The sequence below is a fragment of the Tiliqua scincoides genome, chromosome 4, assembly GCF_035046505.1.
Source record: "Tiliqua scincoides isolate rTilSci1 chromosome 4, rTilSci1.hap2, whole genome shotgun sequence".
In the NCBI taxonomy this organism is placed as follows: Eukaryota; Metazoa; Chordata; class Lepidosauria; order Squamata; family Scincidae; genus Tiliqua; species Tiliqua scincoides.
This window is the reverse complement of record NC_089824.1, coordinates 15,366,159-15,920,981: the sequence shown is the minus strand read 5'-3', so window position 1 is coordinate 15,920,981 and position 554,823 is coordinate 15,366,159. Positions and strand designations below refer to the sequence as shown.

The 554,823-nt window shown below is 44.5% G+C and overlaps 6 protein-coding genes, 1 long non-coding RNA gene and 5 pseudogenes across 18 annotated transcripts; 4 read left to right on the top strand and 8 right to left on the bottom strand.

Moving 5' to 3' along the window:
• Window positions 1–3,610: 3,610 nt before the first annotated feature.
• On the bottom strand, window positions 3,611–12,996 carry DSCC1 (DNA replication and sister chromatid cohesion 1). Of its 2 annotated transcripts, none has more exons than XM_066625614.1 (9): window positions 12,755–12,996; window positions 9,939–10,107; window positions 8,535–8,669; window positions 8,178–8,268; window positions 6,476–6,614; window positions 5,939–5,991; window positions 4,962–5,116; window positions 4,622–4,770; window positions 3,611–3,927 (listed from the first exon to the last, which is right to left on the bottom strand). In XM_066625614.1, exons 1-9 carry the CDS (start codon window positions 12,922–12,924, stop codon window positions 3,822–3,824), a joined length of 1,167 nt encoding a protein of 388 aa, XP_066481711.1. In that variant the 5' UTR covers window positions 12,925–12,996; the 3' UTR covers window positions 3,611–3,821. The 2 variants fall into 2 exon arrangements, with proteins under 2 accessions (XP_066481711.1, XP_066481712.1); XM_066625615.1 differs by having other exon boundaries at window positions 3,611–3,759.
• A 10,744-nt stretch (window positions 12,997–23,740) lies between these two features.
• DEPTOR (DEP domain containing MTOR interacting protein) lies at window positions 23,741–87,477 on the top strand. Its single transcript, XM_066624783.1, has 10 exons — window positions 23,741–24,030; window positions 24,700–24,798; window positions 40,318–40,496; window positions 42,965–43,088; window positions 51,993–52,171; window positions 67,040–67,225; window positions 68,664–68,798; window positions 72,921–72,991; window positions 74,777–74,881; window positions 82,864–87,477. Exons 2-10 carry the CDS (start codon window positions 24,710–24,712, stop codon window positions 82,990–82,992), a joined length of 1,197 nt encoding a protein of 398 aa, XP_066480880.1. The 5' UTR covers window positions 23,741–24,030; window positions 24,700–24,709; the 3' UTR covers window positions 82,993–87,477.
• LOC136648655 (uncharacterized) lies at window positions 70,518–79,733 on the bottom strand. Of its 2 annotated transcripts, XR_010794342.1 has the most exons (6): window positions 79,517–79,733; window positions 77,305–77,459; window positions 75,500–75,604; window positions 74,679–74,712; window positions 74,249–74,577; window positions 70,518–71,724 (listed from the first exon to the last, which is right to left on the bottom strand). It is a non-coding gene; the product is annotated as an uncharacterized lncRNA (long non-coding RNA). The 2 variants fall into 2 exon arrangements; XR_010794341.1 differs by having other exon boundaries at window positions 74,249–74,712.
• Window positions 84,780–84,896, bottom strand: LOC136650261 (5S ribosomal RNA; annotated as a pseudogene).
• Window positions 87,478–108,379: 20,902 nt separating the features above from the next.
• On the top strand, window positions 108,380–108,499 carry LOC136650026 (5S ribosomal RNA; annotated as a pseudogene).
• A 3,963-nt stretch (window positions 108,500–112,462) lies between these two features.
• COL14A1 (collagen type XIV alpha 1 chain) lies at window positions 112,463–273,667 on the top strand. 6 transcript variants are annotated; one of them, XM_066623747.1, is made up of 49 exons: window positions 127,170–127,236; window positions 127,460–127,587; window positions 138,425–138,541; window positions 142,131–142,274; window positions 146,949–147,068; window positions 154,505–154,660; window positions 155,430–155,549; window positions 159,245–159,409; window positions 160,288–160,449; window positions 160,584–160,735; window positions 166,705–166,834; window positions 175,828–175,973; window positions 177,775–177,904; window positions 178,957–179,096; window positions 181,772–181,898; window positions 182,970–183,109; window positions 185,326–185,467; window positions 186,682–186,753; window positions 188,415–188,557; window positions 196,509–196,638; window positions 196,762–196,884; window positions 198,418–198,567; window positions 201,161–201,277; window positions 205,058–205,204; window positions 206,177–206,251; window positions 206,483–206,622; window positions 208,438–208,561; window positions 209,573–209,716; window positions 211,374–211,538; window positions 212,503–212,541; window positions 214,414–214,552; window positions 221,482–221,624; window positions 223,783–223,892; window positions 225,057–225,215; window positions 230,976–231,053; window positions 231,398–231,484; window positions 233,184–233,237; window positions 234,455–234,550; window positions 235,486–235,539; window positions 236,705–236,758; window positions 243,534–243,587; window positions 244,620–244,691; window positions 245,889–245,924; window positions 246,130–246,196; window positions 246,387–246,575; window positions 259,345–259,422; window positions 259,703–259,858; window positions 263,217–263,300; window positions 264,862–264,944. In XM_066623747.1, the coding sequence occupies exons 1-48, from the start codon at window positions 127,220–127,222 to the stop codon at window positions 263,252–263,254; spliced, it is 5,469 nt and encodes a 1,822-aa protein (XP_066479844.1). In that variant the 5' UTR covers window positions 127,170–127,219; the 3' UTR covers window positions 263,255–263,300; window positions 264,862–264,944. The 6 variants fall into 6 exon arrangements, with proteins under 6 accessions (XP_066479843.1, XP_066479844.1, XP_066479845.1 ...); XM_066623746.1 differs by lacking the exons at window positions 127,170–127,236; window positions 263,217–263,300 and adding an exon at window positions 112,463–112,577 and having other exon boundaries at window positions 264,862–265,766; XM_066623748.1 differs by lacking the exons at window positions 263,217–263,300; window positions 264,862–264,944 and adding an exon at window positions 273,593–273,667.
• On the bottom strand, window positions 183,871–183,985 carry LOC136650201 (5S ribosomal RNA; annotated as a pseudogene).
• Window positions 270,685–316,945, bottom strand: MRPL13 (mitochondrial ribosomal protein L13). The gene is made up of 7 exons (XM_066623756.1): window positions 316,891–316,945; window positions 311,300–311,423; window positions 310,028–310,121; window positions 304,260–304,320; window positions 294,400–294,486; window positions 293,242–293,363; window positions 270,685–270,959 (listed from the first exon to the last, which is right to left on the bottom strand). The coding sequence occupies exons 1-7, from the start codon at window positions 316,915–316,917 to the stop codon at window positions 270,935–270,937; spliced, it is 540 nt and encodes a 179-aa protein (XP_066479853.1). The 5' UTR covers window positions 316,918–316,945; the 3' UTR covers window positions 270,685–270,934.
• LOC136650686 (5S ribosomal RNA) lies at window positions 305,772–305,891 on the bottom strand (annotated as a pseudogene).
• MTBP (MDM2 binding protein) lies at window positions 316,775–359,480 on the top strand. Of its 5 annotated transcripts, none has more exons than XM_066623751.1 (22): window positions 317,016–317,086; window positions 322,771–322,851; window positions 323,601–323,674; window positions 323,967–324,115; window positions 325,117–325,175; window positions 327,086–327,230; window positions 330,160–330,274; window positions 330,983–331,120; window positions 333,217–333,311; window positions 338,128–338,200; window positions 339,464–339,581; window positions 341,433–341,606; window positions 343,103–343,213; window positions 343,473–343,637; window positions 344,366–344,459; window positions 344,616–344,753; window positions 347,439–347,534; window positions 351,771–352,034; window positions 352,442–352,691; window positions 353,818–353,931; window positions 356,419–356,484; window positions 359,145–359,480. In XM_066623751.1, the coding sequence occupies exons 1-22, from the start codon at window positions 317,029–317,031 to the stop codon at window positions 359,181–359,183; spliced, it is 2,616 nt and encodes an 871-aa protein (XP_066479848.1). In that variant the 5' UTR covers window positions 317,016–317,028; the 3' UTR covers window positions 359,184–359,480. The 5 variants fall into 5 exon arrangements, with proteins under 5 accessions (XP_066479850.1, XP_066479849.1, XP_066479848.1 ...); XM_066623750.1 differs by having other exon boundaries at window positions 330,157–330,274; XM_066623753.1 differs by lacking the exons at window positions 317,016–317,086; window positions 323,601–323,674 and adding an exon at window positions 316,775–316,849 and having other exon boundaries at window positions 330,157–330,274.
• A 2,056-nt stretch (window positions 359,481–361,536) lies between these two features.
• Window positions 361,537–476,792, bottom strand: SNTB1 (syntrophin beta 1). The gene is made up of 7 exons (XM_066625047.1): window positions 476,072–476,792; window positions 405,814–406,030; window positions 394,909–395,116; window positions 375,008–375,147; window positions 366,599–366,795; window positions 365,054–365,244; window positions 361,537–364,676 (listed from the first exon to the last, which is right to left on the bottom strand). The coding sequence occupies exons 1-7, from the start codon at window positions 476,640–476,642 to the stop codon at window positions 364,584–364,586; spliced, it is 1,617 nt and encodes a 538-aa protein (XP_066481144.1). The 5' UTR covers window positions 476,643–476,792; the 3' UTR covers window positions 361,537–364,583.
• LOC136650533 (5S ribosomal RNA) lies at window positions 373,805–373,924 on the bottom strand (annotated as a pseudogene).
• Window positions 476,793–554,823: the final 78,031 nt, after the last annotated feature.

Sequence of the window (554,823 nt, the reverse complement as noted above, 5' to 3'; positions counted from 1 at the left end):
ATACAGCACAGGCAATCCTTTCAGGAATAGCTTAAAATGAGTCTATTACCTTATGCCTAATAATATTACCATCAGTATTTATATACTGCCTTTCTTGTCTTTGGATTACTCCTTCAACCTTATTCAAGGCGGTTTAAATAGGCAGGCTTTACTGAGTTCCCATAGGGATTTTTACAATTACAAGTTCTAAGAATGCCCCCTTCCAGGTGGAGTCCTTCACTCTGGTCTCTTTGGCTGCACTCAACCCCCCCCCCCCCATAGCTGACAGTACTCCTTCGCTCTCACCGAAGGTGGGTCATTTTCCTCTTCTCTCACCAGGTGGGATGAATTATTATTATCAGTATTTATATACTGCTTTTCAACAAAAGTTCACAAAGCTGTTTACAGAGAAAAATCAAATAACTAATGGCTCATGAATAAGCTCATCAGTGTTTTCTGCAGTGCTTGGATACTCCCAGCTGTTTCAAACTACATTCCCAGCTGTTCTTTGGGCTTCATAGGCAGCAGCTCTATCACTCCACAACCTCCTGCCCATTATTATTGTTGTCTGAGTTCTTCCACCTCACACTGCTTCATCTTTATCACTGCCATTTTCTTCATCATCCTCATGTTTTCCTCAGGATTTAAGAGCAACTTGTGATTCAAAGCCAATATGACTGGAAGGCATTTCTACTAGGCATTTCTCGTACTTATGCAAAGGGAGGCCCCTGATTTTCCCCTCTACTTGCAGTCCTTGTGGTTGAGGTACATGAGGAGGCAGGATAACTTCATTGGAGCCTTTTGTTGGGCCCACTGGTGAATAGCAGCAGCGGTTCCCCTCATGCCTTGCAGCAGAAAATAATAATAATACAGGTATTTATATACCGCCTTTCTTGGTCGTCAGATTTCTCCTCAGACTTTAATTCAAGACAGTTTACATAGGCAGGCTATACTAAATCCCAATAGGGATTTTTACAATTGAAGAAGGTTCTGTCTTTCAAGAACCACAACATTTCAGATGGATCTTTTATGATCTGGTATCACATTCTGGCCTCCATTTTCCTCCCACACAGGCTGACAGCTGCCAAAGAGCAGGTGGCATAACTCGGCTAGGCTTGTCAGCTGCTTCAAGGTCTCACCGTTCACGGTGCCGGTGGCCTTGAACTGGCAACCTTCAGATGTTATCTTCAGGCAAATGGAGGCTCTACTCTCTAGACCAGACCTCCTGCCCAAAATCCAAAAATGACAATTGCTATTTAAGTTTAAAAACAAAGGGGAACAACTCACCCTCCTTGCTGGAAAATACAGAATGCCATGTAGTCAAAGTGCATGCCAGTTTGTAGAATAACAAACATTTTTTAAAAAGTATAGGACCTGATCCTGAGAAGCTCCCTAATATAAATTTAAGAGAAATGAGACAAGAGGAAGGGAGGAGAAGATGGAGCCAGGTGTAACTGGCATCCAGATTCAGTTATACATAGATTTCATTTCAGTAGGGGATGAGTCCAAAAATATTAAAATCAAAAACCTCATAACAGAAGTAATGTTAAAGAAGGATAAAGGAAGAATTGCATTAGTAGAACACTAATTCTACTAATTAGTAGAGGCCATTTCAAGTATAAGGGGGCAGTGAACGCATCTCATTCCCAAACGTGCAAATGTATGTTGGGGTAGGTTTCATTTCTCAAGATACATTTTATTATTGTATTACAGCAAGAGGAAAGAAAGCTATAAGCCAAACCCATTCTACAAGTAAATGCCATAGGGCCCAATCCTATCTGATCTTGCAGTGCTGGTGTAACTATGCTAATGGGGCATGTACTGCATCCTGTGGTGAGGAGGCAGTCACAGAGACCTCCTCAAGGTATACTAACATTTGTTCCCTTACCTCAGGGCTGCATTGGAGCTGCACGGGAGCTAGAAAGTTGGATAGGACTGGGCCCTTAATTTTTTGTTTTTAACATTGGAGCATGCATGTATACACTACAGCAGCATTTCTCAAACACACTTGAGAAACACAGTTGGGTCAGAACACACTTGGTGGGTCATGATCTGATTTCTGGTGGGTCCTACAGAGCCTCCACTGAAAACACTGGTGATGGAAAGATCAGATAGCTACTTGCCTCAAGCCCTAAGGCTATTCAAAAAACTACCCTGCTAAGTGCTGAGCTCTTGCAGTTTGCAAGACAGCTGCTATTTGCTCTGCAAGCCATTGAACTCCTGCAGTTTGCAAACTTGTGTAAATCGAGATAAATGTTTGAGCATCTTTTTTCTGGTGTTTTTTTTTTCTCACAAGTGCATCAATGACAGGTAGTGGGGGAGGTGAAGACTGGGTCACATAATGAAGCCCCTCAAGCCTTGAGGCTATTCATAAGGCTGCCTCATGAGAAATGGATCAAGTTTTGCAAATAAATAAATATTACTTCTCAATAAAAATAGTTCTTCCTACATCACCCTTTTAAGTTTCACAGCTAGGTGGGTCCTGTTGCTAAAAGGTTTGAGAACCACTACAATACAAGCTTGTTATTGATCTTTTAAAAAAAAATACACAAACAAACCCTTTAGTCCTTGAGACCAGGAGTGTCAAACATAAGGCCTTGGAGCCAAATGCAGCACCTGGAAGCTCTTTATCCGGCCTCAGGCTCTCCCAGCACCACCAGCAACTGCTCTCAGGAGCTCTGCTGCTGAGCTGTGCTGAGGTGTCACTGCTAAAAGGGCAGCCTGCATGGTTAGTGGGCTCTCCCATATCTTGAAAAGATGATATTTGTATGTTTTCTGTCATTTTCTGCCAAGATTTGTGCGTTTTCTGTCATTTGCAGTTGATGAGTTCCTAAGTGAGAAAAAAGTGCTTATTTCTTATCATGACCTGCTTAATGATATCATTTCTGGCCCTCAGCAGGCACCATGAATGCTATTCAGCCCTCTGTAGTAAAGGAGTTGCACCCCTGCTCTAGACCAGTGGTACCAACCTCCATCCCACAGGCTAGATCCAATGCCCAAGAAAAGCCTTCCCCTGGAGCATACTGTTCCACTTGGCAGCCTCATATCTGTCCCTCTGCCCCACCCCACCCATGAACCTCACACTGGGCAGCTGCTTCCGCTGCCCATTGCCCCAGCAGGTTCTGCACCTGGATTTCTGGGCAGGCACAGCTGCTCACTGCAAGGTTCTGGGGAGAACAGAGAGACAGATATGAGGTTGCCAGCAGAACAGTAGTCTCATGAACCTCAGTTCATGATAGGGACTGGTTTTTCAATGTGCAGCAATCTGCGGTTTGGAGACCACTGCTCTATACTAGCCACTGACATGAACTGCACTTTTCAGCCTCCTGCACAAATTTGTTACAAAGATTAATTACAAATTTATTACAAGGATGACCCATAAACTGAGTGGAATGAGGACAGGGTAAATACAATAATCATTTCAGAAAGGAGGGGAAATTACCCAAGACCATCCAGGTAGTTTCTAGAAAGATATAAGATAACTGGGTCCCCCAGCTCTGCCTTAGATTGCCAAATATGCAGCTCATATTACAATTTATGCTTTAACACCCAGAGCCCCAAGCAGAGCTTATTTTTACCTCCAAAACTGAAAAATACACAGCTTTATGAATAAATTAGCTTTTATTCTCTACAAAAATGTTTCCAAGGGATCCGAAGGTAATATACTTCTGCTGTATTTTGAACTTTTCCAGATGGATCAATTTTCTTATGTTTTATCTGCAGAATTCTATTCAAGAATCCCAATGCACTTTAGGATTGTTATTCACTTTACAGGAGTTTCTGAAACAGAAAAGTACAAGACTTCCTACCCCAAATCTGAGACACTAGCTGATATCTTCTTATTAGACAGGTCTTCTAGAATTATAAACTTTAATTCCATTTTGCATTGAAGAACGTGCATATTTTGTCAGCAGTGCACCAATTGTCTGCTTCTCTGAACACAAGTCCCTGCAAGGAGAAGGGGGCAAAAAACCACTACAATCATATAGTAAAGACCAAAAAAAAAAATCCACAAACCTTGTAAGGCTAGAAGGAAGGCAGGATGTGAACAGTTTCTAACACAGTGATTTTCAACCACTGCACCATGGCACACTGGTGTGCCATGGATGGTCTGTAAGTGCGCCACAGGACTTTGGGGGAGGGTCATTTATTAGTAGGCAATTGGGGGATTTGAGCCCCGTACCAGCAGCACGGTGTGCCTTGTCAATGCTGAAAAACTAATGGTGTGCCTTGACAATTTTAGCACCTTGTCAATTGTTGACACCTTTAGCACAGTGTCAACAACTGGCACTCACATCTCTAATTCACTCTTCCAACTGGGCATGAACTGGAAAAAACACATGGAATTAAGTAAGGCAAGCATTTAAGTGGGAACTGAAGCTAGTGGGATTCAATGAGTTTTTCTACATTGAAACTACATGCAGGTGGGGGGGAAGGCAGAGAGGAGTACAGACACATAGGAGAATTTCAGAAGGCTAAACGAAGTCCATAGCAGTCATACAGATTCAAATGTAATACAGGTACAGTATATCACTTTTGAAGCAAACACCAGGTATTTCCGAGATGCCATGAACTCCAGTGTAGTTAAGTCCTAAGAAGCAGGTTCTACATCTGGCTACAGCAATGCCTTTGAACTACTTACTGTATGTATGGAGCTATGTCGGCTTCTGCCCACTTCTCCCGAATGCTGAATAAGCTGTTAAACCTCTCCTGGTTATCTTCTGGTAAGTCTTCAACATTTAGCAAGCAAATGGTCTCTGGTCTGGAGGACCGATCTACAAGAGCCAAACCCTAGAATATGTAGGGAAGGAGCATACCCACTTATCAGTATACACCAGACTACACAGTTATGAACTCAGCAGGCAGGCAGACACACAAGCATATAAACACTCCATCAGCACACAGTCATTTAAGTGGAACAAGGCACGCAACACCCCACCTAAGTTATTCTAATGGGCGCATGATTACTGGTCTCCTATTACCTTCAATTGTTCCTGTCCAGTCGTCATTCCTTCAGGGACACTTTGCTGCCACACTTCTTGGAATTCTGAGAGATTAAATTTAACTGCATTCTGCAACAGCATTTGTGCTGTGGCTCTACATACCTTCTCTTCATCCATTTCAAAGTAAGTCTCACCTAGCATGCAGTATTAAGAACACAAAGAAATTCAGCTCTTTTGAATCTTCTTTAAAAAAAAAATTAAATCTGTGAACTATATCTAGATTTATATCAGTACCAGATGTTCTTCCACAAGCAGAGTTCCATGGGGTTGACCACGACAAGTGGCAGAGGTGACAATTTTTTGTATCTTATAACCTTTGTTTTGCTGCTACTCTATCATCAACAGTGCTTGAAGTACTGATATGTTTTGCCAGCAACCAGCTCCTGTCATTCGCCATTTTATTGCAACTTAACTGACCATGCCCATTTCTGCTCATAAAGACCCACCAACTGCCTCTGTAGGGTAGAGGCAAAAACTGTGTTGCAAACAAAAGTGAGCCACTTTGAGGGACTCTTAGGAGGTGGAATATAATACATTTCTTCAGAATTTATGAGTTAGGGTCATTTCCTGGTACATCCTGGAAAGTAAAAAAACAGCCACTGGGCATATCTTCAACACTTCATGTGTTGCTTAAACCATTTCTTCCCAGCCCACAGCTGTGCACATTAGATCCCAGTTGCTTATATGCAATGTTGGACAGAAATGGCTTAACAGACCCAACAACAGTTGTACACAGTTGAGAAATAGGAAGTAGGTCTATACCTGTATAATAGCTTTTATGCTTCAGAGCATGGACTTCAACAAATGGAGCTACCACTAATTTGGTTACCCTATATACTGCTATTCACATTATCATATATGCTACCTTTATTATTATGTATTTGTATCACACCTACTTAGATGCTTTATTAATTATTATATACTTCTAAAACATGCATTTGTGATGGGTAACTTACCTTCATCAGTATATTTCATTCCATAACAGACAAGAATGTGTTCTATCATTTCCCTAGAACAAACATTAGTCTATTTTTAGTACATTCATTTTTATATTTAATCTCCATATGCTGCATCAATTGGCCTGAAACCAGCTGCCTTAGTTGATGCTCATAACTCTCCTGGTTTAGAAAAACAGATGCCCTTAAATTTGTAATGACAAATATATAGCATCACTTGTGAGTTTACAGTATGACATTCCCTTGAAGTGGGAGAAATACATTCTAAGGGCTCGATTTCATTTGGAGCACAAGCATTGGGCTGTAAGAGGGACATATTTTGTCCTTTCCATAAATGCTTTCCATCCACTGCAACTGAATTCTGCAGCTGCAACAATGGGTAAGGGGCACCCTCTAGACCTGCGTTGTGCAGTTCTGAAGTCATTCTAGACTGCATGTTATAACAAAGAGAACTGGTGCACTTTCACAAATTGGAATGGGAATGATCTCTGAAATTCCAGATCAAAACAATACCTCAAGTATCAACAGAGAACTTACTTAGGTTCTAGTGGCCCCAGCTCCTGAAGACAGATATTTAAAGGAACCTTGTTGAATGGCCAAGACTCGGAATATATCAACTGGGTTACATGAGTCAACAGTTTCATCTCATAATCAAAGTCTAGAATCCTCCAGTATCCTGCCAAGCAGAGAACAAAGTTTTTATCTAATACAAACATTTGTATACTATTAGCGGAGATGGGAGGCTTCATGTATTACTGAGACCCTTGGCAGCACTATCTGGAGAAGGTTCTTCTTTATACCCCTCCACTACCAAAAACACACTACATGTTCAACTTTGTCCCCATCTGTGCCTTGCCTCACTGCCCTTCCTGCTAAGCAGGTGGCTCCACATCAGAGGAGCTAGGATATGGTAAACTGGAATTTTATTGCACCCTGAAATGGAGTCCACAAAGATGCTTAAAGCAGCATCAAGGGTTTCTTATAATCTTCCAATGCACAAATGTCCCATTCCTTACAACCACCCCAGTTGCCCTTACTGGGGCTGCTGCTAGAGCCTTTTTATACAGAGCCCCTTCCAAGGGGCTTATACAGGGGTTGGACTGTCCAGGAGAAAGAGGTGTGCCCACAGGGAACCCCCTTTAGGGTTGAGGCAACTGGGCTGGCAAACTGTGGGGGTGGAAGAGCTGGTCTTGGCCCTCCGCTCACCAGAGAGGCTTCTTGCCCCAAATTCAGGGAAAGCTTGATTGTCCCTTTCCTCCTTTCCTCTCCAGTTCACTTTATTGTCTTCTCACTTACGGGAATATCCCTTTCTCCCTCCCCATTGTCTGGCTCTTAATTCACCCAATCCCTTTGTGATATTCCTTCCCTCCCCTTTTCTTATTCATTCTGGGTACCTGACTCCAAGTTCACAGCTTTCTCCTCATTCCCCCATCCTCCCTTTGCTCACTCCTCTCTCATCTCCACCTGCCTCAAGCTTTCCTCTCTAGCTGCCTTTACTGCTTTCAGTTTCCCCCTAAAAATTGCCCCCCAAACCACCTTCCAAGTGGCTTCCCCAGCCAACTGGTTCCAACTGCGACCAGTTCTGAAGCACATAGGACTGGTCACCCCATGGAGCCACCAAGCAGTCCAGACCATGTCCACATGGACTGCAGTGCTCTGCATGTGGCACTAGCACCCCATAGAGCTCAATGGGATGCATTGAGAATAAAATCCAACTCTATCCACATGGTCCTGCATGGGATTCTGTTGCTTGGTCACACAAAAGAGTGACAAAGCCCAAGAATTAATGTTATATATTACATTAATTTTTATTTTTATTCTACCCTGACTTGGAATTCAGAGCTAGTTTTCTTATATATAATATAGAGTATAATACCAAACCGAGGACAGAAACCTAAAGAAGGAATAATGACATTCTAAGTTATTTTTGCTGTACAAGACTATATGCCAATAAAGGTCTGTTTGAGTTTGTTGTACAAGACAACTTTTTACAATCACCATAAGTACTGCAATCAATCAGAGTGACAGGTGGTACAAAAGGCCATACTGGTCTTGATGAAATACAAGGACTATCAGAACATTTGAAAAAAAATAAAACATTTAAGAACCCTTGCAAGCAATTTTAACCTGCTGCTTATTGCATATACCTTTCATGTCAAAATACAGCAGAATTAAATAAGGCAACCTTTACGTTTATTAAATGAGGAATTCCAAGCTTTCCTTCTAAAAAGACATATACCTTCAACTTGACATGCTTTTAGAACCTGTAACTGATGCATTATTTCTTCTTCGCTTGCTTGAACCTGATCTAGTAAGTCTTCGGTTGTGTACTGCAGAAAGCAAATGGGGAAAAGTAGTATTAAACTGACATTAATTTTCTTATTAGATTTTATTCTGTTACTCTGTACTGCACCAAGTAGACAAGCATTTCTCTCTCTCTCTCTCTCTCTCTCTCTCTCTAACCCATTTTCCAACGTTCTACCCCAAGTTCCCACTTTGATCACTGGGAGCAGAGAGCATCTCCCTTGTATATGAATGGTTGATAATCACTACTCTAAGGGTGGGGGAAAGTAGTGAGTGCTGCACTTATTTTTACCTTTGAATGAGTCGAAGTTCTCTCTCTCTCACTGTCTGGTCCTTCATAAGGATTTTCCAACAGAAGCTTTTTGAGTTTCTTTAGTTTAGGTCGACATCTTCTTAGCTCCCAGTAATTAGTGGAGAAGCCTGCAATCTACAAGAAGAACCTTAGTTTGTCATAGGAAATTTCGGTTTTTAATTTGGCCCTTGCAGATAGAACTTATTAGCAAGTATCAAATAACAAGAGTAACCAGATTCTGCTCCAATTGGTGTAACAGTCCCATTTCCTCTCCAGTCTTCCCTTGACTTTGTTTACTACCTACTCCCAACAAGTGATCCTGTCTGAAATGTACACTGCCTACAAATGCCTATATCTAAGTAAGTTAAAGCAAAAATAAAAATGTCACAGGAGAATAAAGTCACACCAAGAGTTCTCAATGCTGCCTTCCCAGCACTTCTTGGTTCCAAGGGAGCCATTTGCGTAGCAAACAATGGCCCACTGAGACAAAGGGATAGAGAGACTCCATCTGAATCATGGCCCTATCAGTGGAATGGTATCTTTCAAATGGCAATAGACTTTGTCACTTGTCTTTTTTCCCTCCCTATATTCAGAAGCAACACTCCTTTGAATCCAGAATAATGATGCTGGAATGGAAGAAGAGGACATCTTCTCCAAGAACTGGCTAGGAAAAATGAATAATCCCCCTAACTCAAACTACACTGTGTCCAAGGAAGTGGAGGGAGGAAAATATGCACCTGGGGAGGTGTCAGCTTGCTCTTAAATAACTAGAGTAAGTTTAATATATGTATAACAAGTCTCAAAGTAGCCAGCTTATGTTAAACATAAAACTGACATTTTCTCAAGGACTATTTAACACCAGAAGCAGGGGACATCCACTAAAAATGAATGCCAGAGAGTTCAAAGAGACAAAATATTTCTTTATCCAGCATGTGATCTTTGGACCTCCTTGCCACAGGATGTAGAGATGGCACCTGGCCTAGATGCCTTTAAAAGGGAATTGGCAGATTTATGAAGGGAAAGTTCATAACAGGTTACAAGTCATGATGGGTATATGCAACCTTCTGGTTTTAAAAGTAGGCTACCTCAGAATACCAGATGCAAGGGAGATGCAACAGGATGAAGGTTTCTTGTTGTCTTGTGTGCTCCCTGAGGCATCTGGTGGGCCACTGTGAAATACAGGAAGCTGGACTAAATGGGCCTTTAACCTGATCCAGCAGGGTTTATATTTCTTATGTTAAAATCCTGATCGCACATGAACCTTACAGGATTATTTTCAAGCTGCCTTTGATAGATTTCTACTATTTCCCAACATGCCACTTGTATCTGTCTCCAGAAAGTACAATAATGCGCTCTCTCTCTCTCTCTCTCTCTCTCTCTCTCTCATGCACACACACAAAATACCTGGATATGAGTGATATTAGAGGTAGGCTCATCTGCACAGAGCTGCTCTGGAGTCTCACAGTCAGGTATGAAAAGCAACGTGTTAGAGGTATCTGCTATTTTCATGTCATACGTTTTATCTTTACTGCAGAGCACAGCACGTTCATCTCTGTCCCCACGGATCACAAGGCTGCAAAAGAAAGTCATTTTTACAGTTATACATTGACTCAAAGCTGTTACAATATTAATAGATAAGTGTTCATTCTTTATGCCAATAAAGGTGGAATAAATGAATGATAAGTGTTCATGCCATTCTGAAATACTTAAGAAAACCACACTACACATATGCTGCTTTTCAACAGTTCAAAATGTCACAACACAATCTATTACACATACAAGTTATGCATTTGATTGGCTTGTGACTTTATTCTCATTTATTTATAACTATAATTCTTATGCTCCAGTTCAACAGACGAAATACTCTTCACAGAACTATATAACCACCCATACACTCAAGTCCTGACAATAAAAACAGGTCATAAAACAACCACTGCAATTTCAACAAGTCATGTCAGTATATAGAACACATTAATTTGTCATGCAATATAGGTCTGGCCCAGCTATGGTCTGGCCCAGTCAGTCAGCCTTAAAGATATGGGTTGGGAGGGAAACAGCAGAGGGGTTGCTCAACAGAGATATGAGAGGGGTGCTCTACCCACTGTCCCTCCTCCAGCATGCTATCCACCCACCCGATTCAGTCAGCACTGCTGAGGATGAGAGCAGCAGCAGCCCACTTTTTCCTCCAGCACGACCAGTGCTAGCAACCACAGTGGCAGAACTACAGGAAGCAGCAAGAGAATAATCCTGATTGCTCATGTCCACAAGCAACCAGATCATTTGGCTCCATCTTCTCCTTCTTGCCTGCCCATCAAGAAGGCCAGGCAGGCAACACTCCCCTTCCTTACTCTTACCTTCAGGTCCTGCCTGCCTCCGCCTCTTCCAGCTTGCTCTCTGCCTGGCCATGATGAAACAAATATACATGCTCTTGTCCATTGTGCCTATTTTGAACACGGCCAGGTGGAGAATAAGCTGGAAGAAGAGATAATGAATGGAGAACTCAAAGATACAAGGGAGGAGGAGGAGAGTTGGGGGGAGCCCTGGAACACTGTGCTCCTCTCCCCCCCCCATCCATACCCACCCAAACTACTTAACCTAAGCAGACAAGGAAAGAGGTGGTAGCAACAGCAGTGGTAGCGCGCGCGCACGCACACACTAGTGTTGTGTAGCATTTTGGTGCTACCTGAGGAGCAGCCTGAGATGCTGTGCTGGTGTGGCAGAAAAGCCATGGCAAGAATTAGACAACAGACACAGGTTTCAGAGAGGTTGAAAGTGCTGGAAGCAGGAGCAAGAATGAAATCAAGGGAGAAGTCAAGTGCTGTCTCCTAGCTCCTGACCCAGCTTTTTATTACATCTCAAAACACATGATATATGGTTACGTAGTTGGGAAATTTCCACAAGGATGCTTCATACTAGCTGCCTACTAGCTAGTTCTAGCTTAACCGCAAACACATTCCTAGATAAGATTCTCCTTCATAGCATTCTGCTGCTCACAGGCACAGAGTTCAATGATCCAACATATTTTCAAGGTTGGTTGAGTGTGCCCGACTGCACAGGTGTGCCTGACTGTCCTTGATGCCAAATATGCTAAGACATATTAAACTTTAGTGCCTGTGCATGTATATTTACTACAGTGTTGGAAATTGTATTTTGCGTGTGTGTTTTAAGCAGGGGACAATCTTCCTTTTTTCAACTTTGAATCAAATTATCCATTCAGTGGATATGAGGAAAGGCTACGGCATTTGGGCCTCTTCAGCCTAGAAAAGAGACGCCTGAGAGGGGACTTGATTGAGACATACAAAATTATGCAGGGGATGGACAGAGTGGATAGAGAGATGCTTTTTACACTCTCACATAACACCAGAACCAGGGGATATCCACTAAAATTGAGTGTTGGGAGAGTTAGAACAGACAAAAGAAAATATTTCTTTACTCAGCATGTGGTCGGTCAGTGGAACTCCTTGCCACAGGATGTGGTCCTGGCGTCTAGCCTAGACGCCTTTAAAAGGGGATTGGACAAGTTTCTGGAGGAAAAATTCATTACGGGGTACAAGCCATGATGTGTATGATGCGCAACCTCCTGATTTTATTATGTCAGAATGCCAGATGCAAGGGAGGGCGCCAGGATGAGGTCTCTTGTTATCTGGTGTGCTCCCTGGGGCATTTGGTGGGCCGCTGTGAGATACAGGAAGCTGGACTAGATGGGCCTATGGCCTGATCCAGTGGGGCTGTTCTTATGTTCTTATTATATGTATATAGTATACATATATAGTATATAGTATACGTATAGTATAAATTATTATACTATATTTTTAAACATATACTATTGCAAACTTAATTTATTCACTTAATTGATTTGATTTTGCCTTTTGTGCTTCATTAAAATTTTCCTTCCTGATGATGTCACTTTTGGTCATGATGTCACTCTCGGGTTGCTAACATCACTTGGTTGACATCACTACCGGCGGGTCCCAAAGACTGTCATTCTAAAAAGTGGGTCCTGGTTTGGCCAGACAGATCCCACTCTGTTTCAAGCAGCCTGCGGTGGCTGCAAGCAAAGGACTCTGAAGCTGCCCGGGCATGGCTAGCAGGCGGGCAGCCCCTGCACAAGAGCCCACTAGGGTGCTATTGGTCCTCCCAGCCATCGGGGGCGCCCGCGAAAGCAGCGCGGTCGAGAAGACTCCTCCAGCCGCCAGAGGGCGCTGCCGCGAAGCGCTCACCTGCGCCCTGCCTCCAGCTCGGCGCAGAGCTCCGGCTCTAGCTGCAGGAGGCAGCACTCCTGGGCGGCGGCCTGGGGGCTGAAACGGAGACACTGCACGGGGGGCAGCAGCTCCGCCGGATTCAGTTTCGCCACTTGCAGCGTCGCCTCCACCTCCTCGCGGCTCCGCATCGTTGGTGGCGGGGAGGGGTGGGAGCCCCTGTCGGCGTCTCCAGTGGCAACAAAAGCGCGAGCGGTTACAAAAGCGCGCCAAAACCGCCGCGTCGTCTGACGTACGGGGAGGCGGGGCTAAAGCGCACTGCTCGTGGACAGGGCGAACACAGAGATAGGAAAGGCTAGACACCCGTACGTCAGTGAATGGTCGCGCGGTTCCGGGTTCTCACGGGAGAAGTCATTTCTATAAGCCTCCCCCTGAGGTGGAATGGGAGCGCAATCCTTCGGAATCGGTGGCGAGGCGGCTCCCCTTCCTCGAAGGGGGCGGCTTATCTGAGAGGACTCTCAGCCTCTGCTTCCCTGCCTACAGTATTTTCCAGCCATTCCACCAACCCTGGTCATATCTTGGCTGGTTTTCTGGGGTGGTTTTAAACACCACAGAGTGGGGTGGTACAGCCCCTGAAATGGCCTTTCAGGAGAGTTGGCACAGCCAAAAGAAACATTTCTTGACCCAGTGTGCAACTGGCCTGCGGAACTCCCCGCCACACGATGTGGTGACGGCATCCGTCCTGGTTCCTTTCAAAGGGGATTGGAAAGATTTATGGAAGAAAAGTCCATCACAGCTCACAAGTCTTGATGGGACTAGATGGACTTTACATTTCTTTACCAAGTGCATAATCATTCTGTGGAACTCCCTGCCACAGGATGCAGTGACAGCGTCCGGCCTGGATGCCTTTCAAAGGGTTTGGACAGATTTATGAAGGAAAAGTCCATCACAGGTCACAAGCCACAATGAGACTAGATGGGCCTTTATGTTTCTTTACCAAGCACAAAAATAATCTGTGGAACTCCCCGCCACAGGATGTGGTAATGGCACCTGGCCTGAATGTCTTTAAAAGGGGATTGGACAGATCTACGGAAGAAAAGTCCATTACAAGCCATGATGGGTTTGTGCAAAGAGATTAAAGTTGGGTAAACACTAAAACGCACAGGACCTAAAATAAGTCAACCCAAGCCCTTTGAGTTTCAGCATTTAGCAGCTTTTAACTTCTTTTCTTTTTACCTTTCATAATGTCCTTAACAGGTGAGGGTGAAACTGCTGGGCGATCAAACTTGCAAGGAACATGGTCTAGAACCCTGGAAGCTTGTAATCACAAACAACAAAACATATTTTTGGATGAAGTGAGACCTGCGTTAGAAAGAGCAAGAATTTCGGTAGTAATCCATGCTTCAGGGGGATCAGCACTGCTGTGCAGTCACTGCTGTGATAAAATCCTGGATTTTTCCACTGATTTCTATGGCAGCTCCCACCTCTGTTGGGTGGTGATGGACCCTCTGGAAAACAGCCCTGTGTATTTGTCTAGCCATAAAGTACAAGTGCCCAGGCATATTGGAAGTGTGTTGTTACAGTTATTTTTGTTGATTATGTATGTGGCCAGAAATCACCAAGAATCACTTTTTGGAAACGTTATCATAGATGCTTTGCAAAAATACCAAGTAAACAAATGATGCAAATGTCAGAGAATTCTCTACTTTCTAGGTCTCCAGAACTGGGCAGAATGCAAAGATTTGCATGGTGAGCTCCACATGCACAGATGCTTCCAAGAGCCTTCCCTCTGCAGCCCCTCTGAGACCCCCTATGCAAGAGATTTGCCCTCTCTGAATTGGTTCCTGTTGGACTCCCAACTGTTTACCTTGTTGCACAGGAATTTGGGGCAGCGACTCAGTTACTAATGGTGAAACTGGAAATCATTCAGGGCACAATCCTATCCAATTTTCCAGTGCCCATGCAATCGTGCCAGTGGGGCATGCACTGCATCCTGTGGTGGGCAGATAGTCACAGAGACCTCCTCAAGGTATGGGAACATTTGTTAACTTACTTGGGGGCTGCATTGTAGCTACACCAGTGCTGGAAAGTTGGATAGGATTGGATTCTCATTCCCAGATGTCACATGTTGCTGGGTGGGGGGCCCTGCTCTTCAATCTGAGAAACTGTTGATCCAGATTTAGAAGAAGGCTATGCTTAAGAATCTCCAGCTTTATTTTATAGTCAGAAGATTCTGTTCTAAACTATTCTGTTATAATCTCATATTCTTCAGTTTCCTTCTGTGCCAAAATTAAGCCACAAGGAGGCAGGCTGGCACAACAGGCACAAGATGAAACCATTTGCTATTAATTCTTAGAAGGGAAGGATGATCCCTATGCAGTTCTGCTGCAGCTAGCAATTTTTGCTAATGCAGCATGTCATTGGATTTGGGTATCTTCAGGAAACTTCTGGATCTGGTTTGCTATTCACAAAAAAAGTAGGTTCTCCTAAAAGAAACTTTGAAGCAAAATCAAGAACCAGAGTTTTTCAGTACTTTTTTTTTTTTTTTTGCCTTGGAAAGAGATTAAATGACATATATAGATTAGAGTATGATGCCAGGGGCTCCTTCTGACGGTGGGAGAGATAATTGCATCTCACTGGGCAGCTACCGCCCGCCTTAAGCTGGGCAGTCCCTAGCCAGTAAGGTGCTGCCTCGCCATGGGCCATTACGCTTGGCCAACAGACTGAGGCAAGGAGGCAAAGAAGGAAGGCCCATAGCCAGGGAGACAGACCAGGGACAGACTGCACTTGCTCCCAGTGTGGAAGGGATTGTCATTCCCAAATCAGCCTTTTCAACCACATTAGACGCTGTCCCAGAGCCACCATTCAGAGCACAATACCATAGTCTTCCAAGACTGAAGGTTGCCAACAACAATAGATTTTGGATACTAATAGTGCCATCCTGTGCAAGTTAACTTGGAGGGGCAACCCAATCCTATCCCCAGCAGCACCGCCAGGTGCAGTGACACCAAAATGGCAACTGCTGTATCCAGTGGCTCCACCAGGGCCACGGGAGGTCTCCTCAGGAGAAGGGGACTTTCATCCCCTTCCTGTGAGGAAAGCCCCAAGCCCGCAAGGGGCTTCTCAAGTCTGTGCTGGCTATTTTGCCAGTGCAGACAAGAGAACCTCTTTGTAGGGTTTTTCAGTCCAGCACAGAGGATTGGATCCAGTGGAGCAGGGTTCTACCAGCCCCACCACCTTCTACCCCAGTTCCTCTCTGCCCTCCCTCACCATGGAATGCCTCTCCCACACCTAAAGGTCCTTACTGTTGCCTGGAGCTCTTCCCTTGCTCCAGGCAGCATCCGTCCAGGCTTGGCTCTCCCTACACCAAGGGTGCTGTAAAAATGCTTTGCAGCACATTTATGACACCCAGCACTGGAGCTCCGAGCTCTTAGGATTGGGCTTTAAGTCTCAAAGGCAATTTTGAACACTTCCTAACTTAACGTAGTCACGTTTCAATTGTAGTGGAACCTGGTTTGAAATGCTGATGTGCTTCTTTTGTCCACAAGGTAACTTATTTGGGCATGACTGCTGGAGAACAGTGGTTATAAGCATGTTTTGGATGTAGAAAGAACACTGATTGACATTCTCAGTGTGGTGGCCATAGGCACAACCAGCTAGTCCTGTCAGCTTCAGCAGCAACACCCAGAATATTAACCAATCAGGTGACTGAGAGCACAGGTTGAAGACTTGCTGTGTCAGCAAAACCAGTGCTTAGCATAACCACCAGCGGTGTGACACATGTGTACATTGACATCATGTTCTTGGAGCAGCCCAACAGGCAGACAGGCCTGGCATAGAGATTTAGAAGCAGAATGTAACATTGAAATCTTTGGGGAGGCCCCATAGTTCCATATTAGGGCATGTGCTTTTGTTGTGTAACAGGTACTTGATGCCTCCAATGAAAGTATCTTGGGGTCAAACCACATATTATGTTAAGCATGTACTTAATACAGATGTGTAATAATGAATAGCTGAATAAGACTGACACCTCCCCCCCACCCCCCATTGATATCTGTCCTGGAAAAAACATTTCCACTGGCACTAACTGGAGCTTTTAACCCATAGCACATAGCAGCTGTGGGGCAAGCCAGTTTGGATCAGGACTATGGTGAGTAAGTGTGCAAGGTTAAAGTGCCCATCCCACCCCCACTACAGGCCAGTTGGGGGGGGGATATCCAGCTGTTTAGCTTACAAGAAACAAGCTGATCTGCATTAAGTGCATGCTTAATACAACATCTGATTTGACCTTTGAGTAGCAAGGCTGGGGGGCAAAAATCCTTCCTGACATCTGCTATCCTGACCAGCAGCTACTGCAACCACGTGGTGAGACAACCACTGGGAAAAAAAATTAGGTAAGCAAAGCAAATCCATATATTTGTGATATGCTCAACATGGTTGAGTAGCATCTTTAACTATAAAGCAACTTACAGTTTTAAAAGCTGATAATACAGCTCTTGGGCAGGCTAAAATCCTCTTTCTCCTACCTTCCCCCCCCCCCACTCCCCACTTTGCAGAAAATTAGTGGCTCAAGCAAAATGGCAGATTTTGCAAACAGAAATGGAAAACGTTGAGCTGCTGGGTCTTGGGGGAAAAGGATAAGCAGGATCCTCTTTTTGAAGATCAGTGTCACAAGATAAAAGATCCACAATTAGCTGTTGAAGGCAGATGAGCTTTTTTATCAAACTTTAGGAACAAAAATATCAAGAAAAAGCAGACAAGACATTGGCTCAATCTGCCTACACATCTCATCTCCTTCCATAACTGAAAATTAATACTGGAAGGAGCATTAGAAACCAATTTACCAATCACATAAATTGCGATCCTATTACTGTTATGTTCTCCTCTAGATCAGGGGTGTCCAAAGTTTTTGGCAGGAGAGCCACACCATCTCTCTGACATTGCGCCGGGGGCTGAATTAATTTACATTTCAAATTTGAATAAATTTACATAAATGAATATTTTTAAGATGAACTTGTATGAATGAATGAAGGTCTTGCAATAGCTCGAGGCCTATAAAAGGCCTTGCACAAAGCAAGGCTGGCCTTTCCTTTGCTGTCGCTACTGCATCACAGACATGAAACAGCAAGCAGTGGAGGGAGCCCTTGGCCCATAGCTCATGCAAGAGGTCAAACAGTCACCCTCATGCTGAGAGCAGTTGCATTGGGCCAGTGTGGACTCCAACAACTCTCTGGAGGGCCAGAGGCTCATTGGAGACTGGGGGCTCCCTGCGGGCCGGATTGGGAGTCCCTGAGAGCCACAAGTGGCCCCAGGGCCGGGGTTTGGGCACCCCTGCTCTAGATTGAGTGCAAGCAATTTTCAAAGGATTGATTCAGCAGAACCATTGGTGCTGCTGCCAGATGGATTTATATATTTGGACTGAATAGTACTGTGTCTTCTCCACAAACACAGGGAACAAAATCAATTGATATGGCAAGGGCTTGGCAAAGGGTACTGGGTGTGAGAGAACAGAGCTAAGATGATTTAAAAAAAAGCCTTGAACATCTGGAGCTGCTTTCTATTAAGTCACATTGGTTTCTATAGTCCATTATTTTATTTATCTAGCATTTATTGTAAAACACTAATGTCCTGTCTTTCCCCTTACATTTTAAGGCGCCCAAGGCAACTAACAACAGAAGTTTAAAAACAACTGATTGTTTTTAAACAATTGATTCAGCAGAACCATTGGTGCTGCTGCCAGATGGATTTATATATTTGGACTGAATAGTACTGTGTCTTCTCCACAAACACAGGGAACAAAATCAATTGATATGGCAAGGGCTTGGCAAAGGGTACTGGGTGTGAGAGAACAGAGCTAAGATGATTTAAAAAAAAGCCTTGAACATCTGGAGCTGCTTTCTATTAAGTCACATTGGTTTCTATAGTCCATTATTTTATTTATCTAGCATTTATTGTAAAACACTAATGTCCTGTCTTTCCCCTTACATTTTAAGGCGCCCAAGGCAACTAACAACAGAAGTTTAAAAACAACGATTATTTCTTCCATTCTCTCCTGGAAGATACCTCTGTGGCTATCACTGATTTAGTCGCTGACTATTTGCTAGTTCTTATAAGGAAACTATCTTCATGTGTCCCATTAACTTAATCTTTTATGCTGCGGATAGAACCCTGATGTATAGTCTGTGTTTCTTGTGCCCATTATAAACTGTTTTAATGCCACTAAAGGTTCTTGAAATTGAACTGCAGCACAAAAAAAGTGCAATAGAAAAGCAAAGCAACAAAATTAAAGGGGAAAAGCCAAATGGAATAAAAAGGATCTCAGCCCCTGACAGAAGATCAGCAGGGAGGGTGCAATTCTTAACAGGAGGGTGTTCCACAGCTGTGGCATTGTTCCAGGGAACCCCTCACTCCTTGACACTGCCAGCCTTGCCTTGGCTAATGGTGGCTCACATAGGAAGGCCCTTCCACATGACCTCTGGGTACAGGGTGTTTCATGCAGGCCATCCCTCAAGTACCCCGGTCTGGCTTTAAAAATCAAAACCAGCACCTTGAATGGCACCCAGAAGTGCAGTGACAGCTGCTGTAGCCAGCCGCAGGAGCAGCAGCCTGACAGACCACTGAGCCCCCACAACACAAGTCGCATTCTGCATTAATTGCAGTTTTGGGGCAGTCTTCAAGAGCAATCTCACATAGAGTGAGTTGTAGTAATCCAGTCTTGAGGTCACCACAGCATGCTATGCTCTGGTTCGGCAGTAGCCCTCCAGAGGTTTGAGTGGGAGTCTTTCAACCCTCTTTTCTTTATTTAGCTGATGTTGCCAAGGGTTGCACCTGAGATCTTTTGTATGCAAAGCATATTTTCTGCTACTGGTTCCCCCTAAGTGTAGCTATTCTGTTCTTGCCTGACACATTTCTGTGCCTATGGACATGATGCTGGGTGTGTACCAGGTGTGCACACCCCTGGCCAGTATCATTTTGTTTGTCCTAATGACAAGCAAGTATCAGATCTCTCAGATCTTTAGGAAGAAGACCAAACTTGGGTTCACTTGAGCAACTCCCTCCCCAACTGGCTTGGGAGAAACCTTGCCTTTGGAACATTCCACAATCAGTTGGCCCTAACTTGGTCTGCCAATTCGTAAACAGAGCCACATCCTGGGAGCTTCCTGACTTCAAAGTAAACAAGACCATTAGTGGTCACAGAAGAAACACCTTCAACCTCAGCTTCGCAGCCAATGCAATTGTGATTCACGCCTTAATTGAGGCACAGGTCTCCTGAACAAGCAAGGCTTCCCCTCTTCAGAGGGCAGTAGAAGACACCCATCTCCAACTGGGGATGGGACATCAAGGCACATGGGAATGTCTCTGATGAGCTCACCCCACAATAGCTTCTATCTTGCCCTATGGGAATTTCATCTATTAAAAGCTGGGTCACACCCCTTTTGTTGCTAGTACTATGTCAAGCACCATTCTCTCCACCACCCAAGAACCACTGTGCCAGCTGGCACTGAGAGCTCTCTTCTCTTTCTGGTCTTTTTCTCTTCTTCTCCACCCCCTTTCCTCTGAACTCTACCACAAGCCATAGCTCAAGTACCTGTTAAGCTGCCTTCCAAGAAGCCTCCCCTGGGAAAGCAATCTCAGCTTCCCTCTCTGAAACTAGCTAAGGCTATTGCCTACTAGCCATGGTGGCTTTGCCTGTCAAACCCATTTCTGACACACACACCCTGCATCTTTTAGCCAGGAGATTGCGATATCTTGGCATAGTCCAATGAACCTTGAAAGCCCCATTTCAGCAGATATGGATAGGTAACTCCAAACTCCAATAGTCTATATTCTCTGCAGTGGCCTAGCTAGAGAGGGTGCAAAGCACTAAGTTTTGCAGGGAGCCTCCCATAGTGTGTAAGCTTATGCCTCTGTTTTGTTCTAGCATCTGGAATGGCTCCAAAGGGGAGGGTGAAGGGCCAGTTACACACTGCGGTGAGGATCCCTGCAAAACTTAGTGCTTTGCACCCCGTCTAGCTACACCACTGATTCTGTGTCTTGAGCGCAGTCAAATTGATAAGCTTAATGTTTCTCTTCCTCCCTCCTTTGGTTTGGTGTGAGCGTGTTGTGAAGTCCAGGCCTCCTAGGTTTATTTCCCCCCCCCCCGTTTTAAACGGAAGGCGTTTCTTAACATTTGCCCCTCACCATCCCACTTTGTGGTCCACCTATTGAAAGTACCATCAGAAGTAACTGCAATGATGTCATTGTCAGTTACTTCTGGATTGGGAGACCAGACACAACATGACAAAGACCAGTCTGAGGCTTGGAGTGGATAGCCTTTTTTGAGCACATGAAAACTGCACACTGGAGCTCTGTCTGCCAAGCCTCCTTCTCCTGCTTCTCGTGTTGCAGTGCTGGTCATGCTGGCAGGCAGAGGGGTTCTGGGGGTCCCATATGTACCACTGGACACTACCTTATGTACGACTGATTGAGAAATGCTAGCCTAGAGATTAGCCCCAGTTCCCTTTAACAGCATCTTTCTGAGAACAAGGAGAATAACCAATTTCACTTGGTTCTTATCTTGGCAGCTTGGGGCATTAAGAGTAATTGGATGGTGAGAGAGATAAGCTTCTTCAGTGCAAGACAGTGAAGTGTTTTATAACCCACTGAGGGGCTTCCTCCTTGCCTGAAGCCCTGGTTCAGGTTATAGAAAATGCACATCCAAGTCATGGAAATTTTCCCTGGTTAAACCAGAATCTGGAAAGGGTGAAATGCAGGGCATAGAAAATTAGGAGAAATAATAAAAGAATGGAATCTGGGCAATATTCTTGTCCGTAATCATTAAATGTTGCATTATGCTGGGGTAGTCATTGGAGTTCTCTATCAATAGAGGGTTTTTTTTAATGCTTTTATTTTTTCACAGATTTCATTTTTCTCTAAAAAAAAAAAAAGTGCAGAAAGCAGTGTTGTGTGTTTTTATTCCAAGGTTGTATTGTTATAAATTACAAATTATAATTACTTTAAAAGTGTACTGGGTAGGTAATACAGGTAGTACAATGTTAGTAGATGCACTCCCCAGTCCAGCCCATTATTTATTTATTTTTTTCACAGATTTTGGGATTTTTTTTCTTTTTTACAAAAATGAAAAGTGCAGAAAGCAGGGTTATATGTTTTTATTTTGTTACCACCAAAAAAATCACACCTCTATCTATATCCTTCAGATTGGATCAGGGAGATCTTGTGAAGTTGATCCATTCTTTTGTAACCTTCAGGTTTGATTACTGTAGTGTACCTTACAAGGAGTTGCCCTTGAAGATGACTCAGAAACTTCAGCTAGTGCAGAACACATTTGCTCTCCTCCTGGTGGGTGTAAGTAACTGTGCACATAGCTAATTGTGCATCAACTGTTCTGGCTGCTAATTGGCTTCCTGACAATTCAAGGTGCTAGTTCTCACCTTTAAAGCCCTTCCCATACTGAGCCCCATCTCTCAGAAGCCCCTTCTCCTTTCATTGTCTTCCATGCCTCCTTTATTCATCCAGTCAAAGTCTGCATTGTATTCCATTGCCCCATGGGATGAGGATGGTTGTGGTAAAAAGCAGGGCCTTTACATTTGTAGCCCAGCTATGAAAAACCATCTTCCTTCTGACATCCACAGTGCCACTTTTATGCAATGCCAATTTGCCAACAGTGCCAATTTTTAGAAGGGTGTAAATTGCACCTTTTCCAGCTGACATTTGCTGGAGCAATGTTGGCTTGCTAAAATGTCTGTTATTGTTGTGCTTGGTCCTGAATGCAGGAAAGGCAAGTTATGAACAATATAAGTCAGTGGTTCCCAAACTGTGGGTCAGGACCCACCAGTGGATTGTAACCTGATTTTTGGTGTGTTGTGAACTGACAAGGTGGTAGCTGACAAGGAAAATGCATTGTGCCCTACAGAAACCTGAAGGAGCAGTGTGTGTGTGTTTACTACTCATGAGTAGGCAAGCATGCCTCCATTCTTATCAAAGGCCAGGTGAAGGGGAATACAGGACCACTAGAATGGTCCCAATCTGATAGACACAGAGCTCAACAAATCCTCCAGAAGAGTAGTTCTCAAACTTTTAGCACTGGGACCCACTTTTTAGAATGAGAATCTAAACCCACTGGAAGTGATGTCATGACTGGAAGTGACATCACCAAGAAAATTTTTAATAATTCTAGGCTGCAATCCTACCCACACTTACCCAGGAGGAAATCCCATTGAATATCACTGTTAAATGCGTATACATAGTAGCCTATTCAAAGTACAGATGTACTTTGTAACAATTCCCCAAATGCAGTTACATACCATAGTAGCATCAAGTCTAATAGACTCAAAATAAAATATTGAAATGAATGGGGGACCTGCCTGAAATTGACTTGTGACCCACCTAGTGGGTCCTGGCCCACAGTAAGAGAAACACTGTCCCAGAAGATTGTCCCTTCCCAGTAAAATGATAAAAATAGCTGGTAAAGTGAAACTTTTTTTAAAAACCTCATAATGCTAGGAGGGTCCCAACAGAGTGTCATTTTAAAAAGTGGGTCCCGATGCTAAAAAGTTTGGGAACCACCGATATAAATAAACAATTATTGTGCTTGGAGCTCTCTGAGTGGCTATTCTCTCACAAGAGCATGCAGAATACAACTGCACACAGATACACATAAAAGCACATTCCAAGAGATCTATGCTAAGGCATGCATGGGAGGCTTGAGCCCCAATGCCCCTTTCAAGGCAAGTTAATAACCGTTGCTTTTAATTGGCATTGGTTCCCTTTTCGACAGTTCTTCTGTTGTGGAGGAAAACAACAGGAAGGATTCGGGCAAGAGGAGAGAAAGAGGAGGGGAAGAGTGAAACAGCTGGAGCTTCCCCTGCTCAAGACAGAGGAGGCTGCGGCAGGCCGTTCAGTTGTATATCCTGGATTGCAGAAGCGCCTCCCCCCTCGCCTCTCTCTCTCCCAACTCAGTTGCTTGCTCTGCAGTCTTATAAAAGGTTGCTTGTGGTAAACATTGAACCCTGCTCGCTCCCTTTCACTCTTTCCCTCTCCCTTCCCTCTTCCCCCCCATCCTGAGCTGAACTGGATTCCACTTTGCAGTTGACATTGGACGCCTGCTTCTCCTACAGAGCCCCTTGCCAACAGTGTCAGGCTGTTGGGGGGGACATTCCAGCTGCCCGGGCTGGATCTGCCAGTTTGCTGCAAGCACATGTCTCTTGCAGGCTGCCTGTCACCCAACAAGGAAGCTAGTGGTGGAATCTTTTTATCACCAGGAGGAGGGGGAGAAGGAGCAATTTTTTACAATCCAGGTGAGCGAAAGCAAGGGGGGGGGGAGGAAAAGGGGGCAGTTGGGAACTGTATTTTCTCTTTGGGATTGCCACTAGTGTCCTTGCTCATGAATCAACAGACTGACACAATGTTATTCTCAAAGAGCACAGTATATTTTTGTTGTTGTTTTGTCCTGAAGCTGCCCATAAAAGTGAATTTCCTTTGACCTGTCAAGGCTCAAATTTTCAAACTGCCAAGTGGCAAATTTCATAAAAGAAAAGCTCAGTGCCATAAAAGAATGTTGCATGCTGCAAAGAATCCTTAATGCAAAATAATAGGAAAGGAACTTGGGGGTCTGCAGCAAATAATAATCGCTGGAATATCATGTAAGACTGGAACATAACTGGGTCTAAACTTGTCCCACTACATTTATGGGCTGCAGGTTGCAAGGCGTTTACATGCAGCATGTAAAACGGGGCATAGGAAGTGAATAATCCCTAGGAGTTTTCATTAAAACCAAGCATAATAATCCCTGGGGTGGAAAGAATTGAAGGGCCAGATGCATACCCAGTGAATGGGAGAGAAAGGAGGATGTTACGTGTTGGGGGGGGGGAATTATTACTGTCAAGTTGCAGTCTGAAGTCCTGGAATGCTAAGAAATGCATCTGCTCCCTTTAACTCTCTGGACTGTGGTGTGTCTTTCCTGTTAGGTTGGTAGCAATGGAAGACGGGAGCCTGGGCACCATGCAGCAGAGGGCTGTTGAACTAGAACATATGGCTGAGGTCCTGCTCACTGGGGAACAGTTACGGTAGGAGATCTTGGCTTTTTCCCCCTGTTGCATATATGCCAGTAAAGTTGGGATGGGAGGGTGATGGTTCTTCACACTAAGCACTAGCAGGTAGCTAGCAACATAAACTCTGCCTTTATTCTAGTGGGCATAAATATCTCCTCTTTCTGAAGTCATCAGCCTGACGTTGGGGGTTAGATCTCCTTTAGTGTGTGCACACAAGGTAAAAACTGGGAGCCTCTCTTTGCTGCATTGCTATTAGGATGAGCCAGATTCCCAAAAAGTCCTGTTTTTTTAATTTATTTATTTAAAAGGCTGGATAGAAAGTTTGGTTGCCAGATGTGCCTTTCCTCATCTATGAATGCAAAGCTGCACCTGAGCAGCAAAAGTCTCTTTTCTGTCTCTTTTCTGCTCTTCAAGGTACAGGATCCTGGTGCTGCTTTGCTTGCTTACTTTGCAACAAGAAAGCTCTTAGCTTGGTTGCAGGCTTAATTATGCAAAGCTAGTTTGCCTTTACAGGACGGCATATTTTGCACAATGGGAATGTTCTGCTCTGTGTCTCACCACCATCTGAAATGTGGTTGGCGAGTACATGGGGTAGGGCCTTCTGAGTTGTGGCACCCGGATTCTAGAAGTCCTTCCCCTGAGAAGTGTGCCTTGAAGTTATTCAGTGCTTGATGAAGACCATCTTATTTAGATGTGCTGACAATTTGGACTGATTTTTGTACCCCCTGATTCTCTCATGGTTTAGCTGAGCTCTTCTGGAGTTGTACATGTGGCTGCTGCTATTTAATGTTCTTTGTTAGTGGTTTTGTTTTGTTGATTGCAGAAAGGCAGTATATTGCTTTTATGATGCCTTTGTGCCAGTGAGAAAAGGGCACCCCTTCATGCTGCTTGTACCATCCCTTCCCATCCCCTCCACCACTCATCTCATGTTGGCAGGCAGAATTCTCCCTACTGGTCAGTGCCCATGGCTGCCCGTGATTGTGCTGACAGCCTTGCTTGCAGGCGAAAGTGATGTTCCATCAGTATCCTTCTCATTCCCTCCATTCACATACCTGAATGGTGCCCCCTTGGATGTGGTGCCCTTGTGCAGTGCACAACTGTATGTAGTGGTTCTTGGTAATAGGTTGCCAATGGCCAGCATGAATTTGTCTAATTGCCTTTCAGAGCCATCAAACCTAGCATTCTGATCACAGCTGGTGGAAGTGAATGCAATAAACTAATTTTACATTGTTCAAAATTCTATAAAAACCAAACTACATTATCTATTTACAAACATAACGGCTGCTTTTTAGCAGAGTCCCCTGAGCACCATAAAATAACAGATTAAAACACAACCAAACAACAAAACGGCTACAAGAATGTTAAAGAACAGCATTTCTTAGTTCAGATCCAGTTCAGACACAAATTTTAAAAAGCGGCTAAGTAACTGACTTTACTGACTAAGTAACTGACTGACACTCTGAACTGGTTTAATATTATTGTATTCTACGTGAAACGCGTCTAGCTATTTTACTTGTAAAGTATCTTTATAAAAAGAATACCTGTACCATACCTGAGCACTGTTCAACTTGAAGAAAAACAAACTTTAAAATTGTTTATTTTTGTAAACAAAATACATACAAGAAGATAGGAAACAAGAAAATGTAGTATTCTACATTTGCAAGTTGAGTACAGTACCTGGTTATAGAACCATTTTATTTTGAACTAGCTATTATTTTCTGTGACTAGAGGTTCCGTTCAGTTAGAGGTTAAGGCAACCAAACTTAACCTCTAGCTCCAAAAACCTCGGAATTATAGTCAGTAACTCTTTTAGGTTTACAGTCAGTGCCAGGTCACTGAAAAAAAAAATCCCCTCTGAATGAATTATGTTGGGGGGGGGGGGAATTTGGTTTGGATTCAAACTGAATTCAGCTCCTGGTAGGAAGCCGGATGCAGAGCTAGTTGGATCATTGGTCTGATTCAGCAGGGCTCTTACTATGAACTTGGATGTTCCCCCCAAAACTTAAGGAATGAGCGTAGCTACCAGGAAAGAATAATGAACAGGTGGGAATGGATTTGACCCCCTTACCTGACCACAGGACATTAAGATCTGGTCTAAAGAATACACTTGTCTTGTGGTTTGCTGATAATTCACATGATTTGGGATCATTTAGCTGCATCATCATATCAGGTTTCCTCCTGGTTCCACCTCTGAAATGCACCTCAACACTCCCCCCCCCCCACAACTCATTCCTGTTGTAAAATCATTGTGTAGCATTGGTATCTTTAAGACTGGATCTAAGTTGAGCCTTCTTCTGTCCTCTGCAAAATCATCACTACTGTCCATATTCCTTGCAAGCTATTCATCACAGCCAGGGCTGGCTCCAGTGGTTGGCCTGCCAAGGCATGTGCTGGGGGGGAGAGGGGCTGTGACCCCAGAAAGGCCTGATGCTGGGCAACCAACACAAGAGGCTAGTGGTGAAAAGAGGGAAGGGAAGTGCATGGAATTCAGGCTGACTTTCTCTTTCCCCATTGGCCTATGCCCAATGGAGACCTATGCCCAATTGGCCTATGCCCAATACCACTACCCCATACCACTGAGATGGTGGGTGGAAAGTGGTCCTGAGTGCATGCATGTTTCCTGTATCACAGGGGTGTGGTGGAGTTGTGGACCGGTCCAGTAGGATTCTGACTGAAGATTTCTTGGTTAACTGTCTTGGCCACTTCATTACATGATCATCTCTGAGTGTAATGGAAAATTGAGAATGTCAGCTTGTGTAGTGAAATTGCAGGCGCCATGGTGTATGCATAGCCTTAATTAGGACCATTATCTGCCTTGCAGTCCTACTTGAAACTTTTACCATAAACCTGACGGAGTAATCATGGCTATCTCTGCCACGTTCTTAACATTGGGAGAAGATCAAATTCTCTGTTTGCCACCCCTGCTATGCATACTTTCAAGCTACCCAGCGAAAAACTATGCAACACTTGTGATGCTCAGCTATTTATTTAGCAACTGTTTCATTACATGAGGGCTCCTCTTGTTGCCTGAGCAAATGTAATGGATAAGAAGTGCCAGCTGGCTGGACTTCAGCTGCAGTGTGCACATCGAGGTAGAGTTGTGGCATGTTCCACCATTCCATTTTTTAGTGTTGGGAATGAGTTTGCCCTCAGGCATGACTGGCTAGTGACTTGGGAGCACAGTGGGAAGGTGGCCTGTCTTTGTAGCAGTGGCGTAGCTAGAGGGGGTGCAAAGCAGTAAGTTTTGCAGGGAGCCTCGCTGCAGCGTGCAAGAGACTCCTCCCCCTCGGATTCAGGCGAATGCCTTCATATTGCTACCACTGCCTGGAATGACTTTGAAGGGTAGGGGGAGGGTCTGCTTGCACTTCGCATTCAGGTGCCTGCAAAAACTTAGTGCTTTGCACCCCCTCTAGCTACACCACTAAGAACATAAGAACAGCCCCACTGGATCAGGCCACAGGCCCATCTAGTCCTGTATCTCACAGTGGCCCACCAAGTACCCCAGGGAGCACACAAGACAACACGAGTCTTGCATCCTGGTACCCTCCCTATATCGCTGGAGTATAGTGTGTTCGCTTCAGTCATTCATTGATTTAATTTATATCCCACCTTTCCTCCAAGAAGCCCAAGGTAGCATACATGGCTTTCCCAATGCTTTTATCCTCACAACAACCCTATGAGGTAGGTTGGGCTGAGAGAGAATGACTGACCCAGCGTTACCCAGTGAGTTTTGTGGCTGAGTAAGGAGTTGAAGCCAGCTCTTCCTAGTCCTAGTGTGACACACTCTAACCACTACACAACACTGGCTTTCAGAAGCTATTTGGGCTGATTGCAGCACTGTGCTGTGTGCCTGTTGTGGAACCCAGCTGTGAATTTATGTGAGAGGTGCAACAGAAGCTGTGGCTCCTGGGTGGGTGATCTTGCCTCTCACTGGAGTTGGAAAAGTGCCCTTTTGATCTTTCCAGCCTGCAGTTTATGAACTTGGTTCATCCTTATCTGTAAACAAAAAAGTGTGTAGTTTCCGCTCCCCACCCCCAGAATTGCCCATGGCCGCTTCACATGGTTTTTGGTGGCAAATGCATGTTTTCTAGTCTTTCTTGTCCAACTAGTCTCCCTGGATCATACATGCAGTGGAAAACACACATTTTTTGGCCATATGCATTACATTTCCAGCAGTGGCGTCACTGAGTTTCCATCACCCAATGCGGGAGGCCAGCACATCACCTCCATGATGGACCTCCTCCCATGCAGTGGGCCTGACAATGCTCCAGGGGGTGGGCATGGTGATGCACCATTGCTCTGCCCTGCTGGTTTTTTTGGCTGTAACTTTTAATAGAATAGAGATATTTCAACACGGTTTTTTTCATTGCATTCTGCATGAAATGACACATCAAATGATATGTAACATGATGGTATTATTCAAGAATACCAAGATTTTAAAAATTCTGGCCAGTAGTTCTGTCACCCCCTATGTGTCACCCCCGCAGTCCGCACCCACAGCACCCTGAAGCGATACCACTGATTTCCAGCTTACTACATAAGGCACCAGTGATCTCAAAGTGGTCTGGAAAATAAGTCCCAGAGTCCTAACACACCAAACCAGAAAAAGTACAGATATCAGTGATGAAAAAGTAGTTATGTTTATAAGTCACTCCAAGTCCGGCTTTGGGCCTACATACTTTATGAGGAAAAAAAAAACCTTATTTCTTCCTCGGAGGTGATAGCATGTTCTGATTTTCTGTGTGTACAATTTTCTGTCCTCGAGAAAGACCTGGTGGTTTTTTTTTTGGGTGGGCCTGACATACATAAAATGAAACTAATTTTTCAGCACCTTTGAGGTTCACCTCTTTTTTTGCTGGTAGCAAAATTGGGCCATCATTTCCTGCAGTCTTTGTAATCTGCTATAATTTTGTGCTATTTTCAGTTCAGTCCAACGTATTATTGCCTAGACTATTCAATCAGCAGGTCAGCAAATGAGCTTAAAAAGACAAAGGGAGGAGCAGTCATAAAAAAAGACACACTGCATTCCTGGTATGTCATGCATGCTTTGTGTAGACTGCTACTTATATTAGACAAAACCTTATGATCCTGCAGCTCTGCGTCTCTTGACTGCACAAGTTCCAGGTCATAAGATAAGACAGAAATAATGAAATCGCTAGACTCCAAGCTCTTGGGGTTCAAGCCACCATGTGATCTTTATTCATTCTTCAGTTCATTCTTGTGTTGGATAAAACGGGGGGTGTGCTGCTTATGCAGCTGCCTTTGGGGGTAGCTTGTTCTCCCTTTCTCATAGGAACAGAAGAGCCCCACTGGATCATGCCAAAGGCCCATCTAATCCAGCTTCCTATATCTCACAGAGGCCCACCAGATGCTTCAGGGAGCACACAAGGCAATAAGAGTCTTGCATCCTGTTGCCACTCTTTGCACCTGGCATTCTGAGGGAGGTGACTTCTAGTTCCAGGTAGCTGACTTCTAGTTGCACATATCAATCATGGCTTGATGGAGTTTTTTTCCAGAAATTTGACAATCCCCTTTTAAAGGCATCTAGGCGAGAGGTCATCACCACATCCTGTGGCAAGGAGTTCTACAGCCTAATTATATGCTGGCTAAAGAAATATTTTCATGTGTCTGTCCTGCCTCTCCCAACACTCAATTTTAGTGGATGCCCTCTGGTTCTGGTGGTGTTTGAGAGGGAAAAAACCATCCCCCTATCCACTCTTTCCATCCCCTGCCTAATTTTGTATGACTCAATCATGTCATACAGGCACCTTTTTTCTAGGCTGAAGAGCCCCAAATACTGTAGCCTTTCCTGATAAAGGTAGTGTCCCAGCCCAGTAATCATTTTGCTCGCTCTCTTCTGCACCTTTTCCATTTCTTCTCAATCCAAAACACGTTTCCTGCAAGTAAATTCTTGCTATCTTAATGGGGTTTACTTCCAAAGAAGTAGGACTGTAGCTTGAGTATATTTATAATGTATAGTGTAAAAATATGGTTGGCCCCAGTTTCCTTCCCTATTTTTACCTGCTGCAATATAACTGAGGCATTATAATGATACAGAAATAGTTAACAAAAATGTCTCAACTGTCTAATGTCTGGTGCTAGGAGAACTAGTCACATGTGTCTAAGTCTCACAGATGACAAGCTGCACCTACTGAAATTCTTGCCTAGTCTACACAATTTTTAAAGGTCCAGGAGCCCTAAAGTTGAAAGGTTGCCCACCCCTGGTCTAAGAAAAACTCAGTGTTTTCGAACGCTCACTGTCCAGCTTACATCTGATAACTCTGAGTCTCTCCACATTTCTTTTTTAAGTCTGCACTTCTCCTTTTATGGGTGTTGCTACATATGCATGTGCCACCTCTCCAAGTGGTGAGGAGTTCCAGAAGCTGCAGCGGAACACAGGTGTGGGCTTCCTTTGGACGAGAAATCACTGGAAGCTTATGCTGTCTTTGTAATATTATTTGCTTTATTTTCAGATGTTCAGATTTTAGCATTAGATGGGGCAGGCAACATGCTCCTGCAAGCAACATCAGCTACGTGCAGGGCCTCTGAGCGGAATTTTATCAGGGGGTACTAAGTTTCTTCTCAAAGAGCAGGGTGATCAGATACAATGGAGGACAGAGTGCCTATACCTTTAACCAATGTATAGAAGAGGGAATTTGGGCAGTGCAGCTTTTAAAATCCTTCCATGTTGAGCTGCATTGGCAGCTAGATACAGTAATACGGAAAACCAAACACGCTCCTAAGTTTCTCTAAAATCTTTCAAATATAGAAAATCATTGCAGGAGATTAGCATCATTGTATTTAGGCTCATGCTAGAATGGAAAGTGTCCTGTGTACACCAAAACTGACTTCTGCAGTAACTGTAGTCCTGCTGCTGTATTGCTGAGCTCCTATATACTCCTTCATGGTTTGCAGATCCACAAGCCAAAGAGCTACCATAGCAGGTCAGTTTCCTCCCAGATGTGACACTATTAACAAGTGTATGCTTGTGGCAGTAGTCGCTGCTATGTGCCCACAGTAATGCCCCCAGCAGTGAGTCTGAGTAAGACTGAAAAATGTATGATCCCAGGAAATTTCTAGGCACCCTCCTTTGGTTCCTGGGGCTCCTTTCTGATCCTGGGCCCGGGTACAAATTAACCCCTTTACCCATCCTCTCTTGGGCCCTGGCTACATGTGTCTCCCACGCATGCCTGCAACTGCTAGCTGCCTGCTCTTTCTATTCGCTTCCATTCCAGTCTGTTCCAGTTCAAATTACAACTCCGTCTGCCTCTTCCAGAAACTGCCAGCTTGCATGCAATTTTTGTCTCCACTCATGGAGAGAGAGAAGGGGTAGAATCACTCTGTGCTTTAGCTCCTCCTCTTAGGTAGATATTGTTGAAGGTCTCTAACGGAGACTCCCATTCATGAGTTTCTTGGGTCCATCACTGGGGCTGTGTCACCCAAAGGCCAGTGTGTCACCCCCATGATGGACCTCCTCCCATTCAGTGGGCAGGGCAATGCCCTGGGCATTGGGCAGGGAGATGTAACATTGCCCCACCCTACGGAGTTTTTTGGCTATAGCTTTTGATAGAATAGAGATATTTCAATGTGGTTTGTTTCATTGCATTCTGCTTGAAATTATCCATCTATTGATATATAACATGAAGGTATTATTCAAAAATACCACAATTAAAATTTTTTTGGTGAATAGTTGTGTCACCCAGTGCAGCCCGCACCCCTAGCAACGCCACTGCTTGGGCCATGAAGATTTGCTTAACCCTCTTTTGTACGTTCCAGGCAAGTAGCTAAACTTTGTCCCAGCATCTGGCTGAATGTGTAAGGAAAAGAGTCTGCATCTATTGTATGTGGATGTGTTACATAAATGCACTTTTAAATTCAGAAAGTCAATTTTAAAAATTGTATTTAAAATACGCATCCAACAATTTCTGTATTAAAAATATAGCCCAGAAACTTGAAGGTTTCCATCCCATCAATAGAAAGTAGTCATTAATATTGCCATTGGATCCTCTATTTTTAAAGCATTTTTTAAAAACTTCAACCCTAGAATTGCTGTCATGCTTGTTTATATGTCTAAGCTACTGTATAAATATTTAAATTTTTCAATATGAAACTTAGAAGCTGGTCAGCCTTGTTGTAGACAATGTCAGAATTGAGGGTAGACAGCTGTTGAGTGGGTGCCACTGGAGGGGGGGTATTAAGCCAGGTGTTGCATGTGAGCAAGCTGAGAGCCAGCTATAGTTGCCCAGGCCCAGTCCCAACCTTGATGGGAAGCTTTTGTAGCCCTTTTTTGTGTGAAATGCTAAGGGCCAACCTGGGTGCGCTGAGTCAATATCGTGCCCAAGAATCCTTTACTGCCTAAGGCAGTGTTTCTCAAACTGTGGGTTGGGACCCACTAGGTGGGCCTCCATTCATTTCAATATTTAATTTTTAATATATTAGACTTTATGCTACCATGGCATACGACTGCACTGGGGAAATGTAACAGATCTGTGCTTCTAACAGGCTATTCTGCATATGCTTTTAACAATGATAGTAAATGGGACTTACTTCTGGGAAGGTGTGAGTAGGATTGCAGCCTCCGATTGTTAAAGATTTTCCTACTTGATGATGTCACTTCCTGTCATGACATCACTTCCGGTGGGTACTGGCAGATTCTAATTCTAAAAAGAGGGTCCCGGTGCTAAAATGTAAGAACCACTGGCCTAAGGAAATCTTTAAATCTGTAGCTACATTTATTTTATTTCTGATCTCTGCACTCTTAGTCAAGAAAGTTGTTAATCATTTGCAGATACCATAGCTGTTGCTGAGAGACCCAAGAATACCTGTACAACTAAACACTTTAAAATTCAATGATAAATGGACAAGCATTTCTATACCACTTTTCTATGCATCTATGCAGTGGCTTTCCAACTGTGTTCTGGCAGACCCTTCTGGCTACTTGGAGTAAATTCTTCTGGAAGGGTTGTTTTGGCTAAGTCCACCCACTTGTCCACCCCTACTTTGGCACTCCATTCTTGTTCCTTTCCTTGATTCCTATTTCTCTCTGTCTCTTTCAAAATTGAGCGCATCCTATTGCCTTGCCATGCTCTGCCCCGCCGCTCCTTCCAACCAGCTTGGAAGGAAAGAAGGGGCAAAAAGATAACAGAAGCCATGTACATTGATTGATTGCCACCAGGCAGGAAAAGAACAAGTCACCTCCCCCCCCCCCACTGACCTTGAAGGTGGATCCCATGTTGGAGAATTTGAGGTGGGTCCCAGTTCTTGCAAGTTGAAGACCACTGTTCAAGAGTACACAGCCAACGTGCAGGAAGTTTTGGCCAGACTAAAGATCTCGCTTTGCCCCATGTGAACATATCAAATTACCTTATACTGTCGGAACATTGCTTCAACTAGACAAGTATCAACTACTTTGACTGGCAGGGTCTCAGTTAGAGAGACATCATTCTCATCACTAGTTACCTGATACTTTTAACTGGAAATGCCAGGGATTGAACCTGGCAGGGATCTCCTACAAGCAAACATGTGCTCTACCTCTGCATTGTGTGAACTGAGAATGCATCCTAGGACACATCAAACCCTCTGCTGTGGCTTGCACATTGTAGAGGAGAGGTTGGCCGTGGTGGACACTGTGTCTTTCAGAGCTATTGCCAATAATTGGAGAAGTTCTAATAAGCTTCCAAGTAACCAGAAGCGTCTCCCAAAACACAGTTTGAAAGCCACTGCATAGATGCATAGAAAAGTGGAATGGAAATGCTTGTTCGTTTATCGTTGAATTTTAAAGTGTTTAGTTGCACAGGTATTCTTGGGTCTCTCAGTAATAGCTATGATATTTGCAAATGATTAACAGCTTTCTTGACTAAGAGTGCAGAGATCAAAAACGAAATAAATTGCCCTATGATTACTCAGTTCTCACCAGCTACAATTCACTGCTGAGCATAAACATATGTGTTAGAGTTTTTTTTATGAAGCATAAATTAATTAAATGCACCCATTATTTTACAACATCACAAACAATGAAAGTAACTCCCAACTTGCTTTTTGTTCAGGGAGAGCAGAATGGCTGGTGATCCCTGTGTGTGTGAGCATGCAGGGACGGCTTATCTGGTCTACTTTCTGACACCACATCTGACTTGCTGCTGCTGCCTTTACTGTAGTTTCCCCCAAAAGAAAAAAAAAACTTCTAATAATGCATGCTCTATCCTTATTAAAGGGAGCACAACACCACAAATGTCCTTTAAAGCGCCACAAATACGGAGCAAGGAGGGGGATTAAAAATGATTCTTCCTTGCACAGGGTTTGAAGAAATGCAGTCCCTTTAAACTTTAAACCTCATGCAAGTACAGAGTGCAGGGAGCAGTGGCTGACCGATTCCAGCTCACTTTAAGCTAGTGTGGAACAGTGTGGCTGTTTTAGCTTTTCGTTTGTGTGGCTGATCGCCTCCAGCTCACTTTTAGTTCATGTGGAACAGCTAGCTGTTCAGTGCTGCTTGTGTCTGTGGTGGGCTGGAGGAAGACGGCAGCGGGAGCAGACCTGGGAGAAAAGGGTTCGCCAAAATCCACTGCCACCCCTGCCAACTGCCTTTGAAAGGGGAAGCATGGAAAGAAGACAGGGGGAAATATTAAACTTTCAAGGAAAACTATTCAACTTAATAATCATTGATGCAGACTTGATGCCTACAATCCATCTTCTTCAGAACTCTGGATAATCACATAAACTGGATGATCTCAATAGGATATGACTAACTTCCTGGTCCCAAAGGCATTTGCCTTTAGGAACTAATTGCCCAATCTCAATGTTAAAAAAAAAAAATCTTGATGAATTTAGATCTTATATGCACTCTGTGCAAAAGTGGTAGCTTTTGATAGCCTGATAGGGAGAGAAATTTTAAAGATTTCTTTAAACGCTGCTGTTTTATCTTAGACCTCCATTTGCGGGCAAAAGAGGGAAGTTCTTGAGCTAATAGATTTATTGCTGCATTTTAAAGAGTTTGGCTGTACAAGTGGAGTCACATGCCCTTGTCTTCCCAATAATAGCAAAGGTGTTTGCAAATAATTGTCAGACTTTTAGACTGGGGTTAGCAAATCATTACCTAGGTAAAAAGTGTCTGTTAGGAGCCTGTGCCTGTCTTGCATGCACTTCACAATCCAGTTGGAAGACTTGTCAAAGCAACAAGAAATCAAGACGTCAGACTCTTAATAAGCTGAAAAACTACATTCCACGCAACATTCACTGTCAACCTGCTGTCAGCCCTTGCTTGCAGAATTACTGCTAGATTTATATTTCATCTTAGATGTTGGCTATTGGAATCAGAGATGCTTATCCCATTGTATACCTGGTAAAATGGCCAGCACTGTGTCAAATTAAGCATGTAATTTGAAACTCAGAAACATGGGGTGGATGTGTGTGTTTCACTACTCCAGTAGTACTGGGAATTCTGTTTGCCTTCTTGCATTTTCCCAGCTTCAGAGTTTTCCCTCTGCCACAACTCACACACTTGGAAAGTTCATCTAGACAGCAGTGAAATTCCTTGTGCCCTGTGCCTAGTCCCTGTGCTTGCCCTACTGTGCAATTGTGGAAGAGCATAACACAAAGAGCCTCAATCATATTATATGTGGGTTGCAGCTTATCAGGCTGCGATAACAAAATGCGATCTTGGCTCTGGTGCCTCAGCAGACGACACATTCAAAGTTTAGCCAAGGCTGTGCCTGTATTTTGGCGCCTATTATCAGCATGGCCAAAGTGGTTGGCGTTTAAGATTTAAGAACTAGATTTAAGAGCAACACAGTATTAGTCATGCTGTATTATCAATTAAAATGATTTCAGTTTGGAGAATTTTCTCCTTTTCCCTGCCACATGGGCTCACAAATGCCCTCAACTTTTGTTTTTGTTTTCATCCGTTATTATCTGCTGTTCTGTGAAGTATCCCTGTGGCTGCAACACAAATAGAAAGAGGAACATAGTGTTGGAAGTGTCAACCACTATTGCTGCAAGCTGGCAGGTCTGTGTGAAACAGACTGTCCTAGGCAAGGAGCTTTGCACTGCCAAGGGCCTCCTCCTGGGCCATGCATTTTCATTGACCTACTTTCCATGTGTCAGGTGGCGTAGAAGGTGGAGTTTAAAGAGAACTGCTTCCTTGAGATTTTATTTCTTATCTAGGGTGATTTCATGATAGAAAGCCTATATTCCATGAATGAGAGAGCAGTACCATAAGGGGTGTGAACAGTAGTGGGGTGGTGGCGGCGGCGATGCTGCTTTCAAGGCAGGCTCACAAGAGGGGAGATCACGCGGGTCTGCCCCAGTCCAGCTGGGGGGGGGGGAAGCTGCTCTATCTTGCAACCCTGAGGCAGCCCATCCCGTCCAGGCAGCTGAACTGACAGAGGTTGGTGGGGAGAAGCCTGGCTGGTTCTTCCAAGTCTCTCCCTGTCCTTCTTTGCCCGCACTCCACAGTTTGCCCCCCAGGAAGCCTCCGAGTACAGAGGAAGGTCCAGCTGGAAGGCAGCAGCACGCTGCTTTCTTTGTGCATGTGCAAGCCGCTCTTAGTTACTTCGCAATGCCGGGAAGTTTAAAATGGCGACACCCAGGCTTTGCCCACTTCCAAAATGGCGCCACCCAGGTCTTTTGCCATCTTCCAAGATGGCGGCCGCCAGCTTCTCGCAACCCACCAGAAATTGCATCATGACCCACCAAGTGGGTCCCAACCCACAGTTTGAGAATCACTGATTTAGTGGTTTTCTTCCACTTAATGTTTTGGCTCAAAGGAACAAGTAAATGACAGGATTCTGTCACTTACCAGGGATTTTCTGCTCAGAGGTATTATCATGGCAAGTTTTTAGAGCTCCTGGTTATTAACCTCTGTGTTGAAACTCGAGCTGCAATACCTCCCTGTCTCTGTAGAGTATTAAATTATGCATCCTTCCACACCCTTGCTTGTAACTCTGGGTTAGTTATTGTAGCCTTTGGCAGCAGGATATCGCAAATAATGTGGTAATGTGAAGCTTGTTAACACTTATGTGGGAAAATAATTCCCGCCTGCTGCCAGGGTGTGCATTCATTTAATAGACACACTGGAGCATGCTTAGATGTTTGAGCATATGGTATGGAAAACCTACTTCTGTGTCTCCTGTTTTTATTTTCAGTTAGGCCAAGAACCAATTCCACCATCTGCCAGGCATAAAGATGCCTTTATGTTTTTAGGCCTATATATACACACTAAGGACTTAAATTGGTATAATTGCTTCCTTCATTCCCCGAGCAGCCCTGGGAGCTATAGTTCTAGAAACAATGGGCAAGGCACACTCTTCGCACAATCCAAGGGACAGTGTTTGGACAGGTTTTTCCACCACATTATGCACTTTTTTTATGGAAGACATCTCAGATGTTCAGCCTTGAAGCATTCAGCTGGAAGTGGTAGAAGAATTGCACAAATATGCCCTTGGGCTGCAGGTGGTGGTGATGGTGAAGCTGCATATTTGAATATTTTCCTTACCAAAAAGAAACAAAACCTCTCCTTACAAATACAAAGCTAGAACCTTGGGGAAAACACCACCGGTTGGGACTAACTAAATGGCATAAAAGGTGCTGGAACTGGAGAAAAACCATATGTAAAAGGCAATTTTCGTGTACTCTGTTCAAGAGCACTAACTGGTGAATTAACATGACCTACAGCTTCTCAGTGGAAAGGGAAAAGTTATTTATTCATGCTTAGACCAGTGTTTAAGCTTACCTGGGTCATGACGCCCCTTCTTCCCAAGCTCTAAGATGGTGGCACCCAAATCTTACCAGACTTTGTGAGATCCAAGGTAGCAGCACTCAAATCTTGTGAGATTTGGGCTCCGTCATCTTGGATCTCTCAAAATCTCTTGAGATTCAAGATGGTGGCACTGGGGGGGGGCAGATAGGCTGGGCCACTGGGGACATCTCATGGTGCCCCTGCGAGTGTGCTCTAATGCCCTAAGGCAACACCGTGCACACTTTGGAAATGCTAGGCTTAGAGGAAGTTTCTTCTTCAAGCATATATATGTGGGGGGAACCTGGACTGCACCTTCTGGCCTCATCTTGACATAGGTGTGCTGTTCAAAATAGCCCCCCCTTGCTGCACACTCCACTGAATATTATTAACAGTATTTATTAACAGTATTTATATACCGCTTTTCAACTAAAAGTTCACAAAGCGGTTTACAGGGAAAAATCAAATAACTAAATGGCTCCCTGTCCCAAATATATATTGGTTATTGGGTTAGAACCTGAAGCACTCCAATGTCGGGGCAGTGGGTACAGTCCTTGTTCCCTCTCCATATGTTGGTTGCATGAGTGAAGAGGGCAGGGCCGGCCCAAGACCTCCTGGAACCCAAGGTGGCAAGCCAAGTTCTGCCCCTGTTTACCTAGTGATGTGCTAGCCTCTGCTATTCGTAATCCCAGGATTGAAAAAGGAAGATGGGGATGGAGCAGAGAAGGATGGAGGAGAGGAGCATCTACCTCCCTACAGCCCTCCACATTTCTTCTTCTACTTACTTTTCCATTCCAGGGAGCCAATCACGTCAGCCAGCTTCTTGGATGGGCTGGCCCTTGGAAGGGGGAATTTATTGACCATACATGACATCAACAGCTCCTACTATTGTTTCCCTCCAAATGAGGCATGGCTACAGACAGTGGTGGTGTGACCCAAACACTGGATCTTGGGTCCACCAACTCTGTCCAATTACAAAAAAAGGTAGCTGCTTACCATGCTCCAGGCACAGTGTCTTCAAATGTGGAAGTTCAGGACTTCTGATTTAAAGAGACTAGGCAACTGAAGGGGCTCACACAGTTCTTGTAAATCAGGGGTCTCCAAACCTTGGCCCGGGGGCCAGATGCTGCCCATAGCAAGCCTCTATCTGGCCCACGGCCAGCCTCTTGTCCCCTGAAACCCTCTGGCCCACTTGACTGTACATGACCAGAGCTGTACTCTGATTGCATCTGGAGGGTGTTCTGAGGGCTGGAGAGGCTACGTGAATGAGCCCACTCATTCATTTATTCATTCATCTAAGTTCCATCTCTAATTTATTTATTTAAATTTTATATTTAATTTTTTTCCCAGCCCTCAGCACTGCGCCAGATATTTCATGCGGCCCTCTGGCCAAAAAGTTTGGAGACCCCTGCTGTAAATTAAAGTGGGAAGTCTTCCACTTCCATGTTTGAAGAAATTGTGCTCGGAGCACGGTAGGGAGGTGGGTGTTCCACTTCCTGCTTGCTCCTAGAGGGTGGGAAGCAGATCAGTGTGGATTGCATCTGTGGGGGGGGGGGGGGTCAGTGGCAGACTTGTCAAGTTGCATCACCTAGATGGGCTGTCCCAGCTACAGATGGTCAGAAGTGGGGCTAACTGGGCATGGTTAAAAGGTGCAAAGGTAAGGCTAATAGTATGTGTAAGATTTTTTTTCTCTGCTTGCAGCTGTATTAGATATTAAGGATTCTTTTCAGCTTCTCCTTTTCAGCTTGTAATGTTGCAGCAGATGTTCCACAAAGATTACTCACAGTGTGGTGTCATTTGGCCCACAGGCTCAGACTGCATGAAGAAAAGGTAATTAAAGATCGAAGGCATCACCTCAAGACATATCCAAACTGCTTTGTTGCCAAAGAATTGATTGACTGGCTCATTGATCACAAGGAGGCCTCGGACAGGGAGACAGCAATTAAACTTGTACAGAGATTACTGGATCGTAGCATTATCCACCATGGTGAGTGAAAAGAATCAGCATGTTTAAGTCTATTCCCTGAAACCTATAGTTGTTCTGGAGAGACTGTGGATGTGCTGGGTAGGTGACTTGGGCTGCAATCCTAACCACACTTTCCTGAGCGTAAGCCCCATTAAACAAAATAGGACTTACTTCTGAGTAGACCTGGTTAGGATTGTGCCCTTGGTTGCATTGGAAGTCAGTGCAAACCAACAAAAACTTTTAGAAGATGTTTCAAGAAGGTTACTGTAGGGATGCATTTCCACCTACGGTGTAGATGTCAGATATAATGTATATAACAGCGCAATTCAAACTGTTCCTTGTGTTGGCCCGGGAGGCCATAAGGCACATTTGCACCTTCTCATGAGTTGACTAGGCCGGTGTGCAGAGGCTGACATAAGCCTCCACGCCAACGGAGGCACCAAGCCTAGCATCAACTAAGGTGGTCCGACGCAAGGTTCTGGGGTGGATGGGGAGGAGGTGGGAGGGAGGCGTTCCAGGGATGGCGGGTGGTGGGTAGCCCTGGGAGCAGGTAAGTGGGGAGCGGGAGGCAGTGCTAGGACTCGGCAGTTATGCCAAATCCCAACCCCCATTCCTGAGGAGTGTGGAGCAACTTCAAGCCGCTCCACTCTCCTCAGACTTGTGCCACCTCGGGAGGTGGTGCAAGTTCGAGGAGACCCATTGGGGCCAGTGTGGCTTACCATTGGGGCCAGGGTGAAGTAAGGAGAAAAGTTTACCTCTGGCTGAGCCACTTTGGGCACCTATCCTGCACTGGATACAGTGCAAGTCTTTTGGCTTGCCTGTTCCAGCGCAAGATAGGATTGCACCCTTAGTTACTTTACATAAGTGTAACATGCCCAAATGCTCATTCACCATCCCACTGCCTTTCCATTCATTGTTCAGAATGATGGTTATCTTCTTAGGGTGCAATCTTAACTTGCCCTGGAAGCAGGCTTGCCAGCAGGCCTGCACTGTACCCAGCGCAAGTTTGGGGCCAAAAGCAGCACATCCTGAGGCAAGAGAAAGCCTTGCCCTGTGTCACACTGCAGTGACCCCAATGAATCTACTCAGATCTGTGCCACCTGTTGAGGTGGCGCAAATTAAAGCAACCCGGGGCTGCCCTGGTCCACCTGGGAATTGGTTCAGGATCTGGCATAATCACTGGATACTCGCCCTGCCTCCCCCTTCCCGCCTGCCCATGGAAATGCCTGCCACTCATCCTCCCCCACCCTGAAATGACTCCCTGCCCTCCCCACATACCCCCAGTCCCCTGCATCAGCTGAACTTGACCAACGCAACTCACCCATCCTCCTGTTCCCGTGTCAGCGTGGGGAGGCCAGTGCACATTCACGCGCCAGCCTATCTCCCAAGAAAATGGCTTAAAAGTGCTTTCCGGCACTTTTGCGACACTTTTGGGCTGGCATAAGGGACTTGTTTCGGCCCAAGTAGGGGGTAGGATTGTGCCCATAGTGGACTTTTGGGCAAAGATCATATACGCTTGTCTAGAGCAGGGGTCCATCAATAGAAAGAACACATGAATATTTGATAAGTATCCTCAAATCTCCCAATTAGCCCTACAAAGCTAACAAAAAGGAGATGGACATGGTGCAGAGAGGATCATGCCCAGACACAGAATGATGATTAGAGGAAGTTTCTGCCCTTTGTGCCTTACGGAGATAGAATTGTAAATTTGAATTCTTTTTTAGCACCACCACAGGCAGGGTGGATATATCTTTTGGGGACTTTATTCCTCATGATTTCAGGTGGCAGTCCAGATCCAGCTCATGGGCTGTAGGTTATCTACGCCTGCACACCTAGAGGGTGTGTTTACATTTGTGTTGCTAATGAAAGCTCTTCATTTGGAAAAGAAGCTGGAATCTTCCTGCAAAGGACAGATACAGCTGGATATCATTTTGGCAACCAAACCATATTAAAAGTAAAATTTATTCAGGCTTGAAAACAGCCACTCACTCAATCACTTATAGCAAGGAAGAAATGCTTTCAGACAAAGATGGTATTTGTCAGCTGGAAGTTATTTGGTGGTTCCTTCGTTCTTTCTCTCAGACCTATGCCACAAAGATAACCATGCCGAGGGCAAGATTAGACCCGACTCTAAACACATTGTTTGTGCTGTGTGTTTGACTGTGTGAGGTATTGGTAAAAAAGAACCTTGGGGAGCCTAATGCAATCCAGGATCATGGTTTATTTGTTGTTACTATTGTCCTGAATAACCACTGTTTGCCCAAAGACGGAAACTACCATTGATGTATCAAATCTGTGTTAAAGTTATATCTGGTTTCAACCCTGTTGGTTGAAAAAAAGTTATGGCTGAGTATTTTCAAGGCTAATTCTGTGAAGGGAAATTTTGGACTTGTTGCCGGCTTTGTTTCTATTTCGTGATGATTACTGGAAGCTTGTCCTCCTGATTTGAAATGTTTAACATTCCTGATTTCATGTGTTCTCCATTTCAGTTTGCGATGAGCATAAGGAATTTAAGGACCTCAAACTTTTCTACCGCTTCAGGAAAGATGATGGAACATTTCCACTTGACAATGAAGTGAAGGTGTTCATGAGAGGACAGAGAATATATGAGAAGTATGTGGCTTTTGATGTCCAGAGTAATTTGAGAGTGAGAGAACTGATCTTTATTGACTTATTTCACTTTTTTTTTATACCGCCCTTCCTCCGAAGAGCTCAGGGTGTTTTACACAGCTGCTCCTCCCTCCTTCTTGTCCTCACAACAACCCTGTGAGATAGGTGAGGCTAAGAGAAAGTGACTGGCCCAAGGTCACCCAGGAAGCTTTGTGGCCGAGGGGGGATTAGAACCTGGATCATCCAGGTCTAAGTCCACCTTCCAAACCACTACACCACCCTGGCTCTTGAGTTGAGTTTACACATGGTCAGAAAAATTGTTTTACTACATTCACAGGTACTTATTTCATAACATTTCATTTTTCATTCATGTCGATTTTATGTTTGTATAGGCCTTGGTGTTTGGCTGCTGGGGAAATAATAAATATTACATGTAAATATATTCTCCCCATCTCCTCTGTTTTCCCAGGGGAAAAGTTGTACTGTGACTAATGGCGGGAAATAGGTTCAGAACGTATAATTAAGATTTGAAACAGATGGTAGTGTGGAGATACTGAATATCCTGCCAGATTATTTGGGTCAAATGATACAGAAGTTAAACCATATTGTCCATCTGCAACAAGTTCCATGTTATTTTTGTTCAGGCTACAAGGCTCGCTTGCAACACGGGTGCTTCGGGCAAACAGAAAATAATAAAGTATGTGCATTGACATTTACTGGAAATGGATGGTACAGTAGGTAAGCAGATGTGTTATTCAGCAAGTCATGTGGGAAAATCTGAGATGGTGTAACCATTTCAGGAGAAGTACACATGGCTTTGTAGAGTGCAAGTAACTGGGTGAGATTTAGTGTTTTCAGTGTCTGTGGCTGATATTGTTTGCACTTACATTGAAACTGTACAGAGGAAAAGTGTTTTTAAAAAAACAGCTACCTTGGGCATAAAAGCAGAACCAAGATCCTCTGTGTTCAGTAAGGCTTAGAAGAATTTAAGTCTGAGACTTCAGAGAGATGAAAGTGATAAACGGTCATCACAGCTTGTGGCCCACATGCTTATTTTTATTTTGTGCTTAACGCCAAGTCCAGCTGAAGAACGGGCAGCTGTGATATGAAATAATGATAATAATAATTAATAGCAGCATGGTGGGGACAAAAGAAATGAGGGCAAAGATTGCTCTGCTATCCACAAAACTGCTATCCACAAAACTGCTATCCACAGTTTCTGCTATCCACAAAACTGTCTCCAGAGTTAGGAACCTTACTGCAAGACTGCCCAGTTCTGAGTTTGCCTGTACTTTCCAGAAGTGGAGAAACAACATGGGAGAACTGAAAAAGAAGCACTAAATGATGAAGAAAGTGTTCCCAAATCCACTGTAGAACTCATAAGTAGGATGCTTTATAACACTGAAACTACCAGGCAATTCCCCTGGAATATTCCAGAGCTAGGGACTTTGTCACTGTAGGGACACTCTTTCTGTACCCTCCACGTTTTCCTTGTTGATGCATTGGGGTGCTTTTTCTTATCCAACTCTCTCCCTCACAGAGGCCTGCGAGATGCACCCAAGAAAATTAAACAAAAAAGCTATTTTCCCCAAATTTTTTGTTTTGTTGCCTCTTCTGTTGACTGTAGCTAGTAAAACAAATTATCCTCAGCTTTCCAGTGACAAACGCAGCAAAATGGGAGGGCGCTTACGCAATACCACAGCAGATTATTTTCATAAATAGTGGGGAATTGCAGGGTTTAATGGCTGTGGTCAGAGTTAGATGTTCCAACTTGGATTCAGCCTCTCCATGCTGGGAAAAATGCTCCTGGCTGGACCCAGTGCTGGAATAGAGAGAAGCACTTCAAGGGCTTTTCTCCTCACCCCTTTCATTTCCTGTGCATGGCAACCACAGTCATATAATTTGAAGGGAGGCTTTGGTGGTCTCTGTCCGTTATTAAATCTTCCAAATTCTGCAGCAGAGAAGCGTGATTTCTGGGCTCAGAGTAAATTAATGTAAATAGGCACATGTGTATTTGATTTGTGTGAGCATATACTGTGGGCCAGACTAAAATCTCTACTCTGCAGGGGCAAAAGGGCAGGGTTTAATTTTTTTAAAAAAAATAAAAAAGTAGATTTGACTCTACTGGCCCTAAGACATGCATGCTTTTCCTTATACAAATACATACATAAGGGCCCTAATCCAAATCAGCACCATAAGGAGGTAGTAAAAATTGAAATCTACCACTGTAACTACACAGGTTGGTCCCCAGCCCCCACGTAAACTATTGGCATGGGGGGGGGGGAGATATGCCCCTTGTAGCCAATGGAAGCTTTTTGCAGAATAAATAGTGTGCACGGGGAATGCAGTGGGGTGTGGCTTAAAGCTCCCAATGGTCCCACCGCAGTCCCAGTCTGGATCAACCCTTGTTCTCTTTCGGTTCACATAAGAGACAAACACGTTAGGACAAATGGTATGATTTAAGAAGTTGTGTTGAATTTCTCTGCAAGTCAAACCCATAATGTTTTTTTAACCCAGTTCAGCCTGCATGACCAGCAGTGGCTCTCTAAGGTCTCAGGAGTAGATTTCTCCTAACCTTGCTACTAGCAAGGATCACTTTTAAACTAGTGATAACAGGGATTGAACCTAGGATCTCTGCATAGCATGCATGTGCTCTACCACTGCACTCCACATGTGCTCCGAAGTCAGCGCTGGCCTGGTGCAGAAGGTATTGAAAATGTGCTGAAAAGCACATCACAATACCACGCGAGTAAACCGCACTGGCGGTGCAGTCTGAGCCTCTCTGCCAGAACTGCATTTGGAGCGCCTGTCCACTGATGAAGGTGCCGAGTGGTGTGGGGAGGGTGGCAAGAAGGAGGCATTTCTGGATGGGGAAGGGTGGAACACGGGCAGATCTGGCAAGGGAGCAGGATGGGATCGGTGGAGGTCTCTTCTCCGGTGTATCCTAACCCCCTTCCCAGACCAGGCAGACCTATATGGGGCCACTCAGACTTTTGCCTGCTAAATAGCTGGCAGTGATCTGAGCAGCCCCACTGGGCTCACTGGGGCATTACTTGGAGTAAGGGGAAATAGAACCTCTTACCCCAAGGAGACTTCTAGTCAGCTTGGTACTAGCGCTGGGTACAATGCAGGCCAGGTAACCTGGCTGTGCCAGTGCTAGTTAGGATTGGGCTATGAGATGCCCTAAGACAGTGGTGGCGAACCTATGGCACGTGTACCAGAGGGGGCACTTAGAGCCCTCTCTGTGGGCACGCGCGCTGAAGCTGCAGTCCCGTCCCGCACATGTCACTTTAAATAAAATGAAGTCTTTTCCAGTCTGTGCGTTGGGGAGGGTGGGCTGCTTCCCTCTGCCCCCTGAGCTCGCTGCCCTCCTCTCCCATCGCTCCATTGCCACCCCACCTGCTCCACGTTTTCTTTTTCTTTTGAATTTTGCCCGCTCTGCTCAGCTAAGGTCCGTGTTTTTCTCCAGAATGGCTAAGGGCAGTTCATGGCTGACTACCAGCCAATTGTGAGTGTCCTCCTGCAGCCTTCCCTCCTCAACCATTTCAAGAAAAACCTCAGAGCCTTTGCAGCCCGCCTTTCCTGAGAGCAGCTCCCTATTGAGCACTGGGAGAGGCTATCCTCCACAGCAGAGGCTGGGACAAGTCCTGTGTGTCTACTCAGAAGTAAGCCCATTAGAGTCGATGAGGCTTACTCCTAGGAAAGAGTGGCTGGGATTGCAGCCTTAGAGCCCACTTCTGTGGGTGGGGCTTTTTAAAAAAATTTTTTCTTGTTTGAGAAAATGAGCAGAAGCAAGGTCTTGCAGCCACCCCCTCCCTGCCAATATTTCTTTACCCAGCATGTAATTAGTATGTGGAACTCTTTGCCACAGGAAGTAGTGATGACAACTTGCCCAGATGCCAGATGCAAGTTGCCCAACTTGCCCAGAGGGGATTGGACAAATTTCTAGAGCAGGGCTGTCCAAAGTTTTTGGCAGGAGGGCCACATCATCTCTCTAACACTGTGTTGGGGGCTGGGGAAAAAAATTAATTTACATTTCAAATTTGAATAAATTTACATAAATGAATATATTAGAGATGGAACTTATATGAATGAATGAAGGTCTTGCAATAACTCAAGGCCTATAAAAGATCTTGCACAAAGCAAGACTGGTCTTTCCTTCTCTGCTGCGGCTGCATCACAGACGTGAAACAGCAAGTAGTGGAGGGAGTCTTGGTCCCACACAGCTCACACAAGAGGTTGCACAATTGGCCGTCATGCTGAGAGCAGTTGTGTTGGGCCAGCGTGGGCTCCAGCAAGTCTCCGGAGGGCCAGAGGCTTATTGGAAACTGGGGGCCCCCTGCGGGCCTGGATTGGGAGTTCTTGAGGGCTGCAAGTGGCCCCAGGGTCGGGGTTTGGGTACCCCTGTTCTAGAGGAAAGTTCATTACGGGTTACAAGTAATAGTAGGTAAAACATGTTAATATATGAGTTGTTTTTTCTAAACTAAAACATCAGTATTCAGGTTAAATTGCCGTGTTGGCACTTTGCGATAAATAAGTGGGTTTTGGGTTGCGGTTTGGGCACTCGGTCTCTAAAAGGTTCGCCATTACTGTCCTAAGAGGATAACTTTTCAGCATGTATTCTTAGTGCTGGTGTTTTCCTCCACTCTGTCTCTCTCTTTTTCTCTCTTTCCCCCTCCCTTTTGCAGTTCCTGGAATTATACTTTGTTTTCAGAGAGACAAAGTGGGTTATTTTCAGACACTCCATGGGATGTCCATTTTGCAGGGTCTTAAGTCCTGGACTTTACTGGCTCCTGCATTCTAAGAGTAAACTCAGCATTTCATCTTTGAAATGAATTCTTAAAGAATTCTTAAAATGAGATATTTTACATGAAGTGTCATGTTTTATAGAGTCAAGCAAAGAAGTATAAAAATGATTACAGCAGTATTGGTTCAAACTAGAGTGAATTAAAGTGACTGGAGAAATATCAGAAGACTGTGTCCCAGTGGTGTAGCTAGAGAGGGTGCAAAGCACTAGGTTTTGCAGGGAGCCTCACAACATTCGACTCTGTTTTGTTGCCCTGCCCAGAACGATTCCGAGGGAGAGGGGCCGCTTGGATGCCACGGTGAGGCTCGCTGCAAAACTTAATGCTTTGCACCCACTCTAGCTATGCCACTGCTGTGCCTCTTACCTTTCTCTCTCTGCTCATATCTACACTACAGTTTATCCACAGAGATGCAAAATGAATTGAGTAGTACACTGCTTAAATTTCCTGCACAAATTGAAAGCTGCTTTAATCATGATTCTCTGTGGACAGAGAATCACACTGTGTTCTTTGGTGGAACCTTGCTTACTTCATATTAGAAATTTTGAATGAGAACTGGTTCTATTTTAGTCCAGTGATAGTAATACCAATAAGGAACGTAATTGTGTGTGACTTGTCTTTCTCTGTGCGATGAGCTTTCATTCTTGCTCCGCACTGAAGCCTGGAAAATGTAATATCTGCAGGCACTGTAATCATGACAGCTTACTGTAGGAGTTCTGTGCCATTTCCAGGATTTCTGATTATCTGGGGCATTGAAGTCCCAGGTAATTTGATGAAATACCCAGCAGTATTCTTTAGGGAACAAATAATCTTGCGTTAAATGGGGAAGTAGCTGGAATGACTTAACAGACTTTTCCACTTCAAATACTCCCATGATGCTGTTTATCATCTGAGCCTATGCAAAAATTTGCTTAGTAATAGCAGATTCAGCTTTAACTATTTACATGTTAAAAAAAGATAAAATGATTACAGTGGACCCTCCTTATCCATGGGGTTGGCAACTGGCCCCCAGGCCAGAGTTTGGAGTCACCTGGCATAGAAGATTGAAGTAGGTCTCTTACAGTGTAATCCTGATACGAAAACTTTGATCAGATCCTTTGAATTGTGTCATTTGTGTATGACATCCATGGCTGATACAAAATAGTGGCACTCGTTGTTCCTTTGAATGCTATCATCTAGTCCTCTTGGAGGACTAGATCTTGGAGCAGCATGCTCCTATACAATACAGTCCAAAAATAGAATTATAGTGTAGGAGCATTTTGGTTGCTCTAGTACCGCATAGGTATTTTGTACTGGTAGTAATATACTTACATGTGATCATAACCAGCTCCTATCATCTTGCAGGTAGGCTTGTACCCTTAAATAATGAGCCACTTAACTCGAGACGCTTCTTCAGCCATTTTGTCAGGTTATCTGCAGTGTTTCTGTCAGGATAGGTGAAGCAGAAATATTGACTAGGAAACAAAATACAACTCTTTTAGATGTGCCCCATCACTAGAGCAGCATTTCTCAACATTTGTCCCCTGCCATACTGCTTCGCATGGTCAACCTACTGGAAGTACCACCGGGAATAACTGGCAATGATGTCATCACCAGACACTTCCAGATTGAGAGGCCAGACATGACACAACAAACACCAGGAAGGGTGGACTGCAGGACTTTTTTGAGCATGTAAAAAGCGCATGCTAGATCTCTGCCGGCCAGGCCAAGCATCCTACCACCATCTTGCTGGTCTCACTGCCAAGGGGTGGGGATCCAGAGATACAGGAAGCTGGACTAGATGGGCCTATGGCCTGATCCAGTGGGGCTGTTCTTATGTTCTTATGTTCTTATAAGAGTGGGCAGGAGGTCTGGTCTAGAGGGTAGAGCCTCCATTTGCCTGAAGATTAACATCCACAAGGTCGGCAGTTCGAGGCCACCGGCACCGTGCGACCTTGAAGCAGCTGGCAAGCTGCAGCTGAGCTGTTCCATCTGCTCGGAGCGTGGGAGGATGGAGGCCAGAATGTTAAACCAGATCGGAGCGTAACATCTTGAATGTGGTGGTTCTTGAAAGAGAGAACCTTCTTTCAATTTGTAAAAATCCCTGCGTGGATTTAATAAGCCTGCCTGTGTAAACCGCCTTGAATAAAGTCTTGAATAAAGACCAAGAAAGGCGGTATATAAATACTGTATATTATTATATATATATTATATTATTCTTATCTGGGGATCCCACAAGTACCACCATGCACCACCTCAAGTACCACCAGTGGTACAAATACCACTGTTTGAGAAACGCTGCTTGAGAGCAACCAAGAAACAGACCCCAGCATGGAGACAGGAGCAGGCTTGATTCTTTATAGTTGGGGCCACCAAGATACAAAATGAGTTTAGCCTTCACCCCAGAGGTACCCCTGAAGAGCCTCTTTGCTGTTGAACTTTATGCTGAGGCTTTCTTTGAGTTAAACATATGGTTTTAAGAAGGGAATAAGGGGAGCTCAATTATCACACCAGGGCTAGATCATGCAAAGTAAGTTAACTGGTAAACATTAAACTCTTATTTCCCTGTCTGGCTGTATTCACTGTTTGGATGTATCCCTATCTAGATTTTAAAAAACAAACAAACAAACAAACCAACAAACCAGGCATAGACAAGATAGTTTTTAATTACCTTTATTGAATTTTCACAGTTCTTTCAAATAGTATATGCCCCCTGGTAATAGCATTCTATCTCTCCCTTCCCTGTTAAGGTCAGAGCTCTGTTTAACATTTAAAACCTAGAACATTTTGTCCCTGCCAAAAACAGAGAAGTTATTAGCTGTCATCACAGTGCAAATGTGTAACTCCAGAGGCTTTTCTGTGAGGAACATGAATTAAAAGGGTAAGCAACCTGATATGCGATGCAAGCAACTAATTAGGTTTGGTCAATAAAGAAGTTTTGAATGGTTGCCGATTCTGTCTGCTTTTTGGCCTAAACTTAAATCCTCTCCTAGCTCAGAAAAAGGGACAGTTGGAAGTCCAATGATAAGAGTCTCCACTTCTTGTTGAAACAAGAGAATCTGGGAATGTTTAGGTTATGAAATAATGTAGAAAACAATCTAAAGATCAGAAACCTAACATGTAACTTCCCTTGCTGGTCTTGCTTTCCCCAAATCCTGCTTGTGAGATTAGTTTTCAACAAGATCCTAGGCATGTCTACTCAGAAGTAAGCCACTATGTTCAATGGTAAGTGTGTGTAGAATTGCAGCTGTCATCCAGGAGTTACACAGGGTTTACTTGCAGGAGGGTTGATGTGGGGTTGTTTGGGAGTACAGGTTGAGCCTCATTATTCAGTGGGTTCCCTTCCAAGCACTCATGTGGATGGCACAAATCACACTATAGCAAATCAATTTAAAAAACAAAGTTTCTTTGCTCCTGTGATTTAAAAACAGCCTTGCTGATCTTTGTGATGTAAGATAAGAGTCATTAAGAAGACAATTCATCAATCAGTTGTCCTCCAAGCGCTACAAAGGCGCTTCACTCAGTCTCTCTCTTCACCAATGCAAAGTGATCACCTTTCTTTCATGTGCTCAGGGGGAAGGGAGGGGTTGCCTGGAGAGAGAGTATTGATGGATTGTCAGCCAGCTGCCCCCTCTCTCCGTCTCTCTCATTAAGGAGGCTATTGTTAAAGGACTGCTCAGTTTTTTAAACTGATTTTAAAGGGGTGCATTTTTCCCCTTCTCCAGGGATCACCACATTCCTTCTCATTTGCAGTGGCCATTCGTGTTGTGTCAAATCCATGTATAAAAAATCTGTGTATAACAAGGCTGGACCTGTATGTGTTTGTCAGGAAGGTGCACAGTGCACTAGGGACTGAATCTGGAACTTCCTGTTTCCAAAGCCTGCAATTTACAATAAACCTGTGAATCCGTGCCCCCCTATCTTAGGGCATAAATCTTGAATTGTGTGCTGCTTCATTAAAGTTCTTAACAGCATTGCTACTGAAAGCAATCCTTTGGGTTGCTTATGGGCTCAGCCTGGATGAACTTGAAAGAATATAGTCTTGAAAATGTGAGTATATTTTCGCCATCTATTAACCCATATGTGTGTGTGGGCTTCTTACCCCTCTCTTCTTTCATCTCAGGCTGATGGGTACTGAAAATGCTCTTCTGCAAGCCAGAGAAGAAGAAGGAATCAAATATGAACGAACTTTCATGGCATCTCAGCTTATCGATTGGTTAATCCAGGAAGGAGAGGCCTCCACAAGGCCTGAAGCAGAACAACTGGGACGTAGACTCCTGGAGCATGGAATTCTACAGCATGGTGAGGAATTTATGCTGCTACAGAGAGATCTTTCTGCCTAGATGTGAAGAATCTCATACAGAAGCTATGGTTTTACACTGATTACATAATGTTTTTCAATTCTAAATGATGGGTATTAATAAAAATAGGTAAGGAGAGGGGAGGAAGAATGAGAAAGGGTATAATTTTATCCCAGGAGGTTCTTTCAGTCCTTGGTGGGCTACCATACATGATTGGCATTTGGCTTGGTAGGTTACAACTTATGTAGGCCTGAGACTGTTGAATCTGACATGTTGACACTAGTATCCTTTTGTGCAGCCTGTATTTTTCTGAGAGGCTTAAATCTCCCCCTTTCCCCCCTCCAAACCATGCTCAAGGAAGGTTGTGTGGTGGTTGATTTTTCTGTATTTGGAAAAGCTGTGATTCATCTTTCGGTACCAACTACTAACTGAGACCACAGTCCAACCAAGGTTAATTATAAGGAAGTCCAAAGTGAAACAATGGAATGGGATTTAGTCTTGACTGTTTATCTGAATCAGAACTGTGCTGGATTGTTGCCTGCGAATGTTTCTACTTTTTTATGGTAAAGTTTGATATTGACACACTTTCTCTATAGCTTGTAGACCGTACTGCTCAGTGCTTAATTATCCTATAACTGCTTATAGTATTTTATTTATTTATTTATTTACTTACTTACTTACTTACTTAGGGCACAGTTCTAACTTGCACTGGAAACAGACAGGCCAGCAGGTCTGTGCTGCATCCAGCGCAAGTTTGGGGCCAAAAGTGGCACAACCCGAGGCAAGGAGAAGCCTTTCCCTTTAACCCATGTCGCGCTGCAGTGGCCCCAATGGGTCTACTCGAATCTGCGCCACTGATGACTTGCATTGGCCCAAGTGAAGGGCCACATTGAGCCCTTAAAGGGGCAAATTTTAGATTTTTTTGTTGTTAGTTTCATTAAAGTGGATGTTGTTGTAGGCTGCCTCCCAGCTCACTCAATGTCACCCTTGGACAATATCAGTCCCTAGAAGGCATTGAACCACAACTGGCACTAACAGGTTTTGCTTTGGGTTTTTTTTCTAATACTTCTTCACCTTGGGACTGAAATAACTGCAGAGAGTCCTGCCAGCATGCATCCGAACTGTGCATGCTGCGGACTTATGATGTATAAGGTGCTCAAGCTGGATTAGATGGGCCTTTGTCCTGATCCAGTGGGGCTCTTCTTATGTGCTTATGGTGTTGCAATGGCAACCAATCAATACCCTCCATAGGTGAATCTTTCCCATTCCAGTTCAAAGCCACAGAACCCATTTTTTAAATTCCAGTGCTGGAACTGAAAAAAAAAACAACACAAACATATTTATAGAGCAAGAAAGCACTCTCTTCCACTCAAAATGGGACAGTCTCAGGGGTCCCCAAATTTGCTCATCATGGTAAGAATCTCTCTGCCCTCTGATAGAGCACCTTTGGCAGGGCATCCTGGGCCCCCCTCCCAGCTTGAAAGAGAGAGCTGGGATTCATGTACTGCGTTAAGACCCAGTGTGCTGTACTAGTTAATGTGATGGACTAGGAGTGGAGAGACACAAATTTAATTCCCTCTTAGTCATGAAGCTCACTGGACAGCAAGTGACTCATCATAACCCACCTCATGGTATTGTCCGAAGGTGGGGGAGAAGAACCATTTATGCAGTCCTGCAGTATTTGAAGGAGGGGGAGAAAGGGTATCATTTTATCCCAGTGCTGTCTTTTGAAAGAGCTCCAAGTCCTACAGAAGTGCAATGTGATATGGGAAAGCTTCACACCAGAGACAAAATCCCTCCTCTTCTCCTGGCAACCACAAAATTTGACTGGCTTCTCAGGCCATCATTTGGTTAATCCCACAGTGTTCTGATCCATTTTCTCCTGTAGATGCAATAATGGAAACAGAGTAGAACTGCATCCAAAGTAATTGTATGCAGGTCCCTTGTTCCAGTTTAATGTTAGCAATAGAGTGTTCGTATTGACTTCCCAAAGATTTAGGATGAATGCGTTTGGCATAAAGCCTGGTTAAAGCCTGAGGGCTAAGCCCTTTATTTGTAATACTTGGCCCGTAAAAGATTTTGTTTAAAGGAAGACTTTGTTTTCTTAAAGATTTCGTTGCCATTTTGCTAGAGCTTGAAAATTGTACTAACTGCACTCAGTTGAGACGGAATGGCTATGGCTTCAACTGTACTAAACAAATAAAACATCTGTTTTAATTACATCTGTGCATTTAGCAGGCCTAGCACAGCTAGAAAATTGGGACTCCCCCCCAAACTCCAAATTGCAGGCTTAATTTGAAACAACAGCTGTCTGCTGTTATCCCTGTATTTATCTGTTTATTGCAATCTGTATGAAGTCCACTCTGTTTTGCAAGTAAATACCATGTATCCGTTGGCAAGTTTATTTTAGTCTCTGAGGGCCAAACTGTTCTTAGTGGCTTGTATGTTCAGCACTGTCAATACCATTTCAATTAGTGCTAATTGGTGTTTCTGCCAAGGCCTGGCAGTCACTGAATGAAATCCTTGGCTGCAGACTGAGTAGAGAATAAAATACCTTTCGGCCCCAGAGGTCATCTTTACAAACCACCGTTATGGTTTGTAAAACAACTTGGCCACTCTTATTTGCTGAATAAGCATGAAGAATACTAAAATAAAGCTTCCTTCTCTGTTTAAGTCATGATCAGAGAACTGGAAGGGTTCTCAGTGTCATTTGTACTCCAAGTCCTAGTACTGAGGCATGAACCAAATTATCCAAAAGCTCCGGGTGTATACTAAAAACACCGCATAGCATTTATATAGCACTTTTGAACATTCGGTTCAAAGCGGTTTACATGTATTATTTTGATGTAGTTCTTGCAACAACGCTGTAAGGGGAGTATTATTATTTCAGTTCAAAAATTACAGAGATAGTGTCAAACCTGACCTCTCAGAGTATCATAATCCTAGGCTGGATATCCTCCAATGCTAAGGATATCCTCCTTCCTTATACATTATCCTTATCTGCCTTAGCATTGCCCCATTTCCCCAGACCAGATTGTTTTTCTTCAGATGATCAAAAGATCATATTAAGCTTTTGGTATTGCCTTATCTGGTGAACATGTATGTTGACCATGTCCCTACTGGGTGGATCCTGCTCTACATAGCTGATTTTAAGCTAGTAGAAGAGCCCTGTTGATACAAAATTCAAGGAAAAAGCTACATTAGAACTCTGCTCTTGTGCATGCTGGCTTTCTGTAAAGTTTTTGACTGATGCTAAGCATCCACCATCCTTTTGAACTCAATAGGAGCCATTGAGAAGTGACTCTGCTCCATCTGCATAGCTTCATCTACATCAGTGGCTCCCAACCTGTGGTTCATGGACCTTGAGAAGTTCTCCGTGAGGTCTCAGAAAAAAGTTCTTCTGTCACTTCCAGCATCTCACCGAGTGAGTTCTTCCCCATGGAGCACCAGAGAGGGTGGAGAATGAATTGCCCTCAGCCACAGCTGGCACTTCCAGCATCTTGCCAAGTGAGCACTCCCCCAAGGACAAAGAGGACAGACTGCCCGCAGCTGGCACTGGAGTTCCCATTCTGTGCCCTCTCTGGTAGTCTTCGGGGAAGTACTTACTTGCCAAGATGTTTCTCCATGGACCACCTCAGAGGGCAGAGAATGGGCTGCCCACAGCTGCAGTTGGTACTCCTCCATGGACTACCAAATTTAATTGCATGCATGGGTGCATAGGGGGTTGCATGTGGTCCATGATGATTCAAATTTTTGCCTCAGTGGTCAGCAGGCTCCTAAAAGTTGGAAACCACTGATCTACATAGATCCTCGCCCTGAATTCTGTTGTGTGATGTTAGACTATTACAGAACACTGCTATGATCTATGACAGGGGTCTTCAAACCCGGGCCCGGGGGCCAGATGCGGCCCGCAGCAAGCCTCTTTCTGGCCCACGGCCAGCTTCTTGTTCCCTGAAAGCCTCTGGCCCGCTCAACTGAACATAACCAGAACTGTACTCTGATTGTGTCTGGAGGGTGTTTTGAGGGCCAGAGAGGTTGAATGAAGGAGCCCATTCATTCATTTATTCACTCATCTAAGTTCCATCTCTAATTTATTTATTTAAATTTTATATTTAAATTTTTTTCCGGCCCTCCACATCACACCAGATATTTGATGCGGCCATCTGGTCAAAAAGTTTGTGGAGGCCCCTGATCTATGATACACATAGTCTAGCAAAGACCTGTCAACTGTTGAAAGGGAGATGAAGGATAGCAGTGCTCTCCTCCACCAAACCTGCAGCTGCCTTCAGAATGGGGAGCAGCAACATTGACACATGTCATCATGTAGTCAAATGATAGGGCTGGGGGTAAAATTTTACACTTACTGCTGCTAAATGAAGTGTTTTTGCTTTTAGCCAAAGGAATGATTGGCAACCATTCACTTTTATGGAGAAATGTAAAAAGGGGACATGGTGTCTCCCCCTTCTGGGGGCATGCTTGGGGTGGGGATGGACCTGTTTTCTGTCCTTGGTAACTGCTAAGAAATAATTTAGTTTGCTCTGGCCCATATAGCCTAATTCTAGCATTTGTTCCTTAGGAATAGAAACGTACAATGGAATATTAGGAGAGTGGGATGTAATATTGGCAGCTGGCTTTGATATAGAGATACACAGCAGTAATTGAATGTCTGGATTTTCAGTTTCGCAACTACAGTATTCTGAACTGATGCCACTAGAAGAGCACATTTGCAGATGCTAGATTAGCTCCAAAGACTGAAAGCCTTTGAAAAGATTGGGAAAAGATCCTCTGCCATAGAGGAAGTCCATGTCAGATGTTTTCATCTTGCAGTGTTTAGATTAGTCTGGAGAAAAATTGGAAGCAAAACCCCTCTGCTGTTTGATTCTGCAGGGTAGTGTGTGATGCTTGGAGGCTATGCATGGTTAAAGATGCGCATTGAATGTAAAAATCAGACCCTCTCCCTGTAAAAAAGGTCAACGCTGCTCAGAAGGTCAACACTGTAGGAATTTTAAGGATGCAGAAGAAACGATTGCATGCTTTTAACATTTGGTCCGTTGATGGATACATGGATAGGAGATTTGCAAACAGAATGGCCACATGGTGCAAAAGCAGTAGAGTTTTCCATAACAATTACTGTTTAATATAGTGATTTATTTGAGATCTGTTGTTTAAACAGTCCTTGGGAGATTCTCCAGAAGTTAGGTAAAGGGGAGAAATACACTGGACTTGATTCAGCCATTTGCCCTGGGAGTTGGGCCAAGTCTGAAAATAATGTAGACATAGAAACGGAATATTCAGTAGATGCGGGGAGAGGAGAAGAGAGTTAAGATTCAGATGGCAAATAGGTTTTCTTGTAGAGATATAGTCTTTAGTAGACAGGGAATAATAGCCAATCTGGTAAACATGGGAAATATGTTTTGACCAGGGCTGACCTGCCCATGATGCCAACTGAAAAGTTGGCATCGAGTGTCAAGTTGGAGGGATGCAGCAAACTGATGAGGGATGCCCAGCCCCCATATCTGAAGGAACTTCCAGCATGCTATGCTCATCCTCTTTATTTCAAAGGAGCAAACCTGGGCAAAGTTTGGTGTCTACCTGAGGCCGCACCAGAGCTCCAGATGAAGGGATGGGAGGGTGACTCTAGATTGCCTTGCCCTACATGCCCACCCAGTTGCTTTCCTAAGCATAGAATACATTGAAGGGTGACAAAGTTTGGTGCTGCCTCTGGTAGCAGCCAGACTTTGCCCAGGTTCACTCCTGACTTTTTTTAAAAAACTGAAGGAACTGGGGGTAGCTTGTTATTATGAACTTAGGAACTGGTGGAAGGGGAGAAGAGGTTGCTTAATCCTTTTCCTTCCAGCCATTTCCCACTCAAATTACCCCTGCAATATCTCACTGCAGAAGAAAATATACAGTGTCACCTACAGGTGGAATAGCAAGTGGGGGGACAATTTTGAGTGGAAACATGGCAGGAAATAAAAGGGTTAAACAGGCTCTCCTGCCCACCACTCTTTTGGCTTCTATTGCAGTTCCGTTCTTCTATGAGGTGGCTTTTCAGTTAAAAAAAAAATACCAAGAGAATCTTCATGAGTCTCCCATATAATGTCTAGTAAGATCCAGGTCTACAGAGCTTGCGTCCTGAGTACACTTCTGTACTGCAGCGAGTCATGGACTCTTCGCTCACAACAGGAGAGGAAACTGAGCGCTTTCCACATGCGCTGCCTCCGACCCATCCTCGGTATCACCTGGCAGGACAAAGTTCCAAACAACACAGTCCTGGAACGTGCTGGAATCCCTAGCATGTATTCACTGCTGAAACAGAGACGCCTGCGTTGGCTTGGTCATGTCGTGAGAATGGATGATGGCCGGATCCCAAAGGATCTCCTCTATGGAGAACTCGTGCAAGGAAAGCGCCCTACAGGTAGACCACAGCTGCGATACAAGGACATCTGCAAGAGGGATCTGAAGGCCTTAGGGATGGACCTCAACAAGTGGGAAACCCTGGCCTCTGAGCGGCCCGCTTGGAGGCAGGCTGTGCAGCATGGCCTTTTCCAGTTTGAAGAGACACTTTGCCAACAGTCTGAGGCTAAGAGGCAAAGAAGGAAGGCCCATAGCCAGGGAGACAGACCAGGGACAGACTGCACTTGCTCCCGGTGTGGAAGGGATTGTCACTCCCGGATTGGCCTTTTCAGCCACACTAGACGCTGTGCCAGAACCACCTTTCAGAGCGCGATACCATAGTCTTTCGAGACTGAAGGTTGCCAATACACATAGCCTTTGGTGTACAATGTGATGTGAGAATGAGACAAACAAATGTCTAGAAATGTATATCCAGCAGGCATGCTAATCAGAGAGCCCCAATTGGCTACAAGCTCCTTGTCAAGTACATACTTGGACACAAACCTGGATGCACTGCCATGTAGTGTGTGAAATGGGCCAAGGTCCAAGAATCTGAAACATTGAAATATTGTACCTGTTCCACTGAATGGGGCTATTTGGAATGTGCTCAAGAAGTGAAGTAGGAGGGAGAAGCAACACAAGAATCTACAGAGTTTCAGAATTGGAGATTGCTAAGGTGAGCTGGTGGGGACGGAAGACAAGTGGTCTGCATAGAGGCAAGGGGAATGGAGAGAGAGAGAGAGAAACTTGGTAACTAAGCTTTGACTGGTGGTTGTAGAGGCATAGGCTGAAGTTTTGTGGGGGTTGTTCCCTGTTGTTAAATATTTTCAAAATTATGAGATCACATAATTTACTTACTTACTGCATACATGATGCCAGACACCATCCATTAATTGGTGTAATTAAAATCTTAGAACTGGGAAATGAATTGCTACGAAATGTAACATCCTCTGCAATTTCAATTTTAAAACAATTCTGTTTCACAAAGGCCTGGGGAGGAATTGGAAAGCATTGCTTGGTGTGAAGAGCCAATAAAGTTGGCACTGAGCTTGCAATATCATAAAAACGGAATCCCCTTAAGATGGAGTGATCCTGGCTGTTGTGAAGCACTTTAATAATGATAATGGCATATGGCAGAGAGTATGTAGGCCTGATGGTTGTTACTTGGAATCATGCAAATATGGTTGTTTGGCAACCTTCAGTCTCAAAAGACTATGGTATAAGCCCACAGCACCCAGTATTCCCAGGCAGTCTCCCATCCAAGTTCTAACCAGGCCTGAGGCTGCTTAGCTTCTAAGATCAGACAAGATCATGCATGTGCAAGGTAACAGTTGCTACTTCAAATATGGCTTCTGCTATCTTTGTCCATCTTAATTTGAGTCTAACAACATGTCCCAGGGAAGTAAAGATTCAGGAGTTAAAATGTTCTGATCCTGTTGTGAAATGGGTAGTATAGTCTACATTGAGGAATCTTTTGCATAAATCTCAATGAGCATGTTGCTTATTTTTTGGACAGGTATCGATCATTCCCTCTGCTATGCTCTATGTACAAGAAAGTCCCTCATGGACATTCCCTTAAAGGCCTCATCAGACACTATGGATTTTCTGCCTAGAAGACAAGCTTTTGTGCATGTGGGTAATCATGGGAATGCCATGTGGAAACTAGATCCTACTAGATGTGCAATGATCCCACAAGAGCTTGACCTGATAATGTATCAGTAGTCAGCTTGAGCAAATAATAATAATAATAATAACAATAATAATAATAATAGAATTTGTCTTTGGCTTCTGCTGGAGACGACAGAGTCGGTGCATAAGCACTGATGAGAGTGACAGGTCCTGCTGATGACTGGAGCTGCAGGAACAAAATTCTTTCACTTCCCACAGTAGGTGGGATGATGGATTTCAGCAGGGTATTTCTGACCGCAAAGCCAACGCCATGTTCCCTGGTTTCGTTTGGTGGTTTTCCCTGCCAGAAAAATGAGAAATTTCTCTCCTTGACAGATCCGGAATCTGGCAGCCTAGTCTCTTGAAGGGCGACGATGTCCATCTGCAATCTGCTCAGCTCCATGTCGATGACAGCTGTTTTGCGTGCGTCGTCTATTTCTTGCAGGTCATCAGAGAAGCCAGGTGTCATTGTCCTAACATTCCAGGTGCCCAGCTTTAGGGCAGTAGTTTTCAATTTTCTGTTGCATGGTGCAGAGTTGTTGATCCCCTTGTTGGTTTTCACCCTAAACCCCACGCACCCCATGAGGTTAATGGACCGTGGCGAGGCAACACCTTACTGGCTGGGGACTGCCCAGCTTAAGGCGGGCGGTAGCTGCCCAATGAGATGCAATGATCTCTCCCACCACTGTCAAGAAAATCCCTGTAAAAGAGCCATTGTTCATCCTCGGCGATTTAAGTGCTAGAGTTGGTGCTGATAACAGCTCATGGCCCACTTGCTTAGGTCAGTTTGGCACTGGGAGGATGAACGAAAATGGCCAACGCCTGCTAGAGTTTTGCTGTCATCACGGTCTCTGTGTCAGCAACACATTCTTCAACACAAAGCCCCAACATAGAGTCTCTTGGAGACATCGAAGATCAAAGCACTGGCACCAGCTCGACCTGATCCTCACCAGACGCTCCAGCCTTCCCAGCATCAAGATCACACGCAGTTATCATGGTGCTGCCTGCGACACTGACCACTCCCTGGTGTGCAGCAGAGTGAAACTGCAAACAAAGCGACTGTATCACACGAAAAAGGAAGGAAGACCTCGCATTGATACCAGCAAGACCCGGGATCAGAGAAAAGTGGAGGAATTTGCACAAGCGCTTGAGGAATCTCTTCCAGGCCCGGCCGACGCAAACGCATCCAACAGATGGGAACATTTCAAGAATACCGTTTACAACACCGCCTTGTCCATATTCGGCAAGAAGACCAACAAGGCGGCAGACTGGTTTGAAGCCCACTCTGAGGAGTTGACACTAGTCATTGAGGAAAAGAGGAGAGCTCAAGCAGCATACAAGGCCTGTCCCAGTGAGCGCAACCTGCAGGTCCTCCGAACTGCTTGCAGCAAAGTCCAACAGACTGCCAGGAGATGTGCTAACGACTACTGGCTCCAGCTCTGTTCCGAGATACAGATAGCAGCTGACACGGGCAACTTCAAGGGGATGTATGATGGTATCAAGCAGGCCCTAGGTCCAACACAGAGGAAAATTGCCCCTCTGAAGTCTGCCACAGGCAAGGTCATCCAGGATCGGGCGCAGCAGATGGAACACTGGGTGCAGCACTACTCTGAGCTATATTCCAGAGAAAATGTAGTCACCGAAGAAGCACTGAACAGCATTGAGTGCCTGCCTGTGCTGGAAGAGCTTGACAGTGAACCAACCCTAGAAGAACTTCCCGTGGCCCTGGACTCCCTTGCCTTTGGCAAGGCACCTGGAAAAGACAGCATCCCTGCTGAAGTCCTAAAATGCTGCAAAGAGATCATCGTCACTGAGCTGCATGAAATCCTCTGTCTCTGCTGGAGAGAAGGTGGAGTACCTCAAGACATGAGGGATGCAAACATCATCACGCTGTACAAGAACAAAGGTGACAGGGGTGACTGCAACAACTACCGCGGCATCTCTCTCCTTAGCGTTGTAGGAAAGCTGTTTGCCCGAGTTGTACTAAAGAGGCTCCAGGTACTTGCAGAGAGCGTCTATCCAGAATCGCAGTGTGGATTCCGAGCCAACAGGTCCACCACTGATATGGTATTCTCCCTTAGACAACTGCAGGAGAAATGCAGGGAACAACGACAGCCACTCTTTATAGCCTTCATAGATCTCACAAAGGCTTTCGACCTGGTCAGCAGAGACGGCCTCTTCAAGATTCTCCCCAAGATTGGATGTCCACCCAGGCTCCTCAGCATCATCAGATCTTTCCACAAGGACATGAAGGGCACTGTTGTCTTCGATGGCTCCACATCAGACTCTTTTGACATCCGAAGCGGAGTGAAGCAGGGCTGTGTTCTTGCACCAACCTTGTTTGGGATTTTCTTCGCTGTCCTGCTGAAGCAGGCCTTTGGAACTGCAACAGAAGGCATCTATCTCCGGACCAGATCAGACGGAAAGCTCTTCAACCTCTCCAGACTGAGAGCAAAATCCAAAGTCCAGCTGAAATGTCTGCGTGACTTCCTCTTTGCCGACGATGCAGCTGTCACTACCCACTCTGCCAAAGATCTCCAGCAGCTCATGGATCGTTTTAGCAAGGCCTGCCAAGATTTTGGACTGACAATCAGCCTGAAGAAAACACAGGTCATGGTTCAGGATGTGGACTCACCTCCCTGCATTACAATCTCTGAGCATGAACTGGAGGTTGTCCATGACTTTGTGTACCTTGGCTCAACGATCTCCGACACTCATTCTCTCAATACCGAGCTAAACAAGCGCATCGGTAAAGCAGCTACCACGTTTTCCAGACTCACAAAGAGAGTCTGGTCCAACAAGAAGCTGACGGAACATACCAAGATCCAGGTCTACAGAGCTTGCGTCCTGAGTACACTTCTGTACTGCAGCGAGTCATGGACACTTCGCTCACAACAGGAGAGGAAACTGAGTGCTTTCCACATGCGCTGCCTTCGACGCATCCTCGGCATCACCTGGCAGGACAAAGTTCCAAACAACACAGTCCTGGAACGTGCTGGAATCCCTAGCATGTATTCACTGCTGAAACAGAGACGCCTGCGTTGGCTTGGTCATGTCGTGAGAATGGATGATGGCCGGATCCCAAAGGATCTCCTCTATGGAGAACTCGTGCAAGGAAAGCGCCCTACAGGTAGACCACAGCTGCGATACAAGGACATCTGCAAGAGGGATCTGAAGGCCTTAGGGATGGACCTCAACAAGTGGGAAACCCTTGCCTCTGAGCGGCCCGCTTGGAGGCAGGCTGTGCAGCATGGCCTTTCCCAGTTTGAAGAGACACTTTGCCAACAGTCTGAGGCTAAGAGGCAAAGAAGGAAGGCCCATAGCCAGGGAGACAGACCAGGGACAGACTGCACTTGCTCCCGGTGTGGAAGGGATTGTCACTCCCGGATTGGCCTTTTCAGCCACACTAGACGCTGTGCCAGAACCACCTTTCAGAGCGCGATACCATAGTCTTTCGAGACTGAAGGTTGCCAATACAAATAATAATAATAATAATAATAATAATAATAATAATAATAATACAGGTATTTATATACCGCCTTTCTTGTTTGTCAGATTTCGCCTCAGACTTTAATTCAAGGCGGTTTACATAAGCAGGCTGTTCTAAATCCCTGTAGGGATTTTTACAATTGAAGAAGGTTCTGTCTTTCAAGAACCACAACATTTCAGATGGATCTTTTATGATCTGGTATCACATTCTGGCCTCCAGTTTCCTCCCACGCAGGCTGACAAGCAGCTCCTTCATATCTCACTTGAAGGGCAGCCAAAGAGCAGGTGGAATAACTCGGCTAGGCCTGTCAGCTGCTTCAAGGTATCGCCATTCACAGTGCCGGTGGCCTCGAACTGGCAACCTTCGGATGTTATCATCAGGCAAACGGAGGCTCTACCCTCTAGACCAGACCTCCTGCCCAAATGTAGTCAGCATGTTCATGGGAACATTGAGTTGTAAATGCATGAAGCTCCTTTTCCATGAATTGCAAGTTGCTATTTTCCTATTCACAGTAGTGGAGCCACAATCTCATGTGAGTTTACAGCTCTGACATGCACACATGTGTCAGCAACTTGTGTGAATTCTTAAGAACAAAGAAACAGCCATGATGAATCAGACCAGGGTTCATCTAGTCCAGCGTTCTGCTCCATACAACGGCCAGCCAGATGCTTCTGAAATACCCACAAGTAGAGCAAACTTCTATAGGCTTCTCTCACCATTATTTCCTATAAAAGGTATTCATTAGTGTACTACTTTCTACATGCAAGTTCTGCATAGCCATCATTACTAGTTACTATTGATAGAATTTGTCTAAGCCAGTAGTTCTCAAACTTTTTAGCCCAGGAGCCACTTTTTAGAATGACAGTCTGTCAGGACCCACTGGAAGTGTTGTCATTAACCTGGAAGTGATGCCGTGGCCAGAAGTAACATCATCACTTTTTTTAACAATCCTAGGCTGCCATCCTATCTACACTTACCCAGGAGTAAGCCCCATTGACTATCATTGTTAAAAGCACATACATTGTAGCCTGTTAAAAGTACAGATCTCCTTAAATGCAGTTACATACTAAGAATATAAGAGCCCTTCTGCATCAGGCCAAAGGCCCATCTAGTCCAACTTCCTGTATCTCACAGTGGCCCACCAAATGCTTCAGGGAGCACACAAGACAGCAAGACACAACCTGCATCCTGGTGCCCTCCCCTGTATCTGGCAATCTGAGGTAGTCTACCTCTGAAACCAGGAGCTTGCACATACCTACCATGACTTGTAACCTGTGATGTACTTTTCCTCCAGAAATTTGTCCAATTCCCTCTTAAAGGCATCTAGGCAAGATGCTGTCACTTCTTCCTGTGGCAAGGAGTTCCACAGAATAATTACAGTAATTACTATGTTGGCATCAATTCTAGCAAACTAAAAACAAAATATTGAAATGAATGGGGACCTATCTGAAATTGGCTCGCGACCCACCTAGTGAGTCCCAGCCCACAATTTGAGAAACAGTGGTGTAAGCCTTCTAGCTGCCATCACCACATCCTGTGGCAGTAAATTCCATTATTTTATAAATCAATTATGCTATTTGTAGAGTAGTACTTTTACTTTTTTGCATCAGTGGGAACCAACTCTCAGTCTGCATTGGTTTGTAACAAACATTTAAGTTGCTCCATCCTATCTGTTTCATGTATTGTAGATATTAGCCCAGATGCCTGAAATTTAGCAGAAGTGAACATTCACAAATTACTGTTAGGATCATAGGAAGTTGCCGTACACAGTCATAGTAGTTAGCTCACTATTGTCAACATGAACCGAAAGTGACTTTTAAGGATCTCAACAGGAATTCTTCTCTGTCTTGATCCTGAAATCTCCTGCATGCAAAACATGTGATCCGTCACTGGGCTACTGCCGTTCCATAAATGTGATGAAGCCAGACAAACCTAACAAACACCTGAACACCAAAATGTTGGCATACTTCAGTCTTGGAAGACTATGGTATCGCGCTCTGAAAAGTGGTGCTGGAACAGAGTGTCCTCTCCAGTGCGCGAAGCCTGGGTAAAGTAGATATGGAGGATAGACTGTTACCCATGCAGCAAATCCCCCCTCTCCACGTTGCTGAAATGGTCCAATGGAAAGGCAGAAGCCAATACGGTTGGTTTCAGTGGCGTAGCAAGAGTTGCCAGAACGTGACTGTGTTCAGCCATGAACTGCCTCAGGGACTCAGGCTCTGGATTTAGCCTCGAGGTTGACTCCTGAAGCCTTTTCCATAACTGGATGTAGCCACAAGACAGTGGAGGTTTTGGGATCAGAGTTTTCCTTCTCTCAGATGAGCTGCCTTCCCAGGCTAATGAGTCCCGTCTATCCGGTGGCTGTTTAGTTGCCTCTTACGACAAGTACAGCCAAACTGAGGGCCTATTCAACCAAAATGTTGACAGTCACTTAAATGTAATTGTCCTCATTTGCTGACACATAGATATTTTGCCTATCTTTCGACGCTCACAGCATCATCACCAAGAATGACAATGTTCATCACATTTTGACCATGTACTAGAAAATAAATAAACTTAACCCTGGTTTTTACTTCAGGTTCCTCCCTCTTTTTTAATAATGCCAACACACACCTTTCTCTTATTAGTTACAGGGCACAATCCTAACCAACTTTCCAGCACTGACCTAGCCACATTGCAGCCCCAAGGAAAGGTAACAAACATGCCCTTACCTTGAGGATGTCCCCTTGACTGCCTCCCCACTGTAGGATGCAGTGTATGCCACATTGGCACAGCTATGTCAGTGTTGGAAAGTTGGGTAGGATTGCGCCCACAATGCATCAAGCAAATGGAAGCCCGTCTTTCCTATGGCCCAAGGTGCTCAGAACTGTGACTTTACAAACTGGTGGTGCTCAGCAGTGCTTGGTGGTTTGACCATGCCTATATTTTGATTTGCACTGCAGTTATTCCTGAGTGCACAGTTGGGCCTGGAACTTGTTCTCAGCAAAAGAACATGTTGTACAAAGGTGTTTATGTAATGTAGAGAGATTGTTATTCTTGGCTGCATCCATGTTCTCAATCCTGGCACAGCACCTTTCCAGAAGTTATCATAGTTGGATCGTAGTTGGATTGAGAGCACACCTGTTCCAAAGAAGCTACCGCTGCCTTAAGGGCAAGGAGTGGAATAGAGTTGGTATGTCTAATGAGATAGGTACCAGAATAAGCACATCAGTGAGGACGCTTGCATCATCCCAAGGCACGCTGGCCCCAACCTGATTTTTTTTATATTTGACGAATTGAACCTTTCCAATCTTGCTCTCATTCCTTCTTTCCCAGTGTCGAACAAGCACCATTTTCTAGACAGCAACCTGCTCTACCAGTTCCGAATGAATTTTCGGCGGAGGAGGCGGTTGATGGAGCTGCTCACTGAGAGGTCCCGCATGATCCCAGAGAGCCATGACAGTCCCTTCTGCCTGCGAAAGCAGAATCATGACAACAAAAAACACACAAGTTTTCTCTCAGGTATTTGTTTGGTTCGAACTAAAGACCTTCACGGTAACCCTGAGTCTCAGGGCAGATAAAAGCCTTCGTAAAATTAATAGTAGTGTACAGGTCCGACCTCCTAATCTGCATATTTGAGATCTGCAGATTTAACTTACAGCGGGTTCTGAACTCGCGTTGGACGGCCAACTTGAGTTCCCAAACACAACTGGAGGCGTTCTCTAGTTGCGTCTGAGAGCTTTTCTGTGTGCGGCCTCTGCAGACCTCAAAACACCTCCAGACACGACTGGAGAACATATCCAGTTGTGTCTGGAGGTAATAATGGACCAACCCATGGATTTTCTTATCCACAGGTTTTGGCATCCACGGGGCGGGGGTCTGGCAATGGATTCCCTGTCGATACCGAGGTTGAACTTTATTAATTTTTGTAGCAGTCAGTCATGAGTTTAGCTGCAATCCTATACACACGTAGCTGGGAGTAGTGTCCATTGAACTCAGTGGAACTTAATTCTAAGTAGATGTGTAGGATTGCATTGTTAGTATCAGAGCCAGTTAAGGCTCAGCCCAAGTGTATGTGATATAGAGAGAGAGAGAGAGAGAGCTCCCAAAGTTATTTGCATCTATAGGTGCTTCTCTCCCAGGGCAATTAGCAACTTCAGGTGCCTGATCTGAATTGGGGTCATGGTTCCAGGATGGATCATGCCCCCCCAGCTACTTTTTAAAAAAAAAACTAGAAAATTGGGTAACTCAAATGACACATGTATCTTCAGAGCCTTAAAACAAGTTTTGTTGGAGCAGAAACTCATGTTAAATTCTTCTCCTTGGGTTTTATGCAATGTTTGCCCTAAAAAAGGACATTCCACATGCAAAACCTTGGGAACTGGAATGGTTTTAGTAAATTATTTTTGCTCATACATGTTTGTTACTGCTGATTATAGCAGGGTGTTACCTTTCCATGCTTAACTGAATCCTTGTTTTCCATTTATCTGGGTGGGTACAGATCTCTTCTTAATGTGGAAGATAAGCACTTGTAATGTGAATGAACACTCAGGCCAATGCAGGTTTTCCATTAGCTTTGCTGACCGATTTAAGCAGAACCTGTTCATGTGTGAAAGTACCCTATAGAAAGGTGATTCCAGACTTAAATCCAAAATTGGAGTAATTCTGATAATATAAAAGCAGAGCTAGAATGGACTTAGGATGCTCAGTGGGAGAAAGAGAGCAAAATGTTTTGCTTATTAAACAAAATGTATGCTGTTATGCAAAGTGGGATCACTAGAGACGCCAAGTTGCACCAGAAGCTCTCTGTTTCTCCGGAGGTGCTGTTTGAAATCTGCCTAATAGGGAAAAATGATCATCTGGTTGTGATATTATGAAAGAATGCATGTTCTTTGAGAGAGCCTAGGTAAGAATAATTGTATATATTCTGTATGTATATATTTCTGTTTGCTTTGGGCAGTGAGTCCTACCAAGGAGATAAAGATTGTCTCCGCGGTGAGACGGAGTAGCATGAGCAGTTGTGGTAGCAGCGGGTACTTCAGCAGCAGTCCAACCCTCAGCAGCAGTCCTCCTGTACTATGCAATCCCAAATCTGGTAAGAGTGCCAAGAATATCTTTGTTGGTGGATGGTAGAAGGCATGCAAACACACACGCCTGCCTTATCAGAACAATGAAAATGAGTTACCAGTTTTAAATTGATGCTTAGAGCACTTTAGAGTAGTGTTTCTCGAGTGTTTAGCACCGGGACCCACTTTTTAGAATGAGAATCTGTCAGAACCCACCGGAAGTGACGTCATGACCAGAAGCGGCATCATCAAGCAGGACAATTTTTAACAATCCTAGGCTGCAATCCTAATCCTACTGGGACTTACCCAGGAGTAAGTTCCATTGACTGTCATTGTTAAAAGCATATACTTAGTGGTCTGTTAAAAGTACAGAACTGTAACATTTCCCCGGATGCAGTCACATACCATGGTAGCATCAAGTTTAATATATTAAAAGTAAAATATTAACATGAATGGGAACCAGCCTGAAAATAGTTTGAGACCCACCTAGTGGATCCCGACCCACAGTTTGAGAAACACTCCCTAGAAAGCAGTGTCCCGAAGTGGCTGACTATTGTGGAACATAAGATCAGAACCATAGGTATAGATTTAGATGAGTTCTATGCCATTCTGTTCTGAGGAACATTGTGTTTTTTCACTTGCTAGATTTAATGTTTTACTATCAGAATTCCTGTTTGGTAGATTTAGCGGGAGGCCTTATTCCGCTAGATGCTGCTCCCATAATCAGGGCTGCACTAAAACTCTCCAGCATATGCTACTGCAGTGCCCTGTATAGGATGATATCAGAGCCTAATACTTAAACCCGATTTTAGTAGACAAGAAGGAATATCCTGATGATGTTAAAATACAGCATTTGTTGAATGATGTTTCCAGCAATGTAACTGAGAGGGTGATGGTTTATTTACAGCAGATGGTGGCAAAAAGAAATAAGAGATAACACCTAACTGACAGTATATCTTTATGAGGTAAATACTCTAACCTCCTTGATCATCATATAGCCTTTGTATTAATATTAATTACCTTAGGTCCACACTTGCTGCTGCTGCTGCTGCTGTTGTATCTGTATTATATGCCAATAAAGTTCTGTTTGAGTTTTTTTTGTTTTTTTTTTGAGAAACACTGCTTTAGAGAATGCTGATGGGATTTGGGTGCTGCAGCTCATTCAGAGTTGAGCATTGTGACATGATGGTTCTGTGAACTAAACTATCCCACTTCAGACTGAAGGCGGACAACTGAATGTTGCATGGTCCTTCATTCAGAAAAACCCACCAACCCACCCCTTCCATAAAAATTAGCATGCTGGATAGCAAGTGAAACTGGAGCCTTCCTTCTTGATTTGCTAAGGTTTAAATGTGCAGAAGTGTTTAAATTAGGGAGCATTCAGACATTTGAGTTCCCTGTCAACCAGCTGCCAAGGCCTAATTGAGCCACAGATACACTGAACAAGGTTGTTACCGGGTGAGCTCTAAGACAATGGTACTTGAGATGGTGTCCAGTGGTACGCGCAGGACCACCAAACCCCCACTGCCTGGCAGCAAAACCAGCAATGCAATGTGACAAGCAGCAGTAGAAGTCTTGGCTTAGCAGGCAGAGCTCCAGCGTGCACTTTTTGCGCACTTGAAATAGTCCTCTTGTCCATCCTAAGCCTCTTACCGGTGTTTGTCACATTGTGCCTGGTCTCCCATTCCAGAAGTAACTGGCAATGTCATCATTGCCAATTACTTTGGTGGTACTCCCAATTGGTGGACCATTGCGAGGTAGTACAACAGGAGACAAATGTACAGAAACACTTCTCTAAGACATGTGTAATGTGTGCACATATGGGAAATCTATTATGTGCAGGGACTGAGTGCAATGACTCATGGCACAACTGAACCAAATGAGGAAAATGGCAAAGATGTGGATGCAACAAAATGTAGCTTTTACTCTGGGGATAAAGATATAGTAACTGAGAAGGGGAATAAAAAATAATGCAATGCAATATTCAGAATAATCTGTCACTCTACTAGGCCCTAAATATCAGCAGAATTAAGCATGCACTGATTTTGATTGTACCTCTTGGAGCACCACCATGGTCTGAATTCAGCAGCGTGCAAACAGAATTCTGAGCACTGGCAGCCAGGGCTGGCCCAAGACATTTTGCTGCCTGAGGTGAAAGGCAGGATGGCACCCAGGCTATGTTGCCAAGCATTGCGGGCTCCTAAAAAGACTTTGGTCTTCAGCCTTTCTCCAAGGAGTTCAGGATTCCTCCATGCTTTATCTTCAGAGGTAATCTTTACAGTAGTTGTGCTGAGGGTTGGTGACTGGGCAGAGGTCATCCAGAAGATGATCGCCAACACATGACAATCACCAACAGCTCCACCCCTTCCTTGCAGGCTGCCTCACACTCAGTCAATTAGATGGCTGGGGCTGTAGTTGGGAGGTGGGGCAAAGATGGCTAGAGCACAGGTGCAGGGTGTGGGGCATTCATAGCAATCTGCCACTTCCACCAATCCACCCCTGAAGCAACTGCTTCGCCCTTCCTCATGAGCACGCTGGCCCTGCTGGCCACTGTACGAAGCAACCCATGTTTGTGTCTCACAGCCACAGTCATATCTTACCACTGATCTTTAAATTAACCCTAAATCAGTTAAAAATCCCAAGGTTTTTGTCAATTTCAACTGGCTTGTGGATCAAGTCTGTAAGTCATCTCTATCATTCAGATGCAATGGCAGCAGGGGAACCACTTGACTTTTACTGAAACAGGGCAGCATGTGAAATGGGAAAGCAGCAAAATGATAAAGCTATGTGTTGTTAAGAGGAATTAAAAATACTTTCAGCTGTTGCTTTACTCCATGTGCGACAAACCCCTGTTGAACAAGATCAAAGCGTTCAGTGTTCAAGCTTGTTTTTTTCTTCTTAAGCAATTTCCTGCGTCTCCAGAAAGATGAAAGATCATCCATTTGTGCAGTTTTCCTGAAATTAAAAAAAAAAGATTATTAAGAAAAATGCCGTTTTATTTGCTTCAAAGGGAGATTTGAATATCAAAGAGTAATCTTTTGCTCTCTTTTCTCACATCAGTCTTCTGTGATGTGTGTTGAAAATGGCTCCAGTAACCCCAAACCATTCATCTTTACACATGAGACAAAACCCATCTCTGAAGAGCACCCAAATGGCCCTCCTGGGGCTTTGATAAAGAGAGTCTTCACAGAGCAAGAATGGCCTGATTGTTAGTCATGTATTGCATGGGTTCTGGACATTTTTTCCCTTATGCTTTCTTTTTCTTCATACTTCAGTTGCGGGGACATTGTGTTTAATCACAACACCTCGTCTCCAGGAACACGTGATGATTCCTTCCCACCCACCCAGCTTGTGCAATTGTTAATGCTTTGTACAATGTTGGGCAAAAGTGTGTGTGACATCAACAATGGTGTAAAACACAATTATATCTCCCCCTCACCCCCCTCATTGCTATTTTGTGAACTTATAATTACAGCCCAGTCCCACTTAACTCCCCACGCAATGTTGCGGTGCCAACACCAGGTTTGCGATTCTGGGTTTGCAGAATAATGTAAATGGGAAGTGGAGTGAAACATGCCAGGAAGAAATTGTGGATAAAAAGAGATGCTTTCTTTTTTCCCCTCTGCCAGCTTGCTTCTCTCCATTCCCCCATCTGAGTGCCAAGACTGAACCTGTCTGAACCTACTCTGTAAGGTGGTATAAGCATCTTGCTACCTTCCAGAATAATAATAATAATGAAATAAATGTTCGATTGTAGGCAACAAGCATATTTTATGGTGATAAATGCATTCTGCTCTAATATGCTCCCGATTTCACTGATGGATGGTCTGGGTCATCTCTAGCCTGTAGGCATGTGAATAATAAGTACTTCTTTGTAATAATGCAGTTGAGTACCAAAAAGCCGAAGAAGTAAAATTGATTTATACCTGCTATGGTCTGCTCATAATGGCATCTGCTTTTTAGTAAATTATTTTAAAATTTATTACTCATTTTTTTTATTTGCAATATTTGTAGGCCTCCTTTCAGCAGAAATCTGGTCACTGAGGTTCAAAATGATACAAAGGTTCTGGAAAAGCATTTGATTCATTTCCCACTGCTGACCCTGTCAAAACCCGACATTTATTTAACATCCTCCTTGTGTGTCTTCGCAGTGTTAAAGAGACCAGTGACTCCTGATGAACTTCTGTTGCCCGGAGCTCCGTATGCCCGAAAAACTTTCACAGTAGGTCTCCAGTTCACATGTTTGCCCTCAGTTATGTTGTGCAATAATTCTTGGGGTATTTTGATCAGTTGTTCACTCAAACATTCTTGCCATGGTAAGATCTCTGTCCTACTTACGGTCCTGAGATCTGTGCTTTTAACATTTTCAGTTATAGGTCATAATATGACTGCGACAGAATTTAGGGCTTAGGCTGTTTACTTTCAGAGAATGGCACAGAACTCATCTAATTCGATTGGAGTCAATAGTCTGGCCTATAAATTGGACTACATTATATTTGTTTATAACATTCTTCTGCTGGGAGGAGGGCTCTTCTGATAAACTGCCAATGGTTGACTAATGTTTCATTAGCAGGAGCTAAGCTAATGGTAAGGAAATCAGCTGATAGCAGATCTTTCTTGAGTTTTGAAGGAGGTAACCATCAGTGGAGAAAGTGACACCCTTCCAGCTGAGGGGAGGGAACAGAAAGAGTGACAGAACAGGTTGTTTGCAGATCGGAAGACAGAGATTCAAAGATAATAAACAGAGCTTTTTGCTGGAATCAGCTGAAAATGAACTGTCAGTCTGGGATAGCTGCCCAAGTTGCTGTCTGAAGTCCCCTCTACCTTAAATGAGTGCCTCCACCTATTCTATTTGTATGTTTGCAAATAAAGCAAATATTGCAAAGATGCTCTAACAGCCCAATCCTATTAGGCTGTTCTACAAAACGCTTTGCAACAGTGGAAGAGACTTCCATTGTTGCAAAATAGCTGCTGATGGAGTGCTCGGTTGGCTGCTATTTTGGGAGGTGGCTGCTGTAGGTGACAGTACTCCTGGTTGGTCATTGAAACTGCCTACACCTGCCAGAGCAGAATAGGAAGGGGCAAAACAGAGCTGGGAGGAGAGAGAAATGGGTGACAGGGAGGCTGCAGGAGGGGGTGGATCCGGCAGCAGTGGCATTCACCAGATCCTTTCCCCTTTGGCAGCAGCTCCCTTTGTCTCCTGAGACTTGCAGCAGCAAAATCACTCACGCAGGTCTGAGGAAATCTATTGTGGAGTGGATGTTTATGGAGGGGTAAGGGGATTTACCCAGTGACAGGTTTATGATAGGGGAAGACCACTAACTTGGAAAATAAAATTGTGCTTAACTTGACCTTTCATTCCAGGGAGCAGCAGGAGGGTATTTTGTGTACCCTTTTCCCATATCCACACAGGGCAAGAGACCATAGTAAGAGACAGTTCTTAGACACTAGTGATTATTGCTAGTCTTTGTTTACTTACTTTTTACAGGGGATCTACATGATGTTGTCATCAGATCATTATTCTCCCGTGTTTCTTGTGTTCTTTTTTTTTCCTTTTGGCAGGATATAATCCCAGCGTAAAAGAAGCAAAAACAGAACAGCAGCACCATCTCCATGGGTGTAGGTCACCTTAGCTCTATTCTGCCATCAGAGGGGTGGTTTTGACATGTGGAGTGCATTTCCTGTAGTTCAGCCTTGTTGCCACAGTTCACTTTTGCACCTGTGCACCCCTTCACTACCACCTTCCAGGTTATCATCAGTGCCACAGCATAAATCTTGGACAGTTGTCCTGTTTGGTTGATGGGAAGCCTGCCAATACAGAGAAAAAGCTGGAGCAGAATCACCTAATTTATTAATGTATTTGAGAATCTTTCAGTGGGAGTCAGGCGATGCTGCGGATTTTGTCATACCTGGCTTAATGCAATTGCGTGGTTTTGTTTTGCTCTTGAAACGATAAGAAAAACAGAATTGTTAGAGTTTCATTGTGGCATCCTTGTTCCCTCTCAAGGTTGTAGGTGATGCTGTTGGATGGGGATTTGTAGTGCGTGGGAATAAGCCTTGCCATGTTCAAGCTGTGGATCCTAGTGGCCCAGCAGCAGCAGCAGGAATGAAGGTAACTTTAATTATACAAGTAGAAAAATAATGCAAGTATAATATGTCAGAGAAGGGAAAAAAACCTGTGCTGACATGCTCTCAGGTCTGCTTCATATGTGACAAAGTCCCTGCATAGAAAACACTTCCAAACAGGTGACGATGCGCAACCCCAGCCAAGGCCATCCCATGTGACTTGGGAGCTGTATGCTACTTCCAACCAGAAGTGTTTTTGCATAGGAGTTCAGTCACAATTTGAAGTGGCAAGTGACTCTTCCTTTCCCATTGTGAGTTTCCTTAAAAATTAGGCTTTTTCAAACTCAGTACAGCTGTAACTGCTAGTAGTGATGAGGAATCTGTTCTGCTCTAAGGAACTTTGTCTGCCAGGATTGTTTGGAACACCCCATTAAAGAGAATTTAATGCAAGCAAATTTGGCTAGGATGAAAAGGGCAAGGATTTGAAGATCTGCCAGAAGTTGAGCTTTTTGCTTTCTGGAAGAATCCTTGGCCCTGAAGCAGGCTTCTTTTTTCTTCCTTGAAATGCACCCAGAAGCCTACTTATATCTGGATGCTTGCCACACACTGGCTTTGTTTAGAAAACTCACAGTCCTCATTCTCGCCATGCACCACACATCCTTACTTTCTTCATGCTTCTGTTCTTTGCACCCTGCAGACCAGGCTCTTAGGGCAGGACTTTTGCCTTCCAGCTCAATATGTGCATTTGAAGGGTCCCTGTTATGTAAAACTGTAAAAAAAAAAATAAGACAGCACTGCACATTCCATTTCACAAGGCGGTGGCAAGACTTCTCCCAAAGTCTTTAATCTTAGTGAATTCTGGAGAGAGACCTAAACCAGCCATTATGATAAAGGGGGAAATTGACAAACCTTTGCCCATTGACAGTGTTAATTTATAGAAAAAAAAGATATGGCAGGGCTCAGATCTGTCTTGAAATACCCCCCTCAACAGGAAGACCTTCCCCTAATTTATGGTGTTTACAGATTCTATGTAGGAATTCACTTTTGAGAGAACTGCACTCTGCACTTGCTCGGGGGGCATTCATAGCTTCTTACTTCATACAGTCCATTGTGGACCTTGGCACTGGAAACGGTGTTGAGGCCCTAGTGTTCACTGGCACAAATTAACCCTGTGTTTATCATTGATGGTGCTCCGTGTCCTCCTTTTTCCTTTCTTGGTGCTGCAAATGGGCTTTGCTTTCAGAGGAATTAAACAATAGAAGCAGACATTGACAGCTGCATGCTAGAATTTGAGATTAGAAGGAACTATGTGCACTCTCTGGTATCTTTAGTGAAAACCTCAGCATGAGCACCTCTGTATGTGATCTATTGAGACCAAAACAGTGCCTCAACGAGAATACATTTAATTTTTTTTTTTTTTTACTAAGTAACAGCCATGGAAGTGGAATCTTGACCTGCAGGATTGGGGGCTTTAACCCTTGTCTCTCCACCATGATCTGTGTTGTTCTTAGGGGTAGACACAGCGCTAAGTTTTGCAGGGTACCATGTAAACCATGTAAACTGCCTCTCCCCTTCGCCATTGGAGCCATTCTGGGCAGCAAGAGGAAAGCTGAGGAGATGTCTCTGCGTTAATCTTGCCACTCAGAGTGGTTCCAATGGCAAGGGGGAAGAGCAGCTTACATGATGCATTGAGGTGCCCAGCAAAACTTAGCACTGTGGCCCCCTCTGGGAACACGACTCACCATGATAGAATTCCCTCATAGCTGCTGTTTGTTCTGAAAGTTCCCATGGGTGCCAGTGAGAGGTTTCTTCCTGGAGCAAATAGGAGCGTCAGGGGATCTTCATCCAGATTGGGACCACAACAGAGAGAAGTGGTTAAAGATCTTTCTGCCCCATCATAACCCCAGACATCCCCCCAGCTTTCCTGTACAGCTGTTAAGTAACTGATAGTTAAGTGTGTCAGAGTTCACCTGACTGAGACCAAAGTGAGCTGCTGTTCGCCATAATAAACAGTACTTGCCCAGGCAGACCAGCAGTTCCCATTTTTACCTTCCACAGTTGGCTGCGTATTGGGTTAAGTGGTTGGTGTAAGGTTTGGATGGGCAGGTCTGGAAAGGCCATTTTCCTTCCAGGTTCTCAACAGCTCTTTGGAAATAAGTGAAGTGTGAACTGACAACCCTTGTTACCTGAAACACCTTTTAGGCCTGGGCTTTGTATTCCTTGACTGAAACTGAAGTGGGGTAAATATTGACACAGTGATAACATTGTGATTGGCACAAACACTGGCAGCGTACTCCTACACTCCTCTGTGCTGAGCTCACATCATGTACTGATTACACAGAAATAGACAGGATAAGGCCTGTTCTCGATTACCAGCTAGAGAACTCTGAAACTGCCTGCTTAGGATTTAGTTTTGTGCTTTTAAATCTCAACCTGTTGCTGAAGATGAAAGTTACTGTAGTCACTCACAATGAAAAGCAGAACTGCCCTTTCTTTGGAAGACAGAATAATCAGAGCTGACGACAGACACCTCTCCTTCCTTCTCTGTTGTCTTAGATTTTTAACACACCTCAATTCTTTCTTAAAACTGTGTCGATTTTCCTTGATCTGCTCCTTGAAATAATCTAAAAGGTGAAAATGAGAAATAGTGCTGATGTAAGAAGACCTTTGCAGTTGAGTCTGAGGACTCAAAAAGGTAGATCAGACACATTAAACTACCCTTTAGTTCCACTGGTTCCCAACCTGTGGTCTGTGGGGTCCTCAAGACCCTGAGAAGTGGTCTGCGACTCTCAGAAAAAAAGAGCCTTTGGTCAATTCCCACATCTCGCAGAGTAAGCACTCCCCATGAGACCACCAGAGAAGGTAGAGAATGGGCTACCCACAGCTGCAGTTGGCAATGAAGTGTCCATTCTCCTCCCTACTCCATGGGAGAGTGCTCATTCAGGAGATACTTCTCCATGGACCACCAGAGAGGGCAGAGAACAGACTTCCCATAGCTGGCAACTAAAGCGGCAGTTCAGACGTCTTCTCTGTAATGAAGAGATCTAAAAAATCTCTAATAAATCTTCTCTAGTTATTACACATTTTTGTGTGCTGGGAGTAGGGAGGTTGTGTGTGGTCCATGACCTTTCCAATTTTTACCTCAGTGGTCCACGGGGTCCTAAAGGTTAGGAACCACTGCTTTAAAGTCCAATCCTATCGACATGTTCCTGGGAGTAAGCAACATTAACTCTAATGGGACTTACTTCTGAGTAGACACGCATAGAATTGGGCTTATTAGTCAGTTCATAGCTCTACACCTGTTGGGTTGAAAGCAATGTTTTCCCAATAGGATTTTTTTTTTGCCAGCTCTGAGTATGTGTGTGTGTGTGTCTTTGTTGTTATCTCATTTTCACCACACAAGGATTAAAAGTCTAAAAACCATTTAGGTAAGACAGTGCTTGGAGGCAACCTAGCTTAGGAATGCCCAAGATCCAAGGGTGAACTTGGTCTGCTTGGTCTTGATAAGTCCTGGGCCACGACAGCTGTACCCATTCTGGCAGTGGTAAAGCTGCCTTGGTTTCGGCTGCCAGCATTAAACAGAGCGGCACTTGTGTGTTAATTCAGCCTGTAAATTCCAGCCTGGGCTACAGCCCAATTACAACTGGGCTGCACTGCCAGACAACACAGCTGTAACCTTTTCCCCTTTTGGAGCATTTGCTGGCTACTGAAAATAGACAACAGGTCTTGCTTGAAGAATGGGAATGAGAACCTGAGTGCGGGAACATTAAATAATGCGTTTCTGAAACCTGTACGTGAATAATGCTGTATGAAAGCCCATTTCCTTCAACCTTTGCTGTCACACTTGTGTAAACAGCAGCAGCAGCACCCCCCACAATGCTGCTATGCCATTAACTGCATGCCAGGCAGCAATTCTACAGGTGCAGCTTTTTCTGTCATGGAGCTGCTGTGATAAGAAGAGCTTAAACTGTTGCATTGTCATTTCGATGCTCAAAGCCCTATCAGCATTCAGAAGTGGTGACTATGGAGCCAATCCTATCCAACTTTCCAGCACCTGTGCAGCCACAGTGCAGACCTGAGGTAGGGGAACAAATGTTCCCATAACTTGAGGAGGTCTCTATGACTGCCTCCTTACCACAGGATGCAGGCCACACCCCATTGGCACAACTGCACTGGCACTGGAAAATTGGATAGGATTTGGCTCTGTGCCACTAATCTAGACAGAGACCAACTGAACACAAAATCCTTAAGGCTCAGTTTAAGATGCTGATATGCCCTACAAATTCCAAACAAGTAGGACCTAAGAGTCCGCTGCCTTGTCAGTGCCCCCATGATGCTTTTGGAAAACTTTCTCACGCTAAAAATATTTCTATTCAAACACATCACAGTGTTTACTGGGTTGTTACACATTGATTGTGTTTACAGTGAGTACTTCTCTTTCTTTGTCACACATTGCTGAAGAGACAAGCCAGTGTTCCTTCAAATGGTGGCTTGGCAGATGGAACTACTGCAGCCAGAAAAGTCAGAAAGCAAAGTTTTGCATGCATTATCTTCCGTCTATACATTTCCTCCCTTTTGGGATCCCAATAAATCTATGAAACAGGATTGCACAAGCTAGCTAACTTCAGTAGATGGAGTTTACTGTAAACATTTTACCGCTAAATGAGCCTTTTATACCTACAAACAGGTTGTTTTCTCTCTTTTTCCTGAAGCATATGGCTCTTAATACCTGTTTATTTTTCTTAGTAAAGTCAGCAATTTCCAGGTAGCAGAAGTAGTAATACAGGAGTGTTCATCATTTCATAAATAATGGTGTGTTTTTTCCCCCATCACTGCTAACTGAATCCTCATTTCTAGAAAACATTTTCTAGGAAGTCTCTAATATGACACTAGGCCGGCTTTCAGCTCCTCAAGACTGAAAGAGAACATTAGTTCACTGGGGATATAATCTTGTTTATGCAAGAGCTGGATCTTTGCCTGCACCCGCACCACCCACTCTTTAACCAATGACACTCCAGTTAAATGTGGTTGTGTTGTAAAGAACTCGTCCTTAGTAGGAACGTTAAACAAAAATGGAGTAAAAGATTTCTGGTTCAGGGCATGACAATGAGCCCCTGTCCACAAATAGTTTCACTCTTAAAATAATGAAGTAGAAAGAAGCTGTCTGCATCAGCGCCAACTCCAGGGTGGGTGGGGAGAGGGCTTTGGTGAGCACCCTTCCTTCTTGTTGCTATTACTTCTGCCAATTCATTTGCTCTCTTGCTGGCCTTAGTCCACATAGCTGTCCCATGGGAGGGGGTAGATTTATGTTTCAGATATATGGTGCATCCCTTAAAAATCTTCTGGCTCAGTAACTTGGCAAATGTCTGCACTGAACTCCAGAGACAGAACATTTGATTAAGTGTACGATAACATCTTCTGGGAACTTCTCAGGGAGGGGCAATTGTACTCTCGGTTCAACCTTGATTCCCCATTCAGACTCCACACATGTGCTGATAGCAGAACAAGTGTCTTTGTCAGGTCTTTGGCATCCCAGGCCCTGAATTGTTGTAAGCCAGGATGTGGCAGGAGGGGCCTTGATGTCCAGGCCTGGTATGAAATGTAAATTAAAGGAACAGCAGCTGCACTGTCTATGTTGCTGATGCAATCAGCTGCACCTGTTGCAGGTGGGAGTTATGTGACTCTGGGAAGATGTGTGCAGAGTCACGTAGGCTATGGTGGAGTGGTGCAATGCACCACTGGACAGCCAATCAGAGTGGGTCACAAGACTGTCTTGTGACTATGAGGTCGCCCTACTCTGATTGGCTGACCCCAGTATATATGGGGCAAGCACAGACACCAAGGTGTGGGTTGTTGTGGTGGACTTTCTGCTTGCCGTGCTGCTGGTTTTGGACTGCCTTCTTGTAACTGGGACCTGCTGTATCCCTGACTTCTGGACCATTTGACTGACTACTCTTCTGCCTGCTCCTTTTACCAATGCCTGCTTCTGCAACAAACAAGCCTATGTCTGCTTCTTTGGCTCTGTTTGGGATCGCCTGCTTCTTGTGCTGTCTTCCTACGCTCCCCTCCCGTGCCACTCTGCTATCTGGAAAGCAAGGGCTATCCTCCCCTGCTGACCTGACAGTCTTGAACAAGGTTATATGCAGCTCCCTAACGGGGCTCTTAGCACATGCTTGCTGAAGGATTTCTCTGGTTCAAGGGAAGAGTAAGGTGGAGTCTGGGCTGCGCTTAAGGGTGCAGCCTGGAGGCTGGGCTGCGCTGTGTTACATTCAAGCCCAGTTCTGTGCACTGTCCCCTTAAGGACGGTGCACAGGACTGGGCTTGAATGTAACACAGCGCAATCCAAGGTGCATGATTGTCTCAAAGCCAAGGATGGAGCCAGACAATTTGGTAAAGCTGATAGAGTGGTCCAATGCAAAAGAGGTCAAGGCTTCTATGACTTTAACAGTTGGGAGAAGCTGGAATCTTGGCCATGTAGAGTAAGAAAACCATCTTAGAGGGTGATGGAGAAGGGGAAAGCAGCAGTGCAGTGGTCCTTCCTTCATCGGAGTTCCATGTTCAGATTCCAGCTGCACAGAGTCACAAAGGAGGAAGGAGTCTCCTCCCCATAGTAAGCTAGGCACTTCTTGGGTGAAGTGAGAAGACACTGAAGTTGCAGCGCAGTGGTCCTTCTTCCTTCTTTGGGGGGAGGGGGTGAGCTCTATCAACATTCTGGATTCCTAGCTTTCTCCCCCTCCATTGCTCAGCCTAGACATTTACAGGTACATTTACTAGGCAGTGGGAGGGGGCAAAGTAACATTCACAGTGAACCTTAGCACTAAGGATCCTCTTTGTTTAGTTCTTGCTGACATTAGAGATTATTGTTTGGTTCACTAGGATTGGTTAAGACTTGCCCCAAAGGTCTATAAAATGAAAAAGTGGTTTGGGGTGGTTCCAGGGAGATGTTGCATCCTTCCTGACCTTTGCCAAGTGCTGCAAAATTCCTAGCCCTAAAAAAGAAAATCCTCACTTGAGCTTAGCTCATTGTGCTTGTTAAAGTCAAAGAATCCTTGTAAGAAGGGGTTATTTTTATGTGATGGCACTCATTTGTTAATGGGTAACTGTAAAATTGCAAGTGTGCTTGGCATTTTATATTAAAGCAACACTTCAGTGATATGGAATATCCCACAGGTGGCGTGACTTTGGCTTCGCATGCCCACTTTCTTTTATATGCCTCCCATCCTGAGATCTAGCTATTGCTTTAGAATTGCAATGCAAAGTGAATATTCTGGGTCTATTGACAGTGTTTCCTTTGAACCCTCAAAGGCAATGTGAGGTTTGTGCTTGGCGTGCAGCAATCCACTCAAACACTCTGAGGGAAAGTTTAGCAGAACACAGCTTTTTATTGCTGGTACCAAAGTAAGGCGCACTGAGAAAGTGCTCAGATCATGTGCAGAGTGTAGGCTGGATGCACCCAGCTTTTATACCAGTTTTAAAGCAAAGAAACAAGGAGGTCTAGTAACTTTCCACTTTCACTGCCCAGTCTCCCTCTCTCTGGCCTGCCCTCCACACTTTGCCACAGTGAACTTGTGCTGCATTTGTTAGATAACGGGTTTTACTCTGACTGGCTCCATCTGGTCTCCGAGGACTAGGTCATTAGGGAGTCAGGCACTGGATCAGGGGTGGCTCACAGCTTCTTCCTAACAAGCATTTTAGGACAGAGTCAGTGATGGCGTTACTTTGGCTATAGATTAATGAGGACCCTTTAACCCAGGCATCACAGTTAAATCTCTTGTAGAATCAGGCCGTAGTGCAGTGGGTTTAGGATTCTTTGCAAGAAGCCAAGCAACCAAAGCTGTTAAGTGGTCCACAAGAAATTGTCCAGTGATCCATTGATAAACCTTAGTCTACCTTCTGCCAAGCCCTGGTTTATCCTGTGGTAGCAGTGAGTTTTCAAGCACTTTGCCACATTCAGTACCTGGCCATTGACACTGTGCCTTCTAGCCTTATTAATGGTGTATTCTTGCCTCTGTTTTTCTTTCCTCTTAGGTTTGTCAGTTTGTAGTCTCCGTAAATGGGCTCAATGTTCTCCATGCGGACTACAGGACAGTGAGCAATCTCATCTTGACTGGCCCTCGAACCATTGTCATGGAAGTGATGGAGGAAATAGAACCTTGAAAAGGACACTTGGTACACCGTGGACTGTGAAAACAACTCAGTTACGCAGGGGGATAAGATCATGCCTTGCCTGAGAAATCATTTTACCTACTAGGTATTTTCCTCGCCTCTTTCACAATGATAGATCTTCTGCCGTCTACACTAAGACAGCATCTGCACTTGTGATCCAAGGTCCAGGTGCGCAGACCACCATGCACTCTCTGTTTTAATGCTGTAGGTCAGCTGCATAAAAGGGATGGAGGCAGCTCAGGAGATTTGCACTACCAATGGGTCTGACTGCACTGCCACTGTCTGCTTCACCTCAGGAATCATGACTGTGTGAGGTTTCCCAGAGCCATATCATTGTTGCTTTTCTAATGAATAATTTTAATCCCATGAAAATAGAGACAGAGTAATTTCGGACAGCTTTTGTTCTGGGAACTGGAAATCCTTCAAGCAAAATATATAGATGGGTGTAATTTTATTTTAGAAGCAGAGTGGCATGTAGCCTGGACAAAATTCAAACCTTGTACCGAGAAAAATCAATTTCTGCAGCCTGAATAAATTATGCAAATGAAGCAAATGTACACCTAACTGTGCTTCTTTTGCACAATTCTGTTAATTCTGCTAATAATGGAGCTCGGCCATCAGTGTTTAGGGGCCACACTAGAAAAGACATCCAATATCTAAATTTCTGCATGCATATACCAAAGCTGAAATTTGCCCAGAAGGAAGAACCTACAGGTACATGTAAACTTTCTCCAGGCAGGCAAGTAGCATCTCCAAGCTGTGTGTGATCAAGGACAGCATGGGGGAAAAGGCTAACAACACCCTCTGTTCTGGCACTACAATCAATTCTATCCAGGGGGCCATGGCAGCTGCATTCTTCAGAAAAAAAGAATATTAGTCAATCCAGAGATCTCCTGCAGCTCATCTAGTTTGGCCTTTGGTCACCCTGCAGCTTCTAAGGTATGGATGACAATATCATCCAGGTTTTGATGACATGTTTTAAACTTTCCTTAAGAACCATAAAGCCTAGAAACCTGTCTTTTTACAAATGGATTCTTTCTGTGCTTATTAGCATACTTTGCACTTGTTTAGCATAAGTGTGGAAATGTGGATGACCAAGTGGTCCTGGCCTTTGGAAACAGGCTAAGGGCCCAATCCTATCCAGCTTTCCAGTGCCAATGCAGCCGCAATGCAGCCCCAAGGGAACAAATTTACATGACTGCCCACCACCACCACAGAAGGCAGCACATGCCTATTGGCATGGCTGCATCTGCGTTGAAAAGTTGGTCAGGATTGGGACCTAAGGTAGGATACTTGCCAGCAGCCAAATCAGAAAGTGTTCTATGTCTTGATTTACTTATCTGTTATGAGGACCGGCGCCAGGCTATTTTTCATCCTAGGCAAAGCCAACTACTTGCACCCAGCCCTCCTAAAATTGCCAACTTCAGTTTTCAAAAACAGAACAAAAACATCTTGTTGAACAAATGAAAAGCACAAAACTCAAAACGGCTAAATTTATTTTGAATTGCAAGAATACATCAACTTTGTCTTTCTCAAATACAAAAGAAAATGTAATAGCAGAGAAATGATTTTGAATAATCTTGTGAACTGTGATGTTAGAATTCAGCAAGTGATGGGAAAGATCTGAAACCTTGGAGAACCACTAGAGCATTGAGCATGATGGGACAATGGTTTGACTTTATGTCAGGCAACTTCATATAGAATTCACTGCCACTGGCTTTAAATTCATGGAGGATTTGTCTGGTTGGCAACCTTCAGTCTCAAAAGACTATGGTATAAGCCTACAGCACCCGGTATTCCCAGGCGGTCTCCCATCCAGGTACTAACCAGGCCTGACCCTGCTTAGCTTCCAAGATCAGACAAGATCAGGCATGTGCAGGGTAACAGTTGCTGTCTATGATCAATATATGCTCCGTCCTGGTTCAGAGGTACTATATCTCAATGCCAGATGCTGGGGAGCAATGGCAGCAGGAGAAGGGTCTTGCTTTCATTTTCTTCTTATAAGCCTCTTGGAGATTTGGTTGGCCATTATGGCAAACAGGATACTGGATTAGGTAAGCCTTTGGCCTGTCCATCAGGGATCTTTTTGTGTTCATGAGTGACGACTTGAAGGGAGATCACTGGAAACCTGCTGTAAACTGCTCTGACATTTCCAAAAGAATAGCAAAATTTAAAATAATAAATGTTTTACCTGTGGGCAAAAGATGAGCAGCCCAGGATACTTTTTAATGTATGCATTAGTCTTAATGTCCTATCCAAAACATGGGAATGATACTGACCTACCTCCCAGCATTGTTGCGGTGAGTATGAAAAAATCCTTAGGACTAGCACAATAATTCAGTGTGCCTTTGCTGACTGAGGCTAGAGTCCTATCCACACTTACCTGGGAGTAAGCCCCATTGACTATAATGGGATTTACTTCTGAGTAGACACGCATAGATTGGGCTTTTAAGCAGCTTTTGCATTGTCAGTTTTCTAGGCATGCTCCTTGGCATAATGTTTTGACAACTCTGAAATGGAAAGGAATAAATGCATTTTCAAAAGGAGTGGCTTGACTGTCACAGGGTTAGATAAGAGTTCTGCTATACATGTGTCCAAAGAGGACTCGGTGTTCAGTTTGGATGAGATGAATGGACCTGCTGAAGTGTCATTTAGCAGCAGTTGCAAAATGTTAAAAGTGGTGGATGCTGAAGACAAGCTGCATTAAAAGTGCTTTGGACACTGTGGGATATGTCTTTGCTTTTAAAAAAAGGGCTGAGCTTTTTTGTAAAATTTATCAAAATCTTTATTTTGAGAAAGAATGTACCTTGGAGTCTACTTTATAGCCACTCTTGTAAAATAAAGTTGGAGCCTGGCATATTTTGGGGGAAGCATTTTGAAATCATGATTGATCATCATGGCATGTACACTCTTCCCATTTCAGCTCCGATAAACAGGGTTTGCAAGATTCTGTATGGTTCAACATATATATTTGGCTAGACCTGTTTGATTAAATACCTCCCCCAAAAAGTCTATTTACATCAAGGAAAGTGAATCCTCAAACCACTTTCAGCTCCTAAACAGAACTGGCTGTAAATCTGGGAGCTTTATTATGGGAGCTTTATTATATGTGCACAGTATCCACCCCAAATAGCACAAGAAATTGCACATTGGTATATAACTCTGGATGTTAACAAGGCTCATATGTTGTTAACAGACTTGAGGGCTAGTGACATCAGCTTCACACACTGACTTAGGGCCTAATCCTATCCAATTTTCCAGTGTCAGTGCTGCTATGCCAGTGGGGTATGCACTGCTTCCTGTATTGGGGAGGCAGTCAAGGTATGAGAATATATCTTGAGCAGTATTACAGAATTTCTCAAGGTATGGGAACATTGATCCCTTACCTCAGGGCTGCATTGTGGCTGGACTGGTGCTGGAAAGTTGGGTAGGATTGGGCCCTCGCTTTCACTTATGCAATTGACTGACCTCTCTCTTCTCTCCCATACCTGCTACCTGAAATGGAACAGTCCAGAATTCCATCACCTCAGTTCATCACCTCATTGTTTACAACAGTGATTTTTCAACCTTTTTTGGTTCACAGCACACTGACGAGGTGCTAAAATTGTCAAGGCACACCATCAGTTTTTTGACAATTGACAAGGCACACCATACTGTTGGTGGCGGGCTCTCATCCCCCAATGGCCCTACTGACCCTCTCCCAAACTCCCGCGGCACACCAGTGTGCCATGGCACGGTCGTTGAAAATTGCTGGTTTACAATGTTCATAGTGGGTCTGAGGTAGTAGAGTTCAGAGGTGGTAGAACGGACTGTACCAGTTCAGGCTGCAGGTGCGAGCTTATGGATGCCAGCTCTCTGTTTTTCCCTCTCTTTCTCATTTAATTCAGTACAGAATCTGCACTAATTTCAGTGGCAATTAATTGTATTCTTTGCAATGTGAAAAAGCAAGCTCTGTTTTGCGAAGACATCCATACTGCAACAGTAGAATATTTTCGTGTGTGCTGCCTGTTTATCTAACCTCAGTCCTGGTAGCTTGTAAGCAAAGAGAACTTCAGTCAGCTGCCTGATATTTTGCTATCTGTGCAATTCAATGAAGTATTTGCACTTGGTATAGTCCCCACAGAATTCTAGTAAAGGAAATGGCACAGCGGAAGGCAATTTAATTATGGATAATGCATCTCAGGTTTTTTTTTTTTAATTTCCTTAAAATGCATAAAATCTAACTGATTTCTTCATTCTCTAGATAATCTTTTCCCTAAACTCAGCTTGATTCTTGTCTTTTAGTGTAGTATCATCTCTTGGCTTGCTTAATATTCTCCTGCCGCTTCTCCCTGTTGTTGAGACCGAACATTAAAAAGAAATGAAAACTGGGTCACAATTTAGCTTTGCAGAGCAGTACAGAGAGCTCTTGAGACCTTTGAAGGCTTGGGTAGGAGGAATGTGTGCATAATTATGGAGCTGAGTACACTCGATTCACCAGTCTCTCTGGAGGCCTCTGGGGAGGAGTTTCCTTTGTGTGATAGCAGCCCTCAGGTTCTCTCAGGTTCCTCTTCAATCCAGGTGGTATATCTTCCCTGCTGCAGGCTGTAGCAGTATTACAGAATTAATCATTATTCATGTTTTTAATGTATGTGGCACCTTTCCCACTATGTAAGTGTTTCAAGCTTCTTACATAAAATAAGTATATATTAATAGAAACATAAGAACACATTAAACTCCATTTAAATCTGGTTTTATAAAAGGGAAGAGGTGATGGGGGGGGGGAAAGACACACATGCAAGCATTGTTTGTCTATTATGGAACCCACCTCCTTTCCAGACCTACAGCCCAATCTTATTGGGCATTTATGCCAATGGAACATGCATTCTGTCAGCTTTATGGCGGTCACAAATGCCAGAACATGTGGCCTAGCCACTTCTGCAAGCGGTGAGCATCCAGCTCCACATGAAGATGAACGGCCATGCAGAGCCCATATCAAGATCAGGGCCACAATATGGGAGAAGGGAGACTTAAGCTTTCTCTCCCCCCCCTTTGTAAGTCCTCCCACCTTTGGCTATAAGGAAAAAGGATTCCATTGCTACTAAAGGATTATTTTTCCCCATGGCAAACAGCAGCCAATGGGGGGGGGGCAAAGAGTTAAAATCCTCTGAGCCCTCAGTGTGGTCCTGACCCAAATCATGGCCCTGCACAGCTATTCGCATTCAATAAATCAAGCATGATTGCCTCAGTCACATGTTAAACGTATCATCTACTTTAGCCCCTGATTAGAAGAACCAGTGTTCTACTTCTCTTCCCTGTCCTGCTAAAATTAGACTTCTGCATTGTGGACCATTTGCAACTTTCAAACCAGCTTCAGCTGAAGATGGACACTATAAAAAGTGGCTTAACCAGACTTTCCTGAGTGCAAGGAGACCCCATCTTCCTGCTCTACCTTTGAAATGACAAGAATACAGAACAGTGAATGAACACTCACCCAGCCATCAGTTTTGTGCCTCAACCTCATGCTTCAAGAGAATAACCACCTTTTGTACTTATGGGAGCACTACATGAATTTGCATGCATTTATCTGTTTGTTGGTCTCATTAAAAAAAAATAAAATTGGTTTTTACATATGCAAAATAAAATGTGAGTGGCAGGAGCATGTCTTGATGGCATTGCTTGGGGCCAGTCAGCACTGTGGACAGCCAGCTTCTGCTACAAATGTGCATAAATTTTGTTTTTGGAGAGGCAAAGTATATGTGAACACAGTGTGGGCATTTCCAGAGCAGTTCCACCTCTCAAAATATTACTCCCGGCTATATCCTGCAAAAAGAGTTCCGCATACAGCCCATTGCTGTGTTCTGTTCAAGAGGTTACCAAAGCAAGCATGATGACCACAAGTCTGTGTACTCCAGGAAGTGGCACAGACAACCAATCAGAATGTACCTCTGACCATAGCTGCCACCTGAGCATTCAGGACAAATGGTGGGTTTGAAAGCACACCCAGGCAATGTGCCTGATCCTTCAACAAGAATATGATTCCAGCCAGAGAGGTAAATCCATCTTCTCAAGATCATTTAGATCAATTGTCATAAAAACATCTGCCTCATCCAGCTTCAGCTTCACAATTCCACACCGAAAAACTGTGCCCTGTTAATGAACTTGTGCCCTGTTAATGAACTTTGGGCACAATCCTATCCTGCACTGGAACAGGCAAGCCAAGAGGCTTGTGCTGTATCCAGCTCAGGATAGTGGCTTAGCCAGAGGCAAGGGGAAACTCTTCCCCTTACCCCTGGGTAAGGGCCACTGGGCCCTATGGGTCTCCTCAGACTTGCACCACCTCTTGAGGTGGCACAAGTCTGAGGATAGCGGAGCAGCTTCAAGTCGCTCCGTTCTCCCCAGGAACAGGGGTTGGGATCCAGCATAACTGCCGGATCCCAGCCCTGCCTCCCGCTCCCTGCTCGCCTGCCCCTGGGGCTACCCACCACCTGCCCTCCCCCTGCCCAGGAATGCCTCCCTCCCCCCTACCTTTCCCTCTTTCATTGGCCCAGCCAGGCCAATGCAAGACTCCGTGGGGAAGCCGCCATGGAGGCTGGATTCAGCCTCCATGTGTCGGTGCACCTCCATGGGCTGACACGGCTTCCTCCTGAGGAGGCGCAAACATGCCTTATGGCACGTTTGCGACCCTCCTGGCCCGGCACAAGGGACTTGTGCCAGCCAAAGTCATTTCTAGGATTGCGCCATGTAGCCTGTAGCTCACTCAAGAATCCCTTTGTCACAATCTTTGAATCCAAATGAGTCAACAAGCTCCAGTTCTTTGTAGTTTTTTAATCTCCATTTCCTTGATGGGAATTTTTGAAATGAAACTCTCCTGCTCTCAGTGGACAGGACATGAAGCTAACTGTTTCTTACTGCCACCAGTGCTAAATGTAGGCCACCCTGCTCTGCTGGCAACATGTGCATATCTGAAAGAGCCTCCACTACAGTTTAGTCACTGTACATGTTTGCAAGGCAGTGTCCTATTATTTGCTCTTCTTGCAGAGCCTCTTATCAGCGGGACATTTGTTTGGCTTCCCTTAAAAAACAGCACCCCAGATGAGCCGAAGACTCCATAGGAACGGAGCAGAGACACAATTCCTCTCTTAGCTTGCAGTTTCATTTGGAGATAAAGGGGAAGCAAGTATTCTCATTAACTCTCTCCAGAATGTGGGCTTTGAGCCAAAAGCAGGGGGATGGGGAGCAATGTCCTAAATTTCTTAACTTGCCTTTTAACAACGTAGACTTTTAACAAGTTACATAAGCAGGCCAGCAATCCCAGGGCACTTTGGAATATGAGTCCAAATTCATAGTCTTCAGTGTTTCCCTGTTTAAAATAAGAGCACTTCTATTTCCACACCAAGGCCCTGATCCACCATTTCACATTGCCAAAGACACAGCTCTGCCTGTTGCAGTGATCTATTCTGATGCACACCAGTAAACATAAGCAGCTGTGTTATAGGTCAAGTCATTTGTCCATCTAGCCTAGGATTCTCTACTCCAAGTGACAACGGCTTTTCAGAGGTCTGTCGTCTCGCCCAGAACCTGTTCCTTTTAACTAATAATACCAAGGATTTTACCTGGGACTTTCTGCATTGCAAGCAGGTCTTTTCCCACTGAGCTATGTGACCCTACCCTAAAGTCATAGGAATTTGAACACTGAGCCATATGCATGCCTGGCGAGGGCCTTATGCTAGCAGTTGAGTCAAGCTACATGTTTTACAAAACCTGAGTTTATTTCAAGTTGTAATACATGTTGGCCTTCCTTATTCAATGCAGGCCAGGAGGGCCTCCCGGTACCTCCCAAATGCAACCAGAAGAGTCTCCTGGTTTTGTTGGGAGAGAGGGCTTCTGAGTTGTGGGAAGGCCATGTGTGGCCTCCCCAAGCCTCAGAACACCTCTGAATGTGACTGGAAGACACTTCCGGTCATGTCAAAAGGTACTCTGATAGTGCTAGCCTACGAACTTGATTATCTGTGGGTTTCAGTATCCACAGGGGTCTGGGAATGGATGTCCCATGGACAGTGAGAAAACAATGTAATACAGTGTTTGCTCTCAGGATGGATTTGGTTGTGCCTATCAGAACAGTTGCAATTTGCAGTAGAAGGCTATTCGTGTCTACTCTGAAGTAAATCCCATTGTGTTAACTGGGGCTTACGCCCAAAGAGTACATATAGGATTGTAGCCTTAATCACATTTACAGCACAATCCTAACTTGTGCTGGAATGGGGAGACCGGCAGGCCTGTCCTATATCCAATGCAAGTTTGGGGCTGAAAGTGGCTCAGCTCGGGGCAAGGGGAATTACCTCCCCTTACCCTGGGGAGAGCCACAGTGGCCCCAATGGGTCTACTTGGATCTGTGCCACCTAAAGCGGCGACGCAGATCTGAGTATCCTGGAGCTGCCCCCGGCTGCCCGGGAACGGGGATAGGATCTGGTATAAGTGCCAGATTCCAGCCCCGCCACCTCACCGCCTGCCCACGGGACTGCCCGCCAACCACCCTGAAATGCCTCCCTGAAACTCCTGCCCTCACTACGCCTGCTGCTCCAGACACTTGCACCTATGAACATACCGGGCCCATGGCCTGCATTGGCGCGGGGAGGCCGGCACGCGTCCTTGTGCTGGTCTCCCCAACTCCTAAGTCGATGCAAACAGCATGTTACAGCACCTGCAACTCTTTCATTAGGGGTGAAATTATTAGTAAATAATAATAATTATTATTATTATTATTAATTATTTAATGTAATAATTATTATTTAATAATAATTTAATAATTATAATAATTTAATATTAATAATTATTATTAAAGGGGTGAAATAATTAGGGTGGGTGGGGTTCACATTATCTGGTCCAATGGAATTTTGAACCCATTCACATGGGCTTACACTCATGTTCCCCCACCCCTTCCACTTAAGAGGCATCTGCTTCTCTACCCCTTTTATGTTTTAATTTCTAGAGTTCCAAGGGAGGGAGTTGAAACTTGAAAGAGCTGCAGATGTGTACAGACATTTTTAGAAGAGATACTGCACATGCCTGATGTCATCTGATCTCGGAAGCTAAGCAGGGTCAGGCCTCGTTAGTACTTGGATGGGAGACCACCTGGGAATACCGGGTGCTGTAGGCTTATACCATAGTCTTTTGAGACTGAAGGTTGCCAACCACCCAAAGGTACCCATAAAGGCAAAATGGGTGTTTTTTTTACCAGAGGCTGGCTCATTTCTCAAGCTAGACACTCCCCCAATTTTCTGACACACAATACTTGTTATCCATTCCGATTATATGCCAGGGAGCCTGTCCTAAAATTCCCTCTCAGCTTGGGTGTTACCGAAGGTAGCAGAAAACTCCCTTTCTGTTTACAGAGATGTGATCTAAAATAAACATCACAGGGAAGCACCTGATGGCCTCAGTCTATTCTCAGCAGGTTCAGTTCTGAAACCTGATCACCTCCGTCAAGCTGCTTCCTCAGTACTTCTGTTGAGGTTGTCTGCTGTCCAAGAGAAGAAAGCTGAACTGCTCCTGTGCCATTTTAATGCCATTTGATCTGCAGAACGAGCAAGTGATTTTTCTCTGCCTAGAGATAAGCATTATCCTCTGCTTATGATCAAGATGCTGGTAAAAACATCTTAATTACACATAGCAGTTCAGGATGCAAAGAGATTCCCATGCATAAATCTTGCAAACTACCTGTTAAGTTAAGGAGATATTGTTATGAACATGTGTTCTGAAGTTGAGTGGCTAGCCTAAAGCCACCAGGTGTGTTCATGAGATTCAAACTAGGAGCTTCCTGGTTCATAGCCTCTTATAGCCCAATCCTAACCTGTGCTGGACCAGGCAGGTCGAGTGGATATTTCCCCCCTTACCCCAAGTAATGCCCCAGCTACCCCTATGAGACTACAGGTTGAGCCTCATTATTCGCGTGGGTTCCGTTTCAAGCACTCACGTGGATGGCAAAAAATGCACTATAGCAAATCAATTTTAAAAACAAAGTTTCTTTGCTCAGGTGATTGAAAAACAGCCTTGCTGACCTTTGTGATGCAAGATAAAATTCATTAAGAAGGAAATCATCAATCAGTCCTCCTCCATGAGCTTAGAAAGGCACTTTAGTCAGCCCCTCCTTTCACCAATGCAAAGTGATCACCTTTCTTTCACATGCTCAGGAGGAGTCGCCTGGAGAGAGAAGGATTGATGGATTGTCAGCCAGCTACCCTCTCTCTCTCTCTCTCATTAAGGAGGCTGTTGTTAAAGGACTGTTCAGTTTTTTAAACTGATTTTAAAGGGGTGCATTTTTCCCCTTCTCCAGGGATCAGCACATTCCTTCTCATTTGCAGTGGCCATTCGTGTTGAGTCAAATCCGTGTATAAAAAAATCCGTGTATAACTAGGCTGTAATTGGACCTGTGCCAGCAAATTTGCTGAGCAGCCCTTGTAAGGCTGCTTGGGCCAGGGGCGGGCATTAGGATTAGGCCTATGTGCCATGGCTGATCCCACACCCCTCCTGGGCCCAATCTGCCTCCTGGTCTGCCCTCCCCCACCCTAAAACACCCCTCCCTGCCTCCATTCTGCCCTCTCGCCACCTTCTCTCATCCCCTGCACTGGTCTACCTGGGCCAGCACAAAATCACCTCTTCTGGGCCTGGATGTGGCCTCTAGGACCCAGTGTGGGATTTACAGCATGTTCGCGCCACTCCTGGACCAACCCCCTGGTTCACAGGTCCCCTGCGCCGACCTATTTCAAAGTCTGGATTGTGCTCTTAGCCATTCCAATTCCCCAGATCTGAATGCTTTTAAGATGACTGTACCGCTTTTTAATTTTAAAGTTTGGCAATTTAGAGTGTTTAAATTTAAATTTAATTTAAAGTGTCCTAAAGTCCCAGGTTCATTTGCTGTAATCCCCAGGTGAAATGATCCCAGATAGCCAGACTGGGAGAAGGTCTTGCCTAGAACCCTGGAGAATGACCACCAGTGCTGATGGAAAAGGATATGTGACAGCTTCGTGTAATGTATCTGTAAAATTTGGGAAATACTGACTCTCAGGGCTACTGAGAGGAATTTTGTCAGGGAGTACAAAGTTTTTTGGGTGGACCCTTTTGAGGGGTACAGACTTCTTTTGGTATCTTCCATTCGCCTTTGGAGCATAGGTTCCTACAATCATTGGATCATAATTTCTATGAATTACCATATACGGGGGGACCCCTGTATGCATGGTTTCAAGTATCCATGGATTGAGTCCATAGGGGCCCCTGCACATATGCCCCCTCCACTTCTGGAGGGTGTTCTGAACTCCACAAAGGCTGCATGCATCCACCTGCGATCTCTATGGGCTTCACAATGGCCATTTTGGCCACAGAGATGCGACTTCTGGTTTCCTTGGGAAACTGGAAGTGACGTTTTTTGCCCTTATGCACCATTTTGAAGGCCAGGGAAGCCCTCAGAAAAGCCTCCGGACTTGACCAGTGTACAGCTTCTTTTGGGTTTGGAGGGCTGGGAGGGGCGTCACTGGTTATAAGTGGTTTCGCATAACTATGGGTGTTGCTGGAACGGAACCCCCGTGAATACTGGGGCACGCCTATATAAAACTATGTAGGCTTATACAAAAGGTGAAGCTAGTCTCCACACAATATATGCAAACATTTTCTGAGATCCCAGAAATTTCTAGCTCCCTTCCTTTGGCTCCCAGGCCCCCCTTTTGACCCCAGGTTCAGGTATGATGTACAGCCTCTTCTCATGGGTCCTGGTGCAATGGAAAATGTAAGATCCCAGGAAATTTGCAGGCCCCTGCTTTTGCTCCTGGGCCTTCTTTTGGACCCTGGGCCTGAGAATAATTTACCCCCCCCCCCATGGGTCCTGCTGCCTCTCTCAAACTGTTTTTATTTTAAACTTGCCTTTTCCCCATTTTTTTTTCCTGAGAATGCAGATAAATAAACCCCTGCTAATTGGGTAAGAGGCACTTTTTTCAAGTGGGTGCTCTTTTTTAGCAGGGGGAGAGTAACTGGCCCACCTCACCCCAGCACTGTCTGTTCTAGTGGCTCTCTGCTGGTATTCTTTCTGCATCTTTTTAGATTGTGAGCCCTTTTGGGACAGGGAGCCATTTAGTTATTTGATTTTTCTCTGTAAACCGCTTTGTGAACTTTTAGTTGAAAAGTGGTATATAATACTGTTATAATAATAATAATAATAATAATAATAATAATAATAATAATAATAATAATAATAATAATAATAATAATAATAATTAATAACCCACCAACATGAATTCTATTTGACTTGAAGAAGTTACCATTTCCCCATTTGGGGGAACGGAAACATACCATCAAGTTTTGGACTTTCCATAATCCTATGAACCAGAATTTTTCTCAGCCTGTTAAACAACTATTTTCCCCAGATCTGTGGAGGACATGATCTCCAGGTTTTGGAACAAGAATGAAATGTGGATTGTACTTTTTCCCCCCCACAGTGACCCTGGGGCACCAAGTGCCTCATGACGGGAAGGAGAAGAACAGAGGCCAGCAACCTAAAAACCACCATTGCTGCTGCCTCTTTGAAAATGCTTAGACTGTGTCCATTCCCCTGAGGGGAAACAGGGTACATAAGAACAACCCCATAGGCCCATCTAGTCCAGCTTCCTGTATCTCACAGCGGCCCACCAAATGCCCCAGGGAGCACACCAGATAACAAGAGACCTCATCCTGGTGCCCTCCCTTGCATCTGGCATTCTGACATAGCCCATTTCTAGAATCAGTAGGTTGCACATACACATCATGGCTTGTAACCCCTAATGGATTTTTCCTCCAGAAACTTGTCCAATCCCCTTTTAAAGGCGTCCAGGCCAGTCGCCATCACCACATCCTGTGGCAAGGAGTTCCACAGACCAACCACACGCTGAGTAAAGAAATATTTTCTCTTGTCTGCTCTAACTCTCCCAACACTCAATTTTAGTGGATGTCCCCTGGTTCTGGTGTTATGTGAGAGTGTAAAGAGCATCTCCCTATCCACTCTGTCCATCCCCTGCAGAGTGGATAGGGAGATGCTCTTTATACTCTCACATAACAACAGAACCCGGGGACATCCACTAACCAAGTGCCTTGTGAGAAACAGGAGGAGAAGGGGGGAAGGATACTGACCATATATATTTTTTGTAATCATTGCATTGTACAGTTTAACTGATGTGAGCTGCCCTGGGTGTCTTTTTGGAGACTGAAAGCAGAGATTAAAACAAAAAATTCCTAAATAAATAAACAAATGTGAACTGTGAATATCCTGATTTACTATTTTATTTAGCATTTTGGTTCTTTTCAGTTTCCCAAGTAGCTGCTTGCAGATGTACACTTTCTTGAAGAAAGGTTGATAGATGCACGTACATTAAACAGATAAATAAAAATAAATGTCAGTGATAAATATGTGTGGTTTTATTTTCTATAAAATTGTTACATTTAGAGATCATAAATTATATTCTACATTTTAAATATTTCAGTCCCAACCTTCCTGTGCTAGAGGTGGCGATATCAGGAAGTTATATTAAGGTATACAGTTAGACACCATACAGCTTTTAAAATCCCTTGCCAAGATGTGCTTGCTCCCCCAAACAGATCTTATATCACCTCCTAAAGATGCTTAGCCTCCCTGTGGGCATTTTTCACAAGTGATGCCAAGACTCACTTTCCTTTTTGAAACATACCACTTGTGAATGCTTTTAATGCAAGACGCCCATTGCAAGAGCGCATTTGTGACATCAAATATCTATTGCAGCACATGAAGATTTTCCATTCAATTTTTAGTATGGGAATAGGGAGCAAAACAGATTTAAATGTTGATTGTGAATGGCCTTTATTGTGAGCAACACCCTAGATCTGGGGCCAGGCAGGGGCTGCGGAGGGGAGGAGGGGACACTTTACCCATGTTTAGAAATCCAGGGTCACCCTGGCAGGGCTGCAAGCCCATTAGCAACTCACCAAGCTTAATTGGTTGGTTAATTGGAATTTAATTGGTGGGACTGTCCGTTCAGGCTGTTTTGGTTCTCATTTGTTACTGTAGTCATGAACATGGCATTTTAAATTTAAAAAAAAAACATCCAGGAAATGTGTCTGAAAGAACCACATCTTGCACTCATCCCATGTTTTCAGGAGGAAAAGACCAAGATAATGTGCTTATTTAAAATAGAACATCTGCCAAGGCCACCTTAGATTTCTGACACTGTGGTCCTGTGTGTGTCTACTCAGAAGTAAGTCATCAAATTCAATAGGATTTACTCCCAGGTTAAAGTTGCAGCCTGAACAGGGTAAAAGCGTCCCCTCTGTTAGCAAAGCGGTAGACAAAACAACTTGCTCACAGAAGAAGCAATTGACACAAAGCGCTTTATATACACACTAAATAACAGCAAGAGAAGCAACTGGTCCTGCCTGCTTGAGCAGGAGGAGTGGAATGAAGGAATGACAAAGGAATGGGAAGTCTAATCAAAGCAAGAGAGAGCACCCCCCCAAGCCTTTAAACCAGGGTTCCTTAATCTTTTTATGATTATAGACCCCAATGGATTGCACAAAATGTCCCCATATCCCCCTCACCAGACTGTCAAAACCATAATCATCATCAGTCCAATTAGGAACCAGCATGACTTCAAAAGAAATCAATAGCTTGGTTTTACTTTACATACAGATATCTAGGAACAGAATGCCTCAATCCATTTTTATAATGGTGATAGTTAATAATGTAATATTTAACAACATTTTTTTTAGAGACGGAGTCTCATACCCTCATCAACTGGTCCCTGTGCTTGCAAGGGGTATGGATACCCCTGGTTTACAATCCTGCTTTAAACTATGAATTGAAATAGCTTCCCCTACTAGTGGTGATTAACACACATATCCACATCTGTTATTGTACAGATTTGGTTCGCATGCCCTCACTCTTCCAACCCTCACTCTTCCAGCCCTCACTCTTCCAACCCTGCCTGGCCTTACTCCAGGCTTGCACACGGACAATAAAGGCTATTCACAACCAGTACTTAAATCTGTTTTGTCCCCTATTCTCATACGATGTAAAATGAAAACCATCATGGACTGAGATATACTTTTGATTTAACAATGACTTTCTTGCAATTTGTCCAGAAGTACAGGACAAGGGTAAGGGCCTCTTGTCGCTTATTTGTCCACACCATCTGACATTCAGATGCATACAGCTTCTGGACAAGTACAGTCTGTCCAGCTATCATGCCAGGTAGCCAAAGACAGACTTCTTTATGATTAATTCCGCGTTCAAATCATTTCAGCCAGTGGCCATGACTGCATCTTGTGGCAGTGAATTCCTGTCTTTTGTGGCTGAGGAGTTTCTTCAACTACCACAAATCTCCCAGAAGGCTAAGCAGTAGGATGAAGAAGCCAATAAAAGCTGGGTGGGCTGTTTAGGCGGCCCTTGGAATTCACAGGTTTGGTACCCACAGATTTGAAATCTGCTGGTTCCAAACCAGCAAGGTGGGCCACCTATAGCCCTCTGAACTCAACTGGAGCTGTACTCTGGTCAGATCTGGAGGGCTAAAAAGGCTACTTGCGGCCAATTGGGTTTGGAGGCTTTGGGGTGCCCATCTCCGTGGATTTGAACATCCACGTATTGCAGTATATGCTGGGGTTCCAGGAATGGAACCCCCACGTATAACAAGGGCCACTCTGTACTCACCCTGTGTATTCGGAAGGACTTTCCTCAGGAAAAGGATCTGATGCTCATGTGGTGGGGGGGGGGGGGGTTGACTGCACCTTCATCTTCAACTATCATTTTAACAATTATCCTATTTTGCTGGTTCTACAAACATTCTGTGATTTCTGAAGCAAGCAGGGACAACATTCCAATAGTCCACCCTTCGCCTTTTGCCTGCTCAGTGAAGAGCAAAGAGCATCATCTTGTGTTAAAACAGGATCTTTTCAAGGTAAAACCTGATTCTGTATTTCTTAGTTCAGATCTTTCACAATGCACCTACAGCACTCAGAACGTTGATTTTAGTGGCATTGAAATAACTGTGACACAATACTGCCCCCTGCTGTTTCGGAATGGCTTTCTGAATACAGTACTTTTTGAAATTGTCAGAAAGCAAACTTAAAGCCAAGACTACTGACTGGCTTTTTAAAAACATGCATCGCAAGCTTTTAACTGCATGCTATATTTGTAAGCTCCATGTCTGGATTTTACTAGAGCCATTGCAAAAGACTATGCATGTGTTGAAGTTTCATGGTTGAACCTGATCTTCTGTTTGCCACTATATTGGAAGCCGCTATATTGGAGAAAAGGAGTCCAAGAAGACCAGCTTCTTGGTGTGATAGTTACTTCAGCATTCAGCTGCTGACTAAGTAAAAATGGAAAAGCGGACACCAGGAACTGAAGTAAGCAAGTTGGCTGATCAGAGGGATGGAACCCACCTGGTTTCTCCATCCCACCTATTTACCTACAGGCAGGTTGGGCTGCCAATCAGTAGGCACATGCCAGTCTCAATAGGTGGTTTGGCTATTCCAGGCATGAAGAAGGACTTAAATCCACATCACCATAAGGCTGTATCAGCCTGTCTGGGAATGGTATTTCCAGCAAAGGACAAAGATTGCAGGATAATACCCCAGCAGCTTTTAGGCTGCTAAGCCAGTACATAACTTTTCCAAAACATAACTTTTCTAAAATTTTCTAGAAATTAGGTTAAAAACCAGGGGTCAAAACAGGGCATTCATCACAACTTTGTTCAGCAGTACTAACTCCCAGGTGAATCTGCATAGGACTGTAGTCTTAATGTCACATGAACTTCATACCGTCACTCCAGCAGAACTTGGGAAAGGCCAAGACATAAAGTGTGCCCCAACACAAATTTTCAGTTTGACTCCTGGTGAGCCTTTGGTCACAAGTACTTTGAAAAAAAAAGTTTCAGGGGCAGCACTAGAGCATTCCTGTTGCCAATGTCATCATTCCTACTATAAGGGAAACTCCAGAGCTCTGCAGAGATGGGCAAACCCAGCATGGCTTGACTCAAGTCGAGTCATGAGTCTCCATCCCCTTTAACTTGACTTGAAAATGAGTCCTAATGGGCAGACTTTCTGAGTACCCCAGAGTGTTTTGGGGACTCTAAAAGACTTGAGTCCTGAGTATTTTTGATACACATATCAGGCATGACTCTGTGGGAGAAAACTGAGCTGCTGCCTGACTGTGTGTGAGTTCTCTTTAAACACTCACCTGCTGCAGTGGCGTAGCTAAAGGGGTGCAGGGGGTAGCAGTGGCACCCAGCAACAAGCTTTAGGGGGGCAACAAGCTGAGCGTGACACTAGTGGCCAAAATTGTGAAAAAATTGGTACGTATGAATAATACCATAATGTTGTATATCATTGGAAAGGTAATTTAATGCAGAATGCAGTGAAACAAACCTCATTGGAATATCTGTATTCTATCGAAAGTTATGGCCAATTAACCAGAAAATGAAAACATAACTGCCTTACGGAACAAAAAATGGATTTGCTAAATGCAAAACTGACCTATGAGACTGATTGTTCTGACAGCCAATGAGATGTTATTATGATACAGCATGGAACAGGTAAGGTTTTAATATGAGTCAACTCTCATTTCCATGTATCATAATATAGTTACCCCTGCTAACTGGGTAAAGAGGCACTTTTTCAAGTGCTGTTCCTCTTATATTTGGCAGGGGGAGAATAACCGTCCCTCATCACCACAGCACAGTGTCTGTAACCGATAAGGGGCACATTTATTTGCTTAATTAATTAAATTTGATTTTGTCATGGGTGGGCTACAAAATCTTCTTTGACTCCAGGTAGCAGATTGATGCCTTAGCTATGCCAATGGCTGTGGGAGACAGCAGAGCAAGTGGGTGGCAAGCTTCTGGGGGGAGGAGGCAGGTTGGCCCCCAATTTTCACTTTTTTAAAAGCCTGGGTATGATATCACTTCCAGCTGTGACATCACTTCCAGGGCATCATTCTGAGATTGCACCGAGCTACACGATCATTAGCTATGCCACTGGCCTGCCGTCTCCATCCCATCTGTAAACAAGGTGGGAGGGGGTGGGACAAACTGCGTGAGACGGAACGGAAGTGGCAAGATGGAGGAAGGTCATGCGCAGCAGCTGAGAGGCTTACCAGTATGATACAACCTTTTCAGGTCTACTCAGAAGTAGTCCCATTGCAGTCAGTCATTCAATAAGCCTGCTGGAGCCATGCCATTTCTTCTGGATGGCCAGGAACTGCCTCTCCCCTCACTTGTCCAGGGAAAAATACCGTCATCCAATGATCATTGGTTCCTTCAGAGTTGGATAAAAGAGCCCACTCTCGCCTCTCCCCTACCTCCTGCTCGATGCAAAACCAAATCATTAACCCAGGCTAACCAGATGTCCTCTTTTCCCAGGACATGCTCTTTTTTTTAGCCTTGTGTCCTGGAAAAGAACTTCAATGTCCTCCTTTTCCCTGTGAGTGGGCCCCTGCAGATAGTGCATAGCTTTCTTGCAATTAATAAATTATATGTAATATAGTTTTAAATTTAATAATATAGTGTTTAAATTAACCACATGAAATCAATATGGCATGTATTTTTAGCTTTTATTTTGTCACGTTCTAAATTTCTGTTGGATGTCCTGCATTTTGGGGTGTCTTGTCCTCTTTTGCTGTTATGACATCGGGTCACCCTGCATTAACCCTTCCCTGCCTCCTGGCTGGGACTTCCCTGCTGCTCACCTGGTCTGAATGATGGCCCCACGAGGTCTTTCATGCTGCAAAAAAAGAAAGTAAGCATACCCAGACAGACTTGAGTTTGCCTGTGTGAGGATTAAGTGCTGAGTCAGTGGCCTCAGAAGCCAGTACCAGAGTCATTGAGATGCCTGGCTCGAGAGTTCGCGAGTCAGCAAAAACAGGTGCTTTTGCAACTCTGATTCAATTTATCTGACTCGAGTTCGCATCCTTGGAGCTCCACTCCCCTCGTTCCTAACATAATTGTGCCTTGATGGGGTGCAGGCTTGGCATCAGCACAAAACTTCTGGGGTTCAGCACCCCAGAAGACCTCACTGCCAAATCCTACACTGTGACAGGGCCCTTTATTTTTTTTTCTCTCCGTCTTGCCAGCACACTGGAGCTACTGTTTTAATCCCCTCCCAGCAATGTACAGTGCAATGCCACAATGGGGGCACTGTGGGGAAATTTAAATGGTGGCTCCAGCCATGCTGCTGCTGAGAAGAGCAGCGCGAATACTGTCTATCACTGCTTGCTATTCAGTAAGCCCATCAAGGCTGCCAGAACCTTGACACAGAGGTTATCAGAGTGTGCTTTGCCCAGGGACCCCCTCAAACTTGGAACTTAGGGCCCAATCCTACTCCGTGCAGACTGGCTCACTGCTGGCGCGTACTGATGCAAATGTGCCATAAGGCGTGTTTGTGGGTCCTAGTGCTAGTGGGGCACTGGTGCTAGCCCAGCGCTGGCCAGCACCAGCGGAGCACTGAAGCTCCACCACTAGGGAGTCACACAGACCACCAGGCAGCAGAGAGGTAGGTGGGGCATGGGGGGAAGCGGGGAGGAGGCATTCTCAATGTGGGGCTACTTGCCTTCCCCGGGGGAAGGGGACAAAAGTCCCTTTCTCCTGAGGAGGCAGCAGTGGCTGCCTTGGACGCGCTGGATGCAACGGCAGCCATTTTTGTCGCCACTGCAGCCCCATGCACAGGGCAGCTCATTGATGTCATTTAGTCTGGAATAGTTTTAACTTGCTTTATTTTGAGATGTAGAGACATTCTTTTATTGTTGCAAGCTGGTTTGGCAATCCTTTTGGGGCAGAAAGATAGCACATATATTTCAAGAGAAATAACATTAAATTAAAAATGGGCTTTTAAATCAGTAGAGCCAGGCTATTGTAGAGGAAGTCCGTGTAGCATACCGTAGACGGATTCTTCCACAGTGTGTAATGGTCAGAGCAGGAGGCCTTGCAGATGACTCCGTGGTCTGAGAATAGGGATGAGTTGCAAGTGTGCAGCATGCCCCTGTTTTCAACAGTAAAATACTAGAGCAGTGTTTCTCAAACTGTGGGTCGGACCCAATTTCAGGTGGGTCCCCATTCATTTCAACATTTTATTTTTAATATATTAGACTTGATGCTGCCATGGTATGTGACTGCATTCAGGGAAATGTTACAGATCTGTACTTTGAACGGGCTAATGATAGTGGGACTTACTCCTGGGTAAGTGTGGGTTACAGCCTAGGATTGCTAAAAATTTTCCTGTTTAATAATGGCACTTCCAGTCATGACATCACTTCTGGTGGGTCCTGACAGATTCTCCTTCTAAAAAGTGGGTCCCAGTGCTAAAATTGCGAGAACCACTGTACTAGAGGATATGTAATGTAATGATGGGAATATAAAGACAGACAATGCACATGTGCCCAAAAGTATTGAGGCCATAAAGTATGTGCGAGGAAATATAGCATACAATTGTGAAGCAGTAAATAGGCTTGTGAGGTACATTTTGTCAAGTCACACTCCTATATAATCCATGACCGCACTCAATTTGCCCTGTCACCATGCAAGATTTGATCACGCTGGGTTTCCCTCCCTTTCCACACACACATACCTCACCACTTGCTACCTAATAAATGACATTTTTATTCCAGCATGAGTACAGAATAGTTCAGTAGTCAATCCTGTTGCTTGGAAGAGACTGAGGATGATGTGATCTGATAAAATCTGATGAGGAAATGAAATTACACGAGTCAGCCAACCGGAGCTTCAAACAAGAAAAACAAAGATGGACTATCCAGGCAGATTTCCAGAGAACAACCAAAGAGAAAAAAACTGACACAATGACACGGCATGGAAAAAGCAGCAATTGTGAAAGAAAACACTGAGAAATGTATATTTTCCAGTAAGTATACAATACTATGCATTTTAATTTTATACGTAAAAAACATTTGTAAAGGACGATCATCAAGTATTTCCTTGAAAACTGCTGGGGGGGGGGGGGAAGCCATGGAAGGGAAATGAATTGGATTGGGATCATGGTGCTGGGGGGGAAGTTATCCAACCCATTTTCTTGTTTTAAATCCCCCCCCCTTAACACTGCTAGTTGTGTAGGGGAAACATGCATGTAGAATCCATATTGCTTGACTTTGAGGTTAGCCATACCTCTGTGGCTAACTGGAGCTAGGGAAAGGGGTGATTAAATGAAGGGAAAAGTGTGTGGAAACTGGCGCCAGCCCTCCTTCAGTACAATGTCTCTAAAGCCCAAATCCTAACCAAATTTCTATCACTGGCATAGCAGCACCGCTATGGTCATGGAACTGTGGAACACCATGGAACACCATGGGACGTGTGCTGCATCCTGCAGTTGGGTGGACTCATGGAGCCCTCCTCAAAGTAAGGGAATAATTGTTCCCTTACCTTGGAACTGCATTGCCCTCATGTCGGTGCTGGAAAGTGGGTTAGGATTGCGCCCTAATTCAATTGCTGCCCCCACAATTTTTTTGGAGTGCTGATCATGGATCTCCCAGGTCATGTCTAGTTTGGTACTCCTAATCTGTGCAACAACCCAGTCTTGAAGGGTTAATAGTATTGCAGCCAAAGCAAATAAGTAATGGCTCTCTCCTTTTAATTGCTGTTTTTCCACCTAGCCCAAGGGAGAATTGTGTGTAACTTGGAAGTTCATTTATCACCTTTATTACAACCAACTAACAAAGGTGCTCTCATGTGTTCATGTTTAAGGTGAAATTCCTGGCTCGAACCTTGTAGATTTTGTCACTATGCTACACCTACAGCAGCTTTCCACAGCTGAAATATTTTTATTTTAAATTTTTATGTTTTATCTTTAAATTATGTAAGTTTCCTTACGTTTTAATTAAAATCTAAATTTCTGTCATTCAATCATTCCACTTTTGGGACAGATGAAAGGAAAAATTCCTTTACCCAGAATGTAATTAGTCTGTGGAACTCCTTGCCACAGGGTGTGGTGATGGCACCTGGCCTAGATGCCTTTAAAATGGACAGATTTATGGAGGAAAAGTTCATCACAAGTTACAAGCCATGATGGGTATACACAAGCTCCTGGTTTTAGATGTAGGCTAACTGAGAATACCAGTGCAAGGGAGTGGCAACGAAATGCAGATGTCTTATCTTGTGTACTCCCTGAAGTATCTGCTGGGGCAATATGAGATACAGAAGGCTGGATCAGATGGGTCTTTGGCCTGATCCAGTGGGACTCTTATGTTCTTAGAGTGGCATGATGAACCTAAAGAATGGAGGCTCTGTGAAGTTGCCTTGCAGAGAGGACAAAACCAAGGGTGATTTGACACCTCTGGGGGAATCTGAGGCATCAGGGAGACAGAAGGAAAGACCTCTCTAGAAGCTACAGCCAAGGTGGGATTGCTGTCCCGCATTTTAGCTCCTTGCCCTTTGGCTGACACCCCTCCTTTTTGCAGAGAAGGTCGAAAAGATGTATGAACCGAGGCATATGAGGCAAGACCCTCTGTGCCACAAGTCCTATGTGACTATGGAAAAAGCAGCTGTCTTAAGAGGAAAGGGGGGTAGCAGTTGCTTGCTGGTCCCAAACTCTGCTTTAGGGCCCAATCCTATCTGATTTTCCAGTGCCGGTGCAGCTGTGCCAATGGGGTATGCACTTGCATCCTGTGTTGGGGAGGCAGTTTCAGAGGCCTCCTCAAGGTATGGGAACACTTGTTCCCTTACCTCGAGGCTGCATTGCAGCTGCACATGCCTGATCTTGGAAGCTAAGCAGGGTCAGGCCTGGTTAGTACTTGGATGGGAGACTGCCTGGGAATACCAGGTGCTGTAGGCTTATACCATAGTCTTTCGAGACTGAAGGCTGCCAACCAGTGCTGGAAAGTTAGATAGGATTGGGCCCATACTCATCTGTATGTCAGGTGGGGAAAATTTTGCACTATTGAGAAAGATATATGAAGGTTGAAGAAAAAGCAACAGGGGATTAACAATCTTTTCTCCATTTTTCCCAGTTGAGAAAATCCCTTGAATTGAACAGGAGTGTTTCATTTCTTATCCTTGGCCACCACTTTTCTAGCCCTGTTCAGCTCCATCGCTGATTGTCACTGTTTTCTTCCTCCTATTGGAGAGTAAAGGGTAACCCAGATCAAAATCCCCCTTCAGCCATAGAGCTTGCTTGGTGGCTTTGGGCAAGTTCCTGTATCCTTCCTCAGAACAACCCTGAGCAGATAAACAAGAAAATGATTGCAGACAAACCCCCTTGTGCATGAAAAGTGCTTCAGGAGCAGTGACTAAAACTGCAGGGGTCGGCCCTATCCACATGGTGGCAGTCGTGTTCTTTCTGCATTTGCCTCTTTTTGGAAAAAAGGCCCTCACTGGCCCATGGAAGCTGCTCCTTGAAGTACCTTCAAGAGGCCAGCAACTTCATTATGTTCTGAGCATCAAGCAGCAATCAAGCATGAACCTGGATGATTGCTTTCTCAGGGCATTTATGAACGCTTCAGGGATCTGTTGCTAAACCTGTTCGTGTCCTTCCCCACCTCTCTTAAATCCTTCTTTTCTTTAACTGCACACAACAATTTCAGACAAATTAATGTTAATTGACAGTTGAAAGAAGATAACTCAATCGTCTGAAGCACTGAGATGCTTCTGTGTCTGTGGGAAGGGAAGGCTGGGCCAAAAAACAGGTATATCTTCTTTATTTTACACACAAAGCATTCCAGAATATGTTATGGAATATAGTTAATAATAATGATAATTACGATTATCACTTACGATTATTGTTATTTCAGCTTGATTAATAACAGGCATGTACTTCCATTTTCTTCATTTTATTTTTGCCGTTTATTGTTTTTTGTGAAAGTACCTGAAGCATTGTACATAAAAAGCAACAAAGTCAATTGGGTTACAATCCTATACTTACTTATCTGAACACAGTGGAACTTGTTTCTGAGGAGACAGGCATAGGATCGTGCTGTTACAGTGCTAAAACTCTAGAAATAAAAATGGAGACAAATTGCTCCAAATTCTTCAAGATTTAAAATTAAATCTTCAATAAAGATTAAATGATTTGATTCAAAATTTCTGTATTTAAAACAGGAACACAACAAACTGTAAAGCAGCAATGCTCAATAAAAAAAATTGTTTCAAAAGAAACAATCTGACACCTAAAAAGCATCAGAGAAGGTGCGTCATTGATCTGTTTGACGAAAACATTGTTCCAAAGGAGAAGCTCTACCACCAAAAAGGCTTAACATCACATTGCCTCACCAAACATGGGCACTCCAGAGAAAGACCTCAGCCCACCTGAAATGGATGGGAAGGTTCATATCACAGCTGCAGTGACAGTGATAAACTTTTTGCATAAATAAACAATTCCTTTTGGGAGCACCTCATCCAAAGTATTGAAAAGTCCACACGATCCAGAAGCATATTCTGGTGCCTCAAGCAGTCAGCACTGCCCACTGTTATCCATAACTACTGGACATCGTACTTACTCTATCCAGGGTCTAAGTGATGTCTTGATTATTTGCACTGAATGAGTTCATCTGATCCTAGAAAAGCCTTGCACAGACACAGCTTCAAATTGCCATGCCAGTCCACACAGTTGCACTCGTGCACAAGCTTTCCCGTTAACTTTTTTTCTGTATTTGTTTCTCTCTTCCACCATTGATTTTTGTGTGGGGACAGCCCTTTGTGGACATGGGTAGGGCAGCCCTTGGAAACAGCGGAGCACCATGTCCTCACTAGAACTTCAGCCTGTGCAAAACACTGCAGGTTTTCTGGGTGAGTGCGATCACGGTGTGTGACCAAAAGGGGGGCTGAAGTCTGTTGATGATTAAGTCTGTTCATCAAGTAAGTTTGTTAAAGACTCATCCGTTAGGACAAAGGGTATAAATACTGCAGGGTAAGGAAAACTAAAGTATTATACCACTTGTATCTTCAATGGTGAATGTAAAACGAACTTGAGATCTCTTGCACTGCTTTGAGTGTTGAAAAAATCAAATCTCTTCAGCTACAGTCCTGTGTGCGAGTAACTGGCAGTAAGTCCCATTCAGACTCAATTATGAAGAAAACTTTGCAGTTATAAGGACAGGTTGTCATATTGGTAAACAAGAGCAAAACTTACAGAATTGTACCTGTATTGGGACCAACACGTGTTCACAATGCAATGTGAAGCATTTTGAGTTACACAGGATTCTTCCTCAGGCTGGATGTTTTAAAAAATTAAATGGGGGTGAGGGAACAGGATATTTCTGGAAGAAGAATTTGAACTCAGGGAAAACTAATTTGAAAGTCCTTTATTATACTGTTTATATGTGATATGACTGTACATGGTGCCCCCTGCTCTTCTCCTCCAGATCCATCCCCAAATGTCATCTTCTCCAGTTTTGCCTTAATTAATTAATTGAGAGCGCAGCAACTGTTACCCTGCAGGTGCCTGATCTCATCTGATCTCGGAAGCTAAGCAGGGTCAGGCCTGGTTAGTACTTGGATGGGAGACTGCCTGGGAATATCGGGTGCTGTAGGCTTATACCATAGTCTTTCGAGACGGAAGGTTGCCAACCAAACCAACCAATCAAGACTGTGCTGGGCCAGCATAAGTCCCTTATGCAGGCCCGGGAGCATCGCAAACGTGCTGTAAGTCATGTTTGCACCTCCTCCTAAGTCAGCCAGGCCAGCACAGGGAGATGCGCTGGCCCAGGGTGGTCAGATTCGTCCTCCATGGCAATGGGGATGGGTAAGTTCACGCAGGTCATGTCAGGCTGGGGTCTTAGGGGAGTGGGGGAGGGTGGGAAGGAAGTGTTCCAGGGCAAGGGGTGGGTGGGTGGCAGGTGGGCCATCGGCAAGCCATGGCTGAGTGGGGGGTGGTGTCAGGATCTGACACTTGTGCCAGATCCTAACCCCAATCCCAGGTGACCTGGAGCAGCTCCAGGTTGCTCAGATCTGCACCACCTCTTTAGGTGGCACAGGTCCAAGTAGCCCTATTGGTGCTGCTGAATGAATTCCCCTTGCCCTGGGCTGAACCACAGGTAGCCCCAACTCCTCTCTGGATATGGGGCAGACCAGCCGGCCTTCCTGTTCCAGCACGGGATAGGATTGGGCTGTAGTTCATGTATAATATCTCCATCCTGCCTAATGCAGGCACCCAAAGCAGCCACTATAAAATGCCGTATACAATAGCTGATAAAATACAACAATAAAACTGCACATAAAATAACCAATCAACAAGCAGCAACTGATATTAAAACAATGTATAGATACAAAAAAAAGAATCAATAAAAACAGCAAAATAAAAGCAGCCATAAAATAATAAGAATCATAAAACAGTGCGCAACGTAACATCAACAAAGGAGTAATAACTGATGAAATACTACAATGGCAGTAGAATTATTAAACACATTAAAAACAGTAAAACAGCAAACAGTAAAACAAGTAATCCTCAATGTCACCCCATTGTAACAAAGCTTAATATGGGTATCTGCAACGACACTCATTTGTCTTTTGTGCTCTCTCCCTCCCCCATTATTTTACCCACAATGTCAACATTAGATAGCAAGATCCTTGGCACTGAAGGGCTTGTCTTATTTGCTTATGAAATTCTACCAAAGCCGCATGTGTATTGCTAGGACTTTACATATGGATATAATTTAAACATAAATTCATAACAAATATGAAAGGCACATATGAATGGCATCCCTGCTAACTGGGCAAAGAGGAACTTTTGGAAGTGATGCTCTTATATTTAGCAGGGAGACGACTGTCCCTCTTCACCCCAGCAAAGAGTCTTTTCCAGTGACTGTTTGCTGGTGTTCCTTTGGCATTATTTTAGATTGCAAGCTCTTTGTGGACAGGGAATCATTTATGTATTTTACTTTGCTATGTAGACTGTGTTGTATACTTTGCTACACATGTAAGTATATGGAAGACAGCAACAAATCCTGTGAATGGTCTTCAGGTGTGCCATGGGAGTTTGGGTGAGGGTCCATGTGAGCCCCCCATCAGCAGTGCGGTGCCTTGTCAATGGTCCAAAAACGGATGGAGTGCCTTGACAAGCTGAGTGCCTTGTTAGTGTGCCATGATGAGACTGAGGTTGAAAATTGCTGTGCTAGAGTAACTAATGCACACGTCCATTGGGAAGAAGACACACACTGAGCAGCACAACTTTGATACCAGATTCTTTGTACTTCTATAGTGAAAGCTTGATCATGGTTAAACCCACAACAGCCACATCAGAAATTGCCAAAAATGTCCCTGAAGTGCCACTTCTCTTACAGCTAGTTCCTGGCCCCTTCAGCTTTGTGTCTGCTGCCTGGCAGGAGTGCAGCAATAGCCTTGCCAACTATTTTTTTTACGATTGCAAAGCACCAGGGTGCCAGGTTGAATTAGAGCAGTGATGCTGGGGAGCAGTGTGCACATGCACACACAAGCTCATAGGGAAGAAAGGTTCAATACAGGTACAATATCTTTTCTACCTCTAGCAAGATGGCTGGAGGGGGGAAAGGGGTTAAACACTCCCTTCTCACCCAGTGCCATTGCCCCAATTCAATCTCCACCCACATAGATAAGAACATAAGAAGAGCCCCGCTGGATCAGGCCACAGGCCCATCTAGTCCAGCTTCCTGTATCTCACAGAGTCCCACCAGATGCCTCAGGGAGCACACAAGACAACAAGACACCTGCATCCTGGTGCCCTCCCTTGCACCTGGCATTCTGATGTAGCCCACTTCTAAAATCAGGAGGTTGCACATAAACGTCATGGCTTGTACCCTGTGATGGACTTTTCCTTCAGAAATTTGTCCAATTCCCCTTTCAAGGCATTTAGGCCAGATGTCATCACAACTTCCTGTGGCAAGGAGTTCCACAGACTAATTACACTCTGGGTAAAGAAATATTTTCTTTTGTCTGTCCTAACTCTTCCAACACTCAATTTTAGCAGATGCCTTCTGGTTCTGGTGTTGCATGAGAGGAAAAAGAACATCCCTCAATCCATCCCCTGCATCATTTTATATGTCTCAATCATGTCCCCCCTCAAGCACCTTTGTTCTACCCTGCAGAACCCCAAACTCTGTAGCTTTTCCTTGTAAGGAAGGTGTCCCAGCCTACTATTATCATTGTGGTTGCTGTCTTTTGCACCTTTTCCATTTCCACTATGATTTAAAGTTTTCTCTTTTATAGGGTTACGAATTCTGATAATTGAATCCCCTTCAGATTTGGCCCCACAAGCGCAAATTGCCCGATTACATGGAAGAGCGTATCTCTGAATACTGTATATACAACAGAATTCCTTTCCCATAATGCTGCGTAACCACCACAAGATCCCACAGACAGAGAATTAAAGAGTAAGGGCAGAAAGGAAGCTTAATCCCCTGAAGCTGTCATTTTCATATCTTATAACATTGCTGAGAGGGCCCCCTCAAAGTGTTGGTGAATCTCTACAACTTGAACAACAGCCCCATTATGAATTAATTTTCAGTGCATGAATTTTCTGTGCTGCAAAGAGCCCTGTGTAACTGGAAAGCTTGCACTCTTCCAGCCCAAATTCTTTTATGCTTGTGTCACTGGAAAGCTTGCATCCTTCCATACCCCAGCAGCAGCTTGTTCAGTTTTTAAAAAAAAAACAAAAAACACCATGGATTTCTGCATCAATTTGGGCCAAATCTAAGCTACAAATTTGTCATGTACAACTTTGATAGCAGTTCAGCTGTCGTGATTTCTGCCAAAGAATTCTGGAAACTGTAAACCAGTGAGAATATTCTGGGAAGGATCCTTGCACTATCAGTGCAGAAATACAGTTCCTAGCAGAGAATGGAGACTTACAGCCCAGTTCTATGCATGACTACTCAGAAGTAAGTCCCATTAGATTCAATAGGGCTTACTCCCAGGAAAGTGTGGATAGGATTGGGCTGTCAGGGACCTGGGAGAAAATCCCATTCAACTCAGTGTGAGTTACTTCTGAACAGACATGCATAGGACTGGACTGTTAGAGCCCAATCTTAAGCTTGTCTACTCTAAAGTAAGTCCTATTATAAGCAATAGGGCTTACTCCCAGATAAGTGTGGAGAGGATGGCAGCCTAACCCAGATTCAGTGTTTGCTGCAGCTCTGCCTTCATATTCTCAGATCTTCCAGCAAATGAAGTGAATGGTGGGAACCAACCCTGGCTTGGAAGGACCCTCCTCCTCCTCCCTTACCCAAATGGGTGTGGAAGCCCCTTCCCCACCCTGGTTTCTGTCTAAGGCTCCCATTTCTCCTGGTTGCCACTGCACACCTGGCTCTGTATAAGCTCCCCCCAGGCTGCCCTTTCTGGAGTGAATGGAGAAGGTAAAGGATGGGAGAGAGGAGTGGGGGTGGGCGAGGACGGGGGAGGGCGCTGGGTGGGATGTTCGTGCTGGTTCATGCTCTGGGGCTGGGCTTCTTCTTCCACCTTCTATTCTTTACTTGGCTGCCTCCTTCTCATCGCTGCTGCTGCTTCTCTGATCCAGGGCTCTGAAGCCACTGAGGGGTGGCAAACAAACTTTGCACCAGAGGCTTGGTGGGATTGTGCCAGGGCTGTCTTCTTCTCTCCCCTCCACTTCCAAGGATCTGGTCATCACTCATGATTGCAAAGGTGGGTCTGATTTTTTTTTTTTTTTTGCTTCTCTCTCCATCCTTGTCATCTGTTTTTACAAAACTTTTCTTAAGCGTCAGAATTTTCGTAAGGGGGTAAAAAAAACCTTGGAGCTGTGTGTGTGAAAAGAAAGGGATCCTAAATATTGACCCCCCTCCTTAAAATGATCTGTAGGATTTTCTGATCATCAGTGAAACAAAGGAAGACCTGGAGACTCTGATGATGGGGTAGGAATGATCTTCCAAGTGGAAAGATGTGGGGTTGGGGGGGGGGGTTTGCAAGGAAAAAGAGAGGTTGATCTTCAACTGTCTGCGTGCCAAGTCTGCAGAGCTAGGAGGGTGGGTGTGTGTCTTTGTTGGGCTACGACTAGTACACTGTTGACTGTCTCAGAGGGGATCCGATCAGTAACCAGAACCCCCCCATTCAGTGGAGTAGCTAGAGGGGGGGCGAGGCACTAAGTTTTGCAGGGAGCCTCACTGCAGCGTGCAAGTGGCCCCTCCTCTTCAGAGTCATTCCGGGTGGGGGGAGCTTGCTTGCCTGCTCTCTTTCCCCCCTTCTGCCTGGAGTAGTTCCGAAGGGGAAAGGCTGCTTGCACGCTGCGGTGAGGCTCCCTGCAAAACTTAGTGCTTTGCCCCCCCCCCAGCTACGCCGCAGCCTCCATTGCTTCTTGTATCTCGCGGGGCAAAAGTTTCCCAGCCGAGGTGTCAGAGTTGCATGCCTTGTCTGAAGAATCCGTTGACTTTAACTTGAGCTGGGGAAAGTCCCAGAATTGGACACTGCCCCCTTGGCTGTAACGTGGAAAGGAAAGAATGTCAGTGACGGTTTGTAACTAGTGCAGTGGTTCCCAAACTTTTCACATCGGGACCCACTTCTTAAAACGACACTCTATCAGAACCCACCTAGTCTACCAGACTTTATAAAAAGGAAATATAGAAATATTTTATTTATAAGTAATTATAACCAGGAAAAAGACCCTCAAACTTTATCTCCCTATCTTTATCCATGCTTGCAAACTGCAGGAGCTGAACTCTTTGCAGGGTCATTAGCTGCTACAGTATTTGATTTTTCAATAGCCTAGAGGCAATTAGTGTTGTGATCTTTCCATCACCCTTTGGGGACCCACCCAAAAATCAGGTCACAACCCACCATTGGGTCCTGACCCACAGTTTGGGAACCACTGAACTAGAGGCTGTAGTCCTGTATGCACTTTTCTGGGAATAAGCCCCATTGGACACAGTGGGACTTACTTCTGAGTAGACATACATGGACTTGTGCTATGAGTAAGCTTTCCCAGGCTTAGGTTGCCATCCTATCCAGGCTTACCTGAGTGTAAGCCCCATTAACTATGATGGAATTACTTCTGAGTAGGCATGCATAGGACTGGGCTTCCTAGGATTCCTTCCTAGTATAAGTTTAGTCAGTGCTTTTCTTGTAAAAAAAAAAAAAAAAAAGGTGCAGGAACTCACTACTTGTTAATCTTTTATTTAGTTAGTTTTAAACCATTTTTAATTGGAGAAATAAAATATTTTTATGTGCTTTCCCCTCTAAAGATGAACTTACTTCTGAGTAGACATGCATAGGATTGGGCTGTCAATCTCCACATCCCCTTCCCCCTAGCTACTTTTTCTACACTTGGGGAAAAATACTGTACAGGTGCACTTGTAGCGTGTAGTATGTAGTGCTGCACTACTTTGAGGAGAGGAAGCAGTGAATGGATTTTGAAAAAAAGCTTACATGAGTTCCATGTAGTAAAATTACTCTAAGCAACTGCGGGAGTAAGAACAAAAAAGGAATTATTATACGAAAGGGGTCCTTAGGTGCACATAGAAACAGCTACTTTTGCAAACAAGCGATTAAATATGGTTTAATTCAGTATCAGAATACTCTGTGTCTTTGGGAAGGTGCTTGGCATGCAATTGTATGTTCTCTGCTGCCCTGAGCAGCTGCTGTGCATTGCTGGAGAGGAGCTGCAAATGCTGGCTGGTGGAGGATATGCTTGTGGGGGAAGGATGAGGAGGATCTCTGGCAAGGCTGGACAGCATGTTGTACACACTTGGAATCCCTTTTCACCGGCCCTTAGCATGTGAAAATGGGTGCAGATATATATCTCTGCCAGGATTAAGAGCCCAATCCTAGGTATGTCTACTCTGAAGTAAGTCTTGTTCTTACTGGAACAGTAAGTCTTGTTCTTACTCAATGGAGCTTACTTCCAGAAAAGTGCCTCAGAGCCAAAGCCTATGGGTGTCTACTCAGAAGTCAGTCCCATTAGAGGCAGTGGGGCTTCCTCCCAGGAAGGTGTGGAGAGGACTGCAGCCTCAGAGCCCCTCCTCTGCCTGTCTCCTCAGAAGTCAGTCCCACTAGAGTCAGTGGGGCTTCCTCCCAGGAAAGTGTGGAGAGGACTGCAGCCTTAGAGCCCTTCCTCTGCCTGTCTACTCAGGCTGCAAGGCTATGACACTTTCCCGGGAGTAAGCCCCATTGAACACAATGGAACTTACTTCTGAGTAGACATGCATAGGCTTGGGCTCTCAGGCTGCAAGGCTATGCACCCTTTCCCAGGAGCAAGCCCCATTGAGCACAGTGAGACTTACTTCTGAGTAGACACGCCTAGGCTCCTGCTGCAGATTGGCATGGGGGCTGCACCAGACAGCTTCCTTCCCCTCCTCCTCCGCCAAGCCAGTACCTGGGCATTCTGTGGGTGCCGCAGCCCGTCTCCCTGGCTGGCTGGCTGTCCGTCCTCCTCCTTGGCGTCTGTGCATGTCCCCCGTGCCCTCCACTGGCTTGGAAGTTGCTTGGGGAAGCAGAGCGTGGGGGGAGGGGAGGCGGGCTGGGCTCAGGCGAGAGCTTGGAGTTGGAGGCAGGAGGGGGTCGTTGTGCGGTCAGGCAGGGGCCAGGCACCCACCCACCCTGCACCCCCCAGCACCCACCCAGCGAATGCCTCTGTTTTGCTCCCCCTCCTCCTGGAATGCCTCCGAAGGGGAGGGGCCCCTGCAAAAAGGTGCCGGAACTCCGTCCCCCCGAGTTCCATTAGAAAAAAAGCCCTGAGTTTAGTAATAACAAAGTAGAGAGTGCTGTTGAGCATGTGTAAAGAGCTTTCCCTAAGCTCTGTGCAACATTTATCCAGAAGTGATTCGGGACAGAAGCAATGACCACGGCAACCCCCTCTGGTTAAGAATTAAACTTTAGAATTCAGCTTTTTTCTCTGGAGAAAGGCACTGTAATAATTAATTGGGGGAGGGGAATTGGAGGACAGGCTGGTGCTATCTCTTTGGGCATTTTATGAGTCTCACTACAGGTGTGTCGGGGGTGCCAGAAAGAATACTTCTGAGCTCTGTCTGTCTGTCTGTCTGTCTGTCTGTCTGTCTGTCTTGCTTTCAGAAATCAAATGGGTGCGTCAGCCAGGGTAGATTTCTTTAAATATACTCACATTCTAGACATGGGAAATACAAAGACATCTTTTGGTGTCATGCTCATGTGTGAAAAAAGCCCTGCCTGGTCTGTTGCCTGGAATCTGCCCCTTATGAATGTGGTGAACTCGGGACAGAAAGTGGAAGAGAGTCAGTGTCAAGCTAACTGTACATTCTTGGCGACAAAGGCTCTTCCTTTCATATTACAATCCAGGGAAATGCAAACACGAATTCAGTCATTGCCAGTAAAAAAGGGCTGTTGCCATCTTCAATTTGACCCATCCTTCCCTGCTGCTCCTGCTCCCACACTGGTTTGAAAAGTGCTCAAAAATCTGGATATCGTCTCTTCCTCCCTCCCATTGGAGTAAGGCAGGGGTGTCCAAACTTTTTGACAGGAGGGCCACATCATCTCTCTGACACTGTGTCTGGGGCTAGGGAGAAAAAAGAATTAATTTACATTAAAAATTTGAATAAATTTACATAAATGAATTTATTAGAGATGGAATTTATATGAATGAATGAAGGTCTCGCAGTAGCTCAAGGCCTATAAAAGGCCTTGCACAAAGCAAGGCCAGCCTTTCCTTTGCTGCCACTGCTGCATCACAGATGTGAAACAGCAAGTAGTGGAGGGGGCTCTTGTCCCACAGCTCAGGTGAGAGATTAAACAGTCGTCCTCATGCTAAGAGCAGTTGCGTTGGGCCAGCACAGGCTCCAGCAAGTTTCTGGAAGGCCAGAGGCTCATTGGAGACTGCGGACTCCCTGCGGGCCAGATTGGAAGCCCCTGAGGGCTGCAAGTGGCCCCCAGGCCGGGGTTTGGGCACCCCTGGTGTAAGGGGAAAAGTGCTTTTTCTCCTCTATTATTCATGAACTTTGTAGGATGCTTCAACAATCCTACCCCCCCCCCCCCAGCATTCTAGAGATGTCCATGTGCAGGCAGGAGGGAGTTTGACAAGTTCCAATGTCCTGTCCATCCTCCCATACTTTAAAGGATTGTTGACATGTGAAATTCAAGTCAATTTATGAATATGGTCAAAGACCAGCATAAACAGAACACAGCAACATTGCCTGTGACATGTGAAGTTGTACCTGTGTACAGCTGTGAATATGGGCATAAGCCCACTTGTGTGGAGGTGTGTAACTGTGGCTATTCTCCATGGTTTCAAACATGGCAAAACCCTTCCCTGTCTGGCACAGTTCAAAAACCTGCCCTCCCCCACACCCTCATGAGACCTGTCTGTAGAGTCAAACTCTGAACCCATGGGGAGATTCTCTCCATGATTAGACACTGGGCACCCAGTATCCTTAATCATGGGTAGAATTGTTCCCCGGGTATAGCATTTGGCCCGCTTGGAGGCAGGCTGTGCAGCATGGCCTTTCCCAGTTTGAAGAGACACTTGACGAACAGTCTGAGGCAAAGAAGGAAGGTCCATAGCCAGGGAGACAGACCAGGGACAGACTGCACTTGCTCCCAGTGCGGAAGGGACTGTCACTCCTGAATCGGCCTTTTCAGCCACACTAGATGCTGTTCCAGAACCACCATTCAGAGCGTGATACCAGAGTCTTTCGAGACTGAAGGTTGCCAACAGAAAGACCAGTGATTTTCAACCTTTTTCTTCTCATGGAACACTGACAAGGCACTAAACTTGTCAAAGCACACCATTGGTTTTGGACAATTGACAAGGTACACCAGGCAGCTTGCTGGTGGGGGGGGGGCTCATATCTCCCCAATGGCCCTATTAATAAATGACCCTCCCCCCAAATTCCAATGGCGCACCTGCAGACCATTCACGTACTGCGGCACAGTGGTTGAAAATAACTGATCTAGACTCTACGCCAGCAGTTTTCAACCAGTGTGCTGTGGCACATCAGTGTGCCACAAATGGTCCACAGGTGTTTTGGGGAAAGTAATTTTTCATTAGGGTCTTTGGAGATGTGAGCCCCCCACTGGGCAGCACAGTGTTGTCAAAAAACTGATGATGTGCCCTGAAAATTTTAGTGCTTTATAAGCGTGCCATGAGATGAAAAAGCTTGAAAATTGCTGCTCTGTGCGGACAAACTCTGTACGCAGTATGGGCTCATCCATGCAGCCCCTTGATGTGAGTTGCATCAGTGGCAGATTGCAAGGGGTCTGAAGATTCAAGGTTCCTTTCACCTGCCTCCCTCTAACCTGCCTCTCTCTAACCTGCTGCCAATGCACACCACCAGGATCTGCTTCCCACTTGCCCAGGTGAGAAGCAGATCATTTTCCTCCTTACTGTGGTTCTCACATACTGCTGTGAAACCAGGAAGTCCTGCACTTCTGGTTTTCATGGCAGTGTGCAAGGAGCATGGTAAGGGTTTGGGGGTCATTTTTTTTTTTTTTTTACTGAGGTGGCAAACCCAGGATGGCTTCAGGCAGCAATTCAGGATGCCCCACCCCGCCTGTACTCATGGGGGTGGGGCTTTGGAGTGTGATGTCAGCAGGGGAGGGGCTTGCCAGAATGCTCACAGTCCTTGTTCAAATGTGGGGACTTTCCATGTTAGCCTGTACCTGGGGACAGTTAGTCATGTATTCCATTCAGTGCAGGTACAATCTGTGTTCAGTGCACACGGATTGCTGACCTATAAAAATAAACCGAAGTAGGGACAGACATTCACATGGAAATGTGTGCACAGGTACCAACCTTCTGTACGAAAGTGCACATGACTCAAATATTATACAATTTTCTTTGGATTCTGGCCCAATTATGAGCAAAATTTGGAGTAGTAATTATTGCCCTTAAGGCCTGAAATGGTTTGCGGCCAGGTTGTATAATGGACTGTCTCCTTCGACATAAACCTGTCCACCCACTCTGGTTTTTGATGGAAAACGTGGGTCTTCCATGTGGGTCTCACCCCTGTGGATGGTGGAGACCTGGGATGGGGCCTTCTTGGTGGTGGTGGCCATGTATGCGTTTTAGAAGTCTTGCCTGGTTCCTTTTCTCCTACTGTTCAGATATCATGTGTATCTTGTATCATGTGTATCGATCTTATCTGGTGATGCTTGACTTCAATGGAAGGTCACCTTACCTGCTCTGTCTATTATTTTGTTCTATTTTAGATTGTTTCTGTTTGCTGCAGTTTTGTTAATTCTTAGTGGTATGATGGTTTATTATATTTTATGAGTCATAAAATTAAATTTATGGCTTTTAGCCACCCTGGGGGTTTTCTGTCACTTTTACAACAGAAAGGGGGATAAAAATATTTTAATCAATAAATCCACCTAGAAGTCCTGGCCACTTTCCAGATGTTTGTGGCCTGCCTATGGTTACTTTGACATGTGCTTTAGGCTATACAGCAAAGTGTTGTGCATCAAAGAGCATACAGACGTGCCTGCAGAACAACTCTTCAGTGGAATGTTACTTAGAGGCTGTGATCCTGTGCATAAGTTACTTGGCATTAGAAGTCCAGGATCTTTTCTTTTGTCTTATTGGTATCCCATCCTTGCTCTAAGAAGCTCAGGTTGGTGTACAAGGTTCTCCATCTTGGAATATATCTTCACAACAACTCTGTGAGGTAGGCTGGGCAGAACGCTAGTGACTGGCCCAAGATCACTCAGTTCTTTGGGAATTTGAACCCAAATCTCACCAGTCCTAGTTCATGCTGACTCTCAGAAATATTTCCTGCAATTTATCTAACATGGAGCACTATGCAGCTTGCATGGGGGGATTTATTTTCATGGGGCTGGATTTACTTGACCCAGGGAATGGCCTTCCGGGCCTCATCAGGACAGGGTGTAGCCATTGGTCAACTGAGCAGCAACCCAAACGCAGCAAGTGTTTACCGGAGCTTTTCCATCCTCGTCCTCCCCTCAAAAAGGAGACTTAGGACCCAGAAGATAACCAGGCTGGGTGGGTGGAATGTGTGTGTGTGTGTGTGGGGGGGGTGAAGCACAGGGGAATATAAGGAGAGGGCCAGGAATGAGAAAGGTCTGGTTTAAGGCTAGACTAGAGTAGCTGGAAGGGATGCTGTAGAACAGTGTTTCTCAAACTCTGGGTTGGGACCCACTGGTGGGTTGTGAGCCAATTTCAGATGGGCCCCCATTCATTTCAATATATTGATCTATTAGAATTGATGCTGCCATGGTATGTGATTGTGTTTGGGGAAATGTTACACATCTGTACTTTTAACAGGCTACTAAGTATATGCTTTTAACAATGGTAGTCAATACTTCTGGGTAAGTGTGGATAGGATTGCAGCCTAGGATTGTTAAAAAAATTTTTCCTGCTTGATGATGTCGCTTCTGGTCATGACATAATTCCAGGGGGTTGTGACAGATTCTCAGACCCAGAATTAATTAGCTGCAGGATCATTGCTGTGTCACCTCACTTCAGTAGGCAGTGTCTAGTGGAACAGGGGTATCATGGAGCCAAGTGGACTTGCAACAAACCTGATTTTGTTCTCTTGTGCAAATTATGAAAATGAATTTCTCTTGGGATTCAACACATGAGAAGTTGTCCCTTTGTGAGTGATTAATGCTTGATGTTGTTAAATAATTGCTAAAGGTGGTTTTCAGGAGGCTTTATTAGTCTGGCTGTGACCCTACCTCTTCCTGGCGGGGAAGGACTGTATCAAAGTGGTTGCGGTGCGACATTGTGAATGACAATGAGTATGGGGACAAGGCGTGTGGGACAGAGTGTGGAGTAATAAGCAGTCCTGACAGGCAGTAGATGCTCCGCAGCTATTTATTGACGCCCTCCAGTGGGGCCAGTTCAGATAAGAGAAAACAGGGTGGAGTCTTCCCGCCCAGGTAGATTTCTTCACCTTTCATCGGATTCCCAGTGGGTCTGGTCTAGGTGGAGGCTCTGCATCCAGTGGCCCAAGGGCCTGTGGGGACAACGAAGGGCTCAGGCCACCTGCTGCTGCAGGAGCAAGGATGGGTGTTTGAGGACTGGGTCCTCCCAGTTGTATGGCAACAGGCGAATACCTGTCCGCTCCTGGACCTTGGAGGGATCTTGGCAACTCTGCCATGCCCTTGCCTTGCTTGCTTGAGGAGTTAAATCAGATAGAGGTTAAAAGAGAAGATGTTTCAGACCTCATTGATAAATTAAAGATCAATAAGTCACCGGGCCCTGATGGCATACACCCAAGGGTTATTAAGGAATTGAAGAATGAAGTTGCAGATCTCTTGACTAAGGTATGCAACTTGTCCCTCAAAACGGCCACGGTACCAGAAGATTGGAGGATAGCAAATGTCACGCCTATTTTTAAAAAGGGAAAGAGGGGGGACCCGGGAAACTATAGGCCGGTCAGCCTAACATCTATACCGGGTAAGATGGTGGAATACCTCATCAAAGATAGGATCTCAAAACACATAGACGAACAGGCCTTGCTGAGGGAGAGTCAGCATGGCTTCTGTAAGGGTAAGTCTTGCCTCACAAACCTTATAGAATTCTTTGAAAAGGTCAACAGGCATGTGGATGCGGGAGAACCCGTGGACATTATATATCTGGACTTTCAGAAGGCGTTTGACACGGTCCCTCACCAAAGGCTACTGAAAAAACTCCACAGTCAGGGAATTAGAGGACAGGTCCTCTCATGGATTGAGAACTGGTTGGAGGCCAGGAAGCAGAGAGTGGGTGTCAATGGGCAATTTTCACAATGGAGAGAGGTGAAAAGTGGTGTGCCCCAAGGATCTGTCCTGGGACCGGTGCTTTTCAACCTCTTCATAAATGACCTGGAGACAGCGTTGAGCAGTGAAGTGGCTAAGTTTGCAGACGACACCAAACTTTTCCGAGTGGTAAAGACCAGAAGTGATTGTGAGGAGCTCCAGAAGGATCTCTCCAAACTGGCAGAATGGGCAGCAAAATGGCAGATGCGCTTCAATGTCAGTAAGTGTAAAGTCATGCACATTGGGGCAAAAAATCAAAACTTTAGATATAGGCTGATGGGTTCTGAGCTGTCCGTGACAGATCAGGAGAGAGATCTTGGGGTGGTGGTGGACAGGTCGATGAAAGTGTCGACCCAATGTGCGGCGGCAGTGAAGAAGGCCAATTCTATGCTTGGGATCATTAGGAAGGGTATTGAGAACAAAATGGCTAGTATTATAATGCCGTTGTACAAATCGATGGTAAGGCCACACCTGGAGTATTGTGTCCAGTTCTGGTCGCCGCATCTCAAAAAAGACATAGTGGAAATGGAAAAGGTGCAAAAGAGAGCGACTAAGATGATTACGGGGCTGGGGCACCTTCCTTATGAGGAAAGGCTACGGCGTTTGGGCCTCTTCAGCCTAGAAAAGAGACACTTGAGGGGGGACATGATTGAGACATACAAAATTATGCAGGGGATGGACAGAGTGGATAGGGAGATGCTCTTTACACTCTCACATAATACCAGAACCAGGGGACATCCACTAAAATTGAGTGTTGGGCGGGTTAGGACAGACAAAAGAAAATATTTCTTTACTCAGCGCGTGGTCGGTCTGTGGAACTCCTTGCCACAGGATGTGGTGCTGGCGTCTAGCCTAGACGCCTTTAAAAGGGGATTGGATGAGTTTCTGGAGGAAAAATCCATTATGGGGTACAAGCCATGATGTGTATGCGCAACCTCCTGATTTTAGGAATGGGTTAAGTCAGAATGCCAGATGTAGGGGAGAGCACCAGGATGAGGTCTCTTGTTATCTGGTGTGCTCCCTGGGGCAATTGGTGGGCCGCTGTGAGATACAGGAAGCTGGACTAGATGGGCCTATGGCCTGATCCAGTGGGGCTGTTCTTATGTTCTTATGTTCTTATGCTTCACTCTGCAGCCCAGTTCCTTCCTTGACTTTCCCTTTTGCCTCCTTGGCTTTTCCTTGTCTCCACTCATTCCTGCCTACTTGGCCCTTGCTCCTACTCTTCTTGATCTCTGTTTTCTTCACCCTTCTGTCCCCTTTACGTACATCCTCTTTGCCCACCTGGTCTCTCTGTTCATTCTTGCACCTTCTCATTCTTTCCTCCTTCCTTTCTCTTTCCAACTACATTCCCTGTGTCCTCTTTATGGGCCAGTACCACTGGTCCAACTCCTGCTCTGGCCAAAGACCAGCAGCTGCTTCCTTCAGCACTCCAGCGTTGGTGCTAGCTCAGCTCTGGGTTAGTGCCAGTGGACTGCTGCTGTTCTGCAGTTGCCTGAACCGTCAGGCGGCAGAGAGGTAGGTGGGGGGAAGTGGGGAGGAGGACGGGGGGAGGGTGGGGAGAGGGCAGGGAAGAGGCATGCCAGGGGAGGGAGCGGGGTGGGAGGTGGTACTGGTGGAGCTCTGCACATCTGCATCCAGAGCCTCTGTGTCAGGCTGTGGGCCTGACATGGAGGCTCTTGATTCTCCGGCAGCCCAAGCGTTGCCACAGAATCGAGTAGCCCCATTGCGGGGCTACTTGCCTTACCTGGGAGAAGGGGACAAATGCCCCCTTCCCCTGAGGAGCCGATGGCAGCTGCCCTGTTATGGACAGGTTGCCACAGCAGTCGTTTGGTGCCAGGGCAGTGGGCAGCTCAGGATTGGGCTGCCTATCTGTAAACCACTTTGTGAACTTTTTGTTGAAAAGTAATATATAAATACTGTTGTTAATAATCATAAAAAAAATGTGTTGTATGCCATGCAAGTTCTGCACGTGCCCAGTCTACTTGCAGCCATCTGCTCTGCATTCCCTTCCTCTCGCCCACGACTGGCCTGTTGCCAGAGCGAATGCACATAGCCAAATATTTGTGGCCACCACGTGAAGAAAATGACTGCTGAGCAGATGTATGGAGAAGAGCGTTGCCCTTCCTCTCCTCTTGATATCCACAGCCAAGCTTCACACTATGGCATGTGGCTGGCGCCAGTCCGACTTGGCTTCCCGGAGCCTTGCCAGCAGCAGCTGGACCAGTGTGCTACGCCTAACCTGCCCTGAATGCGTTTGCCACATGTGTGAGAGAGCCAGAATTCATATATGGGGGAAAAAATGACACCGGTCAAATTGTTGCAACATAATATTCCAGCTCTATAATGCCTGAGTAAGATATGCAAACTATTATTTAATTGCCATTATTATTTTGATATCTGGCCATTCCTTGCTGCAGAATTTGAAATTGTTTTGGTGCGGTATCATCCATTTCAAGAGCAGCTGTCCTGCCAAGGAAAGACCCTATTTTCTCTGAGCTCTCCCTGGTTAGTGACTGTTCTTGCTTTGTCCTTATTTTGTCTTTTGGTGAGATCTTCGGGCTTATTGACCCAAAGATATAAACATACAGTACTGAACGTATCCAATATAAAAAACAAATATAATTAAAATCAAACAAATCACTGGAGTGCACAACAAGAAAAAAGCCATGATAAAATACTCATGCAGCACTATTTTCTTTTCAGGTGGCAACATTTAAATGACAGCTAAACCTGTGTCAGCATCTCCAGTTCTATGGCCAGTAGATGTGGTGATGGCCACAAGTTTTAAACACATTCATGGAGGGCAGAATCATGGGTTATGTCAGAATGCCAAATGCAAGGGAGGGCACCAGGATGAGGTCTCTTGTTATCTGGTGTGCTCCCTGGGGCGTTTGGTGGGCCGCTGTGAGATACAGGAAGCTGGACTAGATGGGCCTATGGCCTGATCCAGTGGGGCTGTTCTTATGTTCTTATGGCAGGGCTGTAGATAGCTACTAGCCATGGTAGCCATGTGCAGTCTTTGAGTTCAGTGCAGTGTGTCTTGAAACACTATTTGCAGGGGAGCGATGGTGAAGAAAAAATAGGCCTTCCTCTGATCAAGCAATGTCATGTTTTCCCAATCCTATGTTCTATAAAGAAATGTAATTCCTGGAGCCATGGATATTCTGGCTGCAAAGAACTCAGCAGGGAAGCATTGAATCCAGGGAAAAATTCCTGTGTATTCACTTTTCAGATCTCAGCTTTTTTTCTCCTAAGCACGAATATCGTAGCTGTGGCTATTTCAGTTTGAAGAAAGTAACTGTAGGACTGGGATCCAAAAAAATGAATTAATTTATATTTAAGCTTTCTTGTAACTCGGTGGCACTTTAACTTTAAATAATACAGATTAAGTTGTGCTGTTTGGTCCTGACGATATTTGTGAGTTCTGCTTTTGCTAACATAATGTTAAAGCTCTTTGGATAGTTCATTCAAGTAGCAACAGGAAACTGCTTGACTGAAAAACTTGTTCTGAAACATATTTTACCTGACCCCATTTTTTCAACATATTCCGACCCCATCTGCTATTTTGCCCCAAGCATACAGATCTCCACGACACTTGGATAAACTATCAGCCAGATGATATTGTCTAGGGCAGGAAACTGTAGGTCCACTGAGTCATCCGACTTAAGCTGAGTTTCTCCTGCCTGATTCTATATGATGAATCCTGGGTGTCCTTCCATGATGTCTAGGGTTGCTAGCCTTCCAGTAGACCACTGCCCAGATAGAGAATGAACTGCGAATTAGTTACTGATTCCTCACCAGAAAGCATTCAGAAAACGAATGTAGGGAGAGTTATGCATATGCACTGTGCTGAACCAGCTCCTTCCAACAGAGGCCTCGAACTGTGGCCTCCATAGTCCCCCTACCTGGGTGGGCCTCCCTCCATAAGCCTCTCAAGGATCAACAACGTCTCTGATGTCTCTGAACCCCTGGCAATTTCAACAATAGTGCTAACTCCTGGTGCCAGCCCTGCCCTTGTGCACTTCTGGAAGTTTTCTTATAGTGTTTCTTTGATGCTCTCTGTGGCTTTTCAGCAAGGGAGTGACTGCCTGGAAACTCAAAGAAATCTATGGTTACATGGTGGTGTCCTCTCCTGTGCATTCGTGTAGCTTGGTTGGGTTTGGCTGTTGGGTTGGGTTTGGTCAACTCCAAGGGTATCTTCCAGAAGAGACAAATAGAAAGCTTCTTTGTCCCATGGTTTTGTGACTGGCGGTGTGGGTGAGATTCCGCAACTTACTTCTAAGTCTTTTTGTTGTTCATGTTTATGGTGTTATTTGTCCCACTCTATGGTGGTCTGAGTATGGTGTTATTTGTGCCACTCTAAGTTTGTTCTCACTGAGATGGCAGGGCCAGCCCATCCCTGAGGCCAACTGAAGCGATTGTTTCAGGCAGCAGATTGGTGGGCAATGAACCAGCAATGAAGCTCATTGGTGAGGTTCTCATCTCTGTCTGTGCCTACTTGCCTCTACTGCTCCTTCTCCTCCCATTCACTGAACTGAAAAAGGAAGACAGAGATGGAGAGGAAGAGGAAATGTGAACGTGAGGAGGGTGCTGAACATGGGAGAGTGGGTGGAGCAGAGGTTGGTGCATCCTCAGGTAAGTGGGGGCAGCTTTTTGGCATCAGTCTGAGGTGTGGGAAATCTTGGGCCAGCCCTGTGAAGTGCTAAATCTGTATCAGTTCAGCCTGAATGTGGGGACTCGCTTGATGCAATCAATGTGCCTCTGCTTAAAAACAAAACACTATCATCCTTGCAGATAGAGAACTAGCTTTTTCCTTGACATGCTAATTCTCTACTTGGAAGCTTTATTTTCTGTAAGGAAGAGCATTCTTCCATGTCAGTGGTTCTCACACATTTAGCACCGGTACCCACTTTTTAGAAGGAGAATCTGTCAGGACCCACTGGAAGTGATGTCATGACCAGAAGTGACATCATCAAGCAGGAAAATTTTTAACAATCTTAGGCTGCAATCCTACCCACACTTACCCAGCAGTAAGTCCCATTGACCATCATTGTTAAAAGAATATACATAGTAGCTTGTTAAAAGTACAGGTTTGTAACATTTCCCCAAATGCAGTCACATACCATGGTAGCATCAAGTCTACTATATTAAAAATAAAATATTGAAATGAATGGGGACCCACCTGAAATTGGCTTGTGACCCACCAGTTTGAGAAACTCTGTTCCATGTGATCCTGCATCTGCAGTCTGAAATAAAGTAGTCCAGATGCTGCTTTATCACCTCAGTGAGAACACGGCCAATAAGACTTTCTGCATGATCAAGCATTTTCCAACATTTTAGCTTTCGGCAAGCTAAAATGATGAATGTCCCATCTCATAGACTGGGGAGGGAAAATTTGGCTGCAGGGGATAACTCTCTCTCTCTCTCTCTCTCTCTCTCTCTCTCTCTGAATGCACAGCCTCCAAAGAATTTTAAACAAAACAACCACCTATAAGGTTGATGTTTCAGCTTCAAACCAATGCAACTTACAGTGTGGAGGAAGTTATGATTCAAGGAGCCTCAGATACACCTCTGTTTCTGCCCAACTCGCAATTGTTATAAAAAATTAAATGATCCAGTTAGCAAGGTATGCTTGCCAAAGGCACAAATTCCTTTGCTAAAAAAAGGTGACCAGTTGACCTGTAAAAGAAAAAGAAGATGGACCATTGCAGATACTCTTAAAACACATTTTTGCTATGCAATCATGAAAATTTCCATGAGCAACCCACAAACCTTGCTGAGAATCTTGCTTCTCAGCAAGTGGAATTTGAAATGGTGCCTCCTTGCTGATAATTGCTTCTTTGTTCCAGGTTTGCTGATAATTGCAGGTATTTGATGGTGACAATGGAGGTCCATCATTGGTTCAAGACACTGAGCTGGTTCCTCTTTGTCTTCATAGCAGCCACAGCTCAGTTAATCAGTGGTGCCGGAGGTCAAGGTAAACTTACTATTAAGAAACAATTATGTTTTACTAGGGCTCTCTGATGTGCAGAAGTGGGCTATGGTTTTCTAATATGCAGTTAGTTCTCTCTCATTAAAAAGTTTATCCAGAATTTTCAGATACACTGGAACTTTTCTATTAACTACAAAGGAATAATTATTTCAAATCTAGGACAGATCTCAGGGTACATGATTTTTAGGTAGACTGCCATCATTGGCTATGTTTCTGAGTGCATGTGGAGATCTTCGTGCCATGAAAATTGTGAGGAAGGTATGCTACCTTTAGTTAGGTTATTGTATGTCCTCCATATTGCTCATATCTGTTTTTTCACCCCTGCTTTTGCCTTTGGCTTTGTAACAACTAGTTTAACTCTTAACAAATGTAACGAAAGTGTATTCCATATGGTTTATGATTAAATGATGTGAAAGGATCAGGCTTAATTCACACTTCTGTTTCATTTATTTTAATATTTGTCCCTCAGATCTCTACTTGTGTTTGTTTGGACATACCTGTGCAAATAAAAGCGACAGAGCTCTGTGCCCTGCTGTTCATAGTACCTTTTTCTAGCACTTTTTGCCACTTTGGGGACTCTAATAAACACTTCTAACTGTTAAAAAATGAACCTTGGACATACACAGCAATGAGATCATATTTGCTTATGAATGATGTCTGTTGGTGGCCTGATTGTGCAAGGGGTTGAGTTAGAATGTCCCAAGATACTAGGGGCAGTGCATAGTAGGAAGACCAGCAAGGAAGAGAGGGAGGCAATCAAGGACGTAGCTCCAAATCTACAAGTTCACTTTGGAAGCAGATTTGGATACAGGTGGTGCTTAGATAGCCACTGATTTGACTCACCACTGATACTGAGGCCCACATTTAAATGCCTTGTAACAAGTTTAAAAAAGCACCAAAATCCAATTTCCAACCTTCATGCTGTTCAGCTGCACCAGTGGCAAACTTCTCAGGGTTAAAGATAGCTTTAAAGACCCATTTCCAGGTTTCTTGCCCCTCCATTCTTGCCCCAGAATGCATCAGTATAGACACTATACTGCATTCAGCCACTAGGATGGGGTGAATACCGGAATCTAATAGAATGAAGTTATTCTATTAGGACTAATGGAGGAGCAAGAAACCTGGATGTGGGTCTTTAAAGCTATTTTTCCACTGATTTGGTATCCACTGATTTTTTTTTAATCCACTGAGGGTTCCAGAACGGACCTCAGTGGATAACGAGGCACAACCTGTATTTGCAAACTGAGACCTGTAGCAAATTGGTTTTCAGGTCTTATGTTTCTATAAGATACTATGTGCCTAACTCTCTTCTATACTGTTAAGATTATTCCTTCCTGCTTATGCATATAATTGTTTATTTAAATGTTCCCTGTTGTGTGAAATAATTACTTCCTGTGTCCACTATTGCACTCAACAAGGAAATCACTGTACTATATGACTGCAACCTGCGATGTTGTTTATAGCCTGATCCTATATATATTTACTCACAAGTATGTTCCATGGACTTCAGCAGAACTTCTTCCCAGATATGTCCACATAAGATTTCAGCTTAACTAGTATAAAAATAGATATGGCCTTATCTATAGGAATGCAGTCCAAAACAATAGAAGACACAAGAGGGAAAGTTGTTGCCGAAAAGAGTCTGCGTGTGCTAGACTATTTACTTTGCACTTTAAGCAAAGTTTGAAGAAAATGGTTATTTAAAACACAACAAGTTCCTTCTTTGTGCAGGAAGCTGCTAGTTTTGTGGTTCTCACAGAGGGTGCTTCAGACCACCTTCCATGTCTGTCATCAAGAAACATGTTTCTGGACCACTAACAGCCGCAATGAAAGAACAAACTCTGTCTCTTATCTGCATGAGCCAAAGCCTTGAACTTGTCTCTAGCCTCCTTTTGGATGAATGCTTTAATGCCACTGCTGGCCATTCATGTGTACATTCCTACAAAATCACTTAACAAGCTTGAGCTACTGATTTTTTACTGGCTAACTTGACTGAATTTGGATTGATTCTCTTTCTTTTTGCAAGAAGTGAGATTTTGTTCCACAGGCCTCTGTATTCCACAGAAATAAAGATTTCCAGTTCAGGTTGGTGACCCTGAAGTCATTCCAATCAATATCTTGTTATGTTTGTCCATGAGTTAGATTTTTAACTTTCTCTAGTTGTGTGTACTTTTCTTGTGCTAGAACACTAGTCTTTGCATAACTAAGTTAAATTCTGGTTTTTGGAACCATCTTGGCCCTAGTGTGGACAACTATTGGGATGGAAATTGCTTGGATGTTCTGTTTTGTCCCGTCTCTTTTTGAACAAGCATGAATATTCAGTGAGGATCTAGTTATGTAAAGACTCTTCAGCACAATTCTTCTAGCCTATTGTGTTATAGCTTTCCAGTATATACACAGACACATCTGAGTGATCTGAGCAATCCTATGCATATTTACTTGAGAGTAAGGCCCATGGCACTCAGTGGGATTTACTACTAAGTAAACATGCATAGGATAATCATGTGTGTCTTTCTTTTCTTGTCTGTGTTGGATAAGTGAATGGTTCAGGGGTTCTGGAAATGTGCCTTGATTGGTGATGGCTAATTTATTACCAGTGACATCAGGAGTTCTGCCTCTTTGACAGAGAATGGCCATAGCTCAGTGGTGGTAGATCATAGGTTGAATCCCCAGCATCTCCAGCGACCCTAATGAGCAGTTGCCGGTCAGAGTATCCTCTACTGGGGCAGATGAACTGATTCATCTGAATGCAGCTTCTTCTGCTCTGCTCCTGTGCAAGAAGCGTTCTTACTTAGACCTACAGATACAACCAAATCCAAATGAATCTGTTCTGCAAGTGAACTTTTACCGGTTTTTAACTCATTTTTACCTGTCCCAACAGGGAACACATTTGGCCCCTGTTGTGTATATGCAACATTGGGCATAAATGGCTTAAATTCACACAAAAGTGGTCTGTCCTCGCTTAATTCTAGAACACATGTACCTTTCTCTGATAAATACAGCATTGTGAAAGTTGTACAGTATTCTTGGCAACTGCATTTTGTTTCTATGGCAGGAAGAATCTTGAAACATTGTTCACAATCTAATATAAATTTTTACTTACCCCAGAGATTTGTCCAGAGCATGCATTGCTCAGGAACAGAACGTTTGAACACTTCAAACATAAACAATAAACACAATTTCATATTTTCCTTAACTCCTGGTTGTGAATCATATCCCTATGTGTATTTTACTCTGCCCCTGAGCTAAATGTAAACCTTGAAAATGAATTTCAGGTAATATTTTGCAGCTCCAGTCTGCCTAATTCTGTTACACTAATTTTCAATACCTTGTTTAGCATTCTGTCTCATCACACACTCGCACCCTCCCCCCCCCATAGAGGTCCAAATTTTCAAAGAACTGTGGTGGTTGTTGGTGTGCTTTTCTCTGTGACTTAAGATTGTCTTTATTTTTGATAGAGGTTTGTAGGTGTGGTGAGCATCTTTAAATGCAGGTTGGATCAAAATGCAAAACTTGGGCACATCCCAGAAGAAGTTCAGCAAATATCATTTATTCATCTAATAAATGCCTAGAAGGCTTGTCTGTAACTTTATTTCTCATAAAGGCAGGGGCTTCTGATTTCCTCAACAGTAATACCAGGATGATTCCTCACATTGGGCTGAGATTTACATGCATTTAGACTTGGGTCCCCTCCCCTCCCCCAAGATATCACATTATGTTTATGCAAATATTTCAAAACTATTGTAAAGGCAGTGGCTTTTGACTTCCTCCACAGTCCAATACCAGGAGACCCTGCAAAGGCTGCTGGAGGGACCCTTCCCCTTACTACCAGGCAGGCACCAGTTGCCAGCATGGTCTGATGACACATGGGTTGATAATTTACCCATTAAATCTGCTTCTTTCCCCTGATTCAACATCCTACCATACTTATGCCCCAAGCTCTAGCTTGGTCATGTATGTGTTGTATGTTATTCACAATTATTTCCACTCTTGTAGTGTCCTGCTGGGGAATCCAGTCAGCCCTAAGCCCACATGTGGCCAATTCTGTTCCATTGTAGGTTAAACTATCATTGTCCCTTTATTGGGACAGAAAGATAGGATATAAATTTCTAACGTAAATAAATAAAGAAAAAGATTCCGCAAGTCCTCATTTAAGGTTGTCGATAGGTTCTTGGAAACAGCAACTGTAAATGAACGTAGGTGTCCTGTCTATTAGTGCAGTGGTTCTCACACATTTAGCACCAGGACCCACTTTTTAGAATGAGAATCTGTCCAGACCCACCAGAAGTGATGTCATGACTGGAAGTGACATCATCAAGCAGGAAAATTTTTAGCCATCCTAGGCTGCAATCCTGCCCACACTAACCCAGGAGTAAGTCCCATTTACTATCATTGTTAAAAGAATATACATAGTAGCTTGTTAAAAGTACAGGTCTGTAACATTTCCCCAAATGCAGTCACATACCATGGTGGCATCAAGTCTAATACATTAAAAATAAAATATTGAAATGAATGGGGGACCAACCTGAAATTGGCTCGTGACCCACCTAGTGGGTCCCGACCCACAGTTTGAGAAACATTGTACTAGAGGTTCCCAAACTAAACACTGTAATTTTTTTTCGCTGTGCCCCAGGCATTCCTGCAGTGCCTTTAAATTATCCCGCCGTGCCCCTGTGACTTTAATGAAGCGCCTCAGGGTGCCACAATGCACAGTTTGGGAACTGTGGGCTAAACAGGGTCTAAACCCTGTTTGAAAAAGTTGTGTGGTTTCCACAGGTGCTTGTTTAGTGCATGTTTGTTTTGAGAATGATTATTGGTTGGTTTGGACAATTTTTCCAGGCAAATCAGTCTTTCAGTTATCCATTGCCTTTCTTCACTTGTGATGTTACTGATGCAACCCACTAACCCCTTCATACTTAGTTGATCCACACACAGGAAAACAGCACATGATGCATTTAGAAAAAACGTCTATACAGATGAAAAGTAAACATGGCAAGCTTCTCCTACCTCTCCAGTTTTCTTGATTTCCATGTGTGGTCATCTTTATTTTGAATCAGAACATTTTAAGAACATAAGAACAGCCCCACTGGATCAGGCCATAGGCCCATCTAGTCCAGCTTCTTGTATCTCACAGCGGCCCACCAAATGCCCCAGGGAGCACACAAGACAACAAGAGACCTGCATCTTGGTGCCCTCCCTTGCATCTGACATAGCCCATTTCTAAAATCAGGAGGTTGCACATACACATCATGGCTTGTAACCTGTAATGGATTTTTCTTCCAGAAACTTGTCCAATCCCCTTTTAAAGGCGTCCAGGCCAGACGCCATCACCACATCCTGTGGCAAGGAGTTCCACAGACCGATCACACGCTGAGTAAAGAAATATTTTCTTTTGTCTGCCCTAACTCTCCCAACACTCAATTTTAGTGGATGTCCCCTGGTTCTGGTGTTATGTGAGAGTGTAAAGAGCATCTCCCTATCCACTCTGTCCACCCCCTGCATAATTTTGTATGTCTCAATCATGTCCCCCCTCAGGCGCCTCTTTTCTAGGCTGAAGAGGCCCAAATGCCGTAGCCTTTCCTCATAAGGAAGGTGCCCCAGCCCCGTAATCATCTTAGTTGCTCTCTTTTGTACCTTTTCCATTTCCACTATGTCTTTTTTGAGATGTGGCGACCAGAACTGGATACAATACTCCAGGTGTGTTCTTACCATCAGTTTGTACAAGGGCATTATAATATTAGCCATTTTGTTCTCAGTACCTTTTCTAATGATCCCAAGCATAGAATTGGCCTTCTTCACTGCTGCCGCTTATTGAGTCGACACTTTCATCGACCTGTCCACCACCACCCCAAGATCTCTCTCCTGATCCGTCTCAGACAGCTCAGAACCCATCAGCCTATATGTGAAGTTTTGATTATTTGCCACAATGTGCATGACTTTGCACTTACTTACATTGAAACGCATCTGCCATTTTGCTGCCCATTCTGCCAGTTTGGAGAAATCCTTCTGCAGCTCTCACAATCACTTCTGGTCTTCACCACTCGGAAAAGTGGTGTGTTGTCTTTTGTGTCGTCTGCAAACTTAGCCACCTCACTGCTCACCCCTGTCTCCAGGTCATTTATGAAGAGGTTGAAAAGCACCGGTCCCTAGACAGATCCTTGGGGCACACCGCTTTTCATCTCTCTCCATTGTGAAAATTGCCCATTGACACCCACTCTCTGTTTCCTGGTCTTCAACCAGTTCTCAATCCATGAGAGGACCTGTTCTCTAATTCCCTGACTGTGGAGTTTTTTCAGTAGCCTTTGGTGGAGGACCATGTCGAACGCCTTCTGAACTACAGATATATAATGTCCACGGGTTCTCCCACATTCACATGCCTGTTGACCTTTTCAAAGAATTCTAAAAGGTTTGTGAGGCAAGATTTACCCTTACAGAAGTAATGCTGATTCTCCCTCAGCAAGGCCTGTTCGTCTATGTGTTTTGAGATTCTATCTTTGATGAGGCATTCCACCATCTTACCCAGTATAGATGTTAGGCTGACCGGCCTATAGTTTCCCGGGTCCCCCCTCTTTCCCTTTTTAAAGATCGGCGTGACATTTGCTATCCTCCAATCTTCTGGCACCGAGGCCTTTTTAAGGGACAAGTTGCATATTTTAGTCAAGAGATCAGCAACTTCATTCTTCAATTCCTTAATAACCCTTGGGTGTATGCCATCAGGGTCCGGTGACTTATTGATGTTTAATTTATCAATGAGGTCTGAAGCATCTTCTCTTTTAATTCCTTGGTCAGGAGGGGCCGTTCAGGCAGCAGTATGTGCTCGAGGTCTTCTCATCTAAATTCTCTGCCCTCTCTAAGTCTCCTTTTATCTCCCCTTTCCCTCCCTCACCATCCAGAGGGCCAACCGCTTCTCTGGCGGGTTTCCTGATTCTAACATATTTGAAGAAGCTTTTATTATTCCCCTTAATGTTGCTGACCATGAGTTCCTCATAGTCTCACTTGGCCTCCTGTATCACCTTCTTACATTTCTTCTGCCACAGTTTATGTTCCTCTTTATTCTCCTCATTAGGGCAAGACTTTCATTTACAGAAGGAAGCTTCCTTGCCCTTTATGGCCTCTCTAACTTGGCTGGTTAGCCATGCGGGCACCCTCCTGGATTTAGTGGACCCCTTCTTTCTTTGTAGTATACACCTCTGCCGGGCCTCTATTACTGTTGTTTTAAGCAGCCTCCATGCACTCTGGAGAGACTGGACTCTTTTTACCTTCCCTTTCAACCTCCTCCTAACCAGCCTCCTCATTTGAGGGAAGTCTGCCCGTCGGAAGTCAAGGGTTTTTGTGAGATATTCAACCCACCTAGAGATGTAATGTGTTCCAGGAAAGACTGCGCCATGAGAGCTTTGTACTATGAGCTATTTGAATTGTCCCTGAAAAGAAAAAGAGATACAGCCATGAGATACAGCCATGTACAAAACTGTCCTTTTAACATGGTAGTGCTGCCTCCCACGTAGACTATGTGCCAAAAACCCTTTGTGTTAAATGCGTAAGTTTATCTGTTGAGTGCTTATGAGTGTTTTTAAATTAAGAAAGAGCTGCAAGAAGGGCAATCTGAATTGGAACCACAGTCAAGGTAGAGCCTGTAACCTTTTCCCTTTGCTATGGTGCCAAAGCTGTTATCTCCTCAACTTTTCTCAATCTGGATTGAGACAGTGGCAAAGGGAAAGAGTTGTGATCTCCCTCTATTCCACAAGGGTCCTGAACTGAATTGGGGGGGGGGGGGAGGCATAGCAGATTTTTTTTAACAAAACCAAGCAAGTGAGGGCTAATGTGTAGTTTGACCCTGAGAACAGAGTTGTATTTTTGGAAGAATCAATTGGTGTGTCTCTTACCTGTACCACTTCAAACTGTCCCCTGTAGAAACAAGGCTAGCAAGTAAAAGGCAGTTAAAATATAGGAAGCCCTCACCAGCCATCAAGGGACTCAGTTCAGAATAAGCCTCAGCATGTAAATGCTGGTCATGTAGCTTCATTCTTAAGAATATCCAGGCTCAAATCCAGGTGGCATATAGCAATCCTAAACTGACTGGCTTATTTTTCCTTGGGCTTTTATTTTTTCTCCCACTCCCTTTTTACAGTTTTTATTACTTGTCTTTGCTTGCCTGAATTGCTTGATTGCTGTCACATATATTAAATTCCTTTTTGAGGCTGGTCTCTGTATGATCTACAGAGCAATCACTTTATCATGTGCTCGAACAAGCTGTGAATAGATTGGAAAAAGTACAGTTTAGAGTAAGTTTGGATGTTGAGGTAGCTGAGTGACCTGTGGCTTACACCAGCTTGATTCAGAAATTGATTGGTTTGTTTCTTAGGCAATCCAAATCTAAATCTCTCCTTATGCTTGCCTGCCCATATTCAGTCCTTCAATTCCCCTCCTCTCCTTTAAACCTCACAAATGCAAGTTTTGTGTGGTCTACAGAGGTCCTAGGAACTCTTCTCTGGCACATATACTAAATATGTGCCTCTTATCACATGTCCTGATTTGATCATCATATCTGATCTTGGATATGGTGAGCTTTGTCAGTTGAAACCAGTTAGGTATTAAACTGACCTGATACAGGTTGAGTATCCTTTATCCAAAAGGTTTGGAACCGGACGTGTTTTAGATTTTTCCGGATTGTGAAATATTTGCATAAACATAATCGGGTATCTTTGGGATGAGATGGGACCAAAGTCTAAATGCATACAGGTCTTGACCCCATGAGGGGCATCATCCTGCATACCCAAGGATCTTTCAACTACAGATACATGGGAACGAACACAAGGCCTTATGCAGTTAAAGAAGCAACCTGCCATTGACATGTGCAGTATGCACACATGCTGTCCACCCCCAGTGTGGGTGAGAGCCCGGCTCTTTCCTGTCTGTCGCCCAACACGATGTCACATGTTGGTGCTCAAAAAATTATGAATTTTACAGTATTTTGGTCTTCAGAATTCTGGATAAGGGGAGATCAAACTGTATTTAAATTCTAGTACTTTTTTGTACATGTAGCAATTCACTGTCTGTATAGAAGGGAATGTTCTAAGGAAGGCTGAATAAGACCTACTGACCAGCCTCACATTCCTCACTGCTGAATCTACAGCTACTGCTTGATCACTTGATGTGCCAGGTGTCTGGCTTTCTTGGCCAGCTTCATTATTTGCTAAAAGTTGAACATTTGAATAAACTTAAACTCTGTGAAGCTGCTGGAATGTTCTCACACAGTCAAGTCAAACTAAAATCAACCATCACATGAGGCTTGTCTGGTTCCTGTCCATGGATCAGTCAATGCCTCCCTAATCCCATCCTGAATCTTTCTCTTCCATGTAATGTGGAGAATGCTTTCTGTGTCATTTGGACCTGCGAATTCAGCAACCTTTCCCCGGTTGCATGGCTGAGATGGCAGGGAGTAGTAAGAGGCCGTAGCAGGAAAGCAAGGCTGCAACACTAAGAAAGATGGATTTGGGTGTCCCCAGGGAAGTGGGCATTTTAGGATTTGGTTTGGGAATGAGACTTTGGTTGGGTTTGGCTGGTTTAGGAGAGAGATGCCCAGTGGGAGTGAATGGAGTATGAAGGAGGGAAGTGGAGGACTGTTTATATGCCATGCTACAATAAGGCAAATAGTGAGGCTTTTGATTGATAGTCCAAGGCAAACCTGTAGAACTCCAAGCAGCTCTTATTAGCCTGCCTGATGTGGATGTTCTCTCTGTTTCCACGATCCACTATCCCAGGCTGGCAGCAAAACTTAGGAGGTGCATCAAGCCCTCTCTTTAAGTCACTAGTGGATGGGCTTGGTGAATCACACAGGGCTGATGGGGGTGGGTATTGAAATCTGGAATGGGTATATTGTGTGTGGGTCTCTGGCATATCTCAGAAAATTTGGTATGTTTCTAAGCTTAGGAATATTGGCCACTCACAGTCTGGAAGGCAGTCTTATTTTACAACAGTACTTATTCTGGCTTAAGCATCATGGTTTTTATGCGTTGTCTGAGAATTTTCAATTGCAGAGATCGTCTCACAAAAATATAAATCCTACAGACCGTGGTGGGAAGCAAATTGGTGGTAGGGCAAATATATGTTTGTTTTTGATTTGGTATATTAGTATTCTGCTTTTCAATCATACTGCTTCTCACTTATAGTAAAGACATCTCTAAGTAACATGGTGCCTTATTATAGGGAACACCTTGCTGTCTTTTATTAGGGGACATCCTTAATGGACTCTAGTCAATCTGCATTTCAGATGATCAACTTGGTGTGCACTCAACATCACCACCACTGCCCTTTGAAAAATAATTATACTTCCTGTTTCCTGCATTTAGTCTGGACCACAGTCAAACATTGTGTTCCCACAAGCCTTTGAAATGATAACCTTGAGTCATCTCCCCCACCACTAAAGGAGATCCAAGAAGCTAGAAAGGGCATATTGCATTTTCTCCTTCACATAGTGTAACAATAAACAGATAATATGTTGGCTTTGCTTGCTAACTAGGGCTTTTTAACCTCTAACCCCCCATGTTTCTTTGTCTTTCCCTGTGGGGTCAATAGTCTATTCTTAACTGTGTAGGATTTGTCTTTGGGAAACAGTAATGCACCTTGGAGTATCTTAATATCATTTTACAAACTAATACACTTGCATTACAAGATTCTTCTGATAACCCGCATCCTTTGTCTTGTCAAAAAAGTGTGTGTATATTAATTTTGAGTGTCTGTACGTATCATTACATTAAATTTTAAATGAAATGTGATGCATCCTATTGAAACTTCAGTGTCTGTATTTTTGTTTCCCTTTCAGTGGCCCCACCATCGAGATTAAGATATACTGTTATTGATCATGACAGTGTTCAGATTTCATGGAAAGCCCCTAAAGGAAGGATTGATGGATATAAACTCCTTGTCACGCCAAATTCAGGTAAAAAACAAGCAACAGCCAGAAATTCTACATTTTCCTGTACTGATAGTTTTCATGCTGCCTTGCAGAAAACAACCAGATTTCTAAATAGCTGATCTGACTTTAATAGTCGTTCATGGCTTTGATTTTTTCAGGCAAATTACTGTAATTCCCTGGACATAGGACTGCTCTTGAAGACAGTCTGGAAGCATCAGTTGATCCAGATCAGAGCTGCCAGGTTTCACTGGCAGCTAATAAATCAATTTATATTACACCAATCCTTTAACCTCTTCACTGCCTACTGGTTGTTTAGAGGAATAATTCAAGGTGCTGAGTTTGACACCCTGGCTGTTTTTTTACCTAAACAGCTTTGGAGCAGAAGCTCTCGTGAAGAAACCAAAAAGTACTTTTTTTTGGGGGGGGGGGGGGGGATCTTGCACTGATCAAAGGTATATTTGGGGAGAAACAACCTAAAACTGGAACAGGCTCATAAAGCTACTTTTTCAGCCTAGTTAAAGGGTCAAAGATTTAGGTAGGTTTGTGAAAGGATCTGTGAACTCGGTTAAAGTCTACTTCAACTTCTAGGACAGAACATGCTTTTGAAATTCATGGTAACACATTCCCTGAGCAGTGAGGCATTCCAGTGACAATGTTGTTCAGGTTTTGGTTTCCTTAGAGCATTTGTGTCATATTTGGTTTATATACAAATATGAGTAGAGCACAGGTAGAGTAAGTAGCCTGTGCGCTCCTGTAAGGCAACACATCTGCCATCTCACATCAGATTCCCAGGTGCCTTCAGCCAGTCTCAGTTTGCCTGCTCTTTCTGTTTCATTCTGTTCCAAAATTGGCAGCTCCTGTTTGCTCCGCAGACTTACATCAGCCCCTTCCCTGAGAGAGAGAGTGTGTAAGTGTAAGGAAATGTTTGTTCCTTTACCTTGGGGCTGCATCAGGGCTGGAAAATTGATTAGGATTAGGCCCTTAGTGTCAGCTGTTTTGAACCAGATACTGAGGCTCTTTGACAATTACAGGGGCATGATGGAAGGTGCTTTTCCCTAGGTTTATCCTGCAGCAGTTCTTTAAACCTGTGGGCAGTGTCAATTGTATGAGACGTTCTCCTAGAATAGGTACAGGATCAAGCAGAGCATTGATTCTGTGGGAAAGGCTAATGCAATCAGCTCCACCCTACATGGTCGTGAGCCTTTTATACTTGCATTGTGGGATGAAGAATAGAAAAAGCACCTTTTCTCATCAAAAAGGTTTCATGATCATTATTTTAGGACAACATATCAAAATGCATCCATGAACAGTATTAATTACTTCCAGTTGATTTATAAGTCTGCAGTCTGTAAACAATCAATTAAAAGAGCTTCTGTTCATATATTTAAGCATGTTCCAATAAAGACTCAATAGGCCTGTTAATCTCCCTGATAAGAGCTTTTGGTTCTCTTCCAATAGCAAATACTTTTTCTGTCTGTTCTATATTCATAATTTCTCTTTTCTGTACTACAACCTATGAGACAATTTAAAACTTTAAATACTGTCACATTGCCAAATTCTGGGAACTTCCCTTTGTTTCCTTGTCTGGGCTGTCAATATCCTGCAGTGATAATTATGTAAAAAGTGAACTTGGTTTGTTTTGATCCTTATTCTTGGAGGTATCCCTCAAAATCGCTACTACAGGATCTAATGATATTTACTGTTAAGTGTACTCAGTGCTTTCACAGTACTCATGTAGTATATAAAAAGCAACAAATTGGTAATTATCATCATGCTATACCTAACCTTCTCTTTCTGGAATTATGGTCAGATACTTGAATAAATTCTGGTTCTTTGCAGTCTGAGGTATTCTAGAGTCTGCATCTCTCTTTCATAAGGCTTAAGTCTTTTAGAGGCTGGTTGGAGGGCATCCCCCCTCTTGACACAGAAAAGCCATTTCTGTCACATCTTAGAATGAGCCCCTGGCATCCCAGTCCTACCTAAATCCCTGTGTGGAAATGCAGTAGTGCTGGTGCAGATTCAGCTGCATCCAATGGGGGATTTTTGGCTTCTAGAAGTCTCCTTAAGGTAAGCCCCGGCAGCCACAGTGGATCAAATTAGACCAGCACCCACAATATTATTGCAGCAAGTCCATGTTGATTCATGCAGATGGATAAGGCCTGGCAAGGGGTTGGGATTTGTTATGCACAGCCACCCCCAAACCCACACCCTTCCAGGCCTGATCCACTTATCACACTGCCCTGTTCACCCACCCCTCCACCCTCTCTGCCCTCCCCATGTCCCTTCTGTGGACTTACCTCTGTTGGCGGGTCTCTGTCTATTTCCTGGTGCATGGGGGAAGGCTCTAGCCTTCCTGCCAGTGCTTCCTAAGGATTCAGCCATAAATCTCCTGGAATGGGCAAGGATTCTGCTCCAGTTAACATAAGAACATAAGAACAGCCCCACTGGATCAGGCCATAGGTTAAGCCTATGTACATAAGAACATAAGAACAGCCCCACTGGATCAGGCCATAGGCCCATCTAGTCCAGCTTCCTGTATCTCACAGCGGCCCACCAAATGCCCCAGGGAGCACACCAGATAACAAGAGACCTCATCCTGGTGCCCTCCCTTGCATCTGGCATTCTGACATAGCCCATTTCTAAAATCAGGAGGCTGCACAAACCACTCTTGCGTAAACACATCTTGCTCATTTGTATTTGGTGATATTATAGAAATACTGTATGATGGTCGTTTTGCTATACATCTAGGGGCTTCTACACCTTCAGGCGGGGGATTCATGCCCCTCTGGGGGACTTCCCCTCCCAGAATGGGCTAGAATCCTTTTCTGTGACACGCTGCACATTGATATCATTTTTTTTTCATTGGGAAATATCATTGTGATATTTCTTCTGTGCTGGAACTCAAGTCAGTGTATGCAGGGTTCCCTGAAAGTCTCCATTTAAAGGATCAACCAGACCCAGACCTGCTTCACAATAGAAAGGCTGCTGGCTTCAGACCAGACCTTGGAACACACTTGTTTCCCGCAGGAAGACATTTTTAATATGGGGCACATTGAATCATGCAACTCCTTCCTCTTGCCTTCTGAAATGGTTGCATACTCATGCCACTGTGGTGCGTCTCCAGTTGCTGTGTAGACAGGAATCCTAGTTTGCTCAGGGCTCTACAGCTTTACTGCCTGTGAGTATAAAGAATGCATGAGAGGTGAGTCTCCAATTAGGGGACAGGCAGAGACATGATTTGAAGCTATGTCATTCCAACATATCCCAAAGCATTAGTATGCTGAGGAAGAGACAATGGCACGCAGACACCCATTTATATATCCTCTGATTCACATGAGGAGGGGAAACTTGGCAAGCTGGCATTTAAAGGTCAGAGGAAGAAAGGAGGGGAAAAGGGTTCCTGACTGCTTGGAGAACCATTGCCAGTTGTGAATGACAGTTCAGAGCCAATGGTCTCTGTCTCAGTAGAAGGCAGCTCCCTACGCTTATGTTGGTTTAACTGATTTTATTTAATTTATATACAGTATTGCATGTACTGTATACCTGAAAATTTTAACTCTCTATTTATTTGTGATTTCAAACTGCAATCTTTGGTCTCATTTCTCTCTTGCAGGAGGAAAAACCGATGAGCTCACTCTTCAAAACACTGCGAACAAAGCAATTATTCAAGGTCTTATCCCTGATCAGAGCTATACAGTTCAGATAGTGGCCTTTGCTAAGGACCAAGAAAGCAAGGCAGCTCAAGGCCAGTTCCGAAGTACGTCCTCTCCTGTTATCTGTATATTTTGCACAATTCTGTTTGACAGGAGGCTGATTAAAGATAAGCACTTGTCATGTTATTGGAAAGATTGTCATCTTACAAAAGGTCGGGTCTTGGAATCGGTGATTCCAAATGCAGGTGTCAAATGCAGTCTTAATTTAAGTAGAAAACTCTACTAGGTTATATAATTCTGCATCCTGTGTCCAGTGCAACAGAAAGGGAAAGATACGTTGCATGGGTAAGGAACAACCCAAATGGGAATTTCTGCTATGATCCTGAGATAGCACCAATGAGTGGCAGTTGTGCAGAAACACTGGCGTCGCTAGGTGGGTGCAGGGGATGTGGGCCGCACCAGGTGACGCGCTGGGGGGGGTGACGTGCCCTGGGGGAAGGATGCGTTAACATCGCAGGATTAGGAGCTACCATGTCATGCCAGACACCGTTGGATGCGGAATGGCCAGTGGAGCGCAGTGCAAAAAACAGAATTGAAATAGCTCCTTTCGTTCAATGGTTATGGCCCAAAATCCAGAAGGAAAAAATGCATGGAGCCCTATGGAAAGTGAAAGTGAGCTATATTGTGCGTTTACTCATGAGTAGGCATACTTGCCATAGTCCGTTGGAAAGGGCGGGCTGAGAGGAATCCAACGACACCAGAATGGTCCCGATCCAATGAATGCAGCCTCCCAAAAACACCCGAGAATCTCCCCCCTCCCAGCTGCGAGTCTGAGCCCGAAATGAAGCCACTTGGCTGTATTTACTTGCAAGTAGGTGGACTTGCCTTAGTCAAGGCAGGCTGAGAGGCTCCAAGGACATCAGAATGGTCCTCATCCAATGAGTGCAGCCCCCAGAAACATGGAGAAGGAGGTTCCTCCCTCCCAGCTGCCTCCCTCCCAGTCTATGGAGCCCTATGGAAAGCAAAGCAGCCTCATGGTTGCGTTTACTCAGGAGTAGGCAGATGTGCCTTGGCTGGTGGTCAGGCCAGGCAAAGGGGAATGTGAGGGCACCAGAAGAGTCCTGATCCGGTGGAGCTGCTCCAGAAGGCAGCCTCCCCCCCTAAAAGGAACAAAAAAGAGGCTTAAATGGTAAGGGGAAAGTTTTCTATTTTGCACTTGTGAAGCCAGGTGGGTCTTTATTCTGATATGCCTGAAATAGAAGAACTTTAAACTGGGCACTGGGAGGGCTGAAGAGCTCACTGATTCTTTTTGGGGGGTTGTTATTGCTGGCAGACTACAGAGTAAGCTCCATTGACCACTATGGGACTTACTTCAGAGTAGACATGCATAGACATGCATTGGGCTCACAGGCTGCAATCCTACCCACACTTTCCTTCGTCTATTGCATTTGGTAAATGGCATAGGACAGCAACTTCACTGGAGACATACATGTGCAGCTTGGCTTTACCTGAACAATGTGAAGTAGCTATCCTGCAGATCAGTGCTCTGATATGTGAATGGGTCAACCCTCCCTTGTCTCCAGCTTTGCAGTGCACTCTGACATGGGAGTACATTTGTGTGACCATTGGAACCATAGGCCAGTGGTAGACCACATGCTTTGCATTAAAAACCTGTGAGCCTGTTGCTTGAAGGAAACACTATTCCCATAGGGAGAGACTTGGTGATTGCTTACGAAGAATCTGTGTCAGGCTCTTACAGCCGTTTCATAGTGTAACTGTCTGTATTTACTAAAACCTCCTGATTAGGAAACCCTCAAAACCACATGCTACTTTAAAATTAAAGAAGTGCCTGTTGAATGGTGCTCCAGGCTCTGAATTATTAGCTGTGGTTGTTTTTAGAGTTGCTTAATTCCACTGGAAAAGGAAGGCTGACACTGTGTGATTTAGAATGTCAAGCTTATGGCAGCATAACGGCTTGTCTGAATAAAATCAGACATCATATGCTTGCAAAGTCCTTGTTTTCTGTCTTTTGTATTTGGATATAATCTAATTAACAGTTCTTACAACTAAGAACATAAGAACAGCCCCACTGGATCAGGCCATAGGCCCATCTAGTCCGGCTTCTTGTATCTCACAGCGGCCCACCAAATGCCCCAGGGAGCACACCAGATAACAAGAGACCTCATCCTGGTGCCCTCCCTTGCATCTGGCATTCTGACATAACCCATTTCTAAAATCAGGAGGTTGCACATACACATCATGGCTTGCACCCCATAATGGATTTTTCCTCCAGAAACTTGTCCAATCCCCTTTTAAAGGCGTCTAGGCTAGACGCCAGCACCACATCCTGTGGCAAGGAGTTCCACAGACCGACCACACGCTGAGTAAAGAAATATTTTCTTTTGTCTGTCCTAACCCGCCCAACACTCAATTTTAGTGGATGTCCCCTGGTTCTGAGATTTGAACTGAGATTGAACTGTAAAGTTCATTCTAAAGGGTGATTCACACAGTGTGGCTTTCTAGATGCACACCTAAGATAAGTGTACACTTGAAATGTAAAATGTGAATTGGGGAAAAACTTATGTTTTGGGCAGCCCAATCCTAACCTTTGCTGGAACTGGCAGGCCAAGTGGTCTGCACAATATCCAATGTCAGGTAGGAGATGACTTGAAGTAAGGGAATATTTATCCCCTTATCCCAAGCGATGCACTGGCCATCCCTATGGGGCTACTTGGATCTTTGCCAGTGAAATTGTTGGTGCAAATTCGGGAAGTCTGCTGTAACACTGGGCTGGCTGGGAGGGAGGTTAGGATCCAGCCTAAATTGCCCAGGCTGGTCCCACCCCCTTCCCAGGCCCTGTCCGTCTTCCCTCTGCCTAAAACTGCCCCCATTCTGCCCTTCGACCACCCCCTCCAACCCCAGGTGTAAAAGATGGATCCCAGGCATAAAAGTTGGAATTTGATAGCTGACTCTTAAATACTGACATCACTGATAATAGGTTACAAGTTGAACATGAGTTTTTAATATGATACAACTGCCCCCGCAAAAAATGTTTTTATAGGTTCCTTTAATGAATCCATTATATGATGATGAAAACATATTGCTGCAGTGTTCTCCACATTTTTCCAATCAGTTGTCCACATTTGAGGAAGATTTACAAATGGAAGAGGATTCAGAAGGACAACTAAGATAAATCGTTTAGAATTCAAGAGATATAAGACGAGACTGAAAGCACTCAGTATGTTTAGTCTAATGAGGAACAGATAAAGGGAACATCATAATTTTTCCCAGAAATGTCAAGAACAGTTATTCTCCATTATAACATGGGGAAAGGGTTCAAATGTTGCAGAGCCTTCTTGGCGAAGGCTTGGCATCTAGCTCCAACGCAAAGGCAAGGCCTGAATCCTGGTATCTGAAAGACTGCTTCCTATCATTTTTACCCAGCGCAATAACCTTACCCATTATTGCATGAGATTTTCTCCCTGTTCCACCTCAAGAATCCACCTCAATTCTTTGGTGACCCGGTGTAGAGTGGGAGGCTTATGGAGGGGTAAGGGGATTTAAATCCCCTTTCCCTTCTGATGCCTCCTGATCTGCCCCCCCCCCCATTCAGCATGCTTCTTATAAGCACAGTTGTATATGTCGGGGGTGGGTGGTGGAGAGAAGGATAGGATTGGGTTCTGAGACTAGGAGCACAATCCTAACATTTTGCTGAGCTGGTGCAAGTCCCTTGCACTGGCCTGGGGGTGCCTTCTCTAGTGTCTCTGGGAGGATAGTGGGACAGCAGGGGATGGGGTCAGGACCTGGAACTAGTGCTGGATCCTGACCCCATTCCTGGGCAGCCCACCACTCTTTAGGTGGTGCAGATCTGAGTTGACCCTTTGGGACTGCTGCAGCTCTACTTGGGGTAAAGGGAAGCAATTTCCCTTGCCCCGGCTGAAAGCGGCCTCCCCATTCCAGCGCAAGTTAGGATTGCACTGTAGGTCTCCTTTTGCTGCAAGTGTAGACCAGACTTAACACAATACATGGTGGTGAAGCAACTTAAACATTACATCAACAACCAGTGATGTTAGTTGGGACAGGGTAATGGCAAGCGTGGTGACATTTGTGTTAAACTAGACTCGGGATTTCAAACTTGTTTCATGTAATGGGCCAAGTAGCATTTATGGCGCCTGCTGAGGGTTGAAACTTAACATCATTAAGCAGGAAGTGACATCATTAAGCAGATGGTGGCCAGAAGTAAGCACTTTGTTCTAATCTAGAAACTCATTAGCTGCCAATGACAGAAGAGAAAATGTGCAAATCTTGTTCATATTTTCAAGATATAAGAGAGCCCAATTATCAAGCTGGGAGATCGCAATTATAATGGGAGGAGGATAAATAGCTTCTATTTATCCACATCTGGCCCATGGGCCTTAATGGTTAACACCCCTGAACTAGACATTGTGAGATGAAGAGAAAAGAAAGAAATACACAGTAATGGCAGCTCCGTGAGTCCGTCGGCTTGACCTTGTCAGCAGAAACTATGTAGGCCTTAGTTGCTTTCTGAGTGCTTAGGCCTCTTCTAGCTATTATGTGCCACTCTTGTCCACTCTTGTGGGCAGCAGTGGAATGTGAAATGAAGGTATGGCTGAGCTGTAAAGCCAACACATTGTTTCATCAAGCACTGCATTCAGTTGCCACTTAAATATGCTGAATTTATTCAAAGGAGATAGAGAAGCTGTTGTGTCTAACCGTTCCTGTTTTTAAATGCCAATTTGCTGTATCTGTCTTTGCAGTTAAAGATATTGAGAAAAAGAAGGAAACTTCAGGTAAACCCAAGGCCAAGGATGTAGGTAAATGGAAACCAGGCATCGCAACAAAGGATAATGAAAGTACACCATTTCCAGAAGCAGAAGGTCAGAATTTATGGGGTGGGGATAGGGATATACCACAGTGATTTTGGTATTCTTTGGGGGAAGTGGTACAGTCCTGGCAAACGGATCTTTCCCTCCTCATTTTCTAAGATAAGTATCAGCATGTAAACTCACCAGTGACTTTTTAATGCGGTGTTATTATTGGGTTAAATGTTCACGCCAATATGTGGCTATAGTAGTTTGGTCCAGTTACAAATCAATGCATATTTGTTAAAACAGCAAACATGGCAGCAGGGTGATGTCACATGGGTGGATGCTGGGACCGAACCATTTCTCATAGCTTCCACACAAGTCATGGCAACATAGAACAAGGCCTATTACACACAGTTGCAATTGCACAGAGTCGCCCAGTGACTCTTTCCTGCCACTCTGTTAGTTACAGAATGGAGAAAAACAATTTTTTTGGAGTTGGAGATTCAGTTTTGCTCCCTGAAACGACCATTTCATCCGGAAAATTTTTCCTGCGTGAAACTGCTGTGTAGCTCTAGATAACATCCCTCTTTGCGCAAGCCAGTTCCCAAGATCCTGTCACACTTTGGAGCCATTCCGGGGCACTAGAGCAAAACAGAAGAGACAACTCAATTTTGCTCTAGCAGCCCAGAATGGCGCTGAGGGGGAGGTGCCACTTGCATGCCACAGTGAGGTGCCAGGTAAAATGTAGTTCTTTGCACCCTCTCTAGCTATGCTACAGATACAGTGTGACCAAATAAGGTCATAGTCAAAAAATGTCTGACTGATCCTGCCTATGCACAGCCTCATACTGAGAGAGGAAGGCTTATCTAAACCGTCCCACGATTATGGAATGTTGGGAAGGGGAGGGAACTGTCTGCACTCAGACATTGCATCATGTAGTGGGCAGGGTCAGCTGGAAGTATAATCATAATCATTTTTGGTGGGCCACTGTGGGATACAGGAAGCTGGACTAGATGGGCCTATGGCCTGATCCAGTGGGGCTTATCACTGACCCAGAAAGGGCTGGAAAGATGGGAGCTGGCTTGGTTCTCAATAGTGGATTTTTTTGCAGGACAAAGGGCCCAATCCTATCCAGTTTTTTGGTGCAGTTGTGCCAGTGGGGTGTGCACTGCATCCTGTGGTGGAGGGGCAGTAACTGGGGCCTCCTCAAGGTATGGGAACATGTGTTCCCTTATCATGGGGTTGCATTGTGGCTACACCAGAGCTGGAAAGTTGGATAGGATTGGGCCCAAAGTAAGCCCAATAGATAGAAATAAAAGGTGAAGCATTCTTGGAAGCGCTGTTGAAGTGAAGCAACACCATGCTGCCTGTCTCTGACATTGGATGTCTCAGTCTTCACTCCCATTCATGGGATAGGGTTCCTTCTGTGAAGTGCAGTGTGTGTCTAACAGCAGAAACTCTGAGATTGACGCATCATTCCCTCAGGGTCATTATGAGATATGTCTCCTTTGCTCACACTCCGAAATAATGCACATTTTGCTAGCAAAGTCATATGAACATTGGCAGTCTAATTGCTCGTGGGACAGAGAGCTGAGAAGATCCGAGCTTGTTATACTTGTTTTTAAACCAAATTGAGCTTGTTTTACTACCTCTGATCTTGTTCATTTGACCGTTCTGATGATCCATACTTAATAATCTTTTTCTGTGCACAAAAAGGGTTAAAAGGCTCTCTGTACACACACAATTTTCTTTATGCATCTGGCATATACCTCTTAAAGGGGTTTTACTTGTATCTCATGCTTCATTTTATCTTGTGTCTTGTATCTTGTCACTGTTGTTCAACAGTGTTGCTTCAGTGCTTTCAGCAGAACAAGATTTAACTTGAGCAATAGCTGCAAGGGCCTGCAGGGTGTCACTTCCACTTAAAAGTATAGCATCCAATTTCTTGAAAACCTGGGAAAAACATTGGGGGAGAAAAAGTATGAGAAAAATGGAAATATATATCGTGTCTACTTTTTGGGTCAAATCTGGTTATGCTTTCTGACTAAGAAGTAAAAAAGAATAGACTTGCCCAGACAACTATCATGAGAAACTTCTCTGTATAGAAAAGCAGTTTGGAAATCTAGCATATTCAAGTGTGTTTGGTTGTGTCTCTTCCATATCTCTTGCAAGCTGAAGACAAAACTGATGCAGTATAGTGACTGATGCATTAGAGCAGGCGTGCCCAAACCCCGGCCCTGGGACCACTTGCGGCCCTCGAGGCCTCTCAATGCGGCCCTCAGGGACCTCCCAGTCTCCAATGAGCCTCTGGCCCTCCAGTGATTTGTTGGAGCCCACACTGGCCCGATGCAACTGCTCTCAGCATGAGGGCTTGTTGTTTCATGTCTGTGATGCAGTAGGGGCAGCAAAGGAAACGCCAACCTTGCTTTGTGCAAGGCCTTTTATAGGCCTTGAACTATTGCACGACCATTCATTCATTGATATATTCATTTATGTAAACATGTGTAAATTTATTCAAATTTGAAATGTAAATTAATTCTTTTTTTCCCCGGCCCCCGACACAGTGTCAGAGAGACGATGTGGCCCTCCTGCCAAAAACTTTGGACACCCCTGCATTAGAGCAGCATTTCTCAAAGTCCTACTTGGACTTTGAGACCACAGTAAGTCTTTGCATGGGTGGGCACTGCTGTGATCCTGGTACCACCTCAATCAGGGGGTTGGTAAACATACCTGTGGGATAGTGTTGGTTTCCTGTGGATTGTGGGGGGCTTGCAGCCCCCTCTGAGGGCTTCTCCACTGCTTCAAACTGCTGTATTAGGCGATTGCGACCCACTTCCTTGCATATATGGCAAAAACATGACATTTTTGTCTTTTATTTGCAAGTCGAAAGCTAACACATTAGGTAATCAGCTGGGACATCTCTCTGATGTTCTTATTTTTGTTTGCTAGTTTTATGTGCAAAGAGTTTTGCTGACATGGGAAAGGTTTTTTTTTTTTTAAATGACAATCTACACCTGCAGCCTGAAGCAATAAAATCCATCAAACTGTCTCAGGATTTTATCACTTCATTCCTCTGCATTTACAGACTAGGATAAATCTGTGGAAGAAAAGTAATAGTTGAATTCTGAAGATATGAGATTGGAGTGAAACCTTCCCTAAGAAGGTAATTGAAAATGGAAACACCACAATTCCTTATAAATTTTCGCCAATGTAATGAACTGCCTGTAAGATTAACTGCTAAGTGTGCATTAATTCAGTTAATAGAGGTTTTTCTTTTTCTTTATAAAAATGTTTTGGATTCTTTTCATCTGCCTTTAAAAGAATTGTTGTCCATAAATTTATTTAAGGAATGAATTAAAGTAAAAGGGCAGGGAGACCCATTCTGGGCTAAGTTAACTCCTTTTGAAGAGTGTCTGAGCTCATGGCTACACAGTGCTTGGTACAAAATAGAACAGCTAGTTGCCAAGATCAAATTGATAACCAAAACCTAATGAAGCCGTTAGAGTGATTAATAGGACCACTCTGTAAATCTTACTGTGGCATCCCTCTCTTATCTACTCAATTATGCCGTTATACAAAATACTTTTTTCCCCACTGTCCATCTTTCTATGGAAACTGCAAGATTAATAGGCAGGTGTATTTCTGTTTAGTTACAAACTGCCAACATTATTTCAGTTTTTGATCCTCAGAGGTGACTTTAAGACCCCCTCTCCTCATTGCAATGGAAAAATCTTCTAGCAGAATATTTCAGGGCTGTTAGGACATGAGTAGGATCTTAGCTCAGAAACAGAGCATGTGGTTTACCTGTGGAAGGCCCAAGGGGCAATGTCTGCTGTAGATGGTTTAATAGGCTTAGGCAGCCTTGCTGGAAGGTCTCTTGTAGAACTTGCAGTCAGACTTGACAATCAAAGGCTAGATCGTCCTGTGATCTTACTCTGTTGCCCATCAGTTTGAAAGCAATGTGGAATGAATAAGAACAATCAGGGAGTCTCTTGCATCAGGACAGATACAGAAGAGAGACTGGAAGCTTCAGTTGAGGCATTCAGATAACAGATCATTAGTTCACATATGCATTGGCATGGAGTTGAACTGTCATTGGTCCTGCGCTCCCTCCGGGGTAGTTCATATGATTGAATTGGGATGTTGTGGATGTGGGTTGAGTGGATTTATGCAACATAATTTGGTACATGAAGATGTGATTGTCATTATGCAGGATCAGTCAATATGCTTTTGGGTTCTTTGCACACACCTTTGAACCATTTGAGATAGAAATGATTATGCGCATTTGGAACATTTTGAAGGAATTCCTTTGACTGAGATTCAACTTCATGCTGCAGGTTCCTTAATAAATATAAATAGATACTTCGAATTAAAATGTCTTCTCTTTCACAAGACCATTTCAGTGCTTATTGTTTTGTTTGTGTGCTTTGATATATGCTTACCGCAATGACAGTATAAAATATTTTTAACATTTCTATATTGTCATTTCATTTTAGGGACTGTCAACACCTGGTTGTAAGTTCAAGTGAAATGTTAGGAGCCAAACATATCAGCTTAGTGCGTGTGCAGATGTAGCAAATGTTTTATGAATAGAAGCTTTGAACAAGTTCATTGAAACAGTGAAGAACGATTTCATGTCCCAGACTTCAATGGAAGTGCCATATGATATGGGAACAAATCACTAACGCTTTGGTGTTTTTCTTTTTAATATAAATTTTGTGAAACTGAATAGTAACTTGTTTGATTGAAATAAAATATTACCCGGAATGCAGTTGTAATTATCTCTGCTGTTTTCATGTTGTCGTTTGATTTATGTGACCAAGCTGAATTCTTTCTTCCCTGTAACTAGAACTGTACATTGTAGGGGAAAAAACTGCTCTAAGAAGCAGACTGTTTCTATATAGGATTATGAGTGAGCTTCAAAGTCAGCCTGTAGTAAAGATGTTTGATGTGAAAATTAGTTATTTATAGCTTCAATCCACAGCACACAGAGTAGTTAGATCATTTTACTATTTATGTGTTGAACATGAAGGAGGAACCTAGTACTGTATTTTAGTGTAACTTGGTCCTAGTTGTCACTGAGGTGGGGAGCCTGTGTCTGGGCGCAATGAACCGTAGTTGGAGCCCAAGTGGCAATCTGTTAAAAAAAAAAAATTCCCTGCACATAGGAAAACTATAGCCCAGTCCTATCCTGTGCTGGAACAAGCAGGCCGGCTGGCCTGTGCTGTATTCAGCGCAGGATTGGGGCTAGCTGCAGCGCAACCTTGGGCAAGAGGAATCATTTTCCCCTTACCCCATGTTGCGCGGCAGAGGACAAAATGGGGCTACTTGGATCTGTGCCACCTAAAAAGGTGGCACAGATCCGAGTGGCCTGGTGCTAGACCAGACCGCCTGGGAGGCATGTTAGGATACGGCCTAAGTGTCGGATCCTGCCACCACCTCTCTCTCGGGTCCAGCCCGCCCATGGCCCACTCACCATCCACCCTCCCTTTCCCCACAATGCTCCCATTCTGCCTTCCTTGAACCCCCATGCTGGCTGTGGCAGGGCAGTTTATACTTACCTGTCCACTGGCGCAGCGGGGCCCAATTCAACCTCTGGAGTCTGATGCATGTCTGTGTGCTGGCCTACCACCTCGTGCGGTGGTCCAGAAGTACCTTTTGGCACTTTTGTGACACCTAGAGGCTGGCACAAGGGACTTGCGCAGCCTAGGACATAGTTTTGATTGCACCCCAGCCTTCTAGCTTACAAGCTATTTTTTGGTGTAAGTGGAATTTTTTTGTATGGAGAAGAATTTAGTCATCCGTGCTCCCTTTCTGTGGCCTCACAGAATGCAGCCCACACACAGGAGAATTGGCCTCTGCTAGGTTAATAAAATCCCTTGGATATAAATTGAAGAACTTTTCATTCTCTTCCTGCCTCCGTCTTCACTTACTATATGTAGGGAGATCTGGGACAGGTGTCTGACCAGTGCATGCCTTTCCCCAATCCTTCCTCTCACATGTTGCCAATGATAATGATAGGTTGCTATGACCAGTGGGCTGCTTAGGGACTCTTATGTGCATGTGTATCACCATTCATCCCCTGGCTCCATTCCTTCCCTCATTGGTTACCTGGATTGGGGTGAGAGCAGAATGGCAGCACTGGGAATAGTGGGAAGTGGCTGCTAATGGATCCTTTAGTGGTTGTTTTGAAGTTATTCTATTTCTTCAGTGCAGTAGAGCAACTGTTTCAAGTACAAACGGATCAAAAGAGGACGCACACGTTTTGAAAAGCTGCTTTCGTTTAGTCTTTGCTTATTAGTTCTGCCAACTGAATTCCTACTGTGAAATTAATGGAAAACTTTCTGTTGACTTCTCCATAAGAATGGCTATATATATCATTGTATGGAGTTCCCCTGAGTATCATATTCACGCTTTTGGTATTATTTAGTTCCACCTTTTTTCTCCATCGCAATGCGCACTCACTAAATTGTGAAAATGTAGTAATGTTGCCTTTTTGTGCAATGGAAGATCTGTGTTGCATATCTTAACCACACTTCTGCATTATGTAAGTTACTGTACTTTATCACCCACTTGTGTACTGTAAACGCCTGAAACAAAATGGTTTCCACCACAATGCGTTTTGGCTGTTGGCATTGCTTTGTTTGCGCTTGCCTTGTTGATATCCATAATTTGCTGCTTTAAACAAAATTTGACTGTCCCCTCCATTCCCAAAGCCCTTCTGCACATCAGATTGCTTTTACTGTGGTTAAAATAGTACCAGTCATATTAACGCTATACTCTCAGTGTTGCAGTTTGTTGATCAGTTATTAATTGTATTTATTATGTGTCCTAAAAACACTTTCAGTCTGGCTGCATATGCATTTCAGTTGCTGTTCCTTCTTCTATTTATTTCATCTGAGGAACTGTGCATGTACTGATCATTTTCTTCTTTGTTCTGCTTCTCTCTTTTTCTTATCAGACACCTAGGGGTGTCCCTCACATCTCCTGTCTCTTTCAAATCTATTTACTCACCTTGACATGTCAGTAAACTATTTGTTTAGCTCTATAAACTGCTTTGTAACATTTTTTTTGTTTGAAAAGTGGTATATAAATGTTCTTATAATTTATCACAATCATCATCATCAAACTGGGTGTCAATGCCATTAGATTAATAGGAAATGGAAATCATTATTCCCCCCCCCCCCACACACACACACAGGATGCTGCAGCAAAAGAGTTGCCCATTATTGTAACAGGCTGTAGGGGGCAGCTGCCATTGTTGACCCACTGAGAAGGCTGCCTCTGAGAGGAGCAGCTGCTGATCCTACTGAAATGCTGAACACATTATGAATTATTCTTGCTTCCGAAAAGGTTCTAGGAATCCAGGGTGTTTGCAGGTTTTCTTTTGAGTCTAAACTTTGATCACATGTTCTTTTAAATATTGTCCTTAGCCAAAAACTGGAGTGTGTGTTGCAAATGTTCCACTGGGTGAAGTGTTCTGCTTGCTGTTTTGTAATTTACAGAAAACCAGTTTAAATGCAAAACTCCAGCTATTGCAGATATAGTGATCCTGGTTGATGGATCCTGGAGCATTGGCAGATTCAACTTCAGGCTCGTGCGCCTTTTCTTGGAGAATCTGGTGTCTGCCTTCAATGTGGGTTCTGAAAAAACAAGAATAGGTAATAATCCAAAAGATGAATGAAAATTCCATTTTCTGTTTACAGGTATTGTGACTTGATTTTCCAGCGATTTATATATAAATCATGTATGTAATTAGCAGAAAAATTAAGTCCCCGAAGCGTCACATTCTTATTGAAATGAGCACTGAATGTATTTATAGTGAGGAATTCCAGATAGAAAGGTGTTAGCAAAAACAACAGAGAGCTTCCTTAAGGACCAACAAATTTATTGTGGCAAAAGGTTCTGGAGATGAAACTGCTCCTATGAGTTTCACCACCACATTTGTAAGTGGCAAAACTGGGAGTGCATTTTGGTGATGGGGGTTGAAATGAGGAGGGTTTACTGGTGGCGGCAGCAGCAGTTATAAAAGTTTACTTTGCTAGTTATAAAAGTTATTGTTGTTTAGTGAGATGAGTGAATCCCAGTTCATCCCCATTTCTGCACTGCATGCCATCTACTGTACCTGATCAGAAGTTCACTGGAAGATGCTGGTGTGCTTCTGGACTTCCCCACTCACATCAGCGTTGGAAGAGGTCCACATGAGCAATTGCGTTGTATGTATGGAATTAAGTTTGACACTGAAGCAAGGACCCAGAGGTGCACGCTTGCACAGGGAAGTCCATGTGTGCAGAATTTTGTAAACTGGTAGCAATTAATAGGCCCAAGTACCTTTAGAAACATCAGTTAGAGCTTTTATTGTAAAGCACATATTCTGCTATGGTAGCTTGGGGTCATCTCTATTTATGTATGATTTTATTTCTTCCATAGGCCTTGCGCAGTACAGTGGAGACCCCCGGATTGAATGGCATTTAAATGCCTACGGCACAAAGGATGCTGTTTTAGATGCAGTGCGTAACCTACCCTATAAGGGTGGCAACACCTTGACAGGTAGGATATGATTTGTGTATGACTGATGCACTTCAAAATGTGCTTAACCCCTATCACATGAGATGTGATTGTGTTTCAAATATCGCAAAAAAGCATGAAACTTAAAACAGGTAGGGAAGGATAATGTGAACCTCTCTATTCTGTTAATACAAGTAAGGAAACTCAGCAAATTTCTTGCATTATTTTTTACATTACAAATTTGCATACATTACATTTCAAATTTGCATACATTACTGCGTTATATTATGTGGGATGCATTTTAAGAGATATTGGGCCCTGCTCCTAGCAGTGATGTATTATTTATTTTTGCAAACTGTATTGTGCTACACAAAACCCGTGAGTTAAAAGACCTTTTCCCTGTCACTCTGAACACAGGTTGGGATCAAAGTGAGAGAGATAAGAACATAAGTATTGCCTTGCTGGATTAAACCAAAGACTCATTTCATCCAGCATCCTGATTCCCACAGTGGCCAGGCAGGTGTCTCTGGAAGCCCACATAAGGGCAAGAAGGGATCACCCCTCCCCTATTGTTTGTCCCCAGGATCTACGATTAAGAAGTGCCTTCTTCCTCTGAACATGGTGGCCCTCTTTTGCTATGCTCCTTGACTGGCCGCCCAATCCTAACCTGCCCTGGAGCAGGCCCGCCGCTGCATCCAAGTGTCAGATTGGGGCTGAAAGCCACTCAGTTCAGAGCAAGGAGAATTGCTTCCCCTTATCTTGGGTAAACCACAGCAGTCCCAGTGGGGCTACTCAGAACTTTGCCACCTCAAGAGGTAGTGCAAATCTGAGCAGCCCAGGACTACCCTGGGTTTCCTGGGAACGGGGTTAGGATCCAGCATAACTGCCGCATCCTGGCACTGCTTCCCGCTGCCCGCCCTCCCCTGTTCCAAAATGCCTCCCTCCTGCCTCCTCCCCACCCTCCCCATGTCCCCCCAGACCCCTGCATCAGCCAAGCTCGGCCAACGCAACTCATCCTCTCCCTGGAGTCTGGGTCTGTGCAGGGAGGATGGCGCACGTCTGTGCACTGGCCTATCTCACCAGCGAGTGGCGCAAAACAAATGGACAGCAAAATGGCAGATGCATTTCAATGTAAGTAAGTGTAAAGTCATGCGCGTTGGGGCAAAAAATCAAAACTTCACATATAGGCTAATGGGTTCTGAGCTGTCTGAGATAGATCAGGAGAGAGATCTTAGTGTGGTGGACAGGTCGATGACAGTGTCGACCCAATGTGTGGCAGCAGTGAAGAAGGCCAATTCTATGCTTGGGATCATTAGAAAAGGTATTGAGAATGAAACAGCTAATATTATAATGCCATTGAACAAATCGATGGTAAGGCCACACCTGGAGTACTGTGTCCAGTTCTGGTCGCTGCATCTCAAAAAAGACATAGTGGAAATGAAAAAGGTGCAAAAGAGAGTGACTAAAATTATTACTGGGATGAGGCACCTTCCTTATGAGGAAAGACTACAGCGTTTGGGCCTCTTCAGCCTAGAAAAGAGACGCCTGAGGGGGGACATGATTGAGACATACAAAATTATGCATGGGAAGGATAAAGTGGATAGAGAGATGCTCTTTACACTCTCACATAACACCAGAACCAGGGGACATCCACTAAAATTGAGTGTTGGAGGGTTAGGACAGACAAAAGAAAATATTTCTTTACTCAGCATGTGGTCGGTCTGTAGAACTCCTTGCCGCAGGATGTGGTGACGGCATCTGGCCTGGATTCCTTTAAAAGGGGATTGGACAAGTTTCTGGAGGAAAAATCCATTATGGATTACAAGCCATGATGTGTATGTGCAACCTCCTGATTTTAGAAATGGGCTATGTCAGAATGCCAGTGCAAGGGAGGGCACCAGGATGCAGTTCTCTGGTTATCTAATATACTCCCTGGGGCATTTGGTGGGCCGCTGTGAGATCCAGGAAGCTGGACTAGATGGGCCTATGGCCTGATCCAGTGGGACTATTCTTATGACGTGCTTGACGACACTTTTGCGACACTCCTTGGCCAGTGCAAGACTTGGATTAGCTCAACGGCGCATTAGGATTAAGCCCTTTATCTAATAATTTTAAAAGCTATTTCAGCTAAATGACAGATTATTTGTGGGTGCATACGTCTCCCTACCCTCTACTCCCAAATTCTCTACTTCAGAGTTCCCTTCATCTGTGGGCAAGTCTGATTCCACCTGATTGGTTGCCATGGTTCCACCAGCGTTTTATCAATGAGATTTGGCGTGTCAGGTTGTTTGCCCTTTTGGTTTGACTCAGGCTGACTGCATCTTGTCTGAAAGGACTATGAGAAATATGTTAGCTTTAGGATCTCAGGAGGCTGAAAGAACAGGCTTAAAAGATCAAGTCTTTCCCATGAGTAATAGGAGTCCATGACTGAATCCTAAATAGGATTCAGTCTTTCCCATGAGTAATTATTTACTCATAATGCAAAGCTTAATAGTCTCAGACTTTCAATTAGTAATCTAATTCTAACTAGTTCTAACTTTACACTCCCACTGAGCGGAAAATACAAAAGGTTTTTCTGAATGCAGCATTTGGACGTGTATTTTTAAAAATTATATTTTTTTCTTCTGAAATCCTGTTTCATTCTTCAGCACCAGAGTTGTTCTGTCTTGGAAACCCAAGTGCAATTTCAAAGGTAATTTGGTAAGGTTGCCAAATACTAGTGCTGCTCTATTGTGCCTAAATAGCAGCCTATGTATATTTTAATTAGTGTTAAATTTTTATTTAACACTTGTCGGCTTCTTGTCAGGAGCTCAGGGTAGCATATATTTTTCCCATCTTCTCCTCACAACACTGTGAGGTGATATAGGCTGAAGGATATGGCTCAAGTTCACTCATTGAACTTTGTGGCTGAACATAGATTTTAATTCATGTTTCCTTTGGTTTGCATGCAGTGCTCTATAGTATGCAACACAGAAAATTCTGCAGCTGAAGCTTTTTGCTGACATGGCAATAAGTGGAAGGAAAAGCATCATCAGCTAAAATTTTCTATGACAAGATACAGTGGACAAGTTCTGCATGACAGGGCAGAAGAGAACAGGGCCAGTAAAACAAGTCACAGCTGGAGATTCGTGCTTTGCCAGCTATTAAGATGGATTTCTACTTTGCATATATGATATATTAAACAAAAAAGAACAAAACTTTGAAGTGTATTTTACCAAAAAAGGTCACAAAACAGAATGTCATTCTTGTGCTCCCAGCTTCCCCAAGTGACAAAAAACTCTAGAAGCAGCACTACTGGCTTGTTTCTTTTGTATGAAAAAGGAGTAGAAACATTATTTCATTGACATCTACTCAGGCGAAGTGTATGCAGAGGAAAAGAGACACTCCTATAAGGAAGATATGTTACCCTGCAATATATCCCCAGAAAGAGGCCCTGAATTTCAAGGTGCTTTCAGCCAAATTCCCTGTGTTCTCTCTGCCTCTTCCAAACATGCTGTCTCTTGCTTGGTCTTGCATGTGCTCATGCCGACACATGCTACCCCGTGCAACCCCAGTCCCCCCACATACATCGGAGTGTATGTACCATGTTTCCCAAGCTCTGATGAATATTTTATTCAAAGAGAGATTCCTGTTTTCTACCAGTTAGTTCTTGCTGAGGAAACATAAGTCAGCCATACTGACAAGCCAAAAGCCTAACAATATATTTAGTCATTTTGTCATCTTTCTTTGGCACACAGGCCTTGCCTTAACTTTTATTTTGGAAAACAACTTCAAGCCTGAGTCAGGGTCAAGACCTGGAATCCCCAAAATTGGTATATTGATCACAGATGGGAAATCCCAAGATGACGTAATTCCACCCGCCAAAAACCTGCGAGATGCTGGCATTGAATTGTTTGCTATTGGTATGTACTCTTCGTCAGGGCCTTCTCATATTCGTGAGAGGATCTATAAGCAGCTAAGGAAGAGATTTCTCTCATTCATGTCCCACCCTGCACACAGTGTGCATATGTTGCCAACTCTAGAACACCCTCAATGGAGCCAATGGATTTACAATTTCAGTGTGGAAATATCACAAGGTTTCCAGCCCCTTCCAACCTAAATATTGCCCCATTGATGCAGCTGTGTCAATGATTCATGCACTCATCTTGTGGGGAGGGGGCAGACTCGGAAGCCTCTTTGAGATAAGGGAAAATTTGTTCCCTCGCCCTGGGTTAAATCTTCTCTACTTCAATGGGGCTGCAATCCTAACTAAGCTTTCCTGAGAGTAAGCCCCATTGAACAAAATAGGACGTACTTCTGAGTAGACCTGGTTAGGATTGTGCCCTGGATCTTCTCCAATCTGTGCCAGCCATTTTGCTAGCACAAGCCTCAATGGCCCTGGGGAGGTTGAATCAAGGATGGGAAGGGGAATAGGATATTGGAAGAGCCACCTCCCTGAATAACTGCCTCTCCCATCCTTGAAACAATCCCCTCCTTCTCAGAAACTCCCCCATATCTCCCCACCCTGTTCTGCTCACCACCCACACCCACTACCAACATGGCTCTCTGCTGGCCTACGTGTGCATCCACCAGCCATTGCAATGGTGGCCTCATTGCACCTGCTAGCTGAAGGCCACTTCTGCCAGCATCCTCTCACTTCTGCTGGTGGAATTCATGTTCCGTTGGCTGAAAGGAGAGATAGAATTGGATTGCTCATATACCTGGGAATCTCAAGGATTAACTTGAACGCATTCACTGAACTGAATCTACTCTTTTTGTGTGTGTTTTTTTCCAATGCCAGGTGTAAAGAATGCTGATGAAAATGAGCTGAAAGAGATTGCCTCCGAACCAGACAGCACCCATGTCTACAATGTTGCTGATTTCAGCTTTATGAACTCCATTGTGGAAGGACTTACCAAAACAGTGTGCTCAAGGGTAGAAGAACAAGAAAAGGAAATTAAAGGTTAGCAAGGACCATAGAAATGTCATCGCTGAATTCTTTCATAAGTCAATTATGTAAGGGGGGATTATAGCCAAACAAGACTGCTTACTATTAGATAGCCTGAAAGGATTGATTTTTATTGTTTAAAAACCTAGGAGCTTTGGTAGCCACACTTGGAGCTCCTACAGACTTGGTCACATCTGAGGTGACTGCCAGAGGATTCCGTGTCAGCTGGACTCATGCACCAGGCAAAGTGGAAAAATACAGAGTTGTCTACTATCCCACCAGAGGAGGGCAACCAGAAGAGGTAATGCCTCTGTACTTTATGATCTGAAGATGATTGATAGACGGAGAGAGCTGTAATTCACCACTTAGAACATAAGAAGTGCACTGTGGATCAGATCAAGGGTCTATCCTTCTCGTCTAGTCAGATATCTCTGGGAAGCATACAAGTGGGCCTAATTTATCTGTAGTGATTTCATTGTTTTCTTAGTCTTCATTCTCTTCAGTCCAACTACAGGTAACTAGTTCCGGGTAGCTGCATTTGTGTACATTCTTCCCTGATACCCTTTTGTCTTCTTTAATCTTTTGTTTTACCCTCTGATGAAACTTATGATCCAGTCCTATGAGGACCTTATGCTGCTGGGACTAATGTTCTGGCAGGGTAAGGTCCTTTTCAGCTTTTGCAAAACACAGCACACCATTTTGTACAGCTGGGCTGCCATCATGAGCAACTGTGTCAGTGCGCCAGCAGTCCGTTCACATCTCCTGGTGCGAGTCAATCCACTGGGATTGCAAGGACTTACCCTGGGGCAGGGAAAAATGGAATTCTTACCTGTGAATATCCTGTTCTTGGAAGAGGAAGGGGTTCATTCTGTACTGTGTGGGATGCCCTTCCCTCTGCACGAGACAGGGCCGGACTGCTGACGTTGTCTCCTCCACCAGGGGGCGTCCCGGTCCCAGTCTGGACTAAAGAGCAAGAACCAGGATTCCCCCAAACTGCCGCTATGGTTTCCCACATGGCCCGCAGAACACCCTGGGGGCCTACAGCGCCACCTGGCAAGTGCCTCATCTGAGATCAGCAAGGCTTGAAAATAACATGGAAGAGAGGTAGGGAACCTGGCCTCAGGATGCCCTACCACCCTCCAGCCGATGAGGGACTGCAGCCGGGGAATCTCACCAAGGATAGCGGTGGGCAGAATGAACCCTTCCTCTTCCAAGAACAGGATATTCACAGGTAAGAATTCCATTTTTCTCTGGAAGAGGAAGGGGTTAATTCTGTACTGTGTGGGATATGCCGAAGCTACATATCACCTGGGTGGGCCTGGTGAGATTGCCCCCTACCGCAAAACCGTTTGCAGGACCCTCCTACCAAAGGCGGCTTCAGCAGAGGCAGCCAGGTCAATTTTATAGTGCCTGGTGAAGATATTTGGAGAGGCCCAAGTGACTGCTTTGGAGATATCCTCGAGAGAGCCACCCTTTCGAAGGCTGTGGAAGTTGCTGTCCCCCTAGTGGAGTGCGCAGTGATACCCTCAGGAGGTTCTATCCCCAGTGCTCCATATGCCTCCACAATGGCCCCCTTTAGCCATCTTGCCAAGGAGGCCACCGAAGCCTTCTTGCCTGGGGACGAGCCAGCAAAGGTGATAAAAAGGGCATCAGTTTTCCTGATGCTCTTGGAACCCTCTGTATAATAATGCAGAGCCCTGCAGGCGTCAGGGATATGCCACTCTTTTTCCCTCCTATGGACCGGCTGCAGGCAGAATGAGGGCAACACGATGTCCTGCGACCGATGGAAGAGGGAATTCACTTTAGGGAGGAATGAAGGGTCCGGGTGCAGAACCATCTTGTCCTGGTGGAAAACACAAAGATTGTTGTTAATCGATAAGGCCCCTATCTCTGACACCCTCCTGGTCAAGGTAATCGCAACCAGGAAGAGCGTCTTAAGGGTGACTTCCTTCAAGGGGGCCATGGCCATGGGCTTGAAGGGAGCCTTTATCATGGCAGAAAAGACCATCCCCAGGTCCCAGGTAGGAAACCTATGTACAGTTGGGGGGTTGAGAAGAGCTATCCCCTTAAGGAAATGTCTGACATGTGGGTGCACAGAGATGCTATGCTTAATTCCTGTCCCCCAAATGCTGTTCAAAGCTGTTACCTGCTATTTGAGGGTACAGGTGCTGAGGCCCTTTTCAAGACCCTCCTGCAGGAACTCTTAAGATAAGCTTAGTCTTGGGCCTGGTGGCACTGACACCCTTAGCGTTGGTCCAGTGCACAAACCGCCTCCAGGTAGACCCATGCGCCTTGTTGGTCGATTTTCTTCTGGAGGCCAGGAGTGTGTTCAGAACCCTGTCTGAGTAACCGCACTGGGACAGCGATGCCCGTTCAACAGCCAGGCTGTCAGCCGGAACATCTGTGGCTTGGGATGAAGGAGTGGCCCTTGCTGCAGCAGATCTGTGTGTGTGTGCTGGTAGTGGCCATCCTGGCTTGTCCGCCAGCTGGACTATCCCCGAGAACCAAGGCCTGCATGGCCAGTGTGGTGCCACTAGGAGAACTTCCACTCCCAGTTCCCTGACCCTGTGGAGGACCAGCGGGATGACAGACCAAGGTGGAAAGGCCTCCTGCATCAGCTGTGCATACCTGGTGCCTCCCTGTTTGCATACGTAGGCCTAGGCGGCCGTGTTGTCTGTTCTTACCAGCACATGGGCCCCTTGAATCTTACTGTGGAATCCCAGTCGGATGGTCTGCAGTTCCAACCAGTTGAGGCTGTGCTGGGACTCCCTTGGTTCCCAGACTCCCTGTGCAAGTTCATCCTCTAGGTGGGCTCCCCACTGCGGGAAACGTCACCACAGTCCTGGATGGGATCTCCAGGCTGACCCCTAGTGATAGCCTCCCTGGGGCCAACCACCACTTCAGGCAATCCCTTAACTGCCGTGTTATAGGGATGGGGCGATGCTGTCTCCTCTCCACCCGATGTAGGAAGGGGCAGAGAGTCGACTGGAGGGGACGGGTGTGAAACCGGGACCAAGCCACCACATCCTGACAAGACACCCTGAGTCCCTGTATGGTGACCTGTAGGTCCCTTATTTTTCCGTTCCTCTTTGGCACCAGGAAGAATACCGAATACACCCCCCGACCCCTCTGGGCTGCAGGTACTCTCACTTATTGCCCTGATGTCCTGTAGGTGTTGGATGGCGTTCAGCTTCTGCTAGCGTTTCAGGGGCTCCCTGGACACTGGGACCCACCAGAAACACTCTTGGGGAGGACTGAGGCATGCCAGCGCGCATTCTAGGGAAACCACCTGGGGAACCCAGGTGTCGGAGGCAGTAACCCACCAGGAGTCTGTGAAGCCAAGGAGGCGCTCCCCTATAGGGCAGGGGCGTCTCCAAGCTTGGCATCATGCCCCCCAGTGGTCTGTGGTGGCCTTGGGGGTTTGTCCTGAGCCAGCGCCACTCTGGGGCCTACTTCTGGAGAAGAGGTGGGATTTGGCCCACTTGGCCCTGGACTTGGGCATGTCCTGTGATCTGAAATTGGACCTGAAGGAGCGAAAAGTACTAGACTTTCCCTTGCTAGGCTCCTTCTTGCCCGAAGGAAGCAACTTGCGTTTGTCCTTGGACTCCACCAGAAGAGGATCCAGGGCCTGTCCAAAGAGCTTTCCCCCTTGGAAAGGCATACCTACCAATCTAGACTGAGAGGCTGCATCGCCATCCCAGGCACGTAGCCAAATGTGGCGCCTAGCAACCACGTTAGAAACCAGGGCCCTTGCATTCAACCGCAGTGCTTCTAGTGAGGAGTCTGCCGTAAAGGCGGCTGCCAGGGCTATTTTCTTTAAGGAACTCCTTGCCCTCTTGGACATTCCATGCTCTGAGGCTGCCAATTGCTCTGCCCACAGGAAGGTAGCCCTGGCCATAATGGAATTGGCGGCTACTGCACGCAGAGCGTGGGAGGTGACCTCATAGTTGCGCTTGAGGGAGCCCTCAGTTCTTTTGTCACAACCATCTTTGGGACCCCCTTGCCCCTCAGAGGGAAGAATTGCACTGGAGGATAGCGCTGTGACAGGAGCACCCACCACTGGAACTTTCAAGGTCTGGAGTACCTTGTCTGGCAGGGTGTACAGCTTGTCTATAACCTGAGAGCTGTGTCTGTGTTGGTTAGGATTGGCCCATTCAACATCCAGCACACGCTGGAAGGCTTCTGGGAAAGGCACGACCGTGGGCTTGACTGGGCCCTTGGGAAACAAGCCATGTAGGTTTGCTGAGGTGCCCCCTTCCTGATTCTGTGTGGTGTCGCCCTCAGGAGCAAGGTTTAGTGACTCTGAGGAATAGGTCTATAGGGAAGAGCCTATCCACCTTCTGGGGCAGTTCACTATCAGCATCATCGCCAGAGAGTTCCCCTCCCTCCCTCTCAGAACCAGATGTGTGGGAGGAGGAGAGGGAGGGAGAGGAGGAGGGGCATCTGGACCTTCCCTTGGCTTTTCTCCAGTGCCTCTTAGAGCGCTCCTGTGCTGCTTTCTTGGTTTGCTTGGGCTTCTTGCCCCTCTTTCTGCACTTGGATGCAGAGGGAGGGAGACTCCCGAGCTCTCACTGGAGGAGGAGAGGGAAGAGGATAGGGAACTAGGTGATCTATCCCTCTTCCTGGTCTTCTTAGACTTCTTAATTGTCCTCTTAATGAGAGAAGGCAGCTCCTTTTTTTAAACATCCCCCCCATGGCTTCCCTGACCATGGCAGAAAAATCCAGGGGGGAGGGGGAAGTTGTCTGGCCCCCTTTGGTAGAAGGACCTGGATTGGGGCTGTCCCCTTGGGGTCTACCATCTGCCCCCTCACCATGTCCCAGGAGTCCCATGGATGGGATGCCTGCCTGAGGCTGTCCCTCCATCCTCTTATGCAGTTTGCTAGGCTCTCTCCTCCCGCAGGACCGGGACGCCCCCTGGTGGAGGAGACAACATCAGCAGTCCGGCCCTGTCTCCTGCAGAGGGAGGGACATCCCACGCAGTACAGAATTAACCCTTTCCTCTTCCAGAGAACAAATGTTTCCTTGTCTTGAGGAGCTCTCCACGACTTGAAACAACCCTGTGGGAAGCAGTGCATGCCCTGTTGGCACAGCTGCAGCAACGCTTAGGAAATTAGATAGAATTGGGCAGCCCAATTGTAAGTTCCTTGGGCAGGTATTTTGCATGATGTTAATTTGCTTACATTAGTCTGTTAAGGACCTTTATATTAATAATGCTGTGTCAATCGCTCTCATTCATTCAATCTTTCCCCACCAACATTTTCCACCGGGGAAACAGATCCCATACTTTATAGCAGGGGGTCTCTAAACTTTTCGGCCAAAGGGCCAGAATCTGGCCAAAGGGCCAGATTTTCAAATATCTGGCACAGTGTTGAGGGCTGGAAAAAAAAATTTAAATATAAAATTTAAATAAATACATTAGAGATGAAACTTAGATGAATGAGTGAATGGACTCAAATGTCCAGGACTTCTCCAAGCACGAACACAGCCCAAGAAATAAAACACACACTTAAATGGACCCCCATTCCCCCACCCCACAAGCACAACTCTGGTCGTATTTGGTCAACTGGGCCAGAGGCTCTCAGGGGATCAGAGGCTGGCCGCGGGACGGATAGAGGCTGGCTGCATGCCGCATTTGGCCTCTGGGCCGGGGTTTGGAGACCCCTGCTTTATAGTAAGAACAATAAGTTAATCATATGTAAATATTGTTCCCAGTACCAGATTTTGAGAGAGGCTGTCAGCAACCTTGCTCTCCCCTGGTCATACTAAATACCCAGAGCAGATCAGTGGAAAGTCTGCTTCTGTGGCCTGGCATCTTTAGGGTCAGCCTGCCCCTGAAACCATCTGCATTTCCTTCAGTTCCTCACTGCTGGAAGAAGAACTGGGGAGGAAGACCTGGGCTGCACTACCAACTGCCAGGAACCAGAAGAGACTGCCTCCTTTCCAGTCAGAACAGACCAATATATAGTACCTTTGCATGGATTTCAATTGAAAGACACTTTGGAAGCCAATCTTACCTGGAAAGCAGGGGAATGAATAAGGCCCAGTTGCACTCATGAATACCCCAATGTGGTGCTTGAAGGTCTTAAACCAATCTGGAGCCTCTTTTGGTGAAAGGTGGAGAAGTGAAGTGATTATGAACTGCCGATATACTTTCCTAAAGGAGCACACATGGTCTCTCCCTCCCTTGGAACCAAGGCAAGGTCTCAAGGCCTGCTTCCATGTATATTAAAAATCTATTTAATTCAACCTGTCACCATTCCCATAATGCAGGTGGTGGTGGATGGCAGAGTTTCAACCGCAGTATTGAAAAACCTGATGTCTATGACGGAATACCAAATAGCTGTATTTGCCATATATGTGAGTTCTGCCAGTGAAGGCCTCCGGGGTACTGAAACTACACGTAAGTACTGGAACCAAATGAAAGGTATTCTGAGCAGTGCTCTGGATGGATATCTTTACACTGCATCTAGTCTTTCCTAGTTTGAACCTATGTCAGATGATAAGGATAGATAGCTTGCTGTTTTGTACACAGTCCTATTGGAGAGGAAGTGTGACTTTTCCTTGTCATTCTTTTTTTGTCTGTGTTTTGTCTGTGTTTTAAGACTGAACAGAAATTCCCCTCAGCCCATTTGTAGGCAACAACAAGGGATGGGGGACATTTTAGCCATTTTCAGGAGAAGACCTTACTTGTGGTTGTACATTTAGCAGTGGCCACCATTTTTATTTTCCAGAAGTCCTCTTGGAGCAACACTACATCAGACATAAGCTGCAATCCTAACCACACTTTCCTGAGAGTAAGCCCCATTGAACAAAATAGGACTTATTTCTGAGTAGACGTGGTTAGGATTGTGCCCATAGTGTTGTTCCCACTCACTCACTCACTCACTCACTCACTCACTCACTCACTCACTCACTCACTCACTCACTCACTCACTCACGAGTAGTTCAGAGGTTATAAGTGGCAGGATCAAAGTCTTGGCCCAATCCTAACCAACAATGTAGTCCAAGGTAAGGGAACAAACATGCCTTTACCTTGACTAGGCCTCTGTGACTGCCCCTCCCCAAGGTGCACCACATGGGCACAACTGCATCAGTGCTGGAAAGTTGGATAGGCTCTTGGAGTAGTAGGGGAACTGTCCAGCAGACTTCAAGTGTGAGTTTGAAGTCATTCTGAAACCTTCAAAATGTTTGACACTGACAAAAATGTTGATTTGTTTTGCAAATGTCTGTGCTTTTTCTTCTGCACAAGCAACAGCCAGACAGCCTTAATAATAATAATAATAATAATAAACTTTATTTATACCCTGCCCTTTTCCCCAAAGGGACCCAGGGCAGCTTACAACAGGTTAAAAACAGATTAAAACATAATATTAAAAAACAGATAAAAACATTAACATATTAACAAATATCATAAAAACAGTAATTAGATAAAAAATCAAGTAAAAGGAGCATAGAGCAGCAGATCATAGGAATCAGGCCTGTAAAAAATACTAAGAGATGTAGAAAAGATGTTAAAAAGGCCATGAACTCAGAAGGCTTGTTTAAACAGAAGGGTCTTCAGGCCCCGCCGAAAAGTCTCAAGAGAAGGACTTTGCTCAGCTTCGGCTGGTGCGCCAGCTGCGACCGTACTTGGATCGTGCAGGCCTGGCCACGGTGATCCATGCCACGGTGACATCGAGGTTAGATTACTGTAACGCGCTCTATGTGGGGCTGCCCCTGAAGACGGTTCGGAAACTACAATTAGTACAGAATGCGGCGGCCCGTGTGGTCACCGGAGCCAGGCGGTTTGACTCTGTCAGCCCGCTTCTCCGGGGGCTGCATTGGCTGCCCATTCGTTTCCGGGCCCAATTCAAGGTGCTGGTTTTGACCTTTAAAGTCCTATACTGCTCTGGGCCAGGATATCTTAGAGTCCGCCTACTCCCGTACAATCCGGCTCGCCATCTCAGGTCATCAGAGAAGGCCTTTTTGCAAGTGCCGCCACCCAAGGAGGTCCGGGGGGGTGGCTGCAAGAAATAGGGCCTTCTCGGTAGTGGCACCAACATTATGGAACTCCCTTCCCTTTGACTTGAGAATGGCTCCCTCTCTTGAGAGCTTTCGGCGAGGCTGAAAACACTGTTGTTTAAACAAGCCTTCTGATTTCTGGCCTTCTTAACTTTTTTATACATCTTTTAGTTTTACAGGCTTGATTCCTCAGTGATCTGCTCTTTTACTCTTTTAATCTGACTACTGTTTTTATGGCCCTGTAGTGTGTTTTTAAATGTTTTTATCTGTTTGTATTAATGTTTTTAAATTCTATTGTTTTTTAATATGTTGTTAGCCGCCCTGGGTCCCGTTAGGGAGAAGGGCGGGATAAAAATAAAGTTTTATTATTATTATTATTATTATTAAGGAGCCATTCTTATGTCAAGGGGAAGGGAGTTCCTTAACTCCCTATTGTGCGTAAAAATGGCATGCGTTTTTCCCTATCACTTGTAGTTTTGGAGATATAGTATAGCCTTATTCGTGAATGGTTCAAGCAGCTTCCTCATGAGGAAGCCATGGTGTAGGCTTCCTCATGAGGAAGCTGCTTGAACCTTTCACTAATAGGGCTATACCAGGGCTTTTCAAACTGGGGCGTCATGATGCCCCAGCCTGTGGGCCCTGGCCTCTGCCCCCTTAAGAGGCAGGGGCAGCCTGGAGGCAGGGAGGAGGCAGTGGCGCGATCCCCAGGATCGCGCCTCTCAGGGGGCTGCAGGGGCTTGAGCCATTAGATATTTGATTTTCTCTGTAAACCGCTTTGTGAACTTTTTGTTGAAAAGCGGTATATAAATACTGTTGTTGTTGTTGTTGTTGTTGGGTGCACTTATTCAAGCCTCCTGCAGTCTCCCAAGGGTGTGGGGAGCCCGGTGCGAACCTTTGTTAGAGCTCCCTGCAGCAATGAAAGTGAAAGTGGAGTGATTGCGCTCCACTTCCGCTTTAGCAGAGGCGGGGCGCAATCGCTCCGCTTTTACATTCACTGCTGCGGGGAGCCCTAACAAAGGTTTGCACTGGGCTCCCCGCACCCTGGGGAGACTGCAGGAGGCTTGGGTAAGTGCTCCCAAGCCCCTGCAGCCCCCTGAGCAGCGCGATCCTGGAGATTGTGCCACTGCCTGCCACCCACCCTTGCTGCCTCCCCCCCACCTCCGCCAGCACTTACAGTGGCTCAAACTCTCCTGGAGAGTTTGAAAACCACTGGGCTGTACTATATCTCCAAAACTAGAAGTGATCGGGCAAAACGGATGCCATTTTTGGAACTGGCACCCCAAATATACCCAGGAAATGGTGTAACGTTTAAGGAAGCAAAATGTGAGTTGGCCTGTGTTATTTATAGTTCTTCCACCAATCTCCACTCCAATATCAGGCAGCTCCAGATCTAATTTTTGCATGTTCACTTCAGCATAAAGACTGAACATGTGGGCATAAAATACATCCCTGTGTAACTCCCTTGCCAGTCCTGAACCAATCTGTATCACCGTAGAGTGTTCTCGCTTCCTGGTCAGTGTACAATGGTCTGATAGGTCTGATCAGGTAGGATAGGACACCAAGGTCCTGCAGAGCCACCTGTAGCTTATTGTGTTCTAAGCAGTCTAAAGCATTACTGTAATCAATAAAACACATATATAAATCCTTTTGAAATTCACGGGCCTTTTCTACAATCCATCTAATATTGATGATATGATCTTGAGTGCCATGCCCCTTTCTCAAACCATCTTGTACATCAGGTAACTCCTGACTTGATGTCATTGTGTAGCCGTTGTTGGATAGTCGTTAATAGAATCTTGCTTGCATGAGAAATCATTGTAATTGTACTATTAGTTGGAGCAATCTCTGGTGTCGCCTTTCTTTACCTGTGCATCTTTACTTGGAAGTAAATCTACCCCTATATTTAATGGGATTTACTCCCGGTAAGTATAGATAGACTGCAACCTTAGTATGCTTTCATACATGAAATGACTTCTTTCGAGTCAGATTTTCTTCTATCACCTCTTGCCTCCACCCCGATAGAGTCTGCCAAAAATTCTTGCTACTGGCTCTTACTGTAAATCCTGTAGAGGGAGTCCAGTGGGCCTCCTGGTATGGGCATTCACTCCCTCACTCCTCACCCTGTGCTGTTGATTCTGAGCCAGGAGCCAAGTCAATGGAAGCACCTCACAGTTCTGGCACCCACTCTCAGCTATCACCTGGGAAGGAGTAATCCAACAGTGCCTGATATAGCACAGGGGTGCTTGAAGTGTCTGTGTGCGTGTATGAATATCTTTTAAGTTCTGGACAGTGTGTATCAAAGACTGTTTGTAGTTTTTGAGTATCTTATCTTTAGAATGCCATAGATGCTTTAAAGAGGTGTGTCACATTAAACATTTCTTACAACTCTCATACATGTTTTGATTAATGTTGCTGAGTTATGGGATAGTGTCACATCTCTGAGGTGCTCTTTGGACTTGGGGGGGGACCTGGTAGGGGATCACACAGGCTGCTGCCACCCTGAGCTTGGGTGCCGAGTGAGAAGTGGAGACTTACGAGTTACTTACGAGTCTTGTGAAGACTGTTTAATTGGATAAGTATCTTTACATTCATGGGACCCTGTTACTCCACTGATAGCGCTTAGCATGAGTTCTGCCTCTGTGTCCTCACAGAGTCAGGTGTTGCTGCTCCAGACTGACTTGAGGGCTGTCACACTGGCATGATCGAAGTCCCGCTGTGCCCTAGTTCTGGAGGGTGGCTTGGTTCACGCTCTCCCAATGTTGCTGTACATTTTGTTGCTGTACCTAGTTCTGAGTGTGGCTTGGTTCAGGCTCCCCCAATGTTGCTGTGTTGGCAGGGCCACTCTTAAAACTTCGTATTATACTGCATACGACAGTAGTGAAGGCTTTGTTGTGTGGGAAGACTGGACAAACAAATCCCTCCTGAGTGAACTGAGACCAGGCAGGTTAAAATAATAACAATAAAAAAGTGTTTTATTAAAACAATGAAGAATGCCAATGCAAAACCGATAAAAGAAAAGGCAAAAATAAGACACTTGGGGAATCACAGAGGCAAAGGAAAGTTTAGGTGGATGGGCTGGGCACAGGATGGTATAGAGGTGATGATGCCATTACCGGTCTTGCCAGAGACAGGTGGATGGCTGGAGCAGCCCTGCATGAGGCCTCCAACTTCCCATGTGTGGTGCCACACTCTGATTTGACCATCTAGCCATTTGACCATCTAGCCAAGACTGTCTACTTTGACTGCAAGTAACTCTCCAACTCTCCTCAACCATGCTTCCTGAGATTCTTTGAAGTGTAGATGCTAGAGATTGAACATTGGACCTTCGACACTCAGAGCATATCCTCTCTTGATAATGCACATTTGAACAACTAGCTTTTTACCATCACAAGCATCACAGAACCGGAATGAATGCGAGTCATGTAAGAGGATCCTTTCACTCTTGCATTATTCCTAGTGACGTTAGTGAGGCTTGTTCTAATGCGGTTTAGAGGAAAAAGTGTTTAGTTTAGAGACCTTGGTCCAAGACCCTTCCTCTGCCAAAATCTGTAACGTGATTTTGACCAATCATTAACCTGCAGCAGCTGTTTCCCAGCTGTAGTTTTCTCACTGGATTTATTGTGAGGACAAGTTCAGTTAAGTCGTAACAAATTTAAAAAGTGCTGTATTAGTGGTTTGGGCAGGTGTGGACTGAAGATAAGTTGGGAGCTGTTGGTAGATGTCTGGGATATTTGCTGTGGATTTGCAAAAGTCTCCTACTCCCAGTAGTTTAACAACAGAACATAAAAGTGCAAGCAAAGCAGTTGTATTCCACAGCTGACTTTGTGCTTATTGAGGGTCCAATCCTATCCAATTTTCCAGTGCCGGTGCAGCCGTGCCAGTGGGGCATGCACTGCATCCTGTGGTGGGAGGTAGTCACAGAGGCCCTCTTAAGGTATGGGAATATTTGTTCCCTTACCTTGGGTTGCATTGCAGTTGCACCAGTGCTGAAAAATTGAATAGGATTGGGCCCTCAATCTCTCTCCACCTCAGTGCTCTTTACCTGTAAAATATATAATTGATGAGTTTGAATTGGCCACCTTTGACCTGGTCTTTATTTAGCGCTGCTGGACAGTTTTAGAATTTTGTGTTAGAGTCCATCACTGGTAACAATTCAGATGTAGACTTTATTTATTTATCCACCCATCCCGCCTTTCCCATGCCAAAGCAAATGCCCAAGGCGGCTTACAAAGCTCTATAATAAATGTACAAAGTATCACAACAGGTAGAAAGAAAGACATCTAACAAAGCATTAAAAATCAAACAGTGAAACATCATAACAAAACCAAGCAAGAGCTAACACACACCGTTGAGCCATTGGGGGAACAAAATAGTCCAGGGAAGCAGTCAAACCACAGCAGTATTTCAGAGCGCAGAGGGCAGATATCCACTCAGCAACCAAATGCCAGATGAAACAGGTGTGTTTTGAGCCCTCGCTGTAAAGTCATGAGAGAGGGAGTAATTCTCAGTTCCCCTGGAAAGAAATTCCATAGTTGTTGTGCCACTACAGAGAAAGTTTGCCGCCAAGCTGCCATCCTTCTCATGCAGGTTATACCACAGACAGGGCTGTTGCCTTAAAAAAGGCAACACCTTTTATTTATATTTTAGTGTGCGATGTTTGTTTGCGTGTTTATGTGATGCTGGGTGCATGACCCAGTCCAGTCTCGTGACGTTTGAATTCTCCTGATGGCAAGAGGCTTCAGATTCCATGGACCGCAAAGGAGGCCATAACTTTGGTCATTCAGTGCAATCAACCTTCCCCACTCTAGGTAGCTGGCTTAAGACAATCCTTGTCTTTCTTTTATTTATTTGTACAATCCCATGAATGGCTGCATCTTAAGCGCATAGAAAATTTGAGTCTGTAAACAAATGCCGTGTCCTGGAAGCTTCATGACTTGGAATACACAAAGTTATTGACAGAAAAGAATGGCCCCCAACCCTAAGTTTCCTCCCCAGCTCCATGGCCAAATCAAACATCTAGAGGTGTTTGAAAATGGTGTTGTTTATTTTGCTCAGAAATAAGCCCATTGGGTTCTTTAAATTTAGATGGTAATCCTAATTTAGTCACTGGAAACAAATACCTCTACTAATCAAGTACTGTATGTTAATTGAGGTTCTGGCCTCCAGAGCAAGTCAAAGTTCACTGCCACAACTTTGGCTGGATGCAGAACAGTAGACACACCCACCTTGAGCTGGAGGCCATCAAGGTACAAAAGAAAGGTCCTTGATGAACTTATCCCATGAAAGCTCCTGTATTTTTCCATGAGAGTTTAGGATATAAAAAGCTGGGTCACAAACCCCTCAGTTTCTTTGTCTGCCTGTCTTGCTGTTTTTTGTGGACCAGTTGCATTATTTACCTCCATCCACTACTCATGAATCATTGTGCTAGCTGGTACCAAGGACAGGTACCAGACCATTCTCTTACTTTCCAACTTTTCTTCCCCTGCTTCCCTTGAGTGCAACTGAGAAGTTGCTGCTCCAGTGCCCACTGAGCAGTTTGCAAAGCACCTCTTTCCTTCAGTTCCCTTGCCCAGCTTTCCTCCTTGGGACTAGCTGAAGCTACTACTTAGCCCACTTTGGTTTACTTTTTAAGAACTTTTCTGCTTTTCTCCCCACCTTTGCAACTGGAGATAGTTGTGCCTTCACATCCTTGCCTCATGATCTCTACAGTGCTTCAAACTGCCTCAGCTGATATCGATAGGTAACCTGGATCTCTGGCAATCCTGACCATTGACCCACAAATTTGTGCTATCAAATTGATGATACATTTAGTGCTTCTGTTGTCTCCTCCTTTGTGTGAGTGCCATGGATGTTTGTGAGCCTAGAGCTCTTGGTCTATTTTTAAGTAGTTTTGGGGAAAGGCCTGAGAGCAGTCTTGTCTTCCTCTTTCTTAAATGCCGTTGGCCACTGCTCTTGATCCCTGTACACATAATAGATTTATTATCTATCTAGACACGTACATGTTGCATGTGTTGTAAAAAGTATACCTGGTACCATATGAGATGCTGCAAGTAATTGGCTCCATCTCCTCAGTGACCATTTTACATCTAGCCTGGCCCTTTGTACCTGGTTCCAATTAGTGGACCTTGCTATTGAGTGAAAAAAGAACACTGATCCCAGAAGCCTGAATATGGCCCATTCTTGGTCCACTGAACAGTCCCATGAGTTCACAGTATGTTGAAATAATGTGCCCTAGCACACAATTGTGGGAATATCTATACTAGAAGAATTAGGGCACAATCCAAAGGCGCCGTTAGGTTGTCTCAAGTCCCTTGCCCCAGCCCAGGAGGGTTGTAAATGTGCCGTAAGGCACGTTTGCACCTCCTCAAGAGGAAGCTGGGCCATCGCTCCAAGAAGTGCTAACCTGCAGAGGCTAACATAAGCCTCCACACTGGCTTGCTCTTGGACACTTGTGTTGGCCCCGCTGGTCCGACGCAAGGACAAAAGGTATGAGGGGAGGAGGCAGGGAGGAGCCATTTGTGGGCGGGGGAGGGCGGGTGGTGGGCAAGTGGGAGGTGGAGCTAGGATCCGGCAGTTATGCCGGATCCCAACCTCCATTCCTTGGGAAAATGGAGCGACTTCAAGCTACTCCGCTCTCCTCGAACTTGTGCTACCTCAAGAGGTGGCGCAAGTCCGAGGAGACCCATAGGGGCCAGCAGCCCTTACCCGGAGGTAAAGGGAAATGTTTCCCCTTGCACCTGGCTTAGCTGCTTATGGCCACCATCCTGCGCTGGATACTTGGCTTGCCTGTTCCAGCGCAGGATAGGATTGCGCCCAGAGAAGTTTATGATCAACATTGACAGGAATTGGTTAATTACAGATTTCATGGTAACAGTCCTGCATACTGACCCAGTAACATCATTTCCTATAGCACCTGGTACTCTTTTGAAGTTATTCATTCAAGTTCTGACTAAGCCTGCCCTATCAATTTTCTGAGAACCGATCGTGCTGCTGCCCAAGGCAGAATGTCTTCAAGCGTTGTTTTAACAAATCTGCGCAAGGGCGTCCTAAAGCAGTGCTCTGAAATGTGTAAATATTAATCACTCCAGACGATTTAAACATTGTAGGCGTTTTCTTTTTTGACACTGTCAACGGGAGCTATGAAAAACACTATTCTCTACATAGTTGACCTTGCTGGCAGAAAATGAATTGTAAATATGGAAACCCACAACCCTGTGATTCTCTGAACAACCCTTAGCAACATCTCTTGTTAGTAATGGCATTCAAACAATAGTTGCTGCTCCATCCTTATTTTAAAAAATTATTGAGTTTACTATAATACAATCATTTTTACAGGAAATTATTCTGCCTGCTCCCCAGGCAAAAAAACTGTTGTATGTGTTTTTTCCCCAGTTGCTTTGCCCATGGCTTCCGACCTGGAGCTGTATGATGTGGCGCACAGTAGCATGAGAGCAAAATGGAATGGCGTTGCGGGTGCCACTGGCTATATGATTCTGTATGCACCTCTTACTGATGGACTAGCAGCGGATGAAAAGGAGGTGAGGTACTTGGCATCAACCAGCTGTATGTTCGCAGGTGTGATGAAACCATTCTAGAAAGTGTGTGCTTATTCTTCTGAAAAAAAAATTGATGGCCTCTCAAAACACATTCGTCTACTCCAGATGTGAGTAGGAGGTAGACCATGGACCATTGGTGAACCATTGACCAATTTCGGGGGGGGGGTCACCACCAGAACCTGGGTGCTGGTATTTGTGTAAGGAATCCTGGTTTCATGATTTGTACAGGCCTGGTATAGACACACCCTGGCTTACGAACAAGCTGCTGAGCTGTAATCAGAAAGCATCTGGCTTTCTGAGTTGGGTAACAAACGCCAGTGCAGACTTTGAACTAAGACGCAACCTCTTCTTCCGCTCCTCAGTTTCTGCATGTAGAATTATATTTACACCCATTCACGTTAAGAAGATTAATAGCATGCAAAGACATGCAAGGCTGTGGGAAGTGTGTAGGAAGCCCCCGAGAGCTCACATAGACTTGTGTTTTGATCTTTGCACGATTCCTAGCTTTGGGCATGTACCCCTCCACTGGAAACTTGCTGAAATCAGCAAACTTGAGGACCGCACCCTACAGACAGGTTTTCAACAGACAAGTCATTGTTTTTATTACTGTGCCTAGTGAAGGCGCTCAAGGCGACAATATTCACTTCAAACTGCACAGCAATAACTGAACCTCATCCTATAGAAAGAACGTTCTTAATGGAAATCACAGTGGCCGCCCACTGTGCCTGTAATAATCTTGTATTTTGGCTGCCACTTTGCGGCAGGTATTTTTATTGCTGTAAAAATGAAACAGTGATCTGGCATTAATTTTGTACCTCTTCCTCCTCTCAACTTAATACTGTGCAGGCATTTTTACCCTCAGTAGATAGTTGGAACAATTATAGTGTGTCTTGGGGCAGAACTACATGATCCACTTCATGTCTTGACATTCTCACCACTGCTTTTCTGGAAAACAGCACCAGGAGGAAGTGCTTTAAAGGGAAGATGCTGTGCTTGACCCTTCCCTTGCCTACCACTTCCCGGTCCAATTCTTCCCCTCAACCACTTGTCTCTCAACATTTCCTTTCCAACACACAGAATCACCCCTTCTTGACATCACTTTGTAGTTTCAAGTGCAGCCATTTGCTGTGTTGGAAAAAAAGTGTAGTCTCTGCCTGGCAGTGCTTGTTTTGTAGGGAATTACATGGTAGGAATTTCTTCTTCAGATGGCTATAACCATTCCATTGAAATCATATGTGAGGATGTGTGAGCCTCCTTTTGCTAGTCCTGAAAATTAATTGGGCTTTTCCCAAGTAAGTTTTTTGAGCATTTGAGCACTTGAAAAGCCCAATTAATTTTGATGTAAGTCTCCCCTTCTGTGCTACAAGTCCCACACTCTATGTGCTATACGCAGCTAAGGAGAGACCTTGTGGGGCCTCTCCCATCTGGATGGAAGCCCTTCACCATCTCCTATTTATTTCCCAAGGTAAGCATGGTTTTTAAATCTTCAGAAATGGAGTACAAACCCCATTATATGAGTTGAGCATGACTAAAGGATCCTGGATCCACTTCAAAATGAGATAAGGCATTTTAACTTGGGGAGGAGGAGACTATGAATTCCTCCCCTTCAAAGCCTTTCTCCATCCCTGGGTTGCAAGTGATCTCCAAGCTGGAAAATGTCATTTGTGAATTAGGTTTACATTTGTGAGTGTCTGTGTCCTATGCCCTATGGCTTTTAACATAGGTGATGTGCTGTTTAATTGGTCTGTTTTTGAGTGGTTTGATACTTTCATCTTGTCCCTAGATAAAAATTGGAGAAAGCTCAACAGATATTGAACTGGAAGGACTGCTGCCCAATACAGAATACACGGTCACTGTTTATGCAATGTTTGGAGAAGAAGCCAGTGATCCCCTTACAGGGCAAGAAACGACATGTAAGTGGTTCATGTGCTCTAGGAGTAAATCTGTGGAAGTGCCCTTTGGTGTCTGAAAAATGATTTTCTGACTTTCAATTCTGTATAGCGTAAAAATTCCCAGAGATTCTGTTTTGGGAGGGTGAAGTGGGGGGAGGCGACACTCCTTCCTCTGACTTTGTATCAGACGAGTTGCAAGTATTCCTGAGAAGCACCCATATATCTAATTATTAAGCAGTACAAAGAGTAACTGCAATAAATACTCTAAAACAGTGGTTCCCAAAGTCCTCCATAGGAGTTGGAAACCACTTAAGTCTTTGTGTGGGCGGGGCTATGGCAGTGATGTGACCCCCCCCAGGATTGTGCCTCTGGCGGGACAGAAGGGGTATTTGTTTACTTACCTGCAGTTAGCGCCAGCCTCTAGGGGGTGCAGGGAGCTCTGTGGACCCCTCCGCAGGGCTTCCCAAGTCTCCAAAAAGTAGAGATTGGAAACCACTTCCGCTTTCATGATTGAAAATGGGAAGTGGTTTCTGATCTCTATTTTTAGTTAACTGGAGGCTTGGGGAGCTCTGCAGAGGCATCTGCGGGGCTCCCTGACCCCCAGAAGCTGGTGCTAGCTTCAGGTAAATAACCCCCCCTTCTGTCCCAGCTGCAGCGCAATCCTGGTGATCACATTGCTTAAGGGGCCAGGGCTGAATGCTTCCCTGGCTGGTGGGTTGCGACCGACTAGTTTTGGAACCACTGCTCTAAAAGTATAGTACCTTTGAATATATCCAATTCAATTACCTCAGAATGCCCGATGCAAAGGATGGCACCAGGAAGCAGATCTCTTCTCTTGTGTGCTCCCTGAGAAATTTGGTGGGCCACTGTGAGATACACGAAGCTAGACTAGATGGGCCTAAGGCCTGATCCAGCGGGGCTCTTCTTATGTTCTTAAGAGCAGGTCTCTGATTTTTGCTATGCATTTTTACTCTGTCACTGTCACAAAATGTCTTTGCTTTTCCTTGTTAGTTCCCCCCTCGAAAACAAACAAGAAAGCATTCATAATTTGAACTTCCCTCCTCTTTTTGTAGTGCCCTTAAGCCCACCACAAAACCTGAAGTTTTCAAATATTGGACACAGTTCAGCTAAGATAACATGGGATCCTGCTTCAAAAAATGTAAATGGCTACCGCATTATGTATGTTAAAACAGATGGAACAGAAACTAATGAGGTAAGCAATGGGTTTTCAGAATAATTAGGAATTAAGAATAGATGTATTATGAAATATCTCTGTGCTCTTTGTGACCTGTCTGTAACTCTTAAAATAATTAGAAGAAAAACTTACTCTGGGTAAGGGTAACTGATTCCAAATTCTCTCAATCTCTGAATTTTCCAAATGCTTCTTTCCTTTGCCAAGAAGTGTAGGGGAGATACCTGTCAACCAGAAATGAAGAAGGAACAGCCAAGAGAATTAGTAAGCAGAAGGTATATTGGAACCTACTGGTAGCTCTATAAGTGATTTACTGAGCAAAATGTTGCTGTATCCCAGTAGTTAAGTAACTAGTAAAATATTTCAGCATGACCAGCCTTGTGATAATCATTATCTCTCTCTGCCTCACTGTTCTCTCCTGTAAAATATGAAAGTGCTATGAACTGGCTACCATTGACTGGCTGTGCTGTTGAGTTTTTCAGTTCTGTATTAGAATCTCTTATCTGTTGTAACTCAGTGTCAAATTGGATGTGACTCTAACAGCGCAATCCTAACTTGTGCTGGAACAGGCAGGCCAGCAGTTCTGCACTCGATCCAGCACAGGTTTGGGGTTGGCTGAGGCTCGGCCCGAGGCAAGGGGAAATTTTCCCCCTTACCCCAGGGAGAGCCGCAGCAGCCCCAATGGGTCTACTTGGAACTGTGCCACCTCGCCAGGAGCTGCTCTGCGCTGCCGGAGACTGGGGGCTAGGATCTAGCATAACTTCCAGGTCCTGGCCCTGCATCCTGCTCCCTGCCTGCCACCCGCCTTCCTTCTGCCCCAAAACGCCTCCTCACTGCCTTTCGCCCACCCTCCCCAGACTCCTCTGTCAGCTGAGCTCGGCTGGTATGAACTCACCTGAGGCTGCATCTGGCCTCCGCAGGCTGGTGCACCTTACTTGGAGGGAGGCACAAACGTGCTTTACTGCACATTTGCAACCCTTCTGGTTCGGCGCAAGGGATATGTGCTGGCCCAGGGCACACTTAGGATTGCACCCAAAATGTGTTCCTCTTCCATGTTTATTTTTATTAAGGAAATAGCGTGTGCTGGTTCCAGTCCCAACTGTAGCCTTCCCAGAACAGTTTTTAAGACAGAAAAAAAAGCTTTCTGGCCATTTTGTTATCCCTTCTCCTCATTCTAGGTGGACTTGTATTTGTAAATGCAGGTTATCCCAATGCATGATTCATAATTTTTATAATTCATGATTCATGGGGTGCAGGAGGTCGTTGAATGTGGCTCCATTCCCCCAAATCAAAACTACTGTTTTGCACCTGGCTGTAGTTCATTTTTTCCAAAACCTTGTTTCACCATGGTTTAGTTTTTCTCTCAGTCTAGTGACCTGACTAGTCACTAGTGAGCTGGTACATGTTGTCAATAAACACACTGGAGTACTTGCCAATGATGTCATCTCCAGAGCACTGGAAGGGAGAGAAGTTGCATAGCACTTGAATTCCCGCTGCATGGTCATGCAGCTCACTGGGAATCCTGCATTCTTGTGACCCTCATGAAGGTCCATGCATCCTTCACTTGTGACCCCGGTCTGGGAACCACTGCTCTATTTGGTGGACCTGAGAGTTCTAGTTCAAAGAGCCTTCCAAACAGAACTTTCAGGCTTCAAGTCTGTTCACTTCTCACCTCGAGAACCCTGAATCCCCTCTCTCCTATCGAGATTAACTACTGTTCCATATATATATATATATATTTTTTAAACAGGCCTGAAACTGGTTTTTTCCCCATCAAATAGGTAGGTTTGAGGTTTCCCATCAAATAGGTATTTTCCCATCAAAAATACCATTTTGCACATGGTATATTATTATGATGCAATCGGTTTCAGAGTTTTTCTAGTGTATAAGCCTTAACTTGCTGCAGCATGGCCTTTCCCAGTTTGAAGAGACACTTTGCCAACAGTCTGAGGCTAAGAGGCAAAGAAGGAAGGCCCATAGCCAGGGAGACAGACCAGGGACAGACTGCACTTGCTCCCGGTGTGGAAGGGATTGTCACTCCCGGATTGGCCTTTTCAGCCACACTAGACGCTGTGCCAGAACCACCTTTCAGAGCGCGATACCATAGTCTTTCGAGACTGAAGGTTGCCAATACTAAGCCTTAACTTATATTTAACTTGTATCTTTCCAGAGACCACCTTTGTTTTTTGTTATGGCAGTTGCTGATTTTTCCTCCTCATTACTGCTTTAACCTGTGACAGAAAGACAGGAGGGCTCTTCCCATAGGATGCTTAGGAGCAATTGCTTGGCTTTTAAGACAGAAACCCCATTATGTGGGTCTTTAAAAAAAAAAAAACACATCCTTTTAAGAGCTTCCCTTGCTTCCAAGTCCTGGTGGTTCAGTGTAGCAGACAGGATCTGGGGATGTGATGGTGTGTGACAGTGGGGAGGGGGGAACCCCTTCCTCTCTCTTGTGCAGGGAGAGCAAATGATTCGTGCAACCAAAAGGGAGGTAACCATCTGTTCCTTGCTGTCAGATGGGGCTCTTGCCAAGTCTCTGAAGGGTACATTCAGAATTCTTTTTTCAGCTGTTGAAAAACGCTGGAGAAAGCAAGCCTGCCCCTTTTCTGTCCTGATGGAATTTCTTCAAGCCAACTGAACTTGCCTCAGGACCTGTCACATCATTTCTAATAGTCAGAATCCCTTTTATTCTGCAGGAGGAGGTGGGTCGTGTGTCAACTCACACTCTGAAGAGCCTAACATCCCTCACAGAATATACTGTTGCTATTTTCTCCCTTTATGATGAGGGTCAGTCTGAACCACTCACTGGCAGCTTCACCACAAGTAAGTCTGGCTGCATGTTAGAAGGCTTTCCAAGTGTAGCTATGGTATTTCTTTACTTCTCTGTATAATAGGGCCATTGCAGCAATCTCCCTCTGTGATATTTTTTTTTTTAAAGAAACGTGCTTGTACAGTAATTCTCCTTTTATTCACGTGGCAGTTTGGAAACATTATGTTATTTAAAATTAAAACAGATGCAAATATATATTTTGTCAGATGTGCTTTAACTGTGGCTAGGAAAGAAAGAATAATGGTGCAATCCCATGTGTGTCTTTTCAAAGGTAAGCCCCAATGAGTCCAGTGGGATTTTCTCCAACCTAAGAAATTGCAGCCTAAGAAATTTAAATATGGGATGGCTGTAGGCAAGCCAAATTTGGCAAGCTACTCACCATTTAGTTAAGAAGTACTTCTTAGCCAGCATTCCAGCATTTAGTTGCATTGATTTTTAAACTACAAAGTACAATTATGATACTAATTAGAACTTTCACAAGCAACCCTTGTACCAAACAAGAAAAAGATAAGGGAAACTGTTCTACTCTCCCTCCCAAACGCTAGTTTTGAAAAAAGGAAAACATTCTCTCTCACTCACACTCACACACACCCCTGCAGTTAGGGCCCAATGCGTGACATCCTGCCATGAGGAGGGCAGTCACAGAGGCCTCCTTAAGATAAGGGAACAAATGTTCCCTTATCTCAGTGCTACATTACAACTGCATCCGTGCTGGAAAGTTTGATAGGATTGGGCCCTTAGGGTGCAATCCAAACAACTTTCCAGGTTCGGGGTAAGGGCAATGCAACTCCGAGGTAAGGGAACAAACATTCCCTTCAGGAGGCCTCCGTGATGCCCCCCAACTGCAGGATGCAGCACGTGCCCCAACGTCATAGCTATGTCAAAGCTGGAAAGTTGGTTAGGATTGCACCCTTAATCAGTTAATAGTACATAGAATTGGATCCCAAATGGCTCTTTTGTGAACAGAAGCCACTTCCATTCACGCAGCAGTTGGTGAGTAGATTCTTACATTTTCCTCCCTGTAAGAAAAATTCTTATATTTTTCTCCCTTTTTCGACATGCAGAAAAAGTTCCATCTCCTCAGTATTTGGAAATACATGAAGTCTCTGCCGATAGCTTTAGAGTCAGCTGGAAGGCACCATCCTCTGACGTAGCCCTGTATCGACTAGCCTGGATTCCACTGGGTGGAGAAGAAGGTGAAGAGGTGAATATTCTTGACTCTCTTATAGCATATCGGTGATTTTTAACTGGTTGGCAACCTTCAGTCTTGAAAGACTATGGTATAAGCCTACAGCACCTGGTATTCTTAACTGGATTCTTGGAAAGCCATCAAGAATTTCTCACTGAGAAAATCAGGAATGGCAGGCAAGCTTTCCTGAGGCCCCACACTATTGATGTTCCTTTACAGTGTGTAGCTGGCCATGAGCTACCTTACAAGATAGTAGAGCCTAATAACTACTGTATGTCCACCTAATGGTTTGAGCATGACCCAGTGGGTGAGGGATGGAGAGCCGGCCTTAGGAGCTGCAGGGGCCAATGCTAAACCTATTTTTGTGGACTTTCAAATTCTCTCTCTCCCCCCCCCCCCCACTCATCAGGATGAACAGCACCAGCAGGCACAGGGCCAATGGCATCTGTTGTGAAGTGCAGCACCTGGAAGTAGGTGGTGGTGACGTGACGATGTCACCACCATCTGTTTCTGGGGGATTCTATTTTGGGCCAGTTGGACATGGGTGGGTGGGAGGGTCCACAAATGGAGATGCTCTGGTTGTCGCCCCAGCCTCATGAGCATCAGCCAAAGAGCAAGGTGCTAGCTGCCACAATGGGAGATTCGCTTGCTGCCCTAGCATGCCCCCCCAGGTATGGGGCCCAATTGCCCTGAAGCCATCCCTGTTCTATGCGTGTGTGTGTGTAATCTGTATCATATATGGTTGGCAACCTTCAGTCTCGAAAGACTATGGTATAAGCCTACAGCACCTGGTATTCCCAGGCGGTCTCCCATCCAAGTACTAACCAGGCCTGACCCTGCTTAGCTTCCGAGATCAGATGAGATCGGGCATGGAACGACTATGGTATAAGCCTACAGCACCCGGTATTCCCAGGCGGTCTCCCATCCAAGTACTAACCAGGCCTGACCCTGCTTAGCTTCCGAGATCAGACAAGATCGGGCATGGAAAGACTATGGTCTAAGCCTACAGCACCTGATATTCCCAGGCGGTCTCCCATCCAAGTACTAACCAGGCCTGACCCTGCTTAGCTTCCGAGATCACGCATGTGCAGGGTAACAGTTGCTGCCTATGCCTATGTAATTTTTATTCTCCAAAGAAAGCTTCACATGTTATAGAAGGCCTTTAGGGCTTCTGAAGTGTTCTTCCGGTTAGAAATGCATCTTTTTTTTCTTAAAAACAGCTGGAGGGTGGGGAGCAGGAGGAAAATCCTGACCAGAACTGGGGTATTCAGGGAGGGGGAGTTTCATTCTTTCTCTATGTAATTCTTATCCCCAGAATCACCCCACTGAAGTGGGGATTTCACTCAGAAACAAACGTTGCTTCAGAGGGGTGATTTTCAAGATAAAAACAGCACATGGAGAAAGAATGTACCTCTCCGATTCTGACTGGGATTGCACACACACTGTTACAGTTTTGTTTTTAAGAAAAAGAGGCACTTCTGGTTGAATGCACATCTTGGCAGCTCATACGTCCATGTTTGTGTGGTTTAGTTCTTAGCTGAGCTTGAATGCTAAGACAGACCCTTAGAGACAGTAAAAGACTAGGGTCACACATAGTGCTTGAACTCCTGCCATTAAGAGTCACTATTGGCCATTATGCTCTATGGAACAGATGATGAAAGACCTTGTACACCTTACTTTGCCAATCAGAGTGGCACCAAGTTCAATTAAGGCTGCAATCCTAACCACACTTTCCTGAGAGTAAGCCCCACTGAACAAAATAGGACTTACTTCTGAGTAGACCTGGTTAGGATTGTGCCCTAAGAATCAGACGTGCCAGTAAAGACTGCACTCGAGAGTGTGTCCCGTTAGGCATGGATGAACTGAGTTGTTTGAAGGAGAGAGAGAGCAATTATTTGAAAAATCTTGTCACCTGGCAGTTCCCTCCCTCCTGGTAACTTATTTCTGCACAATACATTAGGAACATGAACCAGTCTCTTCCCTACTTATTCAAAAATGCTGTCCATAATTCAGTTGTATTACTTGATAGACATCTGCAGTTCTTTGAGCACTTAAAAACAATGCCTTTGGATTGGGCAAATGGCTGGTGTGTCATTTGGCAGGTCTTACGAGATGCACCTAGTATTTATTTTCAGCATTGCAATTATGTCTGCAGTAATTTTTTAATTTGAGGTTTGTCTAGTTGCACAGCCAGTATGAATAACCTTTATGTCTACGGTTCTGTCTGTGAGATTGTCTTAAGCGGAGAGATCGACACACATGAAATTGAAGGCTTACTACCCAACACAGAGTATGAGGTGTCATTGGTAGCCCTCTTTGATGATGAAAGTGAGAGTGATGTTGCTGCTGTCCTTGGGACCACACGTAAGACAAGTGAAGTTACAAACACTTCTTTGTAACAAGATTTCACGTCTGTCTGGAAATAACACCCTCTGATCTGAAAACCTTTCTGTCTAATCTCGAATGTACGATCATCTATTGATACTTCATGTGTTCTGGGGTAAGCCCTGACATTCAAAACTACAGTTAGACTGAACTCTGGCAAACTCTGGCACATATAAAGTTGACTTATTTGAGTTACGCAATTAGTCTGTCTAAATTCAGCATTGTCTATGCTGACTGGCAGCTCTCCAGGGTTTCTAATGGGATCTTTGCCAGCCCTACCTGGAGAAGTCATAGATGAAACAGCCTAGGGGCTAATTATATCTTACATAGGAATGTGTGTAAGAGTCCTAGCACTTTTAAAAAGAAAAAAAGAAAAAAAGATTGGTCGAATGGCATATGGAGTAGTGTCTGTAGTGTTTTTCCCTGTAGGATTGAAAATTCATGTAAATTTGTGGGTTTTTTTTTCTTCCCAACTCCATGAGGAAAATGTAAGGAAGAGAAAGACTGGAAATAGAGAAACTGCTGATAGGGAAAGGAGTATGCTTTTTCTCCAGTGTTTCTCTGCTTCAAATTGCTTCCAAAATTACTTTATTTTTCTTTTTTTAATTATTTTTTAAAAATGTGTTGGGGCTCTCTTCCGTGCGTTTACGTGTAAAATGTAGGGAGCTGTTTTGGGACTCTGGGCACACACTTTGGAAGCAGAAAGTCCCAGATTAAACCCTAGAAATTCCTTTGTCTGCAAGTCAGCCAATGCTGGGCCAGATAAACTATTGGTCTGAATTTCTATAAGGCAACTTCATGTGTACTTTGAATGCAGTATAATATAATAATACATTAGTGAAGGATATGTACCTACAAGCAGGGCCATCCCTAAACCCAGGCAAGGAGCCCCCACCATTAATTCAGCTTTTGAAAACCTTAAATTTTAGTGCATTACTATGATGAACACCTTTTTCAGACTCTGATGCATAACCTATGGGCGTGATTTATTCCTGTTGTATAATAAAATGAATCTGCATCCATGGATAGATCTGTATTTATTCATGCAATATATAAGCAAAAAAAATTGTTTCTTCTAATCTTAGAGAAGTGTTAATGTTAATAATAATTGCACAGTTTCCATAGATAAATGCTTATAGATGGTGTTGCACAAATGAAATGTGTATGATTCTACAAGGATTTGTATTGTGTTTGCTTTTCAGTTGAAGTGACTACTCCTGAAATAACCACCATAACTACTACCAGTACCACAACTTCCCGACCTACAACAGCAGGTATAAAAATATGAAAAATTTTAAAATGCAGGAGAGATCTGGCTGGGCTGAGCCCTGAACTACCAATGCTGGTGGCAATACCAATTGTACCAATCAGGAAGTAGGTAGGATATGCCATAGCACCAGTGCAGGCTTTGCCATAGGGCCTTCCACAACCTGGCAGCTATAAGAGTGTGTGCATGTGTGCGTGTATATGTGGAGATAGACTCACACATTATATTGTTTTTAATAATATAGTATGTGAGTCATACTATAGGACATCTGCAAGAGGGATCTGAAGGCCTTAGGGATGGACCTCAACAAGTGGGAAACCCTGGCCTCTGAGCGGCCCGCTTGGAGGCAGGCTGTGCAGCATGGCCTTTCCCAGTTTGAAGAGACACTTTGCCAACAGTCTGAGGCTAAGAGGCAAAGAAGGAAGGCCCATAGCCAGGGAGACAGACCAGGGACAGACTGCACTTGCTCCCGGTGTGGAAGGGATTGTCACTCCCGGATTGGCCTTTTCAGCCACACTAGACGCTGTGCCAGAACCACCTTTCAGAATGCGATACCATAGTCTTTCGAGACTGAAGGTTGCCAATACAAATACAAAGTATGTGAGTACAGGTATAACCTAATTATCCGCAGATTTTTCACCCATGGTTTTATCTCAGTGCAATTAGAAGTTCCCTTTCATTTAAAGGAAAAATGTCCTTTAACAATAGCCTCGTGTGGTAGCAGGCAGACAATCAGTCAGTCTCTCTCCAGGCGATTAGCTTCACACAGAGGCAAGTGACCCTCCTTTTCCTATGGAGCACGTGAAATAATGCAAAGTGATTATCACCTCCGCTTTGCATTCTCTTTGCATTATTTCCCTGCACTCCCAGTGAAGGGCAGGGGAGTGAAGGGAGGGGTTGCTACCTGGGAGTAAGGAGTGAAGCCTTTCTAAGTGTCTGGAGTTTGATTGATTGCCTGCTGCTCTCCTGATTACAATGGTAAGCAAGGCTATTTTTAAACCACTCAGCAAAGGGACATTGTTTTTTAAATGGAACCTCTTGAGAATGCCAAGACTCAACCTGTATATATAGAGATAGACTCACACATTAATAATATTTAAATCCTGCTTTTCAACGAAAAAGGTCACAAAACAGTTTGCAGGCAAAACCAAATAATTAAATGGCTCCCTGTCCCAAAAGGACTCACAAACTAAAACAGTGCAGAAGAAACGGCACTAGAAAAGACACTGAGCCACGGTGAACAGGGATAGTTACTCTCCCCCTGTCAAATATAAGAGGAGCACCACTTCAAAAAATGCCTCTTTACAGGATTATTTTCTGGACTTTATATCCTCGTAACCTTAGAATTTGTTTGTTAGCAGCTTTTAGGGTGCAATTCTAACCCCTTCTGTCAGTGCTTTCCAGCACTGACATAGCGGTGCCAATGGGACGTGTGCTGCATCCTGCAGTTGGGTGTCACTCACGGAGGCCTCCTCAAAGTAAGGGAATGTTTGTTCCCTTATCTCAGAGCTGCACTGCCCTTATGTCAGTGCTGGAAAGCACTGACATAAGGGGTTAGGATTTCACCCTTAGTTAAATGTGAATACTAGTATGCTGCCAAGAAATATTGAGAGTTGGATGGGAGCTCAAACAGTTTTAAACAATTTACATCATTTAATACAATTGCAGTGTTTCGGACAGGAATAAGAAACCTTGTTGTGGATGATGAGACCACATCAAGCTTGAGAGTGAAATGGGACATTGTGGACCACGGCGTTCGTCAGTTCAGAGTGACGTACCTCACTGCCAATGGTGATCGTGGTGAGGAAGCGGTAAGAATGGTTGGTATGAGTTTTTTGTATGACTTGGTTTGGACTCTTAGTTTTATAACAAAGCAAGGGATGATGTTACAGTATTTTATTTCTACATATATTGCCATCAGCGGTCTGGGCACTTTGCACTCATAAGCAAATACAAAGAAAAGTCCTTGCTTACTAGGAGCTTGCAGTCTAACAGCCCAAATCCTAATCTGCTGTGGAGCAGGCAGATCTGCAGGCTTGCCCTACATCCAGAGCAGGGTCTGGGCCAGTTGCGGCTCAGCCTGGGGCAAGGGGAATTCCTTCCCCTTACCCCGCGTAAAGCTGCAGCAGCCCCAACTGGTCTACTCAGTTCTGTGCCACCTCCAAGAAGTGGCACAAATCTGAACAGCCCAGAGCTGCTCTGGGCCGCCTGAGACTGGGGTTAGGATCCAGCACAAGTGCCAGATCCTGGCCCCAACCCCCTGTACATCCGCCACCCGCTCATGGGTCTGCCAACTGCCCACCCTTCCCTGCCCCGGAATGCCTCCTTCGCCGCCACAGCCTTATCAGTCCGCTGGCCCAATGGGGCTTGGGCCAGCCTCCTTCCTCCAGTGGTGGCGTAAAAGTGCTTTCCAGCATTTTTGCAACACTGTTGGGTTGGCGCAGGTGACTTGAGCTGGTCTAACACGAGGTTGGGATTGCGCCCTAAGTCTTTCCTTCCCAGCCTTGATCTGCCTTCATGGGTCCACTCGGACATGCACTAGCAAAATTGCTGGTGTGGGTCCAAGTAGACCCATTCAGAGAAGCAAATCCCCATAGGAAACAAATGCTCTCTCTCTCTCTCTCTCTCTCTCTCTCTCTCTCTCTCTCTCTCTCTCTCTCTCTCAAAGAGTCATAGACTTGAGTCACATACCATTGAAGCAGCAGTTTACTTAGGCAGGCTAACCATGAACCCCATTTTTTCAAATGAAATTTTTACAAGTCATCCTGACTGCACATTTCTTGTGCTTTCTGGGCTTCTGCAAAACATGCCTCAGGCTGGTATCAATTTCTTACCAGTCCACATTCCTTCACATCTAGCCAGCAGCTTCCAGTCTCCCATCCAATGCGAAACCTGAGCTGATCCTGCTTAGCTTTTTCAGGCAGGCAACAGCTCAACCTTCAGGCCACACCTCCTGCTTTGGGACTGTCCCTATTGTAGGACGCAGTGTGCATTCCAGTAACACAGCTGCATTAGTGCATGCCGGGATTTAGTTAGGATTACTGTAGGCTGCCCAAAAGAGAATTTGATGAATTCATGGAAGACAAGTCTATCACTGGTTACTAGTCATGATAGCTGACTAGTTGATGATGCTATCTCTAGGATCAGAGGCAGTGTACCCCTGAAAACCAGTTGCAATGTGGAGCAGTGGAGGAACAAAAAGGTGTCTTTATCTCTAGCTTCCCAAGGGCAACTAGTGAATATTGAGGGAAACAAGATGCTAGACTAGATGGGCCTCTGGCATTAGGGCTCTTATGTAGTTCAGCTGTAATCCTCCAAATTCGTTTAACAGAGAAACAGACTGAATCTGCAAACAAAAAACTTCCAGTTAATACAAGACAGGAGATTTCCTGAACAGATCTTAGTTGTGAGTAGACATTATAGAGGGATCTTGTTCATGGGGAAGGATACTATATTGCTGTATTAAGTGGGACTTTTGTTTTAATTCTACCCCTAGCTAATTGAAGAAGAAAAATGCCTTAACTGCGCTAAAGGGCTCTAGTATGGAATCTGTGATCTGCAGGACATCATAATGGATTTAACAAGCCTTTCAAAAGTCATTCTGTTCCAGATGCTTCAAGCTGGCCCAGCCCATATGAACTGTACTACATACAGCTCAATCCTAACCCCCGCCATTTTACGCTATGCAATTACGCTGACGGAGTGTGTGCTGCACTGCATGCTATGGGGGGAGGGCAACCAGACAGCCTGGGAGATGTGAGTTTTACTTACCTCTCCGTAGGGCATAGGGTCTCCTCAGATCTTTGGCACTGTTTTGCTGACATAAGTTCGAGGAGAGGCAGGGGGCATTTGGGGCTGGGAAAAGAGTTACTGGATCCCTGCTTGTGCTACTGCCACCACCAAGATCCACCCTTTCCCACCCTCTGCCCTCCCTACTCCCTACACCAATCCTCCCTCAAACCTCTTCCAGACTGTCCACAACTGGTACCTGCTGGCGCCTTACCACTCCGACATGGGCTGCGCCCATCTCTGGTAGGTGCGTGAAGCCTCCTGCCATTTGCACCAGCAGTTCCAACATGCATCACAGTGGCATGACATTGATGTCTCCATAAGAGAACGTATGGCAGCAGTTCAGGCCCTCTATAGCAGGGGTCTCCAAACCCTGGCCTGGGGACCAGATGTGGCCCATGGAGAGCCTGCATCCGGCCTGTGGCCAGCCTCTGATCCTGAGAGCCTCTGGCCCAGTTGACCAAACACAACCAGAGTTGTGCTTGTGGGGTGGGGGAATGGGGGCCCATTTAAGCATGTGCTTTATTTCTTGGGCTGTGCTGGTGCTTGGAAAAATCCTGGACATTTGAACCCATTCATTCATTCATCTAAGTTCCATCTCTAGTGTATTTATTTAAAATTTACATTTAATTTTTTTTCCTGGCCCTCGACACTGTGCCAGATATTTGATGCAGCCCTTTGGCCAAAAGGTTTAGAGACCACTGCTCTATAGGATTGGGTTGTCTGAATCTAGCCTGTATGATCCCATTTATAAAAGCACTACAATCTGAGCTTTTCCTTGAAGATAAAAGTAATTTGATCTCTTAGTTCATTAGCATTTTGTTCTTTGACAGAGCTTCACTCTGAAAAATATAGGATTTTTCAGTGCTTCTGATGCAGAATATTCTTTCAAGTTTCTTCTTACGTTCTGCCTTCTTCACTTGGACTATATTTCTTTGTAGTCTCCATCAATAAAAATGGTTAAAGGGGGAATTAATTGATTATCTTGCCCAGCAAGCTAGCTGTTCACCCTTTTATTTCAGTGTTTTATAGCTTTTATGAGATTTTGGTAGTTTTTTTTTTAATGTTGTCTTTCACATCAAAGCAGTAATTTGAAAATGAACAGATTCTTTCATAGCCGGACAGGTTTTTTTTAAATTTTACAAGCTTGCGAAGAATATGCAATGACATATAATTACCTAGACTGTCATCCTTTCCATGTCAAAAACACCAAAGGCTGTTTAAGTTTATCTCAGCTTTAGTTCTCATGGAGCAATGAATCTTAAACCAAATTAATTTAGATCACAGCAGACCAACAAAACTTGTGACCCACTAAGCTGAATAGAGCGTTCCAAACATCTATGGAGGGCCAGTAGAGGCTTGGTGGTCTCCGGTTTCATCTGCCTGTCTGGTGGTGGATAGGGGCTGGTGTGGCTTGTTAGTACCTTGCAGCAAAAATAATGGTCATGCAAGGACATCTGCAAGAGGGATCTGAAGGCCTTAGGAGTGGACCTCAACAAGTGGGAAACCCTGGCCTCTGAGCAGCCCGCTTGGAGGCAGGCTATGCAGCATGGCCTTTCCCAGTTTGAAGAGACACTTGGCCAACAGTCTGAGGCAAAGAGGCAAAGAAGGAAGGCCCATAGCCAGGGAGACAGACCAGGGACATACTGCACTTGCTCCTGGTGTGGAAGGGATAGTCACTCCCGAATCGGCCTTTTCAGCCACACTAGACGCTGTGCCAGAACCACCATCCAGAGTGCGATACCATAGTCTTTCGAGACTGAAGGTTGCCAACAACATGCTGCAATCTTACAATCAACATATTGAACTTTGGCACAAGCTTTTGCAGACAGCAACTACTTCACCAATTGCATAAAATGACCTGAAAAGACAGTTAGGTAACTCCAACACATGGGCTAAGCAGGAATGGGAACTCAAGTCAGGTGACTAGAGTCCAAGTAGCAAAACCATGTATTTTGTGTTGACTTGTGTACACTCGAGTCACCCATGCCGATGACTCTGGCGCTGCCTTGAGTCTCAGGCCACTGACTCACAAATGAGTTTAGTTTAGTTTTTAGTCATGAATGTGAACAACTCAAGTCAGTGAGTCTGGCTATGCTTGCTTACTTTTTCCCACAGCGTGAAAGACCTTGTGGGACCGCCTGGAAGCAGCAGTTCCAGCCAGGAGGCAGGGAAGGGTTAATGTTTTCCGTTCGCATCCAGCAGGAGGTGGGGGAGGCCGTGGGAGTGGGCTCTCTTTTCCTTCTCTGAAGGAACAGATGATCATTGGATGAGGGGTAGACAGTCTGATTTTTTTTCTTTGGATGAGGGAGGGCAGAAGGAGGAGCCCAAGCGGGTTCCTGCCTTGGAGTTGGCTGGAGAAATCCAGGGAATGGAAGAAAGGAGGTGGAGAAGCCAGAGGAGGTGACTCGTAGCGATCACGCTTTCAAAACTCATGACTCCTGTGGGCAGCATTATTACTTGGGAGGAGGAAGCCTCACTGAATGATCAACACATTTGGACTGCTTCTGAGTTGAGCTGCAAAGGATTGGGTTGTACTGGTAAGCCTCCCAGTTGCTGTGTGCAATCCTCCTTCTGCTTGCCATCTGTCCCTGCGCGATCCTCTGTCCCTGCTCTCATGCAGTCTGTCCCACCTCCTCCCATCTTGCCCGGTCCCTTTGGTCTCTGCGTTGGCTTGCCTGACCCGTGCTGCTTGCTTCACAAAAGACTCTGACTTGAGTCAAGATGACTCAGGAATTTCAGGGGTCTATGAGTGCTCTCTTTGACTCCTGCATGAGTCAAGTCGCGGGGGGTGGAGACTCAGCAATAACTCGCGGGGTGGAGACTCGGCAATGACACCGAGGCTTGCCACGGTGCCAAGTTCCCATCCCTGGGGTTAAGGTACAGGGCAAGACATACATGGCAAAAAGGGGGGATCAAAGGGAACCAACTTATTCAAGTAGAGGGACAAAATACATTATCGACAGAATACATTATTGGCACATATTTTATTGTATTTTGTGGAATGTCATATAGGAATCGTTGTGAAGACCTCTTGGGGATGATTACTTCTTGTAGTGAGATGAACAATTGACCACCTTTAATTCTTATTCAACCAAGAGGTACTCTGACAAATTTGATAGTGTACACTGTTTCCTTTTTTACAGTCTGTAATGTCCATGGGGTTTGAAAAATTCCCCCTCCTTCCTGCCTGATTTCTGTTTTGAATTATTCTCAGACTGAGGCCCTAGTTCTTGGGATCCAACTAAATAACATGCTGATTGTGTGATTGGGGTCTGCATTATTGTTTTTTTAAATGCAAACAGCAGCTGCATGGTGTAGAGGAAAAGGATCGAAGGGAGGGCGCTTCAGTGCTTTGTGCCTGCTGCAGTCCCAACCCAGATCGGCCCTCTGTCCTGCTATTTGCATCAAAAACAAACTCACAGGGACCCCCACCAATCATTGTATTCTCTTGCAAAACCTGTGCCTGAGTCATACAGCTTCTGATTGCAGTCAGCGGTCACATGACTAAATGTCCCCTATGCAAAAACATCTGCACATAGAGAATTAGCATACCAGGGAAGAAGATTTATTTTATGTACTCAATTTATATCCCGCCATTTTCCCTGATGGACACCTCAGGCAGCTCACAACCCATAAAATACATATAAAATATGCATAAAACTATAAAACACATGAATCACACCATATTAAAAGGCCGACCAGCAACAAGTAGCAGCTATAAAACCATTGATTGTAAAACATTAAATAGTTAATCATAAGAACCATCAAGTACCAGTCTGCAACCAGCAAGCATACCCATTGAAAACCCTGCTGGGTTCTGAAACCTTTTTGGAAATAAGAAAGTCTTCAGGCCTTGCCAGGAGGTTTCTAAGGAAGGATCAGTTCTCATCTCAAAGGGGAGGGAATTCCGTAGAACTTGTAACCCAGCCTTCTCCCTTTACTTGCCAGCTTTCCATCAGCAAGGATTTTTTTCGTTGGAGGCAGAAATATTCAGTCATATGAACTCTCCACTTGCATTTAGAACTGGTACAGCCACGTTTCCCACCTAGGCGAGGCTGTAGAATCAGACCTGCATTTATAAATAGCAGAACCACATTGTGAGTGATGATGGGTGTGGGAGATATCTGCAACTTTTGTAAAGAGGAGGGTTTAATTTGTTTCCATCTTTATCCTCTGTGGCTTCTGGCCAATGTGTACTTCGTGTTTGGCTTTGGAATGGGTGGCTGTGCTCCAGATGTGCGATATTGCCAATCTCTGTTAAGCAGTGAGATATGCTGAGCAGCTGTGGCTTTTGCTGTGGTTGCAGTACATGCTGCCAAGCCGTTGAATTAACAACATTAATTGAAAATCAGCCCATAAAAACTTGGAAGCTGGAGCTTTATTTCTTCCTTTGGCCGTTTACATACGATATTGCTTGGCCCTCTTGTCATCTTTTAAAAGTAGTGAATTTTTAACCCTACGCATTTATTGCATTTTTTAAAGCCGTACCCTTCCTCTGAAAAGATCAGGGTTGCCCAGTATAAATTTGTAGTGCAGATCAATGGTGTCACTAGGGTTTCACGACGGTGTCACGATGGGCATGGTGATGCACTGTTGCCCTACCCCACTGTTTTTTTTGACTATAACTTTTGATAGAATCAAGATATTTCAACGCAGCTTGTTTCATTGCATTCTGCATGAAGTTACGCATTGGGTGATGTATAACATGATGGTATTATTCTAAAATAATACCTTTTCTAAAATAACATCTTTTATACATCTTTTAGTTGCTTTTTTACAGGCCTGATTCTTCTAAGAACTGCTGTTTTATGCTCTTTTTTATTCTGACTTTTATCTGACTACTGTTTTTATGGGTTCTGCTAATGTGTTTTTAATATGTTTTAATCTGTTTTATATGTTGATAGCCGCCCTGGGGAGAAGGGCGGGATAGAAATAAAGTTGTTGTTGTTGTTATTATTATTATTATTATTATTATTATTATTATTATTATTATTATTATTATTAAAATACCAAGATTTTAAAAATTTTGGTCAGTAGTGGTGTCATCCCCCTCCCCCGTTCATATCACCTGCAGCCTGCACCTCCCACAATCCCCTAGTGATGCCACTGGTGCAGATATTCCTTAACGCAGAGAGAAGGAACAAGGGTGGAGAAGCTTTGGGAAGGGTGTATCCAGTGATTATGGCATGTGCCAGATCCTATCCCCTTTACCTGCAGCCTCTGGGACATTTGGTGGGCCGCTGTGAGATACAGGAAGCTGGACTAGATGGGCCTGTGGCCTGATCCAGTGGGGCTGTTCTTATGTTCTTATGTTCTCCCTGCCTTCTTTCTCTCCTTGGACTTGTGCTAGTGAAATTGCTAGTGCAGGTCCAAGAGACTTATTGCTGGGATGCAGGCTTAAGCAGGGGTAAGGGGGCTTTCCTTCTGAAGTCCCCCCCACTGATACAGTGTGCCTGTTTTTGGCACAGCTGCACCAGCGGGGGGGGGGGGGGGTAGGGCCGGGTGCTTTAAAATCTTAACTACCTCTAAAAGAAAAATGTCATATGAACAGTGGCATTCCTAGCGACAGTTCGTGGGTACAAGTAACCCTGAGCAGCATCTGTGCCGTCCCAAGGGGCCTGCACCCACTGCCTCCCCCACAGAGGTGTTCCGAGGGCCCGAGAGGCCACATGTGGCCTTCTCAGCCCTAAGAAGTCCTCCAGAGAGCCTTTAAATGTCACTTCCAGTTTTCATCCTAAAACCAGATGTGACGTTTAACGTCCCTCCGGAGGCCCTAGAAGGCCTTCTGAGGGTCCTCAGAACGTCTCTGGGGGAGGTAGTGGGTGCAGGGGGGCTGCACCCCCAGGTGCACCATGACCAGGAATGCCACTACACATGAAGCAGGCATTGGGGGTTCAAGAGATGCACTAGTGCAGGTATAGCATAAGGAAACTATCTATCTTGTCTGTTCCTTGTCTTTCCTCTATCCAGGTGATGGTGCCTGCAAGGCAAAATAATTTGCTCCTCCAGTCTTTGCTCTCGGACACTGAATATAAAGTTATGGTCACTCCCATCTATTCTGATGGGGAAGGTGTCAGTTTGTCAGTTCCAGGAAAAACCTGTGAGTACAAAGATTACCTTTCCTATAGAGACCCTAACACAAGCAGTTCAACTGTTTGTTTTTAATCAAGGTCTCTAGCACGCAAGGATCAAAATGTGATTTATGAAACATTTTCTTTTTTAGTGCCACTGTCTGCTCCGCAAAATCTGAGGGTGTCCGATGAATGGTACAACAGGTTGCGTATTAGCTGGGATAGTCCTCCATCCCCCACAATGGGATACAGGATTGTATATAAACCTGTGAACAGTGAGTATTTAAAATGGCTATATCTGTGGTTTATTTCTACTTCGCATGAATGTCTACTAGGCTTCAAATCAGCCACGTGCCTAGGCCGAGATCTCACACATGTTGGTAAAGCTGTTTCGGGTCTACAATGTCAGGCCGCAGAGCTGATAGGATGAAGTTTTTTTACCTACAAAAAAAAATTCATACACACAGAAAATTAGTATGTCAGTGAGAAACCTGAGCTAGAACCTCTCTCCCTTATATGCTAGTTTTCTTTGACAGGAAGTGAGTCATCCCCCCCCCCCCGCAATCTGAACTAGTATAGACCCACAACAGGCAACTCATCGTCTGTTTGTGAAAAGTAGACCTAAGCAAGTGGATATATGCTATTTATTTTACCTAGTTATATCCTAGCTTTAAGAATACTATTCTCACAAAGTGGCTAACTATTGAAATAAACTAAAATACATAACGACAACACTAAGAGCTCAGTCCCAGCTAACTTTCCAGCATTGATTCAGCAGTACTAATGGGGTGTGCACTGGATCCTTTTTTGGGGGGGGGGCATTATGGAGGCCTCCTTATGATAAGGGAGTCTTTGTCCCCTTACCTTGGGGCTGCATTGAGGCTGCATTTGCACTGGGAAGATGGTTAGGATTGGGCTTTAAAACTTTAGTAAAAGCTGGAGAATGTGCTGCTGCTCCATTATAGAACCATTAGTGTTTGATGGCTAACTGGGTGTGTGTGTGTGTGTGTGTGTGTGTGTGTGTGTGTGTGTGTGTGAGAGAGAGAGAGAGAGAGAGAGAAGTCTAGCTGAAGCAGGAAAAGGCAGCTGACATCTTTGCCTTCCTCCCTCTCGCTCTTCCTACCTTCTCCCTGTTTCTGTGTTAGTCACATTTTGGAACGTATTTGCAAGGCTGTATTAAACACCCATAGAATGCTAACATCTTTGTTCCTGAAGTGTTTTTCAAAGAAATGTTTTCTATCCCAAGCCATTAATCCAGAGCCATTAATCCATTAATCTACACATTAATCTAGCCATTAATCTACACATTCAGAAAACTAAGGAAGATTGTGGCCCAAATCCTAACCTGCTTTCCAGCACTGGTGCAGCTGTGCCAATAGGATATGTACTCCATCCTGCAGTTGGGTGGCTGTCAGGGAGGCCTCCTGAAAATAAGGGAATGTTTGTTTCCTTACCTCGGAGCTGCATTTCCCTTACCACGCTGCTGGAAAGTTGGTTAGGATTGCGCCCTGTGTCAATCTGCAAAAATCCTAGCTCAGCGGTTCCTAACTTTTTAGAGGCCCTAGAGATTGCTGCCTGATTTATAAATACCCAGAATTGTGGCTGTAATGGTGATTGGGCAGCAGTACTCCCCCCCAAATTGGGTCACAACCCACTGGTGGGTTCTGGACCCACAGTTTGAGAACTGCTGACCTGGCTTGTAAAATGAGCAACATTTTGGGTGATCAGAAACCAGTAATATGCAGTTTCTTAATTTTACCTAGAGAGATTCTATTGCCTCAATGTGCTTTATTCCTCCTTTCTTTCAGTCCCTGGGCCGGCACTAGAGACCTTCGTGGGAGATGATATCAACACTATCCTTATTTTGAACTTGTTAAGTGGAACTGAATACAGCGTTAAAGTATTTGCTTCATACTCAATGGGATTCAGCGATGCCTTAGCGGGTGTAGCCAAAACATGTAAGAATGCTTGATTACTTGTGGTCCAAATTCTTGTCTCGGGGGGCCATATTTCACTGGTAATTTTAGTGCTGTTCAGCAAACAGCATTTCAAATGGAGGTGGTTTCTTCTTTTTTGCTCTATCTAAAATAAGCATTTTTGCTTGCTGTTAGCATGAAGTACAAACCTGGATATTTTCACAAGTGAGATAAAGAAGGCTTGTTAGTCTCTAATGTCATTTCTGAATATTGGCTCTGTTTTAGAAAGTGTAAACTAATCCCTTTTAAATTATATGACTGTTCTGATAAACATGGCTCTTTTTCTCAGACCATTCAAATCTTAACATCACTTGTGAGAACAGATGTATCATTCAAAGTATGATATCATTCAAAGTATCAGGAACCTAGAAAAGTTAACATTTATTGATAATTCTTAGAATTGAAAGATTTTCATGAGAAATACGGTATAAGAAAATTTTGACATTGTGTGCTAAATTTCAAGGAGAAAAGAGTACCTTCAGAAAGTGCCCAACTTTCATTCACTTTTAATGGCAAATGAGAGAAATGAGAACATTTGCTATAACCCAGTTGCAAATGTCCCCCCCCCCCGCCAAAAAAAGATTTATGATGAGAAACACATTTTTGATGTTTATGAATCCAGTACATCTTAAGGTTTACCAAGTAGCTTTGGTATACAAAAATAATAAAGTGCACACTTTTTTTTCTTGATTCCATAATTTACTCATAAAGGATTATGAGTACCATGGTACCAAATGTATGTAAATTTCAGAACAAATCTCTTGAGACAGTAGTTTCACAAACCACCAGTAAATATGGGTAAATATGGGTCCCTTTGGGGAGAAGGGCGGGATAGAAATAAAGTATTATTATTATTATTATTATTATTATTATTATTATTATTATTATTATTATTATTATATCAAACCTAGCAAGTGTCTTCCACAAATCTCAATTAACCCCCCCACCCCCACCGTTAGCTTTTATCAGTAGGTGTTAGCAGGATAGGCTTGGAAATGTCAAAAGTTGTGAAGAAAGGAATGGCTTTAGAAATGTTTTTATGCAAATGTTATGATTTTATCTTATAACATCAAAAGACTTCTCAGTTGTCTTAAAGGTCACTGTTTCCCAAATATCAAATGTCCTGATAACAGATTACTTTTTTTGGCCTCTTCTTATCCCATTTAAACTGCCACCTTTTTTCTTTTTTTAACTGAAGGGCTCTTTATCACTGTATTGTTGTAAATCAGGGCCATGATTAAATTATTTTAGGTTCATTGTGGACAAAAAGTAGTAAATTGTTACTTATCTTCTGATAGTTGGTGATGTGGTAAGTAGGTTGATTGGGATCCAAAGATCTGTACAACTAATTTCATGTGTTCAAACACAGTTTGAGCTTGTACTTCTCAAAGAGCAATTCTCTTATGCTGCATTGCAAACCACTTTTGCAAACTGGGGATATTTTAAAAACCAGTTTGTGAGGTTCCAGGGTATATATAGAAAAGAAGCAATAGCTCAGGATGAATGTTTAGTATGCCAGATGTCCCAGCTTCAAACTATGTCATATCCTGTGTCATAACCATGTATGAAATTTTGAGGAGCTGCTGCCAGTCTTGTAGATAATAACTGCTGACTTGGATGGATCAATGCTCTGATTCAGTATTAGGCAGCTTTACACACACATGTTTGCATGCATTTGTCTGTTGCTCAAAGGGAAAAATATCAAATGTCACACCAAATGTAGCCTAGGTTTTGGGCTCAGCTTTAACTCTCTGACAGCCCAATCCTGATCTGCTCAGTGCCCAGCGGAGCAGCGGCACCAAAATGGATGCTGCTGCATCCTATGTGTGATGGGCAGCCACCGATGTCACCTTGGGGCAAGGGGACATTCATCTCCTTCCCCTGGGTAAGGGCACATGTCCCGCAATGGTGCTACTCAAGTCTGTGCTGGCTGTTTGGCTTACCCCTGCTAATTGGGTAAGAGGCACTTTTTCAAGTGGGTGCTCCTTTTTTTAGCAGGGGGAAAGTAACTGGCTCACCTCACCCCAGCAATGTCTGTTCTAGTGGCTGTCTGCTGGTATTCATTTGCATCTTTTTAGATTGTGAGCCCTTTTGGGACAGGGAGACATTAGTTGTTTGATTTTTAATAATAATAATAATAATAATAATAATTTTGCCAGTGCAGAGTTGAGAGTCCCAGGAGGGACTGACATGGGGTTCAGGATACAGCGGAACAGAGCTCCTCCAGTCCTGCTGCCTCCCTCGCTCCGCCTTTCCCCCTCCCCCCACTCCGGAATGCCTCTTCACTCCCCACCCTGACAAACCTCTCCACTGCCCCAAGCTGTTCACTTTCTCCACGCGATGTGCAGTGGGATCAGTGCAGACTAATCCCGACTGGCATTGGGATCAGTGCAGACTGGCATGTGTGCCTTACAACACGTTTGTGACACGTGTAGTACCTGCATTGGGCGGGTGCTAAGGGCTCAGGATTGGGCTTTGAGTTCTGCGGCTGTGTTTTTAGTATGCATATGTTTAATTGCTTAATCACATTTGTTAAATAATGAATGAAAGCACTCATTTCTGTACTCCTCTGCAGTGTACCTGGGAGTGACAAATCTGGGAGCTTATCAAGTCCGCATGACAAGTCTGTGTGCCCAGTGGCAGCTTCACAGGCATGCAACTGCATACAGAGTAGTGATAGACTCTCTCGGCGGTAAGTCAGTCTAATGCATGGTATCCACTAAATCTTAAGGTGTTCTTACTGAATCTCAGTTCACAAAATTCCTTCTCTTTTCAAAATCAAATCTGAATTTAAAGATTGCCGCACATGAAGTGACCCATCTTGAATGGAATAATCACTATTCAATCATGTGCAGTGGTGTAGCTGGATGGGGGGGTGGAGCACTCAATCTGGCAGGGAGACTCAGCGAGGCGGGCAAGCGCCCCCTCCCTTCGGAGCCTTTCCTGGTGGGGAATGGCTCCGTTGGCTCCACATGGCTCCGTTTGGCTCTGAGTTTGTTCGTTTTGCTCTGAGTTTGTGATTATGGAGTTTGTTCATCCTTGGTTTCCACTATTTTTACACCTATTTTCAATAATTAGTAATACGTTTTCAACTTCAGATTGGTAGTTGATATGGGGAGCCAAAAATTACTTTTCTGTAGAGCTAAAAAAGGACTTTTCTGATTTTTTACTATTTTTTGTTTAGGTTGTAGGTTAGTCCAAAAAATGTTAGGTCATTGGAACATCCTGAAAGTGAGTCATCTTTCTCTAATTTTATTGTCCAGATGGTTCCAGCACTTATTGTTCTTTCAAATGAGAAATAGAAGGTTCTATTTCTCTGGTCCAACCAAATCACGCATAGCTTTTATACAGATAGAAAACATGTAAGAGGCTTTAAAACACTAAAATAAAGTACAGTACTGTGTAAATACAGTGCAGTCATGCTCAGAATGAAGTCACTTTGGAAAAAGTATCCTGAAAGTGATTGCAGTGACATCATCATATCACCACAATTACTTCTGGGGCAGCCAGGTAGGGGGCAGCATCTGGGGATGTGGCCTGGGGCGGGTTTTTTTGAGCCTCCCTGCCCTCTTTCTTTCCTCAGTCTTGCACCAGCTAAAGAGCTGGCACATGTCCAAGGAGACCCATTGCAGAGTGGGAGGCTTATGGAGGTGTAAGGGGATTTAGGATAGGTTCTGATAGGATGGGGCTATAAGAGATTGAGGACCCAATCCTATCCAACTCTCTAGCACTGGTGCAACCACAATGCAGCCCTGATATAATGGAACAAACATTCCCTTACCTTGAAGAGGCCTCCATGACTGCCTCCCCGCCACAGGAAGCAGTGCATGCCCCATTGGCACGGCTGCTCCAGCACTGCAAAATTGGATAGAATTGGGCCCTGAGGCTGCACACTTACCTGGAGTAAGCCTCAATAAACTCAATGTGCCTTTGTTCTAAGTAGACGTGTTCAGATTGCACTGTAAACTACAAATTAGGAATTTACCCCTGCCACTAGTCCACTACCATGTTTCCCCAAAATAAGACACTGTCTTATATATTTTTTTGGCTCAAAAAAGCAAACTAGGTCTTATTTTCAGGGTAGGTCTTATTTTTTAAGAACATAAGAACAGCCCCACTGGATCAGGTCATAGGCCCATCTAGTCCAGCTTCCTGTATCTCACAGCGGCCCACCAAATGCCCCAGGGAGCACACCAGATAACAAGAGACCTGCATCCTGGTGCCCTCCCCTGCATCTGGCATTCTGACATGGCCCATTTCTAAAATCAGGAGGTTGCACATACACATCATGGCTTGTAACCCATAATGGATTTTTCCTCCAGAAACCTGTCCAATCCCCTTTTAAAGGCATCTAGGCCAGATACCATCACCACATCCTGTGGCAAGGAGTTCCACAGACCGACCACACGCTGAGTAAAGAAATATTTTCTTTTGTCTGTCCTAACCCTCCCAACGCTCAATTTTAGTGGATGTCCCCTGGTTCTGGTGTTATGTGAGAGTGTAAAGAGCATCTCTCTATCCACTCTGTCCAACCCCTGCATAATTTTGTATGTCTCAGTCATGTCCCCCGTCAGGCGTCTCTTTTCTAGGCTGAAGAGGCCCAGACGCCATAGCCTTTCCTCATAAGGAAAGTGCCCCTGCCCAGTTATCATCCTATTCGCTCTCTTTTGCACCTTTTCCATTTCCACTATGTCCTTTTTGAGATGTGGCTAAGAAGTTTTTCAGAAGTCAGTCCCTTTATAGTTCCCAGGAGGATGCCTGCCTGCCTACTGGCCTACTCAGAAGTCAGTCCCTTTATAGTTAATGGGACTTACTCCCTGGAAAGTGTGGAGAGCCTTAGAGCCAGGTAGGCAGGGTTGCCTCGCTTGCTGCTTCCCACCCAGCTCCTCCTCAGTGTCCTCTGCCCAAGGTAGCACAGCAGGCGCTTTCTAGGTGGCGTGCACGGGAGTGCAGCATTCCCGGTCCTGTTGTCCACCTGCCCCCGCCCGAGGACCCCTTCCGCCCCCCCCCCATCTTGGCCCTGATCACAACTAGGTCTTATTTTCGGAGTAGGTCTTATATTTCAGCAATTCTCAAAAAACAAACTAGGTCTTATTTTCAGGGAAACAGGGTAGGTGGCAAGTCACTCTGTCTCAATGCCAGCCCCTCCATCTGCAATTTAGTGTTAATAATAGTTTGTTACTGTAAGACAGGGGTGTCCAAACTTTTTTGCAGGAGGGCCACATCATCTCTCTGACACTGTGTCAGGTGCCGGGGGAAAAAAGAATCAATTTACATTTAAAATTTGAATAAATTTACATAAATGAATATATTAGAGATGGAACATATATAAATGAATGAAGGTCTTGCAATAGCTCAAGGCCTATAAAAGGCCTTGCACAAAGCACAGCTGGCCTTTCCTTTGCTGCTGTTACTGCATCATAGATGTGAAACAGCAAGCAGTGGAGGGAACCCTCATCCCACATCTCAAGCAAGGGGTCAAACAGTTGGCTGTCATGCTGAGAGCAGTTGCATCAGGCCAGCGCAGGCTCCAGCAAGTCTCTGGAAGGCCAGAGGCTCATTGGAGACTGGAGGCTCCCTGAGGGCCTGATTAGGAGTCCTCGAGGGCCACAAGTGGCCCCAGGGCCAGGGTTTGGGCACCCCTGCTGTAAGATATAAATATGATATGCATATTTATGCATATCGGCTGCAAGATATGGGCATATCCACATTACCTAAAGTGGCTTAGTAATCATTCCCTCATCTCAGGGAGCTCTGTGATTCTGTGTTTGGAACCTGGTATAACAGAAGTTCCAGCATCCTTGTTAAACTGTGATTTCCAGGGTGTGTGAGAAAGCAGGGCAAAAAAGGTGGCATAAATCTTAGGGAAGTTTTAAGTATAGATATGGCAAGACTCCCATTTGTTATCATGTATCATGTTTCCATCTGTACATTTTGAATTAATGATCTCATTGAAAATTATTATTATTTATTGAATACCACCTATACATTATATCTGGTACATTACAGCATAAGCAAAAAGAGAAACGTCCTTGTCTGCATGAGCTTACAATTAGAAGTATGTTTTTACTCAGTAGGGTTCACTTTATTATGTCATGTTTATTTAAAATAAACAAACTTATTTATAAATGTCTGGAAAACTTGAAAACATGCCTGAGACCTTATGTCATTTTGGCTGATGTTAACAAAGATTTTACTAGATGTAGCTTTTGGGTGTTTAATGTCAATTTATATGCTACCTTTCCTTCAAGGAAGTCGGGGCAATACACATGGTTCCTTGCCCCCATTTTATCCTTGCAACCATCTTGAGATGTAGGTTAGTCTGAAAGATAGTGCTTAGCTCAACCTGCTGGGAGGGGATCACTGATTAGTTGGGAATTGAACTTCCCTATGCTTAGCCAGACGCACTAACCACTACACCTTACAGACTCTCAAAAGTCCATTCCTTTACAAACTTTCTTTCTCATTTCAGATGGGACAAATGGAGAAGTGCTAGTTGGTGGAGGGACTCCAAGACATTGCTTTTTTGAGCTCATTCCTGGTACAGACTACAAAATCAGTGTTTATACCCAGCTTCAAGAATTGGAGGGGCCCGGTGTTAGCATAATGGAGACAACATGTAAGTGACCATTTTTTAAAATATAACCATCTAAGTGCAGGTCACATTGCTGTAAGGAAGAGCAGGCGGATGTTCCATCTTCTCATGTAATGTTGTAATGATTTCCTCCATTTCATTGTGTCAGGGATGCCACAGTTGGAATCAAGAACTTCATGTGTTATGGCTGGGATCTAGCTTAATGAAGTGTCTGGGACTGTTCAGGCGCAGAAAGGACCAAGGGTATGCAATATCAGCCCCTGTGAGTGGCAGGCTTTGTGAAGCCTCTGGATTGGGGCAGGCTTGGTGTCAATGTTCAGAGCCAGGCCTTCTGCCATTGCTTGGGGCAATGGAGCAATGCTTTCTGGCTGCTGCACCTTAAGCCTCCAGCTACTATTTCTGATCCTAGGGATTCCTGACTCCCAGAACTGTGAATATCAGTACCAGGGTGTCAACAACTGTGTCTTGGAAGGTCTTGTCACGTTCAGATTCTGAATTGCAGTGACCACCAACAGGATCTGGGCAGGTGTTTTGAAAAGTGCCAGTAGAAGTTCTTGAAAGTTTTGAATCTCCTAAAGGAACTGTCAAAAGCAGAAGCTGCTTGTGGGAAGGAATTTACCCATAAGCCAAAGTGAATGTCAGATCCATAGGAGGCTGGGCTTAGAGTGTAGAAAGGAGAGAGAATAAAGACTGAGACAAATGCAACAGCTGAACTTTGGAGAGATGGGTCAGGAAGGAAGTAGGATTCCAGAAACAAAAATATGTTTCCTGAAACAAAAATATACCTTTGCAATCATGAGGACTAGAAACTTACTGTTTTAAAACAAAATGAAAACTGAGATTTTCAAGAAAATAAATGGAATGTGATAAAAAGAATGTGGTACTCAGTGCCACATTCTGTGCTTCTTTTGTGCTTTCCTGAAATCTCAGCAGTGTATGCCTTTGTCCTGCTTATACTGTTACAGTTCTTTCTTGTTATTCCTTCTCTTTCCTTAGTACCCTTCCCAACTCAACCACCACCAACTCCGTCAACCACCACTCCACAACCAACAATTCCACCTGCAAAAGAAGGTAAGCTATTTCTGTAGTAAAATAAGAGATGCTCTACAACAATGGCTTTTGTTTGTTTAGCAAACCATTTTGAATACTCCAGGGAAGGACGGTCAACTGCTCAATGACATTTCATATTTCTTGAGTGCCGCATGCAGGTTTACATATGTTAGGGAGGAATCAGTTTAGATTAGGAATTGGATATTGGGAGTTGTATCATTTCTGATTCCAAACTACTTCCTTTGTTCCTAGTTTGCAAAGCTGCTAAAGCGGACCTTGTGTTTTTGGTGGATGGGTCATGGAGCATTGGAGATGACAATTTCAACAAAATAATTGGCTTTCTGTATAGCACTGTTGGAGCTCTTGATAAGATTGGCCCTGATGGAACTCAGGTGAGAGAGAAATATGTTTAATTCGGCTGTGATACATTTATTATATAAAACAATATGAATTCTTTTGAAAACTATGCTGTAATAATTTTTACTTGCAATTGTCACACTATATATTATCCCTGGGTGCAGTTTGTTTCTATTAAAACATAACCAAAACCCTGTGCCACTTAAATGCCACTATCACCGAGCTCCAAACACATCTGTTCGTAAAAAGATGTTTGCATGAACTGAGTAACATCAGTGGGACATGGTGTAGGCATTTATACTGTTCTGATACCAAAGGCCATAAGAGAACCTTACGAGAGTCCAGTGTTCTCTACAAATCCCATGCATTGTGCTGTGAATTAAAGTCCAGTGTGTGGCAGGGTTTGTGATCCAATACCCATTGAATAAACAAGAGTTTTGAAGTTTGCCAGAAGCTCTTGTGAGCAGGCCTGACCCTATTGTGAGGTAGTATGAATTCCTTCTGCAGGTTGCAGATTTGGGTGAGGAGTTAATTTAGCGAGAACTCCCATCACTCTTCATGTGCCTGCCATTTAGATAGGAAGGGTTTTGCTGCCTCATTGAAAGGATTGGGCTCCATCTCCTCCACTAAAATCCTGTGTGGCATATATTTAGTTCTAACAGTTTCATCCCACTTTACCTCCAAGTTCAGGCCAGTATATGTGATTCTTCCCCTTGCTCTCTATTTTATCTTGAGAGGTAGTTTCCCTGAGAGATAGTGTCTAGCCCAAGGTCATTGTCTGAACTTCATGACTGTGCTGGGATTTAAACCTGAATCTAACTACTAGTCTGAATCTAACTACTACTCGTACATCACCCGTTGTGCGGGGAGAGAAAGTAAATAAAAGTTGCTAAATTGGCAGCTTCCTTCTTTCTAAGTTGGCGGGTACCACATGGTGTCAGAGGGAATGCAAATTCATTTCACTTTTACTACATTTCATGAATTTATACTCTGCTCTTCATTTCAAAAGAAAACTCAAAGCAGTTAACAAAAGAATTATTGATGCATTCAGAATATTTATATACAGTGGTTTGCATTGCAAGAGGAACAAGACCTTTGTATATAAAAATCATATATAACAGCTATTAAAATGTAAATAGGATTTCTGTATCAGAACCGTAATTGAAACAGCAATAAACAAAGATAAGAAATTGCAAATATGTTTATAAACCAACCACAAGAGATGTCAGGTGCCACAGATCCAAGTAAATCCATTGGAGCTGTAACAGCACAACACGGGGTAAGGGGAAAGATTTCCCCGTGCTTCGGGCTTGCTACTTTTGGCCCCAAACTTGCACTGGATGCAGCTCAGGCCCACCTGTTTCCAGCGCAAGTTAGGATTATGTCCTTAGTTGGAGAACAGGGCCCATGAAAGGGGGTGCAGGGGTAATTTGTACCTGGGTCCAGAGTCAAAAGGGGTCCCAGGAACAAAATGAGAGTGCCAAAAAATTTCCTGGGATCTTATACTTTCCTGTCTTTCCTGGGTCTAAGTGAAGGGGGTGCAGGAAGTATATCGTACCTTTGCCCCAGGTGAAAAAGGGACCTGGAGTGGAGCTGGAAATTTCCAGGAATCTTGGAAAATGTTTGCATATATTGTGTAAAGACGACCATTCATGTTTGGGGGTAAGCCCACAGAGTTTTGTATATTGTGATTCTTAGAAGTTATGATCCAGTGGAGAAGGGAAAGTGCCCCAAAGAATCTTTGTACCCCCAAAAGGATTGGCCCAAACTTTTGTACCCCCTGATTACTTTCCTCCAACATTCCCTGATCACCATATTCATTAATGCCTTAAAATGCCTTTTCCTTGCAGGTGGCAATTGCTCAGTTCAGTGATGATCCCAGGACAGAATTTAAGCTGAATGCCTACAGAACAAAAGAGACTCTCCTTGAAGCCATCCAGCAAATAGCATACAAAGGAGGAAATACCAAAACAGGTGGGCTGTTGTGCTAGGTGGAATTGTTACTGAACAGGGAGCTAGTGTATAATTGAGAGCATTTTACTCCCTCAGATCTTCAAGACAGGCCATACTGTACACACAGATGCAAGCATCCTTGAGCTTGACCTGAAGAAGTCTAAGGCTGCAATCCTAACCACAAATTCCTGAGAGTAAGCCCCATTGAACAAAATAGGACTTACTTCTGAGTAGACCTGGTTAGGATTGTGCCCTAAGTTGGATGATGTTATTGTCCTGTCCAGTTGTATGTTCTACGACCACCTGGCCTCTGACCACCTACCTGTCCTTCTACCTGTCCTGTGACCACCTGGGCACTCCTACCTGTCCCAGTTGGCTGGCATGGGTGAATCTCAGCAGGTGGACTATCTGGGACCTTTAGCTTTGGGGAAAACTGGGTGAAGAATACACGGAATCCCCAAAACTACCTGTCTGTGTAACCAAGAGACCTTTCTGCATTGGTGTGAATTTCAAAGTGTCTCGGGGAACATTTCCATTTGAATCTTACACAGAGGATTTTCTTCAGGGAAACTTAGATTCTGAGAAGGAAGGCAGCAAGGGGCACTCACTCATCACAGATGTTCATCTGAAAAAGCCTTTGAATGCCTTTAGAACAAACATTAAGATGTTTCTTTCTCAAACAACTTTTGAGGTTTTGCAGTGACCGTTGTTGTTTTTTCTTTTTCTTTCATTGGTTTTATTGATTTGTAGCTCATCTGGGAGCCATGCTTTCTGGTGAAAAGCAAGATACAACTGAAATAAATTATCCAGTTTAAAAGTAGAATTTGGAGGAAGCAAGTCTTTAAATATGAATTTAGGAACATATTTTTTCCATTGACAAATAATGCATGTAGATATCCTTTCATTGAACATGAATCAGAATTATCAAGATCATGTTCATTTTGGAATTATTCTTAAGCTGACATGTTACATTACAGTAACCTGGGTTAACCACATCACTCTATGTTTTGTTTTGTTTTGTTTTTCAAACAGGCAAAGCAATTAAACATGCTCAACAGGCCTTGTTTACCTTTGATTCGGGGATGAGGAAAGGGATCCCAAAAGTACTGGTTGTGATCACAGATGGGCGATCACAGGATGATGTGAACAAAGTCTCCAGAGAGATGCAGCTAGATGGTAATGGCCCATTCACGTAGAAAATAGTTTTTGTTTCATCTCTTTCTCTTTGCTTAGGAGGCTCTGGGGCTGTATATGGCAACTTCTAGCCCAGGGTGTCAAACATATGGACCATGGGCTGAATGCAGTCCAGGAAGTTCTTTTTCTCCCCCCCCCCCCAACCTGGGCTCTCCCAGCACCACCATCAGCTGCTATCAGCTACTGAACTGTCATTGCTGAAAGGGCCACCTGATACAAATCGTACACCTGATACAAATTGTACAAATCATTGGTAAGGCCACACCTGGAGTATTGTGTCCAGTTCTGGTCGCCACATCTCAAAAAGCACATAGTGGAAATGGAAAAGGTGCAAAAGTGAGCGACTAAGATGATTACTGGGCTGGGGCACCTTCCTTATGAGGATACGGCCTTTGGGGTTCTTCAGCCTAGAAAAGAGATGCCTGAGGGGGGACATTGGAAATGGAAAAGGTGCAAAAGAGAGCGACTAAGATGATTACGGGGCTGGGGCACCTTCCTTATGAAAGGCTATGGCGTTTGGGCCTCTTCAGCCTAGAAAAGAGACGCTTGAGGGGGGACATGATTGAGACATACAAAATTATGCAGGGAATGGACAGAATGGATAGGGAGATGCTCTTTACATTCTCACATAATACCAGAACCAGGGGACATCCACTAAAATTGAGTGTTGGGCGGGTTAGGACAGACAAAAGAAAATATTTCTTTACTCAGCGTGTGGTCGGTCTGTGGAACTCCTTGCCACAGGATGTGGTGATGGCATCTGGCCTGGATGCCTTTAAAAGGGGATTGGACAAGTTTCTGGAAGAAAAATCCATTACGGGGTACAAGCCATGATGCTTATGCGCAACTTCCTGATTTTAGAAATGGGCTATGTCAGAATGCCAGATGCAAGGGAGGGCACCAGGATGAGGTCTCTTGTTATCTGGTGTGCTCCCTGGTGCATTTGGTGGGCTGCTGTGAGATACAGGAAGCTGGACTAGATGGTCCTATGGCCTCATCCAGTGGGGCTATTCTTATGTTCTTATGTCAGAGAGCACATGATACAGCCACCTTGCTAACTTTGCCACCTTAATTTAGAAGCATCTGGGTTGAAGACCATAACACTCTGGGTTCCCAAACTGGTTTTTAAGCAAACCCCCCCCCCCAGTTTTTAAAAGGCAATTTGTGGGTTCAATCCACTGACTTCACTTGTTGGCTCATGTCCCTGGTCTATAATTTTGTCCTGATACCCCAGTGAAGACATCCTGGTCGCAAAGCTAGTGTGCTGGCACAGCAAGTGTTAGAATGATGTCATACGTTATTTAAAGAAATAAGGAAAAGTAGTGTGTGCTCCTTTATTCATTTGATTCACTATGTTGTTTATGTTCCTAAAATAAACTTGGCTGGCCAAAGAAAGAGAATTCCTAAATAAGTTTATTTTTTTTCTTTCCTGAAAGTACTGAAAGGATAAGCTAATGTTTACTGGGGTGAGAGTTGAATCTGTGATTTCTTCAGCGCACTGCAGCTGAAGCGCACTGCAGCGCACTTTTCCGTTTTAAGTTTAGCCGAAAGATTAAATAGAGTAATTTTATTTGTGCTTTTGCCAATTAACTCATCACAAGAATTTTCTTATTTCCTCCCCCCCACCCCCACACGCTAGGATTCAGTATCTTTGCCATTGGAGTAGCAGATGCTGACTATTCAGAACTGGTTAACATCGGCAGCAAACCTAGTGAAAGACACGTCTTCTTTGTGGATGACTTTGATGCCTTTAAGAAGATTGAAGATGAACTGATCACATTTGTTTGCGAAACGGCATCAGCAAGTTAGTGATTTTTTTACTTTTATTTCCATTGTCCAAATAGGTTAGAAAAATTTTGCATTTTATTTTCACTGTCCAAACAGGCTAAAATAAGATATCATGCTAACTTTATCTGCAGTGCAATAGCCCATTCCAATGCATGTTTACTCCAAAGGAAGTCTCAGTGACTTACTTGCATGTAAGTGTGCACTGAATTGCAACCATAGGATTTTAGTTTTCAATCTAAAGATGAGAATATAAAATAATACCATTTCTTTTGATAATTTAAATTTTGCCTTTCTTGGTGAACAGCTGATGCAATAGGCAACTAACAAAGGAACTGCAAATAAAAAATACAGTAGCAGCTAAAATACAAAGTGGAGGTTCACTAAATAAAAACAGAATTAAAATATCAGAGCCAATTCTTTATGAAGCACTGCTTGAAGTGGGCTGTTTCAGGAAGCAGACTGTAGGCCTGTTCTCTGGGTCAGCATAGCAGCCCAGCATCCTGGCTAACCTGCCAAGGAAGGAACTACAATTCTTGACCTTTTCTAGTAAAAGAGGAAGAAAGGAAGAGAAGCTTGAAAGGACAGAGGTGTGATTTTAATAGGAAAAAAGATAAATTGGAGGGGAAGGGAGGGTGCTTTGGTGCTTTGCTTTAGGAAGCAAATTTCATGGACTAGCACTGAAAGGGTTCTTCAAGCATAGCTTAAAATCAACAAAAAAGGAAGCTTGCCATACTTCCTTGGGGAACCCATCCCACTGGTGAGGTGCCACCACTGAAAAGGATTGTGACTGACCCCGGTACTTGCCAAATGGATTTCAGTTAGAATTGAAGAGTGAGCAGGGCCTCCAAGGTTGATATGGGAAAAGGCAATCTCTGAGATAACCTGTAACTCTTGAAAAGCGAATACTAATATATTAATTGTGAATATTCTTTCTCTCAGATATTAAAGATATCTGATAATTTCTCTTTTTCTCCTCACAGCTTGCCCATTGGTTTATAAAGATGGCAACAGCTTAGCAGGTATAGTCTTCTTGACGGATTCTTTGCCCCATTTTCTGCTATTTCACTGACTGATGCATCTGTTTGTAATATGAAAAGGTTCATTGCCTGGCTGTTAGAAGAGGTGAACCATCTAATAGCAGTACTTCATATCAATTCTATGGTACTTTTAAAAAATGGTTACAGTCTATTCCAGGCTTTCCCTGCTAGCAAATATATTGAGAAAACAACAGCTGTGAAACTGATATGGAGATAGAATGATTGGTTAAGATCACTTAGCAGAGGAAGTGATCTCAAAGTGATTTATCTAGATTGCATGTTTTGTATGCAGTAGGATAGGGAGATGCGGAAGACAAGATTAGAATCTTCTAGAGGTAAATTTTTGGCAATTTGCAGTAGCTGAGCAAGGATTTCTGCCTTCCAGTGATAAAAAGGTTTCCCCTCACGCTTCTAAAATAGGCATTGAACTTTGGGGAAATTCAGAGGTATATTTTGTGTGAAAGGACTGTGAAGCCCAGTTCTTGTACTGGAAACTAGTTCCTTGACTGAAAGTCTTCTCAGTGGTATCCTTTGCCTTAATTCTGAGTATATGCGAGCCACTCTTTTGCACACAATTCAGCTGCTGAACCTGTTGATGGTGTTCTAATAAAAACAATGAAGACCTTGCAAGCCCAATGTCTGTTGACTCCTGAATCGAGTGTGTTCTTTACATGCAGAAGATTCCAGGTTTAAGCTCTGGCATCTTCACTGAAAGGATCTTTGGTTTCAGAGCTGACAAAAACCCCACTTTGGGCCTTAGCAGAAAGCTTCCAGAGAAGAAAACACTGAGGACCCAATCCTATCCAACTTTCCAGCACTGATGCACCTGCAATGCAGCCCTGAAATAAGGGAACAAACATTCTCTTACTTTGAGGAGGCCTCCATGACTGCCCTCCCACTGCAGACACCTATTGGCATGGCTGGGTTCATCTCTGGAAAGTTGGATAGAATTGGGCCCTGAGCTGGATAGACCAATGAGCCTGGCTTAGTAAGAGGTAACTCCATATGCTCAACTCACTTATTGCTCAACTCGCTTTTTACCTCCAGGCGTTTTCCCTGACCTGGCCAATTTCCTTCCTAGTGAAGCAAATGACAGTTGCACAAGGCATGAACATCCTATTCATTTCAGGGCTTTGTGATGTAGAATTCTGAACAGCATGGCTCACAGTGCTCTACTTAGTGGTGATAAAATGAGAACATTTTGAAATGGCCTGTTAGAAATGGCCAGTACCTCTGTATAAGTACCTATTGTATCCTCACCAAGGCCATCTTCCTAGCTTTCTGCTTGCTGCAAAATTTGCCAAGGCATGTTAATGGTGGCAGTCAGGCCTATTCTCGCAGAGTGAATGAATGGGGGATGTATTGGAGGTATTGATCATACATATTGTAAAAGAGGGAGGACAACGATCCATCTTACCATTTGGTTTTTGTTCATTGATGAAACACTAGAAGAAAAGGAAAAGGAAGGAAAATAACCCAGGCAATATTGGTGGATTACCCTTTAATGACACTGATAGTATTTCCTGCTTATGATTTTCTTAATTGCTTCTTTCACGACCAGCTCTTCATGATTGTGGTTAATTTTTTAAAATCTGCTTTGATGTTATATATTTGTTCTTTAACTTTATGCTTTGTACCCTGCCCTAATTCCCTTTTGTCAATAACCCAGCAATCTAGGTGTTAGTTTGGTTATTGGTTTTAATTGTTTTTGTTCTTCTTCTGTTATTTTACTTGTATGGGAAGATACTTGTCTCATTAGAAATAATTTTTAAAAATTAATCTCTTATACTAATTTACTTTTGTACTCTGTCACATTGACAGAAGTGACATGTATTATACTTTTGTGGTTTCCAGGATTTAAAATGATGGAGATGTTTGGTTTGGTTGAAAAAGAATTTGCAACGGTTGAAGGGGTTTCTATGGAGCCTGGGACATTCAATTCCTACTCCTGTTATAGACTGCATAAAGATGCCTTGGTTTCTCAGCCAACCAAGTATGTACTGTCAATATACAATACTTGTATTACATGTATTAAAATAATTATGGCCCATCATGGGAAAAACCACAAATTGAAGCGAAAATAGATCAAGATTTCTATATCTGCATATAGCAATGGGTCTTTAATTACATTAGTCTTGTCTTGATAATAGCACCAGATCTGGCCATACCATTGGTGGAGGAAGATGGCCTACCTCAAGCAACAAGGGGTTGCTGTGTTTACTATTATTTAAGGGCTCAAATGATAAATTACTATACTTCTTTTAACCTTCTTGGGAGAGGGCAGCATTTGGGGTCTTACCACAGGCACAATGCAATGCTTTTTACAGCACAACAAATAAAACAACAAAAAGTAATAAAAGCTGGAAGGTATTTTTGTGCCTGAAGGTGTTTTGGGGGTGTAAAGCAGTCTGACTAAATAAAGCAGTCTCACTAAGCTAATTAGATGGTTGTGGTGTTTTGGGAGGGGTAAAGAAGAAACTCACTTGGCACCTAGAAGTATCCCACGGGGGTGAGTGTCTCTCTTGAGACACCTTGCCAAGGTGTAAGTGGAGAATTCCAAGCAGGTATCTGATGGGTAAGAGGAGATTATTTGTAACAAGGGTTCCTTTATAATGTGAGACTCACCCTGTTTGTTGCATTGATGTTAGTGTGTGCAAAATGTATGTTACCACATAGAACTGTGGAAGTATTTAAGAAAAAAAGACAAGCATTTTGATCCATGAAATATGGAATATGAGTATCAGGAATGGCTTCTGATAAGTTTTAAGTCTTGATTGCAGTGCTAAAGTCTTATGCTGCCAAGATATCAAGGCTAGGCTGGAACCATGGGGAAACATACCCAAATCTAGATCTGAACTTAGTGTGCATTGCCCCCCCCCCAGCATCTGTAGGTTAGTTGGGCAGGTCTGTAGCTTGAGATGGGGTGGGGGGCTTTAGAAATGGAACTGAGATGGCCAGGCAAAAGCAGGAAGCCAGCCTCCTTATTATTTAGAGAACAAATCAACAAATCGGGAAGCATCATACTACCTGCCACATGGAGGGGTCAGTGTTGCCCCCCCCCATTCTCATCTGTGCCTGAAGAGGCCTCTGAAACTGAATACTGATTTAACTTACTTCCCAAGTTGAAATGGTAGGTGAATTCTTCCCTCCCAACCTTTATAGCAAGGATTTCTCCTGCCTAAACTGTCTCTGGAAAGTTGCCAGTATCAATCTTTACCTTGGCAAAACCTATGCTTTAAAAAAAAAAGTCCTTATTCGTTAAAATCCTTCATCATATATCCCACTCTGGCACGAGGGTTGAGTGTCGAAAACACAAGAGAAAAGCAGGTTGAGTTTCAGAGAAAGTGGGTCCAGGAGCAAGATTTTGTCTGGAAAGGGAGCACACTGTTAAACGGGAAAGATAAAGCTAACTCAATGCACATGTGGGTTCTGCAAACTGTAGTGATTAGCAAATGCTGGGATTGAGGGGTGGAGGCTACAGAGAGCGCAGTATGTAACGTGGCACTAGAAGGAGTGAGAGGTTTAAACTTCAGTATGTGTCTGTGCCACGTCGTTTTCCCAACTGAAGCCATGCTTAAGTGTAGCTGGAACCAATCAGGTGATATGATATGTAAGCAATCAACATTTAATATTTTTTTTCAACTCAGTGGAATTTCTTTTGGAGGTGCAAAGGCACCATTCCAGGAAGGGAGTCTTATATACAAATCAGTGACTAAAATTTGTGACTGGGGATCTAATGAACCTAACTGGTTGCTGAGTGTCCACCATGAAGTTACTACAGTCTAAAGCTGTAATATTCCCAGGGTAGTAGCCATTCTTTTTTTCTTTTTTTAAGGAATATGCAGATACCCCCTGCCCTGACAAATGAGGCTAGTCTTAGTGAATGTCTTTTGGCTTCCCTTGAAATTCCTCCAAAGTTTTAGTTGACTGAATGCACTTTTCTGTTTCAAATTTCATTTTAGGTGAAATCTGCTGTCAGCCTGGAAATGCGATGTTTATTATTGTAACGACTTTGTTGTTAGTCGCTTTTAAGTTACTGCCAGCCCAATCCGACCTAACACCTTGTGTGGTGATGCAGTGGTGCCTCTTCTGCTTCCTGCAGGGGGGAATTTTGGCTGCTGGAGGTCTCCTTGGAGTAAGGGGACATTTGTCCCCTTGCCCCAGGGTAAGCTCCAGTGACCATTATGGGTCAACTCCAGAATGTGGCTAGCTTATACCGTCTACCTTCAACGAAAGAATAGAGAGTGAAAGGGAAGCCGAGCATTTGGTATCCAGGAGAAAAAGTAGCAAGAAACATGATTTCTTAGTTTCTTAACGTGCATCTTCCTTGTTGATAATTTTCACCTTCTTTTAATGTTACTCTCCTCCCCTGCCCAGTGGCGGGCCTGGAGGGGGGCTGCAGGTAAGTGCCCCGAGCGCTGCATCCGTGTTGTACTCCAGACCACACAGGAAGCCTTCTGATGCGATCTTAAGCAGTACTTCTGGTTTTCTGGAAGTACTGTTTAAGAACTCGGGGAATCCTCAGAAGGCTTTCCCAGTCATTTCCAGCGTTGTGCGAGGCTCTGTTGCGCTGGTTAAGTATGGGGGGTGGCAGTGGTGGCAGCAGTGGCATTGCACGGGGGTGGCATCGTGGACCTTTGCCCTGGGGTGCAGCAAGGGGCAGGTCCATTACTGTCCCTGCCCCACCCCTGAGTCTTGAGGGAAAAGGCAAGAGGCACAATTTTTCAATTCATGTGTGAACAAACTACCACGGATACTGTATATTCCACGCTTGATTATGCTTAGAGCCTAGTTGCAGAGCAATTTAGATTTCACATTCCAACATTTTTTTAGTTAGTTAACCCATCCAACTTATGCACACCTACCGCAGAAGTAAATCCCATTAGAGTCAATGAGGCTTTCTCCCAGAAAGTGTGGTAGGACTGCAACCTTAAATGAAATAATGGCAAATGCTGCTTAGCTTGCAACATGCCAGAGGTGTAATCTAACACACAATTAAATGAGTTTAAAGACTCAGAGCCCAATCCTGAGGTCCGTGGCATGGCTCCACGCCATGGACCTCAGTCGCAAATGTGCTGTAAGGCATGTTTGCGGGGCTTACTGCCTGGCTCCCGCCGGAGCTAGCCCAGTACCAGCCGGCGCTGGGATAGTGGCTGGCGGTCATCCAGGTTCCACAGTTCTGCGGTCCCCTGAACTGCCGGGCTGCGGAAGGGAGGTGGGGTCGTGGCTGGGGGCATGGGGGAGGCGTTATGGGGAGGGGGGAAGCATGGCCAGGGGTGTGGGGGAGGCATGTCGGGGGGCAGGGGAGAGGCAGATCCACGGAGCTGAGCTCCGCAGGATACTAGGCGCTCGTGCAGGGCTGCTCACCCTGCACAAGCGCCTTTACTTTAGCGGCGACCTTTTGGTCACCGCTGGAGTAGCCCCATTGCGGGGCTGCTTACCTTACTCAGGGGAAGGGGATGAATGTCCCCTTCTCCGAGGAGTGTCCCCCAGTAGCCGCAGGATCTGGTGGCAGCCCTCCGTGGAGCCGCTAGGTCCGGGAGCTCCGGGCAGCTCAGGATTGGGCTGCCCTTCAGTTTATTGGAGCTGAATTCTGGAATGTGCTCCCTAGTTAAAAATGCTTATGATAACTCATTGCTTGGTCTTAGCCAGGTAACTGAAGAAATGAAATTATGCAAAATGCAATTAGCATAGCATAGACTTATCTTTGTCTCTTTTTTGGCTGCCGTCCTCTAACCACTTCCTCTGGAGTAGTTCTGAGCTGATGAGATTGCCTCACAGGAACAATAAAGAACGTAGTGTGCTTAGACTCTTCTGCATACAGGTTTCAGAATGCGTAAATGACATCATATATATAATTATGAAAGCTTATGGAAGCATCTTTCCATTGGCAGTTGGCTGCTCATCTTCCAATAGCTTAAGGGTGGCTTAACTACAAGAGACAAGTCTACCGTAACTAGGCCTATGGGCCATTTCATTAACATTGCAGGAGATACGAGTATATTGAAGTATATCGTATATTGAAGATTGCATCTACAGTGGAGGACTCTATACTCTCTAATTTTAAAACCTCGGAATAATGACAGCACCAGCCTGTAATGGTAGATTCTCTGCTGGCTGAAAAGTCTCCTTATCCATGACTTTCTGAGTTCATCAGCCAGCTCATCATAGAAAGGCCATATAACAGTGCACTCACTAATGGAAACGCTGTCTGTGTATACATTGCATGAGAAAGCAGATGCACCAATGTAGCCGCTAGGGTAAGGATAGACAGAAAGTAGAACAGGAGCTATTGATTATTGGGTTATTTGCAACAAGGATTTTTCTCCCTGTTTTAACCACAAAAAGGCTCATTTCCCCTAAATTAGGCTGCTGGGAGAGCATTATAAGGGCGGGGAGCGGGCAGCAATGGGGGCAGGGGTGGGAATATAGGGTCTCGGGAGGGGGGGTGGATCGACAGTAGGTCCCCAGTCTATTACTTGATTGATGGATTGGAGTTGTGGCACGAAAAAGCTTGAACGCTCAGTGATCCTTGGCTCTAGTGTCTCTTGCTATACTTCCGATACTGCAAAGCCACTCAGATTGTCTATGAGTGGCTTTTATAGCCTCTCTTGGTAACACCATCACCGAGCCATGCATAACTGTGTGTGCGCATGACTGTGTTTGGCAAGATCAAGAATCTGTTCCCGAGTTTGGAGCACTTGTAGACAATTAAGGTGCCGAACTATCAGGAGTTCAAACTCTTGGATGCCAGAATACTGGAGTTTTGCTGTAGATGGATTGTACCATTACATTCTAAGCCAAAGGGACAGGACAGTTCAGAAATGCAAATTAAAAAAAAAAATACATACATGCAACTAGTGCTCATTTGACTTCCCCAGTCCAGATGTCTTGCTGACTTCAGTGCATTCGTCTCCTGCCCAGACAAGACCGTGTAAATAGAAAACTATCCTGACCTGCTATGGTTTTCCCAGTAGTAAATGTATGGCTGTGAGAGCTGGACCCTAAGCAGGGCTGAGCACCAAAGAACAGATGCTTTTGACTTATGGTGTTGGAGAAGACTTTTGAGAGTCCCCTGGACTGCAAGGAGATCAAATCAGTCAATCCTACAGGAAATCAACCCTGACGGCTCATTGGAAGGACAGATGATGAAGCTGAAGCTTAAATACTTTGGTCATCTCATGAGAAGGGAGGACTCTTTAGAAAAGACCCTGATGCTGGGAAAAATTGAAGGCAAAAGGAGAAGGGGACAACAGAGGATGAGATGTTTAGATAGTGTCACGAAGGCAATGATTATGATTTTGGACACACTCTGAAAGATAGTGGTAGACAGGGGGGCCTGGCGTGCTGTGGTCCATGGGGTCACGAAGAGTTGGACACGACTTAATGACTGAACAACAACAACAATCCTGACCTTGTATAAGTTTCTGAGCATGCTAGATTTCTACTTGCTGGGAGAACATAAGAACATAAGAACAGCCCCACTGGATCAGGCCATAGGCCCATCTAGTCCAGCTTCCTGTATCTCACAGCGGCCCACCAAATGCCCCAGGGAGCACACCAGATAACAAGAGACCTTATCCTGGTGCCCTCCCTTGCATCTGGCATTCTGACATAACCCATTTCTAAAATCAGGAGGTTGTGCATACACATCATGGCTTGTACCCCATAATGGATTTTTCCTCCAGAAACTTGTCCAATCCCCTTTTAAAGGCGTCTAGGCTAGACGCCATCACCACATCCTGTGGCAAGGAGTTCCACAGACCGACCACATGCTGAGTAAAGAAATATTTTCTTTTGTCTGTCCTAACCTGCCCAACACTCAATTTTAGTGGATGTCCCCTGGTTCTGGTATTATGTGAGAGTGTAAAGAGCATCTCCCTATCCACTCTGTCCATCCCCTGTATAATTTTGTATGTCTCAATCATGTCCCCCCTCAGGCGTCTCTTTTCTAGGCTGAAGAGGCCCAAACGCCGTAGCCTTTCCTCATAAGGAAGGTGCCCCAGCCCCGTAATCAACTTAGTCGCTCTCTTTTGCACCTTTTCCATTTCCACTATGTCTTTTTTGAGATGCGGCGACCAGAACTGGACACAATACTCCAGGTGTGGCCTTACCATATTGTACAACGGCATTATAATACTAGCCATTTTGTTCTCAATACCCTTCCTAATGATCCCAAGCATAGAATTGGCCTTCTTCACTGCCGCCGCACATTGGGTCGACACTTTCATCGACCTGTCCACCACCACCCAAGATCTCTCTCCTGATCTGTCACAGGAGTTTTACATGAGGAAGCTTTTTAAATATGTGATGCTCAACCTGTAGTTCATCCTCACCACCTCCACCTTCTGCTGCCTCCTTATGTATGGACTGGGACCCTCTCCCTTCTCAGTGGCTGTAGAAGCGGACATAGTGACTCTGCTGTGTGAGGAGGCAGAAGAAAAAAGTGAGGCGCATCCCTGCTCTACTGGCCACTTACAGTTGCCGTTTTTGTATTGTGATATTTCTGAGTATTTTAATATATTTTTTATCAGTGTAATTCTCTGTTTTAGTGGATATGATGCTAAAAAGCAGATAAAAATCTCCAAAACAAAACGATAAATTCTGTCAGCTCATTCCCATTTCATTCTGATGCGTGTGCATTGTAGGACTAGCACATAATGTTCAGTGTGCTTTTAAGAATGGGTTCTTCTGTCCCTGACAGAAAAGAAGGTTCATTTCTTTTGTGCAGTGGTTTTATCCTACTACTGATGATTCTTTGATTCTTTATTTAGAGGTTTGTTAAAATATAGATCTGTAATTGAGTTCAGAAGTGCTGACTCGAGAGCGCAGTTGCGTTTGAGAGGTGGGGGGTGTTGCCCTCAGAGTCTTCTTCATCACCACCACCAGTTTTTGGAATGTTCTTTTTTTTTTTTTTTACAGATATTTACACCCAGAGGGGCTTCCTTCAGACTACACTATCACCTTTCTCTTCCGTATACTCCCTGAAACACCCCAGGAACCATTTGCTCTCTGGGAGATTTTAAATGAAGAATATGAGCCACTGGTTGGAGTTATTTTAGACAGTATGTATTTTGATTTACTGTTTGGTTTTATTTATAGTCCACCTTTTCATTTCAATGTTCAAGGGGGTTAAAAAGCTAACGGCACCATCCTTTGTGCCTGCTGCGCTGCCAGAACTCACTTACTGGTGGCACAGTGTACCACAGTGGTGGAATGATGACACACCATTCTGTACAGCCAGGACACTGCTGGAAATGGAGAGCAGCTGTGGTCATGTGCCAGCTGCCTCCAAAGATGCCCTAGCGCTAGTGTGTCAGTGTGGGTGGTGGGCAGAATGGGGTGGGGAGGGGAGAAATGAGGTGGAGACCAGAGTGGGAGGGGTTTGTGTTGAGGCCAGGAAGGGGGTGGTATCAGTGTCAGCAGCACCACTGATATCCTACTCTCCCCCCCCCCATTCCTGGTCTTCTTTTCAGGTCCACTCAACTAGCACCAGAAAAATTGCTGGCGCAGGTCTGAGTAGACCCAGCAGGGAAGTGAAGGCTTATGCCTGGGAAACAGAACAAATATTCCGTTACTTCCTCCAGGGCTGTGCTTCTTCCCCTCTCCCCCCACAGGATGTTATGTATACTTTGGTGGGCTATAAAGGAGATATTATTCAGTGATACAACATACTTTTTTATGCAGATAGTTCTAGGTTCAGTCTTTGGCATCTTGAGATAGGGCAGAGAAAAATTCCCGACTGAAACCCTATAGAGCTACTGTCTGTATCTATACAGGCTGTTACTTTACTGGTAGAGCCTATTTATCTGTGTTAGTTCCGTTCCGTGACTCGGCACGATCAATAAAAAACGTGTTGTGCTGAGTCCATAGAGTTACACAAATACACTGCAGCTTGACACTTCCAGATGGATGGAAACTAAGGCAGCTGTTCTCATTTCCCTCTCCTCCGCTCTGTACTCAGCCCTCCTGTTGCCAGGTGTCCTGGGTCTTTCACAGTTGGAATGGTGAGCTTGCTTGGGAAGCCTCTGTGTCCCAGCGCTGCAGGTTCTTCTCCTCCTCCTCTTTGCTGCTGCCGCTCCTGCAACCCTCCCAACCACCATCATGGAAACTCCTCTGTCCCAGTGTATTCTGGGACTTGTAGTCCGTCTCTCTGCTCACCTGTCTCTCCAAGGCTTCCCAAGAGCCTGCATCATCTGGGGGGGGGGGAAATTTGGCAAACACTCCCTGGGTTTTTTAAAGCAATCCCCTCTTCTCCCCCTCCTGCCTCCCCCTCCTGAGCCCTCCCCATTGCCAGCTGCCCAGCTTCTTTCACAGGTGGGATGCTGATCTTTTAAGAGTCCAGCCCTATGTGTTTCTACTCAGAAGTAAGCCCCATTCCAGTCAATGGGGCTTACTCCCAGCAAAGTGTGGAGAGGATTGGGCTGTAAATAGCAATGCTTTGCTTGGTGGCAAGGCTTTGTGATAGCCTGCACCATCTGGGGGGGGGGATTTGGCAAACACTCCCTGGGTTCTTTAAAGCAATCCCCTCTTTTAAAGCAGTCCCCTCTGTTGCTACGCACCTGCCCGTGTGTGTGTGTGTGTGTGTGTGTGTGTGTGTGTGTGTGAGTGTGAGAGAGAGAGAGAGTGTGTGAGTGTGAGTGTGAGTGTGAGTGAAACTTCCACCTCCACCTTGCTGCACGTGTTCTGGCTACAGAGGTTCTTGCCCCCCCCCTTCCCCTCTTCAGACTCAGCTGGCTCAGGGACTCCAGGTATGTTACTGTTCCTTTGCAAGGGGAACCTCTTCCAGGGCTCCAGGGCTATTCCCTGCCTGGGCAAGGTGGAGCCTTTTTGCAGTGTTTTGGGCTGCCTGGAAATGGAGCGAGACAGCACAGGGCAAAGGAGAAAAGCTGTGTGAGACTTTTGGTTCCCCCACCACATTCTTGAGACATTACATTACTTGAGACAAATCTGCAGATAAAAAAACTGCAGATAAATAGGCTGCACCTGTAATAGGGCTGAGCTAGATGAACTAATGATCTGTCTAAGGCAGGTTTCTGTGCAATTGATGCAATTTTTTCCCCTAATAATCTTTTTGTCCTGCTTGTTACACTTTCTTATTGGCTTATGCTTTTAAATAAAGTTTATTAAATTTATAACTTGTACTCTCTATTCAAAAGAGGTCATGAACAACCTTTCAGTAGGCATCTCTCTGAAATGCGTTTTTCTCTCACACTTGTACAGATGGCGGAAAAACCTTGACTTTCTTTAATTATGACTACAAAGGGGAATTCCAGACTGTTACTTTTGAAGGACCTGATATAAGGAAAATATTCTATGGAAGTTTCCATAAGGTGAGATGTGCTGAAATATTGAGAAAAAGGAATGTGATGGAGATGGTGTAAAGGGGGAAGAACATTTTTTGTTGACTTTACTTGGTTATTGTGGAAATAAGTAATTCTCACAATGCAGATGAAGTTAATTTTCACCCTTTATGAAGTGAATAATTTCACAGTGCATCTGGATTGAATGTAGATAAATTTCCTAAGCCGGAATCTCATGTATACACGAATGAATGGGTATTGTCATGTGCATATATTCTTCTCCATTCATTTCAATGTATTGTGGAACTTCACTGTGAGTGAGTGGAGCTATCCTCCTCCTCCATTAAAGTGAATGGAGAAGTGCCTCCAGTTGAGAGAGCATCACCTGTTACTCACAAGAGATTACTTGGTTCATACATGTTGGCAACCTTCAGTCTTGAAAGACTATGGTATCGCGCTCTGAAAGGTGGTTCTGGAATAGCATCTAGTGTGGCTGAAAAGGCCAATTCGGGAGTGACAATCCCTTCCACACTGGGAGCAAGTGCAGTCTGTCCCTGGTCTGTCTCCCTGGGTATGGGCCTTCCTTCTTTGCCTCTTAGCCTCAGACTGTTGGCCAAGTGTCTCTTCAAACTGGGAAAGGCCATGCTGCACAGCCTGCCTCCAAGCGGGCCGCTCAGAGGCCAGGGTTTCCCACTTGTTGAGGTCCACTCCTAAGGCCTTCAGATCCCTCTTGCAGATGTCCTTGTATCACAGCTGTGGTCTACCTCACAACAGGAGAGGAAACTGAGTTGGTTCATACGCAGTCACTAAATAATGCCACAACTTAATTTTGATCAGATTCTTACAGTTATCTGATGGAAAATAAATATTTAAGAAAACTTGCATGCATAAATTATTTCCACCTACTTTTGTTTGAAATTTAAGGTATAAATATTTCAAATTAAAGACATAACCCATTAGCACCAAAATCGGAACGGAATGGTGCGCAAACCTTGATCTCCGTTCCTTCTTAGCTGTTAGTTGCATTTTGATCTACACCTTGAAATGCTGGCCTTTCATTCTCCCTGTACAGTCTTTTTGAATATAGAAAGTTTGAAAAGTATTAGAAATGCTGTCATTGATAAACAATTATGCTTCTAGCTCCTGTGCACCATGCCTTCTTGTTATCTTTTTTGTGTATTCGTTCTCTGCTAGCTACATGTCATTATCAGCAAAACAACTGCTAAAGTGGTGATTGACTGCAAACAAGTGGGTGAGAAAGCCATCAGTGCAGCAGGCAATATTACTTCTGATGGGATAGAAGTTCTGGGGAGAATGGTTCGATCAAGAGGACCCAGGGACAACTCTGCACCAGTAAGTGAACAGCTTGGAATTTGGAGCAAAAGGAAAGAGGTTCAGCAGCTCTTTTGTCCTTGGAATGGCCTCTGTTGAGAAGGGGAGGTTGCTATGGGTTTCTAGGATGTATAAAGTTGTGGAATAGCCTGCCAAGTTCCATCCAATGGTGAGAGCACATGGTGGTGGGAGTGGGGATTTTCCCCTGTCCCAAGGATTCTGGCTGGAGATGTTGAAAGTCAGCTTGAACTTGGGCATCATTTTTTGTTGACTTCTGGTTTGAAATAGTTGAGAGTTTCTTGTGATCTCTTCAAATGGCATGTGATTTCCCTATGGGTTTTCCCCCATCTTTTTTTTCTGGGGGGGGGGGGAGGTGTTTGTTTGCTTAAAATCAGTATATGTCTGTATAGGGTGAGGGTTCCAGAGAGGGAGATGGGTGCTTGAATACATATAGTAATGGGAAGAGGGAGGTATGGCATCAATGGTTGGATAAGCTGTTCCAGGAAAAGAAGTGTCGGTAGAAAGACTAACCATTTAGGACTAATGTCCACACTGAGGTGCTTGTGGGAAGTACAGCTCAGAATTTCAGGGCTGCCATGGCAACCACAGGCCTATCCCAGTTAATAACAGGTCCCACACAATCCACACATTGTGAATCTGGTATCTGCCTCTAGACAACTTGATGATGATTTGGTGGTGGGTACGTCTTTATCTCAGAAACATCACTACCTGGTTAGGTTTACACCTGTCAGACCTCTGCAGGTGTGGGGTACCTTTTAAAAAGCCTGATGGATTTCTGGTGGTTCTGGGGGAGTTTCCTATCACTGTGGTAGTCCCTTCTGTCAAGGTGTTGGTCAGCCTCTGGAATGGGGAGACAACCTGAACTCTTGACTCACACGTTCCTGAGCATACTCTCTCCTTTTGCAGAGCTAAGTCGGCTCTGTGGCTTTTCTGGGGAACTGCTGACAGTGAAGCAGTTGGAGCACTGACTTGAGTGATAATGGACAAAGAGTCATGATGTGTCCATCCAAACAAAGGGTAGGGCACATTTGAGAGACTGCTCTGTGGTGGTGATGGCAGTGAAGAAGGTTTATGTTCCTGCCACCATCTTGTCTGCAGAGAGTCATGCAGCAAAACTTTTTCTGGATGGTATGTGGTCTGTTACATCTGATTTTATTGAAGTAGAAGAAGAAACCTCAGTGGCCCTCTGTGACTTGTTTATTCAGCATTTTGACAATAAAATCATTCACCTCTATCTCATCTTGGATTCCCCTTTAACAGTTCTTAGAGACAGTTCTTAGAGACAATCCCTTGCACTGATTTGTCCAGATATTTTCGATTCCTTTCAGCCTGTGCAATCTGAGGATATGGATAGGATTCTTGTTAGTGTAAGGTCATCCATATGCATGACCCCTGCCTGCCCTGACTTATTTAGACTTTCAGAGGGGGCTGGGTCCAGTAGGTAAGAAGGGTACTTGGTGCTTTGTCAGAGAACAAAGTTGTTCTGTTGTGCTTCAAGATGGCACTAATTCTGCCTCTGTTAAACCAGCAAGTATGCAGCTTGGCAGTTCTCCTGGATTTGATGTTGCCCAGGGAATCTGCTGTCCTGCAGCTCTTGGTTTGCTCCGTGGAGTACCAGAGCACAGATCTGAAGGTTCTAGTCCCAGCAACTATGCGGAGACAAAAAATGGAGCTCTGTATCTATGCAAGTGTTTATATTTTGGAAAGTGAGATTCCAAGGAGAACCTTGCTCCAAGGTTGATGATCCCTCCAAACCATTTTCCCAGTTGCTCCCATCATTTGACATTGTCATGAAAAGCACTCCTCCTTATATTGAGTTAGTTTTGGAAAGATGAAAATGTATCTTCAGGAGCTGTGCCATTGCAGTCTGTGGAGAACTGATGGGGGGGGGGGAGAGAGAGAGAGAGCTTTCAGAATGTATTGATTTCAAAACTGGATAATCTACCTTGCTTTCTGAACTCCCTTGACCCAGATTTCTCTTGACCTTAAGCCTCAGTTTGACTACGGCTAACTAAAGCATGCAGCTTTCAGCTATATTATTGAAATGTTGGCCTGTCCAAAACTTTTACCCAAATTATCTTTCTTTGGACCAAAAAATAAATTTAAAAAATGCTGTCAGGCCTCAAGCTTAAACATGGGCAATAAATTCATCAAACCTTAGAAAACAATTGAACAGAGCAACCTTTTGTGACTACATTCCAAGAGCTGGAAGACACAGATGAACTTATAAAAGGTTACAGTTAAAGGGTGCTTTGTAAGAAGAAAAGGAAAGAAACGATGGCTTTTGTTGGGAAAGTCAAAACCGTATGAATTGTAAGTGGTTTAGTAAACTGCACACCCACAGAAACATTTCAGTTGCCTTCAAGTGAACTGGCTGGTGGTTATGTAAGACGGCAAGTATGCATTTCAAGAGATAGCTACATTTTGCAGTAAAGCACTTTCAGTAAAAGAAAAAAGTGACAGTTCATCACTAACTATAATGAAGCATGTGCTCTTATTTAGCTGTTTGGTATTTTTCAGGATGAATCCTAGGTTTGGCTGCTACACTATCATCCAGGCAGTTAAGTAACTAGGTGCATTTATGACCTCCCTGAAAACAATGGAGTTGTATTTCAGCCAAGCAGATAGTCAGTGCCTTTTTCGCTGAGGTTATCCAGGGTTATGCTTGTAACTTGAAGTCCTGGGAAAAAAGCATCCATTCTCAACTATGCTTGGCACCCTGATAATAAATTTGAAAGTGCTTTTTGTATGGAAAAGCACAATAGAAATACTGTAATTGTTAATAATAAAGAATTTGTTCATCAGCGCATGCTTTCGACATTGCTATAGTCCTGTGTAATGCCATTATAGTATGATATTTTATCACAATGGCTAGGCAATGTGGTGAATGTGTTCCATTTCACACAGCCAAACTATTACTTTCATTTAAATGTTTCAGCTATATTTTGGAGATACAGATTGCTGTGGCTGAAGAGCATCACCTGAATCTACCAAACCTTCATATGTGCAAACAGTGGTGTCACAACAGGGGTGTGGCCAATGTGGGCTGCATTGGATGACACTCTCAGAAGGGAACGACACTACACCACCCAAGCCTCTGTTTGGTGATCCTCAGCCTTCTCCGGATGCAAATGTCTCACGCTCTTGCCTCTGATGATGTTTTCACCATTCACTGGTGAGACACAAAACAATTGGGCCTGGAGCAGGTGGAAGATTGCCAAATGAGGCAGTCTAGTTATCACATTTAAAGCAATGCAATAGCCTGGAAAGTTGTTGGAGACTAGATGATGTCACACCTGAACTTCTCGGATGCCAAACTGCTAAAAGTAAGCGTAGTACCAGGTGAAACCCACCAGATCACCTCTGTATGTAGGAACTATTTACACAAGCCTCCCCTTGTAAGTAATCTTCCTTACTGATATCTGTGGAGAACATATTTCAGCATGCCCAGACAGAAATGCATACATGACTGCACAGAATTGTCACCATTCCCCATGTGTGCAAATGATAGCAGACATAGGGCTCTAGCCTAGGGTAATATATTTTGGGCACTTTGGTTTCTTCATTCTTTACAGATATTTATATCTATCCATTCCATTTTGTATGAAAAAGCTCAAGGCAGCAAATATAAAATAAAACACTTTAGAAACCAACGCATTATAAAATACAACTCAAAATAAAGACCATAAAACAGCAAATAAAATCCCCTTGCAGCAAAATGAAACAGCAGATGAAAACACTAATATCAGGGTGGGGAAAGAAAGGTAATCACACAGCAGAGATATTAGAACCCTGTCTAAACAGGAAGATCTCTTGTTGTCTTGTGTGCTCCCTGGGGCATTTAGTGGACCACTGTGAGATACAGGAAGCTGGACTAGATGGGCCTATGGCCTGATCCAGCAGGGCTGTTCTTATGTTCTTATAACCTGAAGGCAAAATGCCACCAAAGACACCCCAGAGAAACTGTTTGCTTATTCTTTCAAAAATTTTGTAAGTTAATTTTACTGCGGTTCTCTCCAGCCGTTCACAGATGTGTGTGGATTCATCTTGGCTTCATGAAGCAAAAATGTAGTGAATGTAAATTCCGCGGAGAAAATGTCTTGCAGCAAGGAAAAAAACAAACCCTTGTTTAGTAACTCAACTGGAATCAGAAGAAGCAACCTACGTCATATTTTTAAAAACAGAAGAATGGCTGATTCAGCCAATTTTAACATAAACGTGCAGTAATTCATTTTGAACAACTGTTGCTAAGTAATTGTTGCTTTCCACCTGCTGCTGCCTCTTAAAAAAAATTAAGAAGATGGGAAAATGGCTCCGATTTTGCCCTTCCCCCACACCAACTGCCATGTAAGGAGGAGAAGGACAAAAGGGAGAGAAAAGTTTACAGTTTTGTGTTTTCTGCCATTTTGTTCTGCATTTTAATTGTTGTGAACCTTTTAGGCTCCTTGGAGACTGAAACATGGAATTAAGTACTGCTAGAGCCCAATCCTATGCATGTCTACTCAGAAGTAAGTCCCATTATAGTCAATGGGGCTTACTCCCAGGAAAGTGTGGATAGGATTGCAGCCTGAAATAAATAAAATAAGTGTACAGAAAACTATAACATCTTGCTGGATCTTTCGATTGGATCCTTGGATTTAGGCTAATCTTGATTTATGAGATATTAGAAAGTGACGTTAGTGAACTGCATACTGATGAATGGAGGTAGAAAGGGGCATGTATGCAGAACATATGTATGTCCAACGTTTTTTCACTGAATGGCTAATCCGCACGCAATATCACAATACCTCTGTGAACTCCAATCAGTTTCCAAATGAATTTTGCTTTGTAATTAGTGCATGGAAGGATGTTGTTTATGAGATGGGAGTGGGAACATAGTGTCCTGCTCATGGAATTATTTCCATTAGTTTTTTGGATCCCCATACCTGAGAGCCAAACTTGACATGATCGGGACTTATATTTACATTGAAATGAACACTTGGGTGAATGATACAGAAACTCTCTTTCCTGTGTCTCTGTTCTGAGCTCTTTCCAGTCTCCAACAGAGAAGGGACAAAAGTGACTGAAGGGATGAGGAGATGAGGCACAGTAGGGAGATGGTTTAGTGCTCCTCTCCTGGACACTTCCTTTACTGTGAAAGAAAGACATTCCCCCTTTCCCTGCTGTTTTATATGTGAATAGAGTGAACGTGTGCTTGGTAGTATTAAAATACTGTTAATAATAATAGTAAACATCTGGTGTGACCCACAGTTCCAGCCATATGGAAAAATCTATATAAATAACTGAGGGCACAAGCCTATACATGTCTACTCAGAAGTAAGTCCCATTGTTCAATGGGATTTACTCCCAGGTAAGTGTTCATAGAATTGCAATGACTGCAATTCTCATAGAATTGCAAGGACAGCTAGTGGAGTTGGAATGGGGCAGGGAGACTGTGGGAGGGGGTGTATCCGGAGAGGATGGCGTGTGCCTGGTCTGGCTGCAGCCTCCCCACTCCCTTTCTCTCCTTAAACTTGTGCCAGTGAAATCTACAGAGATGCACTGCAGAGCGGAAGGCTTACATAAGTGTCGTTGGATTTAAATGCCTTTCCCATCCAAATCTGTCTGCTCCCTCACCCCCAACTGGATACAGCATGCGCCTTTTCGGCACAGCTGCGCCAGTGGTGAGGGGGAGGATAGGATTGGGCTGTGTGTCTTTTCCTTTGAGTTGACTTCATTGATTTTCTGAACACCAGCTTTATTTTTCTGTTTGTAAACCAGTTCCAGTTGCAGATGTTTGATATTGTTTGTACCACTTCGTGGGCCAATAGAGACAAATGCTGTGAACTTCCAGCTTTGGTAAGATTTTCCTTTAAACTTCTAACTGATGCCATATAACCACTGGTAAATATATTTGGAATCGTCATCAAAAGGTGACTATATATTAGGCATATTTTATGAAGAATAATGCCACTTGTGCACACACTCATGCACACTCCTTTATGTGTGAAATGGCATTACTTTGCACATTAAAAAAACAAACAAACAAAACAGGAACTCTCCATGAATCAGTTTGATTTTCAGCTCTTGAATGTGATTTGGTGCCATGTACCATGACCAGAGTGTCTTGCCTTAAACATATGCAAGTTTATTGTGTGAATCTGGAATGCACCAGGCGTAACATGGACTTCCTTTCTCACTAGAGAGATGAAGAAAGCTGCCCCTCCCTTCCTCATGCTTGCTCTTGTTCTGAAGTCAGCAAGGGACCTCATGGTCCACCTGGGCCACCGGTAAGGTTTCATTTATGGATAGTGTTGGTGTAACACTACAGGTCATAATGTTACACTAGTTCAGATAAGTTTTGAACTTCAAAAGAAAATGAGTTTTAAAAAATGGGGGAGGGGCAGGAGGATGGGTAGGAGAAGGCAGATGAAAAATGCCTAAATTCACTGATGAAAAGCACAGTGAGCAATGGATATAACCAGTAATGCCCAGCAGATGGAGCTGGGATGCTACTCAAGGGCATAGCCCAGGGGTGTCCAAAGTTTTTGGCAGGAGGGCCACATCAGCTCTCTGACACTATGTCGGGGGCGGGGGATAAAAAGAATTAATTTACATTTAAAATTTGAATAAATTTGAATAAATTTACATAAGTGAATATATTAAAGATGAACTTATCTGAATGAAGGAAGGTCTTGCAATACAAGGCCTTGCACAAAGCAAGACTGGCCTTTCTTTGCTGCTGCTACTGCATCACAGACATGAAAAAGCAAGCAGTGGAGGAAGCCCTCATCCCACAGCTCACGCGAGAGGTCAAACAGTCATCCTCATGCTGAGAGCAGTTGCGTTGGGCCAGTGCGGGCTCCAACAAATCTCCAGAGAGCCAAAGGCATAGCCCTGGCATAGCCCAAGATCCACCACCCCCCAGTTGTTAACTAGTAAAGTTTGCAAGCTGGTGTGGAGTGAAAAAAAGCAAACCAATGAAAAGAAAATTAATCCCCTGTTTTCCTCTGCTTACAAATGCAGACTTATTCTAGCTCTTACATCTGTCCAAGGAATCCTCAGTCCCTGCACTTACTGGACAGCACACTGAGATTCCTTTGTGCTTGGGCTTAGATAACTAATGTTTGACAGTGTCACCAAGTTATCTGATTGGATGAGTGGTGTTCACCTGGCTCCTTGATCCCAATCCTTTTATTTAGACCCAGGGGTGGCCAACTTGCAGCACCACTAGTGGCACACAAACACTTTCTAAGTGGCATATGCAAATTTGCCTTATATTTTTGAAAAAAACATTTAAATAATAACAAAGAAAGGACCACAGTAGTTTAGAGTTCGCCTGATTTTTTTTTGCTACTCCTTACACAGCACACCCCCAAGTTTTTAACGCTGCAGTGGAACAGTCAGGACAGTGGTGCCTACACTGCTAGATTTGCTCTGGTCGGAAAATGGGGAGAAGGGTGGGAAAAGAATGTTAGGAGAGATAGGAGACCTTTCTGGCCTCCTCAGCATCCAGCTAAGTGTCTTTGGAAAGGCTGAAGAAGGCCACAGCATTCCCATGTTTCTTGCTGTGCAGCATCTGTCACCCAGAGATATACTGTCCTTGAACTTGGAGGCTTTATTTAGATATTGCAGTAATCAGTATAAGAGAGGTTAACGCTGGAGTGGCACATTCAAGATTCTCTATATAAAAAACGGCATGTGGTATGCTGTGGTTTAGCCACCCCTGATTTAGACCACTTGCTGTCCAGTTGTCAAAGCAGGTTTGTTACTAGGTAGAATTGAATCTATCCAATCATGAGAAGAATAAAAGCTGCTTCCCAGCATCTTCTTAGGCTGCTGAACCTGCACATCTGAGGGGTTAGATGTGTCTAAAAATAAGGAAATAAAGGCAAAAAAAAATTAAGGAAAAAAAACAGACCATCCATCACAGGAAGAATTGGGAATGGGGAAATGTAATTTTGTGCTAACACTAAACATGTTTTACAGGGTGGTCCAGGCCTCAGAGGTCCAAAGGGTAATCGTGGTGACCAAGGTCCAAAGGTAATTTCTCTTCTGCTTAATTAATCAGTAGGCACAATCAAGGACTAGAAGAATTTTCCCCTTGACTTCAATGGCAGTGGTTTATTCTCACTTTTTAATCTTTTCCAACAATAAATATTTGTCTGAAATGATCTATGGGACATTTCATATTATTGGAGATAGGGGAGAGAAGCTAGAAGTTAGAGATTGGTCAGACGAAGAAGTCAACACCATTCATTTGGAAGTAAATTCATAGACTTTTCATATTCAGAATTCACATTTGGGTGGTTGAAACAAGTCTTTGCAAAAAAAGGCTTTTAAACTCCTCATTCATCTTAATTCATTCCTTGACATACCATTTCACATTACCCCTGACCCCCCAAATAAGACACCAGGCTGAGGTTTCTTGGGTTGAACTAGGGCCACTTTATTAACAACAACAACACAAAACAGCAGCAGGGCTAGATGGGGCCAGGGGGCTAGCCCCCCAGCGTGCGGGGGCCTAAAATTGGGGGAAACGGACCTAGCCGTCTACCTCCCCCGGGGCTCAAGGGCGAACCAACTGACTCGGGCTGCCACCAGTCGATCGACTGGGTACAGCCTGTCTACGTCACCCCCAAAGGGGGCAGGGGAGCTGGCCAGCTGGCTCGCTGGGCAAACCATGCAAGCGTAGCCAGACCAGTCAGGGGGGTTTGCCAGCCTACCTCTTCGAGCCGGCTAGGCATCATGTGGGCGGTTCTGGCTTGCCCCCCTTGACCTTGCTGCCCTGGATGGACACCGAGTTGCCCTACCTACCCCGCCCCGCACGCATCACGCCAAGTGACCAGAGGAAAGAGAACCTATCAGAACCACACCTCCCAATACAGCAGTCTAGGGTAGGCGAAAAAACTGACACCTACGGCCAATCAAGGTGCCAGCAAAAAATTCCTACCCGGCCCTGCGAGAGCAACCAGCTAATCTCAGACTGTGTAAAGGGAGGGCGGGTGGGGTTGCTGCTGCTCCCCGGACTGAGCTCCTGCGGGCGGGAATTGCCCACGTGAGCTCAGCCCCCACCGCGCCAAACTACGCGGTCCAATGGGAGCCTGCCTCCTCAGCCTGCCCGCACGAGGTGGGGCGGGGCAATGGCCGATAGCGTGCACAGCGCTAGCGGTCTTTATTTGAATCTTATTTAGTTGGTATAAGATGTTACTTCCTTTGTGTGGAAGAGTTTTTGATTATGACAATCTTTATTGTATTAGGGACCAGATGGGCCTCGTGGTGAAATTGGAGTTCCTGGCCCTCAAGGGCCTCCTGGACCTCAGGGGCCAAGTGGACTTTCTATTCAAGGACTTCCGGTAGGTTTTAGGTAGTCAGAAGCTACAATCGTATTTATTTTATGGAAATTAAAGCCTTGGAATTTTGAAAAGCAACATGTGAGACACTTCAGCTCTAAAATGTTTCTTTTGGAGCCTGTTTGCTACACAGAAATCAAGAATCTTTAAACATTTTGCCATGCTATTTAAAAAAGAAGCAGAATGTCCCCTTAGTGTAGAGGCTCCCAAAGTGTATGTTGCGACACCCTGGGGCATTGCGAGGCACTTAGTTGGGTGTCATAGGATGCCTGCTACCTGGCAGCAAGACTGCAACGCGACCAGCAGTTGCAGGAAGTACAAACAGTGGTAGGAGGCTCAGCTCAGGAAGCAGAGCTGCTTTGTGCAGTTTTGTGTGCTTGTAAAAACCCTTCTCTTATCTGAGCCTCTTACCTTTGTTTGTAGGGTCATGTCTGGTCTCCCAACCCAGAAGTAAGTGGTGATGATGTCATTGGATTGTTGCATCATTGTCACTTCTTTCCAGGTGTTGGGATGTCACGATGGAGGTAAATTTGGGAAGCAGTGCAACACTGAAGCTTGACCAGATGCAGTGCATCACAATATCAGATCCCTAGCAAACTGGGAATTCCCTTCTTGCAGCATGAAAAAAACTGGGAAAGCTAACCAGGCAGTCGGTGAATGGTCCTCTTTCAGCATTGCCACTCTAGTCTACTGGTAGCAGTGTAGTTCACTACTGTACCGGCTGCTTACTTCAACTGTTAAGCTTCCCTGAGTTATGGTGGACACTAGTAGCAGCAGTTGGTGCTTCTTCAAAGGACTGGGGTGGAGCTTCAAGGGTCAGCAAAGGGGGCTGTCATGTCCATGTTCAGCCTAGCCAGTCCCTGCATTTCTCCTATTGCTTCCCGACCCATAAAACATCAGTCCCTGCCACGTTTAACTCTATGATAATTCATTATCAGGGGCCAACTGGTGAAAAAGGAGAAATGGGTGAAATTGGCCGTCCTGGGCTACAGGTAAGAGCTGTATTAATCTGATATCTAAATAACACAACATATCTAAATGTGTTTTAATATGAAATGTCCAGCATTTCGTCAGTCACTGAATATTTCAGAAGAATGTGTATCCAACATGTCTTTGCATCCCATTCTTCCAAAACAATTCCATCACTCACTAAAGGCCCAAGGTTTGTACCTACACAACGTGCTGTGTAGTGTGATTTCCCCAGTCGCAAACCAAAAATGCACTTGTATAGCTATTGTCCAGGGCAAGTTTGGGAGGGAAACAGGAAGTAATTCTGACCTCGTGTTTTGGAGCAAAGGTACAGGGTTACTCCTACTTTTCCCTACTTTTCCCAATCTCCCAATTTCCAACTTTTTGTGTCACACATTTCCATTTAAGTTGAAAAGACCAGGGGCTTTATTCTGTGGCCTTTTTGAACGCTGAATCAACTCCTACTAAGGCAAAAATTATTTTTTTCTTGTCTTTAGGTGAAAAGACACATTATTTTTTTAATGTGTGCCTTTAGAACTGATGCACTTAATTCTTCTTTATTAAATAGCAGCCACGGGGAGACCAGTTCACGTTGGGACCATGGCAGGAGATGGGGCTTTAACTCTCCCTTTGCAACAGTTCTGATCCAGATTAGTCCCATGCCAGGTCCATTGATGCTCTTGATGAAGTGCCCATAGAGGTACAGCAGACTTTTGCTGTCTGGCTGTGGCTGGTCAGTGGTGGGGTGACAGGGCTAGAGCCCAACCTTTGCCAATCGGAGCTCCAATTGGACCTGATATAAGACAAAGAAGTTGCGTGTAGGAGGTGGTGGGAAATCAGTCTGGATGGAAAAGAGAGGGGGTGACTAAAGAGTAGAGGATCACAAAAAAGGATTTGGGACTCTGCAATATGAGCATTGAAATAAATTCCCCACCAGCAGCCTAAACATAGTGAGTTCCTCCTTTCCTAAAGTAGTGCCCCCCCCCCCCCGGATAACCAGGGCATATCTTTTACCAGCCCTCGCCATGTAGAATTATCCCCATGGTAAGAGGCAGGGTGCTACATTTTATATTCAAGTCTACATTTGTTGTACTAATATTTACGAGATTTAAAATGTATTTGTTCTGATTTTTAAATTTATGAATGTTTTGAAATATGCTATCTGTCTTGCTTTGTCTTTTTATACAGGGTGTCCCAGGAGCATCTGGATCCCCTGGACGAGATGGAAACCAAGGCCAGAGGGTAAGGTAAAATGAGGTCAGGCCAAAGATGGGTAAATAGCTTGCTTGCTACTTCCTCTCCTTGATCCATGTTCTCTACATCAAACTGGGCCCTTCGGGGCCCATTACAAAACCTTCTTCTTTGGTCCTCTGTCACTCATGTACCTGAACCTTTCCCCTATGTGCAATCTCATGAGGCTTGTCCTAGGGAAGCCCTCCTTCCTCATATGAAGTTTAAAGGGACCATGTCCCTTTTAAACTTAAAACTCTGAACAAGGAAGGAGCAATGTAAGGAAGTGAATCAGAGGCTTAGGGGAGGGCACCATGAATCTTCCATTCCCCTTCACCACCTGCGCTTGATGTGAGTTGCATTGTCTGCTTCATGGATGGGCCCATGCTACTCCAAGATTCAGGCTGTAGATAGGCTTGGAGTACATGGTTATCCCATGAAAGTTGTCCTTAGGGAGCTGAAAGGCAGTAGAACCTCCAATAGACCATTCCTCCATTTCCTTGTCTAATCCATCCAATGCAAAGTGAATTGCCTACTGCTGGTGTTATTTAACTAGCCAACATTGCAATGAGAACCAATAAAAGGATAAAAATTGCTCATAACCTGCTGAGTTTTTTCCTAGTTGCCTATAAAGCTGCAGTTTAATTTTTTTCTCTTTCTTATTTGCCTTTTTTTTGTTTTTGTTCCAAATATGCAATTAAATATGAGAAGCAATGGCAAGGGGGGGGAATGTTTACTTCTGATTTTCTGTCTTCTGATTATAGGATTAATTATCTTATTTTCTTTCTGCTGGTTTAAAATATCTGTTTCTATTTTTCTTTTAATCTCAGAGCTTTCAGTTGTCCTTCTGATGAGGAGGAAATTAAACCTATGGGAACAAACAGATCATCTTCATGATGTATTGCATGCATTCTAAAATATAGTTCAGGGTGGATTGAATTGTGGCTTAAAACCAATTTGAAACAGAGTCAAAAATCTGTTTTCTGTTAATAAAATAAAACCCCTAAGGAGCTTGGCCATTAGTATGCCTAACAGTATGTTTAACTATGGGTCCAATCCTGTCCAACATTCTAGTGCTGATGCAGCCATGCCAATGGGGCATGCTCTGCATCCTCCAGTGGGGGGACGGGACGGGACGGGGACGGTCATGGAGGCCTCCTCAAGGTAAGGGAATATTTGATCCCTTACCTTGGGGCTGCATTGCAGTTGCATCAGTGCTAGAAAGTTGGATAGGATTGGGTCCAAAATCTGCTAGATTTTGGGTTGGATAGGATTGGTCCAAAATCTGCTAGATCTGATTGGGTCCATTAATCTGTTAGATTAATCCTGTTAATCTAACAGGATTAAAGAAATGTATGTTCCACATTAATATGACGATAATGATACAAAACATGGTTATGTAGAAATAGGTTCAATTTAAATCATGGAAACAATTTTGCAAGCTATTTTTAGAACTGAACTGAATCAATCAGATCATGTAATGTCTCAGAGCAGCTCTTGGGCTCTTTCACTCCCTCCTCTTCCTTCGCTGCTTCCTTCTTTGTGGGTACAAGAAAAGGATCCATTGGGGTCAATTTCATGTTTACTCAAACATGGAATTTCTCTGACTCTGTACAACTGAATTGGGGCAGATTCTCTCCCACAAAGTCAAATAAATTATGTGTTGAAATACTTATTTCTTTTATCTTGTTTACACATTTTAAAATGTATATCTTAGGGCGCAATACACCCTTGGGCTGGCGCAAGTCCATTGCTCTGGTCCAGGAGTGTTGCAAAAGTGGCGTCAAGCACTTTTGCCCCACTCATTGGAGACAGAGGCTGGCGCACAGATGTGTGTTGGCCTCCCCGCTCTGACATGTACTCCAGGGAGAGGGTGAGTTGCTTTGGCTGAGCTTGGCCGACGCAGGGGTCTGGGGGGGGGGCTTGGGGAGGGCGGGAAGGAGGAAGGTTGGGAGTGGGAGGTGGGGCCAAGATCTGGCAGTTATGCTAGATCCTAACCCTGTTCCCAGGTGGCCCAGTGAAGTACCAGTCTGCTCAGATTTGTGCTATCTCTTGAGGTAGCGCAAATCCGAGTAGCCCCATTGGGTTGCTGTGGCTTTACCCAGGGTAAGGAGAAACAGTTCCCCTTGCCCCAGGCTGAGCCGTTTTCAGCTCTAATCCTGCCTTGGATGCAGCGCAGGCCCGCTAGCCTGCCTGCTGCAGGGCAGGTTAGGATTGGGCTGTTATAAAAATAATTCAAAGCACTTACAGCAAAACATTAAAATAATAAAACATCAGTATACATAGCAAAAATCCCCAAACCCAACCCAGATAAAATAATGCACTGCAAAACAGCGCACTAAAGAGCAACACAATTTAGGGGTTAAAACAGAATGCAGCATGAGCTAGATAAGTCTTACAGGGCAGTCCTAGGCAGAATTGAGTCCCGTTGAGTTCAGAGGGATTTACTCCCAGGTAAGTATGTATAGGATTGTAGTTTTAAAAAGCAAAGTTTTGGTTGGTGCCTGAAGGTATGCAGGACTCAGCAGGTCTCTCTGTGAAGAGAATTCCACAAACTTGGTGCCATCTCCAAGGAGGCCTGTTTCTAGCAGACATCCATTTAATTTCATTGAGCAAAGGCACATATAGCAGGACTTCCAGAACTTATGAAAGAACACACATGGGTGAAGGCAGTCATTTTGGTCCCCTGGTCCCAAACCATTTAGGGCTTAAAAGTGAAAATAGTACAGTACCTTGAACTGAGCCTTGAAACAGAAAGGCAAATGCCTGATCTCTTTGCTTTAGTCATGTTGTACTTAAGGTGAGGGGAACAGAGGACCTATGTAAAACCTCAACTTGTAGTTGGTATATACCGGGAGCTGAAGTATCATTTGATTTGGCCTTAATTTTCTAGTAGGTCTACAACTTTAAAACTTCTTTTTATGGGACTAACTTGATGGCTGCTCTTCACACAGGACTTTTGCCCTGCAGGAGTAACATGTACAAAATGTGCACATCACTACGTGTGAAAATGGTGTGTCCATTTGGTTGTGATTATGCATGCTTTGAAACCATTGTCACTTTCCAATGTATGTAATAGTGATTTATTGGACACACAGGTGGGTTTTACCCAGGACAGTGTACATGTTTTGGTTTTTCTTATGCTAATGCAGAAAAGATACCAGATGTGAAGCAGCCCCCGAAACAAATTGTCTGAGGGCAGTGGCGTCACTAGGATTTGAGTCACGTGCAGGTGTGGGAGGGCTGCGCGTCACCCCATGTAGTGGGCGGGGCAATGCCCCAGGTGGGCGTGGTGATGTACCATTGCCCCGCCCCCACCAGTTTTTTGGCTGTACCTTTTGTCATAACACAGATATTTCAATGTGGTTTATTTCATTGCATTCTGAATGAAATTACTCATTGATATATAACATGATGGTATTATTCCTCCAAACTCTGATTTTAGTGATTTTGAAAACTTGTAGTCTCTCTCTCTCTCTCAGAAATACACACACACACACACACACACACACACACACCCACCCCTGTGTCAACTTACTAACAACTTATTGCAGCAGTTCTCAAACTTTTAGCACTGGGACCCACTTTTTAGAATGACAATCTGTCCAGGACCCATTGGAAGTGATGTCATGGCCAGAAGTGACATCATCAAAAATTAAAATAAATAATTATAAATAATTAAATTAAAATAAAATAATTACATAAGGGGGAGCCAGTCCTGTTCCACCAAGTGAATCTACTCTGAAGTAAGTCATTGTGGTCAATGGGGCTTACACTCAGGAAAGTGTGGGTAGGATTGCAGCCTGTGAGCCTAATCCTATGCATGCTGCCATGGAGGCTGGATTCAGTCTCCGTGTGCCAGTGTATCTCCATGCAAGGGACTTGCACCAACCTAACATGCAGTTAGGATTGTGCTGTGAGAATCACAAAGGCTACTATCCTCAAACCCCTCTGTTCATATTTGCCTCATTGAGCCTGGAGTTAAACTTTAAACCATGAAGAATAAGCCAAGGGAATTCAGCATCTGTTAATTATTAGAAAGGTGGTGAATATAAATATATTCCTGAAACTTCTTTATATGTAACCCCTTTCTTTTGTGCATATAACGTAGCAGGGCTTGCCGTATTCAGGGGCTACGAAGCAGGGCTTACCTTCTCTGTCAGTTCTTCGAACAATGACCCTGCTGTGAATGAGGGGTGTGTGTGTTCTGGACAGCCGAAGCACGACTTGGCTGCATTTATACCATGTTAGCTTTATTTAGTCAAGAATTTCTGTGATTTGCTCCAAGAATAGCATCAAGCAACTTTTTCTACCTCAATTTGAGTGTTTTAATAGATGTCTTAGAAATTCCATGAGATGAAGGCTGATATGGTCCTGGCCACAGGGGCTGAGTTTGGGAGAGCTCTGAAACCATCTTTTGCTTCAGGTCTTCCCTTGATGAATTATATCTTAGCACAGTTTATTTATTTATTTATCATATTTCTTCCCTGCCTCTCTCCCTCTAAGAGGACCAAAGGCAACTACAGGTTTGTTTGTTTGTTTGTTTTTTTCAAAGATGGGAGGAGAAATGATTCATAGTAGTTACTATGATACAGGAATATTGCTCTCTTCCTAGAACAGATCAGTCCCTTATGAATCTGGGTGACTTCAGAAATGAACAGTTCAGACACTAGCCCATTAGAAAGATTGCCTGGCCAGGCCAACCCCTGAACTCTCCGTACTTGTGGCAGAGCTCAATGCACCATTGAGAGATGGGGTGGGGGTTCCATGGAAAGGGTCGAGTGCTGAGTTTTGCTTCAGGGTCCTGTTGCCAGCATCACTTTGAATCATTATATGGGGGTAAAGTATATACTGATGCTGCTGCAGGCTTGAGACGAACGTGAGTGTAATGTATCTGATTTATCTTCCTATGTAAACCGCTTTGTAAACAACTCTGACAAAAAATGGTATATAAATATTCTTAATAATAACAATATATAAAGAAAGGACTAGTTTGTTGTTTGAACCGCTGAAAAAGACCCTTATTCTTGACATGGTCATAGACCTAAGTGCTTCGAACACCCTGCATAAAAATCTTTCCATTCCTGCTCTGCACTTTGTAGATCCAGAATTAGATGGGCAGCCCAATCCTAAGACACTTTTACACTGCTGGAATTAGTGTTCCAACTGCGTAAGGCAGTCACAAATGTGATCACGAATGTGATACAAGCAGTGAGTGGCCACAATGGCCTGCCAGCTGATCCTTCATGACCCTGAGTGCAAAAGTCAATGTGGGGGTGGGAGGGAGGCAGGGAGGGGGAGGAATGAGGTGGAACGGGGACCCGATGAGGGCTAGAAGGGTCCCACCGATATCCTACCCCCCCTTTCTGTCCTCGATCCACATTTCTGGGTCCACTCAGACTTGTGCCAGCAAAATGGGTGACAAGTCCAATTAGACCTGCTTCAGCGCCAGAGGCTTACACTTGGGTAAGGGATCATCTGGGACTGCCCCCCCTCCAGCAGGATGCAGCATGTGCTGAATCAGCAGGGGAGAGAAATGATAGGATTGGGCCCCATGATATATTTGTGTTGTTTGATCTGAGAAAACAAGGTGTGGAGTTATCAAAACACTGGAATGTGTCTTTTATCTGAGTGACAGCAGAGGAAATTGTCCCTTGACAAGTGCTTCTTAAACAGAGTCCTGTTTGACTTAATTTCTAAAGGACAATTTTCCCACCAAACAAAATATAGGAGGAAATCTGTAAATGGCCAAGAGATATAGAAACAGTCCTAAAGTAAACACACCTAGAGAGTTTGCACAGAGGTACAGTATACTTAGCACTAGATGGGAGAAGCAGTGACACTTGAAACCAAATTAGGTGGTAAAATTTAAAAACAAGGCTAAAAAGAAATTCAGGTGAAGGCATTTCTTTTGGTTACCATTAAGGAGGCACTGAGAACACCCTGTGGGGTAGGTTTGGGTAAAGGAGCATGACTGGCCCAGGGTCACCCAATGAACTTCATGGCTGAGCATGACTTTGACCCTGGGTATCCTGGTGTAGCAACTGTTACCCTGCAGATCCCCAATCTCGTCTTATCTCGGAAGCTAAGCAGGGTCAGGCCTGGTTAGTACTTAGATGGGAGACCGCCTGGGAATACTGGGTGCTGTAGGCTTATACCATAGTCTTTCGAGACTGAAGGTTGCCAACCAACTCCAACCACATCAGCTCTGATTTGTGCTGATAGTCTAAACTGAGCAGGAATTCCATGATTCAAGCTTCATCTCAGCCATGGCCTTGGGTGAGTTACAGTTCTTTCTGCCTTACTTTTCCTTCCACATCCTGGCCCTCCAGAACAGGGGGATAATAATACTGACTTAATAGTGAGGAAATGTACATGAAGCATTTTGAAAACTCAAAAAACTGCTGTATATGTGTCCCGTTTTATTAATAACTGGTAAGTCTTGCAGATTCCCCTTGTGCCATTGGGCATTTTGGTGCAAGTGCATTCAGCCCTCTCCACCAGCTCTAATGAGCACATGAGGGCTGACTGCATGAGTGGAGACTGCTCCATTCATAGAAGAAATGTGCCCTATGTATAATCCCCATTTCGCATTTGAAGGAATAGGTTCGCTTGTGCTTGCATGGAACTTCCACCTTCTGCCAGTGTTTTCTGCAGTTTGGCATTGTGGTCAGTTTGGCATCGTGGTATAGTGAAACAGTACCACTCCAATCTATGAAAAGTGGCGGTTCCTTTTTATCCAGCAGGAAGAGCAACAAACTAATTCGTATACCTTTCTTTCATCTAGGGCCTGCCAGGCAAAGATGGACCCACTGGACCACAAGGGCCCCCAGGACCTGTGGTAAGTACTGACCAAGAATGTCTGTTAAATCAGGAGTGTCAAACATAAGACCTGGGGGCCGGATTCGGCCCGCGGAAGCTTTTTATCTGGCCCTCAGGCTCTCAGCTGCTGAGCCATGCTGAGGTGTTACTGCTGAAAGGGCAGCCCACTTGAAAAATGAGCTTTCCCATATCTTGTATATGATCAAGATATGTATAATTTCTCTTCTGTCATTTGCAGCTAATGAGTTCCCAAGTGAGAAAAAGTGCTTATTTTTGGTCATGACCTGTTTAATGACATTGCTTCCTGCCTAATTACATCACTTTCGGCCCTCAGCAGGCATCATGAATGCTATTCGGCCCTCTGAATATGAAGTGAGATTGACACCCCCGTGTTAAGTGTTTCTTACTCTCCTGCTTGAATTCTGTACTTGACAGCCTTGAAAGTAAATAGCTCTTCCACATAGTTCTCTTGTTTTCATGGCTAGGTAACTATGTGCTGTTATCTACATCAAGCTATGTCATCACTAAAAGAAAAAAAAGTAGCAATTTGATTCAAAAATCACTATGAAGTAACTATTTGGTGTTGTATTCGGTTCTTGGGAAACTTCCAACATGTGTTGGAGATGGATATTTGTAGCAAAAGTTCACGCCAGATCCTATCCCCCATTTTCCAACCTGCCCCCTTTCTCTCCTCAGACTTACACCAGCTGCATAAGTGGCATAGGTTCAAGGAGACCCATAGGCAGCCAAAAGGCCTCTGGGTGGCCTTCTGGCCCCCTTCCAACCACTGAATGCATGTATACACCATCACTATGGCTGTATTGCGTACAATGATGGGGGTTAGTATTGGGCTGTTGGTCTGCAATCCCATGCACACCTACCTAGGACTGAGGTTCATTGAACTCAGTGGAACTAATGTCTGAGTATACGTGCATTGAATTGCCCTGTTATATTCTCAGGTCTGCCATAGCAGATCTCCAGGTAATGCATTGTTTTAAACACTATATGTGTGTTGGCTGGTGTTGGAACATTAAATGTCTTTTTCTTGCAGGGAATACCTGGTGCTCCAGGTGTGCCGGGCGTTACAGGAAATGTTGGACCACAAGGCAATGCTGGACCACCTGTGAGTTGTGGGGCATCACACAGAATGTGTCACTAATCTGTAAATATGAGCCTTGCAAAGCTTTGTCATTTTCACCCTTGCTGTATTTGACACCAAAGCAGAGGGACATGCTGCATCTGAAGACAGTTCAGCAGACCACACAGTTCCAGAATTCCAGTTCACAGTATGAGAGAATGCCTTCCTAACGTTCAGCATGGCAATTCCTGTGCCAGAGCTTTTTTTCCTGCCTGTAGTCTACTGAGCAGGGAGAAACGAAGGCCTTCTTCTGTGCCATAGCCACTTCCTTGAGCTTTCCAGATTCTATCCAAATATATACAGCATATTTGGCACTCACTGCCTCTCCTTATGCAACAGATTGGTGACCTGTGCCATGGTGTAGTGCCAGCTGTATTTAGTAATAGTATATTTATAATATAGTACATTTACAACCAGTAACAACAATGGCGATGCTACCACACTCCAGGCCCACACTCTACCATATCAAAAATTGGCATGGAAATGGACCTTTAACTTTTCAACTCTTCTGTAATTTTGGTAGATGAGAAATGGCATGTTGGAAACCTGTGCATCCCGTTAACACACTCAGCAACTCATAAAACTGACATATTTGCTTTGACTTGTTTTTTCTTCACATAGTCTATGCATAGCCAGTGAAAACAATGGCTCTTAATGCAATAAACTCCTTTACTTATTTTTTCCAAATTAAACGGAGTTTAAAGAGTAGCTTCCACTGCTTTACAGGGAATGCAGTAGGAGCTGCTGGTTGAAAAATGATGCCTCCCCACAGTCCCATTATATACATGGTTGGCCCCTTCTCCTTGCTCATGGAGGTCAATATCTGAACATTCTGGAAAGGTTTTTAGGGGTGTTCTAAATGTGTGGTGAACTGCAGTTTGACCACGTTGACATAACTAAGTATAGATAATTTTTGTTTGTTTTATTAAAATGCTTATGTCCTGCTTTTCGATAAAATGCTGAGGGCAGTTCCCAATGATGTTTGAAACCATATATTCATTAAATAATATGACTGCAATATTTTAACAACAACAACAAAAAATCACAGCAGTCACTCTAAGTCAGCCCACAGGGTTTGTATGAACTGCATGGCACTATACTTTTTAAAATATGTGAATCATTGGAAGGGAAGAGAGACAAGAGCTGCACAAATAAAAAAATTTTCTTAATTTTTTTCTACAGGGACTTCCTGGAACAAAAGGCGAGAGGGGTGAACGTGTAAGTGCTCTATTGTACTTACAGAATTGTATGTTTTTAGACTATAAAGAGAATTGGTTTGTTAATTTGTTTTCTGTTTTGTTGCCCAGAGGGGATCCAGGTTCAGAGAGTGAGAGACTTCGAAATTCTTTGGAACATTCAGTTTGTCCCATTGAAAAAATCCAAAGATGAGCTAATGTATAATTATGATATTCTTATCACACAGGGAGACCTTCAGTCCCAAGCAATGGTACGGGCAGTAGCTCGTCAGGTGTGCGAACAGCTCATCCAAGGTAATTAAAAGAATTGATATATGTACCTGATTGTACATATGTGCATACACATATACATATGTACCTGGCTGCTGACACCAAATCAACCCATCTGCCATCTTTTATGGCCTGCTTACCCAATTTAGCATAGCCCCATCAGGATCAATTTATTACTTGACCAGTATGTTTTGTGGATTTGTCTACCTTGCAGGTCACTTGGCAAGATATAACTCAATCTTAAATCAGATTCCAAGCCAGTCTGTCTCAACGCGAACTGTTCCTGGACCTCCTGGTGAACCAGGTCGGCAAGGGCCACCTGGGCCACAGGGAGAGCAAGGATCTCCAGGAAGGTCAGGATTTCCAGGTAGCCCTGGTCAGCCTGGAAGACCTGGTGAAAGAGGTAAGCTGAATATGTATAGCTTCCCAGAAGCTAGCAAGGCGGGCGTGGTTATGTCTATTGTCAACCTGGGCAGTAGGTGTAAATAGCATTTAGTTCCACATAGGGATTGAGTAGAATGAACCAAGTGCTTGAATTATAGGGGGAAAGACTGGATTGTTAATGAAACTCAGAACCCACTTCTGCACTGTTTAAATTGCTGTTTATTTGAATTGCTGAGATTGGCATATGCCGGTTGAATGGGCAGCCAAACCTATCTGTCTCTAGATAATAAGAACATAAGAACAGCCCCACTGGATCAGGCCATAGGCCCATTTAGTCCAGCTTCCTGTATCTCACAGCGGCCCACCAAATGGCGCAGGGAGCACACCAGATAACAAGAGACCTCATTCTGGTGCCCTCCCTTGCATCCTGTGGCAAGGAGTTCCACAGACCAACCACACGCTGAGTAAAGAAATATTTTCTTTTGTCTGTTCTAACTCTTCCAACACTCAATTTTAGTGGATGTCCCCTGGTTCTGGTGTTATGTGAGAGTGTAAAGAGCATCTCTCTATCCACTCTGTCCATCCCCTGCATAATTTTTTATGTCTCAATCATGTCCCCCTGAGACGCCTCTTTTCTAGGCTGAAGAGGCCCAAACGCCGTAGCCTTTCCTCATAAGGAAGGTGCCCCAGCCCCGTAATCATCTTAGTCGCTCTCTTTTGCGCTCTCCATTTCCACTATGTCTTTTTTGAGATGCGGCAACCAGAACTGGACGCGATACTCCAGGTGTGGCTTTACCATCGATTTGTACAACGGCATTATAATATTAGCCGTTTTGTTCTCAGTACCTTTTCTAATGATCCCAAGAATAGAATTGGCCTTCTTTACTGCCGCCGCACATTGAGTTGACACTTTCATCGACCTGTCCACCACCACCCCAAGATCTCTTTCTTGATCTGTCACAGATAGCTCAGAACCCATCAGCCTATATGTGAAGTTTTGATTTTTTTTGCCCCAATGTGCATGACCTTGCACTTTTACACCTTACAATTCATGACCTTATACTTACACCTTACAATGTGCATGACCTTAGATAAAAAGGTGGGATGGAATGGCCAGATTGTTTTGCTCCTCCTATCGGATAACCTTTATGACATCTTCAAACCTGGATCACTTAAGTTCAAGCACAGACATGCTTATATGTGTGTTTGTCAGATTTGCCGTGAAATCTGGTGTTGGCTGGTGGAAGGAACACCTACTTATTCTCCAACAAGTGCAGGGTCCAAGATTCCTGGGACAAGCAGCTAGCAACAGGAGTTATATTCCAAGCTAGACACATTTACAGTCCAATCCAATGGCTATCATACCGAGAGTGTAGGGGCACCAGCATGATGTCTAGCAGGTCCTATTTTCTATCATGCTGAAGAGTCTGTTTTAGGGAGATGAAAGGAAAATCACTTTTGTACTTGTGCTGGCTGCCACATAGCTCCTTCTGTCAGCCTGCCTTCTCTGGCTACCTCCCATGTTAGATGCCCAGAAAATATTTTGTGGAGGAAATAGATTTTGATGGGAAAGAAGGTAGTCATAGCATCCACAAGCAGTTTAAACCAGCAGTAGGCACACTTAAAGTTTATCTTAGAATCAAACAGGACTTAAGAATACATCTGTTATGCAAAGTTTGGAGCTTGTATTATTACTATTTTTCTTGCACACGAAAGCAATTTTGAAACAGCTTTTAGCAGATTAGTCACAACTCTTTTAGAATTTAGCATGTCAAATGGCTTGCTGGGTAGTCATGAGATTTAATTGTATGCTGTTGGTTCCGAAGTGGAAACCTCTGAGCAACCTCTCAGCCTGAAGCTTCCCCCCACCCACCCACAATTCTCTTGGCCATAATTCTAATTACTTGAGTGCAGGAGGAGACAAGATTTAGGAGGGTGAGCTTGTCAGCCTGGGGTTTCTATGGCAAACCTGAACAAAGAACAGCATTGTTCAGTGGAGTAAGGAAGAAGGGGGTTGAAATACAGAGGAAAATGGGAAATTGAAAGAAAGGGAATGATTCAAACTGGATGTAAGAGGGGTAGAGGAGAAACTGTCCAAAAAGCATAATTCTTTGCACAACTAGAAATATCTTGGAGTGAGAAGGACTTCACATAGAAGGGACAATTTAAGCCTTAGATTTTAGTAACAATTCCTAAAAAGTAAGGCTTGTCTGTAACTTGCAAGGAGAGTGCCAGAGAATTCTGTCAGTTTGCGATAAAGAGGGCATGGGATCACTGTTCTCACATTCATTATTTCCGTTGCTAAAAGAGTTGTCAAAGCAAAAGGGACATTTTGGCAGAGCTGACTTTGTTACTAATTTTGGACTGATATCTAAGAACACTTTCACTCACATTGATTATCAGGCCTTCAAGTGACACAAGTTGGTCCTGGGCCAGCCCAGTACTTGGGAGTTTTATTATCAACTGTATGGCACTCTCAAAAAGCTGACTATATACTGCAAACTGCTTACTCAGAGGCATCTTGCAGATGTCCTATTGCAATACAGTGTATAGATTATATTCTGGGAGTGTCCTTGAGTCTCAGTCACAGCTCTAGTGCATCGTGCCCATGAAACTCTAAGAAGATCCCTGCTGCCAAGAGTCTAGTTCAGCATCCTGATCCAACAGTGGCCACTCAGATGCTTCTGGGAAGCCCACAAGCCAGTCCTGAAGGCAATAACCCTCTCTCATTGTTTGTCCCCAAAATCTGGTTCTCTGTGGTATAGTATATGTGGAGATAGCTTGGTGTGAACCTTTGTTTAGCTATCATTTAGCTAAGGTTAATTTAGCTATAATGACTAATAACCATCGACTGAATGGAGGCAACTTATGGTCCATTCATTTGCCTAGTCTCCCTCTTTAAAGCACCTAAGGACCAGACCACAGATTATATTAAGGGCACACTTAACACTGGCACACTTGATTTTATTCTTTAAATCGCCGTCACAGGGTAGTGGGGGACCATGGTGAAGAGTAGGGGGCTTTAATTCTTTTCCCTGCCTTGGTCCTAATCCAGATTTCACACCCCCATTATCATTTACCAACAGAAGTCTCCTTTGGTTTTACAGATTATATAGGCATTGCATGTTATCTAACCCTACCTACACCCACAAAAATGATTTTTTTTAAAAGCAATGAACATAAGCATATGAAAATAATCAAAATGAAAAGGTGTTTCTTGAAACCACCTTTTCCCCCTTCCTCTGGCTTCCCATCTACAGATGAAGTCCTAATTGCATCATCATCATCATCATCATCATCATTATTATCATTATCATTATTATCATTATTATTATTAAATATAATAATATTTATATACTGCTTTTCAACAGGAGTAGTCCACAAAGTGGTTTACATAGTAACATTAAATCAATAAATGGTTCTTTGTCCCCAAAGGGCTTACAGTCTAATTAGCATGCTCTAACTTCCAAAAGCACCATAAGTCTTTGGTGTCACTGCAGGTGAGAGACTGCATGAGATTGAGATGAAGAGGGTGAAAGATTTTTAATTGTTTAAGTATAAATTAGCAATTCTGAATAGGAAATGCATCTCTGCTGGCCTGCCAAGGATATAAATTCCGAATCAACTGAGCAATCAAGCAGCTTTTCAGTGGTCAGGCAACTTAACAGGGTCAGAGAAGTGCTGCTTAGTGGATTTGCTAAACCACTCTTTTCATGTGCCGGAATTGACCTTTCCGTTATCCCAGGAACTGGCAACTATAAGAAAAGATGGTGTTAAGGTAAAATCTTGTCATCTCAAAAAAAAAAAAGTCAACTTTCACTGGAAAAAAATGAAACATATTTTCTTCATGGCTGTGAAAACTCATTTGGACATGGATAAACAGTGTCAGATACAAGGACTTTTATTGGTCCTACCAATAAATCTGTGATTTCTCACTGACACACTGTGAAAGAACAGTAACATCATAATGGTATATTAGTACATACACCAGTATACATGGTGCATTACAGGGATTTATATGCAAAAGAAAGCCAAGAGCCTGTCCCCAGGAGCTTGGAGTGAAGTGGAAAATGGGGCAAAATATGTTGGGATGAAAGGGCAAAGAGAAGCAAGGCTACCTGTAACTTGATTACCATAGGGAATGAGGATTTAGGGGCTGGAGCTAATGTTGGCAACCTTAGTCTCGAAAAACTCTGGTATCGCGCTCTGAATGGTGGTTCTGGAACAGCGTCTAGTGTGGCTGAAAAGGCCGATTCGGGAGTGACAATCCCTTCCACACTGGGAGCAAGTGCAGTCTGTCCCTGGCCTGTCTCCCTGGCTATGGGCCTTCCTTCTTTGCCTCTTAGCCTCAGACTGTTGGCCAAGTGTCTCTTCAAACTGGGAAAGGCCATGTTGCACAGCCTGCCTCCAAGCGGGCCGCTCAGAGGCCAGGGTTTCCCACTTGTTGAGGTCCACTCCTAAGGCCTTCAGATCCCTCTTGCAGATGTCCTTGTATCGCAGCTGTGGTCTACCTGTAGGGCGCTTTCCTTGCACGAGTTCTCCATAGAGGACATCCTTTGGGATCCGGCCATCATCCATTCTCACGACATGACCGAGCCAACGCAGGCATTTCTGTTTCAGCAGTGCATACATGTTAGGGATTCCAGCACGTTCCAGGACTGTGTTGTTTGGAACTTTGTCCTGCCAGGTGATGCCGAGAATGCGTCGGAGGCAGCATGTCGGAGGCTGGAGCTAATGGTCTCATGGAAAAGATGGATTTGAAGGAGGAGAGAGAAGTAGGACTACATTGTGTTCCGAAAAGGCGTTCCATGCATGTGGGCAGGAAAGGGGAAGGCTGGGATTGTGATAGAGAGCAAGAGCTTTTGGATGGTTGAGGGAGGGTGGAAGAGTTGGAGGAGTGGAGCTCACAGACAGGATTGTAACAAGGGCTGATAAATATAAAAGGGCTGATATATATAAAATATAAAAGTCATGGAGTAGTTCAAGGTAAGAATAAGGAGTTTCCACTGGATGAGGAAGGTGATGGGAAACTGGTGGAGAGCTTTTCCTCCTCAGACTTTTCCTCCTCAGACAGCAGCAGCAGCAGCTTTGTCCATGGGGAGCCCTCCCCCACCCCACACTTGGCCAGTTCCCCTATCTCCTTAGATTGCAATCCTATGCATGCTTACCTTGGAGTAAGCCCCATTGACTATAATGGGACTTACTTCTGAGTAGACATGCCTAGAATGGGGCTGTTAGTCACACTGTGGCTGTGATGGACTTCTCCAGAAATTTCTCCAATCCCCTTTTAAAGGCATCTAGTCTAGAAACCATCATCACATCTTGGGGCAAGGAGTTCCACAGACTAATGGCAGGGTAGGCAGCTGTTGTTTTGTGGCTGCAGCCTACCTATAGGCTTGCTCACACTCTCTTAGCTCCAACCAAAGTAGTCCACAGCTAGAGCATGATAGCAATTAGAACAGGAAGTGAAGAGAGGCTTCCCCCCCCAAAGACCTTGCAGTGCACCCCAAAAGGACTTTTCTTCCTGAGATGTCTCTCTGAGCTGGTGCTTCTCCTTCAGGACTGACCTGCCTAAATTGTGTTGAACACTTTCCTAAGGACTCTGGACTCACAATTGGGGGGAGGGGGAGGGAGAGCAGGGCCAGGGCTGTGTAACAAAAGGAACTGTGGAGGGATGTGTGTGCTTTTTGTTGGCTCATTTAACTACCTTGCATGACTTGTCTATAATCCCCTTGTGCTTACCCTCTCCCTTTTTGAGGTGTTTTTCCACACTTAAAAGAGGCAAGGGCTGTGCGTAATGTGGTCTGGTGTGGGGGAAAAGAGACTGGATTGAATTGGGTGGGTATGAAAACCTCTGAGTTGGGGGGGATTATTTTGTGTTCCATGTATTCCATGTAAACCCAAGACTTTCACAGCTAGTGAAGCAAATGCAAGCACAACCATCACATTAATTATTAAATAATCTTCTTATGAATTACAAATTTAATTGTATTTTTTGTGTGCGAGGGTGGGGGGGTTGCATGTGGTCCCCGCCATCTCCAAATTTTGCCTTAGTGGTCCCTGAGCTCCTAAAGGTTGGGAACCACTGATCTAGAGGGTGACCAGAGTATAGACCACAGATTTGCCCAGAGAAACAGACAGGAGTGGAGGGTGTTTGCATTGTTGCATGGGTCAGGGTGGCAGTCTGAATCTAGGGAGCGAGAGAGAGAGGGAGGACTCAAAGATAAAGCCTGGGCTGTGTGCTTGGACAGAAGGGAGAATGATGATGTTGTTGACAGATGTAGAGAGCGGTCAAGGAGAGGAAGGTGTGGAGATAAGTAGTTCAATCTTGGGGCATGCTGAATTTGAGGTGGTGATAAGGCATCCAGCGACACATGAGCCAGGCAGGCAGTGTTGGGAAACCAGATGGAGAGGCTTGGGGTAGAGAAGTGACACTGGATGTCTTCCACATATGATACTGTTTAAATCTGCTTTTGTATTTTTAAAATTATTAGTTTTATTGTATGCCACTTTGTATAATTTTTAATAGAAAAGCTATCTCATGTGCTGTTTAATATAGAGTTTGGAGGCTGAAAAATTGGTAGCTGGTGAAAAACTTCCCTTTTCTATTAACTAGGAGCATACAGCAGAATTCAGCTGAAATGCTGTCGCTAAAAGAATGTTAAATAGCACTGGGCTTAAGGGGAAGGCCTCGGAAAAATAATACCAGCCATATCTCTACACATGTGATATCCCCTCCATGTTTCTAAAAGCGCATGAACTAAAGGCCCAATTCTACCCATGGGATATGCTGGTAGATCTCCTGCTCCACCAGTACACCCTGTGGGTGACTAGCATGGCAGCTGCTCCAGTGTTCTGCAGAGAGCTGCTGCCAGCACAAGACCCACAGGTCTGCACACATTCAACAGCAGCCCACAGAACAGATGCCAAGCCAGGGAAGTTGAAAGTGGGGGTGGACTGGGTCAGGGCTGGGCTGGGCCATTGGTGGGTATGGAACAAAGGCGGGAGTAGTACGGGAAAAGGGTACACCTCAGTGGCAGCAATATCTGCCAGATCCAAAGCTCCTGTTGCTGTGGGCCCTGATTGACTTGCTCCCTCGGACCTAGCAGAATTAGGACACAATCCTAACTTGCGCTGGAACAGGGAAACCAGGAGGCTTGTGCTGTGTCCAGCGCAGGATTGTGGCCAGAAGCGGCTTAGCCAAAGGCAAGGGGAAACTTTTCCCCTTACCCCTGGGTAAGGGCTGCTGGCCCCAATGGGTCTCCTCAGACTTGCACCAGTTCCTGAGGTCGCACAAGTCCAAAGAGAGCAGAGCGGCTTGAAGCTGCTCCATTCTCCTGGGGATGGGTTGGGATCCCAGCCCTGACTCCTTCTCCTTGCCCGCCTAACCCTGGGGCCACCCATCACCCTCCCTCCCTCTGCCCCGGTCCCTCATCCGAGCCAACGCAAGGAGCCGGGAGGAAGCCAGCTTGGAAACCTCCATTGGCCTCCACAAGCTGGTGCTTCTGGGATTGCTGACCTGGCTTTCTCCCACAGAGGTGCAAACATGCTTTACAGCACGTATGCAACCCTCCTAGGCTGGCCCAAGGGACTTGGGCTGGCCAAACTCAAGGTTAGTGTAGCAAAATATTTTGCTTATATCTGAGTAGCCCCATAGGGGCCCAGACTGCAGAGAGGAAGTATGTTTTCTGTAGTTACCCTTCCCCATTTTTCTGGCCCCTAGTTGCATGCAGGAGGCTGCAGAGACTGCATCAGTGCCTCTGCGTCCCGCAGGCCAGAGGGGGACAGGAATGGGCTGTTAGTATCCTGTACCCTTCAGCTCCCTGAATGTATATTCTGAATATGTAATTGCAGTGGAAAACAATGACTTCAGCTTTTCTGTATGCCTGAATATGATAGCATCAGTCCAAAAGACCAGCCCAGGAGCCTGGGTTGCAGGCCTAGTTCGTTGTGCTAATAGCATTACAAACCTTGTGCCAAATCACTTGACCATGTCTTGACCTCTAAAATTACACTAGAGAATAGTTGGTCTTGTCTCTCACCTGGATCTAGAGTGTGACATCTTTAGGTTATGGCCCACAAACCAGTTAGCTTGGATTTTAAGCCAGCTGTCAGTGTTGACTGCATGACTATATTTTGGCTGACCCAAATTCTAGTTTGGGTTTGCTGTCACTACAAATTCTTGCTGCTCAAAGGCCTACATCTGTGCATGGTTCTCAGTTTTCTGAGTGCGTAATAGAATTACAACATGGGAACCTAATGTGCACTGTCTTGAGTTCCATGATGGTGTAAAAATAGGATATACATAATATAAATATGCTTCAATTGGCTGCATTCAACTGGAACAGTGTATTTTCAGGTACCTTTCCTGGAAAATCATTTTGTCTCATGGAGATGTTGACGTTCAAAATGTAGTTAGAGTTCCTCGAGTACCCATTCTTCAGATTTCTAGATGTCCACCTTTCTGAAATACACATGCAAGTCAACATACATCTGTCAGGGAAGCCAGAGGCTGACTGAAGGGAGTAGTACCCCTCCCAGGAGAACTAAGAGGGGTTCTGGTTTAAAACCACATTGCTGTAGCACCTGTGAGTGATCAAAAGACTGAATTACCCATGAACTTGGCAGCAAGGAGTCAAAATATAACCATTTTAACAACTGAAAAGAAAAAAGGAAATTGGGGAAGGCGTAGAGTACAGTCTGTGCAGAAACAGGCTGGTGAAAAGTGCCTGGACTTAACTGGATGGACACAAAGAGTTGCTTGTCTAAATCAGATGCAGTAACCAGTAACACCTAGCAGAGAAGCAGTTACTTAAGAGCTGAAGCAAAGAAAATCCCAGCCTCACTACCCTAGTGAGATTTGCAGGCTTCACACAGGGTTGTTGAGCAATAAATACAGTTCACACTGGAAAGTGTTACATAAATGATAAATATCAATAGCAAAAAATAGTAGGAAGAAGGGGGTGAGCCCTATCCATGGAGGGGCAATTGCTTCAGTGATGCAAAAGTGATTCATCAAAATTGTAAAGATAAAAGTGCAGACATCCTCTCATTGTTCCATCATAGCAGTCAAAACAATGGAAAACTAATAAGCATTTATCTCTGAATTGTATCTTTTTTAACTGATTAAAAATAATATATAATAATAATAATATACAGTATTTATATACCGCCTTTCTTGGTCTTTATTCAAGACTTTATTCAAGGCGGTTTACACAGGCAGGCTTATTAAATCCACGCAGGGATTTTTACAAATTGAAAGAAGGTTCTCTCTTTCAAGAACCACCACATTCAAGATGTTACACTCCGATCTGGTTTAACATTCTGGCCTCCATCCTCCCACGCTCTGAGCAGATGGAACAGCTCAGCTGCAGCTTGCCAGCTGCTTCAAGGTCGCACGGTGCCGGTGGCCTCGAACTGGCGACCTTGTGGATGTTAATCTTCAGGCAAATGGAGGCTCTACCCTCTAGACCAGACCTCCTGCCCAATAGACCTCCTCCAAAAGCAATAGATGTGGTGATACCTGTGGATGCGCAAACTGAAGAGAAAAAACATGAAAAAGTTACCAAGTATAAAGATCTTCAGATTGAGATAGAACAACTCTTCCCACCCCACCCCCCCAAGCAATCTTTAAACTGATGGTAGTGGATGCTTTAGGTGCTATACTGAAAAACTTGGAAAAAACATCTGTATAGCTTTAGGTGTAAAAAAAAAAATTACTCCATATAAGCTGCAAAAGGCAGCTATACTTGAAACTGCACATATTCTATGAAATACCTCTAGATCAGCAGTTCCCAAACTGCGGATCCCAATTTTTGGTGGTTTGCGAAACTGGCAGGGTAGATTAGGCTGTTTGCATCACGGGTTAAACAAGCTGCTACTTAGTACTGCTGCCTAATCACCATTATAGCCACATAGGCTTGAGCGACTGGTAACGTGAAACTTTTTTTAGGTTTGGGGGTCCTGATTTGGACCCCCCTTAAAGGTTTGGGAGCCACTGCTCTAGATACCCTTGGTCCTCAGAAAGGACTCTGATGATGATGATGATGATATACTCATCAGGCCATTTGAAATTTGATCAACAACAGAAGTCAAGTAGTGCCTTAAAGAGCACCTGCTATCTTTGACGTGCTTTATTTTTATGAAGGGACTAATCCTAAACTATTGGTTTTGATCTGGAGTGTGTATGGGATGTGAAGTGAAACAACTAGTACAGAAGGTCTGGAAAATTGCAGGGAAAGGGGGAGCAAGAGAGGCATAAATCAGCATGGGTTTTTATGGCTTTGAACTATCCAAATGAAACACAGCTTTCATTTCTGTCTCCAGACTTCACACATGGAAACTCAAACTCTGGCGTGTTTTGCAATAGTGTCTGTTCGTTGGTTTGACACTGCTGACAGGAGAACCTCCATAAAAAGGACCTTGGTACAAAGTAAATTAGCCAAAGGAAAGTAGTGCTGGAATTTGCATGTCTGCAGTCTATATGGTTTTCTCCCATTTCTTAGGGCAAAGCTAGATGATATAAGTGTTGTATGACTGGGAACTGTATGTTGTTTTTCAAATGCAAGTGGGAGTTGCACAGGGTCCCAATCTGGATTAAGACTGAACTGAGGGAGGGAGCTTTGTTTCCCCCCCCCCCCCACAGTCCCTATCCACATTCTTCTCTCACCCCCAGCTGCTCTTTACCTTTAAAAAGACAGGCACATACTTCCCAGTCAAGCAACAGGCAGATCATCCAGTTGGACCCGCAGGTCCCCTACTGAGATTGTCCCCTGCTAAGTCGCTGTGTACTGTGAGCCTGAAGCAGATCTGTACTTTCTGGAAACTGCATATCCACTGTTGTTTGCCGTGGGGAACACAAATGTCCGAGGCATCATTTCAGGTTTGGGGGCGGGATGGAAGAGATTTCAGTGGAAGGGGAATATTCACAGCAAGGCAGGGTCGGCACCTGCATTTGGGAGGGCTGAGGCACAAGCACTGTGACAACTATCTCTGTCTATGAGTGAACCGAGACCAGGCTGGCAAATCCATAAAAGGCAATGAAGGGGGGACATGACTGAGACATACAGAATTATGCAGGGAATAGATAGAGTGGATAGAGAGACACTCTTTTCCCTCTCACACAACACCAGAACTAGGGGACATCCACTAAAATTGAGTGTTGGGAGAATTAGGACAGACAACAGAAAATATTTCTTGACCCAGTGTGTAATTAGTATGTGGAATTCCTTGTCACAGGAAGTAGTGATGGCATCTTGCCTGGATGCCTTTAAGAGGGGATTGGGCAAATTTCTGGAGGAAAAATTCATCATGGGTTACAAGTCGTGGTAGGTATGTGCAAGCTCCTGGTTTTAGAAGTAGACTACCTCAGATTGCCAGATGCAAGGGAAGGCACCAGGGTGAAGGCTGTGTCTTGTTGTCTTGTCTTGAAGCATTTGGTGGGCCACTGTGAGATACAGGAAGCTGGACTAGTTGGGCCTTTGGCCTGATTCAGCGGGGCTCTTCTTATTTTTATTTAAAAGGCAGGACAATATCTCAAGACTAATGGAAGGGAAATCGCAAGGGTGATTTTACAAAAAGAGATGAGGCAACTAAAAGGCAAGTGGAAAATAAATCCTGATGTATCTTAGTGGGTACAGTTCTCAGCCTAGTTATACATTGTCATGGTCCTGGTCTGGCATCTACAGTTGCAGCAATGTGGATGGTGAGCCCCTTGCCACGCATCAGGTGCTTCTGACATCAGACCTGGGCAAATGTCTATGGGGGCATGATCCTGCTTCTTATAACCTGTTGGCATTAACCCTGCTTCACCTGTGAGATCTGATCCTGGGGTAACCTAAGCCAGTTAAATTTTCTGCTTCTGGAAATGGTGGGTGGGTGGTACTGACCAATGAGCTGACTCAAAGTAAACCTGGCTCAAACACAGTAAGCCTGTGTTTACTGTTGACAGCTCAAACAACAAAAAGCATAGTATGGTAAATGTGTCTACTGTCTTTGAATAAGCAGCACCTTGTACTGCTGAGACATTATCGGAGCTGCTGGGGTGATTGAAAGATTCAGTACAAGATAAATCAGTCACAGAAAGGGGACATGGGAGAATTTCATTGCAGCAGGACAGTCACTATGCTGACTTGAAAGAAACACTTTCCTGCTGTGTGGATACATGTAGCAGACATTACAAACAGGTGTCAGACACCAAGTAATGTATCTGTAGCAGCAGACCTGTGAAAGAGAATCTTTGCATCTTCTGGCAATGATTTTCTGGCCGTGATCTGGAAAAGTCAGCAAATGGGATTTATGGAAGCTCTCTAAATCTCACTCAACAAGCACAAGAGGGGAATTTTTGCATACCACTACCAACTTTCCAGAAATTCAGGTGGAACAGTGACATGCAAAGCAGTGATTTGTCCTCACGCCATGTGCTCTGCGCCACGTTTGCACTGCAATCAAAATGCATTAGGAAAAGCACTGGCCACGAGCTCAGGAAGTGTTTGCCTGTCAGTATTAGGTCAGAGGTTTCCGCCTACTAAACTCAGGACCGGTTCCAAACTTGTTGCATGCCTTCTGAAGTGGTGCAATGCACTAGTAATTATATACCTCTGCAAGAACCCCTATAACAGAAAACCAACTATATAGCAACAGCTTCCCATGAGGCTACAGCCGACGAGGTAACGGCACAATTTATCCTTGGCCTCCCTTTCCTCTTAATTAATAAAAGATGCACATGGAGAAATGCATTAGCCATTTTCCTTCCCATCTGTTCTGATTTTTATTCTTTGCTCTTACAGGTTTATCTGGTGAGAAGGGAGAGCGAGGTAACCCAGGTGTTGGAACGCAAGGTCCCCGAGGCCCTCCAGGACCTGCAGGTAAACTTATTGTAGTGTTCTCTTTTTGTAGATCATTGTGATCAACCTCAGGCCCTTTCACAGTTTACACAGCAAATGCATTTGCCAAAAATGAACCAAGGATGCTTAGGACATGCTCCTCATCCAGATTTCTCTCCCACTTTAGGGGTTCTGAATTACCTGATCTGGAAGGCTTTAGTGATCTGTCATTCTTCCACTGCTGATTTCAAGAATACTTTGGGCCTGCTGTGCATATGCTGTTTGTCATCGTATTCAGTTCACATCTTTATTTCCTCTGCAGGACCTCCAGGTGAAAGTCGTACTGGCAGTCCTGGCCCTGTGGGCCCACCAGGCCCAAGAGGAACACCTGGTCACACAGGTGTTCCTGGACCACAGGGTCTATCAGGGCAACCAGGATACTGTGATCCTTCTTCCTGTGCTGGTTATGGAACAGGTGGTGAGTATGCTCTGTCAGTTTATTTTTTAAATTCCATTTCTATCCTGCTTCTAGGCAGTGCCCTCGAATCTAGTGCTCTCCTGAATTCAGTGCTGCACTCCAGTGTGCCACTTTCAATGCGAACATTGTCATTTCAGGGATGGGTCTGCCTAGAAACCTCTACCTTCCACTCCTTTCTGCATTTTTCATTTGTGTTTTCAGCTATTGTTCCCCCAAACTGCTGCTGCTTTGGTGCCCTTGTTCTTACTTTAAAGGGCTTCTTCATAACGTGATCCTGGCTGAACAGGGATCATGATGTCACTGTACTAATGTCCTGAAGCCTTGGAGTCCGTCAGATTTGGCTACTTAGTCACATTTTTGAGGGCAAGTGGAACTGTGGGCTTCATTCTGAAGCCAGGGTGTGCATATAACTGCCCAGTCAAGCATACATCTGCATTTGATTGCATGTTCCCATGTGCATCCAAGCATGTATCTGGGCTGCAGTGCAGCATGGCAGAATCTGGCCCATGGGTCTAGTTGCTGAGGCAAAGGGTGTGTTCCCTTTTCCCCTCACTGTCATGTCCTTTGAGGCTCCCTCCAGAAAAAATGCAGGGGGGGTCTTTTGAAAGGGCAAACTCCTTGGCTCTCCTCCCTTCCCCACAGGCTTGGTTCAGCTTCGCTGAAGCAGTTTCTCAAGCAGAAAACACTTAAAAATATGTAGAAATCATCAACAGAATTGCAGATATTTGAACTTAAATCCATGTACATCATCTTCTTTAAAAAAAAAGAAAGAAAAAAAAAGCAAAACACCAAGACAATCAAACAACACTAGAGCCACATAATTGTGTGGCATTTTTTTAAAAAATTTTAAATTGTAGGCCTCCTTCGTGAAGGGGGCAAAAAACCTTCCTGAGGATTTTTTGCTCACCTCCAAAAAAGGAAAATGGCCAGGCAAGCCTCTTCAGTCAAAGGATTCTTTTGCTGGGTTTCTGCTACTGAGGAGGCCATTGTCTCTGTCACTATTCAGTAGACTCTCAATATGGGGGTAACACCCTCTGCACGGCCTTCCTAAACGAGCTTAAAGCATAGGGTGGTAGGTAAAGAGAAGGGGGTTCATCAAGGTGAGGATTGTTTCCACACATTGTCCTTGCTATTCTCTGGTGTCACCCTTTTGCACAGGCAGCAGCTCCCACTGTGGACCTCTGAAGCAACTGAGTGGGGCTGAACAGGTGGAATTAACTCAGCCTGTGATGGAGGGAGGTGGCCCTTGATGATTGCCCTGAGGTCTTCTATGGACCCTCTCTTTCCTGGATTAAACATTAGTTTATTGTGACCGATCCTGCCTAGTTCTGTTTTCATGACTGGCAGTTTCAATGTGATGAGCAACTATAAATGATAAGCTTCTCGAAAGGGGTGGTTAAATTATTGAATGACCATCTCCCAACTCAGAAATGATGTTGCAATGACCATCATTACACAGGTTAAAATGTAATGTTTCTGTGGACTCAGAAATGTCACCTCCACCATTTTTGGCAGAGGAGAAAATAAGAGCTGCCTTGTTGTGTTGGTGTTCCCTGTACTGTTTGAGTAGTATGTGTGGCTGCTCACTATACCAGTGCCATCATAAAATGCCACAAGAGGCCCTTAGGGGCAAACGTGATGAAAGAAGAGATGATGGCTGGTGGTTACCATCAGTTATAAATCCTCAACTCTACCCACTGACAAATTTGCAGTGCCCCTCCCATTTAAAAGTCATGGCCCTGTTCATCTACATAGTGTATGTTTAGCTGCACAGGCATAGCTGTGAATAGCTCTGATCAGTTGTTCAGCAGGGAAGGGAGAATGACGGGACAAAAGTCAGCACCTTATCAATCAACTGATGAGTGCTTCTCAGAGGCCCAAACTACACATTGTAATAAGTGATTAGGCTTTCTGAGCGTTCCCATCTGTACAGCAGTTTTGTGTGTGTGGGGGGGGGGACGGGACTGACCCAGATGAGGACCATGATGTGCAAGGAAGGGTGTGTGGGGGGACGGACCAGGGCAGGAACCATGCTGCAGGCAAAGGGCTGAAGACGCGCACTCTGATTCCAGGCTGAATTGGGGCCCTCTGTGACTGCTGTTGGGAAGAGGAATCAGGCCTGCAAGGGCCAATCACATGCTTTTATTGTAATGTGAAGTTCAGTTCAGAGTATTGAACTGAGTAGGTTGGAGGAATCATTCATGCCACAGCTTGATTCCACTCACGTGGCCCCTAGCTGGTTCAATTCTCTTGTCCAAACAGAAAAAATGACAGTTTGATCATGTAACAGAAACAAGAAACACACATGGAATCCAAAGAATATGTGAAATTAAAAGTGTTTTGTTTCATACTTTTGTTTTGTCACATTTTCTGAATAATCCATTCTCTCTCACTTGAATGTCCTATTTGTGTAGTCTCCATCTCCCAACATTTACCTGACTTGATGTTTTACATTTGTAGTTACCTTGGGTGGATGAAAAATCCCAGTTGCCCAACTTCCTTATTCATGTGCTTCTAAAAAGCACAGGAGCATGAATGTCACTAACTCAACTTCTGTAATAACTGAAAGCAACAATGCACACCGTTGTCATTAATGAATGAAACATAATCCTTCAAAGAAGGCTTTGTCTAAAATACCCACATTGCATGGAGATCTTGTATCTTAATGATTTTCTCTTTCTAGAGCAGTGGTTTTCAGGTTGTATTCTGTGTTCAAAGGCATTCTGTACCCTAATTTCCTTGAGAAGATTACAAGAGGTTCCTCTAAAGGCAAGCGAGTTTTGTTAAGGCAGCTTGTCCACCACAGCAGTTTCCTCCTCAACCACAACCGTTGGCCAGATGTTGGCACCAACAACTGTTTTCATTTGGCACTACGTTGGAAGCGTTGGGGGAAATCTAGGTTTTGCATCATCATGTGCAAGGACAATTAGGCCTCCCAGGCTCAGCCAGGAACACGTGCAACCAGTGTGCACTCCAAACTTTGCCACAGAATCTGCTGCAATATGCAAGGGTTCAAAAGAGAACCAATTAGTGCAGAAGAGTTCTTTGCAGGGAAGGAGCTTGAAAAACACTGTTCTAGAATATAAAGACTACGAAAGGAAGTTGCAGGCACTCTGACACAAATATATGTTCTGGATTTGAATCTTATACTTTTTATTTGGCAGAGAAATTAGTGATCTTGCAATTAGTAAATTAGTACCTTGAGATAAAGCTTGGTTACTTCAAATGTAAGACACAAGATTAACATGTAATTACTCAGGCATATGAATTTCCTTTGTTTTACTGACCTGTATGTTTCTCTTTATTCACCTGCTCCTATCCCTGTTCCCTCTTTCCTCATTCGTTTTTGATTTTAAAGGCTCATTCCCTTACAATGGCCACCAATACGGAAGGTGAAAGAGACTGGTTCGGGTAGAATGGTTTTTCTTTCATATGGATGAAGGTCAGAAATGACTACTGAACTGCCTTGGTGCTTTGTCACAATGCTGATTATCACCACTAACAAAAGATGCTTGCTTAGCTTTCTTACACTTCCAGCTAGAACTTCATATTTTTACTGCATTGAGCATATCCCAGATCATAACCAACCACTGAAGAGATGGAACTCCAGAAAAAGGTTGTACGAAATCCCCTGCAAGTTTTCAGAAACCAGTAACTTTGCACCTTACTTGAGATAGAACTAAATGGTATTGTAAAGCTCAGTGCTCAGATCCAGCATGCATGGAGAAGGTAACTCCTGCCCTTCAGGTGGCTGATGTGAATCCAGGATCCATATTATGATGCTCACCTAAACCCCATGGAAATTGTGTCTCTTGTGTCTAGTTGTGTCTCTTGATATAAATTGGAATGTGCAAATTCAATGAGGGCACTAGTTGTTACCAACTAGCCATGCACAATTGGAACTGGATCAAGGTTCTAGTTTTTCCCCCAACCTGTTATGCTTCAGCCTGCAATCCAAAACTCCCAAAACTTATTAGGGAGTATATCCCATAGAGCACAGTGAGACATATTACTGAGTAAATATGCTTAGGATTGCACTGATAGTGTATTTTGCAAAGACTGAAATAATAATAGCATTTCATTAACTTAGCTTTCTGAGTATGCAAAGTACTTCATGCGTAGTATCGTAATTTAATTCCTACAGCAACCCTGTAAGGTAAGTATTTCCCCATTTTGCAGCTGAGGCTGAAAAGTGGTTTGCCTAAGGACTCCTACCTAGTGAGTTCACAGACAAGATGTGAACAAGAAGAGTCGTGATTCAGAGATCGGTTTCCTTTAGCCCCCCTACGTTACACCAGCTCTGAAATACCTTTTCAGTTCATTGCCTTGCAATTTAATGGATTAAAAAATGTATCTGGTCCTGTTAAGTTTTAAGGCTTTGGGGAGTAAACTAGGTAGATGTTGAGCCTGTTAAAACTGAGTGTGCTATTCTGTTCTATCACAAATAAATAATAAGTTACTGGGCATAGTCCAGCTTAGGTCTTAATTATTTCAATAGGAAAGCAGGCCCAATTCAAACCGCTTCTGCCCACCATTGTATATATGCAACAGGGGGTCAAATGTCCTGTGGGCCTGGCAAAAATGGGTTAAAATTCCCCCTGAAGTCAGTTAGAGAAGTTAGTGGCAACTACTTGACACTTACTAAGTAAATAATAACTAACTTTATTTGGATCAGGGCTGTTTGCTTTAATGAAAGCCCTTAATTTCTTCTGGACTGGTCTTAAGATTTTGACAATTCTGGAGGATTTCCTACCCATTCAGTATTACATGTATCTGATTCAGCAAGCAGTCCATTATTGCTAGGGATGGTTTCCAACTAACTAAGCTCTAAAATGGGAAAGTAATAAGTCTTCCCATTCTCTGGTGCTTATTTAATTCTAAAAGGCTAATTGCTTTGCAACTAGACGGTATTTCTAGCTACTTACAGCAGACCAAGTTCCTAATGATTGCTTACTTTTCTTTTCCTCTTGCATTAACTGTATGACTCCTCTTGGTGAGTTAAGGTGGATATGGGGATCCAACTGATCAAGATATCCCCATCGTGCCATTACCACATAACTCTTACCAACCCTATGACCCCGAAGACCTATATGATGAGGAGCAACCACCTTACCTAGTTCATGGCTCCTACCCTCACCCGCAGTCTTCCTACCCAGCACCTCGTCTTGCTCAACCAGAGTTTACACCTGTTCGTGAAGAACTGGAGGCTGTTGAACTGAGATCCCCGGGAATAAGCCGCTTCACGGGCAGAATCTCCAAACGGAGCATCAGTTCTCCAACACACAAGAAGTTTACTAAGAAAATCTCTTAACGAACTATTTCTTTCCTGTGCGTGTGTGCATATCTATATAAATAAATTTAGGCACACGTCTGGTTGCCTAAATATCGTCATGGAAATTGTTTACAGGCTCACATGTTAAAGGGAAAAAAATATTGAATATGACCACTTGGACAGAGCAGAGAAAAGCTGATTACGTTGCATGCAGGAATTTCTTAGCCTTATAGGGGATTATTGCTAGAGGAAAACTCCAAGAGATATTTTTGTAGATCTTTGTAGTTACTTTTCATGCACAGTTCTAAATAATTGCTTTGTGTGCCTCAATAAGTCAAGAGTGACTTCAGTAATATCTTGCTTTCTGCTGTCCAAATTTGGATCATGTGCTTTTCTAGCAAAGTAACCTTACTGACACCAACTGTGATGGTCAAACTTTATATATTTTGAAAAGAGTATGAAGTGGGATTTCCTTCTTACCGTATTTCTATTATATACCTGTTAGAAACGCATCGGTAATTTATTGTGGGTCTGTTACTACTCTGTTTTTGTATACAAATAAACACGGCAGATTTTTATAAACTAATAGTGGTATTGTCTCTAAGAGCCCACAAGATCACTGTGGCTTGCTAAAAAGTGGACTGGGATCGATAGGTTCTGCAGAACTTCACCATGATACAATGATCCCTGTAACCAGATAACTCTCAGTTGCAAAACTTTCCTCATTTACTAAACCCATTTTTGCCCAGCCCACAGGTGTACACATTTGGTCCCTGTTGCCTATATGCAACATTGGGCAGAAATGGCTTAAAATGAAGGGACTCGTCTTCTGTGCACGGAATGCACTGAAATGGCTTTGTCTTTCAATTTTCACATGATATCATGTGTAAGAAGTGGTAAATTTCAATCAAACAGTGACTAGGAATAAGGGTACACTGAGCGCTATTCTGATCCCTGAAAGCTGAAGTAGGAGTCAGTTCATGGTGACGCTTTCACTTTTAAATGCTTATGTGAATAAGCCTTCAGAGACTGCACACTTTCCTGAGAGTAAGACCCACTGAAGACAAAGGGACATACTTCTGAGTAGACAAGCATAGGATTGTACTCACAGTATGTATAGCATGTTAGCATTTAATTTTAAATTAACTTGAACGCCCCCTCAAACATTTGCTGTATAATAACTTCTAATTCTTGCCTATCTAGCCCTATTTTCAACAGGAACCTAAGTGTTTGCAGATTATCTGAATTTGTGATCTTGAGTGTTTTGAATGCCATGCGTGGGCATTGTTGTAGTTTAACACACCCACACATTCCCATGTGAAAACTATTTTTCCAATGTGCAATTTGCTTAAAAACTGGCCTGTATTATTTTTCAGCAAGCTGGTCACATATGTTCCTATTCTGCATTTTTATTTAAACATTGTTATCACTTAGAACTGGCTCATTCTTTCCATGCCCCTACAACTGGGTTAGAATACATTGCAAATATAAGGCTAGTAGGAGAAATATTCCAATTATTTTTCTCACTGATAATTTATGTTAAATAATGTTGGAATTATATAATTGACTTTGATTACATTTCACCCCAGGATGCAGGCACATTCTCTTGCTGGTATTCTTTAGCAGAAAATACTTGGTCCCAGGCTTCTGAACACCATAAGAAATACATGAAGATGGTCTTTCTTTTAGACTTAATATTTGCATACATTGAACAACCATTCTATGAATTAGAAATTAATGTGGGCTGTTGGAAGTAACTTGTAAATAGTTACCCTTTTACTAAACATGGAACTCTAGTAGCACAGCTAGAGTGGGGACAAAACATTAAGTACTACATGCACCACAACACACTGTGCAAACATCACCATCCATTAGCTGTTGGAGCAATTTTGGGCACTGATGGCAACATGGAGGTGCTTGCTGAACCAAAAAGCAACTCCTGTGTGCTGTTGTTGCTGTTGTAGAGTGGGAGGGGCAGTTTACATTGCACATTGTGACACCTGCAGCACCTACCGTCCCCCGTCCCCGCTATCCTATTGTGGAACTCCGCTGAACAGATCTCAAAACACAAACACTTTGGTCTCTGATAAACATGAAAGACCAACTTGCATCAAAATTATGGTATGTCCTCATTCTTGATTCTTCCAATTCTAAATTTGAGTGTCTTCTGGAAGCATGTTAAGGCTGTTAAATCTAACTGCTTACTAGAAAAATGGTTCCACTGCATTTGTTGAGCCTTATTTTCAATTAAACATCAATAGGGTCAGACAATAACAGCCCAATCCGATGTAACTACCCCAGCACTGATGTAGCTGTGACACAGCCCATACTCCAGCTAACAAGGAACTCCTAAAGACACATTCATTGCCCCCCAAAACATGGCCTATCCCTCACTGACTCAGGCAATGGGGTTGGCAGATACTGCGTTCTTGTTAAGGAAGATGCCTGCTCATTTTTTTGGCTGCTGACTCAAGTACATAATAATAAATTTCAGCATATGAAGTGTGCCTCTCATTTAATGCAGGAAAAAGAAATGTCCTTCAGATAGAAAAGTCTGGGGGAGACTGCAGTCAGATTAAACTATATTCCCTCTTAGTTAAGGCAACTTTTAGATAGCAGGCTGGAAATTCAGCTCTGTACTATGTCTAAGCATAAAATAGACTCTTTTTATGATCACTTGAACAGATATGCAACCAAGATCTGCAACCAAGATCATCTTAGATTCTAAGATGATACACTGTCCCCCAGTTGCCCTGATACATACACATTTGTTCAAACAATGACTCTTAGTGCTACTTACTGCTGAAGATTTTTGTTTTTGTTACAGTTCCTAAAATTACATACTCAAAGGCACACTTAATATCCTGTCCAAGAACTTGACAGCGTATACTTAAACAGGCCCCAAAGCCCCTCAAATCATGAGCTAATCTTGCATCTGGTGAGGCTTTCCGAATGATGAATATTTACATTAGATTCATATCTGGTCCATTAGCTAAGCACACTGAAAGAAAAAATCCAAGGTAGCATAAACTGCAGTATTTGACTGACTGGCAGTTGACTGAATCCAATATCAGCATGTGTTAGGGCTTGCTAGAGCTGTTCCTAAATTAAAATCAAGAGGGATTTATCATAACTTCATATGTTATGTGAGGACATACATCAGGTAGGACATTTTAAAGGGGATTGGACAAGTTTCTAGAGGAAAAATCCATTATGGCTTACAAGTCATGATGTGTATGCGCAACCTCCTGATTTTAGAAATGGGCTATGTCAGAATGCCAGATGCAAGGGAGGGCACCAGGATAAGGTCTCTTGTTATCTGGTGTGCTCCCTGGGGCATTTGGTGGGCCGCTGTGAGATACAGGAAGCTGGACTAGATGGGCCTATGGCCTGTTCCAGTGGGGCTGTTCTTATGTTCTTAGGATGATGCACTGTATCAGTACCAGTTTAGTAAAGAATCTGGGAGACATCATGCCATTGGCACGAAGAAATGAGATAAACAGTTCGGAGTGTTCAGTATTGACACAAGAAAACAACAGGGATGGGAAGAGGAGGAGCTTCCCTTGAAAGTCTGCCTTCTAGTGGCCAGAGATGGAATGCACACAGAATACCTGCCAGAAAGGTGAAGAAAAACTCAAATGACATTAAACAATCCAATAGGATGCGGGCACTCCTCTGTTAAAGTTAGCAGAAATCTATATGAATTTTTTGAAGCAACGGGGCATGTACTGTACATTCTGAAAGTGCACCTGAGAGAAGATAACTGGTTTCCTTAATTTAGGGTGGTGGCAGTGGACAGATCTATCCATTTTCTCCCCCGTTCAGTTTACCCACTAAACTGGGGAAGTGGAGAGCAAGGAAGGGATGTGGTAGTGTTTACCGCTAACTGCTACATCTTGTGGCCTAAGCCTTCCTTCCCTGACAAGGCAGCACCTTAAAAATGTACACGTTATATAGGAATAGAGAAAAGCTGTGTATTGCTGTTGGGGGAAGTGGGTGAATCCTTCCATACAGAAACTGAGTGCATATTAAATCTCTATAAAAAGTGTTTTGGTGCAGTTTGTTTTTTAAAATGAAGATCTTGGTATGCAAGCTGTAGGATGCCCATATTAGTTATGGATCACATGAACTTCTGATGTGACCAAACATTAATCAGTCACTGTATATGAATGCTGGGTGTTTAATTTTGGCTAATGTAAATGAACAGGAATGCATACTGTGAAGCAAGAATAGCAGCCAGAATATTTGTTATGGCTGGAGGTGGGAGAAAATGGTGATAACGAAGTAAAAACATGCAACATCACTTTCTGCACTTCTAATTTTTGGAAAACACCGAAATCCACAAAAAAAACCCAAACCAAAACCATTTTCTCCCACTTTTACTTATGGCCATTGGAACAGACTTTAAAAGTGTTAGGACTCTACAGTAAATTTATAACCCTGATACTGTAGTCCCTCTATGTAAATTACTACCATCACAAAAAAACTGCACTGTATGCAGCAAAGTAAGACATCCTCTCCTAACCAAGGCCCTGTTACAGTGTCAATTCACTAACAATGCCCAGTTAGCCAATTTTTTTTTAATGTTTTATTTAAACATTTGGGATTCATTTGCCAAGAGCAGTGACAGAAGACGCAGTTTCAAGACTGTTCCAAAATCTAGGCATTTTTTTTAAATCCTGGGAGAATTAGAGATGATCTGCCAAACTCTGTGGCTTTACAGCATTTAACCCAAAATGAAAAGCTGAAGTGCCTACTTCAATTACCCACAAACTGCAATTTAGATCGGGATGGTGCATTTTGCTCAAGCAGGCAACTGTCTTTTCAAGTTACATTTTTGAATGAAGCTGTTTTCCCTTTAGTTAACTACAGTGGCCTTAATAACAGAAGGAGGCTAAGATGCAGAACACTTCACTCTGCAAATGCCTAGCCACTCAAGTAATTGGCACTGAAAGCTTTGCCACTGCTGATCTATGTGAGTGAGATGGGGAACCCTAGATTCCCCTTCACTCACCTTGGAAGGAGGGGAGGGGACTGCCCTATCTCCCCAACAGGAGGCTGATTATGGTGAAGCACATTTTCACTGCCAGGCATCTAACTAGCCTAGCAATTTCCAACCTTTTTCATCTCATTGCACACTGACAAGGCACTAAATTGTCAAGGCACACCATCAGTATTTTTTTTCAATTGATAGGGTACACCATACTGCTAGTGGGGGGCTCACATCCCCCACTGGCCCTACTAATAAATGATAACCCTCCAAGTTCCCATGGCACACCTGCAGACCATTCGCGGCACTCCAATGTGCCATGACACACTGGTTGAAAATAGCTGAACTAGTTGGTGCTTCATGCCTGCATGCCACTTTTGTAAGGGATGCAAGTGTAAGCTGTTTGCTGGAACAGACTGCCTGAAATGAAGCCGAGATTAACTGTAGGCTTCAGCAGGAATATGCCAATTTAACAACCAGAACACATGCACAATATTTTGTGTATCAATTTAGTGTGCCATAAAAAAGATTCACCCAAAGGCCATGTGAAGACGGATGTCACAATTAGTTTGAGAAAATTGTTTTATTGTTCCCACTTACCAAAATGGTGACATCAGGTTCAGTTCTTTTATGCAGTACTTAAGCCTCAATTTTGTGCCAAAGTTATTCATTTCTGCCTAATAATATTTCCCTGTCCCTTGAAATATTTTCCACCACTGAGAATAAATAAAAGGTTTATGCAAATGACCAAACTATAAAATGATGGGAGGTGCCTGTGTTGACGAAGACAGAAGATCATATGCTTCTCTTCCTGCTACCTTGCTCGAAAGTCTTTAGGCCTGTAAACAGAAGGATAGCAATGATTATACTCTTAAAGAGAATCAAGAAAAAATAAAGCAATTCTAAACTATTGTTGCAGTAACAATCACATATCGGCATCTGAATTAAGAGTAGGTGGATTAGTGCAATGAAAAAAGATGAACAATTCCATAAAGAACTAGTACAGACGTGCACCACTTAACAACCATTCGCTTAACGACAGACAGCATATATGACGGTGGTCAAAGCACAATAAAGTCACTCTTAATGAGGTGGCAGCACAGTGTCTGTTTACACAACAGAGAGGCTCTTAATGCAATGAAGAGGCAGTCTATCTCCAGTAGCCTGTGCAGCCAGCCAGTGTCTGTTGACACAACTAAGACAACAGATTGGACTGAATGTTCACTTAATGACCTAATCACATAACAACAGGGATGGGAGAACATATCCTCCTTGTTATGTTGCACACACCTGTACAAAGAGGGAGGGGAGTTGGCACGAGAGTTCATTGCTGGTGATCTCTGTGTCCAACAACTACTTCTGCACATCAAAAAGAAACTGCAAATATAGTTTGCAGTCATCTCCCCCTCCAGAAGTCACAACTAAAGACTAACAAGATAAACAGCCGACAACTCCAACATACAAGCCATATGGTAATGAAAACTGGGAAGGATTTGGAACATGTCATTTCACCAACATGATGAGAGAGAAAGCTTCCAATTCCCATGACCCCAGAGAGTTTGGGGGCTCTGGTGAGCAGATGCTAATTTCTAAAATTGGCAACTGTGATGTTCAACTGATAAAAATGAAGGAAGACCACATACATCCAACTCATCAGCATTCCACACAAGTTCTCAGATGATCTGGAGCCCAGACCCTGCAGTCTGGGAATAACCAGATGTAATTCTTCATTTATGGCTTTTTACTAAAAAGTTCATTGGGTTCATTTATAAAAATGATGTAAAGAGACTGACCATATTGTAGATGTCTGTACTATAGCAGCCAAAACACTATGTTTTATGTGGCAATATTTGCTTCACTGCATTTTTCCCCCCTAATGTACTAGTGTACTGGTGCTCTGTTATCTGAGCACTGCAGTGTTCCTCTTCACCCAATTACGCTTATGTCCTCCCAGTGGAATCATGAGCTGGCAGGCCATAAAAGACAACTGGCACATAACTACACTGTGTGTAGTAATGCTACAAACATGGCAACCTGGGGCTCTCTTTGTCAGGCACCTGTAGCCTCTGAGACTGAGAAGGCAAGGCATCCTCCAGGTGAAGTATTCCAGACCGTCTCAGCATTTCAGGGTCAAAATCAAGTAAAACAAATTTGAAATACTGGGGAGGCAACCACTGCTCCAATAACTATCTGTAGTCATTTAAAAAAAATGCACATACACTATAAAGAAAATATTTTAGCGGAGCAACACTAAAGGCAGCAAAGGACTGAAATAAATCCCACACATGCAGGTTATAAAATAGGACAGTCAATCCCGGGTGTAGAGGATTCCACCTTGGTCTGTACATACAAGGATTACTGGGTGGGTGGACAAGCCACTTGGGTGGGTGGACAAGCCATGAGGTTGCTGGCCTAGATCAGCAATCTTCAACCTTTTCAGACAACCCACCTGTAACTTCTCCCTACAGTTTGAGATCCACTAAAAAAAGTGTGTCATCAGAGACGATGCCAATTGCATAATCACCATTTGATTAGAAGCCCTACCCACTCAGGTGCCCTGCCAGAAGACCAATAGGCTAGATTGCCCTTCCTTCTGTTTCAGCTTTGCAGTCCTATTTTTACACACACAGGGCACAATCCTAACCCCTTACAGTGCTTTCCAGTACTGGCATAGAGGTGCCAATGGGACGTGTGCTGCATCCTGCAGTTGGGTGTCACTCACGGAGGCCTCCTCAAAGTAAGGGAATGTTTGTTCCCTTAGCTCAGAGCTGCACTGACCTTATGTCAGTGCTGGAAAGCACTGACATAAGGGATTAGGATTGCACCCACAGTCACATCTATATGGTGAAATGTTGCATCTATTTCACATAAAGGAAGAATTTCCTTTTCAAAGAGGCTGGTAATGCAAACATGGGATTAGTCCTACATATGCAACCCCAAGTGCTTTGGAGGGCAGGCAAAGTACAAATAGGACAAATGAATAACAGCACCACAAAGAAAAGGCTAATAGTCTGAACAGCCTGTTGTGCTTCTAATTCAATAGGTTGTATTTTATTTTTTCTGTATATTGGTCTGCCACTTAGTCTAGTCATTCAGGTGACTATAATGATAGATTATCCTATAACAAAGATCACAGACCCACTGCAAGTCTAGCAACAGTTCATTCCAACATTGATTAGTTGGAATTCTAAAATTAGAGAATTCAAAATTAGAATTCTGTTTCAATGCTATTGTTGTAATGTTGTTTTTAATTTTCATTTATATAATACCATCTCTACTGACCTATGGACTGGCATATGAATGTGACAGGCCCCTGCCCCGAGACGCTTGCAATCCAATGGTCAACATGTATTTTGAATATGGCACCTGGGTGGTTTATGTCACTGCCACGGGGCAAACCCTTTCCCAAAAGTTCTGCTAGGCCTTCAAAATCGACTGATACTTTTCTTTTTCTACTTCTGGCTTTGGACAGAGTTTTAGGTGCCACTGTAATTCAGTCCTGAAGAAGACCGGTTTTGACAGAAACAGCTTCAGAATTCATTCAGAGGGAATTCAGGTTTAAAACACAACACCTTCAATCCAAATAGAGATTTGGAAAACACTCGTGAGCAGCAATGGATTTCCCTTTGAGTGATGACCATACACTTTTGGAAGTTCTTCCAAGAGATTCCCCAAATGAAATGCATGATTCTGCATTTGGAACAAATCAGCTCAGTGTAACCAAAGATAGTACACGATCTTTGACAACTACATAAAAGGAGGCAACGAAAATCCTTTGGAAGAGGGTAATAAATTTAGACAAACTGGAGACTAAGTGCTTGACTGTGCAATCCAATGGATGTCTATGCAGACACAGACAAGCTCCCACATTGCAAGTATGTTTGATAGCTGACCTGTGCACTCAGAGGCCTCCCCTTTCCTACAGCCTTCATTTGAATGCACAGTGAGAGCAACTGAAAGCATAGTACGTGTTGCTGACTGAATTGTGGAGGTGCTGCAGGTGGTGGAAGACTCTAAACCGATGCTTCTGGACATTTTTACATGCGTGTTCAGCAGTTGCCATGATGTGAGGGATGTCCCCTCTCTTCAGGAGAGTGGAGGAGGGCTCTTGAACAGAGGATCTCAATGGGGGTTGCCATCCCACTCTGATTGTTGGAGGTGCTTGCCTACCTGCTGTGACCATGGCTGATGAAGCCCTCCCCCTCTCCCCATCTCCAAACCTGAGCACTTCAACTACATCCTGGGACAGTCAAGGATGTCAGTGGACAGAGCCTTCAGAAAGTTGAAGGGACGTTGCAAGACTCTACTTAAAACACTGGATTGCAATGAGCAGCAGGTGGTGGTGGTGACGACAACATGCTGCATCCTGCATTATATCTGCCTCCCCCAAGTTGAGGTTCTCCTGTAGCAGGATCTGCTGCAACAGAGAGGGACATATGTCACCTCACATCCAGACCGCGCTCAGGACACAGAGAACATGAGGAAGAGACTGCCAAAAGAATCAAGAATGCACTCTGCTGCTACTTCAGAAGACAAGGGCTGCAGTAACTGTTAGTGTAAACAGCAGTTTTAGAGAAACAAACAAGGTTTTCTTTTCAAAAACCTGTTCTGATCAACACTGTTTTAATAAAGAGTTCAAAAACTGACTTTACCAGTGTGATTAATGTGGTACATGCCAGCAATAGCCATTTACTCACACACACAAGTGAAATACTTACTAGCAGACGTGCACACTTGGGGCTGCACAACTCCTCAAATATCCACAGAAATATCACTTTCCTCAATCATGAACCAATGCCATGTGAAGGTTCTTAGACCCTGGCTCAAACCCATAGCAATTTTGCACATTTAGCTCCTACTTGCCACAAATGGGCAAGGGGAAGGAGACAGCTGCTGTTGAAAGGTGAGTCCAGCAAGACAAGGAGCTGAGGTAAAGAATGGCTCCCCAGGAGGATCGTCCAAGAATGCCATCACCCTACAGATACCAAGCTCCTGGTGAGTTATGCAATCACATGTTCAAAAATTTGTGCAGAAAAATCTGCACTCACAGCTTAAGAGAGCAATGAGTGGCAAAAGATATTTGGATATTTCGTGACACCCAACCAATGGGATAAGGACAACCACATGAGCATTGCTTCCTAACATTTGCTAATTCCATGGAAAATGCCCACTACCGTGTAGATTTCAGCACCCGCAGTTTGGGTCTTAGCAGCAAAACTTGGCTGATAGCTTCCCGAGTATGAAAACAATGGTTCCTGCATAAATCTGAATGCCAGACTCCCTCTTGGGATAGAGCCTGTTTTGGCAGTTTCCGGTCAAAAGACCTAACCCAGGACTTTACTTTGGGCTTCCTACATGAACATAAGAACCACCCTGCTGGATCAGGCCAAGGGCCCATCTAGTCCAGCTTCCTGTAACTCACAGATGCCCAATAGATGCCTCAGGGAGCACACAAGACCACAAGATACCTGTATCCTGTACAACCTTGCATCTGGCATTCAAATATAGCCTACTTCTAGAGCCAGAAAACAGGTTCAAATGTCCAGATCCTATGGTTCCTGTATAGGCAGGTTCAATTCAGAGTGCAGATTCAGGCCTTAGCTCCATAAAGATCAAATGAATCTGAAAATCCTTTTTTGGGAAGCAAGTTCAGGCAGCTGCAGTTCACAGGGTGAGGAGAAAAGTCTTTTTTTTTTAAAAAAATTTTTTAAAGCAGTTGCAGGAGATGGATTCAGCAGAATGCCAGGCTAAGAAAATCTCCTTCTTTACCACCACCGCCTTCTTACATTACCTGTGCTTCCCCCCCACAATAAATTATGATGAAAGAAAAACAGGTAAGTACCTCTCATTCTTTCCCTCTTTTCTTTTACAGCAAAAATAGCAGAACAAAATAAATATGAGGTAACAGATTGTTTTTTCTTTTTAACATTGACCGTGATTGCCATAGGGCAGAGGGAGCAACTTACAAACTAGCACCTTCTTTTTGTAAGAATAACTACCAACACTATTTTTAAAAAAATTAAGGTAAACCATTCTTTTTTGTAATAAAGTATGGGAGAGAAGGACAAGTTCGAAACATTCCTTTATAATGCTAAAAAGGAACTAAGGGGTTGAATGTTCCTCCTCCCTTCAGGTGCATGGTTTGTATGAGTTTCCCCCCACTTGAATGCAAGGACACATCACTCGACAAAGCTCTGGAAGCAAGCACAGAATGCCACCACATGTGACTGCACAGAGACCATGAAGAACCACCAACCACTCACCCATCTCGGGAGAGTCTTCTCGGTCTTTACATGTGACAAAAATCTGTCCTAGGAATCTCTAATATGGGGGAGGGGGGCATCCTTCAAAACAGAAAGATTGTGGGGCAGAATAACTCAGACAGCTCATCTGGAGGAAACACACATGAAGAACTTGCACAGGCTCCAAGTGCTGCTGGGAAGCAACATTGGTGTGGCAAAAGGGAACTTTAGGGGAGGGGCTGCAGCTGAATGGTTGAACCTGGGCTTTGCATGAAGGAAGCCGCAGGGTGTAACCATTGCATCTCCAGTCTCAAAAAGTACTCCAGAGCTGAAAATCCTGGAGACAGCTAGAGTATATGATAAAGAAATTGACCTGTTTGAGACAGTTTGATGATTGACAGCCACTATTTAAATAATAAAAAATTTGCCAAAACAAAACAAGTACAGTGCTTTAAATAATATACTATTAAAACATATTTTTAAAAAACACAGTTTGATTTATTGGAAAAAAAAATATGTTCATGGATTAATCAGCTCGAGAAACAGCTGTAATGACTGAAAGGTCTCTTTGGTAGCTTTTAGTCAAGTCTCAACAAAGTCACTATGAAGTTCCTGTTCCAGCAAAACCGCAGGCAGTGCATTCCAGTTAAGGTGATGACTTTTTACCTAGCAATGTTCTGAAGAACAAAAGCTGGAGTACGGCTCAAGTCGAGAGAAAATGCGATGTGCAAGGGAGAAATGATGGGGAAGGGCAGTTTTATTAACAGTGCAGGAAATATCGGTAAGAAAACTCTGCAGCTTTGTAAAACAAGGAGTGTCCCCACAATATTTCAATGCCAACCAAATGAGGGCTCCCCAACCGGCACTGTGGTACATAAATGAGAAAGCACTTTGGTGCTGAAACTGAAATCTTCTGTCCTAGACTAGAGCTTAATCGGAAAAGTCAGGTACGGCAGGCTGGGGGAGCTAGTAGTCTAGTACAGCCAGTACAGCCTATCCTGGATGGGGCTGTGTTCCCCCTGAAACAGAAGGTGCCAGGGTCAGCCCAAGACTTCCTGATGCCTGAGACAGCAAGCCAAATGCTGCCCCTTTCCCAACAGTGTGCGAGCCTCTACTCCTCCAACTCCCCTAAGTATTAGTTCAGCACTTGCCTCACATCCACAGTTCCTCTTCCTTTTTCAATCCAAAGTAGCTATCAGACATTCAGTAGAAGTGCTTTACAGAAATTTCCGCAAAAGCTTTCAAAACTGTAATTGCCATGCATTCCCTTGTAGCTCTTCCCCTAAGAAAGAACCATTGCTATTCACTACTGATCTCAAAGTGGGCAGGCAAACATTAGTTACTTGGGACAACTAATTCATTTTAAAGTATGCCAACCAAAAACTGCCCATTGACTAACATGAAATTCAGAAGGGGAAAAAATACTTATCCATCCTACTTGGGAAACTAGTGCAAGGAAAGCTTCAAAAGCATGCATCATTTATCCCAATGGCTCTCAAACATTTTTGACTGGTGATTCCATTGATCTACTGGGCCAGTGGTTCTCACACATTTAGCACCGGGACCCACTTTTTAGAATGATAATCTGTCAGGACCCACCAGAAGTGATGTCATGACTGGAAGTGACATCATCAAACAGGAACGTTTTTAACAATCCTCGGCTCCAATCCTACCCACACTTACCCAGGAGCAAGTCCCATTTAATATCATTGTTAAAATAATATACTTGGTAGCTTTTTAAAAGTACAGGTCTGTAACATTTCCCCAAACGCAGTCACATACCATGGTAGCATCAAGTGTAATATATTCAAAATAAAATATTGAAATGAATGGGGACCCACCTGAAATTGGCACGCAACCCACCTAGTGGGTCCTGATCCACAGGTTGAGAAACACAGTATTAGGCCATTGGCCTCAGCTCCCCATTAGGGCTACAATCCCATTTATTGTACAGGGTGGTGGGCTTTTCATAAGGATTCATGGCTCCCCTGGCCGATTTACGCAGCTTCCTGCGGAGCCATGGAGCCTGCGGAGCCATGGGAACCACTGATTTATCTAAATGGCCTAGGAGAGAGAGAGTCCAAACATCCAGATAAACCAATATTTGGTTCAAGTAACTGGGACCTCTCACACCCTTTTGGATTATACAGAAAAGGTGGTGACAAGGGCAACACCTAGGGAACCTACTGAACCAGAAACACTTTATCGAGATTTCAAAAGATTTTATATCTTTTGTTGACAGTGATTACACTTAGTCAAAATTAGCGCAGGTTTTCTTGCAATCTCATATATTTGAAAATCATTTTATTTTCTGAGTTGTTCCATGTCTAGTAAACTTTTTGTTTTTCTGCTAAGACAAATACCAAGATGTCAGTAAAACTAAAGCACTTGCCAGACCAGCAATATGCACCTGGTATGACAACCTGGAAGCTATAGACATTTTTTTTCTCCTCACCTGCACTTCACCCTGCCTTATCAGTGAGAAAAGTGACCTCCATCAACAGAGTGAGTGGCAGGTATTCATTGCCTTCCTACCATGGACCCTTCTGGCTTTGCAGACAAGATTTAACATCTTACTAGAATGGTACAGGGTCAGTGCCTTGCAGCTAACCTATCAGCAGCACACACCAATCATCTGACACAAAGATATATGTAATGAGACAAAGAGAAGTTGAAAAGGGCACTGATGACAGTGAATTCCGGTTGCTTCAGTGAGTGAGAAAATGTTTCAGGACAGAGAATCAACCCAGACTCAAAATTCTTTACAGAGTAAAATAATCATTTCATGCACAAGATTATGTATGCATGTTGGAATAATATACTCTGTGGAATTCTCACAGAAAGAGCTTCAACTGTTTTACAGTCTTTACAATAATACACAAAACTCAAATGTCGTTGGCATCTGTGGGCAACTCCAGCCTTGTAAAAATTTAAACAGAAATTCACTCTTCACCAACCTGCATAAAAATTACTAGTAGGAATAAAGAGACAACTGTGTTAGAAAAACCCACTAAATACTGAAGGCTGGGTGTTAAATCCTATGTTTTGAGCCCATTTCCAGTGTATTAAGTGGCTAAGGCTATGGTATACCCCAAATTGGTGGCAAAAGGGGAAGAAGGAGAGATAAAAGGAAAACATTATTGCTGTGTCCATTCTGACAGGCAGACCTCACCCATGCTAGCAGGTCGCTTGGCATGAGGGAACCTGAGATTGATCAACAGGCTGTAAGAAAATTGATGCATGAAGGAAACAGGAAGATTCCAAAATCTGTGCATGATTCCAAGTTGCCAACAAAAATTTAAAATACACATCTGTGGGCTTTTAGTCTTATTAAGAAGGAAGGCGGTATGAAGCATTGGGAACTTGGCCATTGCTGGTTAACAGATTTCTGTGAACTACATAAAACAGTATTGATGGGAATAGATATGGAAGGTGAAACTGCAAGAGATTCCCATTATAAAGGAAAGCGATTTGCATTTCATACTTCTCAAGGAAATGCTTGCTGATCTTAGGACAAAATATCCCAAAAATAAGAAGTAGAGCAAGCTGCAAGAGAATGCTATGGAATCCCTGTCCAGTAAGAATTCTGGGAAACAAGCTTACATGAGCAATAATTCAGAGCAGGCGCGCCCAAACCTCGGCCCGAGGACCATTTGTGGCCCTTAGAGACTCCCAATCCAGCCTGCGGGAGTCCCCAGTCTCCAATGAGCCTCTGGCCCTCCGGAGACTTGCTGGAGTCTGCACTGGCTTGACGCAATTGCTCTCAATGTGAGGGCGACTGTTTGACCTTTCGCAAGAGCTGTGGACTCCCTCTGCTGCTTGCTGTTTCACATCTGTGATGCAGCAGTGGCAGCAAAGGAAAGGACCCTAAACAAATATGAAATATAAATACTTAAATACAGGTTTCCTGCACTGGCATAGCGGTGCCAATGGGACATGTGCTGCATCCTGCAGTTGGGTGTCACTCATGGATGCCTCCTCAAAGTATGGGAATGTTTGCTCCCTTATCTCAGAGCTGCATTGCCCTTATGTCAGTGCTGGAAAGCACTGACATAAGGGGTTAGGATTTCACCCTTAGATTTTTATACTGAGGGACAATCTTATACTGAGGGATAATGGGTCAATCTCTTAACCACGGTTAAATGAGAGCGGGCCACTGAATCATACTCTATTCCCTCCCTGCAGCTCCTCCCCAAGGAATAAAAATGATTTTGAATCCTGGTTAGCCTTAACCACTAACATCAATGCCAATGTGTCCTTCAGCAGCAGTTACAATGGAAGGTGGTGTGGGACATGGACAGATTCACCCCAGGGAGGGAAACATAATCCTACAGCCTCCTCTCAATCACTGAACCAGAGAAAGGAAATGGGCCCTGTTGTGGCTGCACTGACTCTGAAAGCCCTGAATAAGAAAAAAAGAAATGCTATCTCAGCCAAGAACTTGAGATCAAATCAGGCCATTACTTTGCTTTAGCCCATTCTTTGTTTTACCCACAGCTGAACTATTAAAACCATTATATCTAAATTACAGTTAGGGCCTTCCACATCTACGATACACATAGGAATGTGGCGTTATTACTAGTTGATGACAGCATATAATAAAATGTCATCACTTATCTCTCATGCTCTCTTAATAAAACACGCTTTCAATAGGTTCTTTAATGTTTTGCTTCAACCGTTGGTATATAATTACACAAATAGTTATTAATGAACAAACCTAACATATTTCAGAAGTTATTCCATTAACTGTACAGAGGGATATTAATGGTGGTCATCTTGGGAGAAAAACCCAGAATCAATTTATTGCCTATCTACAATTTATTTCAGCCATTATAGTTGATTTTTGTTGATTATACTGAAACTATTCACAGATCATGAAATTCAGGTACCGATCCAGAGCGCTTGCGCACCAGCTTAACGCCGGCAGCATACTGTTGCAAACGTGCATAAGACACTTTTGCTAGCCTTACCGTGGGCCCAGTGCCAGATCTAGCCCAGCCAGTTCTGGTGCTGGGCCCGAATTCTGCAGCCAGGTAGTTGCCCAGACCTGGCAACAGAGAGGTGAATGGGAGGGGGGCGTTCTGGGGTGGTGGGAGGTGGGGAGAGAGCGAGGAGGAAGCGAGATGGGGGAGCGAACAGGGCAGGAGGGGGTGGGATTGATGGAACTCCACTCCATTGGATACTGAGCTCAATTTCTGACCATGTGGTCCGACACAGGACTCTCTGATTCTACAGCAGCACCAGAGCGAGAATCGAGAAGTGCCATGAAGGGGCTGCTGCCCTTACCTGGGGGAAGGGGACAAAAGTCCCCTTCCCCTAAGGAGCTGCCACAGGCTGCCCAGGCGCACTGGATGCTGTGGCAGCCATTTTGGATGCTGTGGCAGCTGACACGCCGGGCAGTTCAGGATTGGACTGTCAGGCCTGCAATCCTGTCCACACTTTCCTGACAGTAAGCTCTATTGACTATAATGGGACTTACTTCTGAGTAGATATGCATAGGATTGGACGCTCAGTTTCATCTGTTCATCCAACCACAATGCTAAATATAAGGCCAAGGATTAAGAATACAAGAGCTATTCTGCTGGATCTGACAAAAAAAAATATCATGTCTGTATTCTGTCTCTGAGAAATGTTCCTTAAATACATCTCACATTTGCAATGGAACAATCCCCTCGTTCTTGAGAAATGTCTGTCTTTGAAAGGAAATAGGGTTTTCTTGCCTGCAATTTGCCCTCCTTTCCTGAGACTTCAGCCCTCTCTTTGAGAAGCACGCACACTCTGCCTCTATTATTTCCCAGCTTTGGTCTTCCACAAGAAGCCTGGTGGGAAGCCAGTCACCAAGTCACAACCTGTATAGTCATGACCCCTCTGAATATAAAGAGAATAAAGTTCTCATGAATATATTCAAAGGAACAAAAAGTTCAGTACAGCACAACACCAAAAACGCATACAACCTGCCTGCATTTCTTAATTGATCTATTTGCAGTAAACAGTTCTCCTGCTTCAGTGCCTTCTGTGCTGCTTTAATTATATCAGCGTGTGAATATTTTACAGGATTTCATTATTTTTAATGTGCCTCTTGTGGTTCAGTAGGTACAGCCTCTCTGCTTTAGTGGACAGGAATAAAAGCATGACTACAGCTGGAATTTCAGCTGGATAAAATGTTAGAAAGGCAGACAGCATGACACTTGGAGAGAGACGCATTACATGAATAAAGAAATCATGGGATTAGCGTTAAACAGCTGAAAGGCTTAAATGTGGATTTGCTGACCTTTTCGGATTGTTTTTGAAAAAGCCTTCATATTAGAACCATGCTCCGTCACTCTGGCACCTAGCCATGGGGAAAAATCCATGGCTCCAAGGGAAAAGGAGCTTCTCTTGTCAAGTACCTGACTACTTGTGTAATGTGTCTCTAGGGGGAAAAGTAAATCCCATTCAGGTTTGGGCAACTTGCAACCAAGCTTTTATTTCTATCCCTGGAGTCCCTGCAGCCCCAAATTTGGTATGTTTAATTTCTCTCTGCAATTTGTGCTTTTTGCAATATCTGTTGTGAAAATGATTAATTACAGCATTCGTAGGAGTGTTCAAGGATTATGGAGGGCTTAATCAGGTATTCAACTCAATTTGGATTCAGGTTCAGTAGACAGGATATAAAATTTATAAGGAAAGTTCAGCTCAAACACCAGTTTTCTTTTATTTTTAATTCTTTCATTTACCACCTCTCTGTTTCCAGAAACAGCAAAGCACTCACCATGGAAGAGGCAAAGAAAATACAAACCATTTTAAAAAGTGTTTTGCCAGTGTAGGTTGGTGAATGTAAATACAACTGTCAAGCAGAGGCAGAGCAAAAATGTAGCTACTTCTCAGATTGGTTACTCACTACTAAATATGTCTTTTTGTACTTCATAATAGTAAACAGTGTAATTGCACAATTTTTAGCAGTAATATATAATACCTTATTCACTTTATCTGCATTTCACAAACTCACACTTCAATCTACCCATGGAATAAATATTGATTTACTTCTTATATTTTATTCTTTTGAGTCAACACAACCACCACTCTCTAAGAGCAACTGCTGGACCATAACTTACTGTTATATTATGTACGTGATAGCCCCAGTGGAAGCTTTTCTTCCAACAGCTGGGGGGGGGGGAGGGAGGGAAAAGAAGGACCAATCTGGATTGAGGCTACAATGGGTCAAAGGGTTAAAGCCCCTTTCCTCCAATCCATGGTTGCCATTCTCACATGGTTATTTTTTTTTTTTGGGGGGGGGGGAGAATAATTCTCTTTTAGAAATAGAGAATTATTTTAGAATAATTCTCTTTTAGAAATCCTCGGCGATTTCAATGCTAGAGTTGGTGCTGATAACAGTTCATGGCCCACTTGCTTAGGTCAGTTTGGCACTGGGAGGATGAACGAAAATGGCCAACGCCTGCTAGAGTTTTGCTGTCATCACGGTCTCTGTGTCAGCAACACGTTCTTCAACACAAAGCCCCAACATAGAGTCTCTTGGAGACATCCAAGATCAAAGCACTGGCACCAGCTCGACCTGATCCTCACCAGACGCTCCAGCCTTCCCAGCATCAAGATCACACGCAGTTATCATGGTGCTGCCTGCGACACTGACCACTCCCTGGTGTGCAGCAGAGTGAAACTGCAAACAAAGCGACTGTATCACACGAAAAAGGAAGGAAGACCTCGCACTGATACCAGCAAGACCCGGGATCAGAGAAAAGTGGAGGAATTTGCACAAGCGCTTGAGGAATCTCTTCCAGGCCCGGTCGACGCAAACGCATCCAACAGATGGGAACATTTCAAGAATACTGTTTACAACACCGCCTTGTCCATATTCGGCAAGAAGACCAACAAGGCGGCAGACTGGTTTGAAGCCCACTCTGAGGAGTTGACACCAGTCATTGAGGAAAAGAGGAGAGCTCAAGCAGCATACAAGGCCTGTCCCAGTGAGCGCAACCTGCAGGTCCTCCGAACTGCTCGCAGCAAAGTCCAACAGACTGCCAGGAGATGTGCTAACGACTACTGGCTCCAGCTCTGTTCCGAGATACAGATAGCAGCTGACACGGGCAACATCAAGGGGATGTATGATGGTATCAAGCAGGCCCTAGGTCCAACACAGAAGAAAACTGCCCCTCTGAAGTCTGCCACAGGCGAGGTCATCCAGGATCGGGCGCAGCAGATGGAACGCTGGGTGCAGCACTACTCTGAGCTATATTCCAGAGAAAATGTAGTCACCGAAGAAGCACTGAACAACATTGAGTGCCTGCCTGTGCTGGAAGAGCTTGACAGTGAACCAACCCTAGAAGAACTTCACGTGGCCCTGGACTCCCTTGCCTTTGGCAAGGCACCTGGAAAAGACAGCATCCCTGCTGAAGTCCTAAAATGCTGCAAAGAGATCATCATCACTGAGCTGCATGAAATCCTCTGTCTCTGCTGGAGAGAAGGTGGAGTACCTCAAGACATGAGGGATGCAAACATCATCACGCTGTACAAGAACAAAGGTGACAGGGGTGACTGCAACAACTACCGCGGCATCTCTCTCCTTAGCGTTGTAGGAAAGCTGTTTGCCCGAGTTGTACTAAAGAGGCTCCAGGTACTTGCAGAGAGCGTCTATCCAGAATCGCAGTGTGGATTCCGAGCCAACAGGTCCACCATTGATATGGTATTCTCCCTTAGACAACTGCAGGAGAAATGCAGGGAACAACGACAGCCACTCTTTATAGCCTTCATAGATCTCACAAAGGCTTTCGACCTGGTCAGCAGAGACGGCCTCTTCAAGATTCTCCCCAAGATTGGATGTCCACCCAGGCTCCTCAGCATCATCAGATCTTTCCACAAGGACATGAAGGGCACTGTTGTCTTCGATGGCTCCACATCAGACCCTTTTGACATCCGAAGCGGAGTGAAGCAGGGCTGTGTTCTTGCACCAACCTTGTTTGGGATTTTCTTCGCTGTCCTGCTGAAGCAGGCCTTTGGAACTGCAACAGAAGGCATCTATCTCCGGACCAGATCAGACGGAAAGCTCTTCAACCTCTCCAGACTGAGAGCAAAATCCAAAGTCCAGCTGAAATGTCTGCGTGACTTCCTCTTTGCCGACGATGCAGCTGTCACTACCCACTCTGCCAAAGATCTCCAGCAGCTCATGGATCGTTTTAGCAAGGCCTGCCAAGATTTTGGACTGACAATCAGCCTGAAGAAAACACAGGTCATGGTTCAGGATGTGGACTCACCTCCCTGCATTACAATCTCTGAGCATGAACTGGAGGTTGTCCATGACTTTGTGTACCTTGGCTCAACGATCTCCGACACTCATTCTCTCGATACCGAGCTAAACAAGCGCATCGGTAAAGCAGCTACCACGTTTTCCAGACTCACAAAGAGAGTCTGGTCCAACAAGAAGCTGACGGAACATACCAAGATCCAGGTCTACAGAGCTTGCGTCCTGAGTACACTTCTGTACTGCAGCGAGTCATGGACTCTTCGCTCACAACAGGAGAGGAAACTGAGCGCTTTCCACATGCGCTGCCTCCGACGCATCCTCGGCATCACCTGGCAGGACAAAGTTCCAAACAACACAGTCCTGGAACGTGCTGGAATCCCTAGCATGTATTCACTGCTGAAACAGAGACGCCTGCGTTGGCTTGGTCATGTCGTGAGAATGGATGATGGCCGGATCCCAAAGGATCTCCTCTATGGAGAACTCGTGCAAGGAAAGCGACCTACAGGTAGACCACAGCTGCGATACAAGGACATCTGCAAGAGGGATCTGAAGGCCTTAGGGATGGACCTCAACAAGTGGGAAACCCTGGCCTCTGAGCGGCCCGCTTGGAGGCAGGCTGTGCAGCATGGCCTTTCCCAGTTTGAAGAGACACTTGGCCAACAGTCTGAGGCTAAGAGGCAAAGAAGGAAGGCCCATAGCTAGGGAGACAGACCAGGGACAGACTGCACTTGCTCCCGGTGTGGAAGGGATTGTCACTCCCGGATTGGCCTTTTCAGCCACACTAGACGCTGTGCCAGAACCACCTTTCAGAGCGCGATACCATAGTCTTTCGAGACTGAAGGTTGCCAATACTATGTACGTGATAGCCCCAGTGGAAGCTTTTCTTCCAACAGCTGGGGGGGGGGGGGAGGGAGGGAAAAGAAGGACCAATCTGGATTGAGGCTACAATGGGTCAAAGGGTTAAAGCCCCTTTCCTCCAATCCATGGCTGCCATTCTCACATGGTTATTTTTTTTTGGGGGGGGGGGAGAATAATTCTCTTTTAGAAATAGATCAGAAACTCACAGCAACAGACCAGGAGGACACTGCCATAAAACAAGAAAGAAAACATTTGGACAGCCCAATCCTAACCCGTACTGGAATGGGGAGGCCAGCTGGCCTGCCCTGTATCCAGAGCAGGATCAGGATAGGTTGAGGCTCAGCCCGGGGCAAGACAAATTCTACCCCCTTACCCCAGGTAAAGTTGCAGCAGCCCCAATGGGCTACTCAGATCTGCACCACCTCAAGAGGAGCTGCTCCAGACACCCAGGACAGGGGTTAGGATCCGGCACAAGTGCTGGATCCTGGCTCCGTCCCACCGCTCAACCCCCACCTGCCCACGGGCCCATCTGTCATTCGGCCTCCCCAAAACACCTCCTTCCCCCCCCCACCTCAGACCCCTGTGCTGACCTCACTCGGCCAGTCCGGACTTACCTTTGTCCTGGCCCTGTGGGGCTTGGGCCAGTGTCCGATGCATGGATGTGCACCAGCTTCCCTCTTGGTGGCGCGAAAGTGCTTTATGTCACTTTTGTTACACTGTTGGGCCGGCACATGGGACTTGTGCCAGGTCATATGCCAATAAGGATTGTGCCCTAAGTAACTCAAGTATGACACTACTATCCTTTCCAGCTCAAAAATGTTCCCTATTTTACATTTGGGTGACAGAAGTGGCAGGGAAAAAAATCTTTGATTATGTTTGGTAGCCAGAAATTCAAGTCTTATAATCTAATAATATTAACACTCTGCATTCACACAGCATTTTTCAAGGGCCTAAAAAGCCTCACACACATTCTCTTGGTAATCCTTACAACAGTTCTGAAAGACAGCCCAATATTATCATCCATGATATTGCAGATACTATGCTGAGGCGGAGAAAACAACTCTGCTTGCCTAGGACCACCTAATGAGTTCATGGCAGAGGTGAGGCTTGAATTGTGACTTCCTTGTTCCCAGGCAGCCATTAGGTTGCCACCTGCATCCACTTAGCAAGGCTCTGCTAATCAAAGGCCTGAAGAATCAATGAAAAAACTTGTGCTTTAGAAAAGTGGAAAACAGAGTCATCCTTTTCCTGAAGGAACAAACCATACCAAGTATGCAGGGCACTTCCACAAAAGGGTTTTTTTAAAGTGTGCAATACTCTGAGGTGAGTTTTTTTTGTTGCTTGTCCTTCCTCAGGCAGCTGAAATGAAATGGGTCTATAATTTTCCAGTTGAAACCGTGCCTAATATTCACACAATTGAAGACAGACAAACCTTGGTGCACATTTTACTAATTATAAGCTGCACCACTATAATTTTCATGCTTAATACCACATGGCATCTCTCTGTGTTAAACAGCTGGCTTCCTGCAACCTCCTTAATTGTGGTGATAACAGACTCCAATTTCACAGAATAAAACTGCAAAGGCTCAAGATTAATAGGAAGGTAAGAAAACATCCTCTGGCTTCCTTCTGAGTACAAGTTTGGCAGTATCAATATTAAACTGACTGGGGTTTCAGGGCATCTTCACTCCATTTTCAGTTTCATCATTATGTTTCCCACTCCTCCCTCCCAAACTCTCCTACCTACACAAAAGATTTTTGCTACTTCTTATTCCTACGGCATTTTATGCCGTAACTTATGCAGTCAAGGGCACTCTTCCCCCTGACTGTTCCCATCACCTTCCATTTCCTTTTGGATGAAGCAAAATAACTAATGGTCGTTACAAAATAAAAAAAAAATAAGGAGAACTGTGGTTAATTACTTCATACTGCTAGTTACTTCACCACTGCTATGTGGGTAAGAGGCACTTTTTCAAGTGGGAACTCCTCCTTAATTTAGCAGGGGGGGGGAGTAACTGGCCCTCCTCACCCCAGCAGTGTCTTTTCTAGTGGCTGTCTGCTGCTGTTCTTTTGTATCTTTTTATAGTGTGAGCCCTTCTAGGACAGGGAGCCATTATAGTTATTTCATTTTCTCTGTAAACCACTTTGTGAACTTTTTGTTGAAAAACAGTATATAAATACTGTTAATTATAACAACAACAACAACAGATATTTTTACACAACAAGAAAGGGGACTGAATTTATTGTACTAAAGGAAAACAGGCTGATCTCATGGTATGGTTTATGAAGACTAGGAAACAGAGAGTGGGTGTCAATGGGCAATTTTCACAATGGAGAGAGGTGAAAAGTGGTGTGCCCCAAGGATCTGTCCGGGGACCAGTGCTTTTCAACCTCTTCATAAATGACCTGGAGACAGGGGTGAGCAGTGAGGTGGCTAGTTTGCAGACGACACCAAACTTTTCCGAGTGGTGAAGACCAGAAGTGATTGTGAGGAGCTCCAGAAGGATCTCTTCAAACTGGCAGAATGGGCAGCAAAATGGCAGATTCCTTTCAATGTAAGTAAGTGTAAAGTCATGCACACTGGGGCAAAAAATCAAAGCTTCACATATAGGCTAACGGGTTCTGAGCTGTCTGTGACAGATCAGGAGAGAGATCTTGGGGTGGTGGTGGACAGGTCGATGAAAGTGTCGACCCAAAGTGCGGCGGCAGTGAAGAAGACCATTTCTATGCTTGGGATCATTAGAAAAGGTATTGAGAACAAAACGGCTAATATTATAATGCCGTTGTACAAATCGCTGGTAAGGCCACACCTGGAGTATTGCGTCCAGTTCTGGTCGCCACATCTCAAAAAGACATAGTGGAAATGGAAAAGGTACAAAAGTGATTGTGAGCCCTTTTAGATTGTGAGCCCTTTTGGGACAGGGAGCCATTTAGTTATTTGATTTTTCTCTGTAAACCGCTTTGTGAACTTTTAGTTGAAAAGCGGTATAAATACTGTTAATAATGTTAATAATAATAAAAAGTGAGTGACTAAGATGATTATTGGGCTGGGGCACCATCCTTATGAGGAAAGGCTACGGCGTTTGGGCCTCTTCAGCCTAGAAAAGAGACGCCTGAGGGGGGACATGATTGAGACATACAAAATTATGCATGGGAAGGATAAAGTGGATAGAGAGATGCTCTTTACACTCTCACATAACACCAGAACCAGAGGTTGGTTGGCAACCTTCAGTCTCGAAAGACTATGGTATAAGCCTACAGCACCCAGTATTCCCAAGCGGTCTCCCATCCAAGTACTAACCAGGCCTGACCCTGCTTAGCTTCCAAGATCAGACGAGATGAAATCCACTAAAACTGAGTGTTGGGAGAGTTAGGGCAGACAAAAGAAAATATTTCTTTATTCAGTTTGTAGTTGGTCTGTGGAACTCCTTGCCACAGGATGTGGTGATGACATCTGGCCTAGATGCCTTTAAAAGGGATTGGACAAGTTTCTGGAGGAAAAATCTATTACGGGTTACAAGCCATGATGCTTATGTGCAACCTCCTGATTTTAGAAATGGGTTATGTCAGAATGCCAGATGCAAGGGAGGACACCAGGATGCAAGTCTCTTGTTATCTGGTGTGCTCCCTGGGGCATTTGGTGGGCCGCTGTGAGATACAGGAAGCTGGACTAGATGGGCCTATGGCCTGATCCAGTGGGGCTGTTCTTATGAAGAGCAGAAACAAGGTAATCTCAGCTTTCAGAGATAAACTACCTCATATTTCTTGGTTCTGAAGTAAAGCTGTGGTGAAAATGCCAAGGTCTCTTAGATGCTCAGCAACCAAAAGGGGTGCAAGGCAGGTACCAGTGAACAGGTAAGGTCTCTCTTCCTTATTGTAATGAGTGCCCAGGGCCTAATCCAGCCTCCTCAAATATGCTCACCCCTCTCAGATGTGCCCCCAATTGTCAGTTGGTCTCTTTCTAAAAACAAATATTTTTGGAAGGTACAAGGAGAAAGAGAGATAAAACACAGCAACAGAGGGATATCAAACAATAGATGAAGGAATCATTAATGATCCCTCTGTTGCTGACACCACCTACTACCTTGCCTCACAAAGGTCTTTTCCAATTGTGATCCTGGCCTCTGTGTCACCTGGGGTCAGGACCACTAAGCACTGCACCCATACCACTTCACCCATCACCAGGCACATCTGGAGGCCTTCTGAAGGTTGACCATGCATGGCCTCCCTAGCCCCCAGAAGGTTCTGAGGCCTCCAGAGGGCTTTCTGAGGCCTCCACAATGCTTAAAACCTTTACTTCTGGTTTTGAAGAAGGGAAGTGATGTTTTTCAGGACTTCCAGAGGCCTCAGAGGACTTTCTTGGGGTTAGGGAGGCTGCAGGCAGCCTACCCAGTCCTCAAAAGGCCTTGGATAGGCCTGCAAAGGCTGTGTTTTTTTTTTAAAGGCAGCAAGGGGATGGGGTCCGGTGGCACCCCCCCAGGTGGTGCCCCAGGGCATTTGCTCTCCTGACCTGCCAGATACGCCAGTGCTTCTTTCCAAAGCATCTAGTTTCTGAAATACCCAATAATGTAAATAAATCAATGTATTTATTCAGAAGGTTTATACCCCACTTTTCTCATACACAAAGTGGCTTATAACAAACTAATTCATGCTTTAAACTGATACTATGAAACTCAATTTTGCATAAACACACTTACTTTCAGTTCTGGTAGTCTTCATGTAATGGGAGTAATGGTTTCAAGGTGACTTGATTAGCTAAGCAAATCTGATTACAATCTCTCTTTGTGCTTCACAGTCAAAGCGCAAAGACATGACTTATCAGTGAGGATTTTAAGGACGGTAATCTAACTCTCCAAAAGCCTCACAGATACCCACATTTAATAACTCTGGCGTCTTGTTTTCTCCAAGCATATTTCAAATAAAAATAGAGAACTACATTTTTAAAGGGATACAATGTCTAGAAAAAACTATTCTCAAAAGGTTATCCTTGACAGCCAATGACATGACTTGATTTTGATTACCTTAAAATCAGATTTTTATTACCTGATTTTGTAAGATTGACGGCCCAAATGTAGGTGTTTCTATTCAGAAATAAACCCCATTGAATTTAATGAGATTTAGGGTCCAATCCTATGCTTTCCCACTGCCCCACAGTAAAGTGGAGCTGAAATGACTGCTGCTGTATCCTGCAGGGCCAGGGAAGCAGCCAGAGGTCTTCTCAGGGTAAGCATAGCCCATCCCGCATAGCCCAGGTGGCCCCTAACTCATCCCGCATAGCCCCCAATGGGTCAAACTGGATCTACACCAACTCTTTAGCTCCATGGCTTAGGAGGGGGTTTAGGATACGATGGCAGCCTCCATCCGCCGCCATCCCCACCTCCTTCCTGACCCCGATCCACTCTCCAGCCCAGCCTCCCCTGCCCAGTTTTACCCCCTCCCCACTTGAAACACCTTCCTATTGAGTGGCAGGGACACATACTGTTGGCTGTTCTTCACCATTGTCCTTCCAGCATGGAGGCCCAAGCACCAAGTGGTGCTGGCCTCTTTGCCGGCTCTGCGTGTCTTCCACCGGTGGCAAAGTACAGCAGTTTTGCTATACCTAGCTATGGGGCCAGTCAGGATCAGGCTGTTAAACCTTAAATTCTATCCTTTACGACCATTTCTGCCACACCAATCCCCAGCCACCAACAGCTGATGCAGCTGCACCAATATGGTGCATACTACATTCTATGGGGGAGACCTGAATGTAAATTGGAGGTAAGTACAAATATTTTTTATTTACCTCCACGTAAGCCCTGGGACCACCTGTGTGTTTTCTCCAACATACACTGCCTATTTTGGTGGCGTATGTCCAAGGAGGGAAAAGAGATAGGGAGATTTTTGAAAAGGGGGTAAGATTCAGTATGTGCCATTGTTGCCAGATCCACCCCTTCCTGGTTCCTCACTTGGAATGCCCCGTTCCACCCCTGTTTTCCCACAATCTACCCTCAGTGTCAGTTTACCTGCCCCCCTGCAGCAGATCACTGGTTCTGGTGGCAGTTCTAAAATGGCCACTGCCAGTATGCTGCATGGACCGCTGTATGGCCTGTTTCAACAACGGAACACAGTAGATAGGATTGGACTGTTACTCCCGAATAAGTGCATATAGAATTGCAACCTCAAAAACTTATCCTTTACCTGGCTCAAAGACTACACAACAGCTTTTTTCATTCATTCTTACAGACACACATAGGATTTTGTAACACAGGCCTACAAAATTGAGGGTCAGAAAAGTTTTTCCCAAACTTTATGGTGATTTGATATGAATTTGGGATGCCGATTCCAAAAATGGCATCCGTTTTGAGTATCACATCTAGTTTTGGAGATACAGTATAGCCTCATCAGTGAATGGTTCAAACAGCTTTCTCATGAGGAAGCCATGGTGTAGGCTTCCTCATGAGGAAGCTGCTTGAACCATTCACTAAAGAGGCTATGCCGTGTCTCCAAAACTAGACGTGATAGGGTAAAATGGATGCCATTTTTGGAATCAGCACCCCAAATATACCCAGGAATTGATGTAATGTTTAAGGAAGCAAAATGTGTGTTGGCCTGTGTAAATGCTTGAAACAGCCTAAAACTAAATGAGTTGCACCGTTTGTCTGCTTCAAGACAGAGTTTGACTCAAAAACAGTCAAAAACAAAAAATTTTTTCTTATCCACTTAAAGGCTCCTGAATTCTTTTAAAAGTTAATCTCTCAGACAGGAAATCTTAAATGCTCTTTTAAGGGGCTTTTAGACACTTACGGAGTCCAGAGCTTCGGGAAAGCATCAATTTCCTCTTGCGTATATTCATCAAATCTCTTTGGAACTTTGCGGGGCTGATGAAGTTCTTCTACAAGATTCTTGCGTATTTCTTCGGGGATAACCTGAAGATGTGGGCATGAGAAATAATATTCTCTAGTTCATCCTAGACCTCATATGCATAATTTCTTCATCATCATACATTTTCTAATCAAAGTCATATAAATCGTGCCACTTGCTGGTGTTTACTTGCTCCACACGGGGTCCCATTCAAAGTGCTGGTTTGGGAGATTAAGGACCCCAAAAGTTCTTATGGGTCCTGTATGCCTGTAATATTAGTTTCTCATTAGCTACAGTACTGTATGATACTTCCTAAGGACTTGCTGATGAGAAAGGATACAGGTCTGTCCAAGCCCAACAATACAAAGCAGCTCACTCGTACGAAAAAGGTAGATCAGTCTCTTTCTCTGCACACACACAGGGCCCAATCCTATCAGACTTTCCAGTACTGGGGCAGCCGCAATGCAATCCTGAGGTAAGGGAACAAATGTCATTGTTCCCATACCTTGTCAATTTCATTGTTCCCATATCTTGAGGAGACCTCCATGACTGCCTCCCCAATGCAGGAAGCAGGGGAGCAACATACCCCATAGGTACAGCAGCTTTGGCACTGGAAAACTGAATACGATTGGGTCCACCTAGTGCAATTCTATAAAACTCATCTGAAAGTAAGTCCTGAACAGTGGAACGTACTTCTGAGTTAGCATGTATAGGACTGCTCTGTTAAAAGGGAACTGTTTTACATTGATGCTTATGAGCTTAAAAAACAATGACATTTCTTCTAGAAAATTAGCCATGTTACAAAACTCAGCACAACCATATGTACATTTATTCAGCAGTAATTCCCACTGTGTTCAATAGAGCTTACAGGCATAGGATCATAGCCAAATGGTCCTCCAGTAGCTTAAAGTCCAACATGTTTATTGTGGCATGAACCAGAATCTACTTCGTCAGATGCACCATTCAGCATTGGGAAAAGGAATGTGTATGGATACTGTTGAGGTTTACAGTGGAGATGAGTCCACACAAAATAATTATACAGTGCTGAACATGGCCCAGTCAATACAAATGGCCCAGCAAATCATTACACAAAGTACTTACATCATCTGCAAAGAGATGCAGCCTTTGCATCATGGTTCTCCTGTGAAGGTTTTTGGGAAGCATTCCATAGATAGCCAGTTTTACAATCTGGAACAGAAATACATATTTATGTAATAGGCACACAATATTTTCTGACCTAAATTCTCACAAATTTTGAACAGAGGACCAGGAAAGAGAGTATTTGGTGCAACATGCAAGGATAAAATGGCTATATCACACACAATTGCTTTCTTACATAGATTGACCTCTTTGTACCTGATGTCTAGCACAGTGCTTGCCAAACTCCTACAAGGGAGCACTGTAAAGTGATGCAGGGGAGGGGGAAGGCAGCAACGCGATCCCCAAGATCGCGCCGCTGCAGGGGGCAGGAGGGGGGTTTTCTACTTTCCTGCAGCCAGCGCTGCAGTCCTGGGGGGTCCGGGGTGTGCCTATCACAGGGCTCCCCGTAGTCACAAAATTGTAAAATAAATAAATAAAATGGGCACTTCTGCTTTTTTGCAATGAAACCGCAAGTCCCTGTTTTTTCCTTTTTTTTTTTTGAGGTGTATGAAAGGAAGAAAAAGAGAGGAAAATCTAGATTAGTAGGACAGAGAGGGAATGGGGTTCCTGAGGTTCAGACTACAGCTGGCGAGTGGTTCTCTATGCTCTCCCGGCAGGCACTCAGGAATAAGTACCCATGTATAAATGTGTTTCCTACGTGCAAGGAAATAAAATATGGACCAGGTAATACCAGGCAGCACAGGTGAGGACTCACAAGCTAGTGAAGCTCTAGCTGCCAGCAATTCACCAGAGGGTTACTGGTATCAGCCCATTAAAGGGGTTGGACTAAGGGACAAAGGGAGATGAATTAGGAAGGAGAGGTGAGACAGACAAGCTGGAGAGTGAAAGCAGTGGCAAAAGAACAGACCGGCAGACTGAGACAAGGAAGAAGATGTGGGAACAGAGGTGAGCAAGAGCAGGGAGGAGAAGCAGAACCAGGAAGGAAGACCAAGAGGGCTTAAGAAGAGCTGCAGGAGACTTAAGAGGAAGGGCAGATAAGGAGGATGATCTAGGGCTGGAAGAGGTAGAGCAGCCACTAGAGGTAGAATGAGAGAAGAGACAGAGGTCAGAGAAGAAAGGAAGCAGGTACAGGCTGGGAGGTGAAGCCAGAATGGGGGCTGCCCGTATGGGTTGGGTTCCATCTGCAGAGGAGGACAATGAGAAGAGCTAATGTGCCTGGCTCTTCCCTCTGCCTTATGAACACCTGCAGTGCTGGTGAAAGGGAATACGAAGCACATACTTTGGCCACCAACTTTCTAACTACCATCACTCAGGACAGTAAGGCAGGCTCCCCACACTCCAGGCTGAAAGGAGAACAGTCCTTACCTGCAGACATTTAGCCCATGAAAGCAACTTGCTAGCTATTTGTTCCAGATGAACAGGCCTATTCATAAGACTAGGAAGAGTAAATAAGATCTATGGACCTACCAAAAGAACTACAGTTCAAGGCAGTTTTTCTTGGGCTAAAGATCAGAGTATGCCAATATATTCCTTTCTATAAAAACTGGAAAGCCATATGGACTACACCCAAAGGGAAACTATTACATAAAACAAACACCAAGAGTCTTTAAGATCTATGGCAGACAAAGTCAGCTCTATGCAGGGCAAGCTTTTAAAAGAACATGCTGCGTTGTTTTTTTTAATTAGCAGTTTATGGTCCATTTACATGATCAATATACAGTACGTGGCTAACGACCTGGTTTGTGCTGTGTGTATGAAGGAAGAAAAACTATCAATAACACTAATATCTAGTATTGTGAAAAACATCATGGCTCCACTAGTTACAGCAAACTTTTACAGATACTGTAATTTAATTTCTTGTATACTATTTAACCAAGTAATCTAAACTGCAGGAAAAATTAACAGTGGAATTCTGGAATATAGTCAAAGTAAGTGGAAAACTCCTTTTGATGCAGCATCAAACACAAACTGTATAGGGACAACGAAAGACACAACAAAATGACAAAATTCAAAGTAGTTTCATTCTGAAGTCACACAGACTTGAATGCAGATTTCATATAACTGTAAATAAATCTGACTACACTCTGCCTTCAGAAGAAAAGTGAGAGAATGTCTGCTTGAATAATTTTGCAGACTCACTACCAAGAAACTATATAGGATAGAAAACTTGCTAACCAATCTAGGTCTGTCAAACCCAGTGTTTCTCAAACTGTGGGTCGGGACCCACTAGGTGGTCGCAAATCAATTTCAGGTGCGTCCCCATTCATTTCAATATTTTATTTTTAATATACTAGACTTGATGCTACCATGGTATGTGACTGCATTTGGGGAAATGTTACAGATCTGTACTTTGAATAGGCTACTATGTATATTCTTTTAACAATGATAGTCAATGGAGTTTACTCCTGGGTTAGTGTGGGTAGGATTGCAGCCTAGGACTGTGAAAAATTTTCCTGATTGGTGATGTCACTTCTGGTCATGACATCACTTCCAGTGGGTCCTGACAGATTCTCCTTCTAAAAAGTGGGTCCCAGTGCTAAATGTGTAAGAACCACTGGTCTAACCTATTTTGTCAGGAGTTGACATGACTGCCCCTCAAGTGGTTGTTCTTGAGAGTTTTCAGCCTCTTCAAAACAGGAGAATAGTGTTCTCAGGCATTACACACTTTCCTTTGCAGACCAGCCTTCAAGATTTAGAGTGATAATTCTTGGGGACAAGAAGTGCTGTGTTGCTTCACATCTGGAATTGCCTTTTTGCCAGTATGGTTTCCCTACTGTTAGGTCTATGAAGTACTGAAAGGAGAGAATAAGTACATTTTTCAGGGGTGCATGTGTGCATGCACGTACTTGCAAAGGTAACAAAACAATAAAATGTTGAGGAGACTATAAAAATCAAAAGCCAAAGAAACTTTCACTTTCAAGTCTCAAACGGTCAGGTGCTTTTCTTCAAATAAAACTGACAGAGGCATAGCCTCTATATGTTTCTATATTCATAAACAAAGCTATTTTATATAATGCAGATGATTTGTTTGCTGATTTTTTTTTAAACACAGCTAAACTTGGATTACAGAATAGGGGAGGAGAGAGGATGTACATCAACCTGAGACCCTTGGGGAAGAGCAGGATACATAAATCTACAAGGTACTCTAACAAGCGATCAAATAACATATTTTTAGGAGAGTTCATTAGTATTGCAATGCCTTTCCATGCAACATTAAGGACCAAACTAGACATGAGATTAATTGTGACGCTATCTAATTAGGGGGTGCTTTTTTAACTTTAAAGGAAGGGTAATTATTTCATGATTGAGGTGTGGACTTGTGCATTCCCTCCTCTCACAAGGGGCTTCTATCTACATTTCCTGCTCAGTGCTACCCATAGTTTTGAAAGCTAACCATCATTTGCTGAGTCAGACTTCAGAGCTAACAGAAAATGGAAAGGGAAGTCATACACAGGAAAGAAAGAAGTCATTCTAGATTCTCCAACCATGGTATGGAGAAATGGTTAATGTGATGTTCAGCACGTTCTCTTCAACCGAATCAATGAACAGTTCTAACCCTTTATGTCCAAAATCCTGACATGACATTAGAAATCTTGAGACATACGTAAAAACAGACTTGTGGATCTTTTCATTGTAACCAATGTATGCACCTCAGATGCTCATTTCTAGTTGCTCGAGTCTTGACTCATGCTTAGGAAGCTGCGGTGCATAATATGAGTGAGTTAATCTTGAAAGCGGAACTGTTCTGAGATTCTGGTGGGAAGTTTATAGGGACAATGTTGTGTTCTTGGGCTGCATTTGTCTATTCTTCTTCTCAAATAAAAAGCAAATAAACCACAGCCACAAATGCAATACATTAATATTAAACCCCTGCTAACTGGGTAAGAGACACTTTTTAGACCAGCAGTGTCTTTTCTAGCAGCTGTTTGCTGGTGTTCTTTTGCATCTTTTTAGACTGTTAGCCCTTTTGGGACAGGGAGCCATTAGTTGTTTGTAAACCGCTTTGTGAACTTTTTTGTTGAAAAGTGGTATATAAATACTGCTAATAATTATATTAATAATAAAGAGTTTCTCAGAATTTTGGACAAGTTTGGGAGGAACTAATAAAACTGTCAAACAGGCAACCCTGAAGAGAAAAAGTTTAAATATATATAATATAGATTTAAAATACTGACATATAAATACATCCTCATAATATATACCATAGCTGGAAAGTAAGAGACCGGAAATAATAACTTGCTACATTTTCCAAGGCAAATCTGGATGACTCATTATTATTTGAGAAAAGACAGTGATATAATGAGATGAATTCAAGGAAAAAGATCTGGTTCAAAAGTGAACATGAAAAACTGACCAATTCTAGCCGACAACCCCTTTGAAAATATTATAATGTCCTCTAACAGAGATTCTTCAATTATCTCAGGGGGGAAAAAAGGAAAGAAAATTTAACTAACCAAGATCTGTTACAATATCACTATCAACATTAAGTCTTTTTTATAGGATTCTTAAAAATATATGAAGTCTACAATAAAAACATGACTTATCACCTTGAGCTGGTTTTTTGGCAGACATCTAATGGTGGAGATTCACTGTGGAAAACAAGCTTGTGAATAGTATTACCCTGTGCTCAGCTTGCCACACATTCAGCTAGAGTAGGTTAAAAATATCCTAAACAAAACTAAACGTTTTAAAAAAAAGCTTTTATATGCAGCCATTACCAACCTTGAGTTTGCTGAAGAAGTGATAGTGTAGAAATGAATGGGTGCAAGAACTATAAAAAGCTGGGCTCCATATCAGATTGCAAAATGCAGCAGCCAGACTTTTAACTGGGACTCTGCTACGATGGCATCATCCCAATTTTGCAGGAATTGTACTGGCTACTAGTTTACTTCTGGGAACTAGTCAAGGTATTGGTTACAACAGTTTGGGACCTGTACTGTCTCTATCCATACACGGCTTCCCATATGCTCAAGCCTTGCCTTCTGAGGGATTTTGAGCAGAATTCTAGATGGCGACTATCTGGAATGTCTTCCACCTTCAGACACTGTCCAAAGACTTGAGATCTTCATTTCACTTTAGGGGAAAGGACAATGATTGGCTGTGGAATTGCTGTGATTTTTGTTTTGTTGAGAACTGTGCTTATTTGGTACTTGCAAGAAAAAAAGAAAGGCTGAAAAAGCCTGATTTAACATCATGTGGCAGTTAGCTCAAAGCCCACTGCTAATGTCACTGCCTTGGGTGCCCTTCGGGGAGAAAGGCAGAATACAAATCCAATAAATAAATAAATAAATAAATAAATAAATAAATAAATAAATAAAAATGTCACCATGCTCAGAGGTGCACCATGCTCAGAGGTGAGGTGCAGAATGTCCCTTTAGGACAAAATAATTGTGCTGAACTATTTTAAACAGAAGACGAGTAAAAGCATGACTCAACTCAGTGAATTCATGACTACTTAATGCATTTGCCAATTTACATAAGTACTCCTTTGATTCATTCCGTCATCACTAGAAATACACTCCCTATTTATTTTCAGTGCTCTGCAAATCCTATTTGTGCTAATTAAAAGAACATGTGGAACATTATGACAAATTTGGACTGATCAGTTGTCTACTGTACCTCTGAACAAAGCAACTGGGATATGCTGTGAAGAATGAAAAGGAACTAAAGATGAGCGGTAGAGAGACAGCTGGAAAAATAAGAAAATGGGTATAGACTTGGGCAAAGAAATTGCCTTAAGCAAGCTGAGAAAAAGAAATGAATCTTAGAGAACTGAATTTCTTTAAAAAACTGTAAGGATTATAATAAAGAAACCATGCAACATTTCTACTTGGGAGTTTCAAGGAACAAAAAATGGGGCAGGATTAGGCTAGTTTTCCACTTATAAAAACTATACTCTGAGCTAAATTTACTCGCACGCTAGGTCTGATAGCCCTTAGTTCCAAGTGCTTTATTTCTGGATTTCTTTCACAAAACCTTTCACTTCTTAGAGCACAGTTATATAGCCACCTTTTTGAAATGGCAATTCTCTGGCCCCTCTTTGGCTCAACAGCCTTCTGCAACCCATGAAGATTTGTTCCGAAGGGGCAGGGGCCCTGTGGGGCATGGAAAGCTTCAGGGTTAAAGGAAGATGGGCTATGATTGCATTCCCACTCTCACACAAATTAAAGTGCCTTTTGTTTATGGTAGAGAAAGTCAGCATACAGAATGAAAAGCTAATTCTAATGGGAGCCCTTGCATGGGAGCATAAAACTGTCATTTCATGTCATCTTCATCAGCTAGCAGTGTGTTCTCAAGTTCAAAGCAGCAAACTTCCACTTCCGGTTTATCATTAGGTCTAGTTTCATCAGATGTTCAGGCTGCCGGCAGTCTGCTCTTGTCACGCTCCTACATTAATTTCTGGACACAATACCAATTCTGGTGTTGACCTCTAAGGCTAGGTATCTGAAGGAATGATTGCTCCCATATTAACCTACCTAAGATAATCTTCTGAGGATCTTCTCCAGATGCTCCCACTATCTAAGGCAAGGTGTATGGCAATTGGTGAGAGCACTTTCTCCCTGGTAGCAACCCACTGGCGGAATTCATTCCTCAGGGAGGCTTACCCGTACTGCTAGCCTTCTGGCACCAGGCAAAGATGCTCTCATGATCCTGTGCCTTTAAAGGTTTTACAGTCCAATCTTTCCACTACCACGCCTATGCAGCCACACCAAAAAGGCACGTGCTGCAGCCAATGGGGAGATGGACGGACGGGACAGTGATCAGACATCCTACAGAAGGTAAGTAAAAACATTCTGTACTTATCTCTAGTAGGAAGATTCAGTGGGTCCTTGGTATACATGGGGAATTCATTCCCAGATCCCCATGGATATCAAATTCCGCCAATAATTAAATCCGTATGGGGTGGGGAGAGCCCAAGCCAGCAATGGGATGTGTCTCTCCAAAGTGTTTGGGAGGCCTTTCAAGGTGTGGGGAGGAGGAATGCAACTTCCCCACACCTCAGAACACCGTCCAGACATGACTGGGAGATCCTTGAAGCTCTCCAGATGTGGGCTTGACACCCACATTGAGCACAGGCGCTGAACCTGTGAATAAGGAGGGCTCACTGTACCATTGCCTGATCGCCAATGGGTCTCTTTGGACATATGGGACCTATTTTAGTGGCATACATCTGAGAAGAGGAAAGGGGTGGAGAGGTTTTAAAAGGAGAGGATAAGATCCGGGATGCACCACTGCCGTCGGATTCACCCGCTCCCTCCTTCTCCCCATCCAAAAACACCCCTACTCCTTCCCACTGCTTGCCCCCCACTGACTCACTCACTCTGAAGTATGATGGTCTTGCTGCTGACCCACATGTACGGCTGCCAGAAACCGTGCTGACAGCCTTGCTGCACTCAACAACAGTGTCAGCAAGGGTGATGATTTCCCACGGCATACACAAGGATCCAGGTACTTCTTGCCAGTGGAATGCGAGTTCCACTGGTGGAGGCCAGAAGGTAGAATTGGGCTATTATTCATTTTAGCTGCCAGTTTTAAGATTTGTGAAACTGTGATTATCTCACTTTTATAAACCATTCTAAAAATTCAGTTGAAGGACAATTTCTGTTATTAATAATGCAAGAGGTACATTAAGAGATAGAATAACTAGCTCATCTAGGCTGTAATTTATTTTTTCATTTGTCTATCCTCCAAACATTATGTAGAAACCTGCATAGCAGAAATGGGTTCTTTTTGACTATGCAGTGTGTATGCATACATTTAAAACCATAAAAAAGAAGGTTGCCAGGCTGTGACTAGACCATCCTAAATTAGTCCACTTCCTGGTGCTCCACTGTCAAATACGTTTTCATTTCTAGTGCACTGAATTATTTTTTTTCCCCAGTGAAATTTGTCTCATGAGAACTTGGCTCTCAAGATGTAATCCAGAGTGAATGCCAAAAGAGAAACTGCTCAGAGTCTAGTTCTTGGGCATATTGGGTTATGCTGCCCTCATGTGTTCAGCTGCCTAAATATGCAGCAGAAAGTTAAAGAATAATAAAATGAAACAAAAAAACCAATTGTTTTTACTACCCCAAGAGGTATTTTTCTTGTTAAAACATGAAAGCTTGTCATGCTACACCTTTGCCCTTTTTAGAACATTGTCACCAACACATAACAAATCAAAATTTAGCTAGACACCAGGTACAGCTTGTTTTCTGTAAATAAAAACATACACAGGGTAGAAGTTTCACTCCAGTTACATGAGTAATTTCCCATGAGGTGAAAAACAAAACAGAAACTCTGTTATATTTTCAACAGAGCTTGAGTCTTTTTTTTTTTTACAACTCAAAGTGACCTGGAGAGGTGCTGATTGTTGTTAAACAGCTCCACCATCTATGACAGTGTTTCTCAAACTGTGGGTTGGGACCCACTAGGTGGGTCGCGAGCCAATTTCAGGTGGGTCCCCATTCATTTTAATATTTTATTTTTAATATATTGAACTTAGATGCTGCCATGGTATGTGACTGCATTTGGGGAAATATTACAGATCTGTACTTTTAACAGGCTACTATGTATATGCTTTTACTATGTATATGTTTTTAACAAAGATAGTCAGTGGGACTTACTCCTGGTTAAGTGTGGGTAGGATTGCAAAAAATTTCCCTGCTTGTTGATGTCACTTCCAGTCATGACATCACTTCCAGTGGGTCCTAACAGATTCTCATTCTAAAAAAGTGGGTCCCAGTGCTAAAAGTGTGAGAACCACTGATTTATGACCATCTATGACTAACCACAAGAAAAAGTTAGCCTGCCTAATCTGTACACAAAAGAGGTAAAATTTTATTGTACAAGTATTTTCCTACCCCCCAAAATCTCTGTGGTTACAAAAAAAAAATCCTGAAGTCAGTTATAGTTTCTCTTTTCAAAATAAAAAAGTAGATCTATAATCTGTTAGTATTGAGTGTCTTTCTGAAGAGGTCATTCGAGTTGTTTTTAACATCACTGAATGACTTTAAATACAAGACAAGTAAATACACCTTTAGATGCGTATCACCCAGAGCCAATGGCACATTGTGCACAGTGCAGTACACAGAAGGGACACAGTTTCTGCTTAGAAGGCTCAGGGTATACCAATCTTTTTGCAAGTGTGCATCAAGTTGAGCCTACAACACTACAAAGTGCTACTGCAGGGGACATATTATATGCACTCAGATAATGTCAAGACATGGCTATATGTTTAAAGGAGAAGGGGCCTTAACAGATAACTGGTGTGATCACAGAATCAGGAAAGAAAGATGTGGCCTTTTGAATCAGGTCAAGAAAGGTGGCAAAGACAGAATGAAGGAGATTACAGGAGCAAGAACAGAGAGAAGGCAGCAGTGATTACAGAGGGCCTTTGTGCATGATTAGTATCATTGATCCTTACTAGGTACTGTCTGTGACATAATTAGCAATCCTCTCTCATTCTCACAAATTAGAGAGAACACGTGACAAAAGAGATGAGTGCACAGAATACAGCTATACCCTATCTATTGTGTCCAGTAGAGATATCATCCTATTGTCATTCAAATCACATACAAACCACATGAATTGCAAATATACTGTGCAAAGCAAAAACGGGGAAGCCCAAAGGGATCACATGGAAAGGCTTTGAGTGGGAGAACATGGCAGTTGAGGAGGTAAAGGGCAAGGAGGAGTTTAAAAAAAACAACTTCAAGGTTGTGAGCCTGTGAGATGACAACACCTGCATCAGTGACAAATGCACACAGGAAATCAACTAGGCACTCTGCTTGAAATAGGGCAAGACATGGGCAAGACATCCCAGGGGTAGGTCTGCAAGCCATTTGGAGATGGAGCATGAAGAAAAAAGGCTCACTTACTGCTGTTGGATCCTTTTGATGAAGCTGAGCTGCTGTCACCTGTTTGAAACCACCAGGGTAACTACAATATTAATGACAGAAACAAAGAATTTAGAAACGTGTGTGGTAAGGGTGCAATAGCAAGTAGCTTGCCACCTTGAAAAACAAAAGAAACATATGTCTTATGTAAACTTTGATGTGCTTCGTACCAAGGTAAGACAGTGAAACACTTTCACAGATTAGTGAGATACTCACCAAATGGTGAATGTACAAATATGGTCATAAAGATGGTAGGTTGTTGAGGAAGACATCTCTCAGGTGAGGGAGTTTCACACATAAGGGGCAGAATCATTTGAGGGAGCAGGACACCTCCTGCCTTCATTCCACTATCCTTCAGCACAGCAGATAGCTTAGGAAGGGAGTATAGAGGAAGCATTCCCAAAGGGCAGGGAAGCTGTGCTGAAGGAAAAAGGAATGAAGGCAGGAGGGAGGGGAGGGTTAAAGCTGAGTTTGATCAAGGCCCTCTCAGGCCCTCATCTAGTCTCTTAAACACAGAGAAAACTGTACAGTATTAATTTTATAATTTAATTAGGACTAATATGACTAAAAATACTAAAAGGAAAATTAAGACTAAAGGAACATTTTTATGAAGCACCCTTCTGTGTTGCAATTGTTTTGGCCCACTAGACACCAAAGAGGCATACAATAGTCCACAGGCAAGTCTTTGAAATCCCACTGATCTTCTGAGTTGTGAGTATCTGAGTTACAGGTGGCTGCACAGGTCGGCACTTTCACATAGGCATGGTATGTTTTTCCGTGGTGTTTTCACGCAGGTGCAATAGTGCTGGGCTGGCAAGAACGAGATGTTTTGACTCAAGTATAGGGCCCTGGAGTCTAACCTATACTTGGGGGCAGGAGGACATCCTGCGGGTATATATTTTAGAAACTGCCTGGAGCAACTACTGCATCCCTTTGCTAGTTTTACGGACCTGTCTTTTCAAAAAGATGAGAGCAGCATAATCCTGCACCAGACATTAGCTTCGAAAATCTGTAGTACCAAAAAGGATGAACTTTATAGCACCTTAAAGACTTATAAATTTATTGTAGCATAATCTTTTGTGCCCAAGAGTTATTAAGGAACTGAAGAATGAAGTTGATGATCTCTTGACTAAAATATGCAACTTGTTCCTTAAAACGGACAAAGTGCCAGAAGATTGGAAGACAGCAAATGTCACACCGATCTTTAAAAAGGAAAGGTGAGGGGACCCGGGAAATTATAGGCCAGTCAGCCTGTTCCAGGTAAGATGGTAGAATGCCTCATCAAAGATAAAATCTTAAAACACATAGACCAGGGGTGTCCAAAGTTTTTGGCAGGAGGGCCACATCATCTTTCTTACACTGTGTTGGGGGCCAGGGAAAAAAAGGATTAATTTACATTTCAAATTTGAATATATTTACATAAATGAATATATTAAAGATGAACTTATATGACTGAATGGTTGGCAACCTTCAGTCTCGAAAGACTATGGTATAAGCCTACAGCACCTGGTATTCCCATGCGGTCTCCCATCCAAGTACTAACCAGGTCTGAACCTGCTTAGCTTCTGAGATCAGATGAGATCGGGCACGTGCGGGGTAACAGTTGCTGTAAGTGAAGGTCTTGCAATAGCTCAAGGCCTATAAAAGGCCTTGCACAAAGCAAGGTTGACCTTTCCTTTGCTGCCGCTACTGCAACACAGACGTGAAACAGCAAGAGGTGGAGGGAGCCCTTAGCACTCTGCTTATACTCTACTGGGCTCTCCAGGTCTAGGGTCAAAGGTCACCATGCCTCAACGCTGAGAGCAGTTGCGTCGGGCCAGTGTGGGTTCCAGCAAGTCTCTGAAGGGCCAGAGGTTCATTGGAGACTGGGGGCTCCCTGAGGGCCACATTGGGAGTCCTCGAGGGCCACAAGTGGCCCCAGGGCTGGAGTTTGGGCACCCCTGACGTAGACAAACGAGCCTTGCTGAGGGAGAATCAGCATGGCTTCTGTAATGGTAAGTCTTGCCTCACAAACCTTTTAGAATTCTTTGAAAAGGTCACAGGCATGTGGATGCAGGAGAACCCATGGACATTATATACCTGGACTTTCAGAAAGTGTTTGACAAGGTCCCTCACCAAAGGCTGCTGAGAAAGCTCCACAGTCAGGGACTTAGAGGGCAGGTCCTCTGCTGGATTAGGAACTGGTTGAGGTCCAGGAAGCAGAGAGTGGGTGTCAATGGGCAGTTTTCACAATGGAGAGAGGTGGAAAGTGAGGTACCCCAAGGATCTGTCCTGGGACCTGTACTTTTCAACCCGTTCATAAATGACCTGGAGGCAGGGCTAAGTAGTGAGATGGCCAAGTTTGCAGATGACACCAAACTTTTCTGAGTGGTGAAGACCAGAAGAGTTTGTGAAGAGCTCCAGAAGGATCTCTCCAAACTGGGAGACTGGGCACCAAAATGGAAGATGCGTTTCAATGTCAGTAAGTGTAAAGTCATGCACATTGGGGCAAAGAATCAAAATTTTACATATAGGCTAATGGGTTCTGAGCTGTCTGAGACAGATCAGGAGAGAGATCTTGGGGTGGACAGTTCAATGAAAGTGTTGGCCCAATGTGCGGCAGCAGTGAAGAGAGCTAATTCCATGCTTGGGATCATTAGGAAAGGCACTGAGAATACGACAGCTAATATTGTAATGTCGTTGTTTAAACTGATGGTAAGGCTACACCTGGAGTATTGTATCCAGTTCTGGTTACCACATCTCAAAAAGGACATAATGGAAATGGAAAAGGTGCAAAAGAGAACAACTAAGATGATTACTGGGCTGGGGCACCTCCCTTATGAGGAAAGGCTATAGCATTTGGGGCTTTTCAGTCTAGAAAACAGGCGCCTGAGCGGGAACTTGATTGAGACATACCAAATTATGCAGGGGAAGGACGGAGTGGACAGAGAGAAACTCTTTTCCCTCTCACATAACACCAGAACCAGAGGGCATCCACTAAAGTTTAGTGTTGGAAGAGTTAGGACAGACAGAAGAAAATATTTCTTTACCCAGCATGTAATTAGTTTGTGGAACTCTTTGCCACAGGAAGTAGTGATGGCATCTTGCCTGGATGCCTTTAAGAGGGGATTGGACAAATTTTCGGAGGAAAAGCTCATTTCAGGTTACAAGTCATAGTAGCATATGCCAGCTTTTTAAATAATTACTTCCCAGTGTGTTGATCCTGGGAAGGCTATTCCACGAAAGGGTCCTTCGGAGCTTGAAATAGAGTGTGCCTCCTCCAAAATCAGAGGAGAAGTGCGCTTCTTCTGACTGGGCTGGCTCCCTGGCCATTCTGAGAGCCGTCCTCCTATCCTCCCTGGGGAGGGGAAGAGGGCAGCCCTCAGACTGGTGCAGAATCAATGAGACCGTGGCTGCAACTTGACTAAGGTATGCAACTTGTCCCTCAAAACGGCCACGGTACCAGAAGATTGGAGGATAGCAAATGTCACGCCTATTTTTAAAAAGGGAAAGAGGGGGGACCCGGGAAACTATAGGCCGGTCAGCCTAACATCTATACCGGGTAAGATGGTGGAATGCCTCACCAAAGATAGGATCTCAAAACACATAGACGAACAGGCCTTGCTGAGGGAGAGTCAGCATGGCTTCTGTAAGGGTAAGTCTTGCCTCACAAACCTTATAGAATTCTTTGAAAAGGTCAACAGGCATGTGGATGCGGGAGAACCCGTGGACATTATATATCTGGACTTTCAGAAGGCGTTTGACACGGTCCCTCACCAAAGGCTACTGAAAAAACTCCACAGTCAGGGAATTAGAGGACAGGTCCTCTCATGGATTGAGAACTGGTTGGAGGCCAGGAAGCAGAGAGTGGGTGTCAATGGGCAATTTTCACAATGGAGAGAGGTGAAAAGCGGTGTGCCCCAAGGATCTGTCCTGGGACCGGTGCTTTTCAACCTCTTCATAAATGACCTGGAGACAGGGTTGAGCAGTGAAGTGGCTAAGTTTGCAGATGACACCAAACTTTTCCGAGTGGTAAAGACCAGAAGTGATTGTGAGGAGCTCCAGAAGGATCTCTCCAGACTGGCAGAATGGGCAGCAAAATGGCAGATGCGCTTCAATGTCAGTAAGTGTAAAGTCATGCACATTGGGGCAAAAAATCAAACCTTTAGATATAGGCTGATGGGTTCTGAGCTGTCTGTGACAGATCAGGAGAGAGATCTTGGGGTGGTGGTGGACAGGTCGATGAAAGTGTCGACCCAATGTGCGGCAGCAGTGAAGAAGGCCATTTCTATGCTTGGGATCATTAGGAAGGGTATTGAGAACAAAACGGTTAGTATTATAATGCCGTTGTACAAATCGATGGTAAGGCCACACCTGGAGTATTGTGTCCAGTTCTGGTCGCCGCATCTCAAAAAAGACATAGTGGAAATGGAAAAGGTGCAAAAGAGAGCGACTAAGATGATTACGGGGCTGGGGCACCTTCCTTATGAGGAAAGGCTATGGCGTTTGGGCCTCTTCAGCCTAGAAAAGAGACGCTTGAGGGGGGACATGATTGAGACATACAAAATTATGCAGGGGATGGACAGAGTGGATAGGGAGATGCTCTTTACACTCTCACATAATACCAGAACCAGGGGACATCCACTAAAATTGAGTGTTGGGCGGGTTAGGACAGACAAAAGAAAATATTTCTTTACTCAGCGCGTGGCCGGTCTGTGGAACTCCTTGCCACAGGATGTGGTGCTGGCGTCTAGCCTAGACGCCTTTAAAAGGGGATTGGACGAGTTTCTGGAGGAAAAATCCATTATGGGGTACAAGCCATGATGTGTATGCGCAACCTCCTGATTTTAGGAATGGGTTAAGTCAGAATGCCAGATGTAGGGGAGAGCACCAGGATGAGGTCTCTTGTTATCTGGTGTGCTCCCTGGGGCATTTGGTGGGCCGCTGTGAGATACAGGAAGCTGGACTAGATGGGCCTATGGCCTGATCCAGTGGGGCTGTTCTTATGTTCTTATGCAAGAGTGCAGTCACTGTCGGAGTGGTTCTAAATCACGCCAAAAATTGGTGGCAGGGGGTGGGTTGTGGTGCTACCCCCAAGCGCCTAAATTCCTGGTGCCCAGGGTATTTGCACCCCTTGCCCCTCCCGGATACTCCAGGTCTGCCAGTGCACACTTCTTTATTGGTGTTCATTTAAAGACTTTTATCAATACCTATCCTTTGCCTCCAAACAAATTTCCAGAAAAATTTCAGGTGAGGCAGAAGACCACTACTAGTAGAGGCCTTGCTTTGCATGACATAAACCCCCACCCCTGACACAGAAAAGAAGGGGAGTAATTGTTCATAGCATGCTGGGCTTTGGACCAGTGCAAGTCTCTCGTTTTACCCCTCAACGCCCCAAAACTGCCTTTATGTCTCCTAAGCCAGGGTTGCAGCAGCTGTGTCTAGGCTTGTAAAGACCTTTTCAAATGGCAAGTAATGATAAAATGGAGCAGCTTTGTTGCTCAAAGACACATCACGTTCTCGGTGTCATTGCCCAAAACATTATTTGCTTTGGAAATGCAAGGGTAGATGGATAAAATCTGCCAAGTGTTGCACAAGTACTTCTAACTTTAGAACTTCAATAAAAAAAAATTTCCTTTTCTAAAGAAAAATTAGAGAAGGAAAAACTTCCTTTTCTAATTTGACTTAAAACAAATTCTAAGTACTATGTTAACATTAGAAGCCGTTTGCAACACTGTCATCTTTTGGTCTTGAAAATGTAGAGAGCTTACCCAGTATGTGATGAATACACCTTCTGCTCCCATTTGTTACCCGAAAAAGCAATATGCCTCGTATTTATTATAACAACATGATCTCCAAGGTCACCTAAAGGAGAAAAAAGGTTTCCTTAGTAAACAAGATCCTCAGTAATACTTGGCATTTGTATAATGCTTTCTGAGCATGCAAAATGCTTCACATGTATTATCTTGATGTAATCCTTCCAATAACACTACAAGGTAAGTATTATTATCCCCATACTGTGGCTGGAAAGCTAAGGCTGAGAGGAAGTGGCTTGCCTAAGGCACGGGGTGAGTTCATGGCAGAGGTGCGATTCAAACAAGAGAAGTGCAGGATCACAGCTCAGTCTCTCTGCAACTACACTGCACTAAAGTAATTAAACATTTATATAGAACATTTTACATGCAGCATGAAATGACTTGAAAATTTTCATCCTTGGTCACACCCACACAGACTGACATACCCACAGACATACAGTATTTGGAAATAGGATATATAAATACTATAGGGAAGTTGCAAACTCCTTTGCTTGAACATCTTTCAGAAGCATCTCAACAAATTGAGGTTCCCCAAAGAAATGCAAAACCAGATATCAATGTCCTTGGGAGATACAGGATCACTACAATAAAGTCTCTCCTCTCTCATTCAGAACAAGGTTTTACAGTCGTCCAATGCATGCCTATTCAGGAGTAAACCCACTGAGCTCACTGGAACGTTCTCCCAAGTAAGAAAGGCTCCAAATTAGAGTCCTCTGGATGTAATTGGAGGCTGCACCAGGCCTCTGCCAGTCTCAGAAAGTTTCCACAAGCCTCCAGAAGCGGCTGGAAAGTCAATTCTGGCTTACTCCTGGGTTTTTGAAAATGACTTCTGGTTACTTCCAGAGGCCTGCAGAGGCCTGGCACCGGAAAAGGAGGTGGGTCACAGTACCCTCCATTGCAGGAGGGTTGTGGCCAGGGGGAGTTTGAGAACACCTGGGATAAGGTATAATTTTTTAAAAATTAAGTAAGGATATAATCTTAGTTGCTGGGATTTTTGCAAATAATGCAGTAGGTGAGCTTAGTTCTGATCCAGAAAGACATTCTAAGCAAGAGAGCATGACAGAGATCCTGAGTTCGCACACAAATCTGCGGGCTACAGGGATTCTAATTAGAAAGTAGATCTTGCCAGAAAGAAGATAGTCCTTCCCTGCTTTTTACATATTTTAAACATCCAAAATAAATCAGCACTAACATAGCAAACTAGTGTAAATCCTGAACAGCACTCACTTAGAGCATGGTACACTGGTTTATGCTTCCCTTGAAGTCTGATGACGCTCATAGCTGCAAGTTTTCCTGGTGGTTGCATCTTTGCATCTAAAAGGTACCAGGCTCGAGCAAATGTAGCCCATTGCTGAAATAATGCAAGCATAGTTAATACAATGAAATAGACAACAACATTTCTTAAACAACATCACAATTGACTTGGGTCTATGGACATTATGAACTATCATTTGCCAATCAGAACTGACTATTTAAAAATAACCTTTTTCTGAAGTTTAAATTTTAAATAGTGATAGTGATCCATCAGGAATCTAGTCAGAAAATTCTCTGACCTAGTACAGAAGCAGAAGATAAAAATGGCAGGAAGAGCACCAAAGTTTCTAACTGTCTGAAGAAAAAAAAGATACTTTTCTTGAGCTTACAGACATGAAATGTGTCAGAAATGGGAGTTTGTTTCCATTTTATATAGAAATAAACAAAACACAGGTACATAAAATGAACTAACAAATAATGGAATAAAGCTGAAACGAGTAGAATTGGAAGTTAACAAGGTTGTTAAGAAAACAACAATGCTGTTTTTAAGAACACTGGAAAACAGCAGTGGAATCCCTGCCACAGTTCTCGTTTCACTGCTCAAAACAAACATTCAAAGGCAGTCACCAACCCCATGATTGAGTCCCATCAAGGAAGCAGGCTATTAAACCCATGGACCATTCAACTAGTCACTGCACTGTCAACTGTATGGAAAAAAACAAAGGCATAACCAAGCTGGGGTCCTCAACTTGAGAAAGAGGATTGCCTGACTGAGTCCTGTGGCTCATCTCCTCTGGCTCCCCATTAGGGCTAAAATCCTACACAATGTATAGGGGTATGGGTTTTTCATGAGAATTCCACAGCTCCACTAGCTAGTTTCTGAGGCTCCCCGAGGAGACACAGCCCACAGTTTGGGAACCACTGGGCTAAGGGGGGAAAAAACACCACATTATATTCAAATGCCAATAACAAGGTTCAACAGTTTTCCTTACAGTAAAGCAGCAACAAGAGGGTGCAGTTCTGAGTGCAGAAATGGGTGCCTAACTAGAATCCCTGGACTTGAGGTAGTAATCTGGAGCAGAAAAGCAGACAGAAAGTTAATGGTGTCACAGCACCTCCTTCCCTTCCACTTTCTGCACACTGGATTACTCAATCTCATTAGCTACTAAGCTTGCATTGGAAATAAAATCACCTGCATAACTGAATCATACCTGGATTATTTTTACTACATGGGCTAAAAGCAGTTTTGGGGGAAGTTTAGGCAAGGAAACCACCACCTATTTAATTCCCCTTGCTGCTGTTCTGATCAAAATTGAAGCCCCTCAGCAGTTACTTTAGCACAGGGGTGTCCAAAGTTTTTGGAAGGAGGGCCACATCATCTCTCTGACACTGTGTTGGGGGCCAGGGAAAAAAAGAATTAATTTACATTTAAAATTTGAATAAATTTACATAAGTTTACATAAATGAATATATTAAAGATGAAGTTATATGAATGAATGAAGGTCTTGTACTAGCTCAAGGCCTATAAAAGGTCTTGCACAAAGCAAGACTGGCCTTTCCTTTGCTGCTGCATCACAGATGTGAAACAGCAAGCAGTGGAGGAAGCCCTCATCCCACAGCTCACACAAGAAGTCAAACAGTCGCCTCACACTGAGAGCAGTTGCGTTGGGCCAGTGCGGGCTCCAACAAAACCCTGGAGGACCAGACGCTCATTGGCGACTGGGGGCTCCCTGAGGGCCACACTGAGAGGCCTCAAGGGCTGCATGTGGCCCCAGGGCTGGGGTTTGGGCATCCCTGCTTTAGCAGCTAAATGACAACAAAGTTAAGAGATCCAGGCACAGATCTCCAGCATTATATCTGTTTTGGACCCAAAGCTGCAACTTTGGGTTGTACATACCTGGATAAAAACCACAATGAACACTACAGAGTTATGCTTTGTTTTTGAGCATGAAAGAAAATTCTTTTTGTACCTTCATTGTCTGCTTTCCTCCATCCTCACTCAGGCCATTTCACAGTTGTGCCATTGGCCACTACAGAGGATCCCTGGCAGACAATTGTTCTCCCCCAATGTGTGCATGATACATATGTTTCAAAAAGTACTGCAAGTAAGGTTTCCTGGTAATATTTCCTCCCCTCTCTGCACTTCAAACAGATAATGCTTCTCACTGTGAAAATAAATATGCTTCTGCATGGACCTGCCCAATGACTGTGCTAAAACTGTGTTTAGCCTCTCTAGTATAGTATTGGCAACCTTCAGTCTCGAAAGACTATGGTATCGCGCTCTGAAAGGTGGTTCTGGAACAGCGTCTAGTGTGGCTGAAAAGGCCAATCCGGGAGTGACAATCCCTTCCACACCGGGAGCAAGTGCAGTCTGTCCCTGGTCTGTCTCCCTGGCTATGGGCCTTCCTTCTTTGCCTCTTTGCCTCAGACTGCTGGCAAAGTGTCTTTTCAAACTGGGAAAGGCCATGCTGCACAGCCTGCCTCCAAGCGGACCGCTCAGAGGCCAGGGTTTCCCACTTGTTGAGGTCCATCCCTAAGGCCTTCAGATCCCTCTTGCAGATGTCCTTGTATCGCAGCTGTGGTCTACCTGTAGGGCGCTTTCCTTGCACGAGTTCTCCATAGAGGAGATCCTTTGGGATCCGGCCATCATCCATTCTCACAACATGACCGAGCCAACGCAGGGGTCTCTGTTTCAGCAGTGCATACATGCTAGGGATTCCAGCACGTTCCAGGACTGTGTTGTTAGGAACTTTGTCCTGCCAGGTGATGCCGAGAATGCGCCGGAGGCATTCTCTAGTAACCACCCCATTAAACCCTTAATTCTCCAGGTAGGATGGGTTTTGGAGTTCAGTCTTTTTTTTTTTTTTACTCCCTTAGAGCAGTATTTCTCAATCAGTGGTACTTGTACTACTGGTGGTACTTGAGGTGGTGTCTGGTGGTACACATGGGACCCGCAAATGCTCACCATCTGGCAGTGAGACCAGCAACACAACACAACACAACACAACAGTGGTAGGAGGCTCAGCTTGACAGGCTAAGCTCCAGTGTGTGCTTTTAGCAAGCTTGGAGGAAGCCCTCCCATCCACCCTGAGCCTCTTATTGGTATTTGTTGCATCTATTCTGGCCTCCCAATCCAGAAGTAACTGGCAATGACACCATTACCAGTTACTTCCAGTGGTACTTCCAATAGGTGGACTATGCAAAGTACTATGGTGGCGCACAAACGTTGAGAAATGCTGCCTTTGAGCAGTTTTTTTTTTTAGAGTTTTGAACCTGAGAAACAATCTACATTCATGAACCTCCTCTGCTCCAACAGTGATCCAATTTTGGCTGCAAATAGGCAACAAATCTAGAGTTCAGCATTAGAGTTCAGCATTTATTTATTAACCATTAATAAAAACGGTTAGTATTATAATGCCGTTGTACAAATCTATGGTAAGGCCACACCTGGAGTATTGTGTCCAGTTCTGGTCGCCGCATCTCAAAAAAGACATAGTGGAAATGGAAAAGGTGCAAAAGAGAGCGACTAAGATGATTACGGGGCTGGGGCACCTTCCTTATGAGGAAAGGCTACGGCGTTTGGGCCTCTTCAGCCTAGAAAAGAGACGCTTGAGGGGGGACATGATTGAGACATACAAAATTATGCAGGGGATGGACAGAGTGGATAGGGAGATGCTCTTTACACTCTCACATAATACCAGAACCAGGGGACATCCACTAAAATTGATTGTTGGGCGGGTTAGGACAGACAAAAGAAAATATTTCTTTACTCAGCGCGTGGTCGGTCTGTGGAACTCCTTGCCACAGGATGTGGTGCTGGCGTCTAGCCTAGACGCCTTTAAAAGGGGATTGGACGAGTTTCTGGAGGAAAAATCCATTATGGGGTACAAGCTATGATGTGTATGCGCAACCTCCTGATTTTAGGAATGGGTTAAGTCAGAATGCCAGATGTAGGGGAGAGCACCAGGATGAGGTCTCTTGTTATCTGGTGTGCTCCCTGGGGCATTTGGTGGGCCGCTGTGAGATACAGGAAGCTGGACTAGATGGGCCTATGGCCTGATCCAGTGGGGCTGTTCTTATGTTCTTATGTTCTTATGTTAGAGGAATTTCCACCTTAAGTGGAAAGAACATCTAGTACCAAGACTGAAGAAATCCTCCAGCCTGAGATCCTGGAGATCGGCAGCTACCTTTGAGCAGGCAACACTGAATTAGATCAGTGTTTCTCAATGTTTGCCCTCCTCTGTACCACTTCACTTGGTCCACCTATTTGAAGTACCACTGGAAGTAACTGGCAATGACATCACCGCCAGTTACTTCTGGGTTGGGAGGCCAGATGCAACACGACACCAGTAAGAGGCTCAGGGTGGAAAGGTGAGCCATTCCAAGTGTGGAAAAGCATGCTTTGGAGCTCTGCCCGTTGAGTTGAGCCTCCTACTGCTGTTGTGTCATGTTCCTGGTCTTGCTTCCAGGCAGCAGAGGTCTTGTGAGTACCACCAGAGAACACCTCACGTACGACTGGTGGTACCCGTACCGATTGAGAAACACTGGGTTGGATGAACCAATGATCCAACTCAGTATAACTGCCTATGCTTACATCCAGGAGTCTACAAGGAGAAATGCCTTTATCCCTACTTTTTCTGGAATGAAAAAAGACCAGCATGTGAGCATGGGTTGCAATGTCAGATTTACATTCATAAAGGGAAAGGGATGTAAGCAGAGTCCAGCACACAGTACCCATCTGGGATGGATACAGCAAGCAGGTTGGCCAAAGGAAACCTACACAAGGAAGATAATTTTAAATGGCATTTGTTACACACTTCATCCTTTCCACAACCCAGTAAAAAATCCACACACAGATCCAAGTGGAAGGGGAAATCCTTGCACACCTTAACTGGGAAGCGAAACCCACTGTGCTCAGTGTGGGTCAGTGCAGAGAGTACTCAGCCTTCCAACTTGTGTTAGTGAACATGGATCCAGAGAACATGAAACCATTCTGTATTAAGAGGCCAATCCTATCCAATTTTCCAGTGCCTGTGCAGTTGTGCCAATGGGGTATCTCACAGTGGGGAGGCAGTCACAGAGGGAACATTTGCATTGCCCCTGGAAAGTTGGATAGGAATGGGCCCTAAGAGCCCCAGCCTATGCATGTCTACTCAGAAGTAGTCCCATTATAATCAACAGATTATACTCCTGGGTAAGTGTACGTGGTTGCAGCCTGAAAGGCCATCCCTATATTGTTTACTCAGAAGTAAGGCCCATTATAGTCTATGGGGCTTACTCGCAGGAAAGTGTGGCTAAGAGTGCAGCCTCAGAGCCCCATCCTACGCATGCCTGCTCAGAAGTAAGTCCCATGACAGTCTATGGGGCTTCCTCCCGAGAAACTGGGCTGGGACTGCAGGCTCAGAGCCCCGTCCCAGGCATGCCTACTCAGAAGTAAGCCCCATTGGAGCGAATGCTGCCAGGAAAGCGGGCCCAGGACGGCGGCCCCGTCAGGGCGAGACACGCGTGTCGGCGGGCTCGCACGTGAGTCCCTCCCCGGTGGTTGCGGAGCGGCGGGGTCCTACCTGCGCGGCTTTGGTGAGGCTGGCCATGGCGGCGGGAGGCGGAGCTGGGCGGAGCTGCGGGCTGGGCGGCCTCCCGCTGCTGCTCTCGCGGGAAGCCCGGCCGGCGCGCGCGGGACTCGAAGCGAAGTCCGGCCCGCCATGGACCGCTACCTGCTCCTCGTCAGCTGGAGGGGGGCGGGCGGCGGAGACCTCCCAGGTAGGGACGCGCACGCGGGGTCGGGGAGGGCTGCCTGCTCGCGGCCCCGTCGCCAGGTGGGACTCTCGTGCCTGAGGGCGGGAGCCTGTTGCGCTCAGTGGCATCCGGATGGGGGGGGTGAGCTCAGGCGGTGGGTCGGGACGCACTAGGTGGGTCGCGTAGCTCCTAGCACTTCCAGCCATGACACCGCTGGCAGGTGAACTACATCGTTCCCGCTGGGTCCCAGACAGGTTGTTTCTCAAAAGGTGGGTTGGGACCCACTAGGTGGGTCACGATCCAGTTTCAGGTGGGTCGCGAAGCTCCTAGCACTTCCAGCTATGACACTGCTGGTAGGTGAACAACATTGTTCCCAGTGGGTCCCAGACAGATGGTTTCTCAAAAGGTGGGTCAGGACCCATTAGGCGGGTTGTGAGCCAGTTTCAGATGTGTCCCTGTTCATTTTGATATTAGTCAATGCGGCTTGCTCCCAGGTAAGTGTGGAGAGGATTGCAGCCTTTGGGATGCTTGGGGAGTTTTTTTAAACAGATCAGCAACTGCTTGGGAGAATTAGGAGGGTTCTTTATTTTAAATACATTTTTAAACTTCCGATTTGGTCATATGAGGAGTATTAAAATTTTTCTTGCTTGATAACATCACATCCTGCCTGATGATGTCACTTCTGGCCATGACATCACTTCCATGTTAATGACATCACTTCCGGTGGGTCCCAACAGATTTTCACTCTAAAAAGTGGGTCCCGGTGTTAAAAAGTTTGAGAACTGCTGCTCAGTTTAATTTGATTTTGTCAGATGGGGTTGTTAAAAATGCCGTTGTACAAATCTATGGTAAGGCCACACCTGGAGTATTATGTTCAGTTCTGGTCGCCGCATCTCAAAAAAGACATAGTGAAAATGGAAAAGGTGCAAAAGAGAGCGACTAAGATGATTGCTGGGCAGGGGCACCTTCCTTATGAGGAAAGGCTATGGCGTTTGGGCACTTCAGCCTAGAAAAGAGGCGCCTGAGGGGGGACATGATTGAGACATACAAAATTATGCAGGGGATGGACAGAGTGGATAGAGAGATGCTCTTTACACTGTCACATAACACCAGAACCAGGGGACATCCACTAAAACTGAGTGTTGGGAGGGTTAGGGCAGACAAAAGAAAATATTTTTCTACTCAGCGTGTGGTTGGTCTGTGGAACTCCTTGCCACAGGATGTGATGGCGTCTGCCCTGGATGCCTTTAAAAGGGGATTGGACACGTTTCTAGAGGAAAAATCCGTTACAGGTTACAAGCCATGATGTGCATGTACAAGCTCCTGATTTTAGAAATGGGCTATGTCAGAATGCCAGATGCAAGGGAGGGCACCAGAATGAGGTCTCTTGTTATTTGGTGTGCTCCCTGGGGCATTTGGTGGGCCGCTGTGAGATACAGGAAGCTGGACTAGATGGGCCCATGGCCTGATCCAGTGGGGCTGTTTTATGTTCTTATTGTTCCTGCTTGATGATGTCACTTCTGGCCATTACTTCAAGGTTAATGACATCACTTCCAATGGGTCCCAACAGATTTTCATTCTAAAAAGTGGGTCCTGGTGCTAAAACGTTTGAGAACCTCTGCTCTGCAGTGTTAGGGCGAAATGTCAGAACAGGATCTAGACTTTGTGATTGTAGCCTTAGAGCCATTGAAGACAACAGTGCCCTTCATGTCCTTGTGGAAAGATGATGCTGAGGAGCCTGGGTAGACATCTGATCTTGGGAAGAATCGTGAAGAGGTCGTCCCTGCTGACCAGGTCGAAAGCCTTTGTCGGATCTTCGAAGGCTATAAAGAGTGGCTGTCTTTGTTCCCTACATTTCTCTTGCAGTTGTCTAAGGGAGAATACCATATCAGTGGTGGACCTGTTGGCTTGGAAACCGCACTGCGATTCTGGATAGATGCTCTCTGCAAGTACCTGGAGCCTCTTTAGTGCAACTTGGGCAAACAGCTTTCCTACAACGCTAAGGAGAGAGATGCCGCGGTAGTTGTTGCAGTCATCCCGTCGCCTTTGTTCTTGTAGAGCGTGATGATGTTTGCATCCCTCATGTCTTGAGGTACTCCACCTTCTCTCCAGCAGAGACAGAGGATTTCATGCAACTCAGTGACGATGATCAGCACTTTAGGACTTCAGCAGGGATGCTGCGAAGTGAAGCAGGGCTGTGTTCTTGCGCCAACCTTGTTTGGGATTTTCTTCGCTGTTCTGCTGAAGCATGCCTTTGGAACTGCAACAGAAGGCATCTATCTCCGGACCAGATCAGAAGGAAAGCTCTTCAACCTCTCCAGACTGAGAGCAAAGTCCAAAGTCCAGCTGAAATGTCTGCGTGACTTCCGCCTCCCTGCATTACAATCTCTGCGAACGAACTGGAGGTTGTCCATGACGTTGTGTACCTTGGCTCAACGATCTCCGACACTCTTTCTCTCAATACCGAGCTAAACAAATGCATTGGTAAAGCAGCTACCACATTTTCCAGACTCACAAAGAGAGGCTGGTCCAACAAGAAGCTGACAGAACATACCAAGATCCAGGTCTACAGAGCTTGCGTCCTGAGTACACTTCTGTACTGCAGTGAGTCATGGACTCTTTGCTCACAACAGGAGAGGAAACTGAATGCTTTCCACATGCGCTGCCTCCGGCGCATTCTCGGCATCACCTGGCAGGACAAAGTTCCAAACAGCACAGTCCTGGAACGAGCTGGAATCCCTAGCATGTATGCACTGCTGAAACAGAGATGCCTGCATTGGCTCGGTCATGTTATGAGAATGGATGATGGCCAGATCCCAAAGGATCTCCTCTATGGAGAACTCATGCAAGGAAAGCGCCCTACAGGTAGACCACAGCTGGGTAGCTCCCATAGCCAGGGAGAGAGACCCAGGACAGACTGCACTTGCTCCCAGTGTGGAAGGGATTGTCACTCCCGAATCGGCCTTTTCAGCCACACTAGACGCTTTTCCAGAACCACCATTCAGAGCGCGATACCATAGTCTCTTGAGACTGAAGGTTGCCAACATGACCTTAGAGCCCAAGAATGAATCTTTCCTTTGGTAATAACTCTGGCTGCAGAAACCTTAGTGATTACAAAATGTGTATTAACAAAACACAGGCACTGCCCTATTTCAGTTTCCAGGAGGACTCATACTGATAACAGGCTCTTCAGTGCAAAACCCCCTAAAATCCTTGTGTAAAGAAGCACAGTGTATTAAGGCAGGGGTGGGCAAAACCCGATCCAAGGGCATTTGCAGCCCTTGGGGACTCCCAATCTGGCCCGCAAGTTCCCAATGAACCTCTGGCCCATCAGAGACAGTTGGAGTCTGCGCTGGCCCACGACTGCCAGTCGCAAGCTGCGGGCCAAGTTATAGTCTATAGCCAAGGCCTTTTATAGTCTTCATGTGTTTCTGGCTTGGTCTGTATGTTTTCACTGTGCAGGAAACAGTTCATAGTTCTCATGTGGTACTACATGCCTTTATTATAGTTCTCATGTGTATTATGAATAAGCTCAGTCAAATTCATTCACTCATATAATTTCCATCTCTAATATATTCATTTATGTAAATATAAGTAAATTAATTCAAATTTGAAATGTAAATTCTTTTTCCCAGCCCGCCCCCCACACAGTGTCAGAGAGAAGGTGTAGCCCTCCTTCCAAAATGTTTGCCCACCCCTGCATTAAGAGAACAGGCTAAATAACAGCTCCTGAACTTGTACAGGATGGAGTAGTGTGGTGGTTCTCAAACTTTTTTGACTGGCGGTTCCCTTGACTTACTGGGCCTTTGACTGCGGCTTCCCATTAGGGTTATAATCCTATATATCGTACAGGGTGACAGGTTTTTCATGAGGATTCGTCAGTTCCCCTGGTTAGTTGCTGTGATTCCCTGTTTGGGAACCACTGGTGCAGTGGTTCTGGTGTTAGACCAGGAAGATTGATGTTTAAATTCCCGCTCAGCTGCAAATCTTCCTGGGTGACATTGGGTCAGTCACTGTCTCTCAGCCTCATCTACCTCACAGGGTTGTTTTGAGGACAATAATAATAATAATGAAAGAAGGAGGAACCATGTACATTACCCTGAGCTACTTGGAGGAAAAATGAATAATAAATGTATTTCACCACCACCCTTACATTAGGGTGAGGGGGAAGGGTTTCCAGATCAAAATGTGGTATTTTCTGGTTAATTCTGCATCAAGAGTGATTGGATGTTCCAAATGCATATGATGCAGAGATATCATAGAATCGCCTTGAGGGAAAGCTAACTAGAAGGAAGCATATTATGTCTCTGTGTACTACAGATGTTGCAGCAAATACTGTGCTGTAGGTTTGATAGACAAGAGTTTGAAACAATGTGAAACATTGTTTCAGAAACCCATCCTGAAACAATGTGACATAAGAAGGATCTGAACAGTTACACTCTGTTTCAGTGGGCAAAATACTGTGTGACTAAGCAGGAAAAACATCTGAAGCCAACTTGAGACAAACACCTGGACTAACAGATGTCAAACCATTCTAGGGCATAACCTGGAATTTTCTGTGATACTGTATATGGGGGGGGGGGTGTCATGAATATGTACAGTTTAGGCCTAGTAGAATGTAAAGCCTGAACCAAAGTAACCCAGTAACAGAGAAGTGGCTTGCAGTCCTAGCTGCAAGGAATTTACAACTCAATGGAAGGTGATAATGTAGCACCTAAGCAGACAGAAAGGCGCCCATGGACCTCCAGTGGGGAGGGGAGAGCTGAGAGGGCTAGCATCCAGCCCCACTTCTGTCCCCAAGAGTCCCTGATTGGACAGTTTAAAATGAGTACAGAGTCACCCCATCCTGTTAGCATGTGAAGTATAAGAACAAAGCCCAAAGGGGTGTGTTAGTCTTTTGTCATTTGGCGTGGGTGTAACATCCTGCAGGTGGAGAGCCCGCCAGGGCCATGTGGCCTCATAGGTAAGTGGCCTCATAGGTAACTTGGAGGAGAGATCTACAAAAGAAAGCTTACCCAGGTGAGAGTTAGGGAATAATAGAGATAGCCAGTCAGCTTTGTTATTTTAATGCTGAGATGTTTCCTAGAAGTTTTATGCCTCTAACATTTGCTGCCTTTTGTAATTTATGGAACCCTATGCGTTTAATAAAGTAAAAATCCTTTTACTAAGTTGTTTCATTGTTGGGGACAAAGGTTCAGAATCCTGCCTAGCCGTTCAGCAAGCTACCAAATACTCATTGAGGACTAGTAACTTGAGGACTGAGGCTTTAATTAAAGAAAGTGCTCAGTGCCTGCAAGGGATAGAATTAAGCCTAGAGGGTCTCAGTGTCCCTGGACTGAGACACTGGCACATACAGGGTGGTGGCAGTACTACCAAACGGGTCCTTGAGGGCTCGAGAACCAAGAACTCTGAGCACCCCAAAACCCTGGGAGTGTACGAAGTGTACGACAGGGGGGTGGCTCTGCCTGGGGGTTAGAACAGTTGTGGTGTTTGAGGGCATTAGCTGCATGCACTGTTATTTGCGAATAGCATTCTCATTGTGTTGAGAAGTTCTCACCCATGTGTATTGTTGTCCATGCACCAGTCAAACTCGCACATTAGGTGTATAGCAGTTTTGCTAAGAGTTTTGAGTTTGGACTGCATAGCCTTGTGTTTATATCATGCTTGTATCATACATGTGTGTGTAATAGCAGGCTTGTGTTTTTCAGGATTGACAGTGGCAAATATTTATAACTTGCTGAAAACAAACTGTAATACCTCTTTGAATGCTAACATTGGTGAATTCCCAGGTAAGTGAAACAAAAAATGCTAACACAGACCTATAAAAAACACATTTTTTAGTTGCCAAGTTGAATGAATTTAGGATATTCTTAGGGTGCTGAATCAAAAAATGGCATTGGTGTTGCCCACTTGGCTCTAGTTTTGGGGGTACGGCATAGACTAGGTAGTGGAAGTTGATGGTGATTGGTAGAGCTCCCTCCCACGAGAATTAAGAACTACGCCCTTTTTACTGGCCTTCTGGCAAGGCCTCAGAGCTTTCCTTTTTCATCTTGCTTTTCCCTCTTGAATATGTTGGTGTCTGGATTTTATCTCCATGTTTGTATTATGCATGTTTTATTTGGTTTTGTGCTTGTTTTATATGTACAGTTGCATTATCTTGTTGCTGCTTTATTTTGTATTAATATTTTACTGTTTTATTAACTGGAAGTCTACTTGAGCACTCTGTATTTTAGGGGAAAGGTGGAATATAAATCTTTTAAATTAATAAAAAATGCCAAAAAAAGAAAAGCTGTTTACTTCATGAGGTCCTGTTACCCTGCACATGCCCAATCTCGTCTGATCTCGGAAGCTAAGCAGGGTCAGGTCTCGTTAGTACTTGGATGGGACACCGCAGGGGAATACTGCATGCTGTAGGCTTAAACCGTAGTCTTTCGAGACTGAAGGTTGCCAACCACCACCGCTAAGATATCTCTGAAGAAGGAAATGAGGCTTAAGGCTGGGTTTTTTTGCTGTAAGTTAATATTGCTCTCTCTTGTAGCATGTTCACTTGCTGGAACGTCAGGTGTGAAGGAATGGTACTTTGCAATTCAATCAATATGTGGATTTTATCAGGTGAGTTAGTAAAGTTAGGGCGCAATCCTAACCCCTTATGTCAGTACTTTCCAGCACTGTCATAGTGGTGGCAGTGGGACATGTGCTGCATCCTGCAGTTGGGTGTCACTCATGGAGGCCTCCTCAAAGTAAGGGAATGTTTGTTCCCTTACTTCAGAGCTGCATTGCCCTTAAGTCAGTGCTGGAAAGCACTGACATAAGGGGTTAGGATTGTGCCCTCAGTAAAATAATTATCTAAAAATGCAACTATAAGCTGGCTGTCCCTTATGGAATTTTCTTTTTAATTGAATAGTTCTGTAGTTCTGACTGGGAAGACATCAATTTTGAGCTACAGACAGATCAAAGGAAAGACTCTATTCAAAGAATTATTGAAGAATGCTTTAGTAATGTTCAAAATATTGAAGAAGATGATAATAGCAGGGAACCCATATCACTGAAGGAGTAAGTTGATCAGATTTTTAAATTAACATGTTTAATATACCTAAACAGTACCATTTAAGAATTGGGAAATCTAAGCTGTAACTCAAAACCATGGAAATCAACAAAAATTATGTTATTGATCTCAGTGGGCTGTGAATTTGTGAAGAGTTCTACTCCTTTCTCACCAGATAGATCTACTGGAAAGCAAAGCAAGGGGAACTCTACTCAAGGGGATTTAAGATAGCCAGCATCTTAGGAAGCTGGATTGCTGAGCATATATTTGCAACCTATAAATGAAGTTGGATGAATTTGCCAGGGAGGACAAAGAAAGGACAACTTGCATGGGATGCTGTTGGCCACCTGAAGAAGTGCAGTAGAGATAAATGGCTGGAGCTGAGATTAGGGAAGAGAAGTCACATGGACCTGTGATAAATGCACAAATGTAGAACAGTGATTGTGAAGTGCTGCTCATTTTGTAGCTTCTCTCTTGAGGCCTTTAGACGGGCTACAATGACTAGGTGTTGTGAAGGAGCGTTGGAACTGTCAGGGTGGTTTGCTCAAATGGGAGAGGACTGCGTGTGTTAAATTGTGTTGTAATTCATTATACAAATCTTTGGCTGCAGAGCTCTAGTTTGAAATTAATCTAGTTCTCTATTTCCAGGTTGTCAGTTTCAGCTAGCTCAGTGATTTTTAACCCTTTTAATCTCTTGGCACACTGACAAGGTACTAATTGTCAAGGCAGATGATCAGTTTTTTGACAATTGACAAGGCACACCACACTGCCACTGAGGGGCTCATTCCCCCAACAACTCTACTAATAAATCACCCTCCCCCAAACTCCCTTGGTACACCTGTGGACCTTTTGCGGTGCACCAGTGTGCCCTGGCAAACTGGTTAAAAATAACTGAGCTAGCATAATGTTAACTTGCAGTTCTGATATTTAAATTGTGCAACATGTTAAATATTTTCGAGCATTTAGTTTGTGAAATATGTAAGTATTTTTTGAAACTTTTGTATTTCAGTCTTTATGAAGAATCTGCAGAGAGTTTACATCAGTTGGCAGATAAGCTTCCTGCTCCTGGTAATCTAACAGTTCTTTAAAATAAAGTCTCTTTTCCCCCCAGTATGTCAAAAATTAGAATGTACAATGTCGCAGATCATTATGCATGTAGGTGTATTATGCTTTATGTAAGTAGTCTTGCATGCTGTATCTTTCTTCCACATATAATCCACATTACCTCCAGTCAGTAGCATAGCATGGGTGGGGCAGCTGCGGCAGGCTGAGTCCCATGGTCCTCTGGAAGTCCTCTGAGCTAGCGCTTTCCCGCAGACCACCAAATATAATTGCATTTTTTGTGTGGTGGGGAATGCATGTGATGCATGATGATTCCAATTTTTGCCTCAGTGATCTGGGAGCTCCTAAACATTGGGAGCCACTGATTAAATGGCTGTTAAAAGAAGCGTTCTTTATCGGTTTCCAAAGAACAGATTTGGTGCTAAGTCAGCTAGGGAGAGATTCCAAATTTGAGACCTGACAACTGATAGAGTCCTCTTTGTAGGACCTGACCCAAATGAACTTGGAAAGGTGGTGATGTTTGCAACAAACTGAACAGGTGAATGTGAGATACATTTACAGATGGCTTGATGTTATAGAAGTGGAAGGAGGTTCACAAAGTAACACTAACCTTGATATTCAAAGGAAGGAAGATGGCAAGAAACTTTCTGTGGTGTAATCTTCCCCTTCCAGACCCTGCACTCATCTTTAAACCCAGCCTTCAACATATGGCCTGGTTTTAATTTTTTAAAAAATGTATCCATATTTTCTAATTTCTTTCTTAGGGCATATCTTCACTGTAGAAGGACCATTAATTCCTTTTTACTGGGGAGCTTGGAATTTGTAGTTCTGTGGGGAGCAAATGAAGAGGAGAGATCTTCACAATCCTATCCATTTCATACAGTGGGCAATTAGATGCCTCTAGAGCTAGTCACTGGCAGACTTGTCTGCAATGAATTTGTTTACTCCCCCTTTAGACTTATCTAAATTACAGCCCAATCCTATCCCCACTTACCTGGGAGTAAGCCTCAGAAGGGACTTACTTCTGAGTAGGCAGGCGTAGGATTGGGCTGTTAGCGGCCATCACCATGTCCTGTGGCAATGAATTCCATAAATTCATTGTGCAAAGATGTATTTTTTTATCTGTCTTAAATCTATCGCAAATCAATTTCATTAGCTGATTCTGAGTACAAATATTACGGAAATACTTTTCTGTATCTACTTTCTTCATGCAATGCATAATTTTGCAGTCTATCATGTTCTGCCCCCCTCCTCATTATCTTACACCTGAATTACTGGGTAGTAGATTTTTGATAAAACAGCAGTGCCAATTATCTTGTGTAATGCAGAGTTATTTCTTGTCATTTCTAATTTAAAGTTTTGAGTACCTATGTCAGTGGTTCTCAAACTCCCTGGGAGAGTTTGAGAGCCAGTAAGTCTTTGCAGGGGCGGGGGGAGGAGGCAGCGGGGACCGGGGGAAGGCAGCGGCACGATCCCCAGGATTGCGCCGCTCAGGGGGCTGCAGGGGCTTGGGTGCACTTACCCAAGCCTCCTGCAGCCTCCCCGGGGTGCGGGGAGCCCGGCGCGACTTCTGGCAGGGCTCCCCGCAGCAGGGAAAGTGGATGCGGAGCGATTGTGCCCCGCCCCCACTAAAGTGGAAGTGTAGCGCAATCGTTCTGCATCCACTTGCCCTGCTGTGGGGAGCCCTGCCAGAAGTCACGCCGGGCTCCCCGCACCCCGGGGAGGCTGCAGGAGGCTTGGGTAAGTGGAAGGCTTGGGTAAGGCGGCTTGGGAAGCCCCTGCCTTCCCCCCGCCTCCAGGCTGCCCCCACCTTAAGGGGGCAGAGACCAGGGTCCTCAGGCTGGGGTGTCGCAACGCCCCAGTTTGAATAGCACTGACCTATGTGAATGATATATTTATTATAATTTCTTCTACAGGAAAAGCCATGATCGATGTAATATTGCACTCTTCCGAAAGAGATGGCCCTAGATTAAAAGATTGTCTGCCTGTTGTTGGTGCCTTGAAACACCTGAGAGAATGGCATTCAGCGAAAATCACTATTGTTGCAAATAAAAGCAAAACGTGAGTTGTAGTACCTGAGTCATGCAAATAAGACAACTGTTTTGGGGGTTTAATTGTAGTATATGAAACATTTTCAGGAAGAGTTTTATAAAGTCATATTTTTGTTATTTTAAAAATGTAAGTTTTTACCAAAAGCAAAGTTAGCATAAACCTTATTTATACTGTTTACTTGTCTTTCTCATAGGTTTGTTTGCAGCCTAGATTTCTACTTTAAAGTACAAACACAAAATGTGGGCCAAGAGTATTCTCTGCCAGTGGTGGTTGATATGATCAGATGTCACAGTGGACCATAGCAGATAGAGCTGTCATGGTCCATCTAGCTGTCTTTAGCTTGTAATGCTGGAGTCTAGAGCCAGATACCTAAATGCGAAGAGAAACCTGTGAGAATATAGAATTTGAATGTTAAAATCATTGAGTAACTTTAGTCAAATGAAGACATCTAGATCAGGGACGTTAACCTTAAGGCACGTGGGCCAGATGCAGTTCCTGGAAGCCCCTTCTCTGGCCGCCCATTATAATTGGGCTCTTCCAGAGCTACCCTTTCAGAAGTGCCACTTCTGCTGCGGCGTCATTTTGCAGAGCACCTCTCAGAAGCAGTGCTGCTGTAAAGGTGGCCATGCTCTAGCTTGAAAATAACAAGATTTGCATATTTTGTCTTCTGTCATTTGCAGCTGATGAGTTCCCACTTGAAACAAAGTGCTTATTCCTGTCTGTCATCTGCTTAATTATGTGACTTCCTGCTTAATGATATAACTTCCAACCTTCAGCAGGCATCATGAATGCTGTTCGGCCAGCTATATGAAATATAGATGTTTGATACCTCTGATCTAGATAATGCCTACAAACCATGGGCATTTTAAATTACATCTAGTGGGCACAAATTGGTTCAGTAACTCTAGACCAGTGGTTCTCACACTTTTAGCACCGGGACCCACTTTTTTAGAATGAAAATCTGTCAGGACCCACCGAAAGTGATGTCATGACTGGAAGTGACATCATCAAACAGGGAAAATTTTTACAATCCTACCCACACTTAACCAGGAGTAAGTCCCACTGACTATCATTGTTAAAAGCATATACATAGTAGTCTATTAAAAGTACAGATCTGTAATATTTCCCCAAATGCAGTCACATACCATGGCAGCATCTAAGTTCAATATATTAAAAATAAAATATTAAAATGAATGGGGACCCACCTGAAATTGGCTTGCGACCCACCTAGTGGGTCCTGTCCCACAGTTTGAGAAACACTGCTCTAGATCATCTGAAAACATCTTGCTAAAAACAACTTAGGCTGCAATTCTAACCACACTTTCCTGAGAGTAAGCCCCATTAAACAAAATAGGACTTACTTCTGAGTAGACCTGGTTAGGATTGTGCCCTTAGAGTATTGAATGCTGATGAGCCCCCCTGAAGCTTGTACTGAAGTTGAATAAGCTGGTGTTGGGATATGGTGCCTGTTTTGTTATGTATGAAACATTCTTATTATGTGCGACCTTGAAGCAGCTGACAAGCTGAGCCAAGTTATTCCATCTGCTCTGAGCGTGGGAGGATGGAGGCCAGAACGTGCAACCAGATCAATGAAAGAAACATCTGAATGTTGTGGTTTCTTGAAAGACAGAACCTTTCAAATTGTAAAAATCTCTACGGGGATTTAAAAATTGCCTGCCTATGTAAACTGTCTTGAATAACGTCCGAGGAGAAATCTGAGGACCAAGAAAGGCGGTATATAAATACCTGTATTATTATTATTATTATTATTATTATTATTATTATTATTATTGTTATTATTATTAATAATAATAATAATAATAATAATATTACAGTGAGGGTGAGACTGCCTGTGACACAGCAGATTTGTCTTCAGGTGTCCTTGAGGCCACCTCTTTTTAAAGTTTAAAGGGAGTGTGTGTGTGTGTGTGTGTGTGTGTGTGTGTGTGTGAGAGAGAGAGAGAGAGAGAGAGAGAGAGAGAGAGAGAGAGAATTGGCTGAGGGCAGTAGCGCTTCTGTGAACCCAAGTGAGGAGAAACCAAATGTACCTGTTGCTTTTTCTTCAGTGAGGCTGCTAGCTGGTTGGGGGGGATTTTGATCAGGAAAACAGTGGAAGATGGGTAAACATCTTAATGCCCAGCATCACTGCCCCAAACTAATTTCCCCATTCTCCTCACTGCTGTGTTTGCTTTTGAAAAGGTCATGCCATGGATCATCCCCTGCAGTTTTTGTCCTTCTGTGACTTGCTCAAAGCAATTCACAATTCTTCATAGGGAAGTACATAAGAACAGCCCCACTGGATCAGGCCATAGGCCCATCTAGTCCAGCTTCCTGTATCTCACAGTGGCCCACCAAATGCCCCAGGGAGCATACCAGATAACAAGAGACCTCATTCTGGTGCCCTCCCTTGCATCTGGCATTCTGACATAGCCCATTTCTAAAATCAGGAGGTTGCACATACACATACACATACAAGTAGCTTACATACATACACATACACACATACAAGTAGCTTTCCAGAACTGCTGCTCAGGCCATTCAGTGATGCACCGATATCCATGGACGTGTGATCTGGAAAAGGACGCCCATGTTTCACTGCTCCAACTTGCATTTGACAGAAATCTGGAAACTAAATTGTGTCGTGTAGGAATAAATTTTGTCCTGTAGTATTACTTGTAGTTTAGGGTGGGGCTTTTAAAAATGTTTATTTGAAAAATAACTGTTTGAAGTGGCCTTACGGTTTTGGTACTTTGTAAAAGATGAAAACAGTGTATAGGCGATAGTTTAAAAGTTGGTATTTTTGTACACTGTACAAATGTACAGTGTAGGGAAATTTTACTTAGGGGTATAAAGATTGTGTTAAATATTGAGCTTGTTAAGGTAGAAGAATTGAGTGACAGATGAAGAACTCATTCATATTTTCTTCTTTTCCCAGCAGTTGGCAGAATGTTGCAAATTATCTTTCTGCCGATATCTTGGCTGCTGAAAACATAAAAAATAGCATTGATTCAAGAGAATTGTGGAGAGGAAAGATCCAGATATGGGAGCGAAAGGTACTATATTGTAGCAATCGGCATGAAACCTCTTTGGATTTGTTGTGGAATGTCCTGTAACAAAAACACATAACTTACATTGTGCATGGAAAGGTTTTAAGATTTTGACTAGAATTTGTAAGAAAAGTTTCTTTAAACGTAGTAAATTGGTACATGTGTGTGACTGCATCATGCTGGAATTTCATGTTTGGATAGGCTTGGCTTGATGATTTGGAATAGCTATTCTTAAGGTCATCTTTGTTAGTACAAATGAGTCGTAGACCAGATAATGTCCTCCCTACTTTTACTTCAAATGGCTTGCTAGCAAAGCTCTCAAGTTTCAGTGCTGGGAGTGTCAAGCATAGAGGTGGTCAGGGTGGGGAGGTGACAGGTTGCGTGCATAAAGATGGAGGACTTCAAGATTGGGTGATAACCTTTGTCATTTTGGCCACCAGCTGTTTATAAGATGGGACAAATTTGATGCAGATCGTTTCAGTACTTGGACACTTTTAGTACACACAGGAAGAAGTATACACTTGTCGGTGAAACCACCTGTGCTTTTTCCCGAATGCATTTAATATTTCAGCTTTTTATTACAATGATGCTTCAATTTGGTTGCATTTTAATTTTTTAACCTTGATTAATACATCTGAATTTTAAGAAAATGAATTAAAAGTAACTTCTATTTCAGGCTTTTGCATTTATTCTTTTATTTTCTGTTTTCTTCAGTTTGGATCTGGAATTACTTTTCCAGATTTTTGTATTAAAAGTATTGCATCAAGAAGGCCACTCAACACGCTGTGTTTTGAAACTTGTTTTGCTAAGAAAACTGAGCAGACAAAGAATACTAATCTTTCTTTGCCAGAGGTAAAGCATATGTTTGATCTGTCTATGAACTGCATTTCTGATTTTTTGTTAAGGAATCAATAATGCTGGCAATCAAGATTCAAAGAGAACAGTATGGATGTTCAAAGCAGATAGACTGTGAGAGGCAAAGTTGAAACAGAGAGGCAAATCTCTCCCAGTCAAAAAAAATGTTGGCTGGGGCGCATTTTGGTATCTGGGGTTATAGGTAACCTCACTTTTGTAAGCAGCACAGATGCACACAGCTTTCAGATATATGTATCAGTAGTATATACACAGCTAAGTAGTTAATGTGGGTCAGTTTAAAGAGGCTAAATCCAGACACAATAATGCGATGACTAGAAGACAACTTACTAGAAAATTTAAAGAAAAACTATGGAATTTTGATACAAAAAGCAAAGAAAATACTTAAAAATCTGATTTCCTTTGTCTTAAGATGGTAAAAAGGGATAAGGTTCATTCTTGCGTAGTTGTGGGATTCTAGAAGTTTAAAAGTTCATAGTCACATCCAAGTTAAAGATGTTAGAATGTGATCCCTTTGGGTACAAGGAACCATTTGATTTATTTTACTTTGTAAACTGCTTTGTGAACTACTTCGTTGAAAAGGAATATAGCAGTTCCCTCCTCCATGTCCGCGAACTCAGTTTCCACTGTTTCAGATATTGGCAGTTCTCAAATCCCCTCCGGTTGCGCTCTTAAGTCGCATCTTTGTTTGCCAACACTTCGTTTGCTAAGCCATGCTAGCAGGAAGCAGACAGTGGAGGAAGCTTTTTGGAAAAGGAAGCTGACGGAGAATTCTAGTCTTATAACTGCTAGAGAAATACTAGAGAAAGTGGCGACGAGAACACTAACAGGAAGTGGAGTCTAACATTCTTGCTGCCTGTCTGCTTCCTCTGCTCTCTGCTTCCTGTTGCCATTCTTGCTGTCTCCTCCTCTAGCATTCCTTCCAAACTGGAGACCACTGCTCACTGGAAAAGGCTTCTCTGGAGTGAACAGAGTGTTCCATTCCACCAGGTAGCCTGCTTACCTTGCAACCAATCTCTCCCAAACTGTACTCCAGCCAGCCGTGTCTGCCCAGAAATCCAGGTGCTCAACCTGCTAGGGTGACAGAACTCAGATGCAGCTGGTGAGAGCTCAGATTGGGGGAGATTGGTGGTGCAAAATGGAGGATCCCCCATGAATCGATAAACTCCATTTACATGGGAAAAGGGATTAGACCAGGCACTGGATCTGCTCTAGCTACTTCTAACTCACACTTTAGACCAGCGGTCCTCACATGGGGGTGTTGCAATGCCCCAGCCTGAGGGCCTTGTGCTCTGCCTCCTTAAGGGGTAGGGAGGGGGAAGGCAGAGACGTGATCCCCTGGATTGTGCCTCTGATCAGGGCACAGGGGCATGCTTCCACTCATCCCCACCTGCAGCAACCTCCTGGGGGTCGGAGGAGCCTGGCGCCAGCCTCAGCAAGGCTCTCCATGCAGCACAGAACTCTGCAGAACACGATCGCAACCACTTCTGATTTTGAGATCAAGTAACAGAAAGTGGTTGCGATCGCATTCTGCAGGGTTCTGTGCTGCATGAAGGACCTTGCTGAGGCTGGTGCTGGGCTCCTCCAACCCCTGGGAAGCCGCTGCAAGCAGGGGTGAGTAGAAGCGCACCCACGCACCCTTCCACAGCAGCATGAAGCAGTCCTTCCCCCACCCCTTAAGTAGAAACTTAGAGGTTCTCAGACTCTCCCAGAGAGTTTGAGAACCACTGCTTTTGACCTTGGAAGAAATTGAAGCTATTGAGATTATTTTTTAATCATAAGCACCATCCATGGTACTTCATATCATTTTACAGGCAAAGTAGAGTCTGCCTGCAGTCCAAGACAGATTCTGAGGAAAATACATAGGAATGTAGGTGTGCAAAAATAGTTGCCAATTTTGTCTTTTGCTGGCAGTCCCTCTCATCTCATGGTATGTCTAAAAGGGTCCCTGATTGTTCAGGTTTTTTAAAGTGTGTAGAGGACAGCTACCAGAAACCTAGTAGGCACCTTAGTGGCAGCTTAGTGTTTAAGCTCATAAACACATCAAAATAACCTCAACTAAAATGTCTTCTCAGGTCTTCCATTATTATGGTCCTGCGATAAAATTCGTACGGTTGGTGCTGCTGTCTGATCTGCCTTCATCTTTAGTATCAAACCTTCAGTTTGAGCTGTATCCTTTTGTTGCTGAACTCATTTTGCCCAGTTTAGATGTTTGTGTATGTGCTTCCATTGAACCGATAACATTTCAGAAGCAGGAAATTTTGGAAAAAGTAGTAAACTACCCTATTATACACAACTTTTTCATATACATTTTAATGAATATTTTAATAAATGATTCCGTTATTGCCAATATCTGATTGTTCAAAGTTGCAAAGAGTTCTGGTTTATTTTTTGTAATTATTATTTTTTTATTGTTCAAAACAGAACCTTCAATTAACTATAGTTTATTTCAGGAAATAAGCTATATTTCAGGAAATGAGCTATATTCCAGAGAAAATGTAGTCACCGAAGAAGCACTGAACAACATTGAGTGCCTGCCTGTGCTGGAAGAGCTTGACAGTGAACCAACCCTAGAAGAACTTCACGTGGCCCTGGACTCCCTTGCCTTTGGCAAGGCACCTGGAAAAGACAGCATCCCTGCTGAAGTCCTAAAATGCTGCAAAGAGATCATCGTCACTGAGCTGCATGAAATCCTCTGTCTCTGCTGGAGAGAAGGTGGAGTACCTCAAGACATGAGGGATGCAAACATCATCACGCTGTACAAGAACAAAGGTGACAGGGGTGACTGCAACAACTACCGCGGCATCTCTCTCCTTAGCGTTGTAGGAAAGCTGTTTGCCCGAGTTGTACTAAAGAGGCTCCAGGTACTTGCAGAGAGCGTCTATCCAGAATCGCAGTGTGGATTCCGAGCCAACAGGTCCACCACTGATATGGTATTCTCCCTTAGACAACTGCAGGAGAAATGCAGGGAACAACGACAGCCACTCTTTATAGCCTTCATAGATCTCACAAAGGCTTTCGACCTGGTCAGCAGAGACGGCCTCTTCCAGATTCTCCCCAAGATTGGATGTCCACCCAGGCTCCTCAGCGTCATCAGATCTTTCCACAAGGACATGAAGGGCACTGTTGTCTTCGATGGCTCCACATCAGACCCTTTTGACATCCGAAGCGGAGTGAAGCAGGGCTGTGTTCTTGCACCAACCTTGTTTGGGATTTTCTTCGCTGTCCTGCTGAAGCAGGCCTTTGGAACTGCAACAGAAGGCATCTATCTCCGGACCAGATCAGACGGAAAGCTCTTCAACCTCTCCAGACTGAGAGCAAAATCCAAAGTCCAGCTGAAATGTCTGCGTGACTTCCTCTTTGCCGACGATGCAGCTGTCACTACCCACTCTGCCAAAGATCTCCAGCAGCTCATGGATCGTTTTAGCAAGGCCTGCCAAGATTTTGGACTGACAATCAGCCTGAAGAAAACACAGGTCATGGTTCAGGATGTGGACTCACCTCCCTGCATTACAATCTCTGAGCATGAACTGGAGGTTGTCCATGACTTTGTGTACCTTGGCTCAACGATCTCCGACACTCATTCTCTCGATACCGAGCTAAACAAGCGCATCGGTAAAGCAGCTACCACGTTTTCCAGACTCACAAAGAGAGTCTGGTCCAACAAGAAGCTGACGGAACATACCAAGATCCAGGTCTACAGAGCTTGCGTCCTGAGTACACTTCTGTACTGCAGCGAGTCATGGACTCTTCGCTCACAACAGGAGAGGAAACTGAGCGCTTTCCACATGCGCTGCCTCCGACGCATCCTCGGCATCACCTGGCAGGACAAAGTTCCAAACAACACAGTCCTGGAACGTGCTGGAATCCCTAGCATGTATTCACTGCTGAAACAGAGACGCCTGCGTTGGCTTGGTCATGTCGTGAGAATGGATGATGGCCGGATCCCAAAGGATCTCCTCTATGGAGAACTTGTGCAAGGAAAGCGCCCTACAGGTAGACCACAGCTGTGATACAAGGACATCTGCAAGAGGGATCTGAAGGCCTTAGGGATGGACCTCAACAAGTGGGAAACCCTGGCCTCTGAGCGGCCCGCTTGGAGGCAGGCTGTGCAGCATGGCCTTTCCCAGTTTGAAGAGACACTTTGCCAACAGTCTGAGGCTAAGAGGCAAAGAAGGAAGGCCCATAGCCAGGGAGACAGACCAGGGACAGACTGCACTTGCTCCCGGTGTGGAAGGGATTGTCACTCCCGGATTGGCCTTTTCAGCCACACTAGACGCTGTGCCAGAACCACCTTTCAGAGCGCGATACCATAGTCTTTCGAGACTGAAGGTTGCCAATACAATACAATTTCAGGAAAACAACCCAGAAGTAAACCATGGTCTCAACCTGTGGTTTGAACTTGATTTCAAAGTCCTCTCCTGAGGAGATCTCAGGAGGCTTCCTGGCGCCTGCAGGATACAGCGGTTGCCGTTTTGGCACCACTGTTCCTCAGGGTACTGGGAAGGATAGAATTAGGCTGTCATTCAGAACCCACCTGGAATTTTGTGTTCAGTTCTCGGCGGTATAGTTTAAGAGGGATACTGACAAATTGGAGTGGGTTTGGAGGAGGGTGAATGTGTTGGAAATGATGTCCTATGAAGACAAGTTGAGGAAGTTGGGCATGTTTAGTTTGGCAAAGAGATGGTTAAGAGGGAACATTACTATCTATAAATATTTATATTTATTGGGCTTTATATTTATATTAATTGGGCTGTCGTGTTGAAATTAGAGCAGATTAGTTCTTGGTTGCTCTGAGTGGTAAGACTAGGACAGATGGGTTTAAATTACATCAAGGAAGATTTTGATTAAAGATTAGAACCTGATGGTATGAACTGTTCAGCAGTGGTGACTGGCTTGGAAGGTGGTAGATTTTGGCCACGGTGCCAGAAGATTGGAGGATAGCAAATGTCACATCTATCTTTAAAAAGAGAAAGGGGGGGGGGACCCGGGAAACTATAAGGCCGGTCAGCCTAACATCCATACTGGGTAAGATGGTGGAATGCCTCATCAAAGATAGGATCTCAAAACACATAGACGAACAGGCCTTGCTGAGGGAGAGTCAGCATGGCTTCTGTAAGGGTAAGTCTTGCCTCACGAACCTTATAGAATTCTTTGAAAAGGTCAACAGGCATGTAGATGCAGGAGAACCCGTAGACATTATATATCTGGACTTTCAGAAGGTGTTTGACACGGTCCCTCACCAAAGGCTACTGAAAAAACTCCACAGTCAGGGAATTAGAGGACAGGTCCTCTCATGGATTGAGAATTGGTTGGAAGCCAGGAAGCAGAGAGTGGGTGTCAATGGGCAATTTTCACAATGGAGAGAAGTGAAAAGCGGTGTGCCCCAAGGATCTGTCCTGGGACCGGTGCTTTTCAACCTCTTCATAAATGACCTGGAGACAGGGCTGAGCAGTGAGGTGGCTAAGTTTGCAGACAACACCAAACTTTTCCGAGTGGTGAAGACCAGAAGTGATTGTGAGGAGCTCCAGAAGGATCTCACCAGACTGGCAGAATGGGCAGCAAAATGGCAGATGTGCTTCAATGTCAGTAAGTGTAAAGTCATGCACATTGGGGCAAAAAATCAAAACTTTAGATATAGGCTGATGGGTTCTGAGCTGTCTGTGACAGATCAGGAGAGAGATCTTGGGGTGGTGGTGGACAGGTCGATGAAAGGGTCGACCCAATGTGCGGCGGCAGTGAAGAAGGCCAATTCTATGCTTGGGATCATTAGGAAGGGTATTGAGAACAAAACGGCTAATATTATAATGCCGTTGTACAAATCTATGGTAAGGTCACACCTGGAGTATTGTGTCCAATTCTGGTCGCCGCATCTCAAAAAAGACATAGTGGAAATGGAAAAGGTGCAAAAGAGAGCGACTAAGATGATTACGGGGCTGTGGCACTTTCCTTATGAGGAAAGGCTACGGCGTTTGGGCCTCTTCAGCCTAGAAAAGAGACGCCTGAGGGGGGACATGATTGAGACATACAAAATTATGCAGGGGATGGACAGAGTGGATAGGGAGATGCTCTTTACACTATCACATAATACCAGAACCAGGGGACATCCACTAAAATTGAGTGTTGGGCGGGTTAGGACAGACTAAAGAAAATATTTCTTTACTCAGCATGTGGTTGGTCTGTGGAACTCCTTGCCACAGGTTGTGGTTCTGGTGTCTAGCCTAGACGCCATTAAAAGGGGATTGGACAGGTTTCTGGAGGAAAAATCCATTATGGGGTACAAGCCATGATGTGTATGCGCAACCTCCTGATTTTAGAAATGGGTTATGTCAGAATGCCAGATGTAAGGGAGGGCACCAGGATGAGGTCTCTTGTTATCTGGTGTGCTCCCTGGGGCATTTGGTGGGCCGCTGTGAGATACAGGAAGCTGGACTAGATGGGCCTATGGCCTGATCCAGTGGGGTTGTTCTTATGTTCTAGATTCTCTATCATTGGAGAAATATTTAGGCAGAGGCTGGATAACCATCTATCAGGGATGTTGTAGCTGTGGACAGCTTGCATTGGCAGAGTGTTTGACTTGAACTTGTAGGTCTCTTGCAACTTAATTATTCTTGTATAAGTTCACAGTCAGGTAGCTAAGAAAGTAAGTCATAGGAACAGCAATTGTAACAAGAATAAGCATTGATAGTTCATGGTAGGTCAATAAAGTCCAGTCAAGTCACTGACTGCATTGCATTGCAATTAAAAAAAGTATCTATGTAGTCATATAGCTTTTGTACTACTGAGGAGTATGTGTGTATTTGCTGCCATATATACTACGCTTGAAAAATCACAGTTTTTCTGTAAGTTATATCTCTGTGTGAAGTTGCATTTGAGTATTGATTTCCAATGAGAAAATTAACACACACCCATGTTAATATTATTGTAATGTTCACAAATGTAAATGTTTGCACTTCATGGTTATTATTCCTTAATTCTCTGCATAGAAGTTTGGCAAGAACGAATGTGAATGAGAAATCTATGCTATTTTTGGGTCAGATTTCTTCTCTGTGTGGAAAGGTGTATTATCACTTCCTTAATTTTATTAATGAAATGCAGTGTAACTTCTATGTGTGTATTGAAGAGCTGATCTCATTGGAGTAGCATGTCATCTTATTTCTAGGGTACATTTGGGTTATGATCACAATGGCTTGAATTCAGACCCTTAGGGCAAAATCCTAACCAGATCTACTCAGAAGTAAGTCCTATTGTGTTCAATGGAACTTACTCCCAGGAAAGTGAGGTTAGGATTGCTGCCTTAGTTGCAGTTTAGAGAGTTGCTTGGGAAGAAAATACAACTTTTCTTGCAAATGGATCTTTAGTTTCTCTTAACTGTTGCTGTTTCAGGATAATCAGTTTCAAAAATATGAGAAATAGACATAGTACCATTTTTTCCACAACTTCTTATATATGAATGGCTTATTTTTTTTCTAAATCTGTTTGTCCAGGACTGCATGTCCAGGACTGCCTATATTTTTACAGCAAAAAACACTTTGGTATAAAAGCACAGTTCAACACTCTGCCCAGTTCAGGTTTTTTTGTTTTTTGTTTTTTTTAAATGTCCAAACAACAGAGGAGTATGTGTCCTAAAGTTATGGTGGAGTGAGATTTGCAGTTTGCAACAGGAGTAGCACATTTGTTTGGTTGCATGTTCCTTGTAAGAATTTCCATGTTCTCTTGGTTTTTAGAACATGATGCAGATGGCATCAAAACTAGCCTGCTTGTGAAAATAATGGTTCATGCAGGTGGTCTGTTTATGTGAGCTCCACAGGGCAGGAGGCTTTTCTCCTGCATTATAATAATGCAAGATCTTGGCTTTTCTCCTGTGATTCAGGAAAAAGTGATTTTGTTGTTGTTGTTTTAATGTGGGTCATGTCCTTTGTATGAATGCTCTTCTTCAGTGTTAACACTGAAGAAGACTTTGACTGGGTAACAATAGTTACATGTGCAGAACTGTCTAAAATGTAATTGGCACTCTCCCATTCTTTCCTAACTTAACCCACTGCCTCAGACTTTGCTCATATAAGGGTAGGTCCTAAGACAGATTCAAAACCTGCTCAGGTTTTGTCTAATGTGAGTTTGCCGTAGGAGAGAGCTCCGTAATTGGAAACAGCTACTGAGAGCTCTTCGTATTCTTGCTCCTTGGATCTGTTGTATGGATGACATCATTTGGAGGGCATCCTTGATGGGTCCAGTTGCCAAATAGTGTCTGACCCTTTATAAATGTGTTTTCTGGGTTACAAGTTTGTAGAGAAACATGTGCATCCATTTTTTTCCCTACAGGTAGGAGCTTTATTTGTTTTGCCCTGCAGTGTAAGTCGCATGTTGATTCCTCTGCCTAATCAATTGAGTACAAAAAAATGGAAGGAATATATGGCCCGGAAACCAAAAGTCATCAATAGTGAGTATGCATTTTAGCCACATCCACATTTTTCCAGCTTCTTGGAAAGTTGTTGACATTGCTAGCATTATGTCTGCTCCCAAACATCTGCACTGAAGGGCAGTTTCTGATAATTGTTTTTCTGTCCAAGCAAGGAGACCTGATCAAAGAGTCAAAGTAAGAGCATGAAAAGAGCCCTCCTGGTCTATGTAGTCCCACTTTCTCATTTCTGCAATGGTCAATCATGCTTTTGGAAAATGCACAACCAAGGCATGACCTTGCCCTGTTGATGTTCCCCAGAAACTGGTACCCCGTGTTTTATTTCCTCTGAACCTCAAGGTTCATATAGCCATCATCACTAATAACTGGTGATAGACCTCACTTCAATTTGTCTAATCTCCTTTCAAAGGTATCTAGTGGCTGTCTTGTGGCAGTGAGTTCCTTTAATTATGTATAGGCAACATTTGAACAGGAATTGCTGGCAGCAGTTAGGATGGCTGCAGTTTGAGCTGGCAGGAGTTAGGATTGCTGCAGTTTGAACTGCTGCCAGTGATTTAGATTAGGAAGCAATCTGCACTCTTAACTAGAAGAAAGTAACATTGAACGTAGTGGAACATACTTCTGAGTAAACATATATAGGACTACGCTATCAGACTTATCACATCAAATATTCTTACACTTAAAAAAATTTTTAGTTCTCTATTTAGAATGATAACATTTATCTGTCTTGTGTGTAAAAAGGGTAGAATATATATTAAAATTAAAAACACAAGAAATGTGGAAGAAATCTTATAAGAATTATCTTATTTCATTTGGCCATTAAAGTTTGAGCATCTCTATTATATTTTTATCCTACCATTCTCTCAGGATCTCAGACGTCCCCTGTGTCCGTGGGGGTTCCATTCCAGAACCTCCTGCGGTTAAGTGAAACTGTGGATATGGGCAAACACTGCTCCCCAACCCTCTGGAGCCGAGGGGAGCTCTGTTCCCCTTGCCTCCAAAGGGTCATTTCAGCCCAGCAGAGGCCGCACATATCCGTCCACGGCCTCTGCCGGACTCAGGCTGAGCTTTAGAGTGAAAAATACGTGACTTCTGGTTTTCTAAAGACAAACAAACAAGAAGGAAGTGACATTTTTAATGCCTTATAAGGCATTGGGAGGTATGGGGAACCTTCCTCGTGCCTCCCAATGCCTTAAAAGGCATTAAAAATGTCACTTCGTTTTTTTTTAAAAACTGGATGTCATGTATTTTTCACTCTAAGGTCAGTGTGAGCCTAGAAAAGGCCACAGAAGGACATGCGTGGCCTCTGCTGGGCTCAGAGGTGAAGCAAGGAGGGGAGCAGAGCTTGCCTCCTAACGGGGTGTGGGGGGTGCACAAGCAGGGGCCCTGTTGACCCAGTATGCAAATAAGTGAATCCACGGATACAGGCCCTCCACCCATACTACATTATCCTTACCTTTTGCCATTTAACCTCACAACAGTTAGGTTATGCTAAAAGACATAAGTAGCTTTCAAATCACCTCTTGTGACTGGCTAAAGATTTGAATCTGCATCTCCAACTTGTAATTGTAGGAAAAAAGTTGTAGTTCAACTTTTTAACCAGTTCACAAAACTGGTCCAAACTGATAATGACTTTTCTCATATAAACAAGAGCTTACACATGCCCATTAAATGCATTGATCTGAATAACAGAAAAGGCTTCTCCAAATTATATAGTGGGGTTTTTTATGTATAGTTAATGTAAGTAGCTAACATAAATGTAATATTTATTCAGACCTAATCCTGGTTTTCAGTATGTATACGAATTGTTAACAGTGAGACTTTGCACTTTGTATGTATCTTTGCTCCCACAACTCCTTCTGCTCTTGTTAGTTCCAGAAGTTGAACTGAAGGGAGAAACTTGCAACTACTATTTCTTAGTGCAAGGCAATGGCTGCGGTGGATGTAAAGCAACACTGATCTATTCTGCCAGTCAGATCAATGGCTCAGTCACTCTTGCAGAAACAATTGGAAGACTGACCACAAAGGCGTGTGAACCAGAAGCAGGTAACTCAGTTTTTAACCATTATATGGAGTTGAAATACAGTGGCAGAAAATCTGCATGGTTTTCATTCTAAGCAGATAAGCAATTTTATCTGAGCAATTTTCTTTTAATTTTTTGAATGCATTAACACTTGGAGTTTTTAAATAGTAATCATTTTAATAGAGTGTTTGGAAATTGAGGTAGTCCATTTTGTGATCATCCTAGTAACTTGACTCCTTTGACAAGGAATGCAATCTGACTACAGTTTAGTTTCTCTGAGTTTTACCATTCACTTTGATGAGATAGCTTTAGAATCTGTACTGAATACACAATCTTATTATGATTATATTGGTTAGGTGGTAGTTTCTTCCATTACATTTTCCAGCCAAATAGGTCACTTTTCCAAAACCAGAGATTCTGCTCATCGTTATTTTGACTTTATTCTTTAGATTTTTTTTTTCAGTGGAGCTGAATCTCAGAATTGGCTCTCAGACAACACCAGAGAAAAGATGTTTCCTATATCCACTATTGACTGGCTATAGTGGGAAAACTGCTAATAAAACTATCTTTCAATATTGCACCCTGATCTGAGGAGAAACTGATTTTTTCTGACATGAACAGTCATCACTTTGCTTATGTACACACATTGCTGAATAATATCGTTCGTTAAGCATCTGAGCACTCTATAGTAGGTAAACAGATTCACCTCTTTACAGCCATTCCTCTTTAGCTTCTAAATTATTGAACAATATGGAATAATGTCCACCCAATACCTGCAGTTTTCAGTGGATGATTTTAATTACCTTCAGGTTCCTGAGTCGTTGCTTGGTTTGAAATTGGGGAAGTACTGTAATCTTTCCCACCAGGTTGACTAGAGGCCCTTTTCTTTGTTTTCTCCTGTATGATGTAATTTGACTTGCCTGCTTGAGCTTTTACCTCTGCAAATACCTCTTTTGAAGTGTACCCACTTCCTGCTTGTTGTGTTATATATTCTGAGTTGCTTGCTGATCCTGTAGAGGGACACCTTATAGGTTTGGGTGGTCTTACCTTCAGAATTGGTTTGTTTCCAGCTTACCTTCGGTGGAAAAAAATGAGATGATCTAGTGTGCCATATTTGGCACTGGGTTGCTCATTCAGGGCTCAGTCCTATCCTGTGCTGCTGCAGCCACAATGCAGCCCTAAGGTAAGGGAACAAACTTTCCCTTACTTGAGGAGGCCTCCATGACTGTCCCCCATTGCAGTGCGCAGTGTACATCTTGTTGGCATAGCTGCATCTGTGCCAGAAAGCTGGATAGGTTTGGGCCCTTAGTGTATTGAGAAATGAGCCATAGATAGAATATTTCCAACCCTGGTGTATCTGTGACTGTTGAATGTAAAGCTTCTGTTTTGGGTGCCTCATGTTTCCTGATAGTCATTCTTATTGTAAAAATTCAAAATTAAGTACAATTTGATCACTTCAACAGTTTTTAAAGTTGTCTCTTGTCTCACCCACACATGAACCAAATCCCTGTCTACACAGGTTTGTCTGGTGAACTTCTTCAGTCTCTCCCCCATGTCTATGAACTTCAGATTTTAGAGAGAGAGAAGAAACTGGCTTGCATCCAAGCATTGGCTTTGAATCAGTTCCTGAGTAAGTAAGGGAGAAAACAGCTATCCAATGAACTGAAAAAAACCAAATTTATCTTCATTTGGGGCTTAATATGACAGTATTTACATTATTAACTCTGGAGATACTAGTAGGTTCAAATAATGTTTATAAGCATTGTTGTGAAGAAAAATTAGAATTAGACATAAGGTAACATTCTGCTAAGATGATGAATTCTTTTGTTAACCCCTTCAGGTTAACCGCAGATTGACTTTTATGTTTGCTTGTTTTTTTAATCTTTTAGGAAGACAGGAATTAGCCAGACAACAACCAACTGTCTCACCTGATGAACTGACAGCACTACTGTCAAGCACCAGGAAACATTTCTTAGACTTATGGAATGCTAGCCTTCCAAACAGCAATCATCCACTAGCAGTTGTCAAAACAGAAGGCCACAGGATAACTTGTGGTAGGTACCTTTTAGCTGCTTTTATATTGTCATTTGGAAAGTTGCCCACCAGCAGATACTTTGTTGTTTTTCCCCTAAATAGCATCTGTAAGAATCCGTCTGTGTTGAGGCTCTTGCTGCATTTCATTTTCATTTCATTTTGTCCCTCAAAATGCAGGAACTAAATTTTTGTGGGTTTTCCTGACATGATTTTTTCCCCACCTATAATTAAACTGTTCCCCCCCCCTTTAATACATGCTCATTTTCATACTGTAGCCTCCAGTATAAATTTAATTCAGTGGGCCAATAAGAGGGTGAACGGTGATCAATTTTTGAAGGGTTTTTAGTACTTTATTACATAGTTTTTACTACTTCTATTAGAGAAAATTAAGACAGTATCTTCATGAATGGGTACACAGATGCAATAGTGTGACTCTTCACCCTAGTCCTCTAAATAAAATGGTGTGAGATAGACTCATATTGTGATGAATGTAGCTGAAGACAATGTTATATAGACAGTTGTTGCCATATAGGTTTTATAAATCAAGAGATTTATGAAGAATATGTTCTATTGGTCCAACTTAGAAATAAGCAAGCTTTTGAGTTGCCCCGAACTCTTTGTCAGGCATAATAGGGAGCTAGTTCTTTCTCTGATGCATCTGGTCCCAATTGTGAGCACAAACAAATATTCTGCAATAGACTGAATTTATTTGATTCCTTCCGTTTTCCCTCTCTTTTCTTTGTCTCAGGTGTGGAGCTGAATGTTTCAAACCCATTGGAATGGCCAGAGAGAAGTGTCCTTCACAACTTAGAAAATGTTGAAAAAATTAAGCAAAAAACAAGGTAATAGGATGTCTTTACGCTCTTCCTTTGTAAACTGACAAACTATATAAATAGCACTGCCCCAGCCTCCCATCTGCACTCCTATAATTCGCATTTGTCACTCTGGTTTGTAGTGTTGCTGAAGTATGCCATGTGCCATCTTATTTTTCATACCAGAGGTTCTGAACAACTGCTGGGTCATAAAGACAGCCAAAAAGAATCAGCAACATTGCTTGATGCTAAAGAGCTGTTGAAGTATTTTACTCCAGAAGGACTGCCTGTTGGGGATCTTCAGCCTTTACGTGCTCAAAAAAGGTAATGTCTTGACACATGCATGCCACGCTGGGCAAGGAGTGGCTCATTCGTGACATGGGGTAATGTAGGTTGCATCAGCAGCAGATTGTGGGGGGAGGGCGGCAGATTCGACGTGCCAAGTCTGCTGACACTTTTGTTTGGTCTGCCATAGACTTGAGCCACTTTGATCCATGTTCCACCTGCTAAAATCAAATAAAAAGTGGATCATCTAATCACCCCTGCTAATTGGGTAAGAGGCACTTTTTCAAGTGGGTGCTCCATTTTTTAGCAGGGCGAGAGTAACTGGCCCACCTCATCCCAGCAGTGTCTGTTCTAGTGGCTGTCTGCTGGTATTCATTTGCATCTTTTTAGATTGTGAGCCCTTTTGGGACAGGGAGCCATTTAGTTATTTGATTTTTCTCTGTAAACCGCTTTGTGAACTTTTAGTTGAAAAGCGGTATATAAATACTGTTAATAATAATAATAATAATCTGCCTCCTTACTGTGTTCCTTGCACAATTTCTTTAAATGCAGAAGTGCAAGACTTCTGGTTTTATTTACAGGAACTCTTGCCCATAAATGAAACCAGAAGTCCTGGACTTCTGCATTTGAAGTAACCCCGGGAGGAGCACAGTAAGGTGCTTTTTGTTCATAGTGCAGAGACAGCAGTGGTGGACTCTTGGTGGCTCTCGGCTCCATTCCAGGTTGTGCCACCCCTAAAGCTGGGTATAGTTTGTAAATGGAGATGGCACTATTCTGCTAACTTCAAAGAGTAAGAACTTCTGAAAGTACTCGGCTTCCTCTGAAGCTCTTTTGTGTGGGTATTTTGATAATGTAGATCCTCAAAAGTGGCATCTTAGATGAGGCCTGGTCAGGCATGTGCTTGGGGGTCCATGCCTGTGCCTGACCTCACCCTGTTTCCTGGTCCACTCTGGCTGCCACTGCTCCCTCCATCACTCTGCAAACTCCAGCTGAGTATGCTTAACAGGCAATATTCATGGAGAACTAATAGCAGCAGGCCAAGGCATCTAGAAAAATTCAAATGTTGTCAATCCCTAATAAAGGAGGAGCAGTTTTCTGATCCTGCTACTGCTTTTTCTCCCCCCCCCCCAGTAAGCACAATACTCGGGGGTACATTGGTAGGAATGGATGGGAGCCTTACTTTGTGCTACGATAGTTGTATAGAGAAGGATTCATATCTGTAGTCCAGTTCTTTAGTAGACTAGGCAGCACGTAAGGGGGGAGAGAATTGTTGGGGAGCAGAGGTGGTGCAAAGGAGGATTCTTTTCAGAAGATAAGGTGGCTGGTACTTGACCAAGCAGTGCAATGTTGGGAGGGCCCCCACTTATTTCTTGCCCAAGAATGTCCAAAATCTTACGATGACCTTGTAAAAAATGGTAAATAGATTTTCTTAGTAATAAATAACAATAACAGTCTGCAGCAGGGTTCACAAACTGTGAGTTGGGACCCACTGGCGGGTCGTGACCTGATTTTGGTGGGTCGCCAATGGTGATGGAAAGATCAGATAACTAATTGCCTCAAACTCCTGAGGCTATTGAAAAATCAGATACTCTACCTGCTATTGCCCTGTAAAGAGCTGAGCTCCTGCAGTTTGCAAGCAAGTGTAAATATAGAGTTTATCTCTCTATTTGAGGAACTTTTTTTCTGGTCATTATTATTATGACCTAAAAAAAAATTTCTTTACCCAACATGTAAATTAATGTGTGGAACTCCTTGCCACAGGATGTGGTGATGGCATCTGGCCTAGATGTATTTAAAAGGGGATTGGACAGATTCCTGGAGGAAAAGTCCATCACAGGTTACAGACCATGATGGTTATATGCAACATCCTGGTTTAAGAAGTAGGCTATCTCAGAATGCTAGATGCAAGGAAGTGGCAACAGAATGCAGGCAACAGGTATTTTTGTCTTATATACTCCCTGAGGGATCCAGTGGGCCACTGTGGGAAACAGAAAGCCAGTTTAGATGGGTCTTTGGCCTGTTCCAGTAGAGCTTTTCTTATGTTCTTAGAACTTTTCACCATGATATGACAAGTGGTTGTTTGCAGAGTTTCTTACAAAGAGGAACACTTTTTAAAATTGCATTTGCAACCTATATTCTAAAGCACCCGTCTCTAAACCGTGGACCACTGCATGCTGAAAAAGCTGTCCTGGTGTGGTGCTTTCTATTCCATGCTACAGCCTCCTCTTTCCATCTGATCTTCTCAGAAACCTGCACCAGTTGGCCGCTTTTACTCAGAAATTGGGTGTGTAGAGCCTGCTGCGACAATGGGCAATCGAAGTGACTGCCCAGCACCGACTTCTGAGAAGATCAGATGGAAATTGAGGAGGCTGTGGAGTGGAATGGAAAGCGCCACACCTGGATGGCTTTTCCAGCATGCTGGACCCACTGTTCTAAAGTGATGCAGTCTATTATGCTACCTCATTCTGCTGCATATGTAGACCAGGCTCCTTTTCTTGTGCATTATCTCCTTTTCAGATTGCAGTGCTAAGGGTAGGAACTATCTGGTTTTTTAATCTTTGTAAGGCACCTTGTCATATTTTAAACATGTAATCACAGTTGTCTGATAAGATTGCACACTGGCAGCAATGTGACAGATTTTTCCCACGTAGCTTATAAGAATATATTCTGTTTACTATAAATAAGAAATAACTGTGAATTACAATGAATGTTTCCTCTTTTCAGCGAAAATGCTTTTCTTCTGACACCAGAGCTTACACCTCGAAAGCTGAGAAATTTGCCTTTTGAAAAAGCTACTGGTTGCCATTATCACGGTCTTGAGTAAGTTGCTACCTTTATAGGGGTCGGTGAACTGTTTCATACCTCTTATTAAATGTAAATCCAGGTTTAGAATTCATTTAAACACACACATGTGAGTGGAAGCTTCACTTGAATTTGTTAGTCTGTATAGAAATAATTGATTGTGGTGCCTTGATTCAGATAGTTGTGCATTTTCAATGTTATTGAGTACTCAAGAGTTCTGCACTACCATTATGGCAGGATGAGGGCAACCAAAGGAGGCATTGTGATGGAAAAGGCAAGTTGTGATTAAAGGACATAGAGGACCCAATCCTATCCAATTTTCCAGTGCCAATGGAGTGTGCCCTGCATCCTTTGGTGGGGTGGCAGTCACAGAGGCCTCCTCAAGGTATGGGAACATCTGTTCCCTTACCTCTGGGCTGCATTGCAGCTGCACCGGTGCTGGAAAATTGGATAGGATTGGGCCCTGTGTCTGTTCTGAAGCCCCATGTGCATCTTCTGTGGCCACAGATCCACACAGAGGCTGTGTACCTTTGTTTTTGTGTTCTGCAACACAAAGTAGACCTAGCTATGTTTAGGGCTATGTTCGATCCACTTTACATGATGGCCAACTCAGCTCAGCAGGGGTAGTGGGAGAGTTCTGTGAGTTTTTCAGCTTACCCACAGCTCATCCCATACAGTACTGGACATGTGCAAGATAGTACCCCTTCTGGGAGTGGCCTAAACTTGTATGAGCTTCCTCAACTAGGGTAAATGTCAAGGTTGGTACTATCAACCAACTGTAGGACTGTCATGAATGTTTTGACAAAACTAGGATATTTTTTGTCTTCTCCGTGCCCAGATCTCTGCTGCACCCTCACAAAATCATAACAGAAATGGAGGAAAGTCAAATTTTCTCCATTGTCTTGAACTGCAGCATCATCCCTGGAGAAGCTTGCCTTGTGTTTGGTGGTGCTTTTCTGCCTAGCGCTCTCATATTGAGCATGAAATACAGGAAGAGTTAAGTAGAGCAATCTGCTTCAGACAGTTTAGTCATGACTTCAAAGGACTTCTCCAAGCTTTCATGGATGAAGCTAGTGGTTGTCATTGATCATTATTTGGAATTGGATTGTGCATGCTGAGAATCAACACTAGGTTCTTTATTAATGGTAACTCTCCTCAGAAGATGAAATACAAAAGAAGAAGAAGAAGGTTGGGTAAAAACAAAGTATGTGACCCACAATTTTGCTGAGACTTCCAAAGCAGCACAGGGCCCAATCCTATCCAACTTTCCAGCACCAGTGCAACCACAATGCAGCCCCCAGGTAAGGGAACAAATGTTCCCATACCTTGAGGAAGCCTCTGTGTTTGCCTCACCACCACAGAATGCAATGCATGCCCCATTGGCATGACTTAATGGCACTAGAACAGCGGATAGGATTGGGCCCATAGTTGAGTTAAGTATGTGGAGTTGCAGATCCTAATTTGCCCTATTTACTTAACTATTACGAGATCAAAAGTCAAACATTTTGCATCATTAATCATATGGCTTTCACAGACCAACTCTCTACTTGTTGCTTAGTCCCACAGAGTTTGGGAGGGTTGTGGTGGCTCAGTGGTAGAGTGCTTACCTTGCACTCAGAAGTTTCAGTTATAATCCCTGGTATAACGTAGGACTGGCAAATACCCACCTGAAACATCTTAATATCATATAGGGGTGGTTGTAGTGACAATTCAATGATGAGAACCCAGGAAGTTAAGTTCATCTTGGCAGTTTGGAGTAGAGTAGTCAGTTCAAATTCACATAGGATCATGGGCAGCTTGCTTGCTTGAATATTATTTTAGGGGGACTGTTCAAAACTAGCAGCTTGGAATCTCCTGTTTGTGTTCCTTTTGTGCTGTTTCTGATCCTTTAAAACTGGGGTGTCAAACAAAAGGTCCATGGGCCGAATGTAGACCCTGGAAATAATTTATCCAGCCCCCATTATAATTGGGCTTTCCTAGCTTGATACTTGGGCTCTCCCATGTCTTGAAAATGTAAACAAGATTTGCACATTTTCTTTTCTGTCATTTGCAGCTAATGAGTTTCTATGTGAGAACAAAGTGCTGATTTCAGGCCGTCATCTGCTATCTAATGATGTTACTTCCTGCTTAATGATGTCACTTCTGGTCTTCAGCAGGCACCATGAATGCTAACTTTGACCCTCTGTATGAAACAAGTTTGACATCCCTGCTCTAAACCAAAAGTAGTTCTTCCACAATCTTTCCTGCTTTCATGAATTATCAAGCACAGCTAGATGGTTTTTATAAAAAATGGGGGGGGGGGGGAGAAGGGAAAGATGCTGCTTTAAGAAGAGTGAACAGAATAGTAGACTTACTTGGGATAAATTAATATTTCAACTTTGTACAATGGGCTGCAATTCCTACTGAGAATATAAATAAGGAAAATCAAATACCATGAAATGGATAAGCAGCAAGAATTTCAGCTTATCAGATAATGGGCTTGTTTCTAGTGTTAAAATTAAATTCATTACTTAAGTTGATTAAAATGTCTCTTTCTGGGGGGGGGGGAAATAGACTTCTGGCTGTGTATGACAATATTGTCTTGCTAGTAGAAAATTACAGTATATAATGTGCTGATGCTCAGATAATCATAACAGAAACCATGGCATGCATTGAACCAGGGTTGATTGAATTGTTAGGCAGACTGATCCCATCCATCTGATCTGTTAAAGTGGAACATGATACTGAATGGAACCTCCATACCCCAAGGCAACTGCTTGGAAATCCCAGTCGCTGGAGCACAAACAGTGAGGGGAGGGTACTTGTCATCTCGCCCTGATTTTGTGGGCCTCTTGGAAGCATCTTTTTTGCTACTCTTGAAAACGCGGTGCTGGGCTCTGGATCAGTCCTGTGATCCAGCAGGATGGTGATTATACTCTTTTTTTTTTTTTTTTAAACCTATATGCAGCTGAGAATGTGCTGCTCTGGGTGCTCTATTTGAGATTACTTTGGTTAAGTATTTAGTGCTTGGCCATCTATTCATGCCTTCCTCTTGAACGCTGAGTGAAGAAAGGGGAGCAGCACAAATGTGAGTAGAGACAAGACATCGAATGAGCTTTTCTTGCCTTAGCATGTGACTCAAGAGTGTCTGCCATTAAAATTCACTCCAGTTCTTCACCTGAATGGGATTTTTTGAAATCCTCCAAGGATAGTAGGCTGCATAGTTTGTCTTGGATTTCGTAATAGATGAGGTATGTTTATAGACAGATTAGTGCAGTGGTGTAGCTAGAGGGGGTTCAGGGGTAGCAATTGTACAGGGCTGCAGGCTGCCTGGGGCAACAGTCTGACCACATGCCTGCACGGTTGCCCCCCTCCCCCGCAGTCACCACTTGCAAAAAGTGCTGGAAAAAACAGCACTGCAAGAGGGGCAGCAGGGATCACAGTTTCTGGCCGCTCACTCCCCTTTCCCCATAAATTTTTTAATTTTTTTTTAAACTGTAAGTGTGCTGTCACACCCGGAAGTGAAGTCACTTCCGGGTGTGACCAGGGCATAATGTTTAACTTTGCCCTAGGCTCAAGGGTGGCTTGCTGCGCCACTGAATTAATCACATACTGAGGCCAGGGAAGCTATATGCATGCTCTGACTCAAATATTGTGAGGAATGGACGAAGTGTAATTTGAATTTGCTACTAAGGCCTGCAGATGAAGACTTGGGTTGACTTCCATTTGGCATGTGTTAATCTTTGATGCTACACAGGGTAAACTGATTATTCATGTTTGTATTATTATCCCAACCTTCCTCCAAGGTTCTCAGAGTTCCCTTCTTCCCAGTTTATTCTCATAAAATGCCTGAGAGGTAGATTAGGATGACAAGTCAGGCTGAATGGGAATTTGAATTTGGGCCTCCTCTGGCCTGGGTTGACAATCCACCATGCTGTAAGTATATAGAGTTATATCACACAAAATTATGCAAAATCAATGTGATTTAAAAAATATTCTTATAAATAAGCTGTGGATTAGGATTTTGTATCTTGTAGCACAGTGCCGATTGCTTAAAATGAAACCCAGCTGAATGCCTGAGATCAGTTTTCATTCATTTTCATAGCAGATCACATGAGTAACCTTTCAGACTAGCAGTGCAAATAAGGGAGACAAAGCAGACATTTCTGCATCTAAAGATAAAACCAAGAATCTTTAGTTGGAGGGAAGGGAAAAAAATGCCAGGTCTGTTATAGTGCTGCCGGGTTTTAAACTCACTTTTAATTTTTGTTTTAGATTTTGTCTAGATAACAAGAGAGCTTTGGAAAGAGACGTGGTATTAGCTGAACTTCAGACACGACTTATCCGTTATGAAACTCAAACCACATGTACAAAGGAGTACTGCCCTGTGCCGTGTGTCTTGAGCCCTCTACCGTCTCCAGCTGTTTTGTCAGAGCCTGGAAGTATCCCTGATGCAGAGTCTTTGCAAAAGGAACTCCAAATGGAGGCATCCAGGCTAAAACGCAGATCAAAAGACTTGGATAGCTCTTATCCCAAGAGGTAGTAGTCTAATTTTATTTTATTTTTTAAAGTGAGAGTCCTCTCTTTTGCACAAATCAATCTGAAAGTTTTCTGTGGCTGGCTAAATGTTTAGATGATCTTAATCCTTGGTGATCATTCTCCCCTGCCCCAATTTATTTTTTCAAATGTAGCTTTATTGAAAGAATACTTGAAGGTACTTTCAGTTGTCAGAGGATTGCAAGATGCTCATTGGGGGTTGCATCTTCAGTCAAGTGATGTCATTTAGTTTTCTAGATCAAACAGAATGACCAGTTATGTAGAGAAAAGTGTATGCTTTCTCTTAGATAAGAGACTGGTGATTTTCAATTGCAGAAGTGCAAAATTGTTGCAGTAAGAATGAACTATATTTTAAAAGTCTGTCTGGTTTCCCCTGCTCTCTTTTCTAGGTTAATGAAATCTGAAAGTTCAGATTCTCTGTTGTCTCAAGGAAGTGGAAGCAGCGGTGGCCACTATTCAGGAGCTGTCACAAGGCAGCACCTGGAAACATCCAGCTCTCTGTCTTCTATGGCTGTCAAACAGGCTTGCAATCCATTGCACAAGGTTATCACACAGAGCAGCTCCACAAAACAAAGGTGTGCTAAAGAACCAGAAATATTGAAACCAGCAAAGGAATCACGGTCTCAGAAGCATACTCGGGTAAAGGATTTTTCACAGGAGCTAAAAATAGTGGTTTCTTTTTCTCTTTTTCATGCCTAGATGTAAGAAGCAGGACCAGAGTGCAAGTTAAGATTTACTGTGTTAGAGTCATAAATACCTCTTACTCGGTATGAGACCCACAGACTTATCAGATCCTCCCAGCCTTTCCAGTGAACCTGTTTGAAGTTCGTACTGAATCCTTTCCCTGCTGCATCCACTGCTTTTGCAATTGTTCTCTTACTCATATATTGTGTGCCCCCAAGTCATGAGCAAATGCGTGAGGCATGTTGTACTACTATTACAAGTATGCAGGATAAGTGATGGTCCCTGAAATGACATTAGCAGCAGGCTGGTTTACTCCGCAATAAAATCTTCAGCTTATAGAGCTAGGGCTGTTTTGAAGCTTTGGGAATATTTCTTCACATAACACAATGCACACACAAGAATAATCATAGACCTGGAAATTGTTACATAGGAAGGAGCTTTAAGTAAATGGTCAGCAGGGGAAAGGAATTAAAGAATATTCAACAGCAACAACAAGAAATATAAATAAGTGTGTTATGGTTTAGAAAATTTCATCTTAAAAGGACAGTATTTTAGGTGGACACCCAAAAATGGAAAGCACAAATGTAACAATTTTTGTGAGCATATGTCCTATCCAGCTAGACCAGTGGTTCTCAAACATTTTAGAGGCCCTAGAGGCTGCTGCCTGATTTATAAATGTCATGGGGTGTGGCAGTAATGGTGATTGTGCAGCAGTGCTCCCCCCTCCAAGTAGCAGCTTGCTTAATGCTTGATGCACATAGCCTAACCTGCCCTGTCAGTTTTGCAATCACCAAAAATTGGATCACAACCCACTGATGCGTCCATGACCCACAGGTTGAGAACCATGAAACTAAACTCATTAGGGAGCTGTGATTGCCCATAGCTGCTTGTCAAATGTACCCCTGGGAGCAAGCCTGAGTCTACCTCTGTGGAACTTGTGAAAGTCCAGGCTAAAGGGAGATGTCTTTGTATCCAACCCACTTGATCATCATTCTGTTCAGATGAAAATGCCAATTGACAAGCAAGGCACATAATGTAATTGGCCTGAAACTGTTATATATGCCTGTATTTTTTCTCTAAGATGCTGAAGGAGGTGGTGACTAAAACCCTTGAGAAGAATGGCATTGCTGAAGACCACAAGTGCTTTGTGACATGTAGCCAGCGTCTGTTTGAGATATCCAAGTTTTATTTAAAGGTACTTGAGTCTCCCAAAGTCCAGAATAGCACATAATTTAATATGCTGGTGGTTTAAAAGTTGAAAGCTGACAGGGGAAGCGTGGGATGTGTTTAGCTGAAGTGCCTGCTAGTTTCCTGTAACCAGTACTTTTTCCAGGGGTGGGAGGGTGTTATGCAAATTTGTTTAATTTCAGGGTTTATTAATAAAGCCTTAACATGGACTTCATTCATTAAGAACTGAGCTCAAAAAGATAGCAGCCTTTGCATCAGCACTCCAGTTCTGTCAATTGTTCACTCGTTCACAATTCTGCTCGTGGTGGAGCACTGCAGCTATAGAGATTTAAGACCACTGCTGACCTTCTATCCCAGACCTGTCAGTGCCTGGGCTTGGGGAGCTACAGTAGCCCAGCTTAGATGTGCAATTCCAGCTAACCATGACATCACAAACCACCCTGGTATATGCCTCTCCCAACCTTGTTCCAGATGAACTACTAGTATTGCGGTGTGATGCATGATGTATGGATGTTTGTCTGCCCACCATTGGACATGAGATTTACTTTAATATAAAAATTACTGCTGACTATTTACAGTCCTTTCACCTATTATAAGGCTATGAACTCAGGTTTGTCCTCATGAATACTCTTCACAAGGAGCTGCAACCAATCCCAGCTCTTTGACGAGTGCACTCGTCAGATACATGCATTTTCAGTCACCCACTTGTTGCTTTCATATGCTCTATCCATATGCCTTCTGAGGGCTTCCCCGGGCCTCCCAATGCCTTATAAGGCAATAAAAACATCATTTCCACTTTCACAGAGAAACTGGAAGTGACATTTTTCACTGTTGGGCTCAATCTGAGCCTGGCAGAAGCCGCAGACAGATGCCTGTGACCTCTGCTGGGCTTCGGTGGGTGGCGGCGTTTGGCTGTATCCATGGTTTAACTGCCGGAGGTTCTGAAACTGAACCTCTGTGGAGAAGGGGAAGGGGGGAGAGAATGCATGTACACTTAAGACTGATTTGATTTTTTTTAAAAGCCTGCACTTAAACATGAAGTGCATGAGATAGCCCTTTTGACAGAGAGTTTGTTAATTTCAGACACTGGATAAAATTTTTCTTGCAGAATTGAAGTTGTGTTTTACTTCTACCCACCTGCATCCCGAGCCTCTGTTGTGGTTTGTTGACGTGCATACACACAAGTACAAGGCAGCACTGAAGTTGGAGGGTTTTTGAACACTTCCTGCTCTTTGTGCACCTCTGCAGCTTTGAAATCTAGCTGCTCAACTTCAGAAACCAGCCTTATCCCTTGGAACCACCCTTGATAGATCCAGTCTCATGCTCATTGTTGTAGGAGATTAGCAGGGTATTAGCAATCCTCGAAAGAGAGCCACAAACCAGAGTAAGGTATATGCCAGAGCTTTTAGTGCAGTTTACTAATCCAGCACACCTCACCTCCGTAAGGAACATGGGCAGTATCTGCATAAGTAACTTGGGTGTATCTCCATGATGATGTCTGCTAGCCCATGTGGCTCACTATGATAATAGTGGGGTTAGAAGGGGTGGCTCAATCATATTGCAAGGATTTAGCACATTGATATTTCCTCGGTTTGTGTGCCCATATTTACATTTCATTGGTAAAATGCTGAATCAATTGTGCTTTAAGCTACCATGCTAGCATATGCTAAGAGACTTCCATTGTGGGTGGGCCATTATTGTAGTGCAGAGGTTTCCAAGTGTGCACTGTAGCACCTGAGGACACTGTGTGGCTTCTTCTTCCTGGCTCACTAGGCCAACACTGTGCAAATAGCTTGAGATCTCACAAGAGCTCATGCTGTTCTCAGGAGATCTCACACAACATTGGCCTGAAAAGAGGTCGTACAGTGCCCCTGTGAGTGTGATGGGTGGTTCAGTGTGGTTTTCAGGCTGCCAAAGCCCCAGTGATTTTGGGAACCACTGTTATATTGGCTAAATTAAATGACAAAACTACGTACCTCATTTCATGTTCTTTTTCTCATTTGCAACTATTTCTCAGTATTTATTGTGAATACATTCTCTTTTCCCATGTTCCTGCTCTTCTTTTTCCACTACCCACCTAACCAGCGGCCTATGTGACTTTGTACATAATATTACAAAGCCACATTTGTCACGATGTTGTGGATGCTCATAAGTAAACAAGGGTCACTATAGCCACTGCCTGTAATGGCAGTGTGGTCAAGTGCCAGAGGGTGGTTGAAGGGGCTGATGAGACACAGTAATGAGAAGAACAAAGAAGGAAAATGGCCGACAAGGTATATTTTTGTAAATGTTTGATTATGTTGAATATGCTGTGTTGAATAATGACTATCAAAATTAGGGAGTGCTTGATCCAATGCAAATTTCTACTCCTATTTTCTTGTTGCATAGTGACTTATTAAAATGCTAACTTATTTATTCCTTCCATCTCGTTATGCTCTAAACATTGAGATTGGTAGTACTAGCATATTTCTAAAGCTGTGTTTTTTATACTTAGGATCTGAAAACGTCCAGGGGTCTGTTTGATGAAATGAAGAAAGCTGCAAACAGCAATGTTAAACAGGTGATGCTTTTACTTTCCTGCCTCCCTCTCTGAAACTATTATTTATTTATTTTTCATATTTTTATATCACCCTTCCTCCAAAGAGCTCAGGGCAGTGTACACAGCTGCTCCCTTCCTTTTGTCCTCATAGCAACAAGGTAGGTGAGGCTGAGAGAAAGTGACTGGCCCAAGGTCACCCAGGAAGCTTCATGGCTGAGGGGGGATTCGAACCTGGATCTTCCGGGTCTAAGTCCACCTCCTAAACCACTACACCACCCTAATGCTCTGGCCTGTGGTGGTGGTAGGAGAATGGCACAGCATGGCCTGTGTTACAGCATTTCCTAATACTAGAATCTGATAAAATAATCCTTCCCCAAAAAGGATAGGCAACCTTTTTGTTTCCTGAACTCCACAATATTGGAGAACACGGCTGCTGAGGCTTCCCTTGCTCTTCAAAATAGAGCTCTTTTTCTGGTTTTCAGTGTCCTATAGCTTCTCGAGCACTGCCTATAATGGTCTACTAGGTAAATACAAAGACGTGGATTTGTATTAATTTATGTAATGTGACCTAATTTTTGGTGGGGATTCTTTTTCTTTTTTTTTGTCCAGCATAGAAACTTTGCCAGGTCTTATTTATCCAGACACAGGCAACAGTTCTAGTAGTATTTAACTGTTGGATCGCCTTTTAAAAATCCTCAAACCTTAACAAGAACCACCTCAGGAATAAGTACGTTACATAAGAACATAAGAACAGCCCCACTGGATCAGGCCATAGGCCCATCTAGTCCAGCTTCCTGTATCTCACAGCGGCCCACCAAATGCCTCAGGGAGCACACCAGATAACAAGAGACCTCATCCTGGTGCCCTCCCTTGCATCTGGCATTCTGACATAGCCCATTTCTAAAATCAGGAGGTTGCGCATACACATCATGGCTTGTACCCCGTAATGGATTTTTCCTCCAGAAACCTGTCCAATCCACTTTTAAAGGCGTCTAGGCTAGATGCCAGCACCACATCCTGTGGCAAGGAGTTCCACAGACCGACCACACGCCGAGTAAAGAAATATTTTCTTTTGTCTGTCCTAACCCGCCCAACACTCAATTTGAGTGGATGTCCCCTGGTTCTGGTATTATGTGAGAGTGTAAAGAGCATCTCCCTATCCACTCTGTCCATCCCCTGCATAATTTTGTATGTCTCAATCATGTCCCCCCTCAGGCATCTCTTTTCTAGGCTGAAGAGGCCCAAACGCCGTAGCCTTTCCTCATAAGGAAAGTGCCCCAGCCCCGTAATAATTTTAGTCGCTCTCTTTTGCACCTTTTCCATTTCCACTATGTCTTTTTTGAGATGCGGTGACCAGAACTGGACACAATACTCCAGGTGTGACCTTACCATAGATTTGTACAACGGCATTATAATATTAGCCGTTTTGTTCTCAGTACCCTTCCTAATGATCCCAAGCATAGAATTGGCCTTCTTCACTGCCGCCGCACATTGGGTCGACACTTTCATCGACCTGTCCACCACCACCCCAAGATCTCTCTCCTGATCTGTCACAGACAGCTCAGAACCCATCAGCCTATATCTAAAGTTTTGATTTTTTGCCCCAGTGTGCATGACTTTACACTTACTTACATTGAAGCGCATCTGCCATTTTGCTGCCCATTCTGCCAGTCTGGAGAGATCCTTCTGGAGCTCCTCACAATCACTTCTGGTCTTCACCACTCAGAAAAGTTTGGTGTCGTCTGCAAACTTAGCCACCTCACTGCTCAACCCTGTCTCCAGGTCATTTATGAAGAGGTTGAAAAGCACCGGTCCCAGGACAGATCCTTGGGGCACACCGCTTTTCACCTCTCTCCATTGTGAAAATTGCCCATTGACACCCACTCTCTGCTTCCTGGCCTCCAACCAGTTCTCAATTCATGAGAGGACCTGTCCTCTAATTCCCTGACTGTGGAGTTTTTTCAGTAGCCTTTGGTGAGGGACCGTGTCAAACACCTTCTGAAAGTCCAGATATATAATGTCTACGGGTTCTCCTGCATCCACATGCCTGTTGACCTTTTCAAAGAATTCTATAAGGTTCGTGAGGCAAGACTTACCCTTACAGAAGCCATGCTGACTCTCCCTCAGCAAGGCCTGTTCGTCTATGTGTTTTGAGATCCTATCTTTGATGAGGCATTCCACCATCTTACCCGGTATGGATGTTAGGCTGACCGGCCTATAGTTTCCCGGGTCCCCCCTCTTTCCCTTTTTAAAGATAGGCGTGACATTTGCTATCCTCCAGCATTTTGTGCTGCATTACTGACTCTGGGCTCGCAGATGTAGTTTCTTTTCTTGCTATAAGGCTGAAGTTCATCAGCTGCAAAATAGTGGCTCACCAGGATGGACATACAGTCAGAATTATGGGACAGGATGCTTTCCATGCTTCGTGCAAGAATTTGTTTTCAGTACCGGACCTCTACGCCCTTCCCATCCTATCCCCCTGCAACTTTCATTATTTCAATAGCCTAATTGGGGGGGGGGAGTCCTTTTTGTTGTTACTGTTGATGAATAATTGACATGATATGAAACACCTTACTGATCCCACTATAAATCACCCAGAGATCTAGTGGATTTGACTTCTGCTGTCCCCCAAGCTATTGTTATTTCTAGTTCTAGTTATATTTCTTTGGATATTTTAACAGGTTGTTGAATGGGTTTTAGAAAAGACCAAAGAGAAATGACAAATTCCTGAGCCTGGACTGTTTCATGGAGAGATGTTTTTGCATAAGTACAACACATGAACCTTGTTCAAGTGCCACCTGTAACCAACATGTTCAACATGATATGCTCAAAAGTCTTCAGTGTTAGGAATTACCTTAAAGTAAGCAATTTTTAATATATACACACAAGTATTTATTATGATTCAGTGTATCAGAGGATAAGCCCTCTGCTTGTTCTTTTGTAGAGCTTGTACAGGTTTTTATTGACAATAATAAAGGCCAAGTATTTTAGCAGTCAACAGTGTTATCTGTTTTTCCTGTTTGCACAATTTAAGAGGCGCTTACTTCTGTAAGCACCTTTTTGTGGTTTACAAATTAGACATAAAAGGTTGACAAGATGGCATAATTGTCTAGCATTTTGCAGCAATAACTTGTAAAAAAATGTCACTTTGGCTGTGACATTTGGCTGTGAAAACCCTAAAACTGGAGAAGACAAAAATCCAACAGGTGAAACATTCCTTTAAGCTAGAATCAACCCACACAATCCAATCTGTAGAATGCCACAGTCAGTACCAGTTTGGTACTGAGCAAATGCTCCAGTAAACCGAGAGTTCTGTTGTCAGCTTATTCTGTGATGTACTCTGCTGATAGACTTGTTTCAATTCAGTATTGTATCACGAAGACTATTTTTTCCTGCTCATTTTACCACATTGTTCTTTCCACACACGCCACTGGTATCTTACCAAAATCTACCCATAGGACAGTACACATCCTGGCTGTGGGGCAGGCCAGTCCTAGGCTGTCGTAGTGCCAAAAATGGCTGCTGCGGTATCCTATGTGCGCTAGGCAGCTGGCAGCGGCTCCTTGGTAGAAGGGAACATTTGTCCCCTTCCTCTGACTAAGTAGCCCCGCAATGGGGCTACTCGACTCTGCAGTGGCTCTTTAGCCAGCTCAAAATTTAAAAGCTTTGTGTCAGGCCATGAGGCCTGACACGGGGCTCTGGATCTGGCGGACCTGAGCTCTGCCAGTCCCACCCTGCTCCCTCCTGCCATGCCTTCTCCCCCACCCCAGAAAGCCTTCCCCACACCCCCACTCACCTCTGGACCACCCGGCGCTCTGGGTGAGTGCCGGACTGCGGGCCCAGTGTGGTCTCGTGCTGGTCTTGCTCCAGCTCTGGGCCTGTGGTACTGCTCACAAATGTGCCTTATGGAACATTTGTGACCGTGCATGCCAGCAGTGAGCCAGTATGCGAAGATCAGGATTGGGCCCTGTGTTGGGGGTGGTGGTGGTGAATAATAATAATAATAACAGGTATTTATATACCGCCTTTTCTTGGTCTTTATTCAAGACTTTATTCAACATGGTTTCCATAGGCAGGCTTTATTTAAATCCCTTATTAAATAGGGATTTTTACAATCCCTACAGTGAATGGGTTGTGGCATTGTTAATGTTTCTCAATAAAACAGAACCTGCTAAAATGGGGGGGGGGGAAACAACCCACCAAGACATAAGTAGCCATGGTGATCCATGGGGGGGGCATAAGGGGAGCTCAATAAAATATCACAAAATAGTTAGAAAGCTTTTGAGTGTTGCCCCAAATTATTTAGTTTTATAACAGATTGAGGGACTTCAAAATCTTGTCCATTTCTCCCCACCCAGTTTTACTTGACATACTGTCTGATGACTTCTGGGGAATCACCAAAGCATGCTCATTTCTTTCTAATATTTTAGTTTGCCCTGATAAAAGTATTATCTCTCTTCTGATAGAACAGGGTTCACTTCCCTTTTACCCTGTCTGTCATGGACTTATCCGTCATCTGATGAACCACCTTGGAGTCAGCTCTCTTAACCTGGGTAACTTGGTCATAGTATCACCTTCCCCATACAGTAAAGAGAATTTCACCACCCAACAGATACAGATCTGTGGCAATGTGGTTATTGACTCAAGACTGTCATTTTGCTAATCCAGTAATAAATATAACATCTACACATGCTGTAAGACAGAAATCCTTCTCCAAATTTGTACCACACTTGGCCTCACAAGATAAGTTTTTACACAATCTACAGCTGTTGCCACTCATTGTGCAGTACAGATTTGGATTTGTGCTTCTGAGGTGGGGATACAACATTTTTAAACTCTGGAGAGGTGGGAGGAACGCATAATTCCCTATTATAATATATGCAGCATTAAGTGATGTTACTTCACCAAAACTAACCATTTGGCAGTTGTTGACAAATTCAGAATAACTGCTATTATCCTATTATCAAATGAAACTAGTCCCTCATTTAGTTTTGAATATCCCAATGAGATTAAACCAGTGTAAATGGTCACTCCCTAGATCTTCTTGCCAGATAAATTATCACCTCACAAAAATTCCAATTCATGATGTCTTTATTAAATATAATCTTTATCCTCTAAAATATAAATATTTTAAACTAAATTCTTATAAATCTGGAGTAGTTCCATATATTTATTTCATTCTATCAACCCCAACCAAATGAGTCAGTCCAAAATCTGTCTTTAATTTGTCCATAAATATATAACAATTTTTCTCTTTGCAAACTAGTTATTCAGTTATTCTTCATATTATAACTTGAGCACTGTAAGTTATGACATACTGTGTTTAATAATTGATAACTAATAAATGAATTTTGATTATTTACAAAGCAGATGTTGTATCTATAACATTCCAGTGATTTCTTAAGTGTTTAAGAAAGTAGTGCAGTATAATTTACATATGCATTGTCTTTGTCTACAATACATGATATTCTGGTTTATTCTCTGGGATTTGCTGTTATTCAAATCCATAAACACCTCCCATTTGTGGTTAAAGAACTCTTAATTAACATTGGGCTGGTACTGCACAAGTTGGTATCTCTGCATTTATATATAAATGTTCAATTTTTTTTTTACAAAAGTTGATTTACAAAATCATATCCCCACCAATTATTTTTTAACTGAAAGGCACAGAAGTTGTAATGTATTTGTGAAGATCCTTCAGCTATTCTTCAGGAATTACCCTGCCTACCTTAACCATGGTTAAGAGTTATACAATTTCCTATTAATCATAATTAATGCTAAAAATGTTTATTAAATCACTTCAAAATCTTATTCCAAATTCTGATTAAGAATTAAACCTTTGGAAAGGGAGTATGCAACACTGAAGGCAACTCTTAATCTATATCTGTACTCACCTTTCATTTATGTGGTTTCTCCAAAAGATTATTTTACCTGTTGATTGTGTAGTTAGCACTGATGTATCTATAGATTCAGCTTGGTATCGTCAATATATAAAGCAAGGTCTTTTCATTATTTAGCACATGAACATAAATAACCCTAAATCAAATCCCTCTCTTGAAGTAACAAATAGGTTTGATTTATGTACTGTGTCCCACTTTCAGGGCTCACAATTAAAAGAAAAAAAAACAACTGAGTTTCCTTTTGTCTGTCAATCAAATGACATGAATTTTGAAAACATAGTTGTAATCCAAAAAATCAGAATAAGGATAATTGTAACGCATTCTAATCATAGTTTCTGCTGAGTCTTCCTGCCTCTTCATACAAAAAAGTGGGTTTTTAGTGTATTGCTTTTAAGCAATATTGTTTGGGTACAATATGAAAGCAGTCTAAAAATGGCAGTCATCAGGGTGGGCAACTGGTAGGCAGAGCCAAATCTGGACCCCTGCCCTCAAGGAAGCAGCTTCTGCCTCCCCCCCATATACATATCAAACACTTTAGCTGTCCAAGCCTACATCTGGGGCAAGGAACGAGCAAATGAAATGAGCTGAATATTAAGAGGAGAGTGCTACTTAAAGCTTCTGTTGCTCCTCACTTCAAGAAGGGGTGTGCATGCGGATGCATCTGTTAAAAACCCTTTCTGTCTTGGTTCACATTGGAATGAGTTGTGAGGGGACAGACACACACCAACTGTTGCTTGGCCTTTCAGCCTATGTTTAATTGAAGATTATCAGGCCCTTGTTTTAGATGCCAAAAAGAGCTTTATCATTTTTCCCGTCTTCATGGTATTTCCACGAAAATACTTAAAACTGAACAATGCATTTCAACGGTGATTATTTTCTCCACTTAATGTTTCTCAGACTGGGTCCGGACTTACTAGGAGGGTCGCCAGCCAATTTCAGGTGCGTCCCCATCCATTTCAATATTTGATTTTAAAAATATTAGACTTGATACCACCATGAGATGTGACTGCATTGGGGGAAATGTTACAGATTTGTACTTTTGACAGGCTACTCTGTAAATGCTTTTAGCAATGATCGTAATTGGGACTTACTCTAGGACAAGATTGTTAAACATTTTCCCGTTTGATGATGTCATTCCGGTCATGGCATCACTTCCGGTGGGTCCTGACAGATTCTCATTCCAAAAAGTGGGTCCTGGTGCTAAAAGTTTGAGAACTGCTGACCTAAACAAATCAAGTTTTACTAAATTACCTTGCCTCATTTTATCAACTTGAATGAGCATCAAAGTTTCTACCTCCAAATGTTTTTTGTGTGGCCATTGTCAACCCTTGCACATGCTACTTAAGGACACTTTTGAATCACAGTCATGAACATCTTGGATGCTCCATTTGTGCTGACTGGCTGGGCAGTACTGCCTTGTTGGTGCAGAAACTCTTGAGCCCCCACCCCCCACTCTCACAGTGCATTGTGTTGGAACACTACAAAAAAGCACCAACATCTTGGTCTGCCAAAACACTTGCCATTTACCTGGATCTATTGTCTGAACAAATTACTTAGCACATTATTAATGGAAGGAAGGTGGTATTCTTCTGGTGTTTTTGATAACTGGAAGATGACTCTGAAAAAAACTTCCATTATACAAAGTCAGCCAACTTTAATTTGTCAGATCCTATGTGGATAAACACTCATGGTACTTGCCTCCTATTGTTTGTTCTTTCAAACTCTTCACCTGCATCAATTTCCCTGCCCTGAAACCCCTGCATGTTGCACAGAATTCTGTGCATTACACAAGGACATTACACACAGGTTGCTGACCAGACCTTTGGATATAGCTGTTTCTCCCTGTGAATGGAGAGTATGTCTTAAAATGCATCACTCTCCCATAGCTGTGCATGTCATAAGAGAAAATGGACACTGTTATGAATCTGAAATGCTACCATGTAATATTAAGCTATTACTCTTTCAATGCTCAGTTCTTGCCATTATTTACAGCAATTGATGTTGTCCCCCCTTCACTCAAATCAATGTTAGTTTATCTAAACGTCTTTGCTTTTAAGCAACTTGATTCAAACAGAGTGTTTGCCCCATCTGAGCTGAAGGCCCTGCACAGTTATGTTGCTAGCAGCTCCAGGTATTGCCAGAATGTTGCTTGAAGTTCATGCTGCTTGAAGTTCATGCTGGTTGGGCAGTTCTGTTTTCTTTCTTGCAACATCTCAGCGCTTATGCTACCAATCCAAGTCTTGTAATCTTGGCTGACAGGAAGGAATGAATGATGAACACAATTGGTTTTGGACAAGAATGAAGGTCCAGTTGCTGAAATTAGGAGGAGGAGAGAGGGAGAATGAAGTTAACATACAAGGGAAAAAAATACTAAAACTGTGTTTTCCAAATTTTGAGTGTATCTGTATCATAGCAATAAAGCCAAATTCAGCATTACAAGAAGATTATGGAATTCTTGTAGATTATATAGTAGACTAAAACAAATATGTTCAGCCATGCAAGGAATCATTTCCTGTTGCCTAGGAAGTACAGCAAAAATTTCCCTTTACTTTTAAGAAACTTTTCCAGTTTCCTAAGCACCTGTCTTGGAGCTCAAACTCCTCTACTGTGTCACCTTTAGCTCTGAACCTAAGAATATTTTCAGTTGTCAGATGCTAGTCATATGCAGAGCCATGTCTAAAATAACTTACAATTTCACCTTCCTTTCCTCCGAAGTCTAAGTAAAGCATCCGAATCCCGTCGTCTGAGGACATTTTTAGTTTCTCATAGGGAAACTGCACAATTGTTTTGGGAAAGGCACCATCTTGGGGTTCAGTTGTGAGGGAGAATCCATGGTCATAATGGATGGTCAAACGGCACTCCTGGCTTTTGTAAGTGCAAGCTGAACAAGGGACATGAACAAGAGAATAAAGGTAGAGAGCTGTTAGAACAAGCATCATGTTATAAGCCTATGTGACAAGGAGTTTTGAACACTTTGGCTCTGTTCGGCACTCTGAAACAAAGAACAAATACTTCTTTAGTAGTAAATATGTGCAGTAGCAATCCTTAGGTGGATAGGGAATTGCAAGTGCAAATGTGTTGTGTATGTAACACCCCATCCCAAACAAAGGTTACATGTGTACAGCCCTTTTTAAAAAGCTGAAATCAGTTCTGTTTCCCTGCCACCTTTTAAATGGTCAGTTGGTGGAGTTCTAGGTTCTCTGTCTACATTGTGTTGGGTAAGGCCCCACAAGCTGTCAGTTCTGCACCAGGCTGGCAGATAATCTGGCCAGAGCTGATAGACAGTCCGTTTCTTGGAAGACTAGACAAGGAAGTTCGTGAGTGATACAGAATTGCCTGATTCTTTGTGAATTGTCAAATATTACAGACATAAGTTAAAGTAACCACGTTGACCTGCACAAACATTTTCCTTGTTTTTCATATGACCAAATGGGTCCAAATTAGTGGGGGGTGAGTGGGTTTGATTTTGAGAACAGATTGTTCTAATTCCCTTGACTATATCTACCTTCACATATATGCCAGCATGTTTCTCTGAATTAATAAAGCCATATCTAATATTCAAGAAACATAATAAGCATTCCAACCTTCATGTTCAGAAGGGAGGCCCCCCCCCCCCAAATATCTTAAGTACCAAACTTTGAAAGCTGCTAAAAGGCTCCCTGAATGTTATCAGCAAAATCAAGGACACTTGGGAGTGGAGGTGGGTGAGAGACTAATTAGCTCCCTGCTAATTGCAACCAGAGGATAGTGTGTAGCACAACTGTTTCAGCATAGTTAAAACGAAACGCCAAGAGGAGGTGAGAAGATGCCTTAAAGGTAGGTAGCACTGACTAGCTGTATTTAACTAAAGGGGGGGGGGAGCTGAGAGCTGTGAAATCTTGCAGAACCTGGTTTTACATAGCTTTGTGATGACACTGCAATCAGTGTTGGCTGGAGCAAGCAGAATATCATCACAGTGAATGTCAACCAAGTACAATGACAACCAAATTCCATGCTTGGGATTATTTGAAAAGAGACTAAAAGTAAGACAGGCAGTATCCCAATGCTTTTATACAAATTTGTGGTGCGAATACATTGGGAACTTTGAAATGACTTTGAAAGGCGACTGGACAGATTCCTGTCTATCAGGATGACTATGTGTAACCTCCATGTTCAGAAGCAGCATACTTCTGAATAACAAGTTGCTGAGCAAAGTCTATTGCTTTATGGTTTGAGAGCTCTGAGTTTTTACTCACTAGTTACGATTTCCGTGGAGAGCTCTGCTGCATTGTGGCAACCCTGGACAATACTCCGTGTCCACAGTGAGAGGTCTCGACTAGTCTCTGTCCTGAAAAGATGGCTTTCAATTCCTTGCCGGGTGCCTGTACGAGTAGCAAAGGACAAATCCACCCCAGACTGTGGAGATCCCTTTCCAGGACCTGAATGCACCAACCTGAAGGCAAATGAATGAAATGAGAGGCAATCAAGCACCTGATGGGGGAAAAAATAAAACTAAATGCAGAAGTACTGAAATATGGTGCAAGTGCGACCATGTGCTTTGAAATATTTATATCCCACCTTTACGTCTCAGCTGGAACACACAAGGCAGCTAACACCCATTATTAAGTAATCACAAACAAGTAAAAATGTAGAACAAACACCATCTCTATCAGCAAAAAAGTAAGAGGACAAGCCATATAACTATTTCATATTATTTAATCAAACAATTGTTTGATTAAGCAGCTTTCTCATAACCCAACAAACTATGGTTTGTGGGATCATCTGAACCAGGTCTCTGAATGTCTATGTGTGCCTTTCATAGGAGTGGGGCCCTGTGGCAGCAAGCAGAACACTCTGAAGGCCCCAAGACCATAAGAGAAGTCTCCCTGTGGCTTTTCTGACAATATGCCCCAGGATCTTCTAGATGTAATCGCATCATCAAAGAATGCTTGGCTGGAGGTCTGGATCTGGCCCATTGTTCATAGCTTACTGACCCCTGCTCTATTGAGTACAGTTGTTTTACAGCAAGTTAGAATGCCCTGATGCAGTAAGGAATTTCATAGGTGCTCAGGCCTAGTAAGAGCATTATATACAACACAATCCAATAAGGAGATATAGCACTGTAGTGTGGAACCTCTTGGTTCGGTATAACCTAAAAAGGCATTTCTTCCTTGCCACAATTCACCTTTAAGGGCAAACGTTTACCATAACCTCATTGGTAATGGGTGCCAGGAGCCAGATAAAAATTATTTCAGGGGCTGTCTTTAATTCACAGATTGCCAGCTGACCATCCCTAATATAAGTGATACTTAAAGCATCTCTTGTCTAACTTTTTTTTTAAACCATCCAAGACTACACAGTCTCCAGAGGCAGCTGAGAATCGCTCCACACTTTTTTAGGTGTACATTTAAGATACTTTAATGTACACCTTAAAAACATGACCAACATATGAATAGTCATATGCACCATCCTTAGAGAGAGCTGTAATTGGTGATGTGTATATTAAGTAACAAAACCAAGGCCTGCTTCTACTATGAGACTTGAGTCTTGTTCTGTTTCACATTTAGGATGCATTTTCTTACTCTTTCAACTATATCTTCTTTCCTGACATGTTGATCCCAAAAACAATGTGAATGATCAAATGATGTTTTCAGGCAAGCTTTTTGGCTGATGTTATTTTTCCTATAATTTTTTGGAAACAACAAGCAGTTAAGAAAAGAGAGACCACCTCATTTACAATATATTTTTTCCATGTGCTCTTTTTTTTTTTTTTTTTAAAGGCTAAAGAGGCATCTGGGATCATGCTTCTTCAGCAACACAAGCAAGCCAATCCAATTACACACAGTGGTTTTGTGCATTCAGAGGGCAGGGGAAAACATACAAGTAATTCAGACATTTGGTTTAATAGTATTATAGAAAGCCAGGGCATTCATTAACAGGTCTCCTTTATTTTTTAACCATTCAAGGAAATGGAGGCCATCTGAAGGTCAATGAACAGAAAACTGTAGGGGTTGAATGGAAGGTGATGGCTGGGCACAGAACTTCAGCTTTCACTGCAGAAGTTCACCTGAAGGTTACCCAATTGGACCGGTTTGCCAGGTTAAAAAGTGTCCCTTTCAAAGTGTGCATTCTAATCTAGAACCAGCATGTGCCAGTAGAGGGCACAGTACAGCTAGTTATCAGCAACACTAAAGGGACATTTGTGGCCTGCCCATTCTTATTTAAGCTTGGGAAGGATGTGAAACACAGTTCTGAAACTTGCCAGCTACCCCTTTTTGTCTTCAGCTCTGCCCGTAGCTTGGATTTTCCAATTCTTTACAAACATTTTTGGATCCAAGACACAGAGATGAATTCTGTAAACAACTTTTCTAAAATTAGCAGCACTTTTATAAAATGCAAAATAGATTTGCAGTTCAGTCAGAATTATAAACTATTGCTCAAAATAATTTTTGAGCAATTAAAATAATTAGTCTTCATTTGAATCAAAACTGAAACAGATTTCTGCTCTCAGATCAAGACCACCACCCCTGTGAACAGCTGCTGGGTGGAAGAAGAGAAAAATCTAGTAGCGAGTAGCCAAGATGTACAAGGAACACTCCTGGTTCTGGGGTAGCTTAGTCTTGTCTGCTGGGAAGCTCCTCTTGGTTACTGGGCAGGGTCACACGCAGAAGAAACACCAAAGGGAGGGGCCTCCTTCTACTCCCTACTGGCCCTGTCTGGCTAGCAGTAGACAGAGTCCTGCCATGCTCCTTAACACCAACCAGCTTTGATCTCTGTACCCTCATCTTAGCCAAGGACATGGAAAGGGGGCATTTCTCTGTGTTAGACTCCCGAGCCCTTCCCCAAATGGCACTCTGGGAAGGGATGAAGATCAAGGTCCATGTGGATACCAGTCCACTTGTGCCAGCTTCTTCCGTCCCCTGCAGCAGGGAAGGCCGAAATGTAGTGCTCAAGAGAGTCAAGCACAGCAGCAGTTGGAGCATGGTTCAGGTGTAGAGCATAGCCAGATATCACAGTGAGGGCAGGAGCCCACGTGGTGGCAGGACTGACCCAGCATTCGGCTTTCTCCATCTTCTTCTCCAAAAGAAATGCTGATTGCTTGCTCCTTAGCCCTTCTGCTCTCCCCATTTGTCAGCAAGAGCCTCCTAGCACCACTATTCAACCCCTAAGAGCAAGTCTTTTATCTCTCTTTCCCTTCCCACCAATGAAAAAAAGGAGGCGGGAGAAAAAAATAGGTAGCCTGAGCAGAAGAGCTACACGATGCTGAGGAGGGGAGAAGATTCCCCCATTTCTGTTCCTCACCCTAGACCTCACCCTCACCTCACATAGCTTCAGAGGGACTTACTGATTTGCAACTCTCAGCCCTAACTCTATGCCTATCTACTCAGAAGTAAGTCCCACAATAGTCAATGAGGCTTCCACCCAGGTAAGTGTGGATAGGATTGCTCTGCAAGTCTTTCATCCACTCTAAACCATCGCCAACTGAGATTGGTGAATTCAGTGGGAGACTGGAGAGTTCGGTATACTGTATATCAGTTAAATGGTACCCTTGCTGGGCTCTGCTGCTGCTTATTTTTGTGCATGGTTATGTTGGTCAGATGAATTCCTGAAAGAGGAAGCCATGCATGCGGAGAAAATGAGAAGTGCCGTACTCTGCGTCAGAGAGCAAGGGAGAGCACACACAGACGCAAACAGGTGCTTTCTACAGCAATAATTTACTGTAGTCGTTCTTTCCCTGGGCATTTGTCCCAAGATAACCCTTTGCCTATCCAAGCAAGGAATTGGGTGTCCCGGCTGCATACTCTTTACCCTCTTGGGCCATTAACAGGTTACAGAGTTTCTCATGTTAGCTTAAGCCTGGCTGGTACATACATGCTTGCAACATGAGAACACTTGTATCTCATGCTGTTTCCTTGCGAAGCAGCAATACTGGAAAGTTAGCCTCTGAAAAGTCAGTGCCAGCCATTGGTTTGCAAGTGTCTCGATTTTTGTCCTCAGCTACGTGAGTAATGTTTTGCTGAGTGACAGCCTGGAAGTTTAGCTAGTAACCTGAGTTCCCGAATGACTCATGAACTCAGGTGATGGGTGGTAGACTACTCACAATAGCTTGAGCCTCACAACAACTAGCTTTATTTTTTTAACCATTATTCATTAAATACTACATACTACTTTGTGCCTCACATGTAGCTAGAATCTGTGTGTGCACAGATCTGATTTCAGAAGCTTCTAGAGCACCGATTTTCAACCTTTTTCATCTCAGGGCATGTTGACTAAGTGCTAAAATTGTCAAGGCACACCATCGGTTTTTTGATAACTGACAAGGCATACCATGCTGCTGGTGGCGGGGGGTTAACATCCCTCAATGGCTCTAATAATAACTGACCCTCCCCCAAATTCCCGCAGCACACCTGCAGACCATTTGAGACACACCAGTGTGCCGACACACTGGTTGAAAACCACTGTTCTAGAGCTTTGTTGAACACTCTGCCCTTGCCTTCAAGTGGGGAGACCTTGTGCACACTCTGTGCCTCAAGGACATGATGAACACACAATGCCTCAGTTCTACCTCATGGTAAAAATGTCTAGATTTGGGGAATTTTCTCAATTGTTTTTAATAAAATGAAAATTTGAATTTTTTAAAAAAGTTAAACATACAAATTTGGGAATTTTCCATATATCCTTAGTGTATCATCTTAATTTTTCTTGTCATTCAAATGCCAGTTTGTTCAAGTACACTCTGGGATCTTTTAAGTTCCGATTCTTGCAAAGTGGTTCCCAAAGTTTGTCGCACCAGGACCCACTTTTTAAAACAACAATCAGGACCCACCTAGGTTTACCAGACTTTTTAAAAAGGAGACCTAGAAAGAAATAATATCTTATTTATATATTTATTTATAAGTAATAACAATAAAAAGACCCTCAAAACTTTATCTGTCTATATTTTCACAAGCTTGCAAACTGCAAGAGTTGAGCTCCTTGCAGGGTAATCAGCAGCTACAGTATCTGATTTTTCAACAGCCTCAGAGCTTAAGGCAATTATTTATCTGATCTTTCCATCACCGGTTGGCGACCCACCAGTGGGTCCTGACCCACAGTTTGGGAACCACTGTTCTAGTGCAGTGCTTCCCAAATTTTTTGGCACCGGGACCCACTTTTTACAATGACAAGCTATCAGGACCCACTAGACCAGTGGTTCTCAAACTATGAGGGAGCTTTACTCCCTCAGCAAGTTCTTGAGGGGGAGGGGCTAGGGCAGCAACGCGATCCCCAAGATTGCGTCGCAAAGGGGGTGCTTATGACTTACATTATGTAGGCAGGGCTGGAGCAGGCTGCAGGAGATGCGGAGAGCCCTGCGCAGCCCTCTGCAGCGCTCCAACGAGGCTTGGAACGTTTGGAAACAGCAGGAACAAAACGCCTCCTGCAAATCGGAGGTGCTTTGCGTCCACGTTTTCCAAATGTCCCAAGCCTCGAGGAGCTCTGTGGAGGGCTACGCAGGGCTCCCCACACCTCCTCCGACCTGCTGCAGCGCTGCCCATGTAACATTAGTCACAAGCACCACCCCTCGCCCCCACCATATGGACACGAACCTGGGGATCGCTTCCCTGCCTCTCCCCTTCCCCTGCCCCTTAAAGGGACAGGAGAACCTTGACACGAACTGGTGGGTCATGACCCACCAGTTTGAGAACCACTGCACAAGACAAAAAAAAATCTAGAAAGAAATATTTTTATTTATTATTAAAAATAAAAATGTAATTAGTAATTAATAATAATTGGGGTCCTGTGCTTCTGACGCTGCTAGTAACCTTATATATTTTATGTGTGTGCAGACATTTGCTAGGCTCTCCCTAGAAACGGAGTCCATAGAATCTTCCTAAGGTCTGTTCCACCAAATCATTACAGTCATTCCAGACTACCCAGAAGGCTCAACTAAAGAGCAAGATGTGAAGTTAGGGAATTTGTAGGCCAGACAAAAGCCTGAAACTTGGTTCACATGTGATCTACGGCATGTCAACTGCTAGAAAATAAGAAAATGTGACATTTTAATTTGGGGGTGTGAAGATGACCTCATACCACAGGTTATTATTCCAGTGAACAATTTTCTTCTTCAAAACAGGCAAGGGTGTTTGTAAAGGTTTTTTTTTAAAAAAAATATTTCAAAAAGTTTTTGCAACCCATCAACAATTGGTTCATGACCCACTGGTGAGTCCTGACCCACAATTTGGAAAACTCTGTTCTAGTGTATTCCAGCAAATGTCAGCTGGAATCTGATCAGTATCAAGGCAGTACACCAGGAAGTCAGAGGCTGCCAAACTAGCAACTACTGCATCCCGAAAATGTAGTCCCCATTTGGACCACAACTTACCGTCCTACCTCCACACAGCTCATCTTTTGGGTAGATCTGGGCACTGGAACTCTCTGGGCAGTCATGTCTGTTGCCCGGTGTTCCAGAAGGCTTAGCAACAGGACATCCAGGCAGACACAACTGCCCAGAGCATCCTGGTGCCCCGGATCTATCCAAAAGACGAGCCACATGAAGGTGGAATGGTAAGCTCTGCTCACAGAGCAGAAGGCTATCACCAAATCCTGGATCTGGCCACCAGGCCAGGTTTTGGAGGAACCTGCACTAAATAACTGAATGACTATCACATTGGTCACCCATGTTGATTCTTGGACTGCCTCAGGCAGCGCTGAAGCTTCGGCCAAGCCTGTCTTCAGTAATTCCGGCCCAGCCCCCTCTGGGTTTCTATCGTCGTTGCCCCCCCCCCGTAACCAGCTTTTCTTCTGATGTCACCTATCCCACTGCAAATCTCCTCATTATCACAGGCATGCTCCTCAAGAGGAAAATACTCCGTGGGGAAACAAGCATGAGGAAGGAGCCAAAAAAGGAAAATTTTTTGCTAGCAAGGCTTGTGGAGGGCTGGGTAATGCCCAGGGCCAAGCAGCTTCATTTGTGCCAGCAGTATTAATTCCAGACCACAAGCAGTGATAACAACTCTCTAATGCTCCCGGGAGAAGTGTTTACATATCGAAATACCGTTACAGAATCAAAAAGCAGTGCTTTGCTTCCAAAAGCAACATGCAGCCAGAAGCCAAGTTTATTGGCTCATAAAATTATGGAGTGTGTGGAGACACAGAGCAGTCCATCTTGTAGGGCAGTGGAACTCAGGGTCACCAAATGAAGCTGATTTTGCCCGGTTCTGGTTTAAGATAGGCAAAAGAAAAGTCCGTCTTCACATTAAATCCACTAATGGAAACCAAAGCCACAAGATGTCACGACAACCACTGGCTTGGAAACCCTTCTAAATAATAAACAATAATTGTCGTTTATGGTCTATCACAACATTTCCCAAACTGTGGGTTGGGACCCACTAGGCAGGTTGCAAGCCAATCTCAGGTGGGTCCCCGTTCATTTCAATGTGTATTTTGGTTGGCAACCTTCAGTCTCGAAAGACTATGGTATAAGCCTACAGCACCTGGTATTCCCAGGCGGTCTCCCATCCAAGTACTAACCAGGCCTGACCCTGCTTAGCTTCCGAGATCAGACGAGATCAGGCATCTGCAGGGTAACAGTTGCTGCTATTTTACTTTTAATATATTAGACTTGATGCTACCATGACTGCATTTGGGAAAACGTTACAGATCTGTACTTTTAACAGGCTACTCTGTATATGCTTTAACAATGATAGTCAATGGGACTTACTCCCAGATAAGTGTGGATAGGTTTGCGGCTTTCGAGATGTTTGGGGATTTTTTAAAAACCAGATCAGCAACTGCTTGGGAGGGTTAGGAGGGTTATTCTTTATCTTAAATAAATTTTTAAAATTATTGTAAACTTTTAATTTACTTTACTTACTTAATTGGATTTTGTCGTATGGGCATGCTAACAATTCTCCTGCTTGATGATGTCACTTTTGGCCATGACATCACTCCCAGGTTAATGACATCACTTCTGGTGGGTCCTGACAGACTGTCATTCTAAAAAGTGGGTCCTGGTGCTAAAAGGTTTGAAAACCACTGGTCTATCAGATTTATGGTAAATCATGGTTCATCGTTTATCTAACATTATTAACCACAGTGACTAAATGAAGGCTTTGTGTACAGAAAATATTGCATTTCTGAATACCAACCCAGCATTCCCCCAAAAGTCCATCCTGAGGATCAGGAGACCCTCCGTCATAGCATGAAATGTGGCATGAGGTCTGCCCATGGAGAGAGAAAATAGGCAAAAATGTTGCTGTTCACCAACATTAGAAAACAAGATGGCTTGTATCTCATATATAGCTGCTGTCTGCATGTTTTTATTAAAAACTCTGATTAACCACTTTGCAGAAACAAAATGTCCTTTGAAACCTCAGGGCATGAATGCAATTCTTATATGGTCCTGTTTAAAAACAGTTGCTCATTAACCTTAGAATATACACACCTTAGGTCTTCCTAGTTCCCCTTAGTACTTAGCTGCCAAACCCACCGCTGTCCAGGCTTTCCAAGAATATCAAGCAGCTAAACCAGTGACAGAGATTGAATGCCTTACACTTGTCCTCTGAAACATCACAGTTGTTCAGTTACGTCTCTCAGACAACACTTGCAGGCCGTGGGTGTGAGAATGCCATTAGCCACCTTCAGTAGCCAAGTAAGCACTTATACAAGAAGCAACAGTAAGATACCTGGTGGCCAGCAGAGGATAGGAATGGAGAGGCTTAAACCAAGCCTCTTTGATCCGTGGCATGCTCTCATACATCAAAAGATCCTTCTCGGTCAGCACAACAAGCATGGGCTTCCAGTGCTTCTCGTCCTCACCCAGCACCTGGAAAAGAACACAGTCCCAGTGAAATGTTGGCAAGAGAGGAGAGTCGGTTATGAGGAGGACCAGCTGGAAGCAAGAACATGCTATTCAGAAGGCAAGAGGTTTCATCCAGAAAGGGGAGGGAAGGCCAGTTTTACTGCTGCCGCTATCTGAAATGCAACTATCTTGGTAAAGAAAGCTCAGGTAGATGGGTAAGCATCTGTTGTTATTGCCGGAATGAAAGACTTGAAAGCCTCCTTGCAACTGTCCCTTATTCTGTACTACTGCATACCTGATGTGAGTCAAGGAAAACGGAGGCAAAGCTGGGTTCTCTTGTTTATATCTACTTTGGAGATGAACCTATCCGCATGGTTGTATATATATATATATATATATATATATATATATATATATATATATACGGCCTACCTTCTGCGCCACAATAATAAATAATAATAATAATACAGGTATTTATATACCGCCTTTCTTGGTCTTTATTCAAGACTTTATTCAGGGTGGTTTACATAGGCAGGCTTATTTAAATCCCCGTAGGGATTTTTACAATTGAAAGAAGGCTCTATCTTTCAAGAGCCACAACAATTCAGATGTTTCGTTCTGATCTGGCCTCCATCCTCCCACGCTCAGAGCAGATGGAATAGCTCGGCTTCAGCTTGTCAGCTGCTTCAAGGTCGCACGGTGCCGGTGGCCTCGAACTGGCGACCTTGTGGATGTTATCTTCAGGCAAATGGAGGCTCTACCCTCTAGACCAGACCTCCTGCACCATCTGGGTGTGCATTGAGTACATGTATCTGTTCTCGTTTTCCCTAGAAGAGATCGTAATCTTGATAGACTATTACTATGAAGAAAAGGTTATTGCAGTGTAGTCCTAGTCATTAACTCTCTCAACTACAGCCACTTGCTCCCATATTCAAACTGGAGATAACATTAAGAACATATCAGACCGAGATCCCTTATACTTTGGCATTCTACTCCCCATGGTGGTTAACCAGATGCCTCTGGGAAGGGTGTGAACTCAACAGCTGCCTTCCACTGTTGCTCTCCTGCAGCTGTTTTTCAGAGGTATTTTGAAATACATTCTCTGAATGCAATGGTTCCTCTAAAGCTATCATGGCCAGAGCTGAAACCTTATGGGACAGTTGTGACTAAAATCCTTACAGGGCTGCTGTTATTGAAGTTCTTGTGGGCAAGAGTTCTATGAGAAAAGTTCTGGGCATAGAATTAAGTGTTAAGTAACTGTTAAGTATTACCAAATGATGACACACTGTGTTATCTCTGGCATAACCCTTAACCGACTTCTGCCCAGCCCACAGGTGTACACATGTGATCCTTATTGTATAAATGCAACACTGGGCAGAAATGACTTAGGGCGCAATCCTAAAAAGGACATGGGCCAGCACATGTCCCTTGCACCAGCTCATGACAGTTGTGAAAGTGCAGTAAAGCACTTTTGCACCATTTCTGGAGAGGGAGGCTGACGTGAGACCCGTCTGGTCAGCCTAAACAGTCAACAGCACTAAACACTAAACAGCAGCTCGGCTGCTACGGGGTTTGGGGGACATGGGAGGGAAGCGGGGGTCGGGGTCAGGATCCGGCACTTAAGCCAGATCCTATTCCCGTTCCTGGGCAGCCTAGGGCAGCTTCAGGCTGCTCAGATCTTGCGCAGATCCAAGTAGCCCCACTGGAGCTGCTGCCACTTTACCCGGGGTAAGGGGAAGCGATTCCCCTTGCCCGAGCTGAGGCACTTTCTGCCCCAACCCTGCCCCATGGCCTGCCTGCTCCAGGGCAGGTTCGGACTGGACTGCCCACGATCTGACACATACTGTTATGTTTTTCATTTGCCACCAGCTATGCGATTTTGCAGGATTGCCATTTAAAGAGCACAGGACGATGGTTATGTGTTTCAGATCACATGTCGCATGTCACTATGTCTAAGAATATCTGCACCTATTAATGTATAAAAAAAGAAACTCAAATAAATGCTCTTCAAATGCACGGTTCAGTTTCAACTTAAGTGTCATTCATATCCCAGAAGTCTTTGCTCCTCACTCTGAAGTCTTTTTCCACCCTCAAGAGAGCACTCCACTCTTAAGATTAAGTGCACTACACCTTGGAGGCCGTGCATTCAGGCTCCTCTTATAGTGATCACTGGCTTGTTCTTTGCATTTTTGCCATCAAACTTGGTGGACGCATGTGAGTGTGTGGGTATCAGGCCAGTTCTATGCAGGTTAAACAAGCAGCTAGTAGGATTCACAAGAGGGGAAGGCGCACACAGATTGACCAGGGTGGAATCACATTATTCTTTTCTGGTTTGGACTTCAGGTTTCACTTTTCAACATTTTATTTCCTGAGCTGAGTCACTTGTCCAATTCAGGTTTTGCCAAACACTTAAAAATGCATTTCTAATCCGTGAGGCTCAGAGAAAATTAAATTAGAGATCTTGCTCTATTTTGCAAAGCCATTTGGTATTTTCATTAACTGAAAAGGGCCATTTCAATTACAGTCCCAGTTTAGTAAACAAATTATCAGCAGGCCGAATTTTTTAGGAGGCTGTGGAATTTAAATGAAGAGCTTTTTTTCTTGGAGAAGAAACTCCCGTTTTATAGAGCACAGACAGTTTTTAGGGGGCAAAAATATTCAAAAGTTGAAGAATGAACTACAAAGGAACCATTCCTCAAAATGCATTAAGGTGCTTTCTCTTTCTTGTTTGAAAGAAAACAAAATACAGTATTTTGAGACATAGGGAGGATATATTTTGATTTCCCCCCTCTCTTCTCTTTCACTTTTGATGAAAGACTCCACATTTTTGTTTTTTTTCCATGTACTGGAGATGCCTGTTAAGTTGTGAAAGCAAAAGAATACTATTTCATTGGTTGTGGCCAAGGCAGTCACAGTACAGGAGCACATCTTACCAAACCCACAGGTTGCTCCCCCTTCTCAAAAAGTTGTGATTATAATCAGCCCAGCTCACTGAAAGCAAGCTAATTTACAATGCTGGAGTTAATCAGCACGGACAGCCATAGGCACAGGATGCTGGTGTTTCACATGCAGCAGGGAATTGGGATGTATTCTACATTTGACCCTGGAAGCAATGAAGGAGAAAATACTCGGGGAATTGTTTTAAGAGGAAAACAAAAAGAAATAAGCAGCCATATTCACGCTTCTAATCTCTTCCTGATCCCACTACAGGCAACAATGCAAGCTTGTGTTGCTATCAGATCTGGGCGTTAGCCAAGGCATACAAAATTCCCCAAAGGGCACAATATGAACTGCAGCAAGTACCTAACACAAATGACTGATGCAAGAGGGGAATAAAAAGGGAGGTTACGCTGCCTTGGCTGTGATGTCGTTTCTGAGCTAGATGCTTGGGAGAAAGCATAGGAAGGACTGGGGAAGCAGTGGGGCATTCTTTGCCTTGTGCTAGAGTACAGTAAGTGATATTGCCCCTGCCCAGGGCAGCTGATGGGTAGAGTAGCATCTACCATGAGCAGGCCTGGCAATGCTAGTAGGGTGGTGGGGAGGACAAGGAGCAGTCAGGAAAGCCCCTTCCTTATTGCACTCAGACTGTCTGGGTCATCACCCTCCAACAGGAGGAGAAAACAACAAGACCTGCAAGAATGGAGGACATGGGGGAATGTACTATGTTTGGGAGAGGCAAGGTAAATGTATCTGTTCCAGCAAGTTAGCTAATGGTGTACCTCGGTGGTACATAAGCTATCTGCCTTCAAGCCTTTTCAACAGTGACTCATCCACCAACGAAACTCTGCATGTTTGACAAAAAGGGAAGCAGTTTTCACAAACATCAATGGTAGCCTCAAAAGTTCCCACTACTGAGGAATTATTCCAGAACGGCTGTTCTAAGGGGTAAAAGTGTTCACCTGTTCAGGAAGAAATGCCCTGAACAAGGTTCTCTGGCCCTCGGAAAAACTGTCCTCATTCTAAATCGCAGCAACGTTCATACAGAACAAAATCTAATCTGCTAAGGAGCATCAGGACATGTTGTACATGATCCTTGACTTTGGAAAGGAAAAAGAAGCCCAGACAAAAGAAAAGCGACAATGGATCAGAGAAATATACAACAGTAAATAGGACAGAAAGAACGCATACTTTTCACCTCTCTGAAAAGTCTATACAGATGTGCTCCTGTATCTATGGGGATCCATTCTAGGTACTCCCTGTGGATATGGAACCCATGGACATTCTGCATTATTTAAATGCTCACTGGAGCAAAAATGTTCCTGCTTTATAGGGTTTCAATAAGCATACAAGTTTATAGTAGCATGCAGGCTGAATGCTGACAGCCTGAATGCTTGAAAAATTAGATCGAGGTTAACAGGAAGTGGAGGTGAACTGCTTTCTCTTAACCTTGAAATATTCAAGCCTGTGCTTTGCTATAAGCTTGTATGCTTATAGCAAACCAGCAAGAACATTTTCATTCGGTTAGCATTTAAATAACATTAATGGATGCATGGTGCTCTGTGTGTGTGGGTGGATCTGCAGAAAATCTGTGGAAAATGGATCCGTGGATATGGAGGCCCGCCTGTACTTTCATAATGAAGATCCCAGTGGGTAACTTCATCTGTCATAGAGCATCATTAATCTGACATGGAACCCCAGCATGTTGCAGAACAGGGCTCTTCAGATCCCTTCCCGTGGACCAGATCTGATGCCCTGCCTTTTCTCTCCCCCACGTGAACGGTGCTCACCATTCTGGCACTGTCCTTTCCCACCGCCTATCTCCCCCAAACTGAGCTCCAGGTTCCATCACCCCAGCAGCCACTGCGCCTGGATTTCTGAGCAAGCGCTGTGGCCTGAAGCTCAGTTTAAGGGAGATCAGCGGTGGGGAAAGACCGTGGGCCATGACCTAGGCCTTCCCGCCCACCCTTGCTTCCAGGTGGCTCCCTGGTGAAACAGTAAGTGCCAGTCGCACCAGGGACGCCCTTCCCATTGTACAACAGTCTCCAATTTGGAGACCACTGTTGCAGAGGATTTACTTAGAGGAAAACATCTACTCCCAGATTCCTTCTGCCCAAGTTCTAAAGAAGCAGCAGTCAAAGGAGGTGAAGGTAGCAATGGGATGTGTCATGTTACCATTATCCTGTATCTGATTGCTATCCTACCAGCAAAGTGATCAGGATAATGGCAGTGCCCTAATTCCTCCTTCAGCCCCATCAACAGGATCTTCAGTAGCAGGTCTGCAGAAGGAGATAAGCCACTGACACTCTAATAAATCCTCTTTTTATTCACTTTCCTTGAAAGACACACTGTGACAGGGCTTCCCAAAGTGTGGGTCATGACCCACCAGTGGGTCACATGCCCATGCCTTGTGGGCCATGACCTAGGCCTTCCCGCCCACCCTTGCTTCCTGGTGGCTCCAAATCAAAGTCATTCCATAAGCATTAAAAAGCCTCAGAGGCCTCTTCTGGCCAGTGATCCAACCTATAAGCCTACGTGGGTCTCAGGATGGCCCACAGATGCGTTCAAAAGTAACTTTGGAGACTTCTATCTGAAGCCCACAGAAGCTGGGAGAGTGGGTTGTCAGCCCAGAAGAAACCTCCAAAGTCTTGCAAGGCAGAGCAGCGTGTCGCAGCCTACCAGGGAGGAAGAGGAGCAGGGAGCATATCCCTGCTATGATATTATGTGCTTTATTATTTCCTGTAGGTCATGTGTTGTTTTTTTTTAAATATGTAAAAGTTTTTAAAGGGATTCTAATTTCTTTTTCAATTTAACTGCAGTTGTTCAGCGAATTCGTAACATGCTTTAAGTGCTGTACAAATGTATAAAGCTGCCTTATACCAGTAGTCTATCTAGTTCAGTATAGTGTACACCTCAGGTTCTCAAACATTTCAGTCTCTGGAGCCCTTTACACTCCTAAGGGGACTCTTGGGGAGCCCTGTTGGTGCATCTCAGGGAGCCCCAGAGCACCGGCATATGCGAAGTGGTGCAGCACCAAGCAGACGGCAGCTACTTATGGTTTGTTCATGAAGCCCCTAAAGGGGTCTTGGGGAGCTCCAGGAACACACTTTGAAAACCCTGGTCTTTTCTAACTGTATCTCAGATTTGAGACTTTCTCAGCCTTTCCTGGAGCCCAGGGATTGAACCCGGAACCTCCTTGCACACAAAAACATGTGCTCTACCATTAAGCTATGGTCTCTTCCTGCCGCTTCACACAGGAGCCAGAATGTGGTCACTGTTTCCCCAGAGTGAGATCCCACACCACTAGAGAATTTGTGTAAATACTCGAACAATGTAGGTGGGCCCAATCGCAAAATTGCTGAACTGATTTTCAGAAATTAGGAAGTGCTACAACGGCCTGCATTACCCCATCCTCCCACCATGTCGGAATTTTGTAAACTAGTTAAAAACTGCAGAACAAATGATAGAAGAGAAGAAAAATTCTGTAAATGTGATTAATTTTCAAAATGCATTCATCACAGAATTCTGTTTTTCCTGGTAGCTGGGCTACATTGTTGGAGCATTTTAATTTTTGTAACAGTTAAATGATTTTAAAAGTGTTTTCTCAAGCCCTCATCTGAGGCAGCAGTTACTTTTACAGTCATAACAGGCCATGGTTTCTCCAGGCGCAAAATTAATTCCTTCCCCTCCCCCCCGCAAGACCACTAAACTTTTTGTTTGTTTTTGGGAAATCTCTCAGACTCAGGATCCCTTTGCTGCTTGGTTTATGAGAGATGACAAGATCACAGCCCCAAAAGTGACATCTATATTCCTCTAAAGCTAATCAATTATCTGTGACTGACATCCAGTCTTCCGTTACTTGCAAGGTGAAGTCAGACGCTGAACGTCTAATTAGTGTGTCTACATAATGGTGTTTGATTTTTAAAGATCTTCCCGTACCAAAGAGTTATATAGTTATTATTTCTTCCAGATTACTGAAAGACTGAGAACTGCTAGGGCTGTCAGTCTCTAAACTGACATCCTATTAACAGATTACATGCTATCTGCGATGGAGATTGAGAGCTTACTGCTTTTAAACTGGACTGCCAGTCTACTGGGTGTTTTCCCTATTTTTACTACATGCTACTGCAATATTTCACATCCTGAAAAACCACATCCCTATTGATCATCCTCTAGAGCAGGGGTGCCCAAACCCCGGCCCTGGGGCCACTTGCGGCCCTCGAGGCCTCTCACTGTGGCCCTCAGGGAGCCCCCAGTCTCCAATGAGCCTCTGGCCTTCTGGAGATTTGTTGGAGCCCACACTGGCCCAACAGCATGAGGGTGACTGTTTGACCTCTCACGTGAGCTGTGGGATGAGTGCTCCCTCCACTGCTTCTTGTTTCATGTCTGTGATGCAGTGACGGCAGCAAAGGAAAGGTCAGCCTTGCTTTGTGCAAGGCCTTTTACAGGCCCTGAGCTATTGCAAGACCTTCATTCATTCATATAATTCCATCTTTAATATAATCATTTATATAATGTAAATTTATTCCAATTTTATATGTAAATTAATTCCCTTTTCTCCCTGGCCCCCGACACAGTGTCAGAGAGATGATGTGGCCCTCCTGCCAAAAACTTTGGACACCCCTGCTCTAGAGCACAGGTAGGTAGGTAGGTAGGTAGGTGGGTATATGGTGCTGGGTGCATTCCAGAAGAACATCCAGGACAGGCATTAGACTGAAGGCAAACTATGGTTTGCAGTACCCTGCAGTGCAATCCTATGCACTTCTATTCAGAATGAATGGTCCAGTCCTATGATTCCCTAGCGCCCATGGCTACAGCGGTGCCGAAATGGCTATTGCTGTAACCTATAGGGCCAGGAAAGGGGCCAGAGTTCTCCTTGGGATAAGGGAACAAACATTCCCTTTCCCATGTTGAGCAACAACAGCCTTAATGGGTCTCCTCCAATGGGTCTCCCGCTACTGAGCGGGCACAGAACCATGGAGACCTGTATCAGGTTTTTCGACTCAGGAGGGAGCAATGGATTCGGCAGCAGAGTCTGTTGTTGTCTCTACCCCACTCCCGGGCCCGGTTCGCCCTACAGTCCACCCTCCCTTCACCCGCCCCCTCCCCACCTTCTCCCTGCCCCCAAAAACCTCACCGGCTGCCGGTGGAAAACTTACCACTCGGCACTCCAGCGATACGTCATTCCGGCACTGAAGCCCAATGCTGACAGCATGCTTACTGCTGGCACTAAAGTGCCTTAGTGACACCCGGAGCCGGTGGTAAGTCTGGAGTGCGCGGGGATAGCCCAATAGGATCAGGCGGCAAGTCCCACTGAATTCAATGGGGCTTACTCCCAAGAATGTGTGCGTAGAATTGCAGCCATATTTGCTTGATTTGGATGCAACAGTAAGCTATAATTACTGTGAACATGGAAATGGAAGGAGGATAACTGAAAAACACAACAGGATAACAGAGGAAGCAATACCCCAAGGCAGAGCCTTGATGGCCCATCTGAACTGGCCCATAATCTTCCATGTTTTCTTTCAGATTCCCCATTGCAAGGCAGACTTCCAAAAATGAACAATTGTGCCCTTCAGTCTCAGCCCTTCCAATTCAAATTTGCTCCCAAAGTTTTCACTGGTCAGTTCACAGAACAAACAATGCACCTCCATGAATGTAAAGCTTTTTTTTTTTTTTTTGAACATGTACGCATTCCTTTAAACAGTTGGGATGGACAGGTGTATTCCTTCTCCCTCACTTGAGCCGTGGTCTCCAAGTCAGATCTTTGTTCAGAGCCAACTTGCTGGTCACGAGTCATTTGAGGTAACAGGTTCATAACAATTATCAGATGGCATTTGTTCCTATTTAAATATTTGGGGGACGTATTCATACCGCTGGATACGATCCCAAACCACATCCCAGGCCAGCTGCTGCTTATCCTAGCAAATATTCAGGCAGCTGTGAAAAGTGCTTTTGAACCATGTAATAGAAGCAGCAGGTCCTGCTGGAAGCTTCTTTAAGCTAATGGAAAAAAGCTGTGCAAAAGCAGAAGTAAAATGGGTGGGAGGAAATGCAGAAAGAACTTTTCCTAAAGATAAGGGTGGAGGATTGGAGTGCGTCAACCTGGGCTACAACACTTAAAATCTGTTATTCTGGGGGGGGGGGGGGAAACTTGCCCAAAGCCAACTGCCAATGCTTTGGAAGGAAATACTAGAAGGATCACAAGACTGATAGCCTGATCCACAAACCATTTGAGTCAACGTGCTCAATTTATTCCCATAGAGCTCAATGATAGGGCCGTGGCTCAGTGGCACCTTTTTCATGTAGAACGGCGTTTCTCAAACTGTGGGTTGGGACCCACTAGTTGGGTCGCGAGCCGATTTCAAGTGGGTCTCCATTCATTTCAATATTTTATTTTTAATATATTAGACTTGATGTTACTGTAGTATGTGACTGCACTGGGGAAATGCTACAGATCTGTACTTTTACTCTGTATATGCTTTTAACAATGATAGTAAATGGGACTCGCTCCTGGGTAAGTGTGGGTAGGATTGCAGCCTAGGATTGTTAAAGATTTTCTGGTTGATGATGTCACTTCCTGTCAAGACGTCACTTCCAGTGGGTCCCGACAGATTCTCATTCTAAAAAGTGGGTCTCGGTGCTAAAAGTTTGAGAACCACTGATGTAGAAGGTCTCTGGTTCAATTAGGGGAGAGAAAAATTCCTGTCTGAAACCCTGGAGAGCAGCTGCCAGTCTGCATCGATACTGACCAAGATGGGGCAGTTGTCTGCTTCAGAATAAAGCAGCTTCCTATGAGTCTGAACTGGCTTAAAATCCAACACTGCTTTATAGAGTTTCCTGCCAGCTTCTCCAAGCAGGAAGATTTCACTGGTTATCCCCAATATGACATGGTCCTTGGGAATTCACCCAGTTTATTAAGATGTGTCATATCTGAACTGAACGACTCTGTCAAACAAATCCAATTCTAGTCACAATCAGCAGGACCAAGCTTATTTATTCTAAAGACTGAATCTTCTTATTCATTCCAAGCTGAAAGCTCTACGGGGGGGGGAGGGGGAAACAGTTCCCTGTCTCCAATCTCTGTTCTGTGTTGTCCCGAATCAGCAAGCTCCAATTCAGAGCATGAAGTAGAAGGGAGGACAGAAAAGGGGCATTTTAGTTTCTTCCATTTTGTGGAAGGTTTAAAGGTTGTTCTGAAAATGGCTCTCTACCTTGCATTTCCTTCGCATTTTTCATTTTCAAGTTCAATGGCTCTTTCTTCGCAAGGACAGGGTCTTCCTTGGGGTCACTCAACATTGCTCCTTCAAAGTTTCGTTTCAATGCCCTTTGCCTATCCAGTTCCTAAAATACATCTGAGCCATTGTAACGCCGTGGCTGCACCACTGATGCTGGCATGCTCACAGAATCTGCGTTATTATTATTTTTTTTTTCCCATCTGACCTCTCCCCATGAAACCTATACAACGGCAGGTTCAAACCTTAGCAGCATCTCTAGTTCAAGGATGACCAGTTGGAGGGCTGGGAAATGTCTTGGAATAAGACCCTAGAGACCTCCAGTCATTAAAATGACAATGCCGGCTCAAGAGGAAATTTCCCTTTCTTCCTGATAGTTGCTCTATTGGCCCTTGCCCTCCATGCCCCCAAAATTCCTATGCAAGCCCTCTCTGACCCACTTTCTGGCTTTATGCAGATTGGCGCTTATGAAAATAGCTTAGGAAACTCAGCCGCAAACTTTCTATTTACATCCATTTGTTACTGCAGGCTTTTTGGTTTTTGTGGCTGTTTTGAGAAGCAACGTTCTCTGTTGCTTATCGGTCCTTTTGTGCAGGCACCGTGGCCTGGAACTCTGCTTGGCACACCCGGCATCCTGCTTATTCTCATGTGTTCAACATCCTGCTGCCATCCAATGATTTCAGCTCCGACTCATTGGTCCTTCCTTGTGTGGTTAGCGTGCAGTGTTTGTTTTCCTTTCCTAATCCTTAAATTGAGGTAAATGGCAGAAAGGAGTACATTGTGTGTGCCGGGATTTAGCTCGAGGCTTGCTATGCTCTGGCTAACCAGCTGATGACTAACACAATCTACATGAGAACTGGGAATCTTATGCGCCATGGGCCAGGGCAGTTTGTGAATGAGCTGCTTTCACTCTTCCTGCTATTAGGTCCAGCAGGACTCTACTTGCGCTACCAACACATAATTACTGTACTTTATATAATTTGCTGCAGTTAGATATGGAGATGGCCCCCTAGCTAGTATTGCTTTAAAAGAGAGACAGACCTCTAACTTCATTAGTTTAACTATCACTGGCTATTAATCATGAGCATTGTGTGGAACTTCCATCTTCAAAGGCAGTATCCTGTGAAGAGGAAGTATCCAGGAGGCTTGCACTGCATCCAACGCAGGTTCACTGGCTGCAACGGCTCAGCCAGGGGCAAGGGGAAGTTCTTTCCCTTACCCCTAGGTAAGGGCTGCACACCCCAATGGGTTTTCTTGGACCTGCACCACCTCTGGAAGTGACACAAATCTGAAGAGAGTAGAGTGGCTGGAAGCATAACCACCGGGTCCCAGCCCCGCCCCCTGCTCCCTGCGTGTCTGCCCCCGGGGCTGCCCATCGCCCGCCCCCTCCCTGCCCCCATGGCTATCTTCACTGCTTGTGCTGGCGTGAGCGTGCCAACACAAGGGGCGGCACGGGAGCCGCTGCAGAGGCTTCTGCCTGCTTCTGCGCGTCGGTGCATCTGACTGTGCTGATGCGGCTCCCGCCCACGGAGGTGCAAACATGCCTTACGGCGCATTTGTGACACTTCAGGGCCTCCTATACTGGCATAACTGCCGGTTAGGATTGCACCCTAAATGAGAAAAAAGTGCTTTTTTCTGTTTATCATGGGCTTAATGAGGTCACTTCTTGCTTAACAACATCACTTCTGGCCCTCAGCAGATTCCATGAATGCTATTCGACCCACTGCATGAAATGGGTTTAACACCCCTGGTCTAAGGAGTCTTCTGAAAACACAGCTATTCAAAAGTCTATTGGACATGCTCAGCACAAAGAGCATTTTTGCACTGAGAAGACTGTTACTTTAAAATAGAAACACTGTCACCCCAATTAGTGACTCTGAGTACCATGTGCTCTGCGTCTTCACCATAAATGTGATCAGAACATCAGAGTCAACACCTGGTTGACTGTGTCAGGCAGCATCCCCTTTGGAAATAATTCTCCTTTCCTTCGTTCTCCAGAGGCTCCTGCAGAAAGGGAGGCTGGACTTCGAGATATCACATGAAACTATGGTGAAATTCTGGTTTCTTGTGACAATCACAAGCCTCAGACTCATGTGCTCCCTCCCTGCCTTTTGTGCATGAGTGGAGGAAGTTTTTAACTTCTGATCCTGGTTTAGAACAAGCAATTATATTTTTGGTTTTGGTTTTTTAAAGGAAATTTACTGCCCGAAATGGAAAATTAATTTGGAGTTTTCCACTTTGAGATGTTAATGGTGGAAACTGCCACAAGTAAAGGTCTGATATGTAAAACTTATGATGCTATAACTTCTACTGATAATATCATGAAGTGCTAGCTCAGGAGCTTCTATAGTTGATAAAACATGGCAATTTTTTTAAACTAGTTCCCAACACGTACAAATATTTGGTGGATGTGTCCCAAGACAGCCATGGGAGAGGGGAAGGGGAAATCATATCACTGAATTAATTATCGGCTATAAAATTCTATTTAACCTGCTGTTGATTTGCTGGGTAACCAACCTGAAAGGCCATATTGGGAAGCAACATTATGAACCCTGGTTTGAAAGGCAGTTAGGAGTCTTGTGGCAGCTGGTTGGAGGACCTGCAGCATATCATCTATAAATTAATGGTTAACTAATTGACTGAAACTTGCTGAAATGATGCAAATGACTGAATTTATTCATTTGGAGGAAGGCAAGAAGCAATAAGAGACCATGCAAGAGACAGCAGCAACTGTTACCCTGCACATGCCCGATCTTGTCTGATTTCAGAAGCTAAGCAAGGTCAGGCCTGGTTAGTACTTGGATGGGAGATGGCCTGGGAATACTGGGTGCTGTAGGCTTATGCCATAGTCTTTTGAGTCTGAAGGTTGCCAACCAACCAAGAGACAATTCAGAAGTTTCATGAAGCAGAAATGTAATGATGCCAGCTGAGACAAAGTCTTCAAAATATGGGGAGGAACAACGTACAATAGTTTCATACCCATAAGATTTATATGAAATAATGCAGTCTTGGCTATAGTATTATTGAATGGTTTCATTCATTCATTCATTCATGTGATGTTTTCCAGTTTTTTCTTATCTATTTATTTCCTTGGCTTTTACTGTACATCTTTTTAATTTCTGTGTACTTTTTTATTATTAAAATTAAACAAAAAAAGCCAGAGTTTTGTTGTGATGCACAAATCCAGCAAATCTTGATTTGTTTTAATCCAAGTATGCAAACGAGTCAGTAAACGCTATATCTGGTTCACACAGTTCAAGCCCCTGTTTCATATCCTGGCTTTGCAAACTCAGATTAGAACGGAGAAAGCTGGCATTTACTGGGTTCAGAAGTCACAGCAAATCATGGTTCATTCTAAACCAGGACTGGAAGTTCAAAACATTCTCCACTCATACACTAAAGCAGCAGCGCTCAAAGTCACGACCGCTGAGCACCAGGAATGTGGTACCCGGCGCAACCGGCAATTACAGTTCTGGTGCACTGCTGCTCTTCTTTGCTCCAGATTGGGATGACACAACATTCTGGCCAGTCATGTCTATGGTGCAGTGTCCCAGTGTGCACTGCTCATGGATTTCAGCGAAGACATGACTAGTCAGAGCATTGTATCATCCCAATCTGGGGCAAAGAATAGCCACAGCGCGCCACGATTGGTCATGGGAGTCAAGAATTCACCTGAACCCCAGATCTGGCCCTTGGACCGGGGTTCGGTCAGCTCTGCACTAAAGGGAACTGAGAGAGAGAGAGAGAGAGCATGAGACTGAGGGCTTTCAACTGTCACTGAAAACCATTGAAAGTGACAGGTCAGGAATGTCCTGTTGTAGCAACCACACATTCACCCTAACTGCAAAGACATGAGTACTCAAACAATGACTCATCTAGATATCCTGGAGACATAAGGGTATTCACCGGAGGTGGAAATTACCCTAGCCACTAGTAATTAAGAGATGAACATGCCTCTGTAAACTAGTTGCAAGAGCTGAGCCTTAAGCAGATGGGAGTAGGATTCAGGGAAAATACCACTGGTCAGAATGGGGGGGGGGGGGCTGGGAGGTCATGCCAGTGAATAAATGAAAAACAAGAGCCAGAAAAAACCATCATTGTCCAAGCATCATCAGGAAGCCTTACCAGCCTTCCTTTCGGTGGGGAGAGCCAATGGCCAACCTAGGTAGACAAAGTTGTTCCAGTACCCTTTAGAGCAGGGGTCTCCAAACCCTGGCCCGCAAGCCACATCCAGCACTCTAGAGGATTTTATTCGGCCCACGCAGTTCCCCAGCTTCTTGGGGCTAAAAATAGCCTTAAAGATGCACTTCTGGGTCTCCCAGCATGGGTTTATACCTCATTTAGCCATTAGAGGTGCTGAATGTAATGCAATGTAATGAAAGAAATTATTCCATTATGTTGCATTACATTCAGCACCTCTAGTGGCTGAATGAGGTACATACCCATGCTGGGAAATCTGGAATATAAAGTTAATGTCTACTTTATCTGGAGTAGAAACGGAGACCAAAAAGAAAAAGTTTGTGATTTGTGTCATTGGTGGCTGGATGCTTTTTCCAAAATCCATTCCCCCCTCTTCATCTGCAAGTCCATTTTGCTCCCCTCCTCCTTCCTCCTCCACCCACTTATTATATTCAGTTAAATTCTTAGCACATCGCTTCTCCAAGTTTTTATTAGTTAATTATTTTCCCGCCACAGTATCAGTTATACAATGCAGCCCTTGTACCGAAAAGTCTGGAGACCTCTGCTTTAGAGCCCTATAACCCTAATGGCTCCTTACACTGAGCAACTGTGCACAGAGTCATGGGTACCTGACTCTAGGAAGTGCCTGACACCAGACAAGAGCTTTCAGTGCATGTGGCATGGGCGGGGAGGGGGGGGAAGGAGAGCTTAAAATACTTTCAGAAATTGTGAAACCAACCATTAGCAATGGAAAAGCCATACAACCATTTTCCCCCTTCCCCTTTGGGCAGCAAAGCTATTGTCTCATCCCTTCCCATTTCACAGTCCATAAAGTACCTCTATGATGGAGCCCTTAAAAAAAAACGATAAAAGAACCTGAGGACCGAAAATGGCTTGTTTCCTCCCCCTTGATTACATTGCTCAAGCAGTAAACCTGCACTCCGCAGCACTGTTCCAATGTCCCACTTCAATTAACATGCCAGCATGGTGTGTCTTTCTGTTTTGTTCAAGCCCTCAGGTGATCTTGCAGTGTGCTTAGCATCTAAACCACCTGAGGTCCGAGGTTAATATGTGCACCGTACAACTCATTAGCTCCGCATTACTGTGTAGGGCCAAAAAAACCAAATTTTTTTGTTGTTGTTCCTCAATGTGATTATCCAACAACAATGCGCTTGGGCTTGGGACTCATTCTCAAATGAGGGTTTCTCCAAAAAGCAAAGGTCAGCAGCTTGGCAGAATATTTTTGCTATACGTGTTGGAAGGTTTCAAGCTAATCATTGGGGAAGGCAAGGATGACAACTAACGCAGAGCCTCATTAAAAATTGAGACAAGAGGTGATAGTGGAGGCGGGGAAGAAAAAGTCAAGAGAGAGAAAGAGGCTCCATTGCTACCAACTCATTCTTTCAGATCTTTGCTCGAGCATTTTTGGTGTTACGATAGAGACGATGGAGGACAAGAGCCCGGGGCAGCAAAGAACAGCACTGCACACTGAGGAATTGGCTCTGCGGCAAAAGAGAATCTCTCACCAACCTAAGCGCTACACCACAGCACTCAAAAACACGGTGATTCTTGTGAATGACAACACTTCTGTCAAATCATTTCCTGTCAAGATAAACAAGCCAGCAGCTAATCTCAGGGGAAGTACAATGTGCAGGAGGGGTGCCATGACCTCCCACTGCAGACTCAGGGCCTCCCAGTGGGAGAAGACAAATCTGGGTCTTTTCCAGAGAGTGTGGGTTGGCACATATTCCAACTATCCCTATTTGCCAGGGCTGGGCTTATTTCCTGCTCCTTGTTCTTACTTAATCCCTGTCTCAATTTTGTACCTTTCAAAGTGACTTGTGACTTTTGTGTGTGCATGATCCCAGTTTTGTAATTTTTCAGAAATCAGCCCCTTCCACAGAATTTCCAGAAAATTAAATCTCAGGCTGGAGAATGGAGAAGAAAACATCCAATCTTCAGTGCATAAATGGAGCGCATGCATGCATATGTACACTAAGTTACCATACAGGGTCCAGCTGGCCATTTCTTGGCAGGCTCAATGCAGCTGCTGAGATATATTTAGAATATCTGCAATTGTTTTTCTAGTAATATCTTTATCCAAAACAGAAATACCTATTTTGGGCTTTTAAGATCAGTGGACAGCAGGCTATTGGAAAGTCAATGCATACATCATACAGCGGTGGCGAAGAGCCTTCAACCTTGGTCCTGGGCAGATGTTTAAAGTCAGTGTACAAGAATGCATGGAGGGTCCCCAGAATTCTGCTGGCTTAGCCCCACCTCTTCTGATGTTCCCAAAGCCCCATCCCCACCCTCTCCATGATTGGCATTCGTCTGAAGCAACAATGAACGCAGAGAGATTTTCTCTCTATGATCACCACCTGAAATGTTCTAATTTCAGCCTGCCAGGAGGTAAGTACGAAATATTTTTTCATACTTCCTTGAGGCTGTCCAATAAGGTAGAGCAACTCCCCCAGCAATAAGGTGGAGGAAGCATATTATTTATTCAGCTGCATTGATGCTGGTAGGGATAGGGGGACTGTATTGGGCTATTAACTAGCTCCCACTCACTCAGCTATGGATAAATTAGTCAATTTTATTACACATTGATATGACATTTAAAAAGGAAGCACCAAGTGTGTTTTTGCAGCAATGGTCTTAATTAGAATATCGTTCCAGACTCACAACTAGACTATACTGCTTCAGAATCTAAGCCGCAAAATTTCAGAACAACTTTATAAATATGATTTTTTTTTTTTAAAAACCTGTTTTCCGCTAACATTTCCAACGTGGCACAAAACTCCACTGTAAAAAGGACGATATAAAGGACTAACCCCCAACCGGAAGCTGAAGCTGAGTGTGCAACATTTATATATTTTTCAAAATCCATTTATTATGAATAGTTTATGGTGGATCTGACTTTTGGTTATGATTTTTATCTGGTAAGGATTAATACTTTATATAATTTTTAAAAGGAAAAACAAGTGCAGATGGAACTACAAGACTGATGGTCAGCCACAGACCATTTACCCTGTGAGTTACTACTGGTAATTGTTCCACAGGGCACAACCACAAAGGAAGCCATTACACAGTCATGCGGCAAGTACATTTTAACCACACAGTTGCAGGCAAGCAGAAATAGTGGAGAAGCTGAGATATGAGAAAATTATCTCAGCGCATGCCAAAAACAACCTGTTTCACACACCATTAAATTCATCTCACAGTAAGACTACAAGAGAAACCACACGTATAAGACACAAGTATGTAGCCACTGAGGACCCAATGGGAAAGGAATATTTGTGCAGGTAAAAGAAACACGTTTTAGCGTCTACCAAATGACAGGATTTCTTTAAAGAAGAAAAAAGCTGCCTATGCTTTTTAGGTTTTTCTCTGAAATCATGAAAGCTAGAAATTCAGTAATTATTTTTAAATTATATAATCACAGAGTTGCAAGAAATCAAAGGTCTTCCAGATGGTAACTAGGACAGGAGCAAAAGCCCTATTTCTTCTTTGTAAGGAATATTTGGAAATCCTCACTCGTTACAAGATGAACGGTGACCTCCAACAACAACCGAATGGCACAGGCCATTTAAACTGGATGTTGTGAACTGTAAAACACGAGATGCATACCACCCAAAGGGCAACCCCCCTAAGCATTACCAAGCGGAATGAAAGCATCACACTGGTATTAGCTTTCAATTCTGGGCACCATCCAAGATCTGTGCATCTAGGAGCCCTAAATAGGCAAAGATCTTCATCGCCTCAGGGACCAATCTTGATAAGCTTCCACCCTAATCAAGAACACAGAGTCCCCAGAAGCACAAGACAGCTGAGGTGCCTTCAAGGTTCATCACTATTTATATCACCACCACCAACACCCCTGAATGCAAGCCCTGAAAAGACCATTGTGATAGAATAAAATGCCTGATATTCTATCCACATCCTATCCTCAACAAATCCAACAACATTGCTCCATTTCTTATAGAAGCAAGAGGTCACAGCTCTGCAGCTTTGCTTGCAGAAGGTTCCAGGCTGAATCCCCAGTAGTTCAGGAAGCAGGATAGAGCCCTGTCGGAGACACTGGAGACACTTCCAGTGAGTACATTGTACTGCGCTGGATCAGTGGTTCTCAATGTGGGCTGTATGCCCCCCCAGGGGCCACGCCATACTTCTAGCAGCCCATGTGGGGGGAAAAACTGAACATTAGGAGCCCATAGCAATTTTCTGAGGGGGCCACCCAAACTTAACTCCCAGGTGTATGGTGGAATGAGGCTCGGAATGGGGCCATGAGCAAAAAAAGGTTGAAAAACCCCAGCGCTAGATGAACCGACAGTCAGTGTAAGGTAGTTTTGCGTGATCTTAAGACACCCAAAACTGCCTTATACTGACTCAGTCGGTTCCTCCAGTACTGGAGTTTTTCAACCTTTTTTTTTTTTTGCTTGTGGTCTCATTCTGAGCCTCACTGCACCCAAAAGCAGTTTCATATTGCAAATGCTAGCACTGTGCCATAAACGATTACAGGATAATGCAAAATAACACTGGAAAAACCACAGGAAGCTGAAAGAAAGTCACAGCACCAGCAGTAATATAAAAATTATACAGCACTTCAGAGCTGACCCGGGCTGCAATCCTATCCACACTTACCAGAGTAAGCTCCATTGGCTATAGTGGGGCTTACTTATGAGTAGACATGCATAGGATTGGGCTCTTGGATGTATACCTGGCAGCAAGGAGAGCCATTTCAGCATGGTACAGTCCCACACTGCTGCAGAAATCTATGTATGTAGGAATCATGTGAACAGGGCCCATATAGACCAGGGATAGACTGCACTTGCTCCCAGTGTGGAAGGGATTGTCACTCCCAAATTGGCCTTTTCAGCCACACTAGACGCTGTTCCAGAACCACCATTCAGATACCATAGTCTTTCGAGACCGAAGGTTGCCAACACACACAGTCCCACACTGCTGCAGAAATCTATGTATGTAGGAATCATGTGAACAGGGCCCATATAACATGGTCACAGTTCCCGTACAAATGTCGTTGACCCTCCCCTCCCAGAATCTCTTGGGTTTGCCACTAAGAACCAGGAACTGCAGGAAGCATCAATAGGAAACTGAGAGAGGAAGTCCCACCCGGTGAGGACTTCAACAATCCCATCCAGATGATTTATTTTGGTGTACTTTGAATGTATTATTCAAAATACAGTATATGTATTTGAATACATAGTCAGTCACTTTGAGAACTTCAGCTTGTAGGCAGGACATACGAAATTCAAACAAAAAAATGCATATTTCAAATAAATAAACAATGCTCCAATGCCATTTTTTAGAGAAAGATAAAAATGAATGCTGCTCAATTAAAACAAAATGACAGTATCTTCAGACAAGCACACGCAGGAACTGTTTGAAGTAGCAAGGGAAAAGCTGCCATTACCTTTTCTGCCAGCCAGCCTAGATGCCTGATCTCTCGGCCTCCTGCAATCCCTGTTTTACCCAGCTGATCTCTGACTTCTGAGATGGCCTTGGGAATGAGGTCATTGACACAGGAGTGGATAGCAGTGAACCAAGCCTGAGCTGTGGTTGAATCCTTACTCCGTAGGACCAGAGTGTGCTTGGCGTCTGGTGAATGGACTTCAACAAGCCTGGCGGGAAGAAAGCAGAGGAAAAAGGAAGAAGGTTAGGTTACACTTAGAACTGCCTCCCAGAATATCTCTGTGATGCCGTGTGTCTTACCCCCCTAAAATCCTACCTTTTTAAAGCAGCTTTTGGCACAACCCCTTGGTTATCACACCTTACCACTCATTAAGTCAAAGTATGGGCCAGTTCAAATACAATATCTGCAAGTCCTTCAAGAACATGGGAAGATTGCAGGTATAAACACATGTATGTGTATGTCTTCCTAGTGCACCATTTCCTAATCATGTGGGGGGTGGGTAGATTTTTCACCCTTCAACATGTGATTGAAATACCCTTTAAAATAGAATTAAAGCCATTTGTTGAGGGGTGTTTTGAATTATATTCCCCCATGTGATGAGGTAACACAACAGCATCCTGAATGGGGATGGAAATGAGTGCGACCATGGTCATCCTGTGTGTTTTTAGAGGTGAATTCAGAGTATCATCCAAACCAGACTTGTGTATCTGGGGAAAGCCTCGTCATTTCTCTCTATTGCTTATACTGAGGAAGTGCGAGATGGATCTGTATAGTAGGCAGCGACATGGAATCGCCTCTCTGGGATCTTTGATACTGAGTTCTGGAGAATTTGGGGGGTCTACACTGTTTGCAGATCCCTCCAGCAAGTAGCAGTCACAATGGCACAAGGTAAAGAATACTGAACCCAAACTACTGTATTAGGCCTGGTTCAAAGCTGCCTACATAATGTATAAGCAGTGTTCAGAGTACTTAGCAAAAATATTACTACTACTGAGGATCAGTATAATTATAGCATGTATGTATACAGGGCAGCCCTCAGTACACAAGGGGTTATGTTCCCAGAATCTGCATGGATACCAAAATCCACAGATGATTAAATCCATGGATTTTGGGCTCCTAAACCCGCCAAACCTGACTGGAGCTGTGCGGAGGACCTTCTGAGGGCCAGGGATGCCTCCTCAGCCCTCAAAAAGCCTTCTGAGGTATCCGGAAGGCCAGGAATTGTGACTTCCAGTTTTTGGCCAAGGGCTTCTGAGGGCTGGGAAGGAACAGCTCCCATTGTTTCGAGAGGGTACAATTTGGACCCACAAGTTCAGAAACCGCAGATGATAAAACCCGTGGGTTCCTAATCCACAGGTAGTGTGGGCTGCCTGTATAGCACAGTCAACATATATAGTGCTTCAGAGAAAAAAATATGCAAAAGAGAGGGTCCCTGATGACACCTGAATTTCAATTGGGGGGAAGGAAATGAGAGAAAGCTCAGGATGCTGTGTAGCTTTTGAGGCCTGGCAGATCTCAACAACACTCAAGTTGCAGGCATCTCTGTTCTGCCTAATCTTCCAGTATAAATACATAAAAATATGGGATATGCTCGCTGATCTGCTGTGAAAATGCCTGCATAACATGTGCTCCACCAACGGATAGTCTAATTCTCATTCAAAATGGCTCAAAACATCTCCAGTGGTGCACTCTTGCGCAGGACTGACTGGTTCCCCAACTGAATGAGAGCCCAATCCTATGGTCTGCACCACGCCTCCGTGGCGCGGACCACAGTCGCAAACGTGCCATAAGGCACGCTTGCGAGGCTTACCGCCGGGCTCCCGCCAGAGGTGGCTCAGCTCCGGCTGGCGCTGAGCCACTGCTCGGTGGGCACCCTGGTTCCGCAGCTCAGTGGTCACTGTGACCGCCGGGCTGCAGAACGGGGAATGGGGGCTTTCCCGGGGGCGTGGGGGAGGCGTTCCCGGGGGCATTCCCGGGGGCGGGGGAGAGGCGGGTCCAAAGAGCTGAGCTCCGCAGGATCCCATGGTGGGCTGCTCATCCTACACGAGTGCCTTCACTTTTGCGGTGACCAAACAGTCGCCACTAAAATGAGTAGTTCCATTGCGGGACTACTTCCCTTATTTGGGGGAAGGGGACGAAAGTCCCCTTCTCCCGAGGAGCCTTCCACGGTAGCACAGGAGGCTCGGGATCTGGCAGGAGCCCTTTGTGGAGCCGCCAGGTCCCGCAGCTCCGGGCAGCTCAGGATTGGGCTGCCCGCCCCTTAAACACAACATATGTTTATCTGCAATTTGGTGATAAAACTTCTCTTTTTAATTCCTCCTTGCCTGGAAATATTTAAGGCAGTGCCACAGCTGTGTTTATTCACACACTCCGCCACAGTTATGTAAACATGGCAGACGGAACGGTTTCTGATAAAGCCTCCACCAACCCAAAGGAATTACATATTTAGTTTTAGATGGCTGCCATGATGCACGCTCTCCTCCGGCTTGGCCATGCCTGTGAATGATATCACACTTTCTCAGAGATCATTTGGCTGGCCACATAGGAAGGGAAAACACATCTCCCCTTCCCACAGTCCAGCTGCCAAAGGACATTTCCCAGCGTTCCTGCTTACAAAACAATCTCTTGACATTAAAATGCTCCCTCACAAATGCAGTCACCTTGCAGAAAGAAGGAACATAACATCATTCACGATCTGATCCAAGCTCGTTTAACAGTAATTTGCAAAGTTCAGAGTTTCTAGCAGTATATTGCAAAAGCCTCCTAAATTTGCTAGGATTTCTCAGGAAGGAAGGTTCTTACTTAGAGAAGATTACCCTATGAAATCACTGGAGACATTTATTTGTTTGTTTCACCCCACTTTTCTGTTAAAGAGACACACAAAGTAGCACATAAACACATAAGCACACTCATTACAACATTACAAAGGAAGACCACATGCAAATAGCAATAAAATCAAAAGTGGGAATAGGTCCAACCTTGTTATACATGGATTTTTTTATACATGGATTTAACTCAACAGGAATGGCCACTGCAAATGAGGAGGAATGTGCTGATGCCTGGAGAAGGGGGAAAATGCACCCCTTTAAAAGCACAGTTTTAAAAATCTGCTTTTCTTACTGTTGCAGAGAGAGACAGTCATGCAAGCGATCATTTCATTCTTCACCTGAGCCAGGCAAAGGCAGGAAGTCCTTTGTATTTCTAATTGCTGACTTCATCCCTACAACAGTAAGAAAAGCTTACAATTGTAAAGGGTTTGTAAAAAATTTTAATTTTTTTAACTGCTTTTGTTTAACACATTTTATGGTAGCAGCAGGGAGTCCCAGAATCAAATCCCTGTGGATGTCGAGGCACGACCTTATTAAGGGCAATGGAGGAGCAAGAAACCTGGAAGTGGGTCTTTATTTTTCCACTGTTTTTTAATCCATCAATTATTTTATCCACAAGGGATTCTGGAACAGAACCCAAGCAGATAACGAGGGACAACCTGTAAACCCAAAGATCCCACAGCATGTAAACCCTACAAGCAGCATGCGCTGAGGCTACAATTAAAAGCTCCCTGAAGCAGCAAAGTCAAAAACCAACAGTGGGCCCCCCTTGCAAGATGGGGTTAAAGGCAGTTTAGGACCTGAAAAGGTTGAAGACAAGGGTTGCTATAGGTTAGCCCTAAGCACATCTGCAGTGTAAAACATTTTCCTCAACACAGTGGCGTAACTAAGGGGGTGCAGGGGGTAGCAAATACACCACGCTACAGGGTGGGGGGGCTACACTGTGTGGGCTACAAATTGAGGTCTGCGCATTGCAGCCCCTCCCACCCTGTGGCCGAATGCCTGTGCGCGCCAATTGGGCTGCTGCAGGCACACAGAGGAGTGAGGAGCTTAAGGGGAGGGCAACAGATGCCACCTGCTCTCCTCACTGCCACACCTTACAGCGCAGAAGACTCAGCCTCGCAGTTGAGACGGTGGTGGCAGCAGCTGGGGATGGCCTGTGCTGCTGCCGCTTGCTCACCACAACTGCCCCAGCAGCACTGTCAGCGGGGGGAGGGGGAACAGTTCAGCCCATCGCCGCGCACAAAGGACAGAGGAGAGACTAAAGTATGCCGCCTGCCTGCTCCCCCAGCCAGCAGCAGAGATGGAACTGCAGCACACGCCTCCCTAGCTGCTGGCGCCACCGCCACCACCTCAGTTGCTCAGGGGCTGTGTGCTGCTGCCTCTGCTGCTGCTTGCCGCGGGTCCCAGCACTGCGTGCATGCTTTGCTAGCACTGGGGCCGGCGACTGAGGCTGGGCTGCAGGCACTGTGGAGTGGAGGAGCAACAAGAGGCAATCCTGTCACCACGCCACACACACCCCCCCCGTCTCCTGCAGCCGAACTGTGAGCCCCTCGCAGTGCACACAGAAGAGGGGGAGACTCCGGTTTGGCTGCAGGAGAGGGGGGCATGTGGCATGGCGACGGGACCAGTTCTCGTTGCTCCTCCGCGCCACAGTGCCTGCAGCCCAGTCTTGGTCACCGGCCCCAGCGCTAGCAAAGTGCGCACACAGTGCAGCACACAAACCTGTGGGGGGCAGGCAACAGTTTAGCCCCTTGCTCCGTGCCTGCAAACTCTCCAGAGTTGCAATCCTGTCCACCCTTTCCTGGGAGTAAGCCCCGTTGACTATAATGGGACTTGCTTCTGAGTAGTCAGGTATGGGATCCGGCTCTTAAATTCTCCCCTCTTCTCATACAGGCACCTAAGGCTGCAACCCTATCCACCCTTTCCTGGGAGTAAACCCCATTGACTATAATGGGACTTGCTTCTGAGTAGTCAGGCATGGGATTGGGCTCTTAAATTCTCTCCCTCCCCTCTTCTCATACAGGCACCTAAGGCTGCAACCTATCCACCCTTTCCTGGGAGTAAGCCACATTGACTATAATGGGACTTACTTCTGGGTAGATACACAGTGGGTTTGGCTGGCTGTGATGGGTTGCCTGTCCCTGCATAGGAACCTGAAGTGGGGAGCGGCAAGGCAAGACAAGAGATGCCAGGCTAGCAAGGAGCACCAAGCGTCACCTGGCGCTCAAAGTAGGTCTGACCTGACCTGGCCTGGCCATCATCATTTCTTCAGAATTCATCGATCCCTATTCTACTCCAGTTCCTGTGGGTAAGCTGCTGGCTGGTATGACCATCTCAGCCCCCTGTGCCTCACAAACTGGATATACACTCCTGGAAATAAGCCTCATTGAACACAATGGGACTTACTTCTCAGTAGACAGGCATAGGAATGGGCTCTAAATTAGATATGCCTTTTAGATTAGTGGTCACTTATAGAAGTAAATAAGGCTGAAATCCTATCCACATTTACCTGGGAGTAAGTTCCATTGACTATAATGAGACTTACTTCTGAGTAGGTATGCATAGGATTGGGCTCCGAGGCCCCAGTCCAGCTTTCCAGCTCCACTGTAGCCACAATGCAGCCCAGTGGTAATTTAATTTAATTAATTAATTAAATCTGATGTCATTGCAGGGGAAGGGGGGCTATGGAATCATCTTTGCACTGGGTAGCTACTGGGCTAGCTATGCCACTGCCTCAACATGGGTCTTAATATAGTAGTTTGAGTAACTTGCGTGCTACAAAGGTGGAAATTAATATATTTTCAAACCGTACTCAACTTTTCTGACTTATCTGCTAAGATAAGTGAATAGAGTACATTTAGAATATAGATATGCTGATGAGAGTTTGTCGTTCTTTAGAAACGGAAGTTGAAACACAGTCTATGAGTCATGCACTTCAATCCCCTGCCCTACGGTAGGACATCCTGTCCCCAGCGGAACAGACACCTCATTACCAATACTGTATTGTCATTTACAGAATTTTTGAGCACGAATACACAGCGGTTAGGAACAAGTGGACAGGCTTTGCTCAATGAAAGGGTCGGTACGGAGACAGGGCAGAGATGCTATTTATCTTGTTCAGAAGTTATTTGGGCGCCTCGGGGACAAGCACGAATGTAGCCAAGTTCACACATCACACCAAATTATGCTGAAATCTCAAGCAGGCTCTGAATTGCTGCGAAAAGATGTTTCTGAACTGGGCAAACAGGCAAATGGAATGGCAGGTGAGATTCTATAACTATAAATTGGTGCATATATTTAGACACACACAGGTAATGTACTAAATAAAAAGAAAGTGAAAAAATAACAGGAAATATAGTGTAGTGGTTAACAGACTGGGAGCCCAAACCTATCGCCCCCCCCCCAGTTGCACCAATGCAGCCACACTAAAAAAGTGCATGCTGCATCCAGCAATTGGGGGGGGGGGTGAATGACCCAAGGGTGATAAGCATAAAACATTTATACTTACTCCCCAGTAGGCCTTGGGGCTGCCTATGGGTCCACTTATACATATGCCACCAGTTTTGGTGGCGATATGTCCACAGTGAGAAAGGGGGTAGGCAGATCCAAAAAGGAGGGGATAGGACCAGCACATGTCCTTGCTGCCGAATCTACCCCCTCCTGCCATCTCCCTGCCCCCTGATCCTCCCCCTCCCCACCCCACCCCCATCAACTTACTTTCACCAGTGGGCGCTCCTGTCCCTGCCACCACCACTCCCCATTTAGTCTCTCCAGCAATGGTTTTCCCTGGCAATTCACCTCTCCTTCCCCACTTTCTTGTACAAAGGTGTTCTCAGACTGCTTACACACAGGGGCACACTGCCAACCTCCAGAACTCCCTACCTGGCTTCCCCTTCTCCTCCCTGTCTGCCTGTTCACCTGCACTCTCCGAGCATATGAACAAAGGAGAAGGAGGTGCAGTAATCCCTGCACACCTTGCTTTCCTCCTCAGAAGCAGCAGTGGATTGGGCCCAGGGGGAGAAGGTAATCCTACCTCATTCAACATCCTGTGCATTGTTGTAATAATTCCTGATACCCTCAAGAAATGGCAGAAAGCCAAGAACAAATTGAAAAGTGAACCCTTCCTGGTCTACAGCGGAGGCATCAGAAGATAAATCATTCATACATAAAACAAATTTCAGTTAACAGTGGAGTTGTCAAGATCTTAACTCCCATTACACAACTTACAGGAGCAGAGGACTGCTGTTATCTTGGAAGGGTTTTTTTTGAAGACCTTGCCCTGTCTGATGGGGAAGAGTCAATGCAGGACACAGCAAGGCTTCTGCCTGCCATGTTTGGAGATCAATTGAGAAGTCACATTTTCCACAGGAAATAAAGCAAGCCCAACTGATAAACCATCTTAATGCGTGGGAGACTCAAAGTATTTATTTCCTACTAACAACATCTGCTGTCATGTTGTTTATGACAGCAGGCTTACGTTGTACCTAAGTTGGAACATTGACTTCAGCTTGGGGGTGGGAAGGGGTAGACTTTGGGGGAGCAGGAGGGCAGAGCAGGGACATATCATGGAAAAGCAGTCCTGGCTTTGCTCTTGCTTCACCTGTGGAAATGACTGCAAAGATGATAGGAAGAACAGCATTTCACCTCCAGCTTCTCACCATCCCATTCATCACAGAGGCTGCTGCTACTGCAAAGGATGAATACAACTGGTGAAGTAAGGATAGTGTCTCTACTTGGGGAGTCAAGTAGTGAGCAGAGAGACAGGAGGACTTTTTTTGAATGTGCCATGCCTCCTACCGCTGTTTGTCATGTTGCTGGTCTCACTACTGCGTGGTGGGGGTTCTGTCCATACCACCTCAAGTACCACTGGGGTACAAGTTTCACTGGTTGAGAAATGCTGGACTACAACACTCCATCTCTTTCTGCCTGTTGAAAACTTGACAACACCTCTTAGCTAGATTTTCTTTTTTGTAATGGTAGCCAAACCCAAGATGTACCCAAAGAACGGGCAAGTTAAGCCATTTCTACCCAACGCTGCATATATGCAACAGGGACCAAAAGTGTACACCTGTGTGCAAAAATGGGTTAAGGATGTGCCTAAAGTTTTCTGCTTTGAACTGAAGGAAAGGAGAGGAGCGGGAGTAAGAAAGAGGGTGAAATTGTTGCACATCATTCATGTATCGGGATGGGGTCCAAACTCACAAGTGCTCTTCCCAGCTCCTTTTGGCCAGCGATGGCCAGATTATTTTTCCAAAATGCCCCAGGTCAGAGCACAGCATGGCTCTAAAGGGCATTCTGGGAAAAACAAAATGGTGGCTGCCAGCTAAGAGGAGCTGGGAGGAGTGCCAATGTAAGACATTTTTTGAAAATCTTACTAGCAACCCAAGGACACACACACACACACACACACACACACACACACACTCTGGGCTCATAACTTGGCATACTACAGAGTAAGGAACACACAGCCCACTCCTAATTTTCCAGTGCTGATGCAGTTGTGCCAACAGGGCACGTGCTGCATCCTGTAGTGATGGGGGGCAGTCATGGACGCCTCCACAAGATTTGTTCCCTCACCTCGGGGCAATGGTGTAGCTAGGTCATTTGACGCCTGGGGCCCATAGCTTTTTGTTATCCCCCCATATTGCCATATGCTAAATAAATAAATAAATAAATAAATAAATCCCCCCATATGACAAAATTAATTTGTCAGTGGGTAAGGGCGCCTGCCAGGAAGGGGAGCAAAATTGGGTGCCAGTTGGAATGGGAGCCCAGGTCTACCCGACAGGTAGATCTGGGCTCCAAGTCCAGATGGGAGCCCAGGTCTACCTGCCAAAAAAATGTGGCTCCAGAGGGTAGTCAGAATAGGAGCCCAGGTCTACCCAGCAGGTAGATCTGGACTCCAAGGCTGGATAGACCTGGATAGCCCAGGTCTACCTGCCTAGAAGAGGTGACTCCAGAGGGCATTCAGAATGGGAGCCCAGGTCTACCCAGCAGGTAGATCTGGGCTCCAAGGCTGGATAGGAGCCCAGGTTTAGCCACCCAGCATACCTTGGCCACAGAAGCCAAAGTTCAACCAGGAGCCCAGGTTGACCTGCCTGGTTGACTTGGGCTCTGGACATGACCAAGTATTCATGTCCCCCACAAACACTGGATTCACTCCTAGTGTCACCCTCCCCCAGGGTGTCACCTTGCTAACACCTTATTGGTTCATGCTGTGTTAAAATAACATCTCATTGGCTCTTTGAACAATCAGTCTCACCGGTCCGTTTGGACTTAAGGAAATTGTACTTTTGGTTACAAAAGACAGTTGCATTTTTGCTTTCTGGTTTTTTTTGGCCAAAACTTTGATAGAATGGAGATATTTCATTCCGGTTTGTTTCATTGCACTCTGCTATAAATTACATGTAAATTATATATTACATGGTATATAATATGATGGCATTATTCCTAACAACTGCAATTTTAGCTGTGGTGGTCACTAGTGGTGTCACCCACCTGAGGTGGCCTACCCCCACTAGCTACACCACTGCCTTGGGGCTGCATTATGGCTGCACTGGTGCTGGAAAGTTGGTTAGGACTGGGCTGACAGTATGTAAAACAAATAGATACGGTGTACAATCCTAACTCACGCTGGAACAGGCAGGCCAAAAGGCCTGCGTTGTATCCAGCACAAGGTAGATTGGGAATGGGGCACAACTAAGAGTAAGGGGATTTTGTTCCCCTTACCCTGCGAAAAGCCACAGGCAGCCCTATGGGGCTACTCAGATCTGCACCCATGATTTCAAGGGCACAAATCCGAGCAGCCCATGTAAGGTTGCTTGGGCCAGGGACAAGGATTAGGACCCAGCCTACAGTGCTGCGGCCAATCCCACCTCCCTCCCAGGCCCAATCCACCTCCCAGGCAGCCCTCCCCCGCCCCCAAAAGCCACATCCCCTCCCCCATTCCACCCTCCTGCCACCCTCTCTCACCCCCTGTGCCGGCCTGCGCAGGCCGGCACATACTCACTGCATTAGGGCACTGCACTAGCTCCATGAGGCCAGTACCTGTCTTTGCACTGGCATCCCCTTCTCCCAAGTCACCAGGAATGTGCTTTGTGGCACGTTCACGACAGCCAAGAGCGGGCACAAGTCTCTTGGTGGGCAGAATAGAATTATGTTGACACTAGAACGGCAGATTCAGCATAACCAGCTACTATATGAAAACTAACTGAAGATTCACTTAGGCATATTCAATAATAATAATAATATACATAACAGCAAGTGAGTTTCAGTCCTTCTCCTTGCTAAAAAGTGTGCCCTCCCCAAATAGCTGCAGTGCCTCTTTCCCATAAAACAGGTCTTGAAAAGGAGGGAAGGGGTGTCTGGGGCCAACTCTATAAGATGCAGTTATCCTGCTTCTAAAGCCCTGAGAACAGTTGATTTTTACCTTTCTCACCCTCTCTCAAACTGGAAACATTTCAACTTTTGAGTCCCTTAGACAGAGAAGTGTTGAAAGCCAATGAAGTTCCAGCCAGTTTCTTTAAAAACCTCTGTGCTGGTTAGGAACAAAAAGCCCATTGTTGTGAAAGAGGGGAGGGGAACACCCACTCTTCCCTGGCTTCACTGGTTCCTTTTTTTTTGTTTTGTTTTTCTAGTGAGCAACTGTGAAACAGACAATCGTGTTGAACATCCATGTGGTGTGATGCAGCTGGTTCCACATGTGAGAAAAAAGGGTCAGTAAGTTCACACTATTTTTAGCTCTAGGAAGAAAATATAAAGCACCATGGACGTTACAAGCATCATTCATTTCCCCCACTCTGTCTTTCTCACTTCCCTTGCAATGGGAAGCCTGCTGTTCCTTTCTCCTAACTTTGAGAGAGGTGGAGTCAGCTGCAGAGAACTTCTTTGCCCACAGGTAGGTAAGCTGTCTGTCCAAAGGCAGAGTTGGTTGTAGAGGTGTAATGCAGATAAGGAAGGCCCACTGTAGTCCACAGACCACCATTAGCCATCTCCAACCTGGAGTGCGAACACATTTCAAGAAGATTAATGTACCAGAGGCCTAAAGAGGACAGATGCCCTGTCCTCAACTCACCGGTTTTCTGGGTCCGACACAGCCATGTTCCGTGTAACGTAGCACATTTTGAGCGGGATGGTTTTCTTGTCTCTGTGGATGGAGAGAGAAAGCTGCGACAGGGGATCCATGGACGCATTTCCCAACCGAGGCGATTCGGGAGGGGGAGTCTCCCACCCAATTTCAGAAACCGGGGAGCCTTTCTTCACATAGGGGGTGGCCTCTCGCATGTACTTCACTGCAAAAAAATATAAAAGGAAGGAAAAGTGGAATCAAGGACACACAAAACAAAGAAACACTCTAGTGGTGCTTCTGGACTGAAAACTTTACAGTAAACACTGCTAACTACCATTTCCAGTGAGTAGGTTGTACCCAGTAGTGTAGCTGGGGGGAGCAGTACAGTAAGTACTCCAGGCACTGCAAAGTACTGTGTAAGCAGCCCCTCCCACTTGCTGTCAGAGCCATTCCAGGCAGTGATGATAATTCCCAGGTGCTCAATTTACACAGTACCTTGCTGTGCCTGCAGTACTTACTATGCTGTTCTGCCTCTGGTTACACTACTGGCTATACCCAGGAGTTCTGATGGTACTTTAACCATCTACCATGTTGCCCCCCTATCTGCCTGGAGGTACATTTCCTCTCTCTGATCCTCAAGCCACTTCTTGCTCCCCACTTCAAGACCTTCCACAGAGCTGGTGAGATATTTTTTGTTAGCCAGCGAACAGCCGAGAGCTTCTCTTCCTACAGGCCAATCAAAGTTGGCAATTGTTAATGTCATTCTACATTTAAAATAGCATATGCCAGCTCAACGAGAGACAAAAGAAGGGCTGTGGTCCAGTGGTAAAGCATCTGCATTGTATGCACCAGGTCCCAGATTCAATCTCTGGCATCTCTAGGTAGGGCAGAGAAAAATTCCTCTCTGAAACCCAAGGGAGCTGCTGCTAGTCCATGTTGACAAGACTGGCTGGGATAAACCAGTAGATTGATTCCGTATAAGGAAGCTTTTTATGATCGATGGTACTGGCCTCACAAAGTTCAGTGCTTCACAAAACACCTTGAATTGGGCCCCAGAAATGACGAAAGAGGGTGGTGAGGATGGAAGCCAGAACACAGTTCCTCAGGATATGGTGAATGAGAGTCAAGATTGTTCCTTGTTACTCTGCTGAAATGCAAGTTTCCATGCAATCCAGGAGCGAATCAGAACAAGCGGCTGAGCAATTTTAAGACTGTTTCGCAAAAGCCTGAAAAGATATGTTACCAGGAAAGGCTGCTGGGATTAAAAAACAAACTCCTTTGATAAATCTGAAGCCAAAAGCAGTCCTAGAGCATGTCGTGCATGCCCTCTGGTAGCTATCACACTGCAAGGTGATGAATCTTGGATAATGGGAGGGGATGTATTCCCTTGGAGCATTCATGCACCATTAAATACAAAGCAGGATGTCCTAGCTGAACATGACATTGGGATAGATGCTCTTACAGCACAACCCTATGCAGGTGTACTCAGATATAAACCCTACTGTGTCCAATAGGGCTTGCTTCCAAGTAAGCATGCATACGATTGTAACCTTAGCTCCAATTTGTTCAGGGCTGTATGGGTCAAAGTTTTTCTGATGTGCAACACCAGTGTCATATACCCCTGGTGTGTCCCGAGGCAGCAGAGTTATAAAGCTGAAGCTGCTCAGTGAGACCAACCACATTTATTGCCGCTCCAGGCATCTAAATGATGATTGGCTTGCAGCGACCCACCCCATCAGCTCTGCCCTGCATGGTTCTGGTTTCTTCTAGGCATTACTGTGCCAGCATGGGAGAAGTCATGGACAAGCAGTAACTGTACCAAATGTTATTTGGTACAGCCAATATTCATATCAGAAGATACACACCATCCCTCACAGCCTTTGGCTTGTCTCCATATGAACTCTGGATCATCTACCCTTAGCACATAATCTGTAGCAAGCATCTGCAGAAATATTGGCTCAGTTCTAACCTAGGCTTATGCTACACAAACAGATTTAGCAGTTGTTTAAAACAGAGAAAGGTAGATTGGGACCTACTGGTAGATCTCTGGGTGCTTTGCTGTAGATTGGTAAGACTCCCTGACTTCCAACAGTTTAACAACAGCAAGTAAAACTGCAAATTAAAAAAAACAAAACTCTGCTATGGCTGGCCTTGAGCTAATTACTTATTTCTCAGACTTAGCCTTCTTCAGTGTAGTAATTAATTGCAACGCGGCTGGACAGTTTGAGAGCTTTCTGTTAGAAAACCTGACCTGTCATAACTCAGATGCTGATTTGAATATGTTGGTCCCATGGAGCTCAGTAATTATCCTAGTGAACAAGGGCAGTGGTGTAGCTAGAGGGGGTACAAAGCACTAAGTTTTGCAGAGAGCCTTCCTGGTGGCGTTCAATTAGTCCCTCCCCGTCCCCTTCAGAGCCATTCTGGGCAGTAGGAGCAAAACAGTGGTGTACCATTTTGCACCTACAACCCAGAATGGCTCCAAAGGAGAGGGAGAGGGGTAGATTGAACACCTTGGGGAGGCTCCTTGCAAAACTTAGTGCTTTGCACCCCCTCTAGCTATGCCACGAACATGGGGTGCAGTAGGTGAGCGGATATAGCCCCTGCCACATTCCGTATCTGGCTTCTGTTTGTGGATCTTGAGATTCAAATAAAATAAAAATTAAATATGTCCCACAAGCCTTAAGCCTTCCCATGCTGGTCAGAAATTCATGTAGCCAATCACCGAACCCGTTCCAGGCTGAGGCTCTAATCATCACACACTAATTAATAATCCATGGACTCTTTGTGCATGGGAAATTAAAAGTTGCGGTCAAGCAATTAAAATTCCAGTGCTCAGTTCCTTTCCCCACCCCACTCCCGAAAATGACAAGAAAAAAAGGAAGCGGCAGTTGAACAGATTAATCCACAGATGCCGAGCGCTTTGTATTTGTGGTTTGATTTGTGAGGCAGACAGTGCGGTGTTCAAAAGAGCACTTCATTTGCTCACAATTCTGCCAAGCCCCCAACATTTCCACAATTAATCCTTTGTAACTATTCACAGATGACATTTGGAAAAAAAAAAAAGGAGACAAAAAGCACATCTCTTAATGAGGGAACTCATACAGGCAAATTAGATCAAATCTATCAGACACGTTTCCATAAAGGCTTCTAGAACGTCTTATGACTCATACAGGTTATTTTCCAAAAAAGAAAAAAAAAAAAGGCAGACAACTTCAGAGCAACATCTTTGTTCTTAGAGGAATGCGAACGGGAAGTGGTGGCTCAGAATATGAAAGCAAAACGAACGAGGCTCTCTAATTTGATCAAAGGAAAGGAATTGAGGACTTTTCAAGCTTTGCAGTCAAATTGGGGGTGGCGGGGAAGACGGAAGTTCTTCCTTCCAGAAGCCCCACTTCACTGCCAGCTTCATGAGGTGGCTGAAATGAGAACAAGCTCTGGGAGGAATTGCCTTCCAAAAGTGCACAAACTAATAAAAAATTGGCTCCAACGAAAATCTCCACTACATACATACAACCACCTTGGCACCCTTATGAATTCCTTTCCGCTGATAAACACTTTCTCCAATCCAACGCAGAAATAAATCACACTTCGACCCAGTGCAAAGGCCAATCTTGATCCATAGCACTGAATACGCAAGTGAGGCTGTTTTACGACAAACTCTCTGTTCCATTAAAGCCAGAGGTTACATCAAGAAGTCAGTTCTCCATAGTGCTATTCATTCATTAAGGATCACCTGCAGGGTGCATCCTGACTGCTCCCTCTGCTTTCCTTGTGGAGAACATTTGTCCGCTCTCTATGGGGGCGCTGGGATGGTACGGCTTTAGGGGCATGTCAATGTGGGGGGAAGAACATGACAGCACAGTCTTGTTCCTCCCCTTTGCTTGTGGACAATCCAAACAATTTTAATAAGCAAATTGGGCTTGTGAGATTCCGATACGCACATCCACGCTGTCACGCTGGACTACAAAGTTATAATCCATGTATTGATCGAGATATGATTGAGACATACAAAATTATGCAGAGGGTGGATAGATGCTCTTTTCCCTTTCACACAACACCAGAACCAGGGGACAGCCATTAAAATTGAGCGTTGGGAGTGTTAGGACAGACAAAAGAAAATGTTTCTTCACCCAGTGTGTACTTAGCCTGTGGAACTCCTTGCCACAGAATGTGGTGATGGAGCATGGCCTGGATGCCTTTAAAAGGGGATTGGACAAATTTCTGGAGGAAAAGTCCATCACGGGTTACAAGCCATGACGGGTATGTGCAACCTTCTGGTTTTAGAAGTAGGTTACCTCAGAATGCCAGGTGCAAGGGAGGGCACCAGGCTGCAGGTCTCTTGCTGTCTTGTGTGCTCCCTGAAGAGCTTGTGTTGTCCCTGATGGGCCTCTGCGAGATACAAGAAGACGGACTAAATGGGCCTTTGTCCTGATCCAGCAGGGCTCTTCTTATGTACTCAAGAATATTCAGTGCTCAAAATGGGAAATCTGCCCCACCCCAAGTAAGAGAAATATTCCTCAGTTCACTTAAGAGAATGAGGCTACTCCCAAGCAAAGTGCTTCATGCACTCTTTTCACATTCCTATGCCTCCTGAGATAGGAACCTAACAAGCTACCTTCCATTGTCAGACCAATGGTTCATCTTGCTGAGATCTGCTTGTGCTGCCAGATGGCAGCTCTCCAGAATGCCAAACAGGGATCTTTCCCTACTCTGCCTGGAAATGTCAGCAACCCAAGCCCACTGGTATGCAAGGCACATGGTCTTGTACTGAGCTATAGTCGCAGTACAAGTCTAGTCTAGTCTCAGTAGTCTCAGCTGACATTCTAAGGCCCCACTTTCCTCCCAAGAATCCTAAGGCTTTCCAACTGCCCCCATTTTATCTACACAACAAATCTGTGAGGTGGGGTAGGCAGACAGCTGATGACCTTGGATCAGTCTTTCAGGGAACCTGATGGCCTTGGATCAGTCTTTCAAGGAACCTCATAGTTGTCTATTTCCCTGATCCAAGAACAATGCCCTACTCACCATATTACACTGGCTGCCACAAGGGTGGGATTTCATTAGAGCAGCGATCTGCAAAATTTTCCTTCTTATGGCACACTATAGTCTTCTCTATGGTCTTTGCCTCTTGTGATGTCACTTCCAGGAGACTCTTCCAGGTTCTGCGGCTCTATTTTTAGGGCAACTGTTTGTAGTAAATTGTACTTCCCTCTTCCTCTACCAGCTCTTTTAAGTCAGCAAACGAAGAAGGATAAGACAATTCGTTACTAGAGTTGCCCTAGAAAGAGAGCTGCAGAACCTGGAATAGTTTTTCAGCAATTTTCAACTGATGTGCTCCAAACTTCTGTGAGACACCTGCAGACCTTTTGTGGCACACCAATGTGCCTTGACACACCAGTTGAAAATCGCTGCATTACAGCTTCTATGAGTACATGATAGCCATTGGATTTTGGGTTCATGGATTTGGGTTCATTTGGGCTGCACTGAGACAAGGTTCTGATGGAGTGAGCATTAATGATGAGAATTGACCATATTGCCATAGTCTATTAAAATAAAAAAATTTTTAATGACACAATTGTCTAAGTATATAAAGTATAAATTTTACCCCAGCAGAACAAGCCTCCATTCTTGATTTCACTGCTTGCTCTAAATTGAGTGTGTGTATTCTAGCTAATATCGTTGCAGCTTTTCATTATGTTTATGATCTAAGACAGGGGTGTCAAACTCGTTTCAAACCAAGGGCTGAATAGCATTCATGATGCCTGCTGGGGGCCGGAAGTGATGTCATTAGGCAGGAAATGATGTCATTAAACAGGTCATAACCAAAAATAAGCACTTTTTCTCTCTTAGGAACTCATTAGCTGCAAATGACAGAAGAGAAAATATGCAAATCTTGATCATATCTCAAGATATGGGAGACCCAATTTTCATGTGGGCTGCCCTTTTAGAAGTAACATCTCAGCACTGCTCAGCTGATGAGAGCCTGAGGGCCAGATACAAAGTTTCTATGGGATGCATCCGGCCCCCGGGCCTTATGTTTGACACCCCTGATCTAAGATATTTACATGTGGTATATAACTAAATTGTGCATTACTCAAGCACTTAACAGCCACGGTACTACGCAAGATCATCCCTGGGCAATTAGCCTAGCCTTGAGGTGACAAGCTCATGATTCATGAAGGAGGGTTGCCACCAAATCCTAATCAGATAGAAAATAAAAGAACAACAAATTGCATGCAGAGTCCAGAATGTGGTTTGTATCATCCTGAGTTTATGAACTGTTAATATTTACAAAGTGAACGTAAGAAGAGTTCTGCTGGATCAGACCTAAATGATTTATTTAGTCTAGCTACAGGCCAGTTCGGATGGTACTGGCACCTCTTCACATGTTTGTGGGATGACCATGCTATGATCATGCCTGCCCTGGCCACTTCCTGCAATGCCAAACATTTCAGTTTCACTGCAAGGGGGTATTCATTTGAACCATCCCTCTACACCAGAGGTTCCCAAACTGGTGAGCTGCAACCCACTGGGGGTAATGTCTTCCTTCTTCATGGTGGCTGTGGTGCTGCCCCTCGCTGAGCTTTACAAGGCTCCCAACTCTCCTGTACGGAGTTCTACACAATTAAAGGAAGCATTCACAATGCTCTCCCAGCTCAAATGCACAAAGAGGCACCAGTTTGGTATCATCCAAATCAGTGAAATGTACTTCCAAAAGGACCACCCAGAGGTTTCATAAGCAAAGCACAAAGGTGATACCGTTTCCCATCTCTTTTTTTTTTGGTCACCCAACATTAGCATACTTGCCACCAATACAGAATTCCATAAACCCTCATATACATGGGAAACACATTTAAAAGCCTACACATGCACCAATCTCTGGAGGGCAATAGGAGTGTGCAGACCGGAGGCACGTCAACTGTTGCATAAGAAAAATGCCAGCCCCCTTTGCACAGTGTTCTGAGTCAAAGAGGCCTCAGTACTAGGCAGTTAAGAGACTTCTTGTCCTCTCCATTCTCTCACTGTACAAAACCTATTTCTGTTCTCTTAGGTCAGGTGAGCAATTTGATTATTCACTAAGGACTTGCCCTTTGCTTAACAGAAATGCTGTACACCAGAAGTTCAAACACAGCTGTTTTAGTAAGTTTGAATGAATCTCAAATATTTGCAGAGAGTTGCAGTACAGAATACTACAAGCTACAAAACAAGACAAACTCCTCCTTGTAACACCAGAGTTCAATTTCCATTCAAGGCCTCCAGCAGTAAATTCAGAATTGCTGGGCTATAGGGCAACTAACAATGGATGCAACTGCAAGGCCTCAAAGCAATAATTTATTCAACAAAGCAGTAGTGAAGCTAGAGGAGTGCAAAGCATGAAGTTTTGCATGGCAACTCATTGCCTCCAATTTGCTCTAGTGTAGGGGTGCCCAAACTCCGGTCCGGGGACCACTTGTGGCCCTTGAGGACTCCCAATCCAGACAGCGAGGAGCCCCCAGTCTCCAATGAGCCTCTGGCTCTCTGGAGACTTGCTGGAGCCCACACTGGCCTGATGCAACTGCTCTCAGCGTGAGGGCAACTGTTTGATCACTCGCATGCGCTGTGTGACGAGGGCTCCCTCCACTGCTTACTGTTTCACGTGTCTGATGCAGCAGCGGCAGCAAAGGAACGGCTGGCTTTGTTTTGTGCAAGGCCTTTTATAGGCCCTGAGTTATTGCAAGACCTTCATTCATTCATATAAGTTCTATCTATCTCTAATATATTCATTTATCTAAATTTATTCAAATTTGAAATGTAAATTAATTCTTTTTTTTCCTGGCCCCCCCCCCACAGTGTCAGAGAGATGACGTGGCCCTCCTGCCAAAAAGTTTGGACACCCCTGCTCTAGTGGCCCAGAATGCTCCAAAGGGGAGGGGGATGGGCTGCTTGCATGTTGCGGTAAGAGGTCATGCAAAACTTAGTGCTCTGCACCCCCTCTAGCTACACTACTGCTAAAGAATTCTCCGTCTTTTGGGGGAGTGTTGCCCCCCACCCACCCACCCACCCTATTCATTCATTTTTACTGCCATTTAGATTTCCTGGCTCAGACACTGAAATCTTGTTGACCTGCCTCAGCTTCAACAGTCAATTTAATGGCCAGACCTCCTTCCAGTGCAGTACAACAAAGATCCTTCACTCTAAATCCAAGTACAAAGCACTGCTGACTGTTTTGGGTTGTAGGTTTCCAGCAGCTTTGTTTGCAGGGACAACACTTCCTTTCAACTTCAAGTCAACTCTCTGATTCCTCACCTTTGGTGGATGCGGAAAGTTCCTGAAATATTAAACATCTTGATTGGTCAGTGGCCTTCAGCTTAATGTATTAAACATGCTGCATGTTTAAAAAAGAATTACAGAAACAATGCAAAACCCACTGCATCCCCATTACAGGGAAAGGCCAGAAAAAAATCATCCTTCCTTTGTCCACAATCAGTTGAAACAGTTTGGCAAAATGGATCAAGCGTCTTACAGGGAATAGGCAGATTGTTCAAATTTAGGTACTGGATGTGCGGCTTTAATGCAGCTGAACCTTCAAAGTATACACGAGTAGGTTGCTTCAGACTTTGCTTGTCTCCTACTGGTACGCAATGCTAAAAAGAGACAGCTGAGCCATGCAGTTCACACCAGCATCCTATATTACTGTTGCTTTAAGGTCAACTCCTAAGAGGCTTCTAGCAACGGAGGTACAAGTCATAAATGGAAACCAGGAGGCAGCTCAATGCAGGATGATACTGGTTGAGGCCTTTTGTTAAAGTTACTTCTCATATCCCATAAATACGAGATACAATTGTTTTACTCGTACAATTGTTTTACTGTCAATGGCCAGGTTCTGATGTCGTGCTAAACCAGAATTAAACCATGGTTTCAATATTAAATCAGGGTTTTAATTGTGAGCCTCAAACTTAAGCTCCACAGTAAAAAAAATTTCATAGACAAGGACTAGAAGTTTCAGGCTTGGATTTTTTTTAGCCCAAATCCAGCAAAGTCCAACTTGTTCTCATACTCTGAGAATCAATGAAGATATTGAGCAGGGCTTCTTGGTTTGTATTTCCTAATACATTTTTCCACTCTTTATCTTTATTTTTCTTTATCTCATTGAACCTGAAGCTCTGTTTTCTATGCTTCCATATAATATTCCCTGGATGCCTAAAGGAGATCTTCATAGATCTTTCTAAATAGCAGGATGCATCTTCCTACTTAATACAAACTTGAGGCTTCCTCCATCTCATTCGGTCTCCATTTTCTGGTCTTCACCTTCTTCATTTGGTTTAACTTTAGATCATGGCCAATTTCCTACTGTCTGTAGGAATCTGCATGCTGATTCATCAGAGCTTTTCCAGAATTGCCACATTTGGGACCAGACATAATTTTCCACTGGTAAACATTTCCTGCTAAGCCTAAGCAGGCTTGCAGTCCCCAAGGGCACATGATGCAATACTGGTGTCTTACCAAAGCAGTCTTTTGACTGCTTCAGGGATAGTAACCCTTTCCTCAGTTCCTCCCATGGCTCCTTGCTTCAAGGGTAGGATATCTATCAGTATTATATGAGTTAACAAGTTTGGATAATGGAGGCTCTTGCTATGCCACATCAAAAATTGTTCCTGGTAATGAGTCAGTATTTATCTTACCCTACTGCAATCGTCATTTATCTCAATTAGCCTTGGTGTAGGCCAGGGGTGTTCAAACTTTTTGGCAGGAGGGCCACATCATCTCTCTAACACTGTGTCGGGGGCCGAATTAACTTACATTTCAAATTTGAATAAATTTACATAAATGAATATATTAGAGATAAAACTTGTATTTATGAATGAAGGTCTTACAATAGCTCAAGGCCTATAAAAGGCCTTGCACAAAGCAAGGCCAGCCTTTCCTTCGCTACCACTGCTGTATCACAGTCGTGAAACAGCAAGCAGTGGAGGGAACCCTCTTCCCACAGCTCACGTGAGAGGTCAAACAATCATCTTCACACTGAGAGCAGTTGCGTCAGGCCAGCATGGGCTCCAGGAAGGCTCCAGAGGGCCAGATGCTCTTTGGAGACTGGGGGCTCCCCGCGGGCCAGATTGTGAGTCCCTGAGGGCCGCAAGTGGCCCCTGGGCCGGGGTTTGGGCACCCCTGGTGTAGGCTATACATACTTGGATAAGTTGCAGATAAACCTTTATCACTACACACAGATGGCGTGAGCTAGAAAATTTCATTACTAAATTTAAAACTTCTTGTCTGACCATCCTGAGGAGAAGGAACCTAAGCTAAATATTACCATCTCATTAAAAAAGTTCACAGTGTTGCCTGCTGTTAGATAACTGTAGATAAAATTTAACCTTGTTAGGGCCCAATCCTATCCAACTTTCCAGCACTGGGGCAGCCTCAATGTAGCGCTGAGATAAAGGAATAAATGTTCCCTTACCTTGAGGAGGGCTCGGTGACTGCCTCCCTACTACAGGATTCGGTGCAAGCCCCACTGACATAGCTGCACTGGCACTGGAAAATCAGATAGGACAGGTGTAATGGAAGATCAGAAGATCATCAGGTGCATGATGTGGTGTTGACAGTGATTCCATGTTTTGACAGCTGTCTGACAGCTCTGGGAAGGGCAGGGCTGGCTCCACAGCTGTAATCAATCAAGGCCAATGGAGACTCTGATGGACACCTGAGCTCCATTTGACCTTGATGGGACTTTGAATGGACATGGACTGAAGAGACGGCTCACCTGAGCTTAATTTGGACTTACTGAGCTTCAGAAGGAGCAAAGCTATCTGACCCAAAGGGAACCTGACCAGACAGAGCTACCTAACCAAGACCTATGGGAGGAAGGGACTGCCAGGACTGGGCTGGAGGACACAGAAGAGAGGACTGCCAGGACCCTGCTGGAGGAGACACTCTGCTGGAGAGGACACAGAGAAGGGACTCTGCTGCAGAAGACTGGATTGGGAAGACTGGACTGTGCTTTGGAGATTAGACCAGATTGGACTTGGACTGGAGGCTTCAGACCTTTACCCACTGAGTTAAGTGGAGTTTTGGGGAGTGAAAACCTCTAGACAAGAGGACTTGCAGGGAGTGTATGTGTTTATAGCAATAAATTTTGTTAACTGCACAAACTGATAAGGAGTTCTGTTCATTTCTTTGTACACCATAGCTGTTGTTCTTGGAAAAGGAGGGTGTTAATTAGCCAAAAAGTGGGCATTAGAAGGGAGTTGGAATATCTGGACAGGACAACTGGGCCCTGAATCAACAAATTAATGAATCAAAAGAAATTACTAACAGCCCAATCCTATTCAGGATTTGTGCTAATGGAACTCACTTTCCATCAGCACAAGGCCCAGGCCTCTGGCACAGCAGCCCCTGCTATGGCAATGAGCTGGGGCTGCCAGCACAAAGGGCTGGGGGCCCTGGGCATGCACCACTGACTTCTAAAGCCCCTGCTGGAGCAGGAAAGTCAGCAGAAGGGAGGTTTTGTGAAAGACTGGGGCAGGGATCAAAACCAGAAAGGAGCATGTCAAGCAGGGGATATCAGCTGGTGGCACTATCCTATCCCCCTCCCCGGCCTAGGCTTGACACAGCCTCTTGGACCCACTCAGATTTATGCCAGCCAAAGAGCTGGTGGAGATCCAAGTGGATCCTTTGGAGGCAGCAGAGTAGGTGAGTAAAAAAAATTCCCTGCTAGCCCACCGTATGCAGTGGAGGTTGCACCAGTGCCATTGTATACTCTAAGTTGACCCAGGACAGGACTGGACTGTAAATGACCTTGTATACAATGGGGTCACATTGAATTACTGAAATGTGTGTTTATTTGTGTCCACTGAAGTCAGTCATATATAATATCCTTCTTGGTAGTTCTACCCCATTATGAAAACCCCTTGCCCAGGAAGACTTACCTAACCAACTTTCTCTTCTCTTTCAGAAACCTGGTGAAGAGGGTCCTTTTAGAGTGCATTTGGCATTCTAGAAGTTTTAACTTAGGGCTATAAACTTAATAGTTTTTGCTTGATTTATAACCCGTTAGTCACGACAGCTTTATGGAACTTCTGTGTTCAGAGGCTACAGGCTAGAGAATACCAGTTGCTGGGAGCTGCAGTAGGAGAGGACTATTGATTTATCTGGTAGGCGACTGTTGGAAACAGGATGCTGGACTAGGTGACCTTTGACCTGATCCAACAGGGTTGTGTGTGTTTTTTTATATTGTTATAAACGAAAATGGCTTGAACAGTCACGTTCATGCCGGATGCATGAAAAACAAACACAAGAAAACAGCATTCCCATTCACAAGCTCTGTCCCACTTATTGTTTAGTTTGTCCAATTTAAACATTTTCCAGAGTGCTTTACAGCTCCTATTTCATTTGACCTTTGGTTTCTTTTTTGCTGATGACTTTAGTAGCCTTTTTTGTTGTTTTTGCAGGCTGTGTGCAAGCTGCCTTGCACCTGCAGAAAAGGTGTGGGGTAGAAATCTTCTAAATCTATGCTCATTCCAGCCCCACGGGGGTAGGTTAGATCGAAAGGCAGTGACTTCTGAGGAAGGAAACTGTCTTATATTGAATCCGACCATTGGTTCATCTAGTTCAGTATCATTCAGATACGGGGTATTCAAGGTTTCAGATCAGCAGTGTTTCTCAACCAGTGGTATGGGTACCATAAATGGTACTTGAGGTGGCATTGGGTGGGACCCCCAGACACCTATAGCCGGCAGCAAGACCAGTGACATGACACAACAAACAGCAGTAGGAGGCTTGGTTTGGTGGGAAGTGCTCCACAGAATGCTTTTCACATGCTTGAAAAACCTCTCCTGTCCATCCTGAGCTTTTTACTAACATATCTGGCCACCCAACCCAGAAGTAACTGGCAATGACATTATCTCCAATTACTTTCGGTGGTACTTCCGAGAGTTAGACCATGCAAAGTGGTACAGCAGGAGACAAATGTTGAGAAAAACTAGCCTTTCCAAGCCCTATCTGGAGTTGCCAGTATTGGACCTAGGACCTCCTTTGCACAAAGTGTCTACCTCTGAGTAACAGCCCTTCCTTGAAATAAGCAAAGAACCCTCCAGTGTATGTGTGCGTAAGAGTGCAATAGGGGGCACTACTACCATTGACTTGTATGAAATAGGAAAGTGCTCCGGGTTGGTCAAAACATCCACCTGGCTGTAAATGTATCATGTCATCCCAAATCTTCTTCATATTCCTGTCAACTAGAAAGAACACTGAAATGAAAATGGCTGCACGGGTTGTCATCAGCAAGTTGACCTTCAGGGTCTTTGCCACCGAGCATTTGTGTTCCAGTTTTTAAAGGACAACGCCAAAACCATAGCTTTCAGTAAATGTCACAATGCGATTATTTAACATTTGCAGCATGCCTCATTTCCAGAGTCTGCGCATGCAGCCGCCTTGCACTGAGTCAGACCCATTGGTTCACCTAGCTCAGTACAGTCTGGGCTGAGAAAGCAGTGGCTCTTCAGGGGTTCAGTCTGGTATTTCCCAGCCCAAGGGCAGTGTGATCCGGAATGCCGCCTGATGCCATCTCAGGTCAGCTGCCTCTGTGCTACCAGAAAAACTCAAATCCTTCATGTTCCTTGTGTGCTGTGGTCAAACCTGGAAGTGCTGGACTTTTTGACTTTATTTGCAAGGACACACCAGAACCAGGGGACATCCACTAAAATTGAGTGTTGGGAGAGTTAGAACAGACAAAAGAAAATATTTCTTTACTCAGCGTGTGGTTGGTCTGTGGAACTCTTTGCCACAGGATGTGGTGATGGCGACTGGCCTAGACGCCTTTAAAAGGGGATTGGACAAGTTTCTGGAGGAAAAATCCATTACGGGGTACAAGTCATGATGTGTATGCGCAACCTCCTGATTTTAGAAATGGGCTATGTCAGAATGCCAGATGCAAGGGAAGGCACCAAGATGAGGTCTTTTGTTATCTGGTGTGCTCCCTGGGGCATTTGGTGGACCGCTGTGAGATACAGGAAGCTGGACTAGATGGGCCTATGGCCTGATCCAGTGGGGTTGTTCTTATGTTCTTATGAGTTCCAGGTTTGATCACAGTGCACAAGAGAGAAATGATCTGCTTCTGTATTGGCACAACTCCTTGAATTGCTCTAAGCAAGTTTATGAAAACTTTTCTCTGCACACCTTCACATGCCTATTCTTTTCCTGTATATCAATACTCATTTTTTACAGCATTTCTTGCAGCACAAGCATGTCTACTCAGAAGTAACACTATTATAAGATAAATGTGTATAGCAGCAGTTCCCAAACTGGGTCCCGCGATGTCCCCGTGTCCTGCGTTTGCAGTGCACTGCTTCCAGAAGTTGATGACATCATTGTCAGTCACTTCTGGGTTCAGAGATATCACGTGCTGCTTCAGACAGCAGAAAGGAAGTCAGGGCATCTGGGTGGGCTTTTCCCAGCATGTAGTTTTTGCACACTGGAATTCTTCAAGCTCCGTCAAGCCTCCAACCATTGTCTGGAGTGGTACAGCGTGGTCTCCCTGCCGGAACAGTAGGAAGCCTGCAGTGCCCTGGCAAGTGCCCCGTGATGTCTTAGGGCATCACAACACACAGTTTGAAAACTGCTGGTGTATAGGATTGCGCCCTTTCCAGAGCATGTTCAGATTGATCTACAATGCAAAACAAGAACACAAAGTTTAAGATATTCCTTCTGACAGGTTGCAGTTACTTTAATAACAAGAACAGCTGTCTAACTCCTGGCTTCTCACCGAACAGAAACCTGAGGCGCAATTATTAGGCATACAATGCAGTTCTATGCATGTTTATACTGTGTCCATCTGGGCTTAGTGGGGAAGAGACACGGCACAGGGGTAGAGCCCCTGACTTGCAAGCAGAAGGTCCCTGGGAGCCAGGAAAATAAAGAATTAATTTACGTTTCAAATTTGAATAAATTTACATAAATGAATCTATTAGAGATTAAATTTATATGAATGAAAGAAGGTCGTGCAATAGCTCAAGGCCTAAAAAAGGCCTTCCAGAAAGCAAGGCCAGCCTTTCCTTTGCTGCTGCACCACAGATGTGAAACAGCAAGCAGTGGAGGGAGCCCTCATCCCACAGCTCACATGAGCGGTCGAACAGTTGGTCGTCATGCTGAGAGCAGTTGCATCAGGCCAGTGCGGGCTCCAGCAAGTCTCAGGAAGGCCAGAGGCTCATTGGAGACTGGGGACTCCCTGAGGGCTCGGTCCTTGAGGGCTGCAAGTGGCCCCAGGGCGGAGGTTTGGGCACTCCTACTTTAGACAACACTGGCCTAGATAGACTGATGACCTGGTCTGATCCACTATAAAGTAGCTGCTCACATGCTCCTAGGACTGCAGACCACTGCATGGTCTGAACCATGCTTTTTCTGTGGGAAACCAAAACTAGACTGCAGCGCAGGTCACAGAGGTCTCAAAGCACACTGCACTTGACACTGATAAAGGAAGCAAAAGGATGATATTATTCCACAGAAGGGTTTGCCTTCCTAAGAAGTTCAAAAGCTTGACTTATACACACTGGAGCAGTGTTTCTCAAACTGTGGGCCGGGACCCACTAGGTGAGTCGTGAGCCAAATTCAGGTGGGTTTCCATTCATTTCAATATTTTATTTTTAATACATTAGGCTTCAGCCTACCATGGTATGTGATTGCATTTGGGGAAATGGGTCCTGACAGATTCTCATTCTAAAAAGTGGGTCCCAGTGCTAAAAGTTTGAGAACCATTACACTAGAGAATATAGCACAGATATCCTCAGGTGATAAGAGTGCATTTTATCACTTGAGCTTGCAGGTGGGGGCTTATTTTATTTGCCATACTTGTATTCTGCTTAATTAACTCATTTTTGCCCGGTCCACAGGTATATGCAACATTGGGCAGAAATGGCTTAAATCACTAAGGGCGCAATCGTAACCCACTTTCCAGCACCAACATAAGGGCAATGCAGGTCAGAGGTAAGAGAACAAACATTCCCTTACTCTGAGGAGGCCTCCATGAGTGCCACCCAACTGCAGGATGCAGCATACATCCCATTGGCACAGCTATGCCAGTGCTGGAAAGTGGGTTAGGATTTGGGCCTAAGTAATTTTTTTTAAAATGGTCTCTTCTTTTTAACACAAACACAGAAGTGAGGAAAGCTTCTAGCTCTACTCTCTGCCTGCTGCGCTAGTTTTCTTCCTACAAGAAATTGTGGATTTTTTTTTTCTTTAACTGTAGGGAAGCATTCAAAACTGCAAAATGCATCCTGAAGTCTATTCTAATACCTCATACTGCTTTACAGGTGTTGATCCTGTCTCAGTCCCAGTTAAAAGAAGCCACAGCCATGGGCCAGCCTTTTAAAATTCCACTGAGAGCAACTGGAGAGTTAACAATTATGCCACCAGTGATTTTCAACCAGTGTGCTGGAGCACAAAAGGTTTGCAGGTGTGCCACAGGAATGGTTTGCAGGTGTGCCACAGGAGCGTGCCATGAAAGATTTGCAGGCGTATCAAGGGAGTTTGGAGGACAACATTGAAAATCACTGAAAAACCCTTCCAGGTTCTGTGGCTCTGTTTCAAGAGCAACTGTCTGTAGTCAGAAACTGTGTGTCCCTCTTCCTCTGCCAGCAGTTGCACTAGAAACAGAGCCACAGAACCCAAAAGACTCTCCCAGAGGCAGAAGTGACATAACAAGAAGCAAAGAGCATAGAGGTCAGTGTGCCACGTGAAGAAAAATGTTGGAAATCGCTGTTTGCCTCGAAACCTTTCACTGAAAATCAACAGGAGCAGTTTGGATGATACTTTCAGCCACAGAAAGGCAGGCACTCATCACGCACGCACATTCTGACCCTGGCTACCAGGACAGTTTTGTTAATCAGAAATTCACAAAGCAGGTGATTCAAATGAGCTGCACCCCAGATTAACTCCAAGGGACCTCCTTTTAATTTCTGTTCCTGCTTTTATGTTGTCACTTTTATGGTAATCACTGTTTTATATTTTAATCTGCTCTTGTATGGTTTTTGTTTTGATGGTTTTATTCTAACGTTTTAATGTAAATGTTTATGTTTCCTATAAGCTTAACTTTTATGTTGTGCACCACTCTGATTACCAAAAAAGTTGTGTGTGTGTGTGTGTGTATCTTTTAAATAAACGAACAAAAACCTAACTAACTAAACATGGACTCATAGCAAAGGGAGCTACCAGGATGTGTGTGTCTCACATCTTGTCATGTGAGACTGCCCTGGCATTTAAAGTATGCACAGACACACTTTGCTGGAGGACACCAGGGAGGTTCTGCATTCCACCCATGATGTCAGCTCCAATCAGCTGTAAACACAAAGATAACTGCCTTTATGGTTGCTGGCTCTGCCTTTATGGTTACTGGCTCTTCCGCATTTGCTCCCACACCGATCCAAATACGTGGAACTACTTCTGCCTATGTGGTTCTCCTTGACTGTGTGTTTCCACCAAATGCAAGCAATACCCAGCCCCCTTGGGACGTACAAGACTTGCTTGCTAGACCGACATACCACTGGGAAGAGCTTCATGAATTCTTTCACACACATACATATCGGCATGTAGCCACTGGCAACCAGGCCAGTATAGGTATGTGGAATGAGGAATGTTAGAAATAAATGTTCTATTTATTTTTTCATTTGTTGTATGTTTATTTTAAAACTTTCTGCCTTGCTTCTCTTGCCAAGGCAAACCAAGGCAGCTTACAGCCAAACACAAAACAACAAAACGCAATATTGAATGAATGCAGTAAAATGCAACCAAATCCAGCAAGTAGGAAAAAAAAACACAGCCTCCCAAATTCCTAAAACCATCACCCAGAACAGTTCACTGCACATCATCAGCCTCCTCCAAAACTATGACCAAAAAAAAAAGCCACAGTTTCTCGGCACCCAAGGGCCACACAAAATAGCTGTACACAGTACTACTCCACTTGAAACGGAGTACTTCACAGCAGAAATCCAACAGAAGGACATTCCATAACATTGGTGTACTATCAAAGAGGCCAAGTGATTGCCTGCTATGCTCTTGATCACAAAAGCGCCTGCAGGAGAGCCTCAGATGATGACTGTAGCAGACATCAAGACACACATGGGAGAAGACACACATGGCAGTCCTTTAGGTACTCGGGTCTCAGTCTTTGCAGGTAAAAAAACCAGACTTTGAACTGAGCAAACCACTGCTACTTGTTCACTAACCAAATGCACAACTGTGACCAGTTCAGACATTCCCATTCCCATATGAATATGCAGGAGTTGGGAGTGGTGGTACAGCCCAATCCCTGTTGCACAATCACATGACCGATATGGCTCACACACAAGTAATGCAATACCCTCCCAGTAAGCAGTCCCTGGTTACTGCCCAGCTGCGGTGCACCCCACATAAAAATGCACCGTGTGAATTTTTGTCCCAGTTCAAAGTTTTAGATCTCGCTGATCTGGCCATCCTAATTATGAAGGTATGTTGCTCGGTCCCATGCTGACGATTGTTAGAAATTGTTCTGACTCACTGCCACCTGAGTTCTAAATATGAGACTGCACTTTCCTCATGATTCAGCTTCCTGTGCTACCCTATCATATCAGAGAGCCATTGCACGGCAGTCGTTGAACACCTGTCCTTCTCAGATCTCCGGATCTTGCTGTTATCATAAAGGGAAACAGAAACCTCAGTTCTGCATTCCCCGAGAGGTGCCTGTGTGTCATTTCATGGTGCGCAACACAGAATGCCACTATCTATGATTGTGGAATCAAGTGGTAGGGCTTTCTGTGGACTGTACCTCAAACTGCAGGTGGGGAGAAACTGTAAGTTTGTTCGATCCCTCTATGAAAAAGAACTCCTTACATACAGAAAATTAGCACGCCCTTCCCCACATTGTGCTATTTTTCCTTACGAAGGAGGAATCCCATGGGTGTTTGTGTACATGTAAACATGTTACCCCTTTCCTGTAGCCCAAAGAACTTGATCCTGCTGGCTGGAAGAACACATAAAGAAATAGAAGTTTATATGCTATTCTGCCTTTTCTTTAAGGAGCTCAGGACAGGGTACATGTTTCCCCTCCCTTATTTTAATTCTCACAACTAATCTGTGAGTTGGATTAGGTGGAGAGACACAACTGACCCCAGGCTGTCTAGCAAGCAGGGACTTGAACCAATCCTATTCCAACACTTAAACCACTAGACTACATTGGCTTTCAGAAATTGAGTGAAATGAGTCAGACAGGAAAGCTGTCATGTGCTCCAACCTCCTACCCCAAAGCATCCGGTTATCTAAAGGTCAGACTGACTGGTGCAGCTACATTTGTTTATTCATGTATAATGGGAAGAAGATGTCTGATAGGAGGTGTCTCAAAAAGGGCATGTGGGTAAGGGGAAGTCAACTCTTCCCTCCCTTGCATCCCTGCACTCTGTTGTTTCAGACATTTCTCTCCTAGACTGGCTCTAACACAGAAATAAGCCAAGCCGGGGAGAGAAAAGTACTTACCCATAAGGAGGCAAGGCAGGGAGAGGGCTCAGTAACACTCACCCACACATTGCTTTTGATGCTAAGAACAGATAATGCACCCACACTTTCCAAATGAACAGAGCAGTCAGGGGAATACTCAACTGTCCCTGTCAGGTCTTAAAGACTGTTTAAACACATCTTTTTATAAACACACAGTTGAATGAATGAATGAATGAATATTCATCCATTCGTCTGTCCGTCCGTCCGTCCGTCCGTCCGTCCCCCCACCACAACCAGCAGCACACAACTGAGAACATGCTATGCCAAGAGCAGGCACCTGCAGGGCAATTTAGTTCCAAGTAACTACAAGAGAAAGACAAACCAAACAACACAACAGAAGACATTCCTCCCCCTCCCCACCATACCACTCCTAACCAGTTTGATCTGGAGAGGATAATTTTTTCCCAACTCTGAAACATAATGTGCACCCAACAGGAGAGGCCATGCACTGTTCAGGAAAGAAACAGTTGCTTTATTCAATCCATAAAACATAGCGTCATAAAGTTGCGCACTATCTAGATCAAAAAGCAAACAGCCTTATCTCCTCTCTTTCTTGCATGCCGTACATCATCGTGGCATTCACCTTTCCCTTCTGAGAAAGTGACATTGTGCTGAAGATGAAGCAAACATCTCTTCAGAGTTATAAGGCCAAAGATTTCGAGGCAGCCACAGCCTTCACTTTGCTTTCCCTTCTGGGGACTGTGCCTGTTGCCAATTCATTCAGAGAAAGGGACATGGGTTGCAAAACTCCTCAAGCAGGATCTGCCAAACAGGAGGATGCAGGTAACTGCAAGTGAAACAACTTATAATGAAACCAATTTTACCATAGGCGAGCTCCATAACACTCAAGCGATGGGCTCCCTGAGCACTTTCCTATCACACCACAAAGCACTGACACACTCCAGAATGCCTGGCAGAAGCTACCCACAAGGCATTCTGGGGCACAAAAGGGCCAAGGAAGTGGGTTGAGGTTCTGGCGCAACCCGGAAATGGCTTCCGGGGGCCCTACAATGTGCAGCCACCAAAGACGAGGAGGTCAGAAGACTGAGAACCACGGCCCAATTTTAAAACAAAACAATGTTGAATAAAACAACTTTAAATGAGGTCTTGCTATATTCCTTCCACCCAATTACTTGCATTTAGTGTCTGAAATAATACCCAAGAGGGTGGGTTTTACACACACACACACACACACACACACACACACACACACACACACACACACAGCCTATAATTCAGCAACCTGCAAATCCTATCCATTATTATTGTTATCTTTGGTGTTTTTACTAAGTAAAAAAAGCAAGTCTCTAGCCCAGGAATTTTCAACAGGTGTGCTTCAGCACATTGGTGCGCTGCAAAAGGTCTGCAGGTGTGCCATGGGAGTTTGTTGAAAATGGCTGAAAACCTTTTCCAGGTTGTGAGGCTCTGATTCTAGGGCAACTGCCTGCAGTGACAAATTGTCGGTCTGCAGAGCCAGCAAAGGAAGAGGGACAATTTGTTACTGAAGACAGTTGCCCTAGAAATAGAGTCACAGAACCCGAAGGAGTTTCTTGGAAGCCGGAAGTGATATCACAAGAGACAAAGACCATAGAGTAGAGAAGACCATCATCTTCCAAAGACCATAGAGAAGATCATTTGCATCTTTTTAGATTGCGAGCCCTTTTGGGACAGGGAGCCATTTAGTTGTTTGATTTTTCTCTGTAAACCGCTTTGTGAACTTTTAGTTGAAAAGCGGTATATAAATACTGTTAATAATAATAATAATAATCTCAGTGCGCCATGATAATGGTGACGTGAAAATTGCTGGTGTTCTCTAGCCCTTATCTCTAAGAGTGTGCAGTGTAGAATCCAAAGGGTGCCTAAGTAAGATTTCCAGGGGGCAGGGTTTCAGTGCTCCACAGAGACTTTTGCCTTTTCTCCTGATGTTATGCATAAGCCAAAATATGCAAACAAGATAAATTTCCATAATATACAAGGGTCAAAGAATCACCTTTCCTAGGTGTAAAATTTTCAGTTTTTTACATTATTGTTATGTGTTTTGTGCAGAGCAGACACGGCTCTTATCACAGTTATGCATTTTTATCCTGACAAGAGGAGGGGTGACATTCCATTGTCACCGACAATGTTTTAAGCTAATTGTTTTTGATAGTTATTTCCAACTGAATTAAGCACACAAACCCATTACACTGGCATACTTTATTGGTATGCCAAGTTTGGAACAGGAACCATTTGTTTTTTTGCTTTTTTTTTCTGGGTAGGGAAAAAAAGCCACCACTAATTCAGTTCCCCATTTATAAAATGAAAAACAATTCATGCTCTCCAACGCTTCCGAGGTTAATTTATACATGACACAGGCCATGGGGAAAGCCCTTACTTGCCTAAGCATTCCGGGTGTACTCAGTCACATTTAAACGCTGCACTCATCATGCACCCTGGCCCATTAGTGACTGAACATTAAACAACTCAGCGATCAATGGCCCTGACAAGTCCACTTATGGTGTGCATGAACATTATGCACGAATAGCAAGTGCTTTTAAATGTGACCTAGTGCATGGGGAAAGCTTACATGGGTAAGAGTGTCCCAGGGTCCCTTATTCCACACAAATCAAGCCCAAGCATGGCTCTACACATGTAACCAGATAAAAAGCAAAATCCTGAGGTGGAAGAATGAATTGCACTATTTCAAACTCCAGGTTGGGGGGGGGGGTACCAATTTTTGGTGTTCTTCTATGTTAAAAACTCCCTGCAAATAGAAAACTAGTTCAGCAGGAAGTAGAAAGTTCTAGCTTAGTACTTTGCTTGTTATGCTAGCTTCCTAATGGCAAGAAGCTCTTAACATAGAAGACAATTTCAAAAGGTGGCTACTCTCCTGAACTGGAGGTAGGACAGTCCACTACACCACTTTGGCAGCCACCTCACTCTGTTATATGCATAGATGGCTGGGGAGAGCTACTGTACATACATTGCAAAAAGAATTTAGCCATCACCACTGCAGATCCTCCTACACTGCCTGCCTCTCCCCCCTCCCTCTTTTGTAATGTTTGCACATTCTCCTCAATGTATATAATTTAAACAGGACTCTGAAATCAGCTTTTCTTGGTGGTGGGAGGGAAAGCTTCAGGATGGCTTGTGCAGATTTTTTTTTAAGTACACCACACTTACAATGCTGACTATAAACTGTAGAAATTAGCAACCTTGTGTTCTTGTTTATAACATGCTCTGGGCACATGGTATATCATCTGAGCCATAAAGGGCAAAACAAGTTATGGTCCACACAGTAACAAACCAAAGGAAACATCTCTGTAAGCCTAAAGCTGCCTTCCAAATCCGGTTTTTACTACCATAGGCCGCCAGTTATTGACGAATAAATCCCGTGGCATCACTAATATGAACTGAAGTCAAAATGTCAGAACCCCCACAGTTGATAATTTAAGACATCCCCTGTGAGTAATCAATGTGAGTGACTTCGAGAACGGAAGAGGCTTGATCAGTCAGAGAGGGGCTAGCTGATGACATACACCAGGTGCAGCAGAGTAGCTGCTGCAGAATAATTAAGAAACCCCCTGAGGTCTGGGGATGATGTCATAACCAGGAAACGGTAGAACAGAATATCTGGGCAGTAGAAGCAATGGGCAGGTTCAGATAACATTTTCAGGCCAATCTGGCTGACTGCACACAAACCAGCAGCGCACCTGCCAGTGGCATAGCTAAGGGATCCGGCATCCAGGAGCACAGAAATTATTAACTTCCCCCGGAGGCCAGATGCCCATTACACCCCTAGGGGTGTCCACAAGATGGCCTGAGGTGTGGGGAAGTTGCACACAATCTCCCTGTGCCTCAGAAGGCCTCCTCGCAAAAATCAGAAGTGCCCATTCTGAGGTGTAGGGAGGCTGCGCACCTCAGAACTTCTCCCAGACAACTCAGGATCTGCCATGGGGGGTGTGGGTTGGCACCCCCTCAAGGCATCGTACCTGGGGCATTGAGCCTCCCTGCCCCATTTAGCTACACCACTGGCACCTGCTTTCTTTGTTGTCACAACATGGTGACAGCACATCAAAACTTGTCCTAGGTAAGCAGGACTCAACTGCATAGTTGCTTCCTGGGACATTTTAGGGGGAACCAACAGTGTGATTAAGGCCTATACTCATTGGCTTTTAGGCACACGGATAGGAGGGGATGGCAGAGTCAAGACCAGTGAGTTCAGTGGGTGAAAATATCCAAGCCAGTCCAATGGTACAGAGAAATAAAAACCTGGCATATCCTGCAGCCAAGAAAAGGCAAGAAATTGAGTACATTCTGGAAAATATCTTGGAGAAAATGTCAGTGAAGAGTCTAGCAGGGAGAGGTGAAATAGCAAGATCCACTCCATCAGCCAAATGTCATAAGGAGAGCCTTGCAGGATCAAGCCAAGGGTCAATCTAGTCCAGCTTCATCTATCTCATAATGCCCATCAGAAGCCTCTGAGAGCACACAAGACAACAAGATACCTGGACCCTGTTGCCGTTACCTTGAATCTGGCCTCTCCTCTTCTAAAACTGTCCCCATCATCGGCCATCCCACTTGGGAATTAAAACAATTGTGTACCATTCAATAAGCATTAGTTCCTGACTTAAATTGAATGATTTTCTTCTTCTCAACATTATTGGATCAAGTATATAAGATCGTATATCATTATTTTAAAATGGTAAGCCACTTTGAACACATTGGCCAAAAGGTGGTCTACAAATGCAGTAATAAAATTATAAACAAACAGGCAAAGACAGCTGGAAGCAAAGCCTTCTCTGGGAACTAGACCCATAACACCAGCTGTTCTCAGGAGAGCAACCACTAAAGTCTTGACAGTCTTCGTGACTTTGAAGACAGAGCAATGGAAGACAAGTTCTGGCAGTAGACTGGCCTTCCTCATCAACAACAGATAAATTAGGCTAGGCCAGTGGTTTCCAAACCTTTTCAACTGGTGGCTCCCTTGACCTACTGGGCCATTGGCCACGGCTCCCACAAGGGCTACTATCTTATATGTTGTATAGGGCAGCGGGTTTATCACGAGGATTCTGCAGCTCCCCTGACTGGTTTCCATGGCTTCCTGGGGAGCCACAGCTCACAGTTTGGGAAGCACTGGGCTAGGCATTAAATAAGGATTCAGACAGGCAAGCACCCTCAAGGGATCCCTAAGTGCTTTGGAGAGCATCCTTTAGGAGAGGTACAAAAGCCCACCAGAACAGACACAAGTGATTCCATCTCAGCCATCAATGCAATCTTTTTGATAAACCAATAATAAAATATTTTAAAAATGCGAAAGCCAAGGATGTAAATACTGAATTTACGCACACCATAAGCTCTCTTAGATACCGAGAATTAACACATCACTGCCATGGCTGTCATTATAAGTGTCACACATAAGAACATAAGAACAGCCCCACTGGATCAGGCCATAGGCCCATCTAGTCCAGCTTCCTGTATCTCACAGCGGCCCACCAAATGCCCCAGGGAGCACACCAGATAACAAGAGACCTCATCCTGGTGCCCTCCCTTGCATCTGGCATTCTGACATAACCCATTTCTAAAATCAGGAGGTTGCGCATACACATCATGGCTTGTAACCCATAATGGATTTTTCCTCCAGAAACTTGTCCAATCCCCTTTTAAAGGCGTCCAGGCTAGATGCCATCACCACATCCTGTGGCAAGGAGTTCCACAGACCGACCACATGCTGAGTAAAGAAATATTTTCTTTTGTCTGTTCTAACTCTCCCAACACTCAATTTTAGTCGATGTCCCCTGGTTCTGGTGTTATGTGAGAGTGTAAAGAGCATCACACATGCAATCAAATAGCTTCAAACTTGCTTCAAACTACTTGCTTCAAACTATGGGGCTGTAAGCAAAGTAGGAAACTTATATACCATACAGTAATAAATACAGGTTGCCAACACAGTTTAAGTTACAAAAACAGAAGGGAAAAAATTATCAAAAAGATTGTTACGCCAGAGAGTCTCCATAACAGCAAACTGCACTCATTTTTACTAAACATTCTCTTTTTTGTGGATCCATCATTGCAAATCCCTTTATCACACACTGGGGAAAAAAATACATCTGCTTCTTCAAATGGGATGGAAAGAAAACACCTGGAAGACAAAATTCATGATCATATAGAACAATATTGGTTCAAGCAAATACACAGCAGCGCCTTGTGAATCTGATATGTAGAACATTACACATTTTCCCTTGGTGCAACAACAGATAATGTACAGGGACCACTGTAGATTTACCACTGTAAATCTAAGGTCCATTTTAAGATCATAGAGTGTACAAATCTAAGAACAGAGCACATGTTATCCGTTAATGTGACAGCATTTATGGACACCATAGCACATTACTGTAAATCAGACCTGCATAAGAGCTTGTGATCCATCATGCCAAACCCCATTCATCAGTCGCATAACCCTGCCCAATGCTTGACAAACCTTCATTTTTGCAACTCCAGGTAGGCAGCAAAACCAAGCTGTTTATTTAGTCCCTGGTGGGCAGCTATACATGACTGGCAGGCAGCACTGGACTTGATGGGTCACAAGCTGTGCAGATCTGCATAAAGGAACAGTAGTAGCAAGAAAACCACAAGCACAGCGACTGAGATGTGTTCACACAGTACTCCTGCAAGTCATAGTGATTAGGAAATCTAAACTAGGATTAAATAAAACATTTCCAGACAGATAAATATCTATTGATGCAAAATCTTCCATGTAGAAATGGTGGGCTGAAGGAAAAATAAGGGGAAACACTGCTCAGATTCTAAATGTATTTGTTGGCAACACATCATCTCTCCTCAGAACATAACTACTATATAGTATGCTACTAAAGCCTAATACAGACATAATGCATAACCATTGCTAGCACACGCCATGTTTTGTTTCTTAACTAAGAGTACAGTTAAAGAGTGGTTTAGATGGCCAAGTATACCTTTGCCTCCAGAAAGCATAGACAGAGAGAAACCGGAGATCAGTTCAACACCTTGGAAATAGAGAGGTAGGGATACTGCCTTAAACATGGTTGGCATGATGCAGAGGCAAGACAATTATCACAGTTTATTTTCCTTAACCATGGTTAAGCGCTATTTGGTTAGGCACAGGGCCAAACATGTTGTGTATTTTTTTTAACGTGTTTCTCGATGAAGTGAAAACTACCACTCTTCCTCCAGGGGACGGAGCTAAGTGGATTCAGCGCTTTGGCACAGTTCCGTCTTAAGTATTTTGTTGACATATTAATGCGACTCTTTCATACCAGGCCCAGCATAATCAATTTTCTGTTGCCGCTGAAGTGATGACTCATGGAAAATATCTGCTAACATGAAAAAAAACAACTGCTGTGCTATACATGGAGAGGAACAGTGGACACAGCAGACATGAAAGGCTCAGCAGATTCCACTGGACCAGAATGTGTTTGATTCCAACTTGAAGGGCATTTAGACGAATACCAACTAATTACACATTCTTAAAAGCTGATGCAGCGCTCCAAGGATCTGAGAAAGAGCAAAGCTGGAGTAATTACAAAGTTCCAGAACAGAGGTGGCCAAGCATATTGGGAAAGAGTGAGTGATGACCTGAAGATCAGCTCAGCCAAGCACCAGATGACATGCAGAGCAAACTTATGCACATTTACTCAAAAGTAAATTCCATTATGTTTAACAAGGAAACAAGCCCCCTTGATGTGTTCAGGATTGCATCCATAAACAAGCCCTCTCAGCTTCATCACATCTCAGGTAAGTAAGAATATCAGCCCAGGGATGTTGTACAGGTTACAACAGAACATATGTGCAGCACTTCGGAACTAAGGAAGTTGCTACAGCAATCCAAATCCTTATTAGAAAGGTTTTGATTGTGTCACCATCATAATACTTAATGTACTTACAGAGATCTGTGATAAGAAACTCTTAGAGCTGCTGTGCCAAAGCCCTGGAAGCTAACTGGTAACCTCCAAGGACCATCAATGATTGCTATACTGATATTTGAAGTTGCCTCAAAATCCTCAGCCTGCCCTTAGAGCCGCCCAGTGAAGGTGGTTGAATGCCATTTTAGCAACACGTCTATATTGTCGAGAGCCCAGAATATTCAGTATAAACTGGATGAGATCTTTCCTATAGCAAGGGCCAGTTCAGGCTCGTTCCCCCTCGACATGCCTGTAGTGAAGAAAGAAAACGGGGAGATTGTGGGCTCATATGGGGTGCATGTGAGACACCCCACCACCCCCAGCATCTGATTCACCAGGTCTCATCAGTTGGCTGGTTCTGCCCATTCTTTTCAGGTTGAGTCAGAGAGAGAGAAACAAAAATTAGTGCTCAACAGAAGCAAACTCTACTGTAAAATATGCTTATGACAAGTCATCCTACTTCCTTTTCAGTGTTTCCTAATTATAACAAAGATCAGCAGGTTTCAGTGTTGACACAGCACGGCTTGTGTTTTGTTTTTTGCTCACTTAGAATGAATCTGCTTGCTGTAAAATGGAAATAATTACATTAGAAAGTTGGTGCAAACACAGAACACGACCTTCCTTTGGGTGGAATGGATGCAAAGACAGCTTTGGAGGTAAAAACAAAAATCTATTCAACTAAGGGTGCAGTCCTATCTTGTGCTGGAACAAGCAAGCCAGGAGGCTTGCGCTGTATCCAGTGTGAGATAGAGCTCCACAGTGGCTCAATTGAAGGTAAGGGAAAACTCTTCCCCTTACCCCAGGTAAGCCACTGCAGCCCCTATGGGTCTCCTCGGACGTGCGCCACCTCAAGAGGTAGCACACGTCCAAGGAGAGCGAAGCGGCTTGAAGTCGCTCCGCACTGCTCGGGAATGAGGCTGGGATCCGGCATAACTACTGGGTCCTAGCCCCACCTCCTGCTCCCTGCCTGCCTGCCTGCCCCCGGGGCCACCCTCTGCCTGCTCCCCTGTCCCGGAACGCCTCTGAGCTTGGCCGACGCAAGACTCACCCCGCAAGCCACCACAGAGGCTGGATGCAGCCTCCATGTGCCAGCGTACCTCTGTGCGCTGGTGCGGCTTGCTCTAGAGTAGGTGCAAACGTGCTTTAAGGCACATTTGCGACCCTTCTAAGCTGGCGCAAGGGACTTGTGCCAGCCTAAATTATAGTTAGGATTGCACTGTAAATTGTCCAGTGTCTTATGTGGGTTGATCTCAGATTATTTTAACTCATGTGTTGGCTACTCACTTTAAAAAGGGGCTCTTTTCAGCTTTAGCAAGGTCACCCCCCCTTCATTTGGATCATTTGTTGACATACGTAACGTATAGTGGTGCAATAGGCAATTTGGTGACGGTTACGGGAATCACCAGGTCCCCGGTTCACTCTTACCCTGCATAAGGAAGCTTCATAAGCTCATATCAATGACTAGGAGCCATCATAGCTAACAACAAAACCATATTCACTGGAAGCATAACTTCTGATTGCTAGATGATGGGGACAAAAAACAGGTGGTGTGTCTCTCAGCCATGCTGTGTTTGTTAAGCGTTGTGAACGCATCTGGCTGGCCACCAAGACAGACCTCGATTCTGTTCAAACAAGGCAATTCTTGGGGTCACAAGCAAGGATCAAGGCACCCATGCCAGAGAGGTGCCTGCCTGAAGAGAAACAGAACCAGTCACTTTTATTCTCTTTTCAAATGTTTAATGGCAATTGCGCAAAGTTTTAAATGCGCTGCCATTGCAGTCTCGTCCAAAAGGCCGCCTACTATTTATGGCAGACAATGCAGGTCTTTGTAAGGAAACTGAAGTAAAAGCACGCAGTGAAAAACAAGAGCTCTCCCCCCCCCCTGCACTGAAAACTCGTCCCAAGCTCCCCAAATGTATATCAAACTGTGATTATTGTTTGGTTGCCCACTCCCTGTTCCACTTCTCTTGGTATTAGGCCACAACTATCTTCAAGATGCCAAGTGAGGTCATGTTGCAGCTGTGGCGTGGCTACAGGGTGTGGGCGTGGCAAGTACTACGGGCACCGCAACACGTGGTCCCTTCCACTCGCCGTCAGAGCCATTCCAGGCAGTTACGGCAATGCGCAGGAGCACAAGAGCAGAATGACTCCAACAGTGAGTGGGTGCAGCTGCTTACACAGTACATTGCAGTGACTGCAGTACTTACTGCACTGTCACCCTGCAGCTACACCACTGCTCCAAGATGACAACACTCAACCTCTTGCCACTGCTGCCCAGAATGACTTCAACAGCGAAGGGGAGAGTCAACTTAGGTTATATATGCAAGTTACGCAGGATCGAAATCCTGCATAACTGATTGGCTCAGACTTATTGCTGGTCAATCCGGTGAGGAATCGAAATCCTACCATCCAATTGGCCCTCTATTTAATGTTTTAACTGCACCAATCATGGGAAGTCTGGGCGGAGCTAAAGGGTATAAAAGCCAGGGGTGTTTGCCTTGTGTCAGATTCATTCAGATTCATTGCCAGGTTCTGTTCTGAAGATGGAATGAACGTATTGAGCTGTTATCACTATTTCTTCCTTTATTTGCTGGACCCACTATATAACTATATATATAGTTTATATGGTATATATGGACCCATATATAACTATATAGTGGACCCACTATATAACACTGGCGACGAGGATGGGATTTGATTCCTCCATGCTTAACAACTGGCGCTAGCGTTTGAAAAAGCAGAAGCAGCAGCAAGGAAGATTCGTGCCTCTCGCAGCCCAGCCACAACTCGAAAAGCCGAGGCAGTCCACCACGAGGGCACAGCCTTAGACTGTTTGAAAGAAGGGGAGGTGCTACGAATTAATCGAGGTATGTCAAGATGCAATGATCGCCAGGAACCACAAGCACCTAGACCCGGGGCCCGGCAAGCCTCCGATGTCTCCAACCTGGGCCCTTGCGCCAGCTGTGGGGAACCGCATGAACGTCAGAGTTGCGATGTGACTTGTCAGGCCTGCAGAAAGAGGGGCCATATTGCCCGCGTTTGTCACAGTAAGCCTTCTCGAGCTCGGAGCCAGAAAGTTCTTCAGGGGTCTGTCAGCCAGAAAGAGCTCTACACTACTTCAGTACACCCCATCCAGAGCATCTGTTTGCCAACCAAGGAAAAGATGCATGTGACAGTAGAAATTCAAGGGTCTCCCTGCATAATGGAAGTGGACCCCTGATCAATGCTCTATTATTTCTACAGAGACTTTTCAGTGCCTTTGCCCTAGAAAGGGCCCCGGCCTTGAGCTGATTGGACTTTTGCTTACAGATTTTCAGGGTAACTGCATCCCCGTTCAGGGTGTGGGTAAGTTTTAGGTTCGTTATAAACACTTTGATGGGCTCCTGGATCTGGTGGTCGTTGAGGGCCATCGCACCAGTCTCCTCGGCCTTGCATGGTTTGATTCTCTTGGCATCCAGGTAACTGGGGTCCAGAGTATGAGCAAATTACACTTTGATGCTGACGGCATTCATCAGGTGCCAGACAGAACTTTGGAAAGACTACCAACTTCCAAGATACAAGAGGCCATTCGTGGGTTCAGCCTAAGTGACCCAGTCTATATCCGGAACTATACAAATGGCCCAGCATGGATCCCAGTAACCGTAATTAGAGTCACCAGTCCTGTCTCATACGCGGTTGCCATCCAGGATGGCCGGATTCTCTGCCGTCATGTGGACCAGATGCGCAACTGCCTGGCTGACTCAGCACCCACCACGCCGATTCCAGTCCCTGGTAACCAGCATCAGGTCTTGCCACAGACCGGAGAGGCCATCATTCCTGATGTGTTGCCGCGGGAACCGGAGACCTCCCTGGACTTATCTGAGCCACCTGATGTCAGTGCACCTAAGGGGAGTCCCTCTGCCACAGCTGTGCCAACCCCAGAGTGGAGTAAGGAACCAGACGTCCCGATACCAAAGCCCTGCCACTCTGAGGACTATGTTTGTTAACCTTGAACTGTACTTTGGTGGGGAGGGGTGTTATGTATGCAAGTTATGCAGGATCAAAATCCTGCATAACTGATTGGCTCAGACTTATTGCTGGCCAATCAGGTGAGGGATCAAAATCCTACCATCCGATTGGCCCTCTATTTAATGTTTCAACTGCACCAATCATGGGAAGTCTGGGCGGAGCTAAAGGATATAAAAGCCAGGGGTGTTTGCCTTCTGTCAGATTCATTCAGATTCATTGCCAGGTTCTGTTCTGAAGATGGAATAAACGTATTGAGCTGTTATCACTATGCCTTCCTTTATTCACATGGACCCACTATATAACAGCTTACATAGCACATTGCAGTATCTGCAGTACTTTCAATGTCATCACTTATAGCCACACCACGTGCAGTCCAGTCTGAATTCCTTTGATTGAAAGGGCTTCACTCATATTCCAGGCATAACTGATCACCATATTTGGAGAATCTAAGAACAGGAGCACCTTCCCCAGGTCAGACAAAACAACTTTGGCTCTATAATGTCCGACTTACAGCCCAGTCCTAACCAAATTTCCAGCGCTGATGCAGACATACCAACAGGGTGCACACTACATCTTGTGAGGGAGGCAGTCACAGAGGCCTGCTCAAGGTAAGGGAATGTTTGTTCCCTGACTTCAGGGCTGTACTGCAGTAGTATCGGCTCTGGAAAGTTTGTTAGGATTGGGCTGTCAGCCACTGGGCATGTCGATGTGGCTCTCTAGCCTTGGTGACTTATGGACTCTAAACCTACCACTTGTAACCCCCTGAAACAGACTTGCATATCAAACCTGGATGATCTGTGCTTGTGATCACCAATATTCTTTCAATGTAAGTACGTGTAAAGTCATGCACATTGAGGCAAAAAATCAAAACTTCACATATAGGCTGATGGGTTCTGAGCTGTCTGTGACAGATCAGGAGAGAGATCTTGGGCTATGTCAGAATACCAGATGCAAGGGAGGGCTCCAGGATGAGGTCTCTTGTTATCAGGTGTGCTCCCTGGGGCATTGGGTGGGCCGCTGTGAGATTCAGGAAGCTGAACTAGATGGGCCTATGGCCTGATCCAGTGGGGCTGTTCTTATGTTCTTAACTACAATTCCCAGGAAGCCTTGCAGGTCTCTTGTTATCTGGTGTGCTTCCTGGGGCATTTGGTGGGCCGCTGTGAGATTCAGGAAGCTGGACTAGATGGGCCTATGGCCTGATCCAGTGGGGCTGTTCTTATGTTCTAATGTATGTAACTGTGTTTTGGGATCTCATATTTTCTACTCAGTCACTCTTCTATTTGTAAATGTGAAACATTATCTAATAAAGTTTCTGTTCTGCATGCAGCTTACTATGGTGGCGCAAATGACTACTCCTGTTCTGCTTTCCTCGCACGCAAGTCACAACTATGAGGGCTGATATCTAGAGGCACCTGCCCAACGCTGTTGGGCAGCGTTTAGACCTGTTTAGACCTACTGGCCTTCGGTCCCATCCAAGCTACATGCCAAATTCAGCACGTACCCTGTACTTTCAAAAATGCACATATCAAAATTCTCCACCAAATAAAACTGGCTTCAGTAATCTATATGACATTTGTGTCATTTGCATATATTTTTTTTATTGTGTATAATTTATTTGGCAAATTATGGGAAGAAACAAAGGCTTTTTCAATGCATCAGAGCCCATTCCCTGGCCACTGGAAATCCAGCTCTGCCAAACTCTCCTGGCTTCAGCATTTCAACCAAGCATTGCACACTTTCAAGGTTGCCCAGTTGTGGCTGTGACAATAGGCTTGAATGCATATGTGGGCTTTTCCCAGTAAGATCTCAGACCCCAATGAGAAGGGGCTCCAGAAGTACAGCATGGCATGCACTTTGCATACAAAAGTCCCACGTCTAATTCTCCAGTTAAAACTGCGTAAAAGGTGCTGGGAAAGACCTTGGCCTGCGGATTTAGGGCCCAATCCTATCCAGTTTTTCAGCTCTGATGCAGCTATGCCAATGGGGCATGTGCTGCATCCTGCTGTGGGCAGGCAATCATGAAGGTCTCCTCAAGAAAAAGGGACATTTGTTCCCTTACCATGGGGCTGCATTGCAGCTGCTTTGACACTGAAAAGTTGGATAGGACTGGGCCCTTAGAGAGCCACTGCCAGCTGGAGTAGACAACACAAGGCTGGATAAATGAAAGGTCTAATTCAAAATAAAGCAACTTGATATACTTTTCATATGTTCAACAGGTGGCTAAATGGATTTGTGGCTAGGGAACACACTACGGCACATCTCCTTAACATAAGCAGTTAAGAGCAGAATAATGAACATTTTCTTAATGTCCATAATTCTGCAGAAGTCTCTTTTCTAGGTGCAAACTTCCAATTTATTTTAATTTCAATCACAGAACAGAAACTAGCCTTCCCTGTAAGCAGAGCGGCCACGCAGCTTTAATCGAAGTCCTACACCGCTTTCTCTAGAAGCTTTGGAACTTGGCCAAGCATCCACATCAGCAGGTGTTCCACAACCGCCCCCACAAAGCCACTGTAGGGCTCAGCACACTTACAAGGGGGTTGGGATCAGAGAGAACATTGGTAGAGGCAGCCGTTAATTAAATGATATGGAATTGTTTAGGCAGTCCCTTGTTTGGAGAACTTCTTTTGCTCTAGATCTAGAACAGCAATTTGCAACCTTTTTCATCTCATGGCACACTGACACGGCGTTAAAATTGTTAAGGCAAGCCACATTGCCAGTGGGGGGCTCACATCCCCCAATGGCCCTACGAATAAATGACCCTCCCTCAAACTCCCCTGGCATACCTGAGGATCATTCACGGCACACTAATGTGACATGGCAACTGGTTGAAAATCTTTGCTTTAGAAATGGTGCCATGAAAATATTATACTCTTCTTATGATCAATCGCTTGTTCTCTGAGATCACCGCTAGAATGGCTGGTCAAGCTAGACAGAAGATCAATCCTGGCTCCAGACCAGGCTGTCTATTGCAACTGCTTCCCAGTCAGAGGTGAAAGAAAACCATCCTTTAATTTCCAACAGAGGAAGAGCAGATTGTCTTGGTTAGTTTAAATATTTAACCCCATGTAAGTTCTCTTGGCAAACTTTGCTGACGGAAAAGAGGACTGGGAACATACTATTCTGAGGGCACACAGCAGCGATGAGCTTGAGGAAGTATTACTTTGGAAACCTTTTGAGTTAGTGTTCCTTCTCAGGGGAGGGCTAATTATTGCACACTATGCTACTCAAATTAATATGGAAATGCCCACAAGCTATAAGTACTGCTGAGTAGCAGAGACATAGGTGGGACCCTGGGACCATTTAGTGTACAACAGTTGCCTGAACAGTAGACATGTGCTTTTGTTTTTAAAAGAATGGGAATAGACACAAATGGGCCCCGCTCATGGCTAGTTCCATTCATTCCAAAATGAGTGTACGCTGAAACAAATACAAAAGAAAACGAAAATTAAACTTAAAAGTGAAATGTAACTTGCACCTGATTCTAACTCCAAAAGAACTGGTTTCATGCAACTCCAGCCCCTATCTTAACCAAGGTCTTCATTCCTCCTTTCCTTCCCCATTCAGGTGCCATCACTTTTGAGCTGCAGTCTCTCCAGGAATGCCTGAATCATTCAGAAGCCCTAATCCCATGATTCCCCTTCCTCTTTTTTTGATTAAGAACATTACTTTACCTGCATTGTGGAAGTGGGGAGAGCTAGTCTTATCACTATGCAAAGACAACAAATGTATAGCATGCAAGATGGGGCATTGTCCTTAATCACACAGAAAATGGGTTCTTACCATATCCCCTGGTTCTCTGGTTTCTGAACTGAGTAGCACTCAGTTTACCATTTGTAAGTGGCTGAAAGCTAGAAAGCATTACATCTCTGGTTGGCAACCTTCAGTCTCGAAAGACTATGGTATAAGCCTACAGCACCCAGTATTCCTAGCCGGTCTCCCATTCAAATACTAACCAGGCCTGATCCTGCTTAGCTTCCAAGATCAGACGAGATCGGGCATCTGCAGGGTAACAGTATGGAACCTAAATGACTAGAATTACAAGCCATAACCAACCAACCAACATGTATGGATTACGGCAGCTGCAAAAGGGCCTCCAGTGGAGCACCAGTACAGCGGCCTCATATATGGTGACAGCACTGGGCCAGCCCGCCAATGCAGGTAAACCTGCAGTGGAGGTGGAACAAGATGGGGAAGGTAGAATGTGGTGGTGAAGGGAGCAGGGAGATGGGCAGATCGGGTCCAGGAAGGGGGCAGATCCAAACCTTCTTCCCAGACCTGAATCCGTACCCCAGGTCTCTACAGTAGTAGACTAAGTAGAACCCTCCATGCTGCAGAGGCATGCCAGAGGAGACATATAGGATTGTCCTACCTTGCAGGATACAGCATGAGCTGTTTTGGCATGGCTGAATCAGCGGGGGGGGGGAGGAGGGCATAGGATTGGGCTGTAAGAAAAGTATAGATCATTTTCTCTATCTGGATTAGCTGGAAGGGAGGGGGGGAATGCCTGAATTAACCAGATGAAAAACATTTTTATGACAAAGATGCCCTTCTGGATCATGATTTTTCACAACAAATTTATTGTGGACATTTTTTTTTTTTGGCTATTAAATATTTAAAAAACAAGCTGTAGCTTTTAGCAGTCACTAAATATAGATGTAATGCATTTTTTTTCTGTTTACAACAAATGCTAGTTCTCAGGAATGAATGTGTGAATCTGAACATGCAGATAGTAATTTTTTCCCCCACAGTAAGGAACAATTGCTGATACTTCACTTGCAGCTTTTGGAATGAACTTTCTTATTATCATTTTAAAAATGAGCCATCCAGGCAGTTCTGTCATTTAGTCCTCAACAAAGAGCATCATCAACAAGATTACGATGCTTTCTTATTCCCACTGGATTGTTTAGTGCTAACACTGCACTGCACACACAGCTTAGGAAATGAAAACTGCTGTTCTTGAAATGGTCTCTTTTCTAATCTGCACCCAATCCATGAAGTTACTTAAAAAATGAACTCTTTGGCGTGCTTATGGAGAAAAGTGAAACCGACCCAAGAACTACCTACAGCCTTGCTGAAAAACTAATTTCACTGGAGAATGACTAGGAGGAGTACTGGCATTATTGGAAGGGGGGGGGCAAAACACTAAGTTTCTGCAGGCGCCTGGCTGCTAGCAGGCCAGGGCAGGAGGTCTGGTCTAGAGGGTAGAGCCTCCGTCTGCCTGAAGATAACATCCACAAGGTCGCCAGTTCGAGGCCACCGACACCGTGCGACCTTGAAGCAGCTGACAAGCTGAAGCCGAGCTATTCCATCTGCTCTGAGCGTGGGAGGATGGAGGCCAGAATGTGAAACCAGATCAGAAAGAAACATCTGAATGTTGTGGTTCTTGAAAGATAGAACATTCTTTCAATTGTAAAAATCCCTACGGGGATTTAAATAGCCTGCCTATGTAAACCGCCTTGAATAAAGTCTTGAATAAAGACCAAGAAAGGCAGTAGATAAATACCTGTATTATTATTATTATTATTATTAGCATAAAGCAGTCCCTCCTCCTCACCTTCAGAGCCAGCCACAGCTGCAAAAGCTTTTGCAGCCACAACTGGCTCTGAAAGTGAGGAGGAGGGACTGCTTTACACCAGTGGCCAGGTGCCTGAAGAAACTTAGTGTTGTCACACACACACACACACACACACACACACACACACACACACACACACACACACACACACACCAGGAACACCAATGGGAAGGAGAGCATTGAACCATTGCCGGGACATGATTGAGACATACAAAATTATGCAGGGAATGGACAGAGTGGATAGGGAGATGCTCTTTACACTCTCACATAACACCAGAACCAGGGGACATCCACTCAAATTGAGTGTTGGGCGGGTTAGGACAGACAAAAGAAAATATTTCTTTACTCAGCGTATGGTCGGTCTGTGGAACTCCTTGCCACAGGATGTGGTGCTGGCATCTAGCCTAGACTCCTTTAAAAGGGGGTTGGACAAGTTTCTGGAGGAAAAATCCATTACGGGGTACAAGCCATGATGTGTATGCGCAACCTCCTGATTTTAGAAATGGGTTATGTCAGAATGCCAGACGCAAGGGAGGGCACCAGGATTCAGGTCTCTTGTTATCTGGTGTGCTCCTTGGGGCATTTGGTGGGCTGCTGTGAGATACAGGAAGCTGGACTAGATGGGCCTATGGCCTGATCCAGTGGGGCTGTTCTTATGTTCTTATGTTCATGGCTTCCTCTCCTGCCCCCCACACACAAGGTGCTAGCAAATCCCATTGCCACAGCCATCACACCCTTCTTGCCTCTAAGTTACCAACTGGAAGGGGGGAACTGACACTACAGAGAGACTACATTGAGCCTTGGGCTGTGTAATTGTTGATCCTTAGCCTACAAGGAGGAAGAGATGACAACTCAAGGTCTTACAGTTTATCTGCACATTTATTATTAAGGGTCTTCAAACTGTCTATCTGCTAGGGGAAATGATATTTAAATGTTACAGAAATTGGAGCAACCACCTGGTAACTCTGGGAATATGCATCTAGGACAGTGTTTGCCACCTGTGGCACTTGAGGTGGTGTCTGGCGGTACTTGAGGGACCCCTGGACACCTGCCAGCGAGACCAGGAACATGGCAAAACAGATAGCAGTAGGAGGCTTGGCTCAATGGGCAGAGCTGCAAAGCATGCTTTTCCGTCCTCAAAAAAGCCTTCCTGCCCACCCCGAGTCTCTTACTGGTATTTGCTGCATCGTATCTGGCCTCCCAACCAGAAGTAATGGGCAATGGCGTCATTGTCCATTACTTCCGGTGGTACTTCAAATAAGTGAACCGCGTGAAGTGGAGAAAAAACATTGAGAAACGCTGATCTAGGATTTTACAAGTGTAAGTGGAAAAGAAAGGAGAATATCCTTTTAAAAGCATGCTCTTTGAAACCCCCCTCTGCCCTTTTCCATGCAACTCAGATCAGGATATCCTTTCAAAATATCCCCCTATATCCAGGATAAAATGGCAAATTTGAATGTACTGTAGCTGAAATTAAAAACTCCCCATCTGCTCATAAACTTGTTGAGAATGGTTTTATGCTGCTGTAATTATTAATGGTAGCTCTTCTCTCTTTGTTTACAAGTGTCTTTTTCTAATTCATCATTTTAAATAAGCACCTGCTTCTTGCAATTTATTCACCAAGATGACTATTTTTCTTTGGCTTACACAAAAAGGTTTCTGCTACAGATAACATTAGCCTTTTATCTGTTCTGGCTGATTTCTGCAGTTGCGGCTGTTTCTGGAGAGATCTGAACTAGCTACAGCTACCCACAGTCTGGAGATCACCAGGTTGGACTTTTGTAAAGCATTCTATATGGAACTGCCCATGAAAAGCAGTCAGAAATTTCAATAAGTACACAATATGGCAGCCAAGTTTTTAACCCTGGATGCCCACTATGATAACATCATCCTGATTCTGCAGGGACTGCACTGGATGCTGAGCTGTTTCTGGGCTCAATTGAAAGGGCTGGTTAGGACCTTTAAGCCCAAATCCTAACCAACTTTCCAGCACTGGAATAGCTTTGACAATGGGGCGTGTGCTGCATCCTGCAGTTGGGTGGCAATCACGGAGGCCTCCTCAAAGTAAGTGAATGTTTGTTCCCTTAACTTGGAGCTTCACTGCCCTTATGTTGGTGCTGGAAAGTGGGTTAGGATTGCACCCTAAAAGTTTTAAATGGCTGCCTTAAGGGCCATCTTCATTCAAATCCACCCTCCCATATGCTCCAGTTGTCAACTGAAACCTAACTGCAGGTGCCCTTGACTTCTGAGGCATATTGGACATCCACAAAGAGCAGGGCCTTCTCAGTGGTAGCACTGACTTTGGAGAACACCCTCCCAACAGAGGCCTGGTTGACTCTGTTATGTGTAAAAAAGTTGAGTTTGACTGAGGAGGACCTGAGGGAAAACTGCTGCAGGAGAGGAGGCTGCAGTACCCGTAGAGGGAAGACAGAGGCTGCTGCGTGCAGAGGCCTATAAAAGGGGCTGCACAAGACTGGGCTTGGATAGACCACTAGGGAAGCCTTGCTGAGAGGAGCTTCAAGACTGAGCTGGGAGAGACCTGCTGCTGAGAGCTGAAACCTGAGCTGAGGAGAGAGTTGCAGCAAGGAGCCCCTGGAAGAGCCACACAGAGAACCAGGGAGCAATCACCCAGCCCCTTTTCCTCAAGTCCTGCTGCTTCCTGCCTGCATAATGCCTGCCTCAGGTCCTCAGGGAATTTGGAACTAGGTTGTGTTTTCATTTGGTTAAGGTTCCATTCCGAACAATAAAGGCCTTAAACCTTTTGTTGGTGTCAGTAGTCTCTTTGGTCCTGCGTAACAACTCCTATCTTATTCTGCTTTAGCTGCTACATTAATATCTAGCTTTTTAATTCTATGGGGGCAGGGAGAAGGGTGGATATAATGATGGGGGCAGGGAGGAGGTTGGATCAGACTCAGAAGGGGGGTGGAATCAGCGATGACGCATGCCAAATCCAGAGCCCCTTCCCATCCTGTTCTGCCTGCATGGAGCAACACAGACTTGTGCCAGTGACTGAGTTGCCCCATTGCAACTGCTAGGGTTTACCCCAGGGCAAGGGGACAAATGTCTCCTTACCTCAAGGAGACCTCCAGCAGCCAAAAAATCTCTCATGGGATACAACAGAAGCCTCGCCGGTGCTGGGATTTCAGTAGGATTCGGCTGTGAGTTTTGTGTTTTTATTTTTTTTAATGGATGAACACCAATGAGTGAACATGCACATGTGTGTGCAGTCTTGGGAGGACTGTACCACTTTTCTGCCCCTTCAACATGGCTCGCAGGCTATTTGAACCTAGTGTTGTTGCTGCTATCATAATGTATATATCCTGCCACCTGGCTTCCTGGCACTGTTACCATACAAAGTTCAACGCTTCACCTTAATCAGATGAAGTTGTTTGCCACCTTTTGTAACTGGCAAAAGTGAACGTTTGCAGTTTTTTCAGAAAAGGATTTGACACTTTCTGCAGAACAAGCTGTGGCTTCCTTCGCAAAGGGTTGAAGGCCCAGCATGGGAACACTATGTCACAGGCAGGAAACACTGCATCATATCAGGCAGCTTTCAGCCCTGACAACGCAAACATTCCACAGTTTATTGTCACTGGCTTATGCTTATTCATTCCCACTGAGTTCCACGTGATAACCAGACAGCTTAAGATCTGCAGCACCAGGAGGAGAATTCCAGAAATTCCACCAAACAGAAAGACACTGAAGAATGTGGCTCATAGCATCCCTGATGGCTTCCTCGGCTTCCCACACATATAGGACATATTTGCAATCTGCAAGAAATCCATCATAATTGGGGCTTTTTACAAGGCATAAGGACCTCTGGTTTTCTACCCAGAGACAGGATTTCACAAGAGCTTGAATGGAGAAGCAGCCAAGTCTCATACAGTCACCAGATGAAAAATCAATCATGCAAAAGATGCCAATTCATTTACTTTGCTGGATTTATACGAGTTGCTGGATTTGAGTTACGTTGACACAATTTTTTTTAAAATCCATACTCGATGTAATCCACACTCAGTGTAATACTCCTGAAAACCTAACTGGTTTAGCTAGCATTCATTAAGTGTACAGGCCCTCCCCCATCCTCCCCAAAAAGAAAAAGGACAGAAAAAGACCTGAAGACACAAAGGCACCTTTGCAAAGCAGTACAAGGCCTACGTATAAAAGTGTTTCAAAAGCCAACTAATAAGGCAACAAGTAATTCAGATTCAGATCAGCTGTTCTGGGACTCTAATGCAGAACAAATATTTTAGCAATTTCAAGGCCCTGCATAAACCTGGGACACAGCTGAAAGTTCTGACAAAGCAGAGCTATTCAAACTGGGGTGTCATGATGGAGGGCCCTGGCCTCTGCCCCCTTAAGGGGCAGGGGCAGGCGGAAGACAGCGACACGATCCCCAGGATCACGCTGCTAAGGGGGCTGCAAGGACTGGGATGCACTCAACAGTCCCTGCAGCAGCCTGTCTGGGGTGCAGGGAGCCCTGTGCGACCCTCTGCAGGGCTCCCCAGCTTGCTAAAAGTGAAAGCGGAGCGATCTAGCTCCACTTCCGGTTTTGTGGAGGAGGAGTACAATCACTCCGCTTTCACTTTCTGGAGGCTGGGGAGCCCTGCAGACGCTCACGCGGGGTTCCCCACCCCTCCAAGAGGCTGCTGCAGGGACTGGTGAGTGCATCTTAGTCCCTGCAGCCCCCCTTAGCGACATGATCCTGGGGATCGCATCACTGCCTTCCCCCAGCCCCCGCAGTCTCCCTCCCCTGCAATGGCCTCACTCTTCTGCAAAGAGGGAATTGGAGAAATTTCTGGAGAAGTTCATTACGGGTTACAAGTCATGGTAGGTACGTGCAAGCTCTTGGTTTTAGAGGCAGGCTGCCTCTGATTACCAGATGCAAGGGAGGGCACCAGGACGCAGGTTGTGTCTGTTGTCTTGTGTGCTCCCTGGGGCATTTGGTGGGCCACTGTGAGATACAGGAAGCTGGACTAGATGGGCCTTTGGCCTGATCCAGTGGGGCTATTCTTATGTTTTTATGTTCTCAATGACTTACTGTGGTCTTCAAACTCCCTGAGAGTTTGAAAACTGCAGGCTTAAGGCATAAACCAAGGTCTGATATATGGTTTACATTCCTCTCATTTACTTCAAACCCTTCTCTAAAACCCAACTTTTCCATGAAGTCTTTGGCACAACTTCCCAGTCCCCAATCTCACTGTAACAAAGCCAAGCACAAGTACAGGAAATACAGGTCCAGAATGATTACCCGAAAATTCAGGGTCTGTGGTTTTATCTAACCTTAGGAGCCTCAGGAGGTCTTCTGAGTGTCGGGGAGCTTTCTCTGGCCCTCAGGCAGCCCTCCAAATGTGACCAAAGCCCAGCTCCAGTCACGTTGATAGGACTACAGGGTGCCTGACCCATGGATTTCATTAGCCATGGGTTTCGGCATCCATGGGGCTCCTGCGGATGCCAAGGCACAACTGTAATTACATTTTTCTCCCATTTTTGCCCTTCCTTCACTTCTCTCATCTTCCTTGCTTTTGCTTGTGTCTGCTTTTAGCTTGTGTGTTCCTCTAGGCAGGGACCTCTCCTGTCATATGTTGTGAAGTGCTGTGTGCAAGGATGATGGAGGAAGGCCATTTAATAGCAGGGGTATTGGGGGATGTGAGCCACCCACCGGCAGGGCAGCGTGCCTTTTCAATTGTTAAGAACTAATGCTGTGCCTTAACAATTTTAGCGCCTTGTTGCTGGCCTAGGAAAACTCTGTTAGAGATCTCCACTAAGAGCCCTGCCTGTTAATAAACCTCTAACTTAGCAATTATTAACCATTGTGCCGTGATGCATTGGTGTGCCGTGAATGGTGTGCCGTGAATGATCTGCACATATGCCATGGGGATTTGGGGGTGATGGTTATTTATTATTGGAGGGTTATTTATTATTGTGAGCCCCTCAGCAGTGTGGTGTGCCTTGTGAATTGTCAAAAAAAAAAAAAAAACTAATGTTGATCCACAACAATTTCAGCACCTTATCAGTGTGCTGTGAGATGGAAATGTTGAAAATCACTGGTGTAACTCTACCAAGACTCTACAAACAACTCATTAAGGCTCAACAGACAACACTGGACATCACAGGCTATGGGGGAGTTGGGAAGCACTTAAGTGTTTGTAATGAGACATGATCCCAGGATCACACCATTGCCTAGGTCAGAAGGGGTTTTTTAAAAAAACAAAAAAACTTACAGGGGTCCATGCTGACCTCCGAGGGGTGCGGAGAACCTTGTGGATGCCTCCGCAGGGCTCCTCAAGCCTCTGATAGAGTAAAAATAACAATTGAAAACCACTTTTTGATTGTGAAACCAGAAGTGGTTTTCGATCGTTATTTTTACTCAATCAGAGGTTTGGGGAAACCTGCAGAGGCATACGCGTGGCTCCCCCTACCCCTCGGAGGCCAGCAAGGATGCCTGTAAGTTTAAAAAAAACCTTCTAACCCCGGCAACGGCCCGATCCTAGGAACTGCATTGCTGCCATTGCCCCATCCTGCCCCTTAAGGAGCCACAGAGGAGTGCTTCCCTGGCTGGTGGGTCGTGTCCCACCAGTTTGGGAATCACTGGGCTAGGGTTAAAGGATGTTCCTAGGACTGCAAAAATGTTACCAGGAATTTCTTCAATTTCATGCCCATTCAAGCTTCTAAGAACAGCCAGGGCAGGGTCCAGAAGGATTAACCCACATCTGTGATTTCTCTCCAGGTTCAACTTGTAGCAAAGAATTTAATGTTTTTTTAGCACTGGCTTTGTTCACAGACATGTGCACCAAAGAGCGCAATCCTAACCCCTTATGTTAGCGCTTTCCAGCACTGACATAAGGGCAATGCAGCTCCAAGGTAAGGAAAGAAACATTCCCTTACTTTGAGGAGGCCTCCGGAAGTGACACCCAACTGCAGGATGCAGCACATGTCCCATTGGCACCGCTATGCCAGAGCTGGAAAGCACTGACATAAGGGGTTAGGATTGCGCCCAAAGTCTGTTTTGGACTAGACCAGAAAGGCAGGTTGCTTCTGTTGCTGTTCAGAGTTCTTTTGCATACTCAGTCTCAGGGTAAAAGCCGGGCTTTTGTCCAACAACGGTCCACCAGCATCAGGTTATCACTGTAAACGATGTGCTTTCATACCTTACACTGTTTGAGAACTGTGTAATCTGCAGCATACCAAATGTTCCCCATGCGTTGCCAGCCGCACCCACTGGACGCCCAATCAGTTGGCAGTTTTGGAAGGGAGGCCAACATTCTGCCACTGGAGAGTGTCTGCAGACTAAAACGCAAGGGGCCTTAAATCCCAATGCTAACACAGCTTTCGCCTCAATGAGACAGCTTGTGTGAATAATGGATATAGTGAGCCTCAATCTGGGCATGGGACCAAGGCTTCGGAGGCAAAAGACCTGAACAACTGAGCCACGTTGTGCAGGAAGGATCAAGGCACCTAAGAGATGCCTTTTGTTAGAGTTTCCAGAAGGGAACAAGTTTGTTCAGAAGCCATTGCTCTGTTTGCTGTTGAGTTTCCAGGCAATTCTGAAGACTGGAAGGAGAAACAGAAGCACACTCACAAAAAGCCACTGGGTCCCTGGTGCTGTGCAATTGGGATGGCTTCACAAAAGTAGATGCCAAGCTGCTTCACTCCCATTCCCGTGCATAGACCATCAGCTTCTCCGGGCACGATGCCACAAAATCTCCCACGATACTGAAATTCGTAGATGCCGAATCCAGAGATAAGGAGGACCCACTGTATTGTAAATTACAGGTATTCCCCCATATTCACAGGTGTTCCAGAACCCCCATGAGGTGACCTGAAACCACAGATATGGGCGAAAGTCTCAACCACACCCTCTGGAGCCAAGGGGAGGTCCACTCCCGTCGCCGTCAAAGAGTCCTCTGAGACCAGAAAAGGCTGCGGACGGAAGGCTTCCCTGGGTTTCCTTATGCTTCATAAGGCATTAAAAGTGTCACTTCTGGTTTCTCAGTGAAACTCATGTGTTTATTTTTAAGTGCCAAGCTCAGACTGAGCCCAGCAGAGGCCGCGGAGCAGAGCTTCCCTCACCTCCGAAGGGGGGAGTTATGGGGGACGCACATGAGGGGGGCCTGTGGACCCAATCCGCTGATAAATGAATCTGCGGATGCAGGATCCGCAGATAAAGGGGCACCCCTGTATAGTTTTAAATGTGATTTTGATGGCTCTGTAAGTTGCTGTGGGTGCCCTTTGGGGAGAAAAGCAGGGTACAAAACAAGAAAATAAGTACAACCCGTTTTAGCTGCTGTAACACACAAAAGGAGGCAACTTTCGGTGGAATGGGACCATTTGCCCATGTTGATACACACCAAGTTCCTGACCATGAGCCAGAACATCCATTCTCTGCTTTAAAAAAAAAAACAAAAAACCCTTATGCCAAGAAAAGCCTAATAACTTTTATAATTTATGCAAATTTATACTATTATTTCATCTAAATGGTCTTATTCTTCCTCTGAAGACAGTCCAAAGAGCATTGCATGGTCCTGAAAGTCTACCCCCCCCATACTCCGATTTATCTATACAGTCCTAAGAGCTAGAGACCTGTTCTCCCCGCAACCACCCCTTTTTGTATGCCAAACACTATGGGATAGCAAGTTCTGTGCTGACACAATGCAACTGAAAAACAACGAAACATGCACAACCCTGAGCATAATGTACTCCTCCAGTGCAGAGCACACACTGCTCATGGAAATACACTGTCTCCTGCCTACGATCATGTGCGACCCTGAAGTGAGCAATGTCTTCTATGAATTCCCATAAGCAAACATACCATAAGAGTCACCGGCTTCATGAGGTTTCTTGTTCAAGTGAGCTGAGAGCAAAAGGACAGTCAGGGACAAAATGTCCTTTGTGAAAAACCCACACTGTGGACAACTGAGAGTCACTTAAGGAATAAAATACAGTACCCAAAAGCAGCGGCATATCCTATGACCTGTTACCCATATGGAAAAGTTGAAGGAACAAGCTTGTTCATTTTTAGTCAGCCTTAAGCTGCATGTGAAGGAGGTTGGAAACTGCAGGAATGTACAAGGCTGCAGTGAGATTGTGAAGTGCAGAGCACAGACTCTAAAGAAGACTCCCAAGTGTGTCATTGGACTCACAAGAATCTTGGCTCTCTCAGAAAAAAGGAACATGTTTCAAAAGGGGGGGGGGAACCCTGGATATGGAGTGGGCTGCACTTGCCTAGGATTTAGAAACCAGGAAGAAGCCTAGCTGGGTTTTCTAGAAGACAGTAAGAAATATTCCTACACTCAAAGACTCCTAGCTCTGCCATCTGAATGCAGGGCATAGTCTGAAGACACATGATAAAGCCACTTTCTTGAAGCCAGTCTTGTCAGTAGCTGGGTGGACATGTGGCTGACCTGGACCCCACATATACTGCCTTGTGTTTATTTATTTTATACCAGCCTTTCTCTAAGCAGCTCATGGTGGTGTATATACTTCCTCCCCTCTTTTTGTCCTCACAACAACCCTGCGAGGTAGGTGAGATTGAAAGATAGTGACTGGCCCAAGCTCACCCAGGAAGCTCCATGGCTGAGCGGGGATTTGAACCTGGATCTTCCAGGTCTAAGTGACTCCTGAACCATTACACCAGTGGTTCCCAAAATGCAAGCCACAGCTCCCAGGGAGCCACGGAAACCAGCCAGCCATGGGATCCTCATGAAATCCCAACGCCTTATACAATATATAGGATTGTTGCCCTAACGGGGAGCTGAAGCCAATGGTCCTGTAGGGCAAGAGAGCCGCCAGTCGAAAAAGTTTGGGAACCACTGCCCTACACCTGGCTCTCACAGCTGAAGAAAACCAGGACATAAAACATAATGACTATATTGCTCAGAGACAAGCTATCCCATTGCCTTTTTACCTTCCTTCCACAATTTCTATCTTCACCCACGCAAAAATCAGTGATGGCACCAAGGCGCATGATAACCCAATTCTGAATTTGTCTGGCACATAATGCTCAGATTGAGATGTGGGTGGTCATTTCCCTGAAAAGTTCTACTTGGGTAATTTTGCAAGTATACAGCAAAATTCTGACTGCAGATTGTCAACAGATTGCTTTGAAGAGTTACTTAATGTAAGGCCCTCGCTTTTGAAATTCTTACTGTGAAACTTGATGAAGTATGAAGCCAGCAGCTTTGCAGGCAGGCACACACATGTTTTTCTTCAATGGAAACCCCCTACCCTTGATTAAATTTTTATTGATTGCTATAAAGCTACATGAGCAGATCACCTCCACAATCAGCCTTTGGACTGAAACTCCTTGGGGAGAAACTTCTTGATTTTAGTTTACTATCTTCATTGTTGCTCACTATTCCCTCTTCCAAATTTTAAACTTTCTCTTGCGCTCAGTGTTTTGCTTTGAGAGGGTGGTGCGGTTAAATATAATGATTCTCAGAGGTCACATGTGCTAAGGCACTTACATGCAACACCATCAGGGTGCAGGTGACAACCTGACGACCTGGAAGAGACTTGGGAAAAAGAGAGCTATTGTCCAATTGTCCTCTAAGAAAGTTTGCAGATTGAAAGTTTACAATATTGTTTGACTCAGTGGTGTAGCTAGAGAGGGTGCAAGGCCTTAGGTTTTGCAGGGATCCTCACCGCAGCATGCAAGCAGCCCCTCCCCTTCAGAGTCATTCCTGGAGGGGGAACAAAACTGAGCCATTTGCCTCTGTTTTGCTCCCCCCACCTGGATTGGCTCCGAAGTTTGCACTCCCTCTAGCTACACCACTCTGGTTTGCACTCCCTCTAGCTACACCACTCTTTTGATTTAAACATACAAATTGTGTTAGACTCCCTAGCCTGTTCTTCCAGTAATTATTTTTTATGCTTAAATGTAACTTCAAATAGGACAGTATGAGGACAAACAATATTTCAATCAGGAGTTCATTTTATTTTAATCAAGAAGTCTCTCTTGCATTTGCAGTTCTGGCTCATTTCCCTATAATTGATAACAGCACTGCCCCTCTTGGGAGGGTTATAATATAAATATTTCAGTTGCGGTAGTCCCTGCAATACATGCTCGGTTCATGTGAACACTGAACTGAAGCTTATCAGTTTCTGAATTTGGAAATCCAGAGGTGGGAAAATATATGGCAGCCGAGAACAATCTATCTTAGCTCATTATGGAGCAAACAGAGCTCCTAACATGAAATATTGAGTTAAAAGGTAAATCAATCACAGAGCAAAAGCACCATAAAAGTGTCTTGTAAAATTCACCCAAGGGAGAACTATACTTTTTTTTTCACAAATTGCATTTAATAAAGGGGAGAATAAATGAATTATTATTTCAAGTACCAGAGCAAAAGAAAAAAAATAACCAGTCCCATTAATTTCAATGGGACAGTTAAAAGTACTCAGCTCTGGCTGGATTGCACTGTACTGTATTCTATTGTGCTTTTGACACATTGGCTCTCATGTGCTTTTGACAAAGACACATGTGCTTTGGCTATTGGCTCTCTATGATATGAGAGCCACAGCGCATGACCATTCGAGGTGCAAAAGTCACTATAAGATGACCTTCCCCCTTTCCCAGCACATGAATGTATAAAGATGTCTTAGAGTGAGGCAGTTCCCTGGTCCATTTGAGCAAGTGTTGAATGGAAGCAGCTCTCCAGAGGCAAAGGTTTCTCCCAGCCCAACTACACCAGAGATCCTTTCAGAAAAGAAAATCCCAGCGGCAAGTATTCAGAGAACGTTTGACAGGATTCGAACTGGGAGCCTGGCCTGCGCACTGGTGTCCCACTGTGGAGAGCCGCTCACAGCAAATCTTCTCATAATAAAATGTGTGAGGCACCTTCCAGATTGCCGGAGAGCATACAGCACTGCAGTTTTGCTACCTGTGGTTAATGTGAACCATAGCCCACTTCCCACCCCACGCCTTGCCTTTTATTGACCACGTGAACGGCTCACAAAGAACCTCAAATTTTGTGCAGGCTTTTCACGTGCCTGCACAAGAGCCTGGGTAAGTTTGACCTTCTTTTCTCCGTTTAGAACCCATTGTTTCAGACGCTGTCTCCGACATGGCATTCAAGCTATGATCACAAAGGAGAATGAACTTGGCATATTTTTCAGAAAGCTTTTCCAAGATGGTTGGGGGAGGGGGGAAGATTTGCAATGCAATTTCACCCTTCTGCAAGGGTTTTCAGAAACTCAGCCTGCAAGAACCACAACAAACGCAGTCACACCAAGGGACTGTTGATCAACTGCTCTCTATCAGCTTCCTAAGGACAGCGCAAAACAGATGTCTAATGACAGGGGCAGGCCAAGGCACTGCCCACAAACCACACGCAGTCCATAAAAAATGTTTATGTGACACAATTATAGCTTGTTAGACTCACAGTCAGAAACCCACATACAAAAGCTCTGATTCCAGGGTTCAGGTTTATGTGCCAAAGTCAAAGAGAGTTACAGCCAAATCCTAAACATTATGCTAGTGGAACACACGTTCCACAGGTGTAACCTCCTTTACAGCTGTTGCATATGCGACTAGACCAGGGTGCGTGCGGACGCCTGACAAAGGAGGTGAGCCAGCACAGAGGGTTGGAAAGAGATGGGGAGGGGTGGGTGGAACAGGGGATGCATGGGTGGAACAGGATAGTGATGGAGGGGTGGGAGGAGGAAGGAAAAGGCCTAGGAGGGGTGAGATTTGCAACAGTGCATGCTGAATTCCGATCCCCTTCCTGGTCCTGATCCGCCTTCATGGATCAATGTGGACTTGAGACAGTGATATTGCTGGTACGGGTCTGAAGACCCATACCAGCTTCTGAGATTACCCTGGGGCAAGGGGACAAAAGTTCTCTTACCCCAAGGAAAACTCCAGCAGCTAAATCTCAGAAGCCACACCCTGGATCACCACGCGAGGAGGTAGGTTTGGGCTCTAAGTCCCATTCAATTTAACAGGACCTGCTCACAAGTATACTTAGGATTACAAGCAAGATCTTACGAGCACTCAAATTCTACTGATTTCAGAAGAACTTCATTGCCCTCAACTCCCTAGACTGTAACAGTTTAAAGCCATCAGGGGTTCTTAAGGAATTTTTTTAGCATGTTTAGAGATATAGTAAGTCCCCAGTATAACAACCTTCCCAGTATTTTCAGTAACCGCATATCAGTTTTAAACTGACATACTTCCCGCACACATGCAAAATCAATCACATGTGTAATGGGCAATGGCATAGCTAGAGGGGGTGCAAAGTGAACTAAGTTTTGCAGGTGCTCCTCCACCTCCCCTTCAGAGCAATTCCGGCCAGTGGGAGCAAAATGGAAGCATTTGCCTGACTCCGAAGGGGAGGGGCTGCTTGCATGCGGCACATTCAGGCACCTGCAAAGTTTAGTGCTTTGCACCTCCTCTAGCTACACCACTGGTAATGGGACTTCCTGGACATGCGTTAAAATTGAGAGCAATTACAGAACAGATGAATGGAGCATGGGTTGGGCTGTACTATGTACGGTTTACACAGTTTAAGTTTAAATTCAGGCACCCAGTGAAACGCAAAGCAAAGCTATAAAGCCACAGTTTCCTGCCTACGTATTCATCACCTGCACACATAGCTGGAAGTTATTGTGAGGAAATTTATCAGAATTATTAAATAGCTGCTAGAAATTAATTACACACTGCATGCAACAAATGCCAAATGCAACGGAGCTCTTGTCAAAATGGCACATTGGAAAGAATGTAAATCTTGTCTGATACCAAGCAAAAGGAAAATAGTTCCAAAAACCTCATACTGTTTCCTCTTGCTTATTCCCATCCCATACCAAAGAAGTACTTTCACCAGGCCACTATCAACAATTCTGTTTTCTTCATATCATCCTGCTGAGAAAGAAATACAACTGTTGGCTTGGGCCACTGCAGCTGCACTGGCCCAGTGTTGCAAACATGTCATAAAGCACATTTGCAAATACTCTAGAGCTGGTAGTGCCACCACAAAGACGTGCACTAGTCTGCTGGTGCTGGATCACAGTCCCCACGCTGGCCGACACAGGTAAGTTGCGGGGTAGACGCAGGGGGTTGGAGAGAGTGACGGGAGGGTGAGCATAAGAACATAAGAAAATCTCCACTGGATCAAACCAAAGGTCCACCTAGTTCAGCTTCCTGTATCCCACAGTGGTCCACCAAATGCTTCAGGGAGCACACAAGACAACAAACTACAAACTGCACCCTGGTGCCCTTCCCTGCATCTGGTACAGAGGCAGGACATCTGGAACAGAGGTGGGGAGTTGCCATTTCTGGGTGGGGGAAGATTGAGCCTGGGAGGGGGCAGGAGGGGGTGGCATGCCATATCCTATCCCCCAACCCCATCAGCACTATGTAGGCTTTTTGGATTCTGAGATCTGAGTAGCTCCACAGGGCATCCTGGGATATTACACAGGTGATGTACAGCCCAATCCTAACTTGAGTTGGATACAGCACAGGCCATGCAGCCTGGCTGTACCAGCACAAGTGATCTGACCACTCATCTCCCATTTGTTAATAAAACAGCAATTCTAAAGACGTATGATATTTCCATGTCATCTAATGATGATAACACAAAGGGACAATAAAAGTCTCTTATCTGTGGGATAATGTACTCTAGTGTACAGAATACTGCTTAAAAAATTTTTTATTTTATTTTAAGTTTTGAAGTAACTGTTTAAAGCAGTGGTTGATTTTCCTGAAAACACTGCTGCTTGGGAAGATCACCCAATCCGTATCTGTGAAAGGAGACACATGCCGTCTAGTGAAAGGATGGATGTTTTGACATCTTAATCTAATCAGTGGAAATTCTAGACAACAGAGTTCTTATTCAGCTGAAGAGGAATGTTTGAAAGCTCTGCAATACAGTTAATAAGAAAACAAGTATCTACATGGCTTCTTGGAACCAGAAAAAGCTAAAGAAAGAGAGTTTCTCTTTGTCCATTATGTACAAATTTAAAATTCAAAGAAGAACATTAAAGATATAAAATATGGCATAGCTCTGTGAAGAGGCCCGCTGGCTGCTAGGCGGCACACACAGTTAATAAAAAATAGGGTTACCGCACAATAATAGATTTTAAAAGAGGACTTTTAGGCACCTGCAAATCTTGACGGTCATGGGGCACATTGGTGGACCCCCTAGGAAGACAAGGGGTCCCCAGTACATGCATGTAATCAGGTGCACCAACAAATTAATCCAGAATGATGTGCCATGCAGATCTATGCATGAGACAGATGTAAGTGAAGAAGTACTAGGACTCCAGGTCAGCTCTGCAACCACGATAACAAAAACTAAAAATAATGAGTACTACATGTACAGCTCAAACAGACTACAGGAGGCCTCTTCAGAACAAAAGTAGAGAGAATGCATGCTTCAATGCATCTCATATGTAAAAAGAAACTCCTCCCTGCATGTAGAAAGCTAGTACACCAGGGAGGAAGTTTCCAGTCTATCCCTCTTCCTGATAATTTTTTTTTATATGCAAGGAATCTTGAGTCTTGGTTTGTATGATTAACATAAAAGTGTTCAAAGGCAAGAACTTGCCAGGATGGCATCAGGCCAACAGGTCAAGCCCATCAAGGGTCCACCAGGCTTGAAGCCTCAGCACCAGGGATAGTGGCAGTACCCAATGTACCATCGGGGAAGTGATTTATCCTGGGGTCTCCAGCAGGCTGACACCACCAACAGCAGCTGGAATCGGAAGCGGTAAGTCCAGGGGTAGTTTGACCGCAGAATGAAATGGCTTCAAGGAAACTTATAAACCCAGTAGCCTATGAAACTCACATAGCATGAAGAGTTAAAATGAGCCTGCTTGTCTTCATCACATATTGCAAAGAGAAAGATGAACATGGTGACATACCCTCAGACTGAATAGCAGAACACCATGTATTATTTTGCCCTGAGAATTTTTTTTCATCGTGCAACAGAAGAACAATCCCTCCCTGTCAGGAACACAAACTCCTGCCATTCCTAGATGCCTAAAAATGAGCAAACTCATGGGCCACCAGGGAAATTCTGTAAGTGCTTATTGTATGGGAATTTAGTGTTATGAAGAAAACAGAGATGCAACAAATTGGCTAGTAGTAGTCACCTGGGGAATAACAGGGGATGTGCTCCTGGCTTTTGGTATACCACTGACTTATAAGGAAACACTTCAGCCACATAAACTCTTGCTATGCATTCTTCACCAGCCTCTCGCTGCATGATCCTAAAATGACCAAACTCCACACTGAGTGGTGATTTAAATTCCATTCTGCTGCTCTCCACACACCTGTGTTTCTCCTTCTTATTTTTTTAGGGTCAGTTCTGGAACACTTTCATCACTACTCTGTTAATATTTGCTATTTTTCTAGATTATAGGGTTGCCTTGCACCTCTGCTCCCCCTGCAAAAATTGCACCGTCACACTTTTGAAGGAAAACTTAAAGAGGATGGCTAGGAAAGAAAGCACCCAGCAATAATTTAATAACCTACATAAGAACAGCCCCACTGGATCAGGCCATAGGCCCATCAAGCTTCCTGTATCTCACAGCGGCCCACCAAATGCCTGAGGGAGCACACTAGACCTGCATCCTGGTGCCCTCCCTTGCATCTGGCATTCTGACATAGCCCATTTCTAAAATCAGGAGGCTGCACATGCACATCATGGCTTGTAACCTGTAATGGATTTTTCCTCCAGAAACTTGTCCAATGCCCTTTTAAAGGCATCTAGGCCAGATGCCGTCACCACATCCTGTGGCAAGGAGTTCTATACTGCATCTGCTGAATTTTGTCCTGTCAGGCAGCCTCGTATTAAAAACTGTTCGGATGCCTCAGTTTGAAACAGGACCAACCTCTCCACGAAGCAGTCGCCTCAGGCAGCAGACTGCCAAAGAGAAGCCATCTCTACCCACCCACTTGCCTCCACTGTTCCTGCTCCTCTGCATACTCCCTGGATTGAAAAAGGAAAAGGGAGGCAGAGAAAAAGCATGAAGGAGAGAAGAGCGATGATCTTAAGCGTTGGGAGGAACAGAAGCTGCCACATCTCCAGCATTTGGGACACCACCTCAGGTGCCATAAAGTCTTGGGCTTGCCCTGGTTAGGAGGCACACTGGCATTCCTAATTGGCATCACCTCTTCAGGTTTATGTCACAATCCAACACTGGGATTGTGAGCAAACCCCACCAAAATATGAATAGCAGAAGAAACACAATAGGAGCAGAAGAAAGTAATTCTTTCCTTAGTGTAACACAGGGGTGTCCAAAGTTTTCAGCAGGAGGGCCACATCATCTCTCTGACACTGTGTTGGGGGCCGGGGGGAAAAAAGAATTAATTTACATTTAAAATTTGAATAAATTTACATAAGTTTATATAAATTAATATACTAGTGGTGGAACTTACATGAATGAATGAAGGTCTTGTAATAGCTCAATAATAGCTTGTAATAGCTTGTAATAGCTCAAGTCCTATAAAAGACCTTGCACAAAGCAAGGCTGGCCTTTTCTTTGCTGCTGCTACTCCATCACAAACATGAAGCAGCAAGCCAAAATGGCAGTTGGGTTCCAGTGGAGCCAACAGAAGGGGCCTCATGAGGCACCCAGGCAAAACGGCTGCTAACAGAGGTTGTTTAGGCAGAGGAAAAGTCAAATGGCAGTTAAGCTCATCCAGGACAAGCATGGAGGCCTTGCCGTCTTGCCTCTCTCTCTGATGGAAGGATGGAACAAGGTTGCTAACTAACATGTGGCAATCAGTACTCCAAATTATTCTGCATTTAATAGCCGATTGGCAGAGGACACCCACTTCCACCTGCTTGTTTGTTCCCTCCACTCCGTCTCCACCAACAACAGGTAGGGGAGAGCAGCATTTGACACACTGCCTCAGGCATCAGAAGGTCTTGGACCAGCCCTGGTACAGATTGCATGGTTTGGGCCTACAAGCGCTACAAACGTAAGCCACATGCAAACATGATGCCCACTGTGTGGATGCTGGGCAGATCCACGGGCGGGGTGAGTGCTGCGGACAGAGTAGTAAACTAGCACAACTGACATCCCCCACTGCGTGTTTAACCGAATGCCTGCACAGCGCTCACTTCACACTCTCTTCTCATGTGAGGATATACTTGGCTCATACTTACCAATATCACAAATTGTTTTATACAAACAGCTCACCTTAGTTTTTCATTCTGAGTGCCTCATTTCTGATCCTTTCCCTGGGTTTACACTCAGCAGGTTCTTCTCCCAAGTTCCTTTCCCCCTCCTCATATACTCTGTGAAGGATACTAATATTAAATATGACACTGCACAACACTTTCCACAGTGACACATTTGTAGAGGAGGAGCATCAAGCTGTTCTTTGAAGGGTTATCAGACTGTCGCTTTAGCTACAAAGTCAACATCCACTAAAACGGAGTGTTGGGAGAATTAGGACAGACAAAAGAAAATATTTCTGCACCCACTGCGTAATTTGTCTGTGGAACTTCTTGCCACAGGATGTGGCGATGGCAGCTGGCCTAGATGCCTTTAAAACTAGATTGGACAAACTTCTGGAGGAAAAGTCCATCCCAGGTTAAAAGCCGTGATGGGTTTTGTGCAATCTCCTGGTTTTAGAAATATGGCTACTTCAGAATGCTAGATGTAAGGGAGTAGCACCAGAATACAGGTTTCTTGTTGTCTTGTGTGCTCCCTGAGGCATCTGGTGGGCCACTGTGAGATACAAGAAGCTGGACTAGGTGGGCCTTTGGCCTAATCCAGTGGGGCTCTTCTTATGTTCTTATTTATTTGGCCATAAGCTTTTGCACATGAGATTCTGTGCCCAACAAAGTGGGATTTAACCCACAAATGTTTTTAGCACCACAAAACAATCTGTTTTTGATATACAATGTTTTATGCCTTTCAATTTCCACTAATTTCCCTGAACATTGTGCAGGTGTTCCCTTAAACCCCTGAATTTCCCAAAAGGCACAAGACCACCTTGCATCAAATCTTGTACCTCTGATCTTGCTTGCACCAAATCTTGTAACTCTGATCTTGCTGTACCACTGTTCATTGTCTTCGCTCTTGAAAAAAGTACAAGATATCATGAATACCCTGGCACAGCAGCTGATGGTATCCCTTTGTCCTGCCAATATTTTCTAATCAAGGAAGTCTTTCTGGAGGATTATTTGATTTCTGACCATATCCATATACACGTTTCCCACAGAGTTGAGTGTTTTTAATCTGTGCATCCCCCAGGAGGCCAGTTTCAGGCAACTGGAAAGGGAAAAAAGAAAGATATAGAGCACCAAAATTGATTGCTGTCTACTGAAACAAGAGCTAGCCCATTCTCAGCGTGGTGTCTGATGCATCTCCCTCTTGTCCATAGTTTTAGAAAAACCAAGGAGATATAACCTTTGATCGTCTTGCCCTCAGTAAAAAGGAGGATTTTAAAACAGTGAAAAGAGATTTCATTTGTTCCAACGTGGAGAAAACAGGTCTCATTACAAACTGTTTTGAATAAATTTTGTATTTTGCAAAAGCCTTTTCAGCAGAGACGATATGAACACTGATAAAATGAATACACAATGCTTAATCCGTCTCAGCACAGTTTTGACACACACACACGCAACCCTCCCCAAGCCTTATATTCTGCATAAGCCTCAAGTCAGTGAATGGAGGGTTCCCTAGTTGTTAGGTCAGTTTTCATAGGCCTATAACCACAAATGCTGTGGGGTGGGGGCTTAAAAATGTTGAAAGTTCAAGAAGAACCTGAATTTGTCAAATATGTTTTAAAAAGCTACTGGTTCATCCTGCTCAATACTGTCTATACCAGGGGTGTCAAACATAACGCCCGGAGGCCAGATGCGGCCCGCGGAAGCTTTTTATCCAGCCATCAAGCTCTCAGTTGCTGAGCAATGCTGAGGTGTTACTGTTGAAAGGGCAGCCCACCTGAAAATTGGGCTCTCTTGTAGCTTGAAATATGATCAAGATTTGTGTATTTTCTCTTCTGTCATTTGCAGCTAATGAGTTCCTAAGTGAGAAAAAATGATTATTTTTGGTTATGAACTATTTAATGACATCACTTCCTGCCTAATGACATCACTTCTGGCCCTCAGCAGATACCATGAATGCTGTTCGGCCCTTGGTATGAAACGAGTTTGACACCCCTGGTCTATACCAGTGATTCTCAACCAGTATGCTGTGACATATTGGTGTGTCACGGGAATTTGGGGGAGGGTCATTTATTATTAGGACTATTGGGGGGATATGAAACACTCCCATGCCACTGCCTTGCCAATGGTCAAAAAACTGATTTTAAAAATTTCAATTCCTTGTCCATGTGCTGTAGGTTGAAAAAGTTTGAAAATTGCTGGTCTACACAAAATTGGCAGAGGCTCTCTAGGGTGTTTGGCAGAGAAGAATTTTCCCAACTGTAACTGAAGATGCCAGGGATTTAACTGAGATTTACAGTCTGCTTTTCTGCCCCCAAAGAGGTCCTCAAAGTGACTCACATCATATTCAATCACAAAAACAGCAAGTCAATAACATCATCACCATCAAACACAAGATGATTAAAAAAAAATAAATCATTAAACAGCATTAAAACTAAACCAACTGAGAACGGAAGGAACAGACAGGAAGGAAAGAAAAATTAGAGGAGCATGAATTCAACTGAAATGTCTATCTGAACAAAGGAAGTATTGACCAGAAAACTAACAAGGTGGGGGCCAACAGAAGAGGGAGTTCTATAGCCTGGGGGCTGCAACTGAGAAGGCCCTATCAGGTGTGTGTCCCCAAATGAACTTCAGAGGAAGGGGAAACAAGGAGCAAGTTTTTGATGCTGAATGGAGGAGGCAGGCAGATTTGTATGGGGAAAGGTGTTCCTTTAACCTGGGACCTTCTGAAGCTACCACGAAGCTACTGTCCCTCCTCAAAACTTATTTGAATTTATTTGCAATGCTGGAACAGCTTGAATTATACAGCTGTCTGAATAGTAAATTAAATATTAAAGATTACTGTTACAGGATATTTTTAAAGGCACAGAACTAACAAGAAAGAGTATCAGATCTGAACATGAGCTGCAGAAGAGAGAAGCGTTTCCTACCAATTGGAAATAAAATTAAAGAGTAACTGTCCAGACACCACCTCCTTACCTGGATTTTGAGTAAGCAAGTACAGCAAAGTTATGCAAGAAGTGGGACTTGGAACCAATTGAAACTGAGCAGCAGGGTGAAAGCCTGTGGCTTCTCTCTGTGCTGCTCCAGTGAGATACACACAAAAGAACCACAGGAACACAGTTCCTTCCCATACTAATGTTGCCCAAAGCAGGATGATGTTCATGACGTCATTAGCCCAGGCTACACATTTGGGAAGTGCCATGCTAAGAAGTCATGACAAAGCAGCTCCCACAGTGCTATCACAAAGCATAAGTTGTTCCTCAGCCTCACTGATGAAGGACAATTATTAAACAGGTCGAATTCTGGGTACCGCTTAGGGACAGTCACCTCCCACTGGCATAGCTAGCTCCTCTGGCACCTGGGGCTGTGATGCTCGACATCACCCTCCCCCAAGTGCCTGACTAGGAAGTAATTGTGGCAATGTGATGATGTCACTGCCAATTACTTCCGGGTCGTGGGCACTCAGAGCAGTTATGTGCCACTGTGAGTGGGCAACCACATTTTTCACTGGGGGGGGGAGAGAAAAAGTGGTCAGCCGCTCAGAGCAGCTTTCAACAGACACTCGTAGGGGATGCAGGAGAAGGAACCTTGACACCCCTCAAGTACTCAGGGCCCTGTACTCCCCAGCCCCCTTCACTACACCACGGTCACCTCCCACACTGCAACCTCCTTTTACAATGCAAAATGAGAGTGCTCTGTTGTGTGATGAACCTTGGGTGTTCTCATCCCACAGAGACTTCCATGCCCAACCACCACAATGCACTTGGGGACTACACCAATCCTTTTGCATTTATTTCTGCAACAAACGAACAAGGTAACATAATGGAGCAACTAAAGTACAAAAGCAACTGTGTGTCAAGCACTCAGGTTCAAAATAACAGAATAAGAGACCAGTCAATCTCTAGCAAGCTGCATCTGGTTCCTTACAGACTTTATGAATAACAGCCATTCAATGTCCTACCCTCCACATATTTGTATAATTACCATAATGTTCATCACCACATTCTGTGGCAGCAAATTCCATAAGTTTACGCATTTTCCAAGTGCTGGCAAATTACTGGGGTGGGCAAGGTGACCATCTAGTGATCTTCTCATACAGGATTTGGTCTTCAGCTGAACCCAGTTCCCAGGGCATGGAGCATTCTAGGCTGTAGCAATAAATGTCCCAGCTGGAGCTGCCAGCAATTCTCTTTTCTAATCACCAAGCCCCAAGGAGTTGGGAAGGTTCCTGACCCACAAGGTTTCTTGCTTGAGACCCACAACACCTGACGCTATGTAAGTGCCAAATTCCATGCTAAGCCAAAGCCCTTTCATTGTTCTTGCTCAGCACCACAATCACTCAACTAAGCAGTTGTCGATAAGTGTCATGCTCTAGGATTGTCTCCCTTTTGTAGTGTTGCAAGACACTCACTGAGAAGGTGAAAAAGAATCTCTTGTCAAAGTGTCTAATCTTTGCTCATATAGGAAACCAAACTGCCATTTAGAAAGCTCAAAGCTCAACATGTTCAGGCTGGTTGGAGACTGTTGTAGCTGTGGAAAAGTACTTAAGAAAACAGTAGTTGATGATTGACGTAAACAAACAGCAAAGGCCAAACTCTCTCCAAGGTGATGTCCCCATAACTATGAGAATGAATTAGTATGTCAGAATCTGGCCATCAGAACCCTTTTTTTGTGCATACATGTGGTCTCCATAAGTACGCTTATCATCAACAATATTTATGGAATGCTCCTCAACAAAGAAGTTGTTTTACAAAGTGGTTCCTATAGCTAAATAAATGAATGGCTTCCTGACCCCAAAGGGCTCAGGCAGTTTGGTGCACAAAGCAGTTTTCATGAACTTCGTTACTCACCAGAATGATATAGCGAGCAGTCAGAAGTAGCATGAGTGAATGAACGGTCAGGTGATTAAATTCTACTGGATTACCCTGGTTAACGTATCAGGTTCCACAGTCCCAAAGTTCATCTTTAAATCATTTAGATCAGTGGTTCTCAAACTTTTAGCTCAGGGACCCACTTTTTAGAATGAGAATGTCAGGACCCACCAGAAGTGAAGCAACAGCGGAACTCCCCAGTCCCGTGCCCGGGTCAAAGGTCGACGATGACACCCTCCCGCGGGCTGCCGCCACTCCCCATGCAGAAATCCCCCACACACATGGAGCCTTGAGCAACCCAGGAACACATCGCACAAACCTCTGTTCCCTGACGCTTTAAACTGTGATTCCAGAAAACCGGAAGCAGTTCCCGCCCCTGTCAGGAGCCTCAGAGCGGCTTCTGCAGGGTCCTGGTGCCTCCCTCCTGGGGCTTTTGCCCCATTGGACCTTATGGTAGGTCCACAACTGAAGTGAAGTCATGACCGGAAGTGACGTCATCAAGCAGGAAACATTTTTTAACAGTCCTAGGTTGCCATCCTACACACACTCACCCAGGAATAAGATCGATTTACTGTCATTGTTAAAAGTTTATACAGATTAGCCTGTTAAAAGTTCAGATCTGTAACACTTCCCCAAATGCAGTCACATACCATGAAAGCACCAAGTCTAATATATTAAAAACAAAATATTGAAATGAATGGGGTCTAACCTGAAATTAGCTCATGATTCACCTGGTGGGTCTTGACCCACAGTTTGAGAAACACTGATTTAGATATCAAGGTGCCAGGTAAAATGGTCATGGCTAGTTTTTAGTTTTGCTAGGGGCTGAAGCCAATGACTTTCCACAGTGGGTTTTTTTTGGGGGGGGGGTGTTAACGTCTTGATCTTCATTATTCCTTCCTATGGCAGACACATACAGATGTGATTTGGGAAGAAATCCTACATATACAGAAGAGCAGGAGCGACATTATATGATCTTTTATACAACATACAAGGGTAGACCATCTTATGCAGAGAAAGTTACTTGTGATTAATTCAAAAGATTTAAATGGAACGTACACAGGCTTCTTCTCCAGATTGCACATATAGGTTATAAATGGCCTGGAATTGTAGGAATGTTGAAACTGTTGACTTTTCTTTTTACAGCTTCAAACACTCGTTATTTGGGAAAGCACAAAACCAATTATCCCTAAATTTTAACATCAAAGCAAGTTATCCATAAAATGTCAGAAACCAGGAACAACTTAAGGAAGAGCTCAGAGGTCATCATTTCCAAGCCAGGTTGATCTAGCTTGACCAAAAGCCCTGATATTGCTAACTTGCAATGTTCAGAGATGACTGCCAGTGAATAGGCAGCAAACTCTCAGCCCAATTTAACTCAGAGAAGAATCCAGACTTACCTGTAAACCACATTTGTGGCACCTTGGGAGTCAGGAAGGCCAGCGTTAGTTCATGTGCTGGCATCCCTGTTCTGAATCCAGGCCTAGCAAAGGAGAATTCATGCCAGCTGAGGGCGACCAGGGCAGAGAGTTGGGGAGGACGAGATGGGGGTATTTTTGAGAGGGGAGAGGGCGGGCAGAGGAGGGTGGACTGGTGGGCAGACTGGGCCCAGGAGAAGGGTGGGACCAGCCTATAGCTCTTATGCCAGATCCTATCCTTCACCCCAAGCAGCCCAGCATTACACCAAACTGCTCAGATTTGAGCCAGCAATTTTGCTGGTTAGATATGAGTAACCCCATTGAGGTGGCTGCTGCATGACACAGGGTAAGGAGAAATAAATCCCCTTAATCCAAGTTGTGCTGGATCTACTTTCTACCCTGTGCTGGATACAGCACAAGCCAGTCAGTCTGCTTGTTCCAGAGCAGGTTAGGATTGGGCTGCCCGTTATTTTGAGTTATGAGATAGTAGCATAACTACCAGCAACCAGCAAGTCAGGGAAGTGCAGTCTAGTACTCCAATCATACATATACTTACCTGGGAATAAGACCCATCAAGCTCAGTGGTGATACTTCTGAGTAAAGCAGCACTGATTTAGACTATTCTTTCCATATCCCATTGATAAATTATGCAGGGGGTTGAGGAAACTGAGGAGACCTAAGTCAGAACCATAAACGTGAGAGAGATTTCTTCATTAATATAAAATACAGTAGCAAAGCTAGAGAGGAGTCAAAACGGGAAATACTGCATGTGGCACAATGCGCTGTGTATGCATCCCACCTGCCGTCACAGCCATTCTGGGCAGCGATTGCCACACGCAGGTGCTCACCAAACCAAATGGCATCTCCTGCATGTTGCCCAGAACGGCTCCAACAGTGAGCGGGAGAGCCGCTTACACTTCACATTGCGACACCTATAGTACTTACCACAACACCCCTCTGGCTACGCTACTACTCTCTGGACTCCACTGACACTCAGCCATGACACTCAGTGGGCTCCTTTGGAGCGATGCCATTGCTTGTAAAAATGCAAGAAGAATCCTGCTAATTAGGTCAAAGACCTGATTCCCACAATGGCCAACCAGATGCCTATGGGAAGCGCATAGCCAGGGGAATGAAGACAAAGCCCTTCTAATGCCAATGCTTCCTACAACCCAAAGGCATACTATCTCTAAACCTGAAAGTAGCATATCTCCTCACAGAGTTGTTGATAAAATAGGGAAGGCACATAAACCATCCCAAGCACTTCAAAGGTCAGGATAAAAAGTTAATTCAAGTACAGTACACTTAAATCCATCAAAGAGGCAATAGTAACATTTAACGTAGGCTCCATTGATTTCAGTGCAACTGCCTTTCTCTGGATCAGGCCTAATGCGCTAAAACTGAGTTCTTGTTCTCTTCACACAGGAAACTGCACATATGGTACAATGAAAAGAAGTATACTACTATACTGTCCTTCCACGTTCATTCAAATCATACGCAAATCATGCTGAGTATTTTGTGAATGATGTATGCTAATCAGACACAATTCTCCACCTCATGATATTTAACAGAATAAAGTCACTGAACAAAGTCACCCACGGCCCTATTAAGTTTTTCTTCTAATTTATTACCATATCCTGGCTACTACTAATACGGCACCAGGATAGCTTTTTTACTGAACTGAACCCCACCTCCTACCTGCTCACCTGCTTTAACAGCAGCATGACCTGCCAACCCTAACAGGCGATCATGTTCACCGCTGTGATGAAGAGTTTCACCCAGTGGCCTATCTAGGGTATGGCGGGTAGAGACACTTGAAGGGGGCACCACGGAGCAGCAATTTCAGTCTCCGGCCAACTCTCACTTTCCACCAAGCCACCGTAAACCTCCAAGCACAGTGGTGTGCTTGAGGAGCCTACAGTGGCTTGGCAGAAGCTGAAGCCAGCCAGGAAGCTGCTGGAGAAGGAATGGGGGGCGGCAGCCATATTGTAAGGCCACTGCCGCTTCCTTTGAACCCAGAAGGGATGTCACAGTGTCATGTGGCATCTCGATATTGCATGAAATCACAGCGTCACCACCCCGGGTGACACTGCCCCTGACTACGCTGATGGTTTCACCTGCTGATTTCTGCATATTAGTCTGCTATTAAAGACACAGGAGCAAGCCAGGCTCTTTTTTCCTAGTCAAATGGCAACTCTGCATTGTGCATCTTTGGTAACACCACAAACATTTTATCTGAGAACTAAATCTGTAGACAGTGGCTGCCATCTTGGTCTCCTCGGACATGTGCCTCTGCCCGATGAAGACTTCTATGAAACTCCTCTTCCTCCTCCTCCTCACTCAGCAAGTCCAAAGAATGATATAGCTTTATGTATGTCAAAAGCATTGCTAATCCACTGTTTGGCTCCAGTCTTTCCTTAAGACACTCTCCTACAAAGGATAAACAGCCACACATAACTGAGCAAGCCCTTTTCAAAAGAAGTCAGGAGATTGTAAATGGCACTACATCTGTCGGTCTTCTTCACAAATGCCAACGAACAAGAGGTCAAGAACCTCTGGTACTACAAACTTGCACACGCAAGCAAGTTTACACAGAGGGCATTTTCTTCATCTCTTCAAACACAGGATTAATGTTTGCTCCTGCAACTTTCTGCTGATCTCTTCCTAGGGGCTTGCAGCAGAAACTCAAGCTAACAAACCCTAAGAGTAGCAGCAGGAACCTAAAAATTCCTGTCTCCTTCACCAAGAGCATTTCAAAATCTTTTACATCTGATCCACAGCTTGCAAAATTGGAGAGGGGCAAGTATGATATTGTCGATATTCTCTCTTTTGCAGGCTGACATGGATTCATCTCTGTGGTAGACTGCTCCTTTCCTTTGGGAAAAGCTATGACTTCTTCAACACTAGATGTGAGGCTCTGAGAACCCTTAAGACAGGGTAGAACAAGTGTGGAGGTGCTTCCTATGTACACAAAATGCTGTACCATTACTCCACCATGATCAGGGTATAGTTTAAGTAAGAGACCTATAGTGGAATCCTATGCATGTCTATTCAGAAGTAAGTCCCACTATGTTCAATGGGGCTTACTCCCAGGAAAGTGCACACAGGATTGCAGCCTTAGTGACTCAAGCGTCCCCACCCTGCGTTCCACCAAGCTTAGAATTCAAAGCTACACTCTTATGTTACAATCCTAGACACACTTACCTGGGCATAATTCCCACTGAACACAATGAGACATATTTTTGTGTCACCATGCACACAATTGTTCTGTTAATCTCTGTGATTTTGAAGGGGTGTGTACCTTTTCCTTTGAAATGATTAACTTTTTATTTTCTTCACTCACACACAAAGCACCTGAGTTTGTGAACTGAACACTATCTTCTCAAGCAGCAATCCTATCTCTTACTTGGAAAGAAGTCCCCTTTAACTTGTTGGGCCTTGATTACTGGTAAATATGGAGAGCCTCACTCGGTAAAGACACTTTGAAGTTTGTTCACAAGTGAGCGATCCCATTGTTGTTGTTTTTAATTAATTTTTTAATTATTTTCCAAAATAAAAACAAACAACAAATATAAACAAACACAGAACAAACACAAACTCAATACACAACACACACAAAAAACAAAAAAACACACCGTTGGAGGGTGCAGGCACTCATATATCAATATATCTAATCAATCAATACATATCTTCTAATCTTGTTCCTCTTCTAGTTTAACCTCTTAATATCATTTATCTATCATATCATATCCTGTATAATATATCATGTATACAATATATTCATCTAAATGCCCTATCTTATACATCTACAACTTCATTTTCAACCAAGCATAAAATGGTCTCCATTGCTCTATCTGTGTCGGTTTATGCTGTTGATCCAAAATCTCTGTAAGCCTATCCATTTCCGTCACTTTCATTATTTTCTCTATTAATTCATCTTTCATTGGAATTTTAATATCTTTCCAGTATCCAGCATATAAAATCCTTGCAGCAGTTAATATCACAATAACTAAATACACATCATTTTCTTTAACTAAAATATCTAAGGTGATATTAAGCAAAAATAACTGGTTTCAGCGGTATCGTAAATCCAACAATCTCTTGTATTAGATTCCTTACCATTTTCCAGTATGCTTACATAAGAACAGCCCCACTGGATCAGGCCATAGGCCCATCTAGTCCAGCTTCCTGTATCACACAGCGGCCCACCAAATGCCCCAGGGAGCACACCAGATAACAAGAGACCTCATCCTGGTGCCCTCCCTTGCATCTGGCATTCTGTCATAACCCATTTCTAAAATCAGGAGGTTGCGCATACACATCATGGCTTGTAACCCGTAATGGATTTTTCCTCCAGAAACTTGTCCAATCCCCTTTTAAAGGCGTCTAGGCTAGATGCCAGCACCACATCCTGTAGCAAGGAGTTCCACAGACCAACCACACGCTGAGTAAAGAAATATTTTCTCTTGTCTGTCCTAACCCGCCCAACACTCAATTTTAGTGGATGTCCCCTGGTTCTGGTATTATGTGAGAGTGTAAAGAGCATCTCCCTATCCACTCTGTCCATCCCCTGCATAATTTTGTATGTCTCAATCATGTCCCCCCTCAGGCGTCTCTTTTCTTGGCCAAAGAGGCCCAAACGCCGTAGCCTTTCCTCATAAGGAAGGTGCCCCAGCCCCGTAATCATCTTAGTCGCTCTCTTTTGCACCTTTTCCATTTCCACTATGTCTTTTTTGAGATGCGGCAACCAGAACTGGACACAATACTCCAGGTGTGGCCTTACCATCGATTTGTACAACGGCATTATAATATTAGCCGTTTTGTTCTCAATAGCCTTCCTAATGATCCCAATCATAGAATTGGCCTTCTTCACTGCCGCTGCACATTGGGTCGACACTTTCATCGTCCTGTCCACCACCACCCCAAGATCTCTCTCCTGATCTGTCACAGACAGCTCAGAACCCATCAGCCTATATCTATAGTTTTGATTTTTTACCCCAAAATGCTTGCATTTTTTACATGTCCACCACATAAGATAAAAAGTCCCTTCTTCACATTTACACTTCCAACAATTTTTTGATATGTTCTGATTCATTTTTACCAGTTTTATTGGTGTCATGTACCATCTATAAAACATTTTATATACATTTTCTTTAAAATTTGTTGCTCTAGTAAACTTTATATTATATTTCCAAATCTGTTCCCACTGTTCTAATGTAATATTATGGCCTATATTTTGCACCCATTTTATCATACATTCTTTTATAGTTTCTTCATGCATCTCAAAATCCAATAGGAACATATACATTCTTTTGATATATTTTTCTTTGGTTTCTTAGAGTATTCTATCAAATGGCATCTGTTCTGAATAGAATCCTTCTTGTTTATCTTTCCCAAATTTTGAATCAAGTTGCAAGCGAGTCCACCAGTCCATCTCCACACCCTGTCTTAACAGTTCTTCTTTTGCCTTTAATTGACCATCTTTCTTCAATAAACTTTCATATCTAAGCATTTTTGTTGTCTCTAGTAAATTCGGCCGGGCACATGCTTCTAGTGGCGCCACCCATCGGGGTATTTTGATATACATCTGTTTTTATATTTTTGCCCAAATCCATAATAAAGATTTCCTTAATATATTATTATTGAATCGCTTATATTCATTTGCTTTTCCATACCAAACAAATGCATGCCATCCCCATTCAAGATCATGTCCCTCCAGTTTAAGTATTCTTTGATCTTCTACTATAACCCACTCTTTAATCCATAGTAGTGGTGCGGCCTTATAATATAAAACAGAGATCCCATTGTTGAGGCACAGCAGAAAGAGGAAAGCAGCCAATTTTAAATAGAATGTATATATTTTAGCCAAATATAATGTTCCGATCTTTTACTTTTATATGCAAATTTTCAATTTCGGGTGGGGGGGAGAAACAAGTGTTTGCAGGAAATGCAAATAGACTTGTGAAAATGGCCTGATCTCAGCCTCACTGCACTTCAAAGAGTTTCAATATGTGGGGGGGGAGGGGGTAACCGAGCAGTTTGCTTTGTGGATTTATCTACAACATACCTTGCCAGAGAGTCCTGATCTGACCCACTGTTTGAACAGATAAGGTAGCAAAGTTCTAGTGGCTGAAGAGATGGGAGTGATTCTGGGGCTTTATTTGACCCCTTGGCTCCCAAAGAATGGCACACGCGGCAGGCAGGCCGGGGAGGGAGAGTGAAGGAATCTCTGACTGTCATCCCAGAGCTGAACATTAAAATATATCTCCTTATTTTACAAAGCCTCTAACCCTGTTTTTCTAGGTCTGCTTGCAAATTGCTTCTTGAGGCCATTGATCCTGTCAAATCAAAACTGGTCTTGCTCAGCTGCTTCCCCTGTTCAGATGCTACAGCCTCTCAAAAACCACATTCTTTCCCTCAAGCCCATCTCACACACAGTTAAAGTATCCCTTGTTCGTTTCAGGACTTAAAGAAAAAGGTTTCAAAGTTCCTCTGTTCTGTCTCCTGGCAGATTTTACCTCTGACTTTTCTCAGTGTTTGATTAAGGATCAGACTAGAAGGTTACACACAGAGCAGGGGGGCAGAGGTGACACAGCACTGGGGGCAGTGATGTCAACATATCACTTCCAGGTTCTCCCAGGAGGAGGGAGTGCACACTGCTGCGGATATGTCCTCTCATTCCTTCTCCTGTGGAGGCTCTCCAAGAGATGCCTCCACAGAATATGAAATGGCAGCGGGGGGGGGGGGGGTTTGCACCACAAGGCAGTCACTTCTAGGTTCTCCCGGGAAGAGGAAGCATTGGCGGTTTCATGCCCTTCATTTCTTCCCCTGTGAAAGCTCCCTTTTGAAGAAGGAATGGGGGAGGGGGTGCAAAGCTGCCAGTACCTTCTCCATAACTAGGGCAGAGCCTGAGGGGCAGTCATGCACTTCCCCCTGGCATAGCACCTGGGGTATGTGCCCTCAGGGTCCGCCCTAGTGATGCCACTGGGAAGCACTTGAATCTTTGGCTACTAGTTGTTTCTCTGCCGAAAATCAGAATCTCCAAGTTGCTTCCCCTCTCCAGAAAATATATGGGTGAGTGCTACTCTGATGGCAACATGGCAACCCCTCTAAAAAGGGTGCTCAGATAAGGGTGCTCAAATAAGCAGAAGCAGGACACCCTTTCAGGATCAGGGACTAAGAGCCCAATTTCCAGTGCTGGTGCAGATGCAATGCAGCTCCAAGGTAAGGCAACAAATATTCCCTTCCCTTGAAGAGGTATCAGTGATTGCCCTTACACCACAGGATGCAGCCCCACTGGCATGGCTGCATCAGTGCTGGAAAGTTGGATAGGATTGGGCCCTAAAACCAGAACCAATTTTTAGCCTTCTGGCTCAATCCTGCAGCGGTGCTCAAATTACAAAATCAACAACTCCTCCAAATTGACCCAGTCTTTGTCAAATCAAGAAATCCCCCCCCCCCAAAAAACAGCCTTAAGACTGCAGCAAAGAGGGCCAGCGCAAAAGTTAAAGGGGTCAAGCCCCCTTTGGCCCCCTTATAGTTCAAGCACTTCCTTAGAACATGTAGCAATGACAGGAAAGTCTAAGAAAACGGCTTCCCTCACCTGTGCCTAAACACAGTTTCACTTTGAATTAAGGAGACAGGAAGGGTTAGAAGGCACCTTCAAGAATTAACTGCTGTTATAATGTAACCTCTGAGTGGATTTTCAATGCCCTGTCAGGAATCTCAGAGGCACATAGCCAGCAACGGTCATTAGGGCCCCCATGGCAACGTCACTTCAAACCCACCCCAAACCCCTGCCAACTCCAAACACTCTTGGGCCCCTTTGTGGGCTTTAATCCCACTGCACTTCTACCAGTGAAAGGCTGTGAGTCTCTCCAGAGGGGCCACTGCACACATCCGCAGGAGGGGTTCACACTGGCCAAACTGCATGTGTGAACAGCTTAACATGCACCACCAAAGGGAAACACTGGTCTGAAAACACACCAGTAACACACATGGTGCAAAGATAACCTCGAGAAATGCTTGGAGCTAGAGCTGAGCTGTGCTCTTAACCCTCACCACCTCTGTAGCGGATGGCTTAGGTCAAAGAGATTAAGGCTGCAATCCTATGCACTCTTACCTGGGAGTAAGTCCTATTGAACTCAGTGAGACTTACATATTGAGACTTATTGAACTCTGAGTAGACATGCTTAGGATTGGGCTTAAAAAGCAGCAATCCTATCCACACTTTCCTGAGAGTAAGCCCCACTGACTATAATGGGACTTCTGAGTAGACACGCAAAGGATTGGGCTCCAGAGCTGCTGCAGCCAACCCAATGGGGTGTGCACCGCTTCTGTGGTGCGGAAGCAGTCACGGAAGTCTCCTCAAGGTAAGGGAACAGTTTGTTCCCTTACTTTGAAGCTGCATCACTTCTGGAAAGTTGGATAGGATTGGGCCCGAAAGTCCAAATTGCCTGTCATGCCAAGGCTAAAGGCAAGAGTGCCTCTGAGCATTTGCAGAGCCCCTTTTGCCTCAGCCCTGCAACAACCCCGAGTGCTGCCACTTCCCTGGTTGCATCCACTCTGGAAAGTTGGATAGGATTGGGTCCCAAAGCCCAGAATTTCCTAAAGGCGAGAGTGCCTCTGAGCATCTGCAGAGTCACGTCAGACCTGCGTCAGCCCCAAGTGCTGCTGCGTCCCCAAGTTCCGCCACTGCGGCTGCACCAACTCTGGAAAGTTGGAGAGGACTGGGCCCAAAACGGCATAAAAGCGAGAGTGCCTCTGAGCATCTGCAGAGTCCCTTTAGCACAGCCGCGCGTGAGCTCGGCCAGCACTCTGCAGAAGAAACTTTTGCCCTCACCTTCCAGCAGCACCTCCTTGCCCGCCCGCTTGAGCGCCTGCACGGCCTCGTCGTGGGTGGCGTCGCGCAGGTCGGTGCCGTTGACGGCCAGGATGGCATCGCCCACGTAGAGCGCCTGGGTCTGGTCGGCGGCGAGGCCCTTGAAGATCTTGCTGATGAGGATGGGCATCTTGTTCTCCTTGCCGCCCTTGATGCTGATGCCCAGGCCGCCCGAGTCCTGCTTCACCACCTGCACGCGGCGCTTCTGGTTGCAGACGGCTTCGGGCACCTGCTCGGGCAGGTCGGTGAAAGCCGTGCGCACCCCCGCCGGAGGGGACTCGGGCGCCGCCGGGGCGCCGCCGGCCCCGGCCGCCCCTCTGCCGCCCAGGGTCCCATTGCCGGCGGCGCCGTTGAAGGCGGCCGCCCCGGCCCCGGCGCCGGCGCCCTCCTCGCCGCTGAGCAGCAGCGCCTCCTCGCCCAGGCTCACCAGCAGCCGGTGCCAGCGGTCGCGCACCAGAACTTCCAGCGCCCCGCTCCGCCGCGGCGCCCGGCCGCCCCCGCCGATGCCTCCCCCTCCGGCCGCCACCGCCATCTTCGGAGCATCGCTCACCGCAGACCCACGCGCTGGAGGGAGTGCGGGGCGCACACCCAGGGCGGAAGCGGAGCGCCCGGCGCGCAGCTCACAGCTCCGCTCGCTCGCTCGCTCCTGCGAGGGGAGGGACCAGGCGCGCCCGGAGCGCTCCCGGCTGGCCGGCCCGCCGGCCGGCGGAGGGAGGAGCGGGGCCAGGCTGCCGCCCCGGCCGCGCTCTTCTGGGTAGGCACGTGCAGGGTTGGGCTCCCGGGCTGCACCCCAGCCGCGCTTTCCTGGGAGTAAGCCCCACTGATCACAACTGTACTTACTTCTGAGTAGACTTGCATAGGATGGGGCTCTCAGGCTGCACCCTAGCCACACTTTCCGGGGAGTAAGTGCCACAGGCTATAATAGGACTTCCTTCTGAGTAGACATGCATAGGATGGGGCTCTCAGGCTGACACCCTAGCCACGCTTTCCTGGGAGTGAGCCCAGCTGAGCATAGGGTTAGGCTGCACCCTAGCCACACTTTCCGGGGAGTAAGTGCTACAGACTATAATAGGACTTCCTTCGGAATAGACATGCATAGGATTGGGCTCTTAGGCTGCAATCTTAGCCACACTTTCCTGGGAGTAAGCCCCACTGATCATAACTGTACTTAGTTCTGAGTAGACATGCATAGGATGGGGCTCTCAGGCGCCAATCCTAGCCACACTTTGCTGGGAGTAAGCCCCACAGACTATAATGGGACTTCCTTCTGAGTGGGCATGCATAGGATTGGGCTCCCAGGTAGAAACTCTGGCACCCGGGCAGCAGGGACCTTCCTAGACGGGCATCTCGTCTGGCCAGCAGCCGGGAGTTAATTGACCCGACCCTGAGTTCGAATTCCTGCTCGGTGGCGTAGCTAGAGGGGGTGCGAAGCGCTATGTTTTGCGAATGTCTCCGTTTTGCTGCCCCCCCAGTGGCTCCGAAGGGGAGGGCGAAGGTCCGCTTGCATGCCGCGGGGAGGCTCCCTGCAAAGCCTAGTGCTCTGCCCCCCCCCCGCTACACCACTGCTCTCTCGGGGAAGCAACCTGGATATGACCTTGGGGGTGGTCTCAAGAAACAGTGGGACGCACCTTCGTCCTTGGGGGGTGGTGGTAGACAGCTCTGGGGTAGAGCTGTTGCTTGGTTTCTTGTGGGGTACTCCAGAACTCACCATCTTGCTCACAACTTACAGTTTGGGTCTTATAGAGGTTTTATTTCTGTTGCTCCTCTTGGGTTATGATTCTTGGTGGACCAGCTTGGAGCCCAATAATGTGCATGTCTACTGAGAAGTAAATCCCATTATAATCTAGGGGGCTTACTCCCAGGAAACTGTGGATAGGATTGCAGCCTTACAGCCCAATCCTATCCACACTTTCCTGGGAGTAAGCCCCATTGACTCTAATGGGACTTACTTCTGAGTAGACATGCATAGGATTGGGCTGTTGGTTAGCTACTTTCTATAATGATGAACAATCAATAAAAAACATTTTTACTTTACTAATATCTTTACTCTGAAGCATGTGTATTTGGTGAATTCACCCCCAGTAAGTGACTTAGGATTGCAGCCTGTTAAATAACTGGAACAAGTTTCTAAAAAACCCAATGGTCCAGATTCTGTGTCCACTTTAGGACCAGAGAGACCCAGGTTTGTATTCCTGCAAAGCCATGTACGTCACAGAGTGACCTTGTGCTGGGTACTCTGTCTTAGACTAACCTACCTTACATGGTTGTTGTGAGGATAATACAGGGTGGGTGGCCAACAGGGGGATAGACAGGTGACTGTACTTGTTGCCTTGACTCTTTCGAGGAAGGGGGAGATAATGTAATAAGCACTGTGAACAGTAATACCAGTGTCCTGCCAAATTCTGCAAGGCGCCAGCTCCCAAATCCCTTTGTCTCAATGTCTCTTTGCCCCGACCCTCCAAATTTCACCATGACTCTTCCCGTGACCTGACAGGTTCCTCCAGTCTTTGTCTCACTTTGCCAGCTTTCACACCTACTCCACCCAAAAGCCAGCATTTTTTGTGTGCAGAAGTTGGCAGCCCTCAGTGAGTGTGAACTGACCCTGCACCATTGCATGATTCATCTGCACTTTGTCTGCACTCAGGGGCATGGTCTCTTTGGAGCCTGCCTGCAGATCTAGAAATAACAAAATGTTACCGGACTGATGCATGTGTCATTTTTAAAAGACTTTTTTTTTTGCATTCTTCACATGGCTGTCATTCAAATGTAGAGCCTGCATTGTGCCTCTCAAACTAAAATTAGCTTGCTTTCCACTTTCTGCTCTGTATTAGGAATGTTAATAAATGACACATCCCAGACTGTAAGCTGTTGGTAGTGGAACTTGCAAGGGTGCGTGTGTGTGACTCCTTTATGATAAAGAAAGTATGGCTTCTGGTTTTAAAATGCGATTACCTTAAACCTTTTTCCAGTGTCAAGGCTCAGATAGATGAGGCAATAATAAATCGGATCACACCTTTGAACATGTGCAAAGTGTCCTTTCCTAACCTCTGCATGGTCAAAAGCAGGGAAGGATGGAAAGTGACTTTTAGGTGGGCTTCAAGCGGACAGTATTTCCTTCACTGATGCTTTGCTTTGAAACTTTATTTTCATCGTCAGGCTTCACTCTCAATGAAGTGATATGAAAGATGAATGCATCTGAATGTGTGCAGGTTGGCTGTCCCTTATTGTTCAGAACATACCAACAATTGTCTCAATTATAGGGATATTGATTGTAATGGAGATGTGCTCAAGAGTATTTCCATTATTATTAAATTTGCATTATATTTTTTCCCATTATTATGCAGCCAGGTGAAGTGCTTCAGGGCCAAATCCTATCCAATTTTCTGCCAGTGTACCTGTGCTAGTGGAGGCATAGACTGCATCCTGTGGTGGGGAAGCAGTCACAGAGACCTTCTCAAGGTATGGGAACATTTGTTCTCTTGCCCCAGGGCTGCATTGCGCTGCATCCGTGCTGGAAAGTTGGATAGGATTGGGCCCTCAGTCTACACTGGTCTTTGTGACATTCCATGTAGCATGTAACTGGTACAGAACCACAATTGTTAGTTCCACTCAAGGTGAAGGGGGGGGGGCAGAAGGAACGTCCCAAGGAAGACCTGATTTTCTTTTTCATTTAATTACATTTTATTAGACCATTTCAGAATGTGATTTCTCAGCAAAGGCCAAACTTGTTAGAGAACAGCAGGTATATCGCAATTCCTAAATACATAAAATAACCCAAGTTCCATCACTCTTGATCCAGCAGGAAATAATCAGATTATCATTTAACAGAATCATAAGAAACAAAATAGCAGCAGAACAAGAAGAGGCTAGCACAAGCCTCCTCCCTCCCTCCTGTAGTGATCAAGATTGTGCACTGCAGCAATAAATAGATTGTACAGCATGTGAAGCCACTTTCACCAATGAGGTGAAGCACCTAAAGCTGCGATTGAGTAAGGCCCAATACATGTTTACTCCGCAGTAAGTTCCATTGACTCTGGTCCAAATGAGAAAGCCTGGATTGGGTTTGAGAAGGGAAAGATACTGCAGTATTGTAGTTGTTAGAGCTGAATTTGCATGTCTAGAGCTGCACTGCAAAACATATCATGGGGTAGGGAAAACCTTACAAAGGAGAGATGGTGGTTTCAATAGTTGGCAGTAGTAGTAGTTGGCAACCTTCAGTCTCGAAAGACTATAGTATCGCGCTCTGAATGGTGGCTCTTGAACAGCATCTAGTGTGGCTGAAAAGGCCAATTCGGGAGTGACAATCCCTTCCACACTGGGAGCAAGTGCAGTCTGTCCCCCTGTCTGTCTGTCTCCCTGGCTATGGGCCTTCCTTCTTTGCCTCTTTGCCTCAGACTGTTGGCCAAGTGTCTCTTCAAACTGGGAGAGGCCATGCTGCACAGCCTGCCTCCAAGCGGGCCGCTCAGAGGCCAGGGTTTCCCACCTGTTGAGGTCCACTCCTAAGGCCTTCAGATCCCTCTTGCAGATGTCCTTGTATCACAGCTGTAGTCTACCTGTAGGGCGCTTTCCTTGCACGAGTTCTCCATAGAGGAGATCCTTTGGGATCTGGCCATCATCCATTCTCATGACATGACCAAGCCAACACAGGCGTCTCTGTTTCAGCAGTGCATACATGCTAGGGATTCCAGCTCGTTCCAGGACTGTGTTGTTTGGAACTTTGTCCTGCCAGGTGATGCCGAGGATGTGTCGGAGGCAGCGCATGTGGAAAGCGTTCAGTTTCCTCTCCTGTTGTGAGCGAAGAGTCCGTGACTCGCTGCAGTACAGAAGTTTACTCAGGACGCAAGCTCTGTAGACCTGGATCTTGGTATGTTCCGTCAGCTTCTTGTTGGACCAGACTCTCTTTGTGAGTCTGGAAAACGTGGTAGCTGCTTTACCGATGTGTTTGTTTTACAGCAAAGCAATTTGAAGTTGTTTGTTTTGGGTGGTGGATTCCAAGAGAGGCACTAAATTTTCTGTTTCTAGTATTTAAAATTAAAGTCCAAAGATGGGTGGGGGGAATGGAGGGGAATAATTTTGACCTTTCACTTCAGTTCTTAACAGCCCTATACAATCCAGGGCTTACGGTGGCAGATCTCGCAATCTGCCACCCTAAGTCTTGGACTGGCAGGAAAATCTTTACTTACCTTCCCCAGGTTGTCTGATCACCCCCAACAGCATGCAGCACATGCTCTGGTAGCAGGAGCAAGGGGATAGGATGGGGCCTTACGAGCAAGAGCTATCCTGTAACAGGAGTGTCACCAATGTGTTGTAAAGCACATTCATGCCTCCTTAGGAGCTGGCTGAACCAGTGCATAGATATGAGCTGGCTTAAGGAAGCCAAATCCAGCCTCTGAGTTGCTGGGAAAAGGTAAATTTTAGTTTAGTTTATAAACTAATTTCCATTAGTTTATTCATTTTCAGAATTGTTAGCTATGCCTTTTCCCTCAAAAATCATCTTTTCATTCACAAATTCACATATCACACCAAAGTAGCTGTAAATATTTCTTTACCCAGTGTGTAATTCATCTGTGGAACTCCTTACCACAGGATGTGGTGATGGCATCTGACCTAGAGGCCTCTAAAATGGGGTTGGACAGATTTCTGGAGGAAAAGTCCATCAAAGGTTACAAGCCATGATGGGTATGTGCAACCTCCTGGTTTTAGAGGTAGGCTACTTCAGAATGCCATACACAAGGGAGTGGCAACAGGATGCAGGTGGCTTGTTGTGTTGTGTGCTTCTGGAGTAGTCCAGCCACTGTGAGATACAGGAAACTGGACTAGATGGGCCTTTGGCCTGATCTAGTGGGGCTGTTCTTATGTTCTTAGCTCTCACTCACTCAGACTTCTACTCTCTAGCAAGACTTCAACAAAGTTGCCATCCTTTTTCTTTTTGTACATGTTCTCAGACTTCCCTTCCCCCTTCCCCACTAATATCTCTTTACTTTTTCCCCTGGAAGTCCAAAATGGTGCTCCTGTGAGTAACCAAGTTCAGTTTGAGAGCGTGCCAGCCATCATACGTATCTCTGACCATTTCAAAGGAGATTTCCTCTCTGGATCAGTCTAATTTTACATGGGCAAAACCAACAACACACAAATCTCACAGGCAGGTCTCCTGATTCCATGTGTTACAGCTGATTTTTCTTCCATGTTTGCAGGCTGCAATGCTGAATAAATTAGATTAATTGGTATTTTTAAAAAGTAATTCACTGAAAATGTGGTCCCAGTTTAAAAAAAAAAACAATTGATTTTTAATGCAGTTTATACAAACTGCAGATGGCAAGTGCTCCATTTATAGAGATATCCCCCTCTTCTCTCACATGTATTATGGACTGCCTCTTCTAAGATGATGGTGCCTGCTCTGAAAGGTGGATGTAGTATTTAAAGCAGTGTTTCTCAAACTGTGGATCAGGACCCACCAGGTAGGTCACAAGCCAGTTTCAGGTGGGTCCTCATTCATTTCAATGTATATTTTATTTTTTGTATATTAGCCTTGATGCCACCATGGTATGTGACTGCATTTGGGGAAATACTACAGATCTGACCTTTTAACAGGCTACTATGTCTATGCTTGGTTGTAATCATGGGGGACTTCAATTATCCTCATATTGACTGGGTCAATTTGTGTTCTGGTCATGATAAGGAAACCGGATTTCTTGATGTGCTAAATGACTGTGGCTTAGATCAGCTAGTCACGGAGCCCACCAGAGGACAGGTGACTATGGATTTAATATTGTGCGGTACGCAGGACCTGATTAGAGATGTAAACGTTACTGAGCCATTGGGGAACAGTGATCATGCTGCGATCCGTTTTGACGTGCACGTTGGGGGAAGAATACCAGGCAAATCTCTAACAAAAACCCTTGACTTCCGACGGGCGGACTTCCCCCAAATGAGGAGGCTGGTTAGAAGGAGGTTGAAAGGGAGGGTAAAAAGAGTCCAATCTCTCCAGAGTGCATGGAGGCTGCTTAAAACAACAGCAATAGAGGCCCAGCAGAGGTGTATACCGCAAAGAAAGAAGGGTTCCACTAAATCCAGGAGGGTGCCCGCATGGCTAACCAGCCAAGTTAGAGAGGCTGTGAAGGGCAAGGAAGCTTCCTTCCGTAAATGGAAGTCTTGCCCTAATGAGAAGAATAAAAAGGAACATAAACTGTGGCAAAAGAAATGTAAGAAGGTGATACTGGAGGCCAAGCGAGACTATGAGGAACGCATGGCCAGCAACATTAAGGGGAATAATAAAAGCTTCTTCAAATATGTTAGAAGCAGGAAACCCACCAGAGAAGCGGTTGGCCCTATGGATGGTGAGGGAGGGAAAGGGGAGAAAAAAGGAGACTTAGAGATGGCAGAGAAATTAAATGAGTTCTTTGCATCTGTCTTCACAGCAGAAGACCTCGGGCAGATACCGCTGCCCGAACGGCCCCTCCTGACCGAGGAGTTAAGTCAGATAGAGGTTAAAAGAGAAGATGTTTCAGACCTCATTGATAAATTAAAGATCAATAAGTCACCGGGCTCTGATGGCATCCACCCAAGGGTTATTAAGGAATTGAAGAATGAAGTTGCAGATCTCTTGACTAAGGTATGCAACTTGTCCCTCAAAACGGCCACGGTGCCAAAAGATTGGAGGATAGCAAATGTCACGCCTATTTTTAAAAAGGGAAAGAGGGGGGACCCGGGAAACTATAGGCCTGTCAGCCTAACATCCATACCGGGTAAGGTGGTGGAATGCCTCATCAAAGATAGGATCTCAAAACACATAGACGAACAGGCCTTGCTGAGGGAGAGTCAGCATGGCTTCTGTAAGGGTAAGTCTTGCCTCACCAACCTTATAGAATTCTTTGAAAAGGTCAACAGGCATGTGGATGCGGGAGAACCCGTGGACATTATATATCTGGACTTTCAGAAGGCGTTTGACACAGTCCTTCACCAAAGGCTACTGAAAAAACTCCACAGTCAGGGAATTAGAGGACAGGTCCTCTCGTGGATTGAGAACTGGTTGGAGGCCAGGAAGCAGAGAGTGGGTGTCAATGGGCAATTTTCACAATGGAGAGAGGTGAAAAGTGGTGTGCCCCAAGGATCTGTCCTGGGACCGGTGCTTTTCAACCTCTTCATAAATGACCTGGAGACAGGGTTGAGCAGTGAAGTGGCTAAGTTTGCAGACGACACCAAACTTTTCCGAGTGGTAAAGACCAGAAGTGATTGTGAGGAGCTCCAGAAGGATCTCTCCAGACTGGCAGAATGGGCAGCAAAATGGCAGATGCGCTTCAATGTCAGTAAGTGTAAAGTCATGCACATTGGGGCAAAAAATCAAAACTTTAGATATAGGCTGATGGGTTCTGAGCTGTCTGTAACAGATCAGGAGAGAGATCTTGGGGGGGTGGTGGACAGGTCGATGAAAGTGTCGACCCAATGTGCGGCAGCAGTGAAGAAGGCCAATTCTATGCTTGGGATCATTAGGAAGGGTATTGAGAACAAAACGGCTAGTATTATAATGTCGTTGTACAAATCTATGGTAAGGCCACACCTGGAGTATTGTGTCCAGTTCTGGTCGCCGCATCTCAAAAAAGACATAGTGGAAATGGAAAAGGTGCAAAAGAGAGCGACTAAGATGATTACGGGGCTGGGGCACCTTCCTTATGAGGAAAGGCTATGGCGTTTGGGCCTCTTCAGCCTAGAAAAGAGACGCTTGAGGGGGGACATGATTGAGACATACAAAATTATGCAGGGAATGGACAGAGTGGATAGGGAGATGCTCTTTACACTCTCACATAATACCAGAACCAGGGGACATCCACTAAAATTGAGTGTTGGGAGGGTTAGGACAGACAAAAGAAAATATTTCTTTACTCAGCGTGTGGTCGGTCTGTGGAACTCCTTGCCACAGGATGTGGTGCTGGCGTCTAGCCTAGACGCCTTTAAAAGGGGATTGGACAAGTTTCTGGAGGAAAAATCCATTATGGGGTACAAGCCATGATGTGTATGCGCAACCTCCTGATTTTAGAAATGGGTTATGTCAGAATGCCAGATGCAGGTGAGGGCACCAGAATGAGGTCTCTTGTTATCTGGTGTGCTCCCTGGGGCATTTGGTGGGCCGCTGTGAGATACAGGAAGCTGGACTAGATGGGCCTATGGCCTGATCCAGTGGGGCTGTTCTTATGTTCTTATGCTTTTAACAAGGACATTAAATGAGACTTATTACCGGGTAAATGTGGATAGGATTTCAGCCTTTGGGGTGCTTGGGGAATTTTTTTAAACAGATCAGCAACTGCTTGGGAGGGTTAGGAGGGTTCTTCCTTATTTTAAATAAATTTTAAAACTTATTAAAAACTTTTAATTTATTTACTTAATTAATTGATTTGATTTGATTTTGCCATATGGGGGTGTTAAAAATTTTCCTGCTTGATGATGTCCCTTTGGCCATGACATCACTTCCAGATTAATGACATCACTTCTGATAGGTCCCAACAGGTTTTCATTCTAAAACGTGGCGCCTGGTGCTAAAAAGTTTGAGAACCACTGGTCTGAAGCTAACTACGTAGCTTAAGCTCTCACTTAACATCAAAAAAACTAAAGAACATATAATTGGCTTCCAGAAAAAGAGGGATGTACACACATCATTATACATAAATGGTGAGGAGGTGGAGAGGGTTGCTAGTTTCAAATTCTTAGGTATTTACATCACAGAGGACCTCTCATGGACTATTAACATCATCATGTTGATAAAAAAGGCACAAAAGCAGTTATATTTTCTGAGGAAGCTTGGGAGGTTAAATTTGTCACAGCAGCTGCTTGTGTCCTAACCTATGATATCTTGGTGTGGTACGGAAATTGCTATGCAGGAGACAAAAAAGCTCTGCAGAGAATTATTAAGATCGCACAGCACATCATCAGCCTTCATCTACCAGCTTTGGAGGACATCTATACATCTCGCTGTCTGCAGAAGTCACATAGTATTTGGAGAGACCCCTTCCATCCGGCTCACAAGTTCTTTGAACTGTTGCCTTCGGGTAGACGATACAGAACTATTAGAGCAGCACCACACGATTCCTGAACAGTTTTTATCCCACAGCCATAATTACGTTGAATAAGGCGATATAGTTGTTACCATGCTTCTGGGCATTATGGTCTGTTATACTGTTTTTATATTATGATGCATGTTGTATAGAATGTATGGGTGAGTGTGATTGCTGGAATTGTAATATATATTTATGTTTGTATCTCAAAGGTGCATAAATTTCGTTGTGCTATAGCACAATGACAATAAAGTTACTACTACTACTACTACTACTACTACTACTACTACTAAGGGATACTTCTTGTTTCATAACTACAGTACTGTATTCACCCATTTGCAAGCGCATGCAAATGTTAGTTAAACGATAAAGGCCCAAATCCTAACCAACTTTCTAGCACTGGCATAGCTGTGCCAATGGGGTGTGTGCTGAATTCTGTAGTTGGGGGGCAGTCACGGAAGCCTTCTCAAAGTAAGGGAAAGTTTGTTTTCTTACCTTGGAGTTGCATTACCCTTATGTCAGTGCTGGAAAGTGGGTTAGGATTGCACCCTAATGCTGATAAAACTAAGATTTCTTTAAGCAACCCCAGTTGTAGACATGGGTCTAGATCCTTCTCTCACAGGAGCAAACAATATAATCAGCCCGCAACAGAAAATTTAGTATCACTGAGTTCTTTTCGACAAGCTGTCCAATAGCACTAGGGGGATAAAAAAGCATGACTCATCTTATTCTGGGGTAAAGATCTTGGGCACTAGCCAACATTTTTACAAGTATTTTATTAAGGCTTCAGAAGTCTCCAGAGACCCAATTGAGGCTGTTGCACAGTGGTTGCTTCCAGATCCAGGAAAAATTTTGATATTTCACTTTGTAGTTTAAGGAGGGCCTCAGGGTTTTCCACTAATTGCTACAATATAAACCAGTACACCTTTTCCAGCTGCCGTAGGCTTACAGTTATAAAAGTCTAACCCATCCTCTTAGGGAATGCCGGAAATTGTTCTTTGGTGTGTTGGATCAGTATACTGACAGACTGGTGTAGAAGTGGTAAGATGCACACACACACTGAAATTTCAGCTCACATGGTCAGAATATTATGACTTTCCCTGTTGGAAGGACTCTGAAAGTCACATGGTTTGCATTAAAAGGAAGCAAACCCACCAGAATCCTGCATGCCTTAGTTAGGAGTGGTTTTGCGTCTCAAATCAGAGTAAGAATTATATCACAATCCTTGACAGCCTTATGTGCTCTCCTGAGAGCCTGGGAGTGGCTCCTTCAGGACGACTGCTAATTTATTTATTTATTATTACACTGGCACCCAGGGCTAGCTTTAGGCTAATTTGGCCAAATTGGGCCCTGCTACTAAGGGGACCCAGCACTAGGTCAGTGGATTGTGGTACTTGCCTAAGAGATCACTTCCAGGCAGCGTTGCGCCAAGCCAGCAGAAGATTTATTTATTTATTTATTTATACAGGTATTTATATACAACCTTTCTTTGGTCGTCAGATTTCTCCTCAGACTTTAATCCTAGGCGGTTTACATAGGCAGGCTGTTCTAAACCCCCATAGTGGCCTCTGGGCGTCCCGCTTGGAGGCAGGCTGTGCGGCATGGCCTTTCCCAGTTTGAAGAGACACTTTGCCAGCAGTCTGAGGCAAAGAGGCAAAGAAGGAAGGCCCGTAGCCAGGGAGACAGACCAGGGACAGACTGCACTTGCTCCCGGTGTGGAAGGGATTGTCACTCCCGAATTGGCCTTTTCAGCCACACTAGACGCTGTTCCAGAACCACCATTCAGAGCGCGATACCATAGTCTTTCGAGACTGAAGGTTGCCAACAACCAGTTCTAGTCTTTCATAGAACTCATCGTTCCAACTGGATTCCTTCCCGGTCTGGCCTCTCTCTGGCCCTTCGCCTCCCACACTCCACTTGACAAATAACTCCTCTCTGCCACCGAGGATCAGCTCATCAGTATATCAGCATGTCGTCAGTTCTCGGGTACTTCCGGTTGTTTTGAACCGGCAGCCTCAGATCTTCAGGCATACAAGGCGGCAGCTCTACCAACTGAGCCAAACCCTGGACTGAGCAGGCATTTGCAAAACTGGCAAAGCACGTGTCCTGCCTAGCGCCAAAGCCAGGGCTGGCCTTAGGGTGATTTGACTGGGAGGGGCTCTGCTGGGGCAGTGAGTAGAGCACCTGCAGCTAGCACCTCGTTCTGTAGCTGACATTCCAGCATGGAATCTTCCATGCCAAGGCATTGCAAGGACAGAGTGGCAAGCAGAGTGTTGCTGCTGAACGGCCTTCCCACCTGCCCCTGGGTTCGATTGGCTTGAAACCAACCCCCGGAAAGCAAATGGTGGTGACATCATCATGTCACCACCACCAACCTCTGGGTGCCATGCTTTGTGCAGGGTGCCATCAGCCCCAGGCTCACTGCTGCAGCTTATTCTGATGAGTGAAGGGAGGGCACAGGGGAGGGGCTGAGAGCCTCAGAAAAATGTTTTGCATTGGGCCCCACAGCTCCTAAGGCTGGCCCTGCTGGCACCCCTCTTTTTCCTCTGAGCAGTGGCTTAGCTAGAGGGGGTGCAAAGCACTCAGTTTTGCAGGGAGCCTTCCAACGGCATACAAGCGGCCCCTCCCCCTTTGAAGCCATTCTGGGTAGGGGGAGCAAAACAGAAGCATTCACCTCCGTTTTGCTCCCCCCACCCGGAATGATTCCCCAGGAGAGGGGGAGGGGAAGCTTGCACACCCCGGTGAGGTTCCTTGCAAAAATAGTGCATTGCACCCCCTCTAGCTACGCCACTGCCCCTGAGGCTGCACATTTGGTGTAGCTGCATTTTTAAGGTGAGCCTGGGTAACTAGAGGACACGCAGACAGAGGGGAATAGTCGAAGAGAGACCTGGTCTTATCTCACCTAACAAGTTCCTCAAATCGAAGCACCAGACCCAAGTCTGAGGCTTTATATGACCAAGCAGGACCTTATTGACCTCTTATGTCACATGATAATGCTGTTACATGGTTCTGCTCAAACCAAAGCAGAACGAGGGCTAGCAGTTCCTACCTCTGATGAGCTGCCATTATGTCGCAGGTATTGAAGTGCCTAGGTTTGGCTGCCAGAATCCCAAGTTTGACCTTTCCTTTCCCCACCTAGGGCAATTTGTTCAATCATGGTGTTCAGTTGGAGCTTGTGCTGGTAGAAAATATGAGGATGGCTGCTGGTTCGACAGCTGTGAATGGGAAAAGAAATCACCCCATTTCAATGGGAATTAAGATCAACCCCAAGTATTGTAAATTTAAACTTCAACCTTGGGCAGATTTTGTGGTTGAAGACAAAATAAGCAGCCCTAAAAATAGAGGGTTGTAACTGAAGTGTTGACATCCCCTTAGCTACAATGATATTCCATTCTTTCCCCATTGGACCAATTTGCTCTGCAAGTCTGTTTCAGAACCAACTGCTTCCCAAAGCAGCAATGGGGCTAACATGTTTGTTTCTGAGTGGCTTTGATTCATGCTTTTACTCATTTGTTAATACTCGTAGTTGCATCTGCTGTTGCATTAAGAGGCAAGATGCTTTAAATTTCTGCCCAGTCCACAGGTGTACACATTTGATCCCTGCTGTGCATATGTAATGTTGGGCAGAAATGGCTTAAATATCCTGATCAAAGTTCTGGGTTGCTACCAGCTGTTGCACAAATAGGAATTTGTACACTAGTGGGAGAGTATATCAGAAATGATTCCACATGGTGCAACTCCCTTCATAAGTGTGTCAGAGGGTTTTGTCTAGAATACAATGTACCATTATTTAAATTCATCTAGTGCAGATTGCAGAAGCAGAATCAACCTCCTAATGTTACCTACAATGAAATTTAAAACAACTTTGGAGGTGCCTGCTTGGGCAAAATATCCAAGGAATACTGATGGACGTTAAATGAGTTTTGATCAGACTCACTTAATTTCTCAATGGGGCAAAGGTTGGTATATCCATAATAAAATAAAAAGAACCTGGTTTGAAAACTGAGATTAATTTAAAAGAGTTATGAACAGTACTGACTCTACTAAGAGCCTATTGTCAAAATTATGTAATCTATGAGAGCAAGGGATTATTTGACAAGTATACATTTGTAAATACATTGGAAAAGATGTTACACAGGTCTGTTCCAGTTGTTTCGAATATTTTTGTCTGATCTGGTATATTAATATCAAAGAAAATGTTTTAAAGTATGCTGGTGCTGCTATAATTTTACACTAGTACAGTTTCATAAAACATTTGGAAAAGGGAGTGTTGCTTTGCTAAAGCCGTTTCTTTCCTTATGCAAATATTGTTTACTCTATTTGTTTGACATAGCTTAAGGGCACTTTCTTTTGGAAAAAGAAAAGTTTCTTTATAGCTTAAATTGATACCTGATTACAAAGCTCCAATGTACCCAACTATTTGCCTTGTTACAATATTTGGATTATATCGTACATTCCAAGCACTGAAAAATGGTATGGAATCTTCTGCCAGTGGTTAAGCTTTTCATAGCTAGCCAGCAGCATACAAAAGTACCACCAATGAAGCAATGGCTTGCCAGAACACAGAGGCCAGTCAAAATGATGAAATTGAAACTATATACTGTATATTCTGAAAAGGAAATAAATTCCTGTTGCAGGTGGATAACCTATGCATCAGTCCCTTGGCCCTCTGATGGGACACAATTCCTCTAAAGAAACTTTTTCTCCCCCCAGGGCTCACTCTATTGTCCAGACAGTATTCCAAGGGCCAGAATACACACAAAGTTACCTTACTTTACAGTCAAGAAATTGGTCCAAGTCTTCGGCAGAAATTTTTCCAAGCCTCACCTCTTTCAGAGATCCTTTTCATAGGAAATAGTAAAAAATTGAATCTGGAACCTTATACATGTAAAGCTCACACATTCTCCACTGAACTAATCGCTGAAGGTATGTTTCCGCAACACAAACTGATGTTCTAGCAAGTAATTACATTCCATTCTAAATTGGCAGTGGAGGGCTTTGCAGTTATTGGCATGGATGTATCAGATATTTTTAACATACAAAATGCAAAGGATCTCCTCTATGGAGAACTCGTGCAAGGAAAGCGCCCTACAGGTAGACCACAGCTGCAATACAAGGGCATCTGCAAGAGGGATCTGAAGGCCTTAGGAGTGGACCTCAACAGGTGGGAAACCCTGTCCTCTGAGCGGCCCGCTTGGAGGCAGGCTGTGCAGCATGGCCTTTCCCAGTTTGAAGAGACACTTGGCCAACAGTCTGAGGCAAAGAGGCAAAGAAGGAAGGCCCATAGCCAGGGAGACACACCAGGGACAGACTGCACTTGCTCCCGGTGTGGAAGGGATTGTCACTCCCGAATCGGCCTTTTCAGCCACACTAGACGCTGTTCCAGAACCACCATTCAGAGCGTGATACCATAGTCTTTCGAGACTGAAGGTTGCTGACAACAAAATGCAACAGAGAAATGCCATACAGTGGGCCTTGTTATCACAGTGGTTTGTTACCAAAACCACTGCACATAACAAATTCTCTTGATGCTGGAGTCTATTGGCCTTCGCAGGCCTCATAATCCCTCATGGAAGCCTCCAGAAGTGACTTCTGGTTTTTGGGCACAAAACCAGAAGTTACTTTGAGAGGCCTTCACGAGGCGTTCTGAGGCCTGAGGACTCCAACAGAGTGTGTCACGGGCCTGGTGCAACCCAGAAGCAACCTATGGAGGTTGCCGGTCTTTGTGGTGCATTCGAGGACCCCCACTGGTGGCTTAATACAGGGTGACCCCCCAAAAAAACACAGAACCCACAACTCTTTGAATAAAACTGTTAATTTTAATTTTTTCTTTTTTTCTTTCAGGGTATACAAGTCGACTTTGTGCATGAAATATTGGAACAATACTCTTTCTCAAACTCAATAAGTTTGAGTCCAGTAAGTTTCTTGAAATTTACTGGACCTTCGTAGGATTTAATGAAATTTTTATGGGTTCTGTGTTTTTGGGGTCACCCTGTACATGGATGGTTAAATCCAGGGATATGGGACCTGCAGATGTGGAAGGTCCATGGTATTAACATGTATTAACTGTTTCTTATGATTTCAAAACTGATTTCTTTTCCATACAAGTGGAGAATCTTTTACCACATCTTGTTTAAAAATTTTGTCAAGTCAAGGAGAACACTGATTGCCATGGGACCAGATCCAGCCCAGGGGACTGTAGTTAAATTTCTATATTTGGAGGTACTATGTAACTGAATACCATTTGTGGGGAAGCATCACGGGAGGAACGCAGTGCCTTCAAGCCGTGCTTGGTCTTTTTTGGTTATATCCAGGACTGGTCTTACATTCTTCTATTCCGTTGGCTTTCGCTGTTCTACATGTTACAAGCTCTAGGACATATTTAAACATGGGATATTCCTAGCTACTGTACGCAGAGTAAAGAAGGGTTCCAAAGAAAGGGGTGAGGACTGAGACTGGAGAAGCTGTCCAGCTATGGACAGTGCATAACAAGATTATGCTTCATCTAAAAAATACATAAGACCTGTCACTTCCATTCAAAGAACATGAGAAGATCAACCATGAGTGTGACAGTGAAAGACAAATGAGAAACGAGTTCCATTAGCATCGGAGTAGATCCAGTGGCAAGATTTTTCCAGACAATGACTCCCATTGAGGGCATGAGTGCCTGCATTGTGTCTCCATCCCATCAAGCAGGCATCACTCTCTTCTGAGCAGCTGCACACTCTAATTGGGAAAGAAAGGGCTCCAAAACTCATAAAAGAGACTCTCATCACAGTGCTGAAAATCACTTTCGAGGAGACCTGACTTGACTGCCCCTGTTTTTTTAAAGCTCTGCCAGCCTCTCGATAATGATGCTTTTTTTCTCATCCCGCAGTAAATAAAGGCTGCCTTTTATGGCCTTCATGTACAGTAATTGAAAGGGTATGCAGATTTTATTCAGAGGATTTTGCATGCAGGCCTTACAAAGCCTCATATTTGGACAAGAAAGGTATGTGTTCTGTGCCCTTCCCTCACCACATGGCAAATGGGCCTGACCCCTCATGCTTAGCATGGAGGAACAGGGCAGATGGCAGGGCTGCCACAGAGGCCAAGCCAAGAAAGTACCTTTCTTTTTTAAAAATTAAGCACGGCCTCTACATTCCTTGACCGCATTCTGAGAACACAGTATCCAGTCTTCAAAATACCTTGATAGCTTATGCTGGTGCTTTCAGCCACAAATGAATCACATGCAGCAGCACTATCTAGGAAGCTGACTTAGGGCTGAATCCTGTGGGCCAGAACACCGGCAGTTCATGCGTACCACTGGATCTGGGTGTTGCAAATGTGTGGTAAAGCACTTTGTGGCACCCTGGGTGGAGGGAATGTCAGCCCTGGGCCTCAGCGTCACGAGGATGACGCAGGAAGTGGCCAGTGGTAAGTTTAAGCACTGAGTGCTGGTGTGGCTTTTTGGGGGAGGGGGAGGGGGAAAAGGTGGGGGCAGCCAGAACTGAGTGGTGCATGGCAGGAGAGAGGAGTCTGCCGACATATCCTGTGCTCCCTCCCTGGCCCAGCATGGGCCTCCTTGAATCTGCACCTGCTCCAAAGCAAGCACAGATTCGAGGAGACCCACTGCTGCCAGCTGTGTTCTAACCTGGGGTTAGGAAGCAAATGCATCAAGCTCTTTTGCAAGGCTGCAGAAACCATCTTCAGCTCAGATGTGCAAGTGACTGAATGTAGATTTTCTAAACTGAAGGTCTGTGCATCCAAAATCCAACTGAGATGTCTGCATGACTTCCTCTTTGCCGACGATGCAGCTGTCACCACCCACTCTGCCAAAGTTCTCCAGCAGCTCATGGATCGTTTTAGCAAGACCTGCCAAGATTTTGGACTGATAATCAGCCTTAAGAACACACATGCATGGTTCAGGATGTGGACTCACCTCCCTGCATTACAATCTCTGCGCATGAACTGGAGGTTGTCTATGACTTTGTGTACCTTGGCTCAACGATCTCCGACACTCTTTCTCTCGATACTGAGCTAAACAAACACATCGGTAAAGCAGCTACCATGTTTTCCAGACTCACAAAGAGAGTGAGTAGGTCCAACAAGAAGCTGACGGAACATACCAAGATCCAGGTCTACAGAGCTTGCGTCCTGAGTACACTTCTGTACTGCAGCGAGACATGGACTCTTCGCACACAACAGGAGAGGAAACTGAACGCTTTCCACATGTGCTGCCTCCAACGCATCCTTGGCATCACCTGGCAGGACAAAGTTCCAAACACACAGTCCTGGAACGAGCTGGAATCCCTAGCATGTATGCACTGCTGAAACATAGACGCCTGCGTTGGCTCGGTCATGTCATGAGAATGGATGATGGCCGGATCCCAAAGGATCTCCTCTATGGAGAACTCGTGCAAGGAAAGCGCCCTACAGGCAGACCACAGCTGTGATACAAGGACATCTGCAGGAGGGATCTGAAGGCCTTAGGAGTGGACCTCAACAAGTGGGAAACCCTGGCCTCTGAGCGGTCCCCTTGGAGGCAGGCTGTGCAGCATGGCCTTTCCCAGTTTGAAGAGACACTTGGCCAACAGACTGAGGCTAAGAGGCAAAGAAGGAAGGCCCATAGCCAGGGAGACAGACCAGGGACAGACTGCACTTGTTCCCAGTGTGGAAGGGATTGTCACTCCCGAATTGGCCTTTTCAGCCACACTAGACGCTGTTCCAGAACCACCATTCAGAGCACAATACCATAGTCTTTCGAGACTGAAGGTTGCCAACTAGATGACCCATTTACAAATACATGTAAAGATTAAATTTCTAAGGTTTCAATTCTCTCTTTTGAAGGTTTTGAACTCTTTTGATAACTGAACTCAGTTTTTGATGCATCCTACCCATTGTGGCATGTCACCCCTTGTTCCCATGGTTAACTCTGGGGCCGTCCCATCCATGAGCCCAACTGAAGCACTTGCCTGGAGAAGGGTGACCACTTCTGTCCTCCTGCTTGTCCCCACTGGTCCTCTTCCTCTTCTTCCTTCTCCTTCCACTCACTTGATTGGAAGAGGGGGATAGAGCAGAAATGTGGAGGACAGGAGAACTGTGGGCTAGAGTGTCGGAGGAGCAGAAACTTACACGTCATCAGGTATGGGGGGAAGCATCTGGCATGCTGTTTCAGGCGCCAGATGGTCTTGGGCCAGCCCTGGCTAACACCCTTGTTTATATCTGTTTGTCATGCTTTACTTTCATTAGTGTTCAATCCATGTGCATCTGCCAACAGTAGAGTCTGCTAGTTCACAAGCCTTTTCCAAGATGTGCTAAATAACAGTCAGTCCTGGATAGCGGCACATTCACACAACACATGCAGAGACTGATAAAACATCACCACACGAAGCTGAAGAGATATAACAATCTTCTGATGGCTTTCCCACATCAAAAAATAACATGGGTGTTATGTATGTAAGTTATGCAGGATCAAAGTCCTGCATAACTGATTGGCCCAGACTTATGGCTGGCCAATCGGGTGATGGATCGAAATCCTACCATCCGATTGGCCCTCTAGTTAATGTAAGTTCTGGCCAATCGGGTGATGGATTGAAATCCTACCATCCGATTGGCCCTCTAATTAAGGTTTCAATTGCACCAATCACGGGAAGTCTGGGCGGACTGTAAAAAGCCGAGGGTTTGCCTTGTATTTTGCTAGGTTCTGTTCTGAAGATGGTATAAACGTATTGAGCTGTTATCACTATGCCTTCCTTGATTCGCATGGACCCACTATATAACAATGGGGATCAGTTGTTACCTGTTCAATAGAGAAGCAACCATCCATAAGGAAAGTGGTGAAATGTTGCTCTTTTAAAGAGTACATGATACAGCTCTCGTTGAACTGTACTACTTCCCTTCCAGGTGGGAAGGGAAATGGTTAAAATGTTCCTCCCTCACAATTAAATTTCTCTGTATGTTAAAAAAAAAAGGAGCAAGTAAGGCAGAAATCTTGATTAGATCTTTATTACCTCTTTTTCCAGCTCTCCAAAGGCAGGTGCTTTATATTTTCTCAAGAGCAGGCATGGGCAAACATTTTGGCATTTTGGCCACATCATCTCTCAGACACTTTGTGGGGGCTGGAAAAAGAAATCAATTTACATTTCAAATTTGAATAAATTTGCATAAATGAATACATTAGAGACAGAGCTTATATGAATGAATGAATTTTACTGAGCTTATTTATAATACACAAGAGAACTATAATACAGGCATGTAGAACCACATAAGAACTATGAACTGTTTGCCACACACTTCTTGCACAGTTGAAACATACAGACCAAGCCACAAATACATGGAGATATAAGTTGTTCAGAGGCAATGTGGGGAGGTTAAAATAATGCCCAGGGAAAAGCAGAAAACACATGGAAACTATAAAAGACTTTGCTCTAACTTGGTCTATGGTTCACGTCTGGCAGTCAGGACCAGCGTCTGTTGGGCCAGAGGCTCATTGGTGACTGGGGGCTTCCTGTGGGCTGGATTGGGGGTCACCAAGGGCCGCAAATGGCCCCCAGGCTGTAGTTTGCCCATCCCTGCTCAAGAGCATTAAGGAATGCAGTTCCCCTTCTGGAGCAGCAGCATAGCTAGAGAGGGTGCAAAGCACTAAGTTTTGCAGGTGCCTGAACGTGCTGTACAAGTGGCCCCTCTCATCCCCTTCAGAGCCATTCCAGTTGTATGCCTCTGTTTTGCTCCCACTGCCCAAAATGGCTCCAAAGGGAATGTGGAGGGGCTGCTTGTATGCTGCAGTGAGGCTCCCTGCAAGATTTAATGCTTTGCCCCCCTTCTGACTATGCCACTGTGTGCAATTCTTTCTTTCTTTCTTTCTTTCTTTCTTTCTTTCTTTCTTTCTTTCTTTCTTTCTTTCTTTCTTTCTTTCTTTCTTTCTTTCTTTCTTTCTATATTTAAAATACTAATGAAACACTGAATTCAACAGTGGTAATAACACTGTGGCTTGATCAGGTCACCCCACCACCTTTTTTTGGCTCCATGCCTGTCGATTCACCTCGCCAATCAGTGGCGCAACCCAGCAGTCCCCAGTCATGTGTCCTCTCACATTTAACAACTGTGGACACTGTAGTTTGTGAAATGCTTCTCTGAGAAGTGACAGATGTATTGCTGGCCGACCTTCTGGTTTCGACATGCAACGCAGACGACTTCTTGCTTCGGAAAGAAACAGCTGCCTGCCCAGGCTTTTTTCCATCTCTGAGCGTCCTTGTGCCACCTGCCAAAGGCAGCGCAGACGTCTCCTGACATTTCTAGGCATTTGTTGTGTCTCTCTGCCTCTTCCCTGTCTCAGTTTTGTAAGAGTTCATTTGCCCGCTTCCTCACAGTTATACACAGTTATAAACTGTGCCTTGTTTATTTTTCCTTTGTAGAAAACTTTTGAGTTAAATTCTTCATGATGATCTTGACTACATCATGGAACAGGCAGCAGTTAATAAATGAAAGGAACTCAGAGCGGCCTAGACATGTATGGGATGACTGTATTTACAGGGCCAGTGAACATATGAGGCTGTTTATGCTGACAGATTCACTGGTCTGTCTAAACCAGTGGTTACCTTTTTAGCACCGGAACCCACTTTTTAAAATGACACTCTATTGGGACCCACCTACTTTTACCAGACTTTTAAAAAAGGAGATCTAGGAAGAAATAACAATTTATTTATTTATAAGTAATAATAACTAGAAAGAAAGACCCTCAAACATTTATCTCCCTATATTTACATGCTTGCAAACTGCATGAGCTGAATTCTTTGCAGGGTAATTAGCAGCTAAAGTATCTGATTTTTCATTGCCTCAGGGCTTGAGGCAATTACAGCCCAATCCTGAGCTGTCCAATGTGCGGGGCTGCAGTGGCGCCGAAAATGGCTGCTGCTGCATCCAGCATGCCCCACGCCCCCTTCTTCCAGGTCAAATGCGTAGTACTGCTACTCAACTCTACAATGGGGCTACTCGCTTCTACAGTGACTCAAGGGTTGGTGTAGAATTCAGAGCCTCCAAGTCAGGCCGACAGCCCAACACAGAGGCTCAGGATCCAGTGGAGCAAAGCTAACCTCCCCCCCAGCACGCCTCCTCCCCACCCTCACTCAACCCCCCTCCATCTCCCCCCGCCCCAGAATGCCTCCTCCCCACCTTCACCCATGCCCCCACCGACCACATTCCAGGGTGGGGGAGGCTGGGCAGAGAGTGGTCCTGGGGACGGGCAGGCGGGGAACGGGAGGCAGGGCTGGGACCCAGCTGATATGCCGGATCCTAGCCCCCGTTCCTGAGGAGCGCAGAGCAGCTGCAAGCTGCTCCACTCTCCTTGGACTTATGCCACCTCCGGAGGTGGTGCAAGTCCGAGGAGACCCATTGGGGCTGCAGTGGCTTACCCGGGAGTAATGGGAAGAGTTTCCCTTTACCTTCAGCTGAGCCACTTTGGGGCCCTGTCTTGCGCTGGCTACAGCGCAGGCCTCCTGGCCTGCCTGTTCCATCCCAATCTTGGATTGTGCTGCACAGCACTGTAGCAGCTGGACTGAGAGGTTTGACAGTCCAAGGACACTTGGGAGTTTAAAAGCAACAAAAGAGATCCCCCCCGCCTTAATTTTTCCCTTGCCGATGGAACACAGGCTCCAGAAATTTCCTGACTGGTATTCAATTCTCCAGCCATTACCTGGCATTGTTATATGTTTTAGGGTGCAATCCTAACCCCTTATGTCAGTGCTTTCCAGCACTGGCATAGCGGTGCCAATGGGACGCGTGCTGCATCCTGCAGTTGGGTGTCACTCACGGAGCCTCTGCAGAGTAAGGGAATGTTTGTTCCCTTACCTCAGAGCTGCATTGCCCTTATGTCAGTGCTGGAAAGCGCTGACAAAAGGGGTTAGGATTCCGCTCTTAATGTAATTTTTATGTTTTTACTCTATTCACTGAACATTTACTTTGATGCTCTCCACACTTCTCTCAAAAACAGGTTTGCTGACATGGTAAGCAGTTGAGCCCACTGGGACAGAAATCCTGTAAAAATGGAAACATAACTGCAGCATCTTGAGTGATCAGGGCCTTGGGCTAAACTCTGTTGTGAGATGAAAAAAAGACTGCCCAGATTTTAAGACAAGAGTAACTTGATATTGTGTTTTATCACGAGGCCTATCAGAAAAGGGGCAAAGGCAGATTGGTAAATTTCCATGGTGCTCAGTTTCCACATCCAGAGATAATTTTAGCAAAACACCTCTGATGGTAGAATCAGAATATTTTAAGGAACTCTAAAGGCAGAAATGTCATTATACGACATATAATATTATGATTTGTAAGACTATCGAAGATTTTGCAGAAGGCCAACTTGTACACTGTAGGGACTTGCCATTTCTTGCTTTCTGCTGTATTCTGGTCAGTACATTGTACTGTATCAGTATTGGATTGTAGTGACATGCAGATAGGAGAGGCAGAGCCTCAGCAGACCCAACAAGTTAAAAAAAAAAAGTCCAAAGACTCTACAAATAAAAACCTCTTGAATTTCTGTTTCATACTGAAAAACCAAGGCAAATTATGAGTGCACGGAGCCTAATTTGTAAAACCTACATAACATATGAGACTGAGGGCTCAATCCTAACCAATTTCCCAGCACTAATCTAGCCACAATGCAGCCCCAAGGTAAGGGAACAATGCAGTCCCTTACCTTGAAGAAGCCCCATTGACTGCCTCTCCACTGCCAGATGCAGTGCATGCCACATTGGCACAGCTATGTCAGTGCTGGAAAGTTGGTTAGGATTGTGCCCTGAACAAAGTTTTCCTTGCTTGCATGGTGAGCAAATTAGGTGACCACCTTAATTGCCAGTTTTCTATGCATGAGGCATGGGGAAAAACTGTAAGCACCTTAATACTGACAGCTTTTGAACGGAAGGTTTTTTTAAAGCAGTAATAAGTCTGTTATTTTGAGGATACTGGACCAGAAACTGTTGCTTCATGATGCGCAACTGTGGGGGAAAAACTGAACACTATTTGTCAATTGATAATATCCTTGATGTGTTTTGCCAGACAGTGTGGGGATGCTGTAAAATCAACCTGCAGAAGGCATTTCATCAGCATGGTTCACAGCAAAAAGTCAAAGGAGAGGGCCAGGCAAAACCATCTAGCGGAGATAGTTAGACTGAAAGCCAGACAGAAACACAGTCCATGCAAACAGGTTTACAAACAACTAATTGCCACTTTAAATACATTATTTTTTTATTGGATATTGCCAAAGTTGAGAAGGCTTAAATTTAAGTAAACCAGAAAACACTATAAAAGTCAACTGGCATGTCAATTAAATTCCAGACACAGCATAACCAACACTACAACAATAAATGGTACCTCTGCAGGAGTAATAACTGAGTACTGTAATGAAGGCAGCCCAATTCTTGTGCAGTGGTATAGCGGGGCCAGTGCAGGCTGTGCTACACCCTGCGGGGGAATTTCGCAGGTTGGAGGTCTCCTCTAGTTAAGGAGACATTTGTCCCTTTGGCTCAGGGAAAGCCCCAGCCTGTACAACAGGTCTATTCAGACCTGAATGAGAGAAATAGTTTCTTACCTGCTCCACCATCTTACCTGCTCTGGTGTGGCCTGGGTGAGCCAACAGTGGGAGTGTGGATCCTCTCATTGTTTGCACTGGTGGTTTTGGAGTGCCCAACAGCAGTGCGTGTGTTGGCAACCTTCAGTCTTGAAAGACTATGGTATTGCGCTCTGAAAGGTGGTTCTGGAACAGCGTCTAGTGTGGCTGAAAAGGCCAATTCGGGAGTGACAATCCCTTCCACACGGGGAGCAAGTGCAGTCTGTCCCTGGTCTGTCTCCCTGGCTATGGGCCTTCCTTCTTTGCCTCTTTGCCTCAGTTTGTTGGCCAAGTGTCTCTTCAAACTGGGAAAGGCCATGCTGCACAGCCTGCCTCCAAGCGGGCCACTCAGAGGCCAGGGTTTCCCACTTGTTGAGGTCCAGTCCTAAGGCCTTCAGATCCCTCTTGCAGATGTCCTTGTATTGCAGCTGTGGTCTACCTGTAGGGCGATTTCCTTGCACGGGTTGCACAACAGCAGTGCACAACAGCACAACAGCAGTGCACACAGCCATAATTGGATTTATAGCAGCAGATTGCAAGATCTGCTGCTTTAGGCCCAGGATGAGATTGGGCCATTACACTAGCAGAGAAAATAAGCCGTGACGGACCATGGACATCCAGCTCTTTACAGAGTGCAACACAGATTGCCTGAAGTTAATTTATGCTGAACTGAAGGATGAGCCTAGAAGCATTAGTGCACCCACGACTGCTAAGAAATTAATTATAACTAATTTCAAATGATTACCCTTTTCTTGATTACTATAGTGAGTTTCCTTAATTAAGGAGTTATAGGTGATACAGCTAATCATGGTTTTTGTGTAGCTTTAATTGCAACTACTTTCATCCATGGGAGTAGTTGGACTATATAAAGATAAAGAATGAGTAATTTGTTCTATAGTGGTGAAATCTACGGTAAAAAATAGATTCATAGTCAAGATTAAACATTATGTATAAAAAACCATCTTTTCAATGTTCGTCATGGTTGAGAGATGCCTGTTCCTTTTAATAATGATTAGCTTTTACACAGTGGCTTACAGTTAACTTTTAAACTTTATAGTTCTGGGGAAAAAAATTTTTTTGAAGAGAAAAAAAAGTTCAGCACCTGCTGAACTTCCCTCCTGTACACAATTGTTAAAGGTCCAGGAACCCTAAAGTTGAATAGTTGGCCACCCCAGTCTAATATAATAATTCCAGCAATAGAGAACAGTCACTTAAAATATATATGTTTCAATATGTCAAGAATATAAAGTATGCAATTGTTCTATTCAATACACAGACCATACTGAGCATATAAATATCTTTTTATTAATTCCTTCTCTTAAATTGCTTTTAATAAGGCATATAATTATACATTATTCTGTTCTTTAGCATTCTAAAATAAAATAAAATAATTCCACTTTTGATTACAATGATTGTTAACCTGCTTTCTTTCCCTAGCTCCAACAAAGCTGGCTAATTCTGAGCGCAATCCTAAAGTTGACTTGGGCCGGCCCAGGAGGGTTGCAAACGTGCCATAAAGCACATTTGCGCCTCCGTGGGAGGAAGCTGCATCAGAGCATCTAGATGTGCCAATGCGCGGAGGCTGACATAAGCCTCTGCAGTGGCTTCCCTGCAGCCATTTGTGTCAGCGCACCTGCACCAACACAAGTGGCAAAGGTAGGCGTGGGGGGGGCAGGAAGGAGGAGGGAAAGAGACGTTTCTGGGTGGGGAGAGGGTGGGCGATGGGCAGCCCTGGGGCACGGACGCGTGGGGAGCAGGAGGCGGGGATGGAAATCGGCAGTTATGCCGGATCCCAACCCCCGTCCCCGGGGAGAACGGAGCGGCTTCAAGCTGCTCTGCTCTCCTCGAACTTGTGCCACCACCAGAGGTAGCGCAAGTCCGAGGAGACGCTTTGGGGCCAGCAGCCCTTACACATAGGTAAGGGGAAGAGTTTCCCCTTGCCTTTGGCTGAGCCACTGCTGCCAACGAACCTGCGTTGGATGCAGCACAAGCCTTCTGGCTTGCCTGTTCCAGCGCAAGTTTGGATTGCTCTCTGAATTGTGTATCACATTCCACACCCTGATATACAGAGTGATTCTGCATTTTTCTACCTGTAGTTAATACTTACAGAACAATCTTATACATTTTTATTTTGAAGTAAGTACAACTGCGCTCATCCTTTACCCTCAGATAAGTATTACAGGACTGCATCTTCAATTTGGCAGCTGTCAAAGTGCGTGACCATTTCTGAGTCCTCAAATAATAAAATAGATTTTATGTAATTGGCAGCCCAATCCTGTGCATCTGTACTCAGAAGTCCCATTCTATTCCCATTCTGTTCTCTGTCCAATGGGGCTTTCAGGAGAGTGTGTATAGGATCGCAGCCAAAGAAGTGTAATGAAGGGATCCAATATAGAATATGTTATCTCTTTGATGTACAGATCGTGCCTCATTATCCATGGGGATTCTGTTCCAGAACCCTCAGTGGATTAAAAAAAAACTCAGTGGATACCAAATCAATGGAAAAATAGCTTTAAAGACCACTTCCAGGTTTCTTGCTCCTCTGTTGTCACCCCAGAATGCATTGGTATAGACACTATACTCCATTCAACCACAAGATGGGGTGAATAATGGAATCTAATGGAATGAAATTATAATTATTTAACAGCGTGAAGGTAGGAAATTGGATTTGGTTGCTTTCTTTCCTTGTCACAAGGCATTTAAAGGTGGACTTCAGTATCAGTGGTAAGTTAAATTAGGGCGCAATCCTAACCCCTTATGTCAGTGCTTTCCAGCACTGGCATAGTGGTGCCAATGGGACATGTGCTGCATCCTGCAGTTGGGTGTCACTCACGGAGGCTTCCTCAAAGTAAGGGAATGTTACCTCAGAGCTGCACTGCCCTTAAGTCACTGCTGGAAAGCACTGACATAAGGGGTTAGGATTACGCCCTCAGTGGTTTAGTAGATAACAAGGTACAACCTGTACTCTAAATTGATCTCCCGTGCAAAGCAATCTTGGAATATGCCCAGTACATGTGAACAAAACGACACCACTATGACAGCAGTTCCAGTACAAATCTTTAGCCATTGACTAGATTTGACTCAACCTGGATGAGGGTGAGTACTATTTAAATAAGAGCTTATTAAAACAATTTTTGACTAGCCTAAAGCGAAGGAATTTGTGACTTTGGCCTGCATATTGAGTGCATATCTTTTTTTTTAAATAACAGGGCCAAACAACACGTTACATCATGTCATTTGGCTTATGTTTTAAATAGCACCGTAAGGAGTCCAGTCAGTTGTACCATGAGGAGGAGATATTTCCCATTGCACCATTCCAGCAACAATCATGCTGAAAGCAGCTACAAGGTCCAAGAAGGAAACTCTATTTGGCTCCACCAGAATTTTCCTTCTAGGGTAGAGTTCTTAACCTGGAGTCCACGGAACTTTAGGGGCGTGAGGAAGGCTGTATGCAATGTTGTGTGTATGTGTTTATGAGCATTTTTCTGGGGAGGGGGGGCATGGCTTTCATCAGATTCTCAATGGGGTCTGTGATTAAAAAACGGTTAAGAACCATTGCTCTAGAATGCTGAAAAAGTTACCATGAAGCCTGGTGTCAGTGATAGCTATTTTAGCACAATTGATAAGGACCTGAGCAGCTGGGATGCAATCTCTTGGTACCTGAAGGTTTATACCAGATGCCTTCCCCTTTACCTGGTGCTATTTAAAACTCTTGTCCAGTGGTCTTCAAACTTTTTCATTCCTGTAAGTTGCCACAACCCCACAACTGAGACTTCATGACCCTTTTGGGGTCCCCGACCCCAAGGTTGAAGAACACTGATCTACTACGCCAACCGACTGTCGAGAATTTAATACATGGTGCTTTCCCACCCTTTCCTGGTGATGGCAGGGACTGGACCAACCAGTTTACTCCCAATTCCCTTCCATATATTGGGAATATGGAGTGTATAGAGTGAGTATGAGTAGCAAGTCATAGATTTACACATTTGCTTTGCTCAAAGTAAAGCAAAGATTTATTCAAGTAAAGTTTGTTTTAAAAAATTAAATTATTATACATATATTTAGGTTTGAAGCGCCTTGGATTAAAATTGGCAATTTCAAGCATGTACTTACATTAATCCTCATGGCATTTAAGGACAAAGCTAAATAACAGAATCAAGAGTCTTGGAGCTCGTGGAGAAACTTTCCACTATACCATTCTATTTCCTTGCACTTTTCATAGCTGGTAACAAACCTGGTTTCTCTTCCTATATGGTATTAAAATTCTCCCTTTACAATGTGTGTGCTACTTTAGGAACTGAGTTTCTTCTAAGGCCATATCCAACATGGTCTGTGTTAATGAGAAGAAGTACCAGATTCACATGTTCTCTCTCTTCAAATTGTAAGGATACGGAGAGGGTAGGTAACACTGTGGTCAGAAACCATTGTGGTAAGAAGAGCAACGAACACTAAAGTACATCATTGTGAAGTTCAAGAAATTTCTGCACAGGGGCAGGCCTAGTTTTCCATTCAATTCTGCTGAAATGTAAGCAATGAAGGGATCTTGTCGCAAAATTCCTTGACCTCCTTTTTTTCACCCAGCTTGCACTGAATAGAAATGTTCTACATTTTTAGATGCACTATCGAGCTTCTCAGTGGGCACCAGCTGTGCTCTGTAATTACTTGGCAAAATATGTGCACATGATAGGAGAAAATCTGTACTGATGGTAGAGATGACATGGCTAAGGATCTTCCAACTCTTTGGTTAAGTCTCTGGTGCAAAGTCAGAGCATAATGTTAACCAGGTGAACAGTTATGAGGTCTCTGCTGGGATCATGCCAGCACTATGGGCAGCCACACCCAATTCCAGGCCAGGAATGTGTGTTTGCTAGCCCACAGTCCCTGATGCCGATGTCTGGAGTGTAGCAGACACTGCTGTTGACTAGATGAGGAAGACAGCCAGGCTTCTCATGGTTATATTAGATTAGACTAGGGCTTTCTAAACCCTGGTCTGGAGACCAGACCTAGGGTTTGGGGAAAGCCCTCCACACTGTGAGCGGAGCTTACAGTTCTGCCTCTATGCCGCGTGTATTCTCAATAAATCTGGGCATTGGGGCACTCTGGCCAGTCATATCTGCCCAGATGGCCTGTTGCACAGCCTTCTGGGACATCAGGTAACAGGCATGACTGCCCAGAACCCCCTGGTGCCCAGATCTACTGAGAATACACGCAGCGCAGAGGTGGATCGGTAAACTCCAGTCCACTTTGGGGACCGCTGTTTTTGGTCACAAGTTTGGCAGCTGCTGGATTGGACCAACCATACTTCATACTGCCTGAAAGTAATGGATGCCGATACTGCATATCCTTCCTCCCACTCATCAGCATAGCTAGGGGGTGGTAAGTACTTCAGGTGCTGCACCATGCCATGTTAGTGGCCCCTCTCACTCGCTCTGGGAGCCATTCCAGGTGGTGACAGCAATGTACAGTCCTGTTCAAACGGTAAGGGCTGCATTTCTGAATGCTTTCGCACAGAAAAGTTGCCTGCATGTAAGTCGATGAGGGAGGGCAGGCTTTGCTCAACTTTCTACCCAAACCTGTAAGTTTTCTCTATGTGTGTGTGTGTGTGGGGGGGGGGGGACATTAAAAAAATGCAACAGTAGTCCAGTGGTATTGCACACGCTGAAGAAGAAGCCTCATGTGTTCAGTACGATGTGGCACAATCCAGAACTCTTATCACGCCATTCTCTTTAATTTATAGCACGGCTGCACGATAATGTGAATAATTTGTGTGTGGTTCTTATGCTGTTTGATCACCACACAGCTTCTGGAGAAAGCCTGTCAAGAATTTTCCCCACATTTCCAAAAGGCAGCAAATATTTAGCAGCTCTTGAAATAATACTTGGCTCCACTAAAGAATGTGAAGGCTTGCAGGAATGCCAAGAGCAAGAAATGTGGCTGTATCCCTTGAACTACTTACTCTCCATTGACTTGGATGTGATAGTGGGAATGAGGGCCCAAGTCTGATTTATGCCAGGGTCACAAATGTATGAGATCTGTGATGTTTTCCAGTGTTTCTATTTTTAAATTTATTTACTTAACATCTTGCCTTTTACTTAAGTTTATCCCTGGAACCTAAGGTAGCAAACTTACAGCCCAATCCTACCCAGGGTCAACCCGCGTGATGATGCAGCAGCAACAAAACAGCCTCTATTGAACTTTGCGGACCCATCTGGGGCCCAGACAATGACAGAGATGCAAGTAATGCAAGAAATGTGTTACTTATCTATCCTGCCACTCTCTGGGTCCCGACAGGCAAACTTGGATCATGCCAGCTACTTTGCTGGCATAAATCCAGTAAGTCCAAGGGGGTGTGACAGCCCTGGGCTAGGGCATAGGATTTCATGGATGTTGCAGTCACTGAGATTCACCCCTAGCATGCCCTGGCCTGATCCCTATCTCGAGCCTCCCCTGAACTACCCACCTCCACTGACCTGCCTGCTCTGATGTAGGTTCAGAAACCTCCTGCTACTGCTGACGCAGGGCTTTCCAGCTCCCCGCTGTCACTCCAGGGATAACAGGCTGTGTCATGTTTCCATGAATGCAGGGGGTGTTACTGGGAAGGGCTAGGACAGTTTTGGCATTTGACCCTTGTTGTGTCAGCATCAAGGTGTCATTAGTGTGGCATTGCTAGGATGGACTTCGGACCTGATGCATGTCATGTGGGCATCCGTGTGACACCGGTGTAGAGTAGGTTAAATAGAACTTTGACTTATGTTGCCTTACCTCTCCCGTCATCTCATGGCACACACACCTCCATGTGCAGGATACAGCACAAGCCTCCTTGGTGCAGCTACATCGGGGGGGGGGGAGCATAGGTTTAGGCTGTTAGGCTGCAATCCTAACCAACCTTCCAGCACTGAAATAAGGGCAATGCAACTCCGAGGTAAGGGAACAAACATTGCCTTACCTTGAGGAGGCCTCTGTGACTGCACCCCATCTGCAGGATGCAGCACATGCCCCACTGGCACAGCTATGCCAGTGCTGGAAAGTTGGTTAGGATTGCGCCTTAAGTCTTGCAATCCTTTTCATTTTATGTTGGCAGGTTCATATATTTTTTGTATGTTGCTGTATGCATATATATGTACAGATATTTACTTTATTATAGTAAAAAATGAATTAAAAACAAGCATGCCTTTCCTTCTTACTTCTAAATCATCGATACTAGGAGAAGCACTACCAGTGCAATCTTAGGGATGCTTGTCTAGAGTAAACCCAGCTTACTTCCCTGCTGAGCAAAGTGTGATTTGTTTGAGTATAAATGCAGAAGATCAAACTACACAAGAGGAATAAATCAACTACAGCCATGTTAAAAATATAAACAGCATGTCAATGAAACATCAGCTGTGTGGGAAATAGTTCTTGGTGTGATAACATTTAAAGACATCAAGGGAAAATTGCATACTTTTTTTGTGTTAGAGGTAGCCTCTGTAAATCAACGCAACTCATGTTGTTTGGAATACTACAGACATATCCTACTACGTTCCAAGCAAGATTCCAATATGTTTTCCATCAACAAAAAGAAGAGAAATAGCTCATAAGTGTTGTAAATTGAAGGCCATTGCAAACAACAATGTATGCACTACCGAGGCCAGTGGTGTAGCTAGAGGGGGTGCAAAGCACTAAGTTTTGCAGGCGCCTGAATGCGCTGTGCAAGCAGTCCCTCCCCCCCTTTAGAGCCATTCAGGTGGTGGGAGCAAAACAGAGGTGAGTGTTCCCCCCACCTGGAATGGCTCCGAGGGGGGGGGCCCTTACATGGAATGTTCAGGCACCTGCTAAACTTAGTTCTTTGCACCCCCTCCAGCTACACCACTGACTGAGGCCACTTCTTTTAAAGACAAGGACCCTTGTGTTTTGGAAGACTGAAAATCATTTGGAAGTATCCTTCTCTGTGCATGTTTGATTAAAAAATTCCCAACATTTAAGAGGCATACCTTCTTGGAAAATCCAGAGTGCTATCCAAGAGCCACTTCAGCTCCCAAAAGTGCAGAGAAGACAAGAAGAAATGTCTAAATACATTTCTGTGTACTGAAGCTGAATGTACCCTGAAGTTAAGGGAAAATCCAATGAAAAGCACCAGGTTTACCTTCTTTCCGTATTCTGAAAGCCTCACAGCTATTTCACCGAGGGTTATGCATTCATTATACTAGGTCCTGAGTTTCTTCCCCAAGAAAAGAGCAAGGCTTACTTCCTCAAAAGGAAGGATCTTTAATTCACTTAGCACACAATTTAACCTCACAGCAGGTATGAGTTTGCCTCTGAAACCAATGCCAGACATATATAGATAATCCTGTCTATTTCAGGGAGGTGGACAAGGCTTTTGGATAGAGAATAATAAAATAGACCTCTGCCAAGGGGAAAATACAAATTAGTGCTGGTAAAAGCCAATAATGCCTTCTGCAGAGCTTATGTGACCTTAAAACCCCTCTTGTCACTTCTAACGGTGCTTGAGGGTGATTCCTGCAACTGGTAGGGGGATGAGTGTCCTCTCTACAATTCTGCCTGTTTGCTAAGCAACTATATGGTAGGGCACAGAGGGGAGAAACAGGTTCAAGAGCATCCAAGGCTGGTGTTAGGAGCTGCAAGGCTGAATGCAAAACATTTTTGCGGGGGAGGGGCAGTTGCACGGGACCCCCCTAATCACCAGGATGAGCAGGCGGACCGGCCAGAAACAATGCTCTGCTTGCCACACACTCCTCACAATGCCTTGGCATCCTGTGTTTGTTTCTATAATTGTTATAAGTTCATGGAAAAAGAAACCACGTACACTGTAGTGTCAGCTACGCAGCAATGTGCTGGCTGCGGCTGCAGGCACTCCATTCACCACCTCAGTGCAGGGCTCCTCTGGGCTCAAGGCCCAATTTGACCAAACTGGTCAAATTGCCCTAAGGCTGACCCCAAGAGAAGCAACTGGGCAGGAGGTCTGGTCTAGAGGGTAGAGCCTCCGTCTGCCTGAAGATAACATCCACAAGGTCGCCAGTTCGAGGCCACCGGCACCATGCGACCTTGGAGCAGCTGACAAGCTGAAGCTGAGCTATTCCATCTGCTCTGAGCGTGGGAGGATGGAGGCCAGAATGTGGAACCAGATCAGAGTGAAACACCTGGACTGTTGTGGTTCTTGGAAGATAGAACCTTCTTTCAATTGTAAAAATCCCTACGGGGATTGAATCAGCCTGCCTATGTAAACCGCCTTGAATAAAGTCTTGAATAAAGACCAAGAAAGGCGGTATATAAATACCTGTATTATTATTATTATTATTATTATTATTATTATTATTATTATTATTATTATTATTATTATTATTATTATTATTATTTAACTAGCTGTATGATATCCCAGAAGACTTCAGACTATGCAAACTCAGAAGATTCTTCTGCCAACCTGCTTGCTGGATGGATGACAGAAATGTATGTGCTCCGAGAATGGGGTGTCAGCTCAGTCCTTCTCCGGCCATCTACATTTGTACTTGTGAATTCAGGATTTGGTTTCATTTGTGTTTGTATATATTTGGTTATATTGGGGTGGTTTTGAGAGCAGAAGCACCCTGAGTTGGTTTTTATAATTGTTATAACTTGGTGGAAAAAGAAAACCACAGTTATTAAAACTGTTGCTAAACCTTCTTAAAAAAAAAAATTTAGAAGGTCAGTCACATACCGTAACTTGGGCTGCAATCCTATATTAGAATTATTATTCAGAATATTTATATTCCACTTTTCAGCAAAAAGCTGTTCACAAAGCAGTTTGCATAGCAAAATAAAATTGGTTAATGGTTCTCACAGTGGAGAAGATGCCATGCTGAGGTGAAGAGGACAGTCCTCCCCCATAAGTGGACACCACTTTAAAGGGTGCTCTTTGCCCAGCTAGCAGACTTTACAGACAACTACCTGGGAGTAAGCTCCATTGAACACAGTGGAACTTACTTTGGAGTAAAGATACATAGAATTATGTTGATAGTGACTTATGGCTGCAATCCTAACCACCCTTTCCTGAGAGTAAGCCCAGTTGAACAAAATAGGACTTACTTCTGAGTAGACCTGGTTAGGATTGTGCCCTCCATTTAAGTTGCTAAGCTACACTTAAGTTACACAAATAGTTGGCATTTCCAAGAGCATACCTCTAGTTCTCACTGAGGTAGTAAACCCTTGTATGTGTTGTACAGACTACAGTTGGGGGCTTACATAAAGGAATATTCCTTCATGCAAAAAAGAAATCCCTTTGCATAGAAAGCTAGCATGTAGGAATGGATCTATCCCAACTTTTTCTCCATGCTTGTTTCCTATGTGTTCTGGGGGGTACGGAGGTGCATTCCATCATATGTGAATCCCGTTTGCAGTCTGAAGAAGAAGAGGCCAGATACCGTTCCCACTACAGTGAGATTAGAAATCCAAATTATCAGGGTGACAAGCTGCTGAAAGGGAAAAAATAATCTGTTACCAGTGAGGACATTTTGTACATGCACAGCCATTCAAGGGCAGCCATTTATTCATCGTATTCAATTGTGAAAACAGCAACAGAATAGTCATGACTTTTTGGGTTGTAATTTTAGTAACTCAAGTGGGCAGAGCTTGACAGTGTTAAACTCTTAAAAAAGGGATAACAGACTTCAACATTTTATCCCTGTAACCAGTAGCGTAGCTAGAGGGGGTGCAAAGCACTAAGTTTTGCAGGTGCCTGAACGCAGTTTTGCAGTTACTGCTGGGATTGGCTCCAAAGGGGAGGGCAGGAAGGGAAGAGGCCCCTTGCAAGGCATGTTCAGGTGCAAGGGAGGGCACCAGGATGCAGGTCTCTTGCTGTCTTGTGTGCTCCCTGGGGCATTTGGTGGGCCGCTGTGAGATACAGGAAGCTGGACTAGATGGGCCTATGGCCTGATCCAGTGGGGCTGTTCTTATGTTCTTAGGTGCCTGCAAAACTTAGTGCTTTGCACCCCCTCTAGCTATGCTACTGCCTAGAACATCTTTGTCTGCAGATGAAAATATTAACAATTTCTCTAAGTCATCCCTAAATCTTTAACATGACCTTTTATTAGATTCATCACCAACATAAAATCCACAACTCTGTATTAGAACTTCTTCCTTCATGTCCAGTGAATGAGTCCCGGACAGCTTTAAGGATCCACAGTTAAATGCTGCCATCTAGCGAAGCGGCTTCTTTTATCAACCTTCCCTTCCAAATCTCACTGCAGCAAGTTTGCAAATACAAACTGAAACTGGGGTGATGTGAAGTCAGCATTTGTGAAGTGCAAATACTGATTCCAAATACACCCTAATTCCAATGTGAACCACAGAATTCTTTGAGATCTGTCACCAGACAGCAATTGGGGAGAGGTTCAAATCATTGCTCAGTCACCAAGTTCATTTATAGTACAGTCCTACACGTATCTATGCATGTCTACTCAGTGGTATGCTCCACCTAGGGCCCAATCCTAAACTCTCCCAGCACCGGCGCTGAAGCCTAGCACTGTCTCTGAATGCCGTAAATGTGCCATCAAGCACATTTATGGAACTGGGGTGGGAGGGGATGAGACTGAACTCTGCTCCACCGGATCCTGAACTAATGGAACTCATGGCCCAACATGGAAGCTCTCACATCTGTGCCAGCAAAATAGTCAGCCCAGATGCAAGGAGTCCCATTGCTGGGAGCCGGGGCTTTCATCAGGGAAGATGGATGAAAGTACCCTTCCCCTGAGGAGTCTCCTGGAGCTTCCTGGCACCCGCTGGATCCAGCATAGGGTTGTATTGGGAAGCATAGGATTAGGCTGCCCATTCAATGAGATTTACTCCCAAGTAAATATGTATAGGTTTGCAGCCTCAGTGACCTTGGACCAGACAACTCTATCCTCCCTCACAGGATTGTTGTAAGGATAAAATGGGAAGGGGGGAAACTATGTACACTGTCCTGAGCTCTCTGGAGGAAGTGAAGGAGACAGATGAAATAAAGTATAATGCTAATAATATAATAATTATATCAATCTCTTGCTTGGTTATGTAGAACACATTACACTAGTGAACAGCCAGCATTGGTTTCAGTAGAACCAGGCACAAACAGGGCCCCTGAAATTGTTTTTACAGTGGAGGGATTCAAAGTGATCAGAGAGGGGGAGCAGGTTGCATTTCTATTTAATTCGGTTCTTGGGGAGGGGTTATCATTACAGACAGACTTCTTGGCTTCTAGTGGAAGCATTTTGCCCACTAAGTTTTCACGTTTGTTTGTGCGTGCACTACAGCTAAGCTCTGTTCTCAAGACACAGCACGAATGGCTCTGCAGTCAGCTGATGGGTCCTAGAGAACAAGCTGAATCTTTCTCTTTTTCTCCATCAGAGCTGACTGCGATAGTCAATTCACCCAATCTCCCCAGCCCTCTTCCCCTCGCCACCCCTTTCTAGGACTCAAAAACCAGCTGGAACAGACCAAGGTCAATCCAGTTCAGTATTTTGGTCCCCACAGATGCCTTCAGGAAGGGCCACAAGTAGGCAACACTCTATCCCTCTCCTGTTACTGCAGCTTTAAGAACATAAGAACATAAGAACAGCCCCACTGGATCAGGCCATAGGCCCATCTAGTCCAGCTTCCTGTATCTCACAGCGGCCCACCAAATGCCCCAGGGAGCACACCAGATAACAAGAGACCTCATCCTGGTGCCCTCCCTTGCATCTGGCATTCTGACATAACCCATTTCTAAAATCAGGAGGTTGCACATACACATCATGGCTTGTACCCCATAATGGATTTTTCCTCCAGAAACTTGTCCAATCCCCTTTTAAAGGTGTCTAGGCTAGACGCCAGCACCACATCCTGTGGCAAGGAGTTCCACAGACCGACCACACGCTAAGTAAAGAAATATTTTCTTTTGTCTGTCCTAACCCGCCCAACACTCAATTTTAGTGGATGTCCCCTGGTTCTGGTATTATGTGAGAGTGTAAAGAGCATCTCCCTATCCACTCTGTCCATCCCCTGCATAATTTTGTATGTCTCCCCCCCTCAGGCGTCTCTTTTCTAGGCTGAAGAGGCCTTTTCCATTTCCACTATGTCTTTTTTGAGATGTACAATGGTACAAATACATGATTTTGTATGTCTCAATCATGTCTCCCCTCAGGCGTCTCTTTTCTAGGCTGAAGAGGCCCAAACGCCGTAGCCTTTCCTCATAAGGAAGGTGCCACAGCCCAGAAATCACCTTAGTCGCTCTCTTTTGCACCTTTTCCATTTCCACTATGTCTTTTTTGAGATGCAGTGACCAGAACTGGACACAATACTCCAGGTGTGGCCTTACCATCGATTTGTACAACGGCATTATAATATTAGCCGTTTTGTTCTCAATACCCTTCCTAATGATCCCAAGCATAGAATTGGCCTTCTTCACTGCCGCCGCACATTGGGTTGACACTTTCATCGACCTGTCCACCACCACCCCAAGATCTCTCTCCTGATCTGTCACAGACAGCTCAGAACCCATCAGCCTATATCTAAAGTTTTGATTTTTTTGCCCCAATGTGCATGACTTTACACTTACTGACATTGAAGCGCATCTGCCATTTTGCTGCCCATTCTGCCAGTCGGGAGAGATCCTTCTGGAGCTCCTCATAATCACTTCTGGTCTTCACCACTCAGAAAAGTTTGGTATCGTCTGCAAACTTAGCCACCTCACTGCTCAATCCTTTCTCCAGGTCATTTATGAAGAGGTTGAAAAGCACCAGTCCCAGGACAGATCCTTGGGGCACACTGCTTTTCACCTCTCTCCATTGTGAAAATTTCCCATTGACACCCACTCTCTGCTTCCTGGCCTCCAATCAGTTCTCAATCCATGAGAGGACCTGTCCTCTAATTCCCTGACTGTGGAGTTTTTTCAGTAGCCTTTGGTGAGGGACCGTGTCGAACGCCTTCTGAAAGTCCAGATATATAATGTCTACGGGTTCTCCTGCATCCACATGCCTGTTGACCTTTTCAAAGAATTCTATAAGGTTGGTGAGGCAAGACTTACCCTTACAGAAGCCATGCTGACTCTCCCTCAGCAAGGCCTGTTCGTCTATGTGTTTTGAGATCCCATCTTTGATGAGGCATTCCACCATCTTACCCGGTATGGATGTTAGGCTGACCGGTCTATAGTTTCCCAGATCCCCCCTCTTTCCCTTTTTAAAGATAGGCGTGACATTTGCTATCCTCCAATCTTCTGGCACCGTGGCCGTTTTGAGGGACAAGTTGCATACCTTAGTCAAGAGATCTGCAACTTCATTCTTCAATTCCTTAATAACTCTTGGGTGGATGCCAATATCAGCTTTCAGTGATATTGTGCTCCTGAATATGGATGTTCCATTTATTTATCTTGCCCATCAGCAACAGAAAGAACATTAATTTGTCTAATTTTTTTTTAAACAAGTGTCCATCACCACATCTTGTTCCTGTTAATTCCAGAAGGCAAATTCTATTTCTTCTTACATCTCAGAAAAAAAGATGGATGAGGAAATGTTTAAAATTCAGTCTCTTTCAGGGGATCATTCTTGGGCTGCCTGCTTCAAGGGAAGCTCACATAATTAGAAATGTGGTCAAAATAATCAATTGAATGATTCTTGGATGGGAAAGGTTATTAGATATAACTTGTGAAAATATTGTACATGGTAAATATTGTCCTCAGTGCATAAGAACATAAGAACAGCCCTGCTGGATCAGGCCATAGGCCCAACACTAAAATTGAGTGTTAGGCAGGTTAGGACAGACAAAAGAAAATATTTCTTTACTCAGCGTGTGGTCGGTCTGTGGAACTCCTTGCCACAGGATGTGGTGCTGGCGTCTAGCCTAGATGCCTTTAAAAGGGGATTGGACACGTTTCTGGAGGAAAAATCCATTATGGGGTACAAACCATGATGTGTATGCGCAACCTCCTGATTTTAGAAATGGGTTATGTCAGAATGCCAGATGCAAGGGAGGGCACCAGGATGAGGTCTCTTGTTATCTGGTGTGCTCCCTGGGGCATTTGGTGGGCCGCTGTGAGATACAGGAAGCTGGACTAGATGGGCCTATGGCCTGATCCAGTGGGGCTGTTCTTATGTTCTTATGTTCTTATCTAGTCCAGCTTCCTGCATCTCACAGAGGCCAACCAAATGCCCCAGGGAGCACACCAGATAACAAGAGACCTGCATCCTGGTGCCCTCCCTTGCATCCGGCATTCTGACATAGCCCATTTCTAAAATCAGAAGGTTGCACATACACATCATGTCTTGTAATCCGTAATGGATTTTTTCTCCAGAAATTTGTCCAATCACCATTTAAAGGCATCTAGGCCAGATGCCGTCACCACATCCTGTGGCAAGGAGTTCCACAGACCAACCAAATGCTGAGTAAAGAAATATTTTCTTTTGTCTCTCCTAACTCTCCAAACACTCAATTTTAGTGGATGTCCCCTGGTTCTGGTGTTGTGTGAGAGGGTAAAGAGCATCTCCCTATCCTCTCTGTCCACCCCCTGCATGATTTTGTATGTCTCAATCATGTCCCCCCTCAGGTGCCTCTTTTCTAGGCTAAAGAGGCCCAAATGTCGTAGCCTTTCCTCATAAGGAAGGTGCCCCAGCCCAGTAATCATCTTAGGTTGCAATCCTAACTTGCAGTTCGGCCGGCCCAAGTTCCTTGGGCTGGAATGGGAGGATCACCAACGTGCCATAAAGCACGTTTGCGCCTCCTTGAGGGGAAGCCAGGCCGGCGCTCTGAGAAGTGCCGGCCTGCGGAGGCTGACAGACGCCTCCACGCCGGCTTCCCCTCAGCCACTTGTGTTGGCCCGCCTGCACTACACAAGTGGAAAAGGTAGGTGGGGGTAGGGAGGAGGAGGGAGGGAGCCAATCCTGCACGGGGGGAGAGAGGGCGATGAGCAGCCCCGAGTCAGGCGGGTGAGGAGAGGGAGGCGGGGCTGGGATCTGGCAGTTATGCCGAATCCCAAACCCCATCCCCAGGGAGAACAGAGCGGCTTCAAGCTGCTCCGCTCTCCTCGGACTTCTGCCACCTCAGGAGGTGGCGCAAGGCCGAGGAGACCCATTGTGTCCAGCAGCCCTTACCCAGGGGTAAAGGGAAAATTTTCCCCTTGCCTCTGGCTAAACCGCTGCTGGCCACAATCCTGTGCTGGTAACAGCGCAAGCTTCCTGGCTTGCCTGTTCCAGCGCAAGTTAGGATTGCACCCTTAGTCGCTCTCTTTTGCACCTTTCCACTATGTCCTTTTTGAGATGTGGTGACCAGAACTGGATGCAATACTCCAGGTGTGGCTTTACCATTGATTTGTACAATGGTACAAATACATGATTTTGTATGTCTCAATCATGTCCCCCCTCAGGCGTCTCTTTTCTAGGCTGAAGAGGCCCAAACGCCGTAGCCTTTCCTCATAAGGAAGGTGCCACAGCCCAGAAATCAGCTTAGTCGCTCTCTTTTGCACCTTTTCCATTTCCACTATGTCTTTTTTGAGATGCAGTGACCAGAACTGGACACAATACTCCAGGTGTGGCCTTACCATCGATTTGTACAACGGCATTATAATATTAGCCGTTTTGTTCTCAATACCTTTTCTAATGATCCCAAGCATAGAATTGGCCTTCTTTACTGCCGCCGCACATTGAGTCGACACTTTCATTGACCTGTCCACCACCACCCCAAGATCTCTCTCCTGATCTGTCACAGACAGCTCAGAACTCATTAGCCTATATGTGAAGTTTTGATTTTTTGCCCCAATGTGCATGACCTTACACTGACGTACATTGAAACGCATCTGCCATTTTGCTGCTCATTCTGCCAGTTTGGAAAGATCCTTCTGGAGCTCCTCACAATCACTTCTGGTCTTCACCACTCAGAAAAGTTTGGTGTTGCCTGCAAACTTAGCCACCTCACTGCACAACCCTTTCTCCAGGTTATTTATGAACAGGCTGAAAAGTACAAGTCCCAGGACAGATCCTTGGGGCACTCCATTTTCCACCTCTCTCCATTGTGAAAATTGTTGATTCACACCCACTCTCTGTTTTGTAGTCTTCAACCAGTTCCCAATCCATGAGAGGACCTGCCCTCTAATTTCCTGACTATGGAGATTTTCAGTAGCCTTTGGTGAGGGATGTGTTGAAAGCCTTCTGAAAGTCCAGATATATAATGTGCATGGGTTCTCCGGCATCCACATGTCTGTTGACCTTGTCAAAGAATTCTAAAAGGTTCGTGAGGCAGGACTTACCCTTACAGAAGCCATGCTGATTCTCCCTCAGCAAGGCCTGTTCGTCTATGTGTTTTGAGATCCTATCTTTGATGAGGCATTCCATCATCTTAACTGGAATAGATGTTAGGCTGACCAGTCTATAGTTTCCCAGGTTTCCTCTCCTTCCTTTTTTAAAGATTGGTGTGACATTTGCTATCCTCCAATCCTCTGGCACCGTGGCCGTTTTAAGGGAAAAATTGCATATTTTAGTCAAGAGATCAGCAACTTCATTCTTCAATTCCTTAATAACTCTTGGGTGGAAACCATCAGGGCCCGGTGACTTACTGATTTTTAATTAATTAGGTCAGAAACATCTCTTTTAACCTCTATCTGACTTAATTCCTTGGTCAGAAGACAGATGCAAAGAACTCATTTAATTTCTCGGCCATCTCTAAGTCTCCTTTTATCTCCCCTTTCCCTCCCTCACCATCCAGAGGGCCAACCGCTTCTCTTGCAGGTTTCCTGCTTCTTACATATTTGAAGAAGCTTTTATTATTCCCCTTAATGTTGCTGGCCATAGTCTCTCTTGGCCTCCCGTATCACCTTCTTACATTTCTTTTGCCTCAGTTTATGTTCCTTTTTATTCTCCTCATTAGGGCAAGACTTCCATTTATGGAAGGAAGCTTCCTTTACAGACTCTCTAACTTGGCTCGTTAGCCAGGTGGGGACCCTCCTGGACTTAGTTGAGCCCTTCTTCCTTTGCGGTATACACTTCTGCTTGGCCTCCATTACTGTTGTTTTAAGCAGCCTCCATGCACTCTGGAGACATTGGACTCTTTTCACCTTCCCTTTCAACCGCCTTCTTACCAGCCTCCTCATTTGAGGGAAATCCTCTCGTCGGAAGTGAAGGGTTTTTGTGACAGATTTGCCCAGTATTCTTCCCCCAACGTGCATGTCTAACCAACGTGCATCTCTAACCAAGACCTGAGTACCACACAATATTAAATCCAGAGTCACCTGTCCTCTGGTGGGCTCCATGACTAGCTGATCTGAGGTACAGTCATTTAGCATCTGGTCTCTTTTTCGTGACCAGAACACAAATTGACCAGTCGATGTGAGGAAAATTGAAGTCCCCCATGACTACAACCCTGTCCCTCCTTGAGACCTCTCTGATCTGTTTCCTCATTTCAAGGTCCCCTTCAGGTTTCTGTTCTGGAGGATGATAGTACGCCCCCACTATTACATCGCTCCTCAGGCCTGGTAATTTAACCCACAGAGATTTGATGGTGGAGTTGGCCTTCAATCTGTACTTTGCTGGATTCTACCCCTTCTTTAACATAAATGGTCACCCCACATCCAACACGCCCCTCCCTGTCCCTCCTGTAGAGTTTATAGCCCGGGATTGCGGTTTCCCACTGATTCTCCACATTCCACCAGGTTTCCGTTATGCCCACTATATCAAAGTTTTCCCTAGTCACCAAACATTCCAATTCTCCTACCTTTGCTTGGAGACTTCGGGCATTTGCATAAAAGCATTTGTACATGAAATGCCCCAGGATGGGCTGCTTTAGCTCCTCTATCCATGCATCCTTTCATTGTGCCAAACAGTCTATCGCATCCCATCATGCTTCAGTTCCCAATTTCTTCTCCTACTCTGTCTTTACCTTGTTGTTCTCTAACCTCCCCATCCTCATCCCATAAGGATGAGAAATCCCGAACCGGATGCCCCTCGGCTCCTGTCGGCCTTCCCCCAGGGATCAGTTTAAAAGCTGCTCTGCCACCTTTTTAATGTTATGTACCAGCAGTCTGGTTCCATTCTGGTTCAAGTGCAGCCCGTCCCTCTTGTACAGGCCCCACTTGTCCCAAAACATTCCCCAGTGCCTAACAAATCTAAACCCCTCCTTCCTACACCACCTTCTCATCCACGCATTGAGACCCCTGATCTCCGCCTGCCTAGCTGGCCCTGCGTGTGGAACAGGTGGCACTTCTGAGAATGCTACCTTTGGGGTCCTGGCTTTTAGCTTCCTACCTAAAAGCCTAAATTTGGCCTCCAGGACCTCCTGGCTACACTTCCCTGTGTCATTGGTTCCGACATGCACCACAACCGCTACCTCCTCCCCAGCACTATCTACCAGCCTGTCTAGACGAGAAGTGATGTCCGCAACCTTCGCACCAGGCAGGCAAGTTGCCATTCGATTCTCACAATCTTCGCAAACCCCCCCCCCTCTATGTTTCTGATAATCGAATCACCTGAGTCCTGGTGCCCTCATAAATGGGGTTCTGTCATATGCATGAAAAGTGCTGTGTTTGGTAGCCATGGGTGAATGGCAACAATTTTGTTAGGTCTGCAGTATTCAGCCGCCACTTAATTACTAGTATTAAACGCTATTTTAAAAAAAGAAATAGAACCAGCCCACCTGTGAGGTCAAATGAAGTGCCTTCTTTGAATGGTAGTCTGGGGGAAGCAGCCAACTGGAGGAGGGTGACCCATGCCCTATGCCTGTCAGCTGCCTCCACTGCTCCACTATCCCTGCAGCCACTTCACCCTGTGGCTTTGATCCTCTTCTCACTTGCTCTCCAAACAGGATCAGGGCAGTTGGTGTCTTGCCTGTTCTAGCAAGGTGAGAAATCAGGTGCTTAACCCTTTCCATACAGGCTATTTGCCAAATCAAAACCATCCCCCTCCTATTTGCCTTCCAACTCATGAGTTGGAAATAGATTCAAGTATATTTTTTTCTGCTAAAGAGAAAATCAGCTGGGGGTATTTTTTAGTGGGCAAATGTTTTGTGGGGAAGGGGGTTATGCATCTCGGCCTCCGTACTATTGCTTTAATCAAATTTAGTGCAGCCCACAGCTGCACTAAAGTAAAATATGGGCAAACACTCAAAGCATGACCCATCTCATGTCTCCTGCGGTCCTTAGTTGTCTTATGACAAGGAACAAGACCCCACCAATGAAGACAGTGTTTCTCAAAGTTTGTCCCCTGCTGTACCACTTTGCTTGGTACACTTGGCATGTACCACCACCAGTGGTATCAAGTGTACCACTTGGCAATGATGTCATTGCCAGTTACTTCCAGATTGGGAAGCCAGATGCAACACAACAAACACTAGTAAGAGGCTCAGGGTGGACAGAAGAGCTTTTTGAAGCATTTGAAAAGCATGCATTGGAACTCTACCTGCTGAACCGAGCCTCTTACAGCAGCTTGTTGCATTGTGTTGTTGGTCTTGCTGCATGCAGCAGGGGGTCTGGAGATCCTGCAAGTACCACTGGACTCCACCTCAAGAACCACTGGTGGTACGAGTACCACTGGCTGAGAAACATTGAATTAAGACATTTCTGCTGCCTTACATTAAACGACTTTGAGTTTAGTCAGTTCTTTCTTCTGCTCCAAAGTGAACAATAATTTAAGGCCCCCGAGAGCTGAAGCTTAAATTATAGTATAAGTAATGCACATAAAGAATTATAGCTTAATAGCTTGCATCTTAATCACATGATGTATCCGCCACTAAAAAAATAAATAAAACAAACACAGCACAGCCAAATGGCTTTCAACTTAATTGCGCCCTTCATCTCAACAAATCATTTTATTTCAGTACTGATTGTCGGTAAATTATGATCCCTTTAGAACTAGGATGCCAGAAAGTCTTAGGAAATCCCTTTGTTCAACATGCCTTGATTAAAAATCCTATAAAACAGTCTACTGCGGAAATGTTCTAATACAGTTTTTTAAAAATAAATCAGTTGACCAAGTGGGAAAGCTGTCAACAACAAAAATATTTCTTAGGAAAAAGTTAAGTGGTGAAATTCCATTGTACTAAAAACCACTGGAGGATGAGTGTGGTTTGTGTGAAAAGGCGATGGGGTGTTAAAATAAGAACATCAGAAGACCCCTGCTGGAAAATGGGCCATCTAGCCCAGTGTCCTATTTCCAACAACCTTCCCCTGGGTTTTCCAGGAACCTTGTCCCAGCAGATAATGAGAATTGACTGAACATAAAACCAGTCAGGTCACTGTGGAGTCCAGTTGCACAAGTGCTGACTGAGCCATGTGTTGCCATGCTTCCCTCCACAGTGACCAAGGCCTAGTTATCACTGAGGGGTAATTCTCTGCCTGTGATGTAACATGTCAGACTGCAGGTGGAAGCACAGATGATTATTTAAAAAGTCCTTCCATACAGAAAATAAGTGGGTCATGGAGAAGGATTCCAGCCTTGTCTAATCCCTGATCCAATGTATCCCTAAAAACAGGTGAAGTTGCAGGTTGGCTTAAAGCAGTTCTCAAACTTCTTAGAGGCCTTAGAGCAGCAATTTTTAACCTTCTGCATCTCATGGCACATTGACAAGATGCTAAAATTGTCAAGGCACGCCGTCAGTGTTTTGTCAATTGACAAGGCACACTGTGTTGCTGGCAGGGAGCTCACATCCTCCAATGGCCCTACTAATAAATGACCCTCCCCAAATTCCTATGGTACACCTGTGGACCATTCACAGCACACCAGTATACCATGGCACAATGGATGAAAATCACTGCCCTATATGCTGCCATAATGGTGATTGGGCATCAGTGTTTGCCCCCCCTCCCCAAGTAGCAACTGGTTTAACCCTTGATGCAAATAGCCTAATCCACCGTCAGTTTCACGAACCATCAAAAATTGGGTCGTGAAACACTGGTGGATCCTGGACCCACAGTTTGAGAGCCACTGAAATAAACAAAAGAAAATCAATTCCCTGAACATATTTAGGTAGTTTCACTGTCCCTAACACTAGCTACTTACCCTGTCTAAGAAATTCTGGTCTCTGTACTTCTTGAACAGTAAAGGCCAATCCAACCTAAATCCCCATGTTATGATTCAGCAGCACCGGCATGGCTTCTGCTGCACCCCACCAGGGATTTACATCTGCTAGAGGTCTAATTCAGGGAAAGGGAAATTTGTCCCCTTGCCCCACGGTGAGCCCCAGCTGCCACTATGGGGCAATGTGGAACTGTGCCAACTCATTCACAAGTCCATGTTGCTCTGTGAAGGAAGATCAGGCCCACAAAGGGGCTCAGGATTTGGTATGCACCACCTGAGTAAATCCCACCCTTTCTGTGCCTGATCCACTGTCTTCCCCATCCTGCCACTGCCCTGTTCTGTCCTCCTCTGCCCTGGTCAACCCCCTCCCTACTGATTGCCAATCCCCTGTGCAGGTTTACCTGCTCCAGCGGGTTGTCTTTGGGTTCACAGGCATGAGGGAGGTCACTGTGGCTTTCCCATCGATGGGCCTACTACGCTCGCTGGCAGAGGTTGGTTTAGGACAGCCATAAAATAGTCTCTGCTAGCTAGGTATGCTGGCAAGGGAGGGGGATAGGATTGGGGCATGTGGATGTGCCATCTGTGAACCAGCACTAGATTTGATGTCAGCCCTGGCAGAAACCCTTATGCTTGAGCTCAAGTAACCTAGGTTTGATGATGTCATAACATTACCTGATTACTCCATCCCACTTCTTGACTGATGCAGGCAGCTTTGACTGCCCAATTGGTAGGTACCTGCCCATCTCAATAGGAGGCTTGGCTAGTCTAGACATAAACAAAGACAAAAACTGCTACAGGAACATGTTCCAGCATGTTCAGGCTGCTGAAGTAGCACATAAGTTTCTGAGGGATTCAAAAAGTTCAAAACATAAAAGATATAGGAAAATATTAAGGAAAAAAACAGGGCAATCACAATCTTATGGATTAACAATACGGTTCAGCCATCTAACCCTAAAGCCTTATCAACACGTTGTCTCATACAGCCTTTCAAATGCTCAAAGGCCAGTGAACGAAGCACTTCAGTACATAAGAACATAAGAACAGCCCCACTGGATCAGGCCATAGGTCCATCTAGTCCAGCTTCCTGTATCTCGCAGCGGCCCACCAAATGCCCCAGGGAGCACACCAGATAACAAGAGACCTCATCCTGGTGCCCTCCCTTGCATCTGGCATTCTGACATAACCCATTTCTAAAATCAGGAGGTTGCGCATATACATCATGGCTTGTACCCCGTAATGGATTTTTCCTCCAGAAACTTGTCCAATCCCCTTTTAAAGGCGTCCAGGCCAGACGCCAGCACCACATCCTGTGGCAAGGAGTTCCACAGACCGACCACATGCTGAGTAAAGAAATATTTTCTTTTGTCTGTCCTAACCCGCCCAACACTCAATTTTAGTGGATGTCCCCTGGTTCTGGTATTATGTGAGAGTGTAAAGAGCATCTCTCTATCCACTTTATCCTTCCCATGCATGATTTTGTATGTCTCAATCATGTCCCCCCTCAGGCGTCTCTTTTCTAGGCTGAAGAGGCCCAAACGCCGTAGCCTTTCCTCATAAGGAAGGTGCCCCAGCCCCGTAATCATCTTAGTCGCTCTCTTTTGCACCTTTTCCATTTCCACTATGTCTTTTTTGAGATGCGGCGACCAGAACTGGACACAATACTCCAGGTGTGGCCTTACCATAGATTTGTACAATGGCATTATAATACTAGCTGTTTTGTTCTCAATACAAGTGCAATCTGATCACGGACACACTTGGATCCTTCTTTCTCCGAGAAATCCATTCCGAAGAAAAATTAGCTTGTAAGCAAGCCCGTGGGCTGCAATCGACAAACAAGTTCCTACAGAGTAAATTCACTGAAGTTTAACCAATGACTGTGGGGCAGTTATGGATTAATTGCAGTCCAAACACTATTATTCTTCTGACTGATCAAACACCTCAGAACTAGAGGCAGACAAATCTCTGCACTGCACTCACAAACTGGGTGATTTATATTTGCGATGTGTGAGGTGAGCAGGCAGAGAAATATAAATTATCCCTGTTCATCACATTCACTTATTTTAATATTTCCCACATGTTTCTATGACAACATTCGCAGCATACATATTTTAATTTTATTGGTGCAAGGGAAGCTTGTCAAAGCTGCAGAGTCCCCTTGATTTTATGGCTGAATTCAATGCTTAATGTACATTATAAATCTTCTCAGAAAAATACGTGGGTGGGGGACTTTCATTGCAAGCGGCTCTCATGGCAACCTTGAAGTTTTTAATATGTGCAGCCGAAGTTTAGAGGAAATTCTAAAAACCCTTGATGTGGCGCAAGCTTCAGAAGTGGGGATAAGCAAATCTTATACACTACAGCAACAACCATGACAACAATTCCAAATGTGCTCCTGCACAGTAAAACCCCTGGTTATAGTGCTTAACTCTGTAAGGGTGTCCAACAGTTTGCACTCTATGCAAATTCAAAATTTTCTTCTAGATAGGGCAGGAGGGCAGGAGGTCTGGTCTGGAGGGTAGAGCCTCCATTTGCCTGAAGATAACATCCGAAGGTCGCCAGTTTGAGGCCACCGGCACTGTGTGACCTTGAAGCAGCTGACAAGCTGAGCTGAGCTATTCCATCTGCTCTGAGCCTGGGAGGATGGAGGCCAGAATGTGCAACCAGATCAAGAAAGAAACATCTGAATGTTGTGGTTTCTTGAAAGATAGAACCTTCTTTCAAATTGTAAAAATCTCTACGGGGATTTAAATTGCCTGCCTATGTAAACCGCCTTGAATAAAGTCCGAGGAGAAATCTGAGGACCAAGAAAGGTGGTATAGAAATACCTGTATTATTATTATTATTAGAAGGTCCCCATTGACTTTAGACCTATTCTCAAAATTGTCTAGGATCTTGTTGACATTTAATACTGGGAGATAATGGAATGGTTGCTTAGAAAAAGCTTAACTCAAAGCCCAATCCTAATCTGCGCTGGAGCAGGCAGGCCAAGTGACCGGTGCCGAATCCAGTGCATGCTAAAAGATGACTGGAGCGTAACTCAGAGCAAGGAGAGATTTATCCCCTTATCCCGTGTCGTGCACCAGCCACCCCTATGGAGCTACTCTGATCTGTGCCAGTGAAATCACTGATGCCAATCCAAGCATGCTAGTGTAATGCTGGGCAGGCAGGGAGGGAGTTAAGAAGTGGTGTATGGTGCTGAGGCCGGTCCCAACCCCCTCCCAGGCCTGGTGCACCAGCCGAACCAAAGGTCTGGATTTCGCTCTTAAGTTCTAGAGCAGGGGTGTTCAAAGTTTTTGGCAGGAGGGCCACATCATCGCCCTGACACTGTGTCGGGGGCTGGGGAAAAAAAGAATTAATTTACATTTAAAATTTGAATAAGTTTACATAAATGAATATATTAAAGATGAACTTATATGAATGAATGAAGGTCTTGCAATAGCTCAAGGTCTATAAAAGGCCTTGCACAAAGCAAGGCTGGCCTTTCCTTTGCTGCCGCTGCTGCATCACAGATGTGAAACAGCAAGCAGTGGCGGGAGCCCTCATCCCACAGCTCATGCGAGAGGTCAAACAGTTGCCCTCATGCTGAGAGCACTTGCGTTGGGCCAGTGCGGGCTCCAACAAATCTCCGGAGGGCCAGAGACTCATTGGAGACTGGGGGCCCCCTGAGGGCTGCATTGGGAGGCCTTGAGGACCGCAAGTGGCCCCAGGGCCGGGGTTTGGGCACCCCTGTTCTAGAGGGACTTTTTCAAACTGTCTGACTTTAGGGAACACATTTTGCCAGTAGTGGCACCAGAAAAAAGTCCTGGGGCAGACACAGAAGGGGTAAAAAGTTTTTGGAGGGCACTATTTGCCCCAAGTGTTAGATTTCTGAAAGAGAAAGAATTTCATGTTAACACTCCCATCCTAAATATATCTTTTTCTCCAGGAGAGTACATCCAGGCAAAGTACCATCGCAGATGACCCTACAGTAATTAAATCGGTCAAATAATGAGATTCTGCAAAATAGTTTGAGCCAAGAAGTCCTAATTCTTTCTTTGCTGCCTGTTGAACCTTAATGATTGGATTCAGGTTCAGCACAAGTGCTGGTTAAGCGCAACTCTATTTATATTAACCAGATTGTGGCATGCCAAGAGGAGATTAAGCTATACTATGATCCCACCCAAAATTGCCCCAAAGTTGCTATTTGATCCTGAAATACTGCAGGAAATGCAATTGATTGCAGCTTTGTGGAGGAATTTTGGCAGGAAAATGGTACAGGGAACAAGAAGTAATCTCTTTTCCACACACCACCACATGGATTCTCTCCCCCCCCCCCCGCCCCACTGCTTAATGTAATGTGTAGTTTGGCCTTTCAGTGATGGTGGTCGTAAAGGAATTAAATGGACTGTAAGAAAGGAGAACAAGCAACAAAATCATCAGCTAGACTGACCTGGGAGAAAATTTCTTCCTGAAATTCTTTGCTAGCCTCTTGTGAAGAGAGCCCTTTAAGAAGCTTTGGATAATTCTTTGAAGAAAGGTTCAGAGAGCTTTTAATAACCACTTGGAAACCCATGACGGTGCCATGAAGGCACTTTAATTACGATACTTTCTTTTTCACAGCACTAAGCCGAATTGCTGACACAAAGTGCTTTTGGAAACAAGTTGGGCAATCACAGCATCTTCAGTCCATGCTCTGCTTTCATATGTCACTCAGCTTAGGTGTGCAACGGAACCCTGGATCATTTACCTCACGCGAAGTGAAAAACGATAGCCAGTTGGTCTTGACAGGACGGCTGAAAGTAATTTTTCAGCAGACCAAGATCATTAATCATCAGGAACTCAGCATAAATTGTATTATTCTGCTGCAGTTCAGGAGATGGACATTTGGGGTTCTCTTCCTTCTTAGTTTTGTTCCTTTCATTCTGAAACAAGGAAAGCTGTGCAGATGTTCCACAATGAGGATTAAATTGTTGAGGAAAAATGCACAGTTTCCCTCAGCCCCCCCCCCCCCCGGTACAGCATGACAATGGAACATCTAGTTGCTTCTCTGCAGAACCAATGCCAGGCATCCAAGCTCACTCTGAGCTAGGGATAAGCCTCAGAACCTGTTTTCACTGCCAATGCAGATTTCAAACACTATTGTAGTGTTTGTTGGTTAGTGGCTGAGCACAGGTTTTGCTTGCAGAAGGTCTGATTGGATCACCCCATCTCTCTCTCTCTCTCACCCCTCCCCCCATAGAGTGATCATGTTAGAAATAGTTACGGTGAAAGGGTAGAATAGTGATGGGAATTGCTTGGCTTAGGATCCTTTCTTAAATTTCTCTCCAGTTACCGTCCCCCATAAATACAAGAAATCAGTGATCATAAATTTGGGGACAGAAGATATAATAGTTGGTGCTGGGTTGTGTTCAGGAGCCTTCCCTAAAGCCCCCCAGCTGTATATACTCCAATAGCTAAGTCATAATTAGCTCCAAAGTTGGGGGAGGAGAAGATGCCATGCTTTGATGCCTCCCACACTTTCTCCTCAGATGCAGTGGAAGTTGTGTGCTTGATAAGGGCACAGGTTGCCCGCCCAGCTCAACAAGGTAGTGCCCTTGATGAGAAACTGGAAAAATAAACCATTGCACAGACTACACCTGAAAAATATTGAAGGAAAAAGTGGTAACAACTTGACTTGGGCATGGCTGAAACTGTATACCATCACAAAAGAATTTCTGCCACACAAGAACAGGCAGTGCAAACATATGTTATGATGATTAAAATCCAGAAAGTAGGTACAAACCCTAAGTTTTCACCCTAAGAAAATCCGAAGCAGACTTTGCCAAGGAAAAGATGAGACCGTGACTCATCCCATACGTGAATGTAGTAGAATTGCAATGGCTTATACTCATTGGAATTTATGCAGAAATTACAACATGAAGGGCGCAATCCGACCCTGAGCTGGAACAGGCAAGCCAAGAGGCTTGCGGTATATCCAGCGTGGGATAGGGGCCCAAAGTGGCTCAGCCACTTGGGTAAGGCATCCTGGCCCCAATGGGTCTCCTCGGACTTGCGGCACCCCCTGAGGTGGCACAAGTCAGAGGAGAACAAATTGGTTTGAAGCTACTCCGAACTCCCCGGGAAAGGGGATTGGAATGTGGCATAACTGCTGGGTCCCAGCCCTGCCTTCCACTCCCCACCTGCCTGCCCCCAGGGCCACCCACTGCAGGCCCTCTCCCCACTGTGGAATGACTCCTTCCTGCCTCCTCCCCACTTCTTCCCCACCCACCCCACAGCCTTGCGTCGGCCCAGCTGGGCTGATGCAAGTCTCGGTGCCTCCATTGGTGCGGAGGCTTGTTTCTGCTGCCACAGCCTGGCGCACCTCTGCCTGCCAGCCTGCACTCCTGAGGAGGTGCAAACGTGCCTTACAGAACAAGTTGCGACCCAACTTGCACCAGCCCAAGGATGGCTCTGGATTGTGTCCAGAAACAGTTAATAATTGGTGGGAGCGTAAACCAGAAAAAGTGAGAAAAAATGAGAAAGCCAAGATTTTGTGGGATTTTCGAGTATAAACTGATAAAGTTTGGGCACATAATACACCAACCAGATATTACAGTAACAGAAAAAAATTAAGTGACCGTTATCGACATAGCAATACTTGGCAATAGTAGGATTGATGAAAAAGAGAGTGGAAAAATTAGTAAATATCAGGATTTAAAAGTGGAAATCCAAAGATTATGGCGCAAACCAGTGGTGATTATCCCAGTGGTAACTGATACACTGGGTGCAGTCCCAAAAATGCCTGAATTGCATTTAAAGCATCTGAACATTGACAAAATTGCTATTGGTCAAATTCAAAAAGCTACCCTGCTTGGTTCAGCACACATTATTCGTAAATACATTATGATGTCCTAGGCCCCTGGGTGGGGTCCGACTAGTAATTAATTCCAGCTGATGAATGGGCAAGCCTGTGATATGCAAGAAATAATGATGATGATGGAAAACTCTTTGTGTGGAAGTCTGCTTATTGGCTTGTTCCCCCCATCCATGTTTTATGTTGTGTCTGTTTCAATAAAATTGGAACTGTGGTAGGGCATGTTGTCAGTAGCTTCTTTAAAAATTGTATTGTCTTATCTTTTCCATTGCTTTTTTTAGACTTCTTCAAGGCACCCAAGGGCTCTTTTTTTATGGGCATTGTCAGGATGAATAACAGTGAGTGCATCTTTTACACAGTATTCAGTTTTATAATGGGACCTTTGTGGCATGGTAGCCAAGTCCATATATAGCCAGTAACATTCAGGAATGAGTTCCAAAGAAGAAAGAGCGCCTGTCATTGCCAGTTGCCGGAAGTGCCTGGGGTGTTATTAAGAAACAGCGTTAATGATATTGTCATGATTTAGGGGCTGTGCCAACCTAAGAGAACTGTCCTGGTGGAGTAATGATCTATCTGAAGTGTGAACTCATGAGCAAGGGGTATATTGAACTGCTCTTCATTATTGATCACTACCAGATAGAGATGGAGAACCACTACCTCAAATCCCACATGATGATTTTGTCTTACATCACATGAGCACATCAGTGATCTGCAAGGTCTCTGATGATGTTGACAGCTGCACAGGACATAGTCAACCGTGATATTTGCACATTATTGCCAATGAGTGTGCCAATTACACAGACCAACACACATTTTGCTTCCTTAAACGTTACACCAATTCCTGGATATATTTGGGGTGCCGATTGCAAAAATGGCATCCGTTTTGCCCTATCACGTCTAGTTTTGGAGACACAGCATAGCCTCTTTAGCAAATGGTTCAAGCAGCTTCCTCATGAGGAAGCCTACACCATGGCTTCCTCACGTGGAAGCTGCTTGAACCATTCACTAATGAGGCTATACTATATCTCCAAAACTAGACGAGATAGGGCAAAACGGATGCCATTTTTGGAATTGGCACCCCAAATTCATATCAAACCACCATAAAGTTTGGGAAAAACTTTTCTGACTCTCAATTTTGTAGGCCTGTATTATTACCCTTCTGTAGTGCTTGTGAGGTACTCTGCATTTCATAACTGAAAAGGGTCAGTCATGCTTTCTGCAGCTCTCAGACTATGATGTAGGCAAGCTCAGGAGCCAGGAAACCATGATGGATGATGAAAATCCATCCTTTCCCATTGGATGAAACAGACTGGACAAGAAATGGACAACTAGGAGAGACTGACTGGGAGGAGTCAAGGTTAGAGCAGTAAATCACACAGTGACACTGTGGACAGTCTTCTCAATGCAGGGCACTTTGGAGCGTCTATTTAATTGATTTATATCTTTGATACATCAGTGTGCCTTGACATGCAATTTGAGAATTAGGGTTAATTGCTGTAATTCTGACAACGTGAATAGGTTTTTCCTCCTACACAGGGCTGGGCTCCATGTTCCTCCTCTTTCCCCATTGTGTTTGAATAGTTATCTCACTAGCAACACTGGATAAGGGTCCACAATCTCAACACAAATGCCATTTCTATTGATCTAGGATAGCATATAGCCAGTTATTAATTTATCATGCCACCAATGTTCATAGGCAAAATCTTTCTTCCTCAGATGCATGAATTAGGCAGAGAAGTTTGTGGGTAGAGCTATATATGTATCCAGCTGCAAAATGCATCTGTATACCTTGAAAGCTTCCATACAGTATTGTGAAGGTTGGCTGGTCTAATAAAAGTGTTATTTTACATTCCATAATAGCCAAAATGGAATTATAGCTCACCAGCAAGGGTGTCAAGCATGTGTCATACAGTGGGCTGAATAGCATTCATGAGGCCTGCTGAGGGCCAGAAATGATGTCATAAAGCAGGAAACGTCATTAAGCAGATCATGACCAGAAATAAGCACTTTTTCCTCATTTAGGAACTCATGAGGTGCCAATGACAGAAGAGAAAATACGCAGATCTTGATCATATTTTCAAGATATATTTCCAATGATCATGCGGGCCTGCACTTTTAACAGAGATACCTCAGCACAGTACAGCTGAGAGTGGCTGATGGTGTTGGAAGAGTCTGAGGGCCACATAAAGACCTTCTGAGCACTGCATCAGTCCCAAGGCCTTATGTTTGACACCCCTGAGCTATAACATATCTCTTGTGTTCAGAGAGTCCCAGGCTTGATCCTTACACAGGCTGGGGGAAACCACCATCTACAATCCAGGACAATCATTACCATGGTAGATAATATTGAACTAGGTGAACCAAGGCAAGACTTAACCTGTAGAATGCAGAGAAATGCACTAGCTGGTGAAACATATATTATTGTGACTATTTTATATGTAAACAATACCACTAATGTTGCTCTTTGCATTGGCATACTTGCATTGCACTGTAGCACATACTTTTATGACCCGTTTAGATTAATGTTTTGTGCTAGGCAGTGGTGTAGCTAGAGGGGGTGCAAAGCACTAAGGTTTGCAGATGCTTGAATGCGCTGTGTAAAATGCTTGAATGCGCTGTCCATTTTGCTCCCACTGCTGGGAATAGCTCTGAAGGGGAGGGGGGAGGGGCCGCTTGCATGCTGTGGTGAGGCTCCCTGCAAAACTTAGTGCTTTGCACCCCCTCTAGCGATGCCACTGGATAACAGACTTCAATGTTTGATCCCTAGGACATCTTTGTCTACAGCTGGAAAAATATCATGTTGAGGCGCACGCAAAACTTAGTGCTTTGCACCTGTTCTTTCCGTGCCACTGGTTCTACGTCTCTGTGTGCCATTAAAAATACTAGTTCAATTTTCCACTTGTAAAGGTCTGATCTGGGTGGATTACAGCCACAAACAGTCAATGGGAATGAACTGATCTATCCAAACTACCTTACAATCGCCCATAGGGCTGTATAAAGAGATGGTTGGAAAAATGTATGTTTCAAGAGTGTTAAACAGCAGGACAGTGTAAACCTTGAATGCTATAGGAGATTGCTTCTCTGTTAAAAAAAAACAGAGGCAAGTAGTGTACTTTAGGTTGGAAATTTGTCAAAAGAAAACTCGTTAAGTGGAAATTAGCCAAATTATTATTTTTGGCTGATTAACTTCCAGGCAAAAAGAGGCACGTGAGAGCCTGATCACATTTGTCATTTCCTCTTGATCTCAAGAGCAGCTTGAAAGTATTCAAGTATTCAAGTGGTATCTTGTTCTAGGTGGGAATCTATCCTTCAGGTTCAGATTAATTATTCATTTAACACTGGGGTTATTTGGCCTTGATTGCTGGTTCAAATTCTTAAAATTATATTGATGAAGCATGAAGCCAGAGGTCACTCTCCAACACAGACTTATGGGCACTTAAACTTATTTAAATTATTGATTATCACTCACCATTCCCCCAGCGAGTTCAACGCATCATACTGCTCCTCTATCCCTACAGCAATCCTGTTAAGAAAGGCTAAGAGTGAGCTACTGACTCAAGTAAATGAGACTGAGCAAGAATTTAAATTGAGGTTTTTCGGTCTATATTCAGCACTCTAGCTCAGGTGTTCTTAAAGTGTAGGTTGCACCCCCTGGGGGGGCTCACAAGTAGCTTGGGAGGGGGTTGAAAAGTTGCAAAGAACTTGGTTCAATTCCTAGACTCTCCAGGAACACCTCTGCCTGAAACTCTGGAAAGCTGCAGCCAGTAACTGTAGTCAATACTGAGACAGACAAATTTTCTTATGTCTGGGGTTCTCAAATGGCCCGATCCTAAAAAGGCTTTATGACACTAGAACTAGCTGTCTGGCACTGTAAGGTCCTTCACAGCTGTCACAAAATGTGACATGCTGTTTTAGGGCCCAATCCTGAACAGTGCACACTGGCTCACCACTGGCTTGCATTGCCGCAAACATGCCATAAGGCACGTTTGTGAGCTCTTACCGCTGGCTCAGTGCCAGAGCTAGCCCAGGGTGAGCCCATGTTGGGCCAGCTCTGGTGCTGGGCCTGCATTCTGCCGCCCAGCAGTCACTCGGACCACTGGGCTGCGGAGAGGTGAGTGGGGGGTGGGGAAGGTGGTGGGAGGTGTTCTGGGGCTGGGTAAGGTGGGGGATGGTGGGAGGAGGTATGGCAGGGGAGGGAGTGGGGCGGGAGGAGGGTGGAACCAATGGAGCTCAGCTTCACCGGATCCTGAATCCCGTGTTGGGCCCCCGAAGCATGGCCGCTGCCACAACTGGTGAGCAGCTGTGGTTGCACACCACTGGTTCATCCACTTATAGGTTAGTAGGTCAGCATGGGGAGGAGGAGGAGGGAGGCAGGGGTGGGTGGAATGGGATAGGAGGGGAGGATGGGGAGCAGACTAGGGCAGAGAAGGATGGATCAAGGCCTGGAAAGGGGAAGCACCACCAATATCCTGGCCTCACTCCCCTGACCTGTGTCCATCTGGACTTGCACCAATTATTTAACTGGTATAGGTCTGAGGAAATGCAGTGGGGCTGCGAGGGCTTACTCTTGGGCAAGGGGACAAATGTTCCTTGATTTTGACGAGGCCTTCATAGCTTGAAACTTTCCTGTGGGATGCAGCATGTGCTCCCTTGGAGCAGCTCCATCAGCACATGGGGAGTTAGGTAGGATTGAAAGTGTGGGCTGCATGTGGTTCACATATATTTATGTATTATTTTAGGGAGGGCACAGTAACATAAGGTTTGAGAACCTCTGCTCTAACTGTTATACCACATGGCCTCTCAGGGGTTGAAAGCAACTGGCTGAAGCACATGTGGAATTGTGGCACTGGTTGACACTATCTTCTAGGTCAGTGCTTCCCATACTTTTTAGCATTGGGACCCACTTTTAAAAACACCAATCTATTGCAACCCACATAGTTTTACTAGACAACAAATGAGATCTAGAAATAAATATTTTTATTTATTAATAATAATTAGTTTATTAATAGTAATCAGGACCCTGTGCTCCTGAGACAGATAGAGACCTTACATATAGTATGTGTGTGTAGTCATTTTGCTATTCTCTGTCTAGAAATTTATTTATTTATTTATTACATTTTTATACCGCCCTTCCTCCAAAGAGCTCAGGGCGGTGTACACGACTGCCCCCTCCTTTTGTCCTCACAACAACCCTGTGAGGTAGGTGAGGCTGAGAGAAAGTGACTGGCCCAAGGTCACCCAGGAAGCTCTGTGGCTGAGAGGGGATTTGAACCTGGATCTTCCAGGTCTGAGTCCACCTCCCAAACCACTACACTACCCTGGCTCTAGAAATGGAGTTCAAGGACTGGTCCCCCAAACCTTTACAGTCATTCCAGGGTACCTAGAAAGCAAGATGTGCAGTTAGGGACTTCCAGGCCAGAAAAAAGGCTGATACTGGGTTCACAAGTGATCTACAGCACGCCAATTACTAGAGAAAATAGGAAAAGGTGACATTTTAATTTGGTGGTATGAAGATTACCTCATATCATAGGTTAGCATTCCAGCCATAACAATGGTCTCTCCACCTGGATTGCAATTTTCTTCTGGGCCAGGGTGCTTGCAAAGATTTTTAAAAACATATTTCAGAAAGTGTCACGATTCACCAAAAATAGGCTCGTGACCCACTGGTGGGTCCTGACCCACAATTTGGGAAACACTGTTCCATATAGATATTCACAAGACTGCAGCCTTTGTTTTCTGTCTTTCTGCCATCTCTCATGCATTACGTAAATATTGTAGTCTAAAACCAACTTTCCTAGAAAACCAAAGAGATCTAAATGGGTTCAGGGATGTAGGATGCATTTCCAATGTTAATAGCCCCTTATCAGAGCAGCATCCTTTAAAAATGATATAAAAATGAAATGCAAAAAATTCCCCTATAAACCAATGTATGCTAGAATCCTCTCGTACGGGGATTTTTAGTAATTTCCGTACATTCGTTATTTTTCCATCCCGGTACAATCAAACAGGTGAGCCAGAAGAAAAATGATTGTGCTCAAAAGCACAATTTGGCCTCTAGGTGTCTCTATTTTCCTAAAAAAGTGTTTTATTTGACCAATGTTTTACTAGAAGATTGTACCCCTAGTGTACAAGCTGCTCTTTCAATCAGCAGTAAATCATCAGACTGTTTATCCACATTCTGTTGAGATTCTTCACTACTATTTACTTTATAGAAACCTCCCTTTTTCTGAATTGTTCCTTTCTGATGTACAGTACCTGGAAAGTGATGAACTTATTAACATGAAAAAAAGGTTAAGACCAGGAGCAACATGCAGACAGTTTTCAATATTTAAAAGGCAGTGATGTCATGGTAAATTTTGAAGTGCAGGAGTTTATCTTGACACACACACACACACACACACACACACACACACACACACACACACACACATTAGCCACAGCCACAATCCTATGCATATATACATATGCATATATAATTTCCATTGAGTTAAAGTCACTGGGCATTTGCTTCAGCTTGGGAAAGGTGGGATATAACTCTGTTAAACAAACAAGTGTGTGGCTTATTCCCTAGAAAGTGTGTAGAATTGCAGCCACAGGCCATCCCCAATACGACTATACAAAAGAAAATCAACATCAAATTTCTTCCTTGGAATGTTTTCTTTGCCTGCTACTACTGGTGTTCGGGGGGGGGGGGGGACGCTAAGTTTTGCAGGCTCCCGAGCACTGGTGTAAAATAGCCCCAACCCCCTTTGCCTTTAGAGCTAGTCACACAGCTTCAAAAGCACCAGCACTGGGGAGCCTGCAAAACTTAGCATTTGCCCCCCCCCCCCCCCCCGAATGCCAGTGCCTGCAACTTATATCTACTTTGGAAGCTATACTCAAGTTAAAGACGCAGCTAAATCTTGCAGCAGTTTGCAATCTGCGTCAGATTGCATAATAAATGCGTAAGATTGAAAAGGTGGAATGAAAATGTCCTACATAGATGTATTAGATTGCAATCCTTTGTATGTTTATTCAGAAGTAAGTTCCACTTCTGTTATCTGTGTCCATAGTGGGAGGGGGCATGGCTTGCAGGGAGATTTAAAGTCTTAAGGGAGACTTTAAAGACTCTCCCAGTTGGGAGAGATGGGAAGCAGATATGAAATGCGAGAGAGAAAGGGGAAAAGATAGTCCAGAAGAAAGAAATGGAGAGTTAAACAGAGCAAGGACGAGGGGGGAGAAGCCAAGTGCAGAAAAGAGCAAAGGGTAGGGGAAGAAGACCGAAACCAACCAAGCAATCTGCCCCAGATGGTAAAAGGGCATCCTTGCCCTCAGGGTATAGATAATCCTTAGCAAGGTAAGGGTAATTTGCAGGATAATTGCACACTCCCTCCTCACAGAGAGCTTACTCTGTGGCCAGGTATTAAAAGTGGCCAAAAGGCAATAGGGCAACCTCAGAGACTGTTTAGTTGGATCCAGAAGATCCCAGTCTTGATCTAACCAGCCAGGGATGTGAAGAAACACCCTTTGAGAGGCTCATTCAAAGGAACTAGGGGCTCTCATGAACCATTGGAAGGGTTATGCATATGCTGAATTCGAATGTGGTTTGATACACTTGGAGAAAGCGCCTTTGTAATTCTAATTCTTGTAATGTTCCAATGTGCATACCGTATATCCAGATAATCATGTTGTCTGCTGACATGCATGGTAGGTCCCTTTTTTTGTGTGTGTAATCAGCACTGGGTCCAAATCTGACACATGTGAATACTTAAAGGATGAGTTTTATGGGAATAATTTATGAGACATGAACTCCCACATGTGTCTGGCCAATGGAGATCCGTCTGTCTCCAGGCATTGTAAAAGATTCTTAACTCTCTACAAGCTCTGAACTACAATTCCCATTTTGTTGTGCAATAACGTGGAAACTCAACTGTATCACTCCTAAATGCACAATTCTGTCCTCCATAAAACTCACTGTGTGAAGACATTTTCGTAGAGATCCCCATGTCTCTAAGTTCATCCATGTGTATCTGTTGGCAGATTTCTCCAGTATATCTATAGGAGTATAAAACTTCCATAAGGAGTGAACTAGCAAATGCTGAGTCAATGCGGTGAAATGTTCATCGTTTCCTGGAGTTCATTCCTGAATTACCTATTTTTCCGTAATGTGTGCATGATGCCTACTACCAGGCTGTCTTACTATGGACTAAATATAGATTTACAACATGACTGTTGAAAGATTACTGGCACCAGTAAATGCTGAAGTGCAGAAGTCTGTTATGACACCCTCTAAATAGCGATGCCCCCAAAGTCATACCCCATTTATGGTCCAATCCTATTCTTGTTGAATGCTGGTGTACTGCCAATTATGACAGGGCAATGAGGGTACTGCTTTCACAGCAGCCCCTCTGCAGGTAGCTCTTGCATGGCCACTGGAGCAGCATCCATAAAGCAATATGTCACCAGCAGCACAGTACAGACTGGTGGGAAAAGGAGCAGGGATTAGGGCAGGATGAGCTGCCAGATCACAAACTTCTGGACTGGGCCGGGCCGGACAAGACATAAGAACATAAGAACAGCCCCACTGGATCAGGCCATAGGCCCATCTAGTCCAGCTTCCTGTATCTCACAGCGGCCCACCAAAACCCCAGCAGACTCTGCACAGGTAGGCCAGCAACAGAGCTGGTCATTTACAATAGCCGCTGTTGTAAAGGGCAGCCTAAGTCTTGTCAGGATTGAGCTGCCCGAAAGGTTGAACTAAAACCTGCAATCAGGAAGGCCCAGTTTATCTTCCCAGTTGTTTAAATATCTGTGCTTCGTAGAGAAAGAGAAAAAGAGAAAGATTTCAGCACAGGAATATTGTTATCCAATATGCATACATTTGGTTTGGTCTTCTCTGATAGGAGATTCAACTGAATCACCTTGTTCTGAATAGTTGCCCTCAATCCCTTGTTCCATGACCACTGTTTAAGCACCATATTTAACCCTGATATGGAAGCAAACCATAAGATTTGTGTACTCTCAATGTCTTATCTAAATTCTGCTTAAATTAATGGAAATGCTGTCTTTGATGTTGATGAAAAGTGAATTGGCAAAGGACCAGCAGACCACTTATATGCTATGTTAACCCTGTTTAAGGATTGACAGGATATACCATGACTCTTTATTCTTCAGGTTGCTATGGCCATACATAGTTTCCCGTATATATACTCGTATGAAAGAAAACTCAGGCCAAGTATAAGCTCCTAGCTGATGAAGGAATCCCTTCCTGAGAGAGATCCTTACATATTGCTATGGACAAGTTAAGGATGGGACACAAGTGTTCTCTAAAGTTGCCAGATGTCTTTTCTTTTAAAGCATGCCCAATAAAACTAACCTTTCTCTAGGAAGGTTACATATTAATGTGATGTTAACAAAGATATATGAAAATGGAGGTGGTACAGTCCTCCCATATGGGTAGGCCCCTTCTTATTTGTGGAGCAGTGGTAGTGGGTTGTATTTTGATAGTGCTGACTAGGGGGCTTTAAAATTACTTTTTCTAACTGTTTGCTGCTGGTGCTTGCAGAAGCAACCATGAAAGTGGTGCCCTTGGTGACCTCTGGCCACCATCTTGGCTTCTGTACAGTGCTCCCAATACAATATAATTCTAGGACAGTGTGGGGAAACCCGACACCGCAAAGAGTTTGACTTCCACCACTGCCACTTAGTTCCTGCCACCATTGACGGTGTTTTTAAAAGCTGGTCAGTGCTGAAAAGTAGGGGCCCCAGGGCAGGTGCCCAATGCCATGTGGTGATGCTGGGCCTTCATGGGGTAACTGGGAAAATGCTTCCCCCTACCCCAAGCCACAGCAATTCTATAGAGACCACACATGGGTGGAATAAGATGATTGCTACATGTGACTCTTCACATAAACATCTGCATTACACTCATTAGGAGGGGATAGGTTGCAACTCAACCCTCAGAGAAAACAAAAAACAGCTGCTATCAAACAAGTGTGTTCTTATTTCCAGTAGTATTTATTTGTTCTAACCCTCAGAAAGATAAGTTCTCCATTCCATAGTTTATCTATATGCAATGTTTACTACAGACCTGAACAATCTGTGACTCTGTGTTTGGGTGACCTATTAGCAGGCCTGGCCCACGCCAAGCTGGTGTCTTGAAAGACACCAAATTTCACCACCCAACTTTCTTATTTTTCCTTTTCCTTGTTTGCAAACATGCAGGCATACACACAAACACTCCATCGTATCCTCCTTCTCCTCCATCAGCTCCTCTGATGTTGTTACTTCTTCTAAGCTGGCGAGGTGAAGAGCATCCTGGGGGCAGAAACTCTCTGCTCCCAGCACTTCTCCACACAGTGCTGTCGCTACGGGGGTGCAGGGGGTGTGGGTCGCACTGGGTGATGCGCACGGGGGGGTGACGTGCACTGGGGTGACACACTAAAATTGCGGTGGTTAGGAGTAATACTGTCATGTTATATACCGTTGAATGTGGAATTTCTGGCGGAATGCAATGCAAAAAACCACAGTGAAATATCTCCTTTCTATCAAAAGTTATGGCCAAAACACCGGAGAACAAAAAAATGCATTGAGCCCTATGGAAAGTGAAACTGAGCTGTATCGCATGTTTACTCGCGAGTAGGTGAACTTGCCTTAGTCCGTTGGAAAGGGCAGGCTGAGATGAATCCAACTACACCAGAATGGCCCTGATCCAATGAACACAGCCCCCCAAAACACCTGAGAAGGAAGTCCCTCCCTCAAAGCAGATGAATGCATTGAGCCCTATGGAAAGTGAAACTAAGTTGCACTGTCGCGTTTACTCACAAGTAAGCAAATGTGCCTTGGCTGGTGTTCAGGCCAGGCAAAGGGGAATGTGAAGCCACCAGAATGGTCCTGTTCTGATGGAACTGGATCTCAACAAATGCTCCAGAAGGCAGTCTCCCCCCCCCCACACACACACACACTAAAAGGGATCAAAACAGAGGCTTCAGCTGATAAGGTGAACTTTTTTGAGACTTGCAAAGCCAGCTGTCAGCTGGATCCTATCACTGTCAGCTGGATCCTGACAGTGATCTGGTTTAAACAGAAATTCTTAAATTGAACTGGGCACTGGGTAGGGCCAAAAACCTTACTGATTTTGGAGGGGGGGGGGTGTGTTATTGCCAGCAGGCTACAGAGAAAATTCACTTGGTGGAACAGGGCTGGCTTCTGCTTATTTAATTATTTGTTTTACTTCAATTATTTATACTTATTTATTTCAATTTGCCCAATGATGTCACTTCTACTATAACATCACTTCTGGTGGACCTTGGACAGATTGTCATTCTAAAAAGTGAGTTCCAGTGCTAAAAGTTTGAAAACTGCTGCAATATGGTTTTAGTAAGTTGACACCCTGGGGGTGTGTGTGACACCACTAGTGACCAAAATCACTAAAATCACAGTGTGGAGGAATAATACCATCATGTTATATATCAATCAATGTGTAATTTCATGCAGAATGTGTTCTATATTTGTTCTATCAAAAGGTACAGCCAAAAAACCAGTGGGGGCGGAGTGATGGTACATCACCACACCCACCACCTGGGGTGTTGCCCCGCCCACTGCATGGGGGGTGACACGCTGGCATCCCACACTGGGTGACGCGAACCCTAGTGATGCCACTGTCTCCACCAGGTCAGTTTAGTCATGGCAGAAGAGGAAAGAAAGTGGAAGAGGGAAGAAGGTGGCAGGGGCTCTTATTCCCATCGCTCTCCTGATGGTTGGGAAGGGGATTGCAGTGGTGGCTATTCTCTCACCATGTTCTCCAGCAGCAGTGCTAGGGGAGAAGGTAAGGTGCTCCCATCTCCTTTCACTCATTTGCCCAAGAGAGTCATAAGATGTGGATGGGGCACCATGCAGGTGGAGTGACTGGGCAGGTGGCAGTCCGGGGAAGGTGGCAGGTGTGGTATAATCTTCTTGAATACGGAAATTGATTAATTCATGATTACAATTAATCCATTCTTATTCAATGTATTTTTTTTTTAAGTCCAGTGCAAAGTACGTTTTTAATAGAAAAATTAAACAACAGGTCTGGCCAACCTGAGAGGTAACAAACCGGACCCTTCCTGCTCCACCCAGATGTTTGTAAGTTCACTGGTTTATTAACAAGGTTTTATATGACAGGTCTCTTAATGCAGGCCTGCATTACGTCAAATGTAGGCCTGGGTACCTCAAAGGGAGGGGGAATCTGGAGGTTGGGTTGTATTTAAGGAGACAGCACTCAGTTAATTCACATACAACTGCCAACTGGGGCTTGACAACCCTTCTGTTTGTGCAGTCTCTGACAGGGAGCAGAAAACGTTCATCATGTCCTTGGTTGGCCTTTGGGGGTGTCTGGTGAGCTCTTTTGGTTTAGTGGGTCACAGAAGCTAACAAGATGTAGTAAATGAGCTAGTGTAATCATATTTTCCATTCTTACTGGCTCTGGGGGCAGAGGAAAGCAACTGGTTCAACTGGTAATTTAGTTATGGGCAGCCATTCCAAAGAAGGAAAGCCAAACAGCTGTTCCATTGCATTCATTACCTCTTAAAACACTTCACTGTGGTGATAACAGCTCTATCAATATCCTCCTTTCAGTTGCCTGCTGTGTGTAGTCTTTTGTTTGAGTGTTGCCAGGTCAGCCTTCTTTGGTGAAAAGCAGCTGTAGACTTAAATTCTGGGTGGTAGCAGAGGAGGAAGGAAGATGTTTATTTCATTTGTATTTGAAGATGATGCATCTCATCATTCTTGAGGAGTAAAAAGCCTACAATCTTGTCATGCGATGTTGGGGGATGTAGGGAAAATTTAATGGGATGTAAAATTTATTTCTAGGCCAGGTCGCTGAGGTCATTTTCATACAGCTGAAGTGCTATTTGTGCTTTAATTGTAAAAACAGTAGATGTGCATGCATTTGACTGGCTGTAGCAGTTCCCTTATTTCTGGGGTTCTTTGTGCTTCTGTAGTTGCCAAAACTTACAACTTTGATCACGATCTGTGTCTCTACCTCTGCACAGTGCTACAAGACTCACTATGATGACTGTGTTTACCTTGCTTGAGGGTTCATTGCAAAAAATCAAAATTCCCACCATGCTATGACCCCAGATTTCACGGTGTGAGCTGGGGACTGTTGCCCTGTTCCAGAGAAGCCAATCTGCTAATGAAACAGGTTGTTCAGCTGCAAAGCAGCCATAAAGTGTGCTTCAGCAGTGTATGCTGCTGGAGCACTGGTGGAAAGACTAGAGTCTTCCCGCGCATATCTTTAGAGCACTGGCCACCCACCAGAACAGTTATGGCAGGAGGAGCTGAAGGAGGATGCCTGATGATAGCATCTTGCCTGGATGCCTTTAAGAGGGGATTGGACAAATTTCTGGAGGAAAAGTTCATTACGGGTTACAAGTCATGGTAAGTACGTGCAAGCTCTTGGTTTCAGAGGCAGGCTGCCTCTGATTGCCAGATGCAGGGGAGGGCACCAGGACGCAGGTTGTGTCTGTTGCCTTGTGGGCTCCCTGGGGCATTTGGTGGGCCACTGTGAGATACAGGAAGCTGGACTAGATGGGCCTTTGGTCTGATCCAGCGGGGCTCTTCTTATGAAGGTGGAGCAGGGCAGGTTGTGGCGTAACTGGGTAGGAACAGGGGTGAGGAGGCTGTGGGTGGATCCGGCAGCAATGTTGTATGCTGGATCCCATACCCTCTGGCAGCAGCCTCCCTGCCCCCCTTCTCTCCCCAAACTTGTGCTAGTGGAATCACTAGCACAGGTCCAAAGAGACCCATTGCAGGGTGGGAGGCTTATGAAGGGGAAAGGGGATTTAAAACCCCTTTCTCTTCTGAAGCCTACTGCTCCACCCGCTCTCACTAGATAGAGCACATGCCATTGCACCAGGGGGGGGGGAATGGATAGGATTGGGCCTTTAGAAACCTAATATTGAAAACTTTGGTCACAGAGTTTACTTCTTAAGAAGCTACATATAGGACAGAATGTTGGGCTGTCTGAATTGTGTTGCTTCTTTGGGCGTGGATTTGGGGAGGGGGCACCCTAACACATTGTTCTGAGCTTGTGGATTGCATCATATATGGCTATTTGTCAAGATGTGCAGTGAATTGACACGTAGAAACTGCTTGGAAAATCCTGCCTTGTGCTATAAGGTATAATTAAAATAATATTACAATTGTTTTCTGCTACAGTAATATTCATGGATACAAGTAATCTATTGGTAGTATGTCGTGCTTCTTTTTTGATAACTAGCATATAATCATATTGCAGTATCTACTAGCAGAACAAAATAAAACTCACAATTCCTCCGTTAATATGATGATACACTCAGCTCTGATATTCGTTGAAGGAATAGTTTGCTACAGAACTTTTGCATCTACTCTGATCTCTTTTAGAAATACATTCCAAGATGTAGTTATAAAAAGGGAGCTTTAGCTGGTGCATGTCAGAGAAGAAGAAAGGACCAGGCAGTCTGCCAAAAGAGGGGATAGGATCTGGCGCACTCCATTGCTGCTGGGTCCGCCTTCTTCCTCAGTCTTACATTGATAAATTCTTTCTGCACAGTACCAAGATGGCATCTTACCCACCCACAAAGGGAGCCATTTTATACATCGATCTAGAACTACTTTCCAGTGTCAAGCCACAAGATGTGGCAAAACAGGTGCTTCCATTTGAGTAATGTTCAGATTGTAGGAATAATTAGAGGCAAGGAAGTTTACCTTCTGTTTTGGGAATTAAACTGGTGATGATGGCTCCTCTGGTGGCGCTAAAAGATCGCAAACTTGCATAGCCCTCTCTATTTGAAGCGTGCATGAGGGACCACCCATCCCAGGATGCGGTCTATCCACTGTGAAGAAAGAAATTATCATGTTTAGTCCAACATTTCTTTTTTTGGATTAAATTTGGGCTTAACTGAAAAAGCTGTGTATGTATTTTTTCCAGTCAACTCCCAAAATAAGAGGCAGGCATATTTTTTTCCAACTGTGGGACAGGCTAATTAAATTTCCATGTGAGAAAAGACAAGTGATTTGCTACATTAAGTACAAATTAGTGTCATCTTTCTAGTCCGGAGTAACACAAATCTTAGGGAGCTGAAATTTACTTCAGCGAACATCCACCCATTATCATCTCCACTGGAACAACAAAGCCCTAGGGCAGTGGTTCTCAAACCTTTTAGCACCAGGACCCACTTCTTAGAATGACAGTTTGATGGGACCCACTGGAAGTGATGTCATTGACCTGGAAGTGATGTCATGGCCAGAAGTGACATCATGAAGCAGAAGGAATTTTAACAGCCCCCATATGACAAAATCAAATTCCCCAAACATCTCAAAGGCTGCAATTCTATCTATGCTTACCTGGGAGTAAGCGCCATTGACTATCATTGTTAAAAGCATATAGAGTACATAGTAGCCTGTTAACCCATTTTTCCTGACCCACAAGTGTACACATTTGATCCCTGTTGCGTATATGCAACATTGGGGAGAAAAGGCTTAAAAGTACAGATCTGTAACATTTCCCCAAATGCTGTCACACACCATGGAAGAATCAAGTCTAATATACAGAAATAAAATGCACATTGAAATGAATGGTGACCCACCTGAAATTGGCCTGTGACCCTCTTAGTGGGTCCCGACCTACAGTTTGAGAAATGCTGCCTTAGAGAACATGTTCTCTTTTACCTCAGGGAATATGTTCTCATTCTTTAAGCATGGCTGGGATAACATTTAAATGAACCACCACAATAGCTAATCATACAAGTCTTTCCAACATATCTGGCATCCTGCACTGAAGAGGGTTCCCAATTCTATAATCAGAAACTCCATTCATATATATATTCATATATAAATGAATATGAATTGACTGAATATGAATATGATTATTCATATGATATGATTGAATATGAATTGAATATGAATATGAATGGATGAATGGATGGATATAAATGAACATGAATGGAAATGAATGGATTCATATGTCCATTCATATATAAGTGGCATCCTGCACTGAAGAGGGTTCCCAATTCTATAATCAATATATATATATATATATACTCAGTGTATATATATATTCAACACCCTTGTTCTAAGTTGAAGGGCCCTTTACCTCAGTTGCATTACCTTAGTTGCGCATATATACGGATCTCCTCTATGGAGAACTCGTGCAAGGAAAGCGCCCTACAGGTAGACCACAGCTGCGATACAAGGACATCTGCAAGAGGGATCTGAAGGCCTTAGGGATGGACCTCAACAAGTGGGAAACCCTGGCCTCTGAGCGGCCCGCTTGGAGGCAGGCTGTGCAGCATGGCCTTTCCCAGTTTGAAGAGACACTTTGCCAACAGTCTGAGGCTAAGAGGCAAAGAAGGAAGGCCCATAGCCAGGGAGACAGACCAGGGACAGACTGCACTTGCTCCCGGTGTGGAAGGGATTGTCACTCCCGGATTGGCCTTTTCAGCCACACTAGACGCTGTGCCAGAACCACCTTTCAGAGCGCGATACCATAGTCTTTCGAGACTGAAGGTTGCCAATACAATATATATATATATATATATATATATATATATATATATATATATATATATATTCGTATATATAAATATATATATGAGATAGATATAGATATATGAGATATATATATCTCATATATATATATATGAGAATAAATGAAATGTTATCTAGCTATACAGGAGTCACCCATAGAAAAGTGACTCCCATCCCATGCAACTGAGGTAATGCAACTGAGGTAAAGGGCCCTTCAACTTAGAACAAGGGTGTTGAACATAAGGCCTATGGGCCGGACATATCCCACAGCTCTTTATCTGCCCCCCTGTGATAATTAGGCTCTCCTAGCCCTGCCACCAGCTGCTTTGAACTGCTGAGGGCGCAATCCTAACAAATTTTCCCGCACTGACATAAGGGCGATGTAGCTCTTACGTAAGGGAACAAACATTCCCTTACCCAAAGGAGGCCTCCGTGACTGCCCCCCAACTGCAGGATACGCACATGTCCCATTGGCACAGCTTTGTCAGAGCTGGAAAGTTGGTTAGCATTTGGGCCTGAGTTGCGAAATGATGTCTCGACAGAAGCGACACAACTGAAAGAAGGGCTCAGGTATCATGAGGACCGCCCTTGGCAGTGCCTCTTCTACCAAGATGTCACTGCTGAAAGGGCGATCTGTATGATTATTGCATTCTCCCAGCTCCGTTCTTGGCAGTGCTGAGACACTGGGAGAAGGTGAGGAAGAGTGCAGTGGGAGGGGCAGACCAAGATGGATGAAAGAGGGAGAAAGGAGATGTTGCTCTGGGCCTAGCTCCCTAGCAGAGGGGGGTAAAGGGGGTAATTTGTACCCAGGCCCAGGGTCAAAAAGGGGGCCCAGGAGCCAAAGGAGGGGCCCCAGAAATTTCCTGGGATCTGACATTTTCCTACCTATTCAGACTTGTTGCCTGCATGGGATGCTGGGGACACTACCACAAGCATGCAGCTGTAGCAACTGGCAAGCCATATATGCTTAGGAGTGTGTTTGGTTTTCTGTATTACTGTATCTATCTGCCAATGCCACGTGGGTGCGTAGACCAGAGCTCAGAAGACTTTTCTAGCTGTCTCCACCTCTCCCCATCCTGTTTTGCCTCTCCCTGCCCCCATTCTGCTTGCCCATCACTACCTTCCCCCACTCTTTCACCCCTTCCCCTTTGCAAAGAAGCCCCAAAGAAACTTTGTACCCCGATAAAATTCCTCTCAGAGGCCCTGACTGGGAGAGCCCAACTATCATCTGAGTTGCCCTTTCAGCAGCACTGCATCTGGTGGGGCATCACTTTGCAGAGTACCTCTCAGCTGCTGAGCTGCAAAGGGGCACTTTAGCAGAAGTGGTGCTGATGCAAGACTAGTCTCTATGATAACTGGGCTCTCCCATATCTTGAAAATATGACCAAGATTTGCACATTTTCTCTTCTGTCAATGGCAGCTAATGAGTTACTAGGTGAGAACAAAGTGCTCATTTCTGGTCAACAGCTATTCTGGTCAACACACTTCCTGCTTAATGTCATTTCTGACCCTCAGCAGGCACCATGAATGCTAGTTGACCCACTATATGAAACAAATTTGACACCCCTGACTTAAAACTTATGGTATTGTCTTAGCCAAACGGTTTTGTTCCATAAAATTCTCATCCACCTGCTATATGAAGGAGATGGTCAATTATTCATCCTTGGATTTTTCCTTCAGCAACCTAGGATTTCTAGAGTGAGACTGACTTGAACTAGATTTGTTTCACATGCTAAAGACAGCTCTGCAAGAAATTCTTAGCACCAGGGAATGTAGGAGCTTCCCTGATGCATTTTCAAAGCTCGTAAGACTCCAAGGAAGTGGTTTCCCCCATCTTTCTCAGTTATTGGCAGTATAAAGGGATTTGTGGTGAGCAAATGGACTTGAATCAGACTTTTCTTTCTTTTTCCAATGATAGAGCAAGTAGAGACTTCACCAAGGCAAAAGACACCGCAGATACTCGCCTATAAGTCGATCTCACAGGCAAGACGAGGGCAGGTTTTGAGCCCAAAATCATGGAATTTGCTATGACCCTTGGATAAGCCGGGGGTTTAACTTAGGGAGGTGTCTGACTATAATTTTGTCTGATTTAACCCGAGGCCAGATCCTGAAAAATGTCCAGTAATTGTTATCTAAGAATTGTACCATCTAATTTATTAAAAATAAAATACATTTGTATTCAGTAGCTTTTTTAATTCTGGTCTCCGCAACCTTTTTGTAAACACTGTCAGAGTATTAAGTACACTGTAAACAACATACTAATAGAACAGTGGTTCCCAACCTGGGGTTCATGTACCCCCAGGGGCACTCCAGGACCTTTAGTGGTACTTGAAAGAGAATGGAATAATGGCAGTGTTCTAGAATGCCTTGCAGGGCCAGCAAGGGAGGTAGCTAGTTGACTGTGAAAGCCCCACCAATAGCTAATTTTTGGTGATCAATTCATGTTTGAACCAGTGACTGAAGACCAGCACAGAAAAAAAAACTAAAACATAAAAAAGTGATTTATCACTCAGAATTTCTCAGGACATATCTGCTGCAAAACAGTGCAAAGACAGAGTCTTCTGCTCTTAAGCCAGAAGCTCTACATATAACTTACAACTTAGAACACAACTGGGAGTGTTCAATTCAATTCACAGCAGAGACAAGCCACAGCAAATGGCTGTGACCAAGTGCAGCTGCACATAATTGAAACCCTATTTACTCAGAAGCAAACCCATTGCTTTCCCTGTGTGTTATTCCTAAGTAATGGTACTCTGAATTGTAGTTTGTAAGACATTTGATGGGAGTGTTTCCACTTTCAGGGAAGGTGCATCCTGGTTGGTTGGTTGGCAACCTTCAGTCTTGAAAGACTATGGTATAAGCCTACAGCACCCGGTATTCCCTGGCGGTCTCCCCTCCAAGTACTAACCAGGCCTGACCCTGCGTAGCTTCTGAGATCAGACAAGATCCAGCATGTGCAGGTGCATCCTGCAGGACCAGATCCTCACCTGGTCTGAGGACTGTTTCCTCCTCTTGATTTACAGCAGGATCAAGGCTGTGAGGGGATTTTCACTCTTAAAGAAGTGGGGTGATTCTGCCCTTTTCCTCTCACCCCCACTGCTGGCTTAGCTTCACTGTCATCTTTTCCTGGGAGTAAGTTCCATTGACAATAATGGAACTTTCTTCTGAGTAGGCATGCACTGGCTTGGGCTCAAAGGCTGCCATCCTATGCGCACTTTCCTGGGAGTAAGCCCCATTGACAATAGAATTTACTTCTGAGTAGGCATGCACAGGGTTGGGCTCAAAGGCTGCCATCCTATGCGCACTTTCCTGGGAGTAAGCCCCATTGACAATAGAATTTACTTCTGAGTAGGCATGCACAGGGTTGGGCTCAAAGGCTGCCATCCTATGTGCCTGGGAGTAAGCCCCATTGACGACACGCATGGGATGTGCTCCAGGCTCCTGCTCCCCTTTCCTGTTCTTTAGAAGACTAGCAGGGGCGGAGGAGGAGGAATGCCTGATTGCCTGGGGATACTGCAGAAGCAAGCATGCTCTCCTAAAAGCTTACTACATAAGCAGCTGTTGCAAGTGCTTCTTAGCTCCTGCCAGCATGCAGCTAAGATCTCTGGCTAAAATACCTGTTGCTGCAGAACAATTCTACTTTAAATTCTACTCTCTGCTTTTCCTGTGTTTTGCATCTTTGCAAGGTCTCCAGGACTCTTCCAGTGAAAAGGACACACACACAGGGAGATTGCTTCTCTCTCACACACACACAGATGCTCCCCCCCCCCACATACACAAATGCAGGGACTTTTCCCCTCCAGTCCAACTTCATTGGTGAGGATAGGAGGAAATGAGGTTAGCAAGGAGGTTTGCAAAACGTTTTGCAAAGGAGAGACTGAAGTGTGACTGTATACAGTAAGGGGAGAGGTGGAGAGGAAAGCAAGAGGAGGGAATAGACTGGGAGCCCAATCCTAGGCATGCCTACTCAGAAGCAAGTCCCTTAATAGTCAGTGGGGCTTACTCCCATGAAAGTGAGGCTAGGATTGTAGCCTTAAGTGTTTTAAGTGCTCTCTCACTCACACACACACACACAGACTTTTCCTTTTATAAAAGTTAACTCTTCCTCTCCCCCCAGTACAACTTCATCAGTGGTGAATGATTATGGGGAGAGAGGCTAGCAAGCCTCAGCAACAGAGAGTTTAAAGTTTGGATTCAACAAGGGGGAGGGGGCAAAAACAAGAAGGAAAGAGGAGATGGACTTAACCCTTTCAATGGCTTGAGAAACAAAGGTACAGCCTTCTGCAGGCTGCTGCTGCTGCCTCTCTCTCTCTTTAAAAAGATCACTCTCCCCCCTTCCCCACTCTGTCCAACTTCATCTGTGGGAGATGGGAAGGGGGTTAGCAAGTTGGGCTTTCCAATGGAGTGCTTGAAGTTTAAATACAGTAGGAAGGGGGAACAGGAAAGAAAGAGGAGATGGATGCAGCTGTTTCAAATGACTGCTTCTCCCTCGCTCAGACGCCCCCTCCCACACACAGCTCATTGTCTCCTGCTCTGTCTTGGGTGCCGCTCCAGAGATGCCTCCGTGGGCGCTGGTGCTGAGTGAGGGGGGGCTGCTGATGGTTGCAGTGGCAATTGCCCTGCCCTTGGAGCTTCTGCAGCTGGGCAACAGCCTGAAGGAGCACATGGAGCACACCACACCCACAGGCAGCTGCCAGTGCTCAGCAGCAGCCCCAGCCTCCTCTCAGCAGAAGATCACTTGCTCCCTCGCTCTCTCCCTCCCACAATAGAGGCTGGCTGGCTGGCTGGCTCGCTTGCTCACTTGCCTCCCCCCCACCCTTGCTGCTTGCCTGCCCCGGAGATACGGTGGGGCAATGATTTAGGCTGCTTTTCTGGGAAGAAATTTTTCACCTTGTAGGTGAGTATCTATGGTAAATGTTTAACAAATAGGGAAAGTGTGCTTGACATTGTGTTTCCCCTTTCAACTTAATACAGTTGACCGGTATTCAAAAAGAGAAGAAAGTTTGGACATAAGGTACTTTAGCCATCATTTTGTGTCCATGTGTGTGTGTGTGTCTGTGCATGTTCACTGAAAAATAGAACATGGGGAACTAGTTGTAACTAATTTTAAAAAATACAAACCAGATTTGCAAACTGAGTTCCTAATATATTTCACAAGCTTTCCTTTCTCACTCTTAAAAAAAAAAAAAATGACCCATCCCAGCGCTTGTCATGGCAAATAGTCACGCATTAGCAACTGGTGACTCTGGTGGTCCAAAGTCACATCTAGCCAGTTCAGGCAATGCAATGTGGATGGTATATAGATCCAGCTGTACATTTGCATTGGCAGTGCTGACAGTTTGAAGCACATACTTAATTCTCCCACTGAAATCAGCAGGACTTAAAAGTGTCATAACATACAAGATACTAGCTGTGTCATTTCTGCTTGCATTTTTTCCCTAATATTAACAGTGCGGGGGAAGGGAATCAAGATCATGACCACACTGTATGAAAAGGAGGCATTCTTCTTGCACTGCAGTTCCAACATAAATGTCCTCATGAAACTGCTGTTAACCCTGTGCTCCACATGATCCCTGCTTCCTCTTCTGGTGAAAAATCCAAGGGTAACACAATCCTATACATGCCTACTCAGAAGTAAGGCTAGCTGCAATCCTAGCCAGCAGTTAGGCCAGCTCAAAGAACTTGTGCTGACTTCCAGGTGTCAGGAATGTGCTGTAAAGCATGTTCATGCCATCTCAGGAGTTGGGGAGGCTGGCATGAAAACGTGCACTGAACTCCCTGCACCAGATCTATTCGTGGACCTGGTGAGTTCGTGGAATAGGGCTATTTTGGGTGGGGGGGGGAGGGCAGTCAGCAGGCAAGCCAGTGGGTGTCTGGGCCTGGGAGGGGGTGGGACCGGCCTCCGGCACTTAGGCCAGACCCTAACCCTTCACTGGGGCAGCCTGGCATTACACCGGGCTGTTTGGATTTATGACAGTTATTTTGTAAGTGCAGATCCAAGTAGCCGCATTGAAGTGGCTGCTGTGTGACATGGGGTAAGGAGAAATAAATCCCCTTACTCCAAATTGCACGGGATCCACCTCAAACCCTGCGCTGGATATAGTGCAGAGCAGCTGGCCTGCCTGTTCCAGCATAGATTAAGGTTGGGCTGTCAGTGTGTTCCAAGGAAAGTGTTTATAGGATTTTAGCCTTCGTTTCCTTTAGATGAGAGAGCAGTGGAGACTTATGACATCCTTGTAATGTTTGTTTGATTTACAAATATAAAAGCAGGATGTAAGGGAAACAAATAGGTTCCTGCCGCAGACAGCGCAGTTGCTAAAGCTGCTTTAAATTGCCGTAAAGAGAGCAACTATCCCACTGTAGATGCTTCAGGCTGTGCACACATAACCTGAGTAAGCTCCACTGATTATAATGGGATTTACTTCTGAGTAGACATACTCAGGATTGGGCTGTCAGCTACTTAACAGTCCACACTCTCCAAATTCAAACTGCAAAAACTGGATCCCAAGTACTTCTGTCCCTTCTACCACAATCTGGTGAGTGTCACCTTCCAAACACTGATGAGTATTACATTCCAGAGTTGGGAGACAGATTCTTAGCTGTCAAGAAATATTACTGTTTTAAGTTTTTGGCCATTCAATTAGTAGCCTACTCATAGTAATTAAGATGTCCAAGCTGACAACATTGTGTGTGTGTGTGTGTGTGTGTGTGTGTGTGTGTGTCATTTTAAAGTCAGTTGCAGAACAACTCGAAGAATGAAAGAAAAAATTACGCTGTTGATTTTGTAGACACTAGCCCAGTGTTTTTCACACATTTAGCACTGGGACTTACTTTCTAGAATGATAATCTATCAGGACCCACTGGAAGTGATGTCATGACTGGAAGTGACATTATCAAGCAGGAATATCTATAGCAATCCTAGGCTGCAATCCTACCCACACTTACCCAGGAGTAAGTCCCATTTATTATCATTGTTAAAAGATTATACATAGTAGCTTATTAAAAGTACAGGTCTGTAACATTTCCCCAAATGCAGTCACAAACCATGGTAGCATCACCTATGATATATAAAATATAAAATATTGAAATGAATAGGGACCCACCTGAAATTGGCTCACGACCCACCTAGTGGGTTCCGACCCACTGTTTGAGAAACACTGCACTAGCCATAGTTATCAACCACAATGGATCTTTCCTTATGTGAACAACACTGAAAACTTTGTACTATTTTTTTTTCCAGCTTTCCCAGGATAGAAAAAAAATTGTGTGATACGAGATCAGTGGTGCCGCTATCAAATTGTTTCGGCCACTCTTAAAATGATTCATCTGTGTTCATCCTATATTATTGCTATATCTTCTGTGCATCCAAACCAACCCAGATCTGGAATACGGGGAGGAACATCTGATCCTGCCAATAAACCTGTTTACATCAAGTCCTGGATTTGTCATTCAGTTCTGAGTCAGTTTGGCAACATCCTGACAAGCTGCATCCTTTATACAATGGTTTTTGACGTCCATATAATGAAAACCAAGTGAGGAACTGGCCTCTCCCATCATTGCTGGCTACATATTGTATAAAGCATTTGCGCTGCAATCTAAAACACAAGAGGAAAAAAAAAAGAAGCCCACCCAAATACTCTGCCTTTTCATCAGGCGAATGTTCTGAGCAGACTGTTGTCAAATCCTAATTACAAGCAAAATGCTTCGAGGGTTAATAGGAGTGAGAGCATTTTTGGAAGCGAGAGCCTTAAACCTCTTAGAGGAGGAATGACTAACAAAATATCCGTTTGTAACAAATTTCAGCCTTGCTTCACTTAGCTCCATCATGAAATGGTCAAGCAGTATCGCAGTCTGGGTGGTGGCTGCACTTTGCAGGAAAGGACTCCCATCACTGATCAATGCCCAACGGATTGGCTGAAGCGTCACTGCCTTTTCTCTTTCGTCTTCTCCCCACGTTTCTTTGGAAATCGGCTCTGTTGACAAACACAGCTAATGGGTTGCACATTGCCACATCGAGCGAAAGCTTGCAGGAACAATGGGAACCTTCAGAAATTAGAATTGGAAACACTATTTTTCTTGGCCAGGGGCCTACATCTATTCTCAGCCTGGTATAAATCAGGAGGAGTTCTCTGAAGTCAGGAGGGCTAAACCAGTGTCAAACCACTTAAGGTAGAAACAGAATGTTTGAAAGAGATTTTCAGATCTCCTTTCCACATCTGAACAGTGAGACCTCTTCAATGTAGCATGACTGTCATCAATTCCCAAATCATGTACTGGAGCACATTAATGTGGTGTGAGGGAGAGACTTTGGTGTGCCTTGGAAAACTAAGCCATCAGGTTGGAGGCACCCAGCACTCGATGGGGAGCTCTGTACACCGTTATTTTATTTACTGAGAGCCCAATTCTGCGTTCTTTAGTGCCAGCGGTAGAGTGTACCAGCACTAGGCATTGCAATGCCAGCACTAGGCATTGCAAATATGCCATAAGGCATATCTGCTGCACCCAGAAAGGAGGAGCTGCCAGCACGGAGCCTCAGCTCTGCCAGGAGGGCTGGCTGGTGCTCCAGCTGCACTGGCTGGCAGTAAGTACTATAGGGGTGAAGGGAGGTGGGGTGTATGCAGGATGGGGTGGGGAGGGGAGGGCAGGGCAGGAGAGAGGGAGGAACTGGGCCAGGAGGGGGGTGGGACTGGCAGAGCTCTGATATGCTGGATCCTGAATAGCCAGTACAGACTTGAGAAGCCTCATTG

Excerpts from the sequence above, each read along its gene's own strand:
- DSCC1 (XM_066625614.1), bottom strand. The coding sequence starts at position 12,924 with ATGCGGAGCCGCGAGGAGGTGGAGGCGACGCTGCAAGTGGCGAAACTG. Across the intron at positions 6,615-8,177 it reads AAAAGCATGTCAAGTTGAAG|GATACTGGAGGATTCTAGAC; the intron begins GTATATGTCTTT and ends TCTGCTTGGCAG. Across the intron at positions 3,928-4,621 it reads GACATAGCTCCATACATACA|GGACTTGTGTTCAGAGAAGC; the intron begins GTAAGTAGTTCA and ends TTCTCCTTGCAG.
- DEPTOR (XM_066624783.1), top strand. The coding sequence starts at position 24,710 with ATGGAAGACGGGAGCCTGGGCACCATGCAGCAGAGGGCTGTTGAACTA. Across the intron at positions 24,799-40,317 it reads CTCACTGGGGAACAGTTACG|GCTCAGACTGCATGAAGAAA; the intron begins GTAGGAGATCTT and ends TTTGGCCCACAG. Across the intron at positions 72,992-74,776 it reads ATGCCCGAAAAACTTTCACA|GTTGTAGGTGATGCTGTTGG; the intron begins GTAGGTCTCCAG and ends TTCCCTCTCAAG.
- COL14A1 (XM_066623743.1), top strand. Across the intron at positions 198,568-201,160 it reads AGCGGGTGTAGCCAAAACAT|TGTACCTGGGAGTGACAAAT; the intron begins GTAAGAATGCTT and ends ACTCCTCTGCAG. Across the intron at positions 206,623-208,437 it reads TTGGCCCTGATGGAACTCAG|GTGGCAATTGCTCAGTTCAG; the intron begins GTGAGAGAGAAA and ends TTTTCCTTGCAG.
- MRPL13 (XM_066623756.1), bottom strand. The coding sequence starts at position 316,917 with ATGGCCAGCCTCACCAAAGCCGCGCAG. Across the intron at positions 310,122-311,299 it reads ACCAGTGTACCATGCTCTAA|GTGACCTTGGAGATCATGTT; the intron begins GTGAGTGCTGTT and ends TTTCTCCTTTAG. Across the intron at positions 293,364-294,399 it reads TGCATCTCTTTGCAGATGAT|GTTATCCCCGAAGAAATACG; the intron begins GTAAGTACTTTG and ends CCACATCTTCAG.
- MTBP (XM_066623750.1), top strand. The coding sequence starts at position 317,029 with ATGGACCGCTACCTGCTCCTCGTCAGCTGGAGGGGGGCGGGCGGCGGA. Across the intron at positions 333,312-338,127 it reads TCAAACCTTCAGTTTGAGCT|AAGTTTGGCAAGAACGAATG; the intron begins GTATCCTTTTGT and ends TTCTCTGCATAG. Across the intron at positions 343,214-343,472 it reads GGCTTTGAATCAGTTCCTGA|GAAGACAGGAATTAGCCAGA; the intron begins GTAAGTAAGGGA and ends TTAATCTTTTAG.
- SNTB1 (XM_066625047.1), bottom strand. The coding sequence starts at position 476,642 with ATGGCGGTGGCGGCCGGAGGGGGAGGCATCGGCGGGGGCGGCCGGGCG. Across the intron at positions 366,796-375,007 it reads TATCCTCTGCTGGCCACCAG|GTTGGTGCATTCAGGTCCTG; the intron begins GTATCTTACTGT and ends ATTTGCCTTCAG. Across the intron at positions 364,677-365,053 it reads GAGGAAAGGAAGGTGAAATT|CAACTGGACCTTCATTCTTG; the intron begins GTAAGTTATTTT and ends TCCTAATTTCAG.